This window comes from Talpa europaea, assembly GCF_964194135.1.
Source record: "Talpa europaea genome assembly, chromosome: 4".
In the NCBI taxonomy this organism is placed as follows: Eukaryota; Metazoa; Chordata; class Mammalia; order Eulipotyphla; family Talpidae; genus Talpa; species Talpa europaea.
Genome location: NC_140070.1, coordinates 144657272 through 145229315, shown reverse-complemented (window position 1 = coordinate 145229315; position 572044 = coordinate 144657272). Strand labels below are relative to the sequence as shown.

The following is a 572044-nucleotide window of genomic DNA, read 5'->3' as shown; positions in this document are numbered from 1 at the left end:
GGGCCGGGAGGGGCCCCCCGACTCCGCGCGCGAGGACGCCCTGGGGGGGGCCCCTGACCGCGCAGCAGCGGGGTGCGCCCTGGCGACGCGGGGGTCGGAGAGGAAACCGAGGGAGCGCGAAGGGGCCGCGCGCATCCCCGGGAGTCACGGCGGCTGCGCCCGGGCTCGCCAAGCGCATCCCCGCCGCGCTCGGCCGCCTCGTGGCCCCGCGGGCGCCTCCCGGCTGTGTCTGCGCCCCCTTTTCACCCGCACCTGGGCGAAGGAGTGGCTTTGAGGGAGCCCGGGTGGAGGCCGGAGGGTCAGGGGTGCAGGAGTGTGGGCAAGGACTCAGAGCCTTGGAGACCTCGCCCTGGAAATCGGGGTGGGGGTCGCGTCGGGGGGTGCTGGGCTGCGGCCCCCCAAGCCTCGGTTCTGCCCTTGCGCCCACCTTCTGGGCCGGGGAGGTGCCTGACCTTCGCCCAAGGTCGTAGGTCGTGAGGATGTGAAGCTGCCAGAATTGTCCCCTCATCCTGTCTGCGGCGGCGGGACTCCCCAAGTTGCTGTCGCCACCATCCAAGCTCGGGGCTGCGGTCCTCGCGCTGGCCCTGCCCCCCAACCCTCCGCCCGGCGCCCCGCTCGCTGCTTATCTAATTAAGGCTCGTTCAGCCCGAGACACCCGCGCACACGCGCGCTCCGCAGAGCCAGGGAGAGGGTTATTTTATTTCAGGTGCCAAACGCAGGGGGAACAATCACAGAAGGCAAAGCCCATCGATTTCTGCCGAAGCAAGGAGTGGAAACATCTTTCTGCCCCCTCCAGCTGCATCACGTTGGCTGCTTCGTGGAACAAACAAGCCCGGCCTGGAGCAGCGGGGAGGCCGAGCACAGCTGCCCCCCGCGCAGTCACCGCGTCCCTCTGCTGAGCTTTGGTTTTCATCCCCGTCTGCCCCTTCGGGTGGGGTCTAGTCTGCAAGGGCCCCTCTGTCAGGGCTCCCCAACCGCGCTGCCCTGATGTACAGATGACTTTAACCATAACTCACAGCCCCCCACCTTGCGCCCCAACTTTGGCACATCCCCAGCCACACAAAGACAGGCCTAGTTGGGTCCCCTAATGGAACCGACATTGAGATTCCTCGTAAATCTGCATAGTTACTCCAGGGCTATTACATTCATATATGCACATTTGGAATTCAAGGTTGCGGAGGAAGTGTAATTTGAAAATAGGGTTATTTATACTCCTCGGTGTCCAGTCTTGAGGGGCTCAGAAGGATTTTTAGACAGCTCGCAGCGGCCCGTAACCTTGAGAGAGCACCTGCGCTTTATTAAGGACGGGGCGGAGGGGCGGTGTGGCATGTAAGTTCAACACTGCAGACATTTGCTCTAATAATTAAAAACCACACGGGACATTTTTAGAAATCAAGTCTAATTAAGTTCGTCCTTCATGCAGCTCCCCGACTCTGAGGATCTGGAGGTTTTCTTCTGAAGAGGGCCGCTTGGGTTTGTGGGGGAACAGATGCAGCCACTATGGCCACCGGGGTTTTCATGGAGACGGCGCTGAGCTGGCGCCTCGGCGGCTCTGGCTTTAGGGATGGTCTCAGGTGCTTGATCCGCCCGCGGCCAGGCGCTGGCTGGGTTTGGGGGACAGTTTCATCTTCCATGTGTTTTCGTTGAATTCACCCAATACAGTCCTCTTGGGGGCTTCCCCTAGGAACAAGCCACTGAGAGTATTGGCGAACAATGCAGGGGAAGATGGCGGAGAAACTGAACCCCTCACTCCCTGACAGCACCCCCATATCCTCTTCAGACTGGCCCTGCTCCCTCATTGCCCCCATAGCTGCCCCCTCCAGAGCCCCCCGCTTCCCCCCGTCCTTTCTCCTCTTCTGCTTCCCTTTCCTCTCCTGCCCTCTCTCACCTCCCCCTGTTAGATACACCCGTGAGAAGGGGAGGTTCCGATCCTCGCCCCCACTTCCATGCAGCCCCCTGGGGTCACAGGTCCCAGCGAGCTGTGAGCCAGGCTTCCTGAGTGGGGGAGCTGCTGAGAGCGGGGAGCGGAGCTGAGGGGTGGTTGGGCCCACGTCACAGGCGAGGTGGGCAGGCGCCTTCTCTTGCTTCCCCAGCTTTCCTGTGCCCCAGGACTTGGAGGAGGCACGCGGAGGAGAGGCGCGTGGGCACGTGGCTCGTGGCGGTGGCAGAGAGGGCGGCAGCCGTCACCTTGGCCTCGCGCTGGATTACCTGCTGCATTTTGGGTTCCCCTTCTGTCCCGGCTCTCAGGGACCTGCCGAGCCCTCTGCGCGTGGCTCCTTGCCGGGGGGCACCTGAGGCTTGTGGTGAGCTTCGGGCTTAGTGGCCAGCTTTGGGGGGAACCTGGCTGGCTGGCCTTTGCCCACAGGAGATGGGCATTTTGGGGAACTTGATGAGGAATCTCTCCCCCCCCATACACACTAATTCTATTAAAAATCTTTCACCCTAAGAGTCTGCTTTGTTTGCCGGTGTGTGCGGAGGGCCAGATCCCTTTCAGAGCCTTCACTCCTGACTCTCCAGCCCCCCCAGCCCCTCCCCATCTTTCCTTCGCCCTGGCCTCTCCCCCTCACCCTCTTCCTCAGGCCCTCAGGGAACCCAAAGCCAACAGCTGGCCTTGCAGAGAGGAAACTCAGCGGCTGCGGCTGCGCTGGCCCTGCTGGCCCCACGGCAGAAGGTGCGGAGGGGCTGCCTTCCAGCCAGGAGGTCACCGAGGCCTCCAGCCCGGCCGCAGAGCAGCGTGGGCCCGGCTCCTGCTCCGGCCCTGAGCTCGCCGTCCGCACCTGCAGTGCTCAAGCTGTTTGGTCCCTTTTTATAATCTTAAAATTTATCGAGGACCCCAGAGAGCTTTCGTTTATGTGTCTCATACCTATCGAGAGTTAGCGATTGAGGAATTAAAACGGAGACATTTCAATACTATATAATAATTGAAAAATAATAAATAAGCCTATTATGCAACAGCATAAATTTTTCATGAAAACTATCTACCTCAAAATAATATTTGCAAACCTCTTTATCTGGCTTAATGGAAGGCAGTTGAATAGAAGGCAGCTCTCCTATCTGCTTCTGATGTAGAGGAAGCTTCGGGAAATTCTACCCAACACACAAGAGAAAATGAGGGTGAAAAAAGCAAATAGCACCGTGGTATTATCATAAAAATAGTTTTGAGCTAAAGGACCCCTGAAAGGATCCGCCCACACTGTTTTGCACTTACTTTTGGGTTCTACGTGTGAGTCTTAAACCTTTTCAAAATGCAGCCAGTCCCGTGTACCGGCGCTGGGCCAGGGAGGGCAGGGAAGGTGCAGTCAGATCTGGTGCTCGCCCTGAGACTCTGCAGAGGGGTGACGGCCCCCTCTCTCTGTCTGTGGCCGACTAGCCGGCCCAGCCTCCTGCAGCCCTGGAAGCTTCTCCAGCTCTTCCTTGCTCTGCAGTTTGATGCTCTGCCTGCCTCCTGGTGCCTTCTCAGCAACTTCCAGCCACGTTGTATGTCCTTAAATCTGTCTTGGGCCTCCCTCTCCAGGCCACTGCCCCATACCTCCCTCCCATTTCAGCCACACTTCTGGAAAACACTGAGCTCCGATCTCAACGCCAGCTCCTCACCCTCCAAGACTCCGCTCACGGCCGCCCTCCCGTGTGGACGAGCGTCCATTTTCTCTCCGCAGCTCCAGACGCCAGGGGCAGCCAGCCTGGCTTTTAAACCTGGCCCTTCAGAGCCACCTGAGGGTGGGGACTCGCCAGAACCCCTTCCCTGGAGGTTCCCGCTCAGCTGGTTTGGGGAGGGCTCCGGAATGTCTGGTTTGAGCACCTCCCCTGGGAGGATCAGGGGTTGGAGGCGGAGGAGGGAGATGAGGTGTCTGGTTGAAGCTGCCCCGTCGCCTCTGGCTGATTTAGTTTGGAGATTCCAGTGGGTGCTTGACAGCTTCCAGGAGAAGACGGCCTCTTGCCTCGTCCCCGGGAAAGACCGACAAGCAAGGTGCGCCCTGGTGCCCGGCGAGGGTCCCCCTCTGCCACTTCCCTGGCAGCGAGCGTCTCCCAGGGAGTCAGATGGGCTTCCTCAGTATGTTCTTCTGCTGACTGTCCCCTTGGCCTGGAGGGCCAGAGGGCAGGGCTGCCCCTCCCTCCCCCAGCCTCCTACAGTGACTTGGGTGGTGCAGGTTAAGCCCGGAGCAGGAGCAGCGCAGGGAAGGCCCCAGGGGCTGAGAGATGCAGCCCCAGCCCCTCCTTTATGACCTAGAAGACTGTGGGGGTGTCATGCAGGTGCAGGCTTAGCAGCGAGCACATCCCCTCCATCTGGGCATCTCGCCTGTACTCTGAGTAAGGTCACCCCTCCTTGTCATGTGGAGCCCCCCTTCTCTCCTTGAGGCTCCAGATACCCAAACTCAGGGCGAATGTCCCTGGTCCAGCCCATTGTTCTCCAGAGTCTGCAAGCATGTGAATTTTCCACCCGTTGTTATTAAGTTGATTGTTTTTCCTTTGTGCACCTGTCTGATGCTGTTTGATGACTCATCCGGCTGGAGAAGAACTGGGGTGCTTTCCCTGTGCCCCAAGAACTCTAAAAAGCACCAGCATTCTGAGAAGGCCGGCTCCAGGTCGGGGGCAGCAAGATCCCCTGGGCCCACCTGTGACTCAGGAGTGAGAGAATGTTCTCGGCTCCCGGGGTTCCATCAAAAGCTGAGGGGGCTGGGGCAGTTCAAACATCAGGAGCAGCAGTAACTGCGCAGCTCAAAAGCTCGGGTTATGTGGCAGCCTATTTGCTCATCATGTTCTTTTAAAAGTACATCGATTATCTTTGAAGAAAGCTGAGGAGCCCAACTCATCATTTTGGAAATCTGGCAGAGAAAGACAAAGAATCAAAACGTATTATCTGGCATTTCCTGCACAGCTCTGCGTCCATGTAACCAGACACTGGAGGAAGGAAAATTTCTCGTAGAGTGTTCCAGCTGGTGAATGAGGAAGGGACGCTGAGAAGGGGGACAGTGCTGCTTGGAGAGGCCGGGCCTGGGTGTACAGGGCTGATGTCACCGCACCCAGACCGTCCACCCAATGTTCTGAGCCTCCTGGCAGAAGCCCGCGGGCTACGGGCAGAACATCCTTGCAAAAATCTCAAAGTGGAATCTGAGAAGACCGTCACGTTGCAGGCGTACAAACCAGTTCTGGGAGCCCAATCTGGCCTCCCTCTTGTTTTTGTCAATAAAGTTTTATCGAGACAACAACCAGACCCATCTGTGTAAGTGGTTGCCACGGCAACCGCACAGCCCTCGCAACCTAGAATATTTACCCTCAACCTTATACAGAAGAAAGCCTCCTGCTGTGTGAGGAAAGAGCCCAGACCCTGCCAGTGCGCAGAGCTTGACTGGCTCTTCTCCCAAACAAAGTGCCGCTCAGGAGACAATGAGAGGGACTGAGGCCGGGTTGACGGTCAGCGTCAGCTGCTTATCTGCTCGTAGGAGGCTCCTTGTTAGGATGTAGCTGGAGTCCAGAGTCCCTGGATTCTACTTGTTCACATTGTGACTGCTTCAGAGCCGGGCACAGACGCGGCCCGGGCGCAGGCCTGTGTTGCTTGCTGTCCCTGGTGCTGGTCCCAGTCAGACCATCCGAGTGGCTTGAGACTGGGGAGCTGTGGATAGTGGTGGTTCTGGGAATGTCGGGGTGGGGTCTGCAGGGAGGTGTCAGGGCCGGTGCATGCTGGAGATGACAGCAAGAAACCATCGAGGCACGCAAGGGGGTGCCCCAGAGGTCTCCGTGCTGTGAGCATTCACCTTATACGGCAAAGGGAATTTGTGGGTGTGGTTAAAGCCCTGGGACAGGCTTCTGTTGGGGTAGGCACTGAGGCCCAGTCTAATCAACTGTAGCCTAAAGCCCGGAGCTCCCCTCCCTGCTGTGGCTGAGGGAGCAGGGACATGGTCAGGCAGCTGCAGGGCCACGGGCCGCGGGCGGAAGGCCAGCGGAGGCCAGCCCGCCACTGTGACGTCGGCCCGCGAGGCCCAGCCAGACCTACAAGCCTTGGGGTGAGGGAGGCTCGCGCTTGTTGATGCCCGCCACTCTGTGCAGCCGTTTGTTGCAGAGAAGGAAAACTCAGGAAACTCAGACCTGGTGCTCGAAGAGGATCTGTGTGGAAGGACAAGGACCTGGACACTAGGTGACCAGAGGGTGGCTGAGGGGGCATCTGAGGGACGCCATACCGGTGTCTCTCAGCTCTCGTGCGTGTTCACACAGGGACGTCTGGTTGCCTGAACGCTCAGATGAGAAAACAAAACCCTGGGAAAGGCGTACCATCGCCTGTAAGAAAGGAGCCGCAGGTTGGACCCCCAGTCTGCGTCCGCAGCCGTGAGGAGGGCTCATGCTGCAGCGCCATCGAGGGCGGCTGGCGAGAGAGAGCCCAGGACGCTGCTGGCGGGTGCGCCCGGGCGGGCCTGCTGGAAAGCCAGTGGATTCACCTTACAACACAGAAAATGGAAACACGCCTTGGCCCAGCCACGCCGCCCCCGGGCACACCCACTGCTCAGAGCCGTGGATGCGTCCGCGTGGCAAGCGCAGCTCCGGCCTGGCGGCTCCGCTCCCCGCACAGTCAGACGTGGCAGCAGCCTCGGCGCCCGCGGGAGGCCTGGTCAGGCAGGCGTGGTCCGTCCAGGCCTGGGGGTCGCCGTCAGCAGCGGGGAAGGTGCAATATCATCTGCAGCGAGATGGAGGGAGGTGGAGGAGATTGTGGGCTGTAAAGTAATTCAGAACGACGAAGACAAATATTGAACGTTGACTCAGCCGACCGTCCGACTGAGGAAAATCCTAATAAAAGCGGGTGGACGTTGGTGAGGGCGGTGAGTTCCCCAGGCTGAGCGTGTGGAGGATGGACAGGCCGAAGGGGGACGGTGGTGGGAGGATACGTAAGAAGAAAGCGAAGCCCAGCTGGGAAAGAGCCGCGTGACATGTGAGCGTCACCTCCTGGCCCCGCAGCTGCTTCCGGGGGGCTGGACGTCACTGTCACTGCAGGCAGAGAGACAGGGCCACCCCGGGAACGCCTGTGGGCGGGAGCCCCTCACCAGCTCATCTTCCCCAGCTAAGTCCCTTCCCTGAAATCCTTGCCCGGGTGCTGGGACTGGCCCCGTGGCTGGGAATACCCGGGGCCTCGGGGCCTGGGCTCCAGGCCGCCTCTGCACGCCCGCCCCTGCCCCCCACCCAGGACGCGCCCTCTGCCTTCCCGGGCACACAGGAAGCTGTGCTTCTCGCTCTGGAGCTGGTGGTGAGCACCCACGCCGGCCCCCCAGGCCCCGCTGCTCCCTGGGACTCCGGGTTCGTGGGCTGCAGGGTGGGAGGGTGGAGGCTCGTGGTGCTGTCCGTCAGCGCCCAGGATGGTCCCTGCCACGTGCTGGGCCGACTCGGTCACCCCCTCTGCCGAGACCAGAGTCTGGAAGGGGGAAATGGAGAGCAGCCTGCAAAAGCCTCGACAAGGGCTTGTCACACGCCCTGTCACAGGGCCCCGGGGCAAGGCTGTCCTCTGTGGGGAGGAGGAGTTGTTGGGGGAGAAGAGAGAGAGTGAAGAAGGGAGGGAGGGGGAGGAACAATGGTGAAGAAAGGGCAGGAGAAAAAGCAGATGGGGGTGGGGGTGTGGGCAGCTGGCCCGGGATTTCATGCCCTCCCTGCAGATTCCAGAGCTCCCTGGGGCTGCAGCTCCCCCTCTGGGTCTGCTTCTGCTCACTGAGAGGAGAGAGGTGGGTGCCGGACACCAGAAGCCCCAGGCTCGGGCCTCAGCGCTCCCTCCCTCAGCTCAGGGCACGGAACCCCTTCTCCTCCAAGCTCAGGGCACCAGGTGGGCCCCCATCCTTGAAGGTGGCTTAGGTCCAGCTGGATGGGGTGGAGGGCGTGGGCCTCAGGAGAGGAGCCACCTGCGGGGCCTCCTTCGGGAAGGCCAGCCTGGGCCGTGGTGACCTCTGCCTGCCAGCTCGAGGGGGCATCAGGCCTGGCAGGACCAGGGCAAGCAGCAGCGACCTGGAGGGGACCTCGCAGGATCCCCTTGGCGGCCAGGGTTGGGGGGAACCAGGCACCAGTGAGGGCCCCACAGCAGTGAGGGAAACTTTCTGGAATCTCCCCTTGATCCCTCAGGCTGCCCCACCCCCAAATTCCAGCTTAGAGAGGCTGGGGGCGGTGGGAGACCCAGTGGGAGGATGCAGTGAAATCTGAGGAATCCCGACCCTCCCAGCCAGTGACCTTCAGCCACTGAGTTCACCCTCTGAGCTTTCCTTGTGAACGTGCCAGCCACGGGGTCCCGGGGGGAGGCCCAGAGCACAGCAGCGAGGGGGCCTGACATGGCGCCCACATCTGCAACTCTGGGACACCCCAGAACTACTGTATGGAGGGCCAGAGCTTTTAGTGTTGAAAGAAATGAGCCATGGGCACCCCAAAAAGAATTCTTGGGGAGAAAAACTTTATTTTTATGAAAAAATATGAAAAAACAAGAAGGCTCTGTCGAGGCAGCGAAGGCAGAGTCAGGGAGTGGAGACCTGAGGTGAGGAACCCGCACGCGTGACGTCGGCAATGGCAGTGGCCCCAGGACCGTGGCGGAGGCACAGGGAGGGGAGGGCGCAGGCCAGGTCCCCGTCTCGGGCTCCGGGGAGCGGGGGGCGGGAAGCCGAGCAGGGCTGAAGATGCGGCGTTCCTGGGGCTGATGACGTTGGAGCCAAGTGGCCCACAGGTGTTGGAGCCAAGTGGCCCACAGGTGCGGCAGGCGTGGGGCTGCTCGGAAGGACATGGGACTCCGGGGAGAGAGAGGGCGGTGCTTGGACTGGCTCGGGTGTCTGGAGGGGGCGCTGGAACCCCACACCAGAAGGCTGCGCGGGAACCCCAGTTCTCTTGCAGGGGCCCCCGGGACAGACTGGTGGGGGCAGAAAGAGGGATCGAGGCGCAGGAGGCTGAGGGTTTGCAGCCGTGAGCAGTGACCCAGGGATGCCTCGCCGGCCCCTCAGTAGCGCCCGATGAAGTGGCGCCCCGTGAGTGTTGAGAAGCGTCCTTGAAACCAGCAAAACCCAAACCCCGGAAGAACCGCAGACCCAGCCTCAGGTCATTGCAAGGAGCTCTTTTCAGCTCGGGGCGGGGGTGGCGCAGGGCGCCGGGCCTCCAGGCTGGGGGGCGGCTGACGGGAGGGTCGCAGGGAGGCCAGCGGAGCAGCCACCACCGCAGGCCTGAGTCCTGACCCCAGACCCCCAGCTGTTGCCCCGGAGTGGATGCTGAGGCCAGCATGGAGGCTGAGGCCCCACGCCAGGCAGCTCACTCAGTGCTGGCTCATTGAGGTGCTGGTAGTCAGTAGCTATTATCTTAATTAAAACTATGATGATTATGGAAACACCTAGAACTTCGTGCCATTCCAAGAACCTGGGAACCCTGTCCACACAGTGCTGGGTTTGGGTGGCAGCCCAGGTCTCCGTGGAAGGATCCGCCTGCCTCGAGGCTGAGGAAGGGCGCGGGCCCAGAGGAACCCCAGGAGGCAGTCAGCAGCCCAGGGCTGGGCTGAGTTTGAGGGTGGAGTTTGTTTGCTTTTTCTGGGAGGTGCGACTGAGTCCAGAGCCAGCAGGAAGGCACCTCCTGGAGGGTCAGCAGGTGAAGGCGCCTGGGCCAGGCTGTCACGGGCAGGGCCCGGGCCCTTCCGGGTCGGCAGTCACAAGCCAGGCCGTGCCTGCTGCCCTGGGCCTGACCACATGCTCCCCACGGGCCTGTGCCTGCGACCCAGCCCGGGCACTCCCTCTGGGGGGCCCCTTGAGAGTCACGCAGCACAGGGGCTCCAATGAGGAGGCAGCCCCAGGGCCGGTTAGGGCTGGGCTTGGGACTTCCAAGGTCTGGGGGAGCCTCCTGGTCACTATGTACTTTTTGGGAAGCCCCTTCACAGCTGGGCCGACACGGTCAGCAGGGCCCTCGCGGCCGCCCCAAGGCCCTTGCTGTCTCCTCCAGTCCTGAAACCTCTGGGCAGTGGGCGTGACCACCGAGGTGCACCCCAGGCAGCTGGGGCCCATCCCACTCCCCCGCTCCCCCCCCAGCAGCTCCCCACCCTCCCCATCCTCCTGCTCTTTGCACTCTCCGAGGTTGGGGTTCGTGAGTCACGAGGTCCTCCCTCCGCCAGGTGATGACGCCTGAGGGCCCAGGGCTCACAGGCAGCAGGGCGGGCAGCAGCTGGCAGGTGTGCAGGGTGTGCGTAAGATGCGGGTGCGGAGGAGGAGCCAGCGCTCCGGGTGCAGGAAGCCGCCGGAGGCCAGGGCCCGGGAGGCCTGATCTGGGGTGGCTTCGCGTGTGTGAGAGGATTTTGCAAGAGCCCACAGGATGTCGAGAAGGCCAAGCACTGGTGGGGCGCCCTGGAGGGCTGGGGGCACAGAGAGCCTGGACAAGGGCTTTGCCTGCAGGAAGGCTGCATGCCATGAGGACAGCAGCACTGTTGCCAGGCCTCCCTGCAACCTGGGGCTCACACAGGGGGTAACCCCTCTGCAGGGCAGCGGGCCTGCTCCTGCGACGGGGCTCCCCACTCCACAGTGGCCGCTGAAGTGACCTGGGGGTTCCCCAGCAGCAGTCCAACAGGGTTCCATCTCTGTTCTTGTTTGAGAAGCACTGCCAAGCTCTTTGCTCGCAGGAAGGTTTCCCGCCACCCCACCCACCCATGTGCCCCGGGGCCTCGTCCTTCTCCATCACACACTACACACGCACGCAGACATGTACGCACACACGTGCAATCACACAATGCACACACACCACACAGGCACGCACACCACACAGGCACGCTCACCTCACACGTGTGCACACACCACAATGCAATGCGCACACTGCACATCACACGTGCACACACACGTGCACACATGTGCACACACAAGTGCATGCACACTCTGCTGCTCGGCTGGGCACCATGAGCACCTGCTCTGTTTCCCACCCAGGAGCAAGGCAGTCCTGCCAGAGTGCCCTAGACATGCAGGGTGCACACCACAGGATCTGGGGGGAGAGGCTGGCCACATACCCAGAAGCGGCCCCCCCCAACCCACTGCCCCCCGTGCCCCTCTGCAGGGAAACAGACAGTGGTTGCTTCCCTCTGTGAAGATGTCTCTCCCTTGGAGGATGGTGGGCCCAGGCGACCGGGCCCTGTCTGCGCCCCACCTTCAGGACTGCAGGAGCCGCTAAAAACGGCTCGAGGGAACTGTCAGCAGGCGCCTCTGCAGGGCCGTGCCAGCAGTCAGGGCGACGGGCTCCCCCTCCAACACGTGCAGTGGCGTGTGAGCCATGCGGGCCCCTGTGTGTCCCCCTCTTGAGCCAAAAACTTGTTTCTGGCTAGAATATTAAAGAGAGACGCAGGCAGGGCGGCTGCCTGAGCTTCTCTCAGCGGTTGTGACCCTGGCCTTGTCCCCCCAGGCGCCAGGCCGGCCGTACCCCCTTCCCTGGGCCCGGCCCTATAACTGCACCCCCAGTGATGAGGGCTCCCCTCCTTTCTGCTCCTGGTTTTCAAGGAGCAGCAGTGGGGCTGTGACTGTCAGGGGCGAGGGCCAAGGAACGAGCCCGGGGACAGCCGGCGTGAGGGAGTCCACTCCGGTCCGCACGGCCCCTCTTCCTTCCAGCTCCAGACAGTGACCCCCAACTTCTCACTGGCTGGGGTGCAGTGTTGCCCTCCAGGCCAGCTGCAGGGCCGTGGGAGGCGGCAGCGCCAGGACATCGGCCTGAAGACGCATTTATCCGGCTCTGATGAACATTCTGCCTTCCCCAGACAGCACGTATTTAACAAAAAAATCTTTTGTTGTTGATCAATATACAATGAAGCGCTTCAGGGCATTTGCAACCCACAGCACCTCCTGGCTGTCACTGAACCGGGAGGAGAACACGGAGATAATAACAGCAATTACTTTAATTTTCTCTTTACTGCAGGGCAGGGATAAATACTTCGCATCTGCACGGTGCTTTATATTAAAAAAAACCCACATTCAATTCGCAATGTAATTGGATAGTCTCCCCATTCTCTGCAGGTGGGGAGAGCCTTCACGGCCTGGGGTCATGGCACTCCGCGCCCCCCAGCTCCCCCATGCCTGCCGCTAGTATTTTGAGCCTTTTCCCAATGGCCTCTGATACGTTGACACCTAGTATTGGGGGCCTGGGGGGCTGTGTTCCCAGCTGGCCCGAGTGGCAGGCTGTGGGTCTGCTGGGCCCCCCAGGAGGTGGAGAGGGAGGGTCTCTGCACGACTTTCCTGAGGACCAAGTGCAAACAGCCACGCCCCCGGCCACCGCGTCTCCCCAGGTAACTAAGAAAACCGAGTCTGGCTGTCCTGCCTGGAGTCCTGGGGTGGGGGTGGGGGTGAGGCACCAGCACCCCCCACTAGACGATGGCTACGTCTTGCCAGCCTGAGTGCCTGGACCCCAGCGTGCAGGGAGCTCTGGAGGGCAGGCCGGGTGGGCTCAGTGGCCTAGATCCCAGGAAGCCGCAGAGGGACGCCCCGCAGGTGATGGACTCAGGTGCAGAGGTGGAACAGGCAGGTCAAGGGTGGTGCCAGGCCTGGTTCTGGGGTGGGGTGGGGGTGAGGGGAGTGCCCAGGGGCCTGGGCAACCCCGGGAGGGAACTCAGCCTCTCCCCTGGTGAGGCGGTCTCCTTGGGCTGGCCTGACTGAGCTAGCAGGCCGCGTTGGGGGCTGTGGCGCTGAACCCCCCTGGAGCTGGAAGGGAAAACCAGAAACTGCTTCTGTGACGGGAGAGACTTTCTTCTTTGGCGCTGAAGTCTGAGAGCTTTACCACAGAATGTGAGCATGCTGTGGAATGTTCTGGGAGCTCCCTCCTGCTCTGGCAGATGGAAGAGCCAGGCTGTCTTCTTGGGAAGCCGCTCTGCAAATGGCCTGCGGGTGAAGTCAGCCTTTTCACCCCAGCGACGACCCAGGAGCTGGATAGAGCAGCTCTGACTTGGGCACCGGCCCGTGGGCGCCCCGGGCAGCCTCAGGAAGGCAGCCTTACCCCAGCGCTGGTGCCAGCACATCTTTGGGGCAGAATAACTGAAGAAATAGGAAGATCTAAGACGGTGGATGAAAACCCCTTGTCAAGGATAATTGCACGTTTGATGTGGATGAACAGCGAGGCCCCCTAGATGAACTACACGCCAAGGCGTGTTTGCTGGAGCAGCGCTCGCTTGTGGAGGAGGATCTGAGGGTCTGCGGTCCCCGGCCTCCTCCCTCAAACCCCCCCCTACCCCGCATCCTCCCTCTGGCTCTCCAGCCAGCTCTTTCGCTTGCTCTGTGGCCTTATCTCCAGATAACGCAACGTGACTGAGACTAGATCACTGTCCACTCCAGGCGCTGTTGAGTTCAGAGGGAAGCTGAGAGAACTGCTGTTTCCAGGCGGCCTGCAAATCCGCAGGCACCAGATGCTGCAGCCGCAGGTCACTGTGGTCAGTGCCAGAGGGAGACCTGGCCCTTTACTAACCACCCCATGGAAGTTTGTCTCCCCAAGTAGGGCCTTCACGCTGGGAGGTGGGGCAGGTGAGCCTGAGGCCCGGAGGGTTTTCGGGCTAATTTCCGCTTCAACAGAGGGAAGCTCTTCGCACACCCCCTTTGCTCCTTCCTGCTAGGCTGCCAGGGGACACTTGGGGCCCTCCATTCTGCAGGCTGGCTTGTCAGGGTGGAGGCCGGATTATGAGGGAGATGAGCAATTTTAGGGCACCTGTGGACCCCCACAGCCCCGGGTAGTGAATGCCTATCCAAGCACACAAGGAATGCTCCCCTCACCTGGGAGGCTTTATATAACCTGTCAGACAAGTCGTGCAATTGGGGCTGATTTGTCACAATCTAGGCAAAAAGCCCTGGTGCCTGTTACACCCAGAGGGCACAGAGGCTCATGCCCTCCAGGGCAGTGGCGGCCTTGGTGCGAGCATCCCCGTAGCACAGCTGCTGGCCAGTTGGCCACTGGACATTGCATGAAGGAGGGGGCAGGCGGCCATGTGGTGCCAGGGGCAGTGCCAGGTCGGCAGGCCCCGAGGAAGGCCGAGCTGCCTCTGCAGCAGCCACACCTGCTCGTCCAGCTGCAGGAGGCAGGTCTCCTGCCGGCCGTCACTGAAGCTCCCCAGAGGCCCCTGCAGACTGTGAGACCCATCTTCTTCCTGGGGTGCTGTCACAGGGGCTCCCCCTGGGGCCGGTTTCCCCACTGCACTTTTATTTCTATTTTTCCCCCTTTGTTACTGACTTGCTGCTAGTTTACTATTATAATGTCATTTTGGGGGTTCAGCTTCTTCCCTCCATCAGCGCTCAAGGGTCACGGCCCTGCCCCTCCCCTCCCCCCCATCTTCCCCCTCCCCCCTCCCTTACAGCAACCAGGATATTTTTCTAGAATCTAAGAATTATTTCTGGTCTTCTGCCCTTTTGTTTTCCGCGGTTGCCGTGCTCCAGGCGCGACTGCTGCTGCCTGCCTTGGCTCTCGGACCTCCCTCGCTGAGCAGCTCTGCCCATTTTGTCCCAGAAGGCACAATCTTTCTTCCTTTTAGATAACCGCGTGGCCTTCCATCCGCTCACCGCGTGCTCCGCAATGTCTTCTGTTTTTGCTGTTGATTTGTCAGTGTTCACGTGTCTGGATAACTTTGGGGTTCCAGCCTTACTCCCCCTTCCTGCCTCCCTCACCTCCACCACAGCGCCAGGGCCAGGAGCCCACTTTATTCCCCGTACCCCCTGCCCCCCCTCCGGCGACCACTGCCCCCCACGGAGTCTGAGCTGCCGCTCTGTGCTTTGCCGTCTCTGCTTTCGGTTGTTTGTGCGCCACAGGAAAGTGAGGCCACCCGGGCCTGCCTTTCCCTTTCCGACGTACCCCAGGCGTCATCACTCAAGGAGGCCACCCATCCTTCCCGAAAGGCTCACTTCACCTTTTTAACAGCCGAGTACTATTCCACAGAGCACATACTCCTCAGTGCCTGCCGCGGGCTCAGGCGGGTCCACAGTTTGGCTGTGGATGGTGCGACTGTGAACTAATTTAATGAAAGAGATGAAGGACCCATACGTGGAAAACTCTAAGCATCTGTTAGGGAAATAAAAGACATGAAGAATGGAAAAGCAACCTGAGCTCACGGACTGGAAAAATAAACAGTTTAAACAGCCACACTCCTTCCAGCGACTCACAGAGTCAATGCAACACCTGTCGAAATCCCAGCGATTTTTTCACATATTTATTTTTATTTATTTATGCATACAAGAGCTGGGTACAGGCCAGAGGGGTGAAAGGATTCACCAGAGACAGAGTGGGGAGCAGAAAAGGTGCATCTACTGAGATCCACTGCTGAGGGGAGCAGCAGGGAGGCAGGAGAGGTCTGCTGCACCACGTGGGTAGCTCCCTGGCTGGGGATGGAACTCGTGCAGCAGAGGCTCTGGACAGCTTCATAGTGCTGAGACTTAACTCCTGCGCCAAAGACTTCTTTTTTAAAATTTTATTATTTTATTTATTTATTTGTTTGTTTGTTTGTTTGTTTGTTTGTTTATTTATTTATTTATTTATTAAAAGATTTATTTATACAAGCACCGGGTACAGTCAGAAGTGTGGGAGGGTGAGAGGATTCACCAGAGACAGAGCGGGGAACAGAACAGGCTGACTGACTGAAACACACTGTTGATGGGGGCAGCGGGGAGACAGGTGAGGTCTGCCGCGCCACGTGGGACCCTCGCTGGCTGCCCGGGAGCGAACCGGTGCTACAGAGGCTGCAGACAGCTTCATAGCGCTGCGCTCAACCGCCTGCGCCACCAGGGGAGGCCCTGCCAATGACTTTTTTAAGAAAGTAGAAGAAGCAGTGATGCAGGGTTTGTATTCCAGTATCCTCGCCTGGCATCTGTCCGGGCACCCAGCTTGGCTGCTGGGCATAGTGTGTTCAGGACATGGGACCACACAGGGTTTCCACATCCTCAGGACAAACAGCTGGAAGAGGTGTCGCTGCCTCACAGGGTGTTTCGATTTCCATTTGAGGAGCCTCTACCCTGCACCAAATGATGCCCCCCAGCGGCGGGGCCCCTTTCCTCACATCCTCGCACCACCTGTGGTCTCCAGGGCTGACCTGGGCCCCTTCCTGGGGGTCCTGGCTCCTTGGGGTTTTGACTTGCACTTCCCCCTAATAAGTGATGTCGGGCATTTTTGCACATGCACCCCCACAAATCCCTGTGTTGAAGCCTCACCCCCAGCAGCTGGGACTCTCCCCTGACTTGGAAATAGAGTCTTTGCAGGGGTGATGCTAACGTGGTCCCAGCAGGGTGCCCCCACGTGGCAGAGTCTTATACAAAGGAGAGGCTGGCACGGAGCCGGGCACGGGGCTCCAGGTGACCTGGGGTGATGGCTACAAGCCAGGGCTGGGAGCCGCCTGGAGCAGATCCCCGGGGCCTGCCTCAGCCGAGGGACCAGTCCTGCCAGCAGATGGTGGGTTTCTATTGTTTGAGCCCCTTGGTCCGGGATCTTTGTTACAGCAACCCCAGGACATTTGTACGTGTCGGGGCCTCATTTCTGCCCAGAACACAAAGCTGCAACAACTGTCTCCCGGAAGCAGGACTGCCTGGACCTCATCACCACCCCTCTGACTGGTGAGCTCAGCGCCTGGGGAGGTGGGGGTTCCTGAGCTTCTGGGACAGAAAGACGCTGGTGGCAAAAGCTGGGGACCCCAGCTAGGCTCTGAGTAGGAGCACTTTGGGAGAAAATCATTTGGGGGGTTCCTCACACCTGAGCCTGGTGCATCCTTCCTTAGCGCAGACCCACCTGCTGCCTCCAGGGCCGTGGCCCAGCTCCATCCTGCCCCGCTGCCTTACCAGGATGCATCCTCACCACCTACCCCTCTCGTCCTTCCTCCAGGTGGAGGCTCGGCCGAGCACCTACCTTTCCTCCTGTGTTCTCACTCCAAGCACCCACTGTTTCCAAGGTCAGGGTGCCTCGGGGCAGGCAGCTGCCTGGGAAACAAATAGGACATTTATGATCAAATAAACATCAAAATGATCCGAAATGTCAGTGGTGACCAGCGCCAGCCAGCCCTGGTCAGGAGAGACCCTCGCCGCATCTGTGTGCTGGAAGGAGGCTCCGGGGGCCTCCACTCCGCCCCAGGTCCCACTGTCCTCAGCGCCACGCCAGGGCAGAGACTTGTCTGGGGTTTTCCAGAATGGCAAGGGCGGTACAATCTGGCACGGGGCCTGACCAGCACCTGTGTTGGCTTCAGGTGGTCAGAAAATTCTTGCTCTCCAGCTCTGCCCCAGTTTAGATGCCAAGGGGCAGAGAGTGGGCTCTGGGAGAGCCTGCCTTGGTGGCCTGGCCTCAGGGGGCGGAGGTCGGGGCTGGGACTTCAGGTCTAGCTCCCGTTTAAGGCAGAGTCAGTCCTTATCAGTCACGTGGCCTGGGGCAGGGGCCTCACCCAGCCTGGCTCGCCTCACCTGTCCGGTGGGTGGGGTCCTGGTGTCAGCCTGCAGGTGGTGTGAGTTCCTGCACCCAGGCCCAGGTGGGGCAGGCCCACAGCACCTGTGTGTGTGCGAACACACTTGAGAGATGACTTGCTTGTCCGTGCGGCAAGCAAGCTGCTGGCCGTGGGCAGTGCAGGGCACTGAGGCAGCTGCCCAGGAGAACGAGGAGACAGGGGACAGACGTCCGGGGGGACAGGCGCCGGCTGAGGGCCAGGCCAGCCGTGTTCTAGCCCAGGCCGCTCCTCCCAGGGACCAGTGGGCAGCCTCATTCCTGGGTTCCTTTCCTGCCAAAACGCCTCTTCTATTTAGTGAGCAAGAAAGTCACTTGTGGGGTGGACGCCAAGAGCCCATTTGGCTGGGTGCTGTTTGGAAGACGATGAGTGGTGTGGGTGGGAGGAGGCTTCTGTGCACGTCCGCGCTCCCCGCTGCCTGCCAGCCGCTGGCCGAGTGTCCACACAGCCCGGACAGATGGACAGGGGCTTCGCTCAAACGTCTTCCTGAACCAATTTCAAAATATCCAGAGGGGGAGGCTTGATTTCCCCTTTCAGTTTGGAGAGCTCTCCAGGCAGACAGCCTCACGTTTCCTCCCCTTCCCAGGGAGACATGTGGACAGGGTGGATTCTTCTAGCTCAGCACACAAGGAACAAACACCAGCAAAAGGTTAATAAAGTGGGATGATTAAGATTTATGCCCCGTAGGAATTTATGGCCTGTGGGGAATAAATTCTGCACATGAATAATTCTTTAAATAAGGTGAATGCTGTTCCTCTTCCTGCTAGTCTCCACCTGATCACCTCACCTGAATTCACGGGTTTTCTCATGAATATGGTGAGAGGAACTTTGTGGACATGATTCCATGATGGTGATCAAGGTAGGGGGACTCCCCGGGCAGCCACAGGCCCTCCTGAGACTGATGCGGGAGGGACAGAGCAGGAGATGTGGTGATGGAGCAGAGGGTAGAGCCACGCACTTTCAGGATGGAAGCGGGACCGTGAGCCAGGGAATACGGGTGGCCACGGGTCCTGGAAAGAGCCAGGGAACATTTGAGGCTTCCAGAAGGAACGCCGCCAACCCTTGACTTCAGATGCCTCACCTCCAGAGCTGAGCAAGAACAAATGTGGACCGTTTGGAACCACTGCATTGGGGACACTTTGTTAGAGCAGCAACGTGAAGCTGATCCCACACCTCACACGTTTGCCAGAGGACGCAGTGAAAGAATCCTGAGGAAGCTGAGGTTGCTCGGTGTTCATGCCCGGGTGATGATTAGCTAACAGTCCTCCACGATTCTTTATCATTTTGGACAAGTTAGATAAGAAACAGAGCGAGAACCCTTCGAGAGATGGGGAGGGACAGGGCCCAGATGTCGGGGTTGTTCGGGGCATGGGTGTGGGGGACTGTCTCACTGTTGTCACGGGGCTAAGGGGACGAGAAGTTCAGGGGTGCCTCCATGCCACGAGTCAGGCCTTCCCCTGGGCCTGCTAAGACCGCTCTCCTCCAGCGTGTGTCCTGCGATCCTAGCTCCGTTCCCGGGAGTTGGAAGGTCGGGAACTTGATCTGATGGCTTAGCAGGGATGGAGACTCCCCTCCTGATACGCAACATGTCCTGATGAACGTAAGGGGCCGGAAGGAGCTCACACTGAGGGCCATTCCCACCTCGGCCTTAAGGGCCCCGGTGCGCAGGGCCTGGGCCTGGACCACCACATGATCTTGCCTTGGTGGGAACCGAGCCCCCGAGCCTGGTGGGGACTCTGCTCCCACACCCTGCGTGTCCTCGGCTCCAGAGTGGCCGGGTCGGCACTCACAAGCCTCCCTGGGACACACCCCGGGCTGCTCCACGTCTCGGGCTTCCCTCCTCGGCGACAGGCCCAGCTCTGTGAACATGAAGGAAGAGCACAGCTTTATTCACATGCCGAGCTCTGCCCCCCTGGAGGCCCTCTTTGGGCATCCACTCCTCCCTAGGAGCAGAAATGCCCGCTAGGTCATGAATAGAAGGGCGAGCACCTGTGGGCGGCGTGGGCTGTTCTGCCTGCACCTGGCGCTGCCGCTCTGTGATGCCTCCCTCGTCCCCGCCCCGAGCGAGGAGCCCGCTGCCGTTGTCCACGCTCAGCCCAGCCCCGTCTCCGGATTATAAATAACTCTGTTCCAGGACAAGCAATTCAAGACTCTCTCCGGGCGACGCCTGCGGGAGGTTATGCAACCACATCTGCTCACGCCGGGTCTCAGAGGGACGCGGTGAGCGCGGCTCCTGCGCCGCAGACCCCCCCTTGGCCCGGGGCCAGCGCCTCTCCTGCCCCCAGGGAGTCGGTGTCGCCAGACCTTCTGTGGTCACGGAATATTCTATAAGGCGTATGTAAGATCCCAACTGCCACTTGGGAGAAGTGGGGAGGAGCCTCCGGCAGGCTTGGGGCTGGCATTTTCCAGTACAACTGAAACTGGGGAGCGAGGAAGACAGGAAGACGGGAGGACATTTTGATGAAGCCACGCAGACAACATCCGAGCGGCGCGGGGCACTGACTCCAAAAACTTGTCATGCGCTTCGAGTGTGGATGGCGGCTTCACACTCCTCAGCGCTGGGCTGTTCGATGTCTCCCTGAGCATGTTATGAAGGGCGTCCTGTGGGGCGCTCGGGAGCCAGCTGGGCGCTCTCTGGCCTTCTCCCTGCTCTCTTCTCGGCTCCACCGGACTCCGCCGCACCGTCCTCTGCTCCCTCCGTCCTGTGACGCCGCCCTGCAATGCCCAGCCTGCAGGCTCGGGTGCGCCCACTCACACACGCCCACACCATGCCCAGGTGTCCACCATGAGGCCCGCGTGCCCCAAGCCCATGCCCCAAGCGCCGCCTGCATTCAAGGCCACAGGTGAGAGCACAGAGGCCGGCGGGCCACGGCCTGAGCACCTTCACCTCCCCTACAGGGATGCAGAAGCCCAAGCTGGGCAGGTTCCAGGACTCCCTTCCTGCTGGAGAGAACAGCAGGAGGGTTCTTTCTAAGACGATGGTCTTTGCTTGATGAATACTCTCTTTTAGCATTCAAAATCAATCCCTTATTTTGATTAAGCATCAGATGGTGGGTACCACCTCCTTCCTCCAAAGGGCAGGAAAAGTTAAGGGGAGGAGCATGTGTGGACACCTGCTAGCCGCCCCCAGATGTAGTGCAGCAGCCTGACTGCTCGTGCAGGAGTCCAGTGCAAGCTTGTGCTTGGAGTTAGAAAGAAGCAAGACCCCACCAGGAGGGCAGTGCTGACGCGTCTGGCCCACATCGGCCGCTTGCTCCTCTCGGAGGGCGCCCCCCGCACAGCCTGTGGCCTTACACTCAGACTGGGGACTCCCAGGGCAAGGCCATGGCCCCTGGCTCATCCGTTCCTGACCCGGTGAATACTGAGCGTCTGCAGTTTGTGAAGCGGTGCTCTCAGCGCACAGCGCCCCAGCTCATGGGCTCCGCTCCCGCAGCTGATTTCATAGCAACAGAAAGCTGCTCAGCCACATTTCAGGAAGGCCGGAACGCTTCCTGTCACACCCACACACACGGATTGTGCTTCTCTCCGGCCCTTCAAGTGTAGAAAACTCCTTAAGCACCACCACTGACACTGCCACCTTCAACACCACCACCTTCTCCATCACCACCATCTTGTACACCATCACTGTTGCCGTCACCTTGCACACTATCACCACCATCTTGTACACCATCACCATCACCACCATCTTATATACCACCACTGTCGCCACCATTTTGCACACCATCACCATCATTGCCACCGTGTACACCATCACTGTTGTCATCTTGCACACCATCACTGCCATCTTGTACACCATCACCATTGCGGCCATCTTGTACACCATTACCATTGCCTCCATCTTGCACGCTATCACCACCATCTTGTTCACCATCACCACCATCTTGTGCACCATCACCTCCATCTTGCACACCATCACCGCCATCTTGTACACCATTACCATTGCCACCATCTTGCACACTATCACCACCATCTTGTTCACCATCACCACCTTCTTGTACACCATCACTGTGGCTGCCATCTTGTATACATCACCATCACCACCATCTTGTGCACCATCACCACCATCTTGTGCACCATCACTGTTGCTGCCATCTTGACCCTCATCATTTATTGTGCACACACACACACACACACACGACTGTGTTAGTTGCATACATCACTGCATGCACTGTAACTATACATGTTTTCAGGCTCCTCTTTTATTTTATTTATTCATTTTGGGCTTATTTTGTTCTCACCTCCCACCCCCATTCCCCGCTTGTCCATTGGCGTCTCAGTATTACAGTAGTGATTTCTTTGGGTATCTTTTAATTTGAAGATAACATTTTTAAAAAGTGCACTCTTATTTTATGGGTACATATTTTAATTTTATGTAAATCACAAAGAATGGAGCCTCTTGAGCCGGACAGTTTGGGTTCAAATCCGAGCTCTGCCACCACCAACCTCTCCATGCTGATCTGGTTACAAGACCTCTGGGTCTATCGCATCACCATAAAGTAGAGCTGATGACAGTCGCCCGCCCACCGGTGGTTGTGAGGATTTAGTGGCTCAGAGTAAGGCACTCAGGGGGTCTGGCTGGTAGCCATCCCCCAGAAGAGGTCCCTATGGTCATGCTGGTCTCTGTACAGGCCGATCTTTGTACCCCCACCTCGAGTGCTAGAGAAAATGACCCTGATTTAGTAGAGTGGGAGGGCGCTTGTCACTCAGGTCCCCGTCAGCTGAGTGTGGGCCGCCCTGGGCTCAGCCGCTCCCCACTGGGGTGGCCCCTCTATCTTCATGCTGTTACCTGAGCAAGGGTTGGGGCAGGACTGTGGTGGTGAGAAGGCAGAGTGCAGCGAGGAGGGCCGTCACCCAGGGGGAGTTGGATATAAAGAATCCTGGCTGTGATCACCAGGTACCGCTCAGACCCAAGTAGCCCCCAGGGAAGGGGAACAGACTCAGCGGGGGCTCAAGTCTGTTGGTCAAGGTGTGGCTCAGCCACCGGACAGCAGGACGCTCACCGGTTGGCCAGGCTGGGGTAGACTTGGAACTTCCCCGACATCCCCAGGGGATGTTTGTGGGTGCTCGGGAGTCCCCCCAAGCAGGAGGGGAAAGCTGTGGACAGGTGTCACCAGGCTGCTGGATCTCAGCGGGCCCAGGAGTTCTGGTCCATGCGGGCGGCTGCCCAGGATGTCCTCGCACCTGAACCTACAGGGTTTACGTGTTCCTCCAGCGCCCTCTACTGAGCAGCTTGACACACTGCTTCCTCCCAAGGAGAAACGCTTAGAGGATTTTCTCTCACTGAAAAGGCTGGGCACAGCGCACGATAAACGGGCAGAGTGTTCACCGTGACAGGCAGTACGCAGACTTGCTGCGTCCCTGCCACCCCTGGCTCGCTGTGGCCAGGCTAAGGCCTCTCTCTGTCTGCAGGGACAGGGACAACTGGCCCTCCTGGGAACTGCTAGATGCTGCCCAATGCTTATCGAGCACCTACTATGTGCCAGACTGTGTTTGGGGTGCTGAGCAGATGCAGAGGTCAAGATGGGCAAGGATCTTGTCCTCCTGGGAGCACGTTCCAGAGAGTGAAGCAGGGGCAGAAACTGATGCATGAGAACGCGTCAGTGCCACACTGAGTACGGCAGGTCAAACCTGAAGGGCAGGTATCAGGAAGCGACTGGCCAGAGGTGTGGCTGTGTTGGATTTAGGGATCCAGGATCACCCTCTTCGGATGCTCGCACACTACTACAGCCCCTGAATCCTTCACCATGTGGGATCTCCTGCCCCTCCTCTCTCCACCAAGGCTGACCACAGAGTCCTTGCCACAGAATTTACGGAGACGTCTGAAAAAAAGGGCTCTGGCAGTGCCTGCGACAGAAGTCCAGTAATGGCCACCAGACGGTGGCTCCCAAAGCAGACGGCAGAATAAACCCCCTGGAGGGGCAAGGACCAGCCAGAGAATCCAGACTCGGGAAACGTGTTCATGCCTCTCGCTGGTCAGGCCCTGCCCAGAATCCTGCTGCCGGGCCACAGGCACCTCCGGGTCAGTTCGGTTGCCCTAACAAGACACCACAGTGGGGACTTTCCAGGGCTCATTTCCTCACAGTGCCGCTGGCTGAAGTCCAAGACGGGTGCGCACAGGCCGGCAGCGCCGCCCTCCCCGGGCACGGACGTCGTGTCCCTCGCGCTGTGGCAGCTCGCGTGACCCCACACGGCCCGCTCACAGCTCTGTTTCAGTGGACTCGCCGCCTAAAGGCCCGTCTCCAACACAGCCCCAGGCTGAGACTTCGACATTTGAATTGGGGTGCCCAGAGTGACCCCTGGGTGACCTGAGTGACCCCAAGGAGGCCAAGAGCCTGACGAGGCAGCTGTCCCAACTCACGCCGGCCGACCCTGGGGGGCTGACACGAGGGGACATGCAGGATGCGAGGGTCAGTGCCGGCACTGTCCGCGCCGGGAGGGTGTTGCGAAGGTCGCGGGGTGTGGAGGACGCTGGGGGTCTGGCAGAAGGGGCGCCTCCGCGGACCGGGGCGCTCTGCGACAAAGGGTTGGAGGAGACGCCTCCCCTCCCCGGCCGCCAGGGCCAGCGCGTGCCAGCAGCTCAGAGTCGGCGCCGCCGGGCAGTGCTGTGGGCCTGACTGGAAGGACAGACGGCCCCTTTTCTGTGCTGGGCCCTGGGGACCCCCGATGGGCAGGAGAAGATCTGGGTCAGGAGCGGCCACGCTGGGGACTCAGACGGCGATTCCCACCAAGTGGATCAGAATCCGACCTTCAACGACACGGGCACACTCGCTCAGACATTTTCATGACATGAGACTTGGACAGCAGCAGGCACGGGCGGCTCTTCCCGTCAGCAGTCTACGCTTGGGGGCCGCGTCCCTCTCGCCAGAGTGCAGATGAAGTCGTCCCCGGGAGAGAATCACACGTCCATCAGTGGAACGAAAGTTGAAAAGTCTCTTTTATTGGCTGCATCTCAAATTATTCTTCTCTTTAGAGGTTCAAGAGAGAAAATTTGGCTTTAGCTTGTTGCCTTTCTATGGAAGAAATGACTGATTTACTAGAATATCAAGGAAGAAAGATGCTCCAGGAGAGACGTTGTCCCCACGATGACAGTGGAGCAGAGATTCTCCGAGTTGCAGAGAGCGGGAGGTGGCCGGGGGCCTCACTGTAGCGCGGCCCGGCGGGACGGAGGCGGCCACGGCCCCGGTTCCCTCCACTGTCTCGTTTCCTGCGAGCACGTCTGAAACGCCCCCATCTCCTTCGGTCTAAACGCAGCTCTGCCCTCGCAATCAGCGGCTCATTCACCAAGACAGTGGCCAAGCGGGTGACTCTGGCCACGGCCGCCAACATCTGCTGGCCTTTGAATCTGGGGCTTGTGATCACAGCAGGGGGAGCCGGGCAAGCGGGATGCTGCTTAATCTCCCACCATATGCTCCCACTTCGCCTCCCTTCTCGGCCCAGCACCCTCGAGGCAGCCGGCTGCTCCCCCCGTGGAGGTGATCCCCCGGACCCCTGGGCTTCCCTGATGAACCCACAGGCTGAAGGTCTTGGCTTAGAAACAGATCATCTCACAGAATGAGAACAGCCCACCTTAAAACTGGGCAGAAGGATGAACAGACACGTCTCCCAAGAAGATGGGCGGCCGCTGCTGGTCACGGGGACTGCAGGCCCTCGCTGGCGCCCCTGCCGTGAGCCTGGGCGTGACCAGAAACAGACAGAGCTGGCGAGGGGGTGCAGCACAGGGGGGAGCCCTTGTGCACGGCTGGTGGGGTGTGGACGGCCCAGCCCCTGTGGAAAGCTGTGTGGAAGATCCTCAAAATATCAAAACCAGATCAGAGGGGCCTGAGTCCTGGGCTCCGGGGCTGAGGGGGCCAGAGCCGCCTCTCCAGCCAAGTCCCAGCCAACCGGCCCAAACACGTCCAAACGTGTGCGTGACGGCGTCTCCAGAACATTCCTGCTTCCGCCAGCCATTGAGCCGCACCGGGCCCCGCGCCCCGGGGACACCAGGCAGCCGGCCGTGTAGACTCCTCCTCGCTCGCCTCCCTCCTCACTGCCGGGCCCACGAACCTGAGAGCACGGTGAGATGGACGCCAAGCTCTGCAAGCCGCGAAGTTCTGGGACCGCTTGTGACGTGGCCGTGGCCCCCGGCTCCGTGCTGTCTCATCTACGAAAAGGGGGCGCGTCCACGGCGCTGGCTTGTGGCAAATAAGAAAATGGAATAAAGAGATGCGGGAGTGTCCTGATCCAGGGCCAGCAGCCGACGTGTGCCAAGGAGCGCTCCACGCAGGCGAGGGCGCTGGTGCCCAGTGGCCGGCCTGGGAGGTCCGGGCGAGCCCTGCACTCGCAGCCGTGGCACAGCCCCCCCGAATCCGTGGCCTAGAAAGGTCGGCAGCGGACTTCACTCTCGTGAGGCGCACACCAGCTTTCCTCGCGGGGACCCCTTGTTCCTGGAGGGCGCAGGTTCCCTCCGCAGTGTTGGTCCACACCCCCTGGGGCCCGCGCTGGCTGGGTTGGCTCCAGAGCAGGCGGGGAGAGGAGTCCAGGCAGCGGGGCGTCGGCCGCAGCACCCCGGGTGGCTGGAGCTGCAGAGCCTCCCCCTGTAGAGGAAGCCTCAGCCGCACGGTGTCCAGCCGGCCCCGCTGGCCCTTCTGCGACGCTAGTTCTGTGGACCAAGGGGAGAGCCGCTCTGGGCGGGCAATTTGGGGCACAGAAGTGATGAAGAGGGTCTCTCGCTGGAAAGGAAAGCGCTGGAGAGGACGACCTGAAACTCGGCTGCCTCTGCAGCGAGAAGCGCCAGTCCCTTAGGGAAGGGCTGGCCCAGCAGGAGATGTGACCCCAGCGGCAGCGAGGGCGGCTCCGGGTGAGCAACTTGACGTGGGTCTCCTGGCGTGGTCCGGGCGCGAGCCGCGGTCAGGCCGCCTTTCCCAGCCCTTGGGGCTAAAGAGGCCACCGCGGGGACCGGCTCTGATGTCACTGCTGCCCTGTGTGACTTCAGACCCCAGCTCTGCGCTGTCGTCATGGTTTCCAGAGGAGCCAGCGGGGATGCCCACAGACCCAGCGCCGTGTGCCGGGGAGCGAGTACAGTGCCCTCTGCGGCCTCCTGGTCTGGGATGGCAGGTGCGGGGACGCCCAAGGCAGCGGGCACACGTGTCTTCACCCCCTCTTCTCCCCCCACCACCCCAGGGTGTTCATCGTATGTTCTTGGCTATTCGCACATCTCACAGGACATTTCGGCCTCTGCCTCCTCTGCGGCTCCTGGAGTGGTCGCCGCGGCTGCACAGCGGCCCCTCCCCAGGCCTCCGTGGGATGAATAATGGTCTCGATCCAGCCCGCCCGCGGCCCTCTGGAAATGCTCATTTGTGGTTTTCTATAGTTTTCCCATTTGCTCTAGGGTTTTCTTTTTCATTGATTTATAAGAGTCCTCGCACAGTTCGACATCCCCAGGCTGCTGTGCCTGAGGTGGCGAGTGTCTTCTCAGCCCGCCACTTCCCCGGTAGCTTCGTGCTGCTCACCCTGAAGCAAAAGGCCTCAGTTCTGACGCAGTCACGTCCATCTCAATAATTAATTTTGTGGTTTGTTCCTTGGGCTCCTCTTTTAAAAGCCTTGTGCTAATTTTGAGTCATGAAAAAAGTATTTCTTCGTTGTTATAATGATCTTCAGTTCAGATGTTTAAACTTAGAACTTTAAACCACTTGGAGTTTGAATTTTCTACGCGGCTCGGCTGGGCGGACACTTCATTTTTGTCTAGAGGGGCTCCGTTCCTGCAAAGCACCTGCCGGCCGGCGTCTTCCTGGCGCCGCAGCTGCAGCCGTGCGGTAGGTGGAGGGGGGCTGCTGTCCCTCACAGGGCGGCTGATCTGTTGGTCTAAACCGGTGCCAGGCCCACCTTGTCTTTATCACAATTGTTCTCTCAAGTCAAGTCTATCTTGACACTGAATTTTGTTCTTCATTTTCAAGATAAATTCAGCTATTCGTGGATCTTTGCCCTTTCATACAAATTTTAGATTTATTGTGTTGAATTCACGGACAACCCAGCTGGGATGTTGATTAGAATTGCACGAAATGTTCAGACGAGTGAGGGGTGATTGGCATGGCTGGGGTGTTAAGCTGGGTAATTGGTCGATCTGCTACGTAGGCATCCTGACTGATGCTGATTTATACCAGGAACCTGGCATGAATCTCCACTTATTCCATTATCAATATCGACTAATAATTTAGAAGTTTTCATAAAGGTGTCACGCAATCACTCTCAGGCTAATTTTTTTTTCCAGCATGGGCATTAGTCGTCACAAAAATTAATTGGGTCCACATTCTGGGGGGCACGTCAGAGCCGATCACCACGCCTCGGAGGGCGACCCACCCGCCAGAGCCAGTGTGCGCTATTTCCACCTCCAACTTTCCTCCTGGACACAGCTCTTTAGAACATTTTAAAACTCCTATCAATTAAAATAAATTAACTGCACCCTGGGGCTGTGGTATCAGACGTGAACTCAGCCCGAGCAGGAAGATGTCAGCATGTTTCCAGTCCAGCAAGCCTTCAACATCATTCCCACACCAGGGAGCTGGGAGCCTTTGTTTTGCTTATCAAGATAACATGCATCAGGGAAGGAGGGCGCTGGCTTCGCTCTCTGGAGGAAGACTGGCCCCCTCGTGCTTCCCTGCCAGCATCATTTTTGCAACAGAGAAGAACTCACACCCCGAGAAAGCGAGGGTCCAGGAGGTGGGCCTGACTTTGCTTTGAAGTCCTGTGTCTTAATAGCAAATCCATGTTAATATCTTAGTTCTCCAAACACACTGGTGACATTTTTTCTAGGTCTAGGATACTGTGAAGTAAATTGGACAATCCAAGAGGTTGTGTTCCCTTAACCTGTGTAGGGGAAATGAAGATGCTCAGGCTTTTGCGTCTTGAGCCTCTGTGACTCCCACCTGCGTCCTTAAATGCAGGAGGCGCTTGGGGGCATGGGGCATGCGGGCCTGATGGTGGACACCTGGAGTGTGGTGTGGGCGTGTGTGAGTGGGCGCACCTGAGCCTGGAGGCTGACGCTGTAAGGGCGGCGGCAGAGGCCTGTGAGGCAGAGAGCGGCATGAGACCATGAGAGAGCGCCAGAGCCCAGAGAGAGTGAAGACTTGCCAGGGGCTGGGAGGCCTGCCAGCCTGCCGACCCCGCAGGCCCCTCTGCCTGTCCTGCGCCTGGTTTCAGCGCTACAAATGACGTAGAAATAATCATTACAAGCCTGAAAAAGCCACTGAAGGCTCTAGGACGTTCCTTTGCCCATTTGCCTGGATCCATTGAGAACCTGCCTACCTGCTGTCTGCCTGCACCCCAACCTGCACCCCAATCCCATGTCTCAGGGGTCCCAGTTCAAGGCAAGCGTGAGTCTGAAGAAATGCACTGTGGGTCTTAATGCCGAGGACTTCATGGGTTTGTGTGTCCCCTGAAAACTCCTATGTTCAAGCCCTGATCCCTGGCACCCCAGAATGTGACTTTTGGATGGAGCCTTTGACGAGCGAGGTTACTAGGGGGGTCCTAACTCCACTGGGGTCCTCAGAAGAGGCAAGGACACAAACAGTCCCATGGGAATGGGCTGTGTAGACACTGGGAAGAGGCCCTGCACGCGGGAGAGGGGCCTTGGGAGGAGCCAGCCCTGCAGCACCCGAATCTGTGACTTCAGCCTCCAGAGCCCTCCATCTGTTGTTTAATCACCCACAGCTGGTGGCCTTCGTGAGGGCAGCCTGAGGGGGGTGGGCCCACTGCAGTGTGGATTTTAAAGAAGCTGTCTCTGCTCTCTAGTGATTCTCCAGCCTCCCTCAGACCTTCCACCAACTACTGGGCTCTGGGTGAGAAATCCGGATCAGGAAGACAGTGGTGTGGGCCAGAGAGAGGGAGCAGGGGCACGAGGAACTACTCGGTGGGCGAAGCTGTGCTGGCAGCCAACAGAAAGGCAGGGTGTCTGTCTCCAGGTAAAGTGGTGACTTTCTAGAGAATTCTGAGGAAAAAGGGTGCGCTGGTCCCTTGAATGCACCATGAGCATACTAGCAGGATGAGAATAGTAAATGGAGATGGTCATTTACTGCTCATTCCCGGCCCGGCCCTGGGTGGGGACACACCAGCTCCCGGTGAAAGGGCCTGAGCAGTTGGGGCACAGGGGGAGTCAGCCTGCGAGCTCTCGGGGACCAGCGCTATGGGTGGGGTCAGGAGGGTGAGAGGAAGGTGGATTTTCTGCCACAAAGCATGGACTGGAGAAGTTAGGGGGCAGCTTGGGGACAGGATCTGCCCAGCACAGGGCCCATGGCCTGAGGAAAATGGGCTCAGGTGGGGCCGGGCATCAGGCCCCTAAGGAGCCGCAAAGCAACGTGCTCGCCCGCGGCATGTGCTTATTCAGTGTCTTGGGTCAGCCCTAGGGAAAGTGCTGGAAGGGGAAACGACCTCTTCACCTGCTGCTGAGCCTCAGGACAGGACTGGCCTACAGGTGAGAAGGTTTAGCTTGTGGAAGTGGAAAGGAGAAGCAAAGAACGCCAGGCAGGTTGGCCAAGGGAGGACTTCACGGCAGTTTCTGGGGTGAATTTCATGTTGAGGCCAAGGGGCATGGGGGAGCTCTCTAAGTGTGGGCCCTGCCCCCCAACGTGACCGTGGAATCTGTCCCTGGGATGTGAGGAGGGGCTGTGAGTGATGTTACAAAATCCCAAACTCTAAGATCTGAAAACAAACAATTACTTGAGCAGAAAATGAGGGACCAGCTCTAGTTTTCTTGTTAAGGACTTGTTTCTAAACAGCTGAATAATTACTGTCATCTATTTAAGATTTCCAGATGGTTTCTAAATTTTTCTGCTTTCTTCAAAATTTCTCAGCCTTTTTACACTTGTCTCAAAGATAGCTAGAACATTTCTAATTGGATCATTGCATTTACAACAAACACTTCCTGGAGGACCACTCAGCAGACACTGGTGAGGGGCCTCCACCTCCCATCTTTGGAAGAGCTGGAGTTTGTAGGATTCCGTATCATTAGGATTTTTCTCATTGCATTGACTATTAAGTCAGTTTACTGACAGATCCAATATTGATTTCTTAAGTTGTCTAATTCTGTTTAAAATAACATTTTTCCCCAGAAAAACTGGTATTTCAAGTTGATCTGACAACACAGAATAGTAGTAATTTGTGCCTGGTGACCTCAATGCTATGGATTTTTCTATGCATGAAGGAACGTGAAGTCTTTTTGAGGATCCTCTAGTTTCTGGCCTTTCACTCGGGAAATCAAGCAACCCTCACCCAGGGGCTCGGGGGGCGCCATAGCCCCCGTGTTCTGGCTATGAATCCCTGCATTCATGCTGTTTTCCAGGTCCATCCGGGACGCAGCGGCCCCGGAACTGCACCCTGAACCTGTTATAGAGCAGCCCCGATATTAAACGGGTTCCTGGCTGTGGGTCCTCACCCGCGCGCTTACAAGGAACTTATGAATACTCCACTGCAGGCTCACACAGAAGGTTCATAAAAGGTTTATTTACAAGGGAAAAGGAAATAAGGAAAATGGACAACTCAGGGAGAAAATAGGGAAATAAAGTCTTTCATGCGTCCTACCCGATCCCCCGACCTGGAAACCCAAAAAGCACTCTCTGAGCGGGCCGGACGCTGTGAGCTGGCGGGAAGCCAAAATGGGGATCCCCTCCGAAGCCCATGTGTCTGGCTTTATACCCACCTGGCTGCTGAACCCCACCCTCAGGTCCCAGCCACCTTCCCTTGGGTGGGGATGGGATGTGGAGTTCCCAGTGTCTTTGGCTTTGGCCTGGGGTGGGGGTGGAGTCCACAAAGCCTGTATGGAATGAGCTTTGGGACAGCCTTTTCCCCCTAACAAACCCACCTTCCTGGCTCCCATTCTTCCAGTTTTCGGTGGCTCAGGCCACCTGGGCTGCTCACTTTTCCCAAACACAATGTTGCAGTTCCTGAGGTTTTTTTTTTTTTTTTTTAAAGATTTGCTTTATTTATTCATACAAGAACTGAGGTGTAAGCCAGAGGTGTGTTTCTACTGGTTTCATTTTATTAAGTCTTCCTGGAGGGTGCTCCTCGAGTATTCTTTGCTGCCTGCATTTCTACTCCTCTTTGGAGGGACCATAAATCTGTGACCTAGAGACACATTCCCCCATGGATGTGTTCCTCCTCCTCCCGATAAACTAGTGATGAAACCATGACTGTTGTCAACAGATGGACGCTAGAGGCTGGGTGGTGGACGGGAGATGATGGACATGACTGGTGGATGCATCGTGGAGAGAGACCACCGCAGGCGCCCCCTTTACTGTGCTTTGCTCTAGTTCACTTGGCAGATAATTGCATTATTTTACAATTTTTAGTAATACAGAATTTTAAATTAAGGTCTGTACTTTTTTATAGGTGCAATGCTCTGGCACACTTAATGGACTACAATGGACTTACTAGACTACAAAAAAAGGTATGTGGACTGGGCAACCAAAGTATTCACGTGCATTGCTTTAGCGGGATATCGGCTTCATTGCAGAGGTCGGAACAGAACACGACAGGTCTTCAGGTGTGTCTGTAAGAGGTGATGGGTGGGTGGATGGCTCTGTCTCTATTGCATATATTCTGAATTACATGCAGCTCGCGTAATTGTTACAGGGCAACCCTGCTCTAAAACGGGTTGCCTGACTGCGGGCCCTCGCCCGCGTGCTGAAAAGGAACTCAGGCCGCAGGCACACGCAGAAGGTTGGCACAGGTTTATTTACAAGGGAAGGGGAATGAGCACATGAGCAACTCAGGGAGAAAAGAGGGAGATAAATTCGTACACGCGCTCTACCCGCTCCCCGACCTGGAATCCCAAGGGACCCGCCGGACCCGAGCTGGAGCCAAGGAGCCCACCCCGCCCGATGGCCGTTTCAGTTACAAACTGAGAAAATGGCTGCTCAACTCCGCCCCTAGGGCCTGGCAACTTCCCTGCGGGATTTCTCTTGTGAGCCCCCTGCGGTACCCTGGCAGCCGCCTTGGGGCTCTGTTCTCTTTAACCCGGGTCAGGGGACTTGTAGCTCCCGAGTCTGGAAGGCTCTGGTCTGGAGTGGGGCGACATCCCAAAGCCCGTGCGGCTTGCACAGGACATCTCCCCAGCGGGAGGCTGCTCCCCCTGCAGCGCTTCCAAGGAAGGTGAGGGCCTGGCGTGGGGCCCAGGGGGTGGGCTGCGCCAGGAGCGCCCCGGGAGGCGCAGAAGCCACCCCAGACCCCACCCCGCCACCCCAGCCCCCACCCTGCACCCGCAGACCCCGCCCCTGCACACCCCACCCTGCACCCGCAGACCCCGCCCCCGCACACCCCACCCTGCACCCGCAGACTCCACCCCGCAACCCCGAGACCCCACCCCGCACCCCACACCCCTCAGACCCCACCCCGCACCGCAGGAACCTGCTTTCCCGGCAGCCCCCGGGCTGCGGCCGCGGAGTTTGGCCTCGGTGCATTCTGGGAGCGGCCGCGGGCTGGGCCACGTGCTCTCCGGGCCACGTGACCCTCCGCCTGGGCTTTCCGGGCGCTGCGGCTCTGGGGCGCCCCCAATCGCTCGGAGAGACGCGCCCTTGCGCGCTGGCGGCCGCCGGGTGTGGACGGCCCGACGCGCTCCCCGCGGCCGCCTCAGCCTCGCCCGGAGAGGCCCCTGCGCCCGCTGCCCAGGGCGCCCCTCCCGGCTGACTCGCCCGGGACGCGGGGCCCTGGGCCGGCGAGCGGGGGCGCCCCGGCCCGTCCCCCACGCGGGCCCCGCCGTCCAGCGAGGCCCGGCCGGACCCCGCCGCCGCGTCCACTACCGCGCACCGGCGCGCGCGCTCGCACACCCACTCACACGCACTCACGCACACACTCACTCTCACTCACTCTCACACTCGGCGCCCCCCCACGCCCCCCTCCCCACCACCTCACTTGCCCCCCCCCCGCCCCCAGGCGCCGGCGGAGGGAGGGGACCCCCCTTGGGCAGGGACCCGGGGCCGCAGGGTCACTCGGGCACGCGACCTCCTGGGCCGGGAGTCCCGGGCCGGGACGAGCGTCTTCGGGGGCTCCGCCGCGGCTCCCGTCCCCCTGCGCTGACCCGGCCCTCGGCCCTCCGCCGTCCAGGGCGCGCAGCCGGCGGACGGGGGGGGGGGGGGGGGGGGGCGCCGCGGCGGGCGGGGGGGGGCGCCGTGGGGCGCCGGCCTGAGGCACCGCGCTCCCCCGTGGCCGCGCCGTCCCTGCGCCGCTTGGCCGCGGCTCGCGAGGGGGAGCACGACGGCGCGCACCGTCCCCTTCCGCCGCCGCGGGCCCGGCCTGGCCGGCGGCGCTGCTCCCGCGGGTGCCCTCCCGCGCCCTCCCGCGTCCCCCCGGGGCCTCTCGCGCCTTCCCGGGGCCTCCCGCGCCCTCCCGCGTCCCCCCGGGGCCTCTCGCGCCTTCCCGGGGCCTCCCGCGTCCTCCCGCGTCCCCCCGGGGCCTCCCGCGCCCTCCCGCGCCTTCCCGGGGCCTCCCGCGTCCCCCTGGGGCCTCCTGCGTCCTCCCGCGTCCCCCTGGGGCCTCCCGCGCCCTCCCGCGCCTTCCCGGGGCCTCCCGCGTCCCCCCGGGGCCTCCGCGCCCTCCCCGGCCGTCCGGGCTCTCACGCGGGCGAGGGTGGACGAGGGGCCGCGGGGCCGGGCGCGGTCCCCGCCGTTCCGGTCGCCGCCAGCAGGGGGGGCCGGCGGGCCGGGCGCGGAGCTGTCCCCGCGGGCGCCGACCCGGGTGCGGGGTGCGGGGCGTGCGGGGTGCGGGGCGGGCGGGCGCTGCCCACGGGCGCGGGGAGCGCGGGGCCGGCCTTGTCTCGGGGCTCCCAGTGACTTCCATGGAGAACGCCGGGAGGAAGAAGTCGCCGCTCTCCGGGGAGCCTGGCCTCCTGCCCGAGCCCCCGGGGTGGACCGGCCGGGAGCCCCTGGGAGGCGGCGCGCGCGCCCTCGGAGGAGAGAGCGGGCGCTCCTGTCCCCGGAATGGGGTGCGGCGAGGCCCGTCTGCGAGCGCCGCCGGGAGTCGCCCCTCGCAGTGTCCTGAGTGTTCCCCGCGGCGCCTGCAGCTGCTTATCACGTTATTTAGAGAAAACGAAACCAAAAAAATCCAGGCTGTCCGAGCTCCAGCTTCCCACAGAGGATCCAGCTGAAAATAACGGACGGCGAGGCCCTCGCAGGGCGCCCGCGGGCCACAAGCCCTGGGAAGCTCCGGCCGGTCTCCCCGAGCGCGCAGGCGATGCTTCAGAAGATGAAACCCGGGCAGTGGGGGGGCGGGGGGGGGCGGGCGCGCCCTCGAAGGAGAAAGGGAAAAAGACAATTGAGTTATTTTTCCAAGAATATTTGTGCGGGCCTCCCCAGCGGCGCAGCGCTTGAGCGCAGCCTGTGGAGCTGTCCGCAGCCTCTGGGCACTGGCTCCATCCCTGCCGGCCAAGGAGACACCCACACGGTGCCGCAGACCTCGCCTGTCTCCCCGCTGCTCCCCGCAGCCGTGTGTTCCAAGGGATCCGCCTGCTCTGCTCCCCGCTCTGTCTCTGGTGGATCCTCTCACCCTTCCGCGCATCTGACCTGTACCCCAGTTCTTGTATCCATGAATAAATAAATCTTAAAAAAATTATGCATACATACAAGAACTGGGGTGCAGGCCAGAGGTACGGGGCTGGGGGTGAGAGGATTCACCAGAGACAGAGCAGGGAACAGAACAGGCCGGATTGACTGAAATCCACTGCTGGGGGGAGCAGCGGGGAGTCCGGGGAGGTCTGCTGTGCCGTGGGGGTAGCTCCCTGCCTGGGGATTGAACTCAGCCCAGTGGCTGGTGAAAGCTTGATAGCGCTGAGACTTAACCCCGGCGCCACCAGGGAGGCCCCCAATTCAGTTATTTTTAAACCTGAATACCTAGAATTAGTTGAGAAAAAAACACAAAGACAAAAAACAAAACAGATCCACGCCTCCCCAAGTCAGGGTCCTTGACAGACCGACACTAGAAAGCTGCTCGTTGACAGAAGTGCGTCTCCTTCCGCAGCTCCTTCCTGCGGGCAACCTCCGGAGTTAATGATAAAAAGCAAACAAGAAAGAAAACCACAAACACCGAAGATCAGAACTCAGGTGCTTTTTATCACTGCGGTTTTTGTTTTTTTTTCTTTGAATTGCACTTTATTTTCCAGATCTTCATCTGTGGCTATTGGTAAGAATGTTTGGAACCTTGGGGTCCTCTTCCTGTCCTGTCTCTGGCTGGAAAATGAAGCTCTCTATGCAGATGATCGCCTCCCGCCTGGCTGGCTTGGGTCTGTGTAATGGGGTTGCTGACATTTCTTTGACCTCCTAGTGGAATAATTAGGTGCTCCAGTTACCAAGCAACCGAGAGTTGGCCGCCCAGGGGCACAGAGTCCCAGGCAGACTCCGCTGTGGGCAGAGTCTCCATCAGATTCGGGGGTGCCGAGCTTCCTGCCACCTCTGCTGGCCCCACACTGGGCCCCTGCTGTCCAGAGGGAGGCCCGTGTAGTTCAGGGGAGACCTGAGTGTCCGTGTGGACACGTCATGTATGTGGGCCGTGGGTAAGGAGAGACAGCGCAGGTGCTTCGCAAGCTGCTCAGCTCACAGGCTGCCAGGCCCTGAGTCCACCCACTTCCGGACCTGCCAGAGGGGAACCTGCCCTTTGTCCTTCCCCCATGGCTGTGGTCGGTCGCTTAGCAACCAGGCCGCTCAGGGCACCTGAGGGGAGCCACACCTGGTCACTTCTCTGCTGTTAAACCTCCACATGGACTGGCTGGTGCAGAGCCCCTGTCCTGGGGGTGGGGGCCCTGAGACCGGGCGGTGCCTGGGGGAGGAGGCGGCCTAAATGACCAGCAGTGTCATCTCGAAAAGCCCTGAACAGGGAAAGCACAGCATAAGAGGATCGTATTTTCCTTCGAATTTTGTTCAATAAAACCGAATAACTTCCTGATGTGGATGCCAATAGTCCCCCAGCCGCGGACAAAAGCATTATGCAAAGTTGTGTTTGTATAGTGTGTCCACCCTAAAGTCTGCATGTGTTGGGGAAAGTGCTCCCACACCACACGGGCCCCCAGCACGCCCCGGGAAGGCCCCTCTCCAGCGGCGGCTGCGTGCTAGGCAGCGCAGGGGCTTCCGGGGGGCCAGGGCGGAGGACAGCTCTGTGCTGGCCCCGCCGGATGCCAGTGCCTTGCCGGGCCACTTCCCAGAGCTTAGACTCGGCTGCCATTTGTAGACATGAGAGCCCAGGGCCTCTGGGCCCTCAGCCAAGTCCCTGTTCTGCTGAGCATGGCCCGTGAGCCCCACACCAAGCCCCGGAGGGAGGGCCTGTCCCGCCCCATCTTCCAGATGAGAAAATGGGCGCAGAGTGACTGGTGGTGGTGAAGCTGCCCAGCGGTGACCCTGAGAGGACTGGCCTCCATGGCACCTGCTCCCACTCACCCAGCTGTCCTGCCCCTTCACAGTGGGGTGACAGGTGACAGGACACCCCACAGGCCCATGTGAGGGTGACAGAATAGAGGGTGTGGGAGAGGCCCTTGGGGGTGAGTGAGGTAGCTCATTGAGATTAGTTATTTAAAATTCAGTTACGACGTGTTTGTAGTAGAGATTATGTTTCTGGAATGTTCCATTCTGGAGGGAGAAGGCCGTCTGATGGGGTCTGGCTGGGTTGACAGGGTACCAGGATTCTACTTGATGCAACTATTACTGGCTTGGCTCTCAGTGGGTGACCTCTTCTGTGCTGGCCCGTGCGGGGTTGAGGGACCAGGGTCTGTCACAGGCCATGGGAGAGAGTGACATGGACTCGGACAGGCAAAGTGGGGCTGGGAGACTGGGGAGGGCCCCAGGGCTTTCTTCGCCGTGACCTTCCTGGGAGCAGACCCCAGTGCTGCTGGAGCTAAGGGCAGCGCTGATGTCCTTGGGGAGGGCGATCCAGGAGGAGGCCGTCTCAGCCAGCTTGGGCTGTTTGAACAAAATACCATGAACTGGGTGGTTTGTAAGCCACAGACATTTCTTGCTCAGAGACCAAGACTCTGAGTCCTGAGGGCCTAAGGCCAACTTCTTCCCATGCCTCGCATGGTAAAGGGAGAGCGGGCCCCTCTGCCTCTTCTTTTTTGAAAAAACATTCATTTATGCATGAAGAGCCAGATGGGGTGCAGGCCAGGGCTACAGGGGTGAGAATGTTAGGGGGAAAAGGCTGTCCCAAAGCTCATTCCACACAGGCTTTGTGGACTCCACCCCCACCCCAGGCCAAAGCCAAAGACACTGGGAACTCCACATCCCATCCCCACCCAAGGGAAGGTGGCTGGGACCTGAGGGTGGGGTTCAGCAGCCAGATTGGTATAAAGGCAGACATGTGGGCTTTGGGGGGGGGGGGTCCCCCATGTTGGCTCCCCGCCAGCTCGCAGCGTCCAGCCAGCTCGGAGAGTGCCTTTGGGCTTCCAGGTCGGCGGATCGGGTAGGACGCATGAAAGACTTTATTTCCCTATTTTCTCCCTGAGTTGTCCATTTTCCTTCTTTCCTTTTCCCTTGGAAATAAACCTTTTATGAACCTTCTGTGTGTGCCTGCAGTGGGGTATTCCTAAGTCTCTTGTAAGCGCGCGGGTGAGGACCCACAGCCAGGAACCCGTTCAATATCGGGGCTGCCCTATAACAAGAGGACTCACCAGAGACAGAGCAGGGAGCAGAACAGGCGGATCTACTGAAATGCACTGCTGAGGGGAGCAGCGGGAGACAGGAGAGGTCTGCTGCGCCCTGTGGGTAGCTCCCTGGCCGGGGATCAAATTCATGCTGCAGTGGCTGGCAATGGCTTCATAGCACTGAGACTTAACCCCTTGTGCCACCAGGGAGGCCCCTCCTTCTGGAACCTGACCCTGAGTCTTAAGTAAGGAGAGTCCAGAGACAGCAGCAGACTCTTCAGTTGAGTTAGGCACAAGGGTTGGTCTTTGCTTCCAAACAACCGGAGCCGAGGGCCCAGAATTCCAGGAGATTATTTCCACGATCTTTTCAGCCTGCAGTTTCTCCCGGTCGCGACAATCTCTGTCATCCACATATTGGACCTCTCCCTTTCTTTTCTCTGGGCGAATAATTCGGGTTGTGTAAAAGGGAGTTACAAAAAGGTGGCTGTTGTTGAGCCTTTGGGGGGATTGGCTAAATAACAGGCCTTTTAATTCCTAAGAAAATTGCTTCTTCTATGCAGAATAGACGGGGCCATTCACATGCGAACACAGCCTTTTCTATTCTGACACAGCTTCCTTTCAAATTCGAGCCCCAGTATGTAAATGGAGCCGACAACCAAATTCCCTTCTCCAACGGAGACTGTTAATCTTTTTCTTTGAAGACCTTCACCTCTTTGAGCCAGGAAATTACTGTCAACCTTCTTGCTGCCTGCAGCAGAGCGAACTGAGCTTTTTTCTCCCGTATTTTTTTCTTGAAAGGAATATTGTGCCGAGGGCCCTTTCTAGACATACGTCTATATTTAAAAATCATTATCTTCAAAAATTGGCAGCGAAAGTCATTGACAGCGCTGTGTTCACATCACCTCGCTGGAGTGCAGGTTAAACATCTTCCCATTGTCTGCGGGCCTGGAACTCCGGTCTCCTCACAACACTTGAGTTCAGAGTAATTACTGCGCTTTCCAAAGGAGTTTCTGTGTGATTACCACGCAGTTTACTTCGCGGTAGCTATGCAATTAACTTGTCTCACTTCTCTAAATGGAAAATACTATAATTCTAATACAAATGGTGTGGAGGCTAGTTTTCTCCACCGCACTTTAAAAACATCTACATTTCCAGGAGGGCATGTCTCCTGTCCTCGTCTTCCAGTAGCTTCGCCGGCGTAGTTAATTATTTTTTGCTCTTATAGACCGAAGGCAGGCAAGATGGTTAACATTTTATTGGACTGCCCCAAATTATCGATAAATCTCGGAGATATAGAAAGTGATAATGGGAGTTAAATTAGCCACACAGATGGCGCTCTGGCTGGGGCTGGGCCACTCCCTGGAGGCCTGGAAGGAAACGGGCCCTCTTGTCTGTCCCGCTCATAGGTTAGCAGCAGCTTTGGGAGGGAATTTGCTTGAGGGAATTTGGGAAGAAATTTGCAAATGCAGAGGAATTTGCCCTCTGTATTTTCTGCTGTCAGGGTGTGGGTGGCGTTTGGAGAATGTTCCAGGAAACGCTCCCTCCTATTGTTTGAGGCCCAGGTCAAGGAGATGGAACTGGGCACTAATAAGAGGTTTGAAACGTGAAGTAACCCCACAGGCTAATTACAATCTAGAGAAGAATAGGTGGTGTCAACCATAGATTTTTTTTCCTAGAAAAATCACTTTGCTTGCTCCTATCTGTAGGACCATCTTCGATGACTTTTAGATGGCCCTGGGAGATGACTGATGCATTAATTTCTGAAAGCAAATCAATTAACCTGTCAAACTGTGGGCCCCAGGATCAGCCCTAGGTGTGATTCTTCCTCTGCTAATTGGATACATCCATGTGTCCACGCCCCTAACCACACAGCCGGGAGATGAGGACTATGGGAATAGAGGCGACCCCTGCCTCTGAGGACCCCGAAGCCCAGCTGGGGAGGCACTCAGGGCAACAGGGTTGAGAATATGGCTGGAAAGTCCAACAAAGGTACAAGCAGATTTGCTAAGAGGATGCACACCAGTCTCCGAATGCACGGCACATCTCCCCTGAGCAAGGTGCTGTTTCCATTCGTGGAGGGGCAACAGGGAGTGAGACCCAAGTTCCAGGTCCTCGCAGAGCTTCCTTCTCTGAGAGGAACCGCCAGTCAGCAGGCGCACCACTTGCAGGCACCGACACATTTGCAGGCAGGACAGGGCTTGCCGGGTGAAGTGGTCAGGGAAGCTTGGCGTGAGAAAGGGACATTTAAGCAGACACCAGAATAAAGTCGAGGCAGGCAAGGGAAGGAAATGCCCCAAGGGAGGGGGTGATCTTCCATGTGAAATGTACTGAGAGGCGAGTGAAGAGGAGAGAACTCCCTGCTGCTCTTGATAAGATGGCGGTCGCCGCCGCGGGTGTCTCAGAGGAGCGCTCAGGGACAGAGACCCCCATGGAGTAGGTTCAAGGAACAGGTTCAAGGGATCGGCAGTGTGGAAGAAGAGGAAGAGACTGTCAGAAATCACTGTTTTGGGGAGGTTTGCTATAAAGAGGAGGAGAGATGTGGGTGGAAGGTGGAGGTGAGCACGGGGCTATGGAAAATCTTTTGAAGCAAAGAGATATTACATGGAGAAGGAAGGACTTGACAGTCCATGTCAAGAGCGAGGCTGCGACTTTGAAGCAATGATGGGGGTGCAGACTCCAGAGAAGGGACGAGCAGGCCCAGCTCTAACAGGAGGGAAGGCTGGGTGTGTGGGTGCAGAGGCGGAGAGAGGGCCCGAGGCTGGGGAAGAGAGCAGGAGAGAGCTCAGAAAGGCAAGTGACTCGAGAGCCAGCTGGAGGCACAGGCCCTTGCTGCAGGGGGGCGCAATTTCAAGGACTCTCTGCCTCCAAATTGGGCAGCCTTTATCTAGCTCCTCCTTCTAGCCAGTAGGACTTTGAATTCCTCTCCACTTCCAATGGGCCCATGCTTTGTCCCCTACAGGCGATACTTCATTTTGAGCTGACCCTTGCTAGTTCGGTGGTGCGTGTATAGGTCGCCCCTTCACCCCAAGTGTCTGCATCCTTCTAAATCGGTCACTTTATGTGACAAAAGGGCTTTTGCAGATGTGATTATGTGGAGGATGTTGAGATGGAGAGATTATCCTGGATTGTCTGGGTGGGTCCAGTGTCATCACACGTGTCCTTTTAAGAGGGAAGCAAGAGGTCAGGGTGCTGGTAAAAGTGCCAATAGAAGCGGAGGTTGGAGTGAGGCAGGGCCAGCAGCCAGGGAATGTGGGCCAGAAGCCAGGAAAGGCAAGGAAATGGATTCTCCCCGAGAGCATCCAGAAGAAACAGTCCTGCGGAAACCTTGACTTCGTCTTAGTCTCATTTCAGACTTCTGACCTCCAGAGCAGAAAGGTAATTTGATCTGGATTTTAATTCTTGTCCATGATCATTTGACAGCAGCCGCAGGAGACAGAGTACATCTGTGATGAAAATCCACCGAAGCTGAGACCCTTCCTTTCCAAGTCCTGTTCCTGCTCGTCGTAGGATGCACTGTCTGTGAAAGCTTTCAAGCGGGTGGCAGCGCCTTTGGAGATGAGGGAAGGCTGGTCAGAGAGCACCAGTGAGCAGGTGCCACCTCTGGCACCTGGTCATGCCCCAGGTGTGAGAGCTGTGATATCTCCAGCCACAACATCAGCGTTGATGATGCTCACTGTCAGGTGAGTCCCTGCACAGCGCTGTGCCTATGATGGGGAGGGAATGGTCTCAGTTGTGTGCTGTGTCCTGGGCCTCAAGTCCCCCCACCCCCATTTTCTTGCCCTGTTTGGCAAACAAAAGGTCTGTGGGACCCAAGGGGCTGACTTAGTCTTCAGAGGAGGACAGGTCAAAGACTTCCATGTCATCTAATTGGGTCAACAGTATCCTTCACTGTTACAAGGTTGGGCCTTCTCCAAGGGACTCCCAAGATGGCCACCACTAGGCGGTTATGTCGCTGCAGCTGTTCCCATCATAGTTTCCGTTGCTCATTGCCAGCATCCCCAGGGCTTTCGTTACTAAAGCTCATGTGCTGTTTTTCTCCATGTGCACCTTGGGCTATTTTATGATGGGTGGAATTTTAGAAATCACAGGTACCAAAATCAGAATTTCCAAATCAGAGACATTGCAGCCATCGAAGGCAACGTGAGCTCTGGGCGCGGAGTCACGGGCTGTTCGCCATATTCTCCAGGAGTGGGGGTTCTCATTCTTTGCTTTGAAGGCACTACTTCCAATACTACCACCCTTCGTGATTAGAAATAGAGGGAGGGCCTCCCCGGTGGCGCAGTGGTTGAGCGCTGGGTTGCGAAGCTGCTCGCGGCCTCTGCGGCGCCGGTTCGATCCCCGGCTGCTCCCCGGCCACCGGAGGAGGGTCCCACATGGCGCGCAGACCTCTCCTGCCGCCCGCTGCTCCCCTCAGCAGTGTCCTTCGGTCCTTCTGCCTGCTCTGCTCCCCGCTCTGGCTCTGGTGAATTCTCTCACCCTCCCGCGCTTCTGACTGTCCCCAGTGCTTGTATAAACAAACAAACAAACAAATAAATAAATAAAATATGTGCCTCTTTAAAAAAAAAAAGAAAAAATTAAAAAAAAAAAAAGAAATAGAGGGAAACCATAGCCTCGTGCCCGCTCACTCGCAAGCAGACAGCAACTTGTGGTCCTAAAGTGAGCATTATTCTCTCGTCGTCCGGTCACAGCTGTGCAGCCACAGGCTTTGCCAAATGCTGCGACATGAGACACACCCGCAATCTGAATTGGAGCTCCAAGTGCTCCACTTGAGTCCAGGAAATAAAACGTCGAAAACAGAGTGTGAACGCACCGTGGCAGGGCTTGGATGATGCCTCTGCAGGAAGTCAAGGTTGGGTGTTTTAGCAACAAAGAGGGCAGGAAAAGGCCCTGGCCAGTGACCTAGATCCGGCCCTTCACCCAGGCAGGCTCGCGGCTGGGGGGCGGGGGGTGAAGCCTCAGGTCGCAGTCATCGAGAAAGAGTCTGTTCAGAACAGTGGCCTCCGGTCTATGAGCACAGAAATCCCAGAGAGGGCGAACACCCTCAGGACATGGCTGTGGGGGGCGTCCCGACTGGCTGGTAGCCTGGGCTACCTCAGGATGTGGGCTGGCACAGAGGTGGCCTCTGAGGGGAGCAAAGCCTCCATGGGTGGGTCAGCAGATTTGTCAGCTCTTTGGTAGAGCCTTTCTTTGAGCAATTTCCCTGGGAAGGGGCTTGACTACCGCTTCCGGCTCCTGCTACACCCTCTCACGCTTCCCTGGGTCTACTGACTGCAAGCCAAGCCCCCCATGTGGTTGCAAACCCCTGAAGAGCTGGGTCAGTGTGCTGTTCATTTTTCCTGCATTTGTGCTTTCCATGCCCGACTCATTGTGGACACTCAGTGAATGTCGGATGCATGAACAAGGGGGATCCTCTCAATAGGGACTGGCGAACAGTGGACCTTGGGTCAAAGCTGGGCTGCTAGCCTGCTTTTGTAAATAAAGTTTTATTGGAACATGGTCATCCTCATTCACTTCATGTTGCCATGGCGTGGTGCAAAGGCAGACTTGAGTAGCTGCTGCTCTGTCACGCACAACACCCAGCTGGTCAGTCTCCGGCCCTTTCTCTACAGTCAGTGTGTCCTAGTGTGTCCTGGCCCCTGCCCGATGGCAACAGCATCCCTCTTGGCGATTGTGTCTTAAGAGCAAGGTATAGTGATATTTTGAGTCTCTTGGAAGTTTCCTAATTTATTGCTTAGGATAATCAGAGAGAGAGTCAAAGCCAAATGCACTCAGGGTTGAGAATTAACACAGACCATTCCCTTTATTCAGAGCCGAACTGTCCCTTTATTCAGAGCCGAACTGTCCTTGGAATCTGAAGGGTTTCCAAGTCCCCACCCCAGGTCTTGAGAGGGCTCAGCGGGTCCTCAGCAAACCCTGAAGAGTTTTCTAACCCCAAGTTATTTTCTCATTCACTTGTGCAAACCACTGAAATTTCATCAAGTATCTCCAGATTAAGGATATTACTGACTTATGGTTTATCCCTCAATAAAAGCACTTGCCTGTTCTTTCTGATCTGAGATCAGTGCTGGGGGGTGGGAAAGGTTATGAGGTGGTAGCTGTGTCTGGTGCTGCTGGTGGTGAGGGGTGGCAGTGGAAAATAAAAAAGACAGCAGAATTATTTTGGACTTGGACTCTTTCAAGAGAGAATAACCTGGGCGGGTTTTCAGAGCTGAGATTAAGTGAGGGGGAAGCTGGCCCGGGCGCCTGGAGGTGTGGGACAAGGCATATGGTGGAGGAGCTGGGCTGGGTGAAGGGTGGGCCTCAGAAAACATTTCTCTAATTCTCGTGCACGCCTTGGGTCCACTGCTCTGAGCAGGACCTCCTTACCCACTGCGCAAGCACATTCCATCCAGTGTTCCCCACAGACACCCTCCTCCTGGGGTGCGCTTGGCAGTGCCCGCAGACATTTTTGGCTGCCAGGAGTGGGTGTGGACAGATGGACAGATGCTGCTATCCTCTAGTTAGTAGAGACCAGACGTCCTTCCATGCACGGGAAGGTCCCCCTCGCCCCAGCACCCACATAACCAGCAAAAGTCATCTGGCCCCGCGGGCCGGTGGTGCCAAGATTGGGAGCCTGCTCAAATCCCTCACGCGCCCGCAGCCTCTGACGTGGGGATAATGAGGCTGAGACACTCGCCAGGGAGGGACGTGCCAGGCTGGGCCGAGAAACTTTTTTTCTTGCTTAGAAGATTGCCAAGCAATTAGACGGGGCATCTACATTCTGTTTGGGAAGAATAGGAAGAATTATCTTGTCATCACAGGGCAATTATCCTGCGAATATTTTGGCAGTACATTATGGTTTGCTATGTAATTGCAATTAACATGTAAGCGATCTAGAACTTCTGGTGAGTGTCATTCCTTCGCTGAAAAATACGTGAGTCACGCTGAGGTGACAGCCAGACACAGGTGACATGTGTCTAAGAGGAGGTGGCAGCAGCCACATGCTGCCTTCTGGCTTGGTCCCGGGCTTGCTTGGGGTCATGTTTCATTGAATTTTAAGGCAGCATCTCAGAGCGGACACGAGGAGCCGGGGACAATTACCCGTGTTGAGAACGGCCACGGGAAGGTGTGGTTTATCTGTTTCTGTGAAGGGCCTCATGCTCCTCTCAGCCGAGCAGAGTCCGTCTCTTGTCTCAACAGCTTTTCTTCCCGTCCTTACAAATGTTCCAATCTGGGTTAAAATTATTTTTTGCACACACACGCATCTCCTTCTTTATGAGCGGTCTCGGGACTGGGGCTTCTGGGTGGCGTAGCTCTGCTTTCCTTCCGCAGTTGTGTGTATCGTGTGTCTGCCCAGGGAGCAGCCTACACTTTGAATTTTCAGGAATGATTTGCTCATTTTTTTCAATCAGCAAATTTTCTGAAAATGTTTTCTTTTGAAATGAATTCTTTTTCTCCTCGCTAGTCACTTCCAGCGGCGAAACAGGAAAGTTATGGGGTGTGTCTGGGTAGCGAGTGCATCCGGGTATGAAGTGGAGATTTGGCTGGACCCCGACAAGCTGCTGAGTCTCATCGGGGGGCCCTGGCATGGCGTGTGTCTGGCTCCCGGGGGAGCTGGTTGGAGTTGGGGGGAGCCCTGGCTTGTGTAGACTTGGTTCCCCTTCCTGGCGCCTGGGGAGAAGCAGGCGGGTGGGGACCTGTCCGCGCTCACTCCTGTCTTTCTGGATCTAGGAAAGCAAGGCCCTCGGCGCTCGCCGGGCTCAGGCCTCGGAGACCGAGTCGTGCTGGTGAGAGTGCTCAGGGTCAGGGGATTCCAGCGCTCGGCTCTGCCGGGAGAGGGACTCAGGTGTCCTCCTGTCTCTCTGTCCAGATACCCGGGCTGGGTTCCGCTCACGGCCACCCCATTTGAGTGTTAACAGCCCCTTCTAGTCACCCGGGCTCACTTGGAGGTTTTGGGTGCCCAAGGACTGTGACTGCTCCACGGGGTGCTCCCCCAGCCTCTGCACCCACACGTTTCTCTTCGTTTCCATAACCTTTGGCCCAGGTCAGGTCTGGGCTGCCGCAATGATGTCACTTCCGGCCAGCACCTCCTGCTGCACCGCCTGGGTCTGTCACCCCCCAATGATCTGCCTGCCATGGAAGAGGGGGTGCCTGAGCCAGGCTTGAGAGGAGGAAAGGTTATTGCGGGTCAGCAAGCAGTGCCAGAGGGACACTGCCTTGCCTCCTCATCTGGGTGGGGAATGGGGCACTGCTTGGGGGCCCCCCCAAGGACAACAGAGCTCAGCTAATGGCTGAGGAGGGGCGAGGGGTAGACATGCAGCATCACCGAAGTTCCCTGGGGGGGTTACAGGGCAGTCCCTGCTCGGGGGGAGAAGGAAGAGGAGGCGGCTTTTCTTCAGACCACTGTTGAGGGATCCCCCACCCCTGCAAGGCCTCTGCCCCCTCCTCTGGGCAGACTCAGGCAGGTCATTGGGATAAGCGTTCAGGCTCTATTGTCTGTGAAACAAGAACAATCTAACCCTTTGGCCTTGACTTTAGATCCACCCTCTAAACACAAGCCCACTGGACAGAGGGAGAGGCGTCGTAGCACAGGAGAATCCTGTATTTCCAGAAGGCGCGATTATTATTCATTTTGCCATCATTGTCATTTTACCCATTGAGATTTCAGAATGAAATCAGCGCTGTGGGTACAGATCAGCCGCGCACGCCTTATGGATCATCGCTGATCTTTTCGTGCTTTAGAATTTTTCAAAACAATCCTTACGTTCATATCTCCTTGGGTGCATTGAAATCATAATTGTATGATCCAAAAGAATTATTTGCACACAGTTTTCCAGAAATGTACAGAACACGCTCGCCGGGATCGCGCGGGATGACATGAGCACATTGTACGTGAGTGTGAAAGTATGAAGGGGAGCAGATCGTCCCCCATCGTGGAGGGGCCAGTGCCTTCCTAGATCCATTCCTAGCCTCGGCCGCCCCGCAGGCTCCTCCCCCGCAACCTCCCTTCTGTGCAATCATTTCATAATGGTTGTATCTAAGCTGCTAGTTTAATCATCAAGATAATAACACACTTTGTACAGAATCATTGATAACAGCCGCGTATTTGTAATCCATGCTGTGAATGTTTTCATCTTTAGAAACACATAACACATTTCTCACACCCCTGCCCCCCCTCACGTAATCCGCTTCCTTCCCCACGTGCATTTGTTCTTGCCGCCACTGCCGGTGGCCTGGCTGGGGACGCTGCTGGGAGCCCTCGGCTTGTCGCCCACCCTGGATGGTGCTTTGCCCCCGCCCCTGGGTTCCCCTCTTCGGGGCTCACTGCTGCTCATTCACCTCAATCTGCACTGACTGCGTTCAAGAAACATCCAAATCAGCACTTTCTAGTTCCAGGAATTAAGAGCGCGCACCATCCACTCTCTGCTCTCAGAGACTGGTAGGATGAGGAGGTGACACACTGCCGACCTGGGTGGGCATGGATGCACCCCAATTCCTTTGGGTGCCCCGGTCTACGTGGGGGCCGAGGGTGAGCGCTGGCTCCTGCGGGAGGAGCCGCTGGTCTCACCCACTGTTGCCTGACTAATCTCACCCGTCACAACGCGAATCTTTTACAAAAAAATTAAAAACACCGTCGCCGGTTAACTGTTGGAGTTCCACTCAGCGCTGACATAAACTGTTGATGAGGATCACATGTTTATAACCTTGAGAAAAGCCGGCAGCTTTGATCTGGCTCCTGTGAGCAGCAGGCAATAGATTAAAGATCTGGGTTCAGCTCAAAATTCTTTTCTGAAGCTAATTCACCATTAATCAAGAACACATGAAAGAGGTGGCGGACAGGTAGTTTGCAAATGCATTAAAAATGGAGTGTCCAGCCCCAGGTCCACGCAAACCAGGTCAAGAGGTTAATGACAGGCAGGTAACTAGGAAATATTTTGTTACCGATACATGTAACACACGTGCCTTATAATACACATTACGTTTTACATATAATGTGTTAAACACTGTTGTTATTTGCTATTCTGGTGTGTGAATGGAAACAAATCATTCAACCCATGTAAATCCTCCCCTGAGCTTTAGGACACAGGGAGGGAATGGCTGGCGGCTGCGGGTGCTGCATCCCTGGGGTGTCTCAAAAGCAGAAAGAGCAGAAAGAAGGTGAGTAAGTCACCACAGTCCACTCCCCCGGGACAGCCTATTTTGACAGTTTGCATGTGTCGTTCTGGTCCCTGCACATTTACTTTTTCTTGTTTCAAAAAGCATAGTTGAGGATAAACACAGGTGTCAGCCGTGACCCGTGAGAAGAGTGGGCCGAAATCAACAAAATAGAAGCGAATAAGGGTGGATGGAAATTCTGATGTTTCGTTTAATGATTGTGTTTACGGATGCAAGTGGGGGGAGCCCCGGTGTAACCTACGTTTAAGTGAAGAAGATCTCGCGTTTGCAACTGATCGCAAACTGGATGTGGGGAACTAGCGCCCCACAGTCCTCGGATTACGGGCAGAAAAGCGTGTCCAGACCCAGGGAGGCGTCTAGAGCATTTTGGGTTGTGTGTTACCATCTGGAAAAAATGTCAAGCCCGTGCTTGCCTGTATAGTCATGTATATTAATCACACATACGTAACTACAGTGATACATTTTTATTATCATTTTTATTTATCACATATATACTATACACACATTAATTGCAGAGATAACTATAATATATTTTGTTACATATTTTATACTTATAGTAATATATAAGTAATACATGGACATACAGTAGTATATAATATACATTACATATAGCGCTATATAACGCATATAGTACTATTTAGTAACATAATACATATATAATTATAATATATATTATAATCATATAATATATACAATATACAATATATACATATACAATATAGTAATAGATAAGCTATATTACTATGTGTCTACAATTACTATATGTGTCTGTAATTAATAAATATCGTAGTGGATACATGGCATGTACATGATCTGGAAGGGGTGCTTCCCTCAGCATCCGCAGGTGTGACTCACCTTAGAGGCGGCTCTTGGGGGGTCAGAGGTCTGGGAGCTGAGTCCCCAGGGGGCAGCAGGGAGACTGAGTCTCAGCAGCCTGTCAGGTCCTGACACTCCCACCTCGAGGGCCCTAAGGGTCCCCAGCGTGGGGAGGATTCCCCTCCCTGGGCGTTCTGCCTCTTCCATGGCCATCCCCTGTGCAGTGAATTGTGTCCTGGCTTTGCCAGCGCTCAGGGGCCTGCTGAGTCCTCCTGGGTGTTAAAGACCCAGTGGAAACACCACCTAATTGTGAAAGTGTCTCTGACCAGGCTGCTGTGGTGTCAGGTGTGAACACGCTAATCCTATCACATCTGCCGGAGCAAGACACGCATTCAGAAAGTGGCATTCCCGTTTTTGCCAATGGGGGCGGGTTGACGTGACAGACCCAAAGCATCCTCTGCACCCCGACGTTCGCTGCAGCACTGCTCACAGCAGTCGAGCCGTGGAGCCCACCCAAGTGTCCAGTGGCGGAAGGTGAGGTGCACGTACACGACAGAATGCTGCTGAGCTGTCAACAAGGGAGGCAACCCCGCCATTTGCGACATCATGGATGGAGCTGGAGGGAGGGCGCTGAGTGAAGTAAGTCAGAGACACACCCTGGGCGACTCCTCCATGTGGGATACGGAGAGACACAGCGAAGGAACAGACAGAACTCAACCAAACAAACCCTTGAAAGCGGTCTGCGGAGCCTGCGGAGCCGAGGCTCCCAGAGGGGGCAGGTGGGGCGGGAATGAGGCGCCTGGGGCCCTGGCCTGGGGGGCCCTGGCCTGGGGGTTATGGTGGGGGGTGGGGTGGTAGCACATTTCTAAAGAAGGGTGCCCTGTGCCCCAAATCACGCGTGGTGTTACGTGATTTACTTACCAAGTTACTTCAATAAAAATAACCCAACTGAAACAAAACTGTCTTCTTAAAAAAATATTTATTTACGCATACAAGAGCTGGGGTGTAGCCCAGAGGTGTGGGGGTGAGAGGATTCACCAGAGACAGAGTGGGGAGCAGAACAGGCAGATCTATTGAAATACACTGCTGAGGGGAGCAGCGGGGAGACAGGAGAGGTCTGCTGCGGTCAGTGGGGTCTGTGGGTCAGCTCCTGGCTGGCCAGGGAGTGAACTCGTGCTTCAGTGGCTGTCAGTAGCTTCCTAGAGCGAGACTTAACCCCTTGTACCATCAGGAAGGCCCCTAAACAAAGCTGTCTTAAGGCTGGATCACCCACTGGGTGCCTCAGGGTGGTGGCAATGCCTGACATCCCTCCGCAACCCACGCCACCTGCCACAGTCTGTCCATGCGGTCCTCTCCGTGCTGCTGGCCTCTGAGCCCCTCCCCAGCGCCAGCCTGGAGCTGCTTCCCTTGAGGCTGAGGAAGAGCAGCTCAGGATGACAGGGAGCTCGGACCACCTGGGTCGCGAGTGGGGCTGCTGGGGGTCCCTCCCTGGCAGGACGATTTGCTCCGACATGCCAGCTTCTGAGCTGCCACCCAAATGCAGCTTAGCAGAGTCACAAGCAGCGACGCCACCAACACGGTTGCCTGAGCGCCCTCCTGGCTGCACCCCGAACACTGAAGGCCCCTGAGGTCCTCGTGATTCCTCCTTGGTTGTCGCCGTCCTGGGAATGGCGCCGGCTCTTGAGTCACAAAGAGCAGCAGAGGCTCCGGAGCTGAGAGATGATGCCAGCGCCACTCACGGGCAGGAGAGGAAAACAAATTTGGGGGTCATGGTGATAGTGAGTTGGTGGGGCGCCCCAGCCTGTAATTCCTCCTGTCGATCTCTGTGCAGTGACGGCGTGCGGTGAAGCGTGCAGCTCAGGCCGGCGTGGAGGAGACAGCCTGGAGAGAGCTGCCCCTGAGGGAGGCCTGGGATCCAGGACCCCGGTCATGCGCCCCACCATCTGCCGAGCGAGGCCTCGGCCCGGGACGCTGGTGGCCTCTCCTGCCTGCCGGTGACTCTCTCTTTCTAAACATCACTGTTGTCCGTTTCTCTTGCGCTGCCATTTGGGGGAGTCCCAGAGGCAGAGGGAGGCCGCGGCGAGTTATGTCAGTCAGGACGCGACCTCCCTCCGTTGGAGAAGCCGAGACGTCCCTGTCACACACAGAAAGGGTCGCGTGTCACGTCCCCCTGGCCGTTTTGTTAATTGGGCTCACGCTGTCGCATCCTTGAATGCGGAGAACACATGAGGAACGGGCTCCTCTGCACAGCCGCCTTCCATTCGGCACAAATTTAAAGTGAACTATTTTTAGACCTTGCGTTGTGAGCTCAGGGACTGCTGATGGCTGCGAGCCGGGAGCCAATCGCGGCCGCGCTGCCCGGGCTGCTGCGGGCTCCGCCTGCGTCCTTCTTGCTGACTCACTACCTGCGTCCAGAAACGGGCTCGAGGGCGCCTGCCCACCGCGGGACGAGGGTCTCGGGGCTTCCAGCGCAATTCGAGAGCACGTTCCGCGCGGGCCGGCGGGGTGGGGGTCCCCAGGGGAAGCAATGACACGTTCTTCTGGGCGCCCTGGGGAGGGGGTGGCATGGGAAGTGGGTTTCTGGGGGCGCGAGTGGGGGGCAAAATCCTCAGGACAGCGTCCCTCCAAAGGCTGGTCCTCGGTGCCCCCCCCAGCCCCCTCTGTCCTCTGCAGCTTTTCTTCTCTCCTCCCACTCATGTTCCCTATTGTGGCTTTTTTTAAACATGGCGCAATGTCATGGGCTCTCCCCGTGTCCTTGTGCTTCTAGAATCTGGGGCGGGAAGACAAGGCAAGGCTCGCAGAGACCAGGGCGGACTCACGAGTCCCCCCAGGAACTGCGCTCAGGGAATCACGACAGTATCTACAGGCTCTAGAAAGCCACAGACACAGAGGAGTTAGCCTTTGGGGTACGGCCACCCCATAACCCAGCTGCAGCTTCCCCCAGGGCGGGAACCAATGACCTTTTTCATTTATTCCTTCGTGACCCCTTTCCTGGCTGCCAGGGGTGCACTGGCACCTCGGGCTAGCAGATGCGGGGGTCCTCGGAGCCCTGAAGGGGGGCCCACGCGGGGCGAGGCCTCCTCAGGGGCTGGTTTGCCTGTGGGGAACCTGCTGTAAGGTTCGTCCCTCCGGGGGCCGGGCGGGGACGAGCGAGGCGAGCGGGAAGCCCCGGGCAGGGCTGGGCACACCCTGGAGCGGGAGGGTGGTGGGGACGTGCCCAGGCCCTGCCCGCGGGTGTGGCCAAGGCCTCTGGAGCGCGGAGGCTGGAGGGCAGCAGGAGGGGAGGACGGCGGGTCCAGGCCACGGCGGCCCTTGCGGGAGAGCCCAGCCTGCAGGCCCAAGCTGGAGCCGGGTGACCCGGGTGACCTGCCAGGGCTGGAGCCGCGGAGCAGGGCGGCGGGCGGAGGCGGCCTGCGTGGACAGGGGGCCGGTCTGCGGCCCCTCAGAGCTCCAGGCTGGAGCCACAGGGCGGGGGCTGGGGGGCAGGTAGGGGTGGGGGCCGGGGCAGCCTGAGGTGATGGCTTCACAGCTCCGGGGCTCCGATGGGGTTCTCCCCAGAGGGAAGTCAGGAAGCGCCCTCACTTGGGCCCTGAGCCTTCCCTTGAGCCCCAGCCCTGGTGCAGGTCGGGGAGGGCAGCCTGGCCGGCACTCCCAGCTCTAATTCAGGGCCTCAGCGGGGTGGGGGCGGGGCTGTCTCTGCCACGCGGCAGCCCGTGCTGGTGACCCTCAGTCTCCTGCATCCATCATCTCCCCGAAAGCCCCCGGCAAGGGCAGCTTCCCCGGCTCTGCTCTGGGTCCGGCCCCTCCGACTGAAGCCTGGGCTCCCCCTTCTCCCTGTCTCCCGCCCCGCAGTGATTGGGGGGACAGGACTGCAGCCCCCAGACAGCGCCAGGACTAGGGGGCCACTGCCAGGGGCTCAGGGCAGGCCCCCAGAAAGGGAGCTCTGAAGGGCAGGGGAGGCTGTCCTCTGGGGAGACCTGTAGGGGCCCCGAAGGGAACTTCTGCTCTTGCCTGAACCCCCTCTTTCTGCGCCCCTTCCCCTCATCCCTCCTCCTTTCCCCCCTGCGCCCTCGAGCTTCTCCCTGCAGGCTCAGCGCCAGCCTCCGCCCTAGGGGACACGAGGGCCTCCCCACAGCGGCCACCGCTCACCTGAACAGAGACTTTGTGCCTTATCAGAGATTTCTCAAGGTCGCATGTCCACCCATCCCAGTAGGATGCACAGGAGCCTCGAGTCTTTTAAGAGCCTGAGTAGCAGGACTCACTGGTGGCGCAAGGGTTTAGACGCAGCCTATGAAGCTATCCGCAGCCTCTGCAGCACGAGTTCAATCCCCGGCCAGCCAGGGAACAATCCACATGGCGCAGCAGACCTCGCCGCTGCTCCCCTCGGCAGTGTGCTTTGGTCAATCTGCCTGTTCTGTTCCCCACTCTGTCTCTGGTGATTCTTCTCACCCCTCCACACCTCTGGCCTGTACCCCAGCTCTTGTATGCATAACTAAATAAATCTTAAAAAAAAAAAAGCGCTTGTGTAGCAATAGCGGACAAGCAGCTGCTGGGAAAGCAATGGAAGACGGTGAACAATAGCCCGGGGTTGGCCTCTTTGGTACAAATACACTCAGCGGTGCACTTCGTCTTGGGTAACTAGGTCAAGAACAAGGCTCGGTGAGCTCACCTTCATCAAGGTTTTATTGTCTAAATCCACTTTGGAGACATTCCCTTTAGGATAAGGACCAGATTTAAAAAATTTATTGCCTAAAGGTATGTTGGAAGGTTTTCAATAATTCAAAATACAGACTTAGATGGAATCAGGCCTGCGGACCCCGCCGCCTCCCTGGCGGGAGTTCTGTCACGCTGATTGCGGGAGCTGGGGGAGCTGGGGACAGGATGAATGGGGTGACCGAGCTCCCCCACGGTGCCTCCGCTGGGGGTAAGGCTGACAGGGTTCATCTGCAATACAGCTTCAGGGGCGCAGCAGCAGCTGGCTGTTCAAGGCATTGTTTTGTAAATAAAGGGTAGTTCCTGTGGATACGATTATGCTTTTCTTTGTTTTATCAAAATATGAAAACTGCTCCATTTTAATCAATGAGTTTCCATGGTATCTCAGAGAGGACATTTTCTACTCCATGGCTTGGGCTCGTGATGTGACCTGCTAATATTATGCCTCATTTTTGTCAAAGCCATTTTGAAGTTGCCCAGAGTAGAGATCGGCAGTCCTCAGCTGTTCAGGACTGTCGCTTGGTACCCGGTTTATTGGATCTTCCGTGTGGGGGATGTGGTTGATGGTCGCTAATGCTGGGTTCTGGGTTCTGAGCTCCCCGAGAAATAAAAATAGTCTTGCAGGGGCCAAGCCAGGGCTTGCTGAAGCGCCTGTGACTCTGCCTGGGGGAGCCGGCCTCAGGGACGGGTCTGCGGCTGCTCCCCGAGAGGCAGGTGGAGGCGCTACCGAAGCTGATAGGATCAGCATCATCAGGGGACTGGGGTCCCTCCTCTGCTCCTCTTCCCCTGAGCTCACCCCCTCTCTGACCTGGTGACCTCCTCGTGCCTGAGACCTCCACGGTGGGTCTGTGTCCTCGGCCTGAGGGTTGTTCGTGGTGAAAACTTCACCTAAAGTCTGGCCTGGGGGGCTCCTTCTCTGAGGGGGACAGTCATGGTCAGAGGAGGTGGTGGCCTGGTCTTGAGTCTCCAGGGGAGAAAACGCTGCTTTCGACTTGGTGATGACTGGGTGGCCTTGGACGAATTCATGTCCAGGGTCCTGGGGCTCCCGAGAATCATCAGGGTCCCCCTCCCCGCCCCGTCTCCTGCTGCCACAGGTGGGACGCAGCCAGCATCCCATTTCGGGCTCTGCTAGCCTGCGTGTTCAGGGTTGCCTCGGAAACCAAGGCGCTCTGCCCTTGGGAAGGTTTGATCATGACCATGTGTCGGGAAACCCAGGTGGTCCTTCCCCCCGCGTCCAAGACTGTCTTGGATCCGGCCTTTTGTGTCCACACTGACCCGTGCTGGCCGTGGGCCCCAGGATGGGGGCCGGCATCGCCACCCCAGGCAGACATAGCAGTGACGACCTGCAGGGTAAGGGAAAATGTCAGGCTTTTCTGCCCTCCTGCCATCAGGATAGATGATGGATCCCTGCGGTCCTGAATGCATGCCTGATGGCGGCACCTGGAGTATGGTGTGGGCACAGGTAGATGGGATTCACCTGGGCTGAGACTGGGCTTTTAAGGGCGGTGTCACAGGGACGCCAGTAGAAGCCGAGAAGCTGAGAGAGAAGCAGAGAAGGCTGGAGAACCCAGACAAGAGTGAAGACTTGCTGGGGGGTGGGAAGCTTGCCAGCCTCCCAGCCCCCCAGCGCCCCTGCCTGCTGTGTACCGGGTAAATCCCAATAAAAGACCTGCAAAAGCCACTGAGGACTCTGACTGCTCCTTTACCCGGTCTGCTGGATCCTAGAAAACCTGCACCGTGTCTTCCTGCCTCTACACGACCGGACAGACATGCCTTGAAAGTGGTGACATGGACTGGATCAGCCCTGTTTGTGCCAGGCTTTTGGGGGAGAGAAATGAACTGGAGAGGGCCTGTCCTCTTAGGTACCCCCTGGAGCTCCAGGGGCCCCTGGAGAAGGCAGCTCATGTAGTTGACATCGTGCTGGCAGTTTGTACAGGGACACGGAAACTGTCACCTCTTCTCACTGAGGCGCTGCTCCCAGTCAGCAAGGAGGGCCAGTGCACCTGTTCCTCAGGTGCGCTCACTCAGGGCTGGCACTTGAGATGAAGGTGCACGCAAGCCTGAGGCGCTGATGTCAGGCACCGCAGCTAAGGTGCGGGTGCGTGTGTGTGTGGCGCCACTCAGGAACCCACACCGAGGAACGGGTGTCCCGCCCAGGGAGCTCCGGGAGGCGTGTCCCAAGCTGTGGGTGACATGCAGCCGGGGGTTTCCAGAACTCACTGTTGAGCAGGAAGAACAGGGCAAGGTAACAGCAAGTACTTCTGTAACAGGGTGGTCCCCAGGAAAGGGGGAGGTTCCAGCTTCCCTGCCCCACCCAAGGGAGGGTGGAGCTGAACAGGAGGAGAAGAAGCTGAAGAAGAGACTGAGGAAGGAAGCAGGATGGAGCCAGGAGACCTGGAGGAGGCGCATGGAGCCTAGAGACACGTGAAGAAACTGCGCTTGTCTTTTGGTCGTGGACTGGGTGACACAGATGTGGGTGAGACCCGTGGGGAGGGGACCATGGCAGCTTTTATCTTGATGTTGATTTTGCTCTTTTCCTTCCGGGCTTGTCTGGTTGTTTCTGACCCTTTTCTGGGGGTCCCCACTGGAAGGTGCTTTAGACTTGTGGCAGGCCTTGGGGCCTTGTTCTGGGCCGATCCCATATGGATGGACTTTTACCCACGAGGGGACGGGTCACTTTGGGTGCTTCATTTAGAAACTAGACTCTTTGCCTTACCTGTATTGTTTCCTAGTTTTATTAAAGTTCCTTCCCATTAAAAAAAAAAAAAAAAAAAAAAGCCCAAGCCAGTTTTTCAACAGCAAATCGACATATAAAACAAACACACCGGAGAAACCAAAAATCACATTTGCGCTTATGGTAGCCAGTGCCATAGGGAAGCCCAATTTCCCCATGGGGCTGACTAACCACGGATGGCTCTATCCTAAATCACGTTGGACGCCAAATCTGTTATAGGACAGGGAGAGGGGCAGCCCAAACCCCGCAAACCTGCCTATTCTAAATGGGTTCTGCCATCCGCCGCATCAACACAAAACATAGGAGACTTTAATGGGAAGGAACTTTAATACAACTAGGAAACAAGACAGGAAAGGCAAAGAGTCTAGTTTCTAAATGAAGCACCCAAAGTGACCCGTCCCCTCGTGGGTAAAAGTCCATCCAGATGGGATCGGCCCAGAACAAGGCCCCAAGGCCTGCCGCAAGTCTAAAGCATCTTCCAGTGGGGACCCACAGCAAAGGGTCAGAAACAACCAGACAAGCCCGGAAGGAAAAGAGCAAAATCAACATCAAGATAAAAGCTGCCATGGTCACCTCCCCACGGGTCTCACCCACATCTGTGTCACCCAGTCCACGACCAAAAGACAAGCGCAGTTTCTTCACGTGTCTCTAGGCTCCATGCGCCTCCTCCAGGTCTCCTGGCTCCATCCTGCTTCCTTCCTCAGTCTCTTCTTCAGCTTCTTCTCCTCCTGTTCAGCTCCACCCTCCCTTGGGTGGGGCAGGGAAGCTGGAACCTCCCCCTTTCCTGGGGACCACCCTGTTACAATTCCAAGGTGCCAACTGTGTCCGGGGCTCTGCTGGGCATGTGCAGAAAGGGGAGTTTCAAGTTTTTTAAAATGCGGTACCACTGCTTGCATGCCTGTTGATATGTTGCCAGGACAGGGTCTCCCCTCAGGGCTGGTCACCGTGGTTCTCCCACTGCTGAAGCACCCATGGTCCTCCTCCCTAGTCCATGGTGCCTCCCCTTCCCCACCCTCCCCTCCTGGAAGCCTCAGCTCCATGGTCAGCTTGCAAGGTTTGAAAGTGTCCTTGTCTGACCCTTTCTTTGCTTTCTCTATACTCTGTGCATAAGTGACACCATCGGATATTTATCTTTTTCTTTTAAATCTTTTTTTTGTTCATTTTTATTTACTTATTTTTTAAGATTTATTTTTATTTATTCATACAAGCACTGGGTACAGTCAGAAGCGCGGGAGGGTGAGAGGATTTCACCAGAGCCAGAGCGGGGAGCAGAGCAGGCAGAAGGACCGAAGGACACTGCTGAGGGGAGCAGCGGGCGGCAGGAGAGGTCTGCGCGCCATGGGGGACCCTCCTCCGGTGGCCGGGGAGCAGCCAGGGATCGAACTGGTGCTACAGAGGCTGTGGGTAGCTTCACAACCCAGCGCTCAACCGCTGCGCCACCGGGGAGGCCCATATTTATCTTTTTCTTCTGAAGTTTTTCACTTAGCATCATCCCTTCCAGCCTCAGCAATGTTGCCAAAAATGGATGTGCTTATCTTTTTTGATGGCTGCGTGGTATTCCACCAAATATATGCTTGTCTTCTTGAGCCACTGATCTGTTCTGGGGCACGTGGGGGCTTTCCGTGTCTTGGCTAGTGTGAAGAGTGCTGCAATAAACACGGGAGTGCAGGATTCCTTTTGTGCCCTTGTAGGGCAAGGTAAAAAGTATCAGGCTTTTCTGCCCTCCCACCATCAGGATAGGTAGATGGATCCTTGCGGTCCTGAACGCATGCCTGATGGCGGCACCTGGAGGAGGGTGTGGGCCTAGGTAGATGGGATTCACCTGGGCTGAGACGGGGCTTTTAAGGGCGGCGTCACGGGGACGCCAGCAGAAGCTGAACAAACAGAAGAATGAACCACGAGAGCAGAACCACAAGAGAAGCAGAGAGAACGCGAGAGAAGGCCGGAGAGCCCAGACAGAGTGAAGCCTTGCTGGGGGCTGGGAGCCTGCCAGCCTCCGGGCCCCCCAGCACCCCTGCCTGCTGTGTACCTGGTCAATCCCAATAAAAGCCTGAATAGCCACTGAGGGCCCCAGGACTCCCCATTCACCCCGTCTGCTCAGGTCATGGCGATCCTGCTCCGTGTCCTCCTGCCATTACAGCCCTAGATTCCCAGGAGTCTCGTTGCTGGATCGTATCGCAGGTCCCTTTTCAGTGTTTTGAGGAAACACAGCTTTCCACAGGGGCTGGGCCAGTTTTGCAAGACGTGGAAACTACTTGAGCCAGGGTCTCGTCTGCCACATTGGAACGAGGTGAAAACAACACAGGTCTCAACAGCGCCCTCCTCAGGGGGGTTGCCAAGCTAGTGAGCCCTCACCCTACACCTGGCCATGCGGAATTTCTGAAACCTCCCCTTCCCTCCCCACCTGGGCTCCAGCGCTTGGCCCCGGAGCCCTGCCTGCGGGCAGTGCAAGCTGTGGCGGGTGGGGGGCATTTTACCGCCCTCCCCCAGTGGCTCCATGGGGCTCAGGCTGCAGCCCAGGGCAGCTGTGGTGGCGGGTGATGGGGTTCCCCTGCCACGTCACCCCAGGGCAGCAGCCCCTGGGTCAGGCTGCAGGGAGGGGTGGGGCCCATGGGCAGCCCCAGGCTGAGGCTCCTCCAGGTGCTGCTGCTGCGGAGAGGCGGGGGTGGGCCTGGGCGTGTGCTGGGCCCTCAGGTGTGGGCCATGAGCTGGTGGTCCAGGGGCCAATCAGCCTCGGGCTAGAAACCGCCCTATCAGGCTGGGGCGGGGGTGAAGGCAAGGTCAGGCGGGCAGGAGCCGGCTGGGCGCCTCTGTCCTGCCCTCCAAAGAAAGAAGAGAAGCCAGACAGCTTTGCAGAGCCTGCACCCGCCTCTGGCTGCCTCTGACATGGCCTGAGAGCAGCACCAAGGGCCGGGCCTGGCGTCTCGAGCTGTTGGTGGTGGCGTGGGCCAATGACTCACACAGAGCTGTGAGGCTGGTGACCGGGCGACAAGCTCTACTGGCCGGTGCTGCCCAGCACTGTTGGCAGGTGACCGGCGCTCTGTGTCCAGGTCACCTCTGAGAGCCATTAATCATCCAGTGGCGTTCCCTCCTGCCTCCACTGCTGTCTGGTCCAGTGTCCAGCGCTGTCCATCCCGACCTTCAGACTGAGGCAGGGGCTGTGGCATCATCTCGGGAGCCCCCCGTGAGCGCCTCCAGCTGCGGTCAGTCGGATCCCGGCCTCCCGTGTGCCGGCTGTCATGGGCCCCAGGCCCTCCTTGGCGGGACGGCGCCACCTTGGCTGAGCGGCCTTGGGCACCGTGTACACTGTCTGGGGTGAGACAGCCGCCGCTTGCGGCCTTAGAAACTCTTAGTTTCCTGCTTGTTAAGCCCCATGGTTGTCCCCTGAGCGTCTTGCAATCATGCGCATGGCGAGAAGCACAGGCGGTGACCCGCCCTCTGCTGGACACTGTCCTGCTGCCCCTCGTAACCCTGTTTCATCTCCTCAGCACGGTGGATCTGAACTTCAAATGCAACTCTGAGGATTAACATGGCTCCGTCTGTCACTGCTTCCCTAATTCCTTAGCTCCCCATCACCTGCACCCCGTTCGGTTGTGCCCAAGTCCCCCTCAGCCGCCGTTCAGAGCCTGTGCAGCGGCAAAATATACACCACTTGGAATGCACCATTTTAACCACGTCAAGTGCCCGGTTCGTGGCGTTGAGCACGTTCACACGTGCACTTAGGGGTTCCAGGCCTGGGCAGCCGCTGCCGTCCGCCCCACGCCTTTCGCCATCTCGCAAAAATGAACCTGCATCTACATCACACTAACTCCACCCCCGGGACCAGGGGTTTTTGTTACAGAGGTGAAAATACAAGCTCCGAGGCATGTAAAATGCACAGATCTTAAGTGACTAACTGGATGGGATTTACACACCTAAAAACTGTGTAGCCACCAGCCGGGTTGATATAGAGAAGTTCACCTTCTAGAAGGCTCCAGGATGAGCCATCCCAAGCAGTCCCCTCTCCCGAGGAGGAACACCCCTCGGAATGCAAACGCCATCCTGAGCTGTCTTGCCTGTCTGTGAACTTCAAAATAGATGCGAGTAGCTGGTGTCCTCGGTGGTGACGTTTGCCGGTGAGTGGGGAGACAGGGCAAGGCGCTCTCGCCTGGAATGGCATCGCCATGCGTCAGAGACCGCCCCCTGTGGATGCGCTGGGCTGTTTTGGGTTTGGGGTCATTGTAAACGCTAAATGAACAGAGGTGAGTCTGCACCGGCCTTGCATGCCCGCGTCTCTCTGCACAGCCCCAGGTAGGGACTGGCTGGGGTGTCAGAGGCCAGGTGAAGGGCTTGCACACCTGACAGGCCACTGGTAAGCAGGAGAATTCCAGTTGCACCAGGTCCTTGCCAACATGTACCCCAGCGTGTCATGCTTTAAACCTTCGCCTCTCTGGTAGACGTGAGTGGTGTCTCCTTGTGTTTTTATATTCCCGAGAAACAACCATCATCAGCACTTTTTCATGGGCTTATTAGTCAGTCTGATACAATTTTTTTTTTAAGATTATTTATACAAGAGCTGGGGTACAGGCCAGAAGCGTGGGAGGGTGAGAGGATTCACCAGAGACAGAGCGGGGAGCACAACAGGCAGATGGAACGAAAACACTGCTGAGGGGAGCAGTGGGGAGACAGGAGAGGTCTGCGGCACCATGTGGGCCTCTCCCTGGCCGGCCGGGAATCGAACCTGCGCTGCAAAGGCTGCAGACAGCTTCACAGCGATGCTCTCAACCGCCTGCGCCACCCGGGAGGCCCCTACAATTTGTCTTTTTTAAATTTAAATTTAAACACCTGTAGGTGTTCTTTAAATATTCTTCATCTATATCAGATCTATGCCTTATGGATATTGTTCACTATTCCAGGGTTATTTTTTAACTCTTTCAAATGGTGTTATTTGAGCAACAGAAATTCTAAATTGAAATCCAATTTATCAGGGCCTCCCCGGTGGCGCAGCGGTTGAGCGCTGGGTTGCGAAGCTGCCTGCAGCCTCTGCGGCGCCGGTTCGATCCCCGGCTGCTCCCCGGCCACCGGAGGAGGGTCCCTCATGGCGCGCAGACCTCTCCTGCCGCCCGCTGCTCCCCTCAGCAGTGTCCTTCGGTCCTTCTGCCTGCTCTGCTCCCCGCTCTGGCTCTGGTGAATTCTCTCACCCTCCCGCACTTCTGACTGTACCCAGTGCATGTGTAAACAAAACAAACAAATAAATAAATAAATAAAAACATGCCTCTATTAAAAAAAAAAAAAAAGAAATCCAATTTATCAGTTGTGTAGTTTGTAGCCAGTATCCCTTGAACAAGACTGGAGACATTTTTGCCTATTCCATGAAGATTTTCTCATGTTTTCTTCTATAAACTTAGAATTTTATTTATTATGTGTTTACAAATCTTCCATAATTATCCATGTCAAATTAAAAATTCATGCATAAAAGGGGGTAGGTCAGCTTTTGCTTCCTTCTATATTGATAGCAGCTGCTTCACTACCATTCAAAAAAAAAAATCACCCATTCCTCGCTGAAATACAGTGTCATGTGAGGAGACAGTGAGTGGGGTGGATCCTGGACTCTGTTCCGTGTCATTGGTCTCTAAGTCTTTGGACCAAAACCAAAAGGTCCCTATTAGCGGACTGTTGTCTAAGTCCTGGGCTCTGACCAAGGATGTCCTCTGCCTTTTTCTGCCACAATGTCTTGGCCTCTAGGTCCTTTGCGCTTTCATACATTTCATTTTTTTTAATATTTATGTGTAGAAGAACTGGGGTGCAAGGCAGAGGTGGGGGAGAGGATTCACCAGAGACAGAGTGGGGAGAAGAACAGGTTGATCTACTGAAACACTGCTGAGGGGAGCAGCGGGAGACAGGAGAGGTCTGCTGTGCCACATGGGTAGCTCCCTGGCCAGCTGGGGATTGAACTCAGGCTGCAGCAGTGACAGCGCTGAGACAGAACCCCTGTGCCTCCAGGAGGGCCCTCCCTACATTTTAGAATCGCCTTGTTGATGTCCATAGAAAGTCCTTTTGCAATTTTGATTGTAACTGTACTGACTCTGCAGATGGACCCGAGGAGAGGGAAGCCTCGACAGGGCTGTGCTCCCCATTCATGACGGCACAGGCCAGGATGTTCCTGCACTTACTTAGGTCTTCCTTTTGTTTTTTTTTTTAGTAGTTTTTTTTTTTTTTAAAGACTTATTTATTTATACAAGCACTGGGTACAGTCAGAAGCGCGGGAGGGTGAGAGGATTCACCAGAGCCAGAGCGGGGAACAGAACAGGCAGACTGACGAAATACACTGCTGAGGGGAGCAGCGGGCGAGACAGGAGAGGTCTGCACGCACCATGTGGGACCCTCGCCCGGTGGTCGGGGATCGAACCAACGCTGCAGAGGCTGCGGGCAGCTTCGCAGTCCAGCGCTCAACTGCTGCGCCACTGGGGGAGGCCCTACTTAGGTCTTCAATGTCTTCGTGGTGCACTTTAGCCTTCCCCACGGCGCTCGTGTGTCCATCTGCTAGACTCATTCCTGGGTATTTGATTTTTTTTGGCGGTACAGTAATTGGTTTTTAAATATTATTATTATTATTTTATTTATTTATTTATTTATTCATTTATTTATTTATATTTTACATCATTGTTCTTTTTTATTTATTTATTTTTTTAGTTTTTAATAATAAATTTTATTTTTATATTCCCCCATACAATTGCAAACGCCCCATTCTGACCCCAATCCTTCCCCTCCTGCCCCCCACCCCCCAAAAAGTGTCTCTGGTTCATAGTTTTTTGTTGATTTTGATTTTCACTTTCTTATATTCATTTTCCTGGTCCCTTATTTAAGTTTTCTAGATCCCTGCTATGAGTGAGACCATCTGGTATTTTTCTTTTTCTTTTTGGCTTATTTCGCTGAGCATGATCCCTTCCAGCGCCATCCATGTTGCTGCAAATTGCATGTGTTTATCTTTTTTGAATGCTGAGTAATATTCCATGGTGTATATGGACCACATCTTCTTCATCCAGTCATCTATTTTTGGGCATTTGGGTTGTTTCCAAAGCTTAGCTATTGTCAACAGTGCTGCTATAAACATAGGGGTGCAGGTGCTCTTTGGAATTGATGTTTCTGTTTCCTTTGGGTAAATACCTAGGAGTGGGGTTTTTAAATATTATTTTGAAATTGTTGCTCTAGAAGCCTAAGCTTGAGCTCAGATTCTCCTACTTAATAGCTCTGTGTCTTCAGACATCGGCTTCTACTGCCTCCGCTTCCCTCCTTGTCCATGGAATGTGACTGTCCCCCAATCACCGCATTATTGAGGGGCCCACCGAGAGGGGCGTGCCAGCCCGAGACACTCAAATGACAGCGCTGGGCAAGTTAGATGTGTCCTTTTTGAAGTTAAAAGTCTTGGAAAACTGAATCAATACTCCTTCCTTTTCACACATTTCTCTGGAAAACCAATTTTTTTCCCTCGTGAGACAGATTGTCAAATCTCCAAGTGGGGAGAGGCCCCAGAGGATGTCCTGACAAGCATATGTCATTTCTTATGAGAATGGCATCAGTTTAATTTTTCCATTTTTTGTAAGGGAAAGCAGTTTTCTTGATTCTGCCCCTTCTGCCCACCTAGCACGGATGGCGCTGTGAGGCCCACAGCGTTGGTGGGAGCCTCTGCCTCACCCCCACCCTTCGGGCCGCGCTGAGCCCCGAATGTGGCCAGCCAGTGTTCTGCGTGGGTTCTTTTTCTAAGTGGACAGCTTCCTTTTGATCTTAGTAACTGGAACTCTGACCTCCAATGGGGGTTCTGGAAAGTGCATTTGGTGGACAGTTGCTCCGAGCACCTCTTGGAGGGTTTCTGGTGGGTTGTTTATGATGGAGGATGAATCTACAAATAGATTTGCTCAGCCCAGCTGACTGCTTGGGTCCCCACAAGGCACACTCTGTCTGGGCCTGGTGGGGTCCTGCCCCTCTCTTCTCTCCATGCCCATTGGGCTTTAACTTCCCTGGGCATCATTAGGGGTGCTCCATCCACCGAGGGGGTGACATGCAGAGACCTACTCCCTCTTCCGGAAGTGTGCGTCCCTGTCCACACTCAGAGCCGGCTCGCAGCTGGGGACCCTCTCCCGAAGGTGTTCCAGGGTCACCTCCTCCCATCACAGCACATTATTAAGTGACACAGTGTCAATTACATTCCGCTGGACCTCACTTCTAGGGGAGAAAAAGACATCTAGAAAATGCTCCCCCTTCTCCCTAAAACCCTGAGTTGCCCCACTTCCCGGGACTGCTCCTTAAACGGAGTGCCTGGTGAGGCTGCACTGCTCGGCGGTCAGGGGCCTGCGGTCCCCGTTTCGGAAGCATAAGGCAGTTCTGATGCTTTATGAGCCATTCCTGACAACGGCAGGGGACACGCAGGCTGTCAGTCACGCCCAGGGGTTCAGCCACTCACAGTCCACAGACGAGGGTGGGAGTGCGCCCTCCAACTCGCGCTCCCCACTTGTATTTTACTTAGTCACTTTGGACCCTTTGGCTGACCTGCCCACCACTGAGAAGGAGCTGCAATTTCCCGGCCAAAGTAGGAATACTTGGGGGAGCCTCTGGCGGGAGAATGTTTACCTGCCTTGTTTCAGGGCAGTGCTGAGGAGAGCCCCGGGCGTGGGTCTCGTGTCCAGGGACCTGGCGGCTCCCGGGGAAAGGCTCAGGCTGCTTGGTGCCCAGGGCAGGCCTGCCTTCTCCTGAAGGCCCTCCTGCAGGCGGCTCTCAGTGAGTGATGGGTAAATGCATTCTCACAGGGCGGAGCTGAAAGGGTCCCTGAGGTCATCGAGCTCGCTGCTCGGTTCCAGCTAGGGGACATCATCCTAAGGGGGCGACCTGCTGACAGAGCAACTCAGTGGTGCTGGCGAGCCCCTGGGCCTTCTGACTGGCCTCCTGCCTTCTCACGGAGGCCATGCAGATGGCCGGGGAGGTCATTGGATGGGGTGGCTCTGCACACTTTTGGTGCTCACTCTGCGTGGAGAAGTCAGAGGCCGCGGGGGCGGTGGTGGGACTCTGCTGTCTGCAGAAAGGCGGAAGGGCCTGTAGCAGCATCTCGGGCTTATTCTAGTTACCATGGATGCTGCAGCAAAGAGCACCTGCAAGACTGACATGTGCCCCCCTCTTCTTTTGGGGTGGGGTGACAGGACACTTGGTTCACTGCCAGTGAGCAGGGCTCGCCCATGGTGCCCGCTGGGTACACGCTCCGTAGAGGTCAGCTGCAGCTGTTATGACCTGTTAGTGGGCAAGTGGGCCAGCCTAGGCCAGGGGGTGGCAGCGGGCGTCCTCCGGAGACTGGAGAGCTGGCGGGTGCGCGTGGGCTTGGTCAAGGACACGTGGAGGACATTCCTCCTCTAGATGTGTGCGAATTTGGACCAGATGGGCCTCCCTGTTCGAGATACTCCATGGAATGTTCTAAAGAAAGAGAGCTTGGGTTGCTGGGTTTTTCCCTATATTTTAATCAGAGACTATCTGACAAATATAGGAGATGTTCTGTTCTCTCGCACTGGGAATATTTTGAAGGCTAAAATATTTCCAAATTCTGGTTTCCTTAAAAAAAAAAAAAAATCCAAAGCTACAAAAGCCCTCATCTCAGTCCCTCCCCTCCTCCTCTGCTCAAGCTAAATTTTAAATCATAGAGTCAGATTATCAATGTTCACCCAGAGGACTGAAGCAGAGTCATTAAATCTTATTACAAAGCGAAGTGCAGAAAGTAATTGCACATATTTGTAAGTAGCTTAGAATTGATTAAAAATGCATAAAGAAAAGCTGCAAAATTCTCTGCAGGCCCAAGGATGCTCCCCCCTCAGGGAAACCATTAAAGCTGCTGCTTTCCGAGTAACCTTCTGGTTTCCCTGCGAACAGGCAGGAAGGCCTGCTCCGCCCTCCTGCCCTGCAGCCCAGGGCCTGGCAGACAGAGGGTTGCTATGGCCTGGCGAGCCCACGGGGAGTGGAATTCATATTCCTTCTGGGAGGCATTAGGAAAGCTCATCATACTGAACTGATCCGGTCTTATCTGCTCTTGTCCCTACCTCACAGGCTGCGCTTTTGCAAGGTAGCCTTTGCTGAGGCTCTGGGCTGGCAGGAGAGAGGGGAGGGAAATTATTGGGAGGAGTTCTGGGGGAAAGTCACCCATTTGCATATGGAAAACACAGCAGATTAGCTGATGAGTTGGGTAGGATTTCGGCAAGGGCTGTAGGATTTCCAGGGTACCGGGGCCTCCTGTTGACAACCTGAGAGAGCGCTTCCGGGGCAGCCAGCTGCAGCCCTGTTGGCGAAGGGCCCCTAGAAGCCACTGGGACTGGCACATGGGGGACGCGGCTCTAGGTGAGATCTTTGTCATGAGCACTTGCCAGAGCAAGCCTGGGGAGGGCGTGCGTGCGTCTGTGGGCCTGGCGGGGGCACATGTTAGTCAGGGCGAGTGAGACTGTGCCGTGGTAACAAAAATAAACTCTAGATCGCATGGCTGAGCATACACGAGGGTCTTTTCCTCCCTCTCCCTCTCTCCCTCTGTCCTCTCTCCCTCTCTCTCCTCTGCCTTTTTTCCTTTCCCACAGACACGTCACGCACCCCCTGTGGGCCAGACGTTATGCTCCGTGTTGGACATCAGGTTGAACTGCTCCTGTTTCCAAGGAATTCACGTCCTAGACTCTGCATGTTCCCCTTGGGAAAAATTCTAGGAGAAGAATATTTGAGCTCCTCTGTCCTGCCTTTCCTTTTTATTTCTCCTTATTTAAATAGATGTGCACGGACGGCATCGTTTAGGAGCCCGGTGAGAACAAACACAAACACTGTAGAACAACAATAAAACCCGATCTCCTGGGTGCAAAGGACAGAGGTGGGAGGGGAGCTGGGGCAGTGCAGGCGAGAGAAGTCGGGGGCCGTGGATGGGTGTCCTGTTTGGACAGGTGGACTGAGTCACGGCCCGGGAGCCCTGTGCAAACGGCTTGGCCACACGCTGCCCACGAGCACCCTGATGGACAAGAGCAGCTGGTGCTGACTGACGACTGTCTCACAAGTCCCCAGAGGGGGTGAGGAGACTTGCAAAGGCAGCTGGCATGTGGCCGGGGCGGGGCGGCCCCTCCCCTTCCAGAACACGCTGACGCTGCCTCCCCTCCCCACCCTTTCAACATCTCCTAACCCCATGGGGGGCCCGGCTGAGCCCCCTCCAGCACTGGCTTCCTCACACGTGGGCCTCTGGTAAAGCCTTGCCTGCCTCACAGACACTGAGCACTCTCTGGGGGGTCTTACCCCAGAGTGCGAGGAACCCACTCTTTTGGGTCAGGGTGTGTGACAAAGTGAGTGAAGAAGGCAAAAATTCCAGCTGCAAAATAAGCAATTCCTGGGAAGCAATGCAAGCCGGGGCCTGTTGTCAGCCCTGCTGCAGCTGCGTGCGCGCCCGCGGCCAGGAGAGCAGATCTAGGGCCTCATGGGAAGACCCCCCCGTACGGTGGTGGGTCAGCTAGACCCACCGGGGGACCGGGTCCCTCTGTCTATAAATACCCAATTATGACGTAGCGTGTCTGAAACTAACAGTGTTACGTGGTACAGGGTCACAGGGGAGCATGAATCTGCCACCCCAAATATGCCTTTTCTGGCAAGAAGCTGATTTCTTGGCGGGGGGGGGGGGGGAGGGGGGGGGCCTGGAAGCTCAGTGCGCACAGCAGGGGGCTTCCCCCAGGGGGTGTGTGGCCAAGACCTGGTTTCCTGATCTTCTGTTTTCCCCACAGAAGACAAAACTGGTCTGCAGCCCTTGGTCCTCTGTGCCTTCCCCACTTGCCCCCCAACTGACCCTCCGCCCTCTCCCTCCCCGAAGTCCTTTTGTCTTAGCTGCGCTGTTCAGGGCTGGGTCTGAAGCCCCAGGGTGGGGTTATGCTGCCCCGTGTCTGCAGGGGCTGGATATGCTGGAAGGATTTTTTTGGCTCTCTCCTATCTATCTCTCTGCCGCTTGTTTACTTGGCAGCCTGGACAACGCCAGGAGGGCATGGGGTGGTCTCCTTTGTGCCCCTAGAATGTCAATTGTATCTAAATTAAAAAATGAGTCGATGTGTTCTGGAACGCCTTTCAGAAACCCTGTGAACGAAGCTGGGAGTGTCCCAAAGTAACCCCCCAAGCAGCACCCACCCTGATGAATAAAATATCTCCTGCATCTCCTCTTATGTGCCCCCCCACTATTCCCCCTAAATTCTATCACACGTGATGATTTTTTTTGTATTTTGATTTTATAAACAAATTCATATTGTCGCAGAGGGTCACAGCATGCGTCTAACCACTTCCTGGCTTAAGGAACGATGACACGTGTGTGAGTGTCCCTGGCTGGCTCCCCGTCCGCACCCCCGTGGGCTGCCAGTACCCCTGCCCCTCAGGTTTTCCTGGGGCCCCCTCTGCTTGCCTGGTGCCCGCAGCCCTCCCCAGGAGGTCGTCATCTACCCCTCCCCTGCCCGTGTTCCATTCCCGAGTCTCCTGGCCACTCATTTGTGCAGTCAAATTAGAACATCGCACTAAACAAGATGCACTCAGACGGGCGTGGTGGTGTCTGAAGGTCGGGATACGGTCACGCACGGTCAAATTGTTAGGGGGAAAAGGCTGTCCTAAAGCTCATTCCATGCAGGGTTTGTGGACTCCACCCCCACCCCAGGCCAAAGCCAAAGACACTGGGAACTCCACATCCCATCCCCACCCAAGGGAAGGTGGCTGGGACCTGAGGGTGGGGTGAAGCAGCCAGGTTGGTATAAAGCCAGACACGTGGGCTTTGGAGGGGTCCCCCATTTTGGTTCTCCGCCAGCTCGCAGCGTCCGGCCACCTCTGAGAGTGACTTTGGGTTTCGGGTCTGCAGATCGGGTAGGACGCATGAAAGACTTTATTTCCCTATTTTCTCCCTGAGTTGTCCATTTTCCTTATTTCCTTTTCCCTTGTAAATAAACCTTTTATGAACCTTCTGTGTGTGCCTGCAGTGGAGTATTCGTAAGTCCCTTTTAAGCGCGGGTGAGGACCCACAGCCAGGCAACCCGTTTTATATCGGGGTTGCTCCGTAACAACATAACTACCCGCCGCTTGGAGCAGAATGCAAATTCCTTTGGGGCAAAGCCCAAATCCCCAGTCCTACTATTTTGTCATCAAGCAGCACACCTTGAAAAAGTGGGTGCCAAAAAGATGTTACTGGGTGACATTTTTTATTCCCATTGGCTATTGTAAAATTTAACTAAATCTTAATTCTTTTTAAGGCATTGATCACCTCAAAAAGCAGCTTCTGATTCAGAAGGAGAGGTTGAGTACATATATTTCTTCTCTTTTCCTCTCAAAATCTTATTTTTTTTAAAAGATTTTATTTATGCACACAAAAGTTGGGGCACAGGCCAGAGGTGCGGGGGTGAGAGGATCCACCAGGTGGGGAGCAGAACAGACAGATCCACTGAAGTTCACTGCTGAAAGGAGCAAAAATCTTATTAAAAGAAGAGTGAGGAAGGGCCTCCCTGCTGGCACAGGGGTTAAAGTCTCAGCACTACAAAGCTACCTGCAGCCACTGCAGCACAAGTTCGATCCCCAGCCAGAGAGCTACCCACATGGCGCGGTAGACCTCTCCTGTCTCCCTGCTGCTCCCCTCAGTGGTGTATTTCAGACAATCCACCTGTTCTGCTCCCCGCTCTGTCTCTGGTGAATCCTCTCACCCCTGCACCTCTGGTTTGCCTCCCAGTTCTTGTATGCATAAATAAATAAATAAATAAATATATATATATATATTTTTTTTTAAAAGGAGAGTTAGGGAATGAAAAGTGAACAAACTTATGGCCAGAAAGAGGACTGCGTGGGCATCAGTGGCAGGAGCTTCACGGGCTTCCTGCGGGTAGAGCCGGGAGTGCTGGTACCCAGAGGGCAGCTCCCTGGGAGGGGCCGGGAGGGGGCCCAGCCTGGCAGTTGGCTCACTCACTGGCTGAGTTCTGGGGGGTTTTGAACTCAGACACTGTTGAGGGTGAGAGTGAGAGGGGGAGCAAGTCCCCCCTGACAAAGCCCTTCCTGTTCTTTGAACAGCCAGCCAGCAGGCAGCTGTTTACCCCTCAGGCAAGAAACCAAATGATTCTTCACTAAAGAACGGAAGGATTTGTCCGAGGAGTGTCAGGCAGCGAGCCAGGCACTCTGGGTCCCAGACCCGCTTCCCTCCTGCTCACCCTGAGGAGCTGGGCCAGAGTCGGAGTCTCCTCGAGGAGCTGCAGCAGCTTTTTGAAATCTGAACGGACAACAGGGGGTCGACACTTCGGAGGAAGGAAGGCCTGCAAAGAAAGGAGAAAGAAAAAGGCAAGCAAGTGGGAGGAAAGGCCCAGGAGGAAACAAGTAATTCAAGAATGAAAGTGTACTTTCAAAACCCTAATTGGTGTCCTCAGAGAGATTTGAGAAGGTGTAAAATCCATAATACAGAAACAGGATTTAAGAAAAGCTATTAGAGAAAAGGTACCATTCCAAGAATATCTTGGAAAGAAAAAAAATATTTTCAAACTACAAAATTCAACAGAATGTTTCACAAGGAAATCTCATAATGGGGGACAAAACAGAGCAAAACCCAAGGATGCACACACGTGCGGTGTGTAAGCAGCAACAGAAGTCAACTTAAAAGACGGACAAATGAGGCCAAGGGAGACACGGGAACCAGTTTTCCAAGGTGTATTAATTAGTTGGTCATTTCCTAGAGTCAAAGAAGTTACATGTCCTTGGTCTGAAATCATCCTCTCAGCCTAGCATGGCGCTGGAGAAAGGGGACCCGGTGTTATGGGGTGAAGATCAGCGACAGGGACAGAAGGTTCGGGAAGCCTCCAGAAAGAACTGTTCACCCTCAAGGGATCAGAGTCAGACTTGCAAGACTAGGAGAAGCATCTTCTAAGTTTTGAGACAAGGATTTATAGCCTAGACTATTGATGCGACAAAATTATCAACGACGTGTGAAGACAGACTACACAAGAACCCACCGTTTTCTTTCCAGGGCAGCATGGCGAGCTGTTCAAGGATGTTCTCCAGGGAAGCAAGGGAGTGAACCGAAAGCGGAAGCGTTAAGGTCCTAGAAGAAGGACTCCTGCATGACCATCGCTCTGCAGCAAGACTGGAGAGAGATTAGTTTGGAGCGAAAGGACTCAAAACAATGACTGAAGGGAATAAAAAGGATTCTGTATATTTCGATGTCCTTGAAACAGTTGATGATGGCAAGGATGTGATAAAGGCAGACACTATAAAATAGGCAGGTGACAGATGACAGCGGGATAAAAGAAAGGGTGGGTGGGTGTTCAGACAGATTATTAAGTACTTTGGGAAAAATAAAAGTCACGCAAAAGGGGAAATTGATTACAACATTATTTTTTTTTTTATGTTATTGAATTATACCTTCTAGAATCAATCTATAGACGGGCCAGAATAAAGATTGCAGAATAAAACGCACAGTTACCCTTGGCCGTGAAAAAACAGAAGTGTAGCAGTCTGGGAAGGGCGCCCACCTGGAGCTACAGGTTCCCTCTTGTTCTGTCTGCCCCGTAGTGAGGAGCGGGTGCTCTGACCGCTGTGCTGTCTGGGTGTCCCCGACGTGCCACAGCCCGTGCAGCGGGGGACGAGCGCCGCCGTCAGAGCTCCCAGACTCGGCCCCGCACCTGCCAGCGGCCGTGGCTGGAACTAGTGATGGGGCGTCCCTGATGCCTCCGGCCTCCTCACCAGGATCCTGTCCCAGGTGGCTGCGACCAGTCCAGCTCGTGTCTCCTCATTTTAACTGTTTTCTGCCCGAGCCACCTTCCTGCCCAGGGCTCTGCTTTCCTAGAAGCTGTACTCCCACCTGCAGGGAGGCTGGGGCTGAAGGGAGCGTTTCCCCCGCCGGCCAGGGCTGAGGGGTCACTGATGCCACCTTTGCTCACAGGGGCCGGACTTTCTGGGAACAGCCATGCGTGGGGGAGACCCCCAGCTGTGCTCGCTGCGGGGTGCTGCAGCCCTGGGGGCAGGGGACACAGGGCCTGCGGGGTTCCCAGCTTCACACCCCCCTCTTCATGGAGACTGCGCCCCAGGGTGGCGTTTGGCCAACGGCTTGTCACTGGAAACCCGCCTGGTTAGCGGCTCGGTGCTCCGGTAGCGCTGGCTCCGCGTCAGCCGGGAGCGGCCACAGGCCCCCACCAGTCCCGGCGCCATGTGGAGAGGATCAGCGGGAATCCGTGTCTCTGGAATGTGATCATGTTCTCGGTTCTGTGTTGACTATGAATATCCAAATAAAGGAGGACAAATAAGGTACACGTGGGTGTGTGTGGTATGTGTGTTATGTGGGGTGTGGGGTGTGTATTGTGTGTTGTGAGTGTGTGGTGTGTGTATGTATAGTATGTGGGGTGTGTGCTGTGTGTGGTGTGAGTGTGCCGTGAGTGTGTTATGTGTGTGGTGCGTGTGGTGGGGCGGGGCCTCCTTCTCCAGGCAGGTGACTCAGTTTCCCCTCCTCCATCATGTCTAATGGCAGGTGCCTCGAGCCCTTGCTGGGGGGGGGCGGGGCCTCGCGGTGAAGTGTGGTAACATCTGTGGTGACGTCGCGATCCAGGACCCCACCGTCAGGTGTTCCTCTGCAAGGTGTCGCTGCAACTGCTGCCGCCCCATATGTGCTGGGCGCCTCCCTGGGACTGGAGCCCACGTACCCTCCCAGAGACCATGTGGGAGACCCGGGCGCTGGGTGCAGCCCCCCAGCCCCGTGGGCTGCAGCGTCGGGCAGCACCCCGAAGTCCAAACCGCAGGGTGCGCTGAGGCCAGAGGTTTCCATGGCAACTGCAGGGGGACAAGGCCGGAACGGAGCTGGCGCAGCCGAGACCCGGAGGGCGGGTGTGGCCGCGGAGACCTGGTCTGCTCTGCTCCAGCGCCCAGCCGCGTGCAGGCCAGGCGTGCTCCCTCTTTCCTTCCTCAGCCGCCACCCGTGTGCGGGTCCCCCCGAAGCCTGAGCTCCCAGGGGCCAGGCTCTCCTCCTCCTTCCCTGTCTCAGGATTTTTCTGTGAGCTTCTGTCTGGCTGATGCTGCGGGAAGCACGGCGGCAGGGAGGGCCGGGAGGGCACCTGGTGCCTGTGAGCTTCCCTGGAGACTCTTGGCATGACTCAGGTATTTGCACAGGTGTGCTGCTTCCTTCAGTTTTCCCGGGGCCGCCTACCTTGGTCAAGAGGCCTCCACCTGAGAGGCAAGGCACAGGCCCGCCAGTGTGCGCTCTGCAGCCGCCAGCCTAGGTGGCTTCACCAAACCCAGCAAGCAAAGTGAATTTGTTAGAGACTCTAGAAGGAGGGTGAGCCGGGCCAGCCCCCCATCCCGGGGAAGCAGCTGCGCGTAGTTCGCTGAGTTCTCATGGGGCTCTGCCCTTGGCGTCTCCAGCAGGAGGGCGCAGGAAGCAGATGCACAGAGACCGAGAGAGTGGGGGCGAGGGGCGGGATACACATGGAGGGACCAAGGAGGTGTGCAGGGTCCACCCCTGCTTAGAGCCTCATGCTTTGGGAACTGGGGGTTTGGACGATGGCGCATGTCTCAGAGTTGACAAGAAAAAAAGCTTCATTTTTTATTGAGCTATCACTGGTTTTCCACCAAAATGGTATGTGATTTAGGGGTACAGGTCGTTAGTTGAAGTTAGTAATGCCTGGAGGCAGCGGGGCCTCCCCCCAACCGCCGCCCACCACAGCGTTATTTTGGGTGCAGCCTCTTCACGGAACAGACTAGCCAAGTCGTGAATCTCAGCCTGGCCCCCTCCATTCGGCCGGGGGGACTCAGCGGCACCCTTTCACAAGGTGGAGCACACGTAACTGACTTGTAGGGAGCACTGAGCAGCCAAGGCCATTGCAGGGGAAGCGAATGAATCAGGCTGTTGCGCCGCTGGCCTCTGTGGCTGTTACCTGGGGCCTCACTCATGCGGATGCAGGAGCACAGGCGTGGGCTCGCGTGCCTGCTTGTGTGCCTGCAGCGTGATGTGGGCACGCGTAGGTGTGCACCCCCGAACCTGGGGCGAGGCTGTCAGGGCGGCGCACTCAGAGTAGCCAGACTATGGCCACTAGAGGATAAGCAGCGGGCCCACAGCCGAGGGAAGACCCCCAGACAGCGAGGATGGACAGGAGAGGGAGGGATAGAGAGCGAGAGAGAGTGAGCGAGCAAGAGAGCCCAGAGGAAAATGCAGAGATTCCCGGGGGGCTGGGCAGGCCTCCCAGCCGCAGCCCACAGTCTTGCCCCTGCAGCCATCCCCGCAAAAAAGAAGACAGACTTCAAACCACCCTGCAGAGCCACAGCCAACAGCGCATGGTGCTAGAATAAAACAGACACAGGGATCAGTGCAACAGAATCGAGAGCCCAGAAAGAAACCCACACTTTCGCGGCCAGGTGCTCTGTGACAAGGAGCCCCGAGTGAACCACGGAGAAAGGAAGGTCTCTTCAGCGCACCGCGTGGGAGGACAGGCGGCCGCAGGCCAGACTCGGAAACGAACTCGAAATGGAGTCAAGTTTGCCTGTAAGACCCGACGCCGCAACACACGGCGAGGGACACACTCCACGGCCCTGGCTAAGCCCCGGGGGCACCTCACTTCCATAGCCAGGGAAACAGAAGCAAAACTAAACAAACGGGACTGGATCAAACCAGAAAGCTTCCGCGCAGCAAAAGAAACCATCTTGGCACGGAGCCACCCTACTGAATGGGGGAAAGCACTTACACGCGGCCGTCCGCGAGGGGCTGACACCCAAGGTCTAGGCCTGCAAGGCTCTCGGACAACGGACAGCAAAAAGCGGGCAGCAGGATGAACAGACACGTCTCCCAAGAAGACGGGCGGCCACAGGCCCGTGGGCACAAGCTCTTCGCTGCCGGTCACGGGGACTGCAGGCCCTCGCTGGCGCCCCTGCCGTGAGCCCGGGCGTGTCAGCCAGACCAGAAACAGCCAGAGCTGGCGAGGGGGTGCAGCACAGGGGGGAGCCCTTGTGCACGGCTGGTGGGGCGTGGACGGCCCAGCCCCTGTGGGAGCCAGTATGGAGGCTCCTTCAAGTATTAGAAGTAGATCCACCTCAGGATCCAGCACTCCCACTCCTCAGGATCTATTCAAAGCCCACGCACGCCACTGAAGGGGGCTCTCCACCCCCGCGCTCACCCAGCGCTGTTCACAGCAGCCAAGCAGCAGAAACAGCCGAATGCCCAATGACAGGGTCAAGACGATGGGACGCACATGATGGTGGGACACACGCAACCACACGGATGACCTCTTGCCACAGCGTGGGCCTGGGGAGGGGGCGCTGAGCAGAGCAAGCCAGAGGGAGAGAGACAAACACCGGGTGATTCCACGCTGGGTGGAAGGCACAGGCGCAGAGCAAAGGAAGGACAAACCCGCCCTAGAAGTCTGACTGCAGAACTGAGGCTCCCCAAGGAGGTGTGGGGGGAGGAGCCGGAGGAGGGGCGATGGACTGCGGAGCACTGCTAGGGCGTTGGTGGTGGGTGGTCGCAGCCCCCCGAAGAGGTATGACATGTAACCCTAAATCATCCCCCATATTGTTGGTAAGCCAATGACATCTCAGTAAAAAGCGACAAAAAGGACTTCATTACCGCCCCCAACCCCGCCGGTGCTGGCTCTTCATGTGGGACGGCAGCTGGGTGTTTAGAAACAAACCCCCAACGCGCGACAGTGAGCCCCGCAGGTCAGCGCAGGGCCCGTGGCAGGAGCTGCCCACCCCTGCTCCAGGGGGTCGGCCTCCCTCTGCTGTACTAGGGCACCGCTGGGGTTTCTGGAATGGCTGTGCCTGACCTTGCGCCTGTACCTGTGCTTACACCTGAACTGACACACAGCTGTGCACCTGAGCTCTGCGGGCCGGGACCCAACAGCGCTGTCCCCGTGACTTTGCTTAAATCTAAGCTGGCGTGGGTGGGTGGCTTCTGCCTCTAGACTCAGCAGGTCCTGTATTCCCAGTTTATGAAATGTGCGCTCTGCTCTCCCTCCTTCTTGTCCGTCCGTCCACCCATCCGTCTGTCATCAAGCTGGCTAGCATCGATCCCATATCTAGCTAGCTATCAATCATCAATCAATCTAGCACCTATCAATCATCTGTTACCTATCATGTCTATCTCCTTTCAATCATCAGTCATCTCTCAATCTACCCAGCTACCATCTGCTAGCGATCATGTGTCTAGCGTGATATCTGTGTATTCATAAACACACAGACGCGCATGTCTGTACACTTGCGGAGGAATACATGCACGTGTACACACACACATGCATTTTTACATTTAATGCGCATGTATGAACGCGCACTATCACACACACACCTGTACATCCGGGCTATGCCTTTATGGTCTAGATTTCTGTCTACAGCTCTGGCTACATCTCATCTTCACAGTCGCTTCAGGCTACTATCCTCTCAGGAATGAAAACTTGATTTCCCCGTGGCCAGGAAGCAGGGCAGGATAATTACGTGGTGTCCCTTCTGCAGCCCATTTAGGGGATACATTCACCCCTGCCCCACCTTCTCCCTGACTTGAGGTCTGCCATCCAGAGCAGAAGGCCACGGGGAAGCCCCACGCCTGCCCCAATCGTCATGGGGTCCCCACTCTCCCCAGTTCTTCTGGAGACAAAATTTTGGAATTCATATGAAAAATAAATGGCTTCTCTCCCTTGTGATAAACCCCACTCAAGCTGAATCTTCATATCCCTTATCTACAGATAAATAGGAAAACTTGTGAGTGAAAGCATTTAAAGCATATAGAAAAATTTACTTTTTAATTAAAAATTTTTAATAAAGCATTCGAGTCTCTTGCCAAGAGCTACGTGACTTATCACGCCTGGCTTCGATTTGACGGGAAGTGAGTGGTGATGAGACAGCGGTGGGGAGCGGGGTGGGTACGTCGAGTCTCGTGCTGCTTGCGGCTCTGCCCGCCTCGGCTCCCTCCGACCTCTGGCCGACCTCCTGCCGCCTCTGCAGACCCCCTGGCTGGCTCATTAATTCCTCCTCACTCACTCCCAAGAGCAAGTTCAAGGGGTGATTTTCTGTCTTTTCAGCCTGTCTGGTGAGCAGTTTCTCGCCTTTCTAGACGGCCCTGCGGCCAGCGGGGGCCAGCAGCCCTCCCATCGGCTTCGGATGCAGTCCCCGGGGCAGGAGGAGGCCACGGTGCCCACCTGGCCATGCAGGCGGCCGCTGGCTTGGCAGCTGCATTTGTCTGCCCCACGTCTCGGCAAATGGCTCCAAATGGCAGCTCCCCCTGGGAAAAGCTGGCCATGATTTATCACGGCATCGGTGAAGATAAAGAGCTGTGAGAGGTGGGGAGGGGGCGCCTGGGCTGCTGAGACAGTGGACGAAACCGGCACCACCCCCACCCCGCAGATCCGGGCCTGCAGTGGGCCCCGTGCGGGACTTGGGCTCTGGTTGTGTCTGCGGTTGCTGCTGTCGCAGAGGCTGACAGTGGTGGCGACGCTGAGGGCCCCGCGGGGTGGCCCCAAGCACGGAGGCTGCCCTAGTGACAGAGGCGCTGGGCTCGGGGTCTTTCTTTGGCAGCAACGCTGATGCCTCACACATGTGACACTTGAGCAAACCGAGTCTTTGAGGATTGAGGTCACTGGCTTCAGGGAGGCCACACTGAGTCTCGCCGCCTACCTCCCGGGCCAGCGCCCCTGCCCAGTGCCCGCCGTCCCTACAGCAGGAGATCAGGGTCACCCTGAGGGCCAGCCAGTGTGGGGAAGCTGCCCTCGCCCCACGCTGGAGGGCCCCTGAGCTCTTGGGCTGTCTCTCTCTTCCTGTGGAATGTGCATTAGTGTGCTCCCCCGAGGACCTGCCATCAGGTGTGATGGCAGCTAGAAGTGTGGGTGCTTCAGGTGGCCACCTGGGTCTGGCCCAGCTGGTATCCACGCTGGAGTGTTCAGCTCTCTCTCCCCTGCTCTGCCTGCGGTGCTCCGCCCGCCTGGCCCACCACTGGCCCCAGGCCCAGATGCCCAGATGCCCAGGTGCCCAGGTCGCAGGATCATCAGAGCACCCCTGGTGTCACCTCTAGGACTGGGGAGATGGGTGTTTGGGGAAAACAAGCCTTGTTTACCCAGGGACCCCCCACGCACGCCCAGAGGAGGCCTCGTGACCGTGCCCCTCCCGATCCCCCAGGCTGCAGGGTGCCCCGGCCAGGCTTGGGGTGGCCCTGTCCGCGCAGCTCGTTCTCTTCAAGGCCTCCCTCTGCCATCCTCGGTTGGACCCGGGTCTGGGCAGAGGGAAAGGCCCTCCAGGCCCGCTCGTCGAGGTGGGAAGGAAGGTCCCACATGCCCAGGACTTTTCATTTTATCGCGAAAACACCGCGCGTCCGCGGGCTCCTGTCTGCCGTCGGTGCTGCGTGTCCTGCTGCAGAGATTTCCAAGCTTCGCCCCCTGGGTCTGTTTCCTGAAAAGCCCTGAGCTCAGAGTGGAGTGGGAGACGAGGTGGGCAGGTGACCCCAGCCCGTGAGGAGCCCCCATTGCACGGCCCTGCACCACAGCGTGGACCCCAACTGTGTGCGCCCGGGGGCTGCCCAGACTCGGGGACTGCAGAGCGCCCACCGGCTCCTCACTGTCCATGCAAGCAGGTGGCTTCACCCCGAGGTGAACCCCGTGGTCTGTGCCAAGAAGGGCCGCTGTCTCTGGTCACCCTGGCAAACCAGGCCTGCACCCCAAGTCCTGCTGAGCCTCGGTGCCAAGGCCTTCCAGCTCAGCCTCTCCTGCTCTCCTCAGCACCGAGGAGCTGCCCAGCCTCCCAGGCCCAGCACTGTCCAGCTACCTCACGGTGTCCATGCCTTGGGGCAGGAGATGGTCCTGCCCCATCTCCCCCTCCCGAGGGGTCCTGTCCTGTCCTGCTTCCCTCGCTCTAATCCCCACCTGAGGAGCTGCGTGAGCAAGCCCAGGGCTCCCTCCCACCCCCCATACACTCCGAACTGTTGTTTGATGCAAAGGTAGGAGATTTCCTGGACTTTTCTTCATTAGGAAAAAGGTGTTCTCTGGGCTGCCCCAGATTTGCTGACTGGTATTTGTTAGCAGCTGGACTGGCTTTTCAGCAGCTTGAGCTGCAGGCGGGTTTGTGCGCAGGGGAGAGGACCTCATCCGCCTCAGCCAGTCTCCTAAGAGCCGTTTGGTCTGATGGGTCCCTTGACCTTGGGCAAGCGTGAGTCTTCGCTTCCATGCAAATGAGGTGACTTTATCCCTCTTCCTGCTCCCACATTATCATTCCATGGGCCCATCCACGCTGAGCAGCTGCCGCATGTTCCTGGGGCTCAGCTCCCCGCCTGCATTCTGGGAGGAAGGCGGACCTGTGGCTCCCTTGGGCTGGGCCCTCCCCTTCGAGGGCCTTTCAGCCCCAGGGGGCCTCCTCGGGGACCCCCAGGGCCCCTGAGCTGCAGGTCTAATCAGGCCACGTTTCTGCATAACTCGTGGGCCAAGAGTGGCTTCTGGTTTTCATTGGTTGAAAAAGGCATAAAAAGATGAATGCTTTGCGGGACCTGAAAATTACACGAAATCCAAACTTCAGCGTCACAGCCGAGCCCCCGCAGCAGCCCGTCCCGCTCGCGCACCTGCTGCCTGCGGTCCGGCTGCCCTGGCAGAGCGGAGCCTCGTAAGGCGCAGCCCGCGGAGTGGGCTGTGTTTTCTCGGGGTTCCTCTAGAGACGCCTGCTGGCGCTTTGCTCCTGTGGCGGCCCCTCCCCAGGCTGCCTCCCTGCTGTCCGCTGAGTCGCTCCCCCACCCGTGAGCATCTCAGCATCATGTCGCTCCTTCCAGAGCCTTCCTGACCCCAGCTTCACTGGGGTCCCGTCCCCACAATGAGATTTCCACGCCCTCCCCACACCTGTGTCTTCCCCCCGCCATTGGCTCAGTGAATACTGCCGGGATCAGGGGGCATTAAAGCCTACCCCCCACCCCCAGAGTCGGTGAGCTTTGTGGGGGGAGCCCGGTCCTCCTCACGGCCTCACCAGCAGCGCCCGACAGAGCACCCAGCAGCTCAGGCGGCAAGTGGGCAAGTGACGGGGCTGGAATCTTGCTTCCTGCAGAGAAGGGGTGTCCTGTGGCGACAGGGCCTCTAGGGCCAGCGCTGTCCCCACACCAGCCACTGCCCATGGCCGTGGGTCACGAGGCAAACACGGGTAATTAGACCCGCGGTCGACCCCCTTCGACTGACACTCAGGAAATCCCTGGGGTAGCTGACCAGGGACAAAAGCACCGATGTTTATACGACCTGGTGGAAATTTTACCGACCCGCAGAGCAGGCAGCGAGAGGCAGCCGGGATGATGAGATGACTGGACGCGGCTGCTGCGTGCCGTGGGCCCGGTTCGGGGGATAACGCGGCCATTATCCCAGGGGCCATTTTGTAGATTAAAACACAGACAAAGGAATTGTGTCTTTGTCCAGAGTAGAGATTAAAATCCAGCGCCGTCTCCTTGCCCCAGAGCTGGGTAATGCCCGAGCAGAGCTGCGCGTGTGTCCCCTTCACTAAATTCTAACAGTGGACGTCCCTTGCGCTACGGGCTGCTGCTGTAAAATTTCCACCAGGTCGTATAAACATCGGCGCTTTTGTCTCTGGTCAGCAACCCCAGACATCACTGCCCCAGACTGGCTTCCACGGAGCAAGTGAGAGAAAGTCTCACAGTCAGTAGCTGCTGGAGGCAGGACAACACCTCGCCTGGGGTCAAGGACACGTCCAGACCAGCATCGTGGAGCTGATCTCTTCAGAAGGTGTTTCTCTCAAGATTTTCCTTGGGCAATTCTGATGGGCAAAATAATTTTGAAGCCAGAAGCACATGGTGTTTACCGCGCCACCTTATAAAGGAATAATTCCAGCTAAGTGCTCCGGGCCTCTGAATTCAGACCTGAGCTAGGGGATGTGTGTTCTTCTCACACTGGGTAATGCTTGTAAACCACACATCCGGTGAATACAACTTGTGATCAGTATCAACTAAACAATTCTCAATGCATTTTATCTTGCTGCCATACCCAACGTACAATGAAATCTGAATTTTTCTTACCTTAAAAAATATCCAGGACTTTCTACATTCAGCTTCAAAATGGAAAGAGCTTGAACATCATCACTCCCTTCCTCATAACAATAACAGTTGAAAAACCAAAAACCCAGCAGCTGTCTTCGGCCCCATCGGCACGATGACCTTGAAGGGGACCAGTCACCCAGCGTCTGCACAGAGCGGTGTAGTCAGAGACAGGCGGCTACTGTAGCTCAGAGGGGCCAGGGCGGCACGCTGGGAGGGACTCCGAAATGGTGATTTTGATGCATTGCCGGAGGCTGAGAGTGGACTAACGTGAGTCAGGAGCTCTCGGGAGAAGGGCCTTCTTAGGTGCTCCAGAGAGCCCTTTGTGGGTCCTGCATCTGGCAGCATCACCTTGTTCTCACTCTAAAGAGCCAAGAAAGACCTTCCGGGTCTCTGGCTAGGGAAGCGGCAAAGTAGCTGTTCTGAAACATCCCCCAGCAGACTCACTCAGCAAGGAAAAAGGCCTTACCAGAATCTTATCACAACTTGGAGGAAAGGAAGTGACTGCATCTCAACCCCTGTGGTTTTCTCATTTCATATAAGGGATGAATAAAGCTGGTACATATTCCCGGAGAACACTAGAATACGGAGATGTGATCACAAGGCTCTAGAGCACTTCCTCTACTCCTGTCTAACCACCACATCAGCGGTGCGTCAACCGTGGTTTCGAGCAGAAAGAACTGCAAGGCACAGACTCTACAGAGAAGTTCTTTGGGCCGTACAAATACAACCAGGAGGACGCTGGGGGAATGTGAAGTCTCTGGGACCTACAGCTACAGTGCCCATTAAACAAAACACAGCCCTGGCCACATTAACATGAAATCTGGCACCACCCCCCTCTTAATCTCAGTGCCGATTGTCAACACAGCATGTTCAAATGTCAACAAAAATTTACAAGACAGTTTCAAAAGTAAGAAGAAAATTTCAAGGCTCAAAGCAGGCATCAGAAGCAGAGTCAGATATGAGGAGAAGTTTGACGCATCAAGGAAATTTAAATAAATATGATTAATATGCTAAGAATTTTTTTAAAGATTTATTTATTTATGCATACAAGAGCTGGGGTACAGGCCAGAGGTGCGGGGGTGAGAGGATTCACCAGAGACAGAGTGGGGAGCAGAACAGGCAGACTGACTGAAATGCACTGTGGAGGGGAGCAGCGGGAGAGACAGGAGAGGTCTGCTGCGCCATGTGGGTAGCTCCCTGGCGAACTCATGCTGCAGTGACTGCAGATTGCTTCATGGTGCCGAGACTTAACCCCTGGTGCCACCAGGGAGACCCAGGACAATTTTTAAAGGTACAGCCTATACTTAAAGTACAAGAAGGTAAAGAAGGAGAATTGGGCAGAAAAAAATATTAGAGGTAATAATCCCTGAGTAGTTTCCAAGATGATCATAGGCACAAAAACACAGATCTAGGCAGCTCAGATGGCAGAAGCGGGTGAATCTACACCTACCCATGTCATATTCAAACCAACACAGAGAAAACATTAAAAAGAAGCAAGAGGAAATCATCACTTTATAGTGAAACAAAGATAAAAATTATAATTATCTCATCATAAACCATGGGAGCAAGGAAGAGAGGAATAGAGTGAGATATTCAAGGTGTTAAAAGGGAAAAAAACCCCACAGCCTTCTACGTTTCTGAGCTTAGCTCACAGAAGCCCAAATGTGGTGGCCGCCTCGCGTGGACAACCATCTTGGTGTGGCCCAAGGAGCTTCTCCTCTAAAGGGGCTATTCACTTAAAAATCTGAATTACAGCGCAAAATTTCAGTTTATATTTGTGTTCGGGTTCCCCTGTTTCCAGCACCTCAGGAGAACTCAGAAAATATCTCAAAGAGGAGATGCTACTTTGGGGGTATGGCCGTTGGCAATCCATCACGCATACCCCAGTAGCTGCCCAGAGGACTGGTCCGTCCTCCAGTCTGGACACACCGAATGTTGGACTCACGTCCAGGTGCAAAAATGTGCCGAGAGATGGAGCAGCAGCCAGCAGCTGCCACCGCGCCCAGGGCCCAGCCATGTCTGGAACGTTCTAATTTAATCAGAAAAATGAGAATTCTTTCATTTTAGCATTTGCCAGTGGGGATCCCATGGGAGCAGATGTCGGCAGAGCAGCCTGGTCCTCACTCCTTGGCTCACGCCATCAGCTGGGCAGACCCAGTCACCCCCAGGGGTCAGTGCCAGCCTGTCAGGGAGAGAAGGAACCCAGTGTTTGTGTTTCAAATATTGGAAGTTATAATAAACATCCAGCTATCTTGGTTCTTCAGGGTATTTGTGGCAACGCGGCTGAGGAGAACACAGCATCCATAAAGAGGAGGAGAAAGCATGATAGAAAAAAACTGCACAATATTACATGAAGGAGCAGAAAGCTGGAGTATCCAGGGGGTACTTTAATTAGAGCCCAGAAAATTGCAATTTCTTTAGAAACAACACAAAGGACAGGAAACATCCAGTGTGAATTCACAAAGGACCACTTAGAGGTACACCAAAAAAATTATGCTGGAAATGGTAAACAGGGGAAGGTACTCAGGAAGGAAACGGGGCGGGGGGCGGGTTGGGGGGAAGCTGACTTCAGAAGAATCTCAGTATGTGTCGGCGTTATATAACGTCAGTCCAGCCCAAGTGCTGCAGAGAACCGCACGTTAGTCACCATCCCGACGAGGATGAGGTGCCAAGTGCTGAGAAAACCTTGGACACGGAGTATGCCCGACTTCAGCATGGCGGGGGTGAAGGCAGGTGGCAGGTGGGGGTGAGGGTGGTAGCACAACTCTGCTTGCAAAGAGATCTGTGTTCACGTTGGGGGTTCCCTAGATTGAAATATTTGCCTGTTCAGGACATAGAGGTGGGGGCCTCCCCTGGTGGCGCAGACTGTTGAGCACCGCGCCAGCCTCCAGGCCCCAGCCCCCTGCCTGGCCGAAGCCCGCCTCCGGCCTGGTGTGCCTGTGCGCCTGGGGCAGCACTGAAGGCCTGTACACGGGCGCCAGGACCCTCTCTATCCGTCTGCCTGAAGAGTCCTGCGTCCCACGCCACGTGTGCGGCAACAGGCGGCCCCGGGAGGCAGGCAGGCGGGCGGGGGCGCCAGGGGGCCGGGCGGCTCTGCAGAGCAGGGCCCTTGCAGAGGGCGCTTCAGGGGAGACCACCGAGCTGTGTTCTCGCGGCTCCGGCGCCAGGGACACGCGCAGGCCCACGCGGCGGCTGCCGGGAGGCCGTTCCAAAGCAGGTGGTGGGTTTTTGAAAAGAGCTTGCTTCGTCCTGCCTCCCTCCTCCAGCCCCGGCCCTGCTCCCTTTTAAAACCTCCTCCTCCTTTTAAAACCCAGTATCTCTTGGCGTGAGTGTGGGGTGCTGGACAGTGGCGGCGACAACACTGGCGTGGGGGCACAAGCTTTGAGGCTGGGCTGCAGCTTCGAGCTCCCTGGAACCAACTTCCTATCAGGAATTTTGTGAGATTTATTTTTGTTAAGTGCGGGCCTTTGTCCCCGGGGCCCCGCGTCCTTGTCCGCGCCCCAAGGAGACCTCATTACATCGCTTATTTCAGAGTCAAAGTGCTTACGTTATAAAGAAGCTGAAATTTCACCTGTAGGAAAACTGGCACGATTTCTTCTCTTGCCCTCCTCAGTGCCAGGCATTGAAAAGGCACTTTCTGCTTAGGTAATTTTGCACAACAGGAATTTTAAATTATTTACAGCTTTCCTTACCTGGAGCCAGAAGCAACACACTGTTTTCCGCGCCACAATTTAGACTGTGAAATGTTCTTAGGGAAATAAACAGGGATGCATGATGCATGTGTGGAAGAAACAGAGCAAGGGCGCGTCTGCAGGCCAAGGGTCTCCTGCCCTGGCGCCAGGGGCCCCGTGGGCCAGGAAGGCCTCCGGGCGCTGCGTCGCTGTGGCTGCTGCAGAACGGCCCCTGACAGGCTGCCCCGGCTCACCCGCGCTGGACGGGACGGGCGCGACCTGGGAGGGAAGCCGGAAGCCGAGCCGGCTGGACTCGGGGCCACGCTGCTGGGTGGCAGGAAGGCTGGTCCGCTGCTGGGGACGGCGGCATTTAGTGGCTCCGGTTTCCCTGGGATGGCACCGGCACGCCTGGAGAGGCGGGAGGTGACGGGGGTTTTCCAGGGCCCCCAGGCCTCAGGATTTGCCGCCGCCATTACCTGGTTTCCTGGGGAGGCCCTGTGTGCGCGCCCAGAGGCGTCCCCCTGCAGGGCTCCCCAGCTCTGCCCGGTGGTAGTTAGTCCCGTTCCCAGCGTGGACCAGGAATGTCACTGCTGGCCCCGGAAGGCGCCCGTCCCTTTGGTTAGAGGAAACGGGCGTGTCCAGGCAAGGACTCCAGGCCTGCGGGGCGGGGGCCCCCCTGGGCGTGGAGCGGGGTTCGTGTGTCATTCTTCTCGGCTCCCCCCAGTTCTGTTCGCTCAGCCCTGCTGAACCCGCACCGACAGCTCCCGGTCACTCCGCAGGCCCGGCCGTGCGGCCCATCATGGAAGGGCCTCGTGGTGCCCACCTCTGTCAGACGGGTGGTCCATCCCAGCCTTGCAGTCGGGAACCAGCTCTCCCGGCTCAGGTGGGAGGCGACGTGGCGGGATTTAAACCAGATGCTCTAAACGGTACTCCCGACCCCGGGCCCATGGGAGACGCGCCCCCCTCCCAAGTGCACCCCTCCCCAGCGCCCCGCTGCTGCTGCTGCCCCCGTTGTCCTGCTGGGAGCCTCAGCCGTGGCGCCAGCAGCAGAGAGCACCGCCGAGCGTGCTCCCCCACGGAGGCTTCTCTCCTCCTGTGTGAAGCCTCACACGGCCTCCTGAGTAAGCAGGACGCGTATTTTTATCGAGGTCCCCCTGGCCTATGGCCCTATGAGACTTAGAGGTAGTGGGTCCCACCCTGCAGTTGTGTCACCAGCCTCGCCCTGCGTGTCTCGGGGGTAACTGAGCTCAGGGGGAGTCTCGGGTTTCTTGCCAGATGAGCGGGAGAACTGGACGGGTCCCCAGGCCTGAGCCCTTTGCCCTGTGAGAGCCCGGGCTGCCTCTCCTGGGTGGGGTGCGTTTCTGGCAAGTGGAAGCCCCTCTGATCCTGGCAGTGATGGAAATTGGGGCGGGGGGCGTTGGCCTCCAGCAGGAAGCGGCGTCAGGGCATCCGATTCATTTCCACAGGCCTCCCACCCACCCAGGAGGGTGCTGAGTCCTGAAAGAAACCCCGCGGACCAGGGTTCGGGTCCGGGACTGGCCGGCGTGGGGAGGGACAGGTGCACTGGGGTGAGGAGCAGCACCTGTGGGGCCAACGGGAGCTTCTCGGTGGGTGTCGCCGTGATGAGTCTTTGTTGAAAGCGCGGCTTAGACAGAGCAGCGATGACAGACCAGCGTGGGGCTGGGGGGCCAGTCGAGAGTGAGGTCTGGAGCTGCCGGAATCCCACTGCACCACTTACTGGGTCTGCACTCTGGGTCAAGTCATTTCCTCCTCTGCTCGAGCTGCCCGTGTGGAAAGGGGTAGTCGGACTAAGTCCTGGCGTGCTCTGAGGATGGAGTGTGCTAGTACCACGGGCAGCCTGGCGGAAGGCCTGGCACACGCAGCAGGGTCGAGAAATTCCATTTTTGGTCTTGTCCCTCACTCAACGGGTTTCCTCGCTGACCACCAGGGAGCCCAGGGCATGGGGCTGGGTGGGATCATGCCCCGTGAACAGTCACCCTCTCCCTCCTCCGGGGAGCTGTGCGTCCTGACTGCCCACCAACCCCAACTGCCTTAGAATTACAAAAATGCATTGTGCCCCAGCACTGGCCGCGGAGCTGGGGACCGGGAACTTAGCAAAGCTTGGCTTGCCCTTAGTCCCCCGGCCAGCGAGCTGTCGTGTCCACTGCGCAGGGGAGGCCTTGGGGGCCTGCGGGGCCCTCCACTTGCAGGCTTTGAGGTTTCGGGGTGAGGCAGGCCTGGCCCCAGGTTGTTTGGCTTTGCTCTGTCCCCGCCACTCCTGGCACAGCCACCCCAGGCTTATTGATCACCTCCATGTGCCCCTGCTGCTTGGTCATGACAGCAGGGGCGGCCTCGAGGACGGCGCCGTTCCTGTCCACCAGTGCCTGGAGGCCGCGCCGGGTCGCTGGGCTGCTGCAGTGCAGGCCGTTTTGACATCGACATTTCGATGGCCCTGTGTGACACTAGCTGGGTCATGGTGACCCTGCCAACTCGCGCGATCGCTGTTCTTTAAAAGACAAGGCGGTGCTCGCGGCGGGCGTCCCGCCCAACAGCAGCCCTGACGCCCACCCTCCTGAAAGGCATTTCCATTTCTGCTGCGGTGATTTCTCTGCCTCCCCCCTCCCTTTCCCCCAAGATCGTGTTGCTTTTATAATCACAAAAAGTCATAATGATTATTTTTAAGTTTATTAGAACGAGGTTCACAGCTAAGCGAATGCAGTCTTCGGCACCCCAGATCACACTCTTGAAAGGAAAGCTCCGAAGGTGAATATGTTATGAATGTATGGAAGGACATTCAGTGATTGAACTGAGGATTTCCTGACAGATTGATTTATGGGTTCAGTATAGATTCATGGTTGTTTTTTTCTTCTGAATGGCTTTCCAGTTTCCCCCGGGATATGAAATGTCACCCCAAATATACAATAAGTCAAACAATAAGGAATAATTTTGTGGCACAAACTCCTTTCTCTTTTTCCTTCCCAGGCCTGATGGCTACAGTGTCTAGAGAGTCAAGGTGAGGATAACTGTGAGTGTCTCTCTCTCTCTCTATTTCTCTCTTACACACACACACACACACACACACACACACACACACACACACACACACACTATTTTCTGAGAGCCGGCTGGTCGTTAAACATTTCTCCGGGGCATCGTCGCTCACCACCACTGCATTTGTTACCAAGACCTACCACCCGGAGACACCAGGTCCTCTTTACCAGGCGCCACTACCTGAGCACAATCATTGCCATCCCTCAAATGGGTTACTGTGCTAGACCACTACGGGGGCTCCTCAGAGTCACTCCTGCCCCCTCTAGCCTTCCCGAAATCCAAACACGACCCTCCATCTTTTCTTCCAATGATTCTTTATCGAGTTCCGACCCCCCGTGTTCCTCTGGGGCGGGTGTCACAGCGGGCACGGAGCAGACACGCATCCCTGTCCTCTGTCCCTGTGGAAGTGACACGCGGGGGAGTATAAATTAATAAATTTTATAAAGAGAAATGGAGCGGGGTGGGGCTAGAGAGGGCAGGTCATAATTTTGCTACAAAGACAATAACAATTGCATGACGACATGGCTGCTTGCCAGGGTCCAGGCATCGGCTGACTCCGCCCCGTGCCACCCCGCCCAGTTGCTCTGCCCCACCTGACCTTGCTTGTGGGTCTCCCCACCCCCATCCGAGGTGGTTTTCCCTCCTCCCTCATCCCAGTTTCCATGGAGCCTTTAGAAACAGCCCAGGTGAAAGCCTCAGGCAGACAGTTTGCTTGGGAAAGGAAGTGATAAGAACCTGGAGGCTTATTCTTATTTCAAGTAAAATTTGTTGCCCACCAGGGAGTGCTGGAGGGGGCGTGTCTAGGGTGAACTCAGATGTCACTGAGAGGGGTGAGTCATGTTGTGCTGCAGGGTGACTGTTCCCGTAGCCGAGTCCACGCAGATGAGCCCCTTCCCAGAGGCCCCACCTAGCCTCAGTGGACCCACTTTGACCAGGGACATGGGAGGGGCCTCCCCCACACCCAGGTAGCCGAGAGGTGCATTAGCCTTCAGCTGCCGTCGGAACGATCACCGCGAACTGAGCAGCTCGCAGCGCCCGTGTCTGCAAGCTCTGCAGGCCAGAGCCCAGCACGGTGTGGATCTCTTCTTGAGCCTCTCAAGACAAAAGCAAGGTGCTAGTCAGCCTGGGTTCTGAGGTGGAGTCTCTGGGGAAGAATCCTCTCTGGACTCAGTGCTGGAGGAATTCAGGGACTCCTAGGACAGAAGTCCCCACGGGCTGTCGGCCAGAACGCGTCTCTGAGTCCATCTTCAAGGCCGGTCTTTCGAAGATTCCTCCTGCTTGAACTCTCTCTGCCTTCCTCTCTCTCTCTCTCTTTTTTTTTTAAAGGTTTCTTTTTCTCCACATTCTTTTCTTTTTTTTAAATTATACAAGCACCGGGCACAGTCAGAAGCGCGGGAGGGTGAGAGGATTCACCAGAGCCAGAGCGGGGAGCAGAGCAGGCAGAAGGACCGAAGGACACTGCTGAGGGGAGCAGCGGGCGGCAGGAGAGGTCTGCGCGCCATGCGGGACCCTCCGCCAGTGGCCGGGGAGCAGCCGGGGATTGAACCGGTGCTGCGGAGTCTGCGGGCAGCTTCACAGCCCAGCGCTCAACCGCTGCGCCACCGGGGAGGCCCTGCCTTCCTCTTCTGCTGCTTTTTAGGACTTATGCGACCCCCAGAGTAATCTAATCTTTCCATCTCGAGGTCATTTTATTGTCTTAATTATACCTGAAAACTGCCTTTTGTCATGTAATGGGACATATTCCTGGGGGCAACACTAGGGGTCAAAATCATGGGGGTCAAATTCTGTCTGTGCAATCTGCCCTCTGGTTCCCAGGATCATGCCATAACCTAAATCTTTCCAAAGTCTCAGCCCATCACAGCGGCAACTCCAAGTCCAAAATGTCACCTGAATCCCATCAGCCTGAAAGCACAAGCCACAGCCTGTCCCTCAGTGCACACGAGTCACGTGCTGTAGGGTAAGGGCAAAAGCATCAGGCTTTTCTGCCCTCCTGTGGTCAGGATGGATGATGGGTCCCTGCGGTCCTGAATGCATGCCTGATGGTGGCACCTGGAGGAGGGTGTGGGCATGCGTAAGTGGGTGCACCTGGGCTGAGAGACTGGGCTTGTAAGGGCGGCGTCACGGGGATGCCAGCAGAACCACGAGGAGCAGAGAGCAGAGAAGCAGAGAGAATGTGAGAGAAGGCCGGAGAGCCCAGAAAGAGTAAAGACTCGCTGGGGGCTGGGAGCCTGCCCGCCTCCTGCCACCCCCCCCCCCCAACTCTGCCTGCCGCGTGCCTGGTAAATCCCAATAAAAGCCTGAAAAGCCACCGAGGGCTCCAGGACTCTCTCCTCCTTCACCCCGTCTGCTTGGATCATAGAGATCCTGCTCCGCGTCCTCCTGCCACTACACATGGTAAGTGCAACTCCTGGGCATTATTCTCACCAGCCAAGACCTGGGGCACCTAGAAGGCAAGTTCCCTCCCCGTAAGGGACAGCAGCCACGGACATTCCTGTCAACATGGCAGACATGGGAGGAGAGCAGCAGGCCTGCTCCATCAGCTTCAAGGCCTGGGCAGATGCCCCAGGACTCACCGCTCTGCTCCGGGGCGCTCAGTTTTGCCCCACGTCATCTTTCCTTTTTTATGAAAGGTCACACTGCTCAAAACTTTTGGGGAGTCTCCCCAGCAGCCTCCTTTCATTTTATCCTCTCTCTGTGCCTTCTGGTGCTTTTGGTGACATGAAATTCTCCAGACACGCTTGAGGCTCCTGGAATGTCATGTAGGTTCACCCCAGATAACAGACCCCTCCTTCGGGGACCCCTCTCCCTAACATGCTATTAGCATTGTAGAACTGTTTCCACTGTACTGCCTGTTTAGAATGTTTTCCTTTCTTGGGCACAATTTTAATCCATAAAGCAGGAGTGAAAAGAGGGCACAGGTGTTCATTTGTCACAAGGACACTCGATCTGGAAATCTGACTTCACGAAATAATAAGGGAAGAAGTTTGATTCTCTTTATATCGTGGCTACAGAATTTGGACACTACTGAAACCCAAGTCCACCCCACCCCAACTGGCTTGATTTTTATTTTCTATAACTGTGGATCATTTACTGTTATGAATAAGAACATTACAAAGGGCCTCCCTGGTGGCACAGCGGGTTGAGCACCACGCTATGAAGCTGTCCACAGCCTCTGCAGCGCCGGTTCGATTCCCGGCCGGCCAGGGAGAATCCCACATGGCGCAGCAGACCTCTCCTGTCTCGCCCACTGCTCCCCTCAGCAGTGCTTTCTGTCCGTCTGCCCGTTCTGCTCCCTGCTCTGTCTCTGGTGAATCCTCTCACCCTCCCGTGACTCGGGCCTGTACCCCAGCTCTTGTCTAAATAAAAAATAAATCATTTTTTAAAAAGAAAAAGAACATTACAAAACTGTTACTCCCAATTTCACTTTGAGAAGCACTGTTTGGAGATAAATGGTGAAATATCACACATGGAAATGAGATACACATGAAAGAGATTTATTCATTGTTGGCCCTTCCTTGAATGGAGACTTTGGAATTTGAAATGCACACCTGCCGAGCCGTCCGTCCGCACAAGCACAGACTCTCACGAGTGACAAACAGCCACCGAGAGAGCCTACTATCAAGCAAACACAGGGCCGTCGCCAAGAATAAAACAATAAACATGGAACAAGAAATCGAGACTTAATAGGACGAAAGGAAAAAAAATGGCAGCGGCGTCTGGAGTGGGGCTGAGAACCTAGTCGCCGCTTTCTATGGGCCATTTCGAGTGGAGAGTCTAACTTCCTCACCGGGACCGTGAGCCACACGTCTTGAAGAGTGAGAAAGGTTAGAGGAGAAATTAATTTGAGGATGGAAAGGCTGTGAGTCAAATACAGAAAAAAGGCGAGAGCAAGCGTTGCACCTGCATGCACACGCTGCACCCGCACATGCCCCCAGACCACACCCTCCACGCGGGTGCTCGGTTATTTCTCTAGTGCAACCGAACTAAAATCAGCAAAGTAGCAGGGAAACCCCAGCGTTTATTAGTTTGTATATTTATCACTGCAATTCAAGGATCAGGAAAGGCTTTCAAACCCGAGTCCCAAGGTGGTGATTTCTGAGATCGTGACATACAGGAACTAAGCAGCAGAGTTTCAGCGTCACTACAACCACATGCTCACGTGAAAGGCAGCAGAAGGGCCATCCTGGGTGCAGGGGTACTGGGGTGCTTCCATAATTATCGGGGGGTCTATTCTACACTTTTTCTCTGTAAAGGCAAACACTGTGTTGGTGAATATGAACTAAAATTTCATCCCAGGAATAAATTACTCCTTTTATTTCCCAATTTTAATTTAGTTCATTTCCACTGATTCATACCAGCAAATATTTTTTGAAGTCCTACTATGTGCTAAGCAGGGCTGAAAGGTACTTCTGGCAGCTCACACTGTGTCTCCGTCCTACCTGGGGTTCCTTCCCTGTTTCGGGGGATGGCCGCCTATAGTTTGCTATTTATTGAAAATAGACTGTAGAAATCTGGGTTTGCTTCTTCCGCTTTCCTGAAGCAGTAATGATTATGATCACGAGGCCTCAAGCTGCTTTAATATGTTAAAATATTGACTTGCTGGCTAGTTTTAATGCCAGCAGCTTTTCAATCACTCCTATAAAAAGGGTGAAAGGTGACCAAAAAATAGAACGCTCAGGTGCATTGTGCCATCGGCGACCTTGGGAGCCTGATGCAGAATCTTTCAAATCTTGAAAGGATGAAATAAGTGGTTGGGAGAGCGATTTTTTAAAATCACACACAGTTATAACAATGCATCCAGCAGCTAATTGGGGCCTGTTTGCAGTAATGAACCACCTGACTTGTCACCAAGGCGCCGGCAACGTGACAAGGTGACATTGAGTGTTCACGGGACACAGGACTCGCCAGGAGGAACTTATCCTTCCGTCGGCGACTCCACCCCACATCCAAACGGAGGCTGAGAGAAACGCTTGGCTCGGGCTGTGCTTTCAAAATAAAGCCGGTGCCCTTCCAAAAACATTAACATAAATTAGAGAGAATGACGTGGTCAGACCCGTGTGGGTGAGGAGGGTTTACCTGCAATGACATACAAACAAGGTTCCCCCGAGGAGGGTCTCCAGCAGGAGTCTGAAAAAGTTAAACAAGAACATCGTGGCATCCCAGGGCCGCAGCGAGGATGCCCCAGGACAGCACCAAAGGGCCAGTGAGACCAAAGGGAGCCAGAAGGGTGGTTTTTAAATAGGTGCTTGCTGGATTTTACGAAAATGACGTGTTATCAGTAGAAAACACTGAATTGCATTAGCTGTTCTCCTGGAAAACCAAAGAAGAGTCTGTCAAGAGGGTCGAAGAGGAACTGTCTCAAGGAGCACAAACCCCAAACCATTCTACCTGGGAGTGACGCAAAAGGGACTCACCCCAAGCACTGAAATTCGCTCCAGCCTGTTGCTTGGGCCCATCCCACCCCACGTGTCGCATTCAGTTAACGCCCCCAACAGACAGGGCACTTTTTTTTTTTTTTTAAGATTTATTTATTTATGCACTCAAGAGCTGGGGTGCAGGCCGGAGGTGTGGGGGGTGAGAGGATTCCCCAGAGAGTGCGGAGCACAACAGGTGGATCTACTGAGATCCACTGCTGAGGGGAGCAGCGGGGAGACAGGAGAGGTCTGCTGTGCCCTGTGGGTAGCTCCCTGGCTGGAGAGGGAGCTCGTGCTGCAGTAGCTGCCGATAGCCTGATAGCGCTGAGACTAACCCCTGCACCACCAGAGAGGCCCCCTGAACGGTAATTTTTAATGATCTTATGATGGAGCTTTTATTTTTATTTTTTTTTTTAAAGATTTATTTATTGATTGATTGATACATACATACATACAAGCACTGGGTACACTCAGAAGCGCGGGAGGGTGAGAGAATTCACCAGAGCCAGAGCGGGGAGCAGAGCAGGCAGAAGGACCGAAGGACACTGCTGCGGGGAGCAGCGGGCGGCAGGAGAGGTCTGCGCGCCATGTGGGACCCTCCTCCGGTGGCCGGGGAGCAGCTGGGGATTGAACCGGCGCTGTAGAGGCTGCGGGCAGCTTCGCAACCCAGTGCTCAACCGCTGCGCCACCGGGGAGGCCCTGATGGAGCTTTTATGGCCTGTTTGTTCCATTCCGTTAGGAGTCCAGTGTGACACTTAAAACGGAAGCCAGTGGCAGCTGGGATGGGAATATAGAAAAAAACGTGTCTTCGGGTCCTGTGTGTCCTGTGAGTACCCCTAGTTCCATCATATCCTTTTACCATCTTCCTGTGGTCACATGGACAAAATGCCCCCACTCAGCTCCACCCTCTCGGCAGGTCTCTGCCTCCCCCTCCCTCAGTCTGGCCCTTCTCCCCCCACAAACCCAGAGCCTCGCCATCAGACGCTCACACAGGCGAGGAAGCGCGTGTTCTCCTTCAAAGGCCAGCGGCCGGTCATGTGGCCCCAGGGTGAGCCAGGTGCCCCGGGGTTCCTGGCCTCGGTCCACCCCTGAGCTGCTCAAGGACCCACCCAGAGGCCAAGAGCGCTCCCGCTGCCTGGGCACCCTCGGATGGGCCTTGCAGGGCTGGGAATATTTAAAAATGTCTAAAAAGTGAGAATTTCTTCTTTCAGTGGTCTTCCCATGTTGTCCTTTGACCCGAGTCTAGAAAATGGGTACAAGTGGCTTTGTGCCCTTGAGGGGTGGAGGTCAGCTGGGGGCGTGTGCCCTTGGGGGGTGGAGGTCAGCTGGGGGCGTGTGCCCTTGGGGGGTGGAGGTCAGCTGGGGGCGTGTGCCCTTGGGGGGTGGAGGTCAGCTGGGCGAGGGGGCAGAGCCCCCTGACTCCACTTTGGAAGATGCTTCTCGTGGTTAGCGGACATTGTTTTCAGTTGGGCCTTTGAGATCTGGGGGTGCTGAGGACTGGCCACTTGAATGTGATGGAATAAGTTCATCGAGGCTGGCGGGGAGGGGGCATCAGCTGTCCCCAGGATCGTGCTTCTGAAAGTCATTTCTGTGGCCATTGTTGGCCAGGGGTGGGGGGGCTGTCAGTGCCTCTGCTCTGGCTGTGAGCAGCCCCCATGCTGTTGCTGTCCCTCCTCAGTGCACTGCTGAGGCGTCCCCAGCCCACCTGTCCACCTGGCACCGCTGCCCACTACGTCCAGCAGGCTGCTTCCCCTTGCCTCCCGGCACGTGGGATTAACTTTCTCGCCCCAGCCCCAGCTTCACTGCAGGACGCTGGTGTTGGACTTGCTCCTCCCACTCCTCTGCCCCCTCTCAAAGCCACAGGCTGTCCTAGGGCTGCAAACAGGAGCCCCCAGATATCACAGAGCCAAAGGACGATGTGTGAGTGCAGGTGTCTCGAGGGCGGCAGCCGAGTGGCACTGGAGTGGGTGAGCGGTACGGGCGGCTGCACCCCAGGCTTGAGCAGGGACCCCACGTCCACAATCACCCAGAGCTGCTCCTTGGCTTCCATGCGATGCTGGGCCACTCACCTGTGGAGGAGGCCAGGAGGGGAGCAGCCTCCTCTGAGGCTGTCCAGGTGACTGTTGGCGGCACTTCCCCCAGGAGACTCTCGGAGCAGCCGCTCCCCAGTGTCTGTGGCAGAGCCCAGCGTTGGGGAGGGGAGGGAAGAGCAAGGAGCCCTTCCTGGCCCAGGAACGTGCATCCAGGCTCCCCCCCCCCCTCCAAGCAGAGCCTGAATGTGACACCAAAGCTGCATGAAGCAAATGCCCTTCAGAGCCCCAAGCAGGAAGCAGTTACTGTTTGCATTTCTGAGAATAATCCCTGAGTATTAAAAACTGTGCACCCACTTGACCCACTTGGAATCACTGGGGCCGGAGCGGGTGTGAATTGCTTCTCCATGGATCCCGCTGCCAGTGGGCTGCTTTCCCCAGGGACCCGCCGGCCCTGGTGCCCAGGCCAGGAGACGGTTTTCCCCGACGGTGGAATTTTCCTCCTCTCTGAGCTGGCCTGGCTCCGGTCCAGGGCCCTGCGATCTCAGCGCGGCAGCCTCCTCATCCCGCAGGGCGTCCAGGGGAGCCAGAGGACCCCAGCACAGGCCTGCTGTTTGCACACGGCCGCCGCGCGTCTTGGCGGGAATACAACAGGCACAGACTTTCCCCAGAGCAGGGACGGAGACCCTGGGGAACTTGCCCATAAATAGACTCGTCAGAAAAGCTGGTGGCCCAGGGCACAGGGTGGGGGTGGTGTCGGGGCGCCCCAGGGCCCCAGGCTCCACTTCTCCTAGGAGCTGGGGGCTGTCCAGGGTCCAGGCATCCTGCTGGCTCCTCCGTGACCCCCTCTCGCTCCCGCCTGACCTGAAGCCCTTTTGTTGCCTCACTGTGACGTTCTGAGAGGACGAGGCGGCAGGAGGAGGGGGGCAGACGGCAGGTCCAGGTGTGGGCCGTGGACCCCTGGGACCTTGCACCCCAAAGCTCTGCCCTGCTTGGTCACCACGCCCAGCCCGTGCCACCACTGGTCAACCGTGGCCTCCGCGGCGGCCCTGTAGTCGGTTGCAGAGGGAAGTGTAGAAGGTTTTCTTTCTCTTTGGTGCTCTTGGGCCTGAGAGATGTTTAACTATTTCAGCTCAGTTACAGTACGTTGGACAAGACTGCCTGAGGGGGGCTCCCCTGTGGGGAGGCCCCTGTTCAAGGGGAAGCGTGTGGGGGTTCAAGGCAACGCCTCGCTGGAGGTGAGTCGTGCCTGCAGCAGCCCCCGAGCCCTGAGCCACTGGCTGCCCACCTGCTCACCTTGGCCAGGAGCGGCAGGCAGCTTCCTGGGCCCCACCCCCGTCCTTGTCGCGCACCCCTCAGACATCAGAACACTCTCGTCGTGTTTCCCTCTTTCGAGCCACAGTTACTCAGCAATACTCTGGATTTCCGTCTGGCTTCTCCGGCGCCCGGGGAGGCCCCATGGTGATTGTGCCGCTGACGGCACTACCTCGTTGCCAGGTGAGCTGAGATCCAGCGGCATGGCGACCGTGATGCCCCACCCCTGCCTGGACAATCTGGCTCACTCCTGCCTCCTAGTTTTCCCCTCTCTGCCACCACCACTCTGTCTCCAGCTCCCACCAGCCCCTTGGGGCCGATATCTGACACCTCACTCGGTTTCATCCGTCTGGCATCCTTTCCTCGACTCTTCTGCGGGAAGATTCTGTTATATTTGGGTGGCTCAGTACCCCCCCCCCCCCACTGTTGTTCCTGGGAGCCTCCTGTGACCGCCTCAGCACTTTACACCCCCTTACTGGCTCCCACCCAAACCCCCACAATGGCACCACCATCCCTTTATATTCCACAGCTTTGTACTCGGCCGCTATGTTCCTCCCCCACCAGCGGACCAGCCTCGTCTGTCTTATTCCCCACTCAGCCTCCCTTGGGGCAGTGCCTGGCATGCCCAGGTGCCCAGGACATACCTGCCGGGGAGCGAACTCAGGTGTGAGGTCTCCCCTTTCCTCTCAAGGAGCAAATAGGACCCCACGTCGGCTTTCGAGGAGGAGGGAGGAAACACCCTTGATTCATAAACAGCAGCGAGGCCAGGACAAGCGCCCGCGTTTGCTTCAGTGACCTGAAGTGGCCCGAAGGCCTCGCCAGCATCAGCACCTCCAGCGGCTCCTCCAAAGCACAAGGAGTAGACCCAGGGCTGACACTCGGGGGAAAGAGCACGGCGCCGGCTGTTCTGAGCACTTTGGGGAACAGACCCTCGTGTCCTACCCCAGTGCTGTGAGGCTGGGAGTCCTCCGGGACACCCGGGATCCCCGCCCCCGGCACAGGAGGAGAGGGCTCGGGAGCGTGCTTGGAGCCTGGGTCCTGTGCAGGTGCTGCCGGCCGCCTCGGCTGCCCTGGGGGACGCTGAGGAGCCCGGCGAGGCCCTCACGGCCCACTCTCACTGGGTCTGCAGGCCAAGAAGGGGGAAGTGGCTCTCCAGGCCTGGCCCTGGGGACCAGTGGGGGGGACGCTGAGCTCAGCCGGTGCTGGACATCAGCATACAAGGTCCAGGGCATGAGGCACGGCTGTTGTCTCCTCATCTGGAGAGGAAACCGAGGCACAGAGGTCACACACTGGTGACCTGTGCAAGGGTGTGCAGCGAGGCTCAAGGCTATGTGGCTAAATTGCTCTCACACACCGGAGCACACAAGGCAAACACAAGTCACCGAGCTCCCCCTCGGGGGCTGTTATACTCAGGTGCAGTTTCCGTGCCCAGCCCGAGCAAGGAGCAACTGCTCACTCTGAGCTGAACCCAGCCCAGGTACAGGCAGGAAAGTGCAAACGCAGACAAAGGGCTGCCCAACGGGGCGAGGGCCCGACAGCAGAAATGCAAAGCTCCAGTGACCCGAGAGCTCCGCCTCGTAGCCCACGGCAAGCTGCCTGTCACGAACCGGTCAACTCAGCAAGTCCACCTCCTTGCCCTGGCCCATCCCTTAGTGCATGAAGCTTAACACTTTTGCTTTCCCCTGTGGGCCCCCAACCCTACGGAGGGTCAAAGCTATTTCTCAACAGTATCCCCCCAGGCTGAGCCCCTTTCCTTTGTGTCTGGATACACAGACATCATCATGCTTCATCCCCATTAACCCCTCGAGGTGAGGGCCTTATTCCCATCTTACAGAGGAGGAAACTGAGACTGAGCACATGAACCAATTCGGCTGATGTGAGATCACGACACTAGAAAATGGAAGTCAGAGAGCAAGCGCCTTCCGTCGGGTTAGCACATGAGCTGGATGAGCAGTGCCTGGAATCGTCTGTGTGGTTTGATGTCTCCTTAGAGACTTTGCTCCTGTGCAGACTTTGGCCACACGGCTATGGAGTGAAATAAATTCTTATGGATGCAATTATATCAGATCTTAATGAGAAACTGGTGTGCAGTTAGTGGATCATTAATATTCTAGAGAGGCAGCCACAAATTGTGAAGTTTGGTAAAGAATTTGAGTCTCAGGTGCTATTAATGCTTGGCTCTGAGACTGATTTATCCAGAAAGGGCATTAAAGGCAGTTTCTTCTTCCTCGGCATGAGAAGGAACCGGGCGGAAGTGACAGACTCAGAGACCAAGAATTCCTTGGGGATCAATGACCAGTTGGGGAAAGAAGAGAAAGTGTGGCCGTGGCTCTGGAGAGGAGGCAAGTTTACCCAGGATGGGGCACAGGCCAGACTGCCCTGAGCCTGCCGCTCTGGTGCGCGGAACCCAGCCCGGGCCGCGGTGACAAGTGAGGTCTTGTCATCACCACGAGTCAAGTGGCTCAGCTTTACCACACCTGCAGGCTGACTAAGAGCAGCACCCTCTTTGGGCCGCCCAGCAGCCCCATTTGCCCTTAAAATCCACACACTTATTATTACTGTTGTTGTTATTGTCAGGATTACCACACCACCACCACCACCACCACCACCACTCCCCCTTCGTATCACCACCATCGCCAGCCCCGCCGGCAGCACCACCCGCTCCTCATGGCACCCCCCCACTACCGTCATCATGATCACCAGCATCATCATTTACGTCATCATCATAATTCTACTGTGAGACCCCTTCCTCCCAGGGGTCTTCTTTCGTCATCAAATTTAACTAATTCTGGAAGTCACAGGCTGCTGTCTCGCGGAGCACGCTCACAATCCCTGGGAACAACTATCAGGCAAAAGTTCTCAAAGCTCTAACAATCAAATTTAGAAAAATTCACAGGAGAATGTAATGTGATATACAATAGCATGGATTGGAGCTTTTTCAAAATGAAATATTGAGAAGAGAGTCCGGCAGAGTGAGTGGAAACTGAGCCTTAGCGTCCATGTAATTTCCGATCTTCCTTCTTTAGTCGGTGTCGCATATTGGAATCCACGTACCTACTAAAAAACGGACTAAATTAAAAGGCTCACTTTGGGTGATAAGTCCTAACTCAGACTTAGTTACTTCTCAGTCAAATACAGTTGTCCCAGGGACTCATAATCCTGCACCCCAGGACACTGGCAAAATTTTAAGACCACGTCAAAGGGTGTGGGTCCAAGTCTCTGGCCGCAGCCCCAGGTGCTGGGCCTGAAGCCCAGGCCACACGCCAGCCATGGCCTGAGCTCTGTAAGTGCCCGGTGCTTGTGGGGGCTGCCACCTGCAGGTGACCGCCCAGTTCAATTCCCTTCATCCTTTGGCATAAAGTTCCAAGTAAAAATGGCAACTCAGAAGTCGGTGTCAAAGGTAAAAAAGTAGGGCCTTGTCGGGAGATCCGGCGAGCATGGGATGGGTTCAAGCCCAGAATGACGCCGCTCGGGAAAGCACGAGGGCTGGGATGGAACGAGCCTGGCGAGTTGGGCACGGGGCTGCCGTTGGCTGTGACAGTGATTTTGTGGCTTGTGGCTTCGGTGAACTTTGCTTCCAAATCAGATGGAAGCTGTATTCAGTTCTTCACATGACCCCCTTCCTCCTTCCTGCAGAGAGGGACGTCTTAAAGACCCAGTGAGCTGGAGGCCTGAAATGCAGGGGATCGCGAGGGAGCTGTGCAAGGATGACGCTGGGACTGCTGGGCACGCGGGGCAGACACAGTGATGACAGTGGTGACAACTGGGGGTGGGCTAGGGGGTCATTTTCACGGCCTTCTTGGGTCAGGGTAAAAGCCTTTGGTGTTACTATCATTCACGAAATCAGGGCATCTTTTTATATCATGTGAAATTAAACAGTCTTCATTAAAAGTTCAAATATGTGCCCTTCGAAGTATATATTGTCCTTGTAGGTGTGAAAATCATGGATAATGGATCCATCTCGCTAAATAAATTAGGTAGGATTTACAATTTCAGTGAAGATACATCCACATCTTCCCCTGACGTTTAAAAGCACTGGCCTGCTTGGCCGGCAGGGTGTCATCCAACAGCACTGAGCTAGAACTCTGTCAGCTTTAGAAGATTCTCCGCTCTGGAAATCCATGTTCAGAATGACGGGTGTTGCTGGACAAACAGGTAAAGCTGGTTGGGTTTGTTTTTTTGACAAGGCACCGTTGTCTCACTCCCTTGGTGCTATTTTGACACTATGGGATTGCTCCCCTCAGGGGGGGTCACTGCAGCTCTCGGCCACCACGGCACCCACAGTCCTCCACACTCTGTGGTGCCCCCCTCCGCTGCCCTGTTCTCACCCCGCCCCACCCCATCTGGATGCCCGAGGTCATGGTCAGCTTTCAAGGTTGGCTTTAATGTTGGTCTTTGTCTGCCCCACTGTTTGGTTTCTCTACATTCCACGTGTAAGTGACACCACCACATGTTTCTTTTCCTTTCTGACTGGTTTCACTCCGCGTCATCCCCTGCAGCACCAGCCACGCTGCCACAAACGGCCTGGGTCTGCCTTGCTGATCGCCGAGTAGCATTGCTCTGTGTCTATTTACCCCGTCTCGGTTCTCATCCGTTTGGGGGCAAGTAGGCGGTTTCCATATCCTGGTGCTTGTGAGTAATGTTGCAATACACACGGGAGTGCACGTTTCAAATTAGTGTTTCTGTGTCCCTGGGTCGGTTCCTCAGCGCGGCATTGCTGGGTCACATGGCAGATTCACGTTTAGTCTTTTGAGGAAGCTCCACACAGCTTTCCTCAGGGGCTGGGCCCGTCCGCATCCCCCCCCCCCCCCCCCCCCCGCATGCACGAGGGCCCCTGTTCTCCACATCCGCACCACGAGGCTGGCGGAGTTTGCCTGTGGGAGCCCCAACCCGGCGTCCTGGGCTCTCGCCCCAGGGTCACGTCCTCTGCTCCTCCTCCTCGACCTCTGCTCCTCTTCCTCCTACTTCTTCTTTTCCTCCCTCCGAACTTCAGCCTCTTTCCCTCCCTGCTGGAGTTGCACTGCTCTCCGAGGGCGTGCACACGTTTTGGGAGGCCCTGCGCACTGATCCTCCAGGCACAGTTAAGATCTACCTGCGAACCAAAGTTCAAGCCACAGCAACGAAACACCAGTTAAGTAATCGCAGGCACCCGACAGCCGGACGGGACCGGGCAGGGCAGGGCCGTGACCTTGCCTCCCTGTGCCACCGGGGACAGCCGCTGCGGTCTCGCCTGCCCCGTGATCACGCATCTGACCTGTGTGCATGCGGTTGGGTGCTGTGGACTTTGGCATGGTCGCTTGTGTTTAAAAGACAGTGACCCTCTTCCACAGAACATTCTTTTAAAGAATCTGCACCGATAAGGTGCTAAGCTGTCGCGCATTTGTTGTCTCATTGGAGCAAACTCTTGAACATGCTCAGAAGCTGCCATCTCTGCCCCCTGCAGCTCTTTCTGAATCCACTCGCGTCCTTGGCATTCAGTGACTCTTTCCCAAGCCTCTCTTCCCCAGGGACACCCCTCCCTTGGGAGCATTTGTGGCTATTATGTTAGGCCAGGCGTCACCGCCCGCAGCCATGGGCCAGATGTGGCCAGATGTGGCCGGCCGAAGGAGTGGTGCTGACATTTTTAAATGGTTGAAAAAACAGAAGAGAAATATGTGTGACATGTGAGAATTATGCAATTTAGATTTCTATCCAGAACGAAGGTTTTGCAGGACACGGTGTCGGTGGTCCTGTCTGCTGGAGGCCGAGGTGAGCAGCCGAGCCCAGACCGTGTGGTCCAGAAAGCCTGGCATGCGCTCACTCCCATCCGGGCCTGCTGAGCTCTGCTGCCCACATGCCCCGTTGCGTCACCTGGGCGTGTCTTTATCTGTGGAAGTGGCGCTGCGTGATGACATCGCGTGTCTGCCGTGCGAGGCCGAGTCGCGTGTGCGTCAGCTGCGCTCGGGTCCGGGTCTCCCCGTCAGCACCAACGACCCTTTGACTCCCACCCACACCCCTTCCCTATGGTCACCGTGCATCAGCTTTATGGTCCACAAGTTTATATATATATATATTTTTTTTTGCTTAATTCATCTGCATGTTTGTTTCTCTTGCACCGCAAGGAGTGACACCCCCGAGGGTCTGTCTTGTTCTGCTGATTGTTTCACGGAGCAGCGGTCTCTGGGCTCTCCATGTGGTCCCAGATCTCGGGTGGAGCTGTTGTTACCTCCCCGCCCGAGAAGCACAAGCCAGTGTGTGCGGGGCGGCTGCCCAGAGGCACCCCACAGGAAGAGGGCAGCTCACGAGTGGAGCTGCAGTGAAGGGGTGACTAGCCGGGGCCACATTGATCCAGTGCTGCCTATGACCAGGCTCTTCACAAAGGTCTCACCCACGGTCACATCAGCCCTCAGGGAGGGGGCCAGCCACCCCCACGTCACAGGCGAGAAAACTCAGGCATGGACAGGGACAGGCTTCCGGAGGCCAGACGGTCAGCCAGGCCTGGGGCTCACTGCCGGGGTCCTCAGGCAACCCGCGGGGTCCTCGGCCACCCCGGGGTCTCACCGGCCTCTAGTGACCACGCAGCCAGGGGAGCCCACACCTTCCCCACTTTGGATTATGCAAGCTCCAGAAACCTGTCACCTATAAATTGCTTTGCACATTGGATAGAATTAAGATCTTGAAAAGAAATAGAAGCGTTGATAGAGTTCTATTTGAAAGACGAAAACCAGAAAAAAACCTCAGTTAAAAATATTGATTTTTACCAACAATAGAACAAAAGCGACAGTGTTATTCTGCGGGTTGGTTACAGAGCGCGAAGGGTCCAGGGAGCCCTGAGTCCCGCACACCGGGGGGCCTGGCAGGTGCATCCACCCACAGCAAAGGTGTCCAGGGTCACGCTGGGAGCTGCACCCAGAAGCACAGGGAAGCCTGGCGTCGGGCCCGAGGGCCTGAGGCCTGAGACGCGAGATTGGAGGGGACGGGCTGGGCCCGGGGAAGGACCTGGCCTTGCACCCGCCCCACAGTCATCAAGGGCATCCGGAGACAACCGGGCCTCTTCTGGAATCTCACGGAATAAATGAATGGCCACAGTAATGAGCTAGGGGAACCTAAGAGGACGAGACCATTTTTTTTTTCTTGTGAGGAGAGATTTGTTAACAGGAACGATCATTAAACAATATGCAGCTTGCCTTGGGCTGCTGAGGAAACACAGCGTCAACTTTTATTCTTTCCAGGGAGCAGATGTAGCTGAAATGTGCGCAGAAGTGGGGGAGCCCCGAGGACTCGGGAAGGGGACTCTGGGGTGTCTCCCTTTGCTCCTGGAGAAGGTGCGGGCTCAGGCTGGAGAGGCGGCGAGGCCTTCTCCTGGGCTCCCGGGCGCTCTCCTGTCGCGACACTGTCCCGCACACGCTTTGATATTTTTATGCAACCTTTACTGAGATACAGGTGTTGCCGCACCTCAAAGCTAAAGCCGTGGTCCCCCCATCATACCTTAGCAAGAAAAACTCATTTCAGACAACTCAGCCATAGCCGGAGTGCCATGGTCCGGATTCTCCACCGGGGCAGGCAGACTCCGGGGGCGCGAAGACCCCAACTCAAAAACCAGGGAGGTCCAGGGCGGGGTTCCTTTCCCCAGGATTCTCTGGGGTCACTTTGCTCGGAGCCAAGTCGTGTTAAAATTCTGCGCCCAGCGGGGACCAGACTCGGGCAGCCCCTGACCAGACCCCCCCTCTCAGGCCCGGCCGGCCACGGGGCGCAGCTTCTCGCGGGGTCAGGGCAGCTGAACCTGGGTCGTTTCTGACAAACCCCCCTGGCAACCGCGGGGACGCCGAGGCACATCCCTCCCGGGACGGGGCGAGAGAACCTGGATGCAGCCCTGCGTGCGGAGCTCCCCGCGGGGTCATCGGCCCCGTGAGGCTAGCGCCGCCGTCCTGTCCTGTTTTCACTTGCACCCCTCGGGGCGCCAAGCCCCCCGCTTCTCGGGGCGCGGGGTCTGAGGCGCAGCTCCCCAAGGCTCCCCAAGGCTCCGCGCGGGGAGCTCGGAAACCTGACCCGGGGGTGGCAACTTTGCTGCGTCTGGGTTTCTGGCGCCCCGGCAGACAGGCGCCCAGCCACCCCCGGGGGACAGCTGTCCCTTTCCGGGGCCCCGGGGAGCCCGGCGCCCGCCCCTCACTCGCGCCCCTGCAGGGCCGGCCAGCAGGGGCCCCGCCGCGCCGGGACCGGCCGGGGCTGACCAGCGCCCCCACCCCGGCCGGCCGCTGGGCGTCACGGCGCCCCTGAAGGGACGCGGCCCCGCGGGCAGGGGGGGTTTGTTTCAACACCGCCCCGTCGGGCCTCGGCGCCCGCGCCCCGGCTTGTTCTCCAGGACGCGCCCCGCGCCCGGCTCTCCCCTCCCGCGGCGGCCCGGCCCGGCCCCGGTGGCTCCTGCGGGGACCTCAGAGCCCGCGCGCGGGGTGCCCCCTCCCCGCCCCCCGCCCCCCAGCTCCGGCAGCGCCCCAGGCGCGCGCGTCCCAGGAGGGCGTTGGCTGGTCCTTGGGGTGCGCGGCCCGGCCGCGCCCACGGAGCATGGGGGCCGCCCGCCACCCGCGGGGGCGCCCTTGCTCCCCGTGATTCAGCAGCGTCGGGGGGAGGGGGGTGGGGGGAGGGGGGGTCTGCCGTGCTGCTCCCGGGGCCGCCCCGGAGCCCGGTCCCGCCCCAGCAGGCACCCCGACCTCCTGCCCCCCCCCCCCCCCCCCCCCCCCCCGCCGCCCCGCGCTGCCCATCCCCCGCGACGCCTCTCCTGCTGAAGAGGACTCCCTCCCCCCTCGGGAGGACTCCCCTCCTCAGGAGGACCCCCTCTCCTTCCTGGGGAGGTCTGCTGCTCCTCCTTCGGGGAGCATTCCCTCTCCTGCCTCGGGAGGACCCCCTCTCCTGCCTCAGGGGGACCCCCTCTCCTGCCTCGGGAGGACTCCCTCCCCTCCCTCAGGAGGACCCCCTCTCCGTTCTAGGGAGGTCAGCCGCTCCTCCTTTGGGGAGCACTCCCTCTCCTGCCCCGGGAGCACGTCCTCCCCTCTGCAGCCCAGGCCATGGAGAGGCAGGTCTTCAGGAGCTGAGGGAGAGAGCTCGTGGGGTCTTGCTTATCCTTCTGCCCTTCCTGGAGGAGACTGGGAGACACAGGGCCAGGGGGGGGGGGTCCCCTGAGATTTTCAGGCCCTGCCCTGCTGCCTCCTGGCTCCCAGCTGTTGGGACACCCCAGGCCCGTCTGAGCCATGATGGTTGGAGCGGGAGAATTTAGGAAAACTTTAGGGGATTCTCCTTATCCTTTATGGTTGGAAATTTCATAAGGAAGCACTTTGGATTTGCTTATTCATTGCTTTTATATGTGTTTATGTGTTTCGATCCCGGGGTCAACGTGTCTTCTTCACTCCGGACACGCGTGTCCTCCAGCTCTGGGAACCTTTCTTCAACAGTTTGCTTGATGACACTTTTCTCTCCATGGTCTTGATTCTCTTTTTACAGAAGTTGCTATAATTCAGTAACGATTCTCCCTGATCTATTCTCTAATTATCATTTGTTCCTCCTATTGTCTACTCGTTTGCTTTTTGTTATCTCTTGGGGAAGTGTCCTCACTACTTTATCTTCCAATCGTCTCATTGATTTAAAAACTATCAGCTGGGCCTCCCCGGTGGCGCAGCGGTTGAGCGCTGGGCTGGGAAGCTGCCCGCAGCCTCTGCAGCGCCAGTTCGATCCCCGGCCACCGGAGGAGGGTCCCACAAGGCGCGCAGACCTCCCCTGCCGCCCGCTGCTCCCCTCAGCAGTGTCCTTCGGTCCTTCTGCCTGCTCTGCTCCCTGCTCTGGCTCTGGTGAATTCTCTCACCCTCCCGCGCTTCTGACTGTGCCCAGTGCTTGTATAAATAAATAAAAATAAATCTTTAAAAAAAACCCAAATGCTCTCAGCTGCCGTGTCTCCGTTCTCGAGAGCCCCTTCCACCCTGTGGTCTTTTCACGCGTTACTTGTCTCATGGCTGCAATGTTCTGGTTATTTCTTTGGTGTCATTCATTGTAGTTTTTTTTTGTTTGTTTGTTTTGTTTTTTTTTTTTTGGTTTCCTTCGACTCTCTTTTTTTTTGCTGTTACTTTCTACTCAGTCTGATGCCTGTCTTTCATGTTGGGAGTTTCCTAAAATGTCTGCTAACCCTCCGAAGTACGTCTCTATTTCAGAAAGAGAATCAAAGTCTTGGTAGGGAGCACTGCATATCACGGGGGCTGGGGGGAGGGGCTGCTGGATTAGTGGGTTCCTCTCTCCAGTCGCTGGTTGGAGACACAGATTTCCTGGGGAGCCCCCAAACGCCCGCACCTGTGGGTCCCTTGTGCAAATCCCTTCCACGAGGAGCAGCCTGTGGTCTCCGGCCGAGGCAGGGCACGGCTGCCTGCGGTGTGTGTCTGGCCCCTGCATTCTGAAAGCTGAGCACAGGGAAGGAAGAAGCTACGGGGTGTGGGTGAAATTCCTTCTTCATGGAGTGGCAGCCACCCAGCCCCCGGGCACCTGGTGGTGAGTGTGATGTTCCCTGGAGGTTTGCTGAGTCTCCCTGCCGGCGTCCGTCCTGCTGGGAAGGCATGTGGGCACCACCTGCCCTGCAGCTCGCTCAGGGCACCTGCTATGCCAGGCGGTGCCAGGTCCTCAAACCCCATCACCTCGCCCCATGCACCCTTCCCTGCAGACCAAGCTTCCAGCTTCTCCCTGCCCGTTAGCCCGCAGCCTCCCTCTACCCTTGTGAGTTCTTCTGGCGTCACCGTCTGCGTCTCTCCCTGCATGCTCTGTCCTTCGGGACGCAATTATTTTACTGGCCTTTGAGTGAGATTCCTGAGGGCAGCGGTGTCCAGCTGTAAACTCCCAAGCTCCTGATGTGCACTTGACATGTTTAAGCCTTTGGAGAATGATCTGCAGAGAACTTAGGGAATGTTTTCTGAGGAAAAGTTGGAGAATGTGAAGACAGCGTGGGCAGGCCCCTGAGATCACAGCCGGTCCCTGGCAGCGGGCGGAAAGACTGAGCAGCGCTGCCCCCCATTGGCGGGTTCCCCAGCAGGTCGCATCTCCCCAATACTGTTTGCTCCCTGCCAAAAGGAACCCAGTGGAGGAGCCCCTACCCGCGCGGCCCAGGCACGCTCTGTGAGGGAGCAGTGTGCGGCTGGACGGTGGGTTCCCCGTCTCCCTTAAGGTTGGCGCCTTTGTGAGCCCGGTCTGCTGCTTCTGCAGCCTGACAGCCCTCAGGCCGATGACATGGATGCCCCGTGGAGGTCCCAGGCTCAAGGAGGTCACGAGGTCAGAGAGGGGGTGAGCTCAGGGCAAGAGGAGCAGAGGAGGGGCCCCAGTTCCTCGATGATGCTGGTCCAGGCCCGCAGACCCGTCCCGGAGGCCGGCTCCCCCAGCCGAGTCGCAGGCGCTTCAGGAAGCCCTGGCGTGGCCCCTGCAGGACTAGAGTCTCCATAATTTCTATTTCTTGGCGAGCTCAGAACTCAGAAGCCGGTAACAGGATTAGCCCGATTAAGACGCACAAATGAAATGGACGGCAACCGCTAGCCCGGCCGGCGGCGCTTTGTGGGTGATGGAGCCAGATGGGCTGATGACAAGCCGGGCGTCCCTCAGGCTCCAGCTTCCCTCGCGGCTCGTGGTGCGGGGCTGCCCTTGCTGGGGGGGCCTGCAGAAGGGGAGGAGGAAGCCGCATTGAGGCAATCATGAACATTTCAGATTGTTTTTGGCTTGCCCTTATGTTTTATTACTTCCTTATGCTTGCAAACAGCATCCGTGAGTATGATGAATGCAGGCCAGAGAGCCGGAGTTCCAGGACAGCGTACTGTTTAAAATATGTTCTGCCCAATGACTTAGCCCCTGAAGTCTTGGCTCTGTACAAGGTTGGAGGGGGCGTTTCTCACCTTCCTTGTTGGGTAATGAGGAGCCGGGGGTGGGGGTGGGGGGGTGGGGGGGGAGGTCTGTGCTCATTGTAAGGAATGCCTGTCGTTTTCTAGAACCCAGTTTTCTTTTTCATCAACTCTTGTATGAAGAACAAAGGCTTAGACGTTCCTGATGGAGTCTCTGGCTCTAGGTTCCTGAGGGTGCCAGCTTGTCCTGACACCGTCCTCAGCAAGGGACACGCCCTGTAGTTGCTTGGGCCCGGGGTGGGGGGGAGTCGCTGGTCTAAGGGGGGCTGCTGAGCCCTTGGGACAAGGGGGGGCTAAATTTCTATCTTAGTTGTTTCATCTTTACATTTAAGCACCCACATGTGGCAAGTGGCTGACACTGGACAGTGTAGAATGACAGAAAATGACTTCGTAAAACTCACTGATATCTTTCTCATGCAAATAACTTTTAATGCAAAAAGCATATTTTCCAAATTAATGGGCAAACATCTATTTGATAAAAGGGACTAGCTCATGAAATGATCCATCTCTTCCATATCCTGATTCTACTCCCCCTTGGGAGATGCAACTCCGGATAAGAGCTGTTTACCTCTTTCTCTCCAGGGGCTGTCTCCTCCTGTATAAACATCTCTCTCTCTCTCTCTCTCTCTCTCTCACACACACACACACACACACACACGCACACAGACACATACACAAACACACACACAAATTATTGTACAAGTGGGAACATATGGTCACCCACTATTTTCCTTCCTTATTTTTTCCACTTCAAAACCTCCTGGAGATCTTGGCAAATGAGTTACACATTTGCCCCTTCTTTTTTGTAGCTGCATAGTATTCCATCACCTAGGCTCACCTTTCTCTCTCTCTTTCACCTAAGCAACAGAAATTAATTTTCTGAAGTCTGGGAGCTGAAAATCCCAAATCAAGGCGCTCACCAATTCGGGTCCTGCTAAGAAGTCCTTCTGGGTTGCAGGAAGGAGTTTCTTGTTGTGTTCGCATGTGGTGGGAGAAAGGTAGAGAGGGAGAAAGCGCTTTGGTGCCTCTACTTATAAGGTCATTAATTCTGGCAGATCAGGACCCACCCTCGTGACCTTGCTTAACTTTAAATTCTTCTTTTCTCCAAACACAGGACTTAGGCGTTTAGGGCTTCAAAATACGGAGGGACAAAAGCACGCAGCCCCTGACACCCCGCCTCTCTCATCTGCAAGATATTCTCACTCCATCCCAACCAAGAGCCCCAAAATTCTTACCTTTTGCTCATGAAGCATCAACTCTAAAGCCTCATCTAAATATCATCTGAGAATAACTAAATGAAGAAATATAAATAATAAATGAATAAATATCCAAGTCAGACATGGGTGAGACTTGCGGTCCTGCTCGGCCGAGGCAGAGTCCCCTCCATCTCTGACCCCTGAAACCAGAGGAATGCAACGCTTCCGGCAAGTGACGGTGAGTCCGGCGGAGGACAGACGCCCCCCCCACCTCTACTTATTAGTTGGTCCCAACAGTGAACAGTTCGTTTTCTTTTTTACTTCTAGTCGCCACGGCAGACATCACTGTCATGACCATCACCCCTTCGTCTGAGGGGCGCCTGGGGTCTTCTGCGATCATAAATTGCGGGAGAGGAGAGGCCTCGCAGGCAGAGCCGGGATCCCAGTCAGCTGGGACTCTCAGATGTGTCACACCCCGAGGCTGGAGCCCGCTTTGGGGCGGGTCTGCCGAAGATCGCAAAGGCTGCTTTTGTCGGAGAGCCAACGGCACACGCGTGTTCTTGACTTTCTGATGGCTTCGCGCTCCTTCGTGGAGAAGCGCCCCGGCCTGTCTCTCGACAAGGACCCATGAAGAAGGTCAAACACCTGCACATTGAGAGCCGCTCCCCAAGACTTCTCTTAAAATGTGGTCAGGGCATCGGGAGGTCAGTAGAGGGACAGAGGTCGCTGCCGTGGGGACCAGCGGTTCTGCTTAGTGGCACCCCGGGCCTTCCTCGGCTGAGGACCTCAGCCTCGGCACGCCAGGCTCCTGCTCGGCGTCGGTCGGGGCCCCGGCACCAGAGAGGAGCTGGGGCCACGCTGTTGACCTTGGGCAAGACTCGCAAACGGCCTCCGAACGTGGCTTCTCTCTGCCGCCCCCCCACCTCCGTGGTCGCGCTGCCACCCTCTTCCCTAACCACCGGACCACCGTGCGGCTTGTGCAGGTGACCCCTGGGAACGGCCTCCGAGCTCTGTCTTCCCAGCTCCCCCTCCGCAGGGACTCAGCATGTTGCTTGCTCAGTGACTTTGGAAGGAGAAAGTCACCCCTTTCCGAGGGTGGGGGGCTGCGCAGCGAAGTACCTCACGCCCAGCGCGCTGCCGGGGGATGTGGGACAGAGGGGGGCGTCACCGGGGACACGGAACCCTCACGCTGGAGGAAAGTGGGTTCTCCGCTGGCCCCACGGGTGTAACTGGCAGAGCCAGACGGGCCAGGGGAGAGTGTGTTCCTCCCGCCGGCACATCACGCCCTGCACCCTGGCTTCACCGCTTCCCGCGGACCTCCGCTTACTTCACGACTGCGTGTCACTGTCGTTGCAGGTATTTTATCAAGAAATAAGAAGATCGAAGAACTCAGAAAAATATACACACAAGCTGCAAGAGCGGAGAGCCTTGTGGCGCCGCTATGTCTCGGCAGCGCTGTCCACGACCCACAGAAACAGCGGGGCAGGGGCGGCCGGGACGTGCGGCCGAGCCACGGGGGAATATTCCTCAGCGGCAGGAGGTCGGCTCGTGCCACGTGCAGCAGCATGGCTGGGGCTGGCGGGGACATGCTCAGCGACGTCAGCCCACGGAGAGACAGACTGGATGGGGTCTCTCCTTCGCGGAAGACAGAGAAACACACAAAAATCCTCAGATAGAGTCAACCCCATGACAAGTCCTGTCATCTGACTGCAGAACTGAGGCTGCCCGAGCGGGCGGGGAGGGGGAGGTGGGGAGGGAGCACGGCGCGCTGTGGGGGAGGCCTGTGGGGGGACCATAGGGGAGGACGATGGGGATGGGGCAGGACCGTGGGTGCGGCAGGGGTGAGCGCGCTGTGCCGACTCCTGCGGGGAGACCTAGACCTCTAGTCACAGACGACGTTTGTCAACGGATGTTATTTCAATAACAAAAGGAAAAGAACCACATGCCACGGAGACGGCCCTTGATGCTCGAGGACGAAGGTCAGGGGAGTGGAGCCCTCGGCCCGTGGAGCCCCAGGCGGCGATCCTCTGGCATCTGACTGCGGTGGCGTACAGGGGCACACACTTGTGCGCACACTGGCGGGCGTCATTTCAGCGTGTGCAAATAGGAATCACGCCCTGCACCTTCCCGAGACAAGCGCCCCACGCTGCACAACCTACTGTGTCATTTTTATGTCTCAATCACACCGCAATAAAGCTGAAAAAGGGGAAAAAGGACACCCCGCAGCCTCGCCCACATCGTCCCAGGTTTGTTCCCCACGGAGGCTTCCCCTGAATGAACCGCGTCGGACACGCTGGTTTCTTGCATCCCTTTAGTAGTTTCTCCTTTATTTCTCCTTCTCTCCCCAGCGCAGCCCAATCACATTTGGCCAACTGCCCTTTCCCGCCCTTTCAAGACTGCTTGCGTGCACGCACTGCTTACACGCACAGGCACCTGTACACACACACTAAATACACCCACGTGATGCACAGCACCCTCTAATCACACCAACCTGACACACCACACATACATATCCACACATCCACTCACACCCCCTTACACACACTCCCACACACATCCACTCACGCACCCCCGTACACACACACACACACACACACCATCATACATCCACTGACACCTCCATACACTCACTCACATCCCCATACAGACATGCACTCCTGCACGCATCCACTCACACTCACACACAGATAGGCCTTCTGTTATTATTTGTTCCCTAAAAGTGAGGCGTCTTACACACTCCTGTGCATCTTGTTTTCCCGAATTAAACATGGTGGAGACGCCTCCACATCCCTGCATTTTTACAGCTTGTTCCAGTGTGCGAGGCCCAAGGCCAGCCACCCTCCTGGCGGGTGTCCTTCTCCTGTCTCCCCGCACTGCGCCGCAGGCCACAGCGTCCCGCTAGTACCTGGAAGCACTGGTGAGCGTTTTTGACGTCAGTGGCGTAGATTTCCAAAGGCAGGACTGAGAGTTGAAGTGTACTTACTATTACTAGTTATCGACAATCATTGTTATTATTTCCTCCCTGCCCACCAGGGCCTCGGAATCTCCACTTCTTGGGGCTCCCTGGTGGCACAAGGGGTTGAGACGCAGCACCATGAAGCTATCCGCAGCCACTGCAGCAAGAGTTTGATCCCCTCATGGCGCAGCAGACCTCTCCTGTCTCCCCGCTGCTCCCCACAGCAGTGGATTTCAGCGGATCCACCTGTTCTGCTGATTCACTCTTGTGAATCCTCTCACCCCCCACCCCTGCACCTTTGGCCTGCACCCCAGCTCTTGTATGCATAAATAAATAAATCTTAAAAAAAAAAAAAAAAAGAATCTCCACTTCTTCCAGGGCCTTGGTTTCCTGGTCAGAGGCCAGATCTAATTGTTATTTAAATTCAGACTTTGTCTCCTAGTGAGTAGCTGAGTGTCTTCTCTTGTGTGAACCCTGGTAGGCAAATCCTGCACCCACTTTCCAACTTGTCCTGTTGTTGGTCACGGTTGAGTGTCTGCTGTGACTGGCTGGCCCTCATCTGTCCTGTGCGTGGTGAATGCGCCGGCCTGAGTGTCTCTCACCCTTCCCTGGGCCTTGTCCTGAGCTGCCTCCGCGCCCACAGGGTGATACCTTCATCCTCCAGGGAGAAACTTTTTAGAAGTCATTTAAATGTTTTTCCTGTTTAGTTTTTAAATTAAACATTTTTAATGTGTCTGAAATGAGGCAAAGGTCCAATTTTATCTTATTCCGAGTTGGTCTGGCTTCCCTAAAGCCATTAGAAATCTGGTTCATGTAAATCAAAGGCTTCTCGCCCTTCTCCACATCTGCCTGGCGAGCCCCACCATCTGCGCGCCCCGGCCCCTCTGTTCATGCCCTCAGCAGGTCTCACGCCACATGAGGGTGCCCACTCCTGCGCCCTGCCTCCCCAGCCGGTGGCAGTGCTTCTGCGTCCTGGGGCACCTGCCGCACAGGTGGGGCTAGCAGCCAGCGTGAGGCCATCTCCAAAGCCCAGGACTTCTCCTGCCGATTGCAGGGACCTGGCACCAGCATCAGGAAAGGTGAGGCCCTGCAGGTGGGTGAGCTGTGCTGCCCCCAGCCCGGTCAGCAGGTGCAGTGCCCGGCAGCCTGTGTGTGCGCCTGAGCAGGTCTCCAGCACTACCTGTCAGCCTGGTCTGTCGTGCACTGTCTTTCCCCCTCACCCCCAGGCCCGGGCAGCACCCACGGTTCGGGTCCACAGTCCCCATGTCACATCACAATGCGCATGTCACATCACCTGCACTGGCAAGGCAGGCTGCGCTCCTCACCTCTCCCAGGACGCTCCGGACACCGCCGCAGTCCCCGAGTCCTGCCTGCCCACCCCCCGTGTCCTGCCTGCCCACCCCCCTCCTCCCTCTCGGCCCTCCCCCTCAACCCCTCCCCTTTGCCCCTCCCCTCCCCGTGCTCCTCTCGCCCGACTTTCCCGCCATCCCATCTCCTGCCTCCCCCTGCAGCCCCTGCTGGGGTCTGGACTGGTGGGCGTGCTCCGCCCTCACCCGGGGTGCTCAGCGCCACTCGGACCTCTCGGAGCCCGGGCCCTGTGAACGACGAGCAGGGCGGCACCCTCGCCTCGCCTTGCAGACGGGCAAACCCGCGGCCTGCCGGGTGGGGCGCGGGAGGGGACCCCAGTGCTGACACGCGGCCACAAGGCCGGACGGGCGCCCCGCAGCTGCGCTGGGGCCTGGGGATCACGCGGGCAGCTCCCCGCCCGCCTGGCCGCGCCCTCGGGACTCAGGCCGCCCTGACAGCCGCTCCGAAGCCCCGGAGGTTCCCCAGCGCCCGCGGGATGCGCCCCGCCAGGACCTGCGGCTCCCGCACCCTGCGTGGACCAGGGCGGCCACGTCGTGCACACCCGCCCCGGCATGGCACACGCGCCACACACAGCCCAGCGCACACACGCCACACAGCGTGCACACAGCCCAGCGCACACACGCACACTCCACGCGCACGCACGCACGCGCAGCCAAGCGCGCACGGCACACCGGGCGCTGCGGTCCACGTCCCCCCCGGACCCCCCAACCCCCCCACCCCCCCACCCCCGCCTCCAGAGCTGATGGGGACGGGTCAGGGCGCCCTCTGGACACTCCACAGTCCGCAGCGCGGCCTCTCCCGGGAGCAGCTGCGGGACCCGCCTGGAGGCCCCGCGCGGAGCCGCCCAGCCCCGCCGCAGCCTCGGCCCGGGAAGCAGCTGGGCCGCGTTCGCCGCCCTCCCGGGCCGGGCCGGGATCCAGCCTGGCCCCGCCGTGGCCCGCCAGTCCCGAGCCTGCCGGAGCGGGCCGGGCCGGGGCGCTGCCCCAGCGACGGTGCGTCCTCCGGGGCCCGCCGAAGCCGGCGCCTCCGGGGCGGGGAGGCTGGACAGCCGAAGGCCGGGCGGACGGGCCGGCGGGGGGAGGCGCCGCCCACCCGGGGACCCCGGGGGACGGGGCACCGCAGCCGCCAGCGCCAGGTCACCCCGATGTCAGGACGCCCGCGGCGCCTGCCCCCCCACGCCTGGCCCCCGCGCCGGGCCCGCCCGTGTCGCCTGTGGTTCGGCAGCGAGGACGGAGCCCGGGCCGGGGTCACCTCGGGACTGGCCGGGAGGGCGGGGGCTTCCCACGGTGGCCGCCCCGGCCGTGCGCGGAACCACCGTCCTCCTGCCCTCCCGGCGCCCCGGCTCCGGGCCAGCTCGGCCCGCAGAGGCCGCAGATCCTCGGGCAGGGCGGGCCCGCCTCGTGCCCCGGGCCGGCTGCGGCCGTGTCCAGGGCGGGAGGCGCCTCGGGCCGCCGGCTCCTCGCGGGGCAGCGGGCGGGGAGGGGCCGGGCCTGCAGCCGCCGAGGGGGCGGCGCGCGGCCCGCGCTGGTCAGCCAGAGGAGGCAGCCCGGCTGCGGTGCCGAGGGGCCAGCCCGCCGGGACCCGCCCAGGCCCCGGGCAGTCCGCGGGGACCTCCAGCGCCGCCCCCGGACGGGCCTGGCAGGGGAGCCTCGGGCCTGGGAGCTGCACCCCTCGCGCCGGGGCCTCTGCCTCCCCCTTGCCGCGGCCTCCCTGCCCGAGGCGCCGGCCCTGAGCTGCCGGTGTCCAGCCCCGCCTGTCCGTCCTCGCTGGACTCGGGGTTCAGTCCCTGCCCTTCTGCGGGGAGGGGGGCGGAGCGGCCTTGCTCCCCGACGTCTCCGGGGCGCCGGTGTGTGCGTGCGGCCAACCGGGCGGCTTCGCTTTCACCCGCTCGAGGGTGGACAGAGCTCGAGCCCCGGCCGGGGTCACCCCGCCTTCGGGGCGCGGCCCGGCGTGACTCCCCTCTCCCCGAGCAGGCTCCGCGGCGCGGGGAAGGAGACTCTGGCTGGTGGGGTGGGGGCGGCCCGGGGGCCGCCGGGGACCTCGGCTCCCCTCCCGGGCCTGCACTGGGGACTAAGCGCCATCTTGACATTTTTATTAATTTTATAAATTAACTTCGTGCTGCATTTATGGCGCCCACACCACCCTGCCTCCTGTTCCTTCCCGGGAGGGCTGGCGTCTGCCCACTCCCCCTCTGGGCCTGACCAGCCTCAGGCCCTGCCCTACTCCCTGCCCTGCCCTCCTGCTTTGCCCCCCTGCTCTGCCCCCTGCTCTGTTCTGATCAGGCGGTTGCTGGCTCTTGCTGGAAGGGAGGCCGGTTTGGTGGGTGTCCTGGTCTGCCTGGCGGGTTGCCCAGCAAGGAAGAGCCGGGTGTGAGCACAGGGAGCCCTGAGTCTGTCATTTGCCCTGTGCCCCCAAACAGGGACTGTCTCTGCCCCAGGTCGCTGGCTAATGCTTGTGCCCACAGGATTTGACCAGGGCAAGCCTCTGGCCCACCTTCAGGGCTGGACGCAGGGACCGTGGCAGCTGGGCACGCCTCTGCCAGCTCTGGGGCCCTGCGGCTGCCAGGGAGACTGACTTCCCCAGCCCTGACCCCTGGCAGCGGGGGCTGCACGTGGGCGCACTAAGTGCAGAACTTGAACACCCGCTGGTGCTGCCCAGCCCACGGGGACTCGCGTGGGACCGTTCCCAGGCGAGAGAGCAGGGCACCTAACAAGGTGGAAGCAGGATGTCAGGGAGACTGGGAAGGGAAAGGGAATATGTTGGTGCCCCCTCTCCCCAGGGTATTTTTTCCTTGTAGAAGGACTGCTCCATTTTCTTTCTTTCTTTTTTTAAGATTGATTTATTTATGCATACAAGAGCTGGGGTGCAGGCCAGAGATGCGGGGGGTAAGAGGATCCACCAGAGACAGAGCGGGGAGCAGAACAGGCAGACTGACTGAAATACCCTGCTGAGGGGAGCAGCGGGGAGACAGGAGAGGTCTGCTGCGCCATGTGGGTTGCTCCCTGGCCGGCCAGGGATGGAAGCGCATTGCAGAGGCTGCGGACAGCTTCATAGGTTGCGTCTTAACCCCTTGCCACCGGGGAGGCCCCTGCTCCATTTTCATTTTGCACCGACCCTGAAAACCCTGTAGTCAGTTGCGCTCCTGAGCTCGGCGCACCCTCAGCTGCCATTTATTGCAGGACTATGGCCCGGGGATCATGTAGTCACGTGGACTAGGAACCTCGGTCACGTCTGTTCTGCACACTGGGCAAATGAGCCTCAGACAGCCCCAGCCCCACGACACACGCTCTGGCCCCCGTGGACCTGACCCCAGTGCCCTGGCCTCGCATTTAGGCTGCACCTGGTCTCCCAGGGGGGCGGGTGTGTGTTAAAAATTTGTGAATGAATGAATGACCGGCCATGGCAGGAGGCAGGAGGCAGGAGCAGAGATCACCATCCCCTGCCTTTCTGGCTGCATCTGGAAAGACCAGCACGGGGCACCCAAAGCGTGCCGAGCCAGAGGACGCTGGGTGGGTGAGGCAGGGCTGGGACTGCTGTCCTGCGTGGGCAGCAGCGTGTGACCACCTGCAGCTGCAGAGGGCGGGAGCACAGCCCCGCGCCGGGCTGGCCCTTGTTGCACGCAGGCCTGGCCATCTTGTGCCCAAGCCTGGTAAGACACCATTTTGTTTCTGCTCACCATTTGCTTCCCCTGTAATTCCGAGAGCTCAATTCCCCTCTGTGTGTGGAGGGGCACGTGCACCCCGGGCAAAAAGGTGCCCAGAGCCTGGGAAGCCCACTCATCTCCCAGGGGGCCCTCCCACCTCCCCGGTGCCCCCCAGGGCTTCTTCTGAGTGTCTGTTGCCCACCCCGGGGTCTTCTATCTTGGACCCTAAGATCTGGTGCATTCCAGCCGGGTCGGTTATCATTTTGCAGGGTGGTGGCACAGGACGATGGCCTCCATGAAGCTTTTATTTGAATATTAAAATATCTGACTTTGAGAACCCGGCCGGGCAGCCAGGAAATGTTATCACTGGCTTTTCACAGCCATGGGGGGGGGGAGGTTATAGATTTGGAATTATTCAAATTATCAGCAATTTTAATCAGGGTCCCCCCCCCCCCATTCAGAGAGCACAACGAGAATTGCCTGGGTTTGTGTTCTGCACTGTATTTGAGATAATTAAAAATTAGCCCGTGAAACCAGAGAGATCTTCCCAGTAGCAGCGAGGCTTCGGAGGCGGCTTTTCCCTCCAGGCAAATGAACTGGACTTTGATGAGCGTAAATAGGAAATCTGAATCCAGCTGCACATTTTATTCAAACTGCCAACATTTCACGGTCACCTCTGCTCAGCCGCCAGCCTGGCGGAGTGGCCACCGCTGGCCACGGCTGGCGCGCCCCGGGCCAGCAAATCACTAAAAATCCTCGGCCGTGGAGAGGATTATTTCAGCCTCCGAGAAATGCGTCCTGATGACTGTGCGTGACTGTGCGGTGGCTGCGCTCTCCCCGGTCCTGCCTCCAGTTCGGCTCCACTTCTCGCCGCTGCTCGCAGACTGCAGAGCGCCCCCGCGGCCAGAGGCAGGGGAGGGGTCCCCGCTCGCCTCCGCTCGCTCGCTCCGCGCCGCCCGCCCGCGCGCCCGCCCGCCTCCCAGGCAGGGAAGGTGAGCGGGCTCCCCGGGACTCGGGCCGCAGGAGAGGGAAGATGAGCCTGCCCGCGCGCCGGCTGCCTGGCTGCGGAGGCTGAGGGCGGGCGCACGGAGGCCGCGGGCTGCGCGTTCGGGGCGCCGGCCGCCCGGGCCCGGGATGAGCCCCCGCCCGCCGCGGCCAGTCTCTGCACCTGCCGACCGGCCGGCGGCCCCCTGAGCCCCCGGCGCCCCTGGGCGGCCGCCCCGCCGGCCCGCTCTGGCCGCAGCCTGGGGCGCGGCGCCCGGGAGCAGGTGCGCAGGAGCGCGGCGCGCGGCCCGCGCAGCCCTCGCCCCGGAGCCCGGGCGCGCCGCGTGGTGCCCCGGCGGCTGGGCAGCGGCGGCGGCGGGCGGGCGGCGGCCCCCGGGCAGGTGGCGAGCGAGCCGAGGAGCCGGGCGCAGCGCGGGGGGCCAGGCCGGCGCGGCGCTCGCGGGAGGCCGGGGCGCAGCAGGGGCATGTGGATACTGGCTCTCTCCTTGTTCCAGAGCTTCGCGAACGGTGAGCCCTTCGGTCGGTGATGGATTTCGTTTCTTGCCTTGACCCGGGGCGGGGGGCGGGCGGCGCGGGGAGTGGCGCCCTGGGCCTCCCCGGGCCGGGCTGCGGGGGCACGTCCGTCCGGGCTTTTATTTTTTAAATCTTATTTTAATTTCTTGGGGGAGGAGAGGCGGCGCTGGAGACAGGCGAGGGGGGAAATTGCTCTGTAATCGTTTCAGGGCGCTTGCCTAGCGGGGGACAGCTGGAGCCCAACTCCGTCCAGCCCTGGGTGGCCGCCTCCCCGCGAGCCTGCCCGGCTTGGGCTTGGGGAGGCCACTGGGGCGCGCGGCGACTGGCCGGGGACGTGACAGCCCGGGCGCCCGCAGGTGGAGGGGTCAGGGGAGAGCTTTTGCCTGCAGAGTGGAGGCGTGGAGGGCTTTAAAAACAGGTGTTTTAATTTTGCTAGAATTCACCTCGGCGCCAGGGAGGGCTTGGAGCGAGAGCTGTCCTTCTGCACCCTACCCCCCCCCCAGCAGCACACACTCCTGCTCGCTGTCATTTATGTAAAAATATGCGCTGATAAGCATTACATCATCTGACATGTTGACAATATTTTTTTTTTTTTTTAAAAACACCTGTATAGTTGTAGAAATGCAATCAGTGATTATTAGAGAGAGCTTTCCTCTCCTCCGGCCGCGGCGGCTGCGCTGGGAGATGCCTTCTTCCTGGCGGCTCGAGCAGCTATTGCTCTTGACGGAGTCAGATCCAATTAGTAAGTGTGGCTGCACCTTAGGTTGCCTGTCACCGCGTAAATACGAACTTCCATGTATGAATGGCTCCCTCTCATTTGGGCTGGAGGAAATTGTCATCATCTGCCGTTGCCTGGGAGTAGCTCAGCTTCAATTCCCATTTCAGATTTTTGGAACACAAATCTGCATAAAATGTATGACTTGCTGACAGTTAAAATTAAACCATTAAGCAGAATCCCCTAAGCAGGAGGGCTGGGGGGAGGGGAGAGGAAGAGGGGGGAGAGGAGAGAGGAGAGAGAGAGAGAGAAGGAAATCTCGCCCTTGTGAGAAAATACCAGAAGCCAAGGGGAGGCTGCAAGATTTTCCTGGAAGATGCACAGGGAAGTGGAGGGTTAGCTGCAGAGGGTGCATTTTCCATGGTGCTTCAAGAATCAACACACCCACAGACCAGAGGAAATGGATAAACTTTGTAAAATTAAAAAAAAAAATGATGACTGTGAAAAGGGAGAGTTGGAGGAGCAACTCCCGAAATTAACATAAAAATCATGCTCGACTCTAATATCACCTAAAGCAAAGTGCTCAAAACTTTCATTTTGAGATTTCCCAGCAGGAAAGAACGTCAACAAGTCCTGACATGGCACCAGTCTGTCCCGGGGGGCACCCTGCCTCCACTGCAGCCTCGGGGGTTCACCTTGGGGGTAGCGCTGCTCTGGCTGATGTGGGGTGACGCATCGCTGGCGGGTGTGCCCTTGATGCCGCTCTGCTGATGGGGACCCCTAGGAGATGTGGAACACTCACCTGCCTGCTCCGCTGCCTCAGCGCTGAGCTCACGGTCAGGGCCTCCTTCCAGGGCCCCAGAGGCCAGGATGGCAGGGTGCAGCCCCACACCCACCCGCCTGGGAAATCTGTGTCTCACGATGACGAAAGAGCCCGGGCTTCCGATTGTCAATCCATCAGCATCTTTTTTTTTTTTTTTTTTTTACAGTTTCATAGTTAGGTATGACAAAAATAGCATGGAGGAATTTCCGGGAGAGCTGAGACAGGGATGCTCCATCTGAACGGGACTGGTCATAAAATCAGCTTTCCTACCACGAGCATCACAAAAGGGTCCTATCTGGTGGGGAAACTGGATAGGGGCGCTCAAGGGATCCGCTGTGTGGAAAACGTGTGCCCAGAATGTTCATGTGCGATCTGGGGTCTCGTGCGAATTATCCTTTTCCCAAGACCCCGAAAGCCGATGGATAATCTCTGCCGTTGCCACGGCGTGGCTAGGTTTCCCCACATAGGGTGGGGGCTGAGCATGCGGGGGACATTTTCCACTGCTGTTACATGTCGGAGCCTGTCTGCCAGGGGCTGGGGCCTCTCTTACGTAAAAACGGCCCTCTCTTTATAGGATCAAGCAAAAAAAAATGAGAAAGATTCCCCATCACCCCAGCCTGACTGTAGAGCTTTGGGTGCCTGCATTTGCGGGTGGGGGGAATCTGGCTTTAATGGTGTTTTGAGGTATGGCATTCATCACCCGCTGTGCAGAGGACCTAGAATATGTAGTCATGTCAAAATAAAATAAGAGTCCGGTTTGGAACGCTGCCTACTCATAGACCGTATTTCAAAAATGTGAAATTAAATGGTTTCTGTCTAACTGAGTTTCTATCTAACTCGGAAAAAAATGAGATGCCACCCTCTCTCCCGCCCCCCCCCCGCCCCCCCAGAACTGACATATTTTTGGACTACCTTAAATTTGAAAAAACCCTGAATGGGTGTGATTAAAAAAAAAAAAAATCTGTGGATTCTAGGACCTGCCCTGCTCGCAGCTGGGCCTTCAGCAGCACGCTGGCTGGCGTGATAAGCAAATGTGCCTATTTGTCAGCCCTTCTGCAGTTTGCTGTTTTGGGGTGCTGGGGAAATTAGGAGCCCGCCACGGAGCTGCATTGTGATGGTCGAAAGCAGAATCTCTCCCGCTGGTGCACTGGGGTGGACATTTATGTCTTAATAAAGCGTGGCTGCTGGGCCGGCTGCAGACTGTCTTTTGGGTGAAAAATAGCAGCGAGAGCCGTCCCTTCAGGGGTTAAACCCTGGAATGAATGACCTCACCTGATCAGGTGCAGTCCAGGGGCTTGAAAGCACTCAACTTGTTCTGCAATGTTCTGGAAATACTCACAGGAGAGCTTCGGTGACAGTGCAATGTATGTGCAGACACAGCCACACGCTTGGCCCGCATTATTGCTCTGGGCTCTAACCCCAGGGAGCACATCCGGCTGCATGAGATTTTCGTTCAAAGCCAAGGCGAGCTCCCGACGGGCAGAATAACGAGAGCGCGGCAGGCAGAGGGGCTGTGTGCACCACCGGGCCACGTCCTTGCGTTTCTGGGCGCCTGCACGCATGCTCCTGATATTGTCTGCTCCTGGGCCCTGGGACCATCTTGATCTTTGCTGCTTTGCCATGTTTGGGGAGAGCATGGAGATGATGGAGGATGGGAGAGAGAAAGTGGGGTGCAGCCCCTTCCAGGCATCACGCATTCATCTCAACAGGGAATTACACACATCTCTAACTTGGCATTTTATTTAAAGTCAGAAGTAGACCTTGTGCGTACAAATGGACCTTGAGGGGCTTTACGATTTTTATTTCATTCATGTAAATGTAGGTGACAAATATTCTCAGGTGAACAATTTCAGGGCCCCCTCCCTCCCTTTCTCTCCCTTATTTTTATTAAGCAGATTCAAATTCTAGCCCAGAATTTTAGGGTACATCTAAGATGTCTCAGTCTCTTACGCCGTATGTCCCTGGAAGATGGTGGGGTAGGGGTGTGGAAACATCCGGACCTTTAATGACTGCCAGCTTATCCTCCGCCACCTCCTGGCTCTCTCTGGATGCCACTTTGGCGTGGCTGTTCCCGGCTGCCTTGGGATTCGGAATCGCTGGGCAGAGGTGCTTTAAGACAGCGTATTTTAGAAGAAGTCATTTTGTGTCGGAAAAAAAATGGCCAATGTAAATCCCTAATTCCAGGACCTCCGAGTAGCTGTCAACGTGTTTGATCACTGATGTGCTGGGATGAGGTGTAATGAGTCTTCCGTCCAGAGACTCCCAGCGCTGTGCTCTGAGAGGAGACGTGGCAGGGGGAGGGGAGGAGAGAGGAAGCAAGTCAGAGGGAGCGAGGAAAGGTCATTGCATGAAGCCAGACCCGTGAACGCTGCAGGATGCTGGAAATTTATGTCTGAAAAATAAAAGGATGGATTTCTCAGTCGCTCCATGGACAGTATCTGCAGCACCCAAATTTCCCCAAATTGGCTGTATTTTACTGGTGGAATTAACATCGGGCTCATAAATACCACACAGGCAGGACGCCACCTTTAACATGAGGGTGGGGGGCGCTCCCCCCGGCAGCATTTTCTGTGAGCACGGTGGGTGGGGTGCGCTGGCCAGGGCTGGTGGGAGGGTGGGGTGTCACGTGCAGAGGCTGCCTGGCGGGGGGCAGGGGGTGCTGTGCAGAAGGACTCGCGGGCTCTTGGTGACCGGCTCCATCCGCGGCCAGCGGCAGAGCGAGGTGGTGCTACCTGCATGTCAATTGCGTCCCTGCCGTAGGACACTAGTGGGCGGCAAACCTCACAAGACTGGTGCCGCAAGCCTCAGCAGAGCAGGGCCGCGCCTGCCTGGGAGGAGCATGGCGCCCCCACAGCTCCTCTGGTCTCAAGTTCACCGCCTGCCCGCTGGGGCAGGCAGTCCAGGCCCCAGCCCGAGAGAGGCTGCAGCACGACCAGCGCCCGCGGCTTTGTTTCCCGTTTGGCACAGGAGGGCCATGTTCCCAGCAGTGCTTTGAAATCTGGAAGGTGCATGGGAAGAAAAGGGAAGTGTCTTGGGGGCTGGGGGACCCCGTGGACATGCTGCTGCAACCCCCTTCTGAAGTGGCAGGGACGCCGGTGCCCTGGGGATGGTGGCAGCTCCGGGAGCAGCCCCAGCCTGATTGGCTGACCTTCCAGTGTCATTCCAGAGGCGCCTTGCTTCTCCTGCTGCTCAGGGGCAGGGGCGGGCACCTTGGCTCCTCAGTCTGTCACCCTGAGGGCGCCCTGGGTGCAGGGCTCCTGGGTGGGACACCCTCCCCTTCTCCTGCTCCCCCAGGCAAATGGACAGCACCTGTTTGCCCTGGTGGGGCGTTAACGCTTCACATTCCAGAAAGCCGAACACAGCTATGCTCATCCGTCTCTCCTTCCGCTCCCCACCACCCCCGCCTTGTTTATGTTCTTTTCGTTAATGTTTTGCAAATATGAGAACATTCCCCTCACCAAATGTATGGGTGAAGATGAGACAGTGGGGATGGAAGGTTCCAGGAGCGCGGCCTGTGTCTGCTGTGCTGCGCTGAATTCCCAGAGGAGAGGACACACCGGGTTTCCCCCCCAGGGGGCACCTGCTCCTCCAAGGTGGCAGTGGCAGGTGCAGACACCCGAAGGGGCGGTGGCTTCTGACCAAGGCGTCCCACGGGCTGGCTGGATGCAGAGGCCTGCTCCCCACAGTGGACGAGCCCTTTTCCTCTTTTCCTGGAACCTCGCCTGGCCCCTCGAGACTGCCCAGGGATACCTGTGACTGCTTGTTCAGTACCTGGCAGGTGACTGCCTCCCTCAGAGTCCACGCGGTCCTCCCGCCACGCTGAGCAGGTGCCCGAGCGGGTGGGGGTGCTCCCTGGGGAGGGAAGCGGGCAGAAGGGTGGACGGCCTGCTCCTGCTCCTGCTCCCCGCCTCCTGCTCTCTGTCCGGCCCCAGCCTCTGGCTTCCCAGCTGCCCTTCCCTGCTGGGGAAGGGAGAACGTGTCTTCTCTGGCCCGGCTTCCCGCTCTAGTGCAGCGAGCACCGGGGACCTGGGGCTCCTGCCCCCTCCTCCCGGACGCCCCGCGGTGGCTGCTGGGCACTGGTGTTCTGGAAATGCTTCCAGGACGTTTTCTTGTCTTTTCCAAAATGGGCTCCCATCTGGAAGGAGCCAGGGGCCCTCGCACAGCTGCGCCAGGTGGAGGCCGGCGCCGGGTGTCTCTGGAGGCGGGCGGGGAAATGTCACAGACCGAGCCCCTCAGCCTCGGGGCCTTGTCCTCAGCGCTGGCTGCCAGGTGGCCCGTTCAGAACACCCCCCCCCCCCCACCAACCCCGGTGTTTACTGCCCCGTCGCTTTCTGAAAACCAGTCAGAAACATCAAAAGGACACGTGAGGGTCCCCGGGAACTCGCTTCTTCATCCCAGGGCCGCCCAGGACTTCAAAACAAACTCCGTGTCTGCAGTTCCGGCGCCCGGGAAAAATTCACGCTACTGTTTTCTTAAGCGTCCCACGGGTTTATGAGGGTCCCATTGTCTGTTTCTCATTTTGCAGCAGAACCAAGTGTGGCGGTGGCTTCCTTCAGCAAGTGAGGTGCAAGGGCCGCGCGTTACTGGGTATCAACGCGTTGATTTCTGTGCAAATGCGAACGCAGGCCTCGCTCAGGCAGCTTCCCGCCAGCGGGCTGCGGGCTTTGGTCTCCGGAGATCTGTGTTTGTCCCCTGCTGATCAACACTTAGGATTTTGGAAAAAAGCCTTCTGTTGGGTGAAGCTGGGGTTGCTTAGCCCTGGCTCACATAACCACGAGTGACGGTTTCAGCGAGAGGGCGTGCCCGGGGGTTGGCAAGGTCCATGATGGGCCGGGAGCAGGAGCAAGGCCACCGCACAGGCAGACAGACGACAGGGACTAGCGCGTCCTGCTTGCATCCCCATGTAAGTTATTTTTACGCAGAAGACAGTGAGTAAGATTTAAGAGTGAGCAAGCAGTCCTATTTATAGAAAGCTGATTTAAATGCAGCAGCTGAGAGAGAGAAAGAGAATTGAAAACATGAGAGATCACCTCCCTACCAAATGCCGGCCCCCCACCCCCACCCCGGCGTCCCGGCCTGGGCAGAATCTTTGCAGGAGGAGACAAGACTGCCAGCCCTAGCTGAAGTATGGAGGGATCACTTTGGACTGCAGAATATTCCAGAAATGCTCTCAGGGTGTAAGTCCACATCGGCTTTGGGAGGGGTGTGGGGAGCCTGTCTGTCTAGTATTGAGGCTCTGGGCTTGGGTGGATCTGAGCGGGGCCTGGCAGCAGAGGGAGGTCTGTGGGTGGCAGAGCTCTGTGAGGCTTTATCCAGCGGCTGCGAGCGTTGCCCTTCGTGAAGCTGTTCTGCAGACAAGCAGGAGGTCAGAATCGGCTGCGTGTGTCCGGTAGGGTGATGACAGACAGGGGCACCTTTAGGTGACGTCACACATTCCTCCCTAGGTGACATCACAGGTTCCTCCATGTGACCCAGTACTTAAATTCTGGAAACTTCCACCTTAGTCTTTGAATTGCTCAGTCCAGATGGGCAGGCGATGTGGCTGCAGGCTGCTTGGTCGACATGAAGGTGACAGGCTCGCTCTTGGGGTGTCCTTCCTGGGATGGCTTCTGCTTCTGGGAGCAGTTAGGTTCCAAGTAGGCTCGTTTTCTATTAAGAGAAGAATATTTAGAGATCCAGATGCAGCCAGGTTTGATCTGCCCCCAACTTGAGGCTGTGCAACGCGTTGGCTGTTACTTTACAGAGAGCCTGCTGTAGGGTGGGCCTCTTGTGACCAGTGTCCTCAGCTGTGGGGTGGGCATGCTTGAGGGGTGGCAGAAGGAGCTTTGCATGATTCCCTGAAGGATTTTGATTCATTGGAACTTCCTCTGTTGGTGTTAAAACAAAGTGCCAGGGCACAGCATTCAGCCCGGTTTTACACAGAACTTAAACAATTCTTGTCCACTGTGCATAAATAGAGTGAAAATTGGTTTACAGTCTTTCAAGATGCCAAGCCCTCACCTTACTAGAGGCTTCTGCAGGACAGCAGGGGCGTGGCCCTTCCAGTGAGGATAGGTGGCCTCCAGCTCCCCTGTGGCCTGCCTCTTATGGGACTGTCCCGAGGTCATGCCACCTGGGCTTAGGGCCTGCACAAGTCAGTGGCTGGGGGCAGAGAGGTGTGGACAGAGGTGGATGCACCCACAGAGGAGCCCGGTCGTTTGGAATGGCCATGGCAGTGGACACACTGACTCCTAAGTCCTTCTCCTGTTATTGAGTGTCACATTGATTTTTCTCCTGAGTCCTGTTTCGTTTTCACGTTTATTGCTTTTTTCCCTACATGAAGGACCTGAGCTCTGTTGTGGAAACTTTCGAGTAAACAGACTTTCTCATTAGAGAACCCCGAGATTCGTTTCTTCTCTCCACAGTAACCCCACTGAGGCATGATTTGATCTTGGGCTCCCATCGGACACCCAGACTCCCAGCTCCCAGTCTGCTTAATTACAGTGTTTATTTCTTAATATCAGTTGTAGAGCATTTTTAATAACTGAGTTGTAGCTGCCAGAGTAGAAATAACAATGCTTGGTAATATTACTTCGAGATGCCCGTGGAGCTGCGGCCACCACCAGCCCCGCCAGCTGGCTCTGCTAGGGCCGTGGGGCCCGTGGTGATCTGTCGCCCCCACTGGGCCTCCTCACGGCCACTGCCTGCGAAGGACCGTCATTTGCGTGGTCTGTTGGAAAGGAAATGTGTGAAAAATATGAGCTGTTCCCTAAGGAACAGAATTCTTCTTCCATACCTCCTGCTCAGGGTGGCGGGACCCCGAGTCAGCAGCCACCGTCCGGCGCCCCGACAGGAGGCGTGATGAGCGGCTCTGCGCCGCCGGCACCAGCAGCTCCCACATCCTCGTCACACCGCGCCGCGTCGGGTGGTGAGTGGGGAGAGCGGAACCAGGAGGGGAAGGTTTTGACTCCGTCTTTGGCTGGTCCACGAGTGTCTTGTGGCTCCACGCCACCAGCCGCACGCCCCGTGTCATTCGTAGTCACGAGAGACCCCTTCTCGCTGCCACCCCAGCGCCCCGACACTGCGGACGGCAGGATGACGCTTGTAGACCTCGTGGTGACAGATGCTTGGAGGTGATGGGAGCGGGGATGTGGGGGCTCAAGACGGTGGGGGAGGGACCGGCCCCCACAACGGCCGCGTCAGGATGACAGGCATGGGGGGGGGGAGCAGGTCCTGCCTCTCGGCCAGGGCCTCACGAGGCCCCGAGCCACGTTCTGTCTGGCCCGTTCCAGGTAAGGATGGGGCCCCCAGTCCTCAATGCTCCGAGGAGGATGGGGAGACAAGGGGTGAGGCAAGTCATGGAAATTTCCTGGAGAGACTCCCCCTCATTGGAGAGCTGATGTAGGTGCCACTTTGGGAACAGGCTGCAGCTTGGGAAGCTCCGTGAGGACTTGGCGGGTTTGGGGGAGAGATGGGAGGGGCGCTGCTGGCAGGGGAGCTGCCGAGCAGAGGGAGCCGTGACCCGCCTAGGCCTTCTGGCTTGGGCTGCGGTGGCTTGGGGGCGTCTGCGCCTGTCGCAGTGAGTGTCGAGGAGCACGGGCCTCGTCCCCCTAGTGGGATGGTACTTGAGTCCCAGCTTCCCGCTGCGTGCGCTTTGCCCAGGGCTGGGTCCCACTGTGCTCTGTTGCCCAGGCGCCCTCTCTGCAGTGGAGTCCCGCAGAGACACCCCGTGAGACCTGAGCACCCCCGCGATGCCCCAAGTGAGAACCCAAGAGCCGGTCCCCGTGTCGGGCAGGCTCGCGCGGCCAGCCGGGGCGGACAGCGGGGCTGGGGCCGGGGAGGCTTGGCTCCGGTGCCAGCCTGGGCGTCTCACACCCTGGGCAGACACCAAGGCACAAGCTCCTCCCAAGACTCCCCGAGGTGAGAGGGCCCCAGGATGCTTGGCTGCTTGGGCTTTTCTTGTCCTCGACCCGTCTTCCAGGCAGGTGCCCCACGCTGACTGCGCTGACCGGCGGCGCGTGCGTCCTTACGCTGCGCTGTCCTGAAGAGAGCAACTGGCCTCTGGGGACATCCCTGCGCTTCTGGCCTCGTCACCTGTATGACAAAATCGAGCACGGCGGTCAGAGGCAGGACACTCTCAAAGCACCGCGTCCTTGATTCTGAGCTAAAATAGATCCGAATGCGTGCTGGTGAGAGGCCTAAATTCAGAACATTAAAAATATCTCTTTGTGCCCTGAGATGCTATTTTAGATGATATTAAAAATAACTTTCCTCCTAGACATCTTAAACAAGTTTGATGTTATAATCCTTCGGCGATTTTATTGTGAGTCACTATAGAAATTGCGTTGCACAGCGGCGGTTTGGAGCTTCAGCTTTGGAAGACAGCGGACAAGACACCGGGGGCTGAGAACCGGCCCTTCTGCTGACTCAGAGCCGTGCATCGGGCTGGACGCTGCTTCTGTGCTCCCCTACAAGGGCGGCCCACTGTGTGGGGGCCCTCCTGGGGTCCCACCTTCATAGGGAAGGCATCCTCCTAAGATAGCTCCCAGGGGCGGTCAGCCCTGCCCGCGTGTTGTGCAGACTGCTCTTTGTAAAGCTCAGCAGCGGGTCAGCCTTTCGTCATGGCGCCCCAGGGAAGGGGCAGAAATGTTCCTGCCTCCGGGTTGAACGGCCCGTGTGCGTGTGTCGTGCCTCAGGTGTGTCATCAGAACAGGCACCTTAACCCACAGCAAGTCTTTATTCCACACTTAGCAACCAGGGGTGGGGTGGATGTCCCCGTGGGTGCGGCCTTTTGAGGGGGTACAGCACAAGATTGTAGTTGAGGGGTTTCACCCTCTGAGCAGGAGAACCTCCTGCTGTCTGCCGTCTCCTTCCTCCCGTCTTCCACGGTGGGAGCGGCGGGGAGCTGCTTGTGCTCTTAGGAAGGAGTGGTGCCCTGCCTGGGGGCCCCCGCTGCCTCCAGGTCCCAGATGGCTGTTGCCACGTGGGCAGGTAGAAGGACACCCCAAGCCTTGGGCTCAGGGGCACACTCGAGTGTGCAGGGAGGCAGGGCGGGTGCCCACTTCAGCTGTCGCTCGTGGGGCGTGTCTCTCTGCGGGTTAAGATGTTGGGCTTATCACCGTTTCCACCCGGCGAGGTGCTTTGGTATCTCAGGGACTTTAGGGGAGTTTGAGGTTTGTGGCGTTAAGACGTTTAGGAGGTGCTTGCTGATATGAGAACCCTGGAGCACACAGGGGAGCGATGCCCAACGGCAGGTGGCTCTGAATGGGTGTCCACCCCAAAGCATGGTGCCACCAGCTCAGCAATGAGGGGGTTTTGCTTCACGCCCTGTCACTTTTCCTTCGTTGGCACTAAATCGGGTAGTCTGGTGACCAGAAAACCAAGTGTTTAGAATATGTCTAGTGTCTCTTTTTTCTAGCAGAATGTGTGTGTTTTGGTCAGGCTGGGACTTGGGCGACAATGTGGGACAACATATGTATCAGTGGCCCCAGCTGCCTCTCTCAGAACCTCAGCACCGCGGGGCTGTGGGGTAATTTCTGCTCATCTGCCCTCCCCACACTCGGGACTCAGTGGGGGGAATAAAAATCTCCTGCTTTTCTTTCTTCCTGTGAAAAAGAATGACAGTTAAAGGTAGGGCGCGTTGACGGTCATGCTTAACAATAGGACACCTTCCAAGAGATGTGTCCTGTGTGGGCTTCGTCCTGGTGCCGTGTCATCGAGTGCACCACACACCTGGCAGCTCAGCCTACTCCCCCTCTGAGGGGGCTTCGGGGTAGCCTGTTGGGGTCCCCTGGGTCTGTGCTGTCCATGCCGATGGAACACCATTCAGCGAGACAGGACTCTGGCGAACCCTCGTGAAGTGGGGACCCTCGTCTGGCCAGGCTGTACGCACCAGCTCCGTTATTAGTAATAAGGTGGTAAATGACTTTGCTACTGGTGATTGTTACAATAATAATGGTGATAACGTCGGTAATAGTAGCGGATGTTATTTGCTGCTCAATGGAAGGTCTGACTTTAGGTGTTTATGGTGTTTTCCATAGTGCTCGGAGCTGGTAGATGTGACTCCTGTCACTATGGTCGAAAGGTGGGCTCGAGCGTGTGCCGTGGGCCCCATGGCTGCGAGATCGTCGTGCAAACCTAAGCCTATGACCGTTTACACCCCTCCGGGCTGTAGGGCCTGTTCATTCTCCAATGGGCGAATGAAAATGCTTTTCTCACCTGGGCTAACAGACCCTGCATCAGGGTTTGGGGAGGTGGACGGTCAGCTCATGGTCAGGTGGGATGTGGGGTGTGTGTGACGTCATGGCTGTCTCCCCCCGGGGCCCCCAGTCTTGCAGACAAAGCCACATTTATTCATTTGACTTTCTCTCAACATCGAAAATGATCACGTTAGATTTGCTTTAAAAGTTGAGCGATCAGGAGTTGTTTGGAGAAGTGTGGTACCAGCTTCTGAGAGTCAGTGCGCGAACGCAGCGAGTTCTTTCATGGTTCCCCTCGAGCCTGTCCACGTCTGAGTCAAGACGGGTCGGGAAGAGACAGCAGGTTAATGCCCTTTCATCCCTTTCGGGGACGGCGCCCTTCCCTGGCGTGGGATTCTGCTGTGAGCGAGCGTGCCGCAGGGTGAGACGGAGGAGGGTGACATATATTCCATTTACTACGTAACGGGGCCCCCCAAGCCCCAAGTTTGCCTTGTGTGTCTGTCTCTAAGTCCACTGAATTCCATTTTTTCCTGAGCCAACCGCCAATGTTCTTGATCCCCAAATATCAGACGAAAAATATTTTTTGAATGTGTTAAGTGGAGACTGACATCGGATGTGACTTTGGTTGGGCTAAGGTGGGCGCTTATGGAAAAAGACCTAAATCGTTTTTTTATGACGAGTCTGAACCTATCACTGTAGCTGAATTACTTGACTGAGTTTTCCCGGGACCTATGTTGGAAGAATTTGGGAAACGCTCCTACTCACTAAGCTTGAGGGACGGCTGTTGTGACGTGTGTGTGCACGCGCGTCATGTGTGCTGACGCTGCCACATGTGTCATGTGTGCTCACGCTGTCACACGTGTCATGTGTGCTGACGCTGTCACACGTGTCATGTGTGCTGACGCTGCTCTCGGGCTCTCGCCAGGACGTCCGGCAGCTGGGCCTCTCGCGCTGGCCTGGTGTGCGGAGGCGGCCGTCTAGGCCCGCGAGCCCTCTGTCCCCTCGGTCGCCCACGTGTCCTCCCGGGCAGGGCCGCCGGCAGCCTCGCCCGGCCCCCCGCAGCTGCTCCCTCCCCAGTCCGCTCTGGCGGCTTCTGACCCCACGGCTCACTCTTTCCTTCTGCAAACAGCCCCTGGTTCCCAGAGGCCACACTCTTCTACCTTCTGGTTTCTGCGAGCCTTTACCGAGTCTGCTCCACCCTGCTCGCGCCGCGACACCCCAGGCTTTGTCCTCAGCCCTCCGTCCCCCCACCCCCGCTCCCCACAGCGCCCAGCCAGCCCTGTTGCCGCTGCAGCCGCCCCCCTCAGAAATGGTTCTGGAATCTCCACTTGGGCCTGGATGTTCTCCCCGGCCGCCACCTCTTTTTCACCCACAGGGGTGTGGCTGCTGCTCGGGCTCGGGGTGAAGTCCAGAGCCACTTGGTGACTGTTCTTGGATCCTATGCGAGCCCCCCCAGGTCCTCCTGGCTCCCCCCGCCCTGCATCTGCTCGGCTCTCCCGCTCCGGCCCGGGCTGCTCTTGGCAGCCGGCTGGTCCCCTGAGCTCCGGCTGCCCTCGGCGCTGCACGCCACCAGCGGCAGGTCCCGCCTGCCCCTCCTCTGCTGAGGGCCTGCAGGGGGGCCCCGTCGGCCCCACACCGAGCCCAGCCTTCCTTGCTGTGACCGGGAGGGCCGGGATCGGGCCTGGCTCGGGGACCCCACGCCGCCTGCGCCGCACCCCAGGGCCTCTGCTGAGCCTGGCCTGTCTCCCTGTCGCGGGGACCTTGACTCGCTGCTCTTCTTCCCTGAGTGCCGCCTCAGGCCTTTTCATCTCTGCTTCTCCCTTCAGTCTGTTCTCGGCCAAATGTCACCTCCTAGGACATCCCGCCGTGCCCACCTGACCCGGGGTCCAGGGCCTCCGGCCCGCGGTGCTCCTCGCCGTGCCGTGCTCCTGCGGCGTCGGGCGCGCCTGGTGGAGGCGCCGGTCTAGCGCGTCTGCCTCGCTCGCCTCGAGCCACCCAGCCACGGAGGCCGGACGTTCTCACCCAGCAGGAAGTCGGCGCTGGCCGTGGATGGGAGGGTGAGGCGGGGCCCATGCCATCCGCGCTCTCGCTTTCATTCTGGCCTGTTCTGCTTTTTATTCTCCTTGCTATTGCTGCGGAGTCCTAGCACCTCTCAGGGCTGCTGAGGTTTATGCCGGGGGTGGGGGGGGGTTGTCAACTCTGACCCATTCTTGGAGGCATAACAATAAAAAACCCCATCGTTAAACAAGTCTTTGTTGAATATTAAAAATATCTGCTGAAAATCTTTGCTGACATCTTTGTTGAGTCCCTGCCAGGAGTTACAGGGCCGTGTGGGGGACGCAGAGATACACTGTCGGTTTTCTGGCCGCCATCTATAAGCACCATCACAGGCGCCGGGCTGAAGAGCAGGAGTCCGTGGGGCCCATCACGGCATCTCCAGACCTGAGGGCAGGACTTTACCGGGGTCCCTCGCCATGCTGAGTGAGGAGCAAAGAATCCCACCCCCTTTGCTGTAGGTCTTGGCAAAGTCTCAGGGGGGCAGGGCACACTCACGGCTACAAAGGGACAGAACACAATGATGACCCCCACATTGGACTCTAAGGGGAAGTTCTGTCGTGCACAATGTGAGCCTGTTTCGAGAGGGCTTTGAGGGGGAGTTCTCAACACTTAGCTCTTAAGGGAGGATGTGTGTGTGTGTGTGTGTATGTGTGTGTGTGTGTGTGTGGTGGGAGAAGTGGGTGTGTAGGGTAAAAGCAAGTGATCAGGTTTTTTCTGCCGTCCCAACATTAGCATCAATGATCGACACCTGTGGTCTTACACCGGGCCTGCCGGTGGACACCCGGAGGGTGGTGTGGGTGTCCGTTAAGTGGGCACACCTGGGCCTGGGGGCGGAGCATATAAGGGCGGAGGCACAGAGGTGCAGCAAACAGAGCATGGCGGCAGAGGACTGTGTGGCGGGGTGCGGTGGAGGCCAGAGAAGAGACCACGAGAGAATGGCGGAGAGCCTATGACATCCCTGCCTTCCCTGCAACTTATTGCCTCTCTACAAATGGTGCAGAAAGATCAATAAAAGCCTGAAAAAGCCTCTGAGGGAGCCTCCTTTTCCTGTCTGCCCGGATCATAGAAAGCCTGTTCCGTGTCTTGCACTACTGGGTGGCAAAGTGATTAGCAGAAAGCAGGGGGTTCCTAGATGTGACAGAGAGGCCGGGAGCTCCCTCCAATTTCCGTGCAAAGTCATAGTGGAAGACACAGCCGAGAATAGGCGGGGAGCAGACATGGCAGCATTGCAATTCCAGTGCCATGTGAATTCCAGTGCCAAGTTGGAAGGTGTACCGGGGCACCTCACCTGAGTTTATTGGCAAATGGAAGGCAGGTGTGTCGCTTTACATGCTTAATAATTGGGTCCTTTATTTGGACACACTGCAAAATCTGCCTGCCTGCATGCTGTATGGCAGAATATACGGCGTTCAAGGCCGTTCTGTGGTTTAGTTACCACCGTGAGCCCAAGAGGCTGAAAACGGAACCACCGCACGGACAGATCCAGGCCCCCACCCCCAAGAGTAGCGCATCAACTTAAATCAGCAATAGCAAGTTTGATTTCCCCTCTCTCCCTCCCCCACCCTCCCGCTCTCTCTAGAAAAGCACACACAATTTAACCTCAGCAGTGAGTGCCAGTCACAATCTTATTTTGTAGATGACTCACCTAGACACTGGCTGCCCTGCTGAGGCTCTAGAGCTGCAGGACAGGAAGGGTTAGCCCAGGCGCCCAGGCTGCAATTTGTCACACGATGCAACTAAACTGACCGTCAGACCCACCAGAGAAAATGCCATGTCCCACATACCCGGTCCCTCTTATTTCTATACTATGTGCTCTAGAATGCTACGGTTGGTTTTGAAAAATGTAGTTAAAAATGTATTTCATGGCGTGAGTTTCTAAGATGTGACTATTGTTAAGCAAGTTGAATACGTTGAATTTGGCTTTAGTAGGACTGAGCTCAGTAGAACTTCAATCTCTAAGTAATTTGCAGCTGAGTCCAACTTACAGGACTTGTAGCTTTTTAAATGATTCATCTCTTTCCTCTCCTCATCTTCATCTTGTTCGGGCGCTCCCTCGGTCTGTGCACCTTAGATTAAGGATTATGCTTATAAAAATTTACTAGATTTGTTCTTGAATTTTGAAAACTGGAAGTTGAGAGGAGGAGGGTGTATCTCTGTGCACGCGCTGTGTCTGTGCCCGCCCTCATGGTGTCTGGTCTGTGTTCACACCTGTGTTTACACACGATACACCCAGAGCAGCCAGCATATCTAAAGCAGCCGGTCATTTGTCTAGACAGCACTAGCGATTGACCGCAGAGGCAGCGGAAGATCACCAGCGGCGCTCCTGGGAAGAGAGCGCGTCTTAGTTAACTGGATAGTCACTGTGCTTATTTTATGTCCTTTGGGACTGTGGAATAAGACAAGAAAAGTACCAACATGGCTTCTGTCCTTAAAGAGTTGTCATTTCATTGGGAAATCAAGTACAAAGAAAGCAGGTCTTCCTAAAACCGAGGTATTATAAACTGCTCAAATGAGATAAACTAGGTGCTCTAATTTCGTTAGATGAGCAGAGTTGCTGATGGTTCAATAGAGACACTGCATCTAAACCAGAGGAGAAGCAATCTCTACCAGCTGAGGTCGAGGGGGTCCGTGGGGAGCAGGCTGCTGCAGCACCCTGGGCCAGGAACCAGGGCTGGGAGGCACGGTGGAGGGAGGGGCTTGGCGGCAAAGTGCCTGCCCTTGTGTACATGGTGCACCAGCGTGTGCTCCAGTGTGTGCAGGCGCTTGCTGGCTTGAACGTTGGGCTGAGAACTGCACATCTGGAGTCTGACCCACGAGCAGGAGGCTGCTGATCAAAATACAAGCTGCAGCAACAGGCTTCCCAAGCCTCAGCTAGGCGGCCAGGCCCGAGTCCTGTTAGGGTGGGGCATTTAGAAACGGCCAGAAGCACTTTCATAGGTTGCTTGCTTGTGGCCAACAGCTGAGGTGTGTAGGTAGTGGCGTGTGGAGCTATTTCAGACCCCAGCATTGGCATTAGGCGTTTACAACATGTGAAGGGGTTAGCTTAAGGCCGGCAAAGATAACTGAGAAGAATGGAACAAAAAAAGCCCAGCGTGTTCCCCATCAGCGGCAAATGCACACCCTGAAGGTAACACCCTTGGACTCCCACGATTCCAGCACCAGCTAGTTCCCGGTTTCCGTGGCTGCCTAACATGTACCTCGTGACTTTAATGTGGTCCAGACAGAGGTTTGCACTTGTAGGGTAGGGTAAGAGTATCAGGCTTTTCTGCCCTCCCACCATGAGGATAGATGAGGGAACCCTGTGGTCCTGAATGCATGCCTGATGGCGGCACCTGGAGTGGGGACACCCGGCGTGGGCATCACAGGGACACCAGCAGAAGCTGGAGAGCGGAGAAGCAGAGAGAACGTGAGAGAAGTCCGGAGAGCCCAGGGTGAAGACTTGCTGAAGGCTGGGAGGCCTGCCAGCCTCCCGGACCCCAGCACCCCTGCCTGCCGTGTACCTGGTAATCCCAATAAAAGCCTGAAAAGCCACCGAGGGCTCCAGGACTCCTCCTTTACCCCGTCTGCTGGATCAGAAAACCTGCTCAGTGCCCCCTTCCTGCCCCTACAGCACTGCGGCTAGAAACGGGAACTGCAGAGGCGATTTTGCCGGAAGCGGGTTCTCATCACCCTGTGTGAGGACTGTCAGGGAACAAAAGGCCTTTCATGATTAATCAAAGCAGTTGCTTACCCCAGGCCTTCACCTTCACCTAGGAGTAAACATAAGGACTTATACTTTCGTTCTCTGAGCTCAAAAGGTGCATCCAGCTCTCCTACCCGTGCGCCTGCTCCCCAGCGCTGTGCAGCAGCTTCCATCTCTAACACGCCGCCGTCCCGGAAGGTAGACTTGCCTCCGTCCCTCATAGTGTCCTTCTTCAAGCAGTGATCCGAGTATTTCCATTTCTCCCATGGGGACTTGTTGAAGGGTGTGTCTCGGGAAGAATACTCTGGAACAATGGAAATGTGGAGAGGCCTAGAGAAGCTTCTCTCCGAGATGATGGAGTCAGTCAACGGGGAGAGCAGATGAAGACCAGGGCTGAGCAGATAAAAGGAAACATTTAAATAGCCCCAACTTGGGCCTCCCCTGGTGGCACAGGTGGTTGAGCGCAGAGCTGTGAGGCTGTCCACGGCCTCTGCAGCGTCTGTTCCATCCCGGCCGGCCGGCGAGGGTCCCACATGGCGCAGCAGACCTCTCCTGTCTCGCCCGCTGCTCCTCTCAGCAGTGTACTTTGTCAGTCTGCCTATTCTGTTCCCTGCTCTGTCTCTGGTGAATCCTTTCACCCTCCTGTGCATCTGGCCTGTACCCCGGTTCTTGTATAAATAAATAAATCTTAAAAAAAAGTTCCAACTTGCAGGGCGTAAAAGGTCAGAACGACAAGTTGTCAAAATCAGAACATTGACGATGAGTCGAGAAATGGGACGAAGCCTCGTGGCCACGTTGTGCTCAAGACGCTCGCCTGGCCAGACTGTCTGTGGGTAGTGGGTTCTGAACAATTTGCTTAGAGGAAAGCATCAGACCAGCCGTCTGGGCAGTGACTTGGGGGTCACTGCCTTGGAACATGCGCCCCCAAGGCTGAGTGAGTCAGAGTCGGAGGCGTAGACCCAGCTGTGGGCACACCACAGGCCCGCCCTCTGACTTGTCCTTTTTATATTTTCTCAACCATAAGATGCTTTTCTTCCCTCAACACACATCTGTGGCTTTGATCTTTCCCCCAAGTGCCCTCTGGACCAGCTCATGTTATCTTCCCACCTTATCACATTCCTGGCAGCGACCCCCACCCTTTGGGGGTTGGGACCCCGGAGTCCGAGGCCGTGGACCGAGATGGAAGAACCACAGTAGGTGTTCTGTTTGCGCGACGGCCAGGAAGGGAGAGGCCTCGGGGTAAGATGCCATCTCTCATAAGACACAGACCACCAGGGCAGAGCTGGGAGTCCCCCGGCTGACCTGCCTCCTGGCTGAGACAGTTTCCTTCCTGCCAGAGGCGAGTGGGACCAGCAGTGAGGAAACTGGCACGTGAGGTATAAGTTGCGCAGGTAACTCGGCGCGTGCCACGTGGCCTGGTCTGTTTGCAGCTAGGCCAGCACATCTCTGTGGTTGGCTGTGAAGGGTCTGATACCAGACGTCTGTGGGGATGAGACTGACATAGTCTTAGCTCTGTGCACTGAAATTTCACGGATGCTAAATCCAGCTGCAGTTGGAACCAGGGAGCAGTAATTACGTGGTGCTTTTCGGTTCTTGCATTTTCCTCCCGGCACTGAGTGCCTTTTGTTCAAGTCCAGGGAGATGCTCTAATGACAAAGCTGCGCCTGTTGTCTGGAGAGATGAGCCCAGGCCGGGGAGTGCCCGTCCCTGGGTGCAGCCCAGCACGCACCGGGGCTCTGGGCGATCTGTGTGCAATTATGGTAAAATGTTAAATTAACTGAAAGAGAATTTTTCTGGATACTTGAGTCTGCCTTTTGGACTCCATTAATCGCTCGCTCATTAAGCCATTTACATTAACCCTTTCTAACTTGGCGTAAAGGGAGCAGCTCTGGGCATCTTGCTGCTTTATATTCCAGCTTTTCTTGCACGAGTGTCGCTGGGCCTTGGTAGGGAACCCACACTCACAGGTCCTCCATGCACACAGAGTGGGTAGGAGGAAAAGGGCGTCTCAAATGCTGTTTCTTTTCCTCCTTCAGGAGAAAATGTCACATTTGTACTTCGGATTTAACTTTTCCTTTTTAACATGGAGAAAGAGCTGTTTCTTATAAAAGAGAAGCTCTAGTCATTTAAAATAACACCATCTCACAGGGGACTGAGGTGATGGTGCACAGGCGCGTTGGTGAAGGAAACCCTCTGGGGACAACACCTGGGGGGGTGGGGGAAGCAAATAGTATTTAAAAATGAACAATGATGTAAAAAAATAAAAAAAATAATTAAAAAAATAAAGTAACACCATCTCATTCTAAAGAACATCAGTTTTATTTTGGTTCCGTTGTTCATAAACTTAGTATCATCTTAGATTTTCTCATATCTTTCAAAGAGGGTGTTCGAGAATAAAGAGTGATTTTAGCGTCCTCCGTCCCTGGCCCCCGTCTTGGGGGACCATCGAATCACATAGAAAGTTGGAAATTGGTTTCCAAATCCGCAGTAACTTTGTCTCAAGAGCAAACCATGCTGTCTGGGTGGCGTGTGGGCGTGAGCCTTCTATGAGTTTTTTTTTTTTAAAGTACGTGACCCGTGGCCTGGGCAGGTCCTGCAGGGACAGACTCGGGTGTCCCATCCCCAGGCCTCTCCCGGGTCTGCGAGTGATGAGCAGCCAGCATCCTGCTCCCGTTGGCCCCGTCCCGCTCATGTAAATGATGACAAATTGCCTCGCTGTAAACTTGGAAGTCCCTAAATGGCATTTTTGTCAAAGCCTTTAGAACAAAATGCTTACTCGGAGCGATTCTGGGTCTGGGGAGAGGGGCTGGCGGGAGCAGGCCTAATTATTATGCACCAGGCGCTGCATAATGCATGGCCTTGCTTTTCTGCTTTTTAAACCCTTGTTATGGACGATGAAATGACTTTAACTGGACAAGCCGAGCTCTTCTGCCCCCCACCCCGTGATGTCATCTTCTGGGGGGGTCTCCCTGCCGCCTCCCTCGCCAGCCCCTCAAACATGCACGTTTAATAAGACGCTTTAATAATTAGCTTAGCGGTAGTTGTCAGTCAAGGGAAAACAACCTTTATCAAAGGTGTCGGAAGCGGGGTGTTCAGAGAAGAGACGAGATGGGACTCGCTCTCGGCTGCTCCCCAACCCCTCGTGGCAGGGCTGCGGAGTCAAGCAGTGAACACGGGCAGGGTGTATAAAAGGAGAAGGTGTTGGGAGTGCAAGGGGCCCGGGCGTGGCACTGTTACGACACGCGGGGCTTCGAGCGTCCTCATTAAACCTGAAATTGCTAACAGGAAGTATGGACTCCTGATTGTTGGCACCAGGGAAAAAACCTAATTTGTGGCATAACTTCAAATAAGAATAACCCATTGTCCTGCGGTTGGAGGTTCGCTCTACCCAAGGCCGAGTTGGCTGCGGTTTCCCTCCTGAGCCCTTCAGCCCCAGCCTTCAGCCCCGGGGGTCTCGGGGAGGTCAGCAGCGCAGCAGGGAAATACGTGGGGATTTTTGGCTTTAATTTTCTTCTCCTGGATGATATGTGGGGGAAATGAATGTGGCCTAGCCCTCAGAAGTATTTATCTGGAAGATAAACAGGAGTCACATGCTCGACTCATGGTATACTCTCCCAAGAAAATGGATTTGTTCTGAGGATCATCCTGTTGTGTGGCTTTAAAAATAGTAAAATGTGGTCACCGCGCCAGGACTTTGGCTGCTGGGAGGATCTGAGGGTCTGTTGCAGGCATGGACGGAGCTCTCGCCTGTCATGGCCCTCTTGGTGCGGCTGATCAGCCACCCCACCTTTTTTGTCTAATTTTTTTTTCATGTGTAGAAGAAGTGGGGTGCAGGTCAGAGCTGTGGGGGGTGAGAGGATTCTCCAGAGACAGAGCGGGGAGCAGAACAGGTGGATCCACTGAAATACACTGCTGAGGGGAGCAGCGGGGAGACAGGAGAGGTCTGCTGCACCATGTGGGTAGCTCCCTGGCCGGGGATCGAACTCAGGCCTTAGTGGTGACAGGGCTGAGAGTAACCCCTAGGCCACCAGGGAGGCTCCTCCCCTACCTTTTTTTAATTGAAGAGGCAGGGAATGCCTCTGACATCTGGGAATCTGGTGTCTCGGACGTTAGGGGCAGAGCTGAGGACCAAGTGCCGCCATGTTCTTTCCACCTTCTATGCTCCAGCTTCAAAACATGCAAGTTCTAAGGATTTGGGCTCCCTTTACTTAAGAAAACCCATTTAACTCAAGAGTCCCTCCCTTGATGCTGCTTTGCCCCTGGTATCTGGAGGAGGTGGTGGGCTGGGAGTCGGGGCCTGCAGGGTTGGCTCCGGGTCCCGTCTGGGACTTTGCGATCCGCCTACCTGGCTGTGGCTCTCAGCCCAGTCGCCAGCCCTGCGGTCCCATAGGCGGTGCCTGAGAGCGCAGTGACGGTCACCCTCTACTGACCGCTTCTTGGATGCCCGTCACTGTGCTGAGACCTGGATGACCACCCTTGGTTTTACGGCGGTATCCTGTGCAGACGCCCGAGCTGAGCCGCAGGAGGCAAGCAGGCTGCCCACGGTCACTGGGGGAATATTCGGCGTGAATCTGAACCCAGCTCCTCTGATGCAGGATCTGTGCTGTTTACCCCAAACCTGCAGCTCACTCACTGCCGATCACCATGGAAACCTCACAAGATTATTAACGTCAAACTAGATGGTCACAGAGCCTGGGAAAACACCTTGAGAGAGGCGCCAGCCTGCCCGCCCGCCCGCCACCCTGCTGTGGTCACTGCTGGCTGGCCACCCCGCTCCCGCGGCGGCCCTGGACAGTGCTGGTGCTCCCGGAAGAGAGCCAGTTACCCTTGGAAAATTTTGTCCTTTAATGTGTCCGGCAGAGGTTGATACCAGCTTTCTCCTGTGACTGGGAGGGGCCCACCTGGGCTCATTCTCACGGAATAGGGTCCAGTGTGCCGGGGCAGCAGCCACCTTGGTGGCGTGACCTGCATCAGCCCGTGCTGTGGACTCAAGGTGTGGTGCCTGCTGGTCCAAGCCAGCGCGCCCTGCTTAGGGGTGGGAGCCTTCTCTGTGGTGGTCGGGCCGAGCTCGCTTGCGGGAAGTGCCGCCCGTGGCCCTCACGGTGTCCATTTCAGTCGGTTGCTGTGGGACTGACTCCCCCGCGCTGGAACTAGGCAGGGCCGGCCCGTGAAGGTGCACAAGTGGGGCTGCAGGTCTTTTTCCTTCACTCAGCTCCACGCGCTCAGCCCTACCGGCCCACCCAGCACAGCGCCGTGGCGGCCGGTCTTACCCTTAGAGGCGAGTCCAGCCGGCCGCGGGACTCGCGCGTGGCCCTTCCCGTGCTTGTCGTGGCTTGTGCTTAATTTGAACGTGTAAATTTCCATCACCTTTTTAAGCATGGCAATGGCCTCGTGGATTGCTGTTTCTCAACTAAGAAGAATATGAGTGCAAGAGGCCTCTGCAGGCCTTTGCCATTAAATGTTTGCCATTAAATAGCTGAAGGGCAGTCTGCAGAGCGCCTGGATGTTTCGGTTGTCTGGTCTGCCTCCCGCTCCCTGGGCGGTCTGTTACCTCCCGTGGATGGTCCTTGTGCTGTTACTTCTAAGTCTGTGCATGGCTGAGCCAGTCACATCTGCAGGGCAGCATCTCCACTTACTCCTCCGCTGTGTTCTTCCCCCTCACCTCAAGATTCACTAAAACCTGTCCTTGCGAGTGGCCTGCTCTCCAGTGCTGTTACCGTGCCTTTAGTGACAACCCCGAGACTGACAGGTCCGGCCTCATCAGCACACACCTTCCTGTGCGCTGCCAAGGAGTTATTAGCCGTACCTGGGGAGGAGCAGTGTTTCCTGCTCGTAGAGCGTCTTTTCAGGAGAGACCTCAGCCCTGCTCCCTTGGGCATCTCCCTGCCCAGCTAAGAGGTGGGGTCCAACACTGACGCCTTCAAGATTTCGGTGACAAAGCTAGTGAAGTTTAAAGCATTTTTCCTTGAGGTTAAACATTGGCAACATTTTCTGGAAGTCTTCCGAGAGCTGCACCTGCAGTACACACAGCAAGGGAGGGCTGTCTGGGGATCCCGGGGTCGCCACGAGTGGGGGTGTTGCACTGCTGGAGCTCCAGAGCCTTGTGCGGGCCATGGCGCGGGCAGGTTGGCGCGGTGCAGTGGTGCTCTGGCCATGCCTGCGTGTGAGCGCCTCTGCGCTCCACTTCTTGCTGGGTGTGATGTGCTCACTCGGCTGCAGCAATCTCCGTGTCTCTGTGGCCCCTGGAACACTGCAAGAGACCCAGGGGCCCAGTGAGGCAGGCCTGGCTCCATGTGCTGCGTCATTCAGGTTAACATGTGTTGGTCTCTTCGGCTTCCGCCTTCCTGGCCAACCGTGCCGTTAGGTTGGGGCCTGGGGCTTGCGTTCGTCGCTGGTGCTGTCAGTGTGGCTGCATGGTCTCCGTGTGTTTGGTTCCACTTCTTCACACTCATCTTTATCGAGAGATTGGGTAACGTCCCCTTCTGTCTGTAGCAGTGGCCGGGAATGTCTGTGCAGCCTGATGAGTGACAATCTGAAATCCCACACCCCCGGCCTCTGGTGGGAAGAAATGGTGTTTCCTTTCTCCGTGTCCCTCAGCCTCTCCGGGACACCCCCTGGTATCTGTTTGGCTGCTTTCCACTCCACTGAAGCCCCTGCTGCTTAGTTTGCTTTTGCTCTCCCCTGATCTCTCTCCAAAGACAGGTCTGTGCTCACTGACTCCATGTCCCTGCCTTGGAGTCACTTAACACCCAGTCCTTCAGCTCTGTCACTGCATCAGCTTCTCCAAGGGCACCTGTGACCTCCTTGTTACCAAGTTCATGTTCCCCTTCCTGCTGCCCCATCCCTCTGTGTGCAGTCCTGGGGGGCAGAGCTCCAGCCCCTTGGGAGCTTCTGATGGTCCATTGCTGGGTTCACCACGATGGGGGCTGTGCTCACTCAGGGTCTCCACCAGGAATGCACAGCAGCATCTAGACGGAAATGAAAAGCCGCTCCAGTCATCACCCCTGTGCACCTGATCAGCCATGTGGGCCGTGACCGGCAGGCCCAGGGGAGCCAGCAGCCTCTGGTGCTGTGAGCCGTGGGTGGCTGACCGCCCCTTCCGGGAGGCCACTGTCATCTGGCCCCAAGTCAGGGGCCACCCCACATCCACTGCTGACATGTTTTTTCCCCAAAGACTGACTTGCTGGAGTCTGTTCTCACGCCCCTGTGACTGCTGGCGTCACCTGCAGGGGCTCGGGGGGGAGGCTGGGTGAAGCCCTTTTCAAAAGAATATTTTGATAATTCTAAAAAATGCCTCCCATCTCCACTAGAGTTCATTTATTTTTATTATTTTTTTTAAATTAATTTTTGTGTAGAAGAACTGGGGTGTAGGCAAGAGGTGCAGGGAGTGAGAGGGCTCACCATAGACACAGTGGGGAACAGAACAGGCAGATCCACTGAAATCCACCGCTGAGGGGAGCAGCAGGGAGACAGGAGAGGTCTGCAGCGCCGTATGGGTCACCTTCCTGGGTGGGGATTGAATTCGTGCTGCAGTGGCTGCGGATAGCTTCATAGCCCTGAGACTTACCCCTTGTGACACAGGGAGGCCCCAGTTCTGGCGTGCTTTGAAGCTGGTTGTTGCATCTGCCACAGGAGCTGCACACGGCAACATGTGGGCTCAGTCTAGACCTGGGCAGGACAGCGGGTGCAGGGGTGGGCTGCGGGGTGTGCTTCCTGCTCAGCAGATGCTGTAGTGCCCACCTGGCTGCCCAGACCTTACCTGTCAGTGTGCTCTGGGCTTCCCACCTGCAGTGTCTGCCTCTCAATGGCACTGGCTTTGCCCATAGGTGTTCTGTCCATGTAGGAGAGGCTGGAAGTGCAACCAACACCAAGTGTTAAAGTGTATCAGACCGCCCCAAGGAACCACCCCCCCACACACACAGAGTTTATCTAAACTGTTCCCTGAGACTTGCTTTTGCAGACACAGCAGAGCCTGGAGTTGTCTGGGCTCATGCTGAGCTGGGCACCCGGGCCCCCTGGAGTTGGGAGGCACAAATGCAAGGAGGGGGCATCCACAGGTGAGGGTCCCACCAGCAGAAATTCAGAGCTCTTGCTGTCTGAAGAAAGCCTCTTCCTCCTCTTTATGCTGCCCTGTCACAGCCAGCGAGCCTCGGCCCATCCACGTTCCTCTGCCTTGGCCCACTCCTTAGGCGACAAAATGGAATTCCTTTGCCCTCGACTCTATGCTCCAAATCCTCTAAAACTGTTCCCTCCTTAGGTCGGGGGTAGGTTTGAGTTTCTCTTCTGCCTCTTTCCCATCACTTAGCAGTGAAGCTGCTGCTGCTTCTCACAACCCCACATCGCAGCTTCAGGCTGACGCGCACTGGGCAGGGAGCCCGCCCCGCCGCCCCTGAGCGCCCCGTCATCAGCACCCCATCAGCTCTTGCACCCTGACAGCTGACGGGGCATCCGAGCTTGGGTCCCGTAGCAAGCACTGCAGAGAGGGGGGCTTAGCGACAGCAGGCACTTCCTTCTCTCCATTCAGACGCTGCACGCCCGGCGTCACCAGGTTCTGGCGAGAGGCCTCTTCTGGACGGCAGGTTGCCAAGTGGCCGGCCCTTAGCTGAGAGGGCAAGTCCCGGGAGAGCAGTGGGCAGGCCCGGCAGATGAGGAGGGGGCAGGACATGGCCCCGCGGAGCATGCTGAGGGCAGGAGGAGCAAGAAGTTCAACATGCCGATAGCGGGCGCGGGTCATCACACACCCCGGACCAGGATCCGGCCACTCAGAGGCCGTGCAGAGCCTCTGGAGGCTGCTCGGGAGGGGGCGGGTGTGAGGGCCGCGTTGAGACCATGGGCCTGCGGGACGCAGAGTCCTTGTCGTGACGGGATGCGGCCCCCACACGGCCGGTGAGCGACAGCCAGTGCTGATGAGCTGCTGACGAAATACTTACGGTGCTTTTCTGTGTCTGTCTCGGCCCTGCGGCGGGGCTGACTCCCGTGACGGGGCACAAGAGGGAGCCTGGCCGTGCACATCTGTTCCTGCGGTCACTTTCATCCATCTTTTTGGCCCTCGGGACTGTCCCTGTGAAAGGTGGGTTGAGTGCCCCGGGGTTTGGAATAACCGATGTCACTTCCCAGCCGAGGGCGTCCCCAGCGGTCCGTCTGTGCATCTGCGCTGAGGACTCAGAGGGCGGAGGAGACTTTAAACACCCCCAGCGCCGTGGTCGCCCTGGAGATGGGGCACGTCCTTAGCACGTCTGTTGAGTACCCACCGGATGCCAGACACTGGGAATGTGGGTGCCTCGGGAGGCCCCCCTGGCGGAGCGCATGTTAGGAGGCTGTCAGTGGCCACAGCGTTCAGAGCGAAGGAGACGGTGCTCGGGGCCACATTGCAGGGACGCGCGCTGGCGGGGGAGGCCGGTAGAGGGCACCGTGGTCAAGTGCAGTCTGCCGAAGCTTGTGGGAGAAGGTCACCTGGGCAGAGCCCCGAAGACGGGGTCCATTGGGAGGATCCCAGCAGGAAACAGGGTTCCAGGACCCCAGAGCAGATGGTGGCAGGAGTGCAGTGAAGGGACCGCTCGTGCCGGGGAGGGCTGAGTGTCAGGGCACATGAAGGCTGGGTGGTGCCTTGGGTCCTGGGGTGCTCGTTGTCACCATGCTAGGCCCTGGCAGGCCTAGGGGTGATGGGGTGGTCCTCAAGCCTGCAAGGGGAAGGCCCCTTCGGCAGTGGATTGACCTTTGGTTGAGGGGCACAGCCCGTCAGGAGGCCTGGAGATGGGGTGAGCCCACGCATGAGTAGTCATTGCCATTCTCCTGCCGTCTGTCTCCCAGGGGCCCAGAGCCGGGGCCCACAGCACAGAGGCCGTGGCTGCTCATTGACGGGTCCGCTCCGGCCAACCTGGAGGGCGAGTGGGGGCGGGGGGAGCAGGTGCCAGCATCCTCACAGCCAGGGGAGTGACCCCCAGGGCTGAGCAGTGGGCAGAGTACGGGGGACTCGGCTCCTACGAAGGATTAAGTTGGTTCACAGCCCCCAGGCTGTCAAGGCGTTGGAACGGAGGAGTAGCGCGGTGGACCGCGTGAGGCCTTCAATTCCGGGGTGTCCCGCCCTGTCTGTTGAGTACCCTTTCTCCCTGGAGTCAAACCATGAGCACAAAAGTCCTCCCTCCTCCTCCTCCCTTGTTCCTTCCAATCTGTCCAAGTTGGAGTTCAGTGTTTAAAGATCTATGTGTTCTAATAATTACTGACTCACCTCACAGCCCAGCGGTATCACCTGTAAGGTGGTGGGTGGGTGAGGAGGTGGCCGGTGGACGGGTGGGCTGCGTCTTAGCAGGTGCTGGGGTGGCGAGGCTGGCTGGCTGGTCACCTCTGTGCTGTGGCCTCAGTCGTGTTAGAGGGGCGAGGGGCTTTGTATTTCCCCCACTGTCACTGGTTGCGTTAGCCCTTTGCTGTTTCCTCCGACTGGAGGGGCGTTGGTTGGCAGAGGGTGCCTCAGCATTTCACTGCCTTCCTGGCAAGGAGAACCCTCAGGAGTCAAAGGCGTCATTTGCATCTGCAGAGCAGAGCCAGCGGTCACATCTGGATCTGCCATATGGCAGAGGATCCGCGGCAGCTCGGGGAGCACATGCGCCTGCAGCTGCGTGGCACTTGCAGGAGGCGTGGGGAGACCCCGGAATTGAAGGCTGAGTGTTCTTTTTCCTCTTAGAAACCCACTTGTCTGACCTATCTTCGATTGAGTGCTTCTGAGGAGAATCTGTTTGTCATGATGTAAAAATATCAGCGAGAGGTTCCAAACCGCTGCTGTGAGGACAGCGAGTCTGCAGCTGGACCTTGCCTGGCTTGGGTGGAGATGGGGTGCTCCCGCCGCCCTGCTCCCCAGCTTGTCCACAGCCCAACCCAGAGCATGTGGGTGGCCCCAGAGCATGTGCAGGTGGATTTGAATTAGGCTCTGGGCAGGGGAGCTCTCTGGGATTATCTAGTGGACATTGCATACGCACAGGAGCCGGAGGGACTGCAGGGGGCACGTCGATGGAGCACTAGCCCGGAGGAGGCGAGGTGATGGCCAAGCCAAGGGCCACAGAACGTCTCATAAGGCAGAGAAATGGACTCTGCTCTGAGCTTCCAGGCCAGACTCCATGGACCAACTGTGGGTTCCAGAACCACATGAGAGCAAACCCGTGTCATTTTAAGCCTCCGGTTTGTGGTGACCTGAGTAGCGGCCTAGGAAGCTGACCTGCAGAGGTGTCATCTTGAGGGGTTTCCCAGTAAGTCACCCAGGTGAGTTTACAGGCTGGTTTCCTGGACGAGGCGGGCCACGCTGCAGCACACTGGCATTGGTGCGTAAGTTCCCATCTCAGCCTGTCGGCAGTGATGCTTCAGTGTGAGTGAGGAGCCCCCGAGCAATCCAACGCCCCGAGGTCTGGCCCTGCCAGCCCAGGTCCCAGAACAAGGCAGCTGCTCTGCCAAGAGGCACCCAGGCTACCAGCACGGACTCTGGGTAGAGTCCCACATGATTCAACATTGCCTCATGCCTGCAGACATGACCGTGACATAGAAGACGTCAGTGTAGGGCGTCAGCATTTGTCCAGAACGTGCTTCAGTAAGTGAGCTGCTGCGGTGGCTCAGGCTGTTCCCTCATAGGACCGGGAAACCTTCCCTCCCACGTGTGCACTCAGGTCTTGGGTATAAATTGCCCCTGTTTTAAGGCCTTTAAAAAATGTATAATTTTTATTTCTTCCAATCAGAAAGCAAAGTATACTGAACTTGTAAAATTTGTAAACATCTGGCACAAAAGCCAAAAAAGTAAACACTGGCAGTTTCTACAGGAGAGAAGCAGATTCTGTTCACATTCTGTGGAACCTTCTGTCAGAGATTCATAATTAGGTGCCTGTCTGAGATTTTTCTGCCACATGAACATTTTCCACAATCAGTATTCACAAAAGACACATTAACAGAAGCGTTCTGTCTTATTACACGTGCCTCAGCCCTCCCCGCTCTTGCTGTGCGTGTGGGTTGTCCCTGCAGCTTTTCGCTGCCTGTTCATGTGCTTTGCACATTTCTTTTTTGGGTATGTTCTTTGGAAAGTAGGTTCACAAGCTGTTTGGTGGTTGTATGTTAGTGTTCATTTTTTAAGCAGATGTGTACACTTTTGAAGGTCACCATTTGCATTTTGTTTTGTTTATGGTGAACATTTTTTGAGACACAGTGTTAAATTTTATGTACTCTAAATGATTTGGCCTGTCCCTTTTGGGTGTCTGTGGTTATTTCTCTTCTCTGCTATTTACAGATTGATTTTCTTCCATCTGAGGACATAGTAGATTTTATTTTTTGACCCAGAGGTGCAATCACATTTTATTTTTTTATTTAAATTTTATTTTTATATTCCCCATACAATTATGACCCCCTTTTTTGACCCCAAGCCCTCCTTTCCCCGCCCCCCCACCCCCCACAGAGTGTCTCTGGTTCATAGTTGTTTGTTGATTTTGATATTTTCTTTCTTATAGTTATTCTTTTTCCTGGTCCCTTATTTAGGTTTTCTAGATTCCTGCTATGAGTGAGACCATCCGGTATTTTTCTTTTTCTTTCTGGCTTATTTCGCTGAGCATGATCCCTTCCAGCACCATCCATGTTGCTGCAAATGGCATGTGTTTATCTTTTTTGAATGCTGAGTAATATTCCATCTACTTGATCCAGTCATCTATTTTTGGGCATTTGGGCTGTTTCCAAAGCTTAGCTATTGTAAATAGTGCTGCTATAAACATAGGGGTGCAGGTGCCCTTTGGAATGGATGTTTCTGTGTCCTTTGGGTAAATACCTAGGAGTGGAATTGCTGGATCCTATGGAAGCTCTAAGGACATAGTAGATCTTAACCAGCTTTTCCTGTTAAGCCCAAAGGCAACTTTCCTGCCTCATGGCAGTGCAGTGCTGTTTCCAATTCTCTTAGTTCATCTTATGTGAAGATGGGTGTTCTGTTTTAACTCTAGCATATTTTGACGCTAAATCTCCTCTGTTGACTAATTTATTTTTTTAATCATGTGATCTCAGATTTTTCCAGCTCCAGACCAAATTAAAATATCTGTAGTACTAGGTGAGTCTTTGAATGCATGTGTTCTCATACATGCATTCTTATAGTTTCTTATCTTGTGAGTTCAATACCTAAGGAGAGTTATTTTCATCTAATGATAAGGTAAGAGAGAATCCATCATACAATGACTTCCTTTCCACATAAGGAACATAACATATGTTTCTTATCATTACAGTGTAAACTGACAAATTAGAAAAAATATCAGATCTGTCCAATTGCATTAAAATTTGAAGAAAAAGAAATGTTTTCTTTCTAACAAGGCAGAAAATTCCAGGCTGAATAAGCTCTGGGCTTCTGGAATTTCCCATTCAGCTCCTTCTCTGCTTATGTTGCAAACAATTGCATAAAAGCAATCCTAAACAAATGTTTATAGAGGCTGTACTCCGAAATACTGATAATGAATTCCACATAACAAGCACGCTCTTTCCCCCGGCTGTTTGAATTTAAAGTATACATTTTGCAGTAATTTTGATGACTTCATTTTGAAACAGTTTTGAACAGACATTTTGGAAATGTCTCATGTCGTGAATTTATTCATAAACCAGCCTGTCAGACACTTCGGCTTTCACTGGGGAGAAGGCATCTCAGATGCATGGATTCTGCCTCTGCCGTGCGCCATCTTGAAAGACTGTGGCTTGCTTCTGATACTCATCGGATGTTCTGGCTCTCCGCCGCCGGGCTTCAGAGGAAGCGCGATGTAGAAGCCTCAGCTCTGGAGCACAGGAGAAGGGCTATATTCCTCTGCTAATGATGACGATCACTTGTGTTTGGGAAGCTATGGTGTTTGTTCTTACGGTTAATGGTCAATGTCACTCATCCACAGGGTGATAAACCAATAATGGGATCTTGGAAAAGGACAGTGAAGATAAGTACAATCTGTCATTTTTTCATGTGCTAATGCCCCCTAATGAGGACTAATAGGCCTTGATGTTTATTTGGTCAATAAACAAGCCATTGGGCAGTGAACAAGAGGTCAGAGAGGCAGCCGGGAGGCATGATCACTCCATCAAAGGGCGTTGCTAGGTGGCTAGAGCAAGCACTAGAATGTTCCACAGTGAAATCTTGGCAGTTCCCCCTCTGTTCTCTAGTTGGTGGGCAAAAGAAGTGATGACTGTGCCTTTCAATTTCCAGCTCTGGCCTTTTGATCTTGCTTTTCTCCTACTTAAACATGAATATGTGTTTCCTGGAGACTTTGCTAAGATGAGGTTTCTGGTGTGGGAGACCGAGGTCCTGCATGTCAGCAGAATCATCCATGGACATCCCAGTGTTGTGCATTGTCTTGTGGCTCCCTGGGCCACCCTTTGAGTAGCTGACGTGCAGGATGGAGGCAGCAGAGCCCAAGCTAAGCAGACTTCACAACTCTTCTCACAACAGGGCATGTGCTCAGGGGGCAGAAGAGCGTACAGGATGAAAGTGCGGCCTCTGTGTGTGGCTCTGCTCTGCCCTTGCTAACAGCCAACCCTGAGGGCTCTGTGGCCCGAACAGCAGCTGGCGTGGTGTTGTGGTAAGAGTTGACCACAATCTGCTCATTCAGGATCCGTGCTGGGGCAGTCTTGCCTGGGGCAAGCCGTTTCCCATTAGGGGCCTGCGAGGCCCTTACACCTGCTTGGACATGCATACCCCATGTGAGCCCACCTGGCTCGACCAGCGCACTCACCTGGCTCGACCTGCACTTGGTGGAGCCAGGAGGGACACTTCTCCCACCAGGTGGCAGGAGGGGATGCATCACCCCCGCAGGGAAGGGAGTGAAGCGTTGGGACAAGAAAAACTTCTATAGGCCCTGGGATCTTTGTTTCCACAGGGCTGTTTTCAGGGTAAAGGAGCTGAAACTTGTAGCACAGAGTACCTGCTGCTTAGGAGCGGCTCAATAAATCGTTGCTCTTAAATTGTCACTGTTGTTGTTTTGCGTCCTGGCATCGAACCAAAGAACACCTTGGCCTGCTCCTCGCCGCCGAGGTGCTGCATCTTGGAGGCTGAGGAACATCCTTCTTCCCGCTCTCTAGGGCGGATGGGGATAGGTGATATGGTGGCTCCTGAGGACGGGCAGCCCGTCTGCTGAGGCCCCCGGTCCGTGAGGCGCTCCCCTGCAGCTCCGGGCAGCTGGGTGCTCGCAGCCAGTTCTCCCTCAGGGGTAATCTCCCTGCCCATCACCTCTTCCGAGCCGCGGCCTTGAGTTTCGCATCACTTGATTGATTACTCTGCCTTGTTTGGTCTCTCAGCCCAGGCTTTGATCATTTATTCTGCGGGTATCGACTGAGTAACCAGCCGCGTCGGCCGTGCGTGAGGACAGCCCGAGTCAAATCGAGCTGCCGGAGTGAGGGTTTGTGAGTCGGTTACATTTGTTGCTCAAGTGTCGCAGCAGTGCTGGGCCCAGCCCCAGTCGGTGGGAGTCTGGGAGCCAAGGGGAGCCACCGCGGGGCTCCAGCTGGGCGGGGACTTACTGGGGGTCACATGCGGCTGTAGGTGTCATGGTTGGGGACATGGTGGAGCGAGGACGAGCGGGGTGTGGCGAGAGCCGTGATGGGGTGAGTCGGGCTGGGTAACGTGGGCACAGGGGAGGAGAAGGTGACCGTGACTCAGCCTCCTGGAGAGGTCACACGCCATGACCAGAGGGGGACCTGCCATCAGCCATGGCCCGGGAGGGGAGAAGTGGCGCCTTCGGGCCAGAGCCGGAGTCTGTGTAGCTGGAGGGACAGCTGGACAGAGATGGCGGAAAACGGGCTCGGGATCGGCAGGCCGGCCACCCGGTGCGGCTCGCTGAGGCTAGGACATGGCCGCGTGAAAGAGCCGTGCATCGTCGTGTCCCAGAGCAAGAGCCTGGGCCAAGCCCTGCGCAGCCCTGCCATGCAGGACGAGATCTTTTCAGTGCAATGGCTCCTCTTACCAGGTGGGGATCCCTCCCATACCCCCCACTTTTGACTAAAAGCGAGCTTGCTGTATTCATGGCTCTGTTTTTTGGAGCAACTTGTTGCAAAACAAAGTTGATGCGTTAAGTTTACCTGTGACTTAAATGGCTGCTGCTGGGTCCCCGGGGGCCGGGGAGACACAGGGGGTGGGAAAAGCAGCCGCTTCTCTTGTCGCCGATGATAGAAAAGAGCCGAAAATCACACGCGTTGGGTTAGCCTCACCGTGCAGCAAGGAACAAACCCGAATTAATTATAAATAAGATGGATAAATAATTTAAATATTGCACTTATTGCCTCTTTATTGCTCAACACTTGAAAAATTATTTCAATTAGAAACTTAAACCCAGTTTGATAGACGAAGAAGAGCGTGCGGCTCAAGATAAATGTAAATCCCTTTGTGATATAAAAATTTGATTTTGCAGTCTGAGGTCTATTAAAAAGAAATTAATAATCTCCAGAAAAAGAGGCAGCGCCAGGAAAGCCTGGCCTTTTCCCACAGAATAGCGCTTATTTTAAGAGGAAGAGAAATCAATACGCTCATTGTGGAGATAATTTTTTTGAAAATGAAAACCACAAACTCCTAACCGCCAGCCTTCCAGACAACACGGCTCCCAAACGCTGGCTTCTCTGGATTGCACGTTGGCATCACGGAGCGGGGGAGCTGCGTCCATCGCGCGTGCCGTCATTTCTTCCCCGCCCGGGGAGAGGTTGCGTCCTCTGTGTGCTCGCTGGGCTCCCCAAGAGGGGACTTTTCCAGCTGGAGCACCTAAAAGTGAGGGATGTGTCTGCTGAAGCCTCCGTGGGTCTATCCAAGACAAGAATATTCCAGAAGGTTGGTGAGATTCCTCTGCTTCCATGGTCTGGGGCTGCACGACCTCCAGCCACTCCCACTGGCTGGAAGACATGGCTCATGACGGAAGCATCTTTTGCAGATGTTCAGCCGAGACCCTCCTCATTGCCGGAGCCCACGAGCCGCCTGGAGCTGAGCAGGACTAGCAGGTGGCGGAAGCGCCGTCTGCAGACCCACAGAACTAGGCTCTGGATTCAGCTTCTCTCTGGCGTGTGAGCAGCGTGTCTGCTCTGCAAAGCACGTGCGAATGCCTGTCCCCTGCGTTTCAGTTCAGACAGGGGCTCCTTCCCTTCTGCGTGTGGACCATAAGGACCAGAAGTGAAGGTTTAAGATTTGGTGACACATGCATGTTCATTTTTGGACCTAACTTTACATCCCAAGGAACAAATAACTCAGACACGACACGGATACCTGCCATGAATCAGCTGCCCCTCTGCTCCCCATCCCAATACAAGGGGTCCGTGTTGCTCAGCAAAAGGCAATGAGACCAGGTGAGGCCACCGCGGCCACTTTCGCCAAGGCAGCAATTGCCCGTTCCCACCCTCAGCCCACAGATGCCTTGTCTGGCCAAACGGAGTGTTCACTTCCTTAATCTACAAGTGTGGGCTCCGCTCTGCAGGTGCACAGGCCCCTGCATTGCCCTGGCCCCGGCCCCGGCCCCACAGCCTCTGGCCACACGCGGCTTGGTCTCCCAGTAGCAGACTGTGTCCTTCTCACCTTATCCTCCATCCCTCCTGTCACAGCTGAAATGTGTCCCCCTAAGTGCCTCCATTGACGCCCTGATTTCCAAGACCATATTTGGAACAGCTTCTACATGGAGGAGGTTGAGGTTAAACGAGGTCATGAGGCTGGGCCCTAGGCCTGGTTTCCTGGTAATGGGAGGGCGAGACGGGGCAGGACACGCACAGAAGAGAGGTCACACGAGGACTGAGCAGGGGGTCTCCTGCCAGCCACAGGCGGGGGCCTCAGGAGCACCAGCCCCGGACCCCAGGCTCACACCCTCCAGGACAGTGAGGAGTCAGCGTTGGCTGTTGGGCATTCATCTGTGGGGGACAGATGGGCCCCCAAGATGCCCCACATGCCACTGAATCAACCTGCTTCCAGCAAACAGCATCACAAAGTCCAAAAGAGTTTGGGGCTTCTTGCCGGAACGCCGGATTTTCGGAAGGGTGGCCACGTCGTCTGCCTTGAATGTCTGCAGGTGGGGGAAGACGTGACAGGATCCAGGTCTTTTCCAGGCCGTCCCCGCTCCACCCTCCACTCCTGGAACAGCCCATGCTGCTCAGGAATGACTCGCGCCTTCTGGAGAGGCAGCGGGGGGCGAGGAAGGGGGGGTGACAACGCAGCCCAGGTCAGGGAGCCCAGGCAGCTGAGGGGTCGCTGCTCTGGAGGGGAGAGGGCTGCTGAGGAGAGAGGCCTTCCCAGCAAGGGAGGCGGTTCTGGCGTGGCTGGGGACGGAATGTCTGTGGACCTTGGTGCTGGAAGAATAAAGTGGCCGGTCAGTGTGTGTGTGTGTGTGTGTGTGTGTGTGAGTGCGCGCGCGTGCATGTGCACACGTGTGTATTTATATGTGTGTGGTTGCATGCATGTGTGTATGTGTGTGTGGGGGTTGTAATGTGGAATACAGAGTCTAATTTCTGTTACTTTGTGTAATGGGTGTGATCGTCCTTCAGCGTATGTGCCCAGAATCTTCTAGAAAGCTTTTCTTTGACTTCAGTTGTCTGTCAGCCTGGAGGTTTCTGAATGGGCTGGGTGATGTTTCTCTGCTCTTCCTAATGTCAAGGGTGAGAGAATGTTAGCAAGTTCTCAGACACACACACACACACACACACACGTGCAGAGGCATGTGACTCATGGGCACAGGTGCGTGCACGTTTGAGTGAGAGCGTGTGTGTGACGCTCCGGCGCTTCTCGGTGGCAGTGCGCTAAACCATTAGTAGGATTTGACTAAGGTGATGTGAGTCATGAGCCAAAGAAACGACTCCGGATGCGGACACCAGCGGGTCTGGTGAGGCGCGGCCGTCCGAGCGGTGGCTTTGACTCTGCCCTGTGCGGCGGCTCTGCTGGCAGCCGGGTGTCTCCTTCAGGAGGGAAGCCCTGTCTGCGGGAGAGCACTGCGGTACGTCCATTTCATTGCTGCGAGGGGCCTGCTTTATCAACGGCGATAATTGCTTTTCAATTCGCAGGCATGAGAGCCAGGGTCAGCAGGGGCCAGCGGGCTGAGCGTGGTCGCTCCATGCGGGCACTGCCCACCGCGGCCGCCGTGCTGTGTGGCTCAGGGCTGCGGGGCGGCTCCACAGACCCGGCGCGTCAGCCTGGAGGCTCTGTCCTGCCAGCCCTGGGGCGAGAGTCCACGATGAGGCAGAGGGAGGACACGGCGGAGGCTGAGGCCCCACCCAGCCTCAGGGGATGTGCTGGTGATTTGGGGACGCTTGTCCTCTCCTCTCTGCTTCATCCTCACGGGCCTCGTTGCTCACCCGCGGCCGTATGCAGCCCCTCCTTTCTACAGTAGAAGGACTCCAGGCAGGTGGGAGTGGGGGCCAGTCCTATTCTCTTAACTTAGCTCATTACCTTTGCAACAACCTGTTTGCAAACAGTTGCCTTCTGAGCTGCTGGGGCTGGGGCTCCGCATGTGGTTTCGGGGGATGCGCCTCCCAGCTTAGGGGCTGGGGTCTGTAGGCAGCTCTCCCCGGCAGGGGTGCACTTCCCTGCGGCCTGTGTTTTCACAGGATGCATTCTTTGGGCCTCCAGAAGGTGGAGGCCTGGGAGCGGCTCCATCCACAGTGTCCAGGGAGTGGGCCACACGCCTGCCGCTGTGGGCTCTGTAGCTGGGGCAGTGGCCAGGGTTCAGATGGCCTGAGGACGGGCTCATTCATTTATAGCTGAAATACTTGCGGGTCCTCTGGGGAATAGGCAGGGACACCACCGGGTCCTGACCCCATGCACGCTGGGGTGAATTCCCGCGTGTTGCTCCCTGAGTTGCTGGGTGTTGCAGGCCAGTGCTGCATGCTGGCTCCGCCTCGATTTCTGGGGGCCTGTGGGAGACAGATGCAGCTGCATCCACCCTCCCTGCATCAGGGGGGCTCAGCCCTTCCCCTCCATGAGTCAGGCAGTGCTGCGCTTATTTCGGTAATGTCGTTCCCTGTGCCATAAAGCACCAGGGGGACGTGATGGGTGAAGAAATCTAAGGGGAATAGTTACTACCTCTGTGTTATGTGAACAAACAAAATTTAAAAAGTGTTATTTATTTGTGATATCCTTCCCTAGCATCCCAGATGCTTCGATGTTTTATTGCACTGGTGACGACAAACTCACATACATGCACACATGTGTGCACACACACGCACACGCATGTGTGCACAGGGTTATTCTCTCTGAGAATCAAGCCACCTCCATCCCTCCAGGCAACTCTGTAAACTGAGCGATGTGAACACGAGCTTCCAGAAGGGTCTCTGGAAATCATTTACTCGTTTGGAGTGCACTTACTTCTCAAGCACACGGAGGGATGGTGAATTGATTCTCTTGTAGAGAGCAGAAAACCAGTCCTGGGGACCCGTGTGGGTGCCTCTGGTCAGGATCTATGAGAAATGTGCCCCTCCAACCCCTGCATACTCCATAGAGGTCAAGGACACATCTTGGGGGGTTCTCTGGGTTCTGAAAGTACTCATGGGCCTCTGCTGTCAGGACTATGGGCGACGCCTTCCTGTCCTGAGCCCCAGGAGCAAAGGCTCAGCCCTCATTGGGAGCCCAGGTGAGACGTCCTGGCTGAGGTGGCCCAGGCACGGCCAGCGCTGGGCACAGAGGCCACGTGGTCAGATGCCCGCACCAGAGCTGGGAACCAGCATCTGACTTTAAGAAGTAGAGCGGAAAAATCAATCTAGTCTTCTGCACCATGTGTGACATTCTAATTACCTAGGCAGCTTATCGGGACATAATGAAGCAGCTGCTGTGATTAGGAAATTTTGTCCGAATTACTCACAGAGCCGCTCAGCTCCTCGGGCACCGTGGGCGCCTCGTCCTGGGTCCTACAGCAGGCCCTAAACTTGATTTATTATCCAATTCAGATAATCACTCCATCACTGTCGCTGCTTCTTGGGGACCAGAGGATGATGATTTGTGTTTTTCTCTAAAAGTGTGATTCATTTTTATCTCAGTTGTCTTCTGCCGTCCTCTGTCTTGCTCCGTTTTCTCGGTTGTTTCGACGCTTCTCTGCTTTGATTCCGTTGTCTTAAAGTATTATCAGACTCGTCAGCGCCATCAGTATCCTTCCAACAGATGGCTGCATGATATCTGCTGATTGTTTCAAAAGATAAGTCAAGGATTTATAGCAAAATACTTTTCACAATATTTTATTATTGTTCCAACGCTAATGAGCACCGACCTTGTGCCAAACAATGATGCAGAAATAGGGATTATTTTTCCAGTAGAAACATTCTAGAGTTAAGTTCTGATCACTAAGTAGAAAGCAATTATTCCATGGCTTCACCTGATGTGATGGCCTGGTGCCCTGTCCCGTTACACCATCCAGCAGTGTGTGAAAGATAAATTGCCAAGTTAATCTTTTTGATGGATTGCTGCATGTCCTTCTGTAATCGGTTTAAATCTAAAGTTAGCTTGTGGCTTTAGATTTAAATACTCGTAGAATCCCTTCCATATGTATGTACGGTAAAGGGATTCTGATATGAAAACAGCATCCACAAGTGATTTTCTTTAGGGAGTTTTTATGTTTTGTGGATCCAAACCACTGAACTTGTGGTACTCTGAAGCTGGGAGGAAGTGATTAAAATAACTATTGTTAAAAGTCACTGCACCATTTTCGACAAAGTGGAGGGAATTTGAAAAATTATCTACAAAGAAACAAGTCAGATAAGGCAAATGTTGGACATTCATGGGACAATATACCAGCAAAAACCACAGCGTCACCCTGCACATCAGCAGATATCCTGAGGACCCGATGTGACAGGGCCTGGACAAGGGACGCAGGGCTGATGCTGGGGTAGAGAAAGAAGTCGCTTCATGCTCCTAGCTCTTGGGTGGGCAAGTTGGAGACAAAAACCAGAACCACAACTCTAAACACAGCAGGAGAAATGGACCAGCCAGGTCAGGAGGCTGTGGTCCTGTTTCTGTTTCGTCTGGAAATCAAAACCTGGTGCTGGCTCCAGAGAAGCTACTGAGTAAAAATTCCTCGTCTCAGCCCTATGAAGCTATTGGCAGCCACTGCAACATGAGTTCAATCCCTGGCCAGGGAGCTACCCACATGGCGCAGCAGACCTCTCCCGTCTCCCCGGTGCTCCCCTCAGCAGTGGATTTCAATGGATCCGCCTGTTCTGCTCCCCACTCTGTCTCTGGTGGATCCTCTTACCCCCCACACCTCTGGCCTGTACCCTCGTTCTTGTATGAATAAATAAATCTTAAAAAAAAAAAACATTGCTAATAACTGAAGAGACAGGTGCTTTAGTGTAATGTAACTGAACGGGTGACCTTGAAGGTTGCTGCGGAGAGTCCCCATCTGACGGCGCATTTCATGTATATAAATGCCCCGAGTATTAGCTGGCCGGGCTGAGAGAGCGGAGTGCCACAGGCAATGGCCCTTGAACAGCAGACGTGTATGTGCTCGCTGGCGTTCTGGAGGCTGCACCCCAAGTGCAAGGTGTCAGCAGGACTATTTCTCCTGAGGCTTCCACCATGGGGAGCAGATGGCCATCCTCGCCCTGTGTCCACATGTGGCCATCCCCCCGTGTCCCCGGCTCCTCTTCCCCTAAGCGACCCCTCACCCTGGGCTGGGATCCATCCTCATTTTGCCTGCATTACCGCCTTAAAGACCCCCGCCATGAGCAGTGACGTTTACGGTGCTGTGGGTCAGGCCTTCCACATTCTACTTCGGGGGGACATAATTCAGTCCATGACACCCCACACATTGGGCTTTTCATTGCCAGAAATGTTAAGACCAGAAAATGAAATGTCGCCGCGAAGAAGCGATGAATAGGCAAGTGGACCTTCGGCGGCATTGCTGGCCCAATGCCATCTCTACATGCCCCCTGTGAGGGCTGTGGTCTGGCTGTGGGGTGTGGATTCCTTTTCCATGTGAAGGTGTGTTTACTCCCTCCTTGGGACTGTGGACAGAATCTCCCTCCTGAGTGCTGTTGTTTCCTCCTGGGGACGGAGTTTGCAGGGCCCCCGCGGTGTTAGGAGCGGTTTATCCCTCCTCTGTTCCAACCACAGCTCCGGGCCCAGGTCACCCTCTCCAGGCTGCCCCACATCTAACCGTGGGCAGTGACGGGAGCCTGCCAGCGCTCTCCTGCGGCTGCCTTGGGAAGCTGGTTCCATATCCAGGAGTCTTTGAGCACACGGAGGTAAACAAGATGGTTACTCTTTCATGTCCTGCATTTGGATTTTTCCTCCTCTCTTTTCCCCTCTCTGCTCTTTCATCTTTCTCCCGAGAGAGAGGAACGGACGGCCTCTCTTGCTTCAGCCTGCCTCTCAGCATCCGAAGGGGAAGCCAGGGCTTCCGTTTTCTGCAGGGCTAAGGAACATCTTCACCCCATCTTTCCACACCAGGGCAGCCGTCCGTCCAGGGGCTGTCTGGTAGAACACTCTGCTCCTCGGAGCCTCTTTCCTGCAAGCTGCCCGAGGGATGGCCGAGGGAAGATAAATCACTTGCCCGGATGCACACACGCTAGCAAATCTGGTAATTTGATCTACTCCTACTTTGTTATTTCCACAGCTCTATTGGGTTAATGTGGACATTTGGTATAAATAATGCATGACACAAATTTAAACGGAGGCCTCTGACTTCTTTCTTACAGCAGGAATGCAGATGGATGACGGAAGACACTTGGACGTCTTCCCAGACTGATTGTGATAAATCAGACAGAATTCCCTAGCTCTCCGGAGCAGGCCCCATCAGACCCAGGTGGTGACAGGTGGCACGATGACCAGGGCGTGCTTAGGTCACCGTGGTACAGATGTAAGAGTCGCCGCAAAGAGTGACCACCCAGAATTGCTCAGGGCACAGCACCCTGTGTGGTACAGAGCAGGGTGCCAGGGCTGGGGGACTTGGGCAAGTTGCTGAACCTCTCTGTGCCCTGGGCCTCATCTATAAAAGGGGGTAAATGATGATACTTGTAGGACTCTGGCGATTAGGAAATGGAGAAATAAGCAAAACTCTTAGAACAGCACCTGATGCAGTGTAAGGGCTACATGATGCCACCATCTTGCAGTGGCCTGTTGGCATAATGCCTGCCCTTGAGGCCTGGCTTTTCTAGAATATCTGTTGCTCGCCAAGTGGAGGGGGCCCTGGAGGATGGGTGGTGCCCATCAGTTCCTTGACTTGTGTGGATCACCTCTTGGGATCTTACACCCTACAGTGAATGAGTCTTTGTCACCGACCTGCTCAGAGAGTGCTTAGGGGGACAGCATCTCTAGCACCTGTCTGGTAAACGTGGCTGGGGAGACTTTATCAACAACGCCTTAAAATAATGCAATAAGAGCTCGGTTCCAGTGTCAGGTGAGTCCGTGTGGGCTTGTTACACTTCACTAGCACTGCAGGTACTTAAGGTGGAGGTAAAGTAGATGAAATAGTGCCTTTTGGAATAAAATGGATGGACCTTGAGCTGATTATTCTAAGTGAAATAAGCCAGAGGGTGAAGGACAGATAGCAGATGGTTTCAAAGGAAACAACAATAATAAAAATACTGTCAAAGCACAGTAACAGCAGTTCTTAGACTTAGTGAAAAATACGCTGGCTACCAGAGTGAAGGGGTGGAGGGAGAAAGGGGTTAGGACATCAGCATGGAGGTTTGGTGGAGGGTGAGGAAAGCATGTGCACATATGGAGGAGTAGAAGTGTACCCCTAAAGTTATATAGACATGTAAACAACTGGCACCTGAATGAAAAAAGAGAAATTCACAGGGATCCAGTTTAGCCCCTGACAGGTGGTAAAATCAGTCAACCAAGATATAACCGCAAGGAACTTAAGAATGAAAGAACAATGGTAAAAGAAGGGGTGATGAGCTTTTAAGGCTACACAATAGCAGAATTATGGTTCTAGATTTTAAATGTTATTAAATTTGAAGATGTGGAATAATGTATATTAGACTGTTAAGGAGGAGGAATGAGGAGAGGTGGATAACTGAGCTCTCTAATAGGTATTGTTTAAAATCACTAAACAATGGGTTTAATATTATATACAATTATAAATATGACCACTAAAAAGACTAAAACTGAACATAAAACTTAAAAATTCCTGTGAGGAAAATGTACATATGAAAACCACATTAACACATAGAGGAAAGCATAGTAATAATAATTAGTAATAGTAATTAGTAATTACTATAGTACAAATGAGTGGTGTGGTGAGTGCTTTTATCCCCCACATTATGTTTAATTTGCTTTAAACCATTTACGATTCACGGAACCCTGTGGGGTGGATTTTCTTCCTGTCAGGTGGGTTTTCTTCCTGTCGCTATATCGGAACACAAGGGAAAAGTGTGCTTCATCCACTTACGTTTGGGTTGGTGAGACCCTGTAAGTGGCCAAAGTCTAGTCCATGTGTAGGAAGTCAGCAAAGTTTTCAAAAGAAGATTTATGAAGTGGGGATGGCTTGTACTTACTATTCAGCTCTCCTACATGCAGAGCCAGTTCATAGCAGTAAGCCCCATGATAGGCCCAAGCATGGTAGGTAGGGATTTATTATAACAAATTATATTATATTTTCTTAAGTGAGCAGCTCACATTCATGCAGGAAGGATGATGCTTCAGTGAACATGTTGCAGAAGCTTGTTATTATTCAGTGGAAAAAAAGGCTGATTTGTGGCTTATTTTTTCATACTAGTATGAATTATGAATGAAATCAATTTTTATTTTTAAAATGTGAACCAAAGTAGTGCTAGAAAAATATTTTGAATCAATAGCCCCTAAACCAAATTCAGTGTTGTAAACTGGCATTACCTCAATAAATATAGTTGGCAAAAAAAATTTTTTTTTGTACTTAGGACAACCTTTCTAGAGAAAAAGCTGAAAGAAAACCTATGATTCAATAAATATTGTAAGATCAAAATGCACTTTGAGAAATGGAACTCTGGGAAGATATTTGTAATCATAACATGGAAGACATAGCAGATAACTAAATTTCTTCTCTTGTAAGGAAAGCTTAAAGTGAGTAAGGCAAATATGAATGCTTCAATAGAAAAATGAGCAACGCAGGTGCCACAAAACAAAGTCTGAATGTTCCGTAAGAAAAGAAAATGGACTCAGTCTCCCCCATGTTTAAAATTTGCAAATCAGTTATTTGAAGGAGCACTTTGAAATTATTCATTCCAAAGAAATGACATATGGAAAGGGACTTCATCTCTTTGTGTGGATTAATATTCTGTATCCATGAACAATATCTCCTTCTTCTAGCTGTCTTCTTTGGCAAAGAAGACAAAATAACATTTTTAAAGAGAGGATATCATTGATTATAAATGATTGGTTTATTATCAAATGCCAAAATCTAAAAGGGATTTGACATACTTGTAGAAGCCTTTACATGTCTACCACCGATTTTACTTTTCTAATTTAAGAAAATAAAATAATATTTTCATTCTCAAGATGTATTTCTTTTAGTTCAATGTTGTTTTTGTTTTTTACTTATGGGAAACACTAGCTATACTTGGGTAGAGTTGTTTATATTTTGTAAATATGGGGACAAGGATTGTGATTCATTGAAGAGCTGAAGAAATTAAAAATTTGGTCTCATTTGAAATCTGGAGAAGTACTCTCTTTAATAGACTTTTCAGTAAATTCTAAATGCACTAAGTTCATTTTAAAAATAATAGCAAATTGAAACCTTGCCAAGCCATGCTGTATCTACCAAGTGGGTAAGGTAGAAGTTGGCCAGGGCACAGGGGTGGGCATGGGGAACAGCACCCTCACTTGTGGGCAGGTTGATTGGAACAGCCTGGGGAGAAACACTGGGAAATGGAAACACCCAACATGTTTTCTGCTTAAAATTAACTGTGCTATCATCACAAATGAGACATCTAGAATTGTGGGATCATGTAGGAGTATTGGTAGCAATAAAAAAATAGAAAATAACCATGTGACAAAATGAAATATTATAATGCCATGAAAATGACCAAGATAGATCTATGTGGACAGACATAAAACAACAGATTATCAAAAGACAGGAAGGAAGTGCAAAATACCAACCAACTTTCAATCTTATTGATATACTTTAAAAGTACATAAATGTTTTATATTTTTATATATTGACCTTCTTTTGACCTGGAAGAATTCATGGGAAACTCTCACCTGAAGTTTCCTCTGTTTGTACTTGAGAGTGGGAGGGCAAAGATGAATTTTGCACCTTTCGATACTTGAAAAAAATGCTTCACTATGAACAATCATACAAGAAATCATCATTTTCAAGAAGTGGCATTGATGAATTGTAATGGCTGCTCACAAGAGGATTTGCATCCATCCATGAGTGTTGAAGACCTTATGTCCCTGGCGTAGTCTCAGGGGCAATAGGAAGGTCTGTGTGTCCCATCATGGCCTTGCCTTCTGCTCTGTGTCAGGGATTTTCCCTGTCAATGATTCTGCAGAATCTAAAGTTATAACCATCTCCTGTGCCAAAGACAAAGTTTCCAGAAATTTCTTTTCACCAGAATTTTATGTCTTCTGAATGCTGACATTAACAAATGTCTTTGTTGAATTAGCAAACGTCGGTCTTTCATTTTTTTAAAATTGCGTTAACTTTCGTTGAGGTAACTGTTGGTTTCCAACACTGTATAGGATTTAGGGGTACAGATTCACTCCTGTCAGGCTATGACATCGTGGTTTTAGGCCATGGTAACTCTGAGCTCCCGTCCTAAGATGTGTGTACTCTTATTTTGTGCATGTAGCTGGCTGGCTTACCCTCCAGCCACTCCATCTGGGCTATGCAGATGAAAAGCCGGGAACCATTTGTGTTGGGCTCAGCATTTGCCATGGACAAGATACCAGGACCTAGAAATTAGGTTGTTGTTTTTATTTTCAGCATATTTTCACATGCTGTTTGGATTTATCTACAGGTTTATCATTTCATTTGTTCATTTCTACTTGGATCTCAGACCATCCTTGTGGGAACATGTTCCTTTTCTTGAAGTATATCCTTTAGATTATCCTTTATTTCAGGTCTCAGAAGCCCACACTCTTAGTTTTTTTGTTCTCATTTCATCTTTTTTCATGAAAGAATACTTGGCTGGGCACACAGTTCTAAAGGACAGGTACCTCCCTCTACACTTTAAAGGTGATGTATCATCGTCTTCCCACTTTCATGGCTGCTGCTGGGACATTTGCTGTCATTTAAATTGTTTCCATTTTTGTAATGATTTGTCCCTTGTCTCTGTTTAAAATCTTCTCTCTGTAATTGATGTTCTTTAATTCTATCAAAGTATTCTTAGACATGGATTTCATTTTAAATAGCCTACCTTTCTTTATCTTAGTATATTGTGCTTTGGGGATTTTTGAATCCATGTTTTCTCTCAATTCTGGAAATTTTACCAACTCTTTCTTGTCAATTATTTCCTCTCATTCATTTTTATGTTCCTAAGATTCCAGGGACATGTATACTTGGCCTTCTCATTCTGTTCTTTCGTTGTTTTTTAATTTCATAATCACATATGCAAGTCTGTTGTCCAACTCAACTTAGAAAGGGATAAAGAAAATACAGATCCCAAAGAACCGTGGGGAGAGCACAAAGATTATAGAAGATTTTGAGCATATGGGGGCAAAGGAGTGCTCTCCTGAGCTAGAAGGAATAGTCTGGTGGTTAAGGTAAAATACAAGTCAAATCTGTTAGATTTGTTGACAGTCGGCAATAGCGATCTTCTTGCTGGTCTTGCCCTTCCTAGATTCTTCCAGCATCCAAAGCTTCCACAATATCCATGCCCTCTTTCCCCTTGTCAAAGACCCCATGTTCACCATCCAGCCACTCCACCTTGGCTGTGCAATGAAAAATGGAACCATATGTGTTGGGCCTGGCATTTCCATGGACAAGATGCTAGGGCTGTGTGATTCAGGATGACATTCTCATCATCACAGTCCTCCTGCGGAGGGTCTCAGCACTGGTGCCATGATATTGTGTGAAGTCACCATCCCAGCACATAAATCCTGAAATAATTCTGTGAATGCTGGAAACTCAACACAACCCTTCTCCCCAGTGCTCAGAGCATGAATGTCTTCTGCTGTCTTTGGTGCTTTGTCTGCAGTCAGCTTGAAGCAGATGCCACCCAAGGACTCACCCTCAGTAGCTACGTGGGCGTACACGTGGACTGCATGTGACGTGGCCACTCTGGTGAGGGCAGTGTTCATGAGCCCTCCTACTATTATTCACCTCTTGGTCTCTTATTTCTCCATCATTATTATATTTTTGTTCAAATAAATTATCTTATAGAATTCTTTGGAGGATATTGACTTGGGATGATGATAGTGATTTTAATTTTTCTTTTATTTTTGATCCAAGGACTGTGTTTTCACTTTTGTTTGCCTGGGTTTTCTCTTTCATAAGGTGAGCATTCCTTAAATATCTGGTTGTCTATTTATACTCCAGATTGAGAAAATGGAAGGGAACTGGCCGCGTTACGTAAGTGGCCAGGGCTTATGGAGCTGTCATCTGAGCCTCGTGGCGAGAGAGGCCTCACTTCAGAGCCTGTTGAAATCCCTTGACTGCTGATAGCTCTGCTTTCTGTAATGGTTTCCCCTCCCTTTTCTTAATATCCCCCTATTTCTAAGGAAGCATTGAGAAAGAAGAAATGTGAGTAGACTTCTGCTGTCTTGAATTAAAAGCCCATGTTGTTTTTAGGAACAGTTTTACCATATTAAGCTCGTGCTTAAAGCACTTCCGCTGCAGCCAGTTGTCTAGAGAACAAAGACCAAGGATCGCTGCCCTGACCTCCGAGGCTCTAAATAGCTTTCTGCCCACATGCGTTTCAGCCTGATCTAGTCATGCTCCACCTTCTTTTCAGTGCACTTTAAAAATATTAAAGTGTTGGCTGGTGACATCGTACAGGTTTCAGGTGTGCGGCCTGAGAAATCCACAGCTGCGTACACCTCAGTGGATCCCTTTTCTTGGATCTACCCCCCTCCTTCCACCTTCCTTTCCGGCAGCCCCCCAATTTGTGCTTATAGCCTAAGTATTTGTGTGTTATGTTTTGTTTGTTCATTGGTTTTGTCTTTCTAGTTTCCACACGTGCTGAGGCTGTGCAGCGCTTGTTTCTCTGCCTCAGCGCTCTCTCCTCTGTGCTTTGGGCCAAGCCCGCTGTCATTAAGTGCCAGGAGTCCCTCGTATTTGTATCGCTGGGTAGAATCCCCTCGTGCGGACGCACCGCATCTTCTGCATCCAGCTGCCTGCCAGCGGGCCCTTGGGCATCACGGTTCTTGGTTATGGTGAGCGGCGTGCAGGGCACGGGGGGGAAGTCCCTCTCGGAACAGTTCCTGCAGTCTCTGGGTAAGTGCTTAGAGGTGGGATCGCTGAATCCTAAGGAATTTGTTTTAATAGTTTCAGAAACCCCATACTGCCTTCCGCAAAGACGACATCTGCTCACAGTCCACCAGCGCCGTGTCCTCACCGACACTTTCTGTTTCTCGTCTTTTGGGGAACACCCATGCTCACAGGGGCGCGGGCAGTCCGCGCTGCTGTTCTGACTTGCAGTCCCCTCGTCACAGCAGGCAATGCCCATCTTCCCGCGCGCCTGTCGCCGGCCTCTAGGTCTTCTTCAGAGAAGTGTCTCTTCAGGCTCCAGGCCTCTTAGTCAGGCACTCGGGGGCTCCTTGGTCTCCTGCCGGGCCCCACAGTGGCTCCTCCTGCCTCCGGCGTCAAGTCCTGCTCTCTCCATCTGAACGGCCTGTCTCCCCCTCTCGCCCTCTCGGCCCGACCCACCCCTCCGCCCACACCAGACACAGTCACCCTCGCCTGTGGCTCCGCAGCGTCACCCGCCCGGCCGGCACCCCCAGAGCTGTGGCTTCCCTGTGTGCCTGTGCCATTGGTTACATCTGCCTCGCTCACGAGTCCAGGCGCCGCAGGGGGGTAGTGATGCCTGATTTCGCTTCTGTTTTCTCCCCTCGCCTCTGTTGAGTGAACAATGCACCATGAGTGAGAGCTGAGTCGCAGCAGCGAGGGAGCTCGGGGGGCTCCACAGCCTGCTTCTGAGGCTGCGTGGGGCCCACGGAATGACCGTGGCGAGCTACGTGACGGAACATGACCTCAGACTCCTGGGGTACACGAGCACGTCTGAGTGAGAACAACATGGGCTCCTGGTGTGAACGGGCTTCTGTAGGTCTATAGTGTTATGTGTAGATAGAACTTCTAAGACTTTTAAGGCGATTTCACATATTTGGACAACTTTTATCTTCACAACTGTAAGAGATGCTGTGTTGGCTCATTTTATTTTATTATTTAATTTATTTAATTTATTTTTAAAGATTTAATTTATTTTTTTTTTTATTTTTTTTTTTTATTTTTTTTTTTTTTTGTTTTAAAGATTTATTGATTGATTGATTGATTCATACATACATACAAGCACTGGGTACAGTCAGAAGCGCGGGAGGGTGAGAGAATTCACCAGAGCCAGAGCGGGGAGCAGAGCAGGCAGAAGGACCGAAGGACACTGCTGAGGGGAGCAGCGGGCGGCAGGAGAGGTCTGCGCGCCATGTGGGACCCTCCTCAGGTGGCCGGGGAGCAGCCGGGGATCAAACCGGCAAACCGGCGCCGCAGAGGCTGCGGGCAGCTTCGCAACCCAGCGCTCAACCGCTGCGCCACCGGGGAGGCCCCAAGATTTAATTTATTTTTAAATAAATTTAATCTATTTAATTATTTTTATTTATTTTAAAAATCTATTTAAATAATTTAAATAAATTATTTGATTTATTTTTATAGATTTATTTATTTATGCACACAAGAGCTGGGTACAGGCCAGAGTGCAGGGGGTGAGAGGACTCACCAGAGACAGAGTGGAGAACAGAACAGGCGGATCTACTGAAATCCACTGCTGAGGGGAGCAGCAGGGAGACAGGAGGTCTGTTGCGCCCTGTGGCTCAGCTCCCTGGCCGGGGATCAAACTCGAACTCGTGCTGCAGTGGCTGCCGATAGCGTCATAGTGCTGAGACTTAACCCCTTGCACCACCAGGAAGGCCCTGTTGGCTCATTTTAATGCACTGGAATAGGCTGATTCATGTCCCCACAAGTAGTAGGACTTCATGGTACTGGATCCTCTGGGGCATGAGAATACTAGACCTTCAACTACATGACAGATATCAAGGAAGAAAAGGAACTTTTGCCAGTCAGACCTTCTGGAAACGAGAACTGGGAGGCCACGGAGATTCCAGGAAGCTCTGGAGACCACGCTGCCCCTCACACTGACCCGTCAGGTGCAGTTCATGGGTCTTTGCTCTGCTTCCCCCTCGCTCTGCTCTGCTGGGGTCTGGGCGTGGGCAGCTGTCTGCGCCTCTGATCACCATCCCTGGGAGACGTGCTTGTTCTTCCTCGTGCTCAACCTAATGTCCTTCAGCGCCTTGTATTAGCTGAGTTGCTCCTTGCATTAGCAAATCAGAGCACAGAAAGACATTGGCAGAGCTCTGTGGTGCCAGGTCCTGGGCTGCACAGAGAGTGGTGTCAACAGCATGGCCGTCAGCAGGGAGATGGGCCTGGGTCTCGCCTACCTGCTGGCACATGTATTCTCAGCAACTTCTGCCTTGTTCCCAGAGTGTGGGTTCAACCCAATTTCAGCTTCTCAGCAGACCCATGTTTCCTGCCTAGTGGAGGGTGCACCTGAACCCAGCTTCCAAGGGGTCCCCAAGGCTCCCAGGTGCTGGGCATCTGGTCTTTCCAAACAGCTGGTGAGAAAGCCGGCATCTAAGGTGCCCGTCGCTGCTCTGGGAGACTGCTGTCCCTTGTCCACACTTGCTCTAAAAGAAGGGGAAGAGGCTTAAGCAGGGGCAGGTTGGGGGAGGGGGCTCCTCTCCTGGAATCCACAGCTTCAGCACATCCCACACTGTGTCCGGACCCGACGGACCTTTTCGGGGGGTGAGAGCAGACGTCAGGGCTGTGTCTGGCCTTGCTCACCTGGCTGTAGGTACTTTGCCCCACTGTGTTAGGTCGTTGTGGGGTCACTCCCTCAAGTCCATGTTTACCTGGAACCTCCAGATGTGTCTAGATCCGGTAAGACCCTATAGGTGCCATCACCTGCCTTCAGTGGGCCTGCATCTAAGAACTGGTCCTTGCAGGAGCCCTGGAGAGAGGCTGGGTGCAGGGACAGAGAAGAGGGTCCCCAGAGGCGCAGGTGGAACAACGCCTCTGTCAGCCCAGCATGGCTGGCCAGGCCCAGGCAGCCCCTTCCTTCCCGAGAGCCACCAGGAAGACAAGACCAGCCCCCAAGACAAGACCAGCTCCATCTCAGGCTCCAGGCTCCCTGCGTGGGAGATAATGTCCTGTGGTCTTAGCCTGCTGGATGGTGGGAATTCCTCACGCAGCTCTAGGAAATGCTCCTGCGGTTCCCGAAGCACAGCCAAGAAGGGGAGGCCCCAGGATCGGAGGGCAGAAGGAGTGTGTGAGGTTTTAGGGGGAGACTGACCTCAGCCTGACCTCCCAGGGGCAGCATGTTGAGGCAGGGGCCCTGGGGGTCGTCCTGCTGACTGTGGGTTGTGAGGTGCGGTGTTGCGTCCCCCGTGACAGCTCCTTGGCAGAGGCACCTCCCTGGGGGGACGCTGGCTGCCACACAGGGCTGCCAGGAGATGGGCCGTCCCCAGGGCCTCCTCCTGCGGTGATTTCTTATTCCAGATCTTGTGTTGTGGGGAACCCGTCACCGGTGCTGATATGTGCCCAGAGGCACAAGAGGACACTCAGTGTGGTGGGGGACGCCCTTTGTTGCTCCCGCATGCCCTGGACCTGGCTGGCCCTTCCTGACAGCATCCAGCCTCACACTCCCCTGTCTGCCCAACCCCACTGCCCGGAAGGTCTGCAGCCCATCCCCACACACTTTGATGTGCACCCCCTGCCTTCAGGGGCTGACTTCCCCTTTCCAGGCATTCTAGATCTTTCCAGGAGTTTCCAGAAGAAAAACCTGCCCAGGTCCTCATGTGCCCTTCAACTTGGCAAGGGTCGATCTCCCTGCACTTCTTTGTGATTGCCTGAAAGGCGTCCTAACTGGGCTGTGAGGATTTCAAGGTTTGAGGCGTCTTTCTCTCCTCAGGAGCTGTGTGGTTGGGCAGTGTCCAGCTTTCTCCTCTGGAAGTGGGTGTGAAGGGGCAGCTGCCTCTGTAAGCTGCTGGGAGGGTCAGTCCCGCAGCAGGACCAGGAGGGCGGCTCTGGCCAGCGGCAGGTGGCCACACAGTGGTCATCTCTCCTTCTAGCCCCAGACCATCTCCTCCTGGGTCAGTGACCTGCCCCTGCTCCTGGCAGCAGCTGGTTTCACCGTGGCTGAAGCTGAGCGGGGTCAAGCCTGGTGGCTCGTTCCCTGAGAAAATCCCGGATACTGGTGGGGCCGCCACTGGGGAAGTGGCCGCCAGCCCACCAGCTAGCATGAGGCCCAGGACGGTGTCCTTGCAAGGCCACATGAGTGGCCGCCCGCACAAGGAATTCACCCTGCAGCCGGGGTCCTGTCCTGATCCTGGCGAGGCTGGCGCTGCAAGGGGAGTGGACAGTCCACACGTGAGCCACAGGGGTGCTCTCTGCAGGTCTCCTCCATCCTGGCTGCAGCTGCTTCTCTTCTCTGCAGCCTGAAGGTGGAACTGTCTCAGGCTGAAAGAAGAACCAGGCTTCAGGTGACACATGTGCCCTGTGTGTGGAGGCGTGGCCAGCAGGCATGGATGGGGCCGGGGGGCCGGGACCCCCATAACTCTCATCCAGGGCTGGTGGTTCTCCTGAGGCAGCCTCGCTCACGCCTGGGCCCAGCGCCTGGCGGGGTGTCAGTGTCCTGGGGATGCCCTATGCGCCTGCGCCCGCGTCACCTGGTTTCCGGTGGAACACTGGCCAATGCCACCCACTCCGGGCCAAGGCCGACGGGTGCCCTGGCTCTTAGAGGGGTGTTGCTTCTATCACCTTTTAAAATCTGGCTTTTCTGACCCCGCCCCTCTGCCAGGGCTGCCGACCCGTTTCAGTTGACAGTGGAACATCTGGGGGATTTATTCTTCTTTTTCCTTCTCTCTCCACGACTCCCCCTACTCTCCTGCTGGAGCGTCTCTCCTTTAGAAAGGATCGTAAGAGAATGAGGAGGGCTTTACGTTGGGTATTATCTTCACAAACCAGCCCCCTCCCGGCAGGACAACCACGCCACGCGCCACACACGCTGCCCTCGGCTGCCCTCGGCTCTTGGGCACAGACAGAGGTGGCGCGTCTACGCGTTGGAAACGGGATGTGGCCGCGTGTCCCCGCGCGCCTGGCACCTGTGCACGAACCACTCAGGCGTTGGGAGAGCTCGGGTTTGCCTCCTTACAAGTGGGGGGAACGGGGGTGTTTCCCCTTAATTTTCAATGGAGTTCGACCAGTTCGTTAATTTTAATAAGTGGCCTCTCAGCAGCGGGGCCTCCACGGTAGATTTAATTAGCCTCTGTCTCCCGCCCCGCTCCCGTTGCTAGTTGACAGAGCTGAGAGCAGGGAAACGGCGGCAATTTGAAACCTTGTTAGAAATTTATGAAGTGCTAAAATGCTTTATTCCCAGAGGCTGGCTTGCCAGCTGGCACGCGCGCTGCCTCCGAGGCCCGGGAGCGGGCGCCGGCTGGCGGGCCGGGCTGGGTGGGGTAAATGACGCTCTGGGTAATTAGCACCGGGAGGGGGAGCCTAATTATTTTACCCGCCATTGACCAGGGGCATCTGGAGAGGAACATGAAGAGCCGGGGACCAGGCCCTTGAATGAGCCGCCCGGGCAGGTGGGCGCGGCTGGCCTCGGGCACACGCACCTGTCTGGTGGGGGCTGGAGACTTCTAGCAAAATGTCCCTGGGCTACGATCTGAGCCCACGCCCTCCCGCCCTCGCACGGGGCCCCGGGGACGTCCGGCGTCGGTGGGACACATCCTTCCTGCAGTGATTTGCTCCCCACCCGCCGGCCCTGCACCCACTTTCTGTCCCAGGGGACAATTATTTGTGTTGTTGTTCTTCGCTGATGTCACTTGTGGCCACGGACACCCTGGAGAATAGACAGTTCAAAATAAAGGTGTGGTGGCTGGTGCAGAGCTGTGGCTGGGGTTACTGCCTCTGCCTCCCAGGACCCCACAGAGGCAGCTGGAGGACACACGGGGCACCTGCAGGGCAGCTCCCTCAGGGTTACCCCCAGGTGGTCTGTGCTCTGGGCGAGAGGAGCGGGGTCCCTGGGCGGGGGCAGCATCTTCTGAGGGTGCCAGACCCCTCGCTGGGGGAGGGGCAGGTGGCTGCACCAGTCACAGTAGGGACCCGGGTCTGGAGGGGCCCTGAGCCCCGGCCCACCCACCTCCCTGCCTCTGCACATTAACAATTAAGGGAAAATATTTTTGGTGGCACAGAACTTTTATGAAGATTGTGTTGTTTTTTAGCATGGCGGCGCTGGTGTATTCCACTTTACGTGAGTCAGGGGACAGGTTCCACGCCTCTTCAGAGGAGGGGCACCACACCACACCCTCCGCCAAAGCCCCCAAAATTCCCCCCACCCCCCAGGAGCCTCCGTTCTGCAGTCAGATTTCTAGGGTCTGCTTGGGTTCAGAACTCTTGTCTGTTCCTTTGTTTGGTTTCTCTGTATTCCACATGAGCGAGGCCCTGCAGCGGTCACCTCTCCTTCTGACTGTTTCACTCAGCACCGTCCCGTCCGGTTCCATCCATGTCGTCACAAATGGCAAGAGTCCCCCCTTTATCTTCACGGCTGGGGAGTATGCCAGCGTGTTCGGAGACCACGTCTTAATCCACGCCTGTGTCCGGGGCACTTTGGTCCTTTTCGTGCCGCGGCTGTTGGAAGTGGTGCAGCAGGTGCCCCTTTTGATGAGTGTGCCTGCATCGTCCAGGGAGAAACTGAGTGGGACTGCTGCATCACTTGCAAAGAACTTTCTAGCAAGTTCATTTTCGTAGCTGTGCGCTCAGCAGGGGTGGTGCCTTCTGCCTGAGTTTGCTGGGGCTGATGCAACAAAGCCCCACAGGGGGCGGCAGAACCAGCAGAACCAGCAGAACCAGCAGAACCAGCGGACCTGCTGTGGGAGGTCCTGCCTGAGCAGGGAGGGGTCTGCTCCATCAGTCCCTCCTGGACTGCGGGCGGCTGTCTTCATGCTCACTTGGTCTTCTCCCCTTGTGCCTGTTCATATCCAAACCCCTGCTTTTGCACAAGGACACCGGTCAGATTGAAACACACCCAGTGACTCATTTTGCTTTGATTATTCGGTGAAGTGTCATCTCCAAATGAGGAGTCAGATCAGCTTCTTACTCTCCCAGGCCAAGGACACGCCCGGTGGGTGGTGGGAAGACGCTGCTGCTCCCACCAGCTGAGCTGAGCATTGGGGGGTGAAGGGTGGGGCCTGGCCTGAGGGCAGAAAGCTTGGTCACTGTCCCTTGCTGGGTCATGGATGCACCTCCATGGGAGTGGAGAGAAATGACAGACACTTGCACCCCCTCCATCTGCTGGACACTGGAGGTGCACTGAGGTTAACCCGTAAGCTCAAGGGCAGAAAAGGGGCAGCTGCAGACCCAGAGTCTTGAAGGGTGACCTGGGCCGGCTGTGTGCCACGTGCTCCTCAGGCTGCTTTTGTTCGCCTCAGTGGTTCTCACAGCTTCGTCACTTTGACTTTCATTCCTTGACTCTTCCACTCACCCTGCGCGCCCACTAGGCGTGTGTCCTCCCCTGGGCTGACTATAGCCTCGTTTCCACCACAGGAAAGGGAGCTCGGCAGTACAGCTAAGGGGACCTGCTCATCCGAAGGTCATTGGAAAGCAATTGGGACCGTCACCGGGAAGTGCTGCCGCGGGCTGGTACTAATGTGCCCCTGGCAGTCCAGTCGGTTCATAAACGGGTTAGTCCATGGCTCGGCCACTGCATTTGCCTTACATTCAGCATAGAGCAGGTCTACACACACGTCTGTGTGTCATTTACCCTTGGAGAGCTGTGTGTTCTCATCCCCAAGTGGGGGAGCCCCCCACCCCACGTCCCATGAAGGCTGCTTTATCTAGGGTTTTGCTCCTGTGAGCCATGTCTTGGTGGGTCCCATTTCAGCTTTCTCCTTTCTGTCACCCTAAGGGTTTCTGGCTCCTCCTCAGGGTCCACGGAGGCACGAGCCCAGGTGAAGGCGATGCTGTCAAGCCGGATCCAGGCTCGCCCGTTGCCGTCCAGCGCCATGTTCTGTGATGAAAGCTTAGAGACTGTTGTCACCAGGCAGCTGTGAACACGGCGCTCGTGCACTGTGTGTGGAGGAGGAGAGGAGCTCTTGACTCTATTTGATTGGGATGGGTCTGAAAACGAGGGGCAGAGGCAGGTGGCTGCCCTGTGGGATGGTGCGGATCCGGGAGGCAAAGCCTGAGCCGCACCAAACCACGCGCCTCACGGTCCGGACCGAGGTCTTAGTGTCGTGCTCTGGACTCATCAGACGCAACCAGATTGTCCATGGGGTGAGGCCTGTGTTAGATCTGGGGTACAGCAGACCGAGGAACAGCCCAACACTGAACTGGGGGGACCCTTGTAGACAGGCTCCCCAAACCTACACCCACATGAGAGGACGTGTTCCCCGGGTGCCTGTCTGCCCCCCACCGGCAGGAGCCTCAGTGGAGGCTTCCACAAGAGAACAGGGCCGTCCTCAGGGACGGAGCAAATCTGCGTGAACCTGAGCTTGGTCCTGAGAGGAGGCCGAGGCCACTTGTGCAGGCTCAGGCAGGAGCCCACAAGGCTTCGGAGGTCTGGGGCCAGAGTTCTACTTGTGCCAGGCACCGTGCCCACCCGCCAGCGGGCAGATGTCTGTGGAGGCCTGATCGTGTAATAACTGCTGGGGGTTCACTATGCACACAGCACGTTTTGTTCCCTTCTTTACCTTTTTCATTCATGCACTTATTGATTGATTGATTCTCATCGATGGATGGTATTCCTCGGGACACCTGTGTTCTTGTCTCGTGTTCTAATACTATTTCCCAAAGGACTGTGTGTTTTCTCACACGTTGCCTGAATTTTCTTGGTCTTCATGCCAAATTGTCAGATGTCATGGGGCGCTGGGTAATTTTCCTGGAAAGAACATTTGAGGGAGCCTCTGCCAGGGGGAGCAATTTGTAGCTGCATGAGTGTGAGGCCCTCTGGGCGGAGGGAAGGGCACGGTTCACGGCAGGAGAAAGAACTGAATTGGCTTTTGAGAAAAGAGGGGTTTGCTGCAGAAAGGAAGCTCCCCACTTGGCAGAGCCTTGGGATTCTGTTTTCCTTTTGGGGTACAAACCTTTGTGCTAATAAGTAAAACCCCGTGGTTTGTGCAGGTGGGTCCACTTGTAGTTCCATCACCCCTGGGGGCTGGGAGCTGCCGGGGAGACCATAGAAACGACCTTCAGCTCCTGCCTTGACTGTTTTCAAGGTCAGTCTGTGGGATGAGTTTGCCATCCAGCTGGGCTGTGGCACTCAGAACAGGTCGCCCAGTGTTGCTGCTCAGGGCACCTGCAACCCCCAGGGGAGCAGAACAGCGCATCGGGCAGCAGTGGGACCCCTTGCATTATCAATGTAGGGCCCTCCAGGTGGGAGGTGGGTGCTATGATCTTGTTGTTACACTAGTGAAATGGAAGCCTGCAGAGAAGCGCTAGGCTAAGAAACAGGCATGTCCTCGAAATGTCCCCCACTACACCCTCCCACAGGGAGTCCTGACCTGCGAGGGTCCTCGCTGCGTGTGTGTCCTTCACACATGTGCAGCCACAGTGCTATGTTGCCAGGCGAGCCGTGCCTGCCCTCGAGACTTGGTTCTCCTCTTCCTGCACTGAGATGTGTCCATGAGGGTGCAGTTTGTTCGTCCTTCAGCAAACACGTCTGAAAAAGAATCCGTCAGTCGTTCACATGTTTGTCTGACTTTGGGGGGTTCATGTTCCTCTCCCCCCCATTCCTGCTGGTAACCAGTATATTTTCACTAAGTCCAAGAATTGTTTCCACTGTGCTTTGCCAGCGTGTTTTTTGGTTATGTAAGTGCCTCCACCGGGTCTGTCTTACACTTTCTGACTTATTCCACGGGGCGTCATCACCTCAAGGAAGGTTCATCCATTCTGTCCCCAAAGGCGCAACTTCACCTTTTTAACAGTTGCGTCGTGTTCCGGCCAGTGGGCTGTGGGCCTCTGGATGCTGGGCACAGAGAGAAGAATATTTCCACATTTATGTTTCCAGTTATTGGGCTCTCTTGCCCCTGCCCCTCTGTTTCTCCTCACCCCCACCAAGTCCTTCTTCCTGCCCTTCCTCTCCTTCTCATTTGTTATGTATTATTGATGCTGATCTTTATTGATAATAGTTCTTGCAAATATCTTCCAGTTTGGGGCTTATATTTCAGCCTATTCTTATTTTTTTCTTTCCTTTTTTTTTAAAGATTTATTTATTTATGCATACAAGAACTGGGGTACAGGCAAGAGGTGTGGGGGTAAGAGGGTTCACCAGAGACAGAGTGGGGAACAGAATGGGCAGATTGACTGACATACACTGCTGAGGGGAGCAGCAGGGAGACAGGAGAGGTCTGCTGTGCCCTGTGGGTAGCTCCCTGGCCGGGGATGGAACTCGTGCTGCAGGGGCTGCGGATAGCTTCATAGGTTGCATCTTAACCCCTTGCACCACCAGGGAGGCTCCTATTCCCTATTCTTATTTTTTTCTTAATGAGTAGATGATCTTAGATGCTTTTTACAATTTTTTAATTAGGTTTTTTGTATCACAAAACATGCTTTCCTAGAAGTTTTTCTATTTTTTCCTTGAATATCTCGTATTAATTTCCATTAAGTCCTTCATTCATCTGGAATGACATTGGCATGGTGACAGACAGGGATTACATTTCACTGAGTGCACTTGGGCAGCAGTGTCCCAGAGTCACTCGCCAGCAGACCCTCTTCTGCTTCTGTCTCACCCGCCTGAAGCTGTCAGGTTGGCACAGATGTGCAAGTCACTCGTTTGTGCCCGAGGTTCATGGATCCATGCCTGTGCCAACGCCACACTGCTCGGTTGCCTTGGTTCTATAATTAGGCTTGTTATCTGGAAGGGCCAGTCTTTGCTCTTTTTGGCTCTCTAGACATTAATATAAATTTTGAAGAAAAATTTTCAAGTTCCTCTGAAAATCCTTTTAGAATTTTGCTGAGACATTAAAACGTTGTGCTGAAAAAGACAGTGTTTGGTGCTGAGAGGCACGCTCAGCATGGAACTCTGGCTGTGCCTCTTACCAGTTTTGTGCCTCAGTTTCCACATCTGCAAAATAGACTTGGCAAAAATATTTCCTCTTAGTGGGAATAGTAAAGAGTTACTGTCTGTGAAGCCCTTCAATACTGCCAGGTTGATGGAGTCATGATGTAAGATTAAGATGCCATAATTGTTGTGATTTTTTATTGGGCTTAATCTACTGGTCAACTTAGGGAATTGTGACTTCTTCACATCACAGGACAAGGAAAAATTTTGAGTTATTATGAGTGTTCCCAGATGAAGGACTTGTGACAGGTTCTGAGACCTTTTACTCACATAGAAGAATCCCATCTTGAGTAACTCTTTTGTCATGAATAACTTTTATTTATAAAATTATATATTACAGAAGAAAATTTAAAATTTTAGAAATTAATAAAATTGCATTATTATTCTTTGAAAGCAATTTTCTTCATCTCAGATTTTAAGATTTTACATAAATTGCATTTTTCCTTCCTGCATTTCTTTTGGATGTTAAATTCTACCTCTCTAGGAGGGGCATATATTATGTCAGGATAGAGGGTAAGAATAGAAAACAGTTGTGTTTCTGGGTCTTGTGAAAACCTTATTTTGTTTGAGGTGATGTGTCCCAAATTGGGGGGAAAAGCATGAATGGGAGGAATAGTAACTCAATATACAAAGCTGCTGCCAGGGGTGGATTGAAGTTGCAGAAGCAATTTTTCTCGGGCGAGATGGTGTGCAATGGCGAGTTGCTAACGTGACCTAACCATGCTGGTCCACGTAGGAACCCATCTGTGAGGCCACTGGCCACGTTCATTTGTGGCTTGGGCTGCTCTTTGCTGGCTGCTAGAATAACTGTCACGTACAACTCTTCAGAAGTGATGCTGCCACCAAAAAGGTCACAGATGATAACCTGCTGTGCTCCACTCTAGAATTTTATGACTCCATGGAAACACCCTTTTCAGTGATAGTGTTAATTTGAAAGTTCCCTTTGGAAGTGGTACTTATGAGTCAAGCAGACATTGGTTCAAAATCTGGCTGCTACTTACCAGTTGGGTGATTTGGGGGCTGTACATGAGTGTTTTTGTAATTTAGTTTCCTCATTTTTAAAAGTTAAGTGATGATGTGATGCTAAAGGTGGCGGCCATGGTGAAGGTGGCCGTGCCGGGGTGCTGAGGCTGGTGACGAAGACGCTGAGGACCATCCTGGTGGCGGTGCTGATGGTGCTGGCGGTGGGGACGAGGGATGTGGGAGTGACTGGGGATGGCGAGGATGGTGGTGATCGTGAGGAAGGTGAGGGTGGTGGTGGTGCTGACGAGGAGTGTGGTGATGATGGTTGTGAAGAAGATGGTGGTGATGACGATGAAGAAGCGTCACTTTTCTCACATGATCACCGTGCGGCTGAGACCTAATGACCCACGTTAGGTAACCTGCGAAAGGAGGGTCGTTCAATGTCAGCTGCTTTGTCTCCTTCCCAAACCTCTGTTCTTCTGGGAGTTCTCTATCAGGGTTTCAGTGTATCCACTTCACAGTGTTGCTGTAGCCAACAGTTACAAACAGTGGCTGAAAACAATACCCATTAGCTCCTTCTTTGGGGCCAGGACTCCCGATCACCTTCACTGGGTCAAAATCAGGAGGACAGTGTCCCCTCAGAGGCTGTGGGAGAGAAGCCACTGCTGTCTTCATCACTGAGAACTCCCTGGTGCCTCGTGTGCCTCCACCTCCAAGCCAGGCCTGCCACGTCTGGGCTCAGTGACTTTTCTTCTGTGTCAGTGCTCACTGCCTGTGTCTTTTGAGGACACTTGCCATTGAATGGAATCAAATTGTGCTTGAATGGAAGGCGCACCCAGATAACCCAGATAATCTCCCCATCTCGAGATCTTTAAATTCATCTGTGAAGTCCTTGTTGCCTCATAAGGAACATTCCTGGTGCCAGAAAGCAGGACTTGGATATCTTTGGAGGTCACTGTGCCACCTGTGCCAGCAGAATGGAGGCTTTACACTGTGCAGGTCACTGCCAGATGAGACCGCATATTCAGCCAGGTCATGCTCCACTCAGTGCTGATATTATACGCAACAGAGTGATCAGGAATAACTCACGGCCCCTAGTCTCGGGGCTTGCTGTGTCGCCTGGGCAGTGCCAGCAGCAGGCGGAAGCTGCCTGGAAATCCTCTGTTCTACATCTTAAGCTACCCAGAGTCCTTCGGACTCCAACCTCAAATACCATATGTGCCTGTACAGATTGCAAGAAAGATTTCACATCCGCCCACTGGAGCTGTGCAGACCGCACCTGGGCGGCTTAGATGGCAGACACTGTGCGATGCCCACCAAGTGCAAACCAGGAGCATGTGGCCCAGGCCTGTCCTCTTCCCCTAGGACCTGCTGCGGGCCCGGCACAGAGGCGGCGCCTGTATTTAGGGAAGCAGAGGAATGAGTAGATGGATATTCAGCATTGGAACTTCAGGTAACGCTCCATCCAGTGGCACCCAGAAGTGGCCTCTCAGCGTGGGTTGTGCTTGACAATCACCCCGGGCAGATGTTCAAAAAGAAAGTTCTGGGCCTGGACCTGTGCACAGATTCCGACTGGCTTGGTCTGGGTCAGGAGATTGTGTTGCTGCCGGTCTTAGCTATACCCAGGTGAGACCACTGTGTAGTTTGGTTCCTGAGCATTGGTGCAGAAAGTGCTAGATGGACCTACAGCTCCCTGCTCTGCCAAAGGTGAAGGAGGGGCCTTCCTGGGGGAGCAAGGGGTTCAACACAGCCCTATGAAGCTATCCGCAGCTCCTGAGGTCTGAGTGCGATCCCTGGCCAGGGAGCTGACCCACAAGTGCATCAGACCTCTCCTGTCTTGCCCGCTGCTCCCCTCAGCAGTGGATTTCAGTAGATCTGCCTGTTCTGCTCCCCACTCTGTCTCTGGGGAATCCTCTCACCCCTGCATCTCTGACCTGCACCCCAGTTCTTCTCTGCATAAATAAATAAATATTTTTTAAAAAGGTGAATGAAGCAGGGGACGCCAAGACCCTGGTATCAAGTAACATCCATCAGCAGACCCCATGGAGACGCCCCATGTAATGTTAGGTGGTTCTGTGTCATCAGCCTTGTTTCCTTCATCATTGTTGCTATTTTAACGCTAGCACTAGTAGTTACCCTTCCTTGAACATTTATTGAGCAAAAAGGACACGAAGAGCTTTACCTGAGCACCAGGCGCTCAGAGTGCAGCTGTCTTTGCTGTTAGTCCCATTTTAGTGACACACACATTGAGCTTTGGTTTAATTAATTTGCCCAAAGTTGCATTGCTGTTAAGCTAAACAGAACAGGCCGCGCAGAGGCTTTGGGGAATATCAGGCAGAAGTTGGCAAGGACCTTAAATGTCAACAGCGTCTACACGCAGCTCTGGGCTCTCCCAGCCCCTTCCCCCAAGCTCTGGGGGGACCCTCAGAAGAGCACAGCGCAGTGCTGCCCCGGCCTCCGCCTGGCTCCAGCGCCCTTGGCCTCTGAGGAGTGGCTGGGCTGGGACACAACTGCTCCTCAGCACTTGTTGAGCTTTTAAATGCAAACTTCTCCGGTAGCCGGGTAAGTGTGGATTTATTTCCTCATAAGCTGTGTCTCATTTTCACAGGCATATGATCATGAAATAGGCATCCTTTCTGCTTTAGAGTGAAATCAAAACCTTTTAATAAACAGCCAGAATTCAAGAAATCCATGAGTAAAACCACCCGTTAATAAAAACAAGAAATAGGAACGCGGGAAAATAGCATTTATGGTCCCAGCTTCCACAAGAATAGGATATTGCGTATCGAGTTTTCTTTCGTCTGCGTAAACCCGTCCTGCTCATTGAAGTCACAGTGCGTCACGATTCGGCCTCCTCTTTACCAGTGCGCCTTAGCATTTCTCTGGAGTTTTCTTTCTAATGTGTTTTTTATCAGCAGTATTGCCCTGAACACGTACCCCACAATTACTTCCTTATGTGAGGCTTGCTTGTATAATTTCCAACTTCGTAGGGTTTTTAAGAGCGAAAGGGATAACTGGGTGCAGAGACATCTGTGCTCCCCGGGCCACAGCCGCAGAGCAAGTCCTGGGGCAGACACCCAGGCCCGCGCGCCCAGGCCGGGGTGGATGGGTGGCGGCGCCGCCTCTCTCCAGCCTCGTGGCTCTGAGCATACCTGATGTCCAGGATCCTGCTTCTCAGTCTCTTACGTTTTTTAATTTTTTAAAAAGATTTGGTTTATTTATTTATGCATACAAGAACTGGGGTGTAGGCCAGAGGTGCAGGGGTGAGAGGATCCACCAGAGACGGAGTGGGGAGCAGGACAGGCAGATCTACTGAAATCCACTGCTGAGGGGAGCAGCGGGCGAGGCAGGAGAGGTCTGCTGCACCCTGTGGGTCGCTCCCTGGCCGGGGATCAAACTCAGGCCTGGTCCAACCGTGGCAGTGACTCTTGGGTCTGACTCTATTCTTTTCCGATACTGAAAGAAAAACGACGTGAACATATTTCTGTCTCAATATTCAGCTGTTCGTGTAATTCCCCCGAATCATTGTATGCTTTTTTTTCTGACCTGACAAAGGCGCGGATCGCACCGGCACAAGCAGCAAAGACTAGATGGTGGAGGGAGTCAGTGGCTTCTGCACCGGGTGCTGGCGCCACGCCCAGTTCTGCGGGGAGAGTGCAGCTGCCCTGAGCTTCCTCCCTTGCTCTTGCTCTGGGGAGTGCTTTTTTGGAATCCTTCTTGTGCTTTTATCTTGGCTCCAAGCTCCGGCCTCCCGCTGATATATGAGCTAACTCGGAGGAGTGAGGGGCAGCAAGCAAGTCACTTTGTGCTCACCTGATTTCGCTTCAGTCGCTGTAAACTGTTTTAGGAATCAGAGCTCGCAGGTCATTCATTGCGGCCCCCGCTCACATCACCAGACGAGGCCTGTCCAAGGAGGCCAGTTGCAGGTTCTCCGGGCCCAGGCCAGGGACGCACCTGCATGCCGTCATTTCGTCATTTCGTGCCTTTCTCCAGGAAAGGCGCCAGCCCGTGTGGTCAACCGGCCCTGGGCTGCTCCACCTGTCCTTTCTTCCGAAAAGTCCCAACCCCGCCCAGCTGCTGGGCACCAGTGGGGGGCCGTCTGCGTCCACGAGGACCAGGCGCCAGGAGTCCAGGCAGCCTCCCGTTAACTGCGTCTTGAGGGCCCCGGGGAGCGTCAGGGCATGCCAGCCTCGCTGCCCAGCCATCGGAGGCCACTGAGAACTGCCAGGGCAGGACTGGAGTCTCCAGGATTCTGTCTCCCCTGACCCCGGCTGTCCTTCTCCTTAGAATACCACTTAAGGTTGGAGCTCCTTTGCCTTTCCAAATAAGAGGGGGTGTTTTTTTTTTTTTTTTTTTTTTTTTTTTTAATCAAACCCTGAGAAAAGGAAGATTTGGCCTCTCTGGGAAATAAGTGATTCCAGGTTGGCTTCACTGGGCCGATTCCGGGGGTAACGCAGACACCACCGCTCCGTTTCATTTTCGAAACTTGTAATGAAGGGAAGATTTGAAAAGTCTTGCTCCTTTAATTTAAAAAATGTTCTGCAGAGACAGCCCCAGGACAGGCTCAGATGAAGTGTGCGCCCCGATCTAGTTCTCATTCCTGGGCCCCCAGGGGCCTTGGGCCAGAGCCCAGTGGGCTGGGTGTTAAGCTCTAGGTCTGCCTCATGCTTTTCCCTGTGCACGAGCACACGGGGTCCAGAGAGGCCAGAGAGCCAGCCCCGAGTCTCCACGGTGTCTTGGTCAGAAGCAACAGCAGGTTTCAACTGCGGAAAACCCCCAGGGAGAGGCCGCTGTGGTCCCAGAGCAGTGCGCTTTCTCCCTGCGCGGGCGCAGCTCGAGGGACAGCTCCGTGAGCCTCGCCTGCTGTGTGCTTTGTGCTGGGTCAGCAAACGCTGTACCTGCGGGATAACGTCCCCTTTGCTGCGACCCAGGTAGCAATGTCTAGGGATGGACAAGTTCACGTAAATGGACACTACCCTGAGAAGTAAGGGCAAAAAGTATAAGAATGTGCTAGATGGTGTGAAAGTGCAGGTGATGATGAGGCCAGGTGAGCCCTACACTGTTTCCTCAGGTCCTGCTGGAACGTTGTGAGGGAGGGGGTGCCCGGGGCCCAGACTTGGGTTTTCACGTGAGTGCTTTGGAGATGGTAAGCGTCGTTGGCAGGAAAGGCAACTGCACATCTGCGCTGCTCACTGTGCGCGGATTCTGCCTCTGAAAGTCCATTGAAGTCACAGTAAAGGGGTTTACGATGAACAAAAGGCAAGCGTGGTAAGACAGTGGCAGCCCCAGATGCCAGGAGTGGTAGGTGAGTAGGGGGAGTAGTTTGGGATTTGACATCCTGGAGGAAGTTAACACAAGTCCCAGAAGAGACAGCCCGTGAGCTGGTCTCCAGCCAGGCCCGGCTAGACTCAGCCCTCGGGTCTTTCTAACCCCACAAACTGTTGTCACTTACCATTTAGGGTGTGTTTGCAATTGTGAGAATGCGCCTTCCTTTTATTACTGAAACACAAGGTAAAACCGGTGTCTTACCTGAAAAAGAGAAATTACTGTAAAAATGAGTATGGTGACTGATGCAATTGAACTTAATGTAGTAGTACATAGTCATGTTGCTCTTTAAGGATGCACAACTGGAAATTATATCATGCCATAAGGCAAGGCTACGCAAAAGATTTCAGACTTACGGACGTCCCAGGGCAGAGCAACATGGAAAACTGGGTGTCCCTGAGCGTGGTGAAGTTCTGGAAAAATAAGCAGATGCTGAACATTATCTCGGTCAATGAAATTAAAAAGAATCTGTCTGTGCTCATTCCACTCTGGTGCTTTCACGGAACACTGGTGCTGAAGGTGTGTTAAAGGACTTGTGTTTGCGTTCCTGGACAAGATACTCTTGCCATGTGGTTATTGTTCATTTTGTGCTTCCGTCCTGAGGTAGGTGGTTTCGCAGGTGTCAGTTCCTATCACTCTGCTCCTTCCTTTGATAGTCTCACTGTTGCTGAGCTGTTTTGTTTGTGTCTAGTCATGTTGCTGTGTTTTTTGGGGAATGTTTTCCCACTCTCCAAGCTGTTACCTCTCAATCTGTAGGAAACAATTCTGTCAACATTCCTATGATGGTAGCAAAACTTTTCTGCTGATTTTCTTAATTTATAATTCTTTAAATGAGTCTGTAATGATCCCTATTTTTCATTAATTTGTTCTGTTTTTGTTTCTCAATTTTTATGCCCCTAAATCCTAAGGAGTCATTTATATCATTTTGGCTTATTCATGTGCTTTATCACTTGTGATCGTAATTCCCAGAGTGTTTCTGATCCTTCCAAATCATTAACCACTTTCATACCTTTTGAAATGTTTGCACTTAAAATTTAAATCTGAAACATAACAAGCTCTATACATAATATTCATTACAGAGTCTGTGTTCTTCTCTGAAACATGCATTTAACCCCCAGCAATATTAATGCAAGTGACTTTCATCCATCCATTGGGACAGAGAGCCTGTATCTCTAAAACGAATTCCCTCTACACATAGGGGGTAATTCTGTAGAAGGATATTACAAACAATACTTAGACATTTTCTGAGGAAAGCACTAATATTTTTCTTATATTTTTTTCTCAAGAGGTTTGTAAAACACATAGCAAAATTGAACCTTTTTTCCTTGTTGCAAATCAGTACAAATATTGAACAAAAAGAACATTCTTTCACATAGTATCTAAAAGCTCATAAATGGATTTTTATAATATCTCGGGGATTCTTTCTCTCAACCACTCATTCTTGTCCCTTGACATCTTATAATGGAATTTATATTGTTATAATACCTGATGTATATGAGATACAGATTAAATATAGGTCCCTGAAAGAAATCTTTTGAGTATAATATAAAAACATTGTATATTTTTGAATAGTTATTTATTCATCCAATAAAAATTTGAAGATGTCTGTGATGTCCCAGTCAGTGTAGGAATGAGGTGGCCTTGACTCATCCACATAAGTGTCTTCCTCTGCGTGTGATATCAGTGGGCACAGGCAGGCCACTGTGGTTAGAGCTGTCAGACAATGATACAGGGCCCCCAGAGATCAGATGCGAGGTCTGGTCTGGAAAGCAAAAGACCAGGAGTCGATCCCTAACAAACTGATGTATAAACTGAGATTCAAAGAATGAATAGTAATGAGTTGGGCAAGGGATGGTGAAATCTCCCACAAAGGGTGCAGAACCTGTGCAGGCCAGGGTAGGAAGATAGATAGGAAGAGGTTTGGATCCAGCATGCCAAGGAGACTGTAGTGGCTGCACCCTTTGAACCCTAGGCATGAGGCTGTTTTCCACACACAATTGATTAACATGAAATATGCAAGAAGGCAGATTGAGTCTCAACCAAAAATATTGATCTATCACCCTCTGGCAGCACTGAAAAAATAAAGAAGTCCAATTATCTGTTCTCTTTTTGGATTTAATATTTTTCATTTTAATTCAAACAGTTTTACTTTGCACTTTGAAGTTACTTTATTAGGTACATCAATTACTAGGATTGCTAGGTCTTCTTTATGAATTGACCACTTTGTCATTAGGGAATAACCATTTCACTCCAGTAATACTCCCTATTCTTAAATCTACTTTGATATTAATAGAATCACTCCAGCTCTCTCTCTTATGTAGTTGTATCATAGTTTTCTAAACTTGTGCTTTTATTCTATCTGGTTAAAAATATTTAAAATGGATTTCTCCTGGCTAACATATTGACAGGACTTGAATTTTCATTCTCTCGGATAATTTCTGCCTTTTAGAGTATCTAAGCCATTTATATTTAATGTGAACATCAGTTTTGTTAGATTTAAAAATAACATCGTCCAGTTTGCTCCCTGTTTGTTCTATATAGTCTCTGTTCTTTTTATTATTTCTTTTCTTGTCACTTTTTTGATTATTGAAAATAACCAATTTTATCTACAATAATGGATTAATATCTAAATTTTATTTTGTTTTTTGTTTTAATCTTTAAATGGTTGCTTTAGAGTTTACAATACACATTTTTAATTAGCATGGTCTGCTTTCAAATAACATAGTACTTCAAATAAATAGAAGAAATTTACAACAGCGAATTGGCATTTCCCTGCCCCATCTGCCTTCGTTCTAGGACTTTTATCCACTTTAGCCTCTCTTTATATGCTATAAACACCACGACACACTATTAATATTTTACTTTAGACATTTGATGCTATTTTTTCAAAGAGGGAATTTTTTTTTATATTTACCCTCATATTAACCACTATTTGGTTCTCTTCATATCTTTGGTAAAGTCACAAATGTCTTCTGACATTATTTTCCTTCTGCCTAAAAGACTTCTTTTAATATTTCTTGTATTTCTAGGCTACTAATTGTGAAGACTTTGGCTTTTGAAAAGTCATTATTGCCTTTATAATTTTTTTCCTAGGTACAAATTTTAGATTGGCAGTATTTTTCCTTTTTCTTTTTAAAACAATTGTTTAAAAATTTCTCCCCATAACTTCTGGCTTATGTGGTTTCTGATGAGAAGTCGGCCATCATTCTTACCTTTGTTTTTCTGTATGTAATGTGAACTTTTAAGAATCTGGTTGTCCTTAAGATTCTCTTAATCATTGACTTACGGTCTCTTTTTGATGAGCATTGAATTTATTGGATGTTTGAGGTTCGACTAGTCATTAAATTTTGAAAAAATTGGATATTCTTCATTTTTGGGGTCTGTTCTTCTGGAACTCCAATTATATGCATATTTTGTGACATGATATTGTTCAGCATCTTACAACTTTCATTTGTCTCCAGAACTCTCCCGTCAGTGTTCTCTTGCTTTTCAACAGTCTTGAAGATGTTGGGGGAACAACTGTAGTAGTTGTTTTAATGTCCATGTTGCTAGTTCAATTATCCATCATTTCTGTGTCTGTTTGTTTTGAATGACTTTATTCCTGACGATAGCTAATATTATCCTGCTTGCGTCCAATTTTTTAATGGATGCTGGACATTGTGAATTTTACATTATTGATTACTGAATTTTGTTCTTTTTCTGTTAACTAGTGTTGAAGCTTATTGAGCAATTAAGTTATTTGCAGTCAATTTAATTCCTTCTGGGATCATTTCAAGCTTTGTTAGGATTAATTTGTCCCTCACTACTGTGGTGACACAATTTGAGTGCTCTGTCTTTTACCCCATTTATTAGGTGTTCTTTCCTTTTTGACTTGTTGGAACATGAACTCATTCCTTCCCCATGTGAGTTTCAGGCTTCTCTAGCTACTCCTCTCTAGTATTTCTTATCCAGCATCAGTAGTTTCCTCATACATATGCAAATATAAACACAGCTATGGGCTCACTGCAGGGGACCCCTTTAGCGTTCTAGAGCTCCCTCTAATGCAACTTCCTTCTCTCTTCTTTGTAAATCTAGTGGCTTTGGCCTCCTCAAGTCTCATGCTTTGTTGCTTCAGCTCAGAAATTTCATTAAGCTCTATTTTGGGTTTCCATCTTTTGGAATGATCTGGAAACTCCAAGCAGTAAGCTGCACATTAGTATACCCACTATGTTTGTTTCCTTCTTTCATGCCTTGTCATTCGGCAGTGGCTGACTGGTTAGCTGGAGGAGGATAAATCCAGTTCCTGATTTGTTTTCATGGACAGAGAATTTCATATCTCTAAGCTCCATGTCACTGTGAAGTTTTATCCAATTCTTATTCATGAGGATAGTCACACCATTGCTTCAGTGCTGGCGAACAGACAAAGTGATTGAAATATATTAGAGTTAAATGTGCAATTGCTATAACATATCTTTATAATCTGGCTTGGAATTATTTCATAGATGCCTATGAGACCATACACTTATCTACTTTTAAATTGTCTGTTTAAGCTGGCACAAGATTGCTAAGGAGTTAGTGAAAAATAAAAACATTTTGGAGTCTCAAAAATCAGGTAAAGATTATGCTTTAGAGATAATATTTAGCTCAGACTAAGTTATATGCCTTTTCATTTTGGAAGACCTTTGTAGAAGCTGTTTTAGGAAGCACACCCACCCATGTGTTCATTATCAATAAAGGTTTTTGGATCTCAGTACCATTTCCATTTAAAATGAATATACCCCGTTTGAAAATCTAATGGATGGGTTTAGTTTTTATGTTACCTGACTTCTCTGAAGCAGTTGACTTTCTTGAAAACGCCTGTTGACTTCCCAAAATGCTGTTCTTTTGCTGCTAAGGCATCATTATTTCTAGGATTTGTGCTGTTGACCTCATAAGTTCTAGTTTATCTTCTCAATGGGTCTACCTCCATTTTCTCTAAACTCTTTTCCATTGTAATTGAAGTATGTAATACCTATGCAAAAGTGTTCATGTGGCACTGTACAACCCAATGCGTTTTCATTATCTAAATACATGAGTGAGCCTAGAACCCAGAGTAAGAAGAACAACGCCAGCAACCAGATGGCCCTCCTGTGCCTTTCCATTCCTTGTGCCCTGCTTCCTGGTGAGTGACCATTAGCCTGGCTCTCCACATCATACGTTAGTTTTTCCTACTTTCATATTGGATATAAATGAAATAATACAGTTTATCCTCTTACTGAGTCTGCTTTCCTTCAACGTTATGGTGGAGTGAGTCATAAGGCTTTAACTTCTCACTGTTGATTGCTCATTTTTACTGTTGTATAGTGATTCAGTATGCAAATATATCACAGTATATTTGCCCATTTTACTACTGATGGATATTCGATGTAGCTTTCACAAATAACATTGCTATGAATATTTCAGTGTGTGTGCGTGTGTCTGCGTGTGTGTGAGTGAACATATGCATGCATTTCTGTTGGATGAATACCTACGACTTGCATTGTTGAGTCATAGAGCGTGCACATGTTCCGCGTTAGTAGATACTGGTGAGACCTTTTCTGTGTTGGATTCATCCACACCTGCAGTGCACGAGACTCCGATATTGCACACTTTGAGGTGCTCAATGTAGTCTTTCCGCTTTAGTCATTCTAGTGGTGTGGTAGCCCCTTGAGCTTTTATTTTCTCGATGACCAATGGCATCGGCATTTGTCTCATGTGCTTATTGGCCATTTGCCCATCAGCCCTTGCGAAGTGATTTTCCAAGTCCATTGCTCACTTTTCACTGGGTTGCCTTTTTCTTCTTATAGACGTTCATTAGGAATTTTTGTGCAAGTCCTTGTTCAAGTGTCCTCTGCTCTCCTTTTATATACTGGCTACCCCTGAGCCCCCAACCAGGCTTTTTTCTCTTCTTGGTCTGCGTACGCTCTTTGGTATGTATCACCCAGTGATGCCCTGATATGGACACTCTCTCTGAGGTCTTGGACCCCTACCCCACCTTTTAGCAGGTGGGCCAAGGTCAGCATGACTTAAACTTGGTAAAACCGACACTGCTGTTTCCTTTACCCACCAACTCTGGCCTGTGTGTCAGTATATCTGTGTGTCTGCTTTTTCGCCAGCTGTGGCGTGGCCACGCAGCCAGGCATACAATTCATTAAGTTTGGGCCAGATGGGCTTTTTCCTTTCCTTATTCTCCCAGCCCTCTGTCCAGAAATTCTGATGGGATCATATCAGACACAGCCACAGAAGTAAGATGTTTCCTCCTTCACCTCACCCGTGTCCTCACCCCACGGGGAGGCCTACCCACACAGCAACCTAATCAGACTTCTGTCCTCCCATCTTCTCACCTTATCAATCCAAGTTTTACTCTCTAAAACAGCAATCTGGGGAATTGCTTGTTCTCTGTTAAAACTTTATTTTTTTAAAGTTTTTAAAGAAGTTTTTAAAGCAGTGTCATTGAGATGTAGTTTACATACAATGGAATTCATCCATGTGTACAATTCAGCAGTTTTTAGTCCATCCACAGATTCCAACAACTTCCACCACAGTCAATTTTAGACCATTTCCAATCACCTCGAAAAGAAGCTCTGCTCCTTTAGCCATCACTGGTGCGCCCCTCTCCCCTCCTCCAGTGCAGCAGAAGCCGCTGATCTAACTTTTGTCTCTACAGGTCCCACTTCTGGACACTTCATGGGAATGTAGTCCCTGCACGGCTGGTCTCTGGGGCTGGCACTTCACTTTGCACCATCATATCAGGGCCATCCCTGATGGCAGCGCATGTCAGTCCTTCACCTCTCTGAGTTGCTGCGTAGGACTCCATTGCGTGGCCACACCAGACCTGGCGTATTCATTCTTCACTTGCTACATACTTGAGTTGTTTTCACACTTGGTTTAGATATTTATGCACAGTTTTTTGTGTGGGCATGGACATTTACTTCTCTTCCATGTATACTTCAGGTGATAACTTTTTGCCTGCAGAATTAAGCACATGAGTTTCAGCTTGACATCTGACAGCACCTGTGATCTCAATTTATAGAAAACTCCTGAAATACAAACTTCTGGAGGTACAAGCTTTGGTCACTAGATGGTCGCCAGACCTCAGCACCGAGCCGGGTTCTTAGGAGGAGGGAAATACTACATGCAGAGGAAATGGCCATATAGAACCGCAGGCAGCCTCACCAAGACAGGCAGCCTCAGCAACACATGTGCATTGCTGTATGTGTGTAAATACACACATGTGCACATGTACATGTGTGCACGCATGTGCTCAGTATATGTGTGCAGGTGCGTGTGTGTGCCTTGCTTACCCGTGTGTGTATGTGTGCACCGCCTATTTTCCAGGGTATTCTCACCTCTTTCTGGCCTATGATGACTTGCTGGTCTAACATTCTATGCTCTCTTCTGGAATCTACTTCCCCTTCCTCTTCTGTAGAGCTTTCCCATCTCCGCAGGCGTCACTTGTATTCCACAGCATTGTGTGCACACTTCCATCACGACAGCCAGCAAAGACTTGCCACTGATCTCTTGACATGATCGTGGCAGCCTGGACCAAAAGGATTCATCCCCTGTGCATTCCTGGGGCCTCACACAGTGTGGCACACAGTAGGTGCCCAATAATTACTGCTGCGTGAATACAGGCTGTGTCATTGCTTCCTGCAAACCTTCCCCCACATGTCTTCTCTTCCCCTTGCCATATTTGAACTTTAAAGAAAGCAATGTTGATTTATCTTTCTTTTTAGCATAACATTCCTCTTTATGTCTGTTGCTGAGTCTGGCTTGGACCATCTGTCGTAACAACATGCAGTCTGAAGAAGTCTGCAAGTGAAACAAAAATCCCCCAGGCCCCGCCTTCAGCGCCCTTCTATTCTTACCCCAGGATTTTATTCCTTGTGTTTCCCACAAGGCTCTGCCAATGTTTTGTTTAGCTTTCTGTTTCTAAACTGCAATTATTTCAAGGAACTTCCATACACACACATCGTGCACAGAGATCGCCTGTGCCTTTACTGGAGCGAGGCACGTGGCTGTATTTAAGCGCACACAGCGCGCCATAAAATGGAATATGATTATTTAAGCAGATGGGTGATCCCTTGGATGGAAGAAACAAAAGCTGTTGGAATATAGTTTGGGGTTTTTTTGTTTTTTTTTTTTTTTGCCTTTGGCCATATGATGTGTATCTTAGAGAATGAGTTTGTTACATTATTAAACCCAGTGGTGTGAAATAGCAAGACTGATGTGAAATATCTTAAAGACATAGAAGGGGAAGCGGCAGTAACCCCTGCAAGTCACATCTCTAACTACTAGGATGAAACATTTATTTTTCATTTTTCTTGCAGTCATTTAAATAATTCCACAAGCTGGCTCGGGGATGTGGATTATAATAGGGAACTATGCATTTAATTAAGAAATATCTCTTATTTACATTCACATTTTTCAGACTTGCTGTTCTTCACAAGGATACTTTTATGATACAATAGAATAAATTCAAGTATGACCAAATTTTATTTAGTTTGAATTATCCACAATTGAGTTGAAAGAGGAGTAATGTGGGAGAGAAGAAATCTGGGTGGATTTAATTAGCCTTGAAGAGTGACAGTTACCTCATTCTTAACAGTATGTTTGGGGTGATGTCAGTTTCCTAGAAAGCTCCGATGTAAAATCACAGTGCTATTATCAGCGTCTTTATTTGAGATGAAAGCTACAGTGATGAACTATTAACCATGCTTCTGATCGGAACCAACCTCTTTCTGTAGTTTCTTATTCTGACTTGGGGCACATTGCAGGAGTCTTTAGTTCTGTCTGGGGAGGAACCCGTCAAACAGCTACTCTGGGGGGTCATCCCTTCCTGCCTTCTCTTTGAGAAAATCGTCCCTGTCACATGGTGCATTTTTCTCCAACATCTCTTACCCGTGGTTTTCACCCAGACCATACCAGCCCCAGTGGGGACACTTGTGGTCCCTACAGAGGTGGACACGGCAAGTGGGCGGGTGTTTGGGTAAGATGCCGGGAGGTTGTGAACTCTCGTGACCACTGCTTCCCAGGGCTTGCCTTCACAGAATAAAGGTGGCCTCCGAGGAAGCTAACATGGACGTGGAAAGGCATCTCCGCTTCCCCATCCACTGTCTGTGGAGTGAAACCGGGGTAGTTTGTGAAACACCACAGCATGGAGGGCCGGGGAATGGGCCGAACAATGAAAGCCTTGTAGTTAGTGATCAAAGCCCCCCTATTCGCCCCCCATTAAAGCAAGCTGAAGACTGCTTAGGGGTTCCCTGAACGTCTCACCACTGGTTTGATGCTGACCCGGCCCCAGCTCACGTCACCCTCCATCACCTTACACAAGCCTAATCGCTTTTTGACGGTGCCTCCATGGGCGCTTTCTCCCTGGGCTCAGGCAGGCCGGGAATCTCATCATATGCTCCTCCCCAGCCTCAGACCAGCACGCTGTTTAATATGGTTCCTGAGATTCCGTGGGGGCTGCAGTGGTGCCGGGGTGGGTTGAGATACACCGTGCGTGTACCGCCATGTCTAGGTCTTGTTTTGGGATTTTAGAAGTTGTTTCATTTATTCACACAAATGACAACCCAGAATGATACCCCTATCCACGTGCAATCTGAACCCCATATTCGTCACCGAGGACCCCATCAGTGCTCAAGAAATGAATTGAAAGGTCAAATGTGTGCCAACAGGCCAAATTTTTACTTGAGGTAGATAACACAGAAGCATCAAAAGTAGGCAAGATCGTGAAACTAGATTTTATATAAAATGTGTACCCACTAATTTTGTGAAGTCTGTGCAGAAGCTTGGGACTGTGCATAGAGAAGGATTAAGAGAATGCAGCCAAGTCTAGCGGGTGACTCATTTCACTTAAAAACAGTTCTCAGCATAGCCACCCGAGAGCGCTGGTCCTACCCCCTGGTTCCCACCTCCGTTACGGTAGCTTCTACTGCCTGAGCCCCACCTGTGTCGGGCTAAGGCTCCAGCAAACCCCAGCAGAGGAGCCATGATCCCACGGATCTGCGTTCCGGAGCACGCATGGGCGGGATCCCAACCACACCACCTGCACGCTGGGCGCCTCAGTGCTCGGGAGCGGAGCATGGGCGCGGCGTGGGGACTCAGTTAAAATCCAGGGTAACTCGGCGGCTCATGTACAGCACGCGCAGTGGCAATGCCGTTGCCCCCCTAGCAGTCCCGCCTCTGTCTGCAGTGCCCTGAGCAGTTCTGGGGGACGCAGCCGTAGCCAGGCTGACGGGAGCCACGCCCGGAGCACCGTCTCACGGCCTTGCTTCTCTCTCTGCAGTGTTCAGCGAGGACCTCCACTCCAGCCTCTACTTTGTCAATGCATCTCTGCAAGAGGTAGTGTTTGCGAGCACCACGGGGACCCTGGTGCCCTGCCCCGCGGCGGGCATCCCTCCTGTGTCTCTCAGATGGTACCTGGCGACGGGCGAGGAGATCTACGATGTCCCCGGGATCCGCCACGTCCACCTCAACGGCACTCTCCAGATCTTCCCCTTCCCTCCTTCGAGCTTTAGTACCTTAATCCATGACAATACTTACTATTGCACAGCTGAAAATCCTTCAGGGAAAATTAGAAGTCAGGATGTCCACATCAAGGCTGGTGAGTACCGCCCCGGGGCTCAGCCCCTCTGGGGTGCTGGGAGGGGCGGGACAACACGCAGTGACCAGGCCCTCAGCCGGGAGCTCTGGGCCAGCCAGGCCCTGCCTGGACGAGGCTTCGCAGGGCCTCACACTGTGGGAACTGAGCCATGACGGGGGGCATCAAGCTGGGAGGGCTTCCCTCTGCCCCACGGGTATCGTGTTTTGAGTAATGGAGACTGAGTAAGCGTTTCACGTCTGCGGCCCAACGAGCCTGCTCCCTGCTCTGCTCCCACCTCCCTCCCTGCACCTGCCCTGGAGGCAGGCCGTGAGCGGTGGAGGGGTGGGGAGGAGCGGGAGAGAGGAAGATGGACAGGGAGCTGGAGTGAAAGCACCGCATCATGCGTGTGGCTAGTGAAACAGGATCCGCGTGACACCCTCGCCCCCCTGGTGGACTAGAAAAGGCCCTTTAACACTTTGGATCGTCACCTGTCGCTGTCATGTCCGCGTGTAAATCCTGGACCGGTTGTGTCCTTCCTGACATACTCCGCATGCACATTTTAATTGCTCTTGCTTTAAGTCAATCCGGGAACACAGCTGGAGATTCACAGACACGAAAAGTTAGTTTGTCCAACACAGGTTTCGTGAAGCCCTGAAAACAAACGCACGGCCAGACTCCACTTAGCAAACGGCGCTTTATTATTTTTTAGTCTTTCAAACACTCCGGTGGACAGACACCAGGGGGCGGCAGGGCAAAGGCACCTGGGCTCGGACTGTTCTCTTACGCGCAGGTAGCTGGGGACGCGTTGTGATAATTTCTGCCTCCGGTGAGACAGTACTGCTGGAAGATATCACAACATGAGCTAAATAGGAAATGTTTCTGAACTCCTGCCTATGATCTCTTTGATGTCAGCAATCAAACACGAGGCTGATTCATCCTGCCAGCTAGTCATTTCCCCAACTATATTTGGGTCTCCATGACATGCTCGTGAATTCCAAGTTCTGCACAAAAATGCACTTCAAGGAAGGGAGAGGTTTGCTTCTTAATCAAGAGAGATGAAAATTTGATAGCCCAGTGTAGGGTAAGTAAAGTATCAGGCTTTCCTGCCCTCCCGCCATTAGGATGGATGATGGATCCCTGCGGTCCTGAGTGCATGCCTGATGGCGGCACCTGGAGCAGGGTGTGGGCATGCGTAAGTGGGTGCACCTGGGCTGAGACTGGCTTTATAAAGGTGGCGTCATGGGGATGCCAGCAGAGAGAGAAGAATGGAACAAAGAGCGTGAAAGGAGCAGAGAAGTAAGGCCAGGAGAGAAGGCCGGAGAGCCCAGCAAGAGTGAAGATTTGCTGGGGGCTGGGAAGCCTCCCCGCCTGCCGTGCACCTGGTAAATCCCAATAAAAGTCCACAAAAGCCACCGAGGGCCCCAGGACTCCTCCTTCACCCCATCTGTTCAGATTAGGGAGACCCTGCTCTGGCCCTTCCTGACGCTACACCCAGATAATTAAAATCAAGTGAAGGAGATTTTGGAAGAAGCTGGAGACCTGCCCAACAGGAGGGCCTGGCGAGTGTCTTTCCCTTTGCAGGCTGGAGTGTGAATGACTTGTGAAAAGTGTTTATAATCTACAAAGCGCCACTTACAGAAAAACCGCACCTTCACACAGTGTCTCTGTGCTGAGCTGCTGTTTCTGCTGTGGGTTTCCGGTCAGGTAAATGCCACGCTGCTCCTGCTGGAAACGCCATCTTCTGAGTAGGTCATGGGACTGTGGGTTTTGCAGACACGTGAGCCTTGGAGAGTGGGCCCTGCACATCTGGCCTGGCAGGCGCCGCCCACCCCCTTCCACACGGGTCGGTGGCTGCTGGTCCTCAGCCGAGCCCCCCGAGGCCGGGTCCAGCATGAAGTGGTTGGGCTGTCAGCTTGCACCTGAGATGGTCACTTCCCCAAACGAACTTCTTGCCTCATGTTACTTCCTATGAGAACACACGACGGCCTGCTACTCCCTTACATCGCTCACGGGGTGCTCGGAAGCCGCTGTCACCATTCTCTGTAGCCGTGAGGACGGGGCCCTCGGCGCGGGGCGGGCGAGGATGCGGTGACGGGACGGTGCGGAGCGAGGCTGACATAGGACAAGCGCAGCTCGGGCGGCTCCTCCTGTGTCAGGACCCCCACGCGTCTAAACATCCCCGCAGTCTGGCGCTGGGGTTTCCTGGGGTAACCCACTCGGGAAAATGGCTCATACTGTCCGTGACAGCCCGGATGTCGCTTCTTGGTAGTTTCCGGGGGCTTTGACGTAGGTCTCGGTGTCCGCAAGAGGGAGACTGACCCTCCGAGCCTCATGCTAGTGACCCCGGGCCCACTCCCGCCTGATTCCCGCCGGCCCTCTCTGCGCTGACGACGAGGCTGCACGGGGCTGCGAGCAGCCCAGCCACCCGCCCCGCGGTGCGCCGGACACCTCGCAGCTGTGGGCGCTGAGTGAGTGTGGTCGCTGCCTCTGGGCTGGGACCTCCGCCTGGGGCCGAGGTGAAGCATCGGGGATCCAGTTTCATTTTTCGCCCGAAGCAACAATCACCACCAAACAGCGTAAAAGCAGCTGTTTCCAAGACTGGCCAGCAGCAGGGAAGAGACTGGGCCTGGAGAAACTGGGAAGCACGTCGCTCCTGCAGGTTGTTGCTTAAGTGAACGCGTGGAGGACGTGAACACTTGCTACAAATTTTTATAGAGCTTTAATCTCAATTCTCAAAACTGGATTCCTTCGGACATGGCTGCAGAGTCCCTCAGGCTCCGCGTCCCTCTGGCCCGGTCCTTGACGTGGACCTTCAGTGTCTGCCGTCCTAGCCCAGTTCAGGCAAGGACCCCACCTTTGCTGCCCGAGTCTGTGCTGGCCCAGCAAGGCCCCCAGGCCTGAAGCCCCCTCTGGGGCACTCCCCATCACACACAGCAGGAGCTCAGCAGCGCCCCTCTGGAGGGTGCACCTCTGCCTGCTGAGAGATCCCCATTGGAGACCCGTTCCTGGCTCTCTGTTCGTTAACTTCGTTGGAAATTAATTTTATGACCATTGTTTTGGATACAGATGTGTCTAGTAAATGACTAAACTGAAGCTGCCTGACAAGGCACTGAGAGAACAGGTTCTCTTGGTGGGTGTCTTAGAGAATCCCAGCCTTGCAGAATCCAGAACTCGGAGTTCTTCCCGCCCCAGCCCCTCCTCTTCAATGTGAGGAAAACAAAGCTCTGGAGAAGCAACTTCACGCCGGGACTCTCTGAGCTGAGTGGTGACGCTGCTGGGATTAGGCGTCTGGGTGTTTCCTCATCCCAGAGGCAGAGGCCTTGCCGACCCTGGCGGTGCTGTGGACCCTGGCTTCACACCCCCATCTGGCAGGCGCTGCTTGGGGGCTGTGCTCACACTGGTGTGGCATGAGTGACCGTCACAAGCGCCCAGGTCGTGACGCCAGAACTGCAGTCCCTGCTGTGTAGACAGGAGAGAACTTTCTTCCTGAGGCTGGGTTTAGACCCAGGCAGCTGGGTTTTCAGGGTGGGCACCGAACCATAGCACCCCCCGTCTCTGGCTCACACAGCTTGCTCAGAGAAGTCCCCTCTGAAGGCTGATGGGGTCACCTCCACTGGGGAGAGTTTGGGATGACTCTCCAAGCAGCCTCCTTCCTAAGCCGGGGGCAGAGTGATTGTCTCTGAACCGCTTTGCAGCTGACATGACAAAACTGACTGAGGAGTAATCTGAATCGTCAGCTCATTTTCAAGGATTCCCAGGAGAGGTTGACGTTCTCCATTTATATATATATGTACATGTGTGCGCATATGCATGTGTGTGTGTACAGATGAAAATGTGGATGTAGCGAGACATTCTTAGGTCTTCAAGGACGTGAGGGTGTCATGATAACGCCCCGGTGCAGATGCACTTGGTGAGCGACTGCCCACAGCGGTGCTCCAGAGGACAGCTATAGGTGGTCACTCATTGTCAGCGGAATGGACGTGGCTAGTGGACACGACCTGCAGGTTCTTACATTTCTTCCAGCGAAAACATCTGACCGATGACTGCGAGCCGCCGAGGTGCTGGGTGAGCTGTCCCGGGGTGACCCGACGCGGCCTCTCAGAGTCTGTCCTTGCCTTCCAGTTTTGCGGGAGCCCTATACAGTCCGTGTGGAGGACCAGAAAACCATGAGAGGCAATGTTGCAGTCTTCAAGTGCATTATCCCCTCCTCGGTGGAGGCGTACATCGCTGTCGTCTCGTGGGAGAAAGACACTGTCTCACTCATCTCAGGTAGGGCGCGGCCGGGCGCGGGGGCTCCCCTGCTGGGGTGCGCTGAGGCCCAGCGGGGTCTCCGTCTTCGTGTTGGTACCTTTAGGGCCGACCCTGCTGGCGGCTGCGCGGGGCCTGGCGTAGCCGGGTGCACGTGCCTCGGTTCACACCCTCCTCAGTGACGTGCTGATGGTGGAAACCGGCCCTGTGCACACGTGTGCGACAGTGTGCTCCTTCTGTGAGCTCATCTGGGTTATTTCTGCCCCTGAAAATAACGAAAGTGGGGTTCTGAAGCCTGCGGGAGCCCCCTGCAGTCCTTGTAGGGCTGATACTCTCTAATTAAAATCTGGAAAGGAGGTGCCCTGGTTTTGTGCTGTTTTGACCTTTTCAAACGTCTCAAGAGTTCTTTGGTGTCTCTGGCTTCTTCCTTGAAGATTCTCTTCCAAATCTCTATTCAGCTCTGACATGTATATATGTTTGTAGGTAAATACGCTTGGTTTGCTTTTGTATCTGGAAATAACACAGCTGAGCTTCAGCGTATGGAAAGCTGTGGTGGTTCTTTCCTGGAGGTTTGTAAGTTGCTTCTTACCCCACGCATCTGGGGGCCGGCGCGGTCAGTTTTCCTGTCCCACGTGTCTGCCCGGGGTGCCGGCTGCTGCTTGGAAAGGCCTGCTGGGCTTTGAATGAGGAACAGTGGCTTATGAATAATTGCTTTTCTTCACCTGTCTTTGTACATGTGTGTGCAAGTGTGCATACACACGTTTTGATGGAATTCTCAAATATCGCCACAATTTGGTCAGTGTATACCGGAAAGAAATTGGTATTAAACTCTCATGATGACAAAAAAATTCCTTTTTCCAATTTATTGGTTTACAAGATGGTAGAGGTTACTGGAAATAAGGATTATTAAACAGTCATTAAGCCATTTAAATATTCCAGTCAAAAATGAAATCTTTGGTTTTTCAAGTCCATCATAGTAAATTAGGGTATAATAGAAGATATTTTCAGCTTTTCCTAATATCATTTTTACAAAGAATTCCAAATCCATTGCACTTGGCTGAGCAATACATTTCTTGCTGTTATGTTGATTAATCATTGTAATTTGTTAACTTAAACTATTGAAGAAAGGCTAAGCTTAAGAACTGAAATACAATTATAATAATCAGATAGCGACTCACTGTAAACCTTTTTTTTTCAAAGATTTATTTATGCATATAAGAACTGGGGTACAGGCCAGAGGTGTGGCGGGTGAGAGGATTCACCAGAGAGGGAGTAGGGAGCAGAACAGGCAGACCGACTGAAACACACTGCTGAGGGAATCAGTGGGCGAGACAGGAGAGGTCTGTTGTGCCTCGTGGGTTGCTCTGCATCCTTGAACCTGTTTCTGGATGGTTTGGATGGAGAAGGAGAGCATTTTTCTGGTGGCCAGTTGTAGGGGCAGGATGGCCACTGAGCAGGTTTTCTATTGATTGGAATAGACCAGTAGTCCTGGAGCCCCTGGTAGCTTTCACAGGCTTCTATTGAGCTTTTACATGTAGTGCAGCAACCTGGTACATGGCAGGCAGCGGTGTGGGGTTGCAGGGGGGCGGGGCGCAGGGTCGGCTGGGGCAGGTGTGGGCAGGAGGCCTGCAGGCCCCCAAACCATTGCCAAGTCTTCACTCTGGGCTTCTCTGGCTTCTTCCTTCTCTCTCCTGCCTCTCCCTCCTGCCTCTGCCTCCTGCCTCTGCTTCTCTTGGCCAGTATGGCCAGTATCTCAATACTAAGCCATTGGCCCACAGAAGTAAACAGCACAACTTATAACAATGTAACAAACACAGGTACCCACCATCAGGCTGCAGTCCTTATGGTGGGAGGGCAGAAAAGCCTGAAAACCATTTACCCACAGCCAGTTTCCAGAGAGTGACCAGGCACAGTGAGGGCATGTGGGAGGCAGGGAGGCTCAGAGGAGCTGGGACCTCCCTCTGGGTGTCCAGGACTGAGTGATATGGAAACCCTGGGGTTTTGACTTTAGGGGACATCGTGCAGAAAACAGAGGTTCTTGTGACCCGGCGACTTACTCTGAGTCAGTGGTAACCCTGGTGGTACATGCATAGCCCATAGTCTGTTAAAAGTTCACTTACATCTACTTTGTAAATAAACACATAATCCCTGTTACTCCTGACTGCAGGTTTAAATCCAGTCATTGGACATAGCCATCAACCCCCTGTCCTGCCGGTAGTGAATGTGGTTGAGAAATTTGCTCCAGGAAACACACCTGCTCTGCACACATCCCTCCCCTTAGCTGCTGATTCTCCCTGTGGAGAAAAGCAATGAACCAAATCAGCCATGAACATAACCTAAATCTCTTAATGCAATAAGCAGGCATGGGGATCGAAGGCTGATATCAGTGGCTAAGAGAGCTGGCAGTAAGAGGCGTTCATGACCCATGTCATCACTCGGGATGTGAGGCAGGAGGCTGCCTGGCTGCAGATCTCCAGCCTCAAGTGTCCAGAGCGCTGCTGAGCAGTGAACTCTCTGCCCAGTGCGCAGAGGCCAGTGTACCTTGACACCAGAGTTTCAGAAAACAAAGAAACTTTATTGCAAATTAACTGGCAAGGAGACAAGAGATAAACTCAAATCTGCCTCCCAAGTTAAGAAAGAGAATGTAGCTATATAGGTTTTGGGGCCAGAGTTGAAAATAAAAGAGTTAAATTTTATTGACTAAGGAGTGGGGAGTTAAATGTGGACTTGGTTCAAGTTCACTGGCTAGTTACAGGGCAGATCCTACATGGAGAGAGATGCGGAGACTTTTCTTCAGCTAACTCCAGGCTTGGGTTTCTGTTGGGCTCCTCACCCATGGGTCACCCCTTCGTGGCACCTGTGTCTCAAGGTCAGTGACTTCCTGCTCAGGTCGAGTCGTCGTCAGATAAACTGTGTCTGTGAATGTAAGTCTCAGAGATAGAGTTAGATCTAAGCTTGTTTTTTCCTTTTGTGCTCTAGGGCCTGAGAACAATTTAACCACTGAACATTGGCTCTAAGAGCACCCTTTGGTGAGGCCACAGCAGTGAAGGTCAACTGCTTTTAATAGGAGGGCTTTGGGCTGATGCCAGGGATTTTGGCCGGGGCTCTTTGGAAATCTTGGCTAAGATAAATGGATGTTTGTTGTCATTTTAATGAAAAACGAAATAAAATAGGAAATGTTGTATTCCTAGGAAGTGAACCAAAATGGTTTCTTTGGCACATCTTATTGATTTCTGACCTTTATCTCTGTTGAGAGAATAGATGACAGGCTGTGTCTTGTAGTCCAGCGGGGTGAGGAGCCCCATCAGGTTCCTGGGGCTTGTTGTGAGCCATGGCGCTCCGTCGGCTGTGCTCACAGTTGCTTTCCTTACCTTGCTGCACCCTAGGCCACTCAAGCCAGGGGGAGGCTGGCCGGGACATAGACTTAGGGATGAAGCTGTGCCTCTCGGTCACGTGACCCACTGGGCCACCAATAGTAGAGCATTGTGAGCTCCTTGGTTTTGAACAATCTGTGGAAAGAGTACTCCAGTATCTCATCATGGACCGGACGTTTGTGTGGCTTCACATGTAATGTCCCAACCCTCAGTGGGATGGTCTCTGGGAGGAACTGAGGGTGTGATGGGGGCATGAGGGTGGGACCCCAAGAGGACACTAGTGTCTTTATAACATGAGATGCCAGAACACTCTGCCCCGTTGGAGGACACACCTGCCCCAGACAGGGATGCGGAGAGAGGATGGTCGTCACAGACAGGACCAGGCCTCACAGGCCATGCCGTGTTGGCAAGCTGCTCTTGGACTTCCAGCCTCCAGGACTGAAAAATAAATCCCTGTTGTTTAGGCCACACAGTCTGTGGTGTGTTTTAATGGCAGTCTGAACAAGCTGAGTGTAAAGATAGAGTCTCCCGGGACAGTGAAGCCTTCCAGGGCAGGTGCTGCTGTGTCTGCTGGTCTCCACACAGGCTCTTGGCCTGGGCCCCAGCAGGGCACACGTTACCCGCAGCTCTTTGACTCCAGCACCATGTGACTTACGAGTTCCTAAATATGGGGGGACCTATCTCAGGGCTCCTGGTGTCACCTGATGCCCTCACCACGCTGGAGCCAGACCTCTGCCTTCTTCCCTGGAGAAGATGAGCCAGGAAAGGCGCGCGTGGGGCATCCATCTGCCTTCCTAAAGCATCCTCAGCACCTCTCCTAAGCAAAGCGAGGGCCTTTGAAATGCCGGAATATTGATGTAGTCCCCCAAAATGTAGCACTCTGGAGACTGACGCGGAGACGTGCGGGCCCTGTCCTGCACGAGGGCATCAGCTTTGCAGCTGGGCTCTGCTCCGGGGTGGCCTGGCACGGCTCTCCCCACCGGCGGCCAGCGAGGAGGGAGCCCAGCCTTCTGCGTCTGTTTCCTCTGATAACATTCTGAGAAATCTCACTGGGGGTTCAGCTACATTAACATCAAAGATAGAGCCCAAGGGTAGCTGGATTTGGAAAATGGAGAAAGCAAACATTTTACTCTCCCACAAAACCCGCCTCCCTCCTAGCACTGGTCCAATTTTCTGTTCCCGTGTTTCCCATCCGAGCGCCTCTATTAGTGATGGCGCTGGGAGAATTTTGTCTCTTAGGATCAATGCGTTCAAATTCAAGGATCATTATCTTCTTCCCGGGTTTGGGGGGACGGGAACAATTTTCTGCCCACATTAAATATCAAAGGCGCAGGCCTCCACAGGAAGCCCTCGCTGGAGTTCCTGGAAGTCGGTTTGGGTCTGGTCAGCAGAGATAAGGCAGGTCTGGTCGCTAAGAAGCGCCCCTCTTCTGGCCCCCCCAGGGGGGGCTTCTGCTCTCAGGGCGCAGGGGGAGAGGACGGAGCGGGTGGGATGTGGGCTCTGGCAGGAAGGTGGCAAAATAAAAAGGCGACAGGAACACACACCCTTGTGGGATAGGATGTTGCAAATAAGACATCAGCGTAAAAATAATAACACGACAAAACACAACAAAGCAAAACCAGACTGTTATAAATGAGAGACATGCTGCAGCGGAGGAGGAGGGTGAGGGTCGGAGGGAGGAGGGAGGAGCACAGGGGGCCAAGGTGATGGCGCACGGGCGCCCTGGGGAAGGAAACGCTGTGGAGACGGCATCGGTGGGGGAAGCAAATATTGTTTAAAAATAAACAATGATGTAAAAAATAAATAAAAAAAAAGAAAAAAGAAAATGACAACAAATAAAAAAGAAAGTCTGTGCGTTTAGGTCGGGAGAAGCAACGCCGTCCTGGAGGTCAGCCCTGCTCGGGGAGGCTTTCTCTCGGCACCTCCAGCAACCCCCGTGGGCGCAGCTCAGCGAGATCTGGTCTCTTCTGACGGGAGGGGAGTGTCCCTCGGGTCCTGGGGGGCTTGTGTCAGTGTTTGCGTGACTCCACCCTGGGGCCCTTCCCCTCAGGCACTCGCCCAGCCCAGCTTCTTTGGGGAGCCTGCAGCAGCGCCAGAGGCGGGCGGACGCCCAATTCTGCCCGCAGGTGCACGCGGCAGCCCCGAGCTCAGCGTCCCATGATGTGAGACCTACAGTACCCCCAAATCTCATTTTTTTATTTTAAAAGAACCAGGGAGTTGCAGAATTAAAAAAGCATATCTTGAACATTCACTGAAAGTTTGCAGAGCCAAACAGAATCTATAAAGGACACATTTGTCTATCTGCCTGCCTGCCTGCCTGCCTGCCTGCGTGTCTCACATTTTGTCCACCTGAAGCCTCATTTCAAACACTGGGCATCATTCTTGACACGGGGGCCTGCGCGGGCTGGGATCGGGAAGATGGGGAGAGGGGATGCGCTCGCCGGGCTAGATGCGGGGGCAGTGAGGTCACTGAGAAATATATTCCACAGGAAAGCCCCCAGGGAAGGAGGGTGCTGGTCTCTCTTCTCTGAGCCATGAATTATAATTTTGCATTGAAGTCTATTGCTCATTAAAGTAGTTTTTACATGTTACTTCACTGTCACCAAAGTAATTAGAACCACGCTTGTTTACCAGTCGGGAGGAAATTCTGCAGGACGCTGAGAATGAAGGTCGCGTGAGCCGCGCACGCCTGGAATTCCAAAAATACCTCACTAATGAGACCCTGAAAGATCCCTAGGAAACAGAAAGTCCACTCAGCTGCGGCAGAAGGAAGACAAATGACCATTCGCAGAATTGGAAACTCGGAGATTGTAGCCCCAGACAAAAAGCAGGGTTTTGTTTCTGGGCGGCTAAGACAGGTGGACAGACGCCCGGCGCAGACACCGCAGCGGGACGTCAGAGCAGGCGGACAGGCGAGGGTGGCAGCAAATTTAGCCCGGACTGCCTCAGGGGTGTGTGTGCACGTGTTTATGTGTGAATATGTGCACATGTGAGTGCACGCAGATGGTTTTGTGTTCGTGTGTGTGTGCCCCTGTGCACATGCACATGTGAGACTATGTGCACACGTGTGTGCGTGTGTGCTCCCCTCTGTGTTTTACAGTATGAAGGGGCTGCACCATCAGCCCAAAACACCTGATTTCCTGCTGCACATACTGCCAGGAAAGTGTGACTTCTCAGTGTGTTGGCTCCATGTGGGTATCTGGGTGAATGAGGAATGAACCCCCTTTTTGGTCTCAGATTCCTGGTGAGGATAAAGATGATTTTTCTAGTTCCCCTCATAATAAAATGACAGGATATTAATTAATTAATCAACTAATTAATTCCACATTGACCGTTCCATTTCTCAAGCTTCCTACTGTCCAGCTCGCTCATTTTTCTTCTTATATTTCATCTCATTAGTCTTTCTTTTTTTTTAAAGATTTATTTATTTTTATATAAGAACCGGGGTACAGGCCAGATGCATGGGAGGGTAAGAGGATTCACCAGAGACAGAATGGGGAGCAGAACAGGTAGACTGCGGGGAGCAGCGGGGAGACAGGAGAGGTCTGCCCCTCCATGTGGGATTCTCACTGGCCAGCCGGGATCAAACCCGCGCTGCAGAGGCTGTGGACAGCTTCACAGTGTGGCGCTCAACCCACTGTGCCACCGGGGAGGCCCTCATGAGCCTTTCTTTAATGCAGGCATCAGGGTTGATTTCCAGGAGGTTCCTAGACTCGGCCCCAGGTTGACCCTGCTGTGGTGTCTTCTGTGGAAAGACATGGTGCTAGGTCAGCGTGGGGGGCAGGTGTGGAGAAGACTGGACGCCCCAGCCTCCTGCCCCACTTGTCTGGGGATGCACAGGACACACTTAATTCCCCAGTAGGGCACCTGACAACAGATAGGAAATGCTCTCTGCCAGCGAAATTCATGAGCGACTCAGTGCCCAGGGATCTGGGGGTGCTGGGCATGTGGGAACCCTCTATCTGGCTTGTACCAAATTTCCAGATTTCCAAAAGGAAAGCAGGCCTCCAGCATAAACCCAGTTTTTGTCCAGCATCAGCACCATGTGCCACCATTACTGCTAGGGTGGCGGGGCCCTCCTGAAACCCTGGCGCCCAGATACCAGCCGCGCCCTCCTTGCAGGCGGCCCTTTCTGAGAAGCGCTGTCCAGACCCGCAGCGCTGGCTTTTCTGTGAGAGCGAATCCAGAGACGGTGGCTGAGCGCCGGCTCTCAGTGAGTGCTGTCTGATGATGGATGATCGTCAGCGCTGACGCTGGGGCTGCGAGTGAACGGGACGGTCTGCGCTTGGAGGCCTTTCCTACCTCACATCTGAACATTCACAGCCCTAGGTCGATCCCCCCTCAAAGTTTCTGACATCCCCCATCACATCGGCCCAGATTCTCTCCTCACGCCACATAACGGCACATCGAATTCATCTTATCTTCAGCTTCGCCATCTCCGGCTAGCACTCCTGCCCCTGGGATGTTTGGTCCTTCCTAGAGGTAGAAGCAGAGGCTCAGTCAAGCCCATCATCCGTCATGGGACTCAAGTGCTTTTTCTGGTCTCTTGTTCATCTGTGGGATTTCATATCATAAAGTTGAGGAGAATAACAAAATAATAATAGGCAATAATACCTGCTAATATTGTCATGATCACAAGCTGAAATCTGGTGCCAGGAATCAAAACCTGCTCAGCCGCGTGCCACAGCCCGGGAAGGAAGGCGCCAGTCCCTGTGTTTGATTCAGAAGAAGTCAGCTGGAAATCAGGTCAGGCCCGAGATAGACATGGGTTGTGTGGAGTTCTTGGCGCTGCTTCCTCGGTGCTGGGCTAAGCCAAGTGGGGGAAGTTGCCTTGTGAGGTGGGTTGGTGGCAGGAGCTGCAGAAAACCAGCCAACAGGGTCACACGGGCTCTCATACCTGGGTGGCTTCACTCTGGGCAGATGGGGCAGGACAATAAAACTCCAGCCTCGAGACTCCTCCCTCCTTGGCGGCCCATCCCCATAGATCAGTCTGGGCGGGCACAGTCTCCATTGTCCTTCCTCTGACTGGCTGAGCACTGCTAGAGGCTGAGTGCGCTGGTCGTTCACCTGCAGGCCTGAGGCTATTCCCAGTGATCCCTTCTGTGACGAGGACGGTGGTTCCCAAGCTTTCCCCAGTGACCTCAAGCTCCCCATGGATCTCTCTAGTGTCCAGAAGACTGTCATGTTACTTCACTGAGTCTGAGACCAGCTCTCCCTGATGACCCCCGTGTTGCTGTGCGCCCTGTCCATCTCTGTCCTCTCTCCCTCCAGTCTCTGCTCAGCCCCCACCGGTCTGTCATGACACCCCCACTGCACTCCCCCACCCCGTGTTTCTAGACCTTGTTTGATCAGTTCACTCTGTTTCCTCTGTTGTCATTTCCTTAGTGACTTCTCATGCCACAGGTACTTAGGTTGCTCAGTTTTAAAGAACACTTCCCTTTGCCAGCCTCCACACTCTGCATTCATTCATTCATTCATTCATCCATCCATCCATCCATCCCCCCGCCCCCAGGAAACTCAGTAAAATAACAGTCCATACTCACTGCCATGTCTCAGCTCTGATTCAGGTTATGCCTGTTACATTCTAGTGAAATTTACCTTTGCTGTGCGGTAGAAGTCATCAAGGTCTTCCTTGTAGGGAACTTCATAAGCAAGTGCAGTGAGTAGGCAAATCCAGGCTGTTTTCGAAATCTCTCCTTGGGTCACGAGCTCTTCCAGGAGGGTTTCGGCCTCCTCCCACCTTTCATTTTGTCAAGTTTGCAGGAGGTTTGAGCTCAGAGGCCTGGTGCTGGGTCCCAGCTTCCCAACAGCCAACTGCCTCTCTGTAGATCTGGACATGGGGATGCTGGGAAGGTGCTCCATGAACCCCACACACCAGCTGGTGCTGGGTCCCAGCTTTGTGCTCCCACGCGGGGTCCAAAGGTGGCAGGATGACCCCGAAGTCACGTTCCAGACCCGCCACGGCCACACTGTGACCTTGAGCTGGTCATAAACTTTTTGCGCCTCAGTTCCCTCAGTCAAAATGTTACAGGGCAACCCCGCTCTAAAACGGGTTGCCCGACTATGGGTCCTCACCCATGTGCCTAAAAGGGACTCACGCCGCAGACACACACAGAAGGTTAACACAGGTTTATTTACAAGGGAAGGGAATGAGGAAATGAACAACTCAGGGAGAAAAGAGGGAGATAAATTCATAAATGCGTCCTACCCGTTCTACCGACCTGGAATCCCGAATGACCTGCGGGGACCAAACCTGCCTGGCCAAGAGCACGAGCCAAGTGCCCAAGACACCCCCACCATGGCTGGTTTATTTACAAACAGAGAACATGGCTGCTTATCTCCGCCCGTAGATCCTCGCAACCTCCCTTTGGGGATCCTGGGATTTGTAGTTCCCAGTGTCTGGATGGAGTGGGGGTGGCGTCCACAGAGCCTGTATGGAGTTTGTGCAGAACATCCTATCCCCCTAACAAAAGCAGTCCCAGCATCACAAGATTATAGAAGCGATGAGATGAGTTAAGACGAGCAGAGAGCGTGGGGCAGTGTTTGACACACATCTGTCAAGATTGTTGTCACCATCTTATCTTTTGTCCATGGAACATGTTCCTGCTTCAGCATCTGGGGGCTCAGGACCCCATAGCTTCAAGGCAATAAGAAATTGGGGGCCTCCCTATTTGAGTCTCATGTATTGCCACCATGGACTGAGTTTGATCCTGGCCAGGGAGCTACCCACAGGGCGCAGCAGAACTCTCCTGTCTCCCCGCTGCTCCCCTCAGCAGTGGATCTCAGTTAATCTGCCTGTTCTGCTCCCTGCTCTGTCTCTGGTGAATCCTCTCACCCCCCTGCACCTCTGGCCTGTACCCCAGTTCTTCTAATAAATAAATCTTAAAAATAAATAAATAAAACTCCACATAAATCTAAAAAAAAAAAAAGAAAAGAAAAGAAAATGCTTTAGTCACGCTTGTCAAAAAGGAAAGCGCCCGTGATCTGAGTCAGCAAGAGCTGCTGAGGGGAGCTGTGCTGAAGAGCAGGGGTGAGTGAGCCCAGAGCCTGCAGTTTTGATGCTAGGATGTGCTAGAGTGCCCCTGAGCACCACGTGTGCTGGGTGGGGTCAAGGGAAACATCTTTCCTTGCTCAGCGGAGGCTGGAGGATGCAGCGTGAGCACGGAGGTCTCACTATCACGGGTTGCTCAGAATTTGCGCCTCCAGAAACGGTTGCACCCACGGAGTGCCAGGAGGCAGCTGGCAGCTTCCCGACAGCCCCTCCCTGGCTCTTCTCAACAGCCCCACTTTACAGAGGAGAAAAAGGAGGCCCCATCCTAAGGGAGACAGGTGTTGCATTTTCAACATAATTTTCAATTTCCCAGTTAACAGAAGCTGTGGACTGAACAAGCAACTTGTAGCTGTCGTAACTGGGGAGTAAGAACTCGGTTAAGCAAGAAAAGCATTTTCAAATAGTCTAGGAGCAAGCTAGCCTTTACCGTCTGGATAGTGACATATTTAGGGCATTTCATTTTGGTGTGAGGACAAGATGCTTCATAATTTTTGAAAAAAACACTGCACAACTAAAGAGAAATCAAAATTGGTGAAACTGTCTAGGATCAAAATAATTTTCTAATTTCAATTTTGTTTAAAAATTTCCCTTCCCATGGACCTTAAGTGTAACATTCTGATAGCTGCACGTAGTAGGTGCTTAATAAATATTTATGCAACGAATTTTAAAGGAGCACTTCCCAGCAAAATAGTTTCCTTTCAAATTGTTCTTCATGCTTTAAGAAGAGCTTTTATTGCTCTATTTTTCCTCCTACTCCAAGAACAGTTTCACGTCCCCCGTCCTCCTGACCAGGGCGTCCAGTGGAGGTGGACAGTCAGGCAAAGCTGATTCCACAGCTGATGTTCACTAATGGTGCTGCGCCTTGGGGACAGGCGCTCCACACCCCCAGTCCTTTTTGTCCGAAAGTGCAAGCGGTCTCCTTTTATTTTCATGACAAAGTTTATTTTTGTATCCTTCTTACAATTTCTGTTGTGGCGGTTGTTGAACTGCAGCACTGATAATGGGTTGGTGGCAGGAGAATGCAGCCCCTCCCATGTGTGGAGCTTGGAGGCAGTTGGCATTTCCTACACAGAGGGCACCACCCACCCCTGCTCCTGAGACTTGCTTTTGCCTGTCTAGAGGACCCCCCTCGCACACGTGCGTGCACCCACATATCCAGTAAACACAGAGTCAACTCTCTTTACACGGCTTTGTGGGGTGCACCTGTGTCAAGTGGGGATCAGTGTGCTCCATCAGTCGATGACGCTGCATTGAAAATTGCAGTTTCGAGGTGGAAGAGGATAGGACCCTGGCAGGGCATATGGGGTCCCCCACGCGTGCCAGGGGAGGACGAGGAGGCTGCCAGAAAGTCTTGCATCTGTCACAGATCTTGGGCTGCAAAGACTTCATGTGGCTGGTGAGACCCAAACCTGGGAAGGCGGTGCAGCTGCCTGGCACTCGTGATCTCAACCCCTTCCTCGCTGTCACTGATGACACTCAGGCCCTGTGAGTGTGCAGACAGCGTGCTTGGCAAAGTTGCCATTTTCAGGATAGATTGTTTGGAGAGAGCAGAGGTGAGAGAGCAGCACGGGCTGGAGCTTGCTCCAAGGCACACTGTGCTCCCTAAGTGAAGGAGTCGTCAAGCCAACAGATGCGTTTTTTTTTTTTTTTTTTAAGATTTATTTATTTATGCATACAAGAGCTGGGGTACAGGCCAGAGGAGTGTGGGGGTGGAGGGGTGAGAGGATTCACCAGAGACAGAGCGGGGAGCAGAACAGGCAGATTGACTGAAATACACTGCTGAGGGGAGCAGCGGGGAGTCAGGAGAGGTCTGCTGTGCCATGTGGGTAGCTCCCTGGCCGGGGATCGAACTCGTGTGGGATCGAACTCGTGTGGGATCGAACTCGTGCTGCAGAGGCTGCGGACAGCTTCATAGATTGCATCTTAACCCCTTGCGCCACCAGGGAGGCCCCGCCAGCGGATGCATTTTACTGCTTATTTAAAGTTCGTTGAAAACTGCACTTCTCACAATGAGTCATTTAACATAGACTTAAAATTCTGAGTTTCTGAGGGCTTATCTCAACATCAGATATTTCAAATGCATTTTGACACAAACAATGCATATCTATGAATGTTTCCCTGCAGTTTCTGGGAAAAGAAATATAGATATAAAATCCTAGATCCATGTATCCTTAAATCAATATTTCTTTGCCTTCTTCCTGGGCCAGGACAAGCTGAGCAGGTAGTAAGGCTGTAGAACTGTGGGTCCCCACAAAGACACAGGCGCACCCGCGCCTGCAGGAGTTGCAGGCTTTGCCTTCCCGCCCCCCATCACCCCGGCCAGCCCGTCCACTCGGTGCGGTGGCCGTGCCGGCTGGTGTCCACGTCCTCTCTGAGCTCAGCTGCTGTGGAAACCTCAGCCTCACCCTTGAGGGATCTCTGATTTGTCCTTGTTGCCTTTGCCCCTTTGTCATGCAGATGCTTCCCTGCTTTTGTGCTCCTTGCATTGTCCCCGCATCTTTCACTACCATTGTTCTTGTCCCGGGAAAAGTGAGGGGTTTTTAGAAAAAGCCTTCATCAAGTCATTTCCAAACTACAGATGATGCTAGGAAAGAAAGGCCAGACTGAGCTGGCCCCCTCCCTAATTAGATGGTGAAATTTTTAGTTCTTGGCATTGTGATCTGTTTGAATTGAAACCCTATTATTGAAAAAGCCAAAGAAACTTGAAATTGAGCAGGGCCAGTTCCCAAAAGGGAATGCAGCCAGGCTCCGGGGCCCCTGGCAGCCCGGCCCACGCCATCTGGCCGCGGCGCTCCGGGCGACCCCGCTCCCCAGCGTGTGGTCGGTTCCCTGCACAGTTATTCTGGGGCTCGGGGTCTTTAAAATCTCGCCCGTCTTTCAGGTTCTTACCGTGAGCTGTTGACAAAAGTCCGTCTCGGCCCGGCAGGTCCTGTTTAAGGACCACGGGAACCTTCCGGGCCTTGCTCACTTCGCACTGTCTTGCTTCTGTCCATTGATGCGCCTCTCGGCCCCAGTTATTCCCTCCGCTGCTCAGGGCTGCCCTTCCCGCTGCCACTGGGTGAGGACAGTGTTTGGCCCAGCCTTGTCCTTCCTGCCAACTCCAGGCAAGAAGCCCTGGCTCCCCACTGCTGGCCCTGCCCCCAGATTCTGCAGCCGGGTTTCCCGGAAACTGGAGTCAGTTTTGGACCTGAGCGATGTGAGGTCTCACGACTGATCCCCCGCCTCCTTGTGACCCTCAACTCCTGGATCCAGGTTCATTTTCCTCAATCTCTTGTTCTGTGCTCACTGGGTCTGAGTCTGGATGCGAGATGAACACATCGTGGGTCCTGTCGTCCTTGATTAATATGACCAACCTATTTCTTTTACGTCCTTCATCTCATATTGAGATTTTTAAATAGAAATCCTCTATTTCTTTTTAAGTGAGTTGCATAATTATTGCCTTTTAAAGAAAGATGATGAAACTGGAAAATTAATTTCATGTATTTGAAATAGTTACTGGACCCTTAGCCATGATCATAGCAACTCGTATATTTTACAGCTGTTGGCTGTATGTGGGGAAAATACTCTTGTTGTTGCTCCTAGGTCAAATCCAGGATCTAAGATGAAGCTACTTTTTACTAATAGTTGCTGTTGATGTCTAGATTTTTCTCTCTAGCCCATGAAGGGCTGCTCAGGAACAGAAGAGGAAGGCTGTGGGCCTGGGACTTGGGCTCTCTGTCTGGGGGAGTCAGTTAATTACAACATGAATGGGAAGCATTGCATTTGCAACAAAAATAATGATATAAAATATATATAAATATAAATAAAATAGAAAAAAAGAAAACTGCGTTTGTAGCAGCAGGAGTGTCGGGGGGTGAAAACCAGCACCGACCTAAGACTGTGGATTGGACTATCACATGGTGCCACGTCCAGGTCCCCAGCAGGGTCCTCTGTCTGTGAGTGACTGTCCCCACGACCGGAACTTCCAGGGGGTGGAAAAGGAGCCATTTCCGATGTGCTTTCTCCTCTCATCTAAATCTGGCTCACGAGCCTTCTTCCTCAAGTCTTTTTTTAAAGGAATGTGGTGGGACAGTAGCTGTAAACTAGGGGCCGCTCTTGGGACTCAGCCACAGTGGGGGGCTGCTGAGAGGGGGGGCCCTTGCAGGGAAGGGAAGAGGGACCAGAAGAGGCTAACAGGCCTGCTGCGTTCTCCCCACGCCTGCTCCTCTCCAACGGGCACGGTTCGTTCCCCCCTCCTCTCTGGCCTGCTGACCTGCTGTGTCGCCAGGTTCCTGCGGACCAGATCCATCTGAGGGTGGGCAGGGTGCTGCTGTGGGAGTCCCCAGGGTCCGGAGCAGATATTTCACGCCGTGTCCTCACCTGCCGTCACTGAGCACGGGGCGCTGTTAACACGCCGTCCTGTGCCGGCCTTGAAGCCAGCTCCACCTAACATGACCCGAAGTAGCTGGAAGGATTTGCTTTAGTCACGACGTTGTGCTGTGTTTGTGCAGGCGCGCGTGGCGGGATGGTGCCGGGCCTGCCCTGCTTGCACTAGGACGCATTAACCAGTAGTCGTAAATGACACCCTCGTGCTGAGATGGACCTCACGAGGTGGGGCCGGGGGCGGCTGCCGCCAGCTGACCCCACGCTGAAGTGGGTGATGGACACTGCAGCGTCGCTAAACTCATTTAGTGTTTGCTTTGCATGTTCTGCAATGAAAAGTGGAGAGCACACACCTGTTTGGTGAATTGTGCCCCTTTTTATTTGAACCCTCGGGGTACACGGCCGAACACCACCTGCTGGCACATCATCAAGCCGGGAAGCAGCGGGTCAGGAATGTCACGTCTGAAGAAGGCAGGACACGTGGAGCGCAGCCTCGCTTTCCTGCTGGTCAGGAGCGCTGCAATCCCGGGGCCAGCCTGGAACCAGGAGGGAAAAGGTCTTCCACAGCCAGCGCTGCTTCTCTGAGCCCGGAGTCTTCCTTCTTGTTACTCAAGCGGCATATTTGACCCCAGCCTTTCTCCAGCCGAGGCCTTGGGCCAGTTAAGGGAATGGGAAGAGCATTCTGGGCTCAAAAAGCATTAGGAAAGATGTCAATTAAACAGCTGCAATGTGGCTCTGCACAAGGGCGCCATGCGCCACCCCTGAGTTATCCCAGCAGCTGGTGCTTTTATTTATCTTCCAGGATGCTCCCTGCTCTTCCTTAGAACACAATTTGCTCTGGAACTCGGCCACTAAAGCTGATCCTGGCCATAGAGCGGTGTCCCGTTTGGCCTCAGGTTCAACGGTGGAAGGCGAATCACAGCCCAGATGTTTTCATAGGACCAAGCCGCACTTGTGCGCAGAATGAATGTGAACATTCCAATTTTCTAGACTCTAGAATATCCATGTCTCCTGTTTGATTGGGTGCTAATTCTAGTTTGTGCTGTTCTGGGCATATTTTGTTCCTTAATGTAAAACAGGACGCCTCACAGCCAACCCCAGGTGTCCGGGCGTGGAGTGGGGGCTGGGGTACGTCTACCCTGAGACAGAGCAGGAGCAAAGCTGCCCCAGGTGGGCTGCAAGCCCCACCCCCACCCGGAGGGCTCAGCGCTGGGCAGGACCACATGGGCTCCTGGGTCCATCCAGGGCTTTGGGTGCTTCTGCGGGACACCTGCTGGCATCTGGCTTGGCGGCTGGCAGAGAACGCAGCCAAAGGGGAGCGAGTGAATGTTTGGGTGTTGCATGAGGAGCTGTGGGACACGGCAGAGTCTAGACCAAGCAATAACGGGACAGACAAGTGGACAGGCTTGGGGACGGCCTGGCGGTGCTGGCCGGCAGCTTGATCTGGGCGAGGGAGGATGTCATCAGCTGAGTATAAGGAATTCAGCGGCTGGTGGGACCACATTCAGGTGGAGAAACTTAGTTCTATTGATCGGAAACTCAGTGTCTTTAAGAGCAGGCAGTGCCCTGAGGGGCTGTTTGTTGTTGGGGCCAGCAGGGACGTACTGGTTGGCCACGAAGCTCACCAGGAACAACTTTCTGGAACACCTTGGCATTGCTCGATGCTCCTGCTGTCTCCTTTTTTCCGTGCGAGCGTGGGTTCTCGCCTCCTCTCACCTCAGCTCTGACCTCATCACTGCCCCATGAATTGACGTCATGTTAATTGGGAGGACGAAAGGGCCTGCTCAGGCCTCCTCTGAAAACTGGGGAGATGCAGCTGGTATTGCTTGGTGGTCACTCCTCACAGTTTGGTCCCGGGCCCCCTGTTTAGTGACACCTCCCCCTTCTGCCTGAACGTGGTGTGTTCAAAGGTCTCTTACCTGGTCCTGGCCTGTTGGTTCAGTCTCCGTAAAGTTCTGTGACTCATCTTTGAAGTTCAGACTCTTTTCATGTTCAGCCCCTTGTCTTCCCCTTTCTTAATCTTGCTTAGCGTTTGGAGACTCCAGGCTAGTCTCTTAGATTTCTTTTATTTAAAAGAAATGATTGTGGGCCTCCCTGGTGGAGCAAGGGGTTAAGACGCAAGTTGTGAAGCTGTCTGCAGCCTCTGCAGCATGAGTTCGACCCCCAGCCAGGGAGCTACCCACAGGGCGCAGCAGACTTCTCCTGACTTGCCAGCTGCGCCCCTCAGCAGTGGATTTCTGTGGATCCACCTGTTCTTCTCCCCACTCTGTCTCTAGTGGGTCCTCTCACCCCCACACCCCGCACCACTGGCCTGACCCCAGTTCTTCTACGCAAAAATACATACATCTTAAGAAGATTGTCACCTCTTGCTTGGCTTGTGCAATGTCTAGTCTCTGGGTCATTTTCTTTGCCGAGTCCCATTTCTTCCCGAGTGTCCTTCAGTATGACAGCAAGGAGCTTTCTTCTGGACCTTGCTGAGGGGTGGCCGAGAGTGGTGGCCCAATCACACAGGCAGCCCTGAGTGTTTCCAGAGCCCCTAAAATTGGAATTCTGGTGGTGTCCAATGCTCAGCCCTTTTCATATTTTTTTCTAGTTACTTTCATTTTCATGAAATGCCGAGACAGGGAACTGAACCAGTCCCAGGGGTGTCCTCGGGGTGAGCCGAGCTCAGAGAGGCCCTGCCCACCCCCCTTCTCCAGGAATGTGTCCGTCCTCAGACTTAAATGCACCATCTTCCAGATAACACGTGAACTGATGATGTTTAAAAAGTGCACACTATACACCATGGAATATTACTCAGCCATCAAAAAAGATAAACTCATGCAATTTGCAGCAACATGGATGGCGCTGGAAGGGATCATGCTCAGCGAAATAAGCCAGAAAAAAAAAAAAAAGAAAATTCCCGGATGGTCTCACTCATAGCAGGAATCTAGAAAACTTAAATAAGGGACCAGGAAAAAGAATAACTATAAGAAAGTAAAAATCAAAATCAACAAAAAACTATGAACCAGAGACATTCTGTGGGGGGTGGGGGGCGGGGAGGGGAGGGCTTGGGGTCAAAATAAGGGGGTTGCGATTGTATGGGGAATATAAAAATAAAATTTATATAAAAAATAAAAAATAAAATCATGGCTATAAATAAATAAATAAATAGAAAGTGCACACTTAGTTCAGCGCGTCCATGAGGACAGCAACTGGGCAGTGGACGGACGAGGGAAGGTCCGTGGGGCCAGAGGAGAAAGGGTAACTGGGCCCCGCCTTCAAGGAAGAGCAGCTGCAGCGTCCTGGAGACATTCGTTCCTTCTGCAGTGGTCAGCGCTGTCAGTTGAATGCTTTGTCTTTACAGTTTCTTTTTACAACTCGGGGTGCTTGTTCCCACGTTCCCGAGGCCCACACTGTGGGCGCCCAGGGCCACATGTGGCCATGGCCTCTCCCTTGGTGTTCACCCTATGGCTGGTGTTTATTTAGCAAGCAAGGAGCTTTTGCTCAAAGAACTTGGTCCAGTTTGGACAATGAGTCAAGCATCTCTGTGTCCCCTGTTGCTGTGCGGCTGTGGTGCCCTCAGATGCCCCATCCGAGCCTTTACATAGTCTAGGATGCGTCACTTTGTTAATATCAGTCTAACTCCACTGAAAAGCAAATAAGCAAATCAGCACAGTTCTCATCTATACTAAGAAAAGTCAGCTTTTCTAGTGCCAAGAAGGCAAAATGAATGACTGTATTTTTTTTTAAGATTTATCTTTTATTTATTTATGCACACAAGAGCTGGGGTGCAGGCCAGAGGTGCATGGGGTGAGAGGATTCACCAGAGACAGAGTGGGGAGCGGGACAGGCAGATCTACTGAAATCCACTGCTGAGGGGCGCAGCGGGGAGACCGGAGAGGTCTGCTGCGCCATGTGGGTAGCTCCCTGGGTGGGGATCGACCCAAACTCAGGCCTCAGTGGCTGCTGATAGTTTGATAGCGTTGAGACTTCACCCCTGAGGCACCAGGGAGGCCCTGAATGACTGTATTTTTAATCTTGATGATGAAAGCTTTCCGATGGGGTTTTGTCTGCTTCCCCCCTCAGCCTGCTCTGTGGCTGGTACAGGACTTAGTGAGGATTATTTGTGTTCAAATGAATGTTGAATGCATAAAAATAAATATTTTTTAAATGAACAGAAAAGGACAGAGAATGGTAAAAGAGTTGCTTAAATCCAGCAGAGACATGTTTATACTTGGCCACGTTTTACTTACTTTTTCATAAATTACATTACAGAGACTCAAGCGCCATTCCCCTGTCCACGCATATCTTGAGAACTTTACAACACATCATGGATCCATGAACCGCAGACGCCGTTCCGCGGTGGGTTGGAGAATGTGCATAGGGCGCCGGACATGTGACGCTTTACCTTGAAGTTCCCTATACACCATTTCTCTAAGCCTCCCAAGTTTTTCTAAGAAACTGGCCACCAAAGTATCCTGCTTCCAGAACTCTCAAGGTCAAGGGGTGGTGAGCCTGGGGTGCAGATTTCGTCAGGCTCAGGGGCAGCTGCTCTCGGGCTCAGACTAAACAGGCTGATGAGACTCGCCTGCAGGACAGAGGGCAGCGGCAGGTCTCAGTGTAATCGCCCGGCCGGGGCTCTGGCCGGGGCACCTTCTCTCATCGCGGAGGGTCGTTTCTTGTTTCACCGCGTTCCTGTCCCTGCTGGCTTTGACCACAGCTTGTCTTCTGCTTGCTTTGACCATCACGGGCGACCCCCGCAGAGGTGAGCAGATGCTGCGGGGGCTCGGCCTCCTCCAGCCGTGGGGCAGGCGGGCTCAGAATCCTGGGCAGGAGGCCCCTGCGTCCTCAGAATGTCCCCTGCACCCAGGCGGCCCCGCAGGGCACCTGTTGGGACTTTCCTTGTGCGCAGAAGAAACAGGAGTGAACTGTCTCCCTTCCGCCTGGGCCAGGCTTGCTGGCAGGTGAATCATGAAAATGGTCTCTCAGTTTTTTGATATTCTTCAACTGTAGAACTGCAGATAAGAGATTAAGATGCTACTACTACTACTATTATTATTATTAACTTTATGTACTTTCTAGCCAGTTGATGGCATCATCTTCTGTTTTTCAGCACTAACTTAGGTCACTGTCACGTCTCTCTCTCTCTCTCTCTCTCTCTCTCTCTCCCTCCCCTCCTCTCCTTTCTTCTGTGCCCCCTCCCCTCCCTCCCTGGTCATTTCATTAAGACTCGGAGCGCGGGAGCAGTGTGTTCTCCAAGGACTCAGGCTTTGAAGGCAGAAAGGCCTGTAGCCGGATCATCCCCGTTCCCGTGGTCCTTACGGCCACCACCCTGGCGCCCGTGGCCTGTGTGGCTGTGGTTCTCGTGGTCTGCACAGCCATGGTTCTTGGAACTCCAGGACTCGCTTCCTAAGATCATCAGATACAGTCCTTAGCTGGCTCCCGGCTCCCAGCTCGCACTCCGTGACAGACGCGCCTGCTGTTGCCGGCCTTTTGTTGCGACCACCTGACATTTGCTCCTCCCCTGCAAACAGTTAATTTCTTCACATTTAAACAATTTTTGAAAGGCATTTCCTATTTGCTTATATGTCGGTGTTTTGTCGACGCTTGTCTGAAAATATCATTGATCGTGATCATCTTCCTCAGCCTTAGCTTTATTGCTCCCTGAGGACGTGTTGCCCACGGCTGTGCTCGAGCCCCCGAGGAGCAGGACGCTGTCCCTGGGACTCACAGAGAGGGGGTGGGGGAGGAGGAGACAGAGGAGATGCATGATAGATGATACTGATAGACAGCGATAGATCAATAGGTAGAGATTGCTTATGTATGGATGGATGGATGGGGATGTGTGAGCGAGACAGAGACAGAGAGAGATGATGGTGGCTGAGAGATGATAGATGAGTAAGGGGGTGGCTGGCTGGCTGGAGAACATGGATGGGAGCAGGCTAGCTCGGAGGTGATAGATGGCTGAGCAGGTGGCTAGCTGGGTAGATGGTGGATGGATGGATGAGACAGAGCTAGAGATAGAGAGAGGAACAGAGATACAGAGAGATATAGAGGGAGAAAATGAGAGATTCGTCTGGACCCCAATTGCTTTGTAAACAGAACCTTCCCTTCTACTATGTGGAATTGTGCATTTACACACTGAGGACCTTCCCAAAAGGGAAGAGGAGACTCTTTCTTTGCTAGGAATCATAGCTCTGCCAGAGTGTAATCACCTTGATTCTTACCAAATAGTCAGCGACATGTGTGCATCTTTCATCCCAGAAGACACACCGGCAGATCTCTGTGGGCAAAGAGGTACTTACAGAACGGCTGCTCATGTGTTGCTGAAGCCCCTCAATCCTTGCTTATTTGAAATGCTCCCCCTGCTCCCCAAAGGAGCACTTTGGATTTCAAGTTGATGATTGCAGGGGCTTAGAGACAGAGCCTCCTTCGGCCTATTACCGAGCAGATGGGAGGTGCGTGCGGCCTCGGCAACTTTCTGTTCATCTCAGAAACTAAAATCTGTATTATCTTTAGATTAATGTCTTATATTCATGATTTTATTTGATTCTTTATTCACCAATTTGAATATTATGGCTGATTACAAGTACATAATAAGACCCTTTCTCTGATTGGCATTTTCAATTCTGGGTAATAGAGTGTCTCTTGATCTGTTTTTATTTTCTTCCATCCCCCCTTAGGCCCCTTCGTCATGCTTTCCCCATCCTGAAGGGGTGTCTCAAGGGGACCACCACGTCCCATTCACGTTTAAGACTTGAAAATAGTATTCAAATGCAGCTGTAATTTAGATTGGCAATTTGGCTATGTTAAGCTTCATGAATATGAAGGTTCTTATAGAATTCTCACGATGCCCCACGGTGCAGACTTGCAACAAAACTCCTTCTCAGCAGACTGACCTACCAGAGGGTCAGTTGGGCTTAGTTGCCAGCGACGTTTCCTCTTGTGCAGTACAGGACAGGCCATGCTTCCGTGCCGCTGAGGCTGCTTGGAAGGAGCCGAGAGCTCATCTGTCCAAAGGGCTTGGAACACAAAACTCAACGAGGTCAACATCTTCCTTCCCCGGAGATTCAGAAATTAAATGCTAACTGTGTCAGCCTGGGAGGAAGTGACATTTACAGAATCACCATGGCCTGGCAGCGTCTCAGGCTGAGCCCTGACCTCCAGGGAGGGCACAGGGCGGGGTCCTGCCCCTCAGTGAGGGAAGCTTAATCTGACCCAAGCTGTTCCCAGCGGCAGCTTCTTTGGAATTGGAGATTACTAGGTTACTGCTGATCTTGTTATTTGAGTTGCTTTTCTCGATAGGTAATACATTCAAAATTCAAAACTCAAAAAAGTGCATATTTATTTATGCATACAAGAGCTGGGGTACAGGCTAGAGGTGCAGGGATGAGAGGATTCACCAGAGACAGAGTGGGGAGCGGAACAGGCGGATCTACTGAAACACACTGCTGAGGGGAGTCCTGGGGAGACAGGAGAGGTCTGCTGCGCCCTGTGGGTAGCTCCCTGGCTGGGAATCGAAGCCGAGGATCGAACTCAGGCCACAGCTGCTATAGCACTGAGACTTAACCCCTGCACCACCAGTGGGGCCGCTTTCCCTTTCAGTTTTTTCCTTTGGTTGTGTCCTCCAGAAATGCTCTGTGCACAAGCAAATCAAAATGCCCCCCTTCCTCCCGCTGGTCCTCGCCAGACCAGTACGGCCCTGGTTCCCTGCTCAGCTTCCTGACCCGACAGTGCATTTTGGAAGCTGTGTTTCTGCCCATTGTGTTATTTCCAGAAAAAGTGTGTTGTTTTGGGAGAAGTCACCAAGGCACGCACTTGCTCCTGCTCCTGTGCTGGTCTCTCCTGTCCTGGTCTTCGCCAAGTGCAGGCCGGTGGGTCCGCCTCGCCCGCTTTCCCTGGCAGTTTGAAAGCCACTTGAACTAGCCTCCTGGTGATGCCTTTTCACCCCGGCTGCATTTTGGAAAGAGTTATACCCTGGTTTATTTGCTTTTATCGTCTGTGAAAATGGCCTGAATAATTAGACCAACAGAGAATCACATCTTAAGGGCTAATTATTGATGCGTTCCTCATGTTAGCCCGAAAGTAACCTCTGGGGATAGAAGATTAGACAGACATCCTGCCCTTGAAAGCGGGCTGCTCAGGGCTGTAAGCTCCAGGCCACTCAAGGTCATAGGAAGGTCTTAGTCCCCCAAGGACACGTGGTCCATCGTGGTGCAGAGACGACCTGGCGTGGAGCTGTCAGATCCACGGACCGCTGTGCACAGCCTTCTCGTAATCAGAGCTGGCTGCACTGCAGACATTTGAAAATCTTTAGAAATCTTTGTAAAGCATACTATAAATTGTTAAACAATTTTTTTTTGTTTTTTTTTTTTGATAGACATGAGATGATAGGAGTGCCTTCCTGGGTGAAGGGGTTCATGTAAAACAGCACCCCAAAATGTTAGTGTTATTGTTGCGTGAACACAGAACACATGCCTACGTTCTTGACTTTGATCTACATTCGTTAAAGCAGATGAGCGATGGCCCTCCCGCCACGCAGCCTGAGCTTGCTACCTCATTTCGTGCTCCCGGGCCGGGGGGCTCCCCAAGGCATTGATCTTTTGTCCTTAAACTCAGCCTTTGCATTGCCAACATCCAAGTCAGCTGGGGAGCCGTCCTCTTACGGCAATTCTTTGTCTTGTGGCAGAAGCTGCAACAAAACCGACCCAGAAACGTGGCGTCATGGCTCCAAACGGAGCCCTCTTGCTCTTTGACAGGAAGGCAGGTGGGGTGCTGGGGCGACAGACTCTTTATGGGTGGCGGTGCCTCCTGGTGCATCTGTCTTTCCTTGTCAACCTGGGGCCTGAGGGGCAGAGCCCACGCGGTGTTCTGGCCAGCAGCTGTGGGGGAGCAGGCACTGGCGCTGTGGGCTTGCACAGTGGGGTGAACACTGCCCGTGCCGAGCTTCGGAGAGGCCTCGGGGAGAGTAATAAGAAAGGTACCGCGGGGCCCTTTGAGGAGGTTCACGGAGAAGGTGGAGTGAGAGTGGTGTTTGCCTCTCTCTCCTGACGGGATGGGGGCAGCTGGATGCCTGGAGGCCCAGTTTCTGCAGGACGAGCGCGGCCAGGCTGCAGCGGCCAGGCTCGCTCTCCCGTCCCGCCGCCCTGGAGCTGGCAGAGCTGCCCCGCAGCCATCCTGTGGGCAAACAGCGCTTTCCCGGCCGGACAGAGGGGACTCCCTGGCAGAGATGCGGTTCTCACTCCCAGGGGTGTCTTCACCACCGCCCCAGGGTCTGAGACTCACTGAGTGTGGCCCTAAGAAGTCCATGTCCTCATTTCTGGCCCCTGTGATCGCGTCCCCTGACGTTGCTAAAGGACTTTGCAGATGTGATCAGGGTGCTTGGATGCAGGGCGTGTGCTGTGCTATCAGGTAGGCGGGTGCGATCACATGGTCCTTCCAAGGGGAACAGTGGACAGCGGCCGGAGAACCTCATCCTCCGGCGTGGCTGTGAAGGCAGAGAGAGGGCTGGGACCCAAGGCCCTGGGCCGCCTCTGGAAGCTGGAAAAGGCAGGGAGGGAGCGACCTTTCCTCAGGGCTTCAGAAGGCAGCCTGTCCCGCCTATGCCTGGACTTTAGCCCCTGAGGCCTTGCTAGGACGCTGGCCCCTAGGTCCACAGGTGGCAATGCATGCGGTGTTGTCTGGGCCAGCACCTTGCGACCACTTCCGGCAGGCGCAGCAGGGAATTCCCACAGAAGCCACGGAAACAGAATCTCGCCCACCCATCACCTGCATCGTGGGCTGAGCTCAAGAGGTGCTTGGAAGTGGTGCTGTGGGTGCCGAGCAGTGTGTGTGCATGTGTGTGTGTGTGCGTGTGTGTGCATGTATGCACATGTATGCATACACATCTGTGGACATACGTGGAGCCAGAGAAAACATGTGGAGAAACATCTGTAATTTCCCCCTCTAGTCCTGATAGGTATCGTCGCTCAGCTTGTGCACAGGATGCCCACCCTGCCCCTGATTTCTTGTCGGGAAGAAAGCCCAGGTGCGGCAGCTGTGGCATCTCCTAAAAGAGAAAGGACAAGACCCTCAGGTCTCTCCAGAGCCCCCTCCCCGTCCCCTGAGCTCCCTTCTTGACGGCTGCTCAGAGGCTTTGCCGTTCTCCATCCCGGGGGCAGGAGAACCCGAGGCTCACACCGGGGATGCGTGACCCACCCCCTTGCACCAGCCCAGCAGGCTTCCAGGCCGTGCCCCAGCCCGCGACTTCGTGTTTGCTGGGCAGCCCTGAGGGGCAAGACATGGGCTCGCTCACTCGCACTAAGGGAAACCGATGCCAAAAACAAGTGTCCAGATGTTCCAAGCCCGCCTCTTAGCAGCGAAGGGGAAGCATTCTCTTCCCTGCGGAAAAAGGCTTTTGGGGGCTACTGGGGACAGTGATGGTGCCGCTTCTCCTGGGACTTGTCACCCAGGGCTCTGGATTTGGAGTCACGCCCTGGTAATGATGATTCACGTTCTTCTGAAAGCGACACCAGGCACCAAACGAAGAGGGGGCTCATTATTTTACACCTGAGGCTTATTACAAAGTAGTGATTTTAACTCTAGTCAAAATCCATGTTCCACCGATGATGTCACTTGTGTAGTGTTCTCTTGTCTTTAGCATTCCTTTGAAAAGTAGGTTGCTAACCACAACCCCCGCCCCGCCCTCCTGAAAAGTTAATAAGATCTGCAAGGGCCAGGGCTGCTGCGGGTGGGTGCAGGCGCCTCCCCGCTCACGCGTGTCAGCACCTAAGCCGTGGCCTGCAGCGCCTTGGAGTCAGTGTCACTGTTACTGCAGGACCTCAGAGCAGCCCTGTCATCACCGAGCCCTGGACAACATGTCCGAGGTCATTGCTGTGAGGGGCGGGCAGTAGACATTGGCTCCTAAGAGCCGAGAGAACAGAGCGGGCCGCGCTTTGCACGGCCGCCTCGCCCCTGGCACAGGTCACTCTCTGCCTTGCGTGGTCGCCGGCCGGAGGGATGCGCGTGAGGGGTTGGCGGGAGAAGAGGACAAATGCCAGAGCCTGATGGGCCCGAGAGGACCCCAATAACTAGCCAGCGTGAACCCCCACCCCCGGAGAGCCATCCCGGAGGGTGTGTGGAGAAGGCTGCGACCGGGTCCGTCGGACCTAAAATGCGACTTCTGTCCGGCCCGACCCAGCAGAAGGAGCGGCTTCTATTTTTAAAAACGTCCCCGGCGCCCGCGCTCTTCATATCCGCTTAGCCTGTAATTACTCTTAATCAGTGTACAACAAATAGTAAACATAAAACCCAAGTAAATGTGGTGACAGTTTGCCAATAATGAGGAGAAAATGTTCCATCTGTCTAGCCGCGAGTAAAATGGGTGTAATTACTGCTCATTTTTCTCGTAATTGCTGAGTTATTAGTTTAAGGCTCACACCCGACTGGTGAGCGGTGAGGACTCCCCGCCCTGACTGTAGGGGGCCCCGGCCCGGGAGCTGCCCCGGGAGCCGAGCCGGCCGAGGGGCGCCTCCCCGTCTAATTCGGATCTCATGGAACCCCGCTCCCCGGCCAGCCGAGTGGTCAGCCCAGCTCGCCCTCTGGTCCCGAGTTACAGTTTCTCGCTGGAAGCTGACTTGTTGCCATGACCCTCTCCCGAGGCCAGCTTTGCCAGCGAAGGCCCAGCAGATGCGCGGCCTGCACGGTCAGCCCGACGGCCAGCGGCCTGGGGCCGGAGCCTCGTCTCTGTGGGGCAGTTGGGCGGGCACGCCGGGAGGGCCGGGCAGCCCCGCAGCAGGGGACACGCACAGGGAGGGTCACCCTCGCGCTTCCCCTCGACACGAAGCCGAGCATGAGCGGAGGAGCTGCCGTCACTTTGCCGCCTCCCGTGTCTCTGCAGCACTGAGACCCATTAGGAAAGACGGGTTCTGGGGTGGCACGGGAGACGGGGTGTTTCTGGGTCCTTCCCCTTGAGCTGAACAGGGACCTCGAGTCCCTTCAGGTTCCGGTGGGGTTGGGGGTGGCCAGGGAGACCTGATGTCTGGAACCTGCATTCAGTCTTGGCGCTGGTGACGGACAGTGAAAGGCGGGGCCTGTTCTCGAGCTGTGGGGTCTTTGCTGGGAAGATGTGGGGACAGATCGGGAGCAGCTGGCGACCGCAGCCCCGACAGAAGGTGGAGCCTCTTCCCCCAGCCAGGCCTGGGGCCCGGAGCCGGAGGGGACTCAGCAAAAACAGGGCCCGCCCTGCCCATCCGTCCCTCGGCCGCCCTGAGGGCCCGGCCTGTGTCTCCGTGAGAGACGCCGCCCTGAAAAAGGGGGTCAGAGTGTGCGATGGTCACTGGTACCAACCTCACGATTCCCGAGAGAGGGATAAGGAGGCTTCCGTGGTTCTGAGGTCACCTGCCATCGGGGATAGAGTGACTCGCGTGCCTGCTCCAGAAGCAGCAGAGGTGCCCCCGTCCCGCCCCTTCCCTCCAGCTCTCTGCCTCCTCTCTCTCTCTCTCTCTCTCTCTCTCTCTCTCTCCCCCTCCCTCTGTGTCTCTCTCCTCCCGTCTCTCTCTGCAAGGTGCAAGGGCGAGTGTCTGCCCTCCTGGTGGAGATAAGCCTGACAATCACGGGGCTGTGCTCTCAATCTCCCTCTGCGCCGGGAGGGCAGCCCGGCCGCTGGCGGCTCCCTGCCGCCCCAGTCACGCCCGTGGCGCGTAATCCTTGGCTGTGCCGCCAGCTGGGGAGCAGAGATAGGGAAGTTGGCGGGTTAGGGCTTTAAGAAGGGTGCTGATACTTCACCCAGAAGCAGAGAAATGAGATGAGTCTGCGCATAATCTCTCTTGAGTGAACCCGCTTCTTTCCATTTGTTATCGTGGTTTAAAAAATCTATTAAGAGACTATTAGAACAAAATGCATTTTCCTCTTCACAGATTCCATGTTGTCTGCCTTGGGCCCCTGTAGGGCTTTTCGTTTGTTTTAATTTTTTAGGCAGGATTTTTTTTTTCTCTGTGTTTCTACTATTCTCTCTTTGAGCGAAAAGCACATGTTTATGTCATTATCTGACGTGGAAACTTACTTCTGAGTTATTATACAATTGTTTATTTATTAGGACCTAAATAAGTTGGTGTGGGGGCGCTGTGATTCCTCACCTCCTGGAGTCGCAACGCGGGAGCGGAAGTCCAGGGCCGGAGCCTTTTCATTCATCGTCCATTGCTCCCATTTACTTGTCCAAGAGAATTTGGTGACGCTAGTCCCGTGTCCTTGAAAGGGGCCTCTGTCTTAACACCCACATTCGGACACACCCGCACTCACACACTCAGGAATTCAAATATACAGGCCCACACTCACTCATGTTCACACTCACACTCAGACACTCACTTAAATACACTCAAATTCAGAGCGGAGGCAGGCCCTTACGTACACGCTTACACACGGCCCTACGCTCACGCGGCAGACATGCAGACTGGCTTGTGCCCTCAGCAACACCCTCACGTGCACACACACTGCACACACATCTAAGGTCACAGGCCTCTCCCCACGGCCTGTATTTTGAGGTGCTGCCGACCTTCCCCACGCTCCCTCTCTCCTTCCAATATCTGCACCAACTCCGTTTCCTGAATCCTCACTGGGCTCCTCGGCCACGGCATTCTGCTCCGTTTTATCGACCACATTCTCTCAGCACCATCGTCAGCTGCGTTGCCTCCACCCCCTCAGGGCACCTGCTTCTCACCTCCAAGGCAGAGGCCCAGCCTGCCAGTCCGGCTGCCCCCACTGCCTTCACACCTTCCCTTCTCTCCGTTTGGGGGATTTCTCCTGGCCCTTCGGCGCAGCCTCCCTCTCTCTGCGCCCCTTGAGCCATGACCTTCCTGGAGCTAGTCTCAGGCACACTCAGACCTGTCCCGTGCCAGGTGCTGCTTCGGGGGCTGGAGAGACAACGGTGAAGGGGAAAGACAGAGGCTTGTGTCTTTGTGGGGGAGAAGAGAGCGCTTGGGATGTGGTGTGTTTGATGATAGATGCGGGGGCAGAGGGCTGGGCGGACTCACCTTTCAAGCAGAATGGCCCCGGCCCCAGCCTCCGAGGGCAGCAGCTTCTGGCAAGGTGGGGACAAAGGTGAGCGCTCGGGGAGGAAGAGCCTGCAGGCAGGCGGACCCCAAGTGCGTGGCGGGCACCAGGCTGTCTGCTTGGGGGGAAGCAGCCGGGACGCCCCGTGGCCGGGGAGGGAGCCCCGGAGCTGCGGTCTGAGGCCCAACTGGGGTGGACGGCCGGGGCGCCCTGATGACAGCACCGCGCTCTTGGGCAGAGCAAGAGGGGCCACTCGCCAGCCGCTGCTCAGCACAGGTGCTCACCTGGCGACCTTCAGCCGTTGTTTTATAAGAATATACCCAGTGTGCTTGAAGGGAAGTGGCGGCCGGGTTTGCTTTTTTAAAAAAAAGTCATTCTTTATTCCTGGGTTAATAATAATAAGTGGCAAACCCACTGCATCCTTCTCTCTAGCGAGAACAAGCTTGTCTTCTGTGCACAGGTCTTTCAGGGTCACGTGCTCACACCCCTGCCCTGCCCGGCCCCACCCTGCCCCGCCCTGCCCTGCCCCAGCTCCCGGGGCCTCCTGGGTTTCTTGTTTCTCTTCATCAAACGGCTCCCGGGTCCTCGCCAGCGCCCCTCATCACAATGTCTCGTCTGCGGCTGTGGCTCGCTCCTCCTCCCTGCCCACTCAGTTCATTGCCCGAATAGAAAAGCCCTCAGCGTAGGGATGGACACACCGACTTGGACCTCACTCGCTGAAGCCAGCACATCTTGCTAAGCTGAGATTTTCTGAACAGTTCCCCTAGACTGAGCCGTGTTTCGTTTGCTGGCTGCTGCCTTTATCTGGATGCTGCGCGCCAAGGCCAGGCCTTCTCAGGACTCACCGAGAGGGACGTGTTTGCAGTTGTGGCTGCCGTGTCTGGGCGGGGCGCGTGTGGGCGCTGGCTGCATGGGGAAGGCCGTGCCCTAGAAGGGAGGGGCCGGCCTGCGATCTGCCGGGGCCTTCCCTCCGTGACATCTTGTGACATGCTGTAGGGAATCGCGTCCCAGACGCCAGCCCTCTACTCCTGGAGCCAGGGGCCATGTCCGCCGTGGCGTCTGTCCAGGTGACTGCCACTGAGCACTCTCTACCCTCCGGGGTGACCTGTTCAGTTGGGAGAGCCACAGCCTGGGAAGGCACCATAAACAGCCTAAAGGGGACCTCGGGAGCAAATTAGTGTGGGCAGTGAAGGGGGGCAGTGGCCAGGAAATGGGTAATTAGCTCCTCTGATGCCACTTTGCAAGCCATGTGGGGAGGAAGGGAGGGGGAAGGGGGCGCAGAGGAAAACCTTCAGCTAATGCCTGATGGGGGCACCCAGAGCTGTGCAGGTGCGGTGCGTGGCCTCAGAGCTGCGAACTGCGGTCAGTGCTCCTGCTGGGACTCCTCACAGCGGCCCGCAGGCCCAGAGCCCAGGAAGGCTTCGTGTTGACCCCGAGCAATGAGGTGGCTCCTCCTATCTGAAAGACCCACACGAAATCAAGGCAGAGTGAAAAGGCCAGGCCCCTTCCACCTCCTTTCAGTCCTGTGAGCTGCTTTCTCTGCATCTTCACTTATTTATAGAACGACAGCTAATACCAGAACCAGCAGAGGAAGATTCTGGCAGCAGCTGCAGGCCCGGGGCTCACTTGGGGCTGGTGTTGTTTATGGTTCTCGCCTCCTGCACTGGGGAGGCCAGCGGAGGGGCCGTTAAGGAGCCTCGCCTGCCCAGGAGCACTTCCGTCAGCGCTTCCCGATGCCAGCACAGCTCCTTGGAGGCCTCACCAGGCCAGGGAGCTGCCCTTGCAGACGCAAACCTGTAAAGAGACACCCTCTTCCCCTGCATGCGCACCTGCATTCCAGGCAGGCTCTGACAGAACGTTCCGGAACACAGGCAGCAGGCCTGCCCTTGACCCCATTCTCCAAGCGCAGCAGCGGGGCTGAGAGCACGGAGATCTTGCCCACGGTGCAGGGATCGCGTGAGACCCGGGGCCCAGCCTCAGCTTCTGTGACCTTCAAACCTCCCTTGTCCTTCTGCACCAGGATCCCTCGGGCCTACGCGAGACCTCTCGGAGGAGGCACTGAAGAGGCCGAGTGATGGCCGGGCCAGCCGTTGCTGGTTGCTGCCTGAACCCTCGTTTGGGATGGAGGTGGGATTGTCCCTCCAGTTCTGAGAGTCCATCATCCCGATGTGTTTGGGTAAACATGGAGAAACCACTTATATTGTGCCAAGACAACACAGCCAGCACCTGCTTCAAGGACAGACTGTGAGGTCTTCATCCCATCACTGTGGGCGGGGGGAGGGGACAGGACGAGGAAGGACGCTGGGGAGGGACATGGGGGTGCAGAGATGCTGAGTCGGAACCACCCACCTGGAGCTGCAACCTGGTGGCCCGGCAGGCCCTCTACCCAAATAAACACCTGCCTGGAAAGCTGATTGATAGATTTTAGGTTGAAGAAATAAGGGAAGTGCTTGAGCGAAACGTGGGAACAGTGTTCCTAGAACTAAGCCGAGCTTAGAGAAAGCTAAGAGCCAGCAGAACAGGACGGACAGCGAGTGCCCCCGCAGCGTCCCATGGGCCCAGCAACTGTGCAAGGAAACGGCCTGACGCCAGCCGACGGGTACAGGTGGCAGCTCTGTTCTTGCAGCGCATTTCTGGTCGCACACACGTCACTGAACTTGTAAAGAATGACCCGGGGCTGCTTGTGCTCGGCCGCCATTTGCACCCATCAGCCATTCAGTTTCCTACGGGTCATTCCGGTTCAGGGCTGCGGGTGGGGCCTCCCGGCAGCTCCTGCACATGGTGGGGCCCAGTCTGGGCTGGACACTCTTCCACTGTGGGGAGTGTCTCTCTCACACACACACACACATGCATGCACACACGTGTGCACACACACATGCACATGACACACCTGTACACACACACACTCTCTGACTGGGATGTCTAAGTCACGTTGCAGGACCTCCAGGCACCTCCCTGGTCGTGGGGCGCCGGGTGCTGGAGGGCCCAGGCGGACGGGGAGTGTGAGTCCATGCCCCAGGGAGTGCCCTGCCGCCGTCAGGAATTCATCTCATCAGCGTCATAACAAAATGACATTTGAGGACCTGCCCAAGGGCGTGCTGGCCTCGCGGAGTTGCTCTCCAACAAGATCCATGCTCAAACCGAGGAGCCAAGTGGAGCGTGTGGGGGGCTCATGCGCTGAGGCCCCAGGCTGGGTAGGGGAGCAGAAACACCTCTGTGCTGCGTGGGGCAGGGCCGGCCTCCCAGGGGCGTGGGAGAGATGTGTAAGCCCGGAAGGTTGGTGCGGGGTGGGGGTGCAGAGTGTCCGGCTGTGCTGCAAGGTATGGGGCAGAGACGTGCCATCTGATTTTGGAGCAAGCCCGCTCGTTCGCCCCGAGATACTCGCCAAGGACGCTCAGCTCTGGGCCTTCCTTCTGGTTGGCCTGTAGCCGGCTTCTCCACGACGCCTTCTCTTCCTGGCCGCTGTCAGGCACATTCTTCTTACCTGATTTCTGGGCATCCACCCCCACCCCGGGCCCATCAGAGGGTTCTGTCACCCCCCTGTTTCTCAGCTGAACGTCCCCGAGGAGCCTCGGTTAAAAACCGAATTCTGTTGGGTCAGCGCCCTCATAAGGTGCATCCACCTCCTTCTCAGTCCAGTGCGGTGAAGTGGCCGATGCAGGCAGGCCAGTCTCACATTCATTGTCGTCCTGGGCAGGGTGCAGTGCGTGTAAAAGTTTGTACCGTCAGCTGTTAAGTTTGCAGTAGCATCATGTCTGAGAAAACAGTGTGTGTTGCTTAATTAAATGTGACACAGGGAACAGGCTCCGCTCCTGGTGCTGTGCACCTGCTGGACACAGGGCAGCCACAGACCCCCAGTTTGCAAAAGTCACACTATCTGCAGAGTGCAGGGAAGGAGGCCACGGGACATGGGGTGTGCCCGTAATCGTCTGCCATCAGTGGTCAAAGCCAGTCACATGACCGGTCCTAGCCGATGGGCGTGGACTCTCCCCAACAGAGTCCAGGCACCATCCAGCTGGATGTGGCCTCTGCACGCGAGAGCGCCTCAATGCACCTTTTCGTGACTCAGGCCTTCCAGAGGAGCAAATTCTGTGATGGTTATTTCAATTGAAGTTTGACTTCCCAGAATCAAAGGGCTCAAGGAAATTATAGGAAATCTTGCCAATCCCAAGAAGGTCTGCCTGGTGGTTGCTGACCTCTGGGTCTGGGTGGGGGTAGGGGCTGAGTTATTTCAAAGGTGCGGCAGTCACTTTCTGAACAAAGTCAGCTTTGTTCCTGCGGCGTCCCCGTGTGCACAGCTTTCTTTACCTTTTCTGCCTCTTGTAGTGCCACGTGCTTTTCAAGACTTGGCTCGCTTGTGTTAGGATCTCCCAGCTCCATCTGTCACTGGCTGTCCTGTCCTCCCTACTTCTTGGTTCTGCCTCTGCTTACCAGAGGGCACTGGAGTGGGTTGGGGTGTGCATTCCGATCTGTCTGCACGCCCAGGCAGTGGACCAGCTGCGAGCGGGCACAGTGACATAAGGAACATGCCCCGTCCCTGCAGGTCCTCGGTGCTGTTCTCTGGTCCTGATGGGGACTGGAGGGACTCAGGGCCCCGAGAGCTCTTCTGCTGTCCTGCTGTGGAGGACACCTGGAAGCCAGGTGTCCAGATTAGGTTTTTCTGCTGTGTAACGAAAGAAGTCAAGAACTTAAGGTGTCTTCTTAGGAAGTTTTCAAGCTTTATAGCATTGGCCGTGTCCTGCCTATTTTGACCTGATTGACAGGCTTAATTTCCCAGAACCCCTGAATTCTTCATCATTCTAGGAACATATATTTATCTAGCATCTACCTGTGATGGGCAGTCTGGGAAATAATGACACAGGTGGATCTACTGAAATCCACACCTCAGGGGAGTGGTGGGGAGACAGGAGAGGTCTGCTGCACCATGTGGGTAGCTCCCTGGGTGGGGATCGAACTCAGGCCGGCTGGCAATAGCTTGATAGTGCTGAGACTTTAATCCCTGTGCCACCAGGGAAGCCCTGAGTCGTGTGTTTTAAATGAGATATATGGTTTATATCTCAATAAAGCTTTTTAAAAATAAAAAATAATTACTTTCCTCCAAGATGTGTATATTATTTGTACCTTTTATAGTATGAATATAATAGTATGATACAATAGCAAAACAGCCACAGCTAACATGATAAATGTGCTCTTAAATTGTAAAGGGTCATTTTAATGTTTAGAATCCAAGATTGTTTGTCTCGGCATTGCTTGTGAAAGCACGGGTATGGATAAGTTGTTTGGGAAGTGGTTTGATTAATTCTACCTTCTCATCTTTTTCATGATGTAGTTGAGATGTTTTATCACTTGCACTCTCCTGGAAGGTTGGTGTGTGTGTGCGTGAGTTCGTGTGGACACAAAGGTTTCTTGGGATACATAACCATCTGCTAGAGTCAGTAAGCGCCAGTGGAGGTGAAAATAAACAAGAAAGCAAACTAGAAGCTTCTTCAGATTCCATGGCCCCTCTGGCCTGACTTCCCTCCGCAGCAAGCTTGGCCTTCCAGGAGCCCCTGCCTGAGCCTGGCTGTGCTGTTCACTCTCCCACCACTCCACGAAGAGGCGCAGCTGCTTCCTGGAGACCCTCTCCCATTCGAAGCACCTGGGAAAACATGAGAAATCTTGGGTTTTTTCAAGCTTATCTGACAGCAGTGCTGGTGACATATTAATCTAGGCCAGTGTTTGAATTAAATCTGAAAAAAGACTTCCCCTCTGTGCACTTGATCCGTTTGTTTGCTACTTGTTTTGCTGGAGCTGATGGGGGCCAGCTGTGTTTTATTCCACTGTGGACTGGTCACAGCCAGGGCGGTTTCCTTGTGGGTGAAATGGAAGATGAGGTTTGGGAAGAGGGAGGGATGACCCGGAAGGAGGCGGAGCTGTGGCGTCTGGGCCTTGTCAGGACGTCCAACTGTCTTGGGCAGGGACCCTGGGCAAGCGCCCCGGCAGCACCTGGCTGGGAATGCCCTCTGTGCCTCCTCTCACGAAGACAGGGAAGCAAGCTGACCTTCGAGGAGCGGATTCTGCAAACGATTGTGCTGTCAAAGGTCCCAAAGGGAGATCTCCCTGGGCTATTGGGGAGCCTGAGCATCATTTCAAGTCAGGTGTAGGAAGCTTTGGGGTGCACCCAGGTGTCCAGTGTTGGGCGACAGCTTCAAAAGCAACAACCCGATCAAGAAGATGTCTGTATTACACAATGGAATACTATTCAGCAATCAAAAAAGATGCACTCATGCCTTTCGCAGCAACATGGATGGAGCTAGAAGGAACGATGCTCAGTGAAATAAGCCAGAAGGAAAAAGAAAAATATGGGATGGTTTCATTTGTAGCAGGAATATAGGGGACCCAAATAAGACATAAGGGGAGGGAAATAATCACAATACAAAACACAACAGAACAAAAACAAACAATTATAAACTAGAGACATCCTGCAGGGGAGGAGGCGGGAGAGGAATCAGAGGGAGGGAGGGAGGTGCACGGGGGCCTGAGGTGATGGTGCATGGTGCACTGGGGAAGGAAACTCTATGGGGGCTCCACCTGGGGAGTGGGGGAAGCAACAACCCAACAAATCAAAAGGCCCCACTCTCCCAGGCAAGGCTTCTCTTGACCACGCATTTACACTTGAAAGTCTTCGGGGGAGGAAGCTGGGAAATGATGGCTGAGCTCCCCCTTCGGATCTGCCGCTGCTGGCCAGAGGCCTCTGTGGCAAAGGTGGGCCCTTGGCCTTCCCTCTCCAGCGCACCTGCTCCTGCTGTCTTCCTACCCTCCTGTGCGGGACACTCTCCTCTCTCCTCTGGCCTGCGAAGTAGCTCATTACACACAGACTTCATCTTCCGGTGGCAAAAGACGTTTCCTTGAAATGAAAACGGAATGAGCAGGAGGCGCGCGCAGCTCCAGGCCGCACTGTGGTCCAGCTCGGGCGCCCGTGTCAGAAAGTCTCTTAGCTGGATGCTCCGGCCGCCTCTCCCGCGCCTGCATCCTCCCGGCACGCGCGGCACGGCTGACTTGGGCTGCATCAAAGCCTTTGTAAGCTGCCGGCCTCAGAAAATGGCAGGAAAAACAAAGACACTTTTCTCTGGAAGGATTCCTGCCACTTCACCTGCTCTGTCTGAAAGCTGCTTTTAATGTGCTTCCTCTGAAGAGCCGCGGTCCGCGGCCTCGAGAAGGAGCCGTCGGGTCTCTGGGAACACGGTGCGCGGTGGAGGGCGGCGGGTGAGGGCCGGCCACACCCCGATGGCCCTTGTGCCGGGGGTAAAGGCCCCTTTGCTTTCGTGAGTGATTTAGCTGGATGCCTCCGTGGGCAGCGCTAGCTCCCGGGAAATGTTGACGACCTTTGATGCAGGTGAGGAAGTTCAGTCAGAAAGTGGCGCTCACGTGGGTGATGAGCGCGAGGCTTCCCCATTGGGCTCGATGGTGTGGCAGGAGTGGCCCGCGGTCACCCTTAGTGGTGTTTGCCCATTGGGCGCACAGATTCTCCACCAGCACTCCCCGAGGGTGGGCTCCGAGCCAGCCCGTCGCGAGCCCGGGAGGAGCAGGCGCTGGGTTGGTCCAGCTCTGGGGTGGGCTGCCGGGACCCCCGTCCCACCTGGCCCCTGGGGCCCTGGTGTGAGGCTGGGCCGGGGCCTCCCCTGGACCGCACGGTCTACAGAGCAGATGTGGGAGTGGACACGGTCTAGATTTTGTCTGCCTCACGCGCCGACGCAGCTGGGATGACGCTGAAACTCAGAAGAGAACCGAGCCAGAAACATGCATTCGCCGGGGGGACGTGGACCTCAACATGCAAATGAAGGCAAAGCTGATTTTCTCAGGGGGTAGCGGGGAAAGTCGAAGAAAGCCCGGGATCTGCGCCTGCGGATACCTCCAACCTGGACAATTGTCAGATACGCGAGGACACTGGAGCGTGGACGCAGAACACCTGCACGCCTGCCCCACCCAGCACGCGCCTCCTCCGCCTCCAGCAGGGGTGGCTGGGGCTCAGGTGTGTGCTGTTTTCAAGGTGCGAAAGCAGCCAGGTGAAGGGCAAGGGGAAGAGAAGACCAGAAGGTGATAACAGCGGGCACCCAGGAGCGTTTGTGGGTACAGCAGCCCCCCACCAGCCACTGCTTGCTGCAGTTACCCTCAATCGGCGAGGCCCAACAGTGAGCTGTTTGGGGGACACCACGTTCACACATAGCTTTATTGCAGTTAATTGTCAGAATTGTTCTGCTTTATTTTTAATTCTTGCTGCTTATCTCTTACTGCGCCCAGGTCATAAATTAAACTTTGCCGGAGGCCTGTGGGTTTGGCAGAACACGGTCTGGTGGGGCTGAGCTGTCCACGGTGCAGGCATGCCGGGGGGGTTGGGGATGTGACCTCTGCAGATAGCAGGGGTGATGCGTATAAAAGAAACTCAGAAACTCAGCCTCAAAGCAACAGCCATGGATTCGCATATGGAAACCTTCTCTTCGGGGGATCTGTCCACTGTGGTGGGGCCGGCAGAAGCGGTGACTTCCCTGCTCCTTCCCTCTCCTCTCGCATGAGCCTTTTCTCCACCCAGCCCCAGCCCCTCCCTGCACTCTCCTGGAGGTGCCTCCACCTGCACTCAGAGCCACCTCTGAGCTCACCTCCAGAGGTGGAACTTAGCACCTTGCCACAAAGCCCAGCAGGAGGTAACTGGACACCTGTTGAGGGAGGAATCAGGGTGTCAGGGCTCCAATTGGATTGCCACCCCCTGACTTCTTCCTGCAAACACCTTCCCCTCCCATCTGCAGAAGGGACAGGGCCCTGGGGCCAGCGGCCAGGCACCTGCTGGTCACCGCTTCTGGCTGCCCCACCCTCAGCTTATACCAGGGAGTGACACTTTAATGAACGGTCCATTTCGGTCCATTTCCTGACCCTTCTCCTCAGTCACAGAGTGCAGTTCACCCGCGAGTGGTGCGTAGATGTGACACCCGGGGGGTTATGGGAAAAGCTTGAGTCCCGCCCCGGGAAGCCAAGGCTGGATTGTGCACAGGGCCCCCCGAGGAGCACTGGTGCCAGCAGAGCCCCCCGCAGCCCCGTTGCCATGGCATCCAGGCTCATGTGCTCATTTTTACTTAATGGACGTGTAATTAATGACACAGTGAAATTCACACAGTGTGCGCTGCAAGTTTCGACAAAGGCGCGGCGCGATTAGATCATCACCTCCGATGGGGACCATTTCCATCCACGCCCCAAGTCCCGGCCGTCCCCTTGCAGTCAGTCGCCGCCTTGTCCCCACCTCTCCCACCCGCCCCCACGCCCCGGCTGCTCGGGGGTCTGACTTCTCCCCCTTTGCTGACCGAGCTTGAGGTTGGCCGCATTCCCGCGTGGACAGCGCCGGGGCAGGTGTTGCCAGCCGCGGGGTCGGGAGCCTGCACAGGCCCGGCGTTCCGCTACCGCCTGCGGAGGGCCTCTGGGGGCTTTGCTCATGGGAGGCTGGGGTTCAGCCCTCTCAGGCGTGCATGCACAGGTCTTCATGCGAATGCAAGTTTTTATTTCACTTAGGTGAGTGCTGGGAGTGACGCTCTGAGTTGTGTGGCAAGTGAATACTGCACTTGACTGAAGAGAGTTTCAAGTTATTTTCCAAAATGGCAATTTCGTTTTGCTCTCCCGCCAGCCACGGGAGAGTCCCGTTGCTCTGTGTCCTCTCCTCAGCTGCGCTTGGTGTTGTCGGCTTTCTCCCACCCTCCCCACCCGTTCATAGAGTGCGTGACATGATTTAAGTTTCTCCTCCTTAACCACTACCGCGGTGGAGGCCTCCCGCGCGCTCACTGGCTGGGCGGTTATTTCCTTCACGGAAGTATCTGTTCAGATCTTTTCACTGGGCTCTTTTTATTTAAATAGCTTTCCAACTCCGATTTTATCTTTCAAAAAAAGAAGACTACATGAAGTCTAGAAACTATGGATTGGCATATTTTCAAGGCCTGTGGATGTGATGGGAAAACCAACTCCGAGAGGAGATAATTTTGCAAATCCTTCAGGAGTGGCTGTGAAGTGAAGCGGCAGTCACCAGAAGTCCTCACGAGAGTGAGCTATGCCGAAGGGACCGGCTTTCCTTTCTTTTGGATGAGTTCATTAAGTGGGGTATGAGAATAATTTAATAGATATACTGTTTTATTTCATATTTGTGAATAAAAGGGAGAAATGCAGACTGCATGACAAAGTTAGAGGGCGCTCTGTTTTGTTGAAAAAATGTTACCCCTGAAATACTGCTTTTTGGAGCCGCCCTGAGGGACGGTCTCCACCCCGTGCGGCTTAGTCACCTGCGATAGTCTGTTGACATCAGGGAATTTCTGATGTGTCCGAGGGGTTCCGTGAGACAGACCCCGGCGTTCAGGAACAGGTGAGGGTAGAAACCGGGTGCGGGATGCAGGCTCACCTCCACCTGCCGCAGGCACCGCCTGGTTGGCCAGTGCACAGGGCTCAGCACAGCGCAGCCTACTGGGCCCTCTGCATGGCGGGTAGGGGCAGCGGCCCCAGGGCACCCCCACCCGCTCAGTGCCCCCTGAGGCCTGTGGTGCTGGTCCTGCAGGGACGAGGGCAGTGGGTTGCTGTGTGGGTCTCACAGGGAATGGGGGGGGGGGCTTGTAACACCTCCTCCTTCGGGCTGTGCCACACAGAAGCCTGAGCGAGTGCCTACCAGGGTGGCTCCCCATGCCCCCGCTGGCCAGGGACTGGCCGGAACAGGACGCTGTTTCCCTAGGGCACCACTGCGTGTTCCTGGAGCTCCACACAGCTTGTCGGGAGCCAGAAAGTGAGCAATGAAAAATTTTCCGAGAAAGCAAAAGCAGACGGCAGGCTTCCCGCTACAAAGGCAGCCGCGTTGGTGATGCCCCGACGGCCCTGCCAGACAGGCGGCATCTGCGCGCCCCTCTGTCGGGTTTGTCTCCACGTGGCTTCGGCGGGAGGAGGGTTGGGGCTGGGGCGCAGCGTGCCAGGCTGTCTGTAGCGGTGATGCGATCCCGGCCTGGCTTCTGGAAGCTGCTGGCCAGGAGCTTCGAGGCACTGTCGGCAGGCGCTTGATGGCTGCCCTGGGAGGGAGCCACAGGGCCTGGGTGTGTGAAGGAGCCGGGGGCGCAGATGTCCCCACCACCAGAGCCTGTCCCAAGCCGCAGTTGTGGGGAGCTGTGAGACCAGAGAGTGGGCCTTCTGGTGCATTCTGACCACTGCCGTCGAGGACCAGTGATGCACCCAGGGCTGGGGTTCCCCCGGGTCTCTGCAGGTGTCCATGGGCCCGGAGGAGCAGGCTGCTGCCTGGGGGCCCAGACGCAGAGTCATGTCTGCAAAGAGCCCCAGGCTTCTGAGCAGGTGAGCGAGCTTGTGGAGGGTCCCCTTTCCGGGGCAGATGAGGAGTCCCAGGGGAGCCGCCTCTGTACTCAGAGAGCCTCAGCGCGGGTGGGAGGTGCTGAGAAGCCACGGGTCTACCTGGTCACGTTTTCTGACTTTCTCACCAACTTCCTCTCTCCAGCGATGGAAGGTAATGATGGTGAGACTGCTCTTAAACTATTCTTTTTGTTTCTGGTTAGAAAGCGACACAGTGCCGCTGTTGAAAGTACAAAGCACAGGGAGTGTGAAAATCGATTACTAAAATAATTCATAATTTTGTTATTCGGGAGAAATCGCTAACATTTTGGTGTGTGCTGTTTCCGCCTGTTCGTAAGGCGTGTGTGTGTGTGTGTGTGCACGTCTGTACTTATGGTGGACCCTGAGCAACACAGGTGTTCGCCGAGACGTGGCTTCTCCCTGGCTGAGGCTCCACATCGCCAGAGGGACCTGGCTGGTGGACCCTGGGGTCAGAGTGTGTGCAGGGCCGACTGGTCACGGGAGGAATTCAGAGAGTGGAAATCCACGTGGTCCAAGGGCCAACATGCATAAGCATACAGCACACAGAGCACACACAGCACACAGGCACAAGACATGCGTATATAGCAGGATTGCAGTGCTCACAGATCTGTGGCTAATGTATCATGATGTGCATTAATGGCCACACTTGTGCTGGGAAACTTCACACACAACGGTGATGTGCACGGCTTCCTGGTCCCATCCCTGCGTCTGCTGTTCCGTTGATGCTCCGTCCACTCCATAAACTCATCCACATGGCTGAAGAGGGTCGAGGCCTCCTCGTGCTCCACCCACGGCTCAGCCAGGGCTGGAGCCTCGGCACAGGGCAAGTGGCTCTTGCATTTCCTACCGCACACGTCACGTGGCGCGAACGTCTCCATGTGATTGTCCCTCAACACTGTTCTTACTGGTTGTAGGGTAAGGAAAAATGTCAGGCTTTTCTGCCCTCCCGCCATCAGGATAGATGATGGATCCTTGCGGTCCTGAATGCATGCCTGATGGAGGCACCTGGAGTAGGGTGTGGGCACAGGTAGATGGGATTCACCTGGGCTGAGACTGGGCTTTTAAGGGCGGCGTCACGGGGACGCCAGGAGAAGCCAAAAGAGAAGGCGAGAGAGAAGGAAGAGAAGCAGAAGCTGAGAGAAGGCCGGAGAGCCCAGAGTGAAGACCTGCTGGGGGCGGGAGCCCTGCCAGCCCCCCAGCACCCCTACTTGCTGTGTACCTGGTAATCCCAATAAAAACCTGCAAAACCCCTGAGGGCTCCAGGACTCCTCCTTTACCCGGTCTGCATGGGATCCTAGAAAACCCGCTCAGTGGCCAGTCCTGACCCTACACTGGTGAAGTTTCTAAGTTAAGAGTTTGCCCACTTTTCAGAAGAAGGACACACTGGGCCACGTCCTCTCGACAAGTTGTTTAAGGTGACTCCGAGGACCCTCGCCATCTCAGTCATTATGATTTTAAAAACTCCGAACAATGAGGCGTTGATACGTGACCTTTCATGACGCTTGCGGGTTAACATGACTTTGGCTAGTGAGGAATAGCCAGAAAACCTTTACAGGAGGCTCATTGGCTTCCTTCTCGGTCGGGACGTCAGCCCGCTCGAATTTACTGAATAACATGGAGAGGAAGACGAAACAAGATGGTTTCTTGACCCCGGGGAACCGCCTCTCTCACCAGACTCCCCAGCAGCCTGTGCCAGGGGCAGGCCTGCCGGGGCCTCGGGGAGGGCCTGGTCTCGGTGGTGAGGCTCCGCTGCTCTGGCTGAGTCTGGGGGATGCGGGCCGGCGGGGGACTTTTCTCCTGGGGTGGGGCTGAGTTGAGTGAAATTCAGAGACTCTTCACGTGCAGGAGAAGTAATTTATTCCCCCAATGTTGCTTATGTCCTACTTATTCCCTTTCTAATTATCCAGTATTTGTTCAATATAAGATAATAAATTCTGACAAACAATCATCGGATGGGCACCAAGCAATGTGCCTCATTTTAATTGGCTTCCCTTATTTTTTTTTTCTTTCTCTGCTAAATTATAGCCCATCAGCATGAGATTCCCTGCGGTGAACAGCTAATAATATGCCCAGGTGCAGCCAATTTTACTTCCTAAATAAGAAATAATAGCTGCGGATCCCCCCAAAGTGAAGTGGAAAAGTAGGCTGTGATGTCTCTCCTCAGCGGTGCCTCACGCTAGGGCACGTCGGTGCCCGATCTCCAGCCTAACGATTTTCTTTTAAAAATGGGATTGCAATTAATTTGCATGATACCGATGAGTTAAAATTGGTGGCTTTCCTTGATGCACACAAGCTTTCTTAGATTTCTGAGAAATCTCTTTTTAGTTCAGCTTTGGATCTCACAGATTAAAAAAAAAGTTCTCTAAGAATTCAGAATGCAAAACCATTATCAATAGACACCAAAATGCCATTGTTAAAAAACCCAGATAAACACAATCCCACTGCATTTATTTTCCAAAGTGGCGCCAGGAGCCACGTGGCACTGGGGCAGGGATGCTGGACAGACATATCCCCTGGGGGCTTCTGCTGTTGGGGTCGCTTCCCTGCTCCCCAGGTCATCATACTTGTTCCTGCTGAAAACTATTTGAGTGATTTTTGACCTTCCTCCCATGGTCGTCACTCCCTTCTCCCCGGGGCTCTGTCCTTACAGACGCTGCTCCCCCGCCTTGTGGTTAGAAGGAACGTCGCCTCGTGTTGTTCCACACGGAGCAGAGGCACAAAGCATTTCCTGTGAGCAAAACTGTCGCTGCCACCCTTGCTACAAATCACGAATTACCCCAGCCCAAGTGTTATCACACATAAGGAGGAAGAGAGCCAGGCAGAACATAATAAAAAGGTATTAATTGACACCTAACCAGGTGTTCGAGCTGCCTTCAATGTGAATTTTATGACTACAGTTTTGCTTAATTGCTGCTTCTGGCATGGAAAATTCCACAGGATGTGCAGATTTTAACTCTCTATACTACAGGAAAGAAACATTATAGAAATTTGAAGCAATTCATCATATTCAAAATATTTTACCAGAATGGACGGGAGACCCACACGGGGCTGGAGTGGAAGCTCAGGTGACCTTAATTTCTGGAAGGAGAAAAGAAAAACCGAGCTGGTGCCCTTACAGCCCAAATCACGGCATCGTTGGGGAAACTGCGAATTTAATTTCCTAATATGGGGAGTTATTGTTTAAGTGTCCCCGAATACAGTAAATCAGTATTTCCCAAAGTATGTTGCACTAAACACTTCTCTAGGAGAATTCGGAATTCGGACATTTGAATTTGGGGACGTGGGCGCTGCCCGTGGTGGAGACCTCTCGGTGTGCACAGGCTGTGGCACAGGACCAGGCTGAGGGCTTTTGCAGGAGAAATACCTGTTCCTCATCATCCAACCACATTCCCAAAACCAGACTTCGGGGCACAAGCACTTCCTTTCGGACCACATGTCTTACCCTTCCTCGGAGCCCGACACACACTGACCCCAGCGTGACATGCGGGTGCCGTGTTCGCTCCTCTGCTCCTCCGCTCGCCACATGTCCACCCTCTCCAGTCTTATGGGTGCATCCCCTGGCAGGACATTTTGTTTTCTTCCCAGCTTAAATCCTTTCTTGAAATATTAGTCTTTCTGCCTAACTCCGCTGAAGCAAGTATCTCTAGAATGATGACACGAACTCAGCACATCATGTGGCCAGGTTTTTAGGACGGTGCTTTCCTTGCTCTGCCTGTGGTGACGTTTTGGTCAGTTCATCGTCACGATGTGTGAATTTCACAGTCGGCCTCTTCTGGCCATTTGTGGAGCCCGTGAGGTTGGTGCTTCTCTCCCTGGAGAACTGGGTATCAAACTTCCTCTCCTCTGGCCCGTGGTCCCCAGGAGACCCAACAGTCTGCTCATGTTTTCATTTTGCCCCTAAAGGGCTCACCTGGCCAGTTTGGGGTGAAAGGGGCTGGTATTGGTCAGGGAAGTTGGGTCTAAGTAACGTGAGACACATTTTTTGAGTAAGATGTTCTTTGTAGACTGCAACTGATTGGAGCATTTATCTTGCTGTGATTTCACAGCACAAGCATAATTGTGATTGTTTTATTAGTTCTTTGCTGATTAAGCAAAATATAATTGGGCTTCTTAAAAAAAATTAGGACGTTAGTTGATTTTAAGAAGCTACCTAGGAATGGAAGCATGGTGGGAGAAAGTGGCAGTGGACCCTGTAATCAGAGCAGAGACCCGTGCTCTCCCTGGAGGCCAAGAGGTGTGCTTGGTGGGGCTGGGAGCTGGCCCTGGGGGTGGTCTCGGGCAGCTGCAGCCTCTTTCTTGGCCATCTCAAGGCTGTGTCCCTTGGACAAGCAAGGTCTTTAACTCCTGGGCTTCCCTTTGTTAGAACTTGGGGTGGGGCTAGACCAAGAGCCAAGTTCAGCTAGTACTTGTGTTCTGACTACACAGAATTTGGCCTGTATGATGCTTAAAAGTTTATTTTGTGTGCTTGCTGACATTAAAATTTTTAAAGGTACCATATCTAGATCTCCAGCTGCTCTTGAAAAATTGTAAATCTTGCAATGCAGGTACTTTATAAATAAGCAACTGTTGTCCGTGGCTCTACTGCTTTCCTTTGCCCCTCGTCAATGCAGCCGCCACCCTTGGGGTCCCTGGCACTCAGTCCAAATGCCAGTCGCTGTTTATGTTCACTCTCTGTGGCTGTTCCTTGTTGTAATTTAGAGGAATTAAATAATCTGTGATACCCACATCTATCAAAAGCTGAGTCTTTGTTTTGAGAAAAATGAGAGGCAGCATATTTTTTTGTGTATGGACATAAAGAATATGTGTTTAATATATAAGTAAAGATTATACAATTATTATTATTTTTTTTTTTTTGTGGACCCTCGCCAGTGGCTGGGGAATGAACCGGCGCTGCAGAGGCTGCGGGAAGCCTTGCAACCCAGCGCTCAACCACTGCTCCACCAAGGGAGGCCCTATACAATTATTGTTAAAGCGCATCCAACTTTGCACATTTGTTGCTATCTTGGCCACTGATTGTATTTCAGTTTGTGGCCTTTAGTCCAGAGCAAGGGATGCAAACCCACAGGTCAGATCCAGCCGACCACCTGTATTTATAAATAAAGCTTTATTGCAACCCACTTGTGCCCATTCACTTGCATTTTGTCCATGACTGCCTCCACATTCCAGTCCATGGCTTGCAATAAAGACTCTATCTTGCGCAGCTAAAACTATTTATAATTCAACCCTTTATAATAAAGTTTTCTACTTTCAGTTTAAACTCTGACATGTATGGATCTTGGAGGTTATCACTCAACCCCTTAAAACAAGAAAGAATACTGAACAAATGGAAAATCCATGATTTTTCTTAGAACCGTCACAAGAATTGAGGACACAGGGCAAGCCACTGCTCTGAAATCTGGAGAGACAGACCAGAACAGAGGATGGCTTACCAGAACAGTAAGCCAGAATCACTTACTGGGAGTGGTGCTGGCGGGAACATTGTTTGATAAGTTGCTGGAGGCCCTGCGTGGAAGGGCAAGAGTTAACACTTCCTAGGAACCCCCATACTTTCCTGGGTTTTACCGCTGGAAACTTTGTCGTCTTTTCACATGGGGACCAGAGAAAATACCTTCTAATTTTGAGCACTGAAAATGGAAAAGCAGTCATTTGAAATAAGCCTAGTGCTTTCTCTATAGTAAAGCCCAGGAGAAGGTGTATCAAGAGCCTCCCAGTCAGGGAAAGACCAGTTAACCAACTTCACTCCTCTCTAGCTTTGCTCCTGACTTATAAAAAGGAGGACAAAAAGTTAAAAACAATAAAAACACAAAACTTTGGAAGGTCACAATTCAGGGCACTAAATACTGAGATTTAATCATAAAATTGTCAAAAGATTTCCCTTCCAAACACCTTACCATCTCACCAACAGGGCTCCAAAGACCTCCAAAATAATGGCAGTGTATTAAAACTGAGAGAGCTATAAGATAGCTTACTAAGAAGAGAGATTAGAGAAACACAAAGAGAACAGGGAGGAAAAATAATAAATCAAAGACACCAAAGCAGCTGTCAGTAACAGCTACGTAAAACATTAAATGAAGCCAGGGTCCTGGTCAGACTCACAAAAAACTTCACACTAAAAGCCTAGTTGTCTCTGTTCCTACCTGTCAATACATCAGGTAACTGCAACAACAACAACAAATCAGAAGGAATGAAAGGCCATTAAAAACACATAAGAAGAGATAAAGCAAGAGTCAGAATCAGAAGTAGCTATTGCACAGATATTGGGGTGATCATACCTGGAATTTCAAAAATTTCTGATTAATATCTTAATGGAAAAAGTAGACAACATGAAGTAACAGATGGTAGCATAGAGATGGAAACTCTAAGGAAGGATCAAAAGGAAATGCTACAAATCCAAAAAATTGTAAGAGAAATGAAGAAGGTCCTTGATGGGCTTATTAGTAGCCTGGGTGCAGCAATCAGTGAGCTTGAAGATATGTCAGCAGACACTTCTCAAGCTAAACGCAAAGCGAAGAAAAGAATGGAGGAAAAAGAAACAAAATGTGTAAGCAATGGGGTAAAATTATAAAAGGTGTAACATATGTATAATGTGACTACCAGAAGAAGAAAGAGAAAAAGAAGAAGAAATACCTGCCGAAACAATAGCTGAGGATTTTCCAAGCTTAATGATGGACAACAAATCACAGATTCAAGAAGCTCAGAGAATACAAAAGAGGATAAACACACCCAAATCTATACCTATGCATATCATATTCAAGCTGAAGGAAAAGAGAAACTATTTTAAGAAACTAGAAGGGGAGATGCCTTATCTGTAAAGGAACTAGGATAAGAATTACATTGGACCTTTTGCCATAAAAATGCAAGCAAGAGCGTGGAATGAAATATACAACATGTTGACAGAGAAGGTTCCATGGAATTCTGTATCCATGGTAATGGCTCTTCAAACACGAAGAGGAAATATCTTCTTAGACAAACAGAAGCAGGGAATTTGTCACCAGTAGATCTGGTTTGTAGGTAGTGTGAAAAGAACTTTTTAAGAGAGAAGGAAAGTGACATAGGTCAAAAACATGGATTATATTAAGAAAGGAGAAACATTGTAGAAGGACGAGCTGATGATAACATATAATTTGCAAGGGAAACTAGACAAATCTACTACTACAGAGACTTCAACACCTCCTTATTAGTGGTAGACAGAATCAGTAGGCAGAAAATTAGGAAGTATAGAGTTGAATTGAACAGTAATACCAGATAATTGGATGTAACTGCCATTACAAAATGCTTCATCAACAATAGCAGAATACACATTCTTTTACACTCACATGAAATATTCACCGCTACCATCACTTTCCGGGCCATAAAACACCTCAGCACAATTAAATAGTACAAATTGTACAAAATATGGCCTCCCACTGCATCAGAATTAAACTATAATGGAATGAAATTTAAGTCAATAATGGAAATATAGCTAGAAAAATCTCTAAATACTTGGAGAAGGAAACACTTCTAAAAAACACCTAAGTTAAAGAAAAGGTCTCAAGAGAAATATAAAAACATTTTTTACTCAATGATAATGAAAATGCAACTTACAAAAATTTGTGGGATGCAAGGCATTGCTTTACCAGAAATCAATAATCAAATCAATAGTCAAATAGATTGATGGAATGGAATGAGGGGCCAGAATAGATCCACACAAATATATTCAACTGATATTTGTCAAAGGAGCAAAGGCAATTCAATGGGAAACATTTTCAACAAATGAAGCTGAATACAATTGGATATCCAAATTAAAAATTAATCTAGATGCAAAATTTAACAATTTTTACAAAATTGACTTTCACAAGAAGTAACTCAAAATAGATTATAACTTAAGTATGAACGGTAAAACTATGTAACTTCTAGAATATAATATAGAGGAAAATCTTGGTGACCTTGAATTTGCTTATGATCTTTTAAAATACAACTACAGAAGTCATGACCCATAAAGGAAACAAAAAACAGGTTGAACTTCATTAAAATTAACTCTGAAAAATGCACTGTTAAGACCATCCAAATACAAGCCTCTAACTGTGAGGGAAAAAAATTGCAAAACACGTACCTGAAAAAGATTTTTTTCCCAAAATATACAAAGAACCTTTAAAACTGGACAACAATAAGACAATCTCACTTAAAAATATTGAACTGATGCTTCACCAAAGAAGACATGTGTAGATGGCTTGTAAGCATATTCCAAGATGTTCAACATCATGTATCATTAGGGAAATGCAAATTCTAACAAGATGGCTGCCATCACATGTCTATTAAAGCAGCTAAAGAGACTGTCAGCGTCAGATGAGGACCAGTTCTTCGTTGCTGGTAGGATCAAGAAGTAGCAGAGCTGCTGTCAGATCGGCTGAGGGTTCCTTACAGAGCGAAGGTGGTTTGACCAGTGAGTCACCAGTCAGATTCCTGGGGATTAACTCAATGGGCTGAAAACTGATGTTCATACAAAATGTTTTGTTTAAACAAATGTTCATTGTATCTTTACTTATAATCTCCCCAGACTGGTAGTAACCCCAAATCTCCTTCAGTGATCGAATGGATAATCCAGCTGTGGTACATCTATACAATGGAATATTAGTCACTGATAAAAAGGAATGAGCTATCAAAATTATGAAAACATGGAAGAACTAAATATGTATTGCCTAATAAAGACAGCTGGTCTGAAAATGTTACCTGCTATATGATTTCAACTATATAGTATTTTAGATGAGTCAAAACTAGAGACAGAAGAGCAGCTGTCTGAGGTAGGGCGTGAGGAGGGCTGAACTGGTGATAGGGAATTTTTAGGGTGGGTGAAACTTACGTATGACCCTCTGAAGTGAATATAAGACGTTATACATTTGTCAAGCCCACAGAACACACAGGGCAAAGAGTGAGAATTAACGGAAACTGTGGACTGCAGTTAATAATCATGTATCCATAAAGGATGACCAGTTGTAGGACATTTACCACACTGATCAAAATGTTAATAAGGGGCCTCCCCAGTGGCGCAGCGGTTGAGCGCTGGGTTGCGAAGCTGTCCGCAGCCTCTGCAGCGCCGGTTCGATCCCCGGCCTCCAGGCGAGGGTCCCACATGGCGCGCAGACCTCTCCTGCCGCCCGCTGCTCCCCTCAGCAGTGTCCTTCGGTCCTTCTGCCTGCTCTGCTCCCCGCTCTGGCTCTGGTGAATTCTCTCACCCTCCCACGCTTCTGACTGTACCTAGTGTTTGTATAAATAAATAAATAAATCTAAAAAAAAAAAGTTAATAAGAGGGAAAGTGTCAGGGGGCCGTGGGGGCCTGGCACAGGGCAGCTTTGTACTTTCTGTTTGGTTTTTCTATAAATTTGTTCTAAAATATAAAGTCTACTAATTTTAAAAAGCTAAATTAAAAAAAAAAGATGTTTGCTAGTCTTGATCTGAAACAAGAAACTTTCTTACAAGTATGAGATTATCGGTACCCCCATTTCTATAATTAAACCACTAGTTTTTCTAGGAAGTCAACTTCACTGTAAAGTATACAAGATCATTTTGCCTTGGCAAGATAGGTTATTTAGATGTGCGCGCTCTCTGTACTTCAGCCATAGCAGCGGAAGCTAATTTAGGCCAGCAACAGCCAAATTGTCTCAGAATTGATGGCATAAATATATTTCAGGGGTCGTGAATGCTTATGTTTATTAATGGGCCATTGTGCTGTTTTATCATAGACTCTTAAAATATGTAAAATTATTGGGATGGATTAAATAAATCTAGCAAAGCAAAAAATATCCCAAAATAAAAGCAGAATTTAATTACAGAAAAAAAAATATATATATACATGTATGCATGTATTTTAAGAGCAAGGGCAAATGCAGGCTATAATGCACATTTTGTTTGGAATGCAGCATCCTGTTGCCTTACCTGTGATTATGCTACGGATTTTGGAGCAGCGAGGAACACACCACACAACATACATAGGCACTATATAGTGCACACAACACACATATATAGAGAGACCACACATGCCCACATCACACACATAACACACATATACACAATCAACACACAACAGAACACACACAACACATGCAACACACAAAACACAAAACAAGCACACAACACACACAGACAACAAAAAGAGCGCAGTCTGCTGCAGGTGGACCTCAGCGCCGGGACACTCCATCTGTAGTCCATGCTGCGGTTCTGATGCACCAGGCACTTCATCCTTGGGGCCGATTGTGCCCTGCGGCTGTGGTGACGGGGCCTCCCTGCCTCCCTTCCTTCCTGGCGCCCTTGCTTTCTGTTCTTCCTCTGGAAACGGTGTGTTGTCAGAACATGACTTCAGTCAAACATGAAATGGGATTGGGATCCCATCCCTTATGAACTGGGGCGGGGGGCTGACTTTTACCTCTTCGTCTCTGCGATAAGCGTTCCCTCCTTAACTCGAGTTGGCAGAAGAGGCGATGAATTAAACATGAGCTGATCTGATAAGCCAAATATTGAAAGCTTTCTTTTCAAAGAAAGAAGCCATTTCACTTAAGAAGTACCCAGGAAATTTACAGCTTGTCTGAATGAAAGGAAACAAATCAAATGTTATATTTCCTGGGTCCACAAGGTTTTCTAGGAGTGTGTGCCCAACACACACACACACACACAGGTGTGCACTTCTGTGCAATGCTGATGGCTTCAACAACTGATCTGCTTCGAGTCACCTTGCTCCAAAGACATCAAAGCGTCACTGTGTCATTATTTTGAAATGCTGTGGAGTCAGATTATAAGAGCAAGTGGGAAATTTCACATATGTTCATCAACATAGGCTAAGAAAAATAAGTTATGCCAAATCCTGAGGCAGTGAAAATGTGGCTCTAGATGTGGATGGTAAAGAACCCACACCACAGGCAGGGAAGTGACTTGGGGTCCACAGGGCACCCCTGGGTGTCCCTCACTGGTGCTTCACCTCTGAAGCTGCCACGAGCTGCTGATGGAGATGCTTCTTCAGAGCTCCAGGCTATGCCTTCCAGCAAGTTCTTAATGTGGAGAGTCCACTGTGATTGTCCATTCATCCATGCATCCTTTGGGAGTCCTTGCCAGCTCCCTCCATGTTGCTGCAAATGGCATGAGCTTACCCTTTCTGATCCCTGAGTAGTATTCCATGGTCGACGTACACCACATCTTCTTTTAAGGGGACAGCAAGAGATAAGTGTGACATCTGTGTCTTCAGGGGCTGACTTCCTGTGGGAAGGGCAAGAATATGAAATCAGAGGCCACGGTGACCAGTGCTCTGACGGGGCCAGCCCAGGGCGAGGCTGGGAGCACCTGGGCTGGCGTGGGAGAGTAGATGGTCCCCGAGTCCTCGCAGATGTGAGTTGTATTGGCCGCCAAAGTACAGGACTTGTGTTCTGGGGTGAGCACTCAGGGTGGACTGCTGCTGCTTCACCCACGATTCCCCTGGAAACGGTGACTTGTGGTCAGGCTGCGATTCTGTCGCGAGTAGCCGTAGTAATTTCCATGGCCTTTGACAAATGGCACAGCAAAGAGCAGAGCGTGGCCAGCAGGATGGGGTGGCTGCGTGGCATCACCCTGAGTCTTCTTGTTTACATATAAATGAAGTCTCAAGATCCTAGTTATTTAGATGGAAAATTCAGCTCCTGAAAATAAAAGCAGAGGAATAATTGATGGTGATTTTTTCCCTTGTAAATGGTCTCACTTTCTCTTCTATGAGAGCTGAGGTTTTCTTTCCCTCCCTTGGCCAAAATAATGTCTTTTGTTCTTAATTTGCCTATTTTCCTTCCAAGCATTTCCCCACATGCAGAACAGCACCAGTGAGGGGTACACCGTGAACAAGCCCCCCCCCCCCCCGTGTGTGGTCACCTAGGCCCTAGGGGATTACATCGAATCATCACTATCAATGACTTTGCAAAGCAGTCATTTCCATCAATCTTTTTTATGAATTCAGAGAAAAACAAAGCCATGTCTCCCTGATCTCAACAGTCTTTTGCTCTAAAGATGACAATTTCTCTCCCATTTTCTGACCTCACCACCAGTTGAAACTTAAGGTGTCCATCTCCTTTGTGAGATCTTTTGCCTCTTGCTTTCTGTTTGAAGTTAATTACAAATTTCTCCTGTTAATAAGGATGTTCTTATCATTGTTGCTATGAACCAAGGGACAGTCACAGAATAGCTTTTCCTGAACATATGACAATACCTAGTCTCTCCAGGTAACATGGTGTGGTTGAAAGAAGGTGGGCTTTGGAGCCAGATGCACCCTGCTTCTTCCTCAGAGGTGGCTGAGGCCCCTGGGTACAAGCCTCAGTGTCAGAGCCTGCAAGAGGCTGCCCCTGGCCTGACAGCACGGCAGCGTGCCACCTGCACACAGGCAGGTGAAGGGACAGGCTCCTCAGGGCTTTCTGCCCCTGAATTCTGAGCACAAGTCTGTCTTTGGATTTTCCTTGCATCAGTTTCGCAAAGTCTGTGCAGTAGCGGGAACCCCAGCATTCAGCTGCATGGAAGGGGGTGGATCGCGGCCATATGAAGTCACGGTCACGTGGGCCACACTGGCTGGGAGACGCTCTTTGTACTCAAGAATCAAATGACTGACTGTTGTCAGGGATGAAACCGAGACTCCGAGCATGCGGGCTTTGATCTGCGCCAAACCCACAGAGGCAGCTAAAATTTCATGGGAAGGTGACAAGGATTTCCTAAACCAAATGCAAATAGATGTTTAACTTTCAACTCCAGCTCATGCCTGCCTGAAGGCTTTGCAAGGACATGAAAGGAAAACGCTAGCTTGTAAATCAGAAATGTTGATTTTTATAGAATATTCCAATTTGAAAGGACAAAAACAGAAATTGCGGCATCTTCACATTTTTTTCTTGGCTTAGACAGCTGATGTGTCTTATGAGTTTTCAAAACCGATGTGTGTTCAGTGCAGGCGATGTGGGGTCAAGGCTTTATTAGAATTTGGGAAGGACTTATTAAATGGCAAATTGAAACTGGGATGAAGACCCCGCAGCCTCCCTCCTTCAGCCAGGCAGGCGATTGTGGGCCACATGTCATGTTTTTTCTTTAACTGATGTTAATAACATATTCACTATAATAATAAGCATAACTAATATTTTCTGATAGGAATATGTGATTGTAAGTGACCTTTAATTGTGAATGAAGCATTAAGAAACCAATAACCGCACAGCATTAGACTGGGAGAGACAGGCAGTTACATGAGTCCTAGGTCAGAATTGAAGATAAAAATGAGGAGCCTTTGATTCAGACGTGGTCCTAGATTTTCAGGCAGAAAGATGGAAGATGCGGTTTGGATGACAGTCAACGTCGTTTCCCGAGGGAAGTCTGTGATCTGCCGTCTGTCCCGTCTCTTCCCGGGGGTGTTTCCATGTAATTCCACAGTATTACTCTCCTTTCTTTAGGTTTTTTTTTTTTTTTAAGTAAAATTTATTTTGCTTTCCCCGCACCCTGCTCCGGTCGGCGCATTCCCCCTTATTTTTGGACGAGGTGGTGCCCCCAGTGGCTCCTGGAGGGGCCCATCTGCTCTTTTTGGTTTTGGGAAGTGGAGCCGAGCGTGTCGTCCTCACGTCTGTGATATGGTGGCGGCCCCGGGGCCGTACTCCTGCTGCCCACAGTCCAGCCTTCCTCTGTCGTTCAGCTTGACCATTTTTTGCTGGAGTCGGAGAGTGTCAGGCACAGGCGTTTGCTCTGGAAGCCCTGAGGGCTGCAGACACGCCGAGGCCCTGGCCGGGGCCACATGTGGCCTTTTCCTGGGAAGGCAGAGTTTGGACTGGGTCAGGCCTGCACTCCTCCTGCCTGCCCCGCACGTAGCCTCCCCTGTGCCCTCCTGGGCCGGGACCCTGCAGTCAGCAAACCCTCTGGGGGCCCCTACACACCCCCTGGAGTTTCTTTGTCCTTGGCCTTGAGCTTGGGCCTGAAGTTCCCAGTGCTCCCTCGAGGGGGCCCTTTGCCAGGCTCCTTCTCTGCCCACCTCTGGGACTCGGGCGGCCCCTGACCCTCACTGCTCACTGAGGAGCAGAGTGTGTTAAACAAGGACAAGGAACCCTTTTTGAAGTGGTCCACGGGTCTTGCTATAATATTGATGCACAGAAAAAAACTATAGACCTATTAATAATCGTAATTTTTGGAATATAGTCCCTTTTAAGCATTTTTTTAACACTTAATGGAATTTTCTCATGGACCTAATGGACTCCAGTCCGACCATCTCTGTGTGGGATCACCTAACGGGCTTTTGGCAGTGCCAGGCTCTCATTTCCCACCTGCGGCGCAACCTGGGCCCCAGAGCCCCAGACACCATGCTCTGGGGAAGGTCTTGGGGCATCCAGGGACCGGGGACCTGTGGACCCGACTTTGCAGGACCTTGTGTCCCCCTGACTGGACTAGTCACGCTGATACTGCTCCAGTGTGGGCCTCACCCCTCTGTCCACGGGCTCCGTGGCTGCTTCTGTACATCCCTCAGCCCGCCCTGACCCGAGGCCCCACTTCACCCCGGACGTTGTGACACCCCAGCTCTGTGCCGCAGCCCACCAACGTGCCTTTCATCTGACTTGCAGATGGATTTGCAAAGAAAGCAACCCTTTATTCTCAGGCCTGATTGGGATGCTCCGCCAGGCCGCTCATGTCCCGACTCTGCAGCGGGGCCTCGCTCTGCAGAACCCCGAACCCCGGGTGGGAGCTGGTTTCCTGTGCTTTCTTCTTAGGGATTTCTCTGTGGCGTGCACGGGCCATTGGGGTTGGATTGCGGGTCTCTCTTGCCTGACAGAGAATTATTTCTTCCCTTCAGTTTTTTTGAGGCAGATTTCCACCCACCCTGGCAACTTGGCCTCGTTCCTTGCTGCAGAGTCGTCTGGCTTGTCAAAGCACAGAAGAGCCTTCATCAGGAGACCCAGGGCCCTGGTCCACTCTGCCCTTTTCCTCCAGGCTCCGGCCGGGCAGGGGCTGGGCGTGGAGAGGGCAGTGGACTGCGCGGGGCGGGTGCGGGCCTCCATGCCCGCCCACGTCGGTGTTGTAGATCCAGCTACTTCAGTAGACGGGGATTTAAAAAAGGAAAAACAAAGCTCACAGGCAAGCGCTGAGAATGCTCCGCTCTCACCTGGACGCGACCCCGCAGCTCCTGCCGCGCCCCCGCCACCCTGCCCTGCATCCTACCCCCCCGTCGTCCCCCCACCCAGGACACCGAGTGCCCAGGCCCAGCCCCTGCTGACCTGGCACCTTCAGTACCCATGGCGAGCGCTCTGCGGGGGCCACATGACCTGAGAAGGTTTAGTTTGTGAGGTGGTGGTTTTCCTTCCCAAACGGGTGACTCTCCCACATGCCCACGGCTGTGCCCCCGCTGGCCACGGTCATGGCGAGGGTCACCCGACACCCAGCGGGACCTGGGCCACAGCACTGGGGGGATGCGCTGCTCGCCTGCCCGCGGGGACTCACCTGAGCGCTGAGCGTGGCCTTCCAGGCCTGCTGGGACATGCGGCCCCTGCCGACACCCCACTTCAGGCTCTGTCTGAGACCGTTAATATTACTCGGTTTCTTGGAAAACGTTGGAAAATGTTGGAGGAATCTCCCTTAGGAGCAGTTGGCCTGTGGGAGGAAAACTCACGTTTTTTAAAAACCAGAAGTTTCTCCCTCTGTGCTTCTGTTACCTGGAGCCATTCTCTGGCTGGCCCGAAGCCCTCAGTGTGGGGTGATGTGGGGAGCAGGCCGTGGGCTGCTGAGGCAGGTTGGGGCGGTGGGAGAAAGGTGGGCAGGAAGCTGGCTCCCCCTCTCATTCCCATGGAGAAGCATATGAGGGGGGTCATCTGTGGCCTCTAGTCCCCACGCGGATAGGCCCCTCACGTGAAGTCCTTGGGCTTGAACGCCAGCCTGAACTCAGACCCAGCCTGTGTTGGGAATGTGTCCCGCCCCCTCTTCAGCCAGGTAGCCGGAGGGGTGTGGACCCGCCCAGGAGCCCTGAGCGGGGTGCTGGGCCCCGGAGCCCAATGCTGCCCATTCCCAGAAGGAGCTTCTTCGCGAACCCACAGTCCTGGGTTTATTATTATTTTTTTATTTAAATATTTTATTTTATATAATTCTTACATCATTTTTCATTTTTGCACAATGTATGCATTTTCATTTTGGTTATATTCCCCAGACAATTGCACCCCCGCCTGTTTTGACTCTAGTCCTTCCTCTCCCTGTACCTCCCTCGCTCCCCCGCAGTGTGTCTCTGGTTTATAGTTGCTTGTTGATTTTGATTTTTACTTTGTATTAATTAGTCTTTTTCCTGGTCCCTTATTTAGGTTTTCTAGATTCCTGCTATGAGTGAGACCATCCATTATTTTTTTTCTTTTTCTTTCTGGCTTATTTCGCTGAGCATGATCCCTTCCAGCGCCATCCGTGTTGCTGCAAATTGCATGTGTTTACCTTTTTTGAATGCTGAGTAATATTCCATGGTGTATAGGTACCACATCTTCTTGATCCAGTCATCTATTTTTGGGGATTTGGGTTGTTTCCAAAGCTTAGCTATTGTAAACAGTGCTGCTATAAACATAGGGGTGCAGGGGCCCTTTGGAATTAATGTTTCTGTGTCATTTGGGTAATTATTTTTAATTCCATTTTGGACTTCTCTGGCCTTGTGTTGGGTCTTTCTCCCATAGGTGATGTATAGCCAGTTGTCCTTGGCCTTGCTTTATTCATTTATTTGGGACTTTCTAAAAATTTGCGGGAAATTGAATTGGCCCTTGGCTTAAAGCCCATGCCAGCTCGGGCCTTGCTCCCAGCACCTGGCGAGTGCCACCTCTGCCCACAGGCACGCCTCTGCTTGCTGCAGGACCGTCCCTGCGTGTCCCATGTTCCTGCTGGTGTGCGGGTTTTCGGCTCATGCGTGCTCTCTCGGTCCCCCAAGGCTCCCTCCCAAGAACCCCCTTCTAGTTAGGCCCCCTTCCACTTGTATTCACTACATGCGTGGGAGGCCCCTGCCAATGGCCAGAGTCTCACCCTCCCTGAGTCTCATCAGGATGTGGCCAGAGGCCCGAGGCGGGACCTGCTGGGATGCGTCGTGTGTCCACATCTTCCTGCCCACGTGGTTGCCCTGCTGTCTCCTCCTGTGCCTGCTGGGCACATGCATTTACTTCTTTTTTTAAACATTTATTCTTACTTATGCATCCAAGATCTGGGGTGTAACCAGAGGTGTGGGGGGTGAGAGGACTCACCAGAGACAGAGTGGGGAGCACAACAGGCAGACTGGGGGAGCAGCGGGGAGACAGGAGAGGTCTGCTGCGCCATGTAGGTAGCTCCCTGGCAGGGGATGGAACTCAAGCTGCAGAGGCTGCCCGTAGCTTCACAGTGCTGAGACCAACCCCTGGGCCACGAGGGAGGCCCCTGAATGCACACATGTAAAAGCACTTTCTGCACGTGGCAACCAGGGTTCTATGCTGTGACATACATGTGTGTGACATGCACCTTAGGGGTATTTTGTTCTTACTCCATCTTGCTAGGGAAATTCAGATTTCTCTGAATCTGGCGTGCATGTGTGTGAGAGAAAGAGAGAGCGGGAGGGAGAGAATGTGTCTCTTTGTGTGTTTTGACTTCTCTTGGCAAAATCAAACAATAACACCTACAAGCCGAGAGGCAGAGAAGACAGTCGATGAAGGCACCTGTCGGGGGTGGACGCCCTTGCACGAGCACCCTCGTCCTGTGGCAGAGCTGCGTGTCAGGGCACACCTCCTCTGCTGAGTCCCGGGAGCCCGCCGCCGGGATGCACGCACAGCCTGGCTCAGGGATACGTGTTGTCGTGGAGTTTTCTTCACAGTCCCAGGCCGTCCAGCCAACCCCGGGGGGACGGGGGACGTGGAATGGACGCCATCACACCCTGGGCAGTAGAGCCATAATCTGAAACCACAGAATGACATTTCTCTACAGCCATTACCTGGCAATTCAACCATCTTTCTTTGGCATCTCTAATTTCCCCGGCATAGGGGATCGGGGAATTTAAAATAAGCAGCTCAAGTAAATTACATTCTACAGTGTTCTGAGAGGATCATACGTGGCTCTGGAAATGAAAATATACTTGACTGAGCTACTTATTTATATCTCTTAAAGGAAAAATTAGCAGAATAAATTCTCCTAGCGTGAAGGTGCCGCTGTCAGGCTTCCCCGGAGAGCGAGAGGAGGCGGGATTAGCCTTGAATGGCTCACTCGGGGCCTTCCCACCTGTCTCCAGGTGAGACCTGTGTCCAGCGTCCGGTGTGCCTGGAAAGCACAGCCCCACGTGAGCCGCCTCATGTGGGAAATGCCCCTGCTAGGCTGGCAACCTAGAAAGCCCCATTTTGGGATTGTGAGGCACCTTCAGACCCGCACCCAGTGTTTCTCTCCCGCCCCCTCCCTGACTCACCCTGGGAGCTTCTGAGCAGTTACTGCAGCTTATGCATTAGAACAAGCCTGAGTTCCAAACCCGGCTCCCCCAGAACTAGCTGAGTGAATTTCGGGGTGTTAGTTGACATATGTGATGAGCCACTGCTCATCAAAAAGCAGGGGTGCCCTGCTGGCCTCCCTGTTAGGAGAGCGAAGGAGTGTTTCCGCCCAGAGCTGGACACCAGCCCTCAGCACAGGGGATTTCTCCTGCGAGGCCGGCCGGTGTGGCTGGGGCTGAGGGGACAGACACTCGGTGCCTTAAAGCTGCAGGGCAGGTCCTGGGCCCCTGCGCGAGAGGAGGCGGAGATGTACTTCACTCTTTGTTGAAAGGGTTCTGGCATTTAAAAGGACCTGCTTCACCCATCCCCATCGTCATGTCGCCTTCCTTCCTACTTGATTTTTATGACTTGAGCTCTTTCTACCTCATCAGACTTTTTAAAAGCCTAAGTTTTGTTTATTTTAGTATCTTGTTTTGTATTTTATATCTTCTAATTTCTTTGTGTTTACTTCATTCTTTCAGCAGTCAGAATTGCATATTTAGCTAATTTTTTTCCAATGCATCCCTTTTTTTAAAAGGAAATGCATTTATAAGAGAAGCCAATTGATAGTTATTTATTTGTCTGACCTATTTTGCTTAGCATGATCCCCTCCAGTTCCATCCATGATGTCTGAAAAGGGCGTGATTTCATCCTTTTCAGCAGCTGTGTGGTGTGCCTTTGCGTGTACAGGACATTTCTTCCTCATCCAGTCATCCATCCATGCTCATCTTGGTTGACGCTCTGTCCTGGCTATTGTGAATAGTGCTACTACGAACATAAGGGTGTGAAAATCTTTCTGAATTAGTGTTTCCATATTTTTGTATAAATCTGTGGAGTATAAATACCCAGAGGAGGGCCTCCCTGGTGACACAGGGGTCAAGTCTCAGTGCCATCAAGCTATCGCCAGCCACTGTGGCCTGAGTTTGATCCCTGGCCAGGGAGCTACCCACATGGCGTGCAGACCCCTCCTGTCTCCCCTCAACAGTGCTGCTCCCCTCAACAGTGGGTTTCAGTGGATCTGCCTGTTCTGCTCCCTGCTTTGTCTCTGGTGAATCCTCTCACCCCCTGCACCTCTGGCCTGCACCCCAGTTCTTTTTTTTTTTTTTTCAGTGATAATAAAATTACTTTTCTCTCTTTTTTTTTAATAATAAATTTTATTTTTATATTCCCCATACAATTTCAACCCCCCCATTTTGACCCCAATCCCTCCCCTCCCTCCACCCCCCCCCCAAAAGTGTCTCTGGTTCATAGATTTTTGTTGATTTTGATTTTGATGCATAAATAAATATATCTTTTAATAAAAGAAAGGAAGAAAAGGGAGCTCTGTACAATGCGGGAGGCGTAGGGGAGAGACTGGGGCAAATGCTATTTCCATAACCCGTGCTGACCCCGTGACTTTGGCAGGTCCCCTCCCCCAAAGCTTAAAGTCAATGATCTTTCTCTTCTCCTGAACTTGACCTTCCCTTCTGATCTCTTTCCCTGTTTCCATGTTGTCTGTTGAGAAGATTATTTCTACCTTCTTTTGCCTTTTAATTTTGTAAAATTAAGTGAGCTTTGGTTTACAAAACTGTATGACTCGGAAGTACCCACCACTGTGTATGATTAAGAAACTTATTTAGAAATAAGTTACTCTTGGAGTTTCCTCTCCTTTTAATTTTCAAGGGTTGTGTCTATAAGGAAATGTTAAGTTTACTGAGTGTAGACACTGTAAATGCATTCGCCTTTTCTGCCACGATTTTAACTTTGTCCTTGGCCTCCTGCACCTATAAACAGTACCTATAGTTTTTCTTAGTTGGTATTTCAAGTTATTATTTGTGTGTAATAAGATGCACTGATGACAGTTCTCAGCTCAACATGTTTTGTCACTTGCATACACCCATATCAACATATCAACACCACCCAAACAAGATCTGCAGCAGCTATGCGCAAACGGCTTCCGCCGTGGGTAGTTCTCTTGCTCCTGTTACCACGCTGTGGCCGTGCAACCCGCTTCTGGCCTCGCCCGGCACTTTTATCTAATCCTGGGCTCCATATATAAGTGGAATTAAGCTACGTGCGTAATCTGGCACTGGCTTCTTTTTCTCACTATAATACTTGTGACATTCACACATGTTGCCAGTTTCAAAGTTTGTTCCTTTATTTAAAAAAATCTTTCCCATTTTCCTGTTGCCAGACTTTTGGGCTGATGCCAGTGTTTGACTAATATGAGAAAGACTGGTACGAATATTTTTGTAGAAGTCTTTTTGTGGACATATGTTAGAATTTCTCTTGGGTAAATACTAGGAGTGGGATTGCATATTTAACTTTATAAGAAATTTCAAAAAGGTACTGTTTAAACTCCTGCCAGAAATGCACGCTAGTTCCTATTGCTCTACGTTCTCCTGACTTTTAGTATAACACTGTTTACAATTTTACCGTTCTGGTGTAGATGAAACGGTATTTTATTACGGTTTTATTTGCATTCACCTGACTACAGAGGATGCTGTTTTATGGGCTCATCTTCCCTGGAGTGACTGTTCAATATTTTGCTTAATTTTTATTGAACTGTTAGTCTTCTTATTATAAAGTTATGAGTTCTTTATATACATACTATATATTTTGGATATGGAATATTTATTTGTCAGGTACAGTATTTTGTCTCCAATTTGTAGCTTTCCCGACTATGCATTTATTAAAGATACTTTTCAATGAGTCAATTTAAAAAAAAATGAAGTCTGTTTTTTTTCCTTTTTCATGATTTAGTGCCTTTGCTTCCCCTAAGGTTGTAAAAATATTCTTCCAACCTTTCTGCATATGCGGCTCCATCTTTTACATTTAAGTGTTAGTCTCCATCCTCAATTAATTTTTACATCAACAGTGAGGTGAGAGTTTTATTTTCTTCTATTTGATTCTTACAGCATTATCTTTTCATGCTTCTTAGCATATAGCACACTTTTGTTGTTGTTTTGTATTCATTTTGCTTTTCCTGCTACTTTTAAGATGTTCTTTGCATTGTGGTTTTTAGCAGTTTGCCCCTATGTGCTGGAAGTGATTTTTTTTTAATTTTATGTGTATGATTTGCTGAGCATTTTGGACATGTATGTTGATGTATTTCAACACAAAAAAAATTACTGATGATTGTCTCTTAAAATATTTTTTCTCCTATATCTTTCTCCATTTTTTTAAATTAATTTATTTATTTATACAACCACTGGGTACAGTCAGAAGCGTGGGAGGGTGAGAGAATTTACCAGAGACTGAGCGGGGAGCAGAGCAGGCAGACTGACGAAATACACTGCTGAGGGGAGCAGCGGGTGGCAGGAGAGGTCTGCCACACCATGTGGGACCCTCGCCAGCTGCCGGGGAATCTAACCAGTGCTGCAGAGGCTGCGGGCAGCTTTGCAACCCAGCGCTCAACCGCTGCGCCACCAGGGAGGCCCTCTTTCTCCATTCTTTCTGGGTTTACGATTATTTATGCTGCCTCATGGTATATTACAGGCCTGGGATGCTTTGTTTTACTTTTTTACATTTTGTTCTCTTCATGTTTCTGTTGAGAAGTCTATTTCGCTCTTGTTTTTTTCCCTCTGCTAGCCAGCTCACCATCAACTGAATGCTTCTCTGACATCACATGATTCCATTTTAATAGCTCTGTTTGAGTTTTTGTTTACTAATATTATATGTCCCCCGAATCTCCTCATCTCTTCACACATGTCGAAATTTTCTTCTCAACACTTCGTCATATTTTAAAGTGCCTAAGTGATCATTCAACCCCCTAGGTCATTTCCATGTTTGCTTCTCTGAACTGTTTGCTCCTTTATTTTTTTTAAGAATTATTTATTTGTGCATACAAGAACTGGGGTGCAGGCCAGAGGTGCAGGAGGTGAGAGGATTCACCAGAGACAGAGTGGGGAGCAGAACAGGCAGATCTACTGAAATCCATTGCTGAGGGGAGCAGCAGGGAGACAGGAGAGGTCTGCTGTGCCTGTTTCCTCCTTTAAACATGGGGCACTTTCTTGCTTTTAGTCTTACGCTCAACACTGCATTGGGGTTGATGTAGGAACAGTCACTCCTGCTGGGGGTGCCCATCTGTTGGGCTGTTGGCGGAGGAGTCACCAGCCTGGCCCCCGACTCTGGTGCAGACGCAGGATCTGGAGTCAGATCGGGTCCCCCCGAACGTAACCTGCCGTGAGCGTAGGTTGAACCTTTGCCTTCAGAGGACTTGGGATCTGAGCCCCAGCCGGGCTCTTTAGATCCCTATGAGCGCCAGGGCCACCTCCAGCTCCCCACTCCCTGGGCAGCGCTCTCTTCACAGCCCGCCTGCCGCCTGTTGAGTTGCCAGGGTGTTATCTTTGCTCTCCAGGCCTTTTTCAGGTTGTCTGCACCTGGGGGCACCTCGTTTGCCTTGGGGCACTGCCCTCAGCCTCCGGAGGGCCCCTGCAGTGTTCCTGGGAAGCAGCCAGGGCTCTCAGCAGGTGTCAGTTTCAGCCCTCCTGCCCTGCCCGTGGCTTTTGGATTTATTTAATTTGCTAAATGTATTCTTGCCTCTTTTATTTCCTCACCCTAAACTTCCTTTTGTGATCTGCTAATTCTGTATTTTAGAACAAAAGAGTTTACATTCCATAAGGCAGGAAATAAGAGTCTTAATATTTGGTTTGCCTTTTCTGTAACCCTCCACCGCACTTGCTCCGAGCCCCTCCTGAGTGTGCAGCTGCTCCTGAGTGTGGCAGTGGCTCCTGGGGGCCCCCCAGAGGTCTCCACTCACAGGCGAGCGCCCCTTCTTGGGTGACGGGATCTAGAAGGGATTCAGCCAAAGCAGTGTCCTTTGTTCAACTAGACCAGCCAATTTTAGGGAAGTGCGTATATTTCAATGGTTTCATCCTGAAACGCCTGTGCCTTCATAAAGCCAGCGCAGGAACTTTGCTGATGTCTCTCTTTGTGCTTCCTGCTTTGTGGGGAACTGTCAACTTGGTATCAAATTTAGATGAGACACTCTGGCCTGCAAGGGTTTTTCGGGGGTGACGGCAGGTACAACTGCATCCTGCACTGAGCACTTTAGCAAAACAGCTGACATCTCAGGATGCAAAGAGAAATAGAAGAAATATTAGTCCCCACTCTCAAGAACACTAGATCAAGAGTCGTAGCTGGGTAGGGAATAAAGATCTCATCGAAATTACCAAAAATATCCTAAAGGTGGAATTTTCATTTTTCTCAGGCTGGCATTTCGATAATTTTCAAATCAATTCAATTTAACCAGGAACCATCACTAAGAGTCACGTGACCGTGGTGTGCCGGCGCTGGGCTGTACGTCAGAAATAATCATCCAGGGGGAACCTGCTAACGCTCGCCCTTGTGGAGCTAAGGTGGGGAGAGAAGACAAAGTGTGTAACGACTGAGTTGGTGTAAAGCAGGTGAAGTCACATGCAAAGGTCACTGGCCAGGGCGCTGCGGGTCCGGCCTGCCTTGCCTACCTTCAGCGGACGTTAACATAAGCAAGAAATAAACTTATGTTAGATTAAAAACAATTAATGAGCAAAGGCGATAAGGTCTGGGGGGGGTGCGGAGGGGAGGGAGCCGGCAGGTGCTGAGCGTTACCGAGAGGTGAGCTAAGATCCTGCCTGGTGCACGCCTGGCAGCGGGTCCGCTGAATTCAGTGCACTCAGGACAGCTGAGGAAGTGACACCGCTCTCTTGAGAGCTGGTTAGACTGGACGCCGTGGAGAGACTCCTATGGTCTCCCAGCCTCGGTGCTCATCGACCTCCAGAGCGAATTATTGTTACTGCTGTGATTTGGGGAAGAAGGAGAACCGAGCACAAAGAGCCCTGCTCAGCCCCCAGCACCCAACAGGCGCTTTCACCTGCACCCCTTGTTCTTCACAAAGGAGACAGTGAGACCCAGGCTCCCCTGTGCAAGGGTGGGGCGATCGGGGTGTGGCGAGGCTGCGCTCTGGTGTGAGGACCCCACAGCCAGGACCGACTTACCCTGGCACAAGGCCACAGGGATTTTAGGAGCTCATGAAAATGTTCTCGTTTGTTTTTATAATGAGAAGAAAAGAAAACAGTGAGCATAACCGGCCTACATCGCAGCTGCCTTCACACCGATGCATAAAGTAGGTCTGCAGGGGTTTGCAGGGAGGAAGGACAGACACATGCGGTACCGTGGCCGCACCCACAGGAAGACACAGCGTTTGTCCTTCACGCTGGAGGAAGGAGGCATGTCTTCAACCTGCACGCACACTCACCTTCCTCGTGTGCCGTAAAGAGGCCCTGCAGAGGGCAGAGAGGCCTGGGTTGTCACCTGCGCAGTCCCCAGCAGTAGGTCTTGGTGAGACTCGTTAGCTAAATAAGCGAATGAGTGAGTGAACGCTTGAGAGCATGAACAAATGAATAAATGATCGGCAGAATGAGTGATGAATGAATGAGTGAACGAATGAATGAACGGGTGAATGAATGCCTGAGTAAATAAATGAATAAATGTTTGAATGTGAAAACAGGTGAGTGAATCAGCAGACATGAAAGCTCGGCACGTGCATGGGCGAGTGAGGCCCACAGCGCCGGTGGTGGTTGGGGGTGGTGGTGACGATGTTATTTCCGTTTTTCCTCCCTAGCTGACTTCTTTTTGCAGAGAAATGTGGCATCAGCCCACAGACTGTCTCAGACAGTGGGGTTATCTTAAATGCATTCTGTACCCTGCAGTGCAAACAGCCTTGAACTATAGAGAGATTAGAAATAATTTGGAACCCGGTAAAGTTCAATTAGCTGAATCCAGCCCGTGATAAATTCAGATCGCTGTGGAGCGGGAACAACATACCAGATGACAGAGAAGCTGTGTGCAGCCCCCCACTGTGACAACCAGGGCTGGGTATCCTGAGACCTAGAGCCAGACGGATCTCAGTGTGTGTGTGGGGGGGAGTCAAAGGCTCTGGTCTCAGTGCAGGGGGCAAAGGCTCTGCCATGGTGGCCTGTTACATCGTGCAGGGCCGGGAGCCTGAGGTTGTGTTGTTAGGGTTTCCCTGGACGGCTTTCAACCGTGCACCTTCTCCGTGTGCTGCAGTGTCAAGCATCCTGCTGCTGTCTCAGGAGATGCCCCAGACTGACGGGCCAGGCCAGGAAAGTGGTTCACCTCCTTGGCCACACCAGGTGCCCCCTCGCTGCCTTCCAGCACGTGCTGACGGTGGCTAACGGGGAGACGTGGGCCACGACATTGAGGGTGACAGCAGTGCACGTGATGTGGAGAGGATGACACTTAGGGGTGTTGCTCACAGGGGACCCAGAATTGGGCTGAAATACTACCCCTTCAGCTTCAGAATTCACCTCCGGCTTGAATTCTGTGCCTTTGTTTCTAGAGGCTTCCATTCGCTGGTGTATACACCTTGTATGCCAGGACAGCTGCTGTAGGTGTGGGGGGGCACCACCGTGTGGCGCAGGCCAGAACTGTAAGGGGCGGGTTTCTGTGATATGGTCAGCTGGAGCTTGATGCTTTGAAGGAAGGTCCTTCTGGGCCCCTAAATGTGTCTGTGGGGCCTCCGGGGAGGAACCTGCTCTGACTCCAGCTGGATCTCACTTCCTCGTGTAACGTGACGGAGCGTGTGGCGGCTGCGTGCCCACCGCAGATAAGGAGAGTTGGCGGCTGCTGGGTGCGTCTCTGATACCCCGGCTCCGGCAGCAGGCAGGAGGCTGCTGATGATAATTCAGACGCTGTTTACCAGGAAAGGACAGACCTTGAGTTTTGTGGAAATAAATTTCAATTCAATCCTGGCATTTCTCCCGGGTGTCCCTGAGTGGGCCTCGCTTGGATACCTTGGCATCTTTGGGGTCTTGGGATTGGTATCAGTGAGGGCTCAAGTCCTGGTTGTCCAGACCCACACATACCCCCGTGACCGTGCGCCCCTGACCACGGTGGCTTCAGGCATCGCTGCAGATGGCCTCTCCTTTCCAGAGGAGAGTGGGTTCCTCGTTCTTGTCTCCAACCTATGGCGTCTTCCCCTCTCATTGTCCCGGGGAGTTAGTCACTGCCAGGGACATAGGCCTCATGAGGCACTCCGGTCCTCGGTCATCAGTGCCCCGAGGCCCAGGTCTGGGCTGCAGAGAGTGCAGGGATCAAGGCCCCACTTTCAGGCACCACCCCGCCTGACATTGCACCGTGACAACCCATTACTACAGGTGTTGTGGGCGGGGCCTCCCTCTGGGCTGTGAGCTTCAGGAAGCAGCCTTCTCCCTGGACTCCACCTGTTCCCCATCCCCTGCCCCCTGCCTCCCTCACTCCTGCCCAGCCCAGCACCCACCCTGGAGCGACCAGAAGCACCTGGGTCAATGGAGCATCTTGTTGGCAACCAGCACTCCTTGGTGCCGAGTGATGGCCTGCCCTACTTCTGTGTTAAGTTTGCGTTTTGTGGACAGAATGTGGTCCCATGTATCTTTAAATCAAGACACAAAACTTCAAGACATGTGTCCATCACGAGACACCGAGACTTTGCATTTGGAAGCCTCCACATTCTTGAAAAACAGTATAAATCACACCTGGGTACACGATTCTCGTGTTTCTAAGCTAATTAGAATTAGCTGCCAGGTTCTGATCATGAGTGACAGGTCCTTGTCCCTCTGTGAGCACAAGAGGACATTCCAGGCCCCGGAATGCAGCCCCGCCTGCACGCCTGCGCGGTCTGGGGTCCTGCTCCCCTCGCCTCTGCAGGTCCTGGTCATAGTGGAAATAGTTGCCAGAGCGCCCTGGAAAGAGTCCACCCCACTGAAATTGCACTCATAGGACCTTTGAGACGTTTGCTCAATGTTCATGATGCACCAAGCTCCTTGCTGTCTCAGGCGACACATCCCAGGGCAGTGGGGGGCAGGAGCCCCGGGGTGCAGAGCCTGGCTGGCAGGAGGCTGGGTGGCGTGAGCAGGCGAGGGGCTGGACACCACCCCCGTGTGTGCCAGAACAGAAGAGAGGACGCCAGAAGCGGTGATAGAAAGGGGGCAGGAGGAAGCGAGGGGCGAGGCCTGGGGAGGTACAGCCTCCGGCCGCCTCCCGCCTAGCCCACGTGTGTCCGGGATCGGAGCTGTTTCTCCAGTGGGTTCTGAGGTTTCATGACTAGCTCCGATGGAGACTGAGCACCTTCCGTTCTCTGGTCCTCGGGGGAAGGAGGGAAACCTTCGTCATCCTTCTTCCGCAGATAGTCTGGCTTGGGAAGTGCCCTGAAGTCTTTGCTTCCCTAATGGCAGCTCCCCTCTCCCCCAGGATTTCAAGGGGCAGACGGCCAGGGCTGATTGGCAGGGATTTATTTTTCCCTATTTGGGGAGTCTGAAGAAATGCATTGATTATGGGAATCATTAAGTTTGATATTTAAAAACAGACAGCAGGGAAGCGGGGGAGTCCCAGTGGTGGTGGGGGGTGGGGTTCCAGTCACTGCCTCATGCCTGGGCCTCAGAATCACAACTTTGGCTTCTCTTTCTCCCTCCAGCTTCTTTGGGATTCACTTTTGCAGGAGACATTTAGGGTTCCTGATTTTACAGCTCTGATATGCAATCAAAGTGAATTACTTGACCAGCTAAAGGCATTTATTCGCTAAGAAATTAATATATAACATGATAAAATCTCAGTCATAAAATAAAAAAATATATAGGGCCTTCCCGGTGGCGCAGCAGTTGAGCGCTGGGCTGCGAACCTGCCCGCAGCCTCTGCAGTGCTGGTTCGATCCCCGGCCGCCAGCGAGGGTTCCCCATGGCACGCAGACCTCTCCTGCCACCCGCTGCTCCCCTCGGCAGTGTGCTTCGGTCCTTCTGCCTGCTCTGCTCCCCGCTCTGGCTCTGGTGAATTCTCTCACCCTCCCGCGCTTCCGACTGTACCCAGTGCTTGTATAAAATAAATAAATCTTTAAAAATAATTAAAGAAATAATACATAAAACATAATGCTAAAAGATAAACGTATAAAATATAAAACTCAATGTTGCATATGTTTTCAAAACTGAGGTGGAATCATTGATCTGTCGCCCTTTGCCAGCCTCTGGGCCGGCCTCCACTGCTTCTCTCTCCTGTAGAGACAAATCTCATGGCGTGGGGCTTACCCAGTGGTTAGGACAAGACAGAGGATGTCACCAGGATGTACGACTTGCTGGACAGTTCTGGGTGGAGCAGGATGGCTGGTCCCCCCAGGAGTGTTTTCAGTTTGCAGGAATGCCCAGGGGTTCAGGTATTTGGAGGGGTCCCGCCCTCCGGCTTGGACCCTCCTCCACCTCAGGGTCAGCTTCCTGGGAGAGAAGCCAGTCAGCCTGGGAACCCCGTGGCTGCCGCCTCCCCTGCTTCTGGACAGGCTCTGTCTCCTGTCTGATGATTTTCAGCCTCAGGCTTGGAGGCCCTTTTCGGGGTCCCTTTCTGGGCCTGTGTGGGGTAGGAAGGGGCACGGGGCTGCCGTGAGGAGCTGCTGCTTCCATGCAGGCAGAGCTGAGTGCCTGGATTAAGGTCTAGTGATTCTGTGTGACTCCCCTTGGTTGCCCACCCCAGCTCCCACCACTTCCTAGCAAGCTGTTGTTTTCAGGGGTGGCCGGGAAATTGGCTCAGGAAGGGAGGCTGCAAATAAACGGGGTGACTGTGAGGACAAGCAGGATAAGCAGGAGGCCAGCTGGCAGTGGGTGGGGCAGCAGGTTGCTGCCTGAGGGGATGCCCCCCAGGGGGGGCCGGGGGGCCGGCTGCGGGAGGAGTCTGCAAAGTGGGCAGGGCCAGATTCCTTTACTCTTTGAGAAAGTCTTGAAGTCGCTGTTATAAAATGTCAAGACCCCAAGTTTTGAGAGTAGGTTCAGGTTGATGGCAGAATTGGGTGGGAGGTACAGAGATTTCCCACACACCCCTGTCCCCCAAGAAAACCCCCCAAAGTGACATTGCCACCCCAGCTTCCTTTGTCACAATTGGGGCGCCTCCCCCGACGCATCCTTGCTCCCTGTCCCCAAGCCCTCGCCTGAGCGCCGCTCTGGGTGTGGGGGGGCGATGGGTGTATCAGGACACGCAGGCCCCTCGGGTCATGCAGACCGTTGTCCCTGCTCTAAAAACCCTCCGCGCCGCTCACCGGCCGCAGCGCTGGCAGCCACCTCCCTCGGGTCTGCCCCACCACTCGCTGCCCCCTTGGGAGGCCGCTGGGCCGTGCAGTCTCGGGCCTTCCAGGCGGCTCCCCTTGTCCATGTGGCCTTGGGCCTGGCTTCCGGGGCATCTTCCGAGGCGCCCAGTCACACCCCATTGTCCGGAGCCCTGGTCAGAGGCGTCTTGGCTGCTCCCCAGTCCTGGCATTGATGATCAAAGTCACTTTCAAGTCCTGAAAAATATGAGAATGAGGAGATGCGAGAGTGCCACCTGCCCCAGATGCTGTAAAATGTGGAAATACACGCCAGCCCCAAAGCCGGGTCCCCTTCGCCCTTGAACACGTCCTGACACCTAAGGGACGACAGAGGGTGACAGATTGTCAGTTGTTGCCTTTATTAAAAGAAAATGAGACCAGTTCTAAATAGGAGTTGGCTTAGTGGATTGGCAGGAAGAGAAATGAAGGGGGAGAGTCCCGGCCATGGGGTCCGAAGCCCCTTGGGGGCCTCCCACAGAGAAAAGATCGCAGTGGAGCCTCAAAACCGGGGGGGACTGGAGGTTCATTTTCATATTCCCAAAAGCTGGAGAGGAAATTAGGGAAGCCTCAGGGTGTGGGGGGCTCATGGCTCCCTGACCCCAGCCAAGCTGGCACCCTGGGCTCAGGCCAGCCCGAGTGCTTTAGCCACTGGCGGGTGACCCTCATGCTCGCAGGAGCTGCCTAGCTGGGAACGTGGGTCAGGCAGCAAATTATTACTCCCCGGGAAATAGGAGGAGGCAGTGGGGGGCTTCTGCAGTGGAACTCCCTCCCCTAGATCTGACCTGACTGGGGGGGGCGGGCTGTGGCTTCTCACTGGCTCGAGGGTTCTTAGCAGAATTCAGACTGAGCTTTGGAGGGTCTTTGCATCATTAACTTTCAATGTTTGTGAACACACACACACACACACACACACACACACACAAAGTCTTAGAGAAGGACCAGGATCGTGATCTCCAGCCAGCTGCCCGCTGGCCCCTGGGCCTGCTCCCCGGCCTCTCTGCATGTCCACCTGAATTCACATTTTTCAGACATGATGTCATTTTGCCGGGCATTAGGAAACACACCTCTTCAAGAATTCTTTAAATCTTTACACAGAAAACCCCCGCACGTGTGCTTGTGCGTTTCCTCATGCCCCCTCCACGCATACATCTCTATAAAAATACGCATAGATGGAGCTTTTCGGCACTGGCGTAGTGAGATAGGTGTGTCTGGTTTTTAAAAACATCACCAAAAGCCCTCAAGACGCTTCCGCCTGGTCGCTGCCGCCGTCCGTGGGAATCACGTCCCCACCTCGCGGACCTGCTGCGCGGTCGCCCGGGGCCTTGTCTCTCGAGGGTCAGCTTTTGGGTTTTAAATAGTTGTAGCTATTAATAGCCTTTCTTATTTCCTACAAGAAATTAAACACTGTGCGATATTTGTCTTCCTTCTCCCACAGTAGAAGGTGCTGAGAGAGGACTCCCCGCGGCCACCCCAGGACAAGGTGGTGCTGCTCACTGAGTTGTCACCCACCGGCAGTTGCGATGTAGGTGTTTGCTTATGACGGCGATGCGTTCTAGGCAGGGCTGCAGACTCCAGCGCTCCCGAGGTCTCTGTGCCTGGAGGGGGCCTGAATTCACGCTGGAAGGTGGCCTGGACGGTGGCCTGGGAGGCGCTCCCCACGCAGGAGGGTGTTTCTCTTGCTTGTCATCTGGCTGCCGTCACTGGTGTTCGCATGTGCTGTCTTCAAGGAGAGTCCGTTCTCCTTGTGTTGCTGCTGGTGCTTTTTTAATTTTGATTATTTTTTGCTTTGCTTGTCCACATCTGTTCCCTTGACATTCTAAGGGCGTCCATTTTAAATGTTCTCTGCTGATGCGGCTCCCTCTAGGAGGAAAGCCTGTTTTCTGGAGTGGCGCAGCCAGGTTGTCAGGGAGAACGGAACTGTCCTCTAATCGGGCTCTGCTTTATGTATGTAATAAAAATGATGGCTGCCTCTTATCAGATCTGCGTGTGGCTCCTAAATTCTCTTTATCCCGCGCCCTGGTGAAGGGCATTTCTCCATGAGCTGCCAGAAACAATCAAGGTTTTAACCCATTTGCAGAGGTGATAAAGCGACCAGGATGGTTTGCAAAAAGGGAGGAAAACTTGGCAAAATAGTAATGAATGTTCTTCCCAATTTAGAGGGGGGGCAGAGAACAGCCTCTTTTTTTAAAATTTTATTTTTATATCCCCCATACAATTGCAGCCCCCTTATTTTGACCCCAAGAACAGCCTCTTTTAAGAGAAATGTGAAGGAGGTTCCAGGATGATGTGTCCATTGCTCTGCAGCCCGGGAGAGCTGTCCATGGTGCTGGCTGCTGTCCCCGCTCTCGGCCCCGGGGACCCTGGCTGGCGTGTGGGCTGCAGGTGGGAACCCTGCCAACCTGGTGCAGAAACGTCTGCCCTTCACAAACGTGGGCAGTGTAGATCGTCTAGCGACGCCTGGCCCAGCCTCGAAGAGGGTCCCAGTGATGTGAACGCGGGAGAGAAGTTTCTGCTCCTGAAGGGAGGGGCAGCTTTCCGTCCCCCACAGGTCTCGGAGCTGCCGAGTGTCACCTGTCGTCTATACAAAGAAACAAAGCCCTTGACACCTCCTCTCGGGGCTGTGCAGAGCACACATATTGGATGCAGCTATAAACTAAAGTGCCGAGTGATCACGAGGCAGGCACTCCTGGGGCTCCCGTCACCCTGGGGGCCTTTCTGGATCCTTCTGACGCCCGCTGGTGAGCCGTCTGCGTGTGAACCTCCTCACGTCCTCAGTGCTGTAGCGTCACTGACATCAAACCCGTGTGGTCCCTCAAAGGTGGTGCCTCTGTTTAGTGCTTTGGCGGAGGAAGAGGTTTAGAGCCGACTGGAGCATCTATTACAGATCCCTTTTCGTCCCAGGCATTCCGGCTTTCTTGCGGACAGGAGTTCTTGAATAGCTCACACTATTAATCTCTTGGTTCCGCTCTCCCTCACCCAACTATCAATTGTCTGCTATCAGGATAAAAGTCGGTTTAAATTTTGTCAGAGTCCTGCCTTCACGCCTTAGAAGAATCATCTTACGTGAGAACGTTAACACGTCGTCTTCTGTAACAAAACGGGGTATGATGGGCGGGTGATGGCATTTTATTTTGGTTCCTATTTTGGCGCCATCCAAAAGTGCTGCAAGTAGGTCTTGATTCGAAGCAGATTTCAGAAGCCAGTTGAGTCCCGGCTGCACTCAGAGGCACTGACACAGGGCGCACCTCCCCTCCCCGGGCTGCCACCCGCCCCAGAGAAGGTTTCAGAGACAGAGGACAGACGCAGCCTGCCCAGGAGGGAGGCAGCTGGCAGTCGGGGTGAGCAGGAGAATGGCCGCATGTGCATTGAGTCCTAGGAGCTCGTCCTTTGCCAGGTCAGCTGCAGCCTCGCCCCCCCTGGGTGCCCGCCCCTGGATGAGGCGGGAAGAATGAGAATCTGGCATCATCTGTCCTTGGAAACTACAGACTCTGCATATGGCAGGGAGTACAGCTTAGGGACCCTTAGCCTTTCCCTCACTATCTGAGACCCCCACGTGGAGAGCCGAGGGCTGGGGCATCGTGGGGTCTACCGCCCCCATGCGGCGTGGCCCGCCCTCGGCCCATCGGCTACTTGCACACCCCTTACCCTGAGCCTGAACCCCAGACCTACCCCTGGCCTGGACAGGTCCCCTGAGCAAGCCTTTGAGATGTGGCTCTCACAGTCATACATCTTGGCAACCAGGACTGTGGGCATTTCACAAAGAAGGGTCTGCTCGCTGGACTCTTGCCGTGACTGGGAAAGAGGGGGGTCTGCTAGGAAGAGTGGCAAGTTGGATGAGAAAGCAGTTTTAATATGCAAAGGGGTTTACAAAGAATGTGCAAAATTTCACTGACCTTCTATCAAAGCATTTTTTAAAAGATTTATTTATTTCTGCATATAAGAACTGAGGTACAGGCCAGATGTGTGGGAGGGTGAGAGGATTCACCAGAGACAGAGCGGGGAGCAGAACAGGCAGACTGACTGAAATACACTCCTGAGGGGAGCAGCGGGCGAGACAGGAGAGGTCTGCTGCGCCCTGTGGGGAGCTCCAGGGCTAGGGATGGATCTTGTGCTGCGGTGGCTGTGGACAGCTTCATGGGTTGTGTCTTAACCCCTTGTACCACCAGGGAGGCCCTATTAAAGCATTTTTGATTGAGTGATTGAGGTGGAAGGCACCGGGTGGCTGGGGGGTCACACTCGGCCTGGATGTTGCTTGGGAGCTGGGATCCAAAGACACAACTCCAGCTGGGTCACGCTGGACATTGCCATGGAAACGGGCTCTCTGATAGGCTGCCGCTCATCTCGGAGGAGCTCAGGGTCACAAGGGACCAGGCGTCATGTCTGATGCTTGAGTCCGCTTCACTGTCCATCATCTCATTCATTTCAACACCACTTTGTCCGTTTCGACATTTCATTCATGCAGGCTTGTGTGTTTTGGTGTGTAGAGGATTAGGGGAAATCCTGATTGAGCCGGGATGCTTAGATATCTGTAGGTCACGATGGATGGGCAGCCTCTTGGAGGGCAAGCCTACAAGTTTGTACGGACTCCCCCACTTCACCTCGTTCCTTCTGTCCATTTGCAGGACTTCCAAAGGTCTCACAGAACAGAGTCTGTTTGTTAAATAAGGAGCGAGGCTGGGGTGTCACGTGTCCCCACATTTCACACCTACCAGTGAAAAGGGTAGCCTGCGTCCTCGGGTCCCAGACCAGGCAGCAGCTCTTCACTCTGCCTGCTCCTGCCAGCGTGGTCCCTGCCTCATGCGAGCATCACACCCCTTATGTTTCCCAGCACCAGCAGCAAACAACCCAGAGAGCTTTATTTTCATGAGTTTATTACACTAATGCGGAGACCACCACTTCCTCATCTCATTCATCTGCTCTATCAGCAGAGCTTTACAACTTTGGGTGCATTTTCTAATGAGTTAGCTAATTTATTTTTAATTGAGATAATATTAAGATAACCCCACCCGGTATAGCCACCATAGTGCACCCACCACCAAAATCACCCATAGTTGGGAACATTTTTTTTAAAGATTTATTTATTGAATTTATTTATTTATACAAGCACTGGGTACAGTCAGAAGCGCGGGAGGGTGAGAGAATTCACCAGAGCCAGAGCGGGGAGCAGAGCAGGCAGAAGGACCGAAGTACACTGCTGAGGGGAGCAGCGGGCGGCAGGAGAGGTCTGCGCGCCATGGGGGACCCTCCTCCGGTGGCCGGGGAGCAGCCGGGGATAGAACTGGTGCTGCAGAGGCAGCTTTGCAACCCAGCGCTCAACCACTGCGCCACCGGGGAGGCCTGGGAACATTTTTTTATCTCAGAGTAAATGACCAAGGAACCTTCTGGAATTTTCTAGTATAAAAGCTTAATATGTTGGTCTCTTTGGAGTTCAGCTAACATTTTAGAGAGGTTCTACCAAGCTTGGTTTAATTAAAAACTGAATTTGTACCTTAATTCATTCTTTAATTTTGAAAAAATATTTCTTTAAAAAGAGAAAATAGGGCCTGTGTGGTGGTGCGGTGGATTGAGCGCAGTGCTGTGAAGCTGTCCACAGCCTCTGCAGCGTGAGTTCGATTCCTGGCCAGCCAGGGAGATACCCCCATGGTGCGGCAGATCCCTCCTGTCTCGCCCACTGCTCCCCTCAGCAGTGTTTTTGGTCTGTCTGCCTGTTTTGCTCCCTGCTCTGTCTCTGGTGAATTCTCTCCCCCTCCCATGCCTCTGGCCTGTACCCCAGTTCTTGTACAAATAAATAAATGTTTAAAAAATAAAATAAAATAAAATATTTTTTAAAAAAGAGAAATAAAAGGCATTCTTTATGTTTTATCCCATCTCAATATTCCCATGACTTTTGGGAAATGCACTAGAAGTTTGACTCTTTGGGCAACTTTCAGATAAAATGTCAGTGCGTGCTCCCCTTTACGTAACAACTCTTCTGAAAGGTGATCGCATATCCCTCGGTCATGCATGCCCAGTGGCCCTGGGAAGAGGGGACTGTTTTATTTAGTAATTCTTCTCAATGTATCAGGCATTCACACCATGTAGCTTTGGGGACATTCCGCACCTCCCTGCATGCACACCCTCGCTCAGCCTGCACACCCTTGCTCAGCCTGCACACCCTCACTGAGCCACACACACTCAGGAAGGGTTGTTTCAAGGATCCCCCTGCGGGGAGGGAAGAAACTGACAGAGCCTTTCAAAAAGCTCCACTCAGCTCAGTAAACTGGGAGAGGATCGGAGGAGGAGGAGGCCCTCTTTCGGTGTCTGAATTAAATGACTGCTTTAATCAAGCTGGAGATGGTGTGGGGGGCTTGTGGCTGCTCTGGGCTCTTTCCCTGGCGATTGGGAGGAGGGACAAATAGACACGTAATTCCGTGGCGCATCTAGCAACATCCACTGTATGCGCATCTCCTTCTATATGTATGGGGTGTATTATTTTCCACTAGTGCATTGCGGGCATATTCCACCCGCTTTTCCCACTGGAAATTAATTACCCCCGGCTCCTAAATTGCCCACGGCTCATTACCAGCCGCCTACAATCTCGCAGCGGAGCAGGAAATCAGATGCGGCCGCTTTAAGCCGAGCCTGCTTGGCATTTACTTACTTAGTTAAAGATCATCACCAGGCAGAGCCCCTTGGGAGGAGTCGCTGGCTCATTGGGCCCCATGGGGAGGGCGGTAATTAAACTCTGAAGGCAGCACTGATGTTCAGCTAAAAGCTTGTCTTTAAATAGTAATACACTCGCCTCGTCGAGTGCGAGGGCCTCGGGTGGCTGTTGACACAGTGCGAGGAGCTGGCACTTTTTATATAAAAGCCAAATTGAAGAAACTGTTATGAGCTCATCTGCATAAAGCAATATGATTCTGCCCGAGGGCGCGGCAGCGGGGTGATTAGCAGCCGCTCTCCTCCCAGCGCTGCCAACGTGCCACTTGTCACCGCGAGAGAGACGCCAGATGCCAGGCCACCTCGGGCGCCCCTGGCTGGTGACACGGAGGAATCCCCGGCGGTGGGGACGCTGCGCAGCAGGGCCTGGAGCAGCGCGCCCCTCACCTGCCTGCGTCACAGCAGCCCGGGGCACCCCTCTTTCCTGGGAGGAGCAACCAGACCTTGGGGTTTACTTGAAGGGGTGGGCGTGCCTTTGAAGGGCCGTGGCACCTCTGCTCCGAAGCTGGCCTCGTGCCAGTGCTGTTCTTTGCCTGCACTGGCTGCTGGGGCGAGAGCTCATGCAGCGTGGTCCCCAGGCACGGGAGTGCCGGGGTCCTGGGCTCCAGGGGCCCCCGCCTTGCCTGGCCTGGCCTGCTTGCAGCCAGTTGGCAGGGCAGGCCCTGCTTCCTTTCAGCCCTTTGAAAAATTCCCCCCCACACCCTGTACTCCACCTCTCTGTTTTGTGCACCCCGTTCACCGTGCATTGCTGGCGTCAGCCTGTAGACAGGCCTTGAAGTTTGCACGTCGAGAACGGGTTTCCTCTGCCCTGACCGCTGCTCCCGGGGCTCTGCAGAGGAAATGGAGGCCTCTGGCATTTGAAGAATTCGCTTTGGGGTCCCTCCAGATAGCGGGCCCGGTGTGGGAGGGCTGCTGGGTCGTGAGGGGCCCTCTCAGACGCCCTCAGTCACAGGGCAGCCTTTCTGACAGCGGGAAGCAGAGGGACCCGCCAGCAGTTGGGGTGGGGTGGACAGCAGACAGGGACTCCAGAAACCCCTCAGCCGCCTTCCTGCTGAGCTGGCCCTTCACCCAGGGGCTGGGGGACATGTCCTCCTTGGGGTGGAGGGGAGGGTTAGGGACCGAGGATGGTGACGTTGCCTCCCTGACAGTCAGCCTTTGGCCGCCATTTTGGTTGCTTTGCTTGGTCTTGTCGGGCCGTTTGGACAGGATTGCTTCGAGAAGGTAAAGCAGGAAGCTGCTAAGTCTGCTGCTTGGAGTCTGCTGCTTGCTGGAGGGGAAAGTTCCTGCAGCGTGCTGCTCGCCCACAGCAGTAGCTGTGGCTGCTTTGACCCCCTTCCTGAACAATAAAGAATGCTTATGCTGCGATGGGTGGGTGGACAAGTTTTCTCATACAAACTGTATAAAACCTTACCAGGCCTGGGCCTCCCCAGCGGCACAGCAGGTTGAGCGCTGCGCTGTGAAGCTGTCCGCAGCCTCTGCAGCGCGGGTACAATTCCCAGCCGGCCAGGGAGATACCCACATGGCGCGGCAGACCTCTCCTGCCTCCCCGCTGCTCCCCTCAGCAGTGCACTTCGGTCCTTCTGCCTGCTCTGCTCCCCACTCTGGCTCTGGTGAATCCTCTCACCCTCCCGCGCCTCTGGCTTGTACCCCAGTGCTTGTATAAATAAATAAATCTTTAAAAAAAAAAACACCTTACCAGGCCTGCAATTCGGGGCTCAGCCTTTTGGGAGCAATCCCACTGAGCCCGCCGGTGTGACAATTGAATCTCTCTCTCCACCTCTCTCAGTGCCGCCTGATTTCTCTGAGAAATTGCCGTAACCAAGGAACCTCTCCTATGGCACTGGTGTTCCTGCGTGTGCTTGGCATCCGTGTGCTATTATAAAGCATGCTACTTTAAATAAAACGAGACCAGAGCAAAACTAAATAAGTAATGCCTTCCCGTCACGCCTGCCCCACCCATAACTGGGCACGGGCGGGCTCCATACAGTGTCCTCCAGGCCGCACCCAGCCCTCGCCGCCTGTCTAGTAGTCACTTCTCAGAAAGCCACTGCGGGGGAAGTTGAAGACCACAAGACACGGCTTTCCTCAGAAAGAGCCGCCCTTCTACTTTTTCCAGATGGGATTTGGGGTGAGGCTAGCAGTGACTTGATCCCAATGAATATTAGATGAGTCACAAATCTAACTTTGAGAAATTTCATCTATAGACTTCTTAAATTAAATATTGTATTAAATTATTCAAACTTATTTTTATTAAAAAGATGAATAGTCCATATCTCAAAGGAATAATAATAATCTACAAACCACGGATGGCTGAGGCCTGTGAATGGACAGGGACGACGCCCCATTTATTTACTGACCCCTCTGGTCCAGCAGCTGTGTCCAGGCGCTGGCCCAGTGGAGGAGGCTCACCTTCCGGAGTCCGGGCAACTGGCCCTAGGTCCAGAGGCTGGGAACTGACTGTCACTCAAATATGAACTCGTCTACCCCAAAGGCCTGTGGCCACTTCGCCTTTCTCTCTGGCCAGCGCTTGCCCAGTGTCCTGGCCTGTGGAGATGCCACCAGTTATCTCCTGGGCCCAATGACGTGCTGCCTCCACCTGAGTCAGCTGCTTCCTGGACCACACCCCTTGCCCTCTGTGACTTCTGACCCGTCTCTCCCTGTGGACGTTGAAGTGTATTTTCAGGAGTGAGCTTTCCCCGCACGCTGATCTACAAGGGGGGACCCCCTGGCTGAGTTCTATGCAGGGAGCGTTGTCCAATAGGCATGAGGGCGATTCCGGGCCTGGCCCACCAGCATCACCTTGTGTAAGGTGATGACCATCTTACTGGGGTTATCATGATCTCCACTTACACGGGAGGCAGCAAGGGCTGAGCCAGGTGAGGACACCCGCCAAGGTCACAGGCCCTCGTGGCTGTGGATGGGAATCCCAGACTTGGCCCGGCCACCAGCCTCTGAAGTCCTTGGCTCTCGTGTCATCACCCAGCTCACGCCTGTGTCCAGGACAGGCCACCCAACGGGGGAACCACTGCTGGGGTGAGTGGGGACACCGTGGAATTGCTCCTGGTTCCACTGCAAAGCCGCAGGGGTGGCTGCCTTCCAAGGCGACCCTTCCCGGCCCTCCATGTGCTGCACCTGTGAGGCTGATGGGGACCTTGCTTGGTGCTGACTCTGCACCGCCTGGGCTGGTGCCTCAGCTGCCCGGGCCAGCTCATCCCTCCCGCCTGTCTCACGCCGTCGCTCTCCGGGTCTAGGCTCAGCCGCTGTGCAGCTCAGGAAGCTGAGGCTCCTGGGAGTGAGTGCAGGTGCAAAGGCCAGCTTCTGCAGCCTCACCCCTCCTGCTGTTTTACCTTTTCCAAAATGTTAGAACAAAGAGTTGGGAGGATGGGTTGACTTGCCAGTGAGGCTTTTTAATTTGTTAGAGGAAAGTTCCAGAAATCACAGTCTGATATCCCCCTTGGAGAATCTCAGGAAGGAAATGTCCCCTGCACTTGTGAAGATGAACAAACGCTTGGTGGGTCTTGGGTTCTGGCCTCTGGCCCTCACTCTGCCTCAGCTGCAGGCCTTCAAGGCAATGGTCGTGCGTACACGGATCTGTTCCCTTAGCTGGGAACAAAAGTGATACCTGCATTCTAGGTTTGATTTGACTGTCAAATGCAAATTGAGGGTGATTTTCATTTAGAAGGTTCCACAGGCAACAGGACAATGGCTCTGTGTGAGTTTCCCAGAGTTACGGTAACACGGTAGCGCGGCCTATGGCTTCCCAAACAGGACCTTGGTCTTTCTCAGGCAGGAGGCGTGTGCGGAAGTCAAGGTGGCCAGGGCCTGAAGGCCCTTGGGGAGGGTCCTCCCTGCCTCTGCAGCGCCCCGTGGCCCTGTTACTCTGTAGCGTGCCCCCCCACTCCCTGCCCTGTTATCACCCGCTTTCTTTGTCTCTCTGTGTGTCTCCTGTTCTAGACAGGATTTTACGAAGTTAGTCAAGTGTACCCCTTTGTTCGTAAGTGAAAGGCCTCCGTGGCAGAGACATAACACTGACCTGTAAACAGAAAGCCATTCTGAGCTCTTCTCCTCGTTCTAAATGCAAACCCGCCTCATGGCTGCCCCTCCGGCCCATCCCTGTGCCTTTCGGACCCTGGGCCGTCTGGGATTCCGCGTCCAACCCAGCTGCACAGGCCCTTTCCAATCAGGTGCAGAAACAGTGTTTTAACTTTCCCTTTCAATATGAAATACTCATTTTTGAACATTCTGTAGATTTTGAATCATCGCCTGTCTCTTCCTAAATCAGGCCGTCGACCAGGAACATAGGCTGCACCTCCGAGAGGAGGAGGGAAGCAGAGCCCGCGAGCCCCCGAGCAGCGCCCCAGCGGCCGAGCCCTGTGGCCGCTCCCCAGGGCTCCTCTCTCCTGTGCTGCCCTCGGCGGGTTCTTCTCTTTGTTCCCAGCCACCGACTCTGCAGCGCTTTCTCTCCAGAGCAGGCTGACTTGCCCCACACGCTCTCAGATCCACGCCAGCTAAGCCCCAGCACCGTGGCTGGCCACCCCAGCCTCCGCCAGGCCCACCAGGGAGAAACGCACGTTCACCCCAAGCACCCGCTTTCTGTTACTTTCAGAGCAGAAAATGCTGCTGAAATCACATGCATGTTTCCAAAGTCTTTCTGGACTTCAAATTACTGGGGAAGCGACTCTCCCTTAAGTTGTCTTGTTTCATTTATTCAAATTCATTTAAAAATCTTGAGGACACCGCTTGCAGGCGGGTGTTCTTGCCTCTACCAAGCGTGTATGCGCCTGTGCACACACATGCATCGGCACAACTACCTTTTCTCTTGCTTTGTTTCAGAATTTCTGACTTCTGCGTTCTCTTACTTCTTCATGATTGCAGGATTCATGCATGCCAAGTGCCTCAAGCGTGAGACCCTATCAGAAAGGAAAATCTATTCCTATAAACGATGTGCACTCACGGCCTGATAATAATGAACACGCATCTCGACGTTCTCTATGAAGCATGTTTGAAATTCCAGCTCTGGGCAAGGCCTCCATTCGTTTAATTAGCGTGAAAGTAACTTTAAATTAATGAAGCAAACGAAATCAAAAGAAATGGTGCAAACAGCAGTGTCTGTGGAGGTCGGTTATGGCGCTTTCTCTGTTCCGATGCTTGAATTTAAGCCTCACCACTTGTTCCTATGCAGGGAGCCCGCTTGCTGTCATCTGGGGCTGGTTACAGTGTGCGCCTTATTTTGTCTGTCAGTGGAGCTTCCATGTCAGTCCTACTTGAAGAAATGTTTAAATCTAGTTTGTTGCTGAAGCCAACCACAGAGGACAGGCTCATTAGACTGCAAAGATACAAATTACTTTCTTCTTATTGAAAATCTATATTTGTTCTTTATGCAATGTGCAGAAAACATACTTGAACATCTCTAAAAATTATGGCTTGTAAATCTAACGACTTTCATTCCTATTCTGACGTTTAGAAGGATTTCCCTGTATGGAGATGACATTGAACTGTACCTGCATTTCTTCTGACACTCTTCTTGCATCACTTTTAATATTTGACCTTTTAAAATAAATCTGTGCCATCATTCCGTGAAATATTTTCTCTCCGTGATAAGATGGTTGGCTTGATATTATTTATTGGTGGAATGATGTGTCCTCACTATAGAATAAACATCAAAATTTAGAGCATTCCTGGAAAGAAATTCTGGTTTCTCTATCTTTGTGCTAAGTGGAATTTGGCCCAAGTTGATAAAGGAACAATTCTTCAGTGGGAAATGCGCATTCACCTTGCTAGTGTACCTATTGTCTCTGTTCGGCGCCCAACACAGAGCCTGGCACACACTTGATGCTCCAATTACTCTTCTAAAGAATTGAGATGAATACATTTTTGAAAACTACGTTCTTGGCTCTACGGTCACCGAATTTCCCTAGTATGCAGCTAAAAATTTCTTTTTTAACTCCATCCCATGCCATACGTCTCGTGTCCTGATTAGTAAAGAGAGGTAAATAGAAACAGATGCTCGTGACAGACCCCGAGGCCTGGCAGGGAACCTGGCACAGTTCTCAAGGCAGCCATCACCCTATGAGAACTTATTTTTTCCTGACAGACAAGGACATAGGGAAATTATTTTTCCCAGCCCCTACATGTTTTGATAAGAGTAAATATCTTTTAGTGCTCACTCTGCATACCTCCCAAGCCAGGATGATTAGGCAGAGAGTGTGCAGGAATGTAAACTGGCTAGGACAAATGGCAGACCAGTGATGGAACTTATCTGAAGAAGTCAACTTCTAAGCAGCTAGAACATTGTCAGCAATGACAGGTTATTGTCACCCAAGGAGGCCTTAGCTCAGGTGGAGGTAGGGAGGGGTGAATGGATGGAGGAAGGGAGGGAAGGAGGGACGGCGGGTAGATGGATGAATGGACAGGTGGATGGGTGGGTGGGAGGGTGGGTAGATGGATGGGTGGGTGGGTGGGTGGGTGGATGGATGGATGGGTGGGTGGGTGATGGGTGAGATGGATCAAAGCTTGGACTCTTCACCTTGACCAGTGGTTAGGAATTGAGTCACCCCCAGGTATGTCTGGTACCAAAGTTCATCCTCTTCCCCCAAACTAGAGCTCTGCTGTCTCTTTTTCTTGCCCTCTGTTAGAGGACTCCACATGAGTTCAGACCCAGACACACAATCCAGATGCTCTGATGGCTTTAGACATGTTGTTGGGACAACATGGCCCCATTATTTGGTACCACTGTATACATTATTTCCAAGCTAGGGGATAATTAATGATAAATAACACAAGCAATGCAGAAAATTATATAGTCCAATGACCGTGTATAAATATATTGTGTAAAGTAATGACTACATTGGAAAATGCACGACACTCACGTAGTTGTTCTGGATAATAAGCAAGATACGTGCTCTTCAAATTAGAAGAGCTTGTCAAGGCAGCATTCACGAAATATGTTCGTGAAAGTCAACCTTGATCCATGCCAATGTCCCGCGGAGGGAAGCGAGAGAACAGGGCCGTGCCCACGGGAGTGCTGGGCTGGTGTGGGGAAGCCAGTTGTGTGGTGTGCTCACCCTGCGCCCTCCCCGATGAAGGAGCCCTCGGGTGAGCCCCGAGAGGTGTGCGTTTCTTGTCACTCTTGCTATTTTTCCTTTTTCTTCTATCCAGGAGAAAGTAAAACCTTGACTTTCTCCTGAACTGTCACAAATGACATTTACTTTTTTTTCCCTGTGGAAAGTACTCAAAATAATTAATATCCAAGAATATAATCTTTATACAACTCCTTTGCTCCTAGAGAAATTCGAAGGTTAGAATATGTCAAAAGGAATCTGAATTGATTTTGCCACCTGGGGTCAAATTTCCTATTCTCATTATAAAAGTCAATTTTCATAAAAAAAAACCCTTATATACCATAACTTGGGACTATCCTAATTTTAATGCCTAAAAAGGCATTCCAATGCCAATTTAAATTTTTATTTTAACATAGAGCATTGGCATTGAGTTTGCTCTTTAGCTTATAAACTTCTGATCTTTCACAGGAATAAAGTAAAAGCAAAAGTCATTAAAGTAAATTTAAAAATATTGAGCCACTTCAAATTTAGATCACATTTAAAATGTATCATGTATTGGTAACAGAAGATTTATCAGAAACAATCAGAAGGTTTCACTTTAGGCAGCCTCCTTCAAGAAGGTCATTCCTGTACAACTACAATAGTGTGAGAATGACAGGTAATAATGAACTGAATACATCTTAGGCCCTACTTTGCAAACTTACGTGGACTGGAGAAATGATGGAGGGATGTGTAGGTGGATTGTGGATGAGTGGATGGGTGGATGATGGATGGATGGATGGTAAAATTAATAGATAGATAGGTTCATTTCCTTTCACAATACCTGTAAGTTGGTGAAGTTTTATGCTTCTGATCTTTAATTAGAAAACCAGGGGGCTGTCATTAAAGAAAGAAGGAATTATTCTCTTCTTGGCCTTATAGAAACATCTTCTAATTCACACTCTTATGGAGAAGAGAGAACTTGACAAGTCTGTGGTCTTCAAGAGAAGCGAGGAGTTTTAATTTCAGCTTAAGAACAAATATTCTAGAAAGATAAACAGAGCAGGAAGAATCGATGGTGCTGTCTTTCTACTGAATCTGTGTCCCACAGGTTCTGTGTTCTCATGTTCTCTCTCTTCAGTCCCCTTTGAGGGGGTGGAGAGTGACTGAGAAGTGGACCTGGGGAAAGTCGAAAGATTGCTTAGTTCTTATTTCCTCTCTAGGAAGGCACCGCTCGTAAACAGCACCCTTGCAGATAAAACAGTACATCAGTAAGATAGAAATTGCCTCTTCAAAGTCTTATCTGGAATTCTGTGGAATGAAACACTGCTTGTCTTTGTTCCTAAACATTATTACCCCATAGGACTTTGCATTTTAGGTAAATGAATGTTCTTGGTTTTGTGTTCTTGCATAGAAGGAAGAAATAGGACTGACCGAGGAAGAGATGGCCATTGGTTGCCCAAATGCTCTGATATCCTATCGTGAAAGACAGATTGCCCCAAGAAGAAAAGCGGTAGGAAGGTGTCTGCCACGTGCGTAATGCGTACCTATTTAAAGCCTAAAAACTTAGACATTTGCCTTGAACATTTCTCATCCATGTGGATCCAGGTCTGAGCAGGATCTAGTATGGGGAGAAGATGGTGTTGATGAAATTGACAGAGAAGAGTGACCAGCAGAGTCTGAGGGAGGGACAGGATGGAAACTTTTGATCCACAAAGCCCTGAGGATTTAGGAAATCCATGTGGCTTTATAGACTTGGAAAAGATCCACAACATTTAAGGTAGGGTTACCCCGAACACTCACAAGCAAGCATTAGAACTTGGAGTGAATCTGTTGCAAACTTAATTTCTATTCAAGAGTAGAAACTATTTAACTGCCCCCCAGTAGCCCCACCGTGGTCTGAAACAGAAGCCCAGAGTCTCGGGACAGAGCTGCCAGCACAGGGCTATGGGAAGCTTTCTGGTGGCTTCTCGACCGCCTTCCCCAAGGTGAGTGGTTTGTGAAAGAGAAGGACCCACAAATGGAGAGCCTTGACGTTATCAAGGGCAAAATAGGAAGACTCTCCAGTGGCTACTTCCCCTACTCCCTATCTCCAGGCTCTGAAATCAGAGACACTGACCTAGAATGTGATTTATTGAGGCCAGCTTAGCAAAGGCAAAAACACACAACACATCCTTCAGCAGGTGTAAGAGGGCGTCCCTTAGGCTCATTATCGTAAGGAACCAACTCTCTCCTGAGAAAGATGAGCCGCAAACTCACATAATTTGCCAGCACGGTAGCACAGTGATGCCAGCGAGGGCACACAGGCGAAGGTTATAATAGAAACAACTCTTTTGTTCAAGGAAGAAGCCCGTCCACTGTACACTGGGAAGGGATATTTTACATCAGATTCTAGAAAACCCGGGGCAAATGTTTATGATATTCTATAAGTAAAAAAATATATTTATTTTTATCCTCTGTGGATGTGGTATAATAAAGTGACGGAGGCCAGGGAGTAACCCAGCAGAATGGCCTGCTGCGCGCTGCCTCCTGAGAGGGTGCGTTAGTTGTGGTCAGCCTCACCTCCTCTTCCTCAGGGCTCGTTTGAATCACACAGGGCAGAGAGGAGAACTCTAATAGATGGTGGGATTGGGGGTTTTCTCCCCTCACCAAGGCCCTCAGACATTTCTCATCCGGTTGGATGCAGGTCCGGGTAGGCCCTAGTGTGGGGAGAAGATGGTGTTGATGAAATTGACAGAGAAGAGTGACCGGCGCCACTTGGGCGCTTGCAGCGGGACCCCAATGGACTGGACCCTGCTGGACCAGGACCCTGCTGGACCGGGGTGTAAAGACACACAGCCAGGAGTTGAGTCCACCTGACTTTCACGTCCTTGTGCATCCCCGGACTGGGCAGCTTTCTGACCACAGGCCGCGCAGGCCCCAAACGCACGGCAAGTCCGCAGCGGCAGGCAGGCTGGGGAGCGCCGGGAGCTGTGGGCGAAGGGCCGGGGTCTCCAGACGGCGGGACACAGAGCAAGCCCACGCAGCAGGGGAGAGAGAGGCCAAGATGATGAAGACGCGGTGTTCACACCTGGGCTCGAAGACGGCCCTTTCTTTGCTGACGAAAACCAAACTGACTCGGAAAGTTCTTGTTTTAATCTTAGAAACCACTGATGGCGCCGGGAAGGCCTGAGCCGCGGTGCCTCAATGTTCTTCTTTCTCAGATAACGTTTGTTTCACATCAGTTAGAAACCTGCCACCGAGCCCCACATTCTGCCAGGTGCTGTGCTAGGGGTCCCAGAGCATCTACCATGAGGGGTTCTGACTGTCCCCCTGCCGGCTGCCGGCAGAGAAGGGCAGACAGGCTCCACCCCCCAAGTCTGGAGGCTCAGCATTGCTCTTGAGCTCAGTTATTTCTTTCCAAGGGAATTTCCTGCATGCTCGGTTACATGCACAGGTTTGTGTGAAGTAGAGACATCACAGACACCCATTCGGGAACAGTGTCTGAAAACACATGTAGTAGGAACATGCTGTTTGCAAAGTGACAGGATCTTCTCCGAGATTTCTAAGCACATTCCTAGCTTTGACATCCTGTGAGTGAAGCGTGCTGCATTTGCATTTTATCTTTGTATTTTTTAATAGTGCATTTAAAATAAAATACCCCTTTCACCAATTACCTATGAAAAGCTTTCCTTGACCCAAATAAGTCACCCTTCTCCAGAAAACTCGAGCGACAGTGAGTGAATGAGTTTACGGGTCCAGGTTCTGTGTTGCGCCGACATACTTAGCGATATACGGCCAAACAAAAAGTGCTGATAAAACGTTCGGTAAAACAGCCATATATTTATATAAATTGAAGATTATATGCCATCAACTTTTTCTTATTATGCAAACTGTGAAAAGTAATGCTTTGAATTCCTTTATCAATCAGAGTAAAAAAGAGCGAGCCCATCACTCTTCAAGGACTTACTGTCACTTCTGACTGTTATTATGTCTGCGCTAGTAACATTGGAGGGAAAGTCTAAAAATAAAAATACAGAAAAGGAATCCTCACAAATGTTTCCAAAGTTGAGGTTTTTATGTACAGTAAACTGGGAAATGACAAGAAATAGTTTCAATCGGAAAAACATTTGTTCATGATAATCCTGAGTTATTCATGATATAGTCTTAGTCGTCAACTTACCACTCACGGCATTTGTTTTAAAGGACAGATGCTGGCAGTTTCCGGTAGAAACCAAATCTTTCCCCAGATCAGCCTTTCTATATATTGATCCAAGGGAGCTCTCCAGGGTGGAAGAGTTGGTGCCTAGAAACCTCCCTGCTCTTGATTCCTGGCGGAAAGCTCCCTCTAAGCACAAAGCCACCCGCTCCCCACCCCTCAGCCTTCAGTGCTCGCTCCGGGCTGGCACACGGTTGGTGTGTGGACTTCCTGTGGATGTGACAATCACACTTGCCTTCCATGCTGCCAGCCCTGAGGACCAGGTTACTGCCAACTGCTGGCTCCAGGGTGGCAGTATAGAGTTGCGGGGGTGTCGGGGTGGGGTGGTGTATGCCAGATCTTGCATCTCAGGCCTACAAACACCTGAGCAAACACCCCTTTAGAAGCAGAGATTCTGTACTTTCTATCTGTAAAATGGAGTCGGTCTTGCTCGTGACGGACCATATACATCGCTGGTCAATTTTGTTTCCTCTTCAAGGGGAAAAAACCAAACTACGGAGCACTCTCTACTTGTAAAACTGAGGACCCAAAACCCCAAGAGAGGATGCAACTCTGATGTCGATACCAATATTTATTGTTTTAAGAGGGGAAAATCAAATTAATGAAGGCATTTAAACTGACATTGCATTCTTATTAAATACATTTTGTAGGATTTGTGCTTGATGATCACGAACATGAAATCTGACTTCCCTGTTGAGCAAAATGAACTATAATCAAGTGGAACAAATTGCATCGCTGTTATTCCTTCTTGTTGATTTGAATTCACACATGATCACTGAGCGGGGATGAAACAGGCTTTGTCTGCTCAGCTCCTCTCGGGAGGACCCAGGCCATTCTGCCCGTGGAGTTCATAGCCCTCCCCAGGCAGCCCTGCTTCTCCTGCCCTTGCATCAGCCAGCGGGTCTGTCTCCCTGTCCTCCTACCCGTAACACGTCCCTATAGACAGCACAGATCTGACGTCTGTCTGGGTGGAGTTCACAGCCTCAGCGATGTTCACGCTTTGGGCCAGGTCGTGCTTTAAGCCTGTGCCCATTAAGCTTCTTAGCAGGATCTCTGAGCTCCACCTGGGCGGCCAGATCCCCCACCCTCCTCCCAGTTGTGAGAACCAAAATATATCCAAATATTTCCCAAATGCCCCCGGGAAAGCAGGAGTGCCCTCTGCTGCAGTCTACTCTGCTGGCCTCAGAGGGCTTGTAGGATTATGTTAAACCCCATAGAAAGGGCCTCTAGTCTCTTGCCGTCTTTTTAGAGACACTAATCATTGGGGATGCCTTATATGCACAATTAATTGTCAGTGGTGCTAAATTTAGTCTTGGCGATCTTGTTTTATTTTTGCCCACTGAAGCGTCTGTAACAGCGTAAACATGATACATGTAAACTGTTGCTGGCAATCTTGGATTTGGAGACACTTTCCTGGAAAGCATCTCATCTGGGGTGAGGGACGTCACACATCAGCTCGCCCCTCCTGTTTGACTTGCTGTGATGCGAGTACAGACTCACTCTCTGTGAGGCAGGAAGGTGTAGGGGACGGAGGCACCTGCCGCACGTGTCTCCTAATCCTCGCCTGACACGCAGCTGGAGGTCTGCAGGCTGCAGGCTCACAAAACCGCCTCTGTGGAGCCGTGCCCTGCATCGCAGGCCGATCCAGGCAGCGCTGGGTAAAGCAAGTGAACAGAGTCACTGAGGGGAACTAACAGCGCAGCGTAGTTAAATGTCTTCTAGTAGACAAGGGGCCTGAAAAAATATAAGTTTTCTCTCTCTCTTTAAATTGAGGTCACATTGGTTCACAACACTGTGTATGACTCAGAGGTGCAGGACCCCACCCCTTCGGAATATGTCACCACCGCACACCCGCCACCAAACCCCACAGCTCCCTCATTTTACTCTCCACCCATATGCTCCCCATCTTGTAGCCTGGATTCTACAATCACATTTCTAGGATTTGGTTTTATTTTGCCCTTTGTTTTGTTTCTCTCTATTCTGAATAGAAGCAAAATCATCTGGGATTTGTCTGTCTCCTTTGGAATTACTTTGCCTAGTATCACCCCTTCCAGTTCTATCCATATTGTAGCAAATGGCGATTTCATCTTTTTTATAGCTGCATAGTATTCCATCTATTAAGGAGGCAAGAGCTGCACATTTTGGGAATGAGACAAGAAAGGAAGTTATGTGTTTTATATCTGACTGAAGTTACCCAGTGACCAGAAGCTTCAGAGGTGCCTGTTTGCATGTATATGTGAATGTGTGTGGTGTGGTATGGGGGGTATGTGGGATGTTTGGTTTAAGCATTAAACCATTAGGCCCATTGTATAGTCAGGGTACTCTGGAGAAATATAATGCAAAAGAATATACATAATGCACCTGTTTTATAAACACACGCACTCACACACAGCTCTTCAGCTGAGGCCCATCTAGAAAGCCGGCTAAGGGCAGATGCCAACCCCTGGACCACAGCACTTTCACAGCAGCCTCTTGAGTGTTGGGTAAAAAAACTGGGGATCATAATCTGGCCAGGTGGAGACATCAAGACAACCCCTTCCCCATGCAGACACTTTGCTGACCAGGTAAAGGGGGGCTACTTGACCGTTTTCCCGCAGCTTCAGGTAGCTGTCATGATGCAGCTTCTGTCCCAAAGTTCTGTCAGACAATTGCAGGGGCTGGAAGGTGGTGAGGTGTGCGGGTAGGGCCAGCGCTCCTCGGCAGTAAGTGTGAGGTGGTCACACTGTTCAGCAAATGCAAGTCCAGGCCCTCGGCAGGGTCCCAGACCTGGGTGCCCCCACGCTCCACAGCGATCTGTAGGAAATGTTCTGTGAGCCCAGCATGCTGGCCACCCAAGCGTGGGCGCAGGGGCTGGCAGAGTGGAGAGGCAGAGCTGGCCGGGCCTGAGACTGGCAGGCCAGGCCAGGTCCCACCCGGAGGCCTCAGCCGGAGTCCAGGGGCGAGGCCTGGGCCGGTCTTCTTGGACAGCGAGCCTCTGAGCCCCGCCGTGGTGTGGGCACTAAGCCTGGGGCCCACACGGGCCCCAGGACTCCCTCCCGCACGTGGGGCTGAGAGGAGCCCACTGGCTGCTTCGTGGTTCCTGCCATTTTCTCTTCCAAGCAAGGCCCTATTTCCTCTCACTTGATCTGCGACCCGTGAGGTTTGGGGTAGAGCAGCTCATGCGTTTGAAGACCAGGGCAGAGCATTAAATGGCATCAGAGAAACAGCCGAATCAGAGCCGCCCTGACGGCTGCACCTCCACGGGCCCTGAGGGTGTTCACGGCGGCCCCCAAAGGCGGGCCTCGTACTAGGGAAAAAAAGGGGGGGCTGGCTACTGGCTAATAAGACACCAAAAAGGAATTTTGGGTTCCAAAGACAATGAGGTATGTGGCTTCTTAGCAGAAAAAGCCTCGTGACTTCCAGCCGCCTCGGGGTGGGGTGGCGGCCCCCTTCCCTGCTTCACCCCCTGCTGCCTCCCTCCTTCCTGACCCCTGCCTAGGGGCAGATGGAGATGGATTTTGACAGAACCAGGAAGAGCTGTTCTATTTCCATGGCAACGTCAATTCACATGCTGTAGGTATATCTGTGACCACTTAGGCCACTGACTAAATGAAGGTTCTGGAAAGTTCTGTGCATACCGGTGCCGGCCAAAAATAACCCGCTGCCAAGGTTCTCACAGCCCCCGGAGGGGGGGGGCATGGATCCGAGGGGTGTCAGCTGTCAGCTCCCCCCATTTCTACTAAAGAGGAAGAGACAGAAACTGCAGATGAGGCGATTGGGTGGGGGCGGGGAGGCAGCCAGCGGGGCTGGAGAGAGCTGAATGGAACATGAAATATATTCTAACTTGTTCACCCCAGGGGCAGCGGATCATTTGTATTTCAGCAGAAGTATTATAATTACATAGTTTAGAGTTGGAATTAATTAGCATTTGGGGAAGTAGTGATACAACCAAGCAGTTATTAAAAAATTAATTTTAATAGAAGCCGGTTTGGAGAGTCGTGTTTTTCTTTAGAAAGATCTTTATTTATTTATTTATTCTGACAGCAGGCGGGGGATGCGGAAGGATGCTGAGATTCAGCCGTCCCATTAGCCACCTCAAATGACAGCTGTCCTTGTCTCTGGGTGTCCCCACTGGGTGTCAGAATACAAATCAGCGGCATCGAAGCCAAGTGTACTGGAAAACTGATCAGGAATTAGGGTAATGTTGTGATCATCCTGCGGGGGAGAGTCTGCAGCATCGTCCTTTAAACCACACTTCACGTGCCCCCATGCGTGGTGGCGTGCCCCCCCTGATGTGACGTGGCTGGGCCACCCAGCGCGTGAGGGTGTGCACAGCATGGGCTTTGAAATGACCTCTCTGCCTCTGGGTGTTTCCGGGTCTGCGGCTCTCCTGGGGGCTTGGGGCACAGAAATCTTCACCCTCCTGAAGCTTTTTCTCCTCAGAGTGAGGGGTCAGGTGTTTTACGCCACCGCCACTTGCACGTGATGAAAGCCCGACAGTCACAATCCCATCTTCATTTTCTCAAATCGATCACTGCTGTGTGGTTCTAGAAAAGCCCGCTCTTATTCTTCGGGGATGATGGAAGGCTTTAGGGGGCCGGGGTGCCCCGGATGAAACTGACACTCAGACCGCTCAGCAGCAGCAAGGACTCCACCGGTGAGCATGCTTGTTTCTGGAGCGAGAGAGGGAGCGGCGGTGCAGGAGACAGACAGAGGGACGGGCGTCCCGGGTGGAGGCTGACCCGCCCATGTCCCCCTCGTGGTGTTCCTGCCTTCGCATTCTTTTCACGATTAGATGTCACAAATTAAATGAGCGTGAGCTTGAGATGACGTGTGACTTTCAAACGTTCAGAGCCCAAGCATGATGGCCGGAGGGGTGGCATTGCTTGAAAAGCTGCATTCAGGAAACACGGCGCGGCCGGGAGCAGCGGAGTGCTGCTCCCGTGACCTGACAATTAGCTGGTGCTGAGCCGGCAAGTGCCGAGCGGCCCATTTTAATAAAGGCTGGGAACTCGCTCCGGGGGAGCAGTGACCATCCGCGTGCAGCCTTCTCTTCTTGAAAGCGAGATTTCAGGTGCTTTTCCCTCTTCTCCCAGCTCGCACCCGCCGCTGTGTCGGGAGGGCGTGACCAGGTGACCCCTCACCAGCTCCACAGCTAAGCGGCTCCCTTCAGGGACTCCTGGGGCAGGATCTTGGGGCTGGGTGAGGGCTGTGGACAGACCTGTGTCTCCGTGGCTTAGCGGCCACTGTCCGGGCCGCCCGTTGAGACCACATTTACGAGTGTGTAAAGCAGGGGTGAAAGCGAATCGAGAGGCGCAGTGATGCACACCAACGTGGCGCAGACCCTTCCAGGAAAGGGCTTCTTTCGTATTTACACGAATGTCGCTATTTTTCATCTTATTTACACCATTGGCTACACCCACCGAGCACTAGGGTAGTCGCTGACATGGCCTGGCTTGTCTGGATGCTGTCCATGAAACTCCCCATCCGTTTCGTGCACCATCAGGAGGGGAACAAAGACCCAGGGGACACGTGGCTTGTGCTGACTAAGGAGCTAAGCTCTTATTTCTGGGGTGTCAGTGGGCCCGGGGCCTTGTCTCCCCACCCTGGAGTCCTGACAGGGAGCTGTGTTTTCAGAGGAATCAATAGGAGGGAACATTAATGGCCACGTGGTCCGTTTCCTCCGGGAGGCGGCCCTCAGGGCTCCCTGGCTGGGGACAACACCGGGCAGGAAAGGGGGTTCGGGAATTGCGGACAGTGCCGGCAGCTGGGGCCGAGCGCAGGGCCGAGGCATCTCTTTGGGATCCAGGAGCAGGGCTGACCCTATTTCTGGGATCCTCTTTGTTACTGACCTGTGTTTCCTCATGTATTTCAGGAGGTTGCTTTCGGGGTTTGACAGGCAAATTCTGGAAGAGAGCCGTGGGCCAGGGGCGAGCCGCCCTTGCTGGCTTGCTCCCAGCCTGGGTGTCCCAGCCGTCCCCTGCGGCATCGCGACACCCCCCCCCCCCCCGCACCTGACACCAGCGCCCCCCTGCTGACCCCCCTCCTCGGCCATGGGGTTTCTGGAGACGGGCTTGACTCGTTTTGACGCCTTTGTGTTTCCTCTCGGTTCCGCGCGTTTTCTGCTTTGAAATTCTACTTTAAAATATGCTTTTTAAAAATTCTGATGTCTTCGCCCCATGTGCTCGATTGTGGCTGGGGCTGTGTCTGTTCCCAAGACGAATTTCACGGTTAACCCCTCAAGCCTGGCGAGTGCGTGTCCGGGCTCCTCTCCCGCCCGTTTGACCAGCCGCCGGGACACCCACCTCCTCTGTCCAGGGACAACGACACCCCCTGAGTCCTGGGGTCTCCGTGGAGGTTGGGGTCTCCACCCTTGAGAGTTACCCCTCTCCACACAGGTGACGGCGATCCCCCTGGCGGAGCGGAGAGCCAGGGGCCGGGGGGAGCAGAGCGGGTGGTCGTGGACAGAGGTGCCGGGGAGACGGGGGTCGGGGGAGAGGACACGGGAGGGTGGTGAGGACAGGACGGGAGAGGCCGGTGGGCCCAGTGATCTAACCCCCGGGATGCGGGGCGCCGTCCCTCCTCTGCAGGTCCTAGAGTGGCGGCCAGGGGCGGGGCAGGGCAGTGCCGGCCGCAGGTCTCCTGCCCAGCTGGGAACAGCTGCTCGGGGCGCTGTTACTCCCCAAACGCGCAGCCACAGGCCGCGGACACTCACTGCAGAGAGACAAGACACAGGGACATGGAAAGGTCACGTGCAGCGACGCACACTGACAGCCGTTTCCCCTCCGCGTAATCAGAGCTGATGCGTCCCCAAGGCCGTCCAGTTATCGGGGACCTTCCCCTGGCTCTTGCCACACCAGGGCAGGGAGCAGGGCAGGGTGGGGGCGCCCCTCTCGCCTCTCCCCCTCTCCAGCCAGCTCTGCCGAGCCTTCTTTTTCATGGGCGGACAGCGTAAGCCCCAAAACGTCACAAGTCCACTCTGCGACAGCTTGAAGCACTGTCCTTGCGCGTATCCCGTCCTGTCCCCAGTGGGCACCCGGCAGGCGTGACATGGTGCATGAGAAAGACCAGGGTCCCTTCAGCCTTGAGTGGCCTGATGAATTTCTTCTCATTGGAAATCACTGAGTTTAATCACAAGGAGATGGTGTGAGGCTGACTCTGCCCTCCCCACCCCTCCCACAGCCTGTCTCACTCTCTCTTCTCTGGCTAGAGAATTATTTCTGTGAGCGCGTCTTGCCTCCAGAAACGACCTCAAGTCTGATGCCTTCTAGGCTGGGCAGAGGGCAGCTGAGGGCAGCCCTCTGGGCAGAGGGCAGAGGCTGGGCCCAGTCAGAGGGGAAGAGCTTGTGGCGGACATGCAGGGATGCAGCTTTATTCAGCCTAGAATGATAAAGCTCATGTGCTCCAGGAACGTCCGACCTAAAACATTCGCCCTATGTTTCTTGATCAATGCCTTTTTTTCTTTAATTTTAAGTGAAGAAGCATTTTCTTTGAAAAAATGATTAAGTGGGGGCCTTCCTGGTGGCACAGGGGTTAAAGTCTCAGTGCCATCAAGCTGTCCGCAGCCACTGCAGCCTGCGTCTATCCCTGGCCGGCGAGCTGACCCACATGCGCGGCAGACCTCTCCTGCCTCCCTGCGGCTCCCCTCAGCAGTGGATTTCAGCAGATCTGCCTGTTCTGCTCCCCACTCTGTCTCTGGTGAGTCCTCTCACCCCTCTGGCTATGCCCCAGTTCTTGTATGCAAAAATAAATAACATAAATCTTCAAAAAGGAAAAATGATAGTGACCCAACCAAGATCACGTTGCTTTTGATTATTATTTTATTAACATGCACTGGGTGGGGGATAGTTCTTTTCCATGGGAACCCTCCTCTGCTATTCTAGTTAAGAAATGGATGGAATGGCTCACAGTTAAGTTTAATTCTTTCCATTGTATACTGCATCTATACGTGGGTATGTCGCTAATGTCCCTCCTTCTTGGCTGTGTTTTCCTGGGTCTGTTATGAAATCTCTCTCCATTTCTTTTTTTTTTTAAAGATTTATTTATGTATTCACACAAGAACTGGGGTACAGGCCAGATTTGTGGGAGGGTGAGAAAGAGGATGAATCCTTGTGAGAGGATTCACCAGAGACAGAGCGGGGAGCAGAACAGGCAGACGGACGAAATATACTGCTGAGGGGAGCAGCGGGCGAGACAGGTGAGGTCTGTGCGCCATGTGGGACCCTCTCTGGCAGGCTGGGATCAGCCTGTCTTCCATGTGAAGTTTGGGGCTGATGTTTTAGTGCCACAATAGGGCAAAGCGTGTATTTCTTCTCAGGTCATGGGTCTGATATGCAGACTCTGGAATTTGGTAAAAAAAAAAAAAAAAAAAAGTGGTGTGAGAAACAGATGCTTCCTGGCCTGCTTTGGGTCATCACTGAATCCCTGGACTGTTTCAGATTTGCGTGAAGCCGACTTTATCTGAACTATTTGATTTTTCTAATTAAGCAAAATGGATCTAATAGGTGATCAGTCACCTTGAATTCTTTTTTCAAAAGATTTATTTATGTATGCACACAAGAACTGGGGTTCAGGCCAGAGGTGGGGGGGGCGGTGAGAGGATTCACCAGAGACAGAGCAGGAGCAGAACAGGCAGACTGACTGAAATACACTGCGGAGGGGAGCAGCGGGCAAGACAGGAGAGATCTGCTGCGCCATGTGGGTTGTCAGCTCCCTGGATTGAACTCCTGCTTCATCGTGCTGAGACTTAACCCCTGCACCACCAGGGAGACCCTAGTCACCTTAAATTCTTTCCCTGCCACCCTCTCTTCCTTCCTTCCAACATCTATACCACCTAAAAAATGCCAGGAATGCATTTTCAACCTATACAATGAGTACATGCTACTAAATGTCTTTATTACCAAATCTTAATTTATTCCAAGTGTTCTGAGCACTTCTGTAGACGTGGAGGATACAGAAGCAGCCCAGGATGGCACCTCCGCAGGTTGCACCTTGGCGGTGATGAAGCTGAACATCAGGAAATTTTAAAACTGTTTCAAATCCTGATCTGTCCTATGCTATGAGGAGCCCAGGGCAATGATGGGGCAGCCCTCGCTGAAGGCAGGGAGCAGCCCCCTGAGAGAGAAGACCTCGGGGTATTTGTGGGGTGGCTGAGGGAGAGCTGGGAGAGGACATTTAACCCAGGAGCGTGCCGTCTGCAGCGACATGAGTAGGGTGGGAGGGAGAACACTAAGCGAAATAAGTCAGAAGCAAAAGAAAAATATCGGATGGCTCACTTACAGGAGAACAGAAGGAAACCAAGCAGAGGGTCAGAACGAGACAAACCTTGCAGGCAGCCATAGATCTGGGGCACCCAGCGAGGGGTGGGGGTCGTCAACACTGGGAGGGAAGAGCACCAGGGACTGTGGTGATGGCCGCGGGGCCACAGTGTGGGAGAACCGCACATGAGGGAAGAAATCAAAGATTGTGCAAAAATGAACAGTGATGTAAGAAAATAAAAAATAAATGAACAACAACAACAAAAAAAAAACAGGAGCCAGACAGATCTGGAGGCCCCGGGCTGGAGCCCCGGCTATCTTCTGGGTTCAAGGTGTAGCGATAAGGTCATCCCGGTAGGTGCATCCCCGTGGAGGAGAAGGTGATCTCGACGCCTCGGAGGAGGGTAGAGAGACCGCCGAGGCGATTCAAAACCAAAGCCCTGTCCCCCTGCGCTGCTGTCTCGTGAGGGGCTGGCCAGGTTCCAGTCTGGATCTAGATCTTTTTCTCTCTTTTTCCCTAAAACCCAAACGTGGTTGCACCAGGCCTGGCCGTCAAGCCCTGTTACGTGGCGTGGCCCAGGCTGCTGCTCTCGGCTGGGCTGTGTCACACTTGGAAGCTGCAACTCTTACTACTGGGTGGTGAGTTTCGTGTGAGAGATAAAGCACTGACTGTGCTCAGCAGTGCACACTCCGTCGTGTCAGCCTCTGCTTTCAATAAAAGGAGACGTTTCATGAAAGATTTAAAAGTAGTCCTCGGCTGCTGACTCCCTCCTCAGTGCAGGTGACGGGACGCAGCCACGGCGGGCCGAGGGCCTCTTGGCCGGTGGAGAGAAGCAGAAGCCGAGCCACCACCGAGGCCAGAACAGGGGCTCCCGCCTCCAAAGGTTTCCTGCAGACCAGAGCCTGAGTGTTCAGCTACGATGCGTTACCAGGACCCACGGGGAACTGACCTGTGTAATGGGCTTAATTACATCCTTCCAAACTTCACGTCTCGAGGTCCTAACCCCCAGGGCCTTGACTGTGACCTCATTCAAAAGCAGTCGCTGCAGATTTAATTAACTAAATTGAGACGAGGTCAGACTAGAGTGGACGCCTGATCTGATGTGACGAGATGTCTGGTGTCCTTATTAATGCGGGAAATTTGGACACACACGCGTCAAGACTGCAGGTACCCACGCACGAGGGAAGGAACTATGAGAAGCGGGAGACAGGCTAAGAACAAACCCTGCGCCAGCACCTTCACGGGGGACATAGACCTGCTGACACCTTAACCTTGACTTCTAGTCCCCAGGACTGTTGTTGGAGCCGGTCGGTTTCACTTCTGAGCCAACTAATTCCACCCATTTCACACACTCCAGCCCAGTTCAACCATAGGTGCCCAACCAGTTCAGCAACTTATCCTATAAAAAGAGTGTCTTGGCAACTTGTGCAACAGCTAATTCTAACGTCTTTATTAGTCATCTAGCTTGTAGCACCTCAATTTTTATTCATCTGCTAATTGAGAAGGTTTAGTTTTTCTCGAATCTTTCTATTTGCCTGCCCCTAAGGGCAACATAATATAAAACCCCAGAGAGTTTGGGATTTGCTCAGAGCTTGCTTCCAGCTTAAGACAACTGTGAAACCTCTATGAAGTCCTGAAAATTGATGTGGATTTTTATTCTTTGCCACATGATATGTATTTGGTTTAATATTAAATATGATTTGAAATTACTTGTCATTACATGATCTGTGGGGTCAGTAATTCAGATTGCGCTTCTGTGGTGAATTCAGAGTCTGGGATGCACCGGTGTGTCCCGGATACTCAGCACTGTGGGGCTGCCTGCTGGCCCTTCCAGCCCTGCTCACCCTGGGCTCCCGGGTCGCTCCATAAAGCCCCTGATTTGTCTGTGTGTGAGACCCAGATAGCTGTGTGTGGACGCCGAAGTGCACCCTTCATCGAGTGTGTTGCTGGGCAGCTCCCAGATCGGGTCCTTTGATCACAGCGAATTGCTTGCGGGATCCTTTCATTTTATATATAAGAACTGATGAAAGTCAGGGAAAATACCTCAAATTAGACCCTGTAATCATCTGCCACTGCCTTTTCCAAGGAAATAATTTGCGACCAAGTCACTTAAAACCAGGGCCATTGTGCATGCGTGGGGCAGCTGGCAGTGGTCTGGGGGGCGGGGGGCATCAGCCATCAGCTCTGCCCAGCCTCAGCCAACCGGCAAGTCTCATCCCTAAAACTGGGAAACAATGCATCATGCTGGGAGTGTTAGGGGGAGAGGATGTCCTGAGATAATCTCATACAGCCTTTGTGGACTCCACCCCCACTCCAGACTAAAGCCATCAGGACATTGGGAAAGACAAATCCCATCACCACCAAGGGGAGGGTGGCTGGGACCTGAGGGTGGAGTTGGGCAGCCAGGTTGGATATAAAAACCAAACACGTGGGCCTTGCTCCCTCTCTGGCTCGCGATCGCTCGCCTCCTGGCTTCACGGCTCCTGGCTGGCGGCCAACTCTCAGAGCGCCATTTTGGGATTCCTGATCGACGGATCGGGTAGGACGCATTTAAAACTTTGTCTCCCGCTTTTCTCCCAGAACTGTACATTTCCTCATTTCCCCTTCCCTTGTGAATAAACCTTTTATTAACCTTTCACGTGTGCCTGCAGTAGAGCATTAATAAGTCCTTTTAAGCGCGCGGGTGACGACCCACAGTCAGGCACCCCGTTTTGTATAGGGGCTGCTCTACAACAGTTGGACTACATGAGATGCGATGTAGCAGGTCTTTCCTGCATTAGGAAGGGCTGCATGGGAGCAGAGTTACTCCCAAAAAGACATTGATGGGTGTAGCGGCAGGAGGACACGGAGCAGGATCTCTATGACCTGAGCAGACGGGGTAAAGGAGGAGGAGTCCTGGAGCCCTCAGTGGCTTTTCAGGCTTTTGTTGGGATTTACCAGGTACACAGCAGGCAGGGGTGCTGGGGGGCCGGGAGGCAAGCCTTCCCTCTGTCTGGGCTCTCCGATGTCTCTGGTGATCTCTGCTCCCTGCTCCTCTCGCTGGTTCTGCTGGCGTCCCTTATAAGCCCAGTCTCTCAGCCCAGGTGCACCCACTTACGCATGCCCACACCCTCCTCCAGGTGCCGCCATCAGGCAGGCATTCAGGACCGCAGGGACCCATCATCCATCCTAATGGCAGAAAAGTCTGATACTTTTTCACTTAGCCTACAGTGGGGCCTCCAAAAGATGACCTGCTTGGTGCTCAGGGCTGGCTGAGTTCATGATGAATCGGAATTATGAGGTTGAGCTACTGAGAAAAGAGTCTCAAGGCTTCAATTAATGCAAAGATTTTTGTTTTGTAATGTAAACAATACAGAAATAAGAGCAGCCGCATGAGAAGGAGGCGGTTTAAAGGTCTGCAGGTCTTCACCTACACTTGTCAAATACACGTTCCGTCCGGGCCTGAATGACCATTCAGCCTCCAGAAAATGCAAGCGGTGTGCGTTGCTGTGGCCAGCAAGGCCGTCTGCACGAGGACGGCGCGCGCAGGTTAAAGCGTGAAGTCAGAGGAACGAGAGGCGGGGCGGAACGGCTAGAGTCTCGACTTTGAGGGTGGGGGTGGCCCATCCCAACCCACTTTGATCCTAGCTATTACTGGAAGAAACAAATGAGGGCAAAGGAGGGAGGCAGGAAGGGAGGGAGGGTAGGGGAATGGACGGTGAGTGGAAGTATTACAGCGCAACCCCGATATCAAACGGGTTGCCTGGCTGTTGTCCTCACCTGCAAGCTTAAAAGGGACTTACCCTGCAGGCACACAGCAGGATAACAAAAGGTTTATTTGCAAGGGAGGGGAATGAGGAAATGTACAACTCAGGGGGAAAAGAGGGAGATAAATTCTTAAATGCATCCCACCCGTTCCGCTGACCTGGAATCCCAAGTGACCCACCGGGACCAAACCTCCGGGACCAAACCTGCCCGGCCAAGAGCACGAGCCAAGTGCCCGAGACCCACTAACGTGGCTGGGTTATTTACAAACTGAGAAAGTGGCTGCTTAACTCCGCCCTTAGGTTCTCACAGCTTCCTTTTGGGGATCCTGGCATTTGTAGGTCCCGGTGTCTTGATGGAGTGGAGGTGGCGTCACAAAGCCTGTAAGGAGCTTGCTCAGGACAGCCTTCCCCCTAACAGAAAGGTGACAGTGGAAGGGAGGGAGGGAGGCAGGAGAGAAGGGTGGGCTTAATTTCCTGGAGATGCGGCGGTGAGCTCTTCACGCATGGTGGGGCCCCTGGCGGTCAGCTGGTGATGGCGGAGACACGCCTTTGGATGGATACCTGGTCTCCATCACAAGGGCTGAGGCCGCTCCGGGATCTGTGGGTCCATCCACGTGGGGGGACTGTACTGTGGACACTAGCTACGCGGCAGTAGCATTTCATGAAGACATAATTCCTTGGTCTCATGTGCAAGGGAGACAGAGGTGTCGCTGTGTGTCAGGGCGGTGGTGGTGAACGCCAAGAAGACAAATAAAACAGGGAATGGGCAGCTGGTGAAATGTATTGGGGGAAGAAAGTGAGACAGAGGTCTCAGGGGAGAGCATGGCTGGCCCGTGGCAGGAACCGCACAAAGGCCAGCGCTTCTGGCTCAATTAGTGGGGCTGGGCTGCTGTACGTCGTAGGCATGGCAACCCTGGAGGTCTTTGTTGCAGGGAGTTGAGCAGAGGATGGGACCCCTCCTTTAGTAACTACCACGGGTGCGGAGCTGTACAAGGTGGGAGTGGTGGCATTGGTGGTGCGGGGGCTGTCGTTTTGTGTCATGATGGTGGAGGTGGGGGGCGCTGGGGGTGCCTGTGATGGGTTTGACGTGAGGATTAGAAGCGTGAGGATTAGAAGCGGGAGCCTTGTGAACCAGTGACTCAGGAGTCCCGGCAGTGAATAACAGCATGGAGGTGGCAGAAGGCATCACGTCTTGGATATACTTTGTAGATAGAATTAGTAGGATTTGTTTATCACCTAGATATGAGATATGAGAAAAAGCAATTCATGATAATTTGCTGATGTTCCGGAACGTTAATTATCAAGTAACAAATCCATTGGTCAGTAGAAAGTATTCTTTCATTACAGGTGAAATACACACAGCCCTTTGAAATATAGCTTTTGACTTTAAATGATGTTTTTCATAAGACAATGATTTTACAAACATCTAAAAAATAGAGGCAATAACCCATAGATTTTGTGAGTTGGCAAATTTGTTTGTGTTACCCTCTGGATTCACCAAGTCCCATAAAAAGCTGTAATTTGAAAAGTCATGTGAAATCTGTTTTAATTAATTCTATGGTTATTTTGCCACAGTTTAGCAATATTTGAGAAATTAAGGGAGTGCTTTGCACTAATAAAATCTGCAAAAATCTCTGATGACTAGAAATCTTTATGCCAACACAAAATGCTGTGTCTATACCGCACATGGCCTGGGAAGGCAACCCCCCAGGATGACGGGCAAGTGGGGCCAAGAGGGAAGCAAAGAAAGAAAATTAACAACAGATGTGCATCCTACTGCGCGCACGCAGCCTTAACTACACTAGCTCACTTGCTCGCACAACCTCTCTGATGCCCAGTACTTGGAGTTGAATATGACAAATTCATGCCAGACATAGAGCTTCCGGTCTGGGTATGAAGAATTGGCGTGGGATTCAGTACTTCCGGTTTGGGTATGCAGCATTGAAGCAGAGCTTTCTCAAATCTTCTTGGGAATGAGGTGGCGGTAAAGCAGAGGTGGCTGGTAAAAGGGGGACCCCAAAGACACCCCGCCCCTCCCTCCCTTCCTCGCCATGCACCTTCACCTGGGCCCTCCCGAGCAGGAGCCGAGCACCGCTAGCCCGGACGTGGGAGAGTCATAGTGTTAGGCCCATGTAAATGCAGCTCCGCTGTGGGAACATGGCAAGTAAAACATAAAAACCTCCGGACTCCAAGCATAGATCCAGAATTTTCTTTAATGAGCTACGTTTATCATGTACAGCTGTTCTGAGTGAATCAGACTTTCAGAACCTCAGATCATATCCTGGCTGAAACAATGTCTTTCATCTTTTGTTCTGTTTCCAGCATTTAGGAGATGGAAGGTTTTTCCTCCTGATGCATATTTCATGGTTACTTAGTTTGAAAGTGTAGATCTAGGGAAGGCTGCCTGTGGTTTTGACTTTTTCCACTGACACATGAGTATAGCAGTGTGGTGGACTCTCAGAACAGTCTTTGTACCTAGCTGGTGAATTTTCTTTCAAATCTCTGAACAGGTCTTCATCGCCTTTTGGTGGAGACCTATCTAGAATTTAAATGATGTCTGCTGAGGCTCTTTCTGGAAGGGAGACCGAGGGAAGACTGACCATTTTATTCATCTTTGGATGAGAGTAGGAGCTGGAGTGGAGAATCATACAATTAAGGTTTTCTTTTTCTGGACTCAGCCTCCATGCAGGCCCTCCCTGCCGGTTTTCCAGCTGCAGTCCCTGCAGACACTCCATCAGAGTGGTATCCTTCGCGGGATAATTCCCTTTTACTTCCTTCTCCTCTGGGTAGGTGGCTTTCTTCTCTTCTTGACATGCATCACTTGTCTGTGGCTCATGGACTTCGAGGGATAAGAAAACTCATTCCTGCCCCTCAAATTTGGTCCAGCGGAACCTCAGAGCCGGGTGACTTTTTCTTTTAAACTGTCAGGCACTCTGATGCTGACAAGACTCAGACAAGATTGAGCTTCAGATAGGAATTATCAGAGACCAAAGTCCACCCCAGCCCACCTGGATGTGGGGGGCCACCATCTCCATGGACACGTTTCAGCACCTAAGCTCCACCTATAGCATCCCCTCCTTTGTGGAACTAGGGCACAGGGCAGGGGAGGGGTGTTTGCTTGGGCTCCTGGTCCTCTGGGCAGACCTGTGCGTGTCCACCGCTGGCCAGCCCGCCAGGCTATGGTGGGAGAGCAGCAGAGACAGGCGCTCCTGGAGTTGATAAGTTCATCAGAGTCTGCTGTATAGACAAGAGAAAGGTGCTGATTAGCCTTGAAGCTTAATTCAACTTTGATGCCCATTTCAGTCTTCCAGAACTTTTCCTGACAACATATACTAGAAATGGTGACATATAATATTAGACTGAACCACAGCTCTCAGTGCTTGCAGTTGACTTAGTTTGCAGGTTGGAGGGCTCCTTGAGCTTAGAATACCTGGGGTGGAGGTGGAGCATTCTGGAAAGCAAGAACTATGTCTAGACTTTCATCAACTAGGTCATCAGTATTGACAAGTAGCAGGAGTATTGAGATTAAACTAGTGCAACTCCTGAAAATAAAAAGTGCTTCCTGGATGTCTTGGTGGGGAAAGAAATGATTGAATATCTGATGTGTGAACTCGACATTCGTCGTGTATCACTAGTATCAGCAAAGTTATGTTATACATATATGACACATACAGAGCCATTCAAATTTTTAAAGAACCACATTCAGAGAACTCCTTTATCATAGAAAGACTTAAGTAATACTCAAAAGATATCTTACACGGGACAAACATGCCTCAGCCCTCTTGCTAACATGACAAGGAGAACCAGCGTGCTCTCCACCCCATGCCTGGGGCGGGACTCTGTGTGGAGAAATAGTAGCCAGGGCGTGTTGGTGATCCGTCACAGTTGTTGAAAGAATTAAATAAACAATATATCTGATCAACAGCTTAAACAGTTTTAACAGTAAAATTGTTTCCTTTAATATGCCTCTTATATAGGTAAATAACAGATGTTATTAAAAAAAGAGTTTCTGTAGTTATGTAACTGGTCAAAGATATCATGACTCATCAATTTAAACAGTAAAATCACTGTGAAAAATAGCTAATAAACACATGACTCCCATTGTGATTTCTTATCAGTGTGCTTAGGTCAGTGATATTAAAACCAAGGCAGCTTAACCCTTAATCAGTATATTTTTTACATAATTTGATTTTCTCTTAAAAATATCCTCCAGTCATATTTTATGTGACAAGAACCACACATCCAAAATATATTCCTGATCAATGTTACTCTTTCCTCCTTCCTTTGCACACAGAATCAAAATTAAGTCGCAGTAAAGTGTCAGATTGGTGAACTACTTTGGGAAATTTGAAAGCATGTCATTCTGTTCCATAAGTAACTGAAAATCATTAGAATTTGGGCTTACGTGTATGTGCACATGCATGTTTATTTCCTCACAAAACTGCATTTCCTCACATTTCTAATCTTGTAGAAATTAAGAATCGGTGTGTTTTTAATTAGTCACAACTTATTTGTCATCAAATTTTACGAGATGCCTTTCACCAACACATTCAGCCCTTAGATAAAAAGCAAGTCAGATATATTTTCGAAAATAATTACATGCACAGCAACTCTCCCTTAATTACATTTTCACAATTAGGCAGGCGCGGTGTCATTATTCTCCAGGATACATCCTGCCTGTTATCGCCTCATTTTCAAGAACACCTCGCTGGCAGTGAGCCTCGCTGCAGTCTCATCCCTTTCTCCTTGGCTTGCACCTCTCAAAGTGCTGAGGCAGGGTGCGAAGAGCTAGAAACATTAGAAACATCTCGCTGGAATGCTTCAGGAGACAAACCCCGGGCCTGGTGTCCAATAGAAACAAATGACAGCGGGAATTCTAGAACCAAAATCTGTATTGACCTGCTCAGTCGGGGCCCGGTCTCTGGGAATGTGTTTACTTTTTGCACTAATTCTTTTTGAAATGTTCTTAGAGAATGAGGAAATCTTGTCATTTCTCTCGTCTTGATTCTCAAAGCCATTTCAGTGTCATTTTAAAATCATGAAATCATTTCAAACGATGCCTATATCGCACTGGTCTTTGTGTTGTAGTGAGTAAACATTCTGAGAAATTCTCACCTAAAAAAAAAGAAAAGAAAAAGAGGCAGAAAAAAGTTGTATCTAGAGGGGCCAGTGAGGAAGAGCAGGTGACAGAGCACAAGTGACAAAGGCATCATGAGTTTATTAGGGACTAAGCTGCCTTTTAAACTGGTTCCACAGTAACATGGCCAGTTTGTGCCCAAGTGATGCTGCAAGGCCATATAATTAGAGATCTATCTGGAGAGGTGCTCCATATTGTCGGTAGGTATTGTCTTTAGAGCGCCCGTAGGCATGGCCAGAATAAGCAACTATATCAGGGGAGACATTGATCTATGTGCCTATAAAGGCCACAAATGATCTCCCCTTCCAGGCAAGAATAATGAGGGCTCCTGAGCCATCCCCTTGTGAGATAAATAAGCCCGCGGGAGGAGGGGTTTGCTCTTGCCATCCCCCTGGAGCAGCATCTTCTGAGACTTGTTTCACACTCCACTGGGGCCCCTGAATGGGCGAGGTGAGGGGACTAGTCTTCCCCAGTGCAGAGTGCAGCGGGCTTCCTCTTGCTCCATCCTCCATGTGTTTGCAGATTCATCAAATCACTCTGGCCCTCACTTAGCTTCCTTCCCCAACCAGGGCACTTGATCCTGACCTGTGAGCTTCCTGGGGTACCTCTGAAGAGCCAAGACCCAAATTCTGAGGGTGGGACCAGACTCTACAAAATAACACCATATCATCCCGTTACTTCACATCGTCACAACTATGGGCCCTGCGCACGTGGATGGACTCCAGCACTACGGCGCACTCCGAGGACAGAAGGGACAGTCATTCTCTGTAGCCTAGTTGAATGATGGGGCCTCCCCACCAGTGCTGAGGCCTAGGCCTTTGGTTAATTTCACATCCCGAGCTCAGCTGCACCCGGTTCCCACTTACTTGAATGTAGTTTGTGGTTTTCACTGACAAGCTCCCACTGGTGGAGTGAAAAATTTAGCAGCTAAAAAGTAAGACAAGAGCAACGCCCCGGAGAGCTGCCCGTGCTCGTAGAGCTTGTCTTCAGCCCACATGGTGACTAGGACACTCCAACCAGCAGCGTCTGCAGCAGAAATGTTACTCTGTTCACAGTGCACAGATGCTAGAATGTTCTTAAGCAGCTTGCTTCATGATAGCCCCAGATGGGAAGTTACCCGGATCCCCCAGACAGCAAAATAGAGGAGTGCAGGTCCGGTCACACAGTAGACACGAGATGAGGGGGTGCCACCAGCAGCCACGCACGGATGGGCCCCGGCAAAGCCCAAAGGGTGTGTGTTCGGTGGTTCTGCTCACAGTGAACTTCCGCTGTTAGAAGTTAGGGAGCAGCTGACTTTTGGGGGGGTGGTGATGAGAGCAGAGGAACAGGGCAGGGCTGGTGGAGGGCCAGGGTGACTGCCCCCTACTGCATGCTGACCTAAGTGCGGGCACATGGGCGGGCCCAGGGGCTGACACTTTCCCTGGCCCGCGCTTGAACAGAGCCTCTCTCTCCCATCCTCTACACACTGCCAGCAATTTTTTTTTAAAAAGTGATGCAGAAAATGTGTCATTTCATTTTTATCTTTTCAAATACCGAATGCAATGTTAATAATTTAAGTGGAAATGTATGATTGTGTTTTAAATTAGGTAATTATATAAAATGCTTAAGTAGTTAAAGTTTTTCTCCAGTGAAAAGCATACTTCTCTGTTACCTGTACTTGGGCACACAGGGCTACCACTTTTTTCCAAAAAAAAAAAAAAAAAAAAAAAAAGACATTAAGTTTGAATGTTCTTCTAATGCACCTCTTTAAAAAATATATATTTTATTTATTTATTTTTGTGTAGAAGAACTGGGGTGCAGGCCAGAGGTGCGGGGGTTGAGAGGACTCATCAGAGACAGAGTGGGGAGCATGACAGGCGATCTACTGAAATCCACTGCTGAGGGGAGCAGCGGGGAGACAGGAGAGGTCTGCTGCGCCATGGGGGTAGCTCCCTGGCTGGGGATCAAACTCAGGCCATTGTGGTGGTAGCACTGAGACTTAACCCCTAGGCCACCGGGAGACCCAGTTTTGAATGCTCTTCTAATGGGTGGATTCACTGGAGAGATTACAAGTATCTGGGACAGAAATAATTATAGGGGTGACATGAGAGCTGGGGGGCTTAGACATGGCTTGGGGACTGCAGTGCCTGACAGCAGAGAATTTACAAAGCTCTGTTAGAGAAAAGACTAGCCGATAAGTGGGATCTCTTCTAGTTCCCATTCCTTTTTTCCGACGTCTGTCTGTGAGTAGACCAAGTGTGAGTTTTCTTTGGCAGGTAGAGAGCTCTGTTGATTTTTTTATACTATTCATCAAAAAGGATTATTTTCATATTCCTCTTAATTTGTGAATATTGGTGAACGTGGTCTGGACATTCATGTTTTGAAAATTTATTGATAAATTTAAACCCTGTTTATACCTTTCCACGTTGGGGTCCTATGTGCACGGGGGCTGGTTTTCGTCCTCACGAAATACTTTTCTAGAAGCTCTAGGCCCTCTCTCTCTTTTTTTTTAAAAATATTTATTTATTTATTTATACAAGCACTGGGTGCAGTCAGAAGCGCTGGAGGGTGAGATAATTCACCAGAGCCAGAGCAGGGAGCAGAGCAGGCAGACTGATGAAATACACTGCTGAGGGGCGCAGCCGGGGGGTGGGGGGGGGCAGGAGAGGTCTGCGTGTCATGTGGGACTCTCGCCGGGCAGCCGGGGATCAAACCGGCGCTGCAGAGGCTGCGGGCAGCTGCGCAGCCCATCGCTCAACCACTGCGCCACCAGGGAGGCTCTAGGGCCTCTCTTTTCTTCTTTGGATTCCTCCAAATATCCCTTTTTTTTTTTGCATAAAGTGTGTCTTACTTTGTGATAAACTTAAAGATAAACACATTGAGAAATAAATAATCTTTTCATGTGGTTGAGACTTGTCACAATGAAGGTAAATGGACCAGGAAGTAAAATTTCTTATTGTTTCCTCTGAAATCCCCCAAATTTGCTTCTCAGTTCATGGTTAACTGCATTGATCATACCGCTTTGCTTTTGTAAACTCACTCAAAATCTCTTCCGTTCACTTCTCAGACCATAGACACTTTAGCTGACAACATTGAGAGCAAATTCTGTTTTCTTTCTTTACTGAGGTGACACCAGTTTACAGCACTCTATGTGATTTCGGGGGGAGGGTCACACCTCCTCCCATGACAAACTGTTTTAAGCCTCTATTTTAAAGATTTGCAGTCATCATCATCGATACATTATTATACATCAATTTCAATGTGCCAGGCCCTTATTGTTCATTTTGCACACATTACTTAAATATTTGAGCCCTACGACAACCCAGTGGGTGATATCAGCCCATGTGATAGACAAGGAACTGAGGATCAGGAGAGCTGAAGGAACAGCCCAGCCTCCTACCAGCAATCAACCTCCCCTCAGAGATGGACCTCCTCCCAAAGATGGACCTCCCCTCAGAGATGGACCTCCCCTCAGAGATGGAGCTTCCCCTCAGAGATGGACATCCCCTCAGAGATGGACCTCCCCTCAGAGATAGATCTCCCTCAGAGGCCCACCTCCCCTCAGAGATGGACCTCCCTCAGAGACTACCTCCCCTCAGAGATGGACCTCCCCCCAAAGATGGACCTCCCCTCAGAGATGGACCTCCCCTCAGAGATGGAGCTTCCCCTCAGAGATGGACATCCCCTTAGAGATGGACCTCCCCTCAGAGATGGACCTCCCCTCAGAGATGGATCTCCCTCAGAGGCCCACCTCCCCTCAGAGATGGACCTCCCTCAGGGACTACCTCCCCTCAGAGATGGACCTCCCCCAAAGATGGACCTCCCCTCAGAGATGGACCTCCCCTCAGAGATGGAGCTTCCCCTCAGAGATGGACATCCCCTCAGAGATGGACCTCCCCTCAGAGATGGACCTCCCTCAGAGACTACCTCCCCTCAGAGACGGACCTCCCCTCAGATTTGGACCTCTCCCTCAGAGACGCACCTCCCCTCAGAGATGGACCTCCCCCTCAGAGATGGACCTCCCCCTCAGAGATAGACATCCCCTCAGAGATCAACCTCCTGCCATAGATTGACCTTCCATCATCATCGATCAGTGCTGAGGTGCAGTTCAGGGTCAGGGTGGACAGCCCTTGGTCAGGGTGAACAGCCTTTCCTTACGTTGCTTCCTAAAAGTATCAGCAGATGTTGAGTAAGTGCCTCAGCTTATTTGGCAACAAAATGAAGTTTTCATATGGCTCCTTTTCCGGGGACATTCCTGGCCCCTCGGGGAATGCAGCAGCCCAGGCTAAAGATGAAGCATGATGGGGAACGAAGTAACCATGACGTGGGGTCATTAACAGCAGCACAAGCAGTCTGCACCAATGCCCTACACAGTCAAGAGGGAAAAGAAAGGGCGTTTGGACCCCCCAAATTGAATAGGCTGACCATTTCACTGCACATCCCTCAAGGAAACTGGGGTTCAAATAATCAGACTAGGAGGAAGGTCAGGGAGATCCCTGACTAACCCACGATCACGATAAAGCACCCCCCCTCCCGGGAGAGGCGTCCCTGCTGTGCCTGCAAGAGCCCCCGTTATATCTGCCACAGGAGGGGCCTGCCTGGTGCTGGTGGGGGGAGACCTGACTCTGGGGGCGCTGAACACACACACACACACACACACACACACACACACACACGCACACCCTGCCTGCACAGGCCTTGGGGTCATCATTATTTATTATGTCTGGGGGACGCTGCCATCCCCGTGACAACCGTGATTAATGATAATGTGCAAACCTGAGGTAATTTGCTGACATATTAGATCTTTGTGAGGCACCGAGTAGAAGTGGCATTTTTCAAACTCTGCTGTGCTGGAGCCCCGGGGGCTCCGTGCAGGGCGGGAGGCGGCAGCTCCCACGGCTGCTGCTCTATTTTCAGCTGTTTTGTATATTTACTTGTTTATAATTTTTGTTAATATTTTGGATGAAGAGAAATAAGTGTTGTCTACAGAAAATGCTGGGAAGCAATGGAAGTGCGATGCTCTGCCAGGGAGCGTCGTCCACTGGAGATTTTCTGAACCATTTTCTGGAATCTTCTAGACCTGCACGTGTGCTACGGGCATTGATGACCTTCTGCATTAGTCAGCTGGGGCTGCCCTGTAGATGGGGGCCTGACCAACAGGAGTGTATCCCCTCATGGTCATGCAGTATCCAGGGTCAGTGCACATGCACGCACACACACGTGTGTCAGCAGGGCCATCTCTTCCCTGTGGCCTCACCTGCGTCCCTTGTGTGTGCCAGCCTGTCCGTAAGGACACAGCCGCTGGATCAGCCCCGTTCGGCCTCACCTCCTGACACAGTCACCTGTGAGCTGCAGCATATGATTGGGGGGGGGGCACGGCTCAGCCCACCTGTGCACTCTGGCCCCGCAGGCCCCACAGCCCCTCTGTGGAGCCCGCTCCCCCCGAGGCTCGCATCCCAGCCTGCTGGGGTCCCTGCCGCCGTGGGATGGCTGGCACCCACTTGCCCTCCCTTCTGTTTGGCTCCCGGTCGCCTGTGAGCTTCACGCTCGTCTGTCATATTGGCCTCATTCCCTGCACACCCCTCCCCCAGTTGGAAGTGTCACCTGAAGGCCCCTCGGAATGTGCCGTCTTCCCAGCGGGCAGCTCGCTGCTTCCTGCTCCCGTCTGGCTGGGCTGTGTGCCCCAGGACCTGAGCGTGGCGGGCGGCGCTCGCGGCAGGCCCCTGGTCACCCTGGAGGCTGTCCCCGCGGCCAGCCGGGGCAGCGGACGGCGCCTTTGCACCCCCAGAGCGATACTGGTTCCTCTGCTGCCGGGTTTGCTGGGAAGCAGGCCGTAGCCTGCGGAAAGGATGACCCCGCGCCCTTAGGAACAAAAATTCTAGCCGTCGGGGCGTCTAGGCTGATCAGCGGTAGGGGGCCACGAGGCCGTGCCTTCTGCTGCCCTCCCCACTCACACACCAGCCTGCCCCGGGGCCCAGCAGATGCCTCCTGGACTTGTGCTGAGAAATGAGGACCCGGGGCTCTTTTTTCTTGAAGCCAAAGAGCACCGTCACCCCCCCCCAAAATTAAAAATAAACCACCCCTCCAAGCACCCCTGCTCACGGAACAAACCACAGCAGCTGAGCCTGGGTTTGATTTTGAATTCTCGACCGGCACGGGCACCCCGGGTGCTCTCCGGGCACCAGAAACCCAGACCAGGCTCACTCCAGACCTGTGTTCTGTTCTTTGCCGCGTGGGAGACCTGGCCGCGTGCAAGACACGCGCGTCCGCGGAGACACGTAGAACTCGCCCAGCACGGCGCGCTGAGAGAGGACGACGTGCTTGTTCCCCAAAGCTTGCTTCAGTTTCAAAAGTGTGATTTATTTGAGGATTGCTTTAAATAGTGCTTCAGAAATGTTACGTATGATTCAGCATGAGACACCCGCGCCCCTCTGCTCAGGAGCAGGTGCTTGGAGACGCGATGTCATCCTAGTCTCCACGGCAGGACTGCAGCCAGGGCCGCCTTCGTGTGCATGCACAGACACGCCGGATTCGCGGACACGCACAAACGACACAGAAGATCGAGGAGCTGCCACAGAGGGGCCCAGGGGGAGCAATGCGGGGTACAGTGCAGCGAGACCCCTCAGGCCGTGGGGTGTGGGCAGTTTCTTTGTTCCCGGAACTTTGCCTCCTGGTACCCCAGGGCAGGTCCCTCCTCCCCCAGCAGATCTGCCAAGATGACGGTGGAGGGGCCGGGTTGGCTGCGAGTACAGGCCGGCTGGACAGTCTCAGCTGCGTGTCCACGGAGGGTGGGTTAGAGTTTCTGTTTCTCTATCAATAAAACAAAATAGTGAAAAATGAAACGGTACCCAGTGAATCAGGTTGCCGTGGGGGGTTAACTTATTCAGTCCCTGCAAAGCCCACAGGGCAACATCTGGCCCCGAGGACCAGCCACGCAGCCGCCGGCCCTGGGCCCTCCAGCTCCCCCCCTCTGCAGCCCCAGGTCTGTTGTCAGAGCTCCCGGGTTTATATGTAGCTTGTTTGGACCATTCATCTACCTTGCTCCTCACATTGTGCGCAGGTGAGATCATCCAACATTTGTCTTTCTCCTTCTGACTCATTTCTCATCATCCTTCCATCTTACGCAAATGGCAAAATGTCATCTTTTTAATAATACCCGGATAGTGTCGCGCTTTGTATAGATCACATCCTTATCCAGTCCTCTCCGGTTCTCCCCAGTCCTGGCTGGTGTGACGAAGCCTGCAGTTAACACCAGGGTGCAGATGAGTTAACGACTGCGCTGGCTTCAGGGGCCACCCGGCTGCTGGGGCGCGGGGCAGGCCGAGTGCGGATTTCCGGAGACTCTCCATGCTGTTGTCCAACGGCTGCTCCGGCTGCCCCCCCAGCCCAGTGCCGGCGGGTGCTTGTTCCCCAGCCCCACCCACGCTCCTCACTGGCCTTTGAGTCACCGCCCTCCCAGGGAGAGGTGGGCTGTCGCTGAGGGTCCCGCTTGCATTTCCCCCACGAGAAGCACCTGCCCGCGGGCCTGCTGGCCTCGGAGTGTCTTCTCCAGAGAGGAGTGAATTCAGCTCTTGGGCCATTTTCTCTTTTCTGTTTTTATGCTTGTTGTCTTCAAAGAACTGGGTCACACCTCGCTGCAGCCGAGGTCGCCGCTGACCGGCAGCCAGTCAGGGCTCATCTGCCTTGGGCGCTGGCTGCCCCTGGGTTCACAGTGTGGACGTCAGCTGGACATCGGACACCCCGCTTTTTCTGCATCTGAGGCCGAAACGTTAGAAGTGTGCAGAGCTTGTTTCGATGAGTGATAATTGGTCAGTGTTCATGTGGATCATGCTAAAGCTTTGAAAAGAAAGCTGCCATTCGTGGGGCTTTACCAAGTATGTTTCTCCCCCTCTGACGCAATAAAGCGAGCAAACTCCAGAAAAGATGCGCTTGATAAGATGGGGTCTGACAAGCAGCGCTGGGGACAGGGTGATAATGCCCGTGGTAGGGCTACGGCTGCCAGGCAAACACAGGGGGCTGTGCTGTGTGGCGTGCGAAGCCGCTGACTGAAAACGACAGGTCCTTTGTTAAGCTTGAATTAATACCATTAACACACGGCTTCACGGCCAAGAGTAAGCTCAGCGCTGGGCAGGGGTCGGACCCTGAGCCCACAGGGGGCGCTGACCCGCAATGACCCATGGTTTCCCTGGGTGCCCTGGGTGGCACACAGCTCGTTTATTCTCTGTCTTTTTTTAAGATTTATCTTTTATTTACTTATGCATACAAAAATTGGGGTCTAGGCCAGGGGTGCGAGCATCCACCTGAGACAGAGTAGGGAGCAGAACAGGAGGATCTTCTAAAATCCACTGTTGAGGGGAGCAGCGGGGAGACAGGAGAGGTCTGCTGTGCCCTGTGGGTAGCTCCCTGGCCACCTGGGGATCGAACTCAGGCCACAGTGGCGATAGCTTTATAGCACTGAGACTTAACCCCTGCGCCACCAGAGAGGCCCCACATAGCTTATGTGTCCTGTGAGCTAAGCTATCCTTGCCCAGGTGAGGGAAGTGCTGGACAGCACAGGTGACTTGGGACGACGTTATTTATTACAAGTCTGGCACTGGCATCAGGCGCAGGGTTCAAGGCTCCGGGCATTCCGTCCTTGGTTTTAGTCATTGACTGTATCACTGACACAACTTTCCCTTTTGCAGTCAACCCGGAATAAATAAAACATGCCAACTTAATGATCTTCTTTGCTGTCATATTTATATTAATTGTATCATTTATGGTTAAAAGATAGACTCACTGCAAAATGTGAAGAAATGGGAATTATTATTAAAAAGTGAGCGGCACCTCAAATCCTCTACCCCCAGAGGAGCATTTAAATCACGCTGGAGATTTATCTGGGTTTTTCCCTAGGATAACATAGGAAATTGCATTGTTTTACAAATTTTGCTTTTCCCATGCTTCACTGGAGATCTCCTTAAATCAAGCACAACCAGTAAATAATTCTGGCGTTATGTCATCACACAGACCTTAATACAGTCTCCAAAAGTGAGCACGCCTCCCCCGCAAAGCAAGGCTGGCCTGATTGTTTTATTATTCGTGGGGTATTTTCTTTGGATTTTTCCAAACCCTACTCACATGCCTATTAACTCCAAGTTATGACAGAGGAGACATTTCGGTCCCTTATCACCTGCTCACCTGTTCTTAGGGTTTCTCAACTCTCAGTCCAATCCGTTGTCACCACGTAAGTGGCACGACCAGTGGAGGGTGTTGCGCTGGGCGCCTTGGGCCGGGGCCACCTTACACACCGCACCCCCGGGGCCACCTTGCACACCGCGCCCGCCGTTCTGAGGCGCAGAATGGTTTTCCCCAGGGTCGAGCTGTCAGGTGGTGCTCAGCGCGGTCGCTCCTCTCCCGCTGGATCGCATTTTGAGCTGGTTCTCACTGATGAGTCCTTGCTCGCGGGCCTCCATTTTCACGAGTCTAAGCAAAGCTGCTGAGAAGCCCGATGCGCTACATTCAAGTCCCAGATGAATGGCCCCTTCAGCGAGATGCATGCACATTTAATAATATGCCCTCACCTCCGCTCCAGGGTCTATTGTATTTCATTTCTACAACTATATATGCGTTTTCGCTCACCCTTCCCGACATTAGGCGATATTTCTTTTACCATTTTCAGTGATAGGCAAATTAATGTCATGTCCTCATCATACATCTAAACACATGCCTCAGAAAGCTCTAGATTTCTGAAAATACAGAAGTCACTTCCATAAAATAATCATCTGGAAATTTCTGCAGATATATACAAACAAGTCATAAAAAATTAAAGTTATAGATACAATTCAATTGAAAATATAATTACTTTATTACATTTATATACATGTCTGGTTATTTGCATATTTTGAGAGGGCCAGTGCCTTGAGCATAAGACAAAAAGACATCAATTTTTTAAAATTTTGAAGTATCTTTGTGTCCGTAACAGCTTATATTTAAAGGTGATTGTTGTTTCTACAAATCCGCTTTTTTTAATGCTTTTTTAGTTATATGTTTCCTTCTTTTTTTAAGAAAGATTTATTTATTTATGCACGCAAATCCGCTCTTTTTTCCTGATTGCTTGAATACAGGTGAAGTCCTAATGACAAAATAGGGGAGCCCCCTGGCGGTGACGCGTGGTGAGGCGCCCTGGCTGCCGAAGGACAGTCATCCTCCGGCTGCAGTGGGAGACTGGGAGACCTCCTTATTCTAAAATTCCTGAAAATATTTTGTTTTTGTTGAGCCGTGTGAGTTCTTTGTATAGCTTTGTGATCAGTCCCTTAGCAGTTGACTGGGGTGCAAAGATCTTTCCCCAATCAGTGGGGTGTCTCTCTCTTTTGGTTACTGTCTCTTGTGCTGTGCAGAAGCTTTTCAGTTTGATGTAACCCCAGGGGTTTATCTTTTCCTTGACTTTCTTTGCTTTGGGCGATGAGTCTTTAAAGGTGTTATTGTGATGTATGTCTTGTAGTGTTTTCCCTAAGTTTTCTTCTATATATTTTATGGTTTCAGGTCTTATGTCCAGTTCTCTTATCCATTTTGAGTTGATTTTTGTGCACGGTGAAAGGTAGTCGTCTAGTTTCATTTTTTGCATGTGGAGGTCCAGTTTTCCCAGCACCATTTATTGAACAAACTATCCATGTTCCATTGCATGTTCTTTGCTCCTGTCAAAGATAGCAGGAATATAGGGGAACCCAATAAGACATCAGTGTAAAAAAAAAATAATAACAGTATAAAGCACAACACAGCAAAAACAGACGATGATAAATCAGAGACATCCTGCAGGGGAGGCGGGAGAGGAATCAGAGGGGCGGGGGAGGAGCTCAGGGGACTGAGGTGATGGTGCACGGGGGCGTAGGTGAAGGAAACTCTATGGGGACTCCACCTGAGGGGGTGGGGAAGCAAATATTGCTTAAAAATGAACAATGATGTTAATATAAAAAAAAATAAAATTCCTGAAAATGTAGGAAGGAAAGATATAATAAATAAAGGTGAATGAAAAATGTGATTTCAGAGGTGATCAGCTGAGTTTGCCCCACTTCTGAATATTCCTAGAAGCCAGCAGCAATGAGCCCACTTGCCAGGTCCCAGAGGCTCCAGTGTCCCTGGAGCCCTGTGATTCACCCTCAGCAATTCAAGGCCCTTTGAGATGGAGAAAAGAACCAGAATCTCAGTGCCACGAGGACAAGGGTTTCTGACTGGAAGGAGGAGCATCAATTGCTCCAAGGTTGAGGGCTCAGTGCGCAGCAGTAACTCCACTGTGCCACCTGCCCGGTGAGGGGAGAAACAGGAGCTGGACAAAGAAGCAGCCTCAGGTCCATGTAAGAAAGAATTGACTCTAAATAAAAACCAGAAGGAGCGCAGTGAAGGGGTCTATTGCGTGGAGATGGGGGGGCAGACTCGGTGGGAAGTGGAACGTGGTCTTTGCAGATGTGGGTTTCTAGACCTGCACCTGAAGCCCACATATGTTATGGCCAAGAAAATACTGTAAAGGCAGAAGGGCTACCCGGGAGGGGGTGAGGCCCACCACCGAGAGGACGCGGGCGGGCGGGCGGGGAACGGCTTTCAAGGGTTGACCTGGGCGGTGTCCTTGAATTCTAAGCAGGGGAAGCAAGATCTTGAGTGAGTGTTTGAAAGTGGTCCTGGCTGCTGGGTGGTGAATGGGTGAAGGACACAAGTGGGCGCAGTGGGCCAGGTGGACTGTGGACATGAGCACGGCGCTGCTGTGCAGAGTGGCGTGGGTGGGGTGGCGGGTATTTGGGTCAGGGCCTGTACATCTCATTAATAAACTGATTAGGAGTCAACTCACTGTTGGTTGGTTTATTCCCGAGAGGTCATATGGTCATATTTCTTTTCCATAGCCGTCAGCTCACTTCCCTCATCCTTGCTTCTTGCGGGAGGTTGGTTTTTTCCTTAATGTTAACTTACAGGATTTCAGCACAATTTCAGGAGCTGTCTTTTCCCCCCACATGAGTTATAAGTAATTTTCTCACTTTGTTTCCTTTTTTATTTTGCCTTATGGAAATATTTTATTTTTATATTTTAAATATAAATTGTGTTTGGCATCATAGATTTATAGTGTACTTAGAAAGGTTGCCGCATCTGTAATTCTGTAAAACAAAAATCGCCCCCTCCTCCAATAATTTCATTATTTTATTCATATTGTTTAGATCTCTAGAACTGGTTTTGATTCGGTGAGTTCGTTAGGGATGCAATTTCAATTTTTTTTCCCAGAAGTTGCAGTTGTCTCAATACCATTTGTTGAAGAATCATTTTTCTTTGTAATGATAACAAAACCATTTTTATCACATGCCCAGAAGTTTGTATTTAAGGGCCTTCCCTGGTGGTGCAGCGGTTGAGTGCTGGGCTGCAAAGCTTCGGGCAGCCTCTGCAGTGCCGGTTCGATCCCCAGGTGCTGGCGAGGGTCCTACATGGTGCACAGACCTCTCCTGCCACCTGCTGCTCCCCTCAGCAGTGTACTTCGTCAGTCTGCCTGTTCTGTTCCCTGCTCTGGCTCTGGTGAATTCTCTCACCCTCCCAAGTTTCTGACTATACCCAGTGCCTGTAAAATAAATAAACAAACAAACAAATAAATAAATCTTTAAAAAAAAAAAGACATTTATATTTAATTATCTTTCTGGTCTCTCCTTTCTGTTCCAGCCTTCTATTCATGCACCAGGGGGTTGGTCTTAAAATATATTTAAATATATGGTAGATCTATTTCTGCCCTATTTATTCAGTTTTTCATGCCCCCCTGATGTTTTTGCATGTTTGTTTTTAAAATTAGATTATATAGCTGGAAAGAAATCTATTTGGTATTGTACCAGTGTGGCTTGAAATGTACAGATAAATTCAGGAATTGCTCTCCTTAGGATATTAAGGATTGTCATCTTACCGAGGGCCTGCCAATCCACCTATTCGGAGAGTCTCATGTACCTGAGAAGCATTTCATTGTTCACATGGTTTGCACACACTTTTGACATTCTTTTTGTTCTTACTGTGAATGGGATCTTGGTTTCAAAAGTGCAGTTGTTTGCATATACTTAAGCAGTCTATTTTTGCCTTTTATTTTTTACTCAGTCACTTCTCTGAATTATCTTTACCATTGAAATAGATTTTCAACTGATTCTCATGAATTTTTCAGAACACAATTGCATTATGTGCAAATAATTTCCCTCTCATTTTTTAGTATGCACAGTTCTAATTTCCTTCTCTTATCAAGTTGTATCTATAACATTTCATTTCATCTCTATCTTTGGTTTGTTCCTCATTATCATTCTAATTTTGTGTGTGTTTTGTTCTTCTTTCCTCAGTTGATTTAACCAGCTATTCATCTATTTCATTAATTATTTTAAAACTTTACATCTATGTAATAGTTCTAACACCAGTCTGCTTTCTAATGCGTTCATTCTTGCATTTGTTTTTTTTATTAATATCTTCCTTTTGTTTACTTCCATATATTTTATCTTTTTTCTAATTCTTGGGTGCTTAATTCATTTATTTTAATTATTTCGTGTTATTTCTGTAAGTGCACAAGGCTATAAAACTCTTCTGGCCACTGCTTTTGGCATTTCCATAAAATGTGCTGGTGGCACAAAAATTTAAGAGAAAAATAACATGTTATCTATGTTTGTTAAGAGTTCAAAATTTCATTTGGAAAATACATACAGATATTTATTGGCTTATAATAAATTTGGATTATGTCCAAATAAGCACACCATAAATTGAAAATATTATAAGTGAAAATGTATTTAATACACCCAATGTACCAGACATTATATCTTAGCTAAACCTAATTTAAATGTACTCAGAAAACTTACATCGATCTACATTTGGGTGCAAGAATAAAGAAAAGTATATTATATAATAAAAAAAGTTTTTGATATGAACTACACTGATCAACATCATTTTCCCAATGTTCTCCAGTCTTTTTCAGTGGTGTGTGCAGTGTGTGTGTAATGTGTGTGCAGTGTGTGTGTGTGTGTGTGTGTGTGAGACGAAGAGAGACTCAAGAGCCACTTTAATTTGGGAAATTCTGTGAAGTTGTAGTTTAGTTGTGTTGAGTTCAGGGAATATGCTGTTTGTATTTCCCAACTTCCCTTGTGAAACTTAATGAGTGTTCCTTTGTGGCCTAGTATATCTTCAAAACTGGCAATTTTTTATTGAGGCAACATTGGCTTAAAATACTGTGTATAATTTTGGGGTGTAGATTAACACTCCTTTAGATGCATGTTATACCCCATGCCTACCAGAACACCCACATCCTCCATCACAGCCCACAGTGCTCCCCACTTTGCTTCCTGCACCCACTCTCCCCTCTGGGAGCCCCGTTCTGCAGTCAGACTTGCAGGTTTTGTCTGTTCCTTTGCTGTTTCTTCATACTCTACACAGGAGTGAAATCATCTATTTGTCTTTCTGCATCTGACTTACTTCACTTAGCGTCATCCTCTCCAGGTACTGTCTTCTTTGGAGAAGTGCCTATTTAGCTCTCCTGTCCAGTTTTTAAACTGGGCTAATTGTTTTCTTATTGTTGACATGTGTGAGTTCTTTGTAGATATTGGAGAGTAACCCCTATTGAATGTATGATGTACAAATACTTCCTCCTGTTCAGAAGATTTTCTTTTCTCCTTTTTTTTGACAAAAAGAAAAATGAACAGATTCAAACTATACTACAAAGCTAAAATAATAAAAGCATTATAGTACTGGAATCTTAAAACACACACACACACACACACACACAGATCAGGGAAATGGAGCTGAGAGCCCAGAAATAAACTCACACATGTACGGGCAATTAATTTATGACAAATGAGCCAAGAGGATCCTGTGGAGAAAGGAAAGTCTTTTCAGCAACTGAACAGCCACATGCAGAAGAATGAAATAATGCCATCTCACATCGTACACAAAAATCATTTCAAGGGTCTCCCCTGGTGGAGCAGGTGGTTGAACGCCACGCTGTGAGGCTGTCCACCGCCTCTGCAGCGCCAGTTCGATCCCAGCCAGCCAGCGAGGGTCCCACATGGCATGGCAGACCTCTCCTGTCTCGCCTGCTGCTTCCCTCAGCAGTGTATTTCATCAGTCTGCCTGTTCCGTTCCCCGCTCTGTCTCTGGTGAATCCTCTCACCCTCCCCCGCATTTGGCCTGTACCCCGGTTCTTGTATAAAATAAATAAATCTTTAAAAAAATAAAAATAAAAAAATCATTTCAAAATGGATGAAAGCCTGGATGTGAGGCTTGAAACCATAAAATATATAGAGGAAAACAAACAAAACACTCCATGTCACTGGCTTCAAGAACAGCTCTGGGTCGTGGATTTAGTAGTGATCTCTCACCCCCCACACAGCACAGAAAACAAAAGCAAACAAAAACAACTGGGTTTACATCAAGCCAAAAGGTTTCTGCACTGTCTTTGCTTTTTATGTAAGTCATAAGCTGAGATAGTTTCCTACCAGTCACTATTAGCCTATATTCCTTTTATTTCTTGTAGGTTATGCTTTATGAGTTGTGATATGTGTATTCTCTACAGCTGCCCTGTGTCTCACCCCTTCGTCCCCTCAGCCACTGTAATGGGCCATTCTGTCACGCCGGAGCTGTCTTCCCTAATCTTACATTTTTCTGCTACTTAGCAGCATGGCCATTGCAGTCTATTTGCATTGCTCAGTAAGATTTCCAACGCTGGGGCCTCCCTGGTGGCGCAAGGGGTTAAGATGCAGCCTATGAAGCACGAGTTTGATCCCCAGCCAGGGGGAGACTCACATGGCAAGCAGACCTCTCCTGTCTTACCCGCTGCTCCCCTCAGCAGTGTATTTCAGTCAGTCTGCCTGTTCTGCTCCCCACTCTGTCTCCAGTGAATCCTCTCACCCCCCCACCCACACCTCTGGCCTATATCCCAGTTCTTGTATGCATAAATAAATAAATCTTAAAAAAAAATTCCAACCTTAATTATCAATAGTTTTAATCTTAAAACTCACCAGAATTATATAAAAGGATATGTGTGATCCAATATAGGCAGAACGTTAGCAAAGTTATCTTGTGTTATAGCATATTTTGTATTGTTTTCTCTTTCTATTGAATTTTTTGCTTTTACTTCTCATCCTTTTCCTCTTCAACATTTTGGCATGTATTACTTTTTATATTATGGAATTTCAATGGGTCATTTTAGTTCTTATAATGGCTGAGTCTCTAATCATGCACATATTGTGATATATTTTCTTTTTCTCCCTAAAAACATTATCGACTCTCTATAATCACCTGTGGTAAAATTATGAGGTATCTTAAGAACATCACCTTCCAACTATAATTCCTAACTATGTTTCCAGCCCAAAATGTGCTCTTCGGTCTTTATAACTGAGTGTAAGTTGGCTTGGGTATAACATTTTATTTCCATGAGTGTTTTACATTCTTCTACTGTCTCCAGATATAGGCTATTACAGTGAAAATGTCTGAGGTCAGGGTGATTATGATTAACTTTTGTCTTATAAGTAACTCCCATTTTTTTCTTTTTTTTATTGGCTTATATATAATGTTTATTCCTCTTTAAAAGTCGAGTAAATGAATTTTTTTTATTTTATATAATTCTTACATCATTTTTCATTTTTGCACAATGTATGCATTTTCATCTTGGTTATATTCCCCAGACAATTCCCATCCCCCTTGTTTTTCCCTCCCTCTTCCCTCCCCCTCCTGTAGTATGTCTCAGGGTTATAGTTGCTTGTTCATTTTGATTTTGATTTTATTATAATTAGTCTTTTTCTGGTCCCTTATTTAAGTTTTCTAAATTCCTGCTATGAGCGAGACCATCCAGTATTTTTCTTTCTGGCTTATTCCAGCAATTCCACTCCTAGGTATTTACCCAAAGGACACAGAAACATTAATTCAAAAGGGCACCTGCACCCCTATGTTTATAGCAGCACTGTTTACAATAGCTAAACTATAGAAACAACCCAAATGCCCAAGATAGATGACTGGATCAAGAGGTGGCACATATACACAATGGAATATTACTCAGCCATCAAAAAAGACAAACTCATGCTATTTGCAGCAACATGGATGGAGCTGGAAGGCTCGTGCTCAGCGAGTAAATGAAATTCTAATGTAGAAAAAGTCTTAGTGACTTTTTATATCAATTATTCCTAGGGCATTGTGACCATTTTATTTTATATATTTAAGTCTCTTACATGGATATTTCTGCATTAATTTCCTAAACAATGTTCTTAAAATTTTTGAGTCTGTTTATATGCTTTCTGTCACCCAGGCATACTCGTTATACAGATTTTGGATCTTCTTGTCTTCCTCGTCTCTCGTGAGTCCATCCATCTGCCCTTCCTTCTGCCCTCGCTCCCTGCTCTCAGTGCCCTCTCTTTCAGCTATAGCTCTCATTTATTCTCTAGTATGTCTATATTCTGGACAATCTCTATTTCTTTGGGTTGATTCCAGCATCGCATGGCTGTCAGTTGGTGGTTCTTAAAAATATTCTTTCCTTTTCTTTCCCATTTTCTTAAATAGCTTATATGTTGCCTTCTTGTCTGAATGTGTCTTTCCCCCTCACTTTTAGCTCTTCAGTGGTTTCATTCAAAACTCTGTATTTTGTCCAGACAGCTCCTTGGTTCAATAACTACCCTTACTGGTTGAGTTTTTATGTTTATTTGCTTGTCCGCTGTCCTTCCTGGGCGGAGAGTGTTTATATTTGTATCAACCGTGTGCTGGGAACTTGTTTATTTCACAACTTTTTATGGAAATCTTCCACAGTCAGTCCTTGCAAAAGGTTTCTTGAGGGATGGATCTTTACCCAGATTGGCAGGAATTATTCCCAGTGTATAATGAAGCACCCCTGACTCAGGGTTACGGGTGAGTTGTGTGCCTTCACTTCCCAGCCTAGGGACGTCAGCGGGACTGGGCTGCCCCGAGTCTGAATATCTCTTCTCCACCCATTTCCTACAGAGATGGGGGATTTTCTTCAGCCCTGCCTCCCTTGCCCCACAGTGTCAGACAAGCTCTGGAGAAGGCCCCATCACCAGCTCACCCACACAATCAAAGACCATGATTGGGGCCTCCCCTGGTGGCACAGCGGTTGAGCGCTGGGTTGCGAAGCTGCCCCATGGCCTCTGCAGCACCGGTTCGATCCCCAGCCATCTGCGAGGGTCCCGCATGGCGCGCAGACCTCTCCTGCCGCCCGCTGCTCCCCTCAGCAGTGTACTTCATCAGTCTGCCTGTTCTGCTCCCCACTCTGGCTCTGGTGAATTCTCTCACCCACCCGCTCTTCTGACTGTACCCAGTGCTTGTATAAATAAATAAACCTTAAAAAAAAAAAAAAGACCATGATTGATGAAGCCACTGGTCTCTGCGCCTCCCACTCTTGGGAGAAGGATGCGTCCTTGACGTGCCTGAAACGTGACAGGTGTCTTTCTCCGCACATTCCCCCTTGTCTGCCCTGCTTCTGGAAGGTGATTAGGGTTTGTGGACATCTCAGCTTTTATTGAAGAGGAATAGTCTAGGACATGAGGCCTTCACGATCCTCCTCTATTTGAAAACTTCTCCCAGTGGGGTGTGCACCTCTCCTCTCATCTCCTCAGAGCTACCTCGTGTCCTGTGGGGTGTCTTAACACTGTTACGTTGCTCTTTCTGTCTTAGTACCATGATTTTAAAGGTGGGAATAATGAATAGCTAAAAACTGGATGCAGAGCAGCCTGGACAAAAGCGGCTCTTAGTTCCATGTCTCCCTCGGGCCAGTCCTTCTGAGAGGGCACTGGTGTCCACGATGCCCAGGGCTGGAGAAGCTCACACCGAACATGAGTTGGGACCATGGCAGGGGGTGGCGCAGCAGAGCTGAGGGTCAGCCACCACCTCTCACCACTGCGAAGGGCCTGGGCGCGGAAAGAGGCAGCGCCTGGTACCCGGGGAGAGACTTGACACTTGAAACATTAGAGAAAATGGAGAACTCCCTTATTTATCAGCAGCTGACTTTGCCGTGGTGACGGCTGCCTAATTGGCGCGCAGCCACCTTTCTGTTCCAGTGGATGCTTCTGCTCCTTGGTATGCAGCCCTCTTCACTCCCCCCACCCAGTCCGGCAGGGGCTTGGGCCACGTATGGCCAAGGACTCCCCTCCCCCACCCTGCCCTGGGACCAGATGCTTGCTGCTGCCAAGGCAGCGCCCGGCAGGGCCTTCTCCTGCTTCCTAGCAAGCGATTCCTCCCTCCCGCCGTCAGCTAGATTGATCTTGCCCCAGAGCAAGGGTGTCTGCTCTCTCCGCAACCTCAGTGCTGCACGCTCTTTGATCTGTATGCACTGCTCGTGCGCGCCGTCTTCTGCTAAGGAAAGGGATGAAACACTTCTGAGGCCCTGCTCTCCTCTCTCATCACCAGCGCCCCAGCCCCTCCAGTCGGCTTTATCGCTAACGAGGACTCCAATGGGTGTTTAATTTTTCATGCTCATGTCCTGGGTCAGACAACCATCCTCCGGGATGGCTACAAGGAGGGTGGGGAAACGAAGCTTTCTGGGGCCTTTGTAAAATTGCAAAGGAAGTGACACGTGTTGTGGGCAGCTCATGCAGCGATGACAGAGCCGCTTGCCAGGCACAGCCTCCACCCGCTGCGGCCATCAGCCTGTCAGCGTGACCTTCTCCACGTCCCAGGCCGTGGAGTTTCAGGTCACGCTGACACATGACAGGGCCAGGCATCTCTTGCAGGGAGCCTCCCATCCTCCGGCTTCCTCCTGCAGGAACTCATTCTGATCAAGAAGGAGCAAGAGCTCATGCATCAACCCCACGAGCTCAGAAAGCAGGGGGGACGTTTACCCATTAGCGAAGCCTTGTTTTATGCTGTTGTACACACGGTTTTCACGCGCGTGTGTCCACATGGAAACCAAATACTCCCACGCAGCCCAGAAGCAGGCAGCCATCTTTCTGTCTCAGGGTAGGAAGGAGAAGATTGGAAATATCACCACTCATTTAAATGTCATTCTGAATTTAATATGAAATTATTTAATTATATCTAATTGAACGACTGAGACATAAGCTACTAATTGCAGCCTCAGCCAGATTTTGCAGATTTGTCCCATTTTCCTATATAGAATATAGCATTTGGCATAAACCCTGGTTCAGAGCCTTCCTTGCAGCTGTGTTACTATTAGCCTTGATGGGAACTTATTTGCATCTTGCATAAAAAAAGAGAGAGTGAGCCAGAAAGACAGAGTGAGATCTTGATCCACCCAGTTTCTTTTTTATTTTATTTATTTTTATGCTTATTTATTTATTGATTGATTGATTTATATTTTTAACATTTATCATTTTTTAAATTTTTTTAGACAATATTTGCTTCCCCCCACCCCTCAGATTGAGTCCCCATAGAGTTTCCTTCCCCAAGGCACCCGTGCACCATCACCTCAGTCCCCTGGGCTCCTCCCTCCTTCCCTCGGATCCCTCTCCCGCCTCCTCCCCTGCAGGATGTCTCTGGTTTATAATTGTCTGTTTTTGACATCCAGTTACTTTTTTAAACTGGCAGAGAATGCTCACCCCAGAGGCCCCTCCCCTGGAAGGTGCCTGCTGACCTGGGTGTGGTTGCAAATTGTGTGCTCCGTGGAAACAAGATATAGTAGATCGCGCTTGCCAACAGCCAGGAGACACACGTCACGCTTTATACACTACTGGCATGTTAGTGGTTAGCCCCTGACACTAATGTTAGTTCAGAAGTGTGTTTCCATGGTAAAACAAGAGCGTGGTCACTCTCGTTTCTTGACTTCACTGGCTAATGCCAGCTGTCCACACACAGCCCCCCAGCCAGCACGAGGTAGGGCTGTTCAGAAGTCTATTTTGAAAGGTCAATTTTATTTCACCAGTTAGACGTGTGGGTTTGTAGAGAATCTTCACAGATACCTTCATCGGTGTGCGTGTACATACGCATTTGGTGTTCTGTGGCCACGGCGCTCACGCACTGCTCTCCACCTTGATTTGTGTAGCTGCAGAAAAAGTGAGCTTTAGTTTCAAAGCTCCCTTGGTGAGGGGCTCTCAGTTCCTCAGCACCTCGGGGAGGTGATATACCTGGCATCCTTCCGCAGTAATGTGCTCTGGTCTTCAGGATATTTTGCATTGAGTTCCTGATGTCACTGTTTGCCACGGTGCACCCACCACACACCCCGTGCACCCGCCCTCCTTTACTTGGCCCTGCCTGCCCCCTCCCTTTTCCCCTGGTCGCCCCGCCTCAGTTGCTTTTCATGGGTTCATATTTTTGGTTTGGCTTTAGATGACCTTTGCTTGGCTGCTCTGTGTTCCACATATAAGTGACACCAACTTCTGAGTTATTTCACTCAGCATAACACCCTCTAGCTCCTTCCATGTTGCTGCAAATGGCAAGAGTTTATCCTTTTTAATGGCTGAGTAGTATTCCATTGTGTTTATAGCCCACTTCTTCCCAGCCCACTCCTCTGTCGTTGGGCACTAGGTTGTTTCCATAGCGTGGCTGATGTATACAGTGCTACAGTGAACATAGGAGTGAAGTTTCCCTTCAAATTAGTGTTTTGTGTTCAGGCAGATAACTAGGATTGGAATTGCTGGGTCATGCAGCAGATCCAGCTTAATCCTTTGAGGAACCTCCATACTGTGTCCTGTAGGTTCTGGACCCGTCTGCATCCCCCCCCCAGCTTGCGGGAGCCTCTCCTGAAGGGCCTCTGACACAGTGGCACCATCCCAGTCAGGGGCTGCACCTGTGTCAGGCCCCACAGCTTCTGCACACTCTTCTGTGTAACTACCTGCACGCCTCACCCTCACGACTTGATTTATCTGTGCCCGGCATGCATTCTAGCATGTGCTCTCCCCCAACCGTTGTGGCTAAATCACCGTCACTGTGTTTCACTGCACTGATGTCTGATACTCCAGGGGAAGTGACTGGTTTATTCTGAACATGATACCGGCCTGGTACAGACCCCACAGGATACGAGCCACCAACATACCTGCTCAAGATTCTTCTCGTACAGCGCTCAGGGGTTCCACGTATTTGATGTGGACATTACTTCCCCACCCCAAACCCCTTACCTCCCATGCCCCATAAAAAGCAGCCCTCTCCCCTTCCGGGAAGATGTGTTTTTCCCAAGGAGAAGGGTGGGTGAGCTAGTGGGGACCGCCGCGTGGAGCGGGGCTGTAACAGGTAAGTAGGCGTCTTTCATTCAAATTCCACCTGCTTTCTCCCCGCTTGACTGGGCCTTCTCATGTGCCTGGTGCTTTGGTGTCTGAAGGGGTTCGCCTCAGTGGGAAAAGGGAGCCCCAAGGCCAGTTGGGCAGCCTGGGGGGGGGTGAGTGTGAATGCCAGGACAGGGCTTGCTCACCATCTCAGAAATCTCCCGTCGTCCTGGAAAACTGGGCAGGATTTTTACAGACCTGGCCCCAAAGGCCAAGGCTATCCTGGCCAAGCTCAGTTCAGTCAACCGGCCAGGACACAGCCCAGCAGGTGCAGTCTGGGGCAGGAGGGCAGGTGGCCAGCAGGAGAGACACATATTTGCTGTTGAAATCCTACGCTGCTAAAGCAAGTACATATATTTTCTATTTATATATATTCACATATATCTGTAAACTGTTGCTGGAAACTTCCACGTTCATTCCATGTGAATTCAGCAGAGTCCTAAATATTGGGTTGTCGGAAAAGTCATGATGCATTTTTGTATTGAAAACAGAAAAAATATATCATGACTTTCCGACAACCCAATAGCTCTTTTTGGAGCTCACATGATGTCCAGAATAAAACAGCAGCAGCAATAACAAGACATGCCCTCAGGGAAGTCTCAGTGTGTCCCATAAGCACCATATCACCTGAATTTGTGAGCCCTAATACCAGAGGCAGCACCTCTAAATTGTGCGGACTGTTTTCATTTCTGAGTGAAATTTCAGTAAAAAATGTCAGCAGTTAGTCAATGCTTGGAAGTCATTACCCATGAAAGGCACACGGGGTCTGGCCTCCAGCACTTTCTCTCTGGAAACGTGCTCTTTCAAGGCCATCGGCCTCGCGTTTGTGTGAGCAGCGCCCGTGGTGGTGCCCATGCAGGTGCTGAGTACCTTCACGTGGCCGTCCCTGGGTGAGGGAGAGTCTGGCTGGAATGTGAAGCAGATCATGGAGCCAAACGACACTTGGGCTTCGGGGTTCAGTGCTAGCCCGGGTCCAGGACACGTGGAAGCCTCAGAGTCTCAGGTTCTTCAGCCGCTTGTCTAGCTGCTTCCCACACTCCAGCCAAGCCCAGGTCTCCCATGCGTTATCTCATGTTGTGTTGCTGGGTTTGATCTAGTTTATCAAGTGCCACAAGCCCAAACCACCACCTGGAAAATTACAATAACTCGTTAACCAGCCAGCTTCTGCGTGGCCTCCCAGAACTTTCCAGCATGGGTCAACACCCACGGGAGGTAGATTCAAAATGTCATGTAACATTTCACTGTATCCAAGTCAAACCTTGTTTAAAAGAAACAAGAATCAAACTTAATATATTTGATTTTCTCTCTGCCTTGGAGGGAAGACTTCTTGCTTGAGATATTGTAGATGCAACCGTTCTATTTCAAACAGCGGCGAGTTACGGAGTTGATGCAAAAAACCAGGCTGAAACCGAATACACAGTGGTGAGAATGTCTCCTAGGAAGGGCAAACGATCCTCAGTAAGAAATTTATTTTTGTGTGTTTTATTATTTTTTTAATTAATGAAACCCCTTTGTTTCCCATCCTTGTTAATATCTGGACGGTGCAGGGTTTCTCCCCTCAGGCGTGGTCACCCCAAAGCACCCACAGTCCTCCCCAGTCCATGCTGCTCTCCCCACCAGCCCTCTCCTCCTGGCCCCCTCTGGGGGCCTCGGATATATGGTTTTAGGGTTTGTCTTTGTTTAAAAGCTTCTTTGATCAAGGCACTTTCACCAGCGTCAGGAAGGAAAGAAGACAGGGTAGTGTGAATTCTAACTACTTCAGCGCTGAGACTTCCCCCAACCCTGCCCGCCCTTCCCCCGTCCCTCTGCCCCCTGGCCTCCCCCGTGTCACTCTGGGCAGTGCCAAGTGACCTGCTTTCTGCATCTAGAGGCAGCCTGGGAGCCACCCCACCCCACTACTGCACAATTTTTCTGCTTTGGGAGATGGGGAAAGCGGGGCTGCCACTGGGGAGACGAGCAGCCCCTTGGAGTGGCCCCGACCTGCACGTGCCCACCCGGGTCCCCCAGCACGTGCTTACTCAGCCGGGCCTTCCTGGGACCCCAGCCGCACAGGCTGGCCTCGACCCGGGAGACACAGCAGGGGCCCCGTGGGCCAGGCACACGCCCCTCGGCCAGCCAGGCCTTGCCGGTCTCTGCCTCTGCGCCAGTAAATCGAGGTGAGCTAACACCGCAGAGCGCGGGGCTTCTTCCCTGGAGAGGAAAGCAGACACGAGCGGGGCGCCGGGGGGCTTTGCACGAAGTGGGGAATGGGAAGCTGCTGTGTGGAGCGTGTGGGTGAAGCCCACGCGCGGTGGGTGAAGTCAGGCTGCACACATGCGGTCGTCCTCGGCGCCGAGTCCCTCCCGGGGCGTCTGAAGTCACGTCCCAGCAAACCACTTCCACGTCATCTTTCCAACAGGAGCACAGCGAGGAGAATTCATTCCCCGGCTGCTTTTTCTCAGAGGCTTGAAGGCCCTTTAACTATGTCTTAGTTCTCACTGCTGGGGGGAGTGCAAACTGGTCCAACCACCATGGAGAGCTGTGTGCAGATTCCTCAGCCTGCTAAAGATGGAGCTTCCCTGTGATCCAGCAATTCCACTCCTGGGTATTTACCCAAAGGACACAGAAACATCAATTCCAAAGGGCACCTGCACCCCTATGTTTATAGCAGCACTGTTGACAATAGCTAAGCTTTGGAAACAGCCCAAATGCCCAAAAATAGATGCCTGGATCAAGAAGATGGGGTCCATATACACCATGGAATATTACTCAGCATTCAAAAAAGATAAACATGCCATTTGCAGCAACATGGATGGCGCTGGAAGGGATCATGCTCAGCGAGATAAGCCAGAAAGAAAAAGAAAAATACTGGATGGTCTCACTCATAGCAGAATCTAGAAAACTTAAATAAGGGACCAGGAAAATGAATAACTATAAGAAAGAAAAAAATCAAAATCAACAAGCAACTATGAACCAGAGACGCAGTTTGGGGGGGGCAGGGAAAGGAGGAATTGGGGTGAAAATCAGGGGGCTGCAATTGTATGGGGAATATTAAAAAAAATAAATTAAAAAAAAAGTCTTAGTTCTCACCACCAATTCATTGTAAAAAAAAAATTGAAAAACGGTGTAAAATATATAAAAAATAAAATTATTAAAATAATAATAATAATAAAGAAGAGAAGGGGAAAGTCTTAGTTCTGCTCTGCCCACAGAAGAACACCATCTCCTCTGTTTTCTCGAGAAACTGTCCCATAATGCAAAGACAAGAAAAAAATTAAATCCTAAGGGCTGAGCCGCAACAAGTTCCACAGGCCTCGCTCCCGACCTTGGTAACTGGCTTTAGTTTGCAATTTGCAATGTCGACACCCGTGCTTGGGCTGCAGTGTTATCTTTCAGGAAAATTGCAGAAAGTCCTGTCGAGTAGAGAGGGGTTCTTGGGGCCGCAGCTCTGTGCCCTTTGGGGAGAAGGCGCTAGTACCTGCTCCCTCCGTCTCCAAGTCGCGGGTTTCCGCTGAGACAAGGTGGCCGTCTGTCCTCGTCACGCGTGCCGTGCGCACCTGTGTGTGTCCTCGGCACAGGAACACGCTTCTTAGGTTCCCTGGAGGTACTTGCATCGAAAGTGAGGCGAGTCCGGTGAGTTGCGTCCAGAGGGCGCTGCCCAAGCCACATCTTCAGGGAAAACAAGGCGGGGTTCTCTTTCCAAGACCATCACGCGAGCTCTGCATCTTAGCTGCAAGCTACCCTCGTGAGGGCGAAACGAAGGTCCTCTGAAGGAGCAGCGATCCCCAGGGCAGGGGCTGTCTGGAAGCTGCCAGGAATGGGGACACCTGCCTCTTCTCTGCTTCAGAGCAAGCAATGAGTGTTTGCGCCCCCGGTCTCATCTACCAAGTGAGAGGATCGGGTCCCAATGTTCAGTCCACTTCCCGCGCAGTGTCTGGCCGTGTCAGGTAATAACAGGTGTTTTGGTTTTTTGCAGACCAGGTATGAGGCAGCTGTTTCCGCAGCGATGCAGTGTAACGAACAGGCCCCGCACCCAAAAGCATGTCTCTCCTGCTTAGGTGTTTGCCAGCTGGTGGGGTTTTGCCTGGGCTCAGCTGGCTTGAGCTGGGCTGGGCTTGTCTCTCAGAACCAGACTGGGCCAGGTGATCCCTCCTGATTCCTCTCCCCTTGGGCCAGGAGGTATGTGGGATTTTCTCTTCTTGGGACAGGTCACAGCAGAGACAGTCGCATGTAAGTGGCACAGGCACAATTTCAGCCTCTGTTCACACACTCTGCTGACAGCCTCTTGTCTGTAAGTCCCATGTGGGTGTTGAACCCAGAGGCGCTGACAAATGCGTGTTCCCAGCCACACGAGGCTGCAGAGGGCCGGACAACGAAAGGCGGGTGGAGGCTAGTGTGGAACAGCTCAGTTACTGGTCCCCCCACAAGCGTGTCTTGGCATATTTTAAAGTTGAGAAAGGAAAGAGTAGGTCCTTTTAGCAATGCATAGGCAAGGGGCGAAAAAGAAAAGAAGATGCCATAGTTTTCTCTAGTACTGTCCCTGATTTCTAAAGGAAACCCTCTCTCTGCAAAAGGTCAAGGAATTGAAGCGCTTTCTCTTCACCCACTTCTAAATTCTCAGTGAGCATGCTTCGTCAACACCCGGAGAGCTCGAGACAAAGGCCTGTTTATCAAGCTTGTGAGGTGAATACAGAAATCAGCGTGCAGGAGGTCATTAAAGTCTGGAGAATAACCAACATGGGAAGCTCTTTCCTGCCCGTGTCCCTTGCAGCCCTATAGCTCTGGGGCTGCTGTAAGTACCACCCTGACTCCGTCATCAGCACGTCACAGCTCCTTGTTGCCAGCTGTGCCAGTGGGAATGCGCCGGCCCCTGCCAAAGGGCTGAGCTTGCGAGTGTGATTCTACCTTCTAAAACCAAGAGCGAAATCTGCACAAACAGGTGATGCCGTCGACCGGGGCTTGATTGGGGTAACGAAGTAACCTAGTGATGGGGGACTGGCTTTCCCAGCAAGGACACAGATGGGACACTGACCCCCATGAGTGGAACCCCGCAATCCATTTGCAGTTTCAACGCGCTCACTTACAGTGAGGCCATGTGAGCAGGTGCTTTAGTTCGGACACATGACAGTACGGCAAAACTGAAAGACTGTGGGAGAGCTTGCTAATCCTCTAGCGCGGCATAAATCCAGGAATGTTCTGTGGATTGATGCCCACAGCAATACGAATTTTAATTGAAACCTTGTTTAAATTTTTTTACTTTGTAATGAGTTAGCATCTTGAAGCTGTTGCAAGAAGTTGATTAAGTGCATACATTAGCCAGTTTATCAGAAGATCCACTTGGTCTCCCTGCTATAAATTCCTACCATCCATCATCAGCACATCTCTTGACCTGTGCACGGGTGAGCCGACATAGGAGAGAAATCACTGGGTTATCTGCAGGGCGGGTCTGCATCTCCCTCCACCCCTGTGCAAGTGCGGGAGTCAGCAGTCAGAATGCTCAGCGCATCATGTGCACTGGCTTCCTGCACACACGTCCTGGGGGGAGGGGGCTTAGAGATGCGTCTTGTGTGGCTCCTGTCATCAGAACGTACGTGCTTCAGTGCAGCAGACTGAACATTAACCGAGACTGAGATGACTCAGGGATTTTCATTTGCAGTCTATCCTTCAAAATATATTTAATACAAAAGCATCCCGTGCCTATTATTGAAAAACTAGGATGTAGAGATGAATAGATTTAAAAGACACTGTGAAATCACGCCAGCGCCCCGGAGTCTCAGTGGGCACTGAGACCACTTTGGTCTCTACCTCCAGACGTGTCACTTCCATACGCTGCCCGTGGATATTTGACAGACGTATTTTAGAGTGGGTCACACAGCGCCTGAGAGTTCTTAACGCACCCTTGGACTCAACAATGTGTCATGAATCACCTTCCTCTATGAACAAATACATTTGTCAAGCAACTCCCTGTTCCTGCAGCTCTTCGTGGCCCCTTTCTGTACGCGCCTCCTGTGGTCAGTGAGATTGTTGGGTCACATTTATCTCCCCTCTCCTGGGCACCTGCAGGCCGGGGATGGCAGGCGTCACCGAGTGCAGCATTTCAGGCGGTGAGAAGTGTTATGGAAGCAAATAAAGAATGCAGTGGGACAGAACAGTGGCAGGTGGGAGCATGTGGGGAAAGAACATCGAGGGGGGTCGCCGGCGAACTGGGGAGCCGCTGGGTCCGAGGGGCCCACCTGAGCAGGAAAGAGGTGGGGCGTGTGAAGGTGAGGCTGGCACGAGCAGGCTTCCCGGGAGCCAGGGACTCCGGCTGTGCGGCTGGGGCAGGAGCTTCAATATCATCCTCAAGCCAGTTTGGAGCTTCTGGCTCGGGGGTGGGGGGTAGGGGAGGGATGTGTGGTTTGGACCAGGAAGCTCCCTGGTCTTTGGTGGCAGCAAGAGGAGAGAAGGCCCTGGGGAGAGGCTGTGCTGACCTTGCTTCCTCGGTCCATGGCTGCGCATCTGCTGTAGGGTCTGAGCCCTTCCTGCCTGGTGGGGCATTTGGCACCGACTGTGCTCAGAACCGGAGCATAACGGGAAAAAAAAAAAAAAAAAGATGACAAACTTCCAGTCTTGGGTGATGGCAGCAGGATGGGTCGTCCCACTGCCAGGACACACCCTCTTTGCCCTCAGAAACACTTGTGTTTTAGAGTAGCTTTGCCTTGGTTGGACAAAGTTACAAGTTGTATGTTACTGCATTTGATCATTGAGATTGCAGAACTTTAGGGCTGGAGAGACCTCCGGTCGTCTCTTGTTCTCCTCATTTTAAGTTTAGCGACAAGAAGCTTCCTGGAGTCACACGGTCCGTGTCTCGCAGAACCTGGACTAGGCCTGTGTTCTCCAGCGTTGGTCCTGGGTCCGTGACGACTGCCAGAGACGCTGCTATCCACACAGACAGAGGGACAAGATGCGGCTTCAATATTGGCCAAGGTGCAGGGCCAGGAAGAGCCAGTGAGGCTTGAAGACGCCAATGTAGTAGCAAGGGTCCGTCTGAGAAGCATCAAGTTTAAGAATTTGGACTTGGGGTCAGGCTGTCCAGCATACAGTTCTGACTCTTGTCCCAACAGGTAGAACTTGGGAAAGTTACTCAACCTTTCTCTGCCTCAGCTCCTCCCTTGTGATGGGGGGTGGGGGTGGTAATAAGGTGACTCCCGTCGGGGAGTCCTCACCACAGTGTGAGATCCCTGCTGGGCAGCGGGCGCCGGGGGAGCTCAGGTGGTGTGGCTGTCCCGGTGCCTCTGAGAGCACCATCCAGAGCTCGAGTTCTTCCCCTCGGGGGCCTCGGGGTGGAGGGTTCCACGGCAGGCCTCCCCTTGCTTGAAAACCGTCCCAATTCAACGGAGGAAAGACAGTCTTTCGTACACCCAGTACATAGTGCTGGAAAAGTTGGATGTTCATAGACCAAAAAAGGAGATTTTCCTTGACCATCCTATCTCCACACGAGAACTAACTCGAACATGGATCACAGACTTCAATGTAAAATGTCGAACTTGAAAATATTGCTGTTTAATCCGTAATCTCAACTAAATCAAGCAGAAGTTACAGGGTTTGGAAGGACTTTACTGATCCTCTGACCAGTGACCAACACTTCACCCCAACAATGATGAGCAGGGAGCTGACTCCGCTGGGCAGCTGGGGAGCAAGACCAGGACACAATCACAGCTCCTCTTCTCCCCCTCAGCCTCTGAACCCCAGAACTGGAAGACAAGGGCTCTGGAGTAACTCAGCCGGCCTCCTGTGGAGACAAAAGCTCTTGTCCGTCCTCAGGGCCTTCTGCTGCCACTGGTCAGTTCCATCAGCAGCCTCTCAAGAGCATCGTGGGGGAAATGCGGGTCTGAGGGACAGGTAACCCAAGGGCAAACTTTGTCCACCACCCCCCCGGTCCCAATCCACAAATGAGCAGGAGTCTGGCTACTTTTCCACATGGTCAGGAAACAGCCCACTGACCAGCGACGGGAGAGCCCCGATAGAAGCTTGGGGTGACGCCGCTCTCTCCTGAGAATCGTGATACGTGGTCTAATGAGGTGTTTCTTGCGACACCAAGTGTGTTGCCGATGATCAATGTGAGTTTATTGAGAATAATAAGTAATTATGCAGATTTAGAATCTTTCCACTTCTTCATACACAGAGCGCATTGGAATTGCTTTCTGTAATTGTAATCGAGGTGCTGCCGCGTTCTTTTGTTTAATTATTTCCACTTGATGGCCTGATCAGCAAAATTGCTTACACTATTTTGCTTGCATAATGTGCCGTTATGAGGAACAATTATTGATCTTAGAGTCTGCTCGCGGCCCCAGGGGCACCCAGCCCAGCCCAGCCTCTCCTCTGAGAGTCTGAGTTCAGCCCCTTGACTTAAGTCTAAATTCAAATAGTCTTTCAAGGTGGGCTTTTGATTAACTCGAGCCCCTGGGAAGTGTGTACACTGTTTCCCACTTGCTGCTGTTTTACCGTGGTTGCACCCCAGTTTTAGGCTCTTGAAGTTCTCTCTCTGGCATCAAGCAGAGCTTCTGCCCTGCCCAGGAAGGGCGAGGACGCCTCCTGATGTGCCCGTCAGTCCACCTGTGTGGTCAGTCTGTATCACCAAGGTGCACTCCTGGGCATTGACGTTAGAGAGTAGGGGCATCCGGCGCTGAGTGAGCGTAGGTGCAAACACTCCCTGAGAAGTGCAGCAGCAAAGCAGGGTTGGAAAGTGAAGATGTGGACTTGCCTGCCCTGACCAGCTCTGCCGTGACTATAGGAATCTGCTGAGGGCTAGAAGACGCGCGTCTTCGGGAAGTGGGCCACCTGCACAGGGTGAGCACCGAGGCCTGGACTCCAGAGGCTCCAGGTGGCGCGTCCCACCTCTGGCTACCTAGTCTACACTGAAGGAAGGAGAGGAACAGTGAGTTCTGGCTCTGCCGTTGGTTGGCAGCATCAACAGCCTCACTCTCCAGACTTGAATTTTCCTTCATGGATTATGAGATGTTAGAAAAATAGCTCAGTGGTGCTGGGCCTGGCCCTGGGCGGTCCGAGTGGACAGGTGTGAGCCGGCAGGTGTGAGCGGGCAGGTGGCAGCCTTCCCTGACAGCCCTTGCGGCGCCTCGGGGCCCGCAGTCCTGGCTGTGCTTGGTGCTCATTTGCATTCACGAGGGGGAGCTGGGACTGTGTTTGGCCGTGTCTGCAAGGCACTGATAACTGAGACAAATAGAAAACCGTAGCACTGCTAGCAGAAGAGTTGCTAGCAGAGTATAAACAAGAACTGAGGTGTGTTTCCTGGAGACAGGATTGTCTCTGTGCTCAGATGTTTGGGTGCAAATACCAGGTCAGAACCCTGGCAGGTGACCTGACCTCTGGGCCTCAGCTTCCTTACCTGTAGAACAGAGGCAGCCCCCTGTGGCACCATGAAGACCTCTTATTGGTATGTTCCTTTGCTGTCCCTACTCACAGCTCATCTGCTGGCTTCATTGCTGAAGAACTTTCCACCTTGGCGGAAACTCATGACCTTCACAGTGATCCCATTCGCCACCCAGATATGGCCACCTCCGAAATTCAGAAACCTGTAAATGGCAAAAGGGACTTTGTGGAGGGGGTTATGTTGAGGATCTTGAGTTGTGCAGAGATGACCCTGGGTGATCTGGGTGGCCCCCAATGTGATCACAATTCCCTGTAAGAGGAAGGCAGAAGGTCCTTGGTGGAGGCTGGATGAGGAGGAAGCAGGGATGAGGGATGATGAGGGAGTCAAGGAATGCTGCAGCCGCCAGCAGTGGTGGAGGCAGGGCCAGACTCTGCCCTGGAGCTGCCAGGAGGAACCAGCCAGGCCCACCCTGGCTTGGTCTCACGGCCAGTCCCTGTTGTTACAAGCAGGCCTGCAAATGTGCCCCCTTGGGACTCTCTTCCACAAATGTGCTTGTTTGAGACACAGGCTGCAGCTAGCATGTCATTAAAATTGCTTCATTTTAGTGGAATTTCTGGGTTGCTTAGGGAGATTTATTCTTGCAAATTTCTGAAATGCAGCAATGCGTATTTTGCTTATTTGTGTGTTCTCTCACACTTCAGCTCCCTCATGCTTTATAGATAATGAGTCAATTAAAAATTCACGATTGTCCTTGTTAATGAAAACCTGTGTCCAATATTTCTGTTCAGAAGGTTCACTGGCAGAGTCAAAATCGGAAGCAGATAACCATTTGATGCAGAATGCCTCCCAGATCACATTTGCCACTGTCGGCAGACTCAGAAAAGGGTAAATACATTACCCAGGCTCTACCCTCTGTGCCCTCTGGACTTGCAGGCCTTGTTAGTGTCTCAGGTTACAGAAGAAAGCCCTAGAACACTGGGGTTGCCACGGAGACATCACATCCCGTCAACACCTCTGGCTCTAATAGTGACAAATGGTACTTATTACATCAGGACTAATTTTGTCGGATTCTGCTCAGATAAAGATACTTAACCTTTACTGATAAAATTGTGTCAGTATAATTACTTAGTAAAAGACCTTGTTAGACAACAGCTTCTGTGTCTACGGATGCACATTTTATTGAGGTTTGTTACTTATTATATTGACACCCTATCGAAAAGTTTGCCTTTTTCTGCAAACTACTGGAAAAACTTGCAGTCATGGGGCTTGGGTTTTGTGACAACCTTGTTTGAAAAAATTCAAGTGTGGTTTCTGCAAGTTGTTACTGAAAATCCAGGGGAAAATATATACATTTTTAAAGAGTAGTGGTTGCATTCAGTCTTGTAAAATAGGACTTTTCATGCACATGAGATTGAGAAAACCAAGTGTGTTGTGGAAATTTTGGGCCCCGAAGGACTGTGCCCGCTAAGCCAGGACTGAAAATAGTTACATTTAGTACATTTCAGATGCCAGCTCCATCTGATTGGTAGGGGAAGTTTGGGGTGCAAAACTGAGAAGCATTCTGAGATGCCTGGGCCCACCAGAAGGAGCTTAGTGATTGATTGGCGATGTCTGCCGTGGCCAGGAGCAGGTGGAGGGTTCACAGGCTCACCCACAGTCGCCCTGCTGGTGTAAGTCCAGGGCAGAGAAGGCAGTGGTGAGGCTGGGGCCCTGCTGTGTCTAAAGCCCCCGTTCTATCTCATCCATGTGATTTGAAAACTCAGAGCCTTCTCTATTCACACCTGTTCTCAGGTGAGAAAACAGTCTTGGTGGATGTTCCTCCAGATGAATGGCTGCTCCCTACACATTGCTCCTCAAGGGGACACACGAGGACTTCAGTCTCCTCCCCCCGGGGCTGCTTGTCTGGGCATTGTCACTCACAAGGACACGGAGACACGTCAGCACCCACATGCTTTTTGTTTTCCTCTCTATTTGAGTTCCAGTCTCTTAGGGGAGAATTCTCCTAACATAGAATGAAGATGACAGAAGTCTATCGCTCCTGACACCCAAAGAGATGACCCTTAACAGTAAAAATTCAAAGACAGAGGAGCAGCTGGAGCAGGACTGTTTTTCCCCTTAGCCCTCAGATCACAGCCTTTGCAACCCTCCTGAGACCAGTGCTACTTGAAATCCAGTGTTTTGTAGCCAGAGAGACACTTTTAAGCATCCATACCAGTCCCACAAGCCACACACAATTTGGCGTAAAGGAGTGTACTGAGGCATGTCCATCGGTTGTCCTTTCGGAGCATGCTGCTGAGTTCGCAGAAGGGGAAGGTCCCCTTTGGGAAGAGAGAAGGGGACTGTACACCCCACTCCCTCTTCTATCTCACGGGTACTGGAGGGAGGCTCGGGGTCTAATGACACTGCCGTGCCTGCTGCTCCATAAGGTCCAGCTTCCTTCCTTCAGTCCTTAGCATCTCAGTTGTTTTGGCCTTTTAAAGAAATAATTCATTTTATGGATTATTAAATGCAATACATTCTCATTTTAGCAAATTTAGAAACTTTTGAGAAGGATAAGGTAAACAAAAATCACAGACCCCAAATCACAGCTATTGAGGCCACTCCAGCCCACAAAGGCTGGCTTACCTCTTTCTTGTCTTCCTGTGCATACACACTTATTCTAAAATGAGAATTGGGATTGTTTACAGACAATCTCTTAATTCATCAATTGTTGTATTGTGATTATTTCATCAAATTATTCAGCATCCTTGAAAATAAGAGCATCATTGAACCATAAAGTTATTACAATTGGTCTTTTGTGCTTAAAGTTCTTGTTTTATTCTTTCAATAGGTCCCTTTTTTATTATTAACATTTTCTGTGACTATTTTCACAGGATAAGTGAAAATCCTTTAGAGATTTTAAAGGCTTACATTATTTATTCTACTAACAATTACTCCTAAGTTTTTGCGTAGGTATATAATTTCACAGTTATAAAAGCCAAGAATAAAAAATTTCTAAGTGTTTCTGGGGTGTCAGGTGAATAATTTAGTACGCTTTTATTTTGCTGTTCTCTTCCAGTCAATACCTTGTTTCCATAGCAGCAATTTGAAACTTTACATGATGATAATGATGATGGTAATCATCATCAGAATTGATTAGTCATTTCATTTAGTTTTATGTGCATGTCAATAACACATATTTTATCATAGTTTATATTTAGCTGAATTTGTTGTAAGTCATGCAATACATTCTTGAGTTCTTTATTTCCTCTTTTGATAGATTGGAATATAGTAATTTTCTCTAGGAAAAGTACATGGGTGGTAGAGCTGGTAAGATCTTGAATGGAGAAGAATGTCTTCCTTTGCCCTAACATGAAAGATAATACAGCTGGGTATAGAAGTTATTCAGAGTTTTATTTTCTGCTCCATTTATAGATAACCTGCTCTATCAGCATCTGTGATTAGAAAACTTTCTTCATCCTTATATTTCAAATATGTTCCATTTATATTTAAAAATTCTATTTGTACCTAATATCTCATGATCTATTTCCATATGAAAGCACAGGATTTTGTGAACTCCTGAATAATTTAAAAAAAAATCATCTCTTTGCTTATTTCTCTTTCTTTATTCTCAATTACTGAGATGTATTACCAAAGTAAGTTAAATATTAATGCCTGACTCTTAGTTTTTAATTACATCAGAGCTTTCATTTTTTACTTTTAATTGTCAGCAAAAAGTTTAAAATTTTTAGGCCATTCATTCCATTTTAATATTTAGTACTCAAAATTTAACATTCCATCTTCTATTTACATTTTTAAATCAATAATCATCCAATTTCTCTTCATCACAGCATATCCCTTCATTTTAAAAGATTGTTTTAGGTTCATATATGCAATGCCTTCTTTATTTAAATTGGGAAATTCATTAGATATTTTCTGCAGCCATCTACTATTTTCTAAAAGAGTCATACTTTTGCCCTCCAGTGCCAGCAGTCACGAGCCAGAGAAGACTTGCATTCATTGAAAATAAACTCCATATTCTTGTGGCCAGAATCACATGTCATCTTCCCTGCACTGTTATAAAGTTCACCTGTGCTCAGCTACAGAACTATAAATATTGGATTCTCAGATTTTTATAGTTTGGTTCAGCATTTTCATTTTCAATGTGAGCTTCAATCAAAACTGATTGGTAGATAAAAACAAGAGCTCTTGTGTACAGGGTATTTTGCTCAGGTAGCATTTAGAGTAATTTCATTGAATCCTTTTCTTAGGTCGGCCTGACTTTTCTATCTAACCAGCCAGACAATTGCTAGAATCTCAGGTGGATAGCTTCAAACTCTTCTGCTCAAAACACTTTATTCTCTGGTCTCATTTGATCTCTTTGTGTTTATAGAGGTTCTTTGCTCTCTTCTGAACTCCTCTGCCTGGCAGTGTTTATCCCCAAGAAAGTTCTCCTGTTTTTTTCTGAGAAACCTTCATGTAGAAGAAAAGGTATGCCTATTCAAGCCAAAGATCTAGATTTAAGTGCACATGCAGTTTTTATTCACTGAGTAATTCTAGCAAGAAGTTTGAGCCTTTGGAGCCTCACTTTTCTTATTCATATATGGGGTTTATTGATATATGAACAAATAAGATGATTTATATGACAGTGTTATGCCTTATTATTGTGATCATCCATGTCCATTACCTAGTGTGACTTAATTGTCTGGAAGATATTTTGCTTCAAAAGTTTGTATTCTCCTGTGACCGCACTTAACACAGTGTTTATTATTTGTTGTGTTCAACTGAATTAAATATACCTTACATACCTAGAATCAGATTAGAAATACCTGGGTGGATATTGTAGCTGAATTTCACTCTACAACACTATAAAATAATTTGATTGATTTATTGTCTGATATGGGCACATATATGACTTCATATATCACTTTTCTTTTTAAAATATTTTTTAAGATTTATTTTTATTTATTTATGCATATAAGAACTGGGGTGTTGGCCAGAAAGTGCAGGGGGTGAGAGGCTTTACCAGAGACAGAGTGGGGAGCAGAACAGGTGGGTCTACTGAAATACACTGCTGAGGGGAGCAGTGGGCAAGACAGGAGAGGCCTGCTTCACTATGTGGGTCAGCTCCCTGGCCAGGGATTGAACTCATGCTGCAGTGGCTGTGATAACTTGATAGTGCTGAGACTTAACCCCTTGTGCCACCAGGGAGGCCCCTCACTTTTTATTTTCTTCATCAAATGTCAAGTCCAATATTACATTAGACACAGTAGTTATCTTGTGGTCATGTTTCTGAAATAAACTCTAGTGTGTTTTCTCCTGTAGTCAGAATTTCACTGTTTCTTTGTGAAATCCTTATAATTATTTAGTGATCACTTATTTCTTTTGTTTTATAAATCTTACAAATGAATTTGACATAAAAAAGAACAAGGTATGTGTAATAACACATTGACAATGAACAATCAAAGCAAACATGAAATAAAAAATAAATACTCAATTCTTACAACTTTGTAATTCTATTAAAAGTAATCTTGGGAAATTTCCTACTAAGTTTGAAATTGTCATGTAGGAGACCATACTTGGACACCAGAGTCATATGTGTAATCAAATGTCTTGACCCATTAGGGCAGTGTCACCTTTGCAGATGACAGAATAATCAATTGAATGAAATTGCAGGCGCATTAAGTGTTCCAGAGTCCTGCGATTTGAACATATAATAGCAGTTACATGAGAAGTTCTTGAATTTTTTAATTTTACAGCATTTTTCACAAAATGGTTCCTAAAAGGAATCTTAATTTTCCTCATTGCCTTTCTAAAAAAAATCTTAAATTTATTCTGAAAGCATCTTGCTCTAATTCAACCACTAGAGAGTACTGTAATACTATACCTAGACACCATCAGTTATAAGATATTATTGTAATTTTTCAAGGTAGTATCTTTATTATTTTTACTTTACTAATTATTGCTTTTCAACTAACCTTAATAGCAAATTCCATTATTTTCTTTGCAAGGAGCAGAATGTGATTTCCACCACCCCATCCTGAAAGACTCTTCAAAACTTAGTTTTTGTTTTGATCTCATTTTGTCTTAAAATAGAAGCAGTGGGCCTCCCTGGTGGCGCAGCGGTTGAGCGCTGGGCTGCAAAGCTGCCTGCAGCTTCTGCAGTGCCAGTTCGATCCCCGGCCGCCGGCGAGGGTTCCACATGGCACGCAGACCTCTCCTGCAGCCCGCTGCTCCCCTCAGCCGTGTACTTCGTCAGTCTGCCTGTTCTGTTCCCCACTCTGTCTCTGGTGAATTCTCTCACCCTCCTGCGCTTCTGACGGTACCCAGTGCTTGTATAAATAAATTAATTAAAAAAATAGAAATAGTACTTTTCAGTTTCGTCTCCATACTATTTGTCTGTTTGTTTTGGCAAAACAACTTATACATAACAGATGATCAGAGGAATATCTGCTTTGCCTATAAGATGTGAATTCAACAAATGTCTGTTAAACACCCAGGATCTGCCAGGCACTGACTTGCCCTCGTGGGTCTCTACATCTCTATCAATCTTTGCAAGGTGTTCCTTGTAGCTGACCAACTTACATGCATTTGGTCAAGCAGAGATCATGATCATCTGTGATTTTCACAACATGCCTAGTGGTTAACTAGATCTGTGTATTTCAAACAGCCAGTTGTAACCCATTGTCAGGCTGTGAAATAATTTAAAAAAAGTATGGATTAGAAAGGAATAAAAGCCTCATAGTGCATCTCATGTAGGAAGCGTCAATCATTTACGAGCATTTTATATTCCCTCAAGTAATATATGGAGGCTGTATTTTCTTGATAGCACATTTTAATTTCAGTTATTATCAGAGGTACATAGTGGTAGCTATTTGGGTTTTATTTTGTATTTTCTTGAAAATAATATTAAGTCAATTTTAGTATACTCACTGCCCATTCATGTATTTTCTCTAATGAAGTTTCTATATATTTTGGACATTTCTATCTGGGGTACTTGTCTTTTTACTATTAAATTCCAATAATTTTTTTTATATATTCTAGATATCTCACTTTATCAGAGGTATGCTTCGTAAATACTTTTTCTCAATCTGCAATTGGACTTTTTGTCTTCTTAATAGTGATTTGGGATGAGCAAAGCTATTTAATTGTATTGAAATCTGTTTTATCAATATTTTATCTCTCAGAGTTTATTCTGTGTCCTAAATTAAACAGCAATACTAGACAAGTTCGCTTCAATTTTCTTCAATGGTGTCTTCTAGAAATATTATAGTTTTAGTTCTTCCATTTAGATCCGTGATCCATTTCATGTTAAATTCTGTACATGGTGTGAAGTAACAATTAAGGTTCACTTTTGGCACATGGATATCTAAGATTTTTGCATATGAATAACCACATTTTACAGCACTGTTCTTTTTATTTTTTAAAGAAATCTCTTTTCTCCATTAAATTACCTAGACATATCAGTCAAAAATCAATTTCTGGGCCTCCCTGATGGTGCAGGGATTAAAGACACAGCACTATCATGCTATCACCAGCCACTGCAATCTGAGTTCAATCCTCGGGAGCTGACCCACAGGGCGCAGCAGACCTCTCCTGTCTCCCTGCTGCTTCCCTCAGCAGTGTGTTTCGGTAGATCTGCCTGTTCTGTTCCCCACTCTGTCTCTGGTGAATCTTCTCACCCCCACACCCTTGGCCTACACCCCAGTTCTTGTATGCATAAATAAATAAATCTTTTAAAAAATCAATTGCCATATATGGCTGGGTCTACTTCTGGGCTGTGTTTAGTTCCATTGACCTGATGTTTATGTTTATGCCACTAATTTAATGTCTTGCCCACACAGCTCTGTAATTAGTGTGGATTCAGGTAGTCTAAGTTCTTCAACTTGACTCTTATAAAAAGTTGTTTCAGCTATTTTCCAATTTTAAATTTCCTTACAAACTTAGAATCAGTTTGTCTGTAGTCTGCTGGGATTATGATTGGTGTCATGTTGAATCTCAGATAAACTTAGGAAGAATTAACTCCTTAACAGTAGTGAGTCTGGTAAGCCATGAACTTGATTTATCTCTCCACTTATTTTGCTTTCATTTTATAGATCTAGTATATACATATTGTCTGTTAAAAAGATTTGTCTAAGTACATCACATTGTTTGTCTGATTTTAAATAGTCTTGTTTGTAAATTTTAACTTCCGATTGCATCTAGTACAGACATACATTTTCATTGTTTTGTCTATTGATTCTATAAGCTTGTTAAACTCGCTTTGAGTTCTGGCATCTTTGATAAATTAGCAAGATTGATACTTTTGTAGGAAATTATGTCACCTGTGAATAGTTATGTTTTTCATCTTCCAATCTGCATGATTTCATCTCGTTTTCTTGCCTCTTTGCACTGGCAAGGAGCACCGTTCCATGTTGAATGGGAAACACTAGAGAAATGTCTTTGTCTTGCTCTTGATCTCAGGGAAAAGACACTCAGTGTTATTTCGCATATGTTTAGATCATCATGTGGTTTTCCTTCTTTAGATTGTGAGGAACTTGAGGTCTTCTAAGAAGCTACCGGAACAGAAGAGCTGTGCAAAAACCAAGAAAGGGCAACTAAGAAAGGAACTAGGTAGAGGAAGCTTTCACATCAGTGCAAGTCTGGCACCTGGAAAGGGGTAGAGGGAGGGCGAGAGGATTGACTGTAAGTTTCAGAAATCAGTGTGGTCTGAGGCATTCTCAGCCAGGCCGATGGGGGAACCCCAAAGCAAGCATTGTCAGCAAAACGGCATCTTCTGGTACCCCCCAGTCCCTTGCTGGGGACAGGCTGGGCAGAGCATGGACTTGGCATTAGTGCGTTAGGATGTTGAAGTCACGTCTAGTGTCAGTCAGCAAACTGAGTCATCCAGCACACTCTGGCCTCATCTGCAGTGCCAGCATGCTAGTGCATTGGAGCAACACAAATGTGTTTTTGTGGCTTCCACTGGATGCCCCACCTGTGCACCTCTGGAGGGTGGGGCCACAGCCGTCCTCGGCTCTGTGTGCACAGTGACTGCTCTGCTGGCCTCTGTCTGATGGCTCGTCCCCGTCTGGGGAATCTTCCATCACAAGGAAGAGCTCAGGAGCACAGACTGAGGGTCCCTGCAGCCCTAGGCGTCTGTCTCCTCCCTGCAGCATCTCCCTGGGGTGTGACTTCCTGCAAGCCCCAGCCGCCCTGGCCTCCACAGTAGGAAGCTCTGGGCCCCCAGCTCGGAGGGGAGGACTTCAGGTTGTCTGTGTCCTTCCCTGCCCGGCCCAGGGGCTCCTGCCCCGTGGGAACTCAATGCAACCACCTCATTCCTTTGCTTTCTCTCAGGGCCCATGTCCGGTGCTTCCAGTTTCCAGCCTTGTGAGTTATTATCCCCCGATCTTGTCCATTTCTCGCGTTATTGAAGATGGGGGGTACATAGGGGCCTTGCTATTCTAGCCTGTCTGGAAATGGAAATGATTATGCAATTTAACATGCAAAAAGTCCAAATTTGTTAATGCTGAAACTCTTGCTATCAAGCCGGTAAAAGTATTGCAGGCTTTCTTGTGTATTTTTTTGTACGAATGGCATTGCAAGTAATACTTAACTCCACACTGAAGTGCCTGGCGTCTTCGTTACAGTTAGTGCCCCTGTGAGCACGGACACCACGCCAGCACGCCGCTCGTGGAGACAGCAGATGATTTCTCAGAGGAAAAAACAACCACAAATTACTTAAACTCCTTGGTAGCCAGCCGGTGACATTCAATCCCATTCATAATTCACTGACAATGACCTATTTTTGATTGCAGGCTGATAGAGATCAAACCTCATTAATCAAAAGTGCATCGGCCTCAGAGGGCCGGTCACGTGGTGGCGTCGAGACTGCCACCCCGGGCGCTCAGCCTGGGTGTCACGGGCGTGAGCAAGCAGGGCTCTCTGCCCCGCTCTAGGGGTGTCTGCAGCGCTCCCACAGGAGGAAACAGGCAAGCAGGGCAAAGGCAGGGCCGTGAACGAGCAGGACAGAGCCACCGAGTACCCTCGAACGCAAACTGTCTCCCTGGAGCTTAGGGTCAAAGAACCCCAGCGAGGACTGATGCGCTCAAGACTTGTGATGTCAGAAGGGGGGCCCTCTATTCTCAGATGGTCAATGCCCCTCATTAACGGTGTCCCCCAAGCTGGATGTTCAGCTGTCACCGTCCGCCGCCATTCACCGTGGGGCCCAGAGCTTCTCAGCCCTGAACCACACAGCCAGCATCTCCCTCCATAGTGTCAGCAGCTCCGGGCCCATCCTGGCACCTCACAGGCCCGCTGCAGCGCTGTTGTGTTCTGACTGCTGTTCATGCATGGGCCCGGAGCATGAGCTAGGAGGCTCTTCTCACCCACTGGAGTGGCCACGGGCTCCTGTTCCGTGTCCCCAGAGCCCCCCGTGCTCAGCACGTCTCCCCAGGTCACTCACAGGAGTGTCACTTTTATTTTGTGACTGTCTCTTCCACTGGACTGTCAGATCTTGGGGCCCACGGGCTCTGCTGTTCTCCGCTGCATCTCCCCACCTGTGACGCAGCAGCTGTCTCTTCACTAAATGGAAATGAAAATGAATAGCTCTGCAAATCATGTCTGTGTGGAACCGAGTGAAAATACCCCTGTCCCCAGATTAGGTATTTCTCCCGTCTCCTAGACGACAGCTCTCCCACGTCGAGTACGAGGATCTCCCAGGCCTCGCAGGTTCTTCTGCTCCTCACGTTACGTGGCACCGTCCCGTCCCGGGGCTGTGAGAGCTCCTGCCTGGCTCCTCTTCACCCAAATGGCAGCAGGGCCGACATGGATTTCCATTTAGTGACTGTGCTCGGCCACATATGTAAACGTGATTGTCCTTCGGGGAAAAGGACCCACGCGTTGAACCCCCGTGGGGGTGGACACCAGCACGCCCAGCCAGGACGGCCCTGGGAGAGACTGTGCTGGCGGAAGCTGCCCTGGGAGGCCACGCCCGGCTCTGCTCTTCCTCCCAGCCCCAGGGAAGGCGGGACCTGGCGCTCGGGGGTTCTTGTATTGATGGAATGTGAGCAATGGTAGAACTTTCCAAAGAGGGTGTGTAGAAGCTGAATCCATCCCCCCATTTATTTGTTTAAATGAAGCCCCATTCATAGAACTGATTTCCAGACGCACAGCAGCTGCTTGGGTAACATGTGGCCTCAGAGAGCTCCATGCTGCGTGGAAGGAGCCCGGGTTTCCAAGGAAACCCTCGGAGCCTTGGGCTGCAGCTCCGACTCCATCCTCAAGATGCCATGTGCACACACGGTTTCTCGAACCAGTCAGGAGGCCGGGGCCTAGGAGCACACTGGCGCAGTCGTACCCACTGTCAAGACTCCCGGTGAAATCTCTGATTGCACAGATCTCCAATTTCTCTTCCCTCGTAGGATCTGAACATTCTAAGTTTGGTGTCTAAACCCTTTCAGTTTGCATTTCATGTGCATTTGCGGGACATTTTGCAAATGTGATGTGGTTTGCACCCACATTTTGTCTGTGCTACAGACTCATTCCTTTGGAATTTACCTGCGGTGAGACACTGTCAGGTGGGTCTGAGCTGGTATTTGCAGAAGACGACAAGGTGGAGAGAGCCATCTGAAGTAAGAGGGAGCTGGTGTGAGACATGGGTGTCCCTCTCAGGGGGCTTTAACTTCTCTTTGAAGGAACCTGGTTGAAACCTTATCACCGAGTGATGGTATCTTGGAGGTGGGGCTTTGGGCAATGATTAGGTCATTAACGTGGGCTCCTCATCTATGGGGTTAGTGCCCTTCTGATAAAAGCCCCCAGAGACACCTGCCCCACCATTCCAGGATACAGCAAGGAGACCAGAAAGCAAACCTTCCCCCCATAAGTTTCTAAGCACCTTGACCTCAGACTTCTAGCCTCAGAACTGTAGAAAGCAATTTATGTTGCTTCTCAGCCATCCAGCCCAGGGCATTTTTGTTATAGCAGCTTATGAAACATTTAGGAAATTAAATTAGATAATCTGTGTACATTATTTGACACAATGAGCAGATAGTTCAGTAACTGCACCTTTGACGGTGGTGAGGAGGGGAGAGAGGAGGGAGGTGGTTGTTAACATCATGAAGACAGAAATGACTGAACTTGATGATCAGGGGACTCTCCCTTGTCAAAGGGATGAGTGTTCGGGGAGTGCTCCACCTGATCTGACTATAGTTCATCCCCAAGGTTACATTTTGGGGGGAAATTTAATAAACCATGAAGAATCCTTTTTTTACCTGGTGTGGGATTGGCCTGCCCCAAAGTGTTCAGACAGGCTTTTCCCAAGATGTCCTCTCTCTTCACCCTAGCAAGTGCGACAAAGGCCAGATGGCCCTGGGGGTCTGGGAGGGGCTGATGCCATCCCTGCAAAGGAGGCAAGATTTCAGAAATAACCTTTTGATGAGAGAGTAATCTAGATTGAAAGAAATAACCTTTTGATCGGAGACATGTTAAGAAATCCTAAGGCAGGGCCTCCCCGGTGGCGCAGCGGTTGAGCGCTGGGTTGCGAAGCTGCCCGAGGCCTCTGCGGCGCCGTTTCGATCCCCGGCTGCTCCCCAGCCACGGGAGGAGGGTCCCACACAGCGCGCAGACCTCTCCTGCCACCCGCTGCTCCCCTCAGCAGTGTACCTCGGTCCTTCTGCCTGTCCTGTTCCCCGCTCTGGCTCTGGTGAATTCTCTCACCCTCCCGCGCTTCTGACTGTACCCAGTGCATGTATAAACAAAAAAACAAACAAACAAATAAATAAAACATGCCTCTATATAAAAAAAAAAAAAGAAAGAAAGAAAAGAAAAAAAAGAAATCCTAAGGCAGGGCAAACATCCAGAGCCAGGCTTTGTCTTGGAGTTTTCCTCCTTGTCACGTGAGTCCCTCCTCCCTGCTCAGTGTCCAAGACTCCACCTGGTTCCTGTTCCTTAGGACGGGACATAAACACCCCCCGCCCGCCCAGCACCTGTCCCGTTTATTTTAGAATTTCTGCCGTGTATGTTCTGCACACGTACGTCATTCAGTGTGGGATTTTTTGCTGTTAGTCTGTCCGATGTCCATGTGTTTGCTCATCCGGTCCAGGAAGAACCCAGAGTGTAGGGGCATTTTCCCCTTCACCCCAACACTGTTATGGGTGATATTCAGTGAAACTGGGTTGTATTCTTGTTTCCTATTGTTGTCTTATTTAAACATCCTTAGCACACATTTTTGTGAGCTGAATACATATTTTAGAATTTGAATCAAAGTTATCTTTTGGCCAAGTGTGATGGCAATGAAGCCTAAAACAAGCAAAAGGCTTCTGATATGTTAAAATTAAAATTGTAAATGACCCCTTGATTGAGAAGGTTAACACTGTTGGTGCTTTTCTGGAGTGTAATGAGTTGTCTGCACTTGGAAGCCTTGATGAGGCACATTTACATACAGACACAAAGACAGCGCATGCCGGCCTCAGACAGTATGCTGGTGGCCAGGCCCCGTGTGCCCCCAGGAGCCCCTGAACAGAAAAGAAGGTAAAATAAAAGGGACTGCAAACAAAAAGACTTTTTTTAAAGATTAATTTTTGTTTATTTATGCATACAAGAACTGGGGTGCAGGCCAGAGGTGTGGGGGTGAGAGGATTCCCCAGAAACAGAGTGGGGAGCAGAACAGACGGATCTACTAAAATACACTGCTGAGGGGAGCAGGGGGGAGCCAGAAGAGGTCTGCTGTGCCCTAGGGGCCAGTTCCCTGGCTGGGGATCGAACTCAGGCTGCAGTGGCTGGAGATAGCTTCATAGCGCTGAGACGTAACCCCTGCGCCACCAGGGAGGCCCCTGCAAACACAAAGACTCAAGAGTTCTGTTCACAAAGGGAGAGTCTTTATGGCTTCGAGCTGCCCGTGGCCCTGTGCATCCGTGAACACGGAGGACACACACCCAGAGCCAGGCCTCGGGATTTCGGAGGGTGTTGCTGTTGTCGTGGAAATTTTATGACTGAAGATAGAGATGGTGACGAGAAATCCCCTTCAAAGGCAGCGGTGGAAGCTCCACGGAAAGCTCCACACTGATTCACTCGGTGTTTCTAACTCAACGCAGTAGTCCTCAAACGTGAGCTTACAAACAGCTCTCAACCCGCCCACCCAGAGGAGAAAGGCTGATCTCTGGGTAGGAAACCCTGCTTCGTTTTAAAGCTGGATGCCAAAGAGACTGAATTTTTGCTCAGAAAATATTCCTGAAAGTAAAAATAGCCCTGACCTTTGAAGAGAGAAATTTCTTGTCTTCAAATCTGACTTTCATTTTCCTTCTTTAAAATAAAAATAAAAAGAATGTCCCAGAATAGCCTCTTCTCAAGTTAAAAATATGGAGCCACATCAAATTATTTATAGAACCAGCCGAGAAAGAAAGGGGAGGAGGGAGTTCAAATAGATTACCATTTGTTATTGGAGTTAGGATTTTCATAAAAATCTTACAAGTCTTGGGCCTCCCCAGTGGCGCAGCGGTTGAGCGCTGGGTTGTGAAGCTGCCCACGGCCTCTGCGGCGCCGGTTGGATCCCCGGCCGCCAGGTGAGGGTCCCACATGGCGCGCAGGCCTCTCCTGCCGCCCGCTGCTCCCCTCAGCAGTGTCCTTCGGTCCTTCTGCCTGCTCTGCTCCCCGCTCTGGCTCTGGTGGATTCTCTCACCCTCCCGCGCTTCCGACTGTACCCAGTGCTTGTATAAATAAATAAATAAATCTTAAAAAAAAAAAAAAAAGATCACTCTGGCCTTTTAAAAAAAATAAAAACAAATAAATAAATAAAAAACATTTAAAAAAAAAATCTTACAAGTCTTTGGGCAACTTAAACTGACGGGACGCAGGCTACTCAGATCAGCTTTAATAATCAGTATCGTCTTCACCCCGACCCGGTGACCACAAGCAAACATCTAGCCACACAGCCTCCTTTCTTTGAAATGTGCCTGAGGCCGGCCCCTTGGGGAGTAAGTGGCACATACTAACCATCGGGGTTCACTCCCTGCGCAAGCCCCTCCCGTCCAGGACGCTGCTCTTTCTCCTAACCCTGCCTCGAGCTCCCCAGTCTCACACCAAAGCCCGAGCGGGAGTCTGTGCGTCTCCGGCCCTTTGGTTCTGTGTTGGGAAATCCTCCTGGCCCTGATTTTTCAAAAACTCGGCACGAGCTGGAGGCTCTCCCTCCTGCCACTCCTCCGGGACGGCGGGTGACCTTGTCCTGTAATATTCTGTCCAGGACGAGACTCGGGTCAACATGGAGCCGCCTCTTCTGTGTTTCCTCGTGGGCTGATGGCTCAGGGAAGCCAAGACCTCCCTCCCCAGATGCTGTGTCTCCCAGGCTCCGCAGTGTTGGGGTGCTCAGGTGAGCGGCCAGTCCATCCCGGGGTGCTCAGGTGAGGGGCCGGTCAGTCCCAGGGTGCTCAGATGAGGGGCTAGTCCGTCCGGGGTGTTCAGGTGAGGGGCCAGTCCGTCCTGGGGTGCTCAGGTGAGGGGCCAGTCCATCCCGGGGTGTTCAGGTGAGGGGCCAGTCCATCCTGGGGTGCTCAGGTGAGGGGCCAGTCCGTCCCGGGGTGGTCAAGTGAGGGGCCAGTCCATCCCAGGGTGTTCAGATGAGAGGCCAGTCCATCCGGGGTGCTCAGGTGAGGGACCAGTCCATCCCGGGGTGCTCAGGTGAGGGGCCAGTCCATCCCAGGGTGCTCAGATGAGGGGCCAGTCCATCCGGGGTGCTCAGGTGAGGGGCCAGTCCATCCCGGGGTGCTCAGGTGAGGGGCCAGTCCATCCCGGGGTGGTCAGGTGAGGGGCCACCCTTTCCCGGGGTGGTCAGGTGAGGAGCCAGTCTATCCTGGGGTGGTCAGTGAGGGACCAGTCCGTCCTGGGGTGGTTAGTGAGGGGCCAGCCTGTCCTGTCTCATGTTCGCTGCATGGAAGCCTCTGGCAGGTGTAGCCCACAGAGGTGGCGCTGGGGGTCGGGCAAGCCTGGGTCGTGTGACCTTCTCAAGTGACACGACCTTGCTGACCTCATCTGACTCCTGAGTGGGGGGACCTGCTTGGGGGTGAACTGAGGCAACAGGCAAATACCGGGACACTATTATCAGTAGCTGTGTCTCCTCTGGCCTTTGTCTCCCGGGGATCCGGAGCATTCTGGGTGAAGTCTGTCATCTGAGTTCGCTGTTTCTCTCACTCCATTTTAACTGTAAATGTGGATGACTGGAGGCCTCCGAGCCGAGTCAGGAGACGGTACTGGGATGGGGGGTTAAGGCATTCCGATGACAGGACATCACTCAGGGTCTAGCAGCATTCTGACAGTACCTCTTGAGCACACAATCTAAAAAAGCATCGAGGAAAATAAACCAAATGTAAAGCGATTCAAATGACAGTAGAACCCACTCTGTGCACGGAGCCGCCCCGTCCACGAGAACAAAGCCCAGGCTCAGCCGTGGCCGCGCCCGCCCGCCTGGCGCTTGGGGACGGGATTCTGGGGAAGCGTATTTTATTGGTAACAGTTACTTTATTTTTCAGTTTTTCACATTATGCCTATATCATATATGTAATCAGAAAAAAATGGAGTTAAAAAACATAAAATGAGCAGATGGCTGCGGGTTTGTAACATACCCTGATCATCCCAGACACGAGTGCGTATTTACATCCGTGTTCACAGACCATTCCTCGAGCTGGAATTTTCTTTGTACTTTGTCCTCCTATCAAACACGCCCCCGAGGGCGGGAGTTTGTCTTTTCATGTTTAAATCCCAGTTCACTTCCTCATGGAAATTCATTGATTTTTCACACGGGGGTAACGCATTCATCCAGCGCCTCTCTGTGCAAGGGGGCGGGTGGGGAGCCCAGCAGGTTGGTGGGGCGAGGAGATGGGGAAGCCAGCGTGTCCCCAGGTCGCTCTTTGTCAGGTGAGGCACTCGGCGCCATCCCGCGGGGGAGCCTTAGGTGGGCGCCAGGGAGCCAGGCCCCAGGGTGGCGGGCACGCACCGTGGCCGTCCATTTGTCACCAGGGAGCGAGTGTGCGGGCGCCTGAGGGGTGCATGGACGTCAGCCCTCCTGGGCGCGGGCAGAGCGTCGCCTGGGTGGAGAGTGTGCTGCCTTTTGAATGCCGGACTCCTCTGCAGTGTTTCTTCACTGACACGGACCCAGCGGCCCAGCGGGGCAGGTGCTGCCTCCTGGACAGAGGCTACCGGCCGCCCCGTGTGCTTCCAGAGTCGGCTTTTCACTGTGCTCTTTCAAGAGTCCCAGCCAGTCACGGCCTGGGCTTCGCGTCTTCTGTCCCCTGTGGTTTGGGGCTGGGCTGGTCGGAAGCGTCCCCTGCACGTCGCCGAGCTCGCGAGAGCCGGGAGGACCCCAGGGAGTGACAGAGTTGTCTGGGCCTCCCACGGCCGCCCCCGTCCTCGGGTGGGGTGCGCGGCAGCCTCTATCCGAGAAGTCCAGGTGCCCTCGAAACATGTATTCTCCCCTTGTCACCCTGAGGGAAAATGTGACCCTTATCGTCTAAGTTTTATTGGGCTAATTTCTTAGAAAACAGCTGGAAACCCACACTGAATGGGAGTGTGACTTTCTAACCCACTCTTGTCCGCTATTTTCAAACAGATTCCATTTTAAGGGTGTTTTGGGGGGTGAGGTGCTGTGACAGCCCTGAGGGGGGGGTCCTGTTCTTCTAAGACACAAACAACGGCGTCAACCCCGTTCCTTTGGTGAAATCAAAAGATAATTTCAATAATGAAATAAAGTATATTTCTGTGAGGGAGGGTTTGGCCAAGAGAGGAGCCCCAGCGAGTATGTTAGGTGGTCTCACTGGCATGGGCATCTCCCAAACACTCAGCCACTGCTGGTCCTCTTCAGCCCGCACGAGGCTAGGGAGTGGTTTCCAGAGCCTTGAGCAAAGCCTGCACATCCCTTGTCTGCAGGCCCTTGAGCAGCGGGCCTGTGAGCAGCGGGCCTGCGTGCGCTCAGGGCCCTGAGGACCGCAGGGTCTGCACTTTGTCTCCTCCATTCACTGCTGCAGGAGGAGACTGGAGAAGGGTTTGCACGCGTGAGGGGATGTCGAGACTAACCGTGGAGAGGACGAGACCGTTCCCTCCGGACACCCCCTCTTGGACACAGCCACCCGCCCAGGGGGAGGGAAGACCCAAGGGAACTATGAAGCTCCTGCCACCGGAGATGATCCGCTCCCTCGAGCTCCCGGCACATGCAGATCGCGCCAGCGCACCGCGCTCCGACGGCGTGATCGAGGGAGCGATTCTTCAAGGCTCTTCCTGCACAGGCAGAGGAATGACCCGCCTCTCTAAACACGGATAGTGGGCAGATGCCCACTGCAGCCGCATGAGTAGTGTCCAGGGGGTGCTGCAGGGGTGCCAGTCCGGGCCAGTGCACAGGAGCAGCCGCTCTCTCCTCCGCTGGGCTTGAGCTCCAGTCGGTCACTCTTGCCCAGAGAAAAAAGCCAAGGTCAGCACAAACGCTCAAGTGAGGGCTGAGTCTCAGTGTGAGCTGAAAAAAATTAAAAGTGTTTGCCCCAAAAGAAAGACAAATCAGAATACTTAGTAGTTGCATTGTTAAATGACTTCCAGGGACATTATTTCATCTGATTAGGCTGAGTGGAGGATTCTTTCATGATCTCCCTGACGGCTCTTCAGCTGTAATTAGCATTAAGAGCTGCGGCTTTCTTCTCTCAGAGGGGTGGGCACACACGCCCAGCCTCTGCGGAGGTCTCTGGGCGTTGTCTCACGCGCTCACACTCCGTCACGCAGGGGCGGCTTCCCACGAAAGGTCACGGACAGTAAACACATGCTGCCGCCTTCCCAGCAGCCCCCCACCCCGTGCATGCCTGGACACCGCTGTGGGGGGCCCTGGGAGTGTGTGCAAGGGCGCAGTGACCTCACGCTGCATGGCGGTGGGCTATGAAATGTTTTGAATCTTGAAATATGTCCACGATAAGGCTGTTCTCTTAGGACAGCCTCAGCCTCCCGGCCTTGCAGAGAACCCCAGGTACAGTGTGCTCGCGTTATTTTAAGCGTGCTCTGCCAGAGAGGGGCAGGCAAGCTGCTTTGAGATGCTTTTAGGTTAAATTGTGGCCTCCTAAGTGACAGGCTGCAGGCCTCATGCCTCACGCCAGCACATGACACTGTGACCTTACATGGAAGTGGGTCATTTCAGGTGTAAAGAGCAAACGGGGTGATGTGGGGGAGGGTGGAGAGCCGGGCGTCTGGACACACACTCGAGGAGCATGCTGTGGGGCGACCAAGGTGGAGACGCCAGCCGAGGAACCACCAGATCCAGAGCAGGAAGAGGCAGGAGGAGTCCTGGCTTATGGGCTCTGGAGGGGTCCAGCCCCCAGCTGGGCTTCACACTTCTGCTCCCCAGAAATGTGCGAGAAGTGTCTGCGGTTTAAAGCACCCACCGTGACGCTTTGCTCGGCTGCCCTACATGCTGCCCCACACCTGTAAGGAACGAGGAAGCCAAAGGCAGGTCACAAACCCAGCTGCGCTGGCCGTCGGCCTATGAGCCTGCCACCTCCCTGCCACGAGCACGCGACCCGCCCTTTGTACCTTTCCATTGGAAAACTGACTCACCGGCGATAGACGCCTTCTGGAACCATTGCTGTCCAAGCGCTGGTGGGGAGAGTCCATGTTCTTCACTCCTGGCCGTGGAGACAAAGAAAGAAATTGAGCCTTTGACTGAATGATGAGGTCAGGCTCACACACCCCTGAGCAGGCCTGAATGCAATAGCGGGGGAGAGCCAGCAAGAGAGACCTGATGAAGCCAAATGAAGACCTGGCCAGCTGCCACCAACACCCCCCCCCCCCACACACACACACACACAGCTCCCTCTCCAGGGAGTCTTCATAGGGACGGGAGGGATCACCAGATCGCTGGGTAACAACCAGGGTAAGTACCAGTGATTCCGAGCTAATGGAACCCCTCGTCCGCCTCTGAGGACACATTCGCTCTCCTCTCACTATATACATGTTCTCTCTCTTCTACCTGTCCCCACATCTGATGTCTTGCATTCTCTCCCCCAATGAGGGCACACGGCCTAGTCTGGGGCCACAGACCGGCAACAGGGGAGTGGAGAATGTTGGCCTGTGTATGAGAGAAAGACTTTGAGGGGTGCCTGCCCCCCTAGTGATGGCGCGGCCTTATATTTTCCTTTAAAGACAAGAGTCAGGCCTGTGCCTTATCATGCCTTCCCTTGGTCTGTTTCAGGTTTATTCTCTTTCGGTCATGAACAGGCCTCTGTTGTGCTCCAGCTGGGGTCTCCATGGCCAGGGTCTTGTGAGCGTGGCTCCCAGGCTTAAAATGACTTGGGGAATTTAACAAAGAATTTGGCAGCTGTATCTGGAGAAGATGAATGTCAAAGGCTCGATGATGGAAATTCAGCGAGGATGTCAGACCACTGTCCCTGGCGGGGGATGTGCGTGGGTGTCTGCGGAGCGGGCTGCAGAGACAGGCTCCCCCGGCAGATGTGCTCGCTCCTGGTGGCCCTCGTTTAGGCTGTTTCTCTCCATAAAATATTGGTTATTTAAAAGGATATTCTCTAATTAAAATTTAATATCCAGAAATGAAAGATGGCTTCAGTGCTAGACATTTATAATCACTTTATTATATCCTCGCTCTCATGACAAGTGGAAGTTTTCTCAGCATGACATGAGAATAATTTATCAGAAGACATCAAAATGAGTAAAATGTATGTTGGAGAAAACCCTTTTGTACTGTCTCTCAAGAAGAGAGAACATTATCTTAAAGCACAAAGAATTTTGATTCATTCTTTGTACAGTAATAGCTGATTTTCATTAAGCACGTGCTGGATTACTGTAGAGGGAAGAGGGCCTTTGCCGTTTGCTCCAGCGTACTGGATGGCGACACTGTGTGATATTTACCATGAGAGTGGTTTGCAGAAGCCAGTGTTAAGAGGACATGTTCCACACAGATGTTATAAACAATTCCAAGGAGGGAACATGTAATAGAGGGAGTTTTCAAAAAGGAAAGCAAGATTTGCTTCCCCTTGAGCACTGAATCCATGCACTGTACCCCAATACCTGATTTGCACTGAAAGGCACTCCTGCTGACCACGATCTCAAAATGTACAGTTGTCGATGTTTAGAGACGTGAGGAATAGTTGCACGGGCACACTAACCGCGGCGGGAAGGGCTGTCTTAAATGGCCTTTATTGCCCTTTTGTTGTTGTTTTTCATATGTATTTTTTTTACATCGTTGTTCCTCTCAGGCGTAGTCCCCATGTAATTCCCACCACCCACTCACCCGTGAACTGTCACCATAGTCTCCTGTGACATCCCTCCCCTGTCCTGAGCTGGCTTTGCTATGAAAATTCAACAAAGCAATGACCACAGTTGCCTTTGTGAACTGGAAAGCTCCTGGTTTCTCAAATAGTGAATAGGGGTCTGCCCGGACAAGATGAGGGGGGACTGGAATTTGTGGATCAGTCTCTCACTGCTTTTCTGGGGTCCAATATCATGCCGCTGCCCTAGGTCAGGCCGAATAGCCAGGACTTTGGGAAGCCCTCCAGCTGGGGCATCTCTCCTGTCTCAAAGGCTGTCGCTGTTGGTTGTTCCAGCTGCCCCTGGCAGTCACGTCTGTGGTATTCACCAGGGCCACATCAGGCAGGCTTTGTTTAGAGTCGCCCATTCATACTCATTTCTTTGATCATCATTTTTTAAAATTTTTTGAAGCATTTGAAAAATTTATTTTTTAAAAGTAAGCCTTATTTTTTAATTGAACTAACATTAGCTTACAGCATTGGCCATGTGATTCAGCATTACAGATTTGAAGTTACTCTTGAAATGTTTGTTACTACACAATACTCACCACCAAGGCACCCAGAGTCCCTCACCACCGTCCATTCAGCCTCCTCCACACTCCTCACCCCCTCCAGCCCCACCTAATAGTCTCAATTTCACAGACTTCCAGGGTTTGCTTTGTCTGTTCCTTTGTCTTGTTTCTCGATATTCCACACGTGAATGAAATCATCCATAATTGACCTTCTCCTTCTGACTTATTTCACTCAGCATCATTCCTGTCAGTTCCACCAAAGTTGTCACAAATAGCAAGACTTCATTTTATGACTGAGTGGTGTTCCATCACGTCGGCGTAGCCCATCTTCTTAATCCACTGCTCTGTGCTGGGGCACTTAGTTTGCTTCTGTAACGTGACCGGTATAAATAGTGCTGAAATGAACAGAGGAGTGAATTATCCCTTTGAATTAGTGTTTTTGCATACTTCAGGTGGGGACCCAGGAGGTGAATTGCTGCATCATATGGTAGATCTATTTCTAATGTTTTAGGAAAGCTCACTATTGTTTCCCACAGGGACTCCACCAGTGTGCATTCCCACCAGCAGTGCACAAGAGTCCTCTGCCTTCACACCCTTGCTGACACATCCTCTTATGATAAAAACAAAGATGAGGACAGAAGGAACACACCTCAGCATAATAAAGGCCATAAATGGAAACCTCACCGCGAAAATACTCAGTGGTGAGAAATGAAAGTAATTCCTCTCACACCAGGTCTTCATTTTTTTTGCATCCCACCCCCTCCCTGAGTACAGCTGCTGTCCTGAAGGATAGTCCTTAGTTCCAGGGACGTGTCTATTATTGGCAGACGTTTCCAGCTCTTATCAAGTCTGGGGAATTTTCCAATTTTTCTCCAAATATTTCTTAGATGACATTTTTCTACTTTCTCTTTCTGGAAAGTAAGTCAGTCCTATAGATCTCCTCTGTCTCTCCTCCAAGACTCTTAATCTTTCATGGATTTATGTTTCTTTTCCCCTCTGGGCAATATTCTAGGTGATTTCTTTAGATTTATTTTACTGTACACTAATCTTGCCAACTGTGTCCAATCTAAATATCTATATCCAGGATTATACTTTTCATTCCCAAATATGCTACTTTATTATTTATCTTACCTATCTGTCTTTTTTGGTCCCATCTTGATCCTTTTACTTACTCTTGATTCAATCGACACGTCTCCAAATGTTTAAAGAATACTTATGGAGTCATTGCTCTTCAGTCACTCCATTATCTGAGGTTTCTCTTTTTTCTCCTGACTCTTTCTTACGGTAGATTGTTCCTTCATCGCTTCCTGGTTTGGGGTTGGGAGTTGGGGCGGCAAAGAAGGTTGAACTTTTTTCTGTCAACATCCCTGGTGACTCAATCCTTCAGGGAAGATTTGCTCTTGGACACTGTAAGTTCATTTCTGTGGGTGAGGTTTCCCAGACACTGCAGATAATGCCAATCTGAATCCCAAACCTGAGCCAGGCTAGGACCATCATCAGACGTATTTCCTACCCAAAGTTCAGACTGAAACAGGTGAGGGCATTTATTAAGATTTTTTTACCCACCCTTTTAATGAGATTATAATTTTCTGCAGAGCTGTCCTCAACATGTGTAAGACTGAGGCATTCTGTCTTCTCTCCTCCTTGCTGTTAAAACTCAAGGAGTTTTAACTCCTGGAAGAGCAGTTCTGTTCCTGGAAGAGCAGATGTCCCAGCACATGCACAGCACCAAGAAGATCTCTGCTAGGGCTATGCTGCTCAGCCTGCTCTTCGTGTAGGGATCCCTGAGGAGCTCCTTACTTGGGAATTCTGCAGTCCAATTAATGGCTGTTTATTACATTTACCAGCATTTCTAGGTTTCTTATACCAGGGAGTATTCATAAAATTAATCTGGTATATTTTAAGAAATGAAAGTTGCTACAATTCACATTTGATTTATTGACCATATTAAACTATTTGGGGGAAAAGGAAACATAAGATTCAAATACTATGCCACATTTTCCCAACAGAAATGACCAAAATTCAATCCAACAAGGAATTTCATCTCAGTATTTAAAAAACAAAAAAATTACCAAATGGTTGTATAACAAAAAATGTAATTAAAAATAATAATGAATACAAAGTACATGAGGAATTGATAAATAACTGCTCACTTTAAATTGAGAATGATTTTACAGGGTACAGTTGTAAAACAGAATTTTGTAGTTACTGTTCTCTATCAAATCTCAAAAAAAAAAAAAAAAAGAAAGAAACCCAGGAAACCTAGGAAGTGTCTATAGGTTAAATGTCATATATTAATTGTTCCAGATTAATTCCTCAAACTGGGAAGTTAATCTGGGTCTGGAGAACAGAAGAGGCACATCCACTTACTACACTTTACCGAGGACAACTCAAGTGCAGGCCCCACCTGGGCAGGAGGGACGCCCTGTCCTCCGGGTCGGGCCTCAGACCTGCAGGGAGTGTGCGCCCCCCAGCCGGGTCCCGGGCAGCGGCCTCAGCCCACGAGGGCCCCGTGCAGGCGATGGGCCATCAGCGGGCTCACCGGTCAGAGCGCCGGGTCCTCAGCCAGGTCTCAGCACCTGCCACGGACTCACCTCCTGCTCGTGCCTTCCTCGTGGTGCTTCCAGAGAGCTTAGGAAGCCCAGGCACGCCAGGTCGGCCTGTCCTCCTCGGCGCAGCCTTTATTCTTTCACGTTCGCCCGTGAGCTGGCCCAAGGCAACATGAAATAAAGGCGAGGCAGTGGCCTGCAGCAGAGGCGATGAACGGGTGTCCAGCGCGGCAGGTGGAGGGCTCCCTCCACGCCCTGGACAGAGGGGCCGCCCGCAGACCCGGAGGCGACATTGACAGCCCGGTTCGGTCAGCCCGGAGCGGCCCATTCCTGGCGGCGACTCATTCCACCGCCTTACTTTCTACTTAGGGTTATTTCATCACTTGGAATAATTAGGGATCTTCTTTCTGACAAAGACTTACCACGTTTCAAGAAGGTGTATATCCTGCATCTGAAGAAGAGACAAAGCCCTGGCAAGGCTGGAAGAGAGGCTGCGAGCTGTCCACCCTTGTCTTCAGAGGCCGGTGGACGCCAGCAGCACAGATGGGGCCGCGACCCTGGGCAGCCCATAGCATTTCAGAGGACCCGGGCAACAGAAAACACACAACCTCCTGCCTCACCCTGCAGAACCAGGTAGACGTGTTAGTGAGAACATGTGTGCTGAGAAAAGGGTGCACAAGTGTGGCTGAGGGACTTTTTTTGGAACAGTGAACTCTTGGCATCAGTGAGGAAATCCAGCCATAGCAGAACAGATGGAGCCATTCATGCATCTGGCAGGAGTTTAATGAGCCTCTACTGTGTGGTGTGTGGCACACATGCAGTGAGGAGCCCAGGGCTCCTTGCTGCCACGCCTTGGGTTCCCTGTACAAAGTAGTATCTATTTCTGTCTTTTAAATAACTAAAAGCAAGGTGATTGTAAACAAAAGTTGCATTGCAGTGCTACCCTAAATAATAGTGCCAGCCACTTAGTGTCATCAGCCATATTCAGTGCGAATATAATGAAAGCGTGCAGCCATGGTAAGTTCTGGCAGATGCACCTGCCTTCCAAAGACCCTCAGCCAATGACTGACTTTTCCTGTGTTTAAAAGCAGGGAAAAGGAGATGAGCAAGTGCTGAAGTAATAGAGATAAGTGATTTTCACACAAAAATAAATGTATTGCGAAAACATTTATGCAACCCCTCTGGGAGCAGAAGGGTCTAGATAGACATGTACTAGGTAAATGAACGGCAGCCCCAGAGGTTCTTCCCTGTGAATGTATCATGAGGATGGAGGATGGAGGAGACTTGGGGGGACAGTTATATGTGCTCCAATGAGATTGCTGTGGAGACGTTCCTCAACCCGTAGGCCTCCCAGCAGCAGCTCTCTCCCGCCCTCCACAAGCCAGGTCTGGGAAGCCCTTCAGGGAGTGGAGTTGTTCTCACAGTGGAAAGCTCTGGGACATAGTGTTGGTTTCATGTCTCCTACACGACCTCACTGCGTCAGCCCATAGAACACCAAGAGGTTTTTTGGGGGGGGCTGTTTTGTAGCTACTGACTTCCACACAGATTCATGGGGACAGCTCAGTCACTGAATCACAGCTCCTTTGAGGTCATCCTGCATCATCAGCACACGGCATCGAACACCTTCAAGTGATGTCACTTGCAAAAGAGATCAGCCGCTTTGTCTGTCACTGTCACCATAAAGGCAGCCACTTCTGTGGGCTCATGGCCTGGCCAGTGTGCAAGTTTATTTTTTTTAAAGATTTATTTATGCATACAAGAGCTGGGGTACAGGCCAGAGGTGTGGGGGGTGAGAGGACCCATCAGAGACAGAGTGGGGAACAGAACAGGCAGACGGACTGAAATACACTGCTGAGGGGAGTAGCGGGCAAATTAGGAGAGGTCTGCTGAGCCTTGCGGGAATCTCCCTGGTTGGCCAGGGATCGAACTTGTGCTGCAGAGGCTGCAGATTGCTTCATAGTGCAGTGCTTAACCCCTTGTGCCACCAGGGAGGCCCAGTCTGCAAGATTACAGAGAGGATAAGCTCTCAGATGTGTGGGGACAATCAGCCTTACCCGGACGTGGGAAATCTAGTCAGGGAAGAACAGCTGGATTTACAGGATGCCCAGCCCGATGCCCCAGGCATTTTTTCCGCAGTAAGAAGCAGGTGGCATTTCCACAACTTTATATGGCGCCCTCACATGCACACACGCGCGGAGGCACATGTGTGCCCATATCCACTCAGGAAAGCGGGCACAGCTCTGTGGAGGCACACGGAACCTAAACAAGGCCTTCATAAGGCCCTTGGCCCTGCGATTTGTGATGCCTGCGGACTCATTCTAGCCACTCTATTTGATTTTTTAAAAAGTTACAGCCCATGAAATTGATTTTACCACCCATTACGAGGTTGCTACCCACTGTTTAAGAAACATCACCCCTTAAAATTAAGAGGCGACCGCATAGTGTCTATGTGCATTCTTTCTGGTTCCCACTTTTCCAGATTTGTTCCATCACCGTAAGTCATTGCGTCAGGCCGATTAACCTTCCAATTAGCCGGCGCGCGTCGCACCCGTGAGGCAGCGTGTCTGATCCCACTCACACAGGTGTGGAGGGTCTGAGGGCTGTGCTTCTCCTTCTTTTTGAACATGTTGTGACTGACTCAGCGCCATACTCCAGAGTCAGGACCGGGCAGAGGGGCATGGGGCGCCCTCCCTGTCAACTGCAAAATGCATCTCACAGGACGAGAAATAATGACGTTTTCTAGCTTCAGTGACCCAATGCAGTCAGCAGGCCCACTGGCCTTTTCCTGAACTTCTCTGCAATCTACCAGGGACTAGTTTTAATTCCTAGATGTCCAAAATAAGTCACCCACAGACAACCAGTGCCACACCCCAAGCCTTCTCCCAGCAGACGCTTCCTTGTCCACTCAGCGGCCTCCCCACAAGCCAAGGCCTGAGCTGTGACTACTGCCTTTTTCCCTTTGTGAACTTGGAGGCCAGTTTCATGTGCTGTCAGTTTTATTTTCAAAGTGTGTCTTATGTCCGTTCCTTGAAAATGCAGCGATGTTACCACCCCAGGACCTTGCACACACTTCCCCTTCCGCATGAGTCGCGCCCGCTGCCTCGCGCCCGCTGTGCCCACCTGAAACACAGTCTCCCAGAAACCCTGTCTGTCTAAACAGCTCCTCTCTCTGGGCTCAACCTCCAAGTTCTTAATTCCCTGAAGAGGATTGATCAGTTTGTGGTTATTTTCTTTGTTTACTTACTCACTTACTCTCTTTCCCCACCTAAAATAGTTGCTTCTAGAAGCCAGGGGCCAAAATTGTCTTGTTGGTCAAATGAACAAATACAACTCACTTTTCTAAACGTCTCCCGCTCTATCTGAAAAACCTTAAAATAATTCCCTTAAAAATCAAATTCTATTCTTTCTAAGAATGTATTCTTTTAACTAACTGGAAACCTAACTAGAGGAAAGATTAATGATAGACTCAGATATCTGCTCAAGAGCGAAGATCTGATCATTAACAACCTAAATAGGGTAATTAGGTATACAGTTGGAGTGCAGTGTGCAGGCTTAAATTAGTAGTGTGTAATTGAGCCTCATTTAACTGCAGGAGAATTTCACAGAGAGAATTTTATTTACATAAGAAAAAATGTCTTAGTGAGATTGCTTTGAAGGAATTTAAACATATGCCAAATCACTCCTTACTTAGGAAATGTAGCCGAGAGTTGCTAGCTCATTCTTACGCCCTGCGTGTGGAAGTAACGTCATTATTTCTGGCCAAGTAGTTCTTCCAAGCAGTTCAGCATCCAAACAGGGGCTTCACGATTCCTTGGGTATATTGATGATCCTTTTTTTGATGCTTCTTTTATAAGTGTGGCCTCAATACCATGATGCCTTATTGTATTGGGCCTCTTTGGGGGAAAATTCAAAATACGCATGTCTACAGGGCAGCACGAGTATTTAAGTTGGCACGGGGCAAGGTTGGGGAGCGGCGGGCCAGCGTGGAGAGGACCTGTTCGGGAAAAGGCGTGCTAACAGGCTCAGGCCAGCTTGACCAAGTGCAACTGGGTGGAATCCTGGCTTTTCCCATGAGGAAGACCAGGAGGTGTGCTGGGGGACTGAACTTTAGGCCTCGGTACCCAGAGGGGAGCCTTGTATACAGACCAGTGTCTGTGTCCAGCCTCGCTTCCGCTCTTAATCAGGCTGGATGGGACCCCACTGAGGAAGCAGCAGAATGAGGCACCACCTGAGGATGCATTTCCTCCCGACATCAATATCCTAGAGGCCTGCCTGCCCTCTGCCGTGCTCCCATGTTTGTGGCTGGATACCTAGCAACTGCTAGGTAACTGCTCTAGCAACTGGGATGTTTCAGAGTATATTTTATGGCTGGCTACAGCTTTCTGTGGGTCTTTGTCTAGCAAGCACTGATAGGAATGAATGTATTCAACACCCCAGTACCCCTGAACAGGTAACAAGCCCCATGTTCAGAGGAGGAAACCGAGGCTCCTGCAGGCCCCGGCTGAGCTGAGCTATTTGCAGCTTCATTTCCTGAAGGCTCTCCTCCCTCTTTCAGAGCCGAGACCCTCCTGTCCTTCCTCTCTTGCTGTGTCTTTTAGAGACTCCTCCTTCACTCCCTCTCCCTCAGGGCATTCAAGGCCTCAGCTCCCAAAATGGATCTGACTGGGTCCCTGAAGCTGTCCCCAGCTGGCCTCGGAGCCACTGGACTCCACTGACTAGGCTGGCTCAGGGCTCACCTCCTGCCCCCCTGAACTCCCAGCCACACCCGGGGTGCGCTTTCCCCAACCCAGTTCTCTTGTGTCTTTCCTGTGCTCTTGTTTCTCTTCTCCTGGCCTCTGCCTCGTGCCTGCATTGCCCCCACCATGGGTCAGGATCTTTGGTGTCTCATGAGACCCTGAGCCAGTGTGGACAGTGGGTGGGGCACAAGCTCCCAGCCTGACTGAGCGCCCTGCTGCTGGCACAGGTCTGCTGAGTGCACACAGCAAGTCAGGTAACCTGTGACCCTCACGCTTCTGTCTGTGCAAAGAGGAATAATAAATAGTACGTGCCTTTGGGCCTCCCCGGTGGTGCAGCGGTTGAGCGCTGGGTTGTGAAGCTGCCCGCAGCCTCTGCAGCACCGGTTCGATCCCCGGCTGCTCCCCGGCCACCGGAGGAGGGTCCCGCATGGCCCGCAGACCTCTCCTGCCGCCCGCTGCTCCCCTCAGCAGTGTCCTTCGGTCCTTCTGCCTGCTCTGCTCCCTGCTCTGGCTCTGGTGAATTCTCTCGCCCTCCCGCGCTTCTGACTGTGCCCAGTGCTTGTATAAATAAATAAATAAATCTTTAAAAAAAAAAAATAGTACGTGCCTTGAGGGCAGGTGTGAGGACTGATTGGGCCCAACATGTGTAGCCCAAAAGCGGGGTGCTCACACTAGCACGCCACACCTCCGGCTGTCATTAGGGTGAGCGTTCATACCCCGATGTCTCTGTACCCAAAAGTCCTTTCGTATGGACCAGCATGGCACTAGATTCGGGGCTCTCTCTAGTCCCGTGTGATCCGAATTAATTGCATCTGCGATGCCCGTTTCCAAACAGTCACATTCTAAGGGGCTGGGCATTAGGACTCAGTTGATGAATTTTGGAGGAGACACAGTTGAACCCCTAGCTCCAGGGTGGATCTCTTACGTTCAGGACCTACTCCTTTTCTCTCGTATATAGCTTACTGCAAGCAAAATAAGGCAGAAGGAGAAAGACAAATACCGGCTGGTTTCAGTTACACGTGGAACGTAGAGAAACAAAACAAAGGATTGGACAAAACCAAGCCAATAGCAAATCCTTGACATCTGACTTTGAAACTGAGTGTAACGGCTGGAAGGGCCAGAGCAGGTTCTCTATGATCCAAGCAGACGGGGTAAGGAGGAGAGAGTCCTGGAGCCCTCAGTGGCTTTTCAGGCCTTTCCTGGGATTTACCAGGTACATGGCAGGCAGGGGTGCCGGGGGGGGGGCCGGGAGGCTGGCAGGCCTCCCAGCCCCCAGCAAGGCTTCAGTTTTTCTGGGCTCTCTGGCCTTCTCTCGCATTCTCTCTGCTTCTCTAGTGGTTCTGTATGCTTCTCGTGGTTCTGCTGGCATCCTCATGACGCCGCCCTTATAAGCTCAGTCTCTCAGCCCAGGTGTACCCACTTACACATGCCCACACCCCACTCCAGGTGCCCGCCATCAGGCATGCCTTCAGGACCACAGGGTTCCATCATCCATGCTAATGGCGGGAGGGCAGAAAAGCCTGATGCTTTTTATTTACCCTACACTGAGGCAGCCAGAGGGGGAGGGAGCAGGGTGGGGGCGCGGGAGGGGAGGGGCTCATGCAAGATGGTAGGTCACAGGGCCCTGGCGGTGGGCAGAGTGTGAGAGGACACGCTGGTAGAGGCTTGAACCTGTGACCCTGGGGCAGACACAATGATGAAAACCAACTTTAACGGAGTAACCACAATTGGAAAAAAAGAAACATCATTTTCTTTCAACAATCCTATCTTATCAGGCTACTCAATTGCTAAAGAAATAGCTGAGTTCTGTCATGTCCACTTCCTCTCATGGCTTCCCCCCCCGCCCCGCACATCACACTCCCAAATTGCATGCACCCCCTATTCCAGCCGACAGCTAGATGAAGAGGAACGGATGACTTTTAAAGTTACCATCTATGTAGCCACATGTTTTCTCTATTTCCACTATTTTAGTAAATGCTCATTTAACTTTCACATGGGAACTCGCCAGCTCTCCGTCCAGAGGCTCATCTCATCTCGGTGCTGGGGACTTTGAAGTCAGACTTCAATCTGGGTTCCTCCAACGCTTCAGGAACTGCCGTGCACACCTCTTAGAGGCAGCTCATTCCCCCAGAGCCACTGCCGGTGGAGGTGGCACAGCTGATCGAAGTTTCCTTGTGCTCTGCTACCATTTGGCATCCTATTAGAAGAACCATCTGTTCTTTTAATGACTATTAACTCCGCTCAGATTGCAATGCAAAAAACAAAAAAAAAACCTAAGATATATTTCTGACTAAGTGAAAAATCAAATATGCTTTTAAAATCTTCCTGAACTAAAATTGTTCCTATTGAAGATCTAACAGCTTGGTTGCGCAGTAAAAGTCAGAGAGCATAATGAAAGAGTAATTAACATCAAAATCTTAAAATATGCTCATTTTCATTTAAGAATATATAATAGTGATTCCTAACGGGGAAATGCTCTTTTTATGTATTATACATGAGGGAGGTTCAGTTTGAAATCCGAGAGAGGTATTTAAGCTTTCTCTCTTTCCACCCAGATTTAAGAAGAGACCCTTGTAGATAAGCAATGACAGCCCATTTTATCCCCCCATTTGCTAATATTTTTGGGTAGGATATCCCAGCGCCGCACTGTGTAATGGAGACGAGAAAGTGAGCCAGAGCAAGTCCTTGCTGTTCTAGTTAAAGGAGAGAAATTAAAATTTCCAAGCTGAACTGATTTCAAAGACATGCGGGAGAAGTTCACACACATGTAATAAACTCAAGTGCTCAGAGCTGGTTGGACCCTGGGCATGGCTTCATGTGCACTGACCTTGCTGGGAAGGTGACTGAGGATGGGGGGCCAGAGTGAGGGGAGAGGGTAAGTCAGTGTAAAGGGCAGGAACAGGCACAGGACAGGTTTTCTGATCCCATGCAGACCGGGTAAAGGAGGAGTCAGAGTCCTCAGTAGTTTTTTTGCAGGTCTTTATTGGGGTTCACCAGGCATATGGCAGGCAGGGGTGCTGGGGGGCTGGGAGCAAATCTTCACTCTATCTGGCTCTTTGGCCTTCTCTGCTTCTGCTTCGGGCTTCTTCTCTTTCGGCTTCTCTTTCGGCTTCTGCTGCTTCTGGCGTCCCGGTGATGCCGCCCTTAAAAGCACAGTCTTAGCTCAGCTGAATCCCATCTGCCTAGGCCCACCCCTGCTCCAGGTTCCCGCCATCAGGCATGCATTCAGGACCGCAAGGATCCATCATCTATCCTGATGGCGGGAGGGCAGAAAAGCCTGACATTTTCTTTACCCTACAGTCAGGCAGAGATCTGGGCTCAGGGCCTCCGGGAGAGTCATTGAAAGAAGGTTGGGGTGGCCAGGGCTTGGGGAAGCGGAACAGCGCGGGGAAGGTGGAGGCCACACCGCCTGGGCCTCCAGGAATGGCCAACTTGACAGGACTCAGTCGAGGCACGGAAGCATCTCAATGTCCATCTGGTCAGGAAGGTGGTTGGGAGGAGAAAGGCTGCAGGAGCAACTGCACACAAGGTGTTAGAAGCGGGCGCTGGGACCTGCAGTGCAGAGAGAGGAAGCTGAACACCTCGGAAGACATTCACAACAAATAAGGGTCCAGTTCTTCTTAAACATATTTGAGCGTCACTGACCAGCCGAGTGAGTGAGTACGAAAGGCTAGATGGGACAGGGTGAGCGAGACGGCCAGGGGTGCGGGGACCAGAGCCCTCTTCGGCACCCCCAGGGACAGCTGCTGCTTCTGTGCCCTCTTGGGGACCCTCCCAAGGACCCACACGCCCAAGCTTTTACTCCCACCTCACCACATTGACGGGAAAACACTCCTGGCTGGACAAATGACAGGAATTAGGTACAATATCCTTTGCTGTCCCTCTTTTCTATCATTCTCTACTTTAAAGGAACCGGGTATTATATAAGCACACAAAATACAGAGACAGAGAAAGCCCTTTCAACCAGGCACAGTATGTACCGGCTGGGAATGTTTGGTGTGCGATGACTCTGGCAAGTGGTCAAGGGTATTTCGAGTTGCTTTCTTTTGGGGGAGAATAAAGCAAAATCCAGAACATTTAGCATTAGGGTATCCTGCTCTGCTATTCAGTGCAGTTAGGGCTTTTTAAAGTAAATAACTAAGTAAGATCATCAAAAATGAATTTACTTAAAGATATTCTATATAGTTTTAATAGTCAATGCATGTTCTTTTGAACACAGATACTATTTGCTTATGAATTTTTTTATTCATCCTCTTTGAATTGCCCTTATCTTGCAAAGTAGAAGAATCATAAGACTTTTATTTCATATGAGCAACTGGTCTTTGAAGAGTCCTTACAAGAAATAGCCAAAGACTGTAGAAATGTGTTCACAACTTAAGTATTTGAGACCCCAAATTAATAAAGCCAAGGTTCATGTTAAATTTGGATTAAAATAAACCCAAGGAAGTTTCAAGTCAAACTATGAAAAAAAATAGGTGAATTTTGTCATTTTCACCTTTTCCCAAAGAAACAAAATCATATTGTCCGTCAAGTGCAAGACTTGTCTGTAGAAACCGTCTATAAGGCCAGATTGACAGGTGCAGGTGAGCCAAGGGCCTCCCACATAGGAGCACAATTCACACCTAGCTCTACTCTTCTGCTATTGGTTTATCGTTAAAATTGGAGAGAAAAATAATCTTTGGATATTTTTATTTTCAAAGGAAAAAGCCATCCACATCCTTCATAAGGCAGCTCTGATTTTGACCTCAACACGGGCATAGCCGAGTCACACAGGCGCAAACCCTCACTCAGATTGGACCCCGTGTCCAGGCTGATAGGAGGCAGGAGACACTGAGTGTGGCCTTTTTCTCCCAGAGGTGGAAATAGTTATTGTCAATTATTTGAGCAGTAATTAAGAAACAGCAGAGGACTCTAAAACGCTGAATATAGAAGCAATTAATCTTTGTCTTGGAACATAAAATGTGTTGGTTATTATTTTGAAGAACTAAGACAGTCCTGCCTGGGAATTTGTGGCATATTTTATGGCTTAAGATGTCCAACGTGTGTGTGTGTGTGTGTGTGTGTGTGTGTGTTTTGAAATACTTCAAACCAAGGCAAAAGTGTATAGTCTCTGGAAGTAGAAATCTACAAAAGTCAAGTAACATTACCTTAATTTGTCACATTTTAAGAGAAATAAGCCTGTTGAGGTAGCTACATCCCACTTATGTGCAGCAACCCTTGCTGTAAGGAACATACCTGAACTAAAGAATTATTTCAAAAATGAATTCCCCTTCAGTTGAGAAAATGGTCCAGTGATGTTGTTTATGCGACTGGGTTGCTTTTGTCCTGTCTAAGTGGGGCTCGTCTTCCTGTCTTGCAGGATCTAGATTTCTCATCACATCCACGGGAGCCTTGTATATTAAAGATGTCCAGAACGAGGACGGACTGTATAACTACCGCTGCATCACGCGGCACCGGTACACCGGGGAGACCAGGCAAAGTAACAGCGCTAGGCTTTTTGTATCAGGTAAACACCCGCGAGGACGCGCTTGCTGTTTATTTCTGCTGTTCCTTCATCGGTGTCCTGCAAGGACTCCAACAGCTTTGGGCATTCCCAGCTGAAATGAAGCCTTGACTTGTTCCTTGATGGTCCTTTAAACCAAAGCTAAGACAAGACAAGGCAGATACACACATTTAGAGATGCTGAGTCAAGTCCCTTCACAGCTTGTAAAACCCAAATTCCTCGGGCCAAGGTAGTTTGTAACGTGAAGGCAACACCTCCTTGCTCCGCCTGTCCGTACATCTATCACTCCTGGTCCCGGTGACAGTTCTCATCCTAGGAGAGTGTGATGCGGTACTTGGTCAGGAAGTACCCTGAGGAAGGGTGACACAGGAAGGACTTTCTTCCATGTGTCTCCTTTCTTCTTTCTTCTTCTCACATATATTCCATTGTTGACAATACCAACCCTCCTACACATTGTGTCCCCCGCCACACGCAGCTCTGAGGGAGCAGGGCGGCTCTTTGGAACACACCTGGTGGTACCTGAGAAAGTGTCCACACCCACAGCTAAGGGACAGTCGCACCGTCTCACCCCTTCCAGGACTGCTCACAAATGGAGGAAATGTGAAAGAGTCATTCTGCCCCAGGAAGCATGTCAGTCTCTGCCTTCCTTTATGGAACTTCTACTTTGAGGAAACCGCAGCCTTCCACATAATCTTCACAACTGGCTTGTTATGGGGCCACCTGTCAAGCACATGGCAATCTGTTCACACAGTGATGTGCCAGCACTTCCTGGGAGCAGTTTCCAAGAGTGAAGTGTCCACCTCAGTATTAGACAGGCACATGCAAGATGGCTGACCTTTACTCTGTAGCTTTAGAAGGTTAATTGCTCCACCAGTGAATAGCTCTATTTTACTGCTCAGATGCTTTGGGAGAAGTGATAAAAGACTATTAAATGTTGGGTAATTCAAATTACTGTCACCCGAAGACCCACTTACTGTCCTTGACAATGCTCTATTTGGATTCCTCATGCACATCCCCAAAAGAGTCAGAATTTACTGGTATCAGAAAGTCCGGCACAAATATGTCAGAATTGAGTGATTTCTCTTCTAAGCTTCTAGTTTTTTCCCTGTTCTTTTTTATGTCAGTTGTTACTTACCCCCTAGCTTTATGGCTGTTATGTCTCTGTTAAAGCTAAGAATAATAAGTACATAAAATGCACTCAATTTTAAAATCTGTAGAAGTAAATTAGAAAATGAATGGCATCTGTCATCCTAATCCACAGTAGTTTTATTAACAGCACTAAGTTTTACTTGTTCACAACACCCTAGGAAAAGATCTTACTAGAACTGAAGAGGAACTTCATAATAAGTTTAAGACAAGAATGATTTGTGGGCTGGGTAGATCTGGGTATAAGGTCAAAGTAGAACTTGGTAAACAACCCAGGTTTTTGGGTTGGGGTGTCCAGTAATCAAAAGTATGATGAGTTGAATGTCAAAAATGATAACTGTTTCATGTATAACTGTTAAATATTTTCATAACCTTCAACTCATTTTGATTATATATATGTACAGACACATACACATAGGCACACACATATGTAAACATAAATACACATGTATACACATTTACTAACAGCACCAGTAATATGTGACCTACCTAAATAGTGGTAATAGTGAACCAACTCTTGATTTTGATAATTAGTGACTAATGAGGTTAATAAAAATTCTTCCTGTTTCTCCTATAGCCTTGGGTATCATGATAACAAAATATCCTAATTCAAGAAGGAAAGTTTTTACTTACAGGATAATTGTACCTATAAATATGAAGGAAATAAGAAAACTAGAAAAGTCACCATTTTCAGCCCTTAATAAAATCATTAATTCAGCAAACATTATGACCCGAACTTGCCGATCATTTAGCACCACTAAGCATGGGGAGGCCTTGCATTATGTGGATGCAAAGAGAAGGAAAAATGGTGAACTTGAACTGAGCAACCCGTTAGAACTAAATGCCAGTTTAAAAAGGCATCAGGGGAACACATTAAATGACACGATGAAGGAAGACATCCAGAAGGTGAGGTTTCCTGCAAGATGACTTACTCAGGTTCTTCAACAAGCCAGAGATCAGGGAGAATAAAATAAACAGGAGGAGGGTCTGCTCTGAAGAGGGGTCTCAGGAGACATAGAACTAGGTGTAACTATGGAATGATTCTTGTTTAACGCAGTGATGATGGTGATGATTTTTATCGCTCCTCTGGAGAAATGAGTATGGAGCGGGCAATACATGATACCAAGAGATTATCATTGCTGTTGTGTGATATCAGCATGTGACGACCTTAAAAATTCTCCATTTTTATTAGAAAATCATGCTGGTGATCTAGTGATCAGATAGCACTGGTGTTGGGATTTCACTCATGAATCTTAGCATCTAAAGGAAAGGCTGTAGGGAAAATAGTTAAAGGATGAAAGCCATTGATGCTATGAATAGATGAGATGAATTATGTTATTTTCTATATTTTTATGTATGATTGCAAATTTTTCTGATAAAAACCAATTTAAAACATAAAGCATTTTAAGAGAAGAGGATGAAAATTAAATTTGATGCTTTTGATTATATGAATTCTATATATGACAAAATGTCCCCCATAGAGACTACCTCAAGCATTGCTCAACTCGTGTACTTACATGTCTCATTCCTGTTTTGTAAAATGGTTTTGGATTTAACTTATTATGACTATAAACTTCACCCATTTTCAGCATACAAATCAGTGATTGTACAGAGTTGTGAGATATATATCTATACACACACACGTATATATATATGTATAGTTCTACAGCCATCAATGTCATCCAATTTTAGAACATTTCCATCACCCAAAGATCAGTGTGACCCATTTGTAGTCAATTCCAATTTCACTCCCAGCTCCAGGCAGCCACTAATCTACTGTATCACTACAGATTTGCATTTTTTGCGTATGTCACATAAATTTAATCATATAATGTATGACATTGTGTCAGGCTTATTTCTAGCATCATCTTCACCCATGCTGTAACACATATTTTTCATTGATGAATAATACTCCATTGTATATAATCCCGTGTGACTTAACACTGTTTCAGCCCACAACAGACTGTATATATGACAGTGACCCTAGAGGCTAGGGGCATAGTAGCCTCTGCCATCCAGACTGTCACACAACAATGAAATTGCCTAAGATGCAATTTTCAGAAAGTTTCCCTGTCATTAAGTGATGTGTGACTCTACACCTGTGGATCATCCACTCCCTAAATGACAGAGTTTGAGAGAGTTTCCATTCGGGGGCTGTTACCTGTAGTCCTGCTAGAAACAGTTGTGTTAAAGGCATTGAGTAAACACAGGTTTTCATTTGTCAAGAGTAGACTCTAGGGGTGGAAATTTGGTGACTTGCGTAAATCAGATGCCACCTTGTCTGTCTTATAATGTCCTTGTGGAGACCAGTGGGGCCCCTCATGTGTGTGACCCACACAAGTTCTGAACAGAAAAGTTAGGAGGGCGAGGGAAGGCCGTGGACTGTTTTTCCAAGTGGGGGGCGATCTCTATTTCCATGTTCTTCATAGCAACCCCGACGTCCTCCCCTGAGCACATCCCTCCCGCCCCGCAAGCTGGGCCTGCGGCCAGCCGTCTCCACCTGGCTTTTGAGAGACCGTTTCCCTTCTCTCACCTGGCTTGGGAATATGGAAGTCGGAAAACAGGCTGATGATACATCACTTGTCGCTTTATAAAAACATATCAAAAATGATCATCTGGACGCTTTTTATTAACTATTTAATTCTTGCTGCATCTCAACAAGCTTCATTCCTTCACTTCACCGAGTTTTATTCCCGGGCCGGGAGGCGGTCCCTGAAGCCCAGCTGGAAAGTCCCTGCCCCTCCCTGCCGACATGCTCACCTTTGCACATTCCACTGTATCCCATTGTCTTTTCTTTAAAATTTTTTTATTTAATTTTTCATTGATTTTTAACTGAGATAATCTGTGGATTCCTTCCTCAGTTCTTACCACCGTAGCAGACCCACCACCACATCCCACCACCGCCATCCACGGTGCATCTTCCCTCTCTGTTCCTTCTCTCCTGCACCCCCGCCCTGCCTTGGCATTTCAGTGCTACAGTCGCTACCAAGGGCTCGTTTTTCAGCTTGTCTTTAACACCCGGTTTATCGACTTTATATTCCACATATGAGTGACACCACCCGGTGTTTCTCTTTCTCCTTCTGACTTACTTCACGAGCATGGTCCCTTCCAGCCCCATGCATGCTGCTGTATAGGGCATGAGTTTATCTGTATGCAGCCATATTCCACGTGTATCTAGACCACATCTCCTCGATCCACGCATCTGTTTGGGGCACTTGGGTTGTTTCCATAATTTAGCTTGAGCAAACAGCGCTGCAATAGACATGGGAGTGCAGTTCCTTTCATTCTCTCCACTGCAGTCACCACAAGCTAAACTATTGTCATGAATTTGTTCACTTACACCCCTGTTCACTGCCCACCCTCACACCCCTGCCTAAGAGGCAGGCTCCACGAGGACTGCGCTCACTCCTGGCTGGTTCACCACCCTCTCTCCGGGTTGGTCCTGGACTTAGGGCTCAAACAAAGTCGTGGAATGAATAAAAGAAAGAACTTTCTAATGTTAGACAACTACTGCGGCTACTGTTGTTCTTTTGAAGGGAAAGGTTGACTTTCTCTGGCTATAAGACAATCCAGCTCTTGGTGGGAGCCGCAGTCTTGTTGAAGCATGCTGGTGCTGGAGTTCTCAGCAATGAGAAACAGATGTTTTTCTGCTTCTGCCTTTTGCAAATCTGAGAAGAAGAAATTGATATCAATAGGGCTTTTTTTCTGTTCATATACAAAACCTTAAAGATCTATATTAATGCCTGGTGTGACTAATTCAAAGAGATACCTGCACTCCTGTGTTCACTGCAGCACTGTTTGCAATAGCTAAGTTATGGAAACAACCTAAATGCCCTTCAACAGATGAGTGAATTAAGAAGACACAGCATATTTACAAACAAGTGAGTACTATTCAGCTGTGAAAAAGGTGAAAGTTTTCTGTTTGCAGCTACATGGATATTATGTTTAGTGAAATAAGCCAGAAGGAGAAAGGCACCATGTGATTTCACTCAAATTATTATATAAAGAAACTAACTAACAGGTGAGCTAAATAAAGCAAAAATAAAGACAGACTACAAAAATGTAGTTAGTACAATAATGCATAGAATGCAGGTTGTACACAAGGCCCTGTGCAATACTGGTTCCTCTTCAGATGGTATAAATCTTTTGCCTTTTACAAGGCGCTGTGATTCAAAATAACCATTTCAATTCAATTCCTCATTCATTATATCTAAGAGTTTTTCTTTCCTCTGCAGACCCAGCGAACTCGGCTCCATCCATCCTGGATGGTTTTGACCATCGCAAAGCCATGGCCGGGCAGCGTGTGGAGCTGCCCTGCAAAGCGCTTGGGCACCCTGAGCCAGATTACCGCTGGCTGAAGGACAACATGCCCCTGGAACTTTCTGGAAGGTTCCAGAAGACTGTGACGGGACTGCTCATTGAGAACACTCGTCCCTCAGATTCAGGCAGCTATGTGTGTGAAGTGTCCAACAGATATGGAACGGCTAAGGTGATAGGCCGCCTGTACGTGAAACGTAAGTTGGACGGTGGCTTGCAGTGGCGATGCCGGCTGCCGCAGATGGAGCTCTGGTCGGACGAGGACCTCTGCTCTCCGTCACCTCCCGCCAGCCCTCACGGCGGTCCTGCCGAGACCCATGGTAGCTAGCCCCACCCTGCGGGTGAGGAAATGCGCACCCAGAGAGTTTGCTGGAGGTCATGCAGCTGGGGAGGGAGCAGCTTAGACTTGAACTCAGGGTTCTCTGCTCCCTGAAGCTCCGAGATCCCACTAGGCTACAGGACGTGATTCCAAGGTGGGATGGCCTACTTGTTGAATTCAGAATGGCCGCCTCTCTGGAACTAAGTGGAGGAAGAGGGGGGCCTCCACATCCTGTAGTGGGCTCACACGCGTGTTCTTGGTCGTGTCCAGAGGCAGTGTCACATCTCTGCATGGGACTAGCACCAGCAGGACAAAGGGCCTCTAAATTATCCACATATTGGACATGAGCTCAGTCTTGCAGATCACTTCTTCCAAGTGTGCCGGACCCCTGTTCTGGTTGGTCTGTGGAGATGGTCTTGAGGAATGTGTTGGAAGGGTGCTGCAGGCAGGCTTGGAGAAGCGGTGCGTGAGTGTGGGAGCACCCTCCAGTCTAGTCAGACAGCCATGGTTTTGCTCATGCAGAAGCCAAGGTGGGCGGCCATGGTAGAGCAAGCTGGAGACGCTGCCTTTGCCGTATCACAAATCCAGACGCTGTTGAAGTGATGCCTGTGTGATGCCTTGTTTTCTTTTTTCCTTTTTCTTACCCAAAACTCCAGAGCCGCTGAAAGCCACCATCAGCCCCAGGAAGGTGAAAAGCAGCGTGGGCAGCCAGGTGTCCTTGTCCTGCAGCGTCGCAGGAAGCGAGGACCAGGAGCTCTCCTGGTACCGCAACGGTGAAGTCCTCAACCCTGGGAAGAATGTGAGGATCACAGGGATCAACCACGAAAACCTTATCATGGATCACATGGTCAAGAGTGATGGCGGCGCCTACCAGTGCTTCGTGCGCAAGGACAAGCTGTCGGCCCAAGACTATGTGCAGGTGACCCTCGAAGGTCAGTGGGCCACCCCAGGGCGCGGGGGAAGAAGAGCCGCGGGCGGAGCAGCGGAGCTCTGGGTTTTCATGTTTCTGGCTGACCTGCTAGTAGCGCTGCCCTAACTTTGCGAGCTAAATCAGACAAATAAATGAGCAAGTGCTGATGAAACGCAAATTATTGGTAGAAGTTCCCAATTATGCTCAGTGAAATAAGCCAGAGGAAAAAGAAAAATATCAGATGGTTTCACTTCTAGCAGGAATATAGGGAAACCCAATAAGACATCAGTGTGAAAAACAATAGCAGTACAAAACACAACAAAGCAAAAACGGACAATTATAAGTCAGAGACATCCTGCAGGGAGGAGGAGGGAGAGGGTCAGAGGGAGGAGAGAGGAGCACAGGGGCCTGAGGTGATGGCACATGGGTGCCCTGGGGAAGGGAATTCTATGGGGACTACACCTGGGGTGGGGGGAAGCAAATATTGTTTAAAAATGAACAATGATATAAAAAATTAAAAATTAAAAAAAGAAGTTCTATCAGCATATAATTTAACATGAAGCTAAGCAGCGTGAATGTACTCATGCGTGTCTTCAAAGTTCCCTGCAAGACAGAGGCCTCAGAGGCCTGAAATACAGTCTTGTTGGCAATGTTTCCCCTCTAGGCCGGGCTCCTCAGGAACGTTTTGTTTGGAGGACCATGTAATGCCGGAGGGAGCTTGGGCAACTTCCCTGTCCTCTGCCACTAGATCTAGTAGCAGCCCCTCCATATTGTGACAGGCAAAAATGTTTCCCCAAACTGTCACATGTTCCCTTCCAGGGTAATATGTCCCCAGGTGAGTACAACTTTAGTGGTAAAATGAAGGATACCATTTCAATATAGGGATTGCTAGAGTTAAGAAAGAAAAGGCATCTTTTCTGGACAGCTATTTCTGGTCAGGCCCAACTATTCCCAGATTCAGGTGAATGGAACTTGTGAGGAATTACCTTGGGGTGATAATAGATTTTCAGTATGTTATATTGTCATAACTGCCCACCAAATACTTATATCTTCAAGTGTGTCAGTGAGTCAGGGAAAGCTGTCAAGGAAGTATTTAAGAGAGACATGTGTTTATCACCAGATACTGGAAGTAGCTTTTATCTGTATATTTGTGTGTCCTGTTAGAAATCAGAACTTTATTTGTCATTTAAAATTCATCTGTTATCATATGATTAAAATAACTATGAGCTATAGCCTAAAGGAAAAAAAATAAAATCCATTTAAATATGGAAATAAGTTTAACTATGTCTTGATGATAAGAGAACGTTTCTGTTATTACTTTTTTAACCTTAACTAATTTTTAAGAAGACGCTTGCTTAGCAATGAGATTCTTATTCTGATTCAAGCATTTCCTGGCAGTGTGTTTTTTAAAGCAGAAATGAAATTAGCCGTAGGCATGGAACTCAGATTAAATGCTCACACTGTGTTCCACATAACAATTAAGCAGAGAAAGTAATCAATCTGTGGAGTACCAGTTTGCTAATGATGATGTGCTGGAGTCCTTATTTTTAGTCACTATTTTTAGATTCTTTGTTGAAAATGGAGAGATTACCTAAGTCTAGTTACCTTGGCAACCATCTTGTGTGACTAAGGAAACCTAAAAGGCATATTGATAATCCATAATGATGGCCAAAGAGTTCAGGTTACCAGAGAGTGACAGCAAGAAAGATTTCAAAGACACTCAGGTCTCCCTGGGAAAATGCTGTCTGCTTTCATCTCCAAAAAAGCCTGTCACTTGAATAAAAAAGGGGGCAGAAGAACATACTGAGCATTCTCATGGATTTATTTGTCGCATGTCAGATTCCATTCAGGACAAGCAGCTTCACTCTATTTTTCCTCTTCTGAGAGATGACAGTGCTAATGTAGCAAAAGGAAGCAGAAACACAATTACAAATACACATCGGGTCTCTGCCTTAAAATGGTGACTAAGATATACCTTCTATTAATCCACTGAAATAGCTATGGATTAACATTAATTGTAATAGCTCACAATACTGTGTACTGACCATTGATCCAATGCCGAATCTGGGAGTATTTCCTATGAGGCCAAATAAATAAATGGAAGTCTGAAGAAACTGGAGTCTAATAATTACAGGTTCAAAATCAAAGAGGAATTATTGGAACATAGAATAAGAAAAAAGAAAAAGAACAGGTGTTGTTTTTGGAAATGATAGACCAGCATGTATCAGATTAACCTACAAGAAGATAAAAATTATGACCTTCAAGAAAAACAAAACTATACACTGATACTGGGAAGATGCCCACAACAAGCAGAAGAATCTGGCCCTTGAAGAAGGGCAAAGGGCTGTGTGATGTCTACGCTGGCACCACTTTTCCCCTGTAGACATTTCCCAGCCCTTGTGGGGTAGCAGGGAAAACTAGAATACCAGGATAAAAGCAGAGAGATGTAGCTTTATGGGACTGAGGTGCAGCAGGACAAGGGCTGGGCTATCAAATCACCTGCATGTTGAGGGAGGTGAGGGCAAATTCCAGGAAGGAAGAAATAACAATGGAGAGTCCAAAAATCTGAAAATAAACTTCCTTGAAATACTTGGTTGACATTTGAATTGCAAAAATATGAAAGGGATCCAAGTATCGATACAAATATATGGACATAAAATAAAAATAAAAAAACAGGATATTATAACCAGGTATCAAAGACAAAGAAGGCAATAGAAGCAGAGCTTGAGAGGACGCTGGTGTTGGAATGAGCAAACAAGGACTTTAATACATGTTCAATAACTTAAAGGAAAATATGGATATAATGAAAGAAAATATGGGAAAGACCAGCAAATAAAAATGAAAATATAAACTAATTGGTATGAAAAATTTCACTTTATCAGCTTAATGGGATGTTGGCAAAGGAAGAAAAAAATGATCCAAATGAATTTGAAGATAGATTTTAGTAAATTACTCAATTCAAAGTCCAGAGAGGAAGAAGACCACAAAGAATATGACCAGACCCTCAGTGTCACGTGGGGCTATTATCAGATGTTCAGATGCACAAATAGAGGCTCAGAAAAGTAGCAGAGAATGAGGAAGGGCAGATATTTGAAGTAACAATGGACTTTATCTCCCAAATTAAGTATAAAGTATTTATAGATCCAAGAAACTCAGCAGACCACAAGAAAAATAAATTTCTTAAAATGTTGAAAAGTATAAAAAGAAAACCTAGACTGTCAACCTAGACCCCTATATCTAGAAAAAAATTATTAAAAATAAGGCAAAATACATTCTCAATTAAAAAAAAAAGATGAAAAAATGAGATGCCACATCTATACATTAAGAAATGGTAAATGGGCCACCCTGCACCCGGTGGTGCAGGGTGAAGTCTCAGCACTATCAAGCTCTCTGTAGCCACTGCAGCACAAGTTCGATTCCCCTCCAGGGAGGTGATCCATATGGCACAGCAGACCTCTCCAGTCTCCTCACTGCTCCCCTCAGCAGTGTATTTCAGTGCTGAAGTACAGTGCTGAAATAGCAGAATAGTGACTGTTCTGCTCCCCACTCTGTCTCTAGTGAGTCTGAGAGACAGACCTCCTGTACCTCTGGCCTGCACCCCAGCTCTTGTATGCATAAATAAATAAATCTTTAAAAAAAAATAAGAAATGGTAAATGAGTAAAGGAAATCACCTAAAGTTGAAAACTGAGATCTCTAGGAAGAAAAAGCATGAGATATAACAAATATACCAGTATACATTTAGCAAGAGTGTATTTTTTCATTTAATATATTTAAATAACAATCGATGAAGTACAAATTAAAACACTATATTATAGAGTTTATGACAGAAATAACACAAAGGACAAAATGTGAATTGTTATTTAAAATTATTTGTTGCAAGGTACGTAATTCTCATGAAGTCCTACAACTTAGTCTTTGAGAGATGAGATTAAAATTATATATGCACACATGTATATATGCATATTAATGTTAATTGCATGGGTATTATAGACACTATGTATTTATATGTCTTAGATGAAGTTCCTCTCATAAATGTAAGATGAGCATAGCGTTAAAGAGCAAACTTATCTATGCATATTTAAGTCATTATTAATGGAAATCAGAAAAAGGCAACTGATGACCTCAGTATATCCAGAGAAAAATCACATGAAAATATTTAGCATTCATTCATAACAAGCATTTTTCATTAAAATAGGACTACAGAGGACATCCTTGGCCTGATAAAAGCAGCTATAAATAATTTGTAGCTAAATAGTTCGACACTAAATGTTTTTCATTTAAGGTTGGGATCAGCCCAAAATGTCCACATGCACTTTTCTAGTCAGCATTGAGAAGAGGTTCTAGAGAGACACGGATAGGAGATACAATGCATACAGTTTGGAAGCTGAAAATTTCAGCACTTTTAACCATAGGCCTTGTAGCTTACATAGAAAATCTAAGTTGATTTAAAAAAATCTATAAATAATTATTTTTTTAATACATTTTATTTTTATATTCCCCATACAATTGCAACCCCCTTATTTTGACCCCAACCCCTCCCCTCCCCGCCCTCCACCCCCATAGAGTGTCTCTGGTTCATAGTTTTTTGTTGATTTTGATTTTCACTTTCTTATAGTTATTCATTTTCCTGGTCCCTTATTTAAGTTTTCTAGATTCCTGCTATGAGTGAGACCATCCGGTATTTTTCTTTTTCTTTCTGGCTTATTTCGCTGAGCATGATCCCTTCCAGCGCCATCCACGTTGCTGCAAGTTGCATGTGTTTATCTTTTTTGAATGCTGAGTAATATTCCATGGTGTATATGTACCCCATCTTCTTGATCTATAAACAATTCTTAGATACATAAGTTGTGGAAATTCATAGACCACAAACACAATATATAGGCTGCAATGTTATTTCTATACAGTAGGAACAAACAATTGGAAAATAATTTTCAAATGTCCATTTATATCAGCATAAAACAAGATATTTAGGAAATATTTAACAACAGATGTGAACAGTGGCAATTTACAAAACCATACAATACAACTAATGAAAAACTGAGATGACTTAGAGAGGTGTGCCAGAGTTAAGGACTGGAACACTAAATATTCTTAAGCTAATAATTCTTTCTAAAGTGATCATTGTAATCTCAATCAAAATCCCAACAACCTTTGTAAGTTGGTTTTAAAATTTGTATGGAAAAATGAAGTCCTATGGTGTAAGTTGATTTTATAAATATGTGTGTCAAAGTGAAGAACTGAGAATAAATAAGATAGCCTTGAAAAAAATAAAAATGAAAAAAGAGGACTCAAACTACTGGGTTTGAAGACACAGAAAACTACATTTAATAAGGTAGATATATTGCTCATCAGAATATAACAAATGACCCAGAAATATATCAATGTTTATATAGAATGAATTGATTTTCAAAAGAATATACAATGTTCAGTAGGTAAAGCTGTATTGATGAGCTTTAATGACAAGCTGTGTTGAACAACAATATAAATGTTCAACAAATACATGGCAGGTAATGAGTACCAATTCCAACCTCACACCTTACATTTTGCACAACAGTATTTTTATAAATTACATATCAGTGTCTAAAATAAAAGCTCATTGCTCTAAAAGGAAACTAAAGAATTCTTCACAATTTTGAGGTAGAAAAATTTTTCTTAGGACGAGGAAAGCACTGAATCTCAAAATGAAGAGTAACTACAACTGGGAGAAAGCATTTTACATACAACACACATTTATATATGCTATGTACTGTACACATAGGTGAGAAATGTTATATGTAATGTAAATATCATTATTTGACAGACATTTGTGCAAGAATAATTGTACTGATGTGTATGTGTGTGGACAGATATATTACATACATATATTCAGTATATATAAAAAAGTACAAATCAGTAACAAAGACTAGTAGTCTAATAAACTGGACAAAAGATTTGAGCAGACACCTCACAAAAGGAGATCTACAAATGGCCAGTCAGCCCATGCAAACAACCTCACTTCCATCGTGTTTCTATCCCAAATGCACAACCTACATCTAGTTATGAGGAAATATCAGACAGTTTGATAATTCACAGTAATTCTTCAAAAATGTCAAAGTCAGGAAACACCAAAGAGACTGAAGATTGTTCCAGATTAAAGAAGTTTGCAGAGACCTGATGACAAGTGCAATGTGCTGATTGAACAGGAAACAACAGCTCCCTGGGGATTGCTGGTAACAGGTGGGATTTCAGTGTGGACCAGGCATTAGGTGTTCTAGAGCTACAGATCCTCACTTTGCTAGCTGCACCGCCTCTGTGACACACTACATGTGTGCCTGAGAGTTCACACACCATCATTTCATGGATTTGAAACTCAAGATGAAGCAAAACTAATACAGGACGGTGAACATCAGGACAGCGTGGCTGGAGTGGGTGGGCTTGGTTGAAAGGAGCTGTAGGAAGGTTGTGGGGTGATGGGAGAGTTTTATATCTTAGTTGTGGTGGCTGCGTAAGTGTAGATTTGTAGCTCAACACATTCTGTCTGTGCACTTGAGAACGGTGTATTTCAGTGTATGGAAACACAAAAAGGATAGCTACAAACAACTTTCTTAAACAGATTTAAAAAAAAAAAAAAGTTGAGCTTTCAGTGCTTCAAGTAAAAACCAGTGCAAAGAAATGTATGGCTAACCACATGCGAAAAAGAAAAAAGCAGCACACTGAACTGTAAGGTCAAATACCTCAGCATTCCCGAGTGTCGGCAGCCGGCTGTGTGCAGTGAACGGCACATACGGATGATCTCTGGCTTCTCTGTAAATGAAATGCAGAGCGTGCCAGAAGCTGTCTCGGTTCCCTGATGGCAGAGGCCTGGGTTCTTCACTGTAATATGACGGAGGACTCTGCTTCATCTTTGATGGAGAAAAGATGTTTGTCATCCAGGGACGCTGAAATGAGTTCCTCATGGACGTTTCTGGAAAAAACATATATTCAGGCTTTCTCCAGTTGCCCAAACCTGAGCAGCAAAGAAGCTATGACTCAGGCATTTGGACCCAAACTCTGGCTGAGGACTGTTGAGAGGCACCCCAGCACCGCCCCCCAACCTGAGACCCTCACACAGCTGGCCGCAGAAACAGGTTTTAAGGTTTTGGGGCAAGGAGTGACTCCTTTGTGTGGCATCTTTTTGCTGGAATCCCAGCCATCTTCCATTTTGTTTCCCCCATTTCTTTTGATTATTTATACTTTCCAGTTTTCAACAGTGAATACAAGCATGTATGTGTGTGTGTATTCTAGAACACCTAGAATAAAGATGAGAAACTTAAAAAAAGAATTTGTTCATCATCATCTCTCACAGGATTAAGCCCTAAAATCAACACAAAAAGTATTTTTACAAACTGCTTTGAAGGTGGGGAAACTGTGGGTGACCACACACCTGTAGGGAGAAGCCTATATTGTAAAAAAAAAAAAAAATAAGCAAGAATGATTAAAACGTAAATTAAAAGTCTCTCCTCCAGTCAGGTTTATAGCCAAGCTCAGACATCCTGTTGCACGGGGCCGCCATCTTGTCAGAACAACCCACTTCCGCCTCGGGGAAAACAACCCACCGCCATTTTGACTTACATGCTCGAGACTAGTAGGCGAGAGCTCACTTCTTCTTTTGGTTTTCATTTACATATATCGCTCTCTGGTTTTTTAATGGAGAGACACATAAAAGCAAGCACTTAACATGGCAACGATACCCCTGTTGTCCCTGCGTCCACATCACCCCCCCTCGTACTCAGCCCCATTCAATGTGAGGGAAATAGTCCACAGACGTGATAGAAAAATAATGAAGATGGAAATTTGATCTTTGCTGAAACTATTCCTGCAAATTTGTTGCAGATTTCCCTGAGACTAAACCCCTACTTTGCCTGGGAGTGTCTTGGGTCGTGTCTGTTCTCCTGGCATCATTATTTGAAATACAGGTTTAATTCTCAAGTGTCCCAGTGTGGAAGATAAATGATCGGCAGTCCTATTTAAAAAGACACTGAGAGAGATGTTTAGTACACTGGAAGGGTCAAACTGTATTTAGCTTCTGCTCAGAAGCTATTCTTACGGGTTTCATGGAAATCTATATGCATTTACCATTTGCCTTTCAAATTATACAATATTATTTCTTGAGAGAAAATGATAAAGATGAGACAGTCAGGCTCAGTTCGGTTCTTTATTCCTTTAAGCAATTCCCTGGTGAGCGATCCCTAATTAACTTGAGAGATATAGAAAGCTGAGGTACAGCTTGTAACTTGGGGGTGGGGGGTGGGGGGTCCACGGGTCTGAATTACAGGCTTTGTTTGACTGAGCACCTGGTTGCACTTTGGTTCTTACAGGGCCATTCAGGAGATCTAAGACTCTGGTCAGGTTTATCAATGCTGCATTTATCTGTATAGAAATTGAATTTTTTTTTAAGATTGATTTATTATGCTTACAAGAACTGGGGTACAGGCCAGAGGTGTAGGGGGGGGTGAGAGGATTCACCAGAGACAGAGTGGGGAGTAGAACAGGCAGATCCACTGAAATCCACTGCTGAGGGGCCAGGGGGGGAGATAGGAGAGGTCTGCTGTGCCGTGTGGGTAGCTCCCTGGCCAGGGATGGAACTCAAAATCTTTGTTCTGTCTGAAATTCAGTGTTATCAATAAAACCAGATGTTTGGGGTAGCATTTACTAACCACGCCTCTACCTCCAAGTCCTGAAATAGTCCGACTTGGAGGTCATTTGATTATCTGCATGTGCCACTTCCTTCCATAACTCTCTTCCTGCAGATGGAACTCCCAAGATCATCTCTGCCTTTAGTGAAAAAGTGGTGAGTCCGGCAGAACCCGTGTCCCTCATGTGCAACGTGAAGGGAACGCCCTTACCCACCATCACGTGGACCCTGGACGACGACCCCATCCTCAAGGGCGGCGGCCACCGCATCAGCCAGATGATCACGTCGGAGGGCAACGTGGTCAGCTACCTGAACATCTCCAGCGCCCAGGTCCGCGACGGGGGCGTCTACCGCTGCACGGCCAACAACTCGGCGGGAGTCGTCCTGTACCAGGCTCGAATAAACGTAAGAGGTGCTTGTCAAATCAGCTCCTCGAAAAAACACACATGCCTCATTGTAGTGGAGAAGGTTTCTGCATGCCCCAGGCGAGCCTCGGACGCCCCGACAGACGAGCGTGGCTGCCCCTTCCCTGCTCTTCCCTCCCTACTGGGGTGGCTCTGACCGGGTGACCTTGGAAATGGTGTTTCGGTCTTAGTCAGCGTGCCCTCTGGTTTGACCCTTAGATTGGTCCCCTTGATCTTTCCTCTCCCAGTTTATGCTCCGCATGCTCCCTTCCTCTGCCGTCCCACCCCACCCCTGGGTGACCCTCTATGTCCATGGTCTTTAACTTACATCCATAGTGCTACGCGCATAACCTCCATCTTCACAACCTGTTCAGAGGGAGACTTCAACCATTGAATTGCTCTCAGTGTTTCCACAGGAAGAGCGTGATTATTCAGTGCAGACAAGCTGCTTTCGATTGGTTAAATTGTCTTTTATCTTGTCAGTTTAAATGTTTTTGATAGAAGTGGGTAAAGCATTTAACATTAATTCAGTTCACTGGAAAGTAAAAGAAAGAAAAACATCTTTTTTTAGGAGAAAGTACCAAATGCAGACAGTTCTGTTTACCTGAAAAAAATCTGTTTACCTGAAAAAAATGTGCTTACCTGAAAATAATCTGCATTTTGAACTCAAGGAAAAGTGTACCCATTTCCACACATGTGATGTTCCCTTAAATTATTTTCAAGAGTTTCTTTGTGTCTCTCCAGGGCCTGCAAGCATTCGACCCATGAAAAATATCACAGCAATAGCAGGACGGGACACGTACATCCACTGTCGTGTGATTGGCTATCCTTACTACTCCATCAAATGGTACAAGAACTCTAACCTGCTTCCCTTTAACCACCGCCAAGTGGCATTTGAGAACAATGGGACCCTGAAACTCTCAGATGTGCAGAAGGAAGTTGATGAGGGAGAGTACACGTGCAATGTGCTGGTTCAGCCTCAACTCTCCACCAGCCAGAGTGTCCATGTGACCGTCAAAGGTAAGGCCGCTCCCTGTCCCCGTTGGTCACCATTACTTAGCTCTGCTGGCTCACCAGACCCGTGCTTTGGAGTGGGATGATCTAAGAATCAGCATACTTAGAGGAGTAGGGCGGTTATAGAGACTGAAAAGTGATAGGATGGTTGGGATGGCCTGCCCTCATAACCTGCCTTTCCTAAAACCAGTAGTCGATATAACTCTTCTTATATGAATTCTTGGTTTGGTTTTCTAGAGGATGTGTGTTGGGAAATAGAAACACGTACCATGGGAAATAGAAATACATCATTGATTCAGTCATCTAGTTGTCTGACAGGTAATGTAAAAAACACATCCCTTTTCCTACAAATCTTAGAGGGAGTTCTTTCACATTGCAGCTGGAATAAGACATTCAAACACACCTCTCATCTTGAGTAAATGAGTAAGTCAAAGTAGCAACGTAGGTATCAAGGGACTAAAGGACCCCACAGAAAATTTTCCTGGCTATAAAATTATTTTTTACATCATGCAATAAACTGTCATGGACTAACCATCAGGAAGAACTTTGGAGACCAGGCATCTTAACTCCAATATCCTTATCAGTGATGACGGCAAAGTGACAGGGTCCACTGCAGGTCCGTAGATTCGTGATGGCAAAACTTTAGGGGAACCATGTCTTCCATTTCCCAAGTCAGTTTCCTCAGCTGAACAAAAATTAAAGTTTCCAGATATGTAAGCAATCAACATAAAGTAGGTCATGAAAATTACTCATATTTTATGAAACAATTTCAGAAATCCATGAAAGTGGTCTCTTTCCATGCCACGCCGCCTATTTGAGCTGTCCAAATTAATTTCCTGGGTACCAATTACTGTCTTTTAGTGTCCTGGCTGCAAAGTTGCATAGGTTTTCCATGATTTTCTCCAGTCTTCTTTACCCACAAATTCACTTAGTTTATATTTTTAGAAACACCTGAAGACACATACACACAATATATAGTTATGTATAGTAGTATATGCTGTATAATAGGTATTAAATATTAGATGCAACTGTGCATAATTTTTTATAGCAACATCTTAAAAAATTTCTCAAATTATCAGAAATTTCTGGTAAGCCAGACTGGTCCTAACTGCACAAAATTTTATTTGTAGTTGTCCTTGTCTCTTCAGCCATGCTTCATGGACCATCTGGTATATGCTAGCAATTCCTTGAGGCATTAAGGCAGACAACAGTGAAGCAGGTAGACATGGTCCTTTCCTTTATGGAACTCTCCTTCCTATCAAAGAGATAAACAATAAACAAAAATAATACAAGTGAATACACCAGAAAATATTTTATAGTTTACAATACTATGCAGAGAATTAAAACATTGCAGTATCTTAAAGGGTAGCTAGCTGCAGTGGAGAATTACACGCCAGATCAATAAAATTTTTGTGCACTGCTCTCTGCTCTCTTAAAAGTCATTGTTGTGTCATCCCCTGGAGTGTGGTTTTGTAACATCAGAAGTGGATCATTTGGAAGTTATTGGTCCACTGAGTTATGTAGATCTTCCAAATGTTGACCCAGTTCTTCATACAGTATCAGAACATTACCGTTATTGCACCAGAAGAGTCTCTGAGAAGCTGTCAAGCTCATGGTGACAGATACAAGTTTTCCAAAATTCTGCTTTCTTGCTTGAAAGTTTAAGTTTTTTTATTTGCAATGAACAGTCAGTCATGACTGTAGGAGTATCAGGCCCATTTCTTTCTTTCCAAGGAAAATGTCTTCCAAATACATAGGTCTGATAACTGTGGCTTTTAGGTAGCCATTCTTTGAAAAACATGGAATTCCGTGGCCAAGGTGGCTAGTTGAGACTGCAGCGTACAAACTCACCTATGTAAGTTTGCGTCCAGATAGCCAAACTGCTCAGTTGGCTACAGATGTGCCGGGACGGTCTTCCCAGCTGGTTATGCAGACAAGACCCTAGGAAGGACATGAAGTCAGGAGCCAAGATCCATTAAAGTGACCATTTCTATTGATTCATCAAATTTCCTTAGGTGAAACTAGGCTTTAAAAAAATACAACTAAGCCGAGCACTTACTGGGACTGGGCTTACCCCAAGGTCCCGGCAGGCTTACTCACCAGTGCTTGTGTCCATCTATGTAAATGTCAACACGGTGGAAAAAGGAAAATAGCATCTTAATATTGTAATGAAAATGGTCACCTTCTAGAACCTCCTAAAATGATCTCAGGGATCCGCAGGCTCTACAAACTACATTTTGAAAATATCTATTCGGGCACTAAATGTTCGGTTTGTTGCTAATGTTTAATCATTATGAATGATGCATCAAATAAATTTCTTTATGCACTGGCCTTTGTCTGCTTTTAAGATGATTTATTTAAGGAAAAGTTTTGAGAAATATGACCATCCATAAAAATGGATATAAATATTTTATTGCCAATTTCTTAGGAGACCCAAGTTCAAACAAAGGCCATTTGAATCATTAACTTCTATTCTTAAGATGCTCCAGACCACCATAATTCAGTGTATTAATCCTGACCCTTTTGATTTTAAAATGACAGAAATCAACTTAAATTAGCTTATCCCCAAAAGGAGAATATATTAACTTGGGAAGTGATAGAGCTATAATTTTAGGAAGCAGTTTAATCAAATAGTTTTACTTTCAGGAGTTTCTTTTAAGTAGATGTTATGTAACATAAGCATTTTTCAGCTCCTTTGCAAGGACTGCCCCAATCAGAAGGCAAATATATGGCTGTGAGTGTTGCATAATGGTTGCGTGGTGAGCAGTGGCCGGAGGGGAGGGTTGCAGCTGTTGGGATTTAGAATTTGAGGTATTTAAGAGGGTGGCCAGGGAAGGGTCTGTGAGAAGGTGGAATTTCCATAGACACAGTGGAAGAAAGGTAGCTGAGCAGATGTCCTAGGGAGCAAGTTCTGGGCACGGGGAACAGTGGGGCGAGTGTCTGGCCAGCTTGAGGGCAGCAGAGGGGCTAGCGTGGCCAGAGCCGGGTGAACAGGGGACACCGCTCGGATCTGAGGTCAGAACCCGCAAGGCCACCCCCTGTAGGGACTGCCTCTCCCGGGCGCGGCGTCTGAGGGCTTGAGTTCTTCCTTTGAGTGAGGTGGGCTTGAGCAGGTGATTCTCCACAGAGGAGTCACATGGCCTGGCTTAGATTTTACAAACCCACTTCTGAGTCCTGTGCTAATAGGCTAACGGGAAGAGGGGCAAACTCTCAGAAAGTAATCCAGGTGTGTGGAGGGGTGAGCTGTGAGAAGGTAATCCAGGTGGGGGAGGCGGGCTGACTGGACCAGAGAGAGCGGTGGAGGTGGGGAGTGGAAGACAGATTCTGGGTATGAATTTTCAGGCCAGTTAATAGACCACCCCAGTAGATTGGATGTGGGGGTGAAAATACAGAGACAGAAGGTTAAGTCCTAAATTTTGCACTGAGCAGTGGAAAGCAAAACCCTGACGTCACCTGCGCGGACGAAAGGCGCAGTGAGGCCGCTGAAGGGAAGAAATTCGGAGTGTGATGTTTCTCTGTTGAGGGTGAGCTATACATTGGACAAACCATTAAGGGGACGACGGACGTGGGAGCGTGGAGGTCAGGAATCGGGCTTTAGCTGGTCAGCCGTGGACCGTGTGTAACGCCGCAGCCGGGGTGTGTGACGATCGAGGGACTTGTGTGCGGCACTGCAGATTTCAACTTTGTGCAAACCCTCCCTCAGCCTCGTGTGCATGCTCAGTCATCAAATAGCTAAAGATAAAGTCTGGGACACCGGGAAGGGGTGGGAGGAGCTAAGGATTGCAGTGAATTAGAGGAGAAGGTGTAGGCGCGTGTATGTGAATGTAGATGACATTTGGAAAAACACTATTTTCAGTCTTGTCTTTTTGGGTAGGAGTCATGTCCTTCACTTTTTTTTTCGGTGCGGTGCCGTTGAGTCACAATGCTGTGTCTGATTCACACCCACTTAGACGTATGGCCTGTGACTTAGGAGCTTTGAAAAAAAAAACCTCAAAAGATTGATAGGAATAACATGTTCATATTGATAGTGTCTGAAGCTGCAGGAGCTGTAAAATACACTTACCCAACCCGAAACACAATGTTGCTGCCTCCAACGTGTAGGGAGAAATGAAAGTCAAAATTTCTTCTTTCACTTCATTTCAATTTCACAAGCAGTGTTCTGGTTCACACATTTCAAGCCTTTTCTTTCTCATCTCGGGCGCCACGTTGAACTTGAGCAGCGCCTAATTGAGTGTTCTAATTGCTGGGGATCAGCACTGCCAGGAGAGTTAATTGGCTGCTAGACTCAGATGTCACCTTCCATTTATATTTATATAAAACTTTATAGTTTACAAAACACTTTCATATGTGTAACCTTAATTAATACCCACACTGTCTCCGTAATGGAGATAAAGCACAATCAAGGGAACAGAACACCGGAGCCAGAGGCTTGCCCAGGGAGGGGGGGTGATGCATCCGCAACACACAGTATTGGACACAGCTCCACCACCCCCTTGGCGTGTTCTAGAAAAGCATCATATTGCAGTGGGCAGCTAGAATGAGCAGAAATTATAGCAAAGCACCCAGCAAGGAAGAGATATACAAAGTCTAGAAAGGAGATCATTGAAGGTATAAGGAAATATTCAGGCGAACTGCCGCAGGCTGGGTTCTCCTGGAAGAAGTCTGCAGAAGAGATGGAACTTTGCATGCAGGAGGTTTATCAGGGGTTTCCTAACCAGGCACTTGGCACAAGGGGTACGGGCTAGGATGCGTGTGCGTAGCGGTTCTATCCAGCCCCACAGGAGTGCTGCAGAGAGCTGCCTTCACGCCATCTGTCCAGAGTTGGCCAGAATTGCTCCTTCAGTCAGTCATCGGATATAACCCCCCAGAGGGGTGCCACCTAACATCAGTCCCAGAATTGGGGGTACACTTCCTTTCTTGAATGGATTCTGGACCACGTGTCTCCATACATGCCAACTCCTCCCACCCACAGAGATGTCAGGCAGCGATGTGCGTCCTAAACACGTCTTCCTGGAACATTTTCTCATTAAATCGCTCCCTCTTTCTCTAATGACATTAGTCTAATAGTTCAAGTAATAAGAACTATCACAGTGGATGACAGTAGTATAATTGGACTAGACCTTTGTCATCAAAGCAATTTTTAACTCAAAGAATTCCTTTAGATCTTTGATTCCTATGATTTATTCAATTTATTCAGCTAATATCTGTGCATCTGCTGTTAATGAGATCAAGTAATAATAGGATGGTCACTGCTGACAAGAGGTTGGGGTCAGTGGGAGGAACTGCAGACAAACGCTGCAGTGCACGGCAGGAAGTAGCAAATGCCTAGAAACAGCACAGGGTGAGAAATAGAAAACACTAGATGAGCTGCAGGAGTACAGTGGGGAGACAAAGAAGAAAACACATCATTGAAATGATTTCAACATATCATTGAAAAATGAGGCGCAAGGTGTTTAAGAAGCAGAGGTAGCATCTGGCCAATTCAGGGGCCAGGTGGAAGAGGACGTGTGAGTCCCAGAAGGGCTTCGGGAGAACCTGAGTTGAGTCTTAAGGGGATCAGGGCCCTAAAAAGAGTTTTCACACTTTCAGATGATAGGGATGATAGTAGGGCCAGATTCAGGTGTGGGGACAGAAAAAGGGGGAGGCCGCAGTCCCTCTGTTCAAGAGTCAGTATGACCAGATCGAAGGATCTAAGTGGAGTCATCTAGTCAGCCTTCTGACTGGCTCTGTCTGCAGTCCTGGCTCCCTGCTGCACACAGTGATAATAATATTAAATAACAGAATAGTCACTGCCGTGCCTGTGATGCGTGGTGCTTCCTGGGCAGCGATGGGGCCCTGTGTGCGTGACCATCTCCCCGCTACTGCCATCACCTGCCAGGTGCTGGGCGAGCATTTCTTGGTTGAGTGAGCGAGTGAGCATCAAGTGAGCGAGTGAGCGAGCAAGGGAGTGGTTTCCATTCAGACATTCTCGGCTGGATCGCCTACGGCAAAATTACAATTGTTACTTCTCTTGCAGCATCATCTGTTGCCTTGGTGCAGGAAACACATACTGCTCATTTTGTAAATGATCTTACACAAAATGTGACTTTGGCACTTGCTTTACAACATTCCATAGATAGAAAAATGTAACAAAAACTTAATGCTCTTTAAAAAACTGTATTGGCACTGGGAGAGGAAGTACAGCAAATCAAAAAACTTCTCTCCACTCGTTGTCATGCACAATTTAAATTTATTTGTGTTACACCTAAACCTTATAATGCTTCTTTTGATTGGAATTTTGTTAAAAATCATTTGCTTGGTGTTTGGCGTGAAAGTGACTCTAGTCATGATATGTCATCGCTTCAGGCAGAAATTTCTGCAATGAGTCAAGCACATTTGTCTAAACCAGCATTGTCAAATTTTGCTTCTACATTTTCTGATTCCTTGCGTTCTTTGGCTCCCTCAAATTGTCTACATTTTTTAATTTCATTTGGAGTGATTACACTCATTGTTTTGGTTGGTTGCCTTTTAATGCCTGTATTCTTGAAGCTACTTAGCAAAAATCTGAAGATTCTTCGTCGTGATATGCATTTTATGCAGCTTCAATTTAAAAAGAAAGGGGGAACTGTGGCGGCTCCTGAGAGCAATGTGACAATTGCCACAATTTCACATTAATTGGGTGGCTGTGCTAGTTTGGCATAATAAGCCCCCTGCCCCTGTGCGCTGGACTGGACAGTCAATGACGGGTAAGATCAGGAAGTGAATTCTGACAACCTAAGACAGACGCAGTCCCCGAGGGGAATTTGGTTCCCACCTTTGCAGCCATGACGAATAATTGGAACAATTAGGCCTGGGCGTTGTTAAGGCACCACCAAAATATGTTGTTACTCATTGCCAGCAACTAGGCGCCAGAGTAAAGGAATGCAACTATGGAAACAGAAACTATTACTTAGTAAATAATATAGCCAAACACAGGTACGAGAATAGATAATAGTATATGGAAGACATAATGAATAAAGTAATAATAATAATGTAATCATAATTCAGATGTTCTAGAGCGAACCTCCAGTATGGAGGATAGAATATGAAATGTTCTTGATTTGCACTTGATTTCTTAATAGATAATAAGCAAGATGTAATGATATATGACACAATATGCATCTATGCCTTGGTAAATGATTAACCAGACACTGTGCAAAACACAATGAAGTAATTACTGTAAAAATGTATAAAAAGAGAAGATTGCTTTCAATAAATCGCACTCAGATTTTCACTCTCCCTTGAGTGTGTCTGTGTGTCATTCCTCCTTGTCCCTATCCCTAATTCCTTCGATCACCTTTTGCTCATTCACATTCAACCCTGAGATTGTCTCAATCTCCCGCCACTGCTGGGCTGGTCCGCGGCACGGCTCCCCCAAGCTGATCCTTGAAATGAACTTTAATTCTTTTAATGAACAATCTCTGCAACATCCTGCTACTTAATAACTTGGTTCTAATAATAGAGTCACCTCATCTAACTATTGGTTGCTCTTTGGTCAAGATGAGCTGAATGATCTTAGTCTAGAACCCTCTGATTTCCATGTCCCTTCAAAAAAAAAAAAAAAAAAGACAAACTTTGAGCTCTCACTCGGAAGTGAACTAGTTTGTAACCAAGGACAAATCCTACCCTCGAGTCTCAGCTGCCCAGTCAAGGCAGTAAGCAACTCCCATGGAGGGCTGATAGGAAGAAGACCCCATAACTGGTAACAGAGACAAGGTCAAGACTTGGCCTCCCTGGCTCCATTTTATCATGTTGGACCCTGTAAGGCCACCCAGGAAGTTACCGAGGAAAAGTGGGCCTCGGGCAAGAAGAATAAATAGGAATTTATCAGGGAAATTAAATCAGAACGAGCTTTCAGGCTGAACTTGGCTGTGTTCACAGCTGACCAGGCTGAGGGCTGTAACCTGGTTCTCATTAGCAACACACCCCAGCAACTCAGAAGACTGGCCACGAACCAATTCATAATTCAAGGTCATGTCCATAGGATGTGTAAAACTGAGAAGAGCAGGTAAAGATGCAATGATCCTAACATGAAATAAATCTTTTTAATTTGCATGTGCTTTCAGTTGGACATTGGGCATAAAAGTGCTTATCCATTAAATTGGAATCTCTGCTGCTTCAGGTTGTCTAAAGTGTGCCTGGAGCCAAGCATGGGATGGGCAGAGGCAGAGGGAGATTATGCTGCTAGTGTTAGCAAAGCAAGAAAGAGCTTTCCTCTTATACACATCATTTTTAACAGGTTCTAACAAAACCAAAACCAAATCTACTTGTCACAGTATTCGACACAGCAGAGACTAAAATATTTTTGCACAGAAATGATAATTGACTTTTATTTATTAATTTATTATTTTTCCAATGCCAAATTTCTAATTTATTTTCTAACATAAGGAAATATTCTTTTAAGAGTCCTAAAAGATTCAGGAATCTCTACAAGACCATGCTCTTTCCCCCTTCTTTAGAATTAATATATTTATTCTATACCTCTTTAGCCTAATTATTTTATTTTTTAAAATAAAATAAAATAAAATATTAATTTATTTTTTAAATATTTATTTATTTATGCATACAAGAGCTGGGGTGCAGGCCAGAGGTTTGGGGGTGAAAGGATTCACCAGAGACAGAGCGGGAAGTAGAACAGGTGGATCCACTGAAATCCACTGCTGAGGGGAGCAGGGGGAGACAGGAGAGGTCTGCTGCACCCTGTAGATAGCTCCCTGGCTGGGGATCGAACTCAGGCCACAGTGGCAGCAGACAGCTTCATAGTGCTGAGACGTAACCCCTTGCGCCACCAGGGAGGCCCTGATTATTGACTTTTAAAAAAGTTTATCAAAATAAATGACACTCATCATATTTGCTGAAGTACAAATCAGTTCATGCTTTCCCTACAGAGTGATGAGAAAAGTCACATATCAAGAGAGCACAAGTCAAATCTTCTGCCGCGCCACTGTGTATGTGCTGTACTGTATTGCTTCTGCGATGCCAGGCAGAAGGCCAAGGAGAAGCAACTGTAGAAAGTGCGAGTCCAGCATCCTCTTTCCTCGATTACATGTTTTCTTTGTTTCCCTTTCAGTTCCACCTTTTATCCAACCTTTTGAGTTTCCAAGATTCTCCATTGGACAGCGGGTCTTCATCCCTTGCGTCGTGGTCTCAGGGGATTTGCCCATCACGATCACCTGGCAGAAGGATGGCCGGCCAATCCCAGCGAGCCTTGGGGTAACCATTGACAACATTGACTTCACGAGCTCCTTAAGGATTTCCAATCTCTCCCTGATGCACAACGGGAATTACACCTGCATAGCCCGGAACGAGGCTGCGGCCGTGGAGCACCAGAGCCAGCTCATTGTGAGAGGTAGGGAGGGCGTGGGGGGCTCCGAGAACTGCAGCCGAAGTCAGGGCTCACAGACTAGGTGAGCTTGGAATGCAAAAATTACTAGAATTCACAGAATCTACTCATTCCGTGACACACGCACACACATACACACACGACACACAATTATAAGAACCAACTACAAACTCCTAACTCCAACTCAAGGCTTTATTTACATAAAATATGAAGTTCAAATTATTAGCAACTTAAAAATACGTGAATGAAGACATGGAATCCAGGGAATTTCATTCACAAAATAGGGCTCCCCTATATTAACCCAGTGATTTTTTAAGAACCAGAGTCCATGAATTCTTGCTGTAGTGTATGCATTTTATATAGTACCTTTTATAATAGCATCATTTAGATTGATGTCTTTTAAAGTCACGTTTGTTAAAGGCGTATATAAGCTTGTCTAAGAATCGTCAAATAGTAAGTTATATATATTTAGAAATATGGTTTCCTTTGTTCTTTTCTTTGGCATAACATTAAATATCTCATTTTAGGAGATTATTGTGTTTTTTATTAAATTAGGCAAAGTGTGCTAATATTTACGACAAAAATAGGGTGATCCAACATAGAGAACATTGATGGAGTTTTACTATATCTGACATGTAAGCATCAATCTGGATATGCTGCGATTCAGTGATTCTCCAAGAACTTTTTGCATCCAGCAGGCAAGAGTAGGAATTAGGAGGCTATTCCAGACTTTCAGGCCAGTTAAAGGTACCTTGAATGAATGAAGGTACTAATGGTTAAACTAATGAGATTGCTTGAATTTTAATTATTGTTTTCAGGCAAAGCATACAAAACCTGTTTATAAGTCAATGCTGCAAATGGTAGAAAGAGAAATTCCTAACGGAAGCAAATGTAGGCCTTATAAAGTAAATAAAAGTGTCCTCTACAGAAATGGAACCTATTGAGCAAGATGAAGAGTTGTGATAAGGGAAAAGGTGATGTGGGAGACACAGCAGGGCCTATGCCCAAGGCATCCTGACGTTCAAGTTTCCAGAAAGAGATATGGGAGAAGGAGCAGCCAGTGAAGTAGGAGAAAGTCCAGGAGCTGTGAGGCTCTGGAAAGAAAAGAGGAAATATATTAAGAAATAGAGTAATAAAGTATACCAGGTCCCACAGACAGTAAAAAAAAAGGACAGCCCAGAAGTGCTCGCTGGGCATAGGAGGACGGGTGCTGTTTTTTTCCTTGAAGACTGTCATGGCTACAGTGAATGCCTGATTACAGGGATTTAAAAAAAAGAAAAAGGGTGTGTGCATGTGTGATAACTCAAGAAAGCACAAGTGGGCCTCCCTGGTGGCGCAGGGGTTAAATACACAGCGTTACCAAGCTGTCTGCAGCCAGTGCATCACGGGTTCAATCCCTGGCCAGGGAGATACCCACATTGCGCAGCAGACCTCTCCTGTCACGCCCCCTGCTCCCCTCAGCAGTGGATTTCAGTGGATCCGCCTGTTCTGTTCCCCACTGTGTCTCTGGTGAATCCCAGTTCTTGTATGCATAAATAAATAAATCTTTTTTAAAAATAAAAATAAGTTAGGGGATACATGAGGCAGATTCCTGGAGGGGCCAAGGACTGCAGGTTTGGAAACACAGAGACTGTTCCTACAACGAGAAGACAGCGTGTCTGGAGCCGGCAGAATGCACGTGCTCCCAGCCTCGGTGGAGCTGCGTGCCTGCGGAGAGGCGTGGAGAAGGCTGAGACCCCCCCACAGCTGGCTCTAGTTCCGTCTGGAAGGTTTGTCCCGAGGAAGACATCTGCAGGCTGTGCGGATCCAGGAGATTTAAAGCAGGGGACTCACAGGGTCAGTTCATGGCGATCGCGTCTTGGAACAGTGAAAGTTGGAGCACAGCAGCCCGAAGGGGCAGTGAGCGGTGGCGATAGTTGGCCCTGGGGTGGAGGAGCAGGGCGGGCAAGAAAGGGCCGCTCTGGAAGATACCTGCAGGCTTGGATGAACCGTGCGTGCAGGAAATGTGTGAGAAATCTTGATGAGAGATGGCCACGAATAACTGAGTGAGGACTGCTGGGTGTGGAGCGGGGAGTAGCCACTCTGGGACAGTCACGCTGTCCACAGACTCATCCGCCTTCCCTCTGCCCTTAGGACAGAATAAACAGGACAGGGAACTTTCCCCGAGGGTTAGATTTTCTACAATTGACAGCCCCTTCTCTCTGCTTGCTAGGGTCCAGGCCGCGGCTCTCCCAAGTTCAGCTGTTAATTTGAATTGTTAGGTAGTCCAAGTGTAGCCCTCCTTCTGCTAGATCATGTTCTAAATAAGTTAAATTTATCTTTCAGGTAAAATGAAAAATCCTCGTATCTGTTATTGCTGTTGAGAATAACATTCCGTGTCACAAGTTGTCAACTCGCCAATTAAATTTAAGTCATAACCTGTCATTTGGTTCATTAAAAAAATACAAAGATAAATTCGGGGAAACAAAATCTATGTGAAAATGGCAAAGCGCATCAGACGATAATTATATGGGTTACTTTCATCTTTCCCTCAAGGTAGGTGTTTTCAAGCGTTTGACCTGAGATGCAACCTGGGAAAAGTAGAAACGGAATGAGGAGTTTAGGGACCTTGAAACCTCCTTGTCACAGCGAGGGTGGTTTGGAGAGCTCTAGATGACAGACACTAATTACAAGAGCAGAACGAACTCTGATGAGGGAGCGATCGGCATTGTTCAATACGTTCAAACAAGACTTTGTGGAAGGAATGAGCTCCGTCAACCCGGATGTGTAAGCAGGTTTCGAGAGAATAAAAATACAGCCAAGTTGAAACTTTCAGAAAGACAAGCCGCTTCCTCGTTTGCTGCATGACTTGGGCGTGTGATGAACCTCTCGAGCCTCACATCCTTCATCTGTAACATAGAAATGATCAGATCTGCTCCTTGGAGCTGCAGGGAGCTTTCCACTCGGTGATGAAGGGAGCAAAGACGGCGTCGTCCTGGCCCGTCTTCCGAGCTCAGTGCGGAGTAAGCAACGCGAGGGAGCTCGTGCCTCGCTGTCTGAGCCCGTCCGCCGTTGCCATGAGCAAGTATGTGCTGCTGTGGGAAGAGGGGAAGCTGCAAGTGTCCTTGAATGGGTGGCCTCGTGTGAGGAAGACCCCCTGGTAACAGGTGGCAGACAAGAGAGCCCAGGGCGTCTTCTCTCCCCTCCTCTTGGACCTGGGGCCACATGGTGGTCAAAGCAGCCAGACCCGCCCCACCCCACCCCGCTCCACTCCCAGCAGAGCTGAGGAAAGAGGCACGGAAGGTCAGGGACCTACATGTGCTGTGAGAAAGAGACGCTTGAATCCTGCAGTCCTTTGCCCTGTCTTGTTTTGGTTTAGCGCCGTCAGCTCCTTTGCTTTGTTTCTCTGTGCTCCTCACGCGATCTAGACCAGCCCAGCCAGCGCTTGTCTGTCTCCATCTGACTTATTCCATGAGCATATTCCCCTCTGGCCCCACTCGTGTCACAAACGCAGGATTTCATCTCCTTTGTCTATGCAGCTGGGCAGTAGTCCTTTGAGGCTACTGGAGGGGAAGCGGGGAGACCAAAGGGGGCCCAGTGGACTCCAGTGGGGGTTTGTGGGTGCTTCAGTGGTGGGTGTGGGGTGGGGACATACATCTGAGGCGCTGTGAACCTGTTCCCCTAAATCATGAGTGATGTTAAGTGATGCTACTGCAACAATTAATAAAGAAAGTAAAGCTCAGCGAGACAATGGGAGTAATAGAGATGGGAACGGTACTTTAGATAAGATGGCCTGGTGAAGCTTTCTTTTTTTTTTTTCATTTATTTACGCAAGAACTGGGGTACAAGCCAGAGGTATGGGGGTGAGAGGATTCACCAGAGAGAGTGGGGAACAGAATAGGAAAATTGACTGAAACACACTGCTGAGGGGAGCAGCGGGGAGTCAGGAGAGGTCTGCTGCGCCATGTAGGTAGCTCCCTGGCCGGCCAGGAATCAAGCCCGTGTTGCAGAGGCTGTGGAGAGCTTCACAGCGCTGTGCTTCACCCCTTGCACCACCAGGGAGGCCCCTGGTGAATCTTTCTGAAGAGAGTTTTGAGTGCGGACTTGAGTAAAGTGAGGGGTAGGTCTCAGCAATCTCTGTGGAAAGCAAGTCCTGGGCAGAGACGCCAACATGCACGGAGACCCTGAGCAGGTGTTTTGAGTGTTGAGAGGACGGCAGGAGGCAAACGAGCTCTGTACTCTAAGAGAGAAAGCAGAATCTAGAATCCTCCTCAGACCAACTGAGTCAGAATTTCTTTTTTTATTTATTTATTTTTTTAAATAAATTTTATTTTTATATTCCCCATACAATTGCAACCCCCTTATTTTGACCCCAATCCCTCCCCCCCCATAGAGTGTCTCTGGTTCATAGTTGTTTGTTAATTTTGATATTTTCTTTCTTATAGTTATTCATTTTCCTGGTCCCTTATTTAGGTTTTCTAGATTCCTGCTATGAGTGAGACCATCCGGTATTTTTCTTTTTCTTTCTGGCTTATTTCGCTGAGCATGATCCCTTCCAGCTCCATCCATGTTGCTGCAAATTGCATGTGTTTATCTTTTTTGAATGCTGAGTAATATTCCATGGTGTATATGGACCACATCTTCTTGATCCAGTCATCTATTTTTGGGCATTTGGGTTGTTTCCAAAGCTTAGCTATTGTAAACAGTGCTGCTATAAACACAGGGGTGCAGGTGCTCTTTGGAATGGATGTTTCTGTGTCCTTTGGGTAAATACCTAGGAGTGGAATTGCTGGATCCTATGGAAGCTCTATGTTTAGTAGGTCGAGGAACCTCCACACAGCTCTCCACCGTGGTTGGACCAGTCTGCACTCCCATCAGTAGTGCACGAGAGTTCCTTTTTCTCCACATCCTCACCAACATTTGTTGTTAGAATTTCTGAGGAACGGGGTTTAGCCACTTGTGCTTCAATCAGTTCTTCAAGTGAATCTGATGCCCTCTAGAGTGTGGGAAATGCAGGAGCCAATAGTCCACCAAAGAGGGAACCGGGTCAAGATAAATGTCATCTCATTCTCCAGACCTGGGGCTTCCCTCCGTCAGGTTCTGCATCCAGCTTCTGAGATGCCCCGGAGTCAGCAGAGAGACTCGCCTGGGTGTGCAAGGGCACGGGCTGTGCAGCACAGCGGCGCTGAAACCAGGGGGCTGGAAGGCTCTCGACACGTCACCCTACACCCTTCTCCCCATGGTGACTCGTATGTGCCGATGATGAGGAAGACAGTGTGAGGCTGTGTGACACGTTTCCAAGGAAGAATCATCAGTACATAAAACGGGGAGGCGTGAAGGGGGGATAGGAGAGATAATTCTTGACTTCATGGGCCATTTCCATCTGTAATTGCCTTTTATGTACAATATGTCAGTGGTTATTTCCCATAGAAACCTCCTTGATCAGTTTTTAAGTAACATTCCTTTGGATTAGAACCAAATTGAGGGGAGGGGTCATGGATCAATTATAACGAGACGTTCTTCCAGAGGAGAGATGAGAGATTACTTACCCTGCTGATCTGACAAGAGGCTTCTTGCCCTGAGCAGAATTTGAGCCAAATAGAGCGTGGAACATAGACGACGGCACATTCACCTCCACATTAGGCGGCGATTCTGCCGTGATGTCTTAAAGTTTATAATCTTGCGGTTGATTGATTATTCTTCCTAGTAATCTTTCTTATCAATACTCTAACATTTTCCTAGAAATAATTTTCTTACTATGAAACAGTCATAGCTTACCTTAATTTAACTATACCTACATTTTATTGACTGTGTCTCATAATACGATGTAAATGATGTAGAAGTGTTTCATAGTCAGGCAATGTTGAAAGTAGCCGTTGACTGTAGAAAATTTAACTTGCAAGTTGGAAACTGTTTGGTAGAGGATATGCTAAATCTGGACATGCATTTACCAAATGCACTGATACAGTGACAGCTCCTAATAGGTTACCGACACTGTGTTGGGAACGTTTATAATCTGAATTCATTTGATCCCCATACCAATCCTATGAAATGAGTACTCTGACTACCCCAACTGACAGATAAGGAAATTGAAGCCAAGAGACTTTCTATAATTTGCACAAGGTTATTCTACTGGAAAAAAGAGTTGTAGATGAAACCCAGATGCTTCTCTCTTGACCCTGTATTCCCAGCCATCGCTCTCTGTAGTTTTTCTTGAAACACAGCAGAGAGTTCCAGCTCCAGCTGCTGCTTGCATCTTTATATCAATCATTCCCTTTTCCTGGGATGCTTTATGGCCCAAGGAATAGTCGCTGTGGCTCGTATCATCTCGATGCGCTTCTAAGCCCCTCACTCACCTAGCATCCGATCTTCCTTCCAGGCCATTTCATGTGGCAGCTGGAAAATCTTGTCCATCTGCAGCGCAGGGGCCCACTTTTCTATCTGAAAATGAAGAATTATGTAAATTGTAACATAGACAAGATGGACCATACCAGGCACTATGGAAAGGGGAGAAAAACAGCCATATTTGCTAAGTATCTACTATATGGTGGGCCTAATCCATCCCTTCTCTTAGAATTCTGTGACGGCATCATTGGCGATCCATCCTACAATTAATCAGTGATCTTCTGGAAGAGTCCAGGATTCTAGCACCATCAGGTGCCTCCTATCCTAGAAGAATATCTTCTCTTTAAGAGAACACTCTTAAAATCACAGTAACTTGAAATGCGTTTACTGTTTGTAGGTGTGTTTTAAGAAGAGTGTGTTTGCCTATGTATGTTTTAAATGGGGATGGATTTTTTTCAGCACCTCACAGATAGTGGATCTCTTTTTATAGACATACAGTAAAGTCACTTGGCACCTCCTGTTGACAGGTCTGCAGAGTCCCCTTCAGCCAGAATGGTGTTTACATTATGAACAGTAGTCTCTGTGTGCCCATGAAACTGGGGGGGGAGCTCATTGCTATGTTGTGCTCTTTATCAATAGGTTAATTGGCTCTTCATCAGCCAATTAATTCCCCTTTCACTTCCTGTTAAAGGAAGAACAAAAGTGAAATGGCTTGAGCAGGTCACCCCCAGGAATGGATTCCTGAAGATCTCCCACAACACCAATAAGAAACAAACGGCACATGTCCTTGGTGTCGTCAGACTCCTGCTACTTGAGAGTCTGGTTTTCCCCCGTACAACGTAACCTCCATCCACATAAGCTCGTTGATATAAATAAGAAGAGAGCGCTTCCCTAATCCGCCCCAGGCTGTAAAAGCTTTATTTTTCTCATATATGTAAAACATACTTCATATTTCAATTTGTCATTCACATTCGTGGATCTCGTCAGATTACACCTTTAATAAGCTGTGATCTTGTCTAAATGACAGGTGACCTTTTTCTCTCCCCAGTTCCCCCCAAGTTTGTGGTTCAACCCCGGGACCAGGACGGGATTTACGGCAAAGCTGTCATCCTCAACTGCTCTGCTGAGGGTTATCCTGTGCCCACGATCGTGTGGAAATTCTCTAAAGGTAAGGAGTTCCTTGATTTGCTTGTTATCTGTCCAACATACGTTATATTCTTATGTAGTCTAGAGGGTGGGGGGAGCATTTCTGGTCTTTCCAGAGGTGTCTCGTCGAGTAGAAGAAACCAGAGCTGCACTCTCTCACATATTCCCAACATTCAACTAGAAGTTTTTTTTTATGCAGAACCTGAAAGTGACTCTTCCTGGAGACTCCTCTTTAGTGTGACCACAGAGGAGGAGCAGGCCGGTCGTGTAAGTTACTTCAGGACCCGGGACAGTTCCACCGTGCCCACGCCCCCTGGGCACACCCACAGTGGAGCTGCAGGTGCCAGCTGTCAGAATTACTCATCGTGGGGAAAGTTGCTTCCCTGACATTTAGACACGTAGCTTTAGAAAGTGAAAAATAAAATTGATTCTCTTATTTACTTGGTCACCTCAGATTTAAAAATAGTATATTATCTCCTTGGAAAGCTCTTTTTAAAAGCAGCCAGACATACCCAATGCCCTATTTTCACTCTGTGCTGTCCCTTGCTTTCAATTCTAATCAGCTTTCTCTTCAAAGGCGGTCGGTGTTGCCCAGGGTTCGGGTCACAGGCAGCCTTCCCGGGAGTGGGACGCGTGATGGAGAAGCCAGTGTAGACACCACGGGGTAACCTATGCTCAGCTCATCTTCTCCAGGAAAGATTCCTTGCCTTTCTTTCCCCATTCAGGCCTCTTCATTCAGACATTTATTTATCACACAGTTGAAGACCAACTATATATTGGGGGATTAAACAAAGAAACAAATAAATAAATCATGAATCAAGACCTACTATACATGTTTAATTATAGGAGTGTCGGCCGGCCCTTTGTTCATTGTTTACTTAATCCCGGCTTGTATTCTGGATGCTGTTTGGAAATAACACAATGTATTTTGTATTATAAAAAAAAGTAGCAACCGATGAAAGACAAAGGTGTCACTGGCCACCACTCTTTCTGGTGTTCTTCCTTGAGGATGAAGGAGAGAAGAAGGTGCCAGATACTGTGTGATTTCAGGGGGATTCGATTATTTCAGCCCCCGTATCCTGGTACACCCATCGTCCCTAGGAGAGTCACTTTATTCAGCAAAGAGCCTGATGTCTGCCTCTGGCGTCCACGTTAGGCCTCACCTGAAGCGTGGCGCTAGCACCCCGTGCAGTCACACAGTCTGGGGTGAATCGTGTTTGTTTAGCACTTGCAGCGCCAGGAGCACTTTCCAGGGCACTCGCGTCTTCAGAACAACCCTGGCTGCCCATGTGGCCGAGCCCAGCCTCTCCCTGGGGTGTGGACAGCTTCTGGCCACCGTGGACTCTGCCGCAGTGACCATGCTGGAGCGCTGATGCCGTGTGTGTGGTGTGTGGTGACCGCTCTCCTGACGCACCGCCAAGGTCGAGGCTCTCGATCCGTGCTGGCCCCGGCCTCTCTCGGAAGCACTAGTGCGACTCACACCTGGGAACAGTGAGAGGCTGTGTCCGGAGGCTGAGCCCGGCCGTGACGCGGGGCGCTGTCTTCACAAGGTGGTGGGTGGGTCTTAATTTGCACATTGAGGCTCCTAAGGCTGTTCAAAATGTTTATCCTAAGTGAACTGACCACTCTGTTTCTGCTGTGGGGAATTTCTTACTCAGTTTTCTCCACGTCCTATTTATTTGGAAAAGCTGTTTTACGCTCCGTCGGGGGCGGTGCAGACCTCTTATTCCTTCCCCTCCCTGATGTGCAAATTCAGTCAAAGTCAGCCGCCTTATTGGCTTTAAATTTGATTGCAATATACAACCCCCAGTGACAAAATTGGAAACTGTAACAAAGTTTTAAAAAGATAAAGGCCTCCAAGTAGCCAAAGCTAATTACTGAAAATAACTTTTGTCTAGTTTTACAGACCTGTCCTCAGACCTCCATCCGGGCATGCGTGTGCGTGCTCGCGTGTGCATGTGCGTGTATACGTGCACCATTTTGCAGTTGCAATGGCCCAATCATGCCCTTCAGTCCGCAAAGGGCCGTGGGTGCCTTTCCAGGCCACAGAGGCGGGAGCCCAGCGTAAGCCTGAGCTGGCTGTGCAGTGACATCACCGCACCAGTGCCCACGAGCATTTGTCTCTCGCCTTTGTCAGCACAGGGGCCGGCGGCCGAGGCCCTCCGGCTCACTCTCTCCCATCAGAGGAGGGTGGGCACAGACCGGTCCGGACACATCTGCTTTTCCCTAAGTCCTCAGGAACTTGAGCTACTCATCTCTTCCTGCCCCTGGACAAACACCCCAGCCTCAAACCCGCCACCGGCCCACGTGGTCGGGGCTGCGTTTCTAGGAGGAGGAGCCCCTCCCCTGGGTCTGCGCCCTGTGGCAAGTGTCCTAAGTCAGTCATGGCTCCCGGCAGGTGCTCCCGGCCAGGGGCCCTGCGGCTGTGTGGCGGGCAGCGCCCTCCCCCGAGCACGGCCTGCGCGTCCTCACCAACCCGGGGAGAGGACAGGCGCTTGGGCTGACTGTCCAGAGCTGTTGCTGAATATTGCATTTGTTTTCAGCTTCTCACTGTCGTAAACGTGTCACAGCGACTTCTAGCCCCTTCTACCCATGTGTCTGTTTTCCCCGCGGGGATGCATTTCTGTGAATTAGAATTGCTGACTCCATCAGCGAGGTTTGTAACTTCAGTGTGCGTGGCCCGCTTGCCGGCGTTTATTCATTTACACACTCTCCCTCGATTTACAGCAGTGCTTGCTCCTGCCAGCCGCGGTAATAACAGGTATTAGGTTTGTTTTTTAATATTCTCACGCAAACAGGGGAAATTGTATATTATTATTTCAATCATGCAATTAACAGTGTTTCTTAAGTAAAACGCAGCCTTGCTTATGGAAGGCCTTTCCCGTAATCGAATAGTCACGAGAAATAGAAATGCAGCTTATGTTTGTGACAAAAAGATGCAGACAAATCAGACTCCGCTTGTTGCCCTGAGAAACACAGCAGTTGGATCCTGGGGCTGTAGAAGTCCAGAGAAAGCCGCAGTGGCTTAAGGACAGCTGTTGCAGAAATGAAATAATCTTTTCTGCAAATACTGTTGCTGTGTTTTTGACCCTGGGTCTGGATCCACACAGTCGATGACAGCCCATCCCGTCACGTGATTGTTTTCTTTCACACGAACAAATGACACCTCTTGTCTAAGAAAGGTTATTTTTAAGTGAGAACTTACTTCCCTCTCCCCGCACGGGGTTGCTCCCAGAAACCCGCAGCTGAGCACCATGTCGGGGGCAGTGCAGGGAGTGGGTGTTCAAAGACGAAACGGCACCGGGGCATCCCTGTGGACCGCTCAGAAGCAGGGGGCGTCTGGCGGAAGGGAGACCGATGCCCGATGCCTCCCCTGCCTGGGCATCTCTTGCTGCCCAGCTGCCTGCAGACGACCCTTCTGACCTCCAGGGAGATTGAGGTCCAAGGACAGGAAAGTCAAAACACAGCGGGGGGCAGGGGGAAGGAGAGAAGGGTAAGGAGTAGTTTGCAATTAAAACAGCAATGGTCCTAGGAGGAGGTAAGGTTTGAGCACATGTAAAGACTGAGAGAGATGGGAGACGCGTGGTTCATGTCTACAGAGAGCCCGGAGGGCAAGCGGCTAACCAGTGCAGAGCCAGGGACACGCTGGTTATACCTGGAATGTTCCAGAAACACCAAGGTGGACACTGTGGCTGGGTCAGAGCAAGTGAAAGAGGTTGGAGGAAGTCAGATTGGAAGGATGTTGTTTGGGGGGGTGGGGGCAGGGTAGGGGAGGTCAGAGTGACCGTGACCCTCTCCCCTTCCTGTGGCTGCTGTGCTGAGCCAGACTGAGAGGCGAGGGGCCATCCAGGGGAGCGTGAGCTCCTGGGGTCGCAGGGTCACTGTCCCCCTGCTGTGGGGCTGGACCATGCAGGCCCAGGGCTTGAGGCCGGCGGTGTGGTGTGCTTGGACCAGGGGACAGAGTGGAGCAGAGAAGCCAGTTGGGCTTTGAATCTGGTGGCTGGAATGGATACGGTGTGAGGGAAGGAGGGGGCCAAAGTATGGCGCCCAGGTCTGCGCCCCAAGCAGCAAAAGGAGTGGAGGTGCATTTCCCGAGAAGGAGAGACCGACCCCGGGAGAGCCAGTATCCCGAGCCCGGCCTCCGCTCTGCGGACACAGCTCGAGTCCCTGCCCTAGGGCCGATGCAGCTTCTGAGCTCGCTGACGCCTGAGCAGCCCCCGCCCCCCAGGGCCTCTGCGCCCACCTCTGGTCCACACTGTCCCCCCAGCAGCTCCAGGGCCACGCTGGGCCGGCTGTGCCCACTGCAGCCCCGGCCCTGGCCCTGGCCTCCCCAGGGAGGGGATCCCCAGCGTCCTGGGCTCGCCCTGGCTCTCCTCTTGCCTTTCGCCGAGCAGGCCAGGTTAGCAGGGAGGGCGGCAGCTCGTCACGTCCTGGGCGAGAGGCTTGGCCACCTTGGCCCTGGAAGGGGCTGATCCCCGTCTGCCTGCGTGTCTGTGACCCTCAGGCTGCGCATCTGGGCTAATTTTCCCTGAGATTATTTTTTGAGTCACTTGTTACTTTAATTTGCTTCCTGACCTCGCATGTCTGCCCAGGTATCTCCCCACCACAAAGTCCGTTCCTTCTGCCTTCGTGTTGGTGATGGTGTTTCCCGTCTTTCTCAGCCATCCCAGTCACGCTCCATCCTGTCTTCAGCTCTTGCCTCACAGGCAAGCGACTTCTTTTTAGTCACAGCTTCCAATTCCTGCCATCGTTCTGATGACATTTCACTACCTGGTTTCTTCTTCTGTTTCTTCCTTCCATTTCTCATACTATTTTTGCTAGATCGCAGCTTCTTTGGAGAACCCACATTTTCAGAGAACAGCATTCATATGCCCGGAGAGTGCTTGGCGTGAATGTCTGCTTCCACACGCAGCCCCGCTGCTCTGAGACTCGCGCCGGGTGCAGAGAGGCCCCCGCCTCACCCAGCCTGGCTCCCTGGTCAGACAGCCCAGGAGGCCCGAGAGCCTCCGCTGTGGCGACACACCCTGCCATGCCGCTCCCCGCCTGCTCACACCTTCTCTCCCCAGGCCCACATCTCAAAGGGGCAGCCTGCGTCGCTCAGCCAGACTCCTTCTCAGAACTGTGTTCTGCCAACACCACGAAAGGTCCCGGTGAGACGCCCACTGTGGCTCGCCCTTCCTCAGCACACAAGGACATCCCGGGCCTGCACACCCCAGGCCCGAGGATGGGGATGCACAGTCTGGAGACAGATGCACCTCAGTGGGATGTGCACTGTTTGCACCTCGGCACGTCAGGGCTGCTTCCTCCCATCATGCAAGGACAGCTCAGAGCCTGAGGCCTCCTCAGGCAGTCCTGGGCCCGCTCCATCTCCAAAGCTCATTCCAAGCCTGGTCCCCAGAGGGCTCCCTGGCTGTAGCCCAAGTTTGCCAACGCAGTGCCCAAGGCTTCCTAGCTCATTCCTTTGCCCTCTTGGCCTCTCACACACAACCTCGAGCAAGTTTCCCCTTCGCACCCTGCTCTGGGAGCTGGATCTCTGCCTTGGTCATCCCCTGGGGATCAGACACCCAGTCCTGCCTTTACTGTTTGGATGGGAAGCAGGGGCATGACCAGAGCCCCTTTCTTCTCCCCTGTCCTACTCTGGGGGGCATTGCATGTATGTGCCCACTGAGGGCTTCCCTGCGCACAGGCATGCTGGGTCACGCGCACCCACGCCTGCTTCCTCGGCTGTGAGCAGCAGTCTCTGTGGCCTGTAAATGGATCACGCTTCCTTTGTCACGTGTGAAATTAAGGCTGCAGAGAGGATGAGCCATTTGCTGCGGACACAAATGTTTCAGGGATAACACCCACGTGCCCGACTCCTCACCAAGCACTCTCTCTCCAGCCCGGCACATGCTAACGAGTGGAAGGAATATGGTCATTTTTTTAAACGACCATATTTGCTTCCACCCTCAAAGGGGTTCACTTTCTGGCATTCAGTGGTGCCCTCTCCACTACCCCTCCTCCCCCGCCCTGCCACCCCTCCGACCAGCTTCTCTCTCCCATGAATAAGAAAGATCACGGTATGAACATGCCCAGGAACGCAGTGTGTGCCTCGCGTAATGCCCTGACAGCGCTTCCATGGCGTGGGGCATTGAAATTCTCTGCGCTCCATCCCTGCTTCCTGCAGAAAATTGACAGCTTTTTAATTAATGGCTTCCCCTGCTATATCGGCTTTTCCAGCCGATTACCAAAAGTGGTTGTCTTATGCTAACATTAGAGAACTCTGTGTTTTGTATGCATCGGGGTAGATTGTACTCTTTACAATAATGACGAGTCTAAAGCCAGTGAGCAATAATTCTGTCAAGGCCTCTTCTCAGGACGCACTTGCTCACCCTTGAGGGCATTTTTCTGTGACTGATGAGTCAGTTCGCTCTTGTTGGATCTATGAATGGTGTAACCTGTCACCTTAGGTTCATTTCTTATCAAAATTTCTAATGTTTTTTTAAATGTGCTTATGTTTCATTTCTGTTTTCATAGGTGCTTTTGAATAATAAAAGACTTACTTTACACCAGAAAGGAATTAATAGCAACTCCTTTTCAGCTATTTAACTGAAACTCTATAAAATTGTAGTTAGAGTTCATGTTGTAGCCCCTTCGTATAAATGTGTCAAGAATTACAAGTATTTTTTCTGATGAAAACTCTTAAAAGAAAAACGTGTGTTTTTGATGTAGATGATTCTGCAACTTTCTGAGACTCTATCAGCATTTTGTTGGATTTGTCAGAGTTGTGTAATGTACTTTTACATTTTATGTAAGCAAATCCCAGGGCTTCTTGATATTTCTTCCTGGCTCCCAATTTTCAGCTCACTTTGCGAAAGGCACCAACAGCCTTTATCGATTTTGAAAATATGGACTAAAATTTAAGCACCTTAACAAAAATTAAAGGTTTTTTCCTTTATTTTAACTCCCAATTGTGTCTTGTTATGCATAAGAGGGAATTTTATAATCTATAAAACCAAATCCTTCTAAAGTGTGGTGGAAACTTTAACCCTTCACCAACACTGATGTAGGTGAGATTGACACATTTTTTAGTAAGCAACATGGAAATATATTTTAACATTTAAATGTGCAGAATTACTGTCCAAAGATTAAGCTAAAAGTTGGCTTATTATTGTGACTTCCTCTCTGGTAATGGAGTGATTGGTAAGTAGGAAGATTCATTAAAAAATGGCCCTTATTCTTGTGAAGCAGAAGAGATAGAAAGTCTGCTAATCATGAAATGATTTAATAATTATAAGCAAAAAATTAAAAAATAAACAGCAGCAATATCATCTACTTACTATACACCATGCTCTGGTTTCAGGTACTCAGTGTCCTCCCGCCCTATGAAAGAGATTCTGTTATTATTTTCATCTTAAGAGGAGGATACGGAACAACTGGAAGGTTACTAGTTACCTAGTTTCTCACCATGAGTGGTGACTTATTGATGTGTAATAAATCATCTCAAAATATAGCGACTTAATACATATTCACGGTCTTCCCAATTTTTGTGGGTCAGGAGTCTAATTATGGCTGAACTCAGTCTTCTGGCACAGAGTATCTCCGGACTCTCTGACCACTTTTCTGGAGATGCTGTCCTTCCACACTCCCACCAGGGAAGGTTCTTTCCCACTCTCTTGGGTGGTGTTGGCAGGACTTGATGCTTCAGAGACTACTGGTTGGGGAACCCCACCCTGGGGGCCTCTTTATAGGGTCGCTCACATCGCCAAGTGAGCTCTGGTCTCAGAGAAAGTGGCAGCCTCAGTGATTTGCCCAGTGTCTGCCAACCAGGGGATGGTCATTAATTGAACAATAAATCCCATTTGTGTAAAACCAGATGATGCATTATTACATGTACCTAGAAAATATTAGAAAAGCTATCCTCCAGGTAATGAGACTGGGATCTTGAGGAGCAAGAGAGGACATTGACTTTTTATGGTTTGAATTTTTTACCTAAATTTCACAGAACCCTAATATGTTTTAAATTCAGTAGGCAAACTGGTAGATAGCTTTCATTAATTATTTCTTAAACCAATCATCCACTTTTGAAATGTTCACTAATCATCAAACATTTGTTCAAATGTTCTAAAAACTTTCATATGTATTGTTTTAAATTATCTGTATTCCATTTCTCTTGCAGTTTTTCATGTTATACATTGTGATAATTTCTCTTTTCCCAAGTAGTGAAGAGTTAATGATAAGAAAAGTTTTGTTCTTATAGTCACTTTATAAATTATTAATTAGGTGATATGGAAGAAAGCAAAGTATTGAAATTATAATGAAATGCTACTACATTTTAAAACTTTTAAAAAACTTTTCATTCTAGATTTTCAATTATTTATGAATAAGATGAATTTTAAAATGTTTTCCTACTCAGTGACATATTTCATATCTTAGACATGTGATAAAGAGCTAATTCAAAAGTGTAAGTAGTTTTAGTATTTTGTCCCCCTCTCAAATTTACAGTGATCACGAGTTGATATTCCTCTGACATATCTTTCAACCAGATGTCAGTCAGTGATGGGCCAGGAGTAAAAAAAACCCTGCTTTTATAAATAAATATTTTTGGAAGATAATCATGTCTCTTTTTTTATATATATTCTCTATGACTACTTTCACACTTCAATGACAGAAATAAATTTTTGTGTACATTGTATGGCCTGCAAAGTTTCTAAAATTTTTACTATTTGGCCCTTTATCAAAAAATATGTCCAATCACTGTCTGAAAATATTGAAGATGGTATTCATGAGCATGGCATACCTCTCCATTTATTTGTTGTCTTTTTAAAGATTGCTAACAACTTCTGTAGTTTTCAGTGAGCCAGTCTTGCACATATTTTGTTAAATTTATCTCTATTTATTTTATGGTTTGTTACAAATATATTATTTTTCAAATTTAATTCCCATTGCTAGATATTAATATATATAAATAAAATTAGTATTGAATTTTGCATTTTGATATATCTCATGACTTGCTGAACTCACTTATTAGACCAACATTTCTGAAGACTTTTTGAATATCTGTGTAAGTAATGCCTTCTATAAAAGACAATTATATTTTTCTTTCTAATACATATGCATTTTATTTATTTTTTCTTTTTCATTGCATTTGCTAGAATCTCCAGAACAATGTTGAATAGAGAGGGCAAGAATAGACATCTTGTCACTTTATTGATCTTTTTTGGAAAATAATCCAGTCTTTTACAATTAAGTATGGTGTTAAAACTGAGGGTTTTTTGTAAAAACCTTTTATCAAGTTTTCCATTCTATTCGTGGCTTACTATGAGATTTTCTGAGTGGATTCTGAGTTCTGTGAGACATTTATTTTCCTTTATTTTTGTATGTACTGTGGTGATCATATTTGTTTATTTTTGGTCTTTTGACTAAATTTTTAATTTATCCCAACCATTTAAACCATTCCTGGAGTGTTATTATTTTTATATGTTGATAAGCCTGGTATGGTAAGTTGTTTAAGGTTATTTATGCCTATGTTCATTAGGGATGTGGTCTCTCTGTCTCTCTCTAGTCTGATTTTGGTATAAAGATGATGCTGCCTGATAAGATGAGCTGTAAAGTGTTCCTTCCTCTTGTGTTTTCTGAAAGTTGATGTGAAATTGGTATTATTTCTTCTTTGTGTTAGATAGTTTGCACTAGTAGAGCTGGCTGGGCTCTCTGAGTGTTCTTTGTGAAAAATCTTAACTATGGGTAATATTTATTTATAGATCTAGTACTATTAAGGTTATCTAATTTTGAGTGAGTTTTCTTAGTCTGTTGTTTCAAAGTTGTCAAATTTATAAACAGGATGTTATTCCTCATAGTTTTCCATCATCCTTTTAATAAGAGTAGGAGTATAGTGATGGCCTCTTTCATTATAATTATTGCCAACTTGTGGCTTATCTCTTCTTGATCAGACCAGCTGGGGTTTACCTATAATTTTTTCCAAAGAACTGGCTTTTGGTTCTATTGATTTTCTATATTGATTTCAGCATTCCTTTTTATTATTTTCTTCTGTCTCCTTACTGTAAGTTTTACTTGTACTTCTTGTAATAGTTTCTTAAAATATATGCTTAAGCTATAGATTTGTGATACACTTTGTATTTTAATACAAGCATTTGATGCTACAAATTTCCATCCAAGTATTGCTGTTAGCTGGATCCCATAAATTTTGATATGTTGCTTTTACATTCTTATTCAATGCAAAATGTATTTTTTCCCCTTATTACTGTGGTGACTTCTTCTTTGACTCATGAGCTATTGAGGAAGTGTTTTGTTTAAATAACAACTATTTGGGTTTTTCCAAATATATTTCTCTTTTTTTTGACACTGGTAAATGTTTATTTTAATTATTTGTTATTAAATAAGTTCATTGCCATTATGCTTTTTTTTTATTGAGGTAACATTGGTTTACAACTCTCTATGTAATTCAGAAATATAGGACCCCATCTCTTCATATGCATGTGACCACGCCACCCCACCACCAGAGCAGCCATCGTCCACCACCACAGTCCCCAGCCCCTTCCACACTCTTTGCAACTAAGTTTATCTAGGTGCCCGCAACTTCAACTTTCAGATTCATTCATAGAAGAGTGTGATTTTGTGTATTAAGACTCTTTAGTGGTTGTTAAAATGGAAGTGACATTAGTTTGCGTCTTTCTCCATTCTTAGCACCAACGGAACTTTTTTCCCTTCAAATTCTCACCTCTCCTCTCTAGCAGTTCTATTTTGATAGACACCACTGTTTAAGGATTCTACATGTCCTTCTCATCCAGTGTGACAAGCTCCCTTAGCCATATCATGAACTTCTCTCTTTGGCGGTGCTAAGATACCTGAAGCAAAAACAAAATCAGTGAAGGCATAGCCGCAGTCTGCCGCAGTGAGCTGAGGACACCAGTGGCTAAACAGCTAGGTGTAGAGTCAGCACAGAGAAGTATCTCCCCATCTTGAGTCCTCAGGTGCAAAGTCTGAATCTCTCTGCATCAACAGCCTGGTGACAGCCCACATGTGTAGCCCCCACAGAGGCCCTGAGCCACAAAGCTCTTCTCTGCAGCACAAGCTAGACCCTCAGTTTAAACTTTCTGCAGGAAGATGGGCCTGGTCCTTCCCCTGTCACTCCCAGCACTACTCAAGTCAGAGAAGAGAGACGCCTTATCAGCTTTTCAGGACTAGCCTCACCCCCTCCGAGCCCCAGCTGCTGTTCCCAGGGGAGGCACAGGCAGTGAAGCAGCTTAACTCAAACCACTCTTCTCGGGAATCTCCTGGATCTCAATCGTCTTTTTTCTCCATAAATGTTTTATTGAAATAGTTTTATGTGGATTTCCAATATGAATCCTGTCACATTCTTTGTAGCTGTCACATCTGTTCCATGTGCCACTGAGCACTGAGGCGAGGTGGGCTCTCACGTGTGCTGTCTTAGTGTAATGATCTGACTTTTTTATTTAGGGACATGGAATATAGTAAGAGTGTTTTGAGACTGGAGTGTGCGGACACTTAGAAGAGGCGTCTGTACATAGCATCTGTCTGTAGCCCCACGTGTGCCCGCACACCTCGTCCCAGGTGTCAGCCTCCGGGTCACCTTCACCGCGAGGCCCTGGTAACATGCAGAATTTATTTCGCCCCATACAAGACGACAACTTCTGTAACTCTCCCACTGCAATTTCTTTGAATAATAGATCCGCTACTTAACACTCATGGAATTTGACTTTTTACAATAGAAACCACCTGTGTGGTCTCTGTCTCAGTTTAAACGCCGTCATTTTAAACACGTGAAATTCTCTCCAAGCAAGAGCTTCAACGTTGGAGGAAAGAAAACATCACAAGTGCCCGGTGGGGACTCTGCTGCTCTCGAAATGCCACCACGTCCCCTCATCAGTCTGCTGAGCTTAGGCTCAGGTCGCCCATGTGAGTGGACGTTGGCGTCATTGTTCCGATTTACTCTTTTCTAGGTGCTGGGGTCCCCCAGTTCCAACCAATTGCCCTGAATGGCCGAATTCAGGTCCTCGGCAACGGGTCCCTCTTGATCAAGCACGTAGTGGAGGAAGACAGCGGCTACTACCTCTGCAAGGTCAGCAACGACGTGGGCGCAGACGTCAGCAAGTCCATGTACCTCACGGTTAAAAGTAAGGAAGAGCTTCGTCTCCCCAACAGGTCCTGGGGGCTCGGCTGGTCAGGGTTCTGTGGGTTACCTGTTGTTTGCCCTCGCGGGGTTGCGTCTTGCTATCACAGAAACACGATCCAGGAACACGGTAGAAATTGCCAGGGGCCTCGGCCCGCTGCCCTCACGCCCTGCCCTGGCCCGGCGGCCATCGGCCCTGGCTCCGGGCACCTGGCCCGTGAGGGGACCCCTCCCTTGAGCCTCCACCCTTGTCCCTTGTTGATTTTATTGTGGAAAAACCCAGTGCCTGGCTCAGAGGTGTTTTTTTAGAGGTCTCTTCTCTTCTCAAATGCACTTTATTTGCATGTGAGCTTGTGTGTTGTTTTTAAGATCATTATGAATCAAGCAACCCAAAGCTGTTACTAGAAACAAATGACTGCAAGACAGAAGCGTGTTGTTCTGAGCTCGGGTGGGTGTGGCTCCCCCGTCTTTTCTCACACCAGCGGTAACTGCGCACCCAAGAAAGTGCATCAGCTCCTGTGAGTGAGAGGGTGAGAGCTGCTGCTTGGCAAGGGCAGCGCTCTGGCGCTCAGCCAGCGGCCACTCTCTCGCCCATTGATACCACTTTCCAGAGATAAATGGTGACTTCCTCCTGGCCCAGGGCTTTGTTCTAGTGGACTCTTTTTTTATGCTAATTGTGCAATGGAGAGGTTGGAAAGGATTTCTGCTGTATCCCCACTAGTGAACTTCAGGGTGTGTGTGTGTGTGATACTGAATGACCAGCTACGCAAAGGCGAGTATCCATCTAATTTCAGGAAGGATCTGTTCTAGTTAGCGCATTGTTTTCAGCAGAACAATGACAGGGTCAGCCTCTCTAGTTGCTACATGACTATATCAAGGAGAAATCACAGCTCTGAAGCGGTTGTTCTGAAGTGTATTTTGCACACGGCCAGTCTGTAATCTTGGCTTCTAAATGTTATAATCTGATTGGGAAGAATCTGAAAGTAAACTATCTTTCACATAAACCCAACGTGAAGTGGCAATTAAAAAAATTAATAAATTGATGAGACAGTAAAGAAAGTAAAGCACTGAGGACCATTGTTGACTGCGGTCCTGCTTTTCCCACTGTAAGGAACGTACTTTGGAGATTGTTTCTATATATTTTAAGTCTATGAAACACACTTCCGTTCCACAAGCATTGACCTGTGACCTGATAGAGACAAGGCCTTATGCCAGCTATAAGTAGAACCAGCCACGACCCTCCCTCTGTGGATGGAAGTGCTGATGTTTTGGGGCAGAGCAGACAGGAATGCCGGGGAGAGCTTTGAGGCAGCATGATGAGTGACATGTGCCTTTCAGAGGACGAGCTGCTGCAGCTTCATGGAAAACGCCTTAAAGAATGGGTAGAATGGATGATTCCCCCTCCTCTGTCCATGTGTTTGGTGCTGATAGGGGAGCAAGGCAGGACTGTCAAGAGGATCCCTGACTTAATAAGCATCTCTCCCTGTGGGATGCTCAGACATGTGAGTGTCAGTGTCCATCCAGCAGATTCCAGGAGTCTTAGGAGCCACACACGCCCCCCAAATCCAAAGGCCTTCCTGAGAGTGAAAATAAGAGGAAGAAACATCATCCCATTATCCTTCATTTCACTCTCAGATACATCCTAACAGTGGCATGTCCCCATGCTCGTGTGCACACGCAGACACACAGCCCTCACCCCATACCAACACAGGTGCACCAACACCGTCAGAGGACAGGCGCGACCAGTCGAAGTGCAAGAGGGCAAAGAGGCCACCCACCTACCCCACTCCAGCCTATCCCCCCTGGGAAAAACCCCCTGTGGGCTTGCTAACAGTGTCAAGATTCCACCCTTCCCCCCACAAACTGTTGATTGCCATTTTTTACAGACTGAAGTTTTTCAACTGTTGTTGAAATTTATTACATGAAATAGTCACGCATCTGCTTTGAGGTGGTGACCTCTGTCTGACAACCTACGAGCAGTAGTGCAAAGATGGCTGTTGGGGGAAGAAGGAACCCGTCTTTCTGGGTCAAGATTAGGGTGAAGGACTGTGAGAGGGGTCTGGAGTGTTGCGGCACCGCCCGGGTGCCTGTAAGCGGGGACGGCCTCCATCTTTATTTTCTCCTGCCTCTCATTCTAGGACACGTGTCAGTAAATTCGAGAAACTCATCCACTGAGATTCATCTTTTAGAAGACTCTGTTTTAATTGTTTCTGCCTGTTTTCAGTGCCTGGTTATGTAGCTACAAATATATACACATAGACATATTATACAAATGTGTTTATGTGTGAATACATATCTGTCTTTGAAGCTGGTGGTTGGTGAAATTGTTTCCATTGAACATGAGTACACCAAGGCCCAGCTGGGATTCCAGCCAACATCTGGACATCTGAGGCCACTTTCTCTCTCCTCTTAATCCTTGTTATCACATCATTGAATGAAAAGTGTATAGAAGGGTGTAGAAGGCAATGGACAGTTTAGACATAACTAAAGAAAGCCGCTCCATAGAAATGTCATTAGACCATTTTCCTGCAAGGGTCATTAGACCGTTTTCCTGCAAGCTCAGCCAAAATAAGCTCCTGCTTCACCCTCTCCGCTGCAGGCCTTGTGAACAGGGCATGGAAATCAGCTTGCAGAAAGGTTAGGCTGGGCGTCTTCCCTGGTAATTTATTCCGTGTTGAGTGCGGTGTCTGGATCATGCTGTTCTCTGTTCTCTTGGGAACCTCCAGGTTTGACCCTCTGCAGGGACAATCTGAACTACTCATGTTAGGACACATCCAAAGACAGAGTCTCAAAGAGAAGAGTCTGTGACAAGTGTTTGTACTACAGTGGCAGGTCACGGCAGGTGCCATGGCCCCTGGGGCTGTGCCTAGCCACCTGCTCCTTGTATTCATGGCCCAGGCAGAAGGACAGAGTCAGGACAGGGCGGGGGTGTTGTGAATATCCTCTGTTCCAATCTCTTTGTTTAAGCCCCACTCCCTTAATTGATTCCAGCACCTCCAGCCAGGTGGTAACACACTTGTGTCTACCCACTTGGCTGCTGACTTCTGGTCCATCATCTACACGCGGGCAAAGAAGAACCAGCTCACCCCAAAATCTGTGAGGACAGAGAAGGTCACCCGATTGTTAGCTCATTCTGAGCACTGGCACTGATGGCCTTATTCCATGCTACGAGACTACGTGTGATTTTATCAGCACAGCAGACTTAGTTGGGAATGGCTGACTCGATACCAACAATAGTCAACTGATTCTAATTTTAAAGATTTATTTTTATTTATTTACTTATGCATAGAAGATCTGGGGTATAGGCCAGAGGTGCAGGGGTGAGAGGATTCACTAGACAGCGTGGGGCCCAACAGTGGAAGTGGAGTCTTCTAAGAAGAGGAAGAGACAGAACTCAGCCTTTCTCTGCCATGTAAGAATATAGGGAGGAGGGGCCGTCTGTAAGCTGGGGAGGGAGCTCTGTCCCCTCAGAACCCAACCCTGCCAGCATCCCGACCTCAGACTTCCAGCCTCAGAACATGAGGAATTAGGGTCTGTAGTTTATGCCACTCTATGGCATGTTGTTACGCAGCCCCACCCAAGACATTTTTCTACATTTTTTAGAACTTCTACATCAATCTTTCAGTTTGGCATCAAGAAAAATTAATCAAGAGATGTAATAAAATAAACACCGTCTTATGAGTTGCTGAATATGAACTAACCTCAAAATGATCAAAATTGTCACAGCATTTTTGAGAAGGGGTTAGAGGTAGTGGCTGCGCCCCTGACCCAGCAGCCCCTCTTCTGGGTATCTGGCCGGAGACTATGGAAGCCAGTAACTTAAAAAATCATATGCGCGGCAGTGTGTATTGCCGTGTTTGTTGCAGCGTTCTTCACAATGGCTGCAACGTGGCCACAACCTCAGTGCCCACTGATGGACGGGTGGATGGAAGAGGTGCGTCTCTCTGCATGGTGGACGCTGCTCAGCCATCGGGGAAGATGAAATGCGGCCATTTCAGAAAAATGGAAGGAGCTGAGGGGATTGTGCGCAGCAAAGCAAGAAACGATAGAGACAAGCATCGGACACTTCTGTGTATATGAGCACAAGAAGGAAGCTGAGCAGGTGAACGGAAACACAATAATTATAAAGTAGGACACTGGTAACCTCAGCTTCTGAGGTGCAGAGAGGATCAGGGCAGGGAGGCAGGGCCAGGACGGCTGTGGTGCGGGAGAAAATAAATAAATAAAATTGAAAAACACACAAAACAGAAATGAAACAACTAGAAAGCCAGGTTGTTCTTGCAGCGAGAGGAGAGAAGTCTTTCTCCACGGAGCGTTTTCCAGGGCTGGGGAGGAATCTCCAGTTCTGCTCAACCTTTCGGGCTCAGGGATCTTGTTGTCCGTGTATGGAAACCGAAGTTGGAAAACTTCAGTTCTGAAGCTGTCCAGAGCTCTCTGCTGGGGACGCACATCCTGTCTGTGTCTTTTGAGGTTTCTGCTTCTGGGATGAAGAAATGTAGCCTGACACACAAAATAAAGCAAAGCATGTACTAGGAAGTTGAAAGCATGACACGATAAGTAAAGATTCATGAAGAGGGACACCAGGTACTACTTAAATCCTGGAGGAGTTGCATTCATTTCCCGGGGCTGCTGCAGTCAACAGCCGCAAGCTGGGGTGCTTCCAGCCTTGCACATGTGTTTCCATTCTGTCCATGGGGAGGTGGCGGGTCGGGTGACGCACCCAGACATGGGGGGCTGCAGCTGGGAGCAGGATGATAAGATACAAGCAGCCCAAATGGGGCGATAGGATACAACTCAACCCTCACCACCTGTCACCCTTCAGCGGAGCTTTCCAAAGTGGGAGATGCCCCTAAATGTCCCAGCTGGGCTGGTACCAGTCCCTGGCCCCGCCTCCCTAATGAGCTCCCGCCACAGGCTGTGAAGGGGAAGCAGGTGCACCCTTCTGCAGGGCCCCGGCTCTGAGGGTCCCTGCAGGGGGGGATGGGGGCGGCGGGCAGGATGCCCACGCGGCTGCAGCCCCCTCCCCAGCCCACGGAAGTCTCCACAATCAATCCTGATTGCCGGCTCTCAGCTTCGGCCCCCTCAGGCAACTGTGCCCAGAGTCCAAGAAATCACAGCAGCTCAGACCTTATCTTTAGGGCTGTTTGATTTTGTTTATTTATTTTTTAAGAAAGTAGCATTATTTTACATCTTTGTTCATTTTTTACAGTAAAGGATACCCCCTCAGGTGTGGTCACCCTCCCTCCCACCACGGAGGCACCCCAAGTCCACTGTGCTCCCTGCCCCCCTTCTGGCCCCGCCCTCTCCCCCACACCCCGTGCCTCGGGCCTGCAGGCAGCCGCCAAGGTTGACTTGACAGTTTGCCTCCAACCCTGGTTGGCTTTCTCTGTGTCCCACACACGGGCTGCTTGTTTTGAGGCCTTTTCCTTCGTGGAGGTAGAGGGGTGTCCCCACCCCAGCCAGCAGGCCTCAGATTTCCTGGAGGGAAGCTCAGCCTTGGGTGTTGCTGTTTGGTTTGAATGAGAGGGAAGAGGGCATCGGGGGTGCCTGCCAGCCAGAGGCTGCCGAGGCCTGTGCATGGGGCCTGTGACCCCAGGGAGCTCCACCCACTGCTAAGACACCCTGTGTCCACAGGCCACAGCCAGGATGTTCCTCTGGGTGTAAGATGGAAGGAAATGTGCCTCTTTCACAGCTTCTCCCAAGGGATCGAAGTTGCTCATCTCTGCGCTGAGCAGCCCTTCGAGCCCCGTGGGCCGAGCTGCCAGACCTGTGGGCGAGCAGAGCTCAGGAGGAGCCTGCCGTCCCGGGACGCCGGTCCCGCTGGGCTGCTCCACCCTGACCCTGGGGTCCCGGCCTGACCCCTCCAGCAGGGTACCCGGGGAAGAGGCCTGAGCAAAGGCTCCAAGACAGCTGGGTGCGTCTTTTTCCAGGGGTTACGTCTGCTCAGAGTCTGAGATATAGTCATGGGGCCTGGGCTCAGCCTGAGGTGTGCACGAATCATCAAGTCAAGACCAGAATCATTTCAGTGTTTTCTGCGGATGGAAGTAAAGGTGTTTCTTAAAAAACACTCAAGACAAATCAGAATGAAATAAAAAGTGGGTGTTACCCGTTGTCCCCCACTGTTGATACATTTACTATCTTTAAGGCAGCTTGATTTTTATTAATTTTCCTGCATACAGATGTTGAGATTGACTTCCACATAAGAAGAGGTGAGGGGAGAGAGAAAGAGAGGCCGGGAAGGAGAGAGGTCCGTGGCTCGCCTGGAGGGGCCAACAGCGATCATGCCATAGAGACCTTTTTATTCCATCAGTAATACATGATTGGCGTTGTTAATGGACTGACACGTGTCACCCCCAAGTTCATAGATTGAACCCCTAACCCTCAATGTGACGATGATATTGGGAGACAGGCCCTTTGCAAAAGTAACAGAGGGTAAATGAGATCCTGAGGGTGGGGCCGGCGGGCGCCCTGCAGGGCAGGAAGGGTCTTGAAGGAGGCCACCCCAAGGTGCACCTTGGCGGACACAGCGAGCGCGAGGCCGAGCCAAGCCGTGCTGCAGAGAGAGCTCAGGAGAAGCCCCGCCTGCTGGGACCCTCATCTTGGGCCTCCCTCCTCCACAGCCTCCACAGCCCAGCAGTGAGGGAGCCGCTGGAGCCGGCCCGCGGGTGCTGCTGGGTCGCCCAGCAAACGCAGTATTTTGATGTGGCTTAAAGTATTGTTTTCAGTGTTTAAATGGCTGTGTAATACTCGATCCTGTGCCTCTATCTAATTTCTTATTTACAGAATCAGGAACATTTATGACATGGCTAAAGGTTTCTATGAGAATAAGCTTGCAATGAACATCTTCTGTATCAATATAAAGCACATCACTAATTGATTTTTTTGGATAAAATACTGAAATGGAATAGCAGTGTCAAAGATGCGCTGAGGCAAAATTGTGTTACACGTGGCTAAACTGGCTTCCCAGAAAGCTGGGCACCTAGCCTGTCTGGCTGCACAACTGCCACACCGAACCGCACCTCCTACCTAATGGGACGTTGCAGTTCCAACCTGCTTTGTGTTTGCAGGCAGAGATAACCATGTCATTCTTTACTATGCTGCATATTTTGAAACATGCTTAAATGTTTGCTGTATCTATTCCTTATACAGGAAAATATACAATTCAAATATCTATAAAGACAAGAATTGGGGGTATCGTAAAAGAGATATTTTCAGTACTTGAACAGGTCAATTTTCATGGCTTTTAAGCTCAGACCATGTGTTGCAAGAACAAGTCACTCCACTGACCTGCATAGATGAGCCGTGAATGAAACCTGCTGAGTCCCCAGTGTGCACTGCCCAGGTCCCCCTGGTACCTCTCACTTGGCAGCGCTCATTTTCCTGAGAGTTGATTCCTCCTCATGGGTCTCTGCTTCATTTGGAGCCTTCCACACTGCAGCGCGTGCCCCTCACCTCCCAAGGAGGGACAGTTACACATGTGGCTTCAAAAACCTCTGAAATCTAAAACTCCCAGGAGCCAGTGGGTCAAAATGTCTCCTGATTAACAGTGTCATTTGCCAAACCCTGGCTGCTGCTACCGTAACAGGTGACAGCGGGAGAAGCTGCCTGCCAGCCATCCCACTGAGCGTGTCCCCAAAAATGTGCCCTATGAGGGTTTGCTGATTCTACCTATGTCTCTGGAGCTCGCGGACCCCAGCACCAAGCCAAAGGCAGTGCTGCTTCCGGTGCTCATGGGCGCTGGCACAGGCATGACGCACCTGTGCCCACCCACTGCCAGTTCTTTGTCCTTTAGCCATCTGTCCTACCAAGTTCAGGATGTGGGGAGAATTTCCCCCCACTTTGAATTAAGAAGAACAAGGCAGCTAGTTTGGGGTCCCACAAGGCTGGGTTTAACTCTGTTGTTTGTTCTCCTGCAAAATCCTTGCTGTTATTTGCATCCACATAGACTCTCAGCCACTTGCTGCTTTAGCAAAGCCATAAAATACTGCGAGAGTGTTTGAGCTGTTTATAAGAGAGAAAGCTCTTTATATACATAGAGCTGTGTGCTTATTTCCAGTAATTAAAAATGCACTTCTCCTGGCTTCCTCTAAAATTTGGGAGAACGACTTTAAGCTAATTTAAAGGCCTTGGGGGCTCAGAGATTCCTCCAGACCTCCAACACACATGTGCATACACACACATACACACAGGTGTGCTTACATGAGCACACCCACGCACACATGTGGACACATTGGTGCACACTTGTGTGTATGGGATGCATACACACAATCACACACAGGCATGCTCCAGCACACATGTGCAAAACATGTAGGCATGCACACATGCACACATGCACACCTGTCTGTCAGCCTCTGCAGCAACCCCTTGGAAAACACTCAGGCCCAGGCTTGGGGAAGCCAGCAGACTGTCACACTATTCCTGACATAACCAGTGAGCACGTCAAAAAGCGCTCCCTTTTTCCTTTTTAAAAATCTCTGAGATCAAATTTCTGGGTGATACGATGGATATAGCCATTCTGTTACCACCCAATTCATGAATACTTCATTTAGACCTTGCATAAGTGAAATTTACTTTTCAATTGGCTTTATTTAGTACACAGGCTTTGTAAAAACCACACACCCCACCGATTGGGAGAACATTTTTGCACACAACACTAATGATAAAAGACTGATCACAAAAATCTACAAAGAGCTGATGAGACTCAACAAAAACAAACAAAAAAAATGCAGTCAAAAAATGGGCAGAAGAGCTAAAAAGGAACTTCTCCAAAGAAGAAATGCAAATGGCCAACAGGCATATGAAAAAATGTTCAATCAACATCATTTGTAATCAGGGAAATGCAAATCAAAACTACCATGAGATACCATCTTACACCAGTGAGAATGGCACATATCAAAAAAACTAACAACAACAAATGCTGGCAAGGATGTGGAGAAAAGGAACTCTCCTGCACTGCTGGTGGGAGTGCACACTGGTCCAACCACTATGGAGAGCTGTGTGGAGATTTCTGGACCTACTAAACATAGAGCTCCATAGGATCCAGCAATTCCACTCCTAGGTATTTACCCAAAGGACACAGAAACATCAATTCCAAAGAACACCTGCACCCCTATGTTTATAGCAGCACTATTTACAATAGCTAAGCTTTGGAAACAGCCCAAATGCCCAAAAATAGATGACTGGATCAAGAAGATGGGGTCCATAGACACCATGGAATATTACTCAGCAATCAAAAAGATAAACACATGCAATTTGCAGCAACATGGATGGCGCTGGAAGGGATCATGCTCAGCGAAATAAGCCAGAAAGGAAAAGAAAAATACTGGATGGTCTCACTCATCGCAGGAATCTAGAAAACCTAAACAAGGGTCCAGGAAAAAGACTATAATAAAGTAAAAATCAAAACAGCAATCAGCTATAAACCAGAGACACACTACAGTGGGGAGGAGTGAGTAAGATCAAAACGGGGGAGGGGGAATTATATGGGGTCTACAACCAAGATGAAAATGCACACATTGTGCAAAAATGAAAAATGATGTAAAAAAAATATAAAAATTTTAAAAATGCTCAAAACGAAAAAATAAAAATAAAAAAATAAAATTTAGAGTTTTTTTTTTAAAAAAAGAACAAACCGCATCACGTGAAGACTAAAATGCGCGTGCCCCCCGGGCCCTCTGTCAGCTGGAGGGGAAAACACCAACCGCCACCAGCCTGTCTAGTCAGGAAGGTCTTTTCCTGCAGCGTTTGGTCCTGAAGCCTCTCTGGACACGGGGAGGGGTGGAGCCCCCGGGACCCACCTCCGGTGCCAATGCTCAGCTGAGTTCACAGCTGTCGAGCAGCCCAGGCAAAGAGCGGGGGACCCACTCCTGCTGACAGCCCCCATGCTCTGTCCACAGCCTCTGGCAGGATGCCAGAGTAAGGCAGCAGAGGGGGGCTGGGGACAAGACTGGCGCAGAGAAAGGCCCTGCAGTAATGGTGCCTGTGCCTTAGGATGCTCCGGGATCTCCAGGGTCTTGTTCAAACACATTCCCAGCTTCAGAGTGTGCGTTTCTAGCATGTTCCCAGGTGCTGTTTCTGCTGCTGAGTCAGGGGCACTCTTGAAGAGCCACTGTTGACATCAGACTAGTAACAGCGATAGTAGGTGAGATTGTGAATCTGTGCAGCTTGGAACAGCTGCTTGGCACTGTCCTGTCAAGTTAAGAGAACGGTAGATACATGCATGCACACAACCGTGCATACACACGCGTCTGTGTGTATGTATAGATTACAGACAAATATATCTCCTGGTTGTGAATTTATAAATGTATATATACACACACATACACGCAAAGTTCATGTACAGATATGCTCATAGTTGTATTGTTTGCAATGGCCAAAGTCCGAAACTTCCCCAACAAACCATACTGTGGAACATTCCTGTGAAGAAATATGATAGAGCAAAGTCCGCAGGCACTGTATATAAGCGTGTGTGTGTGTGTGTGTGTGTGTGTAGATAGATGGATAGACACGTCAGACAGATGGGTGGGTGGGTGAGCGGATGGATGGATGGGTGGATGGATGGGTAGGTAAGAAGAAAAGTAGTAGGTAGATAGGTAGGTAGGCAGGTGGATAGATAGATGTTAGCTCGATGACAGATGCAATGTAGCTAAAACCATAACAGAATGAAAGAAGACACAGAAGGATGCTGACAACAGCTGCTAACATAGTCAGCTCACAACTGGCCAGGCTCAGCTCAATTGTTCAAGGACACCGGCCGGGAAAAGTGGAGGCTGCCTATGTTAAAATACTGACCACTACTTCCTGCCTGTGCAACCTCAGTGCTTGATTTCTGCACTCAGAATATCAGCATGAAAAGGTACCTGCCTCTCCATGAGACTGTGAAGATTCTCGGCGTTGGGCCTGAGTGGTGCGCACTAGCTGAGACTGTCACCGCCATTATGATGTTTTTAAAAGGACACTTTGGTCCTGGATATTAGCATAATCAAATGATAAGACATGAAATCCAGATGACCACATAAACGCAGAAAACGGGAGCATCAGGTGAGGCAGAACTGTGGGGGTGACCAGCGCGGGGTGAAGACCTGATGGTCTGGGATGGTAGTGTGGGTGTGAGGCAGGAGCAAGTCCTGGGCCTTGGCTGGATCCCTGAGGCTAGCGAGGGCGAGCCCAGGCCCTCAGTCCCAGGGGCCCCTGGTTCTGGGCTGTGACAGTGATGACAGCCCGAGCTGTCCCTCCTCTGGGGCTCACATGGCTGCTGTCCCCTCTCTTCGCTCTCCATGAAGAAGAGCTGCCTGGAAGCACCTGGCTTTGGAACGAATTATTCTGTGTGTCAGGCCCCAGGCCCCAGGAAACTGCTGGCCCTGTCTCCATGGAAACGACTTGCCTGTGAAGAGCCTTGTCAGCTTGTGTTGGAAGCAGGAGGAGCCACTTCCAAGCTCCAGACCAGGCAGGGCCAGCTGTGGATCCTGGCCAGCTGGTGGCCAGAGGGTCCTCCGGGGCCACCTGGGTGGACAGATGACACCACGGCAGGCTCCCTGGGGACCACCCAGGATGAAAGCCCCCATGCTGTCATCACGCAGTCTGGTGACCGACCTCCTCCCCGCCATGCCCCGTGAGTCCCACAGGAGCCAGGGACTCGGCAGGGAGCTGGCAGTAGATACCAACATGCAGAGGTTGCAAACCCAGAGGCTAACGCATCCCTGATTATTATTTTTGATTAATATTCCGGATTTCAGCCAAGTTTTCGTGGCAACACTGCCTGTTTTCTTTTCATTTTTTCTTTTCACCATCACTGTCAGCTGGAATCAAAGTCTACTTGCCTTCTTCTTTTCTACCTGATTAGTAGAAAGTGTTCTCATTAGGCGAAAACCTCGCCTCTAAGTACCAGACCAGACAGGAAGAAAAAAACACGGAAGACATGATCTGCCAGCTCTGCGTGAACCGGAGGAAAATATTGCTTTTAATGTCTTTTGCTCACTATTCATACTTATCATGCAGAATAGATGAACTTTTTTCCAATAATGTGACTAGAAATGAGACCAGCGTGAGCAGGCGGGGCCCTAAGCAGGTGCCGTCCCTCCTCCAGCGTGGCCAGTCACGTCGGAAGGCCGTGGAGCTGAGCATCCAGCACGGCCCGTCACACGGAGCTCACGTTAGATTAATGGTCATAATCAAAGCAACTTCATTATGTCAGCACCAAAGCCAGCGAGGAGATGTTCTAGTGGGTGCTAAGAACTTACTCATTCCTGGCTGGAGGAATCATTTTCTTTATGGGGATGAGGGCAGCCCAGGTGGCAGCCCCATGTGCTAAAACTTTGAGGAACAGTATTTGGACAGGCGGAGTGTTTGCCTCTGCAGCCGTGATCACGACACCAGCACTTTGTGTGTCGGGGCAGAGGGGGGAGGTTCTGCCTGCTGCAGCGGGGCCACTCACCTAATCCCGCCGACCCCATCACAGCCGCAGAGGCTGGAGGTTCATCATTCTTCCAGATGAGGAAATGAGGGGAAGCCGACTGCCGAGACCCCAGACCGAGAACGAGCCCGTTGGCCTTTGGAGATCCGGGCCCCCGGGCCTGCCCAGCCTCCTAGCCCCGCACTGCAGACTCGTTCACAGATAATGCCATGTTGGCGGGCAGCGGAGGAGCGCTGTTCGCGATGGGCCAAAGCAGCGTCCAAGAATCTTTCTACAAGAGCAGAGAGGCAGCGAGTGGGCCTGCTCGCCGTGGAATACCCGTTAGGCTTAAAGCGAGGGAAATTCCAGCACAGGCTCAGGCACAGCAAACAGGTTACGCTGAGTGAAACAAACCAGCCACAAACAGGGCAGGAAACACACGGAGGAGGTGCCCAGAGCAGTCCCGAGCACCCAGAAGGCAAACAGAACAGTGGGTGCTTTTTTAAAAAGATTTATGTATTTATGCATACAAGAGCTGGGGTGCAGGCCATAGATGCAGGGGGTGATTCACCAGAGTCGGAGTGGGGAGCAGAACAGGCAGACTGACCGAAGTACACTGCTGAGGGGAGCAGCGGGGAGACGGGAGAGGTCTGCTGCGCCAGGTCAGCAACCCGGCCGGGGATGCAGAGGCTGCGGACAGCGTCACAGTGCTGTGCTTAACCCCTTGCGCCGCCAGGGAAGGCCTTCTGTTTATTTGTTTCTTTGTCTTCCACGAAGGAGTGAAATCATACGTGCTTGTCTTTCCCTGTCTGAGCACAGCACCCTCGAGCCCCGCATGACTCCCCCTTTCTGCCAGAGGGAGTGGGGTTCCCTGTGTGCCTCACGCTCCGGGCCCCGGCCTTGGCTCCTGTGAATAGCGTGGCTGTCAATACAGGGTGACTTAGTGTTTCTGTATCCTCAGGAAAAATATTCTCGCCGAGTCTATATTTCAGTAAAATAATGAAAAGTGTGCATCCAGCTCACCACGATGGGCTGGGGAGACAGCAGCAAAAATAAGCATTGCTTCACATCCGTGCTAGTCCCCCGTGCAGGCCAGGCAGTGGGCGCTCGGCTGTTCATCTTGGTGGATGTGTGACCTTTTTGTGGCAGAAAAATATTGCTGAAGAGCAGCTTTAATAAGGTGTCCAGCAGCCTGGGCCCCACCAGGAAATGCTGGGCCCTCCCCTCGGCCCCCCGGCTGGGGTGCTGGGGCAGCCGGTCGCCTGCTTCTTAGCCCTGTGGCCCCTTGGCCACCTCTGTGCTGACCACCTGGAGGGACAAGGCAAGCCTGGGGGCCCGGGAAGGCCAGCACCCTCCCGGCCGGGACCTGGATTAGGATGAGCCGGTGGACTTGGGACAGGCTCCGCTCGAGCAGGTCCTGGGGACTCCTGCACCTGGGCCGCATCGCTCCTCTGGCTTCTTTCTCCCCTTCCCTTAGAGGGCCGGGCCCAGTCAGGGCAGGCAGGAGCCCACCTGGAGGTCCTCCAGGCCCCGCGGCCTTTCCTGCTGCCCCTTCTCCAGGGGCGTGTGCGGCAGAGCTGGGGAGGAGGGAAGAAAACACACGCCGACGGCTCTCCTGCGCCGAGTGTGTCATTAAAAGAGAAAAGCAAAGCTCAGAATTCCCCTTTCACATCAGTGATTTGGGACTGGAAACTAAGGGAAACCTACGTGTGTGTCCCTCCGCGGAGCGACCTGTCCAGAGCGCGGTGACGCCTGGTCCTGTCTGCAGGCTTTCCTGCTGGGAAGGAGGCTGCTACTGACCCGGGTCGGCCCCCCTCCTGGTGCCTGCCGGGGACGGAGCCGCCCTGCCAGTGATGCCCACGGGGAGACTCTCCTGAGTGTTCCGGACCGTGTGAGAGAACCAGCGTGGGGTGGGGCGCGGGAGCCCAGATCTAGCCCTTGCCCACCACGGTGGTATAAATCCTCCCACAGCCCCGATTTGACTCCTAGTGGGGACGCCGGGGCTGCAGGGGCTCCGCCGGCCCCCACGGCTCCTGCATCCGGTGCTGCGGGGAAGTGGGGCAGAGGCTGCTGCCTCCACGGAGCTCCCCACCACGACAGGGGAAAGGCCGCCGTGGGCCTGGCATCCCGGAGCCACGGTCTGCGTCCTTGTTTATTGCACCCTGTGGCTGTTCCTTCCGAGGGCTCGGCAGCCAGGCGGGAAGGGAGAGCCAGGCTTGTCGGCCCGTTGGGGTGCTTCTGACCAAATGCCGACTCTAGTGCCTGACGCAGAAGTGCCCATTTCGGGGGCTCTTCAGGGGAGAAGCGTGGGTGAAGGGGGAGCAGTTCTGCAGAGAGGAGCCCATGCCCACCCCAGCCACCCTCCTGGCGCTTGCCCGGGGCTGCAGGAGCCTGGTGACCAGCACGGGTGAGGGCGGAGGCGCGTCCTCAGGCCCCTCTGCCCTCCCGGAGAGCAGCCAGCCCGGCGGCCACTCGGCTGCTTCCAAGTGGCAGGAAGTCAGGGCCTGGGCACCGCAGGCTCCAGGACGCCCCCCACCCCCGGCCCCCCAGGGGCTGCCAGGCCAACTCCAGCCTCGCTCCGGGATATAAAGTGGGATATAAAGTGGGAGTGACAACGCTCTCGGGCGGGGAAGTGCTCACGGTCACTGCACTCACGGGAAAGCTGGTTTTTTCTTGCCCTGCCAGGTTATAAATTTTATTTTCTTGTTGCAAATGCCGCGGAGCCAGCAACTTCCTCCTTGCCTCTGGATGCCTCCGGACACCCGTGGCCAGGAAGGCTGAGTGTGGCTGGTTTCCAGAACTCGGCTGTGAGACCAGGGCTTCTCCCATCCCTGCTGAGCTCAGGGGCTGCAGGGAACTGGCTCCTTCCCCGCCCCGGGACCCCGGTGTCAGAGGGCAAAGCAAAATTGCATGTGACTGTCACATTTCAGACTCACATTTCCCAGCTTTGGGGGGCCTGCAACAGGTATTTATGGTGCTGTGACTGGGGCCATGTTTGGAGGTGCTGGTGTCCTCAGGCATGACTTAGCCCTCTGTCCTTTCTTAGGCTTCTCAGGGAAGCTGTGCTGAAAGGCCTGAGCAAACCACAGGCCCCATCAAAACCCGTCTCCACGCCTCCTCCGAGGAGCCCAGCACCTGGGGACAAGAAGGGGCAGCTGTCGGAGGGAGACCCTGTGGAACTCTGTGCTGCAGGCTGCTACTTCAACCCTGTCAGCAGACATTAAATCCATTTGACAGGACAAGCGTGAGGCACAGAGTGCTCAGGTCACTGTGTGGGACCACACCTAAGGGCTGGAGCTCAGGTGGCTCCCGGGTAGAATCTGATCACTCCCAGCCCCTGGGAACCATCACGCATGCGGGGTCTGGTGGAAACCACATGCGTTGAGCATTGCCACCTCCCAAGCCAGCCTACAGACATTGTTTCCTCTATAAACACATGCTGTTTTCCCAGTTGTCCAGACCTGTGATTAGGTCCACTCAGGAAGAATCCTCGGTCTCCTACTAGAGAAAAATCCCAAAATGATAATGGAGAAGAGCGCTAGCTTATTTCTCATTCAATGTCTATAGCAGCATTATTCATAATATTTTAAAATTGAAGACAACTCAAATATGCATCTAGTGCTGAATAAATAAAAAAAATCATATATATATTACTCAGCAACAAGAAGGAATGAACTACTTACACATTCTAATATGAGGGAACCTTGAAAACATAAACAGTGCACAACGTCAGAAATCTAGACACAAAAGAACACTCACTGCATAATCCCATTTATAGGAAATGTCCAGAAAAGGCCACTCTCTAAGGACACAATGTCCATGAGTGGTCGCCTGGGATCAAGTGTAAATGAAAATGACTGTAATGGGCGTGAGGACTGCTGTGCAGATGCGTGCATGATGATGATTGTGCCACTGTCTCTAGTGTGTCGGGTTGTAGGGGTGTGTGTGTGTGTGTGTGTGTGTGTGTGTGTGTGTGTGAGGTAATGTAAATATACCTGTACGGGGGTTGGCAGTACTACAGCTCCACCTATGTTGACCAGCAAGGCTTTATTTCCACAGTTGAAACCATAATGAGAAGCGTAGAAGAGGCCAACGAGAGAAGCAAAAGTCTGAGTGGACGGGTCCTTCCCAGTCTAATCAGGGAGAACAATCCTGTTCCTCTGTGTCCTTGGAGACTAAGTCTCCAACCACGTCCGCCCTCAACGGGAAGCCAGGCCCCCTGAGCAGGCGCCCATGCAGCCACTCCTTTTCAGGCTCATTCACCGTCTCTCATTTTTCCCGCCACCCACCCTCCACTTTGTCTACGATTCTTACTCAGCAGTTTCATGAGCAAATTTTCTTCCAGAGAAACTTCCCTTTCTGGGTGAATTGGCTGAGTCTTCAGTGGGGGAGAGTCAAGCTTCGCCAAGTAAGTTCTGTCCTTCTTTGGGTTTCCAGTTCCTGCGATGATAACATCTTACCCAAACACCACCCTGGCCACTCAGGGCCAAAAGAAGGAAATGAGCTGCGCCGCCCACGGGGAGAAGCCCATCATAGTGCGCTGGGAGAAGGAGGACCGCATCATCAACCCCGAGATGGCCCGTTACCTCGTGTCCACCAAGGAGGTGGGAGAGGAGGTGATTTCTACCCTGCAGGTAAAACCCCACGGCGGCGGCAGATTGGAAACCAGCTTCGCCGGCAGGATGAGTGTGTCCCACATAAGGGGTGCTCGGGGGTGATAAACAGCAAGCGAGGCTTTGGCACTTCTTTATGAAGCTGCTTCTCTCTCCTTCCTACAGCGAGATTACCCAGTAGCCTGCAAAAATAGCGCTTCACCGTGTTATTAAGACCAACGTTATTATGAACACGGCAGGGAACTCAACTGTAATAAAAAAAAAAAGTGAGAAATAGAGTCTTTTAATGACAGTTAATCCTGGGGGGACGGCCACCGATGCTTTGTGCATGTTTTAACTTCCAGGCTTTGGGACAAAAATAATACTACACAGAAAACAGGCTTTGCTTCTTTGGAAAAAAAAATGCAACATAAAAAAATTCTGTCTCTGATATAGCATCCCAAAAGCTAGAAAAAAAAGGTATTACAGGCGCTTCTATTGTTTAGCCTTGTTGGTAATTAGCTGAGTGAGGCTGTGGTACGAGGCGAGGCCGCCCACACGTGGGAAGAAACAAGTCCTGTGTTTCAAACACCGATATCGATTCCCTCAGAGTCCAGTCCTGCAGCCCAGAGCAGGGTTCTGTGCAGTCCCGGGGGACCCAGCCTTCACTGCAGTATTTATAGATCTGCTTCTGTGGGCAGGTTGCTTTGGGTGTTTTAAAGGCACACTACAAGGAAAAAAAATGGATATGTGGACTATAAATCGACTTGACCATGAAATTCGACATAAATTACATATCCATTAACGAGCTGGCAGCTGACATTGCTAATGCGGCTTGAATCTAGCCATCTGCACATTTACAATGATGCCGAAATAATTGGCTCTCAGAGGGGGGTGTGTGTGCACGTGCATGTGTGTGTGTGCATGCATGTGTGCGCGTGTGTGCACGCTCTGGGGCAGGAGGAAGCAGGAAGGAGTGTAGTGATGTTTGCTGCCCAAAGCCCTTTTGTTTGTTCTCTCACTCCTGCTGCGGATAAGATGGATTTCTTTCTGCTTTACACATAGATTTTGCCAACTGTAAGGGAAGATTCTGGATTCTTCTCCTGTCACGCTATCAATTCTTATGGGGAGGACCGCGGAATAATTCAGCTCACGGTGCAAGGTAAGGAGACAGCTCAGAGGAAACGCGCCAGTGTCTGCCCAGGCTCGGCGTCCACGGCTGTGCTTGCTGGGAAAAAGCTCCTGATTCTCAGGAACTGGACATTTGTGAGAAGTGGGTCAGGAGACACTGCCTCACAGAGCCTGTGAGCCCCTCAAGATGCAGCCCCCTGCACAGGGGACACGCCCTAACGGAGCTGGCTCAGAAGAATCTGCAGCCCTGCTGAGGGACACGCGGCCATTCTGGACCGTGTCGAGGGAGCCGTCCAGATCCCTAGGATCCTTAGGCTAACTGAACCCCACAAAAAGGAAAGTTTAACTGTTGGGGCCCAAATATTTCTTGAGTCATAGATTCCAAAGTCAAAGAGACTGGCACTAAGTCCTTCTGGTTGGGCCGCCCTGCCAGGGCTGGGCCGACTGGCAGTTGGGGAGACTAGAATCTCTCCTCCCTGAAGCGGAATGGAAAATAACACGAGCTCCCGAGTCCAGAGCGCCCGCCCTGGGAGAACCGCAGGCTCTGTGACCCCGAGCTTGTGCGCGAGTGTCTGAGGCCCTAGGGACGTTGGCACCAACCCGGGTTTTCCTGTTGGTCACACAGAACCCCCAGACCCTCCCGAAATTGAGATCAAAGATGTAAAAGCGCGAACAATCACCCTCAGGTGGACGATGGGATTTGATGGAAACAGCCCCATCACGGGCTATGACATCGAATGCAAAAACAAATCAGGTAAGGCCTTGACTTCCTCCAGGGTTTTTGTTTTTTGTTTTTTGTTTTTGTTTTTTTTTTGCTCCAAAACCCCCTTTATTTTTGTCTTTTATTTTTTAATGCATTTACCTATGTAAAAATAAACCTTGACTCCTGAAAGCTCAGAGGGGGCTCTTTGCACCAGCCCTCTCCCTTCTGGTAGGAAGTATGGCCTGTTTCCTTCGGGGAGTGGAGCTCTGTGGGGAGACACAGCCCCCCTCTCTTTGGGCCTCCTGGGTTCCGCTGCCTCATTGGTCACTTTGACTTTCTTACCACCAGTCAGCAGTCTGGCCACGCCCTCAGGCCCTCGCCTCTTGCTGCCCTTCTGGTCCCCTGGCCCACACTGTGGCTGGTGGGGGGCCGGGCTGTGTGGCAGTGGCTTGTGCCCAGAATGGGGAGCTGCTCTTGCTAAAAGGTTTGGGGCCAGAGGCCCTGGAAACACACGAGGATGGCCCTAAGCTCTTGCTTCTGCACCCCGGAGCACCCTGTTTCCTCATGCGACTCCTGGGAGGAAAAAGTCAAACCCACCCAGCTGTCAGGACCACAGTGGTGTCCAGTTATGGCCCTACAGGGGAGGCGTCCCAGACTCTGGAGGCCAGGCCAGCACCAAACAGGCCTCCGCTGGGAAGGAGCACCAGGCTGGGCGTTAGGAGAGCTATTTGAAGGCTGACAGGAGGAAGCTGGTTTTAGAAGTCACGTTTGAGACTTGCCATCAGCAGCTGAGGGGGCGTGCACGCCAGAGAGATGAGGAACCCCAGGTTGCTCACCCAGAACGAGTGGTCAGGAGGGACGGGAACTATGTGGGGCCTCTGGAGAAGACGCAGTGACCCCAGTCCTCTGTCACCGGGAAGTGAGATGGCCCCTGCAGCCCAGGGAGGGCACAGCCCAGCCACCCGGCTGAAGGCAATGCCAGGAGTGGGACAACGGGCTTCCCAGGGGCCGCAGAGAAGAGAGACCAAGACACAGGCCAGACCAAGGCCCAGCACTCTAGGACCAGGGCTGGAGCCAGAGAGGCAAGGTCCAGAGAGCGGCCTGAAGGGACATCGCACAGGAGCCGCGTGGTGCTAGTGGCCACTGCTTCTAGTCCGGGGCCTCATGTGTCTCCCATAACTGACCACAGGACTCCTGGCTTCCTGCCCTGTGAGCTGGCAGGGCGCTCAATGCCTCTCTGTCTTCAGGAGAACCAGGCATTTCCAGATGGGGACCATCCAGTGGTTTCCAGGGGGTGGGGATCGGGCCAGTCCTGATCGGTGGCCCGTCCTGTTCTTACCACTTCGCTAATCAGTCCCGGCCTCTCTGCTGTGAAGTGGGGCACACAGGATCTGCCTGTGACATGACCCACTGCCCTGCGGCTGGATACCCCCCTCCCTGGCACTGTCCTGCCACGTCCTCACATGACCCTAGGGCGCATCCTGGCCACACTGGAGGCCAGGCTGCCTAAGGCTCCCTGAACGTCCTGAGTCTTGCTCGGCCCTGGCCTTTCACCCAGCGCCTGCTCTGGTTCACCCAGCGTGGCTCTCAGTCCAGGATACTCGGGGAATGCTCTTTGGGGAGGGAGTGCAGTGTGGAGGCCCGCCCCATGCTCTGGCACGTAGGAGCATCTCAGAACCAACATCCCTCAAGCATGCGCGGAGCCGCTGAGTTCCCTATGCCTCCAAGATCACCTGGGTGCCCTAAACGACTCGGTCCCACTCGCCATCCCCGGTGTCCCCCTGCTCTCCCATATGCTCCCCAAGGCATGGACTCAGCATTGGGGCGTCCCCAGATCCCTCGCTCGGTACCTGCCCTGCCCAAGAATGAGCTTTACAGCCAAATGTAAGAGTCATCTTTACTAGCAAATCTCAGAATCAAACCTAGGGGTCATCTCTATGGCCAAATCTAGGGATCACTTTTACCCCCTACAGCATGCCAGGTCTCTGGTTGACTAGATGCTGCCTCAGCAGAGCAGGGGCTCCTGGCCCTGCCCTGAGCAGTGGGAATCCAGGGGTGACCCCTGGCCTCCACCCCCCAGCTCAAGCACAGCCCAGCTGCCAAGGTGGCCAGGTGTTCATGGGCCCCACAGCGAGGCCGCTGAGGGAAGGACACACCCAGGAGAGTCCCTGGGGAAAGGCCAAGGCACAGGCAGACCCAACGCCATGATCTGAGGTGGCCACTGGGCTTCTGTCCTCTCAGGAAGGCCCTGCTGGCAGCCACTCTCTTGGGGCCATAAGAGGCCTTTCCAACCCACCATGCAAGACTGACCCCATGCGCCTCTCCCGGACTATCCTGCAAACGCAGAGTATTCCAGTGACTCGGCCCTGGCCTGCATTGCTCCAGAAACCAAGTCTAGAACCTGCCAGAAAGCCCTCGCGCAGGGCATTTGGAGGATGACTGGGGCTCTGAAGTCTTCAGAGACGCAGGGAGGATGTGCTGCAGGAAAATGCCCCCAGGGCGTGGCCCCACTCCAGCTTCTCAGATAACAGGGCATCTGAGTTTCTTGACCTTCACAGTGAAATGAAAATGCTGACATCACCAGGATGTGTGAGATTCAAGCAAAGCCAGCTGTGCTCGAGCTTGTCTCAGAATGAAGCAGGGAGCGGGACTTTTAAAATGAACAGACTGCTTATTCAATAGAACAATTAAAAAAACAATCCATAGATGGGCAGCAGGAGACATTCACCAAAGAGGAGATGCAGGGGTCCAGCCGCTGCTTGGGCAAGTGCCTGTCACCTCTGCTAGCACGGCACGTGCTAGAAGGCCCCATCCACAAGGGGGACAGAGGGTGGTTGGCAGAGGGCAGCCACTGCGGAAAACAATCTGGATTTATTAAAACAATGAAAATTGGAAAGACCGTATGACCCAGCTGTCCCAGCCTTGGGCGTCTGGCCAAAGAACAGGAAGCTGCCCACTCAAAAAATTGCATTCCCCACAATGTTTACTGCAGCATTATAGTAACAGCCGGGCCATGGAGATGCCCGAGGGCCCACGGGAGAGGCCTGGCTCAGGGAGACGTGGCTCTAATACACGGCAGCAAGGGGCACTAGAACTGGCCAAGGACACTGCCCAAAGAGTTTATCGGTCACTGTCTGAGTTCTTCCCCCGTGTGCATAATTTCAAGACTACTCGGGTTCAGGGAACAACAGTAATGGGATGTATTTAATAAGCCAGGGAAAAATCCAGAGTTACTGAGGCCAAAAATGGCTTCATGTTTACCTCACCCAAAGCCGTGTCCAGTCCTAAAAGTCCTAAACACAAACGCGCCCAAGATGGTCTCTTCCCGCCACTGGTCCTGGGGCAGGCGGCAGCCAGACCACAGCCCGGATCCAGCTCACGAGACAGCAGGAGACACACGGGAGAAGCTCACTGAGCTGCCAGGATGCCCCAGCGCAGCACCAGACCAGCCACACTCAAAGCAGCAGCTGCAGAGGCCAGGCAGCCCAACAAAGGGCCACACTCACAGCTCCGCAAGGCCCCGCTCTGGTCTCCGCAGTCCCTGCCAGGCTGCAGCCGCAGCAGAACCGGGAACAGTTTCAGGTGCTCAGCTACTTGCAAAACCTCCGAACTTTTCCTCTCGGAGGCCTCTCCATGTCCTGGCCCCCGAATCCCTGAGGATCCAAAAACGCTGAAATCCCAAATGCTGAATCCTGAACACTCAAGCTCAAGCATTCAGTCCTGAACACTGAATCCCTGGGGCTGCTCTGCAGTCCCTGACATTTTTTATCAGCGTCTCCCCCCTAAATGCCGTACTTGGTTGGCATTTCCCCTGGGCTCTCTATCCTCACCAGCACCCCTCCCTGGGTGTCACCTATAACAGTCTTGGGCTTCAGCCAGGGTTCCAGCCCGACCCCACCAGTGTACCCCGACATTCCTGTAGCCCAGCCCGCGCCTCAGTGGACAGCCCCCGCACCCCCCTGATGTGATGATGCGGTTCCTCCACCTTCTCTGTCTCTCAAATCCAATGAGACCTTTGCTTGTAGCTGGAAGAGTAACTGCCAGTCTCCAGTCCCTGCGCCCCATAAGTCAGAACCCTCGAAGGCAAGCTTGGGGGAGCGTATTTTCCCACAAGTCCAGAAAATCCTTGGCAGTGATGGCTCCCTGTGGGCAGCGCAGGTCCTGCGGGGGGCGGGGAGGGGGGCTGTTCCCAGGCCCCAGGCGCGCGTGTTCCTTACTGCTCCGTGCCAGGCACGTGCGCCCGGGGCGGAGCGCTGGGGTGCAGCATGGCCTGTGCCCTCGAGGGGCGCGGGATGTAGCGGGGCACAGAGGCCCGACGCCCTGGGTGGACAGCGGGGCGCGAGCGCTGACCCGGCTTGGGTCCTGCCCGAGGCCAGTCCTGCCCGCGCCTGGGGGCCCTGCCCCGTTCCCTGGCGCCCCGATTTCTCTTTCTTCCCCTCGTCTTTGCTCGGTTTGTTTCCACGTGTGTCTAGTTCCTCGTGAGGACGGTCCAAGGCGGAGGGAAAAACTCACGTCTCTGTCTCTTCTTTTTTGAAAAACAAAACCTAAAAGACTCCTGGGATTCTGCTCAGAGAACCAAAGACGTGTCCCCTCAGCTGAACTCGGCCACCATCATTGACATCCACCCTTCCTCCGCCTACAGCATCCGCATGTACGCCAAGAACCGCATCGGCAAGAGCGAGCCCAGCAACGAGCTCTCCATCACCGCGGACGAGGCAGGTGGGTTGCGGGCGCGGGGGGTCGGGTCCCCTGCCCCAGGCTGGACGGACGGGCCCCAGAAACTGACGGCCCGTGAGCTCGAGGGACCCGCCCCTCCCCGCGGGTTTGCCGGGTGCGAGGGCCGCGTGGACGGGACCCAGTGCCGGGCAGCCCTGCGGGGAGTGCTGAGCGGGGAGGGGCCGGCGTGCGCGGGGGAGTCGCCAGGAGCCGTGATTGTTGCTGAACATGGTCGCTCTTTCCATCCTAGGCTTCACTGCTCTCCCTCCTGTTACAACGCATTCCGTAGTCAGTATGGGAAGCTTAGAGGACAGAGAGAAGCATTTTGAGGGGGCAAAAGGGGTTCCCCACTCTCCAACCACCCAGGGCCACCGTGACCGGGAGTTGGTGCTGGCGGCATTTCTGTGGCCTCTGAGCCACACACACCCGCACGTGCACGCGTGGCGCCCGCCGTGGCACCGGGGCGGCTGGCGTGACCCAGGACTGGCCCCGCTGCTGGTGGCACCGAGGCCTGAGCAGTTAGCTGGGCTGAGCCCTCACGCAGGGCCCTGAAAGCCGAGGGTGCGCCAGCTGCTGGGGCAGAGGAGGAAGTCAGCTGCCTCGGCTTCTCCGAGCAGGAGCAGGCCAGGGCTCGGCTCCTCGGGAGGAGTGTCCAGCCCCACGTCTAGTTCCTTCCCTGCCCCAGGAGAGTCTCCACCAATGAGACAGGGTCCTCCCCGGGCGACTACGGGCGTGAGGCTGCGCTCCGTCCTTCAGCCGGGGTCGCTCTTCGCTTCCTTCTGACCCACTTCTCTGCCCCCGGGAAGGGCAGCCAGGCTTCTCCTGCCCCTGACGTCCCTCCCCCCATCTCTGGGAAAACCTGCCGCCATTCATTTCACAAATGCCATGTTTTCAGGTATGTCTGTTGTTTTCAGTCTTTATTACTGTAACACTGCGGTGTTGGGCATCCTCGAGTGGCCTCTTGCCATTCCCATGATTATTTCCCACTGTTGAATTCCAAGAAGCAGGACTGCTGGGCCAAGCAGATGCAGAGACGTTGCTCCCCGCCCGTGTGGCCAGCCACATCCTCCGGGCATAGGCCCATGGCGGCCCTCGCCCAGCCGCCAGCGGGGCTCATTTCTCAGCATCAGTTCTTTAAAATGTGTTGCAAGGTTGGACAGTAGGGTGACTGTATGGGAAGGCGAGTGAATTCTGACACTTAGAAACTGATTTCTCATCTGCAAAATAGACAGAAGGATGCCTTTTCCGTACCACACACGTCGGTCGGGGCATAGACCTGAAGATTCCAAGCTCTGAAAGTAACATGTGTCTCCCAGAAACAAGCGGGAAATGAATGCTGATGCTCCTGAAAAAAATAAATAGTCTTATTTAAATATTTAAACAACCTACTAACTTCCTGGAATCTCACTACCCTGGATATTTAGGGAGACGCTCCGCCCCTGAAATGTACGCTTCGACGCACCCTGAACCTCCACCTTCCTCCTCACCCCTTTAGCTGCCCCCCAGCTCCACGACCTCGCAGGGCTGCTGGTTTTGGGGAGGTGCATTTGTGGCTGCGCTCGCACTCCATTATGAATGCTGCTGTTGTTGCTTTTATTCCGTTTCCTCGGTGACCTCGCTGCAGCTGCCAGTTGCCATGGCAACTCTCTCCAGCCAGGAGGCCAGGTGAGCAGCCAGTCCGGTCATCGGTCTGCAATGCAGCATCTCAGCAGACAGATGGATGCAGACGCCACCTTCGTGGCTCTGGGGGGTGGCCTCTTGGATTTTCCCTGGGCCCTGACTGCCTCTCTCATTTAGTATTCGGTCGAGCTAAGGGAAATGCAAGAAGGGGAATAGGCTTGAGCAAAGCAGAGCTGCAAACAGAGTCTGTCTTTGTCTCAGTGCATAGGCTGCGTGATTGAAATCAGAAGGTCGTTTTACATTCGTGAGACCCACATAGAACAGACAGCAACTGACCTGACCACAAACACCCTAGTTGGAATTGTCTGCAGCACGTTGCCGCTGCCCTGTCCAGCAGGGACACCCAAAAGCAGTCACTCTCCTGAGATGACCTTCCAGGCCCACTGCCTTCTTTCCCTAAAAAACAACAAAATTAATTTTAAAAAAACCTTTCTCAAGCAGTGAGAACATTCAAATGGAAGTTTCTGGAACCTGGCCCACCGGTCAGTCTGAGGACATGCATCTGCAAGGTGTTTCTGTCTGCTCTACCCTCCCCCCACCATGGCCCTTTCCTGTACCCTGTGCGCTCCTGGAAGGCCCGCCAAGGTCCACATCTTGCCCTGTTTCTGTCCTAATCCTCAGAAAGCCAGGTTGGAGGTGTCCACCGGAGCCGCCGTTCCCAGTCTGCCTGATGGCTTTGTGGCTGCCCCAGCACTCAGCACGAAAGGCTTCTGACCGCCGTCTCTGAGGCACAGCATTTCTTCCTGGACCTCGTGTCCTGGCTTCCGGGGTGCCCTCCTCACCACCGGCACCCTGGATGCTGCTCCAGTGTCCACCCCTCCATGTGCCTGGCACACGGGGTGTGGCCCAGTGAGTGGGAGGACTATTCACCGAGATGCCCCATGGAGGTCTTTAGAATGGATATGACCCTGTGTGTGTGTGTGTGTGTGTGATGGAATATTTACACCAACATTTTGAAGGGCTCCCTAAGAAAGCAGACGAAGGCAAAAGGACAGGCTGGGGGTGCAGGAGGCAGGCGGTGGGAGAGGAAGCAGACCCGCCCATGAGAACCCGGCTATAAGCAGGGCACAGCTGTCCGCCAAGGTTCCCAGCTCTGCCGCCCTGACGGCTGGGGCCGGGCCCGCCCACTGGCAGAGGCCTGGCTGTGTGTGTCGCCCGGTCCCTGCGTCTCTTGAATTTGGTTGGTTTTCCAAGCCTGGAAACCAATTTGATGTTGGTTTTCCAAGCCTGGAAATGTCAGGTCAGAATCAAAAGTTTGAGTTTCTCAGGAGTCGTCTGCTTGGCAACAGTCAGCTGGAGCCAAGAGCTGTGGCTGGACATACGGGCCCATTAACCGTCACCCCACACTTTTACAGGGTTCAGAAAACTACAGCCCAATCCCCCATAAATCCCTCAAGCTAGTCATCATTTTTACACATTACAAAGAAAAGGGCAAAGAAAGTGAGAGAAGCTGCGCAAGCCCGACGGCGCCCTTTATGGAAAGTGTGGGGTCGACGCCCCGTCTCCAGAGTGGGGCTTCAAGTCAAGGCTGGGCCCGTGTCACCCGCCGCACAGCTCCGTGCAGGGAGGGACTCCCGCCTGCATGCTCCGTACACCGGGAAATTGCCCTGTTCTGACTCCACTGAGTTGATTTTCACATGAAAATGTGCAAATGCAGCGTCTTAACATTCACACCCTTGACCTCATGAACGGCCACGGAGCGGAGCTCACGCCGTCCACCAATCCTTTCCCAGTGCTCCTCCGGGGTCCTCACCCCCAGCGAGAAGGCCAGAGGGTGAGTGGGGGAGACGTAGCCAGGAGTTAAGGGATTAGCCCCTATGGGCCAGAAGGCAGGGACTTGCCAGGTTCCTCCTCCCCACCTGCCTGCCGCACCCACAGCTGCCCCCGAGTCCCCACCCCCTGCCACCTGGCCACGCTGGGCACACAGCAGGTGCTAAATAAATATGAGGAGGCAGTTGACATGATAAATGGGTACCAGGCGGGTCAGCTTTTGTGTTTCCAGGGATCTACTGCTCTTCGTTTTGTTTGGGTTTCCCTGAGCACTGCCTTGGTCCAGGCCCCCAGCCAGGCCACCACGCGTTGGGAGCACGTGGGTGTGGGGCACAGCGGCCCCTCCTCTGTGCACTCATTTTACCCACTTGTGTACCCCAGTCCTTGGCTAATGTGGGACTGGACACATCCTAGGCCCTCGGTAGATCCTCCTGTAAGGAATCCAGAGGTAGAAATTTGGGGGTGACGCCCACTTGGCTGTTGGGCCCCGTGGGTAAGCAAGTAAGCTCAGCCTCTGGTGGAAGCCGAAAGGCGGATATGGAGCGAGCAGAAGCGGGCAGAGGGGTGCTGAGGTTTGAGTGTTGGGGGTCAGTGAAGAGAAGTCCCCTGAGAGGCACGAAGGGCCGGTGGGGAACAGGACTCTGACCCCCTCCTTCCCCCCTGGCGGGGTGCAGTTCCCAACCAGACCCATGACGCTTCCTCTTCCCGCTGCCACTGCTCCAGCCTGTTCATTCCCCACACGCGTGGGCCCCCGACCCCCACGCTAGCCCCCGACCCCCGCGCAGGCCCTGCTCCCCTACCCCGCATTGCAGCGGGGGAGTCCCAGCTGCCGTGGGCAGGACACACTCAGGAGACTCTGTGACTCCCCAGCCTTGCCTGAGCTCTGCGCCCACTGCTCTCCCGCTGCAGAGAAGATAGTGGGGCCGTCCCACAGGCAGGACAGTCCCGGAGGCGGGGCGCGTCTCCCCCAGCCGGGCTCCCCGCTCACCCCACTCCTGCCCCACCTGCCAGCCCCATCGCTCCTGGTTATTCCACATCCTCTCTTCACTCCCCGTGGGTAAAGCCTCCAACAATAGTTACTTCGAACCCTCGCTTATATGCACTGAGCCTCCGGCTCCGTCACAACCCTGTGATTTGAAACGCTGCGTCCCGTGATGTCAGGGGTGAAATGACCTGCAGAGAAACACGCAGCGACCAGGTGACAGGGCACAGCAGAGCAGGACCCACAGGCAGATCCGCACCCGTCCCCGCGGCGCCCAGCTTGGCCTCCCCGGCCCGGCCTCCCTTCCTCGGATGCGGGGACAGGTCACCCCGGACCTCGCTGCCTCTGCCTCACCCCCACAGGCCACCCCCTGGACCCGGCCCTGCATGGCTTGGCAGCGACAGAGCGACAGCTCACCCACACCCCACTCCAAAGGCCTCTCCCACTGTGTGGTCATCCCCGCGGGTGCCACTCAGGGGCCTGGCGGTGCCCTGGTCTCTGCCCAGTGCTGACTGGCTGAGGCACTCTGAGGGCACAGGCGTTTACACCCCTGGCTCCACAGCAGGTCCTTAGCTGGGCGCTGAGTGCCGAAACCGACGGTGGGTGAGGGGGGTAGGCTGGCGCAGCTGTGGCCTTGCTCCGGTCCACGCGGCCATTGACCGTTGCGCAGGAGGCTCATGGGAAGAGTGGGCGAGCGGAGCCAACCGAGACTCAGGGACGGAAGGAGCCCTTTGCTGTCCCTGTAGGTCCGAGCTGCCTGTGCACCCCCGAGGCCACGTCCTGGTCCAGACTCCCAGGAAATAGCAACGGCCTCCACGGCCTCTGCAGACAGAGCCCGTATAGCGTCGCTGATGGCCTCCCGTGTGACCCGTTAACTTTCTCGGACTTGAGGTCCCTAATCAAGTTGGGGTGACATGCGAGGAAGCAGGGACAGGCCCTCGGGGTGCATTTCTCCGAGAATCGCAGCAGCACAGGGCAGCTCTGTGTGGGGCCGCCGTGACCATGCCCGGCTGCGTGGGTGTGCGTCGGGGCTCCTGCCGCGTGGCGTCTCCACTGGACCCGTCTCTAACGGCCTGTGGGTTTGTCCTTGCAGCTCCTGACGGGCCGCCTCAGGAAGTGCACCTGGAGCCCATCTCCTCCCAGAGCATCAGGGTCACCTGGAAGGTAAACCAGCCAGCCTGTGCCCCTGGCACCCAGTTGCGGGGCGGGGGGCAGACACCCCATGCCCGTTCAGGGGTGTGAGGCCCAGATACCAACGTTTTATGAAAACTTCATGTTACAAAATTAGAGGAGAAGACCTTTTCCTAAACTCTAGCCTGCGTGTCCACATTTTGAAGACTCTCATAGCAAAACCTGTGTCTGTGGAGCATGAGCCGTTGTGTCTGGTGTTTGCTCTAAGGCCTAACTGTGTGGTCTCCACACACACAGGGAGGGGGCGCGTCCACTGCCCTTCTGATTTTACCCCAGTGGACACGTATCCTAATTGCTTTTCTGAGGGGCGAATCCAGTTTGGGGAGATGGGCCCTTGAGCCGGCGGCATGGAGGAGTCCAGCAGTCAGCTGCCTGCTCTGCTTCGCCCCTGCACACACATCCTCACTCCTGGGGGGCTCTGAGCCTGCATACAGAAGGCGGGGCCCCCCAGCATGGCCTCAAATGCAGAGTGGCCGGCTGGTCTGTCACTGGGCAGTGCGGCTGGCTGGCAGCATGCAGATCCCTCGGCCGCAACGCTGTTCCCTGGAGCCCTCAAGGAAGGCAGCAGCGTTGACTGACAGCCTCACGCAGGCTCCTGGCAAACTAGCTCCAGCCCGGACTCTGGCTGGGGTGGGTGAAACCCCTGGGGACTAGCCACCCCCTTAATGCCACGTCTGCCCCAGCTCTGCATTCCTCTCCCGGCCAGCTCTCTTCTCTCCCACTCTCCGCCTCTCCTGTGTTCTCACTCGGGCTGAGGGCCGCCGCCCGCGGGGCCCAGCCTGCTCCCTGGTGACCCTCAAACCCCGAAGTCCGGGTGCATCCTGCTGGCCTGGCCCCCGCAGGGCGACCCTTCCACTGTGTGGCCAGCATCTTACCATCGAGGATGCCCGTTGGCAGGGTGGAAACCACCTTTGGCGTGAACACGCGTAGCGCGGGAGCCCCTCTGTGTCTGATTCCAGAGCCCCCGAGCCGGGCTTTCTCAGGCCAGGCCAGCCAGCAGCATGGGGGTGCTGGCCGGCCTTTGTGGGCGCGTCCCCCAGCTGCGCATCACAGCCGCCCGTCAAAGGCGCCCCGCAGACCTGACCCGCCACGCACCGGCCACTCCGCAGGCGCAGGGACTCCCGCGTCCCAGCGAGGCCTGTGAAGTCTCCCCCACGCGGCCGCCACGTCCCCTTGCATTTTGCCCCTGCAAAGCTCGAGGTCAGGGCCCCTGAGCGTGAGCGAGCTCCCCGTCCACAGAGCCCTCAGAACTAAAAATGGAAACTAGTGGCTTTCAAAGGCCTGGCATCCTTTTGCTCTCCACAGAAAAGCAGCGGCCACAGTCAATAAATTACAGTGAATCTCTTCTTACTGTCAAAAGGAGGGACGTGGTGGGCTGTTGAAAGGGAGTCTCGCTCCACAGACGGGCGCTGATTGGACGCGCGGCTCGGGGCTGGTCTGGGGTGGTGGCTGCGCGGCCGGCTGTGATCTGGCCGATGAATGGGGCGTGGACTGCTCGGCCCAGGCTCTCTGCACTCGGCCTGAGGACCCGGTGACAGGGCACGGAAACTGAGGCGGATGAGACACTCAGGCACAGAAGCTGAAGGAGGCATCAGGAGCGAGGCTGCTGCCTGCAGTGTGTCCTTATTGGATGTTGTTTGATGCCGTAGAAGGTCCTGGTGCATGTTGTGTGTGAGGAGACTGGCTGGAAGGGGGGAGTAGGAGGGATGGAAGGAAAGAAGGGGCATTCCGTGAGCCCAAGGAGGGCGCCCGCAGTTGGGCAGGGAAAGTTGGGAGTCCAGGAGGGCTGGACTGGCCCCCGCAGGGCAGCCTGAGCTACTTGGCGTGAGCAGGGCGAGGCTCGGGCCGCAGGCCAGCTGGCCCCAGGGAAGCTGCACCCAGTGGAGAGACGTGAGCAGGGGACGCAGGCCCAGGGTTTGGGCTAGAAACAGCCACTTTAGACTCTAAACCACTTAAAAGCCAGGGGCACTTGGCGGCCGCCCTGTAGCTGGCAGGGCGGATGTTGAGTTTATTCATCCTCCTCCAGTGAACACTGTGCAGCACACGCCTTCTGTTCAGCCAAATAAGCAACTTTCCACTTTCGCTTTATTTCTTTTACCAAAGAAAACTTTCAAGTTTAAAATCATCCAGTTGGGCAGAGGTGACCGTTGGCCTACTGCATATCAACCAAACTCACAGGACGCTGCAGTCACCCAGTGTGGGGCCCAGCACCCTGTTTGATGCCCCCACGCCCCACCCCAGTTATAACCGACTATTCAGGAGCCCACAGCTTCCATATTCCTCCTTCTAAACGTCTCCACCCCCTCACTGCCTCCCCTCACCCCCAGGCCCGCCTGTCCAGTCCTGCTGGCTTAAGGCTCAGCCCTGAGTGATTCCTCTGTGAAGTTGTGGAAACCTCTGGAGTGGAGTGAGCTGTGCTATTGGGGAAAGCTCAGTGGTGTTCCCATCACAAGGGAGCCTCCTGGGTGTGTCTCCTCTCATGTTCTCTGGGCTCCTTAATGAATGTCTCATTCATTTGATTTCATTCATTTGATACATGTTGCATGGATGGATACATGATGGTTGGATGGATGATGGCGGGATGATGCATGGATAATGGATAGATGGATGGATGCATGCATGCATGCATGGATGGTTTTGGGATTGAGTGAATGAATGAATGAATGGGTGACTGAATGAATGAATGGTGGTGGGTGTGGAAGAGTGTGTGCATATGTAAGTTGGGCGTGGGAAAAGGCCTGTCATCCAGGTGACCCATAGCTGCTGATGCATCGTCTTTCAGAAATGGCCATGGGAATGGCCAGACCACCCAGCTTTTAGGCTCCCCAAATACCAGGCTGTAATATGATGGGGTTCCAGTTCAACACACACCCCGAGTGTACAGTAGGGGACACCTAAAGATACCACCCGAGGTCAGGGTATCAGGCACACCCAACTCTTCACAGCTCTGCATCTGCTGTCATCTAGTGAGACGTCCACGGGTGATGGTCCCGTGACCTTGTGTAGGGTCTGGAGGAAATGGCGTCTGCACAGCCCTCAGCGGGAGCCCCAGCAGACACCCAGCCAGTGCATGCTTGTCTGCGTCACACAGACAAAGGCTCAGAAAGGGCTTTTAAATACTTTGACATATTTTGAGTTAATAAAAATGCTAACCACTGCTTTAACAGGAACTCAAAAGATAGTGTAAGTGTTTCTAAGTAAAATACAAGTCATATAAATGATAGTATTCATTTTTTAGCTCTCACACCCTTTGAAAGGATTTGCCTCAGCAAATATAATGCACTACATGTTTTTGCTGAGATTTTTCAAAGTCAGAAAAAATATTTAGAGCTACAGATAATTGACAACGGTATTTGACTATGTGCGAAAGTCGTCAAATCAAAGGGGAATTCTTTGTTGTTGTTTTTTTCCAGAAAAGTCTGATTTTAGTCTCACTTCTGATTGTAAAATGTTGATCGAACTAGTTCTTGGAAAAGTGCCCGTCAGCTGGCCAGTCTCAGGATCACCAATCCCAGATTTAGACAGAGTAAAAACAGTTTGATTACCTGCTACTTGCATGAGCTCACAAAGAAAACCCAGCAGCCTCTGGAATATAATTCTTCTAGATATTGCAAAACATTTACCCAGAGAATACAATTAAAGTCAGAAGATTTTTCCTATTGATACTAAAGTTTTGTCTTGAATGAGAAATCCTGTTAGAGCCACAGGTTGTCTCCAAAATGTGAAATTCCCAGTTGCTTAAATATTGCCAAGCTGAAAGCAAATGCTGAATTGATGACTCAGGTTAAAGCCCTGAGAACAAGTTTCGGTCTCTCCACATCTTCCCCTCTGGCCAGGACACGGAGGAGGAGCATTGCAAGAGAGACACGCGATTTCCATAGGATGTAATTAAATGTCAATCATCTGAAGACTACTGCAGACTGGAAGCCACAATCCCCAGTAATTCCAACTAATCGAAGTATCATCATAATCTAGTACACCTTCCAGGGAGAAGCTTTCACACCGGACAATGACTTAGTTTGTCGTTCAAAAACAAAGCTGCCTTTTTTTATATTTAATATATTTTATTTTATATAATTCTTACATCATTTCTTTATTTTTGCACAATGTAGGCATTTTCTTTTCTTTTTTTTTAAGGACTTACTTATTTATGCATACAAGAGCTGGGGTACAGGCCAGAGATGCAGGGGGTGAGAGGACTCACCAGAGACAGAGCGGGGAACAGAACAAGCAGACGACAGAAATCCACTGCTGAGGGGAGCAGCGGGCGAGTCAGGAGAGGTCTGCTGCTCCATGTGGTTTACTCCCTGGCTGTCCGGTGATCAAACTCTTGCTGCAGAGGCTGCGATTGCTTCATAACCCCTTGCGCCACCAGGGAGGCCCTGTATGCATTTTCATTTTGGTTATATTCCCCATACAATTCCACCCCCCTTATTTTGACCCTAATCCCGCCTCTCCTCTCCCCACCCCCATAGAGTGTCTCTGGTTTATAGTTGCTTGTTGATTTTGATTTTTTTCTTTATTATAATTAGTCTTTTCCTAGTCCCTATTTAGGTTCTCTAAATTCCTGCTATGAGTGAGAAAGAGGCCATCTGATGTTTTTCTTTTTCTTTATGGCTTATTTAAAAAAACAAAAACAAAAACAAAGCTGCCTTGATGGCCGGTGGCCTTCATAGGGACAGTTTAATAAGCCTCAGGCTTCACTGGACCCCTGCCCCACTCCTCCTGCTGCAGGAGGTAGCTCTGCAGCCCCCGAGCCGGGCTCCTGCCTGATCTCCTTTGATCTGGGCTCTGGGTGCTTTGATCTGTGCCTGGTTTTATACCGAAGGAGACCCTGAAGTTGAGGGACTCCTCCAAAACCTGGCGCTCCTGGAAGTCAGTGTGAGCTGTGCCCCAGTGCAGAATCCTACTTTTCCTGCCCCGCCTCACCCCCTGCTGTAAATTTTGCCCAACCTCATAAAGTCAGAGAAAGTAGGCAAAAGGTACATTTTTACCTACTACATTTTCTTGCAAATTATAAACTTAACCTTGGAGTCACTTGAGTAACGAGCTGACACTTGGTTCCTACATCAGTTGAAATTCAAAAGGGTTACCGTGAAATTCAAGTTACTTAACTTTTAACTCTCAATTTAATCCTTAGGTTAGGAAAAAATTGCAAAATTTACCAAAATGTACATTTCTTTTATGAACTAACCAGTCAGTCCTGGAGTTAGATTTATGGCTCCATTAAAATTCCCGATGACCAGCCTTATAAATGCATAAGGGGTTATCGGCACTTGTTATACTAACAAGTCTAACCTCTTTCCACTGTAATGAAAAGGCAAACTGATTTCAGGGCATCTTAGTCACCCACACGGACAGGTTAGTCCCTGTCTGCTCGGTACAGGGGCAGCCCCTGCACTGGGGGCAGGGCCGAGGCATAGACTCGGGGGACCTCTTCCCAGGAACGAAATGGACCCCCTTTGTTCAGCAGGTCCTTCCGAAGCTCTGCTCTCGGTGGGTGGTTCTGGGGGACCCCACTAGCGGAAGCCACAAAGCCGGTGACAGCCGCTGCCTTGCGTGCGGCCGGGCTGGTCATTCCCTCAGGAAGCGTCTGTGTCTTCAAAGCCCTGCCTGGCGCCCTTGCTCAGCAGGTCGGGGTCAGCGTGTCCCTGCCAGTCTCTGCACTTTCTGCTGGGCCAGCCACACCCTCCTTGGCCAGTCTGCTGCCCCAGGGCGCCCTTGCCTGCAGAGTCCCCCGGGGTCAGTAGCTGCCACTAACACTTGGTGCCCAGCCTGTGCTCACAGACTAGAACATACCCCCTCATGGCACCCTAACCAGGCCCCCTCCCCTGGGAATCCACTTGCCCGCAAGCCCACAACATCCAGCAGGCTGGATCGTCTCCCAGACCTTGGTCCCCAGGTGGATTCTGTTCGGGCTGGGCCCTAGCTTTGCCCCTTCTCGGCCGTGGGTTCATCTCCGGTGGCACCTCTGGCTCCCGGCTCTTGCCTGCGTGAGCCAGGTGCCTCCTTCCTGCCACTTCCCCACTGACCCCCACCCCCTCCCCCGTCCGCCTCGGGCTCTGGGGCACAGGTGCAACCCTCCCACTGACCCTGCGTCTCAGAAGTCCCCCCAGCGGTGAGCTGCGGCAGCTGCCCCTGGCCAGCTGCCGAGTCAGCAACAGCACCTGGAGAAGGAGTCAGGCGGCTTGATGCGCCGAGGCCGGGAAGTTCGGTGGCGATATTCTGGGGCTGAGATGGACACACACAGCCTGGGTGCCTATGAGCCCTGGTTCCCTGGGTTAGGTCACTGGGAGAGATGCTGGGCCAGCCTCATGGCTGCCGGGAAATGCCCTCTGTGGTCATCAGGTGGTGTGGTGTGCAGAGGACAACATCCAGCAAGAGTTTGATCGTTGGACGAATGGATGATGAGTCGGTGAATGAGCGAATCAGTGAAAGAACGAGTGAGTGAGTGGATGAAATGGGAGCTGCTCTGCGCTGTGGAAGCTGAGCACTGGAGTCCTGTCTTGCTGCCACGCGCATCCCATACCATCACCTGCGCCTGTTTCTGGTCGTGTCCACGTTGCCCGCGGCCCCCACCCCCTTGGCTGCCAATTCCTCCCCCGCTTGCTGCAAGCTGGTGACTCTCGGCCCAGTCCTCGGCCTCGGCCTCTCTGTCCCGGCCGAGCTCCAGGGGTGGACAGTCCCTGCGTTCACAGCGCGTCTCGGCCGCTCGCCAGTACCCTCGGTTTACAGCAGGCAGCCTCTGATGCTCTCCCTGCCCCTTGGTCGACAGCAGCTTTGGGGGAGCCAGTCACCGGGCCACCCGTGTCCCATGACCTAGGACACAGGAGGTGGCCGCGCGCGCCGGAGGAGGACGCAGGGATGGAGGCGTGCTCTCAGCCGGGAGCTCGAGCCCTCTCCCGGACGGCGCTCGATCAGACCCGCCATCTGTTCCTCCAGGGAGTGCTCTGACCGCCCTGCCCTGGGAGGCCCGAGAGCCCGGGCAGGCCCTGAGTGCCCAGCAAGGAGCCGCTGAGTGCCCCAAGCCCCTCTGCCATGCGGGGCCTGGCAGGGCAGGGAGGTCTTCAGGCTCGTCACACACACTGTCTGCACTGCAAACAGAAGAGCCGCAAGATGGGCTGTTGGTGACTGACCCATCGGGCCACCACGGTCACTGCTCCTGGCTAGTGAGGCCAGCCTAGACCTCTCGTGGCTCCCAGGGACCCCAGCAGCGGTTCTCAGACCCAAGCTGCTTCAGTTTCCCCAGAGCTGGATAAGCACCATCACTGGCCTCCTGACCCACCCACAAGGCCTGGTGGGGCCCAGGTGTTCCCTGGAACCCTCCCCCCACAATCACAGACACCTCCATGCAGGGTCTCAGAGCCTCCCAGCCCCGTCCTCTCCTGCTGCCCACTGGCACTGTGTGTGCCAAATGCTCTGACCCCTCTGCCCCCTTGGCAGGGACTTCCCTTCCAGCGGCCTCAGAAAAGCACCTCTCTGCCCCGCCCCCCAGGAAAGCACCCTCCCTCCCTGTCGAGGCCTGTGCAATCCTCAGCAGACGCTGCTCCGACCTGGACTTTCCCTGCTCACAGGCCTGCGCCAAGCAGACGCCAGCGTCCATCCGGGGCCCAGTGGGCCAGGCAGCTGCTGTGTGCCGGGAGTTGGGGGGCAGGCGCCAGAGGAAACACACAGATGACAGCCCCCACCATGCCCTTACAGGGATGTGAGGACAGGGTGCACTTCAAGAGCACTTGAGGCAGCAAGACAGAAAACCTTCATTCGCTTTTCATCTGAATTATTCCACCTGCAGCGGGCAGTGTCTGGAAGGCGGGTTCCGCGGCAGAGCCTCTGGCTGGCTGGCCAGCGCGCATCCAGCCTGAGCAAGTCCCAGGCCTGCGGTGGGTGTGGAGGGGCACCCAGAAGTCTGAGGAGCCCCACCTCCAGCCCCCACCTCCCCAAGGGCTGCCGGCTCCGGCTCATGTCCCTTTCCACCATCTCTAAGAGCGATGGATCTGCCAGGACGGAGCAGGCTGCTTGGAGGGACGCGGGAAATGCAGGCACTTGCAACCTTCACAAATAAATTGACAGGGGAGCTGCTGTTGTCATGGAGATCTGGGAGCCAGCTTCTTAAAGGAAGTGGGGGTTGGGGTACGGAGAGGCTGGAGAAAGGGCACGGGAAGATGAGAGGAGGCTGTTTAGGGAGAGGAAATCCGGCAGGGGGGGGGAGCCAGAGCGAGCGAGGGCAGATAAATGAGACAGATGAAAAGACAGAGGGGTCGGGCCTGGCCCGGAGGTGAATGAAAGGAAGCGTGAAATTCAGCGGGGAAAGTGGCTTGTCCTTCGGGGAGAGACAGGCAGGGAGGGAGGCCGCCCCTTCAGTGTCACACTTTGAAAGGGATTTGAGGGGAGGTGGGACCGGACCCCTCCCCTGAGGTCTGTAAGTAGCATCACTCTCCCGCCTGGAAAGGGGCTGGTTGTTGGGTTTGTGAATCCAGAGGGGGCCTCTCAGGTCTTTCTTTTCCCCATTTTTCAAAGTCTTCCGCCAGTATGCATTAAGGAAACTGGTTCCAACTGAGATTTACTCTAAACCTGTGGGTCTGTCTTCAGAGGTTCTTATTGAATGGGCTTTGAATGACCCGTCTGTACTCACTAGTCTAATGGACCCCCCGGCTGCTGGACAAGGAACGATCTCTGGACTCCTCATTCTAAGAAGGAAAATGCGCAGAAGACACTGAGCAGACAGATCGGCAGTTCAGAAGCTGTTCTGAACTGAGAAGTGAAGCTGGATCCCCCAACTCCGCTTCAGTCTCTCATCTGACCAAAGTGGTTTCTTGAGATAAATGTCTTCTCCAAGACAAGCGACACAGATTCAACGTATGTTTCCAGATTCCTGCCTGATTTCTTCTTCTTCCCAGCCCCCTGGTAAACCCATTGGTTTAGTGTCCTACACGTGATTAATTCTTTTGGAACCATGTTATTAATTATTCTTTGATTACTTTTAGCGGTTAGAGGACACCATTCTGAAGTCGGCCTCCCTTTCAGCGTGTCTGCTCTGCAAACACCAGCTCACCCCCTGGTTTGACTCCACGTAGCAGATGATCCAGGCAGGAGTGATGAAAGCACCATGCAAAGCAACGCTGGAGGGAAGGGCTCACACATGCCGCCCTGGGGGGTGGGCCGTCTGCTCCCCACAGCCACACATGGATTGAGGCCCCTCCACTTTGCAACACTCCTGCCCCTGCTGACTTACTGTCCCTAAAACCCAGGGAGAACCCCCAAAAGAATCTGGGACATGCATGCATCACTGCCCTTAAAATTGTCCACACATAATGTACAGAATTCCTGCAACTATAGGTTTTTTAGAAAGAGATCTATACTTTTTAATATGTCCTTCAGGGTTCCACTAATGTGAAGTGATCCCCAAGTCCCAATCTGGCTCTTCAGCCAGCAGAATAATAAGAGAACTTGCCCTGTGCCTGCTGTAATTAGGATTGTGATCGCCCGTGTGCCAGAAGATATAATACTTTCTCTTAATGTCACTTGTTAGATTTTTCTTTGATTAAAAATGCTTGGTTTAGCATAACTTTACAAGCCTAACTTTAAAAGCTTTGCAGAATGAAAACAAGTTGTTTGAGGCTCTGTGGTTGGTGGACACCAACTATAACCCTCAGAAAAACCTGGGTTAGATTTCCAATTCATGACTCATTTTGAGAAAAATGTTTTAACTGCTTTTGTCACCTTCAGTTTCTCTGTCTATGAAAATGCTAATGGGGCCCCTGTAGCGTTGGGAAGGTGAATGACACACACGTCTGTCACACGGACCGGGAAAAGCCATGGCAGTCACTGAGCTGGAGGTGATGGCGGGAGTGAGGTTGGCCCTGGGGTCCTGCTGGAGGTGGTCATGGTAACAGCAATGGAAGTGGTTTCATTTGTAGGTAACTTTAGGTAATGCCGCCGGTGCCGATGTTGGCATAGATGGTAGCATAGATGGTAGCAGTCCCCTCCATAGATGGGAGGGGACAGAGATGTTACTGGTGGCGGTGACAGTAATGATGCCAGTATGGTGGTGGTGATGGAAGCAATGAAGGTAGCAGTGGCGATGAGGGTAGAAGGGGTGGGGAAGGTGAAGAGGGGGTGAAGGTGATGCCAATGAAGGTGGAGGAGATGCTGGCAGAGATGCTGATGGTGGTGATGATGGTGGTGGATGTGGTCCCAATGGTGATGGTGGTGTAAATATGGTGGTGGGGGTGATGGCAGTGATGATGGTGCCAGGGATGAAGGTGTGTTAGTGATGATGGTGGGGATGACAGTAGCAAAGGTGGGTGTTAATGGTTGTAGAGGGGACCTGCAGGTGAGGACAGTGGTCAGAGGAGGCAGCTGGGTGTTGGTAGTGGTGATGGCAAAGAGGTGGTGGCAGAAATGGTAGATACTGGTTGGTGGTGGTCATCGTGGTGATGGAGTAGGGAAGCTGTTGTCATGATTACATTAGAAAGATCAGCAGCCTAGAGGTGATTTCAGCACTGCCTACACTGAAGTGACACAGAACCACATTTTCAAGTGTGTAATTCAATGGTTTTGACCATGTTTAAAGAGGCATCACCAGAATCTACTTTCAGAACATGTTTTCCCTGCAACTAAACCCCACACCCCTCCCCAGTCCTGCACACACACACACACACACACACACACGGCCTTCTCTGCGCCCTCCATGGTGCTACAAGCTGGGGAATTAACACGTGTTTTCCACTTGTAAGAACGATCGGTCCTTCCTCCTCGTGTGCATCCATTCTGTGGGGTGACGAGCGTTTGCATTGTTAGAACCCTGAATAGAAAAGCTGTGAAAACACCTCAGACAACTCAGAACTCTATTCAGAATCTGTGTCTTCAGATTTGGAATGAAGGGAACCGAAGGAGGGGTCTCCTATTTGTTCCTTGTGACAAATACAGTCTCTTGTGCTTCTCTAACAATAACCCAAAGATCCCATCTCATGCATCATCCACTGAAATAAAACTTTTTTGAATTAACTTCCATCTACTTCTGCGACCTGAGTCCAATAAATAAACTTAAAAACAGAGCAACTGGGTGGAGAGCACCTTGCCAGCATCTGTATAGAAAAGAACTTAGAAAAGAACAATATCTCCAAGCGGTTAAATAAAACATCAATACATGGAATGTGTGTAAACAGGGGACATGATCACAATCACACATTAACTGAAAATGGCCAGAGAGCAAAGAGCGCAGAGCATGAAGACAACCACATGGACAAACCGTCTTCAAGTTCGCTTAGAAAATAAACGTGTGTCAAAATGCAAGCAGTGATGACATGGGGTGGTGGCTGCAATTGTATTAGAGGAAAAGAAATTTCTACAAAATATTTTGCAGAAGAACCTAATAGGCAGAAATAATCTTCTGTCTTTCTAGAGTCAGCAGAACAGAAATTTTGTTCTTCCACGAAAAATGTCAAGAATATTCTATTTGTTTTTAATGAAATTTTGAAACCCATCTTTGGTGTCTGTCATATTTAAGCTAATTTTAGAATGTGTTTTCACCCCTAGACAGGCAAAAAAAAAGAGAACCCTAACCTGTCTGTGCAGTCGTCCCGGGCACCAGCCCCAGAGTCCCCAGCCCCAGGTGCTCAGTGCCAGTGGCCGGCCCCCAGGCTCGGGAGCGTCTGGCTCAGCTGGTTGCTCTGTGTGCGCTTTTTCTCATGAGCTTGTGGCTCTGCTGTCTCCACTGCTTCTTGACCTGCCTCCGCAGCCCCCACACTGCCCTTCTGACTTGGTATCGTAGCAGAGCGTGAAGTCACAGAAAGCCAGCTGAGAAATTAGAAGATTTAATGGGCATTAAAAAATATCATTTCTCTCTGCATGACTGCACTTCATATTAAAGGACTGTGTGAAATAGCTTTGTTTTAAATTTGACTTAGCTGTGACTTTTGCAGGGACACATTTTATTAATTAGTTCAATAATATCAGTGCAGTTCAGCGGCCGCCATAAATCAATTTCCACATAATCAAATGTTCAGAATCTACAATATTTAGACGCAATTTCAAAGCAGATGGAAAGTTCATCAATACAGAAGCCGGACTGCATGGACATGGCTGCTCACAGGAAGGCCTGGGCCAGGCCGCCACGCCCTGGGCCCATTGGCAGCCCATGGGCGCAGGCAGACGCTGGACGGCACAGTGGTGGTGGAGAAAGCAACCGGAATCCAAGACCAGCGTACAGGGGACTTGCCCTGACGGAGAAGTGCGATTCACTCTGTGCCGCTCTGACGCCCACAGAGCGCCTGAGGTCCTGTCTGCCGCGAGGAGGCGGATCTGGCCACGGGTACTTGCAGATGCATGAGGCTGCAGTCCATGCCAGCCGCATTCTGCCTCCTCACTGAGTGGCTTCCCTTCCATCACATCTCGCCGGTGATTAAGGACCAACTGCATCAGGCAGCCCCCTCAAAGCCGGCTCTTCCCCACCTGCCATCTCTCAGCGCCCAGCCAGGGCACCCTCAGCTGCTCCCTCCTGGCGGGCTTGGCTCCCCGGCCCCTCCCACCGCACCCTCCCAGCTCAGACCCCTTGTGGATGCCTGTGGCCTGCCGGGTCTGCAGCGTCACCTGTACACTGCAGATTCCTCCAGTTTCCTCAGGCGTGCTTCCCCTCGGCACCGGACTGCAGGCCTTTTGGGCCCAGAAGGCTTTGCATAGCCCTGGGAGATCCAAATCCATGGCTTGTACTGCGGTGGATGGATGATCCATGGATGATCGATGGAGGATAGATGGAGGATAGACAGAGAAGGTGGACAGATCTGCACAGATATGCAAATATACATGCACACACTTGCACACACACGCACACATGTACTCTGTGTCTGCACCTGACATCTCCTGACAGTGTGCAAAGCCTGTCTCACTGCAGAGCATCACGCTGGTGCATCCTCATACTAGAAGAGCAAGTCTCTGGACCACGCCCACGCGGCAGCCAGATGCCGCCATCTTCGTGTTGGCTGAGCCTTCCTTTCTGTCCCACCCCAGTCTAAACTGCCACGGAATGAGCCCAGAATGACGCAGGTCTTCCTGAGACAGCTCTGCTTCCTGTCAGCGGAGGACTCTCCTTCCCATCCCTCCTTTCAACCTGGAAACACCTCTGTTCTGGAACATTCCCTAAGGGTGTCAGTTCCTTTTTGTAAAATCCATCTCCGCTCTCCTGTGATGAGAACACTGTCTCAGAGCAGAGAACTGCAGTGGATTTTGCAGGGGAATGCATGAAGTTGGGCCTCGCCCAAGGTGTTGCTGGGCCTAGAGGCAACCCCGTTCACCCTTCAGAACTTTGGCACCAACTAGAGAGCTGTGTATGGCAACTGGCAGAGGCCTGAGTGCGCCAGGGTGTGCCCCCAAGCCTGTGTGACCTGCTGTGCCCCCCCAGCCTGTGTGACTTACTGTGCCCCCCAAGCCTATGTGACCTCCTGTGCCCCACAAGCCTGTGTTTCCTACTGTGGCCCCCCAGGCCTATGTGACCTTCTGTGCACCCTCCCAAGCCTGTGTGACCTGCGCCCCCCAGACTGACCTCCTGTGCCCCTCCAGCCTGTGTGACTTCCTGTGCCCCCCAGGCCTATGTGACCTCCTGTGCCCTCCCAAGCCTGAGACTGTGAAACCTCCTGTGCCCCCCAGCCTGTGCGACCTCCTGTATTACACGCACTTGTCGGCAGCTCTACTCCCAGGGCTGGGTGAGGCCAGACACGTGGCTGGGTAAAGAGCAGGTGTGAGCACCGGCGGCACCATCCCTGCACGCCTGGACCGTCTCCACCCGTCGCTCCATCGTGTGTTGGTCTCCCCGCCACGCCGGTGGGGCTGGGCTCTCCTGTTGCGCCTCGGGCCTCTAGTGTGTTCTTCTCTTTCCCGTCCAGGCTCCCAAGAAACACTTGCAGAATGGGCTTATCCGTGGCTACCAGATAGGGTACCGGGAGTACAGCACCGGGGGCAACTTTCAGTTCAACATTATCAGCATCGACACCACCGGGGACAGCGAGATCTACACCCTGGACAACCTCAACAAGTTCACCCAGTACGGCCTGGTGGTGCAGGCCTGCAACCGGGCCGGCACGGGGCCTTCTTCTCAGGAAATCATCACCACCACCCTCGAGGACGGTAGGTGCCAAGTGCAGGGCTCCTCGGGCTCCAGGCTGCTCCTCCTGGCTCCCCGCGGTGCAGAGGATGAGGCGGGTGGGCCGCGGGGACGGGGGCTGGGTGAGAAGACCCGCCCGCCCGCCCCACTGGACGCGAGGACTCGCCCGTGAGGGCCAACCCTGACCGCAAGGCCAAGCCCGGCCCCGTTAGCATCTTTCTCCTTCATTTTAAGCACAAGTGCTGGGCTTTCCTCGGGGAGGCCAGGCCGGCCGGGGCTGCTGTGGTCTGACCAGAAGGCGGAAATACGACTGGTGATGTTCTCAGGATTTCTCCCAAATCACTGTTAAAGGCCTTCCTCTCCGCCCGCCCCTCCCTGCTCTGCTGGTCCCCTCTGAGGACGGCGCTCTGCTCCCAGGCCTGCTCAGGCGGAGGAGCCAGGCCAAAGCAGGCCTCCCGGAGCCAATTCACGGGGACCGGGCGCCCCCTAGTGGCCCCCAAGGACCCGCTGCTGCTTCCCTCCATAACCCTGAAGTGCCCAAGGACAGACCCAGTGGTGCCCAGGGCCCTGGGCCCAGAGGCGCAGCCTGTTAGACGCAGGGATGAGACTTGGGGTGACGGGAGCAGTCAGTGGCGGATGTGACGGCACAAGCTCGCGCCGAAGTTACCGCTGGTGCAATTAGCCTCTTGGCTGTGGCTTGGAGGAAGCACTGGATGAACGACTCTGGGTTTCTGGCCAAGTTTATGGAGGTCTTGGGTCCCCAGAAGCCTGAAGACAGGGATTCTGTGTCCACCCTCATGATCTTGGCAGGCGTTCAATATGCTTTTGGGCTCATTTGTCACGGGTGCCGGTGGCTCGGGCAATAATTTGCCCCTCTGGCAGCCACTGCGTTTAAGATTAGCATAAACTCTGTGAAAATTACGTCAGTGTTCTTCAGATTTCTAAGTCCATCTTCTCTCTTCCGTCTGACAGAGTATGGGTGGGGGCTGCGGGGTGAGTAAGCTACATGGGTCTGCTTTTTAGCACTTTTCAATAGCTAAGCTTCTAATTTAAATGCCAGGAATTACTAAAGGCAGAATGGACATGCTGTGTGAGGAACGTAACTTAGGACAGTAAATTGCAAGGCTGATGGGAAGCTGGACCAGACCAGCTAGGGGTGCTCCCCTGGCGTCCCCCTGCGAGTGTCCTCAGCTCCTGAAGCCGGCCACGCGCCTTCTAAGTGAAGCCATTAAGCTCGCAGGGGAGACTCTCAAGCCCGTAGGACATGTGCATAAACCCTGATATTTTACTTGATCATAAATAAGGTTTCTACAGGGAAATGATCATCTTCGTGTTTCCTTAATTTGGAGGGTGGAGCACAGATTCCTTTTGCTTGCGCTTCGAAATATCACACTAATGTTGCTTGTTGGGTATTGCTTTGTGAATGAAACCATCTGCGGATATTACAAGTTCTAATTATTTAATTTCAGTGCCCAGTTACCCCCCTGAAAATGTCCAAGCCATAGCAACATCACCAGAAAGCATATCAATATCCTGGTCCACGCTTTCCAAGGAGGCCTTGAATGGAATTCTCCAGGGCTTCAGAGTCATTTACTGGGCGAACCTCATGGATGGAGGTAAGGGGTGGAGCTGAGCTTGGTGCCTACTTGGGAATCCAGAATGGGCCTGAAGACTTGGGGTGACTTTCCTCTCTTCTGCGCCATCTTGGCCCCCACTCGAGCCTCCTTCTCCCCATCTGCCTCCTCTCTTCTCTCTTCCCTCGGGTGTTTCTCTTGCAGCCGACCGCAAGGCCGGGCCCTGTTGGGTGCACAGGGCTGAGAGCACCTTCTCTGCGGTGGTGCAGGTCGGGACCCGCCGCCTGGTGTCCTGTGTTCGCCCAGTCAGGCTGCGTCCAGCCCACGGGCATGAGAGGGGGCCCTGAGACGCAGCCCCAAAGGAGAAAGGCCCCCAGGTCGACTCACCCCCACCGCGTCTGGCCCAGGACTTGGGGGGCTGCTCAGCCTCCTCCCCGCTCCCTAGTCCCCATCCCCGCCTGGCCCCCGCCCAGCGGGCCTTCCCGTCATGCCAGGACAACTTCAGGTCCCCTGGCCAGGGTGACCTGTGCGCTCTCGCCTCTGACCTGGGGCCCCAGAGCAATCCTGCCCTGCCAGGACCATCTGCACCGGCTCTGCCAAGCTGGCGCTGCACCCCCACCCCCAGGCTGCAGGAAACAGGCTCCGGGGCGTGGGCCCCAGTCCTGGTGCTGGAGACCCTGCAGCAGAAGCAGCTGAGTCAGCAGCAGTGTTGGCGCTTCAGCTGCTGTGTCTGTCCTGACGCCTGCTCGGGCTGGTGGGCACCCCTCGTCCCCCGCTGTCCAGGGCACCCTGGGGGGAGGGCGCCCAAGTCCAAGCGGTGTCGGGACAGGCACGTTTTCACCGCACACGTGCACACCACTGCAGACGTGCACGCCACCGCACGCGGGCACGCCACCGCACGCGGGCACACCAATGCACACGGGCACGCCACCACACACGGGCACGCCACCGCACACGGGCACAACAATGCACACGGGCACGCCAATGCACACGGGCACGCCACCGCACACGGGCACGCCAATGCACACGGGCACGCCACCGCACACGGGCACGCCACCGCACACGGGCACACCACCGCACGCGGGCACGCCAATGCACACGGGCACGCCACCGCACGCGGGCACGCCACCGCACACGGGCACACCAATGCACGCGGGCACGCCACCGCACACGGGCACGCCACCGCACACGGGCACGCCAATGCACACGGGCACGCCACCGCACACGGGCACGCCACCGCACGCGGGCACGCCACCGCACGCGGGCACGCCACCGCACGCGGGCACACCAATGCACGCGGGCACGCCACCGCACACGGGCACGCCACCGCACGCGGGCACGCCACCGCACACGGGCACGCCAATGCACACGGGCACGCCACCGCACACGGGCACGCCACCGCACACGGGCACGCCACCGCACACGGGCACGCCAATGCACACGGGCACGCGACCGCACACGGGCACGCCACCGCACAGGGGCACGCCACCGCACACGGGCACACCAATGCACACGGGCACGCCACCGCACGCGGGCACGCCAATGCACACGGGCACGCCACCGCACGCGGGCACGCCACCGCACACGGGCACACCAATGCACGCGGGCACGCCACCGCACGCGGGCACGCCACCGCACACGGGCACGCCACCGCACGCGGGCACGCCACCGCACACGGGCACACCAATGCACGCGGGCACACCGCGCGCGCAGGACAGCCCCCGAGGCCAGCTCGCCTGCACCCACGCAGACACGCGCCGGCCGCGGAGCCGGTGGTGCCGCAGTCGCAGACCCCCGGGTGTCCGATTCGCGCGAGGGAAGGCGCTTGGCCGGGTCGGGCGCCCGGAGGGAGTCACCCCGGGCCGCGGTGCCTGCAGCGGGGCCGCGGGAAGCGCCTCTCGCCGCCCCGGGGCGCGAGGAGGGGAGGAGCGCGCGGCCTGGCGTGAAGGTCACTGTTTTCAAGAAGCTTTTTGCAGTGGAGTGGGCGTGAGCCCTGCGCGTGTTTACGTGCTCCTCGCTCACTCCTCTGCGCGCGACGCCGACGGAACACTCAGCCCCCCCTGCCCCTAACAACACCCCGGCGGGGCTGTGGGGCCGGGGGCGGGGCTGTGGGCCGGGGGCGGGGCTGTGGGCCGGGGGCGGGGCTGTGGGCCGGGGGCGGGGCTGTGGGGCCGGGGGCGGGGCTGTAGGGCCTGGGGCGGGGCGGGGGGCCGGGGGTGGAGCTGTAGGGCTAGGGGCGGGGCTGTGGGGGGCGGGGCGGGGAGGCCGGGGGTGGGGCCAGGGGCGGGGCTGTAGAGCCAGGGGCGGGGCTGTAGAGCCAGGGGCGGGGCTGGGACAGGGCGGGGCCGGGGGCGGGGCTGTAGGGCCAGGGGCGGGGCTGGGGACAGGGGGCGGGGTTGGGGGCGGGGTTGGGGGCGGGGCGGGCCTGCGCTGAGGCCTGCAGCAAGAGCATGCCTGGTGCACGCGGCTCCGCCCTTGGCTCTCTCTTGGCTTCCTTTTTTTTTTTTTAAGATTTACTCATGCATACAGGAGCTGGGGTTCAGGTCAGAGGTGCGGGGGTAAGAGAATTCACCAGAGACAGAGTGGGGAGCCGAACAGGCGGATCCACTGACACCCACTGCCGAGGGGCGCAGGGGGTCAGGGGAGGTCAGCTGCGCATCAGCAAACATCTGACCCTGATTCTCATCAGTGCGGTCCCCTGAGGCGGATGAAGGACTGAGTTGCACTTGTTGCTTCCTTCAGAAAGAGGGGCTCCCCCGCCTCTCCTCCCACTGCCCCCTTCAGGAGCAGCCTCCCTGCGCCTCGCCCCCCAGAGCAAGAGGGAGCGAGTACCCCCTCTCGGAAAGTTCTCCCAGCCCGTCCTGCAGATTAAAGCAAAACAAATCAAAATGACAAAGCTAGAGGTCCGGCAGGTCACATGATCTCTCCAGTTTTCATGACCAGTTCCTGGCACACAGGAACCTCCCCTGAGCTGCTCCCCTCCCAGGGTGTGTGGGGTGTGTGGGGGGTGTTGTGTGTGTGAGAGGTGTATGTGTGTGTGTGGTTGGTATGTGATATGTTTTGTGTGGGGGCTGTGTACGTGGCAAGGTCATATGGGTGTGGTGTGTGTGGTGTATGTGTTGGGGTGTGTCCATGGTCTGTGTGTGATGTGTTATGTGCGTAGCGTGTGCTGTATATGCTTCTAACGTGTGTATGCATGTGGAGCGTGTGTCTGTGTGTGTGACCACTGGCACAAGGTAGAAGTTTCTAAAACTGAAAATCTTGATGAGCTCTATACTTAAACTTTTTCCAACAATTGGGTTTTTATCCAAATCCAATTAACCTATATTGTATACATTCGGGAATGAAAGTTGAAATAAAGACGACTAATGTAGTGGAAGAGGCCTGGTGGTGGGTCTTCCTTCACACAGGAGAATTTCTATCCCATCCGGGGCCAACGAATTGTTGGCTTTATGAACACACAACCTCACATGGGCGTATAACCTCACATGAGCACACAACCTCACATGAGCGCACAACCTCACATGAGCACACAACCTCACATGAGTGCACAACCTCACATGAGCCAGCACTTTTCTCATCACAAACCATCTGTGGAGACTCCAAATCCTGGCCCCTAAAAGGCTGTCACCTCCCCAGAAGACACTAGACCAGAGGCATCTTTTGGGGACTGGCCTCCTGACCAAGCACCAGGCCCCCAGAATTCGTCTGCAGTCCACTCAGGTGGCATCAAGCCTTCGGCTCCCGTTCCATCCTGGGCTGTGTCTGTGACCTGTCCGGCCCTGGCTAGTGCTGCCTGGCAAGTGCACCAAGCCTCAGCCACCCCGGGCACTATTTTAAACTCAATTATTTTGCTCTGTCCAGTTCTACCCTAATGCTTTTGGTAACAAAAATTAAAACCAAAATAAAAGCTAATCCACATTTGTCATAATCACTAAATAGGTGGCATGAACTCTGACCCTTCATGCAATAGCCTGCAGGACAGGGAAAAGGAAGCAGGAGCAGGGAGAGAAAACCGGGGGCCAGAAGCCTGTTAAACCTGGTGACGTGGTAGTTCCTGGGAGAGCCGGGGCCGGGAGGCTGAGGTCATTCCCGCGGATGTGAGGCGGGGCCGGGCTCAGGCTGTGGCCATGCTCTCCACCACTGTACGTGGCCCTGGGCCAGGTATCCACCCTCTCTGTACCTGAGTTTCCTCACCTGTTATATGAATGTGTTTGGGGATAACAGGATGGTGGACTGGTTAAGTGCGTTGGCAGGTGAACGGGGATGCGCTTGGACAGGACAAGCAGGCTTGGAGCATTGGTCACTAGCTGGGATAACAGAGAAATTGACAGGCAGCCCTACTGCCTTCTTGTTGTTTGCAAAGGTGACCTTCAATGTGGCCAGCATCCCAAGAGGCCCCCCACCTCCTCCCTCCACCCACTGGATTTCTAAGTCAAACCCACCACGGGGCAGGTATCAGCCCACATCCCATATACAGCCACTAGCCTGGCGTGCAGGGCCCCCAGGCCTCCCATGCTTTGGCTTTACCCTCAGGGCTCACCACATGCCCCAGAACCCCCAGAGCACAGCGCTGCATCGTGTAGTATGCCGAGATGGGCGAGCAGAGCATTACACCCCTGGGTATGCTGAGCTGATCCCGCTCAGAGATCGGAGCATTTTTAGCCAACACCAAGTTTCCGACACGTCGACTGTCACTCGAGCAGAGATGCGAGGGTTCACTCCAGGTAAAAGGAGGAGTCTGTGGAGCCACCTCAGCTCTGCTCAGCTGTTTGAGAAGTTAGCAACTTAAAAATACACTCATGCTAAAGTGGAGTGTGTTTAAAAAGAAAAGAAAGTAAGAAAAACAGCACCAAGCCTCGACTTGCTGCCGTTTCTTGTACGAAAGGCATGATGGAGTGAACACAAGTTGATCCTTGGTTTCCTGGGGCTGGGTGCGAGGGCCGTGCTTGCTCAGCTACTGCTGCGGGACTTCCTGGAGGCGGAAGCCACCTGCTGGCACTGGGTTTAGCACACTTACCTTGAAGTGCATCACTGCTTTCACACCGAGTTTGCGCCCGTGTTCCGGGGCCTGTTGGTGTGAACGATCCAAATCCCCACCTAGCATGGGGGTCATGGCAAGACCCCACCCATCCCTTTGAGTCGCACAGGGCCCCAGGGCTGGCCCGCAGGGGCAGCGGGAAGGCCGTCCACAGCCATCACCCCATTGCCTTTGCTTATTTCTGTCCCGCAGAGCTGGGCGAGATTAAAAACGTCACCACCACGCAGCCTTCTCTGGAGCTGGACGGGCTGGAAAAATACACCAACTACAGCATCCAGGTGCTGGCCTTCACCCGAGCCGGAGACGGCGTCCGAAGTGAGCAGGTCTTCACCAGGACCAAAGAGGATGGTGAGGAGCGGGCCGGGGGCAGGCGGGTGCTCGCTCCTGTCTGGAGTGCAGGCTCCCGCCACGTGGCCGCGTTCCCTGCTGAGTGACTCCTGGGGCGCTTGGCCCGGCGAGCTCAGCGCGAGCTCATCAGGCTATTCCTGACTTGGCTCCACACCAACCCTTCGCTGCCCGCCCAAAATATTCCAGCGCCGTTCAGACCACTGACGTCCCGTGACACCTTCCCTGGACGGGTCCATTGGGTCTCTCTCCCCCTATCATTTTTCTCCTTTTTCCTTTTTGGCCAGGTATTATTTTAAACAAAAATGCCTTTCATCCCAGAGACTGCCATACCTATTTTGCATCCTGTTTTCCAATTCTACTGACTCCTTGGCCACTAAGTAGATGGGTTATTATAGTCAGCCCTGAAAATTATGTAATGTCCCAAATTCTATTATTTTAGGCATCACCTGAGAAACAGTCCTTCCTCTGAGAGCTGCATGTGAATGTTTTACATTTTTTCAAGAATTCATGGTGATTTAGTGAAAATTTTTTAATCTTAGCTCATTTTGTTTCAGACTATTCAGTTTCACTATTCCACACAATTTGCCCTTGGTTATGTGACTATTTTCCAAACCTACAAACATTTTTTCAAATTATTTTAAGGGAAAATTACAGGGGCCATACTGGAGTCTGTCTGAAGAGCAGTTTACATTTTGATACATTTCAGAGCTAATGGAAGGAAAATCAGTTTCCACCTTCATAAAGGAAGGAGCAACTGATGTCCAGCTGATTCCCATGGGGAGACTTCCAAGTCAGAGCACAGGACTGTACAGTTCATGTGATGAAAGGTGAAATAGAGCTCTCATCTCTATACCAAAACTTAAAGAAATGAGCCTGGAATGATACAATTTAAGATAAAATATAATAATTAGGTTGTATCTCTTGGTCACTGTAATATTTAGCAATTCTTTGTTTTAGTTGATTATTTCTATTAATTTGTCTTGATCTCATTGGATCAAGGGATTTTTACTCCACTTATCACCTAACCCCCCTCTGGGTCCTCATACACTGATTTATGCTCCCTTTTGTGTGATCTTTCCTCATGAGGTTCTTAGAAGTTTGTACACAAGTGGGACTCAGGTGAAACACCACTATCCCTAAATCCTGTGCTGATTTGATTTGCAAAATATTTTGTTTTCTTGCTGGACTCTGACCCTGGAAGCTGGGCAGGCTGGAGGTATCCTTGTTGCTCACAACCTCCCCAATACTGGGTTTAACGTCCGCCCATGTCCACCCATGGAAGCAAAGCTGGGAACTCATGTTCCACAGCCTGGATAGACTCTTCATCCTTTCTGTCCCTGACATCCACAGCACCACAGCATCCCAACTCATCCCCTGCTCTCAAACCTGACCCTGCTTCCTCCAGCAGCCCAGCTACCCACCCTCACATGTCATTTCCACTGTCCCTCCAGCCCTTCTTGCTTTACAACACCTGCACACTCATAATCCTCATTGCCTTTATTTTTTTCTAGAATACACAAGTAATTCTTCACAGGAATGTGTAGGTGTTGGTCAATTCTACTCAAAGAAATCGGATTATTTAGGCAAATCTGAAGTCAAAATGGCATGCCTGTGGGAGTTACATGTTTATAGAGATATCTACCAATCTACATCCTGAGTGAAGGCAGCCATAATTTAATTTTTTAAATGTGTTAAATAAAGAGCCTTGTCTAGATTTGGCTCTGTCACCAGCTGCTGTGGGACTTTGAGCACCTCATCTTATGCTGAACTAACTGTCCTTGTGTGCAAAATTGTCTTAATGATCAAAGTACAGAATTAAGATATAAAAAGTGGAGTGATGTGTGCAAACACCCAGCTTGTCACAAAGTGGGATGTCCTGACACTCGGTATTTGATTATTTGATCTTCACTCCTTCAGAGCGGAGGTAGAATGTTCTTTTGCCTTGCTAAGCAATAACACATATGTCACTGGAATTATTATTTAAAGAGCAGATTGATCAGCAGCATAGATTTTGACACCTGCATTTATTTCAGAAGAATGTACAGAAATCCAATCAGAAGATTAGGCTCTCCACCGCTCCTTATCGGCTGGCAATTTTGGATCAATTTCTAATTAATCCTCCAGTTTTAGAAACCAGAGCCTTCTTTCCCAAAACTTGACCCTGAGGTCCAAAATCCAATTGGTCAATCAGCTGTTCTCTGCCTTCATATCTGGTACTGATAGTGAATGGAGATGTGATTGGTTGTGAAAATCCCTGCATTGGGTATACCAGTTGGCCCAGGGAAGAGGGGAAGAATTCTGTTTGTGCTGATGTATGATATGAGACAAAAAGTGATTCAGAACCCAGTGTCAGTATTTACTTGGGATACATCAGCTGCGTTTTAAAAATGAAGCATAGCAGGTCCTCCCTGGTGGCGCAGCGGTTGAGCGCTGGGTGCAAAGCTGCCCGCAGCCTCTGCAGCGCCAGTTCTATTCCCGGCTGCTCCTCGGCCACCAGAGGAGGGTCCCCCATGGCGCGCAGACCTCTCCTGCCGCCCGCTGCTCCCCTCAGCAGTGTACTTCGGTCCTTCTGCCTGCTCTGCTCCCCGCTCTGGCTCTGGTGAATCCTCTCACCCTCCTGCGCTTCTGACTGTACCAGTGCTTGTATAAATAAAATAATTAATTAATTAATTAATTAATTTTAAGAAATGAAGCATAGCAGAGAGTAGGAAGAAGGAGAGAAAACCTTGTGGAATAATGAACTTAGCTCCCAGACTCACATGAAAAATACACTATTTTAGAAATGGTCAATTGTGCCAGTTGACATTGTAGACTCAGTATCTAAAGCAAATAGGCATTTGAATAGTTTCTAGAGTTCAATGCAATTTTGTACCTGCTTGGAAGAAGGAACAAAGGCTAATTCTCATAAGATAAATGTTTCACCAAATTAGGGCTACGCATCCTATTTATTTATAGGTCTAGTATAAAGTCTTCCAATTCTGAAGTTTGGATTACATTATGTAAAAATGGGCAGACGGCCACTCAAATAATTGATACCGTTTTCTAAGCTCTTTCTCATAAGACACTGTTCCAGGCACTTTCAGTTTTTATTTGTGTTCTTGCAAGTAAAGAAATATGACTACATTAACAACAAACAGGCAGTTTTGCCGAAGACCAGCTCCGGCAAAATGTCGGGTCAGGTGTCCCTGAAAGGGTGAGACAGCATCGGCCAAAGGCAGACACAGACACTCTTTTCTGGTGCAAGTGTCTCCTGCTGAGGGTCTCAGCGGGTCTTTATTTATACGTTAAGGCAAGCAGTGGATTTACATCATCCTATGCATAGAAGCAAAACAGAAGCAATCAGTACATTCCTTTCCCACAGACATTTTGGCGCCTACGTGTTTTGAGAAAAGAAACAACCTTAAAAGTTAATAGATAATTAAAACTTAGACTCATTATTTCAGCCTAAACAACTACCTAAGACAGCTAATAGTCCTTGGTATATTCCTATCGCCAAGGCTACCATATCAGGAGACTCCTCTATCTATATGGCCTGCAGCTAGAGACCAGTTGCTTCCCGGTAATCACTTATTAGAACTTTTTTCTACCTAGAAACTCCTAGCGTAATCAACTGTCTGAATCATTACAAGGCTTCTTTACAGAACTTCCATATAAGGAAAATTGCGGCCAGCTCTAGGTTGCTTATCAGATATGCCCTTGCACAATAATGATTTCCCATTGTCAAGTGAGCCAAATTATTCAGTGTTTAATTTTTAAGTAGTTTATTCTCCGTGCCATGTACTTACAATATTCCTTATACGTATAATTTATTGCCCAATGTATTTGCTGAGAAGTTCTTTCTTATTCTGACCAAGAACAAAAAACAAATGGATGTTTTATCTTCAGCTCCATGGTAGGAGGCACAAGGAATCTTTGGCCCTACAGTGTGAGGCCCTTTTCTTAGCTGCTTGCCATCTTACCCGCTGGGGCAGCAAGGCCCCCTGCAGCATTTCCCCCTTTTTTTGTTTTTGGCCATCATTTGCATAATTCTTAACTCAATTCGTAGTTAGTTAACAGCATGGAAAAGTAATTTGATAAACAATGGGAAGAGAAGTAGCATAAGCATGGTGACAAGCAATCCAATACCAACAGTAATAAATTATGGGAACCAGGGGGCCTTAGTGGTGTTGTGCTGCAAAGAAGCCAGGAAGGAATCAGCAATTTCGGCAGGAATGGAAGAGGAGACACAAGCTCAACTAATTGCCTTAATATCTTTCTGCAGAGCAGTAAGGTCCAGGGAAACATTCATGTTATTCTAAACACCCAGCAAATGATTTTTGATATTATTCTAAGAAACAGAAGATGAGTTATAAACATGTGGAGTAACACAAATCCATTTATAATCAGAGTGACATTGAGAGTAGTAATGCAGCAACACATTTTTTAGGACAATGTAAAGCCTGCTCTTACAAGTTGAAGAGCGTGAATACCAGAATCATCACACCATTGTTCCTCTAGATCTACAGGCAGTGTAACCTAAGGAGGTTATGAACAATTACAAAGACATTTGGTCCAATGGTTGGATCAATACAATTAGTTAATAAACATTCTGAACATGAGATGATTGCCAGCATAGCCAAAAACATGTTTTCAGGGGTCACCGCAATACCTTGTCCCGCCACGATTCGCTGTGCCCGATTGGAGAGCTGTTTTCATTGTCCCCAAGTTGGCGGGCTGCTGCGCAGCGTGGCAGTAGTTGAAGATGCAGCAGGACTGGTTGGTGACTCCTCAAACCGCAGTCGGTGAAAAGGAGGAGCCAAGGTGTCAGCGGCTTCTGGAGAATGGGTGGGACTATGCTCACGAGGAATAGTTAGAGGAGGTAAAGGCCTACATGATCGCGGGAGAGGTGGGAGCCTGGGAGACATGGTGTTGAATTCAGCGTCCTGTGGGAAAACACAAGCATAGCCTCTCCCACAAGTTAAATGAGTTAAAAAAAGTTTTGAAGGCAGAGGAGGTGTAAGCAGGTGCATTATCTGTCTTAATAGCCTTGGCTTTTCTACATAAGCAAAACAAAACATTAAATGTTGAGACACATCTTTAAAGGCTTTTCCTATCTGAGCTGTAGCCATGATTAAACGAGAAAAGGTGTCTACAGAGACATGTACATAACTTAATTTTTTAAAGCTGGGAACATAAGGTTTTAGGAGGAGCTGCAACGTTAGGAGAATTAGTTTCTCTTGAAGCAATTCCTGATTTTTTTTTAAAGATTTATTTTTATTTATTTATACATGCACTGGGTACAGCCGGAAGCGCGGAAGGGTGAGAGAATTCACCAGAGCCAGAGCGGGGAGCAGAGCAGGCAGAAGGACCGAAGCACACTGCTGAGGGGAGTAGCGGGTGGTAGGAGAGGTCTGCACGCCATGCAGGACCCTCCTCTGGTGGCCGGGGAGCAGCCGGGGATCGAACGGACGCTGAAGAGGCTGCGGGCAGCTTCGCAACCCAGCGCTCAACCGCTGCGCCACCGGGGAGGCCCCAATTCCTGATTTCTGAAGGCAGTTTTTACTGAAATGGACTGTGTGGCCGCATGAAAAGCAGGTTCAGTATTAATTAGTCTTCTTTCCATCATATGAATAAATCGATCAAATAATGCAATACAGTCAAATTTTTAACACATATTATTGTTTCTCTTCAAACCCATTATTTGTAGGTTTTATAAACCAAGGCAAATAATTTACTTCCCCTCAAACCTTCTACAACTTACTACGTACCCTCAATTTTAGCCTTTTTTTCTATTTTTCCACATTTTGGCACAACCAGACTTTTTAATTTTAAGACAAAACTACTCTCCCTTCCCTTCTTTTTTTACTTAGTATCAGTCATCAATTGCTCTTCCTCTTTTCTTCAGACACCACTACAACTTTCAACAAACTATGGTGGTGGTTTCCTTTCAGTAGTCCAGAAGACAAGGAGGTGCTTTGTGTGTTCGCCACCCCAAAATGCTACTTTAAACATTGTGGTTTTATTAAAATTGGCTCAAAAATAGTATGGCTTGGTTTCACGTGGTAAAGTTAATATGACTAAAAAAAAATTTACACATATAAGTATATATATATATATACACACACACGCATACACACATTTTTAATCAAGGAAGAAAAATACTTTAAAGACATGCCAATTAGAAAAGGCATTAAAGTAAAAAATAAAAGGTCATTAAATTTTGAATGAGTTTTTGTTTACCACAATTATAGATCACGATCTCAAAATTTAGGATTTTTTTTATATGCACCATTTATAATTCTCTGGAGGCAAAAAATAAAACCAAACAAAACACAAAAACAGACCAAACAGGCAAAGAGATCTCTTGATATACATTTAAAATTTTGGCCATGTGTATATATTTTAAGAGATAGTTATTTTGTGTGAAGATACTGAGGTTTTTAATGAGTTAAAAGCTAAAATCTGTACAGAGAATAAGTGTCTAATCTTAATTATTACCAAAGACCTTGGGCTCGAAACCACAACAGTCATGGCAGTTTTTACTAACTTTTTTAGATAAAAAAATATTTTTTGAGTTTATATTTTTAAGAAATGATTGTTTGGCTTTAGGTTGTCAATGCTTTATCTCACTGAGAACAAGCATATTTTAAAAAATAAAAGAACGCTGTTATTTTGAGAATGGGAGAAGAGGTAAATTTTTACAGTCTGTCTGTTTTTAGGCTTTTATCAAAATCTGAGGTTTAGACTTTAGCTCAAAAATGTCTGTATTATGACTTTATATTTTACCAGGTTAATTAGTTTTAACAAGAAACTTAACCTTTTACAGGTCCAATAAGTAAATTTAAAAGCTTTTATTTAACCAATAAGCATTTTGTATAGCTTGTTAGCAAGTCCAAAGTAGCTCAGCAGTTTTCACCTTTGACAATTTAGACTTTAAAATCAGAAAAACACAGGGAAATAGAACTTTTTTCCTAGAATGAACCAAAATAGTTTTTTAAGGTGGACAATAGAAGAGTCCAGTCCCCCACAGAGGGAGGCAGTAGAGACCTGCCAGTGATCTCAACACTGGAGAAAAAGTCTAGGCAGCTGCTTGTTGAGACCAGGGGCGGCCCCCACCCATCCGCTGCAGTGGGTTTACACTATTTTAATAAAAACCTTTTAGTCATATTATGGTCATATAGTCTCATATTTAACCATTTTCTATCACTTTTAACAATTGTGGATGAACTTTGAATACTATATTTTAGAAATACCTTTTTTATTTATTTTTTTCTTAAGAACAAATGGCAAAATTCTAGTGGGGGGAAACCTAGCCTCCTCCCCAAATAATTAACAGGAAAAGCTTGAAGCATTTCTTTTTCCATTTATAAGATCATGTCACATTATCTCTTACTTGTTTTTGAGTTTTTATTTTTATCTCCTAAATTTTGCCGGAGCATTTGATCCTCTACGTCCAACATCTTTCTTAAACTAGAGTCCTAACCCCTTGCTGCCAGGATCCTAGAATTTTAAATTGTGTTATTAGGCCACTTATGATCTTTTTTTTTTTTTTTTTTGTGGGACGCTCGCCGGTGGCTGTAGGCAGCCTCGCAACCCAGTGCTCAACCACTGCGCCACCAGGGGAGGCCCAGGCCACTGATGATCTTAAAAAGGAAAAACATATCACTTACTAGGACCCATATAAAAGTAGAATAAAATAATAATTAGATTAAAATAGATAAATATATTTATTTATATAAAATAGATTAAATAAATAAATATACTTGACAATAAATCAGATCAAAGGCTTAACCTTAATTAATGGATTAACCTTAAATTAAGATGTTTGTTTGAGAGCAAGTCTTCTGGAACCTTAGTCGCTCAGCCTCTATAAGGCTTCTTGGCCAATATGCATGATCTCAGGTAGAAGCCCATACAGTCTTCAGTTCATAGGCATATTCTTGGATCTGTGATAAGTTCTTGAATTTCAGAGTTTCTTGCCAAGTCTGTTCGACCAATGACAATTTGCAACTTTATTACTGCTGCAAAAACACAAGTGATTATTTGTGTTTTTCACTTCCTGATTTTGAACACAGGACAACAAACTCTGAATTCTAAAATGCTGGTGAAATCCTAATGCCATTTGATTTGCAGAGTTTATAATTACCATCTGAGCAAAACCATGGGGAAGGAGAATAGAAACAAAGCACAATCTACTGTCTTCCTCCTCATTATTTCAATGCTGTCGGCATAAGGTAGTTCAATCCTGTTCTTTTCTGCAAATGTAAACATTGCCTATGTATAAAAAGAAATGACTTTGTTTAAGTTCAAATATTTACTTAGCACCTCCCTAAAGCACATACTGGAGGCACGTGGGGAGCAGGCCGGCAGGAGGCGGGGCATCTCATCTTTACGCCTCTGCTTCACCCCCCCACTCCCCCGTGGCTAACAGTCTCTTTGGTAGAATATCTGAAAGTAGAGCTAAGAGTGAGTGAAGAATAATAACCTGATATCAGGATGTCTCCAGACACACACACACGCACACACACACACACACCCCTGTCCTGAGCCACACATTTGCATGAAGGCATGGACGGTGTGTTCCCAGGTGGTTGTGTAGCTGCACCTCAGTGCACCTTAAACACAATGGATTCTGTATGTGTGTCTGTCTGGTGATCACCAGCAGGGCTGTCCCTCAGTACACACCGAACGCACTATGTGCCCTGGGAGTCAGTGACATCAGCGCTGCAGTCCTGGGCCGGCGCTGTGGACGGCAGGCCCCCCACTGGCATCACACATTGGGATGACTGTAGACTGCAAAGGTCCCTCCACTGTGGTGACCCTCACGCAGGCTCCTGTGATATCCACAGCCTCCTGGGCCTCAGAGGAGCTCAGGGGCCAGTGAGGGTCCGTGGGGGCTCCATGCCTGCTGCTCGGCTCCACGTATGTCGCATGTTTATGCACGCGATGTTTTGGTTGGAGGGTGGTCTCCTCTGCGGATGGTGGAAGCCACCGCTCTAATGAGAGCAGCGTCCAGAAACAGTGGGGGGGAGAGCGGGGAGAGAAGGGGCACATGTGCCCCTTGCACGGCCGTGACAACAACTGTGACTCTGTCCCCCCACATCGCATCAGGTGCTCATTGCTCAGGGAGGCCTCTGCGGGGTTCAGGGTTCAGGTAGAGCTGGCTGCTGTGGTGGTGCACAGAGACACACATACTGCACACACAGCACATGCTGCACACACAACACATGCTGCACACAGCACACAGTCACACACACAACAGTAACACACTGCATATAAACCACACGTATTGCACACAGCACACACATGCCGACAAGAGTAACATGCTGCATACAAACCACACAGAGTATACAGCATACACACACATGTCACACACAGCAGTGACACACTGCATATGTTGCGCACATGTGCACACACAACTGTAACATGCACTGTATATAAACCACACACTGTGTCCAGCACACATACGTGACACACACAACAGTAACACATTGCATGCAAGCCACATGCATTACACATTGCACATATCACACACAACAGTAACATACTACATACAAACCACACCTGCTGCATGCATCACACATGCACACACACGTCACACACACAACAGTAACACACACACACCCCTGGCTTTGTCTGATCACCAAGACCAGAAAGATGATGATGACAAAGATGGAGCCGAGTGTCCAGTGGTCATTCAGCCAGACTGTTGTCACACTCAGACCCAGGCAATAACTGTTTCCCATCACTGACTTCCACGTTTTGCTCTGTGGACATCCATCTTCTGTGCCGCACAACAAATCACCGCACACTCAGCACCTCCGAACAATAAGCTCATCAGCTCGCCATTTCCAGGCCTGCCAGATTCAGGTTCCTGGGGTCACCTCGGGCCTCACAGGCTGGCACGCAAGGCCAGGGCTGTGTGCTCCTCCGAGGTGGGTGCTCTCCCAAGCGCTCTGGGTGGCGGCAGGACTAGGCCCTCGTCCTGTCTCCTGGTGGCCCCTCCGCACACAGCGGTCCATATCGTCACGGCCCATGCAGCATCTCTGCTGCCTCAGGTCTCTAGCACTTCGACCTCTGACCTCTCACCCTCTCCGGAGGGTCTCACCCTATTAAGGCCCCACAGTGGGGGTGGAGCTGGGGACGCTGCATGAGCCCTGAGCTCAGGCCAGGCCAAGGTCGTGCAGACAGCTCCTGCAGGGCGCTTGTCAGTTCAACCAGTTCTATCTAGAATCGAAAATTCACTCAACAATGGCCAAGAATCGCCACCAATGGCCTAAGCTTGCCTAAAATTTCTTAAGAACAGAGCAGATGACCAAGATGGAGTCTGAAGGCTGGAAACATGTCGCAGACACTCTGTCCTGTGCCACCTCTGTCTTCTGTAACTCCAACACGTGGCATTTGTAGCTCGCACAGTCACAAGTGTCCTTTAGAGACGTGTGACGTAAGGAATGATGGTTATGAATGGCAGCTAGAATTTAGCCAGCCCTTGCTGTGTGCAGAGCTCCCTCTGGATTCTTACAGAGGTCTCTCTTGTAACCCTAGCAGCAAAACTATAAAGAGGTGCAGAGATCGCCCCGACTTCATGAAGGGTGGAACTAAGGCCTATCAGTTAATGAACTTGCCAGGACACAGAACTTGGTGGCCGAGCTGGACAAAAGCCAGCAGGGGGCGCAGGGCTCACACTTGAACCCTTGGTGTCATCCCCACCAGAACTAACCTTTTAAATTCTAACTCTTAAAATTCTGGCTCAGTAATCCAGAAAGCTTCTCAGAGGGTCTTCTTCCTCCAAGTATCTGCGTCATTATAACTCTGTGTACAAACTTCTCATCACTCTACAAGGAAAGATCATACAAGAGGGATCACAAATCAGTGTATTTGGAGCCGAGGGATCCAGGTGAAGTGTGGTAAAATTCCTTGATGTTAGTGGAAATAATCAGTGAAAGCCAAGAATTGCTAAATTTTATGGTGATCAAGAGATACACCTTAATCGTGGTATCTTACCTTAATTCACGCCAATATATATTTATTCTGTAATCATTTTACTAAGCAAATGACCAAGCTTATTTTGTTGAGTTTTGGGGGAAGAGATTGGCGTTCTCAGCCACCTTTTGTTGCATGAAATGGGCCATCTTGGGCCATCTGCAGTTTCCAGTGGAAGCTTCTCATTCGCGGGCAGAGGCACCGGGAGGAGCTTGGCTGGAGAGAGGACCTTTCAGTTCCTAGGCCACTGTGGCGATGGGGACTGGAGCTGGGGCTTCCTTGACAGAAATGCATCGTCTCGGGTTCTGGGGGCCTGCAGAGCAGTGCGGGCAGGCGAGGTTCCCCGAGAGGCTGGGAGGGAGGCTGCTCCAGACTCCCCAGGGCTGCCCCTGGCCTCCCTCGGCCGGTAGAGGGGCGTATTCCTTCCATGCCTGTCTTTCTACCCCAACTTCCCTCTTCTGTAGTCAGGACACCAGTCCTGCTGGGTTGGGCTGGGCCCACCCTACTGGCCACATTTTAACTTGACCACCTCTGCAGAAACCCACGTCCAACTAAGGCCCACTCTGCAGTCCTGGGCTTGGGCTTCAGTGTCAGGGTTTGAGGGGGGGCGAGGAGTCCGCCAGGCGGGGCCGGAGAGCCGAGCAGGGAGGGGCCACAGAGGAGGGCACGGGCAGAGCTGCGCGGTCCTGACTGACTGTCACCTCCAGTCCCAGGCCCTCCGGCGGGCGTGAAGGCAGCGGCGGCCTCCGCCTCCATGGTCTTCGTGTCCTGGCTTCCCCCGCTCAAGCTGAACGGCATCATCCGGAAGTACACGGTCTTCTGCTCCCACCCCTACCCCACAGTAAGTTGGTAAATAACCACGTGCCTTTTGGCATCTCCCAGAAGGAGCCGCGGGGGCTCATCTGGGGCAGTTTGTTCCTTTGCTCGCCACCTACTTGCATCTCTCCAGTGGTTTGATTTTCCCCTGTTGTCTCCACACACAAAGCCCTGTCCTCACTTATACCTCATTTGAAAATACACTTCTGAATCATTATAAGGGACACAGTTGTCTAGAATTATTGTTTATTTGGTGAGTGCCCACCAAACTGCCAGCTGCTTACCCAGATCAAGGCCCACAGGCCTTAATTGCGCCCTAATTGACGGCTGGTGGACAAACCTATTGATTTTGCTGTTGGACGCTCATTAAACTGCCCCCCACCCTCCCTGGCTCTCCCCCACCTCCTCCCTCCCTTCCTGGCTCTCCCCACCCCGGCCTCCATGGCGCCCGGCTCCCGTCTTCGCTGCGTCCTCCACGGGGCAAGCCACTGGCGATGAGGGGCCTTCAGGAGGCGCTGGACCCCCACTGACCCCAGCAGCTCCCCCGCGGGGAGGAGCTGGAAGTCAGAGTTCTTAGTCTTCAGAGGGGGGTATTATTCACGGCACTGCCGGGTCGTGCGCGCAGAGCCACGCTGTTTCTTAGACAAAGGCATCTCCAAATGAGGAGTTTAGAAAGAAGCAAACCAGGGTGATCATGGGGTGTGGGTGTCCACACAGCAGCGCTGTGGTCTGTCTGGGCGGCGCCCCGCGGGTCTGTCCAGGGACGGGCGAGCCCCAGCGCCCATGGGCATCTGTGGCGCCAACTCGCAAATTAGCGCTGGTTTTGTTGTGGCAGAATCCACATCACACAAGAGGTGCCGCGTAGCCCGTTCTCAAGTCTCTGGATCTGTGGCTTTAAGCGGGGCTGCGCACCCGGGACCCTGCACCCCAGGCCGTGCTCCCTCCTGGAGGGAGACCCGTGCCGTGAAGGGCCGACTCTCCTCGCGCATCCCGGTGCCGCCGCCCTCAGGCTCTCTCTGAGGTGGACACATTGGGGCCCGGGGTGGGGCGAAGCCGGCCTTTCCCTCCAGAGGGCTCTGGCTCAGATCGAATTCCCTTTCCGGTTAAGGCTGAATGTACCCCAGAGCTACTTTATGAATCTCAAATTAAAGAGATGCACGTTCCCCAGGCCGGGTTGGAGGAGCCTGCAGGGAGCGCGATCTCTGGGGGAGGGGGCGGGGAGGGGGCGGGGAGTGGGCTCTCACAGAGGTCAGACTCTGCAGAGAGATGCCCACGCCGGGCCACTCCAGCCTCTTGGGTGTCCACGCAGCCCCTCTGGAGCTGAAGCCAAGGTTCGGTGCAGTGGTCAGAGTCGGCTCCCAGAACTTGTCTGTGGGTTCCTCGCGTGGCTCTAAATATGCAGTTGATTCCCACCTGCTGGATCCCAAGGTCAAGGCCCAGAGCTGCTCAGCAGATGCAGCCGTGGAGGGATGGAGGCTCCGCGGGGTCCTGCCCTCCTAACACCCTGCGGGGCTGCGGTCTTCTCACTGTCCCCGCCCGCCCTTGGCAGGTGCTGGGCAGCGCCTGCCTCTGCTGCCCACCTCACCACGCGCCTGTTTGCTGCGGGACCCAGGTTGGTTACCACGGCTCTCCCGCGGCTAGGGCAGCGCGCAGGGGCACCTGTCCTGCCCTGCCCCCATCTGGTCTTCAGCCCTGAATTAAAGCCCCAATCTGGCTTATTGGATTAGACCCAAGTGACTGGGGTGGAGAGGAGACCCCCCCCCATGTGTAGACACTGGGGGCCACCCTGTCTCCATCCTCCCAGCCTGCAGGCCTTGCTCTCCAGGGAGCGCCGTTGTGGAGCCGCCTGGAGGGCCACACCCCTATGTCCCCACAGAACAATGGGCCCTGACCCTGGAGCTTCCCAGCAAGTCCCTTCCCGAACCAGCAGGAGGGCGAGCCTCTCACCTCCCCTGAGCTTTGCAGCCTCAGCAGGCTGGCTCTGCTGCCTTTTGACCATGTCGAAAAAACCACTGTAGACCTAGAAAAGTCACACGGCCTGGAGGTGGCCCCGGCTGTGGCTTCTGCAGGGAGGCTCGGGCCCAGAGCCGTTCTCCACCGCGGAGGTGAGCCCAGAGGAGTTAACCCCCCCCAGGAGGCACGTTGCTATTCATCTATTTCAAATGTCATTTAAGGCCTATTTTTTAATAGATTTAATTTTTTCAGAGCAATTTTAAGTTGACAGCAAAATTGAGCAGGAGCTACAGCGATGCCCCATAGGAGGCCTATTTTTAAAATAAAATAATACCGTTGCAAGTGCCGATCAGAGAACCCATCCATTTCAGAGCTGCAAACTTGAGAGCCCATCCATGATTCATTTTCCACCTGGCATTAATAAGAAACTATAAATTGCCAGGGGGGAGGATTCCCCCCATCTTCACTTGCTGTTATCTAAAGTCAGAGAACTGGAAAGGGGTGCAGGGCAGCGCCGGGGGCGTGTGGCGGCGGCCTGGGCGGCTCAGCCAGCAGAGGGCAGCCGCCGCCGCTCCCCGGCTCCTGCCTGCAGGGTTTTCCTGTGAAATGATTTCATGGTTGAATGTGGAACGTGGCAGGATAAATGAGGACACAGTCTCCGCTGCCGTTCGTCTTCTTTTTAAGAGCCCTTCGGCTAACCTCCTGAGGAAACTTTTCTCAGGTTCCCCAGCTGCTCTCCCTTCCCCGTGAAAGGCCCTGGATAAAACGCGGGGCTCCCTGACCGCCCACCCCGCGGCCGCCGCCTGGGCAGTGGCCGGCTGCTGTCCACGCCGCTCAGCAGGAGCCAGAGGGACTTGAGTCCTTGCACGAGGCCAGATGAGAGGCGGAATTAATCTGCAGACGGTGTGTCTGATCCTGGGGCCGCATGAAGGGCGCCGGCAGCACAGTCAGACCCCAGCCTGCCCAGCAGATGCCACGCAAATTCCCAATTCCGTTCGGTCCAGGACCTCCTTCGCGGGCGCTGTGAACGGTGGCTGCTGATCCTGACATACAATAGGTCTGAGTGGGCAACTCACACGTTGCTGTCAGCCGCGGGAATCTGAGAGAGGACGGACGAGGGGCCCGGGAGGAGCCCCTGAGCGGGCTCCCTGCCTGGTCTCTCACTATGGAAAAGCAGTCGCAGGACGGTGTCTCCTGTGATACTCAGTGGCACGTGGCTGCAGAGACGTGTTTCCAGCGCCAGCTCATGCTCAGGGCCCAGGACCGGGAGCTGGGATTGCACGAGCTTCTCCTTAGTGAAGCAGAAACGCAGGAGGCCTCAGACAGCACCGTGAGCCTCGCCCGCTGTGCCAGTCCAAGGACGGGCCAACCGGCTCCTGCCCGTGCAGCTGCGGCTGCAGGTGTCGCGGGAACTTCTTCTCCAAAGAAGGCTTGGGGCAGCTCGCCCCTCCACCGTGCGGCCCACACTTTCGCTGAAGCGATTCTTCTAGCAAGCAAGGAAGGGAACTTTCCAAAAAAGGGAGCAGGAGAGTTGCCCCCAGACACACCCGGTAAAACCCCCGCCGGGCTGGGCGTGAGAGAGCGACCGCCGAGGCCCGGAGCTGGCCGGGGGCCTCGGGTCCAAGCTGCGGGGCGCCGCCGGCTGCCGTGACCGTCTCCCTTGAGCTCCCGCCCGCCAGCCCCGTGGGCCCTGGCTGTCGAGTCCCATCGCCTCTTCCTGCTGCTCCGCTCACCCCCGCTGGCCTGACTGTGGCGCTGGGCTGCACAGCTCCTGCTTCTGCGTTCCCGCTCTCCCAGCTTCCTTCCCCTCCCGTTCTTTCTCTTTGTTGTTCTCTCTACTCCTTGCCTTTAAACGCAGGCATTCCCCAGGCTCTCCCTTGAACCCCTTTTCTGGGTATCCTTTGCGAACCCCACGGTCACGGAGCCTCTGACTTCAGCAGTCGCCTGAGGCGGCGTCTGGTGCTTTTGTGGGTAACCCGGGCGGTTACAGAACCACCCAGGGCTTTCTTCCCAGCTCGGCATCCACGTCTGCCTGGAGACCCGCTCTGCCTCCCCCGCGGGGTCACAGCCTCCTTCTCCCCTCTCCTGCGGCTGCTGGCCGAGCCCGACATCTCACACTGTCCTCTGTCCCCCGAAACCTTCAAGTCTCCTCTGACTCGTGTTCTCCCTTCCACTCATTATCAGACTGACCCGCAGTCATGTCTTCCTCGCACGGCAAACCCAGGCAGACACCCCCCGGGGCAAGCGGAGCCGGCCTGACCCGGCCGAGTCACACAGGCCGAGTCTGGGAGTCAGCGCAGCGGCCTGGTCTCCGGCGACCCGCCCCAGGGCCCGCCTCCCGCACGCCCGCTCGTGAGCTGTGGGGGCTGCGGGTTTCGGTCACTCCAGGAAGGGCCCGGGTTCAGGACAGAGGAAGCGTCTCCAGAGGCCTGGACATCGGCACTAAGTGCCCCTGCACCGCTCACTGGCCAGAGCTGGCCTCATGGGTCCCTCCCCCACAGAACCAGGACAGGAGCGGGGCAGGCAGGAGACCGGATGGGCCGGAGCAGCGCCCCAGGGTGCAGGCCTCCCTCGGGAGGGCGGGGAACACCAGGCCCCCGTCTGTGTGGGGCGGCAGCGGGCACTGCAGGGCGGCCCGAGCAGGAGACACGGCACAGCTGAGGGGCGGAGCGGTGGGTCCTGGGCGTGCCCGCAGACCTGACTGGGAGCAGGGGAGACTCTCCTGCGGGGGGACGGCGTGTCGCAGCTCTGGCAAAGGGACACCCCGCGGGGAAGTTTCTCTCGGCACCTCTGTTATCCCTTCTCTCCCGCCATCCCCACCGCCTGTCACCGGGAGGGGCGCCCTGCCCCGGGCCCGCTGTCCAGCCCATTGCCCCGTCTGTGGGGATGGTCCCTTCACATTCTGGGTCACGTGGTACCCTCTCCTGGGTGACGTCTGCCTCCTGCCCTCTGGTGCTGTTCAAATCCTCACTGTGGCCCGGATGATTTCCAGTGCCGCTCCAGTGCCAGCGCCACCCTGGCTCATGTTGTCTTGACCTTCCCCACCCAGCATCACGCCAGGCCACACCCGTGTGAGCACGTGTGAGCGCGTGTGAGTGCGTGTGGGGGTATGTGAGAGTGAGTGTGTATGTGTGTGTGTAGGCGTGCGTGAATGTGTTTGTGAGCGTGTGAGAGGGAATATGAGAGTGTGTGCATATGTGTACATGTGTATGTGTGTGTGTCTGCAAGTGTGGGAGCATGTGAGAGGGAATATGAGCTTGTACATGTGAATGTGAGTGTTTGTGGGAGTGTGTGTATGTGTGCGTGAGTGTGTGTTTGTGAGTGTGTGTATCGGGTCTTCCTTGTCTTTTCCTCTCACCCTCCCACATGAGAATGCTTATTCTTAAGGTTCAACTCAAGTGCTATATTTTTATGCCACCATTTTTGGGAGCCTGCTAAATATATCCTCGCCACTAGGTGCTAAATCCTTCAGCCTCTCGTTGCTGAACTAGTTTTTTCATGACTCACTGTAGGAAATGCACTTTTATGATCACATCCAGGACACATACCCAACAAGAGCTTCGTAAACGAAACACACTGACCGTCTGCCATGCACTTTGGTATTTTGGGTCCTGCCGGCTCTTCCCTGCTCTTTCTGACCGGCATGACCTACTAAATGGCTTCTGTGACCCACATTTAAGGACCCGTCTCCCATCAGTGAGTCCTGGTGACTGTGCGGGAGGGTCGGTCTTAATAACGTCCCTGTGCAGTCTGGCCAGGGCCCCCAGCTTAGAAGCTGAAGATGGTCTGTCCCCCCCAGCGGCTGAGCCGGAGCCCCGGACAGCCTGCCGACCGGGGAAGGCGCTTCCCCTTGCCTTGGGCTTCAGCTCCCATCACACACCCATTCTCTCGTTGTTAGAGGTCCCACTGGAGGCTTGTTAGCTGTTCCAGTGCAGGAATCACAGTTGGTTAGAAACCACTGTTATGCCTGAAAAAAAAACCCGGATTTATACTGAAATTGAGGATGTTCCGCAAACGTTGTGTTGAATTAAATTTTATGGATCGTGACTGTGAGTCCCCCGATAGAGGCAAAATTGTGCAATGAAGTCCCTGCTGAATGAGGCAGGGAAGTTGTGCTCTGTGCTTTGGGGTTCTTCCTGTCCCAGAAGGAGGTGGGTATGAAAGTCTGGGTCTCAGTGACCGGCTTGGAATCCCGTGGCGTGGAAATCCACCCACAGCTCTCGTAACTGCGCAGCTCTCTTTCCTGTGGCAAAGCTGCGCATCAAAAAGATGCCCAGAGTCATCTCAGGAGGGCAGCCGTGTCCCCGGGCCATGCGTGCGGCTGACTAGCGCCGAGCTCCTCCACGTGGTGGGCAGGCGAGGGCCCACCCTGCTCCTGAACACCCTCGTGCAGGGGGCTCAGCCCCTCATCACCTAGTGCCGGCGGCCGGGAAGGAGAGGCCGGAGAAGTGTCCCTGAGACAAAGCTACATCCAGTCTCCCCAGACATGGGAAAACCAATGCTGGGTCTCATAAAAAGTTCCTGGGGAGGACATTCTAGAAGCTTCCTTGGAAGTCCTTCAGTATTCCAGGGCCAGGTCTGATGGAAGGTGGTTCGTCTTTAAGTTTTTCCTGCAGCTACTTGTTATTCTCTGACTTGGGAGAAGGGGGAGCCCCACGCCATCCTTTATAACCCGGTCCTCGCAGTGGCCGCCCTCCCCTGCACCCTGCCCTCAAAGAACCACCGGTAACAGCTCAGCCTCCTGTGGACTATGTGATCGTCTTCAGCCATCACCCAACTTCGTGGGCATCGAGTGAAACTGCCCAGCCCCTGTGTGGGCCAAACCGCGGGTGACGTGTGCTGGGCAGTTGGGAGAAAGCTTTAAAATCCTGAGCCCAATCTTAAACTTTATGGAGAAAAGAGGAAGAGAGACATTTGTTCCACTGGCATACGCAGAAATAAGCCCCAAAACGCCTTTGGAAGTCCAATCCCACAAGATCGCCCGCCCAGTTTGGCAGGAAAGTTGCTGCAAGCGGACATCTTCGCTCCGCGATGCTTTCGTTCAGTCTGCCGGGTGCTGGGACTTCCTCAGGCTGGTCCCTGCTTCTCCAGGCGGGTCCCTGCTGGGACCCTCAGGTTAAAATGCCCTTTGACCAGCTCGCTTTTAGGGCCTTTGAAAGACCCCAGCTGTGAAGCATCTCACCTTGTCTGCTTGGACTGACATGGACGTGCAGTTCTAGTAATGAAACGCGTTGGCTTCAGAGCTTTTCCAAGTGGGGCAATGAAGATGCCGACTTTCCCAACGCCGTGGTCTATGTTTGCATTATTTTTTATTGCTAGGAATGGCCCCTCTCACTTATTTCTTGCTTATATGTGAGACGTTATGTGACGCTGAGCTAGTTCTGTGCGGATTCTGTTGGCTCGATGGCAGCGGTCTCGTTAAATTGATAAAACACCAACAGCGCGATCGCTGCGTGGCAGACAGCAGGACGCCGGTGAGGGCGAGCAAAATCGTAGCACACGGAGGTGAAGGAGCTAGAAAGACACTGGGAATGTGAGGTCCCTGTCACGCCAGTTCTGTTGGGGGGCCAGCACCCCAATCCTGAGCAGTAACCAGCACGTAGTAGTTTCATGCCTTTCTTGGACATCAACTTCCAGTCACTTGCTTAACATTATAACAATAACCTTTAGATTGAGGAGACCAAAAAAATCAAACACCCAGTGTTTGGCAGCCCCTTTTCAAAGTCATGATGAGTCATGAAGAGCCGCTCAGGTGATCTCAGTCAAGCGCAGAGAAGCCCCCGGCCCCTGGCAGAAATATGGAGCTTGGCTTCGCCCCGCTGGCCAGCCCTGCCTGTTCCCTCAGGACATGCTCTGTGCCATCTTACCTTATCTTGGAGATGGAAATCATCAGCTAAAACGGAAATTAGATCAAATTGCATTTAAACGCAGAATTTTAAAAACAGGCAAATCTACACTGATCCGGCAAACAGTTTATTCTTGGTGTAATCCCGGCCACTTCTCTGCCACCAGGCAGAGCCTGTGTGCTCTGGAAGCGTTGTCACCCTGTAATTAAAGAACTCTCCGTTTTGTTTATTCTGCTCTGGGGGAGGTTTTCTAAGTCACTGCTGTGAACATGCTATCTGCAAAATCAGAGCATCCAGGCTTTTTTTTAACTGCTTGTTAATAATTAGACATGAAAGCTTCTTAAAGCTCCGTATTTCTTTGATAGAATTAGTTTTTCATTAAAAAGTTAATTGAAATTTTTTAAAGTGGAATGCTTTTTATACCCATCAGGCACGCTGACTAATTTGATCTGAGCAGCCTGCAACTCCGTCATCATTCTCGACACGTTTTTTCCTATTGAATTCAAATGATTTCTAGGTCATCACTGAATTCATACAACAGGCATTTTCCCAGCGTGTTCCAGTAAGTGACTGGGGGTCTCAATTCTGCATTGTCCCTCCTGGAATCCCCAGGGATAAAAGGGGAGAAGCGGGGGAGAGCCCTCGGGAAGTCCTGTCAGTGCAGGAAGCGCCAGGGAGAAGGTGCAGGACCGTACCCCAAAGGGCACTAGAGAGAAGGACCACAAAGGATGTGCAAACGAGGACAGACATGGCGCAGGTCAAGGGAAGACGACAGGGCTTCATATGTTTACTGTTGACTGAAATCAGTGCGGGATTTGGCAATGAATTCAGCCACTACTGGAAAAGCATCCAGTTCCATAGAGATGACTACGGAGCATTTTAAGTAGCTCGTTATGGTTCATGTTATCATATGGCTGGTTAAAAAAAAATATCTGAGCTATGGAAGCAAAATTATTACCCCGGTAAGGCAAGGCAAGGATAATTCTAGAATGGAGGCAGGCCTGGAGGACACTGTCCAGGGCTTTTCTTTGTCTTTTTATTTTTTTTAGTATCTATCCTTTCTCATTTTTTTTTTCCTAAAAGTGCCATCACTTTACATCCTTGTTAATATTTTGGGTCACAACGAAGCAGGCGCGGCGTCCCAGCAGCCTTCCCAGGCTTGGCAGGCACAGGGTCCAGGTCTTCAGAAACCCATCCCCCTGCCCTCGACCTCAGGCAACAGCCGGGGGCACAGAGCCTGCAGGAGCTGCCTGGCTTGGGTGTCACCAGCTTCAGACCATTACCTGTATGTTCCTCTCCTGGTACAAGTGGAGGGGGCAGACATGTCCCAAGTCTTATAAAAAAACACTGGCTCAAGTATTTTTTTACTTAAATATGTCAAGTTTTGGTTTATTTCCTGAGCATTTTGCAAATATTAATATTCTGTGTCTTCAACTACAACAAGGATGGTTTTAAAAAGGGAGTTCAAAGGACTCTGCTTCTAGTTATTAGCAGGCATTTATCGCAGCCCTGCCAGCCTCCTTTTAATTCAACCTCCATTTAGCCAGCCATGAGCACTTCTTGTTCCCTGGGGCCTGGAATTTGCTTTTTAAGCCACATACTGGAGATAAGCTCAATGCAGGCCTGTGAATTCAGACCAGGCCAGCTACTGAGGTGCTGTTACCCTGAACAGACACTAAGAGTTTTAGCGTCAATTTCCCCACCCCAAGCCCGAGGATAGCTCCACAGGCCAGCACAATTATGTGAGGCCCCAGAGTCCTGTCCCTCAGCCGCCCCCACTCAGCACGCAGCACCCAAGCCCCCACCAGGGGAAATCCAGCAAGATGGCGTCTGTAGGGGCATCTGGTCCGACAGCTCAGTAGATTGAAATGATGCTGATTTTTACATCAAACACCATATTTTTAAATTAGTTCAGATAACTTCCAGTATTAAAATCATATAAAGCGATTATTTAAAATAAGAAATGCAAAGTTTATATTCTCAGCATGTGTCTCAGCAGAACCCCCAAGTCTTCCCTCAAGAACACGTGGGTCTTCTCTGTGACGTGACACCAGCGGGACAGAGAACTCCACACTTCCCGTTCTCGTGATGGACGGAGAAAGAAATAACTTGGTGACCAATTAAAGCCACTCCAGTTAAGGGCAACTCATTAATAATAAATGTTGTTAACTCTGAATTCTGATAGAATCGTGTTTAAACCCTTGTAAGTGATGCAGACAGGGATTTACGAGAGGCACAGACTAATGGGCAACCCCAGTTCCTAAATGTCCCGTCCACCCCTCCAGCCGGCCAGACCAGGAATAATGACGAGCTGTGGAGGGTGGAACCCCCTTCGAGGACCTTCAGGATCTCACGCCCGGCACCAGCACTGTCTTAACGCTGATTGTTTCGGTCTTTCCAAGGGTCACGAAGTAACTGCTGAGTCTCCCCTTACTGCAAATGTTTAGCCCAATTCCAGGGACGCATGCAAGATGAATTCGTGTGTGGGACAGTCTTCCAGAATGGCCAGTATCGCTTCTTAACTCTGAAGACGATGATGCTAGAGAACTTATGATCTACCGGGAGAAAATTAACTCTCTAGGTATTTAAATATTGAAAAATATTGAGAAAAGTAGCTTCCGTACAGTTTGTCATATTTTATTCATTAACCCCTAAGAAACTTCATTTAGAGTCTGTTGTTCCCTATGCAGCGGTTTCCCATCTTGTTGCTCTCCAGATGGAACTTCTGATTTGGTCCTTTCTTTTCTCCCCACAATAATTTCATGCTTTGAAGTCTTTGCTGCACCAGCCTACTAAATTGTCAGGAGAAAGCTGTAAGTAGCATCGATCCCTTGTCATGGAATATTCTCAGCATTGGGAGGGAAGCTTCGCCTAATGAAATGCATGTAGAGATGAGCAAGCGAAGCACGCCCTGCCGCCTGTGGGAGAGCCTGCCACCCAGTCAGGGACCGTTGATTCCATGTCAATGTAACCGGTGCTACCACAGCTCCCGCGGAAACACGGAGGAGGGCGTTTCACAGGGAAGCGGCATCCAGCGTTCCTCTTTCTCAGAACACGCATGTTACTGGGCATGTAGGATTGAAACAAATAGACTTGCTTCACTACCCTGAAGGATATTTTGGTTATTTTTTCCCCCATTTAGTTCTTTTTTCCTCACCTGTGGCCGCCTTTTGAAAGTGACAAAGTGGCGGAATGATGCACCGTCTGTAGATCAGTGGTGCTGTTTCCAATCATTCTGTGACTTGAGATCACCCCTCCACAGGGGCCTCCTGACCACGACCCATCTCGCTCTCCCCACCCGCCCCGTGTGTGCGCCCTGACCCCACAGCTGTGCAGCAGCCCCACGCCCCCTCCTGCCGTACGCAGGGTGGTCTTTTCCTCTGTGGGCTCTGCTGTGCCCTCCTCAGGTGACTCACCCAGGTCCTTCCAGCCTCCGGGCTCTCCCAGGGGCTTCCTTGGGCCTCAGAGCTGCCGTCCTCCCAAGATGGGTCAGCACACGGATGGCCCCAGAATCCACAAAAATGCCTGTTCCTAACTCAGCCTCTTAGGGGCCAGCGATGGAGTGTAGACGGATTGTGGGAGCCAGCCCCCATGCTCTCGTTAGGGAAGAGCGTACGGGCATCACGGGGTATCCTGGCCACTACCGGGTGCTGACGCCCCATGAGAACAGAGATGGTTGTGGCTAATCGCCAGTCACACAAACCACAAGAAAACAAGTCAACTCGCTGGCTCTAAATCCTCAGTCAGCTGCTTTTCTGCCTGCCCTGCTGCCAGACCAGAAAAGTGGTGCCTTCCTCAGCAGTTAGTGCCTTCCTCAGCCACACGTGGTGCCAGAGGGCAGCAGTGGCGGTGCCCGCAGCCTCCCCGGGCACCAGCCGGATGCCTGAACGGCTCGCCTGTGTTTTCCATCACGCTCCGTCACGAACGGCATTCCAGAAGGGACGTTTCTATGAATGAACCATTTTCACTTCCGCATTTGATTCCTTGTCCCTTTAAGCGGCGAAACTCACAGTGTTGCATCAGAACCACGTGTGCACGTCGCTGATGTCAGCCATGCCTCGTGCTCCAGGGGAAAACTAAGTGAGATGCGTATCTTGCAGGTGACCAAGGACAACCGTGCCTGGGACACAGGATCCTCAGTGAGTTTTAACTGAAAGTCATGTGCTCTGCACAGAAAATCCTTGTTTTGCAAACACCTTTGAAGGCTCTGCGGGTGCTCCCTATCCAACACTGGCAGTTGTTACAGTTTGCCCATCATGAAGCTTTGGAAGAGTAGTTTGGCAGCAGTGCAGCCTTGGAACATTCCAGAACACAAGCTCACACAGTCTTGGGATTGTGTCCTCTTCTCGCCAGGAAGCAAGCCACATTCCCTCCCATCTTTGGGAGGATTCATTTTCCCCTGATTTTCTGAAGACAGCACGGCCAGTGTGGGGCGGGGGGGAGACCTCGACACTGTCACGCCTGCACTTGCCCCCCGAGGAGGAGATGCCCGGGCCATGCCGGGGCCTGCAGCCTCCTGTCTGTCACCCAACACTGTGCACCTCGAAGTTGGGTGTTAGACAGTGGGCAGTTCTCTGGCATTATCTTGTTGGGGAGCACAGTGCTCGGGAAGAGGGGCTGGTATAGCATCCTGTGCCTGCTCATCTGCGCGAGCTCCTTAGAGTGCGAGGGGGTGCAGGTGTCACCTTCCTGGTGTCTGCGCATGATCGGCAGCAGGGACGGTGAGGAAATGGCACTGACCTTGGCGCCGGGAACACCAGGTCCAAGCCTGTCTGAACACCAGGTCGCCCCTGCCTGGTATCCCAGCCCCAGTGGGAGGTGCCCGCTGCCCCTCAGCGCCCCGCCCTGCGCAGCTTCACAGAGATATATGCTCTCTGAGGCCGGGCAACGGTCAGCTCTGGAGGCTGGAGCGTCCAAGACCAGATGCGGCACAATCAGTGTCAGATGAGCGTCCACTTTCTGGTTTTGTTTGTTTGTTTTGTATCTTTGTGTGTGAGGGAGACACAGAGACAGAGAGAGAGCGGGAGAGAGTGTGCGCTCTGGTCTCTTCATCCCCCCAAGGACACTAATCTCACTGGTATGAAGGACCCAGCCACCTCCCAGAGGCGCCCTCCCACTGGGAGATCAGGGCTGTGACAGACGACTACAGAGGGGCACAAACATTCTACCCATTGCTTGCTGCCCCTGGGTGCCCCGATTTCAGGTCCTTCTCGCATGCAAGACGCATCCGCTACCCCGGCGGGCTCATAAACCTTCTTTCATTGCAGCATCAGCCCTGACCTCCGCGGCCCAAAGCCCCTTTGTAATAACATCGGAATCAGATCCGGGTGGAGCTAGAGGCCTGATCTATCCCGAGCTGTGAAACCAGACAGATTATGTGCTTCCAGAATACCCTTGTGGAAAACGCGAAGGGTAAACATTCCCATTCCAAAACGGAAAAATAGGAAGGAAAAAGGGGTGATGAGTCCCTCTTAAATACAAATCTTAGCACCCCAAACATGACTAGGTCTGAAGGTGCAAAAAATACCCTTTCTTGATGCAATGTTCTGCCCCCCAGATCCATCAGTGATGTCACTTCTACTGCTTCATGGGGTGCTGCCCACGGGGGCTCTCTGTCCACTAGTCTGCTGCACAGGGGCTAGTCTGTGAACCCAGGGCTCTGCCAGACGGGGTCATGCTCCACAGCTCCAGAAGGCCCCGCCTCAAGGCCTCAGGTGGAAGCTGTGGAAACCAGTGTATGGCTCCCAGCGACCTGAATATCCTCAGCGCCATGCTTCCTTGTCTGGGAGAACACAGGTCCGGAGCCATTAGCTAGACAGCCTGTCCTCTGCGACCTAAGTCCAGGCTCCCCCTTCACTCTGTCCGTCTCAGTCCCCTTTGGGGCCATCTGGCAGCTTCCTGCCCAGGTGACTGACTAGGTCCATCGCTCACACCCCGTCTCGCCTCCTCAAGGGGGTGGGGGCTACACCCTACACCTCTTTCCCACCCAAACACACCTTCTCATGTTTTGCAGAGTGGGGAGGCGGAGAATGCTCCCTATGTAGCGCCTCTTTCCTTCATAATTCCTTCTTATTCATTTCTTTCTTCTTGCATTTTACTGTAAAACCAACACTCTCCTGAGACATCTCCTCTGACAGATACCCAGTTTCATCTCCTTCACCTTCTACCTTCCACACAACCCAGTGAGAACAAGCACGTAATTCAGTCAAGTTCTCCGCTGCGTTTTTGCAAGGAGGGCCGTTTCTCACCGCCCATCGGCCTTCTCCTCATGCCCCCCGAGGGGTCCTCCATCCGTGTATCTCCAGCCTTCTGTTGATTACCTCGAAGTCTCCAAGATGGGGGCTCTCCCCAGCCCTCTTTTCAAAATTCTGAGATCTCACCAGGATCCCCTTCAGCAGTTCCTCCATGTGACGGTGGCTTCTTCTAAAAGCACCCCAAAGCCTTCCAGCCTCTACGCACGTGGTGAGGTATCGTTACACAGCACCCCACTCCTCAGAAATAAGTTCCGTATCAGTCAGCTCATGCCACTGTAACAAATGCCACAGACTTGGCAGCTTAAACAGCAGATATTTATTTTTCTCCATCCTGGAGTCCAGGAGGGTAGGGTTGTGGCAGTTTCTGCTGCTTCACAGTGGCCCCTTCATGCCGTGTGCTCACCTAGAGAGAGAGATCTCTTGGGATCTTTCTCTCCTTTATAAAGACATTAATTATCTAGTGAAGGTCTCAACCTCATGGATGAATCTAATCCTAATTCTCCTTCAAAGGCCCCATCCCACAAGGGATTAGGACCTCAGTGTAGGAATCATGGGGTGGGGTGGGGCGCAGGCCTTCGGTCGCGAATTCCTCCTCTGTAAGTGGAGCTGCCATCGGCCTACCTAGCTCATGCAGTGTCTTTGAGGGACAGTTGTGACTTGTCTTGGTCTAATCTTCTGGAAGTTCTATCAGTTTTTGCTTCACGTAATTTGAAACTTTGTGGTGAAGTGCATGTATGTTTAGGATTGTTATGGCCTTTTGTTGAACTGATCCCTCTGTAATTATGGAATTGCCTTTTTTATCACTGGGAATATTCTTTGCTTCTAAATCTTCTTTGTCTGATATTTACATAACCACTCCAGCTTTCTTTTGACTAATGTTGACACGGGATGTCTTTTCTATCCTTTAATTTTTAACTTGTTTATGTTTTAATATGGTTGTGCTCCCGCCCCTTCCCCTCAAAATCCTCAGTTTCATCCTCTGAGGTTTCAATTAACCCCAAATGAACCAATGTCTAAAAGTGAGATTTTGAGAGAGAGGCCACCACCTTCATGCCGCTTTTATTACAGCTCTATTTTTTTTTTTTTTTGTCTTTAGCTATTGTTGTGAATCTCTTACTGGGCCTAATTTATAAATTAAACCTTGGTGTAGGTATGTATTTATAGGAATAAACATGGCGTATTTAGAGTACTAAATCCAATCCTCCACTGGGAGGCTTGGAGTGAATCCTCCACAGATAAGGAGGAGACTACTCATTCTCTAATGTAGGGAACATATAGTGAGGTGTTCCTTCTATATCCAGGCTGAGATGTATCTAAGTTTAGAGCTATATCTAAATCTCTCCCTTTAATTAGGATTTTAGACCATTTTTACCACTTAACTATCAATATATTGATGTTTAAATCTATAATTTTGCCACTTGTTAATTTTATTGTCCTATTTGTTTCCATTTTATTCTTTTTCTGCCTTATTTGGACCCATTCAGCATTGTTTATAATTCCATTAATTTTTCTACTCTGTAATTTCAGTGATTTTTTTTAAAGATTAATAGCATATACCTCTAACCTACTGCATTTTACACACCAGTGACGTTATACACTTCATATATGGTATAAGAACTTGACAATAGCATACTTCCATTTCCTCCCTTGTCAACCTTTGTGCAAATGCTGCCATAAATTTTACTTTTACGTACATTAGAAACCCTACAATACATGTTATCTGTTAATTGCCTTTTAATGAGATTTAAATAATAGGAAAAAAAAACATGTATAGGTATCTACATAGCTGAAATCTCTGGCACATTCTAATGAATACATTCCTATTTTCTATCTGGTGCCATGCTGCTTCTGCCAGAGGATTTCCTTGACCATTTCTTGTATTGTGTGCCTGTTGATGATTGAGACTTTCAGCTTGTTATATGTTTGGAAAAGTCCTTATTTCTCTTTGATTTTGAAATGTTTGTTGAATATGGAATGTTAGGTTTCCTTTTTGCTTTCAGTACTTCAAGAATGTAGGTCCTCTGTCCTTTGACATGGTGTCTTCACCAGCTCAGGCCACTCTAACAAAGGCACCATAGAGCAGGTGCTCATAGCCAGGGAGGCTGGCTCCTCCCATTCTGGAGCTGACAAGTCCACGATCACGGAGCCATCTGTTCTGCTACAGCGGGTCTTCTTTGCCGTGTAGACTCTCACATCTCCACATGCTGGAAAGGGACTGGCGAGCTATCTCGGGCCTCATGTATGAGGGCACAATCCCATGACCTCCTAATACCATCTCGCTGGGGATTAGGCTGCAGCACATGAATTTGGGGGTGGGGGTGATATTGAGAATACAGCGCTTGGGGTGTTTTGACAAGCATCTGCTGACATCCTTGCCTTTGTTCCTGCCCAGAGGGCATGACCTTTCTCCAGCTGCCATTAAGAGTTCCCATTACTGGTTTTGAACAATTTGATCATCGTGTGGCTTAATGTAGTCTCTTCATGTTTTTGTGGCTGGGGTTCACTGAGATTCTTAGCTCTGTGGATTTATAGTTGTCATCAAATTTAGAGAATGTTCAGCCACGATTTCTTCAAGCATTTATTTTCTTTCTGTCCTGCTCCCCCTTTCTTTCCCAACGCCATGCACGCGTTCCACTGCTGGGTGTTGCCTGCTGCTCACTCGCGCTCTGGCTGCTTCATGCCCACCTCTCCCTGTTCTCATCTGCTAATATGCTCCCAAGTTCACTGTTTTATGCAGTATCCAGCCTGTTATGATCAAATGCAGTGCATTTTTTCATTTCACACATTGCAATGTCATCTCAAGTTTGACTGAGGTCTTTTAATATCATTCATGTAGCTACTTAGACGTTTCCACACCTACAGTTATAATACAGCTATAATAAAATTATAACAACTGCTCAGTACCCTTCTCCCAAGTCTAATATATGTCTCAGTGGTGGGTGAATCTTAATGAACTGAGTATACTGTCTTCATGTGTCATGTTTCCCTGCTTCTTTACATTCCTAGAAGATTTATGACAGTTTTTAAAGATAGAATTCACATCCCATGAAGTTCACGTTTGTAGGTGTGCTCTGTAGGGGCTTTTAGTGCATTCACAGAGTTAGGCAGCCCCACCACGACCCAGCCTTAGAAATCTCATCACCCCCAAAGAAACCCTGTACCTAACAGTCTCTCCCCATCCCTGGCAACGACTACCCCCCCCCTTTCTGTCTCTACGGAGTCACCTTTTCTGGCCATTTCATATAAAAAGAATCTTGTATACATCGTCTCTGTGACCGGCCTCTTTCACTTACTGTGTTTTCAAAATTCATCCAAGTTTTCAAGCATGTATTAGTCCTTGGTCCGTCCATTGTTAACTAGTACTCCATGTGAGGACCCAGCACATGTCTGATAATTTATCGGTCAATGAGTATTTGGGTTGTTTGCATCTGGAAACATTTCTATTGGATCCCAAACTTTGTGACTTTAGCTTGCCGGATACTAGATATTGTGATTCCTATAAAAATTCTTGAACTTTGTTCTGGGAAGCAGGAAAAAAGTTATTTGATGACAGATAAGTTATTTATTGCCCATTTGATTTTTATCAAATTGTTAATAAGAGCTTGCTTTTCACACTTGGTAGGCAGGTCTGGAGTGGTGTTCAATTTGGGGTTAATTCTCCCCCATCCCGAGGAAAGACCCTTTTGCTCCGGACCCAATGCCCCGTGACCCTTCAGGGCTTCTGGGCTGCGCCTGGTCACTGAGCGCCAGCACAGGATCTCCTGTCCTCTTGGCTGGCTCCTCTCTAACTCCCTCACATCGTGCACAGATCCACTCAGCTAGACGTGGCCCTTCAGCGGGGCTGCCATGCTCTGGGGTTCTCCTGTGCGGGGCCCTCTCCTTCCCAGCTCTCCCGCAACCCCTCAGCTCTGCCTCTTCCACTAGGAAGCCGCTGTCTCCTCCTGGGCTCCCTCCCCTGCGCCCTGACCTGGAAACTCTCTCAAAAGAGTGAAAACCACTCCTCACCCCACAAACATGGAGGTCTCAGGTTCGCCTACATGCCATGGCCCGGTGGCTCTCGGGGGTGGACGGTGGCCTCCAGGGACATTCCACTCCATGCCATCCTGAGGACAGAGAACGTGGCGCCATCCCTGCTGCCACCAGAACTAGTACCCAGAAAGCTCCCTGGGTTGACCAGCTACTGAGCACCTTGTGTGTCAGCACAGTGAACATTAGTAGGACGCGCCACCCTTCCGAGGGGGTAAGGGTGGAGGCTCCAAGATCCCGAAAGCGCCGGCATCCCCAGTGTGTCTGATCCCACCTGGGGCAAGCGTTTCCCACTGACAGGTTTTGTTTGGCACAATCGCAGAGGGCTGGAGAGCCCTAGGGTTGGGGCGGCTAATCCTCAGCAGGAGTCGGGTCCCAGCCAAGTGTGCTCCCTGCTTTCGCGGTCTCCTGTTGGCCCTCTCCAGTGGGGCGCCCTCTGGGGCAGCTCAAAGTGAAGTGAACGTGAGACGGCTATGGCAGGCCGCGCCACGTGGTCCCACCCCGCGCGTCTCTGTCCTGAGCCGCGTCTGGGCTCTCTGGCTCTTGGCGGGAGGGCGGGCCAGGCCGTGTGTCCATCTCGCTGGAGCAGGTGCTGTCCCCCACCTCTCAGCGGGCTGAGGGGCTCCCCGGGGGCTGTCGCGATGGCTCTAGCGCGGGGGAGACCCGGGCTCCACAAAGAGGGTGTGTCCACGCCGCGCCGCGAGGACGACCACCTGTGCCGTTTGCCTCCTTGAATGTGGGAACATTTATGTCTCCTCTCACAGGTGATCAGCGAGTTTGAAGCCTCTCCTGACTCATTTTCCTACAGAATTCCTAACCTGAGTCGGAATCGTCAGTACAGCGTCTGGGTGGTGGCCGTGACCTCGGCAGGGAGAGGCAACAGCAGCGAAATCATCACGGTGGAGCCGCTGGCGAAAGGTGTGCTGGCCCCTCCCCCGCGCCCACTGGAGCCCCCTCCGAGCCCCCTCTGAGCCCAATGGCCGGGAACCAAGCGGGGTGGGACTTATGTGGGGGGCCATGGGACAGGCAGGGCAGGGGCCAGCCAGGGCCAGGTGGGTGCAGTGTGTGGTCTCGTGGCCCAGCCACGCAGAGTAGTTTTCCCAAAATGATCGACTTCTTGTGCTCAAGTGGGGCTCACCCAGCGCTGGGGTTGATCTTGAAGAGTTTTCGAAAGGGTCTGAGCTAGGAATGCCTGAGAGTGGAGCAGAGGCCCAGGCTGGCAGGATGGCGAATCTGTCCGGGCAGCAGAGACCAAAATTCAGAGTCAGGGTCGAGAGGAGGCTGCTGCCTGGGTGGGGGCGGGAGCCAGGCCCTGGGCCCGCGGAGGCTGACCCAGGCGGGAGGGACACAGACAGCGGAGCTAGAGGCAGAACCAGGGACGGGGGTTGGGGGCTGTCCAGGTGGCAGGTGGAGTAGAGTTTTCCAGAATCACCTGCGATGCTGTTCATAGACTCCTGACCCACCAGTGCTCCATGGCCCAGCAGGGCTGGGGTGGTGGCTGCATCTACAGCAGAGACCCCAGGGGCCCTCGTGCCTGGGTGGGGTGAGAGCGGGACCAGTGGGTCCATGGCTTCATCCTGGAATTTTGGCCCAGGACCCTGCTGTTGCTGTGGCCACACAGGGACACTGGCCCCAGGAATGGGAACTGGGTGTGCCAGGCTTGGAGGTGAAGGCAGGTTAGCTGGTGCTCCTCAGAATGCTGAGGCCAAGTCATAAGTGCTGGGATTAATTAATTAATAGGGTTATAACTTACACGTTGAAGAACTAAATAAGATGAGATAGGATGGAAAGGAGCTGGATAACTAGCCTTCCCAAGGTGGAGGCGTGGAGAGCCTCCCTGAGCGCTCACCTGTGGGGCTTCATATGCCCCACATATGCCCCAGCACGCGGGTGTGCTGGTTCTGGTTCCAACACAAAGTCCGTATCTTACAGTGGGCAGCTGTGGGGCAGCTCGGCCCCCTGGCATTACCCAGCACTCTGGTTTCACTGCACAGACTCACCTGTCAATAGGAAGGACGGTCTGAAAGTTTGATGTGGGACCAATGACAAACTATACCAAAGCCAGCAACCCGACGCCCCCCGTCAGGGTAGCTGCATTGTTGTGATGGAAAATCAGACATGTCCGGGACTCAGAGGGGTCTCTGCCCTGCGTACACTGGCCTGTGGTTGGAGGGCTCCGTGGGAGCAGTCTGGGGGACCCCCACCTGAGGAAGGAGAGTTCCAGGGCCCCTGCAGTCCCGGAATTCAGCTTCACCCATGAGGGTCCCCGCAGCAGCTGATGTAAATAGTATTCTGGAAATAAATAGGAAACATCTGCGTAGATATCACGTGCATGCATGTTTGCCACATGAGACAGGTCCAGCCTCTGAGCCGCCGAGCTGGCCGGCACTCCCTCTTCCTCTCTGTTTTTGCCCCCAATGCCCAAAACAGCCAACACAGGAGCCCTTGACTCCAGGAGTCCTTGGTTTCTGGAACTCCACGGCTTTCCTCAGGAGTCTGCACCCACACCCTGTTTGCAAGTTCAAGCCCTCAAGCTGGGCATGGCGCAAGGCCACAGTGCTGCCCCCCACCTTTATGTGTCCAGAATCAGACAGGGGAAACATCCACCTGCAGGCTCCTGTCTGTGTCCCGGTGGATGGCACAGGGCAGACAGACTGTGTCACCTCTGCAGTTCTTGCTTCTTGGGGTGTCTCTCAGCTTTTGCGTCTCACTCAAGAAGGTGACTCTGGCACCTGTCACTGCTCTGCTGCTGGTCCTCAAGGAGGCCCCTGGTGATCAGTCCTCCCTGGACTGTCCCCTCTCTCTCTGCTGGACCCGCCCACTGCTTTGCACTGTGCCAGGACCAGATGCCCTGACCCGCGCCCCTGTCCAAGCACCTGAGTCACTGTCCCGAGCAGATGGCTCCTCTTCACAAGGGGCCACTCTGAAAATGCGCTCGACATTTCTGTCGAGATCAAGGGGATATAAGTTGAGAAAGTTAAGAAAGTGCGCAGTATGGAGAGCTGGAGTTGCTCCAATTTCACTTCCTCCTGTCGTTTAGGACTTGACGTATGTCATTGTTTGTTCACAAAGATATTGAAAGTGTATTTTAATGTGCAGTTTGGGGGTTGAGATAAATTGCTTAATGAAGTGTTTTGGAAAACAACTGCGCTCATAGAAGACACAGCCTGGAGCCGTTGGCCTAGCGGGGCCCCAATATCTAATGTGGGCCCTTCGTGTCTAGTCAAGGAAAGTTTGGGGGGTTCAGCCATCAACATGGTCTTACAGTGACAGCCCCTCCGCCCCTCCCTTACCCCTGGAGCAGTGTGGGCAGCTGCCACAGCAACTGGTGGTGCTGAGCCTCCTCCTTGGGTGGATGTGTCCCTTGGCCTCCATGATGAGACATCAGTAGAGTAATTGGGCTTCTTCTCTGCTGCTCCAGCCCCCGCACGAATCCTGACCTTCAGTGGCACGGTGACCACGCCGTGGATGAAAGACATCGTCCTGCCTTGCAAGGCTGTTGGGGACCCATCTCCTGCAGTGAAGTGGATGAAAGACAGGTAACCAGTAAACTGACACGGGCCTCAGCGAAACCCTAACACGCCCCAGGAGCCCATGTTCTTGTGTCAGGTGTGGGGCCCAGTCTTGCGTGCATTCTGTCAGGGTGGGCCTCGCGCTAGTAAGATCTGATCTGCTGTCGTTCAGAGCCTTTAAGTCCACAGGAGCTTGCTGGCCAGGAAGAGGGTCCAGCCACACCATCGCCGTGGGATGGTCCCCACGTGAACGGTCCCTGGGTTGTGTGAGACTGAGGCGCTGGGTCTTCTCCTTCTCAGATGAGAGACCAGCTCCCCCAACTCAAGTGCTGGGGGAAATAAATGAAAAATTGGAGTTCCTTAGGGCTTGACCGGTAGATGATCTGGTTTCCATACTCAGCCGTTGTGATTAAAATCACAGCAGCTAAGGGCCTCCCCTGGTGGCGCAGGCAGTTGGGCACAGTGCTGTTAAGTGCAGTAGCCTCTACAGCGTGGGTTCGCTCCCAGCCGGCTGGCGAGAGTCCCTTATGGCGGGCAGACCTCTCCTGTCTCGCCTGCTGCTCCCCTCAGCAGTGTATTTCGTCCGTCTGCCTGTTCTGCTCCCCACTCAGTCTCTGGTGAGTCCTCTCACCCTCTCGCGCCTCTGGCCTGTGCCCCAGTTCTTATATAAATAAATAGATGAATCTTTAAAGAAAATATCACAGCAGCAAAGAGAGAAAGGAGAGAGTGGGCGGGTTGTATTCTGTCCGTGGAACTTTTTGAAAGTGTTTTATCTCTATTCAGAGAGAGAGATTAGTCTATGAACAAAGAGTTGAGACTCTGCCAGTGAGCACATGGATTTGATGTATCAGATCCAGGAGAATCCCTATTTTTCAAGCAAAAGCACTTAAAAGACATACACCATTGAAATGATAGTTTTGGTGTCCCCGCCTCTCTGCCCGTCTTTCACAAAGCTGTTTTGTCTGGAGGAGAAGGACGAGCTGCCGAGGTCAAGCTGGTGTCTGGCCCGATGCGGGCATGACCCCAATGATGGACCGTCCCCCAGTGCGACGGTTGTGGTGACAGATGGGAATCTCTGTTTACAGCGGGGGGCAACTCATCTCCCTCCCGAGATGCCATAGGTCAGGCTTGATGTCCCCATCACGGCTGACTGTGACTTTAGGTGGGTCTCCAAAGGACCACAGTTGGCCCAAATACAAAATGGTCAAAATGGCACTTCTGCCCACAGAAAGAGTTCCCAGAAGCGCCATAAGGAGGATGGGGCAGGGCCCCCGGGCTGTGACGGGCTCCCACCGTGGAGAAGCCGCTCACAGGAGCCAGAATCCAGCATCTCAATGTTCACAAAGAACCAAACTGGTCGTGGGGGGTCTCTGCCCCCCCCCCCACCAGGCCTACTTCTCACTAGACACACACCCCGATGCGCTGTCAGCGTCCGGGGTCTTCACGCTCCTCTCCAACCTCAGCCAATGTGGGTTGTAATTTCTTTAATCTGTGCCCTTTTTTTCCTGTGAGGCAGTAACGGGACACCCAGCCTCGTGACGATTGATGGGCGGAGGAGCATCTTCAGCAACGGCAGCTTCGTCATCCGCACGGTGAAGGCGGAGGACTCGGGCTACTACAGCTGCATCGCCAACAACAACTGGGGGTCGGACGAGATCATCCTGAATTTACAAGTCCAAGGTACTGAGCAGGGGCGAGGGGTCTTCCTATCAGTAGTGTGTGTGCGCGCTTCCGCCGAGTGTGAAATGGAACCAATTTAAAATTCAGTCTTTGCGAAGAGCTAGCTCATTCCCATTGTCATATTACAAAAAATATCTGCTACTACAGAAATCAAAGAAAAATAAAGAGCATTCTTAATCCTGGAGATAACACCAAGCACCTGCAGTCTCTTCCTTCCTGTGCATCCCCGCAGCGCCTTCTCACACCCGTGCCTTCTGCTAACTGCCTGCTTTGCTCCACGAAGGAGTATATAGCGCAGGAAACACAAAAGATCAATTTCAGTTGAGGACTTTTGTGTCTGCTAATTAGCTGAATTCTTGCATGCCGTGTATGGGAAGGGGAGACTGAGTGACATGCAAAGTACATTGTTATCCTAGAGCATATAGTTAATTTATTCACAATCAGTAGACCACAAATTTCAAGATCTGCAAATTAAAATCGTCTGTAAAATCTAAAATGGCCTCTGATGAGCCCAGATTTGAAGCAGTGATATTAGCAGAAAAATCAAAGTGTGTGCTCCTTTGGACATAAGTGTTGTCAGGTAATAAATCAAGTAAATATAAAATCAATATTGCCCTCTGTGAGAGAAGAGAGGGGGAGAAGAGCTACATTTTTAAAAAAATAATGCAAAAGACAGACCCTGCAAGGAGATGGGCTCCTCTGCCAGGACCACGGGTTGCTGTGTCGGAGAGGGACGTCTTCAATGAATCTTTCTATAGATTTCTGACAGCCTGGTTTTTCATTTCTTCAGTGCTTCTGCCCCCACAGCTAATCCCAAATAACATTCAGGCCCGTTGGTTAGACATGCCTGTTGTCCGAGCCGTGTACGAGCCCTCAAGTCGGTGTAATGCCTCCTATGGCAGGGCTTTGGGCTGCAGAGCTGAATGTGTGTGTGAGCGTGTGTGCACATGTACACGTGTGTGCATATGTGTGCACTGCCCCTGTGACAGTAGCTAACAGAGGGGAGGTTTTGCACTTCCTCTTCCCACTGGCTCTTCTTCTCCTGCCCCTTTCACCTCCTTGAGAACAAAATAGCTGAGTGGAACCATTTTTCTTTCCCGTTTGAACCCCCGCTGAAATTCGGGGTAAAATAATGCATGTCCCTTCAGTAAGCTGGAAGATTTTAATTTGTGATGAACAACTCAGAAAGCCAAGGAATTAGTGGGGAAATGGGTTAGCGATACATCCAAGTGGAAAGGTGGTTACATCGTCTTGAAATAATAGATTCATTCTCTTCTATCTCTTTAGCCCGGATATCAACTAAACAGACATTTTGACAGACGGGAACTGCATATTTTGGCAACCTGAAACACGTAGTTAATGAATGGCTGTTAAGAATGATTTGATAAATGACTGTGAAAGAAGATTAAAGATCTGAAAAACTAATTCTTGTTTTCTCAAAACTGTTTCTTACCCAGTCCCGCCCGATCAGCCTCGGCTCACCGTGTCCAAAACCACGTCGTCCTCCATCACCCTCGCGTGGCTTCCCGGGGACAACGGAGGCAGCTCCATCCGAGGTAACAGGCCCGGGTTGTCCGCAGCAACCAGACTGTTGTCCCCGGCCCTAGGGTGATAAGTGACACCACGTTCCCCCAAACAATCATGCGTTCATTTATTCCTCCAAAAACGCACCATATAATTAACTCTCCCCTTACCAAGCCGAGAGGCCACACATCTATTTTTATGATGTTTGTTGAAACTCAGACCATTCAGCCAAGGAATCCCGTTCACAGAATTATTACTGTGCATCCGATCTGAGTGAAATATTAACGAATGCAAAACAAAAAAAAAGAAAGAAAGAAAAGCTGAATTGGCAGACCCGCCCCAGGGCTCTGCACACGCGGCCTCTTCCCGCGTGGACAGCCTGAGTCATTCTTCCATCCGTGGGCTGGACCACACGCTCAGGAGCTGCTGCTGCCGATCAAGCTGCCAGGTGTGAAGACAGAGATGAGAGACTCGAAGGGGAATGACCTGTTTGCGCTGAACCTTTGCGATGAGGGCTGGGGGAAGAGGATCAGGGCGTGTGTGCAGGGGGGTTATGAGCTAGTGGGGTAGTGGCAGCCCCAGGGAGCATCTTCCAGAGTGACTGTGGACCGAGGGAGGGGAGGAGAGGCTGAGGAAGAGGCCGAGTGCGCAGCCTCTCCGGGCATAGCCAGCGGGGGCCTGGCCAGCCTCCAGCCCGTGAACACGCTGGGGCCTGCCAGGACAGCCTGGGGATGCTTCCCGTCGCTGGGTGAAGGGGTGAAGGGGAGGATCCTCCCTTTTTCTAGTAAAGAAAAGGTGAGATTTTTTAAAATAGTCGGATGATTCGGGGTGAGGATGCACGTGGCTTGAGGAGCACGGGGAAGACGTGCAGCAGCTGCCGTGAGCACACGGGCTGTTAGCCGACGAGCAGGGCTGTCGCCTGCGGGAGCAGGCCAGCCGCAGGTGGGCAGCGCCAGTCATCGTGGGCACCCGGGTGGCAGCTCAAAGGCCTCCTCTGGTGATGCTGACAGCTGCGGGAAGCCGGCGCGCAGGTGGCCGACGCCAGATAAGGGCAGCCGGAGTCGGAAGAGTGACTTACAGTGTTCCACCAACAGGTCTACACGGACCAGTAACCCTCTCATGGTAGAAAACAGGGCTCTGAGGGGCAGGTTCAGGGCCCCTCGGGCCCGAGGCACAGCTCCATGGCGCTCTTGCTCCGTAGGGCAGGGCGTGGGGAGGCAGTGCCGGGCGTGCAGAGAAGGCCCTGGAAGTGAGGCCCTTGCTCTGATGACGTTTCCAGCGAAGGCATCCGGGCTCCCTGAAGCACAATGTGGTGTGGGGGCTCCTGCTGCTGCCTTCCTGGAGGTGGGGCAGTTGGCGGGCGCTGGGTGGAAAGCGAGATCCCCAACAGGGTGGTTTGAGCGCAGCCGAGCGAGGCCGGCAAGTGGCGGAGGGACCTTGTGCGCAGAGGCCCACCGCTCCCCTGGCCGGTGCAGAGCTTGCAGGAGCGTGGCTGGCGGCCAGGAGAGGAAACGGCTCAGGCAGAAGGAGGCCCCTAGCTGCAGAGGGCCAGAGGGAGGGAGGAGGGCGGAGGATACTGACCTCGGCCCAGAAGGAGGACTCAGATGGGCCAGCTCCAGGTGTGAGCTTGGGACGACCCCAGCTTCCAGTTTGGCTTGCGGAGGCAACAGATGGGGCTCAGGCAGGAGGGAGACCCCAGTCCTGCTGGCGCTGGTCCTGGGGACCTAGATGTGACCGTTTCCAAGGAGACGGGATGGAGCAGACACCGTGGTTACCGCAGAGGCGTTGGGCTAACGGGAATGTTTGTGCTCGCAAGGGCGAGAACAGGGCTGCTGCGTCTTCCTCGTGGGCCCTGGACACATTTCCTGAGCCCTAGAGCTCGGGCTGCGGCCTCACTGGGGAGACAGTCGCCACAGCTCCACGGGGCTCCAGGCGAAGGGCATCTCTGGGGCACGGCTGCTGCTCCTGGCAGTGCATAGAGGAGGCAGTGGAGAGGGCAACCCCTGGACAGACTTTGCAGTCAACGGAGAAGCCGGTGAGGGCAGGACGGGGAGGGTTCCGAGGAGACTCTCAGCCGGTGTGCCAGGGACCAGACTACCAGTCCACTGGACACAGGGTGGGCTGGCTTCCTTCCCACTCACAGCACAGCTCGCTCTCCTCCAGGGAACCCCACTTCAGACCACGCCCGTGCCCAGGACTGGGGCCCGAGGGCGGGTATCCGGAATCTCCCAGTCCAGTCCGGATGCCTTCGAAAGGGGAGGGGCAGAACGTGGCTCATCCTACCTGGTGTGGCCTGACCCCCCCACGTGTCAGCGCTTCCCCTCAGCGCGTCTCCCGGCCTGTTGAAATTTCCTGGAATCCCCGAAATGTTCTCCTCTGAGAATGAGCAACTCAGAGGCCTCGCAGCCTGACCGCCCCACCCAGCACAGCCCAGGCCCGCCCGCCTCACGCCCCCTCACGCCCCCTCACGCCCCCTCACACCGCCTCACGCCCATCTCTCTGCCAGGCTACATCCTGCAGTACTCCGAGGACAACAGCGAGCAGTGGGGCAGCTTCCCCATCAGCCCCAGCGAGCGCTCCTACCGCCTGGAGAACCTCAAGTGTGGCACCTGGTACAAGTTCACGCTCACCGCCCAGAACGGGGTGGGCCCCGGGCGCATCAGCGAGATCATAGAGGCCAAGACGTCGGGAAAAGGTGCGTGTCCGTCCTCGGCATGCCCGTTTCCTTCCACTTCCAGACCCCAGGGCGCTGGAGGCATGGATGCGGGCCGTGTGTGGGGTCACTGCCCCTTGCACGCGGTCACTGCTCCTGCAAGGTGGGTGTGTTCCGTGCTTCCCTCGCTGTCGTGCTCACACCGCGTCATGGTCCCTGTGCTGACCCTTGACGTCATTGGTTCTTTATTCGGAACCTGGACCTTTGAAGAGGTGACCGGCAGGGAGGCGTCATTCAATTGGTGCCATTTGTGGCCGGGGGTCCCCAGGACAGGGAGGGCCGTGACTGCACGGGTGAGTGAGGAGGTGGCGAAAGGGCCTCTGCAGGTTTCCCTCACCACGAGTCTCCTTGCTTGGGTGGGCGGCCTGGGTGGTGGGGAGACGTGATGAGGCCGTGGAGCCTGAGTCCAGGGTGAGGCCCTGGGCTGGGTGCAGCGCACTGGGCCAGCAGTTTGCAGTCACTTGCCCCAGATCCGCTCCGGGTCCTGTCCAGTTGGGTCCGTCTGCACAAGAATGACAGCAGCTCAGCCATGGGTGCAGAGGCTCATCCAGAACCTCTTCAGGAAACACGAACAGGAAAATAGCCCAGGCGTCAGCTCTCGGGGGACGCTGAGCTAGACGGAAATGACCCCCCAGCTTCCCTCCCACTAGGTCACTGTGTGGAGAGGCATGAGGTCTCCATAAACAGTGGCGTGGGGGCAGAGCCGTGACCCAGACCCGACTGCTCCCCTGCTGGGCAGAGGAGGAGCCCAAGACACACGTACCCCAGGCGCTGACCCGCACGCGCTTCCCCTGCAGAGCCCCAGTTCTCCAAGGAGCAGGAACTCTTTGCCAGCATCAACACCACACGCGTGCGGCTCAACCTCATAGGCTGGAACGACGGCGGCTGCCCCATTACCTCCTTCACGCTCGAGTACAGGCCCTTCGGGACCACGGTCTGGACCACGGCCCAGCGGACCTCGCTGTCCAAGTCCTACATTCTGTACGACCTGCAGGAGGCCACCTGGTACGAGCTGCAGATGAGGGTGTGCAACAGCGCGGGCTGCGCCGAGAAGCAGGCCAACTTCGCCACGCTCAACTACGACGGCAGTAAGCCGGGTCTCCCACCCCGCTGTCTCGGGACTCGCGCGGCCCTGCCCCTCCCCACGCGGCCTACATCCTCAGTGGTGTGACCGGCACCAGCTCCTACTGTGCTTGTGGTCTTGTGCCCCGCCTTCACGGCTCCTTCGGGACCAGGGTGAGGTGCAGGGAATGGGGCTCTTGTAGGGCGTCTGGGAGCAGGAGCGGCTTGTCCTGAGCTGCAGAACCTTTACCACGTGGCTCGCATCTTCATCGATGAAGGTCCCCACCCCCTCCCCACGCCATCCAATCTGCAGAACTTTCTCTCTTGCTCTCATTAAGTCCTGGCGATGCATGAGCAGAAATAGTGTCCCATAGTGAAGGAGATGGTGTTAGTCACTGAGCAGGCAGAGAGGCACCGATGGAAAGAGAATAAATGTGGGATGTTGGTGCATGCACAGCACTTGCACACGCACACACACACACACAGACACACATGCACCCACCCACACATGAACACAAATACACACATGCACACAGAGATGCATGCACACTGGTACACATCTACACACAACACACATACACTTGCACAAATGTATGTGTATGTACAGACACAGATACACTCACATGCAACAGATGTATATATACTCACATGCAAACACATATGCAAAACACGTGCAACACATATGTGGCATGCATACACATGCCACATATGAACTGCATACACTCAAATACAAACACATTCACACATGCTCACTGCAGGTATGCACTTGCATGTGTGTGTTCGTGTATGTGTGCACGTATGTGCAAACACTACATGCATGTGTGCATGTTCACACATGTGTGCATATGTGTGGACTTTCTGAAACCGGGTGAGGTGTCTCTCGCCCCTCAGTTGACCCAAAGTAAGTGATACTCCTGGGCTGTCCTCTCTGGCCTGTCAAGAGCAGTCCATTGGTCTCTGACCATGCGCTGCCCGCAGGCCTGCAGGGTGACGCGTCCTCAGTGCTGTGTGTTGGGCAGTGCTGGGGTCTTCAGGGCAGCGTGTCCTGCTGGTGTTACATGTGCCATGACTGTCACAGCGAGCAGCAGGGTCCAAATCAGATGCTCTGATCACAAGGTAAAACTGGCTGCAGCTCCTCAGAATATTGGGGGCTCCTGGTTCAGCTACCCCAGAGCCTCTGTCCAGTCCCACCGATCAGGTTCTCCCTGAACAAATCCCCCAATACATTCTTCACAACTCATCAGGCTCGGGGTGCCCCCTACAGGGTCCTGTCCCTTGAGACCTTGCTGACTCACAGGCAGGAGGAGTGACCCCAAGCCCTGACCACGCCTCCCTCCTGTCTGAGAGGCCGCGGCCACCATCTGCACCGTCTGCTCGGAGCTGGCGATCTCGCCTGAAGCTGCCCCACGCGGAGCACGAGGCCGCCCCCACCACGCGCTCCGCAGGCACTAAGTGACCTCTAAAAAGGCTTAATATCCTCACTTTACCCAGGACCTCAGATGATAATCATAAAAAGTCCTGCCAGTTGTATTCCATTTTCTGAAATCGAAATGATTTTATTACTCCGAAAATAAGGATATATAGTTTTATTTTCCTTGAAAAAGATTGCGGACTTCTTTGAACCAATTTCATGGATATATAGTTTTAATATCTCTTCTGTCGCATGCGCCTGAAGAATCCGTCTTCATTTGGGGAAAAACAAACATTGACAATTAGCCCTGAGTCTGCCCTGGTCGAGCCCACGCAGCCATGTCTCCGCCTGCTCTTTCTCTGCTGAGGCCTGAGCACAGCGCCGGCTCGTCCCGTGTGGCCGCTGCAGACCCCCCTCACTCGGGCCCCCTCGTGGGCCTCCGTCCTGGCCTTCAGCTCACGGGACCCAGGAACCCGAGCAGCACCCTTGTTGGCCTCAGAGAGGCCCAGAGCAGGATGAAGATCGTTTTGCCCATAGGGAAATTATGTTATTTTTGCATTGTTTTTCCTAAACCACTGACATGCTGGCCCCTGTTTCACATGCCAGGGATTCTCTGTGCCCGTTGTGCTCAGTCTTGCAGAGGCGACAGACAGCTCAGGATAATTCAGAATTCCCCTGACTTGAGGTGTTTCCTTTTCATTCTAAGTAATCTGAGTCTCACAGCGTTGCTGACCAGGGCAGCCGGCTTCGGAGAGCTGGATCGCCGCCCTTTGAAAAGCTTTCTGTAGCTCTCATAACTAAAATGAGGGTCTTTAAAGTGGATTTGGGATGAAAAGTGAGTAAACAGCCAAACCAAAAGAGTCTCAGCTTCTTGAAGCCACCGTGTCCTGTGCAGCTGCCCTGCTGAGCTCTGCTCGCTCGCCAGCCCGTGACTAGTCTTTGAGGTGCCCTCTTTTCAAACACCCTCTGTCGCTTTTGTTATGGGTGACACGTTTAAACAGTGAGGGCACGTGGCTTTTTTGAGCACCCAGCCCAGGCTTCGTGCTCTCTTTCAAGGGTTGGTTCCCAACAGTGTGAGAGGTGCCTTGCCCGATGCCATCGTGTGCTAGCGTGAGTTCAAGGTCATGTGCTAGACAGAGCTCAAGGTCATCAGCTGGGGGGAGTTCAAGTTCGTGTACTAGAGTGAGTTCAAGCTCAGGCAGAAGGAGGTGAGGGAGCAAGTAAATATTGCAGCCAGAGCCTAGGTAAAGTGTTCCCCTCGTTTCTCTTCACCCTGGACACCCTTGACTCCCTCTGTCTCTGTCTTTCCGTCGTGGTCAACAGGCATCTAACGTGTGGCCCCGCTTGCAGGTACAATCCCTCCCCTCATTAAGTCAGTCGTCCAGAGTGAAGAAGGGCTGACGACCAACGAGGGGCTCAAGATGCTGGTGACCATCTCCTGCATCCTGGTGGGGGTGCTGCTGCTGTTTGTGCTGCTGCTGGTGGTGAGGAGGAGGAGGCGGGAGCAGAGGCTGAAGAGGCTGAGAGGTGAGTCCGGGCCGTCCAACCCCAGCTGAGCAGGTCCCTCAGCTGACTCTGTGCACCTTTGGCCAAACTGCAGGGCTTTAAAGTAGATTTGGTCTTAACGCCTGTGATAAAAAGTGAGCAAACAGGGCCTCCCCGGTGGCGCAGCGGTTGAGCACTGGGTTGCGAAGCTGCCCGCAGCCTCTGCAGCGCCGGTTCGATCCCCGGCCGCCGGGCGAGGGTCCCACATGGCACAGCAGACATGGCGCGCAGACCTCTCCTGCCGCCCGCTGCTCCCCTCAGCAGTGTATTTCGTCAGTCTGCCTGTTCTGTTCCCCACTCTGGCTCTGGTGAATTCTCTCACCCTCCCACACTTCTGACTGTACCCAGTGCTTGTATAAATAAATAAAATAAATAAATCTTAAAAAAAAAAAAGTGAGCAAAAGGCCAAACTAAAAGAGCCTCAGCTTCTTAAAGCCACTGTGTCCTGTGAGGCTTCCCTGCTGAGCTCTGCTCGCTCACCAGCCTGTCACTCCATCTTTGACGTGCAGGGCTTGGCAAAGTCATAAAACATGACAACTTGGCCCATCGGAAACCGAGTGCCAGGCCAGGCTCCATGAACCGGAGAAGCCGCTCAGCAGGGCCAGGGCCTCGGGAACTCTGTCCACCACTCCGGCCGCGCCACCAGTTGTGGCACCCTTGGGCAAGCCCGTCAGATGTGCTCTGGAAATGACAGTTGCTGTGTTGCTGGGGAGCGGAAATTGAGGGCTCGGGGCACCGGGGAGCGGTGGAGGCAGAACACATGCATTTTCCTAAGTTAGAAATCGGAGCCGGGGCCCAGCGGAAGAGAAGCCCTCGGAGGTGCTGAGGCCCCGGCACTGGGCCCGCGGCCCCGCTATGCCAACGCCTCCCGCTGCAGCGTCCAGGTGCCGGCTGTTCCTGGGTCTGGCCCAGGGCCCTGGCCAGCCCATCCTCCAGCCTGCTTCAGAGCAGCACTTCCAACTAGAGACCAGCGCAGGGTGCGTGCTCCTGGGCCCTGCTCTGTCCCGCTGGGTATCTGCCCCGAGCCTCTCTGTTAGTAAAATGCAAATCCAGATGTTCACACTCCTCGCTATCAGGTCAGGGAGGGGTGATGTCAGAGATCTCTCACATCCTGTCTGGACTCCGGAAGCAAGTATGAAGCACGCCCCCCCCGACCCCGCCCAGCCATCACATCTGTGCTCCCCTCATCCTCACTGGTGATGTGGAAACACTGAGTTCTGAAGAGCAGCAAGTCCTGACGCGGCATCGCGGATGGGTTTCTGGAAACCTTGACCTTTAGCAAGATGGTCTGCTGACCCAGCTCCTGCAACACACAGAACATCCCAGACCGAAGAGCCCAAAGGCTTCTGATAGTCAACACTCTTTTGTCTTCTTTCACTCACTTTCCACTTTCACTCACTTCTTTTCACTCACTTACGCAGCCCAGGGTCACGGTGCCCAAGCCTCTCCAGCAGCTCAGGAGGCTGGGGGTGGACATACAGACACCTTCTGCCCCAGGGCGTCATACACACCCACTCAGGCAGCTGGGCCACCGCGGCATGACTCCCCCAGGCAGTGACCCAGCAGGGATCCATATTCTTCCTCATCGTTTTAATGAAATGACATTGAACAAAAAGTACCTGCAATTGTATTGAGCCAAAATCCAGTTGGGGCCGCAGACCTGCAACATTCACCTGTCTTCACTTACCCTGTTCTTTATGTGACCCTAATGCATTTCGCTGTCCGCGGGCTTTCAGTTTGCCAACACATTAAAACATCTGGATATATTGCTCTCCAGCACGCACCTGAATAATGCCTCCATCTTCTGCAGCCCCACGATTAGAGGGGCGTCCATCTCATTGCAATGTCCTTCCTAAGCCACCCTCACCACTTATCTCTAATTGCGCAGACCTCACTTGGGGAATCTGTGTCCCAAGCCCTGTGCTTGGTGCCTGATGCACAAAGAAGTAGAGAAAAAGCCTCTGAGCTCTGGCTTGAGTGCAGGAGGGAAGCATCTAACAGGAAGGAAACAAAAATGTCGTAAAACGGGTTTCAAACAGACCCTACATTGGCAGGAAAGGGGGCAGCCAACCCCAACTGGGGAAAAGAGGACGGACGCTGCCCAAAAGTACGTCTGCTGATCTGCTGAAAAGCCAGACAGACGAGGCAGGCGAGCTGCGGCAGAATCCAGTCACAAGGGCCCTTCGCTTAAACCCAAAAGGCTGTTTTCATAACCGCTTGTCACAGGAAACAGAACCCCGGTCGGGGCCGCAGGGACAAGGCTGTTGAGTTCCAGGGCCAGGTTTTGTAGACAGCAGATCCAACTGGTTGCGCTTACAAGGCGAAGAACGGTCCGGGGCAGCGGCTCTCAGGCAGCAGCAGGAGCAGAGGCGTCACCGTTTCTATGTGACCACGAGGCTGCAGCGGAGTGTGCGTGACCCTGGAAGCCAAGCTCCTCCTCCGTCTCCTCCCAGAGCCACCAATTTCAGCTTTCCCTCCTCCCCTGCCTGTCGCTTACTCTGCCTTCCCGGCTGTTGTGTCATCCTCCGTTTCCTATACCTCGAGCACCCCAACCTTTGCTCTGGGCACGTAAAAGAGGCTTAAGCTTCTGACTCTAACCGATGTGTTTGGGTCGGACTGACTGTGGCACATGCATCTTCTTTTCACTCTTAATCACCCCTCGTCTTAGCTACTGCTCCGCCAGGGCCTGGCGCTGATACTGTCAGCGTCCCTTGTCTAGACACCGGCGTCCTGGGGCCGGTCTTGGTAGGGAAGCAGCACATCACATCTGAGAACTTGGCTTCCATTCCCGGGAAAAGGCTGGGTTTCCTCTGTGCCAGAGGCTTCAGTGGGAGGAACAGAGGCACCAGGGCAAAGCAGAGGACTTTATGGGAGATGCTGAGATGCGAGAATTCCAGGGAAGTAACCCGACACCTGGGTGTCTGCCGGCTTGTGTCCTTGCTCAGGAGAGGTCTCTGTGCCAGGAGTCTGATGAGAGGGCCGGCAGCAGGGACGCACAGGACTGAGGCCCACGTCCATCCCCATTCCTAACGGCCTTCCAATGCGGAGGTGCTGAAATAAATTCAGTTCCACAGCCCCTTGACCATGACCGACCACATGCCGCCCATTAAAACCCAACAGTAAAATATTCTTAGAAAGTCATTCCTATTTGAACACAAGGTTCTGGAATGAGAACAGATTCCTAAGACCCCAGTTCAGAGCCGATGCCCTTGCCACAGCGTGTAGAGGCTTGTGAAGCTGCGGGGCCATCTGCCCATAGCCGTGACACCATCAGGGGACAGGCACGTGCACATTGCTCAGGGGAGTCCATGAGAGGCATCTCTTGAGACATCGGGAAGCCGCAGCCAGAGCTGATGGCGTAGGGGCCTGGCCATGGACAGAGGTCATCCGTGGAATCCCCCAATTACAACCTGGCGCCCGTCAGGCGGGTGAGGATGAACTTGTCCCTGTGTGAGAATGAGCTCAGACGTGTTCACACGTTCAGTAGAATGATCTCATGCCATGTTTTTATTGTCCAAAATAAGGACATTTCTGATAATGTGTCAACGTTGTCTCAGCAACCACCTGTCAGGATCTACAATGGAAAGAAGCAGTTTGGATCAGAGAAAAATGCTAGAGGAGGCAGGACGAACACAGCTGTCCTCACCCGCGCGGCAGCTCCCGCCGCCGGCCTGTCCGCTTGCCAGAGGCCGCTAAGTGTTTCCGGCAGACTGGTTGGCCATAAAGACAAGCAACCTAGTTAGGTGAATGCAATATACCGTTCTTTTATGTAAAAATAAAAAAAAAAAAAGAAAATGGGACTCAAGCAATTTAGCCAACCTATATTCTTCCTTCCCGAGTGCTAATTTTAGAGCATAGCGACCTCCTAAAGTCTAAATTGCCTGCAAGTGCTACATTTTTTTTTTTTTTAAATCTGTGACTTTACCCAGGAGTTCAGAAGCCACATTCGGCTTTAATGCTGCCCTGATTTCCCCCCTTCCGAATCCTTTGAAGTGCAAGATGCTGAACGGGGTTACTGGCTGGGCCCCAACCTTATAAAAATGTGATTCCCGCGTCCAGCCGCCCTCTCCAGGACGGCTGGAAGCTCCTCCCTCAGCAGGGGTCTACGCCCAAGGGTGCAAGCTGTGCTGGCACCAGGCACAGGGTGAACTGGCAGTGCCCACCCGAAAATCTCCTGCCAAGACTTCAGAGAAGCTAAATAAAAGTCAGTGGCTGCCAGGAAATGTGACCATGCTTGTGTGGCAAAATGCCCCCTTCCCTGCAACAGCAGCATATTCCTGACTTTCAGCACACTTTGAAAGCGACTGATAGTATCAAACCAGGCCATTCCGGAAGGCCGTTCCCAGAGGGCCACAGCGCACATGGCAGGATGGGGGCGCAGGTGAAGGGCAGCCTTGAGGCACCCCCACTGTGTTCTTGCTCATACGTGCCCTTTATCTGCTCTGCGGAGGAGCTGAAAGCTCCTTGTTTGCAGACCAAATATTGGCTTGAGCTTTAATAATATAAAGGAAGAGGGGGGTGTCCAGGGGAGTCCATGACACTCAGACTTGAGGTGCTCACGGAGACCCCACCCCTGGGTGTAGGCTCCCGGCGTGGAGAAGCCCAGGGCTCCGCGTGTGAAGGACCCAGGAGTGAAGCCAGGACTCGTGGCCGCCGGCAGACGCTACGAAGTCAGGCTGCAGCTGGAGTCAGGCCTCCCCGGAGCGCCCCGTGCTGAGCTGCCTGGTCCTTTCCTCCCGCCCGCCCGTCCTTGGCCTGCCCTCCCTGCCTCCTGTCTTCTTTCTTCCTTCATTTTTGCCTGAATTTTTTAATAAGATCATCCTTTCAGGACACCACACTTGTGTGTAAGAGCTAAGTGAAAAGGGGATTCTGTGTGTGATAATGGGGAGCAGAGGAACAGTGGGGTGCAGCAGAGCTGAGCCGAGGGCGGCCGGGGCAGGGCCAGAGCGGCGACCGGGAGGGCGAGGTCAGCTCCGCCTGGCCCTGGCGTTGCCCCTGCACACCCTCCCCCACCCCCTCCACGTGTCCTGTTTCCTCCGATTTGAGCAGGTTTCTGGGGTTGGGTGTGTCTGTGATTGTCCTTCTTGGGTCTGTGTGTCCTGGCGGTTTTGGCCTCACCTCCTCTGAGCACGCTGGTGCCCGGAAGTCCGGTTTGTATCCTGGCAAGCTGGAGGCAGGGCGGCAGCCCTTACAAGACAGCCGCTCGGCGCGACCCTTCCAGTCCCCTGGAAGGGCAGGGACGCTGAGGGATCTGGCAAAGCAGAGCCTGAGACAGGTGGTCCCGCAGGACACCGTCTGCTTGGCCAGTCGTCAGTGTGTGCGAGGGGCGGCGGGGCCTGTCCACAGAGGAGCCGGCCCAGCACTATCCACCCCGCTGAGCTGGAACTGCAGAATGGAGGCGTAGCCAGGGGGTGAATGAGCTTCCTCGTGTGTCAGGGGATGTGCGGGCTGTGGCGGTGGCAGCTCTGACCCTCCACGCTGGCCCCTCCCCAGAACAAGCAGCCCCCCCCCCCCCAGGAGTCTCTCAGGTAAGCACCTTCCTGCGGAGGGTGCCAGGGAGGAGGCCAGCTGTGGCCGCCAGCCCCGTCCCCACAGCTCCCTTCACAGAGGACCCGCAGTTTCCAGTTTCTTCCTCGTCTTCCTTTTCGTGACTCTCTGCCAAACACTAGCCTGTTGTAGTCTCCTAATAGCTACGGAAATAGGTCAAGAAAAAGCTTGGCGTTCTTATGCCCTATTTTGCTGACATGAGAACGGAAGGAAACTTGTCCAAATCTCCTCTCAGTTAATGCGGAACTAGAAAGAGAACCTGCTCACTCTCGCCTACCCCAGTTCCCTGCCCATGAAATTTCTCCAGACTTTGGAATATTCTAGAAATACAGACATCTAGGCTGTCTCATCCACAATAAGTGAGCTTGCAAGGTTTATCAACAAACATGGAATCAAAAAAGGTATTAAGAGGTTTAACAGCTGGTTTACAATTTTATTTTTGCCTATTGAAAATATTTGGTGTATCTGTTGTTCTTTTTAACCTTTGCATTCACGAGCTCTTCATCTTCCCCCTTGTAAAAGTATTTCTCCTGGCTCGCGAGTCTTCAGCCCTCTGCCCTTCTCTCTACTTCTTTTCACCACTGAATTCTTGAGTGTTCTGTCCGTGCCTCCCTGTGGCTCCCAGACCCCGGGCTCACTCTCCCTCCACCCACCCCTCAAATGGAACTGCTCCCTGAAGAAAAACAGCCAGTGGCCTCTGATCCCCCAAAACGCCTTTCGTTTGTCATTTTCTGTCCCTCTTTGCACAGAGTGTCAGCAAATGTCAGTTTCCGAGACTCCTTCCTTCCCATTTCGCTATCACTAGATTATCCAGGTGGTGCTTCTCCCTCGTCCACCCCGGGCAGTGAAGGGCGAGCCAGGCCCAGGCTGGGGTGCAGGGGCGCCAGCGGTCTGGGAGACATCACAAAGCCCGGGTCCCAGATCGGGCTTTGAAGTTTGTGAGGGAATGTGACAGGCAACACAAAAGGCTGTTCGGCTGTGTTTCAGCGAGAGGAACAAGATTTGGGACAATGTTCTGAAGTTAACAGATGGTGGGTAGAGGGAGAAATGACGCAACACCTGCTTTCCTCTGATGTGCACCAGAAGCGCTGTTCAAACCATGAAGTATGGAGCAGGAGTCGTAAGAAACAGGGAGCGAGAAGAGGAAGTCGGCAGATCTAGAGGAGGGAGCCAGGGAGGAATTGCTTCAGGTGGCTTGAGGAAATAATCAAAGCCCCTGATTATTTAAATGGATTTAGTCTTTCAGAAGCTATTGTGTTGAGGTCATTCCGGGGGAGAGACCTTATGGAGGAGGAGGCACAACACCCCCAGCCCTGGGAGTGGAGGCGCCGTGGTGACAGTGAGCCCCGACAGACAGCAGCCGCCCGGGCACCAACAAATGCTCTGATGATCCCCTGAAAGGGAAGATTGTTTTCCTACTGGAAATATTAGGGCTGGCATCGTGGCATTCCAGCCCCGAAATCCCAAAAGATAACATGCGAGAATTCCGAGCAAAATTTTTCCAGATATAACAAGACCTTTGTGGAGCCTCTTTGAACAGTCAAGTTAGCGGCGTTAGAACTAGTGCTGCTTCATATTCGTCTCCAAAACCAACGAATTCTTAGAAGCTGCACATTGAAACAAGCCAGGTTAGTTTCCAGAAAGATGGATTGGAAACAGTGAGGAAGGACGGGGTGGCCAGGGGTCCCGATGCGCCCCGGGAGCGGTGACAGGACCAACGGCTCAGGGGGCGGCAGCCACGGCCGCAGCCGACGCAGAAGGAGCCCCGGTGAGAACGCGGATGTGTTAGGGAGAAGAATTCAACACTAAGGGATTGTGCAAGGCTGCAATCAAGGTGCTAAAATTTAATAAGGATCATCGTAAAGTCTTCTAGGGAAGTTGTGAAAATCCATTCGCGGCACACGACGAGCCTGTGTTCTCACTGGAGGGGGCATCAAAGGGAAGAACTGCAAAACCCGCGCCGGCGTCTGCGCTCAACCCCATCTCCTGAAGGATAATGAGAAATCACAGATATTTCATCGACGAGAGGCCCAGGGAGAGAATGACCCGGGAATTATGCCGGGTAGAGTGGTGAGAAGATGCGAGCATTTCACCAGGAGAGCGGACATGGCGGCTGTGGGCGCCCCCTGGCCCAGCGCGTGCCAGTCCCAGGCGTCACCGCCAACGTGCCCAGCTGGACCTGGCCTCGGGCTTCAACGCGAGACAAGGACGGCGGCTCTCACGAGTCAGGGCACCGGCACAAACGCTTTGTGTGGCTCCGCGGCCTACTCGGGACTGAGCTGACCCTGGAGATGAGGACACACGGGTCAACGGAGAGGCGTGTTGAGGGGGATCGGCAGTCTCGGTGGAGGGTCCCCGAGAGGACGGCCCTGCAGGGGCAGCCGCAGCGTCCACCCTTCCCTCGAGCACCCGGGGCCCGGCTCATTGTGGAATCTACCCTGGATGCGTAGACGCGATTCGAACACTTCGTGGGAAGCTGATTTGAAGTCTTCAAAACTCGTCAGCCTCCATGATTTTTTTCAGTTTTTTAACTTGCCAGATTCTCTTCCCACCCCTAAACAGAAGCGAGTGGGGGCTCCCCACAGCCCCGCCTCCAGGTCCTGCACCCACGGCTGTCACTGTGTGCCTGTGTCCCGCCCGGTCCCCAGTTTGCCGCTCCCCTGCACTCGCGCTGCTGGTGCCTGCGCGCCCGGTGGCCCCCGAGTCTTGCGGGTGCTGCCTTCAGACGAACACATCCCTTCCTGGCCCCTGCCCCTGCTGCACCCCGTGGGCCCAGCACTACCTCCTTTACCACTGGCCCTGCCCAGACCACCCTACTGAGTTTTCTGGGTGCCCACCTCACCTCTGCCCTCCTCACACGCCTCCCCTCAGCTCAGGCACAAGCGGGCAGATTTTGACCAGTAACACAGAGACACACCCCATTTAGCTCCTCACAGTCGTGAGTCTCTGTCCAGTGAAATTCACCCAGCCCTTGCTTCCTGAAGGGGTTCAGAACCCTGCTCCTTCTGTCCACGCGCCCCGAGCTCCAGGCTTCCTTCAAGGTGGGGTGTCTTGCGTCCTTCCCGACTGAGCCAGCTTGAGGCAGCCCCTCAGTCGGGGGGCACTGGGCATCTGCTCACGGGGTCCCTGCAGACCTCATGCAGACTCCGCTCTACCCATGAAGACTGGAAGCATCATGACGAAGGGAGAGTTTGAGCCACAGCCCTGCCTAATGTGGGTGATGAGCCCCAATTGTATCTGAGCCCCAGGCCCGTGGTTTCTGAACAAGGCCATAATAATTCCAGGCAGAGCCCAGTAGGAGGAGGACATGCACCGTTAGTCCTGGTAACCGGCACCAGCCGGACTCCTGGTACACACTCAGCTGTGACCCCCACCCAGCCCGCGCACACCCTGCCCTCTGACGTGCCGTCCCGACCCCACCCCTGTGCTGAACGTCCACCACGCTTCTCAGCCGCCCAGAGACATTTGTAGACATGGACGGCTTGCTTTGGGGTGGGGAGCATGTCCTCATTTAAGGGGGCTCCGTTGTCGCTGATCGGATGCTACAATTCCTCAGGACACTGACAGGAAAAAATTCACAGGAGAAAAACGGCTGACCAACTTGAAGAACAGGAGAATGAGGAGGATAGAAAGGGGGGAAAGAGATTCAGGCTGGAGATCTTGGAGGCTGAGTTTGCATCACATCATGAGCTGATGTGGAATGTTTCCTGCTCAGGATTTTCCCCTCGTCTTTAGAGTTTTGAACTAACCATACTTTTGGTTGTGACCTAGAACTAATTACATCCCCGGCTCCTGACACACAATAGATGAATGTGCTTTGCAATGTTACATCATTCAGGAAGAGGAGTCAGATTTGCTTTGCTTTGTGTTTAAGATAAATATAAAGACGTGAGCTGGGAAATTAAACGCTGTTTGCTTTCTTCACTGGGCTGTGTCTGTGGGCTGAGGGACTGAGTCTCTCTTCCCCGTGACGCGCCCCATTATTCTGGGTGCCGGTGGGAGCCGGCAGAGCTGACTCCAAGAATCAAGCTTCGGTGCTCTGGGGTGCCAGCCCTTGGGGGCTGGGACTGTCCACACCTCCCCGTGAGCATGCTGCTCCCTGAATGAAAACAGTTGCGTTTAAATGTCAACCCCAACAGATGAAAGTACTCCAGCAGATGAATTTCTTCTTTAGAGAGCCAGTCACATAGTCCCCTGAATCCATTTCCAGAAAGTTCTGTCCGCTGAACACAGCATTTCACATCAAGACTTTTAGAAAGTGATGAGAGAAAAACAAAAAGAAGGCTTTTGTGTTCTAAGGAAGAAACATTCCTTTTTGCCGGGGCAAAATGTGTAAAAAGAAGAAACTCTATTTTAGGGGAATGAGAATTTCAAAGCAGTACCACCCCAAAAAGTGGAATGTTTTACTACATCATTTTTAGACAGGATATCTTTTGTCAGAAGTGGTAACCAGGCCTTGGTAAACAATGTCCTCAGAGAAAAAAATGAAGGAGAATTTTCTTTCAGATTTTAAACATCTGAGCTTTCAGCACGGCGATGTCATTTACGCAATTCCGTGACTGACAAGGGGCCCAGAGCTCTGTAATAATACCTCTGTAAGAGATCCAGCTGCCATCAGCTTCTTAATTTTGGTATTTTGAGAGCAAAAAGAGTGAAATTTGTACTCCTTTCATGAATTACTTTCAAAATGTTAATTACCTGGCAAGTGGAAATGAAATTGGGTTTTTGAAAATTGCCAAATAAATAGGTTGCAATGCAGCCTGCGGTAGTTTTCGGAGAATTTTTAGGCCCCCAGAGTGTTCATGTGTTACACATAATGCTTGTTATATGTAATATTACATATCCCCATGCAGAAGAAATAAGGAATTTATAGAACTCTTGGTTATTAGTAATGATTTGGATATATGCAGGGACATGTCAGAGTGGCTGTTGGCATCTGATTTTTTAGAATGCCTGTCATAAATGCCTATGTGCATGTTAATGAATTGTTTATCTTGTACTAATCTTCATTTTCTTTCCCCAGATGCAAAGAGCTTAGCTGAAATGCTGATGAGGTAAGCCAACAACACCCAGCATCCCAGATGCCATATTTAAAAGAACAATTTCCAACTTGCCTGAATGGTTTCCTAATGACACTCTGAAATTGGTGACACACTGTTGACATGTAGTGCCCGTGGAGTGTGCAGATACCAGGTAACAAACGACACCATCCATGGGTGGTGTCGTTGGCAGCACGAAACCTATGCTATGTCCTGATTAACTGCACCTACAGTTGACTGAGCCAGCTTGAGGCAGCCCCTCAGTTGGGGGGGGGGGCACTGGGCGTCTGCTCACGGGGTCCCTGCAGACCTCGTGCAGACTCTGCTCTACACATAAAGACTGGAAGCATCGTGACGAAGGGAGAGTTTGAGCCACAGCCCTGCCCAATGTGGGTGATGAGCCCCAGTTGTATCTGAGCCCCAGTCCCGTGGTTTCTGAACAAGGGCATAATAATTCCAGGCAGAGCCCAGTAGCCTCGGCTTTGCTTTACCCAAACAGGCCCCTTTTGATGTCAAGCCTTCTTCCTACCAGTTAGCCAGGTCACCCATAGAGGAAATGCCCATGTGCTGTGTGCATCAAAGGCTCTCTGGCCCCACCTCCCACCCCATCAGCACCCAGCACAGCGAACCCCCAAGCCCTGTGCTGCAAATGTGTGCTGTCTGTCCTGGGGGTCACTGTCTGGTCCTATGCATCACTTGCTACATGAAGGGCCGGGGTAGGTGACGAGTAATGAGCACCCCCAACTGCACAAGACAGCCCAGTAATTCATTAAGCTTTTTATATTATAATGACTAACCAAAAAGTGAAAGCAGGTCATCAGTTTAAGAACTGGATAAGGAAAGAGGCGGGGGCCCTGGTGGTGAGCTTGCTGCTGCCGCTTGAGGAGCACAGGTGTGAGAGAGGAGGATGCGGAAGCGGTCTCCTTCCGCCCCCACCCCACGCAGCTGCCTGCATCTTCCTCCCCCATCTTTGCATGGAAGATCCACACTGTGTGTGACTCCCACCCCGTATCCTCGAAGACACAGGCAGAACTTGGTGTCCATTGGGCCAGCATGCCTTTCCGCAGGCCTCTTTGCTTGCCTGTCCTGTGCTCTAAAGCAATATGAATTGTAGGTGTAGGACATGGCGAAATCGAGGGTAATTTGGTAATACTTGGGGTGAGCAGCTGGATGAAACTTGGCGCCATTGGCCAAGGTTATGGGCCTTTTTCATTATGTAAGTAGGGAAGGGGTGTTGCTGGCAATGGAAGGACCCGCTTGGGTCTTGTTGAAATTGGGATGATTTTTAAACATCCAATGAAGGTGTCGAGTCGATAGCTGGTAGCAGGCATCTGGAGCGCAAAGGAGAGGCAAAGTGGTGCAGATGGCTCATCTCATATTTCCTCCCGATGGAGAGCTCGCCGTGCTAGATCCAGCTTGCAGGGGAACACTATGAAAGTCCACATGGAACGCCTTGAGCCCGTGCGCCTGTGAAAGGCTGTCCTAGTTTGGAAAACTGGCATTAGGACATCTGTGTGGCTCTGAGGGATAGCCAGACACATGCTCTTGCATGGACTAAATCTGCAGAACAGCTGGAAAACAAATCAGCAGGGCAGAATCATTCGATTTGTGTTAACTTACTGTAGAGGGCAGGAGTGGACACAGCAGGTGTTCTGACCCAGCAGCCCGGGTCAAGGAGGAGTCAGAGCCCTCAGTGCTTTTGCAGGTCTTTTATTTAGATTTACCAGGCTCACGGCAGGCAGAGGTGCTGGGGGGCCGGGAGGCTGGCTTACAAGCTGTTGTTCGGCCCCCAGCAAGTCTTCACTCTATCTGGGCTCTCCGGCCTTCTCTCATGTTCTCTCTGCTCCTCTGCTCTCCTGCTTCCATTCGTTCTTGGCTTCTGCTGGCGTTCCCGCAACGCCGCCCTTATAAACTCCGTCTCTCAATCCAGGTGCACCCACTCCAGGTGCCGCCATCAGGCGTGCATTCGGGACCACAGGGCTCCCTCATCTATCCTAATGGCGGGAGGGCAGAAAAGCCGGATACTTTTTCCTTCCCCTACACTGACCTACCTGTAAAGGCATCTTCTAATGTAAACTTAGAAAGATGAATCTGCTGATGACACTTAAAACTCGGAAGATTTCACAGTATTTAGGGTTCTGGATCCTTGTGGAGATGCTGTGGGCTCCCTGGGCACAGCCGGCTGGTGGTGTCTGCCGGGGACTACGAGCAGGGGCCCTTTTACGGAGCACGCCCTCCACTCCTCGCCCCGGCCATGGGCCCCGCCCGCTCCAGACGACCTGACTCACGTGCCCCCGAGTCTGGCTCCTGCTGTCTTTGCTGAGAGCTTCTGGCCACTTCTGTCCACTCCAAGCCATAGACAAACCTCTGCCTGAAAGCCTCCCTGTGACGCTGGGCACGAGTTTCTGACAGGCTCCACGTTTTTTCAATAGGATGATTTGGCGCTAATTAGCATCTCTGAGTCCCAGGATGCATCCCACCACCTCCTCACTTGCCCCAAGTCAAATCCTGGGCAGCATCTTCTTCCCTCTCCTTGGTTAGTAGAACAACCCCTCTACTGGTAAGACTAGATAAGAGCAGGAATGGACCGTGGCTCTGGCAGGTGACGGTTGCCAACGTGAAATTGGGAACATTAAAACTAGTAAGTACTCCCACTCAAGGGAGGTAAGGGGGCTTGCCTCTAAAAGGGGGTAATTGAAAAGGGAGGGGATTCCCAAGCTCCTCCAATAGGTGCTTTTATGGGATTCATTTAGAAGTCGAAGCAATGCTTTTAGTCATGAAGGTTTAGCTTAATCTGATTTTGGCCAAAGGCCATGTCACGTCCCTGATCTGCTTAAGGCCAATCATATTTTCAAGGTGACCAGAGGTCTGGGAGAGAGGCCGCTGGAGGGCTGTCCCTAAACTTCGCTGCCACTTTCTCTGGGAAGTCGAGGTCTTGGCAGGCTGGTGCGGGGAGATTACAGACCACCAGTCTGTGTTCTGGAAGGGAAGCTACCACGGGCTGGTCTGGGGCTGGTTTTGTGATGGTGGGCCAGTCATCTTACCTGTCTGTGTCCCACTGTCCTCATCTGAAAACACTCCAGAATTATTCCTAGTGTTGTCATTCTGTGATCTAAGAGAACTGAATATGTATTTTCTAATCCTGTTCCACGAGGAATTCTGAGTATCTTAGCAGGGTTAGCCATTGCAAAGTCAGACAGGCGAGGCTGCTTTAGGACACACAGACATTCTGGAATCTTCCAGGTCCCACGTGGCACCATCACCCCTGGCTGGGCTTTGCACACCTGTTCACATAGCAACGCCAACCACCCCACCTGCCCAGGTAGAAGAGAAAGTCCTTTTGCACGACGGGCAAGGGGAATTCTGAAAAGAACATCCCAGCCTGCTAAGAGGTTCGACTGGCCTGTCCTAAGTCTCTAACCTCCACATGGTTAGAGTCCAGGGGCCAGTACTAGCAAGGAGCTCATGTAGACAGACAACAGTTCACACTGAGAGTTGAATTAGTGTAGGTTTCCCTTGTCCGTATCTGTATACGCGTGGAAGGAAACACCTGACCCGTCACTGCGGTGAGAGGTGATTCTGGTGGCTCAGCAGCTGGGTCCCACTTCCAGACGCCTTGTCATATTGTTTTGAGGGGTGGGCTAGTGGGCAGTCGCCTTTGTTAGATTTTCCACAAATCCTAAGGAAATATTAAGGCTATAAAGAGTTATAGCAAGTGCAAGTAATGTATTTATTTGCTGGGCCCAGAAATATTCAGAAAACATTCAGAAATATTCAGAAAAATTCAGAAATATCCAGAAAATATTCGCTGTGAACCAGCCACAGCTCTCCATCATTTTAATCAGACAACCAGATGGCAAATGGGTGGTGGCAAATTATATTTCAATAATGACTAACCAATCCCTCTCTCATGATCCCATAACAGCAAAGATGCAATTTTGCTTCCCCACTGCCAACATGCAGAATCTTTTTCCAGGTTACAAATGACATTTCTTCAAATAACTTCTTTTTTGAAGGTTTGCTGCTGTTCTAAGGAACATAGGTTATCCTTTTTGGGAATTCCCCTTCATAGAACAATAGATTATGAGAGATGACACCAAGATTAAGGGAAAGAAACAAATTGGCTGGGACTTAATAGCCCTTTTAGAAGGGAAGAGAAGGGCTGCTCCCATGCCAAGCCTCCGGGCCTGGCACGGGGCTCACAGCTCTCCCCAAACTGCAGGCCTCCCATTGAGCACCTGCCCTGGACGCGTGCTGTTCTAAGTTCAGGGCCACACAGCAGGTGGAAATATTCCTTGAGCTTATTTTCCAGTGGGAGAGGCAGATGATAAATAAGTGTATGGAACACAGGCTTGAGGATTGGGGAGGGCTGTGGAGACACAGTAAGGGGGGAATGGGAGCCCCCATCATCCCATCACCCCATAGCTGGCCTCAGGACTCCTTGGAAAAGATGTCATCTGAGCCAAGCTCTGAAGAAAGGGAGGAAACCAGCTGCAGGGATGTCGGGGTATCAGGCTGGCCATGGGGAGCGGGGGGCTGTTGTAAGCACAGGGAGCAGCAAATCCAAGTGAGGGAGGAGCGGACAGTCCCCTCATCTCAAGTTCTGCTCAGCCACTCCCTGGCCTTCCTGCTCAGGCCTGGCAGCACGTCCCAGGAGAAGCAGCGCCCACCCCGCGCCGTGTCCTTGCTCTTAAGTTCGATCATATTCTGCATCTCTGTGCCAGCGGCAGAGGCTCAGGCTGGTTATTTACTTGCTTCCTGAGCCGGTCGACGCGGACCCCTCGTTGTTGCTGAAGTACAGTCTGCCCGCGCTGTTTCTCGGAGCAGCCGGCCGCCTCATGACTATTCATGACCGGCAGCAGGAACTAGCTCATGCTTCTATTTTTGGTGCAAGGACAAGCTCGAGTCCCTGGTGGAGTCTCCAGACAGATCCCTCAGCTATTCAGAGGAGGGGGTCCCCCATGTGTGTTTGTGGAAATGGAGCTTGCCTGAGCACAACACCCCCCCAAAGCAAAATGCTCTTCATTTCAGACAAGTGTTCGCGTCTCTGACCGGATGCGGTTCTTGCTGTTTTGAGCACAAATGAAGTGGAAGCTCAGTAAATAATGCAGGAGGAGAAAGACCCTGGGAAATATTCAGGTCAAAAGGTTTGAATTTGGGCCCCAGGTCACTCGCATCATGTAGCCCCGTGACCCGCTTACCCCCCTGCAAAGTAAGTCCGGAATGCTGGGCTGCCCGACTCTGACACGGTCACTGTCGTGGGCTGCTTTGTTTACGTGCAAATGAAGCGAAGGATGTTATCAATATTCAGAACAGCAACAGACATCCGCTTGCAGCAGGTCAAGGGACTCTTGGTGAACTTGACCTTCAGGTTGTTAACTCTCCTTGAGCCACAGGGCTCAAGCGTGGAGGAGTCCTCACAGATGAGCAGCATCTGGACTCCTGGTGAGTGGTTGGTCAGTTTGAGCTGCAGTCTGGACACTCCATTATTTTTTACATTATCAAACTAACACAGAGGGAACATCATTTCGTGCGTAGGCTCCAGAAATCACCTCAAAACACATGTTGACCATTACGGAGCTGTCACCACTGCTGAGGAGTCCCCGCTGGCTGGGTCATCTGAATGACCGCTGCTTCTTAGATAAACATTTTTAATATCTGAGCAAGCGCAGCTATCCCATGAAGACTCCCCTCCCCACAGCCATCGTTAATTAAAGCCTACTTTGTATTGTTTTATAGGATTCTCTTGAGCTTGTGCAGCAAGCAGTTTTTGTTTTTTTTTTTTACTATGGATATAAGTGGATTTGATTAGACCAAGGCAATGTCACCCCCCCCCCCATTTTCACTACATTCAGGAGGTAGATCACTGTGGGGGTAATTTTCTGGTATAGAAATTTTGAGGTGAAATTCATCTAGTAATTACTTTCTATTCTAAAATGTAGTATCAGGGCAGCTAACAAGGTTTACGGTTGGTTACTGGAACAAAAATAAAACCACAGCAGAAAAAAGTCCAAACCCCTTGGTCAGGCGCCGTGGGGAACGGCCAGTTCCCTGGGTCTCCTGCCCTCCTCCCGGAGCTGACAAGCAAAAACGCTGTTGCTTTAAAAATCACTTTTTGTGGCTTCATGTAATTTGACAGAAGAAATGGGAAGTTCCAAGGTTGCTAGTAATCGATATAAAATCAATTGCTGTCAACAACTTGTGTTTTTTACACCTGACAACTGACTGCCTCAATTTAATATTCATAAAGAACATTCAGACTGAGGGAAAAGGTCTGTCCTGTGCTGCTCTCCCTGCCCTTCCTGCAAGGCATTCACGTAGCCGCATGGTTAGTCAAGTGACAGCACAAGTGTGTACTGGCGTGATGCAGTGCTGATCTGTGTCAGTTAATGCCTCCTCCCTATTTTGTTCCAGTAAGAATACCCGGACCTCGGACACCCTGAGCAAGCAACAGCAGACCCTGAGGATGCACATCGACATACCCAGGGCTCAGCTGCTGATTGAAGAGAGAGACACCATGGAGACCATTGGTAAGCTTGCGCTCTTTGCCACTTGACACAATGTGGCTGCCACAGCCTTGCGCTCTCATCCCAAACCCTGGACCATCGGAAATACTAGTAGAGGAGCACCTGGAATGCTACACTAGCCATGGAGTTAGAAAGTAGAGAACTGTTATTACAGCGAATAAGTTACCAGCCAACATGGAGGGAAATGAACTTAGACACATTTCAGAGGTCACCTGAGACTGGAGCTCGCCAGTGCTGACCCGCAGGGGGTCGTTCCTGGGAGGCCATTGGTACCGCCCCAAAGAGCAAGACCCTGTAATCAAATCAACCTACAAGGGCTGCTTCCCAAAGTCCGGGCTTGGAAATCCACCCTGTGCTCTCTTCCTCGACTCCAACAAGGTCTTCATTAAAGAGTATGTTTGAAATCTACTTAACACTTAACAAAGGTCCTGGGAGGGTTTCCTTCTAGTGCCTTGCAAACACCCAGCCCCCTTGCTCCAAGATTGCAGACACCTGGCAGGCTGCTGCAGCCTCTGCCCCAGCCCAGCCCTCTTCATTCCTTCTGCCCTCTTTGAAGTCCTGGTCCCACACGGCCTGCCTAGAGAGTCCTATTCCTGCCAGAAGCAGGCTTTCTGTTCCACTGCAACCGGGACTGGGAGGCTCTCTAGATGTCACTTTATGTGCATGGTTTAATTTAATCCTCCAACCAACACTGCAAAAGGCAGAACTTTGCAGCTGAGACTCAGACAGGTGTTGGAGCTCATGGGACTCCCAGATGATGGGGAGCAGACCCAGGCCCTACATTCACTCCAGCAGGCGTCGTCCAGAACCGCTCACTGCAGAAGTGCCACTGAGCAACCGGTGCTCTGGAGACTTGCTGAGGCAGGTTTCTGAGGCTGCTTCTTCTCAAACTTCACCCTGTGTTTGTTCTGGAAGGTGTTGCCAGCACCTGGTCATGGAGTAACCCCTTCCTGGGCATTCGCTAAAATTACCCAACTCCTGGCGTGTCCCCTCAATAGTGCCTGCCAAGAAAGCAGTGGTCAGGGCCAGGCCAGCAGGACAATCCCCTGCCATGGTTGGTTTCTGGAATAAAAATAAAACCACATGAGACAAAGTCCAGACCCCTTGGTCAGGCGCCGTGGGGAACATCTGGTTCCCTGGATCTCCTGCCCTCGCCACACAGCTGACAAGCAAATCCCCTGCCTTATTAAGTTCTGCTAGAAATGCAGAGATACCTTCACCTGGCAGCTCCTGAATTGTGAGGCCTGACCTTCCCCGGCAGGAAGCAAGCCTGGTATGGACAGAGTAGCAGCGCTGGAGAAGGCTGCTGACCTCCGCCAGCCAACTTCAGTGAAACACTACCGTGTGTGTAAGGGGGCACTGCTCACCCTAGATCCCCAAGATTTTATCTGCCTGCTCAGTCAGGACACACCTGGAGGATCTGTGTTTGATTTTCTCTTCTTTTCTGGAATCCCTTTCATTGAACTCAATCGCTTGGGCATTGAGACTAAAATATCCCGTGAAACATTAATTCAAACACCAAAACGCACCTTCAAGCTTATGCTGTAGCTGGGGCATTTGCTAAGTGTTGCTGCCTAGACGTGTGGCTCATTCCACCCGTGGCCACTGTCCCCTTCTCTCAGGGGACCTGGAGAGGAGCCTCGCCCTCCCCGAGCTGGCGCGGCAGCAGAGAAGGGCCGCCGTCCACTCTGCGCCGTCCACTCTCCCTTAGCCAGAGACATGGCACCTTCCTTCAGATCATCCATCACCCAGCGTTGCTGACCCCGGGGGAGGCTGGACAGTCGGTCAATGGCATTTTCTAATTATTGGGGAAGTAGAAATGTGATGCTTTAAAATGTTCTGGGCTCTGACTCCCAGACTCCGCTGGGGCGAGCCATTCATTTCCAGCCAGAACGAAAGGCTCACCTCACGAACTGACAGGCACCTGAAACTCCCATTAAAAGTATGTCACGGAGCCCCACGGAAAATGGGGTGTGCTCCTCGCGGGGCTACCTGTGGGAAACCGAGACCCGTCGGTATTATTAATGGAAAACAGATCTAGGTGCCAGGCACTGGGCCAGGTCCAGCTGCATGCAGCGGAGAACGGTGACCTCGTCGAGGGTCGGGGAGGTCCAGGGCCAGAGCCCCAGCCGAGACCTGGCTTCTGCACCGGCCTGCACCCCCCGCAGGCCGCGCTGCCAGCAGACACCTTGGCATCTGCCCTCTACTTCTCTGCCAAGAAGTTTTATTCCAACTTCCAGAGGCTTTCCTTCCCTGCCAGAGCCTGAGTAATTGCTTTTGTAAGGTTCGTTCTGTTAAGAGCCTTTTTTGGGCACAGAAGCCGAGCTGCTGGTGGTGCCCTTCACATCACCGGTCCGCAGCCAGGCACGAAGAGCGTGGTCCCAGCCGATGGGTAAACTCGCAGGAACACCATCCCAGGCCACAGTGCTTGCATATTTATGAACAATCCATAACCTTACCAAAGCTTCCCGGGGAGTCAAAAAGCTCTTAAGAAAGTGTGAAAAGTATCACAACAAAGTAATGAAAATTTGAGACAACTAAATGATGACACACAGCTCAGCAAATGCTCCTTCCAACACATGATCCAGTCATCCCACTCTGGGTATTTACCCCCAAAATAGGAAAACACTACTCTGAAAAGACGTGCACACCCCATGCTTACTGCAGAACTATTCACAATCACCAGGAGCGGGAAACCACCTCAGGGGCCAGAGGCAGATGAGTGGGTGAAGATGTGTCCTCCATTATCTACTCAAGTATCAATTAAAAAAAAAAAGATGAAGTCCAGCCATTTGCAACAACAGCACGGGTGGACCTAGGGGGGCTGATGCTCAGTGAATAAGCCAGAGAGACAAAGACAAGCACTGTATGATTTCACTCAGGAAATACAGGGAAACAAACAGATGAACTAAATAAAACAACAACAAGCTTTGAGGCTGTCAGACCAGTTGGTGGTGACCAGATGGGAAGGGGGCGGGAGGGTAAATCAGGACAAGGGGGTGGGGGGCAATGGTGTGGTGAGGACAGGACAGGATCCTTCCCGGTGACCTGGCTGTAGTAGATGTTCATGCCGGCTCTCGACAATGTGTACCTGCAATGGATATAATGTCATATTGCAAGGTTCCTTCCATCAAACAATAAAATAAAAACAACAAACTACCAAGAATAAATGAATCAGTAAAAGGCTCTGAATCCGCCTGAACCCAGCTCCTCTTCCCTGACCTCAAGTGCCCACACCGGTGGGATGCTGGAAATCTGACAACTGAGTCATTCTGAGAAGTCTACTAAAGGATGCGCCAGAGTAATTAAAGCTCAGGTGAGGTGGGGAGCAAAGGAACATACCTCAAAACCTTTACAGCAGAATAATCAATAAGCTCTGAAAACTGGCCTTGCTCCCTCCCCCGCCCCATCTTCTGCCGAGTCCAGCAGGGAGCCAGCCGGGAGGCCGGTCCTGCCAACAGAGCTCATTTTAAATGGCAGCCTCATCACCGGGGCCTACTGACCTCGCCGGGAAGAACTTAGGCAAGGGAAGTGCTTAGCTGCCGCCCCTATCCCCCGTAATCAGTGTTTGCTCCATGAGAAGAAATGCAGCCCAAGGGAGCAGAGACCCCTGCTGCCGTCATTCTCTCAGGCTCTTGCTCCGAAGGCAGTCCTCAGGAGAAGCGTCTATTTTCAGCATTCTAGAGCAGTCCAGTGAGGTGCTTGAGTTCTTAGTTGTTTTCGTTGCTTGCGATGAGATTATTATGGATGCTATAAAGAATATTACAAGCACATAAGGGGAGAAGCGGGGAAGGGGTCACAAAGTGGGTAATCCTGCCTGCTCCCCGTTTCTTGCTCTCCCACAGACGACCGCTCCACAGTGCTGCTGACAGATGCCGACTTCGGAGAGGCGGCCAAGCAGAAGTCTCTGACGGTGACCCACACGGTCCACTACCAATCTGTGTCACAGGCCACCGGGCCTTTGGTGGATGTTTCGGATGCCCGGCCGGGAACAAGTGAGTGTCCCCCAGCACTGAAGCTGGGTCGGTGGGTGTTTTGCTGCTGTCCCTAGCAAGTGAAATTCAGAGACTTCAGCCCCAGCCTGAACAAATAGGTATCGCAGCCTCTGTTATTGGGATACTGAGCTTTTATTGTTTGATCTTAGCTATTATTAAAATCATGTCATTTGAAGCCAGTAACTCTGGGTATTAGTTTACTACAAAGGTGCTAGAAACTTCAGGTCAAGGTAATTGTTTTTTATGAAGACACAGGAAAATGGAAGGTGACTTGGTATGTATCTACTGGGGGCCGAGAGTGGGCCAGAAAGATGCTGCCATATTTTATCTTTGCAACAACCCTGCAGGTACCTGCTTAAAAAGCAGATCCCATAGCCCCACTATACAGATGAGAGAGCCCAGGGCAGAGACGTGAGGGGAGCAGCTGGCGGCACATCATCACAGGCAGTGGAACCCAGCTGTAGGTGTTCCGTCCCCAGAGCTCAAGCTTTGCTCCCGAACACACTGTTGGAGGAAAATTATACTTCTGGCTAATGCGGGAATTATGTTTGGTTTAGTTATTAATATTAGCATTCATAATATATGGAAATTAATTACTGTGATGAAATGAAACCCCCTATTATATGTCCAGAGCTTATTAATTAGATAGTCTTGTTTCTTCTAATTAAAATTGTTCCTAAATCTCTTTAAAGACTCAGAAATCAATGTCCTGATGATTATCTTTTGGGAAGCTTTGATGTCTAGCTTTTAAATCTCTAATTGTTCTCTTTGCCAGAATTTACATTCTCAGAGGGTTATAATTAGAAGAATAAATATTATAATGTTAAGAGCTACTCATCATGCTTTCTGACTTGCAAGGCACTGGAGCAGGGGCCTGAGCTTCGTGGAGCAAACGGATGGTTCCACAGAACTGCCACGTATAGCAGGACTCAACGATTTTTGAAATTCGTTTGAAATATGTTCAAGAGCTCGCTGCAGAGGTCCGGTTTCTCCTTCTGTCTGCCCCCCTCCCTCCTCTGATGATGTCACGGGGGAGAATTAGCTTGGGAGGGCTGGGTCTCGAGAGCCCTGCTCACAGAGCTTTCATCGCGTTCCTTGACATCCTCTGCGGCTGTTGGCTTCTCCGTGCTGATCTGATCTGGCTTCCTCGGGCCACCGCAGCCCTGCGCTGCTTACTGCTATTAAGGCGGGAAAGGTCATCTATCCCGAAGAGACTAGATCGATGCAGCCTTGATATCAACGTTCTTCTGGCCCAGTCAGCATGGAAGTTAATGGAGACATTAGCGGGAGGAGAGGCCGAGGCGGCGAGAGCCAGACAGACGCCCCGGCAGCAGCTGCCAAGCTCTGTGAGCTTCAATCTCCCGGCGCGGGGCTGCTCAAAGGCGGGTTCCCGGCCTCAGCCTGGGGATTCTGAGCTCAAGGACTAGAGCAGGGCCCGGGAATATGCATTGCAACTGGCCCCCTGGGTGATTCTGATGCGGGCTGCCTGGACCTCGCGCTGGAAGACCTGTCCCTGTGTTGGCCGAGGGTGGGGTGAACCCAGGAGGAGGCTGGGAGCAGCTCGCCCTCCTCATAGCACTTCAGTCCTCCCTGCCTGACAGAGAGAACGCGCCTGCCCCTCCTCCCCCTTCCCCACCCACCATGTTCAGCCAGCAGAGAAGCGCAGGCAGGCTGGGGTGCACAATGAGGAAGGGGGGCAGGCAGAGGAATGCAGCCCAGGAGCCCTCAACCTTGTGATCAGCCTGGATGGTGAGAAAGCTGATCTGGTGACACTCAGAGCCTCAAGTGAGGCCCCGACGGAGGCCTGAGCCTCAGCAACAGCAGCGGGAGACCCCTCGGGGCTGGCAGGAGGCCCACGGGCATGCGCATCTCTCCTGCCTGGCCCTGGAGGCCTGGCAGGGCTGTTGGAGGACCAGAACCTGCATCTAGGTTCAGCTTGCTGGGGACCTGTGCCTTGGCCAGTGGTCCTGGGGGAAGCCAGACGCTCCACAGGAAGCTTAAGCTTTTGTCCATCAGTCAGTACCAGGAGACAGTAGAAGAGGAGGCTGTGATGGTGGCTTGTTGGAGTGGAGATAGCAGAGGCCCCTTGGGCTCAGGGTCTTTGGGGGCCTCCCCTGAGGAGCCGCTGGAGCCGAGTCACACCAGGGGCCAGGCGCGGGGAGGGAAGGAGAGAGAGGTGGGAATTCCTGTTGTTCCAAATCGCCACCTGCCACTGTGCTGCTCACACACTGGACTCCTAGCATTTCCTCAGATTCTGAGCTGCAGCCGGTCCCCTCGGGCAGGTGGGAGAGATGAGACAGTCGGCTGTTAATAGCTTCCTGCCCTGCACGGGGAGCCTTGGCTGTCCCTGCAGCTCTGCCTGCTTCCCTCTGGAGCACCAGGCCTGGGGGGCCCTGGGACGGGGCTGGCCAGCCTCAAACCGCCCCCGCATGCAGGCAGCCTCTCCATGTCCCTCTCTAGCGCCACCCACCTCGGAGATGAGGGGCACGGGGTCTAAGTCAGGGACACACCTCCAGGGCCCCTCCCTGGACACCCTGCCGCCTCTGAGCAGGGAGGTCGCCAGTCGAGGGCAGCTGGAAGGACACGGCAGGCCCAGCCGGCCACGGAGTAAGAGAAGCGCATCGTGGAGATTCTAATTTTTCGGTGGCGACTTTGGAAACTGCGTGCTCTGTCACCTGCAGGTGTCGACCTGGGGGTGCTCAGGGAGGTAAGGCGTGTCCGTGCGTGATCGGCCTGGACTGACACTTCTCCATCAAGTGATAGGAATTCCAGGCCCTCCCGTCTCATTGTCTCAACAAGACGACAGTAAAGTCACATCAAGTTGCGTTCTCAGCAGCGACAAGCCCTGAAGAGCAGGAGCTGGCCCTGAAAGCACATGATGGCACATGATGTGTTTCCCAACCCTGTTACCCACAAAATCCTCTCTTACTCCCAAATCCAGGCTAATTTAAATCATCTGAATCAGTGGTGATTAAAAAAGAAAAACACCTGGAGCTTAATGCAGGTTCACACCCTGTTTTGAAAGGCCAGGCGTTCTGTGTCCCTCACCCTCTCAGCTGACTGCTCAGTGCACATGTGCCCGGTACCACGTCAAACCCCACCTAGAAGGCTGGAGAGACAAAGAAGCTTCTTTCCATGCCGGGGGGTGGGGGATCCCCGCATTGAGGCAGTAGCTTAGCCAGGGTCTCCCTGGTGGAATCCACGTGTGGCTCTGATGTTAGCTGCTCTCTCAGGAGCAGTCTCGTAGCAGAGCTCAGTCCAGGTACAAGACAGCTCCAAAACCTCATTATTTTAAGTGTGCTAAGCACCCCAGTAGGCCACCTGCTAAGGCAATTTCACCTCTAAGATGCTCACTTCGAACAGAAGGGAACCGAGGAGAGCAGTCACGTGATCTATATTCCCAGCATCGCCTGGCCACTGGAGAGCTCATCTAGCAAACAGGGATGAACAAACATTACCTCTAAGAGTTCTGGCTTTGAATACAGGCTGACATGGTCAACTTGGCCATGGAACTGATTTCAGAGAGAGGACTCTGGAGGCGAGGGCCTGCGTGGCCCCAGCACTGATGGAAGAACTCAATGGAGGACACACAGGGGAGGGTTTGAGGAGCCTGAGAAAACTGCGTCCTTGAAGGGGACTCTCAAACTGACCCTCCCCCCGACACGCACACAAGCATTCATGCCAGAAACAAGCCCGATCCGCAGCTGTAGTTGCAAGAAACTTAAAGAAGAATAAAAATGAGAACTCTCAAAACTTATGTAAGGGACTGGGTAATTTTCTGGAAAAGATTCATTAGCATTTAAATAACAAGCTCCACTTATTTAAGCTCCACTTATCAAGTCAATAGTGCCTGGAAGACATTTAGCCTCCTACCCATGAGAATGTTTTTCTCTCTCTTTGAGGACCTCTCTGCTAGCATGGCAGTGGAGAAACACAATTATCATTCACACCTTGCGGTCCAGCGAGGGTGGCGCCCTGCATATCATCTGTATTCTAATCGAGGCCGAAATATATTTCAGTAAAGTCTTCTGTGGAATCTTGCAAGTCAGGGATAAAATATGTTTTTAAATCAATGTCCAGAGTAGATGCACCAAGACAGATCATCTTGATGATCCAGGAAATTCTAAAATATATCGATGTGTCTGCCATTATCACGCCTCTCTGCAGCTTTGTGGAATGATGGATGAGGTTCAAAGTCCAATAACTGGAAACTTGCAAAGAGGAAAATCCTCCATTTAAAAAGAAAGTCATGCCATCACTTTCAAGCGCTTGCCTCCTAGAAGCCAACAAGGCATTAGAGATGGGTCAGTGTCTTGGCGGATGCCCCACTGGAAAACAGAAGTGCAGGGGAGGAGGTGTGTGGGCCAGGGGTGACGGTCTCTGAATGGACAGGTAGAGTCTGGGGCTCCATTTCTATCCCTTCGTAGCCGTGTCACTTCCCTTTGCTTCTATTGCTTCACCCAATGGATGTGGTCATCTCAGGACATCTGAGCTCCAGGGATTCTAGCTGTCTTTGCAGTGGGTCCCAGGAGGGACCTCTACTCCCCTGCCCTGGAGGAACTTCCAGGCCGCTGAGGGCACACAACCAAGATGGTGTAAGAATGTCCCAGGTTGTCCTGCTCAGTTTTGCTTCTTTGACTCCACCTCTGTGGGTGGAGCAGGGCCTGGAGACCACTATTGTTAGCAGTGTGGACGCTGTTTTGAAATATAACTGAGTGCAGTTCCTCCTAGAAAAGCAGAGCATTTAGAGTTTGGCAAAGGCTTATCTCAGACCTTACGTTGGCTTAGGTAGAGCCCCAGGACACTCATCCCAGGTAACTAAGCCTCTCCCTGCCTTTCCATTGAGTTCCAGAAAGGCAACGTGCAATGTGCTATTAGAACGTTCTTTTTTAGAACTAACCGAAGAGTTCAGCTAAGAACTTGGTCCACCCCACTGTCATACTGCCTTTGGCTACAGATTTGGAGACCATGACACCCTTCTGGTACCAACCCACGTGTGTTAACCTTTGTCTTTTTTTGAAGATGGTAGACAGGAAATTTGATGCTTGTTAACCATTGCTGTCCATGTTAAAGAATCCACATCTTTGTCTGAATCCAGATAATTCCATCGAAAAACTATTCTACCTTAAGCAAAGGTCTAAGATGTTGTTAGAACACAACGACATCACCATTTGTCCTAGGAACTTGCAGTTTAGGTGAATGAGTAAATACCAGACCACAGTGAGACAGGAGGTCCCGCTAACCACTCTCTAGAGCTGTGGTAACAACACACCACAGGCAAGAAATTTGTTCTCCCAGTTCTAGAGGCCTGAAGTCCAAACCTCAGGTGTCAGCAGGGTGGTGCTCCCTCTGACACCTGGATAGGAGGACTCCTTGCCTCTCCCCGGTTTCCTGGGGCCTGAAGCTGCAGGGCTCCCATCTCTGCCTTGTGGCTGCAGGCCCTGCCCCATGGCTGAGTCTGTCTCCTCTTCTCGTGAGGTGCCTCGTCCGCTTGGATGAGGGGCCCTCCTTCCGCCAGCGTGGCCTCATTTTAACTAACCGCATCTGTGATGACCTTCTTCCCAAGAGAACCCGTTTGTGAGTCCCTGGGGGTTAGGACGTGGACATATCTTTAGGAAGAACCTGAGTCAACCCAAAACGACAGCTCCTGGTGGAAGAGCCATTAGCTGGTAGCACATTAGGGTGCATTTGCTCAGGTCCCTCTTCCAGAAGATGGTGATTCTCAGAAGTGATGCGCCTCGGGCCACAGAACCACTAACCACCAAGAACGAGATTCAGGTCCCCAAGTCCAAGCCTATGTGCTTCCCCATAGGATTTTTGGAAGTGCTTAAGCACCACGTGAGTGTTCAGGCTGTGAGAAAAGGTCGTGAGTACTTGGCACAGGACAGGCAGGGCACAGGAGGGCTTCCTGGAGGCGTGAGCACAGCTGAGCCAGGAAAACCCAACTCCGCACCTTGGCACTACTGAGCACAGCTCTGGAAACACCAACACTGTCCTTGGCTCTTCCCAGATCCGACCACCCGGAGGAACGCGAAGGCAGGGCCCACGGCGAGGAACCGGTACGCCAGCCAGTGGACCCTCAACAGACCCCACCCCACCATTTCAGCACACACCCTCACCACAGACTGGAGGCTGCCGACGCCCAGGGCTGCCGGCTCCATGGACAAGGAGAGCGACAGCTACAGCGTCAGCCCCTCGCAGGACACAGGTAGGGAACGCCCCCACCCGTGCCCCACTCACTCCCTTAAGGGTCACTTTCAAACTGGGAGGTTATTTGTCTGGGTACAGGTGTGACTGTACAGCACTGTACACCCCTTGGCACCCCAAGAATTCCACTAAGCAGAACGGCAAAGTGTCAATTTCATCGGAGCCCTGAATCTCAGACCCGTGATTCCTCCCCCTTTAATCCGCACCCCTGGGGAGATGCAGACATCTTCCATACGGCCCCCACGCGGAGGCATCACTCCAAGTCATCCTCTGAGGGCCTGGCCACTACCATCTCCAGGGCTAAGACGCTGCCCTGGGAGTTACCCGACAGGGTCAGGGTCGCGGCGCCCTCCATTTGGAGCTGGGGCTGAGCCCTCTGACAACTCCCCAGGGTGGTGATGAGGTAAGCAGCCAGGCTGTGCCAGCAGCCACCAGGCCTCCCTTCTGAGAGAAGACAGGGCCTAAGAATAGCACCCGTTGGCTCCCCCCTTAAATGCTGAAAAGAAATTATATCTAAGCCTAATAGCTGTAGGAAATTTTAATACTCATTTTCTTTTGTTCTGGATGATACACTTCAAAAATAGTGTTCCAAGGGCGGAGTGCCACTGCGCACATCGAGTTTATGGCTGTTCCTTCTCTTTGAAGAGTCTCGGGGTGCCACCGAGGTGACTTCAAAACTTTTTGGGGGGCCGACAATGCAGAGATTCCTCTGACCAAGTGCTCCCTTTTTGGCCTGGGGGGTTCTAGTCCCCATAAAGGGCAGCAAACACAAAAGCAGAGCTGGTGAGGGGCGGGAGGCACCCTGCCTAGTGCCCGGCGTGCCCCGGCAGCCCCAGCCTCACGTGGGCCGCCAGGAAGGCCTGAGACCCGAGGAGCTGATGCAGGGCTGGGGCCACCGTGCCAGGTACTGGCTGGTTTGTGGTCAGAGCAGGGAGGGGGGCCAGTGGCTGCTTCATTCACACCCACTTGTTTGAACTCGGAGCAGAACTTTTTAAGGGGAGGGCGTTGCCGAGTCCTGGACAAGTCCCAGGGTGGGGACACGTGACCACTGTTTCAGCAGAAACAAGCTCCCTGAACCCGCCTTCCCGCGGCTCGTGGAGCCAGCGTGGTGGTGACAAGGTGGATCTCGAGGGCCCCGGACCCCACCAGGCACACGGGGATGTGGAGGAGCAGCCGCAGCCAGCGGGTCAGGTGGCTCACAGGCCTCAGCTGTTTTCTCTTTTCCACGGAGCAGATCGAGCACGAAGCAGCATGGTCTCCACAGAAAGTGCCTCCTCCACCTACGAAGAACTGGCCAGGGCCTACGAGCACGCCAAGATGGAGGAACAGCTGAGGCACGCCAAGTTCACCATCACCGAGTGCTTCATATCGGACACGTCATCCGAGCAGCTGACGGCAGGGACTAACGAGTACACGGACAGCCTGACCTCCAGCACCCCTTCAGAATCGGGGATCTGCAGATTCACTGCGTCTCCCCCCAAACCTCAGGATGGAGGGCGAGTGATGAACATGGCGGTTCCAAAGGCACATCGGCCAGGTGAGCATGAAAGTGGCTGCCAGAGGGGGCGCCCGTGGCAGCACCCCCCAACCCACATGTGCTGTGGGCCCCCCAACCCTACTCTGGGCTTTTCTCCCTCTGCCGCTGCATAAGCAGCCCCCAGGCTCGCTGGCTCTCCCCACAGCACCATTTATCTTGTTTCTGGCGGGGCGACCCATTGGCGGCCCCAGTGTCTGGAGGGTCAGCTTCCAGGGCGGGCTCAGCTGGCAGTTGGTGCTGGCGAGTCCTTCTGGTGCGGGTTTCCCGTCAGGCGGCCCGGGCCGCCTCATCGCAGGGCCCCGAGAGCCACACAGAGGAAACAGCCTGGAAACTGACAGGTTGCTTCTGCCATATGCGATTGTGCAGGCAGCCTCGGCACCCGAGGGCCCAGATTCCAGAGGAGAACCCCACACATGATGAGAGGGGCGTCAAAAATATGGTTAAGGCTGCTCTCCTGAGGCTTCCAAAGGAGAGTGCTCTGACCAGCCAGCCGGCGCCGGGCCTCGGCCTTCTGAGGGAGCTGTCGAAGTGGCGGTGACCAGCTGAGGTCAAGCCTGGTCTTCACGTCCAGCACCTGAGCGTGGTGTGGGTCTGGGGTGTGAGCTCCAAGCTCCACAGTAAGGCTGTGGAGCCTGGCAGATAGTGAGGGTGAGGAGTGAGATGGGGAGCAGGGCGCAGGGAGCAGAGGGAGTGTGGATGAGAATCCAGAGGGAAGACACTCCAGCAGCTGCTGCCTACGGCCCGGGTAGGAGTGGCGGCGTAGGAGCGAGTTTGGTTCTTGTGGTAACTGAGGTTCTCAGTTCTGGGCTCAGATACGGCGCCAGGCAGCAGGACTACAAGGCACCGGGCTTTTAGCCTGAGCGCACACACGGCCCCTCTCCCGGGGTCGCCCTGGGCCCGCCCTGCACACCGACGTCTTCTGCGGGCTGCGCTGTCCGCCCCTGAAGAACAGTCTTAGTTTCTTTGCCCCATTCTCCGAACCACTGTCCGTGTTCCAGCTCAGAAATTCATCTTCGCTTCTAAAGTGCTGTGATTCCTTTGGTTTCTATGGCATAAGTCCCAGTGAAATGAGCCTCAAAAATGCATAAAAATATGTAAAATAAGAATGGCCCGGCCGGCCGCTAGTCCTCGTCCTGAGTCAAGATTTGCAGCAACATCTAACAGAGCGACGGCTTCATTCATTTTCCTTCTGCCTCGCTCCCTAGGGACAGAAGTTATTTCTGGGCATGTTGGTTTCCAGTATTTTCTGTTGTTGACATTTATTTGCAAGGCTAATGCAGGAAAACGTGGGGTAAATGCCGTGGCTTTTTGTGGCTGTGCAGCCCAAGGTGAGGGAGAGCAGGGAGGAGCGGGGAGTGGGGAGCATGCTGCCACCCCCAGGCTCAGAGGCCACATGGGTGAAGGAGCCCAAGGGTTCTGGAGCAGGCGTGCAGCAGAGAGCAGACAGCATATGCGTGAGGTCCTAGGGCCTGTGGCCACCGGTGGGAATTGTCACCAGCCCCGGGGTGGTCTCGGATGGTGACTGCCCCTGTGTACCCCTCCTTCTGTTAATTTCCTGGAAAGCATCGCCTCCTCCACGCTGCCCACACTCCATGCTTCTGTCTCAGGGCGCTGCCACCATGCCCCTGCGGGGAGCGGCTCCGGGGCTGCCTAAGGTGAGGAGCCTCACACCTGTGCTTCAGACAGGGGTGAGTGTCCTACCAGCGTGGGCCTCCCTTCAGGACACAGCCGCTGGGACCCAGCAGAGCAATGCAAGAGCCAACTGCGCCCCTGTCGCTGTCGGTGACTCTTCTAATTAAAATGCTTTTATAACTTCAGGCAAGAATAATACTTTAAATCATGGTGCACACTAGCATCCGCTAAGTCCGCCTGCCCTGGAATTTGTGTCATCAGGACCCAGCTCGGCCCCTGAAGCCCTTCCCTCAGGTTCCTTTGTAAGTTCCCGAGCTCGCGGCAGCCTGGATCCCGGTCCCGACTCCCTGTCTTGCTGACAGAGGCCGAGTCCATGCGGCCTCCGCCCACACAGGCGCACGCACCGGGTCTCCGGGTGGTGGCCGTCTGCCCGTGCGGCCGGCTGGCTCTCTGGCTGGCTTTCCCCTCACCATCTGTCTTTCTCGATAACTTCCCCTGAACGTGATCCCAAGCTTTTCAGCTGTCCGCAGCTTGCAGTCAAGTGAAGGGCATTTGGCCAGATCAGGCTTCGGGAAGAGGAATCGCAGGCCTTGTCGGCCTTGGTCTTTCTGTCCAGTTCCAGCCTCCCAGCCCCTGGTGAGCCTGGGACTGTTTCTGGAGGACTCAGCTGCAGCCTCCACCTGACCCTGCGCCAGGCACGGGGGGTGGCCCTGGATGGCCAGACTGGCCAGCTGGTAGAAGTATGACAATTGGAAATCATTAGTACAATCCATAGGACGACTAAGTCTGCTCATCTTCCAACCTAGTAAATAAGTGACGTACGTTCCAATTTATTATTATTTTTTTATTGTGGCAACACTGGTTTGTAATTCTGGACAAGATTTAGGGGACTGGGGTTCAGGTTCACACCCCTCAGGTGTGTGTGAGCTGAGGAAACTAAAAAAGACAAGTTGGCAAAATTAAACCAAATAAACGAGGGCACAAAGTGAAGAAGGCGGGGGTGAGAGTCAGCGTGGAGGGCATGGAACGGATGGTGGTGGGTGTTTTCTTTGTTCTGGTTCTTTTTTAATAAAAATAAGTAGGTAAATAAATCTGCCACACTTTGGGGCTAAAACCCATAGGCTCCAAGAGCCGGGCCTGCCATCCCCGTGGCCGTCACCCTCCGACATGGGGCCCACGGCCCCTCGTCTCTGAGCTCCTCAACATGTCCTGCTGCCTGGAAGGTTCTCCTGCCAGGCTAGCTCGGGCCTTCTGTGGGGTGACTCGCATGCACAGGGGTGCGGAGTGGGGTCGCCAGCCTCCTGCTTGGTCCAGCAAGCCCCAGCCAGGGTTCCTCCTCCCTGAGCCCTCATGTGGCCCCGCCAGCCTCACTCAGAGGGGGAGTCTCTGGCCCCCACACATCTTTCTGTACCAGACCCCCCCAAATCCTGCATTCAGCCCCCCCCCCGCCCCGTAGCCGGAGAGAGCTTCCCACCGGCTTTTCTTCAGAGCTGCAGAAGAGCCAGCAGCAGCCAACTCACGCCCTTCATGCCCGCATGTAGTTTTTAAAGTTCGCCAGCGAGTGGGAGGCTCTCACGATCGACCAGCTCTTAAAAATGCATGAAGCTTCCGATGTACAAGCCAGGAATGGTAATAGGACCCGTGTACCTGGGCCTCAGCTACCAGCCGTGCATTATTTATTCAGGGTTTTTCCTGGTTGCCATTTGGGAGAGAAGATTCACTTACCAAGAGCGGTCCGCTTGCAAGTTTCATTGCCCGCGGCAGCATTAATATTCAGCTTAAAGTGTCAGGTCTCGCCGGCCGCGGGCACAGGGGATTCCAGGTCCCTTTGCCCCCAGCTCTCGGCGCTCAGCACCACTGCCGGCCGCGCGGCTTGCAAGGAAGCTGTTATTGCTCAGGCGAGCAACCTCTGCTCCGCGCTTCAGCATCGACACGCAGTTCCGGCCAAGCACAGGCCGCGGACCGTGTTGGGGGTGGATGAGCGTTCCAATGGATGGGTCCCCCGTGACGCTGGGGGCCCCTCAAACTCTGACCCGCCCTCCTTCACCCGAACATGCTGTGCCAGCAGAGGCAGCGTGTCACCGTGCTGGCGAGGGGTGGGGAGATGCTGCTATGCACCTTGAAATTTGGGGCTCCCAGAAAGGCCTTTCCCATGCTCCCCAAATCCCTACCACGAGGTGCACAGCCATTTTCCACAGGTGAGAGCTCAAGCATGAGAAAGCATCTGCTTCCAGGCCCCTCCCCCCACTAGACACGCGCTCACAACTATCTGGAGCGAAGGCGGATGTCAGAGCCAAGCACAGAGCTCTCCGGGCTCCCTCCTCATCACGCCGAGTGGGGGAGACCTCTGACCCCTGTCCTGAGCCACCTCACTCGTCCCAGGAAGAACTGAGGCTGGGGCGCTGGGCGAGGCAGGGCGCCGTGATTGTCTGGGGCCCGGAGGCATGCTCTTCTCCAGAATGGCCGCGCCACTGCGCGGACTGGAGCTAGTGCTTTTCAAGTCCAATGCAGGTGAAGCAGGATGTTAGGACTGGGGTTTCTCCACAGCACCCCAGCCACACTCGAGACAGGGTAATGGGCTGGGGGTGTCCTGGGCACGAGGGGTGGGAGCAGCACCCCTGGGCTCTGTCCCACAGAAGCCGCAGCACCCCCACCCCCACCCACAACTGTGCCACCAGGAGGCTTCAGGCGTTGCCCCAGGGCTGGGGGGCAGCGAAGCTGCCTGGGCTGAGAACCTGCTGAGACGGGCATGCGTCCGCGGGGTCTGGCCGTGGCAGGAGCCCTCGTCTGAGGATTGATTCCCGAAATGCACAGCCTTCTAGGCTCCCGGGATCGATGCATATTCTGTTTTGGCATTGATTTTGCCGTCTTTCCTGCAACATTGGAACATGCTGCTTCCGGGCGGGAGGGAGCTCAGGTGTTCGGTGACGGGGGCCAGTGGGATGCAGCCGGCCGGGGTGGCTGGGAGGCCTCTCGGTGGTGGTCAGCTTTAAACGAGGGCCTGTGATGGAAGGGGGACCGCAGAGGACCTGGACATGTCGGGGTGCAGGCAGGGTGGGTATGGCCAAGTGAGCAAGCGGCCAGGGCCCATGTGAGCGTCCGGAGCCGGCGTGACGTGAAGGCCCCGGAGGTCGGGGCAGGATGAGAAGAGACCAGGACTCACAACAAGGCCCAAGCTTGAAATAACAGCCCCCCACCCCTCACAGCTGCTGCGGAAGGGGAGCAGCCCTGGGCCGGGCCGGGCGAGGGTGCGGCTGTGCCTGGGAGGCTGCTGGAGCAGGAGAGTCTTGGACTGTGCATAGCCGGGGGCGGGGGGCTGGCCCTGCGTCTCCTCCGCAGCCCTGGCTGTTGTCCCGCCCTGCTCTCACCCGCTCCCTTCCTGGGCCGCTGCGTGGTGTCTCTCGCTTCTCCTGCCTGTTCTGTCTCCAGTTCCTCCTTCTGCCTCCCCATGATCCATCTCCCAGTCCCTCCTCCGAGCCGAGCCGTGCTCTCCCCACTGCTGTCTCTCTCTGTCCCTGCCTCTCCCTCTCTCCGCCCTCCTCCCTCCGCAGCAGCCTGGCCCCCACCTTCTCAGCCCCCATCTGTGCATGCTCTGGCCTCCTCCCAGAGGTCTGCCGTCCCCCCTCCGCCTCACCCCTCCCCTCCACACAAAGGCCAGTGGCAGCCACAGGACGGAGCCCAGTGCTCAGCGCTCGGGACTCACAGATGCGCCAGGCCCAGACCGGCCTCCCCAGACGCCAGCCGCATTCGTATTTGGGAAGGAGGTGACCAGGAAGGTGCTAGAAGCACTAGGAAGGAGGCAGATAGGTCAGAGGAGCAAAAGAAAGACATGGCAGAGAGTGTTGGGGCCCCAGATCCTCCTCCTGGCTCCAACTCCACAACATGAGCAGGTCCCTGGCCAACTTCCCAACCCCACCCCACCTGCCTCTTCTCCTGGAATAGTTTCCCTTCCAGTTCCCCCACTTTGTCAGACACACACACGCTCACATACACGTGTGTATACATGTACACCCATGCACACAGGCGCACGGCACACATAAACACATGCGCATGGTGTGTACACACGAGCATGGTGTGTACACACGCACAGCATGCACACAGGCGCACCTAGACTCACAGACACACAAGCACACGCACGCGTCCGCGCTTCCTGCCGTTTGCCCTGGTGCTGGCTGGCACTCAGCGCCTCCTCTCGCCTTTCCTACCTGGGCTCTCTCTGACACCCCTTCTTTGTGCCTCTTATTTTGTGGATGAAAATTCAGCTTGAGGTAGCCAAACAAGAAAGAGAGGTCATGCAGGCTACAGGCGGCATGGAGGAGGGAGCGCAGTGACAGCAGGTGGTCTTTGTTAGCAAAAGGAGGTGTGCTGGGGGCGCCAGAGCTGGGCGGGGCTCCCCCAGTCCTTGGCGATGGTGCACATGCACGCGAGGCCTCCAGGGGGCACTTCTCCTGAGCCATCGCTGCTTTCCAGTGCCTGGAGATGCGGGAGGTCCCACTGACGGCATGCGGCAGGTGGCTCTGCGGGGGCTGGACAGTGGGGAGCCAAGAGGGCCCACTCGACGTGCAACAGGTGCTCCCCATGGGCTTCTGCTCCCTCCGGCAACAGAAAGCCACATCCACCCTAGTCTTGAGCGGGTCTTGGGGGTCCACTGGGGAAATTGCTCTGGCTCGGGCTCAGAAGAGAAAGGCCAGCCCACAGGGTGGGGGACAAAAGGCCAGCCCACAGGGGGCTTCTGGCAGCCAGGGGCGCATAGCTTTGGGGGGACACTCATCAACCCCGACAACAATCAGAAAAGACGCACCGTGCACAAAGCCAGTGAGAGCCCCGTGCAGCAGAAAAACCTGGAATACTCAAATGCCGGAACCCCAGAGACCCGCAGGGGCTGCCGGACAAACCCGGCAGCCTTTGTGCCCGCGCCGAGGCGCCCAGCTGTTCCCCTCATTAGGACTCCAGTTCTCACCTGTCTCCTCAGACACCCTGGCCCTCCTGCGACGGCATCTAGAGTGGGAAGCCCTGCAGGCAGGGAAGCTAGCACGGGTTTTGTCATTTGATTTCAAACACATGTGCTCCATCCGCTCTAGGACCGCGCATCCTGCGAGCCAGCTGGGACCAAGGTGCCATTGCTTTTTAGGGGGTTAATAAGTTCTGTTCATCCGCTGGGGAGCTGCTGGGCTAGGGACCACCCCCAGATCGGTTACAGCACATTGCAAATATGTCAAGTGTTGGAGATTTATTTGGGTCTCAGAAATGGCGAGGGGCTTTCTTGACCTCCATTTTTAAAGAACCCTGGAGATGAATGTCTCCCCCAATTTCTCCAGTATTTGAACAAAATGATAAAAAAAATTAGTCCTACAAATAAGTAAAAGATAAAATTAATATGTGTTTATTGGATTCTGAAGAAAAAAGACAATCACTTTTAGGAAATTGGAGAATCCACATCTGTCGAAATTGCTAAATTACGTTACGCTGAATCACATAAAAAACGGTACCTCACATTACCAAAGAACTTTCCAGTTTATTCTGTAATGGCAGATATCAACGTTCTCAGGAAATCTGTTGGCAAATAGTTAACCCCTGAGAGAAAAGGGGGCAGAAAGACCCCACTTCCATGAAGGAAGGTGGGTGATGGTCCTAGTTCCTCAACGTCACTGGGGTGCAGGTTTCCTTTTTGTTTAAAGTTTTTATGTCTCACCCAGAGCAAGACATGCCCGCACCTTCGCCGTCAGAGCTGGTAACGGCAGCCCTCATGCCGCTGTTTGGTCTCAGCCAAAGTCCAGCTGCATCAAGTTACCAAAACTTTCCACGAGGATGGCAGACGACACAACTGGGCGACTCACGGCCACCTGATTGTCGGGCATTTACTGTGGGGCCTTCCCCCCCGCCCAGGTCACTGACCGAGAGTGACTGTGATTCCAGGATCAGCCCCAAGGGGCCCCTGGGCCATCTTAGTGAAATCCTGGCCACTGTTCCCACTGAAGCCACGTCTTCAGTCACCAGCGCTTCAGGGGAGACCCCATGGGGAGCTGCTCGGTGTCTCTCATCCTGGTGCCCAGTGGATGCCAAAGGGGTGCAAGGCGTGCAAATCCGCTTGGCAGATCTCCCCAAAACAAGGTCTCCTCTTTCCCCTCATGCTGGGCAAGGGTCTTAAAGAGCTGTTGGGGGGTATCGTGCTCTCTTAGACGGCTTGAGACCTGCTTCCCAGCGCCCGCCCGGCCTCTCCGGGAGCCTCCTGTCCTGCTGCCTGACTGGTGATTCCCTCTCAGTGGACTCGGGCTTGCCAAGGCCCCCGGGTTTAGTCACTGTGTGAGCGCAGTCCCGTGGCTTTGCTCCCACGTCCACGAGCCCCAGGCGCGCTGGCGCCTCCGTGGCCTCTGCGCAGGAGTCGAGGGCCAAGGGCCGGGCTGACGCAGGCTCGCTGGACAACGAGGAAAGCTGGGAACATTCAGAAGCAAAATGAGAATCCAGCGCCTGTGACTTTAGAGGCAGAAAGTGAAGGGATGAGTTATGCCCACATCTTGCTAATATAAAAACGCCTCTTGGGGGCCTCCAACCACGTCAAAACTCGGCCTGTGTTTACTCAAACCACCATCTTTCCCCACCAAGGCGCCATCTTCCCCAACATCTACGCCCAGTGGGTGGTCTCCGAGGTCTGGCGGGGGAGAGACCGGCTCCTCCCACCGCCTTCTCCTCCACAGGCCACACCTGCTGGCCATCCTGGAGGTCTTGGTCTTCCTCAGGCCTCCTTCATCTCTGTTGGGGCAGGAAGACACAGAGCAGGTTTTCTGACCCAGCAGACCGGGTGAGGGAGGAGTCCTGGAACCCTCAGTGGCTTTTGCAGGTTTTTTATTTAGATTTACCAGGCACATGGCAGGCAGGGGTGCTGGGGGGCCAGGAGGCTGGCAGTTCTCCCAGCCCCCAGCCAATCCTCACTCTATCTGGCCTCTCTGGCCTTCTCTCTGCTTCTCTTCTTCTCTCGGCTTCTGCTGGCGTCCCCGCGACGCCGCCCTTATAAACTCAGTCTCTCAGCCCAGGTGCACCCACTCCAGGTGCCGCCATCAGGCCTGCACTCAGGACCACAGGGTTCCCGCATCTATCCTCATGGCGGGAGGGCAGAAAAGCCTGACATTTTTTCCTTACCCTACAATCTCCCACCCCCTTCCCGTTCCTGCTGACCTCCTGCCCCGTCCCCCAGAGCTCAGGCCTGGTCATGCCCCGCCCCTGCACTCCTCCCGGGGCCCCGCGTGAGCAGGGAGACCAGGCGGGCAGGACCTCGCACTGTCTGCAGCCAGACCGCTGGCAGGTCAGGCCCGGCCATCAGCGTCTGCCCCGCGCGGCGCCCCAAGCGTGCTGTTCTCTCCCGGCAGGTTCAGAGGCTCCGTTGCCTGTTTTTTGTGGCTCAAGTATGAAGCTCAGTGGCCTGAGGGACTGTGCGGGGGAAGAAGCCAGCTCCCCCACAGGGGAGGCACGAGGACAGCCCACCTGCTGGGTGCCCCCGAGGGCGGGCACCTGTGACCCCAGGAAGACACCCACTAACTGCTCTGTGTTTGTCCGCAGGTGACCTCATCCATCTGCCTCCATACCTTCGAATGGACTTCTTGTTGAACAGAAGCGGCCCAGGCACCAGTAGGGACCTGAGTTTGGGGCAAGCGTGCTTGGAACCCCAGAAAAGTCGGACCCTGAAGCGCCCCACGGTCCTGGAGCCCATCCCAATGGAGGCCGCCTCTTCCGCCTCGTCCACCAGGGAGGGCCAGCAGTGGCAGCAGGGGGCCGTGGCCACATTACCTCAGCGAGAAGGGGCAGAGCTGGGCCAGGCCGCCAAAATGAGCAGCTCCCAAGAATCCCTGCTCGACTCCCGGGGCCACTTGAAAGGAAACAACCCGTACGCCAAATCGTACACCCTGGTATAACAAACAGCATGACTGGACAGCGGTTGTAAATACGATTTAAAAAATCAATCAAAGCTACCTTTTTTTTACGGAATTCCAATATTTATAATTAAAGAAAATTGCCAAAATATATTAAAAAAAAAAAAAAGAAAGATACTGAACCCACAGACAGTGCAAAGACTCTCCCGCTGCTTTTTTTCTGTCTGAGTGTGAGCTCCATCTGCCTGGGCATCTGATTTTTTGGGAAAGAAGTCCAGTTTTATGATCTTCACAGGCTATTGCATTTTTACTGATTTTCTACAAAGTGCATGGGGGACTAATTAAACTTCGGACTGGAAGTTCTGTCACACAAGATTCAAGAACACAAACAGGAAAAAAATGACCCTCTTTGTGAATTTAAAAGAAACATTGATTTGGGGGCGGGGGAAACCTTAGTCATGTCTGCGCAACTTTCTTTCCCATTAGACACGGGGTCCTCGATCTGACCTTCTTCCGGTGTTAATTAGGATGAGTGCCGTCGGTGAAAGGGTGGGGGGGATCAATTTGATTTTCTCTTTTGTTTATTTTTTAATTTAATGAGACACTCTTTGCATTTTGTCTAAGCGAAATAAAAAAGAAAGGTTGTCTGCCTTTATTCCAATGTCTGCTTCGTCTCCTGCTGACTGGCTGCTCCTGCTATTGATGCGTATGTTTGCAAGCACCAAGGCTGAACCAGGAGCCCGATTTCATGGCCGGATCGGACACCGACGCTCTGGAATCCTCGCGAAGGCCCCGGGCAGTGCACAGAAGGTTCAGCCAGGGTCGGTCAGAACAAGATGTCTGACGAGGTTTTCTAAGCCTTCCCAAAGTTCTGCTCCCCGCCTGCCCATGGCACCTGCCCTCAAGCTAGAGCCGAGGTCAGCAAAGTAGAGTCCTCCAAACAACACCCAGCCACTGCTATCTTTATAAATAAAGTTTTATTAGAACATAGCTGTGGACGCTATTTGTATTTTGTCTGTTTCATGCCACAATGGCGGTACTGAGTAAGCAGCGGTGCTGTGTGCCCTGCAGAGCTGAAAATATTTATCCTCCGACCCTTTACAGAAACAGTTGGCAGACCCCTGCCACCCACCTCCTGAGTCCCACAGTTAGCCTCCGCTTGCTAGAGAAAGGAGAGAGGACCACGAGAAGCACACAGTGCACCCCCCAACCGTGCTGGCACCCACTGACTGCTGTGTCCATTTTCTCCAGGCCATCTTAGCCTGTCTCGCTGCCAAGTAGTCCCTCGGGCAGGAAGAACTGGTCCTTAGCAGTGATGTTCCTCTGAACCCGCACTTTATGTTCCTTCCTCTCAGTTTAAATGGTGCACGGAGTAGTTCATTCTAATGGAGAATTCACCCTGAAATGGGGTGTCCGGTGACCCCCACGTGTGCATCAGAAACAGCGTGTGATCCGCCGCGGCCGCCACCTGCCTCCCATCTCAGTCTCCCTCCCCAAAAAGGAAAGGATAATCCGGTCTCCGTCCCCACATCAGTTTGCACTGACAGGAAACCTCGGCCGGGGTCCGGGGTGGCCCAGTTTCCTGGGTGACAGGCTGCCCAAGGTCCGGCTTCCCCTTAATATTCTCCCGAGGTGCCCTTGACGCTGCCGGCTTAGGCCGGTTCCGTTGTTTCCACTTTACAATCAGGCTCAGAAATTTCCTTCCTTTTCGCCCTCTTCCCCCTCCCTTTTTCCTATCCTTTCATCTTTCCATTTATTTCCCCAGCAGGCCTGCCTGCTAGCTTGGATGCAGGGACACCGAGCACCTGCAGAACAGGCCAGAGCTGTGTCCAGGCCGCCTGCTGGCCTCTCTGTGGACGTTCTGGGGCTGTGAGACGCCTTCTCTCTCGCCGTGACTTCAGCATTTAATCCGTGTTGACAGCTTATTTGCACCCTCACAGACTCACAGGCTGCTTTTTATGCAAAAGAAATGAAATGCTATTTCTGGGGGGAAAGGAAAGCTCTATCTTCCACCACTCTGAAGCTTCTATATTTCCCAAACTTAAAAGTTTACTCTATTTTTTCAAATTTTCTTTCAAGCTGTGCAAAAATAATAATAATAATAAAAAAAAAAAACCTGCATCATGCCTGCCTCTGGAATGGATTGTTTTCAATAATCCTGTCTCGAAAATGTTCATTAAAATGATTCTGACTTACAAGCACTAGAGAAAAACGTTTACCTCCTACCTCTCAGATCGGGCCTGTATGAACGAGAAACAGTCACAGATTGAAGGGGAGCTCTATTCTCTAGAGCAGTAATCGTTACTCTTCCCCTGGGCCTCTGCCTGCCTCTTACTGCTTTATAATCTCATGGAAACCTCCTGGGGAGGTCATCTTATCAGCATGCGTTCTCAACCAGATTGTGGCATCCCAGAGCACCGAGCGCAGATGAGCTGGTGATCCTCTGGCCAGTCACTATAGATGGACACTAGCCACTGGGCCAGGGGCTGGGTGTCCCCCAGGGCAGCCCTCTGGCTGGCAGCCTGAAAGCTGTCCGCCTTCCTGAAGTGAGCAAGGCCATCTCTTAATCAGAGCTGGTCAACCGCGGGACGCTCAGTGCTCGCACCTCCAGGTGCCCTCCTGCTTCCGGGCGGCACGTTGCCAAGACTACCTACGAAGAGGAGCTTGGCGAGGCCAAGATGGAGCCCCAAGATGCTGGACAGCTGGTCACAGGCCAGGCTGATCGGCTCTGGTCCCGTCATCTTGTGTGCTCTTGCCACAGAGAGGTGTAACACTATCTCAAGACACTGTCGCCTAAACTGCTCTTCAAATAAGCAGTGGGCACCAGCCAGCTGAGGGGCCTCTGCTCTGGAACCCTGGGTCCCGTCTGCCAAATGCTTCATGCACTTTAAAAGAAATGACTGGGGCTTTCCGGAGCAGCTGTGAGCTCTGTAAATCTATTCCCAGCAACAGTGGAGAGAGTGGTCAGCCTCCAGGGGCTGGACAGGCCGGGGGATCTAAGGACCAGTCCGCTGTAGGCCGCCTGCCCTGGAAAGGTTTAAAGGGAGCTAACAGGGGTCCCTACTCAGATGCCATCTTTGCTAATGAATGCGGCCTGGAGGGTATCATCTGTCTCCAAAGGCCACTTAAGAAATCTAAATGTCAGCTACTCGTGCCTCGGGGTCCTGAGCTCCATGTTACCTTTCCACCCACTGGCTCCAAATGATCTGTCAAACACAGAGGGAGGAGGTGGGGTGCAGGGAAGGTTCTCTGACCCTCTCTGCCCCTCTCCACCCCTCTCTGCCCCTCTCTACCCTTCTCTGCCCCTGAGCAGCTGCCTTTTGCTCACAGAGGACTCGCATGGAGAAGGCGCTCAGGCCAGCGCAGGACCGTGCTGGTTTTCGTTTGTATGTCTCTGGTGTGCTTGTTTAAGGAGGTGATGCTTGACGTAGCCTGGAGTCTGAGCCTGGGGAATCAAGGTCAAGACAGAGTCAGGGGTCACCAAGCACAGGCTCCGGGCTGCACCCCTCACCCAGGCGAGTTGGCCTGGAGCTGGGCTGCCCCTCTGCATGACTTGGGTGCCTCAAGGGCCGTCAGAGGACTGGGCCCCTCCCCACGCCCCAGGCACTTGCTCGAGTCTCCCGAGCAGGCGCAGTGGTGGTTCTGTTCTGAGTTATCTCTTCAAGGATGTTTGCAGATCAACATCCCCGAGAAGTAGCTGTCCCCCCAATGGACACAAGCCGGCTTGTTTGCTGGCCAGGACAATGCAAGCGTCGTCGCCCTCTGAAGCAAAGCTTACAGGTTTGCCTGCAGACCCTTGACAAGGTCGGGGTGCCCCAGGCCGGGCCCAGCATCAGCCCCTGCTCTGCCTGACTCAGGTGGTCTCAGGCCGGCTCCTTCACCTTCAGTTTCATTTCCTCAAGGAGGCCTCCCTGGACATCCTATTGAACAGCACCTGTGCCCACTCCTGCCTGCCTCTTCTGCAGCTCCCTGTCCACACCCTTCTCACCTGCCAACCGACTAGACACCTCCCTTCTTTGCAGTGGATACAATTCATGGCCTACCTTCTCCCGCTGGAATTTCAGCCTCATACAGGCGGAATTCTTTGTTTATTTCACTGTGCCCGTCCCTAGGCCTCGCCCATCCTAGAGACATCCTAGAAATATTTGTTGAACTAGGAAAAAAAAATCATTGGGGTTGCCTAAGCGCAGGGTCCCTCAGCTGTGACACAGACCCACGGGTCCACCTGCTGCTCAGTGTCACCCGGGCCTGGGGGCACAGGGGGAGCAGCTGGGGACAGGGCACTCGGGCCCATTGCTGGGCCGCGCGTGAAAACAAGCTTTAGTCTGTGACTCGGGAGTCCCGAAGTTTCTGGCACCTCCACGGATCTGGCGCAGGTGGACACGATGGCCTTGTGGGTGGTAAGATGGAGGCCCCGCTGCAGCTGTGGGCGATGAAGAACGCGGCAGAGGCAGCCCGGCTCCAGCCGCACCCGCGCCACAGCGGAGGGCTGGGGGGGCTAGTGGCGCATCGTTTGCCTGTGCCGGGAACGCTTTTGGTGTTTTTTGTTCCACTCAACTTCTCACCTTTGAAAGAGAAACTTAGAGAAAGCAGCTCTGTGCTCGTGGGGCGGGGGGCGCCTGCGCCTTCTCCCAGGACGCCCTCGGCAAGGCTCCGTGTGTCCTCGGAACGTCAGGCCGGCGGCGGGGAAGGAAGCGCTGCTCTTGTCTCTGTTCTTGCCCGGAGAGGACCGAGCTCTGCCTCGAAGAGAGAGCCCTGCCGCGGGAAAATAACCAACCAGGACTCAAGTCCGTGTGCGCTTCAGTGGACAGTGCTCAGAAGGGTCCTGGGGGACAGGCCTGATACCTAAGTGGTCACCACATCTGCCCCGCATCACGGCGAGAAGGAAGATGGTGTTTCCAGCCACGCCGAGGGCTGGGGTGGGGGTGCGAGGACGTGGGCGCTGTGCTCTCGGAGTCTGCCTCCAGTTCTCATCCCCTGAGGTTCCCCGAAGAGCTGACTGGCTCCCTGAATAGTGGGGTCTCTCGCCCCTCTATGGAGAATATTCCAGCATCTGTTCAAAATGTTCCCTGTCTCTAGATACACAATTCTTAGTATCTCAAAAAGGTGCAACTTCAGAGATGGAGGGATGAGGGGCTGGGGTGCCGTGATGAGGGGCTGGGGTGCTGACCCGTCATTCAACCCCCGGGTCCGTGGGCAGTAAGGATGGATGTCCAGAGCGAGAACTGCCACCTCCAGTAGCCACTGTGCTCACACTCAGCGACACGCAGACCACAGGCATCTCACATGCCACAGCAACTACCCGGCCTACAGCTGCTCCTACCGAGGTGAAGCCTATTCCATCATTGCCCAGGAAGGTGCCCGGGTCACAGGCCCAAGACCTGGCCACTGTCCTGGCAGAGCTGAGCACCGGCAGGTAAGTCGCACACTTCAGATTCATATTAATTCAATGTGGTGTTAACCCGACACGAACCTGCTCTTGGAACTGCTTAGCCCTGTGACAGGGGAACATCCCCGCCCCACTGAAACTTCTACTGATTTCTCTTTCATAAAGATCTTTCGTGATCTTCCCCTTAGTGGGTCTTAGCCAATGGCATTCAGCCCACTCACGTGGCAAGAGCGAGCTTGCGGCAAAAGGTGCTGATATTTCCCTCAAGAAGACTGAGATTTTTTTCCATTGAATCAAACCAATGAAGATGCGTTCATGAGGGTCAGCTGAGCACACAGGCCGGGGGCGTTCCAGTGGCTCTGGATTATCACAGCGGATGCAGCGCAGCCAGTGGCTAAGTGGGAACGCTCAGGGCCCCCAGACTGCTCCGCAGCTGTGCATGTCCACTTACCTGCCTCGTGTGCCCGAGCTGCTGAGAGCAAGCAATTCTGTTCGATGATGTCTGTAGGGGCAGGACTGGACACTGAGCAGGTTTCCTAAGATCCCATGCAGATGGGGTAAAGGAGGAGAGAGTCCTGGAGACCTCGGCGGGTTTTCAGGCTTTTATTGGGATTACCAGGTACACGGCAGGCAGGGGTGCTAGGAGGCCCCGGAGGCTTACTTGCCTTCCGGGCCTCCAGCAAGTCTTCACTCTTTCTGGGGTCTCCAGCGTTCTCTCACATTCTCTCTGCTCTTCTCATGGCTCTGCTTCTTTCTCAGCTTCTCTGCTCCTCCTTGGCTTCTTCTGGCATCCCTGTGACGACGCCCTTGAAAGCCCAGTCTTAGCCTAGGAGAATGCCATCTACCTAGGCCCACACCCTCCTCCAGGTGCCGCCAACAGGCATGCATTCAGGACCGCGGGGTTCCATCATCTATCCTGATGGCGGGAGGGCAGAAAAGCTTGACATTTTTCCTTACCCTACATGTCAGATCAGAGGAGGTTTGGGGCCGGCAGGGCACATGGGATGACAGCAAGAACACTGGGCTGTGACTCACGTCCAGCACCAAGCCTTCCAGAAACTCCCTGTGACGCTCCTACTGAGACATCTGGTTTGGACATCTGTCGCCAAGACATGCTTGGACCGGAGCTCTGCAGCCCTTCTAGCTCAGCACAGAGGCGATCCAGGCATGCTGGTGTCACTGGGTACACATGCTAACTCCTTTGAAACGTCCGTGAATCAACGCATTTTATTCTGGTTTTCGGTGCCTCCTGGCCCTCAGCACAGGCACCAGTCACCACTGATAAATGTTTTAAAAAGATGCTTATGCTGAGGTTTTGTAGAATGTAAAAAGGATGCTCTCAAAGTCCAGGAGCTGGCGTATGTGACAAATGTTAACCTTTTCATAAACTCCTAAACTCAGCATTGTGTATTTGCTCTTATCCTAAGGAGGGGGGTGGGAATTAAAAAACATTTGATTATTTGAAGTTTTCTGGTTGCATAAAATCTCACTTAGCAGTGTTGAAAAGATTGACCTTGCCTCAGGCCCTTCTAAATAAAACTTCTTTTGAGGTAGGCTCTGTCCAAACACCACACTCTGCAGATCTCTGAGTCTGTGCTGAGGATTCTCATGATGGTCAGCAGAAAAGTGATCTTCATCCTCTTCGTTGTCAGTGATGAAAAGCCTGTCTGTTCTGGGAGCGTCACACAACCCCTCTCAGAAACATGAACCAGACCCCCTGGAACTGAGCCTGGCTCCCCAGCTGAGCCTCCCAGGAGGTTGATGCTCAAAAGTCCAGTTCTTTGTGGACCAGGACACCCCTCAGGACCCTCTACAAACCCCCACCCCAGGCCATCTCCCCACTCTCAGCACACAGACGACCCAGAACACAGAGGCCATCAAGTTGTCTCACCCCTTTTCTGCTTGCTGCCCCCAAACTCTTCTTAGCCCACACACTTCCATTTTCCTGCTCCCCCCAGGACCAGAGAAAAGAGCTATAACTCATCTCCCCACCTGGATCTCAACCTTTTCCACATTTACAAGGCCTCTCCCCCTCCAAGCTCAAGTTTCTTGTCCCACTCATAGTGGAGATATTCAAGTCTTTCCCATCAAGAAAGAAATCCTCCCCCACCCTCCCTTCGCAGGCTTTCGGCTCCCCTTTCCTTCAACACAGCATGACTACAACACATCTTGAAGAAGTGTTCCCTGTCGTTTCACTCCCTCACCAGCCTCGCCACCTGTTCCTCTGTCTACTCTTTCCCTTAAAGCTGATGTCAAGGCCACAGAAGAAGTCCTTGTGGCCAGATTGCATCCCCAGTGGCGTCCCTCATCTTGGTCAACCTCTTCTGCAGCATCGGGGAATTTGTCTTCCTGGTTTCTGGTTCTTTGACTCTTTTGGGTTAATTCTTCCCAATGTCGTTGGTAAAGGTCACATGCTCCAAACCTGCTTTCAAATGTCTATGTTCCCAGAATTTCACTCTCACGCTTATGCATTTAACGCTCAGCCTGGGCAATTTTCGTACCTCATCTGCAACCACAGCTTTCGTTATCACTGATATTCTGCTGATTCCAAAATTCGTATGTGCAACCAGAACCTTCTGTTCTAAAACCCCAGTCTGCATGCAACAAGCCTCCTGCACAGTCCCACCTGGATGCCCCAGTGTGAGCCTCAAACTAGGCCTATGCAACACCACATGTGATCCCACTGCTATGACTTCCCTCCTCCTGAACACTTGTCCCAATGGATGGCTCTACCATTCCATCCAGAAGTCTCCTTCACCACCACATTCTCACCCTGTTACCTCTGCTCCTTGATATCTCCACATCTGCTCTGGTTCAGATTTTTCTTCACAAAGATTATTGCAATGGCTTCCTGAATGGGTCTTGTTACCTCCAATGCTGCATGCTTTCCAATCTTATTCTCCATACTAGCGCTATATTGGCTGTCCCCAAGTGTTCTTTCGTTGGGTCACTTCACGCTTAACATCATTCGACAAATTTGCGTTGCCTTAAGTAAAAAATCCAAACTCTCCAGCGTGTCATATAAGGCCATCAGGATCCAGTTAGTGTCTACTAGATGGCTCAACTGTCAATACATCTTTATGTTCTCTCCACACGCACGCACACACACACACACACACACACACAATCAAGATTTCCACCAATCTTCAAAATTTACATTGGCTCTTTTGCCTTCTGACTTTGCTCATGCCTCTTTCTCTACACCCCAAACCCACTTGTCTGAATAATCCTCGCCCATCTTCCTGTCAGAGATCATTTCCTCTGGAGTTCCTTCTCCCTTAAGCCTGGGAAAGAGACCTAGGCTCAAAGACCCTGGAATTGCCTGCCTTTGCCCCTGGCATGGCATCAGCCACTCCAAACATAATGATGTGCAATTAACCTCCTTTCCCCCAAATCTGCAGCAGCCTGAGTGTGGGAACCAGCCTGTCGCGGTGTCTGCACCACCCCAGGTCCCCTGCACCCACGTCCTGGCTTCAAGCATCTGCACGTATGACTCTTCTGAAGAATACCCTAGAGTTGCAGGAGCTACTTTTCCCACTGCTGAAGAGTAGGACATGAACAGAAGTTTTCATGTCCCTGGGACAAGGGCCCTGAGTCAGCACTCACTGGTGAAGGAGTGTGGATTCCCAGCCCCTCGCCTAAGAGCAAGGCAAGTGTCCTGCTGAGCCTTCCTTCTTCTTCGGTTCTCCCTGCAGAGGAGTCCAAGCCTGGGACTTTCCCTGAAGTTATACTCGGTTTAGCATCTTGCTTCCCCTTCCCTGACATGGAAAGGATGATAATCACGATCAGGGTTAACACCTGGCTCTGCCCTGCCTGCCCCGGTGCCAAAGCCGGCCCAGCTCTGAGAGCTCACTGAATGATAGCTGCGCCAACACCGGGCCTGCGCGACAGAACATCACAGACCACGGAGGCTACTTCTGGCAAAGAAAGCGTGACACTGGGCACACACATCAGGGCTTGTTGGCCCTGCCACCTCCAGAAGCCACAGCATCTTCAAGATGTAGCTGAGATGCCAGGTGGGCGATGACCCCCTGCGAGGCTGGGGTAACATGCCTCAGCAGGCAGCACACATCACAAACCACAGAGGAGTTAAGTCCCCAGAGGAAAAATCATGGATCCCAAAGCTTGGAAGTAGGAGTGACCTGCTCACCATCACACCCAGAGACCCAAAGGAAATTTGTGATTTTATTGCACAATCTTGAGTTCTCTGGGTCTCAGTGCCCATTACTGGGTTTGGGGGGAGATGTCTACACTAGTGGACACAGTGAAAGTCACATTTAATGTGAAAGCTGCAACAGCTGTCCAGTCATTGGGGTTCCTGTTGTCAGGTCATCAGCAGGCAAATAAGTAACATACTGACAGTCATGACTGGCCCTTATTGTCGTCACGAGAAAGGATTTCCACTTCGTGGGGACAGGAAGAACATGCTCAGCTCTCAGGTGATTCTCTGGGGTGACTTTGGGTGCTTCCATGCCCATGGAACTTACTGTGCTTGGGCCGTCACAGCCACCTGGGCCTTAGATGGGCATCACAGCCAGAGGCTCCTTGGTGATCCCACTGAACAAGCCACCTAGATCAACAAAAACGTTGTCCTATAGTGAAGGACTCTAGAATGACTCCCAGAAGAGAAAAGAAAAAGGAGAAAACACAAAAAAGTAAATAAACAGAGAGGCTGCCAGGAAACAAAGATTGTGGCTATCAGACTCTGCCTTGGGACCAATGGCAGCAGCAGGAGTGATGCTGGGTCCCACTCGCTCTCTTTGCATAGGAAGTGAAATCCACCACAGTCTTGAAGAAATCATGGCAGGGTGAGGTTAACGTGAGACATGAGTAGTCTAAGCAGAGCAAGGGGTGGACTGTAGTGGCCCTGATGGTGTGTCACTGACCCCCTCGAATCACAGTCTAGTCCTTCCATACCCCGGCGTCTGTGTGCTTTTCTCCGACAGGTGCCATCGACAACATTTTTCCCTGGACTGCTCATGAGCTGTTGGGACTGTATTTTCTACGAGGACAGGAAGTCAAAATACCTGGGCTCTATCAACCCTTTGGAGAGAAGTTAGTCAATGACAAGCACAGGACTATGAAAGTCTGCGCCCTTCCCTCAATTTGGAACAGAATATGAACTGCAGCTGATGTTCCAGAACTCTGTGCAGTATCACCCAAAGCTGGAGATTTGTCAGTTAACAGATTCTTGCTTCTTCCCGGCTCCAACTTCCTTCTCCCATTCCCTTTGACCTTTTCTTGGTAGCACTTTAGTAAATCATTGCATATAAATTCACATCTCACATTCTATTTCTAGGGAGTTCTACCTAATATTAGGTCTTACTGTTTATTCTTTCCTTGTACCTACCTAGCATCTAGTATGTATCGGACATTCAACAGATACAGGACAAAAAAGAAAGAAAGAAGAAGAAGTAGCTACAAATGTTAATATCTCCTTTCTTATTTGCCATATTAAGGAATATTATTTTTCTCTTTGTTACTGTGAATATTTCTCCTGGGAGATGCTTATTGAAAGCCATCTGAACTTCTCAATGGATGATGCATGTAAATCTTGGCCAGAAAAAAAAAAGGGGGAGAAAGTACAAGATCAAATCCTCTTAAATGAACTGTTCTCTTGAGGGGTCATGAGCCAGTCCTGGAGGGCCTGCAGCTGCTCGTGAACCAAGGGGAAGTTACATGCGAGCCAGCGCGAGCGCCCACTGGCAGTGTCCAACAGACGTTGGCAGGAGACTTGTTCTGGCTTTACCCTTCCCACAGATGAAAACCTGGCGGGCCACTGTTATAGCAAACACTCAGCAAAGGACCTTTTCATCTGGACTGACAGGCTTGGGGACTAGGTTAATCAGTCCGAGCTTTGACGCCAAAGAGAGGAAGTCATCTGGTTTCTTTCACAGGGGTGGGCTTAACTCCGAAGCATCCAATTTTAGCACTACCTTTGATGACAAAATCCTCTGCAGGTTTATAAACTAATGAGGATTAACATTTGGACTCGCAGGTAGGGCTCTCAGGGACAGAAGATATTTATAGGTCTCGCAATACCTGTGAAACCTTTAACACCACTTCCAGAAATGTGAGCTTGGCTTCCTTTAAGGTTTCTTTGTGGTCTCCGCCTGCAGCTGAGTTGTTCTCCTGACTCCCCTGCAAGAGGAGCCAATGTTTCTAATGCCTGGGGCAAGAGGTTGTTGACTTGAGCTGAACACAGTATTTCAAAAAAGGGCAAAAGAAGATGACATTTCACACAAGCTAACATGACATAGCTTTTGACCACAAATAATAAATCTGCCAAAATCTGCCCCAGACCCTATTCCACGATACAGAGGGAAACCAATCTGATCCCCTGAACACACACCACAGCTGGGTCTGGTCATCAGTTTATGAGAACTAACGGCGCCACCAAGGAAGCTTTGTTTGTTTTTCTCTGATCACGAGACCTGTGCACGGACTTCCCCAAGTGCACTGATCCTGCAGGCACCTAAAGAGGAGGAGGTGGAGGTTGAGAATGTGAGATCTGGGTCTGGATCTGGGTTCTACCTTGGATGACTTTGTCACCTTGAGCAAGTTACTCCCCATGCCCCAATTTCCTCTTCTGTAAAGTGGGAAGTTAACAGTAACTCCCTTCACAGTTGTTGTGAGTAGGAAACACGTGAAAGCACTAACGAGCTTAGAAGAGTTCCTGGCGGAGACGGGGTTCTCAGTCAGTATTAACAACTGAGATCAGCTTGTCCTTTTGACCCACTCATTTAAGAACACGCGTGCGTACTGGGTGGGGCCTGTCAAAGCGCAGTGTCCCTACAAGCCTCACACTCCTCATCCTAAGCACTGTTCACATCTGCGCTGGAAAGGGGTTTTTGCTACATTTGTCTATATCGACATAAGGCAACACTCCCACGGGGCTTTCGATTGGAAGCGTGTCAATGGCACGGTAATCAATTCTAGCCTGATGGCATATACGTGTTTGCTTAATCATGCAGTTCCTTTTCAATTTTATATCAAGTCTTCTGCTTAATTGAGCCAGTTTGGTTCATAAGTTAATTATATTAATAAATATTTACAAAAGAGGAAAAAAAAGGGAGAGGAAGTGGGAGGAGGAGAAAGCAAAGCTAATTAAAGCCACTTCTGAAAGTCGGCGCCCAAAACGGGATAAATGGCATTTACAGCTTAACCTTCTAAGGAAACCATTCCGTGATAACCCTGGAAGAAGCATGCTCACACATTTTAAATAGCCATTAACGTCACAAACTGCAAATTCTCATTTTTTTCTTATTTATTAGACTCAATAAAAGCAAGTTCTTCTTTCTAAAAGGTGGTATTTTAATAACCAAATTATATCAAGCAGCACTTGCGTAAATAAAGCAAGCACCCCACCGGACCCCAGTGGCGCATGGGACACACAGCACCGCGCCTCGCAGGGCCTCCGTCCTGCACTCCCTGCCCTGCCCAGGCAGGCTGTGGGCGGCCTCGGTCACCCCTGGTGGCCTCTGGCCAAGGCCGGGCACTCAGTCCTGCAGCCACAAGGAAATGAATTCTGCCCCCACCCGTCACGTTTTCAGATGAGACCTCAGCCCCATCCACACCTTCACTGCAGGCTGGGAGGCCCCCAAGCAGAGAACTCAGCTGCACCGTACCCGGATTCCTGGCTGGCTGGCGCTGCGGGAGAGACACGCACCGCGCTCCTGGAGGCCTCGTCACGCTCAGCAGGCCGCTCAGGCACGTCGGCGTTAGGAAGGCACAGCTCGGTAAGCGCCTGAACTCAGCCGTTGTTTCGATGGATGATGAAAAATAAAATCTCAATTCAAGGAAATTGGTCACGTCCAATTGAGAGCTCAGCGTTGGGGGTGAATAGTCACTGCATGTGGGGACCCCCTGCCACTTTTCTTCTCTGTGTCTCAGGGGCCAAGTCAGCTCAGGGGGAGGCACAGGAACATGCACTTGCTCAGCGCAGGCGGCCTGGGGTTTGGGGGTCCAGCTCAGGCAGCCTGGGGGGTGGGGTGGCCTCCAGTCCTTGCTGCTTGTCTCAGGGAAGCTGGCCTCATGGTCTCTGGGGGCTCCCCGCTGACAGCCCCGGCTAAGGCCAGCGTCCCTGCTACGACCTGTCCTCCCTGCCCTGCCCTGGCCTCATGGGCTCTCTGGGCCCCCTTGGGGATCTGCTCCTCACTGGGTGTGTGGGGCCTGAGGCAGCCTGGTGGGACCTCCCTGACACGGCCTGCTTCAACCTCAGGGCATCTGCCGCGGCCCCGGGACGTGCCCCCGCCCGACAAGGCTTGCAGTTTCCCAGACTGCATTCATGGGGCTCCTCAGCCTCACTGTGCACCTCCAGCCTGCTTAGATTTTGACCTCCGGGAGGAGGCAGACAGTGGGGAGGTTCTTCTCGGTGACCTGCAGCAGCTCCGCTCCAAGCTCACCGCCTCCGCCCAAGCAGCCTTTGTGTTGGGTCCTTATTTTCCTTGGCAGCTGGTTGAAAAGCTGCCCTTGCGCTGGGCTCCGTGTCCTTCCTCCAGCATTCAGGCTTATTTTACACTCTGGCTCGGCCCTCCAGGCTCCTTGCTGAAACTCACAAATCCTTTTGTCTCTCCAGAAAGCCCCGCTCTTGTAAATCAAAACCCCTTGATGTTCAGGCTGTTATCTTTACAGCGGATTTCAAGAGCCAGTCTCGGGACTCAAAATCAAGAATTTGGTGTTTGGTCTAGACATGACGACTCCTTCCCTCAAGAGCTGGGAGACAGTATAATGAGCTAAGAGGGTGTAGTGGGCAGATCATGCACCCTGGTAATGTCGACGCCCTAACTCTGGGGGCAGAGTGAATGCGAATGTGACCCTATTGAAAATAGAAGCTGCAGCCATGATTAAATCAAGAAAAAGTCATACTTGATGAGAAGGGTCCCCCTGCCACTGTGACTACAGTCCTCACAAGAAGACATAGACGCATGGGGAACAGTCAAGTGGTGCTGGAGACAGAAATGGGGGTGACACATCTCCAAGCCAGGAATTTCCTGCATCATCAGCCAGTAGGGAGAGACAGTGAGCAGAGCCTGGTCTGCCAGCACCTTGGTGCAGACTTCTGGCCTTCAAAACATGGAGAGAATAAGTTTGCACTATTTAAAGCCACTCTACGGGTGTGACGAGGCCTGCAGCCCTAGGAAACTCTTCCCTGAAGCAGGGACTGGTTACTCCCATGGAACCCTAGCCCCTCCACTGGACCCAACTCCAGACCCCGCAGCACCATCAGTTATCATCCTTCAGACACTAGTAGGTGAACACCCCAGCTCTCTGACTGAAGCCTGAAAGAGCCTTTTTTGACTCAACCAGAAAATCAGGGACTAGATGTGACAGCTTCAGGAGTGGCTGGATATGGGGCCCTTTCAGAGTTACAGTCACTTGAAGCTTTGTCTGGTCTCCTGATCTTGTCCTTCGTCCTTCAAAGGTCAACACTGCTACTTGGGCTATTGATCTCAGTCCCTCCCCCTTGTTATGCTATTGTTCGCCAGCAAATTACACTGCCACTTTCTCTGTTCAATCAACCAAGTAATCAATTTTTATCTTGAAAGCTCACTTGGCATAAAGCAGTGCAGGCCAGCGGTCAGGAGCATCGGCTGCAGAGCCCGTCTTCCTGCCAATCACTACGTCTGTGTTCTTGGTTGAGTTACTCATCCTCTCCATGCTGCATCTGTGAAATAGAGATAATAAAATTACCTTATACTGCTTTTTTTTGAGAAATGGAGTTAAAAGCCATTTAATATATACAGTTCAGTGAATTAATATACATTAAATGTGGAGACCAATGTCAGGGCATGTTAAACACCTTACATGTGCCCTGATGTATACAAGTGGTAGCAAAGTCCTTTAAAATTAATAGCAGACCACATCAAAGCACACCTGTGACATATCTTGCCCTCCCAACAGTTATACAAACAAAGAAAGTGATGCTCAGAGAGCCTTAGCATCCTGTCCAAGATCAACCAACAAAGCAGACAGGATTCGAGGACAGGCTTTGCATTTGTCATGTGGAGATTTTTCACTCGATACCTGCACTCTACCTTGACTGTGGCTCCTTTTCCTTTGTCAATCAACACAGCCATGTGCCCCCTTCCTAAAAATATCCTTTTCTCTGTCAGGACATGAATGTCCCCTAAAGCCCTAAAGCTTCCATCATCTGCCTCTGCTAGCATGCAACTGAGAGGTACCCAGAGACCCCAAACTGTTAAGAAGTGCAGGGCCAAAAAGGGGTCCGGCCATCTGCAGCACAAAGGCAAAGGAATCAGGCTCTTCATGTGGAAGAGCTTTAACAGAATGAATGTGCACAGAGAGAGAAGAGAGAAAAGGATATGCTGAATGAAAATGGAAATTACTCATCCCCTCATGGGCAAATGCCCAGCCAAACAGGGTCAGCCTGAGATGGGGCTGCTGAGGCCGGAAAGCTCACCACAAGTCTAAGGCAGCTTCTGGCAAGGAAGCACAAGAAATGGGTTAGGCAGATCCCAGAAAGCTGAAGCAGAAGGAGAGAGAGAAAATGAAAAATCCAAGCGCACATCTCCATTGCCTCTGCCAAGGACCAGGAGCAGACTTCCCATGTGTCCCTCACGCAAGAGTCTCCCCAGGACCTCTTCCAAGCGTCTCTACCTCTATTTCCTTCCCAGCAGTAACAGGGTATAAGTCAGGCCACGGAAGCAGGAGAGGCGGGTTCACCTGCCCTCTGCGTTAGATAGGCCCACCTGGCCTTTCAGCCCCTCCATGAGCTCCCCGCTCAGGAAGACCAGCACGTGGCACGCTGGGAGTTGTAGTCTAAGGTGGCGGCACGTAGGTGGCTGTGGGGAAATGCTGACTGTCCTTCACGGAGGGTGTGTGTAATGAGTCCACTTATATTTGCTGGGAGGGTGCGGAAGACATCCCTCTTCATGAGCTCCCCTAAACTCTACCATTTCCCAACGGCCGCACTCAGTTACCATCACAGGAATTCCAACATCGGCGCAGGAGTTTGCGGGGAGGGGGGTGTTGTCACAGACATTCAGTCCACAACTTCAGACTCAGCACCTTTCTCCTCCTCAGTGGGTGAGGCCCCCAACCAGGCCCTGGGACTCCTCTACTATCCCCTGCAGTCCCTTCTTCACACTCTCCAAAAATCCACCCTCCTGAAACAGAAATATGATCAAGAAACTCCTCCATCTACATTCCTGGGTAACTTCCCAGGGAACTCTCAGCCTCTCTGGTCTGGCCTGCTCACTACCCAGACATAACCCCTCAGTCCCCACCTTGTGCCGGAAATCCAGAACCATCTATGCGCCTCCATGCCTCAGGCCTTTTCTTAAGCTCATCCCTTCACTGGGAATGCTGCTATGTCCAGTGTTCCTACCCAGTCCTCAGCGTCCACTCAGGTGCCACCTCCAGCCCACATCTGGGCAGATGCTCCCGAATACCCGGGGAAAGTCCCACACAGCCAGGATCACTCTGAATTTTCATGATCCACCCATTTGACAGCTCCTCTCACCAGACTCTGAGCTTCTAGGATCAAGGGACTCATTTCATCTTGACACCCCCACTGCTCTGGCCCAGTGCCTGGTGTAAAGTTAGGTCTCGCCAAAGGTCTGTGGAATAAAAATAATAAGAAAACAGCCCTTGCAGGTGGGGCCGCCTCCCGCACCAGGCTCCTAGATGGTCCTTCCTTGCATGGCCCCACGTGACCCTCTTGGTGGCCCCATGAGCTCGCAGTGTTACAGGTGCCAAAACAGGTGCAGAGAGCTGAAGTCTCTCTTCCCACACTGCTAAGACAGAAGGGCATGTCCACAGTCGGCATTCCTAACCCTCTGCACCCCCTAGCCCCTAAGTTGACTGTGCAAAGCTTTGAGCACCTGACCTGGACTCTCTACAAACAGGAAAATATACTGTAGAATCAATCCATGGTAAGGCAAGGGTTAACTCACCTAAAATCAGCTGCTTTGTAGGGATCTTTGAAGACAGCAGGGTGTTATTTAATGAGGGAACCTTTCTAAGAGCTGAATTATAGAAATTAACCAGCTGGGTTTAGCTCCAGTTGTGAACTCATGGGCTCTCTGCAGCCTTGACGAGAACCAACAGCATAATAAACAAGGGAAAAGGAAACATATATTTAACAAGCAATCGGGAGTTAATAAAAAGAATATTTATACCAATTTTATTTAGGAGGAATAGATGATCCAACAAAGGTTTCAGGGAAGCAGGCTGGGAGTGACCGGGAAATACTGGAAATGCCTTAGGAGGCGGCCATCCCTCCTGGGTTGGCAAGCTGTCCATGCAGAGAGGCAGCTCACGGGCAGATGCCTGCATCCATGAAGCTTTTATTTCCAATTGTTTTCCTCAAAGTTTTATCATCAGAGTGAAAACAAATGTGATGCTGTAAACAGCTTAAAGATCCTCCCATTGAGAGGAACGCTCAGCGTAATAAACACTGGCTATTTTTAATTCAACTTGCACTGCTAATGTCTCATGACTTTCAGATAACTATTCAAGTTGATATTTCAGCTAAAGAATGTTTTTGGGTTTAGGCCCAAAAGAGCAATTTGTGAAAGACTTAGACTTGTGCGCCCAAATGTGTCTGATTTAGAGATATTTTTTAATTTTTTTCCTTTCTCACCTTGGGTCTTGGATTGATGAAACCTTTTTAAAGACTGCTGTGTCTTCTGTTTCTTCTTCTAACCACTCGGTGCTTTTGTCTTCTACAGTCAAAATGCCACCATCACCCCATACGCCAGATTTGCCAACAGAGGCAAGGGTCGTGCATCTTGATACAATGACAGTTCACCAAGATACCACCTCCTGGTTCTTGAAATTGAAGAAGAATAAATATAAGTTCATAGATGTCCATTAGAATGTCTGAAGGGAGGGCCTCCCTGGTGGCACAGGCAGTTGAGCGCCGTGTTGTGAAGCTGCCTGCAGTCTCTGCAGCGCTGGTTCAATCCCCGCCGGCCGGCGAGGGTTCCACATGACACAGCAGACCTCTCCTGTCTCACCTGCTGCTCCCCTCAGCGGTATATTTCAGTCAGTCTGCTGTTCTGTTCCCCACTCTGGCTCTGATGAATCCTCTCACCCTTCCCCACATCTGGCCTGTACCCGGGTTCTTGTATAAAATAAATAAATAAATCTTTAAAAAAAAATGCCTGAAGGGAGACCATGTGAAAGACTATCAGAAAAAAATTATAGTAATATAGGGCCTCCCCGGTGGCGCAGCGGTTGAGCGCTGGATTGCGAAGATGCCGGCAGCCTCTGCAGCACTGGTTTGATTCCGGGCTGCTCCCCGGCCACAGGAGGAGGGTCCCACTTGGCGCGCAGACCTCTCCTGCCACCCGCTGCTCCCCTCAGCAGTGTCCTTCGGTCCTTCTGCCTGCTCTGCTCCCCGCTCTGGCTCTGGTGAATTCTCTCACCCTCCCGTGCTTCTGACTGTACCCAGTGCTTGTATAAATAAATAAAAATAAATCTTAAAAAAAATTTTTTTTAAAAATTTAAAAAAAAATTATAGTAATATAAAACAACCCAATCAAAGGCAGATGTGAAAATATCATGTGTACGAATGCCAGGTTCCTTAACAACACCAATGTCTGGACGCCTGCGTCACATGGAGCAAAATCACGTTTGGCTTGTACCAGTGTCAGCACCACAGTGGGCACAAAACAACCAAATGGGAACAGTAGTCCCTGCCCTTCCCCAATTCTTGGGATGCTACAGATTGGGGACCTGGGCAATTTAGCACCTATGTCCCCTCTTGGTGAAGATAGGAGCCGGGACCTCATGTGAGGCTGACTCAGGAGGTTCAAGGACGCCTGAGAGGCTTCCAAGGAAGCTTCTAGCCTCCCACGCCAACTCTGCGCCAGCCCAGTGCTCTGTGCTTTCTTCAGACACAGAGAGGCGCTCACAGCTCTTCCGTGAGCGTCGCTTCTGGTCACCTCCCTGGAGCCTCCCCCATCAAGTGAATGAACACAGGCTGAGTGAACCCCTCGAGGTTGTGCTGAGTGAACCACAGGCTGAGTGAACCCCTCGAGGTTGTGCTGAGTGAACCACAGGCTGAGTGAACCCCTCAAGGTTGTGCTGGCTGGTGAGAATAAGGCATGAAGGGTAGGAGTAAGTTCACATAAAACCACTGTGATCTTCCTACTTATTTTTCAGTTGGGTTTTATTTTTTTGTGCCTAAAGTTGTCATTTACTCAACACTGCCCTGGTGCCCTGAAGACATTACTGAGCATGTTCAAAAGTTGATGGCGAGCACATCTGAGGTCGTTCACGCTGAACCAGGACCTTGCTCTGAGGTCCTGCTTCTTGTTGTCCCACAGCGAAGGGAACTCACCTGTCTGAGCAGCCTTCCCAAGATTCCCCTTCACGGCCAGAGAAACCAAGTTCAGGGAGTTCAGCTGCTTTTCCCCAAGGTCATGAGGTCAGTGCAGGAAAGGTGAACCGGACCCTCTCAAGGGGATGCCCGTCCCGGGCCCACACAGAGGCCCCTTGGAATGGGGGTCCGTCGCCTCCATTCCGCCAAGATCAAGGGCATGAGAAGCTGCAGGCAGGTTCTGCTCCTTAGACTGTGACCCAGACCATCAGCAGCCACTTCCTAGAGAGGTTGGCAGGAGCCTGGGCCCACGTGGCTCGGTGTTTCCCGTATGAGGCTTCCGAGCACCCGTGAGAGCTAAAGGACTGTTATGAAAACATCAGCCTTTTTGCTTAGCCGTTTGCTCTCAGGGCTGACCCTGACCGGATGCCCTCGTCATTCCCGGGCACACAGGGGATCTGCACACTGCCGCAGCAGGGAGGCCAGCTGTGGATCTGTGTGGGCGTGGCTGTGGCAGCTGGTGTTTGTGGCTCTGAGGATGAAGCAATGCAGCAGCTGTCTTTTGGGTCACTCACCTGACTCCGACCAACCAAAACCCACTCCCCAGCTTATGTCCTTATCCCTAGCAACAAAGACAGGTGACCACGGCTACTCCAGCTTCAAAATGCCAGGGTGAGATCATTTTCAAGATTTCCTAGGACTTTACAGTCTCATAATGAAGCTTCTGGAAGCCAACACATGCGTACATGCGTGCACATGCGTGTGTCCTAACTTGAACGCTGACCTGCAAAGATATGTCGAAGTCACACACTCATGTGTGGAAATGTGATCTCGTTAGGAAATTGGGTCTTGGCAGATGCCATCAAGATGGATCATGCCGCACAGGTTGGGCCCTAAATCCAGTAACTGGTGTCCCGCTAAAGCGAAGTGACCCCGAGCAGCCTGAAAGAGCCCCAGGAAATGACAGGGGTGGAGACTGGAGCGGCGCAGCTCGGGCCAGGGCACGCCAAAAGTCAACGGCCACTCCCGGAGCCATGCGAGGCCAGGCAGGCCTTCCCAGACCTGGATTTCCAGTTTCCAGCCTCTCAGACTTGGGAGAACACATTTCTACTGTCCTCACCACCCCGTACAGTCTTTGTTACAGCAGCCCTAGGACGCTAATACATGGCTGCACAGGTTCCAGATTGTTCATTTCACTTATTAAAAAGTGCTTATTTCACGGGTTGCAGACCTCACACGTACTCTTCCCCTGCTGAGGCTCATCACTGGCAGGGGAAACGCCATCCCACGACCACCTCCCTGTGGCCCTAAACTCCCTTTTCTGCAGCTCAAGGTTGCAATGGGTTTTATAAGAGGAAAGAAAGGGCATCTGGACCAGCTGAGTCCACCCCCACCTAGACTGGGTCTCAGGGGGCCTGGCATCTGCTTGGCCAACAGCAAAGCCACCCCAAAATGCCAGGATGGACATCCAGGGTGACCTCGGGACAGCAGTGGATAACAAAAAGCATGCCAAGCACAACTCCTGGAGGCTTCTGCAAGAGACATGCATCAACGTGCATCTATTGAAATTGCAACGACAGATGTCTCCAAATTTGGTCAAGACAGGACGGTCAGGAGCTGGAGCAGAGGGCCACACGCCAGGAGTGCTGGCAGCCCTGCTGCTGTCTCCTGGCTGATCTCCGGTGCAGCGACCTGGTCTATCTGCACTCCAGTAACCCCAAGGTAACTCCATCTGACTCCCCAAAAGGTGGATCACCACACCACCAGGCAGCCCCGTGAAAATGAGCATCAAATGACTTGAGTCCCTCTGAAGTGGGAGAGGAGCTGAGCGTGTCCTGATGCTCTGTGCGCAGAAAGCCCCACCCTGGAGACCCCATGAGCAGACCTGAGGGCAGAGCGACTCAGTGTGACACAGACCGAGCTGCCACCCCGCTGTCACTGCTGTCACTCCGCACCCTTGATCTCCAGCCCCGGGACACCCTTCACACAGGGTTCACCCTTCAATCCCGCCGCTAGGTCCGGGAGGCAGCTGGGCTTTGAGAAGGGAGCCCGGGACAGAAGTCCAGGCTGGAGATGGAGAGTGGACACCAACAGCACATTGACAGCATATGAAGCCATCGAAGGGACAGGATCCTCCCAGAGAAGTAGAACGTGCAAAACAGATGTGGTCATGCTCTAACAGGTGCCAAGAGAGAAGGGTGAGAGAGGAGGCCAGGAAGGAGGGAGTGAGAGGGACAGAGATGGGGAGTTGGACAGAGACAGAGAGAGACAGAAAAAGAATAATAAATAAGAGGAGCATCAAGAGAATAAAGTGTCTGAACATCCAAGGGAGAGAGTTTCCAAGGATCCAGAGAGAAAAGGCAAAAAGCAGGCTGAGAGCAAGAGCAGGAAAGCAGCCACGAAACCACAGCCACTCGGGGACACCGGGAATTCCACCTCAGTCAAGTGGAGATTGCGGAGCCGGAGAGCCGTGGGTCGAGCCGTGGGTCGAGCCGTGGGTCAGAGGCGACCGCACTGTTTGAGGAGACCCGAATATGGAGGGAATGCTGGGCTTTTGTTTTCTATCTAAATGGAAATCAGTTTTAAAAGATAATAGCAAATTGCCACAGAGTTGAGGAGTTTGTAGTTTTACCAGGTTTCCAACTGTGACTGGTTTTTTGCTTGTTTGTTTGTGTTGATGAGAGGGAGACAGGTTGGTGCCACCTACTACTGTGTCCCCAGCCCCCCTGCAGGTCAGCAGCCAGGGGTCACGCTGACCTGTTGTCCAGAGCTGGCCCTCGTGAGGACAGAGCTGTCCCAGCCAGGCAACGAGCCCTCCCCAGAGCACCTCCAGGGCGGAGAGTGCAGAGGCCTCTCCCTCAGCCTTGACTCGGGAGGACTCTGGAGGCACCCCAGCTCCAGAGCCTCCCACGGGTCTGGCTGAGACGGCTCCTGCAACTTCATGCCAGCTCAATATCTCCGTCTATTGCTTCTCCCTCACAAATGCTGTTCCCCAAAACACCCCAACGAGTCGCCATCACCCCATCAGACCTGCTTGTTCAAATGTCCCTCAGAGGCTGAATCATAAGGTCCCCTCTGATTGGAGAGTGGCTTGGGGAAGAGCAATAGAATGGGACCAAGACATTTATGTTAACCATTAGTTGTTTTTTTTTTTTTTTTTTTAGTTCAATTATGGGTAAGTATTGAAGAGATCACGCTAACTTCTGAGGGAACTTCTGAAGAAGGAAAAGCTGTTTTAACAGGCCAGGTGAGCAAGTTATCAAGCATCAAATCGTTTTTAAGTTCAAACAGGGTTGGTCATGACCTGCTCAGCCTGCGCCAGGCCAGGTGCTGTGGGGTGTACCCGAATCTAAGTCAGGGGTTCTGTCCTCCAGGAGCTCACAGGCCACTGAACACTGGCAGAGAAAGTCGGGGGGATTCACAGTTCCTTCTGCTTATCCTGCGCCTCTTTCAGCCTGTCTTGATGTTTCTATGAAGGGATGTGCTGTGCTCGTACTTGTGGCTCCATCTCCAGATGGAAACTTAGCAAGGAACCTACAAGATGGCGCTGGTGGTTGTCAACACACTCAAACCCCAAGCCCCGGAAGCAAGGTAGGGTCCACTGGCAGGAGGTCAGTGTTACAGGCAGTAAAGTCACTCAGCAGACACAGCAGTTCCCAGTCATCTCTCAGCCACGGCAGACGCGAGTCTGGTCGTTTTATCTGTATTTTCATCTCATTTTTCTCACTTATGAAGCGAGGTGATTAGCCTAGAGATTCTCTCTTT

At 52.3% G+C, this 572044-nt stretch overlaps 1 protein-coding gene across 1 annotated transcript; it reads left to right on the top strand.

Annotated features, from left to right (window-relative positions):
* Positions 1–119415: 119415 nt before the first annotated feature.
* On the top strand, positions 119416–549195 carry DSCAM (DS cell adhesion molecule; the record flags this gene model as incomplete). The annotated part of the gene is made up of 33 exons (XM_084231592.1): positions 119416–119458; positions 194672–194989; positions 199091–199237; positions 370862–371008; positions 376387–376665; positions 377444–377719; positions 386467–386763; positions 387500–387775; positions 396858–397136; positions 404503–404622; positions 416561–416734; positions 433559–433755; positions 434779–434875; positions 435470–435598; positions 440099–440266; positions 445789–445859; positions 459767–460007; positions 461454–461600; positions 466792–466947; positions 478617–478750; positions 497569–497722; positions 500226–500343; positions 501833–501996; positions 503454–503552; positions 506027–506215; positions 507031–507321; positions 510057–510233; positions 520822–520852; positions 527252–527367; positions 531210–531359; positions 537370–537567; positions 538801–539103; positions 548290–549195. 33 exons carry the CDS (start codon positions 119416–119418, stop codon positions 548640–548642), a joined length of 6039 nt encoding a protein of 2012 aa, XP_084087718.1. The 3' UTR covers positions 548643–549195.
* Positions 549196–572044: the final 22849 nt, after the last annotated feature.